Source organism: Anguilla rostrata, chromosome 14 (assembly GCF_018555375.3).
Source record: "Anguilla rostrata isolate EN2019 chromosome 14, ASM1855537v3, whole genome shotgun sequence".
NCBI classification, from domain to species: Eukaryota; Metazoa; Chordata; class Actinopteri; order Anguilliformes; family Anguillidae; genus Anguilla; species Anguilla rostrata.
In genome coordinates, this window is record NC_057946.1 from 7,020,630 (window position 1) to 7,557,975 (window position 537,346).

Genomic DNA, 537,346 nt, shown 5'->3' on the forward strand with positions numbered 1-537,346 from the left:
CCCCACTGATCCTTTCACTTAATGAAAATAGGTTAAATCAATTGCCAGGATTTGACTACTTTCAGGGAAAAATGGATAGGCACACACAAACACAGACACACAAGAATATATTGCTATACTTGTGAGGACTTCCCACTGACTACATTTATTCCATGAACTCTAACCCTAACCCCAACCACTACATGCCTAACCTTAACCCTAACCCTAAGTCCTAACCCTAAAACAGCCTCTTGAACTTATGGGGACCAGCAAAAGGTCCCCACCTTGCATAATTTCCCTCATCTTTCTATCCTTGTGGGGACATTTGGTTCTCACAAAGATAGCAATACACACACACACACACACACACGCTCCCAGGCTGAAAAAGTATACAACCAGAACCTGTCAAGGCAGGAAACTTGTCAAGGCACAAGAGTAGTTCTTTGATAGAGGGGCTATGTATTGGGGGAACCTGCTGCTAATGGATAAACAAATCGGGGAAACTGGTGTCTCATCTGTCTGCCTGACCTTTCTCCAGAACTCTGCAGGCACTCTACTTCTTAGCAAACTGTAACCTGGCCATCCTGTTTTGCAGTTAACTAGTGGTTTGCATCTTGAAGTGTAACCTCTGTTTGGACAGTAGTCACGGACACATCCACACCTTCTGAAGAGTGTTTCTGATCTGTTGGGCAGGTGTTTGGGGGTATTTCTTCATTATGGTGAGAATACTTTGGTCATAAACTTGAGGTCTTCCATGGCCTACCAGGCCCTTTGCAATTACTGAGCTCACCAGTGCTCCCTTTCTTCTTAATGACGTTCTAAACAGTTAATGTTGGTAAGTTTAAGGTTTGGCCTATGTCTCTGACTGTTTTTTTCTCAGCCTCATAAAGGCTTCTTTGACCTTCGTGGGCACAACTCTAGTCCTCATGTTAACCTAATAACAGAATCAGAACTGATACTGATAGCTCTTTTATACCTGCACAAAGCGCATATGAAGCCATTTGTCCCAAACATTATGATTCCCTGAAATGAGGGGACTATTTATAAGAAAGTGCTGTAATTTCTACATGGTGAAACCAAAATGTATTAAAATATCCTCAAATGTAAGCTTAGAATCGGTTGATTATAATGCTGAAAGAGCCAAATCAAGAAAAAATATGCCTTTGTCCTAAACATTATAGAGCTCACTTTATATATTACAATCTTTTTTCAGATTGTCAAAAGAAAAGAAAGTATGTTTTATGGTGTCAGGTTTAACTAACAATCTTAGGTATTCGGCAAGGTCTGACGTTTCTATTTATGCTTTTCTTTCAAAATTGGACTACACTGATGTTACTTTAATACATGATGGAAGTAGTAATATGTAGTTACAGGCAATAAATCACCCAAATCGGACAAGCAACAAAAGGCATTATTGTAAAACAAGATTCTTCCTTTTTACCTCACCAGGTAAGCTGATCTTTTCATAAGTGATGCCCATTGAAGTAAAATGAAAACCTACTTAATCCATTCTGCCTGCAGTAGAATGGCACAGCAATGGTAGCAGACAGTGCTCATTTAAACAACAAAGCACACAGAGTTCATTCATAGTAAAGCTGTCTTCTTTCAAGCTAGTATTCTAAAGCCACATTCTGTTGGCCCCATCTCAGTTTCCCCCTGATGGAAGGAAACTGATTCCACACAAAGTCAAGCATTTGCCGTTTGAGCGTTGAAAAGGTGATCTTAAAAAAAAAAAAAATTGCAGACCTCAGGACACCTTAGAGGCGTACCTTCTACATTATCTCTGACAGTCGAGTGGACAAATGGAAAATAGTAGGTGGAGAAACATTAACCGGGTGGACGATGGCATTGTGGCCTTTATGAAAGATTCTTTGTTGAGTGACTTTGTTCGTGTTGCGTTTGATTTCCAGTAAGTTTTTTAAAATTTTTTGGTCACTTTTATGTTTTTGATTCAGCACCTTACAGACAAAGCCATGCATTACTACTACTGCTCTGTTCAGAAAACATACTAGTGTTTGTTGTCGAAATGCCAACTGGTTCCTCCGGAGGGATGTTTTAGTTTTTAAGTGATTGTATGTCGACTTCTTTGAGTTTTACAGCCTAAAATAACAACACATTCTGATTATTGTTAGATTTGAAATTATAAAAACATTTCATAGTCTATCAAAGCAGAAGTATACACATACTACAGAACATACTACTGTACCAGAAGAATTTTATGTACAACTGCATTTCAGAGGATTGTCCAAGGTGAGATTAGGACATGTGGAGAGGAGTTAGATGGTCCATGTTGAGATAAGGATATGGGCAGAATAGGGAAAAAGTGAAAAAAGCCCCAATGCATAGGTTGTTCGCTCACTTAGTTCAAGTAATTACAACATAGTGGTCGTCCATTGTTTAATAGTGGTGCCAATCATTTAGCAAATTAGGGTTATGTTGTATTTGTCTGCTGATAAAATAAATATTTTGCTTACTTAAAAGTGCTAAGGTTTTAGCTAACTAGTTTGTGCCTGCTAATGAACCCATAATTAATTAAATAAAGCCCAGATAGTTAGCTAACAGGGTTGGAATTACAGTGAATTTGTCTTACCTTAAAAACTGATAGGATGGACAAGGTGAAGAACAGGCTAGGGGAGGAGAGGCTGGTAGTAAGGTGTCATGATAGGGGAGGGCAGGACAGTGGCCATCTGAAAAATAAAAACATTCTGTAATGCATTCATAGATTGTTAATTTACTCACTCATACAGGCTACAGTAATTACCACAAACTAATATCTGTGAAGCATTTCATGTAATAATTATTGATAATCCGCATGCAACAACAACTATGTGTCCATTTAGAAATTGCAACTACTAAATAACCTAGCTAGCTAGCTATAGCTCATTACAGGTATGTGCCTATGCATAATGTAGCCTATGATTGGTGACGTCCGTTTATCTCAAAAATAAAGCTAAAGTGTAACACTGGCTATCGAAATCGTGCTGACAGAACAGCTGCTATTGCTTGCTAGCTAGTTAGATGACTTTATGTGTGGTAACATTAGAGCCAATAAAGCATGCCAATGCTGAAAATCAGCTTTGCAAATGTATTTTTTATCTAGCCAGCTATAGATAGACAACTGAATTTGTCATTTCTTTGTGAGAGGAAAAGATGCCATCAGCAACCTGGCTGGCTAGCTAGTTTGTGAGGTAACATTATGTTAGCTAGCTAGCTAGTAAACCTTTTGTAACTAGAGTTGTTGCCAGCATTCGGTACTACTGAATGGTATGGTCCCATAGCGGTACTGGGGCTCATCTATTAGTACTGGGGGGCTGGCTCATTTCAGAAAACAAGGTGGGCGGAGCTAGTGAAATATGAATGACATGTAGCTCAACATTGTCATACAAAACCAAGAGATCCAGAGTTTTGGGTCAGAAGTGAGGGTTTAGTGGCTTCAGATGAACAACAAATCAAACACGATTTTCAGGTTATTATTATTAGTTACCCCCCAAACACTACAATTTTCAACAATCAACTGCGTCAACTGCGGAGGGAGAGATTTCAAAGATATACCGTGAGTTGATCATCTGTCCCTGACCAACTCGTGTAGTCGTTCTAGTATGAAAGTTACAATTTTTAAAATTCATTTTGGGTTCACAGAAACTTCCAATGTTTTTGTAAATAGAGTATTTAATACATTCAATTGTGGGGCAAACTTCTGGGCAAATGTTTATTGACTTTAGGGAAGGGATAATAATAAGTAAATAGCGAGACTTTGGGTTACTTGTAATATGTTTGTTTTTAAGATTATTTGTGAAATAAATTTGACTTTCGTATTCATTTATGTATGTATGTATGCATGTAGTCAGGTATTTAGCCAGCGATGCAATTTTTGTTGTTTTTGCTCTGTACTCCAGCACATTGGATTTGAAATGAATCGAGGTTAAAGTGCAGACTGTCAGCTTTAATTTAAGGGTGTTTGCGAATCGGTTTTGTTTGTTCTTGACAACATGCATAAACGTGGAGTCAGATAAAGTCATCTTCCACAGTTTTTTCGTGGTCATCTTGAAGCTGAGTCATCCCAAGGAATGCCCCCCTTACTGCTGGGAGTATTATCACCCCTGCTCAGCCAAAGGTTTGGTGATAACCACTGAGTGACACTTGATCAGCAGAAAATGACACTTTCCAGAACCCTGCCTCGGCTAGCCATGGCAGGGAAATGGTGTTGTGTGAAAATGTGTAAACAAAGAGCAGGGGCCTCTAATTCAGAGAGAAATGGGTGTCTGCCGCCTGCAGGCAAACTTATTTTAGCTCTGGCACTGGCAGCATTCTTTCCATTGTGTATCAGAGAGCAGGATTCACTATCTGAATTCTATTTCTTTACTATCTTGACCCAGTTCAGACCTCCAGTGGCACATGTCACCGATATTCAGTTTCCATTAAGCCACCTGACGATGAAGACAGCGTATGTCTCAACGAGGGGGTCACTGACACCAGAAATATGAGTTTCCTGACAAACATCTGTTCTTCTAAAGAGAGGGAAGAATAATTATATCCCTTCATGGCTTTCAGAAAATCTGGCTGTTTACAGTAACTTGGAAGTAAAGGAAATATGGTTGATGTCAGTATTTTGCTGTTTGAAACATTGAAAGTATGAAAATGAATAAGCAAACTTTTAAATATTTTACAAGCTAAGGCTTTACTTTCTTCACTCTGAACTAAAGGACTTGCCCTTTGGAGCTGTTTAGTTTGTAAGGCTGGGTTCTGTCCTTCCCTTGCTAATAAGCAGATAAATGTGAGGTCATATTAATGTTCTCAAGTGACCAGTTAGCTTTGCAGCATAATTACATTCACTCTGTTAAGTGTATTACAAGAAATGGCACCAGGCTTGCACGTAAGAGAAGGGTGAGTTCAGGGGCCAATGTTAGTGGATAGGGTCCCTGAGAGATTTTCTGTGCTTCTCTGCAGATAATCAGGATTAAATACGTTTTGCATAGGTTTACTCAATGAATATATAATTCTGTATTGTTTTGGAAATTCAACCTTAGTTAATCATGCTTAACTTTTTTTATGCAGCAAACGAGAGCACTTTTGCTAATGAGAATTGGCCTGTAGAAGCTGGGCGTAGAACTCCACGAGGTCATAAAGTGAGTAGTCATGGTTCTGTACTGTTATTGGATAATGGCCTCTCTCCCCCCAGTCCCTCAACCAACATGTGAACAACAGTGAGCCAAAGACATACAGTACATTCGCTTAAGAAAGCCTCCATGTCTTTCTATTCCATCATGTTCTATTACAAGAATCAGTCATATGAATATGTAACTAATGTCTGACATTAAACGGCTTTTTAACAGCAGGTTTCACCTTTTCACTTTACAGGCTAATATAGATTCATCATAAATATTCCATTGAATGCTATATGGCTATTTCTTCAGTAAAGATATAATAGGCAATGTTCCATAATCTCTGCCTTGGTAAAGAAAAAAGAATATAACCTGTATTCAATCAACAGTCTTGATTGAATTAATTTCAATATTGTAAATTAACATTTTAGATTTTTCTTATTAAATTTTTATGCAATACCAAGTGTAAAAAAAAAAATAGTTAAAACTTGAATAAAATATTTTTTGTCAAATTTCAGATAAATGAAATTACCTTTTTGATCATGTGCAATGTTTATAATTGCTGTAGCACCCTACCATGGCAAATTGGTCATTTATGTAAGTATTATTGTGAATAGATCCAAAGATCCAGCCTGGATCATCATTATTTTGGCTATGCAAGTTAATAAGACACATATTTTAGTCCTCAAGTAATATATTCTGAATAATTAATGTTGAGAATCCATTTGTAAGACTGTACCCTAATACATGGGCTATTTTTTGAATCATTACCTCTTTTGAATCTTTGACCCATGACAAAATCTGAAGGCTATACATAATATAGTTGTCACTGTGTGGAATATCCTGCCAGGTCATGTAGTAGAGGCAGAAACTGGGGACTTTCAAGACTAGGCTCGCTACGGTGTTAGACACTATCTAGTCTGTGACTGTAGGTAATCAGAGCACTAATATAGTCAGGAAAATGGCGAGCATTATTGAGCTGAATGGCTTGTTGTTGGCATTATGTTCTGTTATGTTATTTTATACAGTGTATATATATATATGTGTGTGTATGTGTGTGGACATGTATTACTATCTTTGTGAGAACCAAATGTCCCCACAAGTATAGAAAGATGAGGACAATTACACAAGGTAGGGACCTTTTGCTGGTCCCCACAAGTTCAAGAGGCTGTTTTAGGGTTAGGACTCAGGGTTAGGGTTACAGTTAGGGTTACAATTAGGTTAAGGTTAGGGTTAAGGTTAGGCATGTAGTGGTTAGGGTTAGGGTTAGGGTTAGAGGTTACGGAATGAATGTAGTCAATGGGAAGTCCTCACAAGTATAGCAATATATTCTTGTGTGTGTGTGTGTGTGTGTGTGTGTGTGCAAGTATCTCAGTGTCGAAGGAACGCGGAGCGACTGGAACTGAATTAATTTAATGTTGTCTCAGTTATCTGACTCCAAAAATAATGTTTTAACCTTTCCTGTGCTAACAAGTATGCATAGAAGGAGTGTGCAAGTGATCTGCCAGTAGTGTTTCCCTATATGGATCGCTATCTGTTGTAGGTAGTAGATATGTATGTGCCTCTGGCATGTGTAGCCTGCACAGGTACAGTAGTCTAACTTGCTAAGGCACTAGTTTATAGGCAAGTAACTACGGGGTACAGATCCTGAGTTCTATGCTCATGTTAGCAGAATACAATGCAAAGGAGTGTGTGTAGTATGCTGATCAAATCAAATGTTTTGCAACTGAGTACCGTCTCTTCATCACACTTGCTGACCCCACAGTAAACAGTCTGTTTTCCTTTGAGGGTCTGATAAAAATGGGGACTGAACTGAGGAAATGTGTAAGCTAAATTCATTTTTTGCACAAAATGCCTTTTAGTTTTTAGTTTTTACTTATACATAAGCATACTCTTTCAGTAGCATCATATCGGAAGAATTGAAGGTCCACAGGTTCCTTACTGTAGTCCTTCCTTTTACTCCAATCACAATATAAATTCAGTTATAACCAGCATCTACAACCTTTTTTTTTTGTAGTTTATTTTTAAACCATACACAAGAGAATGTGAACTCTGTGAATTCTGAATGTGGCTGCTTAATTCAACATGCAGGGTAGCACTGCCTGTGAGGCTTCCCTCGGACTGAATGGGAGGTAGAGAGTTAAAGCAGTAGGGTTTTCATGGCTGATGCACTTTGCGGCAGTGCGGAGATGAAGTGTGCTCTGTGACACCTCGTGCACTTGCTGCTTCACATTCTCCTGTGCACGCCTTTCAGGAACTACTGAATGACGAGCCTGCACAGATACAATAGCAACAAATCATAAGGACAAACGTGCGTCACAGCATTTACAATGGGTTTTAGGAATTGAGAGTTCTGATGTGTAACTACTTTATTTATTAATTCATTAATTTATCGCCCATATATAGTATTTTCAGTTTATAATACCGTAAATATGTACGTCTATCCTATTGATGGTGGCACACAAACTTTCAGTGGAACAATTTTAAAAAGTATTCAGGTAAGTACGCATTTGCAAACATTATGCTATTTAACTTGTGTAAGCATTTTGATAAATAGTACACAAGCCATTTATCTTCAGTTTTTAGAAAACATGGTTAATTTCTGCAGGGTAAATTTCAAGCACAGTTTGGAATTTCTGTAGCTATTGAAAAAGATCAGTTACAAGATCTTGCACAATCCTGAACTTAACAGATTTAAAATAAATTTCCTCTATTTACAGTAACATTAATTTAAAAAATGACACAGATTTGATGTGTCATTTGTATGTATCTAGACATGCAATAGATGATTCTTATGCAAAGTTAGAAATATCCCACCAGCTACAACTGAAGCAGCAAAAATTCATAACGTGAATGATTTGATTTTTTTTTTCTTTTTATGATCTAACTGTGCTCCAATCATTTACCAATTGCTAATTCCCAGTGGCATGATAACACATATTGCAATTACATCTCCAATGAAACATTCATAGGATTAAAAAAAAAAAAATTCTGGATGTACAGATCACCAGTCTGGAAACACCTGTGCATAAAATCCTACGCCATTTATTTAGCCTAACAGATATGACCAATGACCCTGCATGACATGACAAAGCGAAGGAAGTGACAGGCTGGAGGTGGCAGTGGGCAACACCGGCTCACAGCTGTATGCTGCGGAGAGAACTGGAACATGACAGGCGATGTTCAGCAGTCCTTTATGAATGCCCCACACACACCCCCCCCCCCCCCCCTCCCTGGTGACGGAACAATACACACAGTTATTATCTGGTAAATCAAGACCGTTCCCCCCTCCCCCCTCATCTCCCTAATGGGTTTAGTCTGAGGGGAGAACAGCAGTTGTGCAAAGAACAATCCTCACTTTGCTTCCTCGGCGCGTGATGTTTGCGTGAGATTAGCCGTGGAAGAAAGACTGGGGCGCTGTATGTTGATTCGCCCCTCCGTTTCACCTGTCACTGAGCTGATCCCTCCGGCCAGCTTGCGTATCTCATCTCTGGAACCCCAGACCCACCACCGAGTGTCTCTTACACTCTCCTTATTATGAGCACTGAGCGGGTCTCCGCGTTTACCTGCCAGGATTCTTTTTAGCATTTGCGGAGACGGTTTGCTGCCTCTGGTTTCCCTAGTTATTTAATCTGTGGAGGTGGCCCGCGGCTATGGCTAGTTAACGCCAGTTGGAAAGCAACTGCAGGTCACTGAGGTTCGAGTGGAGAATGCGGTTCACTGTCACTGATTAAGGTTTGTTTACAGAAATTAGGAAATATGTTTTTTTGTGCTTACATGCAGTTGTTAATGACCGTAAATATCTACCTAAATAGATTTCAAAAGTTCAAATGTTTATTTAAATATACGTAAATACTGTACATAATATATTTTTATTGTTTGTTTATATGTCTTTAAAAAGCATGTATTTGTGAATTTCATAGAAGTGACATTCTGGAGTTTTTTTTAAAGTATTTCTTTGGCTTCCATGGCACTAATTTTGTGGCAGATGGGAGAAATCTAGGAGATATCTGATATTTGAATATGAACTGGAATGTAATCAGGACTTTGTTATTCTGAATCACTTTTATGCAATAAAAAAGCATGCTTCTATTTGTAAGTAAATTAATAACTAATATTGATTTGCTTCCAAATTTGCAGCAAGTATTAGAAAATCTTTAAAAAAAAATACAATTAGATACATCAATAGAAGTTATTTTATTGATTGTTGATTTTCTTTGGAACTTTACATGCAACATGGATTATTTATAAATGTATATACTATATATACCTTTGGTGAATAACATAAATGTTAGATGAAAAAGATGTTAGATAATGTGAATTGTTTCTTAAATAACATTTTTTCTTATGCTGTCTTTGTGCATCAATTAAGTAGCAATGCATTTTTGTGTGCGACTACCCTTGGATGTTACAAAAGACCTTGAATGTGTATAACCAGTGTGTACCTTTCATAACTCAATTCCATCTAATATAAACAATTTCAGAATAAATACCCTTCCCTTTGTTCCATTACCAATTGTAATGAGAGATTGTAAAAGCCAAGTGTTATTTGATAGCAAGTGTGTACATGAATTTGAGATTATGACATTATTCTTTTCATTGGTCTACAAGGCACTCAGACTCAATATGTACCTGCTCGACATTATATAGTCGGTGCCATGTAGAATGTACCAAATTGTCTAATGTGACTAAATCCTGGATTCATGGAGAAAATTTGTCCTACACCTTTACTCTCATTAAAATTAAAGCTTTAGTGTGCTCTCCATGACATACCAAAAATAAGTTACAAATGTTGATTGAATCTGAGTAAGTATTTTTTTTTTTTTTTTAAAGAGTAAACACATTGCTTCCAATACAAGGATGCATGTATTTCCATGAATAAGAGCAAGCTCCACATTCAGATGCCAGTCATTAAGGAGTTAACAAAATGAACAAGTGATGCAGAAACAAGAAGTATAATTAAGAAAGATACCACTAGATTCAGAATCAATTTCACACCAATAATTCGTATAACTGTATATCCTCACTCCGATCCCCAAGATTATATTCCCACATACTATGTAGTACCAATGAGCATTAGGTACCATAGCCACCACTTATTATTGGCTACTTTTTTTTGTATGCTTACATTTCTTTGGATCCAATCAATACTTCTTCTTGACTTTGACTCGTAAATAAATGCAAGTGTTATTTCTCGTCTCTGTAAATGTAATTATTGTCAAACTGAGTCAATGAACAAATAAAAAATATTTTTTTTACATGTAATCATGATTCAAGTTCAAATATTGATCGAATTCAAATGGTTGTTGGTGTTGTTAATGATTTATTAATGGAGAGACTTTGAATACCACTGGCGACAGTATCTAATAAAATATATAATTAATAATGTAATTACATTTTTTGTTTTGTGATACTCCAGTCTGACCATTTATGCATTTTTTTTTCTACCACGTCCAAATAAATAATTAACTGTAGAGGGACGTTTGTAACATCGTGTTCTTTGTATCCGGTGGGAAACCTTGTCAAAGGCACTGTGTGACAAGTATAGCAGCAGGCCTGTTTTACATAATTTACAATAATCATGATGAATATTTCATGCAATATCTCTGTACAGAGCAGAAAACAATACACTTAGTCACACAAAGTATACTGTCTCTTTTTCCCTCAATGCCTCTGTGTCAGCTTTTCCCAGAAGTGTATTTTCACCTCTGCATTTAAGTATGGTGATTTGCTATAAGGTGACAGGGAGAATTGGTAGTGATTAATGCCTCTCTTGTTGTCGTGTTTTACTCTACCTTTTTTAAAATCTTGAAACCATCATTTAATTGTCATAATCATAATCATTATTTTATCAGTATTACTGTAATTCAGTGTGGAAGATATGTCATTAAATTTAGCGCGTTTAATTAGCGTAATGTTCATGGTAAATAATATTTACAGTAAACATAAAACAGACAGTGGGTTTCTAAAGATGAACCAAATCTCAGTCTGGAATGGAGACATATTTTTATGGCACAATAAATAACTCTTAACTAAAAAGGTAATGAGGTAAAGATGTAATTTTATTGATTTAGAAAACATTTTGAAAGGACTTCATTGGAAACATTTTATTTTTAAATGTGTGAATATATGTCTTTTGTTCTACATGATTTACACTGGCCTGGTCCTTAGACTAGGTTCAACCAATAATCAACCATTATCAAACCCTGCTTAAACGATTGCCTAGGGAGATTAAAACGTCTCTTCCATTTAACAATTTCAAGACGCCCATGCCAAGTTATATTGAAGAGAAACGATATACAGATTGTTACAACATTTGGAGCATACTGTGTAGAGTTATCAAGATACTGCAGTGTACAGCAGTTACAGTGCAGCTATGGTAACTGCTTAGGATTGCATGCACACTATTGCTGTGCTCTAAAGGGGGAAATCCTCTGTCTGTCTTACAGACTATTATATAGTGAGTAGTTCTTTGAGATCACCTTTGATTGCTGCAATCAAAAGACAAGAGCATAGAAAAGGACAGGAAAGATGCATAAAAATGTTCTGTAAATTCCTGACAAGCATGCCAAAGCAGGCATCTGGGCTCTTAATATAGAATGCTAATGGCTCGTTGCTCTGGTGTTGACAGGGAGAAAGCCAGAGTCTGATAATCTCTCATAGAAATATCTTTAGCCGCAATACAGCCCCGTGAGCGATTTGCTGTAATATTTTGGGAAGGATTCTGGTTCAGAAGGAATTGCACATGTAAAAATAAAAGCTGTCTTTTTTCATTTTGATTTGGAGAGTGATAGGAGTGCAATAATGATCAAATCAAGCCCCAGAAAAACCGTGGCCCCTGTTAGAAATAAGTGGGGAAGTAACTATTGAAAGTGTGCCCATGCAAAACATCAGTAGAATATATTTACAGCATATGTAATTAAAGCCATTTTACCTTCTGCAAGGAACTATATCTTACTATGGATTATTGCTTTTCAGACCCTATCATCCAAATGGCCCTGGGGGCTATCTTTCTTTCTTGTTTGAATTACGAAGCTTAAAAAACTCACGTAGCAGTAAAAATAACCGATCACTGTACGTATTCAAAATTTCTTCATGAACATAGTGTTAAAAGATAAATATAATCTTTTCATATATTTTTTTGTCACGTAGTTGTGACAGAAATGCGATGGACAAACAGAAGGCTTAACACTTATGCACTGAGGCACTTCAAATATATTCCTGGCTGGAAACAGTGTCCCTTCATGAGCATGAAAAACCCTAAATGTTTTATAGAAGCATGTAACCAATACTGCAGGCAATATAGGGGGCAGGAATAAGCCTGGGTCCGTCCAGCAGCTGAGAATTTGCATGCTGATATATGACGCTGATAAACAAGGAACTTGTGTGACATAATTCTGTTATGGTGTCAGGCTAAAAATTGCAGTTGCCATGGAAATTCCCATCAAATGAAAGGTACAATCGATCCCTCTGTGCCTTTACAAGTTGCAATCTGAGCCAAATATGGAACCAGTGAGTCAAATATGGAGCCTTTTTAGGTTACGTTTTTACTGTATATTTCTCAGGAAAATGTTTTGTGGTTTCTAAACTAAAGATATCTTCATCCTCTATCAACCAATAAAATTAGATGAGCATAGCATTATTTGTGGAAGCAGCTAACAATCTTGGGATTATATTATTTGTCAATTTCTTAATCAAACCTGGGTATGACAATTTGACTGAGAAGTGTGTGAATCAGTAAATTGATCCAACTTTTTTATATTAGCGGTATTGTGCACTATTATCAGCTACCTTACTGTCTACGTAGCCTACCCAGCATACAGTACTTGTCCAGCAAATTTAATTCAGCAACATTTGTTTTTTAGGGATAAAGAACAGAATTAAAGTGCTACCTGCCCGCTGTGATCTCTTCGAAGGTCACCAACTTGACAAAGACAGATCTGGAAGCCTTAAATGACATTTAGACACACTGAATGATGCCAGCTGCCTCAGTAGCTGCACCACAGCTTTGAACTCTGTCCTCTTCATTAGGTTAATTCCTCTTGGGTTCCCCAGTTCCTCTGTCCTCTCATCAATACCACATGTCACTCAGGTCATTGTCAATCATGGGTGAAAATGGTATGTATTTCCTTAGTGACTCCCTCTGTTACAGGGTCTGTGGTGATGGTGAAAACCTGTTGGGGTACCTGGACCCGTGCTTGTCTTTCTGCCGTTCCAGTCATATTTCAAAATAATAAAAAAAGTAAAGTCATTTTGAAAAGATCTGGAGTACCTCACCAAGTTTGCAATACTACCATCTCTTATAAAACTATTGTAATATTATTACCCCAACACTTTTATGTGCAAGAGTACGTTCTGTATGTTGATTTATATGGTACTGTTTCTGTACCATAGAATAATTTTTCCCTCTGGAAAAATGAAACACTGGAAAGTGAGCGTTGCCTTTAATTGGCAGATTGGTACGCGTGTCCTCATGTCAATAACATAACCTTCTCACCACAGATACATCTGTTGACTTCAGTAAAGAACTACTAATAGGGAACAATAATATTTAAATAATTACCCCTACCCACCTTTGTTTACTGAAATGCACAATTATTTTGCAATCCAAAAGCAGTCATCTTCATCACTAGAAAAGTTCATGAACAGGTGAATTTGAATGGGTTGAACAGCGTGCATTGCAGAAGTGCGCACTTTGAAATGACGAATCCCAGCTTCAGGGAACAACTGTGGACATCGAACTGTAGACGTAAATTACTTGCGGATTTTTAACTCAGGCCATTTGGCTCTTTGTTCTTTACGCATTTAATTATGGTTGCAACTTTTCTGCCAAACGGGACACTTAAATAATGCATAAAAACATGCTACACGTACAGTATTGTACAGTAAATGTAAACCATAAATCTATTCCAAGCTATAACTCCTCATGGCTCTCATTTTAGAAATAAGCAGCTCGTGGAACGATTGCCGACGACCTAAGAACATAGCCATCTGCGCTGATCTTTATTGAAAATAAACAGATTTTGATCTGAGGTGACTGTTCCCTGGGACACGTGAGAGGCATTGTCCTATGTGACATAAGCCCTCAGAGGTCCCTAAGTACCTACAGCTGTCTGAGTGAGGGCGTATTGAATCCTTTCTAATTGGTGAGTTCTCGAGTGATGTGTGTTGTGCGCACTCTGAGCCCTATTATGCGCTCAATCTTCACCTTTATTGGACGAGGGGGGATGCTGCCATTCTTTTAAAGAACATACACCATGTACACTATATTTTCTGGTTAAATTGACTATGGGAAGCACTCACATCTATTCATTGACTGCGGCTCCTTCCTGTTCGGGTATAGTATTTTATCCCCTTTGTCAAGACCTCTCCAGTGGAGGGCTTTGATTGCTATACCGCAATTTTTCTTTATGATTCAACGATGATGTAGTACTCAGGAAACGGGGGATGCTAATTGGCAGGCAGAAAATGGCTTTTTGCTTATATATTTAATTAAATAATCAAATGATCTTAAGTTGTTTACCATATCCTTACATTTTTACATATTTTTACTTTATATATTCAGAGAGAGGGAGAGAGATGACTAAGCAACCCAATGATTTATATGTTTTCAACAGCTGAAGCCTTTTTCAGTGTAGTCTTTCCCCGATATTTCACAGATTCATGTCCATACGTGTTACTTTTGTTCTTCATTACCATAAGCATCATCATAATAATTACAGTTGACAGATGAACTACGAGCACAATCAAATCATTTTGCATCTGCACCAAATATTGTTGCTCAAGGTCTTAATTTCATAGAATTTATTAATTTGTCTCTTTACATTTTACCTCAATAAAGAAACTGAGTTGGATAAACCTAGACACTATAATTGAGGTTATTTTCAATATTTTTTTTAACCTGTTCCTGTACTGTTCCTGTAAAATGATAAATACTCCTAAGTCTATTTGTATTAATACATGATTAAAATACATGATTTTACAATATGTTAGTACATATCATCCTAATTTTTTAGATTCAACAATAATGCATTTAGAATTGTTAGATCTAACCCAAACATTTCTGAATTTGGTTGAATCATGAGGCACAATTGCTTGATTTTATTCTGGTGAGCAATGATTTGCTATAGAAACGTGCCTTTTGTTTGCCACTCTCTGTGCCCACTGTAGATTCATACTGTAAGTCCTTTTCTTATTACCCAACTGATTAAAGTGTAATCAATTGAAATCCATTTCAATTGACCACATGCAGTCCTTAGTTGAATCACATGCTTTGATAAAATGAGGAGGGCATCTGTAATTATATAATTATGTGGATATTCATTTCTAATTAAAAACAAGCATCATAATCTATACCAAGTATTGGCATAACAAGCGGGGGTTTAATTGTATATTGTAATTTATTTATATCAATGAGTAATGGTAAAGATGCTTTTTTTTCCTGTTGTGAAGAACATAACAGAAAGAACATGACTTTCTTTTTTGTCATTTTGCAAATGCAGCTAAATTCAGCAATTACTAAAAATCTGGTCAAAATCCCATGATGATAAACAATTTTGATGAAAAATTTGATTTTAAATGAAAAAAAAAAAAAAACATATTTTTGCTTGTTTCTGAAAATACCCATTTTGGTCAAGAGCGTTTTCCCACAGTGCTGATGACTCACCGGTCCATTGAAATCTGTGGTAAAAAAGGGGCTGTCACTGTTCGGGTGGTGCTCTTGTGCTGCTGAAAGCCAGTAGCCTTGTGAGACAATGTGGTGCTCGAAGGAAGGCCCGCGGGGACTGGGGTGGTATGGATCAGGAGCACAGTCGTGTTTATCACTTTACAAACGCGCTTGCATGCATTTCATCAATGAGGTCACCTCAGCGTTCATCCCCGCAGTTTAGACTGTATGTTAACACAATCAGCCATTCAATACGGGACACAGTGTGAAGCTTCCTTTGTTGAAGATCTTGAGCCCCAGCAGCCGGAGGAATGGAAGGGAAGGGAGGGAGGGGGAGAGAGAGAGAGAGAGAGAGAGAGAGAGAGAGAGAGAGAGAGAGAGAGAGAGAGAGATGCAAGTATGCAAAAAAAATGAGCGATGGCATTACCTGATAATAAAACACATTTACAGTTGTGGATTAGAGAAACTAATAAATTTAATACAAGTGGGGAAACGTATCTGTTTTGCTGTATCAAATCTTTATTGTATCATGCATGACTGCATAGAAAATACACATAACATAATTTTAAAAGGCATTATTTAACTTTCAAAATGTCCTATACAACATAAAAAGAAAAGAATGAGACTTGTTTATGAGACATTCTTCTGTTTAAGTTAAACAAAAAACATGTTTGGGTACATATATGACAAAAAGCACAGGTGGCACTATTGACATTATGAGTCAACCACACAGTTAAATTAAATGAGAGTAATTCATTTGTGCTTGAAAAACACAGCATATACACTCATTAAATGTATTTATTTATTTATTTACTTAATTGTAATTGTATTTGTTGAGGATTAAACATCATTCATCATTGACATAATTTGGCAAATGCAAATATTCTAAACTGCAGGCCCATGAATGTATTGCATTGATTTGTGTTCTGTGTTACCACATTGACATAAAATATAAGCAACACCATAATTTCTTCCTGGGGGCCATTTTTGTCATGTGTTAAAAGGATGCCTAAATACAGTACCACCAGTAGAATCAATTACGCTAATTCAGACGATGTTGAACTCAATTCATTATGTGGACTATAGTACAGTTTTAAAAATGAATGAATAGATGCAGATCTTGAGCCAAACTTTGACTGATTATATACCACAATGGTATGACTTGTCACTCATTTGAAAAAATGACAATCCATTGATGTTAGCATTCAAAATCAGCAGAGTCTGGTAAACATTTTTTTTTTTTTTCGAACCTATTTTCTTATTGGTTCTCATTGATCTTCAGTCATTAGGCTTCTCACCGCAGAGCAGCACTTTTGCATAGAAGTGGAATAAACCATATGGATGTGGACTCGCGTCCTGCCTAATTACAAGCATTATCTAATTTGCCATTGTAAGGAACTGTTGTGCCATCTTCCATTAATTTGATTATGCTTTTCACATATTGGCAGGGACCATTTGGTCTGAAATCCACATAGGCTTTTTTAGAAATGCAGAGCAATTTGTCAAGTAATTAGCCGCACTAATTAAATTTTTGTAGCCATAATCAAACGAATATGCTAAAATATTCTTTCTGCTGCCAGTTCTCTGTCTGTTCACATTTAACTTGATGGCTTAAAAGAGGCTTCTACTCCGGCTTCCACTCCACTTAATCACCTCATTTGCATTTTATATTGGTAAATCAAATTAAGCACCTATAGCTTTTAGTGTGATTGACTGTGGTCAAGGCTGTTCAGATGGGACTCTTTCACAGAAAATTAGACCAATTTTAATACAAGCTGAATTCAGCTCCCTGCATTCACCAAACAGCATTCACTCAGCTAATTAAAAACATGTTTTCTGTTTGCCAGTATTTGATAGATTTGCCCAGCTGGTGTTGTCCATTGCCTATTCATAATTTCAGGATGGAGTGTTTTTACCTCCCCGTCTCATATAAAATCACTGAATATGAATTGAATCTGAGACAGATTAATTCGCATATAATGAAACCATTTCTTTCCCCCTTTTAACATGTGGAGTTGACTTATAGCCATGACAACACGCTATTCAATGAATGTGGAGTAACACAACACAAAGAGTCAATAGTAATCATACATATATGAATTATTTGTAAAATTAAAATATTTAATTGGACATAAAAGGAATATATATATACATATATATATATATATATATACGGTGCCCTCCATAATGTTTGGGACAGACCCTTGGGAGAGACTTTTTTTCTTGATTTGGCTCTGTACTCCACAATTTAAAAATTGTAATCAAACAAAATCAGAATTCACATGTGGTAAAGCACTTTTATACTGGTTTATCTTCACAATTAAAAGTATTTTTTGGTCATCCACTACATAGGTCTTCCATGGTCTGCCAGGTTGGCCACTGTTTGCCACTGTTTGCTACCGCTGAGCTCACCAGTGCACTCTACTTTCTTAGCAATGTACCAAAAAGTTTATTTTGACACACCCAATGTCATGATAAATTTGTTCAGATTGTTACAACCTTGATGGCCTACTTTACTGGCACTGACAATTCTTTGGTCCTCATGTTGACAGACAACAGCAACAGACTCCAAATGCTAAATCCACACCTAGAATCAACTCCTTAGTCCTTAGTTAGCTTTCTTGTCTATGACATAATGATGCAACAATACACAACTAGCCAAGAAACAGATTAGCACCCATTTGCCCAATTACGTTTGGTTCCTCACAACAAGGGGACTATGTATAAAAAAGGCCTGCCATTCCTATGTGTTTCACCCAATATGGATGTGAATACCAGCAACATAAAGCTGACATTTTGCATTTTAACCTCATATTCATTGTTTTATTTCAAATCCAATGTGCTGGAGTACAGAGCCAAAAAAAGACAACGTGTCACTGTCCAATACATAAGGACTGCACTGTATTTTCTAAATTGTTATGTCACTTTTTTGTACTGCATGCACCAACTAATCCTTTGGTACAACAGGTGTTTTGGTACTGATCAACAGGAACTGGATTCCTAAGTGAAAACCTGAACATGCATTCTGATTTTTCTCTGATGACGCCTAAAGCTTGTAACAATCTGCAGATTAATATGTATGGTGATTTTTCAACAATACAGATGTTGTTGCATGCAGTTCTGATAAAAATGATATGAATGGCTCTTGCAAGATTTTCATCTGAATTGCATTTGGTGTTGGGTTTCAGGGACCAAGCTGACAAGATTCAACAAGAACTAATGATAATTGCCTGTTCAGCAGTCTTCTGCAAGCTGCTTCCCAGAAGTATTTGCGGAGGCATGGAAGAACTGTGCAATGCAACAAGAGTCAAGTGCCAAGACAAGACTCAAATTGGTCAGAAGCAAATGAAGAGCTTATTGAGACATATGACACATACAAGAACTCAGAGCATACATTAGATCCAGTCTAAATACCACAATAGTCAATAACATGATACATTGAAAAAAGTTCCCATCACTTGGTATACAATGACAGGTCATTTTAACCTCCTGGAGTTATGTTCTGTACATTAAAATCTCTAAGAAAGCTCAAATGAAACCATGCTTATACCCAACAACTGCCACGTCCTGATAAATTAATATGTGCATCATCTCCCCAAAACTCATTTTACATGCCAACCCGAACACCAATGGATCTGCATCAGTGAACCCATATAGCATCACATACAGAACCATTCTAATTTCACCGCAGATTTTTAGGAAAGTGTCCAGCGTAATCAATGCTTAAACTAGTGCTAAAACACTGCAATTTATTTCCTTATACTACCAGTAGTCTAACCCCTAAATTTAGTTCAAGATGTATACATAAGATGACATTTAGAAAAATACACATATTAATTAATAGTAATACATTGGGGATTCGCTTGAAACTAATTTAAACAATTGTATACTATGTTGTTTCCCTCATCATTTATTGTATTTTAAGCATAATTAGTGATGGTTTACTGCTGCAGATAATCTTTTAAATATTCAGCCGCATGTTGAAGAAGCAATCATACTGTATTTTCATTTGTAAACATACATATCTTCTTTACTTCTTTTGATTGTGCATGCAAATACATTAATTTATTGATATCACATAATTAACATTAACAGCTCTGTGGAATAAAAAGCAAGAGATCAAAACAAAATGTTGGACAGCAATTAATACGGTGTTATGAAACTTTCCCCTTTATTAGCATGGTTTTAAAGGCAGAGGGGGAAACCGTATTGATGTGACAGGAATGAGAAAAGCATGAGTGAGTATTTTGGGGGGGAAAAAATGAACCACTGGTACTTGACAAATAAAAAAGAAAGAAAAATGTCAGCGTTCTCCGGGGAATAATCCCTCTAGGAACTAATGGGTGCTCCGCTCTCCGGCAAGAGCTGTGTCTACAGTGTCACTCCCCGGGATGTGACAGTCAACTTAATTGCAGCTTTTAGGATCATTACTGTTCAAATGTGAATTTTAAAATGGACAGGGCTCCCAGTCTCTTGACAAACAGGCACCTACTAGCCAGCACTGCCATCAGTGAGGGGAATGTGTGAAAAAATACTGTTTAATAGGCCTTTCCCTCTTCTTCCTTCTTATTCCATCTGGCTGCAGGAGGAAAACATGTTTACAGCTTTCTGGCCAGTGAATCATCCCACTTTAAAATAGTAAGTGTCTTTAAGTTGATGATATTATATAATTCTAATTACTTCATTTTAGCTGCAAAAATGTATAACATTTGGTTTTGATATTGTATAACGTTACATGTACAATAATAGTTGAGGGTATTATAGCAGTAAAATAAAAAAATAAAAAAACATAAAGAACATTAATATTTCAGAGATCTCATCACAATAGCAGAGCTAGTATTATTTCAATATATTTCATTTTCCCTTCACTTTTATCCATTATGTATGATGTCCTGAATAATGTAATGGTTACATTGTAACCTTAGTCTCCAGGTGAGAGCCTACCACCTAGAAACATTTCAAATTTATGAGACTAGGGCACAATCAATGGCACGTGGTGTAAAATATGTAAGCCTATGGACTATGCAAAACTATATGATATACATATACTTGCATTCTAACAGCTATGGTACCAGGCACTGCTACATCAAGGAATCAAAAGCACAGCACAGACCTAGTTGTCATAACCTGGAGCCAATGCTGAGGATGTATACAATATTGTATAGTGGCAACTGGATAAGTGACCAGAGGTGGGACTATGAATGCTATCTAACATCTCATGAGGGACAGATACAGCAAAATACTGAATGGTCCATGGTCCCAGACACAGCTACAGCTATGTAAGCTGAGCGGCCTCAGAGCGAGTTGGAAGAAATAAACTTAATAGCCGTATTCCAGTAGGAAGAGCTGAACAAGATGAAGCTATAGTTACAAATCTCTGTAAATAACAGGGGCAGCCATGCACCAAACCACCAATTCCAGAAAGGTTGTAGCGCCTGATGCTATCATGTCGAGGTTCTGGTCCTGAGAGATGGTGGGAAACCATAAGTCCTGGCCAAGTGGTGAGAACTGCGATCTCAGAACTACCTGCCAGGCACTTGTGATTAGACTGAATTAAAATTCAACGACCTCACCAATAGAACAAGCCCCAACCACAAGTAATTCATGTACAAAAAACTTAAATTCTCTTTCCAAGAGAAAAGGTGCAGTCATTAATCCAGAGAGGTGCAAGTAGTAAGCTGTCACTCCACACCAGAAAATGTAATAATATCATATTGCACACCTAAAAAAACACAGTACAAACCACCTTCATGCTCACCAATGCATTGATTCAAAAAGATGTACCTTGATGAAGAGAGAGCCTTCACTCAACAGACAGCATGATGATAAATTTGTAATTTTACAGAACCAGATTTTGTCAATCTGTATCCTTGCAAATATGATCAATATCTGCAGAAACCATGCTTTTATGTTTTTAAACATTAAACCTCTTGAATGAAATAGACAGCAGTTCAGAAAAATATTAAAGCCATCAAGAGGCTATGGCTTTTGTTTTGTAAAAGCATCCAAGTGTTTTGGCGAATTGTTTCCTATTACAGCTACGTTACAGCAGCACTCAAATCTAAAGATTAGCATGAAATGATATAATGAAAGTGCACCAGGTTAAAGTAAAATGAACAAATGTAGCATTAAGTGATTGAGGTGGACCACTCGGAATGATTACAAAATGGAATAACTCTTTGTGTTGTGTGATATGGTGCCAAGCATTTGGAGATGATACCTTGCAAATGAGAAAAAACAAGTTTTGTACAAGGGAAGCAGGTCAATTCGACCATTCATTTCTCTTGCACATTCCTGACTCTGCCTGGGGTTGTAGATAGATACTGCAGTGGGACAATTGTATCTACTTTTGCATGAGTGTCTGCTAAGTGACTGTAATGCAATGATGTATTTTGATGAGGAAGAACCTTAGATACTTCTGATAACTGGCTTGCTAAGCTGATATTGTGTTATGTCATTTTTTCTATTTTTTGAAAGGTTTAGTGGAATAGTTTATTTGAAAAACAACTGTCTCAATTGCCTCTTAAATTGAACTCAGTTTGGTTATAATGAGATGTATTCTCAAATTCTCATTACCTGACTGCACAAGAATGATTTGGTGAAAACCTATGACACCTGATATATCAATCCTAATGACCTCATGGGCTATTTATATGTGACCATTACTGTGTTTGTATTGTTGCATAAAGGAAAGTAAAAATGTTCTATCCAAGTGTCTTTTTCCTTCAGTGATAATTTTATTATTTATAGTGCAAGAGCAAACGTGGTCTTTGAGATACAAGAATTGGAATCTAAGGGTTGAACACATCACTCCACTAAACACTCAAACTGGTTATTCTGCCCCTTCCAAACACTTTAACTCATAAATCCTCCACAGGTTTTGTCAGTATAGCTCTGGTTTAATTCAGGAAACCTGACCTTTCAGAGTCTTAAAGAGCTTTCAGTCTCAGGCTTTGTGGTCAGGAACCATTATTCAGTTTAAGGTGTCTTTACAAGCTTTTAAATGCAGATATGCAGATTATCTGTAATTTTATATATGGCTTTTTCTATAAAGTAATGACCATCACTTGAACCAGTTGATCCTTTCTAATGTCCTTATCCTCATTGTTTGCTCCCCTGGTGGTTTCTTTGTAGTAGCGGTGAGATCAGTCAGTATGGGATGTGGCTGATCTCTTTTTTTTGTGGTATTTATAGAGAGATCTGGTAAATGTCAGACTTCACTTTATTGTTATCATCTTGAAACCTGTAACTTTTTAAAAGTGTTCTGCCCATCATGGTTAATAAAAGATGACTTGAGACAGAAACTGCAAATATATGTTTAACTTCAGGTTAGAAGTTAGGAAGCTGGTCCAAAGAGGTATTGGAGTTTCTGCATTCTTTAAAGTTATTATCTCAGTGTGTGGTCAAATAACCATGCACATTAAGGGTGGCATACACAAGCAGGCACTTTTATTTAGGAAGTAAACGTTAACTTCATCCATTTAAACTATAAAGTCCAGTTAGACCTACAATGCAAGAAAATTGTTTGTTTTTGCTGTGCTTTTGTTATTTTCATTTGACATTAATTATAAAATCATCAACACTGTTAATGACCTACTTGAATCTTTAATTTTGGAGTTGAAAATAAAAGAATAAGAGGCTCTTTTTTTTTTTTTTTTTTTTACTTTACATGATGGCTGTATTTGAGTTGCATGTACCTAGTGGCCACAGCCACCCAGGAATATTGATGTGAAGATTATGATGTCATTTAGATTCAACAATGGAATGGAAGATTGAATCACAGTATGACGCTAAATTATTTGTATTACTGGGCTTTTACGCCTGATATAAACAAGCGGAGCCCCTGACTCTGAGTAATACTTTTCTTATTTTTAAAAATGGACCAGCAACATTAAATTCAACACAAAGAGCAGTAATAGGGTTAGTGCAGGATTGCACATGCTGCATCAAGGATGACTGCCCTCACAATAAGCTCTGGAGTAATGTGCAGGAGCCTGAACATCAGGCCTTCCACAGATGCACTAAAATGAACTTTTTCTGCCAAGGTAAATGGTTGTAAGGGGAAAAATATATCAATTATTTCACAGCTATATCTTCATATAAATAGCTTTATCTGCACATTCTAGCATACATCAGTATATATCAGTTCATAACAAATAAATACCAGTTCTTGTAATGAAATAAATCAGACATTAGTCTGGGGTAATTTGTTTATAAAGTCAGGGAAAAAAACCGGGACAAGTGTACCTAACCTTAACCCGTTACTTCATATATGGCTATAAAATTTTTAAAAGATTGCATTTTGGTATGTATAAATCCACTAAGACATTTCATTTCTCATCTGCCAAAATTTACCTACTGTTACTGGTACAGTAGATGGCAGCAATTGGCTGAAAAAGATGTTGTTCAAGCAATTTAATATAATTCTGATAAATATTTGTATGACTGTGGAAGAATGACCTATTCAGGTTTACAGAAATTTGCAGCAAAATGGTGGGTCAGACTAACTAAAAGTAGCAGATTCGGCAGTGATTCAGCAAACTCCTGCACCGGCCTCCTGATTAATGGCCTGATTAATTTTCAGTAGCATGGTACATCAACAGATGAATACTTCATTCCACTGGACCATAAAACATTATAACAGAATGGGCTCTATGTTCTGGTTGGCGCTTGGCATGTTGTGAGCTGTTGCACTAGCAAAGTACTATTTTCCTCATGGATTTTGATGCATCCGAGCCTTTTGGTAATTTAGTGATCCAGCATGCGTTGAAGTGAGAGTAGAGCTGCTGGGGGTGTGTCAGTCAAGATCTAAAACAGCGCATTGCTATTTTAGTGCAGCTCATTGCGATTTTTCTGTCAATCTAGTCAGCCACTGGCGCCCTCACCGCGCTGCCTGCTCAGTCCAGGTCTACGGCACGAATTGCATTCTAGCGTGTAGCCGATTGCTAATTTCGGGGGTTTCCCATGCAATTTACCTATGATCATAGCCTATTCAAAAGCCAATCAGTGATTTTCATGGATTGTATGCTGTCCAATTTGACTTGGATATAAATTCCAGAAGCAGGAAAAATATATATTCATTGCTTCTTTTTCATTGCATATTCTTTGCATTTATTGATTTTTTTTTCTTTTTTAATCATTTGAATTTTTGTATTTATTTAAATTTTTAATTGTTTATGGCTGGTCTTATACTGCATATTTTAATGTGTACAATTTCATTAATTTTCATTATTTCATTTTATTATACCCATCTTTAATGGGAAGAATGACAATAAATGCAACTTGATCAATCTTTTCATTATAATTAAATAGAGTTAAAGTAAAACACTTAATATGTTTACCTCTGACTTGTCCGTTGCTTTAGCAGGATGAGCCAGCAAACAATGCCATCGGTCTTTTGTTATCTAAATAAGATTTTTATATGCCTGATGCAATGATGGACTAGATCTATGTCATTTGATATGACGGAACTTTTACATATCTGATTCTTCAGCACAGCCTGTACAATGGCAGCCATAAATGTACAAAAGATTCAAGTTGTATGAAAACACGATCATCGTCAATTGCAAAAAAGAAAAGAAATATGATACGAAATCCAACAGTAAGCATATTGTTCAGTACTTCTGCAGTACAGTCAATTATGTCCTCAGAGTGGTCTACACAAAAACATGATTCATCACTAACGGATTTGGCTCCATTCCTGGGAGGTCTACCTGAGATACCAGTGACACCATTACGTTCTGTTGCATTGACAAGCATCAATGAACACTGAGTCTCTGTGGCCGTCTGGCCAGTTAACAATGAACATGGAGCGGCCTCTCCCTCGGCCGAACTGCCAACGCGAGTCCTTTTGCAGTCTGCCTTTTGCTGACACAGCAGAAATGGCAGTGTGAAAGTGGCCGTGATGTTAATGTATGATGTATGTCTCAGTCTGGGTGAGGCTCCCTGACTATCATTGAAAGACTATGACACTCACACCTTTGACTAATGTGGTAAGGCAGCGCTTTTGAAATGAAATCGCACGCACAAGACAGAATAACATGAAGTTCATCCAAAACCATTTAAGGAATAATAATAATAATACTAATAATACTAATACTACTACTACTAATAATAATAATAATAATAATAATAATAATAATAAAAATGTAAAAATCAGTGTACATTCCTATGACAATAAATCTGATAACACATGGAAGGCTGGCAGTGAACAAGGCCACAAAGTCTGGCAAGGGTGAGTGTGCACAGCTTTGTGTTGTGATGCAGCTTCGTGTTGGACAGACACTATAACCTTCATGCTCATCATCTATAGACAAAGGGCACGTCCCAAAACTCAAAAAATATATCCTCCTTTCTTCCACTACCACCCCATCTCCTCCATGCCCCGGAAACCATGTCCTCCCTCCCTCAAACGTCCCAATATTGGAGGGGATGAGCAGAGTGCACTGAACTATATTGGTGAAGTGGTTTCAAACTCGTCTCCTCCCCTTCTTTCCCCCACATACTTTCGGCTAGAAGACAAGTGGTAGTGGTGTAGTGGAGAAAAGGATGTGAAGAGTGAAAAGTAATGGGATGAACTCTATGTGAGGCAATTTCAGAATCAGGAGTGTCAGGCTTTCTCCGGGGTCACATGTCTATGAGCATTGCAGTCAGCCCCCAGAATGCCTTGGGAGACATAATGCGGGGCTCCTCGGAAAGCTAAAGAGAGTTTTAATTGCTCCCATTGTTGTTTTCATTATCTGAGATTTTCCCCCTGTACAGTGCAAAGCTCTACCTCCTTTCCACCATTTCTTGTCAGCTTGTACCTTGAATTATTAATGACTATAACACATCATTGATAATAATTTATTCCACAGGTCTGAATCACGTAACAATCTTTTTTTGTAGCAACCTTTTCAAGATGATTTGCCTTCGCATTGTATAGATTGTGTCTCTAAGTCAGTTTTGATATCAGAAGGAAGAGATTGGCTGAACCTTTTAGCTAAAATTCCTGTGGTGTGGAACAGGAGACAATTAAGTGTTCAGTTCTCAGCTCTGGTAAATAAGCCTATTGTCTTATGAGCAGCCCCTACATGGCATCTCACTTTCCATATTTTTTAAAGCACAGTAATTTGTCATATTTATATATAACATGCATAATGGATAACACAAAAAAGCAATGTAGATTTGTTTATTTTCCTTCAGGGGGTGATTACTTTTTGGCCTTAGCTTCAGTAAAGAAAAAAATGTTTTCCAGGTTCTAAGACTGCACAATATTGATTCAATGTAATGAAGCTATCACTGAGTAGTCACTTCATTTGATTTGATGGGCATGGATGGGCAAAGAAAGAGGAAGTCCTGTTTTAATTTCTTACTGTGTGTTCAAGTGAAATGACCTTGATTATTGCAGTGAATGTCATACTGCAGTTTTAACTGATGAGAGGTTGTGAAGGTATGGACAGATAAGAAAAGAGACAACTGACATATTATTTCTGCATGAGTTGGTGCACTACATTTCTTCTGCAGTCCTTGCATCCTCATGATTCAGTCGGAAAAATACACTTTAAAATAAGGAATTATACAGATGGTAAGACTACAGAAGTTAACTCAGCACAAGCACATAGGCCCTCTTTTATCAAATGCTCGCAGCTTTTTTTTGTGTCCACGAGGGTATATTGACAAATAGAAAAGACTGTTCACAGAATTTGTGATTAGCATAAATTGACACCCCTAAAATACCATGTAAGGCACTTGGAATTTCAATGCATGGTCAAGCAAAGATTTTTTTTTTTTTAACTTCTGTGAAGCAGAGATTGATGTAGTGTTAATAAAAGTACATGCCAAAACATATTTTATTCAGTAATGGAAGCAGTGGAGACTAAAGCCTGGCAAGATATAGGGGAGAGTCGCCATAAATGTAATGCTTGATAAACAGTCAATAAATTAAAGTACAATGCGGATGCTGCAGTCATTGCATACATGTGCAGTTCAGTCCTCTCAAAGGAATGGAGCAATGTGATAACCACCTCATATACCTATCGTATGGTATATGGGACATATACCCCAAAAACTGTTTTCAGCAACATAAAAATCTAAAAAGGAGTAGTATAAGGCTTTCTTTTTTAAATAATAAGTCAAATCATACATAATTTAAAAAAGTTATCTGTCCTTGAAAAGTTAGTATGGTTTTTGGGGGGGTTTTGGATGCTAGGTGACCAAAAGAACACAATGTACTCATCTGTATAAATGCAGCAGCTGTTACAGTTATGCTGCCTCTGAGCTGCTATAACAAACAACATGCTTTTTTACTGTTATACGTTTATAGAATGCTATGTAAGGGGAAAATGAGAGGGTTGGTACCTAGGGAGGTCATGGAGAGGGCTTCAGATTCGGAGATTAGGGACACTATATAGTGTTGACACATCTGCATACAGTGTCTTTTTGGGGAGAATTTAGGGATTTTAATGTGCTTGACTTTGTATGTCAGTTCAGTGTTAAATGCGTTCAGCTAATTTGCTTGCTATGTTGACATAGCCTCACCTTCTGGATGCTCCAAGTGGTTAATGGGAAAGAACACCTGGTCACAGGCATTCATAATGATCACACACCGGGTTGTTCTGTATGATAGGCTATTTGCTGTGTTTGGATCTGAAGAACAAACTTACATATTTAATCCCACATTGTTTGCATAAATGCATTTATGAATGCTTTATAATCAGATTCATCCAGCTCACATTTGATAAATGAGGCCCATTGCATTTGCCGGAGGAGAATAAGGGAATTTCTATATACAGTATTCAGTGAAATCTGAATATATATATACCAATATGAAAAGGAAAATGTACAAGTGCTAAATTGAAATAGCCCTATATAGTTCATTGTGTAGATTAATGTGTTTTATGTATTTGTGTGATCTATTTATGGATTTATGTAGTTCTGTCCTTATATATGTGTGGATTTCTTTGGTTTCAACTTTACTACATCAATTATTGCTACATGCACACAAAATAAAAACCATAATGTTGTAAACCATGTAGTTAAGTGAATTCAGGTGTTATTTTAATGAGCTTCTCCCGTGCATCTCTAACAGTTAACGTGGTTCAGTCCTGTGTGTGGTCAATGTGATGTCTTTGATGCCTGCCGTTGCTCTGCAGCAGGTTTCGGTTGCCTTGGTTTCTCAGATGGTATCTCGGTGATAATTCTGAGCTCTATAATACCACTGAATTACTCCCAGGTGCAGAGGGCCCACCAGCCACGTAAGCTCTCGTATTGGTCAGTGCATTACTCAGGCAGTTGTTGCTTTTGAATACAGAAGTGCTGCAATGACTGCCACATGACCTCCGTTCCCCATCTTATACTATCCCTACTACGTGTTCTTGGCCTAATAGGGATTTTAGCCTGTTACAAGTGGACAGTAACAGGCTGGCCTACTGGAGTTTTTGATACAAACTCATTAGTACCATCTACAGAAGGCTTTGGTGATTAATGCAACAAGCACAAAAAATAATAACAAAAAAATGCAGCAAAAAGCTTTAATGAACCATGTGGTTGTTTAAGCATACTGAGTTCAGTCCATGTCCACCATTGGGACAGTCACTTAGAATAATGAACAAATCTTTATCTTCTGTTGAAAAACTGGGCCCACAAATAAGGTTGTCAATGTGAAAGAAAAAGCCTATTAGGTCCAAACAGCCACTCTTCCCTCAAAAGCTATTGTGCTGTAAAGGTAAGCACAACAGGGTTTCAGATACTTTACATATGAGAGGTGATTTCAAAGGGTATGATTGCTTAGCATTTGGTGGTGGGCTGAAATTCTGTATTATGGTTTTAAAGCTCACTTCATGATCATGAAGGAAATTGTATTTATAACACCCATCTGATGACAGCATTACAATGTTAGAGAGAACATTTGTCCTTAGCACAGCACCACACTGAACTGCTGAGTGCTGAGCAGATTTTCTCTGCCATACAATATTACCACATGTGAAACTGAACCATTTCCAGTGTGTGTTTTAAACACTGGTCTTGATGTGAGCATGTAAGAGTATCCTGGCACTCAAACTTGAATTTCCTTGGCTTTGTAAACTTTTAGTGTCATTTGAAACATGTAAAGTTTTATGTAAAGAATGCAATATACCTGCAATTAATGACTTCAGGGGGATGTGAATAGGTTGGTTTTCTTATTGTGTGTTCACTGTGCTCTGATCAGATAATGTCTAAGTCAATGTTTACAACCCTTCCTTAGACCCCAGAGAGATATGCAAGAGATCAAAGCTACCAAAGGTTTCAGGTTTAACAAATATGTGTGTATATAGTATTTTGTAAAAATAAAAAATAAAAAGTATAACACAAGCTTATCCCACAATGCAGCACACAGTCAAGGGTTTGACATCGCCACCATACGAACTACATTCCTCCAACAGACATCTCAAAGCCAAACTCCAAACTCAAGCACATTTTGGTGTCATCAAACATTTAAAATCTGAAAGGTGTGTCTGCCATGACAAGTCGTCCCAACTTCCTTTTTCTCAAACTATGACTTTTCCTGAAGCTTAGCTCAGGTATTTATGTGTTTTGGGAAGAAGTGTTCTTCATAATTAGTGCAGCATATGCTTAGAATTAAGAGGACGTGCATGTGTGTCTGTGTGTGTGTGTGTGTGTGAGAGAGAGAGAGAATTTGTGTGAAACATGTAAGACCCCATCCATCACAATGACTCATTTGACTCAAAAAAGTCAAAAAAAGACTCCTTGTTTAAGCTTCAGCCCTCTATACAATTTGTCATATTGTCTGTCACATTGGAGACTAACTGCCTAACAGTGACATTGCCAATATTATGTACGAAACCCAGAGAATACTGATCACTTTCACATGTGGCTCTTGTTTATGAAACTCCAAATAAATGAAACACATAGACACATAGACTGGTTAAAAATGGGTGAAATAGGCTTTATGATAAAAATGCTTAAAAATACCACATAATTTTGTATAATTGTTAATGTTCAGACTTTTGTTCATAATCAGACTAACTGTAGAAAAATAAATAATAAAACGTCAGCAAGTGTCCTTTGGGATTGCATATGACCATAATTATGACTGTAATTTTTATTCAACTTGTTAGCCAACACATATAACAACACTTGCTACTCTCATCTTCCACAGAGCATCCTCATTTAAACCATTCCCCTGGCGTATGGCGTTGGATGTTTTAAGTGACATGTCTTCTTAAGAATTAGCCACGGGATGGCCATTGTGAGATAGCCTCGATGCTTTGAAGTCATGGACAGACCTGAAAGGTTGAAGTGTACTCTTTCAGCACAAAGATTCATTCCCTATGGTTTGACCGACTTGCCTGCTGAGCCACACAACAGAGAGCAATATCACGGAGGCTCTCTTGCACACACATTCTGCTGACAAGTAGCACTTGGAGTGTCCTCTTCATTGACACATTCCAAGCGACTCAAGCTTGACAACATCTCATCCATGCCTACTGACAGACAACTGAAATCTCTGAAAGGACTTATTTTTAAAACAGTGTCATGTCACACTGAGCTTGGTTTTGAGAACTTTGGGGCATGACGGAATTCCACGATAGCTTTATCAAAGGGAGATATCAGGTCTGGAAGTGGTGTCTGCTTTTAAGACCTAACCTTTTACTGCCAGTATCTTTGGCTTTTTGTGTTAACTGTGACAGCCTGTTCTTTGCTCAGAGGGATCACACTGCAGCCAATTCAGGTTCTCTCTTATTTTTTAATTTTTTTTATTATTATTATGTTTGGTGATTTGTTTAGGAAATCATCTCCTGATGATACGCATGCATACCCCTTCATAACTCCTTAAGACTCCTCCTTCATAACAACATAATTGACAAATCAGGTCAATTTGCTGCTCATCAGGCTGTATAGCATCACATGCTACATTGGCTTCAACTGAGATGTCCATTTGAAGTAGAACAATTTATTTGGAAAACATATTTTCCCCTTTATTATGATACAAGTAAAATGATATCAATGGAAACAAGTACAGTATACTGTGGGAGAAAATTATTGCTGATGCATCTTGACTGATGGTTCAGGTTACAGTGCCTGTCGATCTGCTATAATATGCATGTACTCTATAGTGTGAAACATAGATAAGGGTTTGTGAAGGGAGCCATACAAACTGAATAATGAATTCAATCATGTCATCTGAATGCTTTTCAACGAAAACATTGCTTTGAATAAAGGGAGAAAGTAGTGTGCGTTTATTTGATATCATATCTGTGTCCTGTATGTATTCACTCCTGCCTGTTCAGGGTCTTTCCCACTACGCTGTTCTCTCCCATCTCCCGTGCTCTCTCTCTCTGCTTGTCATCGGTGGGGTTTTTTTTTTTTTTTTTTTTCAGGCGGCTGCCTGTTCTGGAGTCAGGCTCAGGACCACTGGGAGGGATTCCTCTCCTGCTCTTATTCACAATCAATCGCATCTCCTCCACCCACTTGTCATTGTTTCGCGGAACCTCCAGCAGGTACAGTGCTGCTTTTGTTCCAATCAGTCACTGAGCTGAATATCACTCTGGAGATAGCCAAGCCAGGCCTGAGTGATAGTCTTTCAAGGCCTTTTGTCCTCCCTCTTACCCCTTTTCTTCCAGTGTCTGATCCATAGGAGAATAGTGGGGACATTTAAAGCTGGTGCTGCTGCTTAGCCTTTCTTACAACCAGTGCTTCTGGTCCTTCGTTATTGTTCCTACCGTTTGCTTCTTGGTAAAATGTGTGGTTAGCTAAAACACACTCCCTGTAATACCTTTATGGCACTGTGTTCATTTTGTTATTTTTATACTATTTCAGGTTTGCCTGCAAAATCAGAAAATAGGAAAATGACATGGGATATTATAACAAAAGGTAACCATATATTTGTTGTGACATTGCACACTTAATGTACAATGTGTGAGACACTGCTCATAGTATCAGCTTGGTTTTTTCCCCTCCCTGCACTGCATTTTCCCTTGAATAGTAGGCTTTGTGTGTGTGTGTGTGTGTGTGTGTGTGTGTTTGTGTGTGTGTGTGTGTGTGTCTGTGTGTACGCTTCTTGACCCTACATTCTAGAATATAAAAGAGAAAAAAGTGACTAAGTAAATTCTTTCTTTCTGGACCTCTTCCCACATATCACAAGAGCCTTGTGGTGTGTTTTAGAAATGAAAACAAATCCTAAAAAAATCTATTATTAAAACAGCTGGGAGTTAAGCAGAGTTTGCCAAATATCAACATAATGCCAATCACAAAATGATGGCTTAAATTCAATTGTACAGTATGTGTGTACAGCACAGTGACAGACAGGTATATGAATATACAGACATGTACATGAGAGGTGCTGTAAAAGCTGTATATTGAATTCACGAAGCAACAAAATAAAGAGCCAGTAAAGAGGATGTGACAAGGATCTTGTTCTCAGTTATGACAAGGTACACTCACTGCTGATTGATTGCTGACCTGTTTTGTCAATTCTGTTGTTAGACATGCCCAAAGAAGTCCATGAAGGAAACTATGATTAAATTTTCAATGTAAACATGATTCAGGTTCAGCTTCTGACTGCAGCACAACTGTGTACAAGCTCTGTGGGGGTTTTGGGAGCAGAAATAAAGAAGTATGGTTTCTCACCCAAATGGTCGAGTAAAGGTAATTGCCAAAGACAGGGCTCCCCAACCCTGTTCCCAGAGATGTACCATCCTGTGGGTTCTCACTCCAACCCTACCAAAGCACACTTCATTTGCCAACTAGAGATCTCATTGAGCTGCTAGTTAGTATAATCAGGTGTGCCAAATTCAGGTTGGAGTGAGAACCCTCCAAGCAATTGCATTTGTTATCTTAATTGATGTAGGCCACAAGGGCAAAGTATTTCAAGTCAGTGCTTGCAGTTGTGCTTTGATATAAAACACAACTGCCCTTCTGTAAAACAATATCTAAGTCTATACAGACTTTCCAATTAAAACCCCCTACTGTGGAAATCATGAATGAATATGTGAATATACATCATGGATACGTGAAGGCAACCCCTCAAGCATACATAAATGCAGTCCATTTAATCCATTTAACCCCTCAAGCATCCAAAATCCAACATCAAAGTGAAGGCCTTGCAATGTTTTTTTATGGATTGTTTAGCTTGGGGGTTTACAAGACTATCCACCTGATTACAGAGATGAGCTACAATACATTTGTCTTCAGATCAGAAGAGACAAATTCCATTCCTGGATGGCCAGTTTGTATGCATGTTTTTATTTCCACCAACTACCCTGATTCAATTAGCCAGCACACTAAAGTCATTCAGTTATAGATTACTGGTATCTCGCCGTAAAATGTTTCATACAGTGACACAACAGTCTTCTGCTGCCATTCAAGACATGTACATAAAATCAGGTCGTGTAAAAGGTTAAGTTGAAATGAAATCCAGAAAAAAAAATACAGCCATCCTTGCACTACCCTGGACAAAGGACGTCATCAGAACTTGGACGAGTCTTTGTGTTTCACCCACCTGAACAATTTCAGAAGGAAATGAAAAGGTAAGGGTCCTTATTTTCTTGCCCAGGGCTGCCCAACCCTTTTTTTTCAGTAGGTTTTTATTTCAACACTAACCGATCTGACCTGGTTCTACTAATCAGCAGTTCAATTAGATTTCTAGCTGCTGAATGAGGAATGCTCTGTTAGGGTTGGAGTGAAGAGCTGGAAGAAGGCATATCTCCAGAAACAGGGCTGGGCTTACCCATTTGGGGAAGCCAGGGGCCTCAAACTCCAGTCCTGGAAGGCTACAGACTCTGCTGGTTTTTGCTATTTCTCTGTCAATCAGCAGCCTGTTTAGACCTTGGAAACAACGTGGGCAGACTCCTTAGCCAACCAGCGATTACATTTAAGCGACACATCAAAAACCAGCACACATAGCGGCCCTCCAGGATTTGTGTTTAAGACCCCTGCTTTCGGAAATCCATAGGGCATTCCCTAATTCGGCTAATTTATGGAAAAGGCGGAACAAATATTGTTCAACTGACATAATTTAAGCTTTGAGGACGCAGCACAGATTAATCAAATAGGTTACTTTTAATCAAAGAGTGCTTGAGACACCGTTACAGCACATGGTGGCACTGGACAAGACGGCGGGACAGGGCGGCTTTAATTAACGTAGTTTCGCACGCTGCACATGCCGGCGTGCATATGTGTGTATCACAGTATCAAGTTTCTCCTTAAACTTGTTATATTAGTGGAATCAATTGCAGAAAAAAATACAATTACACACACACGCACACACACACACAAAACAAAAATAACAAATAAACAGGGGTATTTAAGTATGCCTGCCGACTTGTTTTGGCGTGGTTATTCTATATTTTTTTTTTTATCGGGATGGGTTATAGACAAGTCATTATGATGTATCCTACTATATGGAGATTTGCATGAATTCCTTTTTAAGAATTGTAAAATTTTGTGTGTCCATGCCTTTACTTATTTTAGACGATTTGTGCTTGCATTTTGTCATTCGTTTTTGCAATGAGCTGAATGAATGAGCGAATGAATTTACGGGACCTCCTATTCCATGAGCCATGACTTGCAGATAACCAACAGTTCATTCCATCGGCATTGAGACATTACAGTGACACATCTGTTAAGATACATTTTCACGTCAATGATATAAATGTAAGCAAGATGAAATAAAATCGGTTTTAAAACACCACTTTGTTCCATCGATTCAGCATTTGCTGCATTGCAACTTCACCATAATGCACCACAAACACAAACTTGGGCACAATTAATGTATACGCTATTTGGTCTGCCTCAATTAATGATTTTAAAACTTCATAACCAATGAAAAAAAATTACAATGGCTTAACCATTGGTAGAAATTACTTTCCTCAGAATACAGGAATCATTTTTCATAATATCCTTATTATTAAAGTTGCATGTATGGAATTCATTACCAAGTCTTACGGACCTATAGCCAGAACTGTTTTGATTAGCCTATAGTTTATTTTATCGTACACTTTTCACGTATATCGAATTATTTTCACAAATTTACTTTTTGAGAAGTGTTCCAAGACATGTACGTTAATTGTTGTTGGGGCTAAGAGCGAAACAAAAAATTAATATTAAAATTAAAGGCAAAGTGCAAAGGGAAGATTACCTTCTTTTTTGGTATACTGTAACAAACCAAATATGCGATAATGCTGAAGGTTTCATAATGAATTTGAATGCTGTGAGAAATAGCCCACTTGAGAATTCTGAATTTACGTGTTTATACTGTCAAATTACAACAAATTAAAAAATAAATAAAAAACTTTAAATAATATAAACTTTTGACTTCTGTCAAAATTTTTATTGTGAAATAGTCCTGACGAGATATTTCGACATATGGCCTTGTTTACATAGTCTTCAAGAAATGACAGGACACAAAAATTAGACAGATAATTCAAAGACCACGTAAAGACAATTCTAAGATAATTCAGACCACGGCTTGTCGTTTTACTTCAGCAAACAGAGATATATGAAAAGTGGCACGTCTTTCGACAATAAATAATAAATTATCTATATATTTTATTTTTGCCGTTCAAGGACAGAACAAAAATCCAGAACTAATCAACGTTTTAACCAATATCTACACATCTTTGGGAAAAGGTCATTGGATGGACACAAACTCACACACAATATTCCCATGAAGCTTGTGGCAAAATAGAGGTATACCTTGTTGAAATGCTTTAGTACTTGGGCTTTTAAAGAGATAATTCAACACAAGATGACAAGGGATAGGCCTATCCGCGATCCCCATCCAAACGTTATGTTGTGGTTTGTGATCTCATGAAACGGCACTGATGCGTCCTTGGGTTGAAAATCAAACATTGCGCGCAAGGATGTGTCAATCTGAATTTCAGATTGCACCATCATATATCCTGTACCTTAGGTACCGATTTCAAATAGGCCAACGGACTTTCCGTTTGTTTTTGTTTTTTTTCTTCTTCCTTTTTTTGACAGGGCTGTAACCATCCTAACAGGCCGACCAATTTAAACATGATGAGACAATGCCTATCCATTTGTTCTTGTCAAAATGCTTGCACATATTCTCTGTTTCCGTGCAGCACATAGCATTTACACCATGGACATCTTCTCGTAGGTTATTCAGAACGATTTCTTGGATGTTGTCGAAGCAGGTTTTGGCTCCTTGGTTATTCCCATGATTGTCTTCACAGTGTACACACATAAAACCAGCGGTTGTTTAAATAAAGAGGCTTCGTGCAGTTGATAAGTTCACTTTTGTATGTAAAAACCAGATCGCACCACTGGTCTGGGCCGTAGTTCATATGTCCCGTTTTCCAACGCCTCCTATATTCGGGCATTTGAAATGGGTTAGAAATCCACCCTTTCATGCCTCTATAGGACTCGATACCATGCTGTTTGGTGTATCTGGCAGCTGAGATGACATGGATGCAGCTTCACTCCCAGTCGAATTAGAACCTGGTCCTCCTTCCGAAAAACTGACCTGTAAAACGGAAAGGGAACCACATTATAGCCTACTTTCCTTTCATCACAAAGCCCCATAACAGAAATATGTACGCAATACCATCCTTAATATGCTGCCGATTCAACTCATTTCACGCACGATCAATAACGACCCAATTTGAGCCATCCTATCAAACGACTGGACTACTGTTAATAAGTAGGCTATATGCCAACTACACAATACGTTTTATATATGATATCAGAATAAACAGGCCTACGCAAAAATAAATACTCATTCGTGACATTATTTTGTTGCAATAGTTGCGTAATCTAGTTTGCCTTGGTGAACATGGGCATTAGCCAAATCTAAGAATAAATGAATAAAACAAAGTACTCATGAAATAAAATATAGGAAGATTAAATTAATATTCACCGCCAATGAATTTACGTAGCAGGTTTAGGCTATTCTTTGTATTTATACAGTAACACTATTAGTCAAAGAATATTAGCCAATTCGGCCGATTAGTATAAGCTTATAGCATGATAGGTGCAATATAGATATATATCTTGTTCTCCGTTGACGTCCGAGAGGGTGCGACGCAAATGTGTTCTTCTGTATTCAGAAGGATAGATGCTCCGCAGTATGACAGATAATATGTACACCACAGATGTTGTACCTTCCTTCGGCACTCACCAATTGCTGAAATGCAGGCTGGTCTATGTCACTCTGCAGTGCGAAGTCGCTCAGTACTTTCCAAGGCGGTTGGTAACTCTGCACCTCCACTGGGTTTGCCTGCAAACCACCGTCGTGTCTCTCTGGACTAGCAGCCACCATAGGAGTCCCTGTCAACCCCTGGATATTCTGCATAACGTTCAAGAGAAACGAGTACCGTTAAATGTAGTCAACACATTGCAATAAACAAAATTACAAAAACTACATTATTTACCCTCACGACAGTGCAAGCACATGAATGCTGACACTAAGTTATGAAACAAGGGTAGGCAGGCTATACTAAGAATCAATGTTGCTCAGACAACAGCAAAATGCAGTGTGTTCGGCATTATTAAAATAAACTATATATATATATATATATATATATATATATATATATATATATATATATATATATATATATAATAATTATTATTATTATACCAAATACGTCACGAAGTCAGTTAATCATTGGATTCAAGCGGTCCCACATAGGACGTTGCTTTCTTTATCAGACCAGTAGAGGTAGGCTAGTGAGGAGAAGACTTTAAAAAAATGTTATTTCACAACCAAACGATTGTGATAATGGTGAGATGCTTTCGTTGTTCTGCCAGATTTCGCAAAATCCATTGTTCCCCGGTAGATTCGCTTGAGGTGCTTTTTCCTGCGCGGCAGCACGGGTGCCCTCACCGTTTTGTCATTGGGTTGCTGTTGCTGGAGTTGTTTCATTAGAATACTCCTCTTTTTGTCCTTGCATCGCTTATTTTGAAACCAGACCCTGATGACTCTGGGACTAAGGCCCGTCATTTCCACCAGCTGCTCCTTCATGAGGGCGTCTGGTCTCGGGTTGGCGTTGTAACAAGTTCTCAAAGTGTGAAGCTGTTTCTCGTTGAGTACCGTCCTAATCCGAGTCGTTTTCTCCGGCTGCTTGTGAACGTGCGGGCGAAGTGCAGGTTGTCTGGCAGATATGGGCTCTGCTATATAAAAAAAGGACAAGTCAGATAAGACAACATAAAAACACCATCAAATGAGCAAGCATGTTACAAAGAGCCAAAGTTAGGCTAAATGGAGAATGCGAATAACATCCAGACTGTAAGTCAAATACCTTTAACAACTATAAACATACTCACAGCCTGTTAGCCTATAAAATTTAGGTAGGCGCATGAGCCATGGTTTTAATTCAGCCTACATAAGCTACCATGTTTTACATAAGTATTCTGTTTGCAATGCCATAGCGTCTTATTCGTGCCACAGACCAAATAAAGCAAATTTGACAGTGAATACGTTCTGCTTGTAGGCCAAAGCTACACTCACTGTCCGGAAGTTAAATGTCTAACGTTCTGGAGTTTACAACTGCTACGAAATGCGCAGGATGTAATGTATTTTCATGATTATTCTCGTCCACAAGGTCCACTTTTCGAATAGGCCTAGTGAAGGCAAGGGTCGAGAGTAGATATAGCCTAAATTAGCCTACGTTTAAAGTAGCCTAGCTAGTTAAATAATCAATTATTAATGAGATAACGTAAACATGCCTATTCAAAATAGCAGATTCGATTTATCTTGAAGATTAATTGGTTAACTAAACTTAATATATTGCAAGACAAATCCGCCAGAAAAATGTTACACACTGCGAATTTGGGTAATTAACTAATACTTTTTTGGTGATTGTGCATGACCATTGCATTGCTTTAAATTTTAAGTACAGGTCTACTGGTGCAAAACGTTATTTCATTGTAAATGGATTCAGTGTTTTGTTTTTTTTTTTCTTCTTTTTTTCTGAAAACGCACAAAGCAGTTCAATGACAAGACGCATTACGTAATTGATTTAAATGTAGGCCTATCTATTTTTAAGCTATCCTTAATACGGCACAGTATTCACAAAAGTGGCCATGTCAGACTTAATGAAATTAATGAAACGTTCAAGTTTTCGATTGTTAATTAAAGAGTAAGTTAATAATTCTGTAAAAGAAAAATTGAATGGCAGCTGTTCACATATTTGTAACCTTGCATCACACCGACTTTGTGTAGTACAACTAGAAATAAAATACCCGCAACCTACCCGCCATCTGTAAAGGTCTTGCGGGGTGTAGTGGACTAAGGGGGTCCCCTGCCCCCATTGTTGCCCGCTCCACAACGTCGTGGTCTGCCCTGCAAAACAGGCCATCTTCTCTTAGAGCAAACTCGTCCCCGGGGATAAGCTGCCGGCTGCAGGCCACACACCGAAAACACTCGATATGGTACACCTTGGAGCGCGCTCTCATGACGAAATCATTCTTGCTGAAACCTATGTTGCATTTAGCGCACTTGATCCCATATAACCTGAAACGCAAGCATTACAGAATGTTTAAAAATATGTCCCAAAAAACGCGCTATATCACCCAAGAAAATCAAAGTATGACATTCTTTAAAATAAAATAAAAACTGGACCTCATGCACGTCTAAAATTCAATGACGTGCTGCTATTCTGCACATTCACTACAACGGATGGCAAACGCTTAAAAAAGGTATTCAAATATGACACATGACATATGTAACTGACAATAGAGTGGGATATGAATTAATAGTTTACGTGTTTCGGTGAAGACAGTCAGACTTAATCGATAATGAAATGTTACTCTTTTTTGTTTCTGTTACACATTGCATATACGCAGCTTGAATATATGTCATGGCAATTTAATATTTTAAGCACGTTATAATAGTCTATTTCTCTGCTCGATTTACTCCACATCAGGGATATCTTTGCTGTTAAATTAAGTAGACCTGTATGTTTATATTTCCCAAAATATAGGCATGTCATATGGAGGATACTACCGATTAACCTACATATGAATGCATTATACATGTTTTAAAAAGAGAACAGCTGGCCTTAAAACTGGTGCAACGGTGACATCCAATCTCTCCCTGTCTCACTGACGGTATTTATGTATATACAGAATTGTGGTTTAAGCACGGGCACAAAACGGATCAGTAATCCGAAGAGCTGTTGTGAAACTACATTTTTCCAGGGTTCCACTGGACACACAAAATAAATAAAAAATAACAATAATACTACAATTATTTCGTTTGCTACTGGGAAATCGTATCAGCCATCTTAATTACAGTTTCACAATTTCACATTCATCGGATTTTAGGCTATATATCCTTTTATGAATATCATCAAACATTTGATTTGGCTTTTACGCACTGTTTTAATTTAAATGTGAACTTCATTATCCCTGAACAGTCGGATATAGGTCACTTAACGCATCTAATGTGTATATTTGCCGACCAAGGCAATACTCAAATAATATTTTGTGTATTTACTGGCTTCGCTAATATAGCTATGTAAAATAATACAGCTTCTCTGTCAGTGGGATGTTGTGAAATATAATTTTCGAGTTTAACTATGTGCATAAATCAATCAATACATTTAAATCATATGTATATCAGCATTCCTCTATATATCCATGGTGTGGGCATATAAATCAGTCTACCTCTTTTATCTGGCCTAGTTTGCCATCAACCAAAATCAAATAATGAAACAAGTAAAAACACGTTAACATCGGGCATCCTGAAGTGGTATGTGGATCACTTTTGTTTGCAAATCCTGCATTAGTGACTGTAACTTCTTGTTTATTTTGTTTGCTTTTTTAGTTTCCACATTGTAAGAAATAGTGGACAACCCATCAACACGAGCCGAAATTAGGATGCTAAATAGTTTCACAAGCTACAATATTTATTTAAAATAGCTGTCGCTTCTCGGGTGAGTACAATAATTCAGTTTAAAAGTTGTTAAACTGAGAATTTGATAGGGAAAAAATGCCAAAGGAGTTAACTTGGCATCGCTGAATGGCGAATGAAGGAGGCGATTATTCAAAACAAGACCCACCTGATGTAGTCCCTTTTGCAATAGGTTTTCCCGTCTCTAACAAAGCAGGTGCAAGACTCGTCCAAATATTGATTGCATTCTGCACATTTCAAACATGCTGCATGCCATTCTAGATCTGGAGAGACCCTCAGAATATACTGATCTTGAATTTGATTTCCGCATCCAACGCATAAAGAAATCAGTCGTTTTTCTGGAATTAAAAGAAAAACAAATCACATTAGAAATTTACTTGGAACCACTCTCGCAGATAAAAAATAAAAAAAACACGGTACATACACTGTTAATTATATTTGTATTTCATAAGACTGCATAAACCGCACATGAGCTGGGCATTATTATTATTATTACTATTATTATTATCACCATTATCTCCGTCATTCTTGTTGCGTTGTTATTTACATGCACAATAAACCGCATGTTTAAAATAATAAATTAATATACAATTTCAAAAAAAAAAAAAAAAGCAATTTTAAATGTGACGTGATTAGTGAAGTTGACTAATATATTATAACCTTATATTAACAGTCAAGTCTCTTGTGCAGCACACTTTTGTCCCACAGCCCAAGTAACACTGTAACACGGGCGCCAACAACTTCCAACTTCAAAACAAGACAGCCACATGGCTTTCATGGAAGAGTTAATTTCATCTTTGTACTTTGGCCGTTTTTTCTCCTTCTTCTTCTTGAAAAAAAGCACAATGCCATAAGCAATATGTCGCACTTACTTTTAGGCGGATCCCCCATGTCTCCCATGTCAAGGTAGTAAGGTGGTGTTAGGTCCACGTTTAATGAAAGGTGCAACAATGTTTTTCAGGAAAAAAATTCGCGATTGCGTTGGAGCAGCAGCTGTGCGGCTCGAGCACTGTTGAGCTGCTCTGCAAGGTAGGATATCGTTCGCGTTCAAGGTAAGGGGCGTGCTTGCGGCGGTGCCTAGTCCCAGTGCTGCTGAGGAGCCCGCGTTGTCCTTATCTCTCACTCAAATTCTCTGTTCATTCTCTACTCAGTCGCCATTGGTTTTACGTAGGGCGTGGAAACGTCATCTTCATGGAAAGCTGATTGGATATGAAAGAGACAAGCAGCTGTTCGTATTATCGCATTACTCCTAGTTCTGTAAGTCTACAACTGAACGTCTTTTATTTCAGCGTACGTTTCAGGAGTTCGCACATATTTTTTCAAATGATCTTTATTTGTTCATTGTCTGAGAGTGGACATCATGCTGCATGTGTTGTGTCGTTCAGTTATGGCATATTTGTTTTACTGAAATTGTTACGAGAAAGTATCAATTAATCGTATTTGCTGCTTGAATATCATTTGCAGTGCACGAAAATTTCATATCCTATGTTTAGACGTTGAGGTCCATTTCACAACCCTACAGGACAGGACATAATATGAACTGCATTGTTTTTAATAGGAAATATTTCACCACAGAGCAGATCTAGTAGCCTAGTTAATTATTTTTAGTATTAAAAAAAACTTGACAAGACGTTGTGAATGTAAACAAATTATTTATAGCTTTACTTGGAAGTATGAGTGGGCAGCAATATTTGTAAATTACCAATGTGCTCTCTTTTTTTGTAAATAATCTTTTTTTACAATGTAGCCTAGCGATTTATTACTGAAACAGGAATCACGTTTTCAGTTAGTCAGAAAATGATTTACTTCTACATTTATACATATTTCTGATTTTATTTCTAAAGCTGACTGTGACCGACATTTATATTTAGATATCCATAAGGTTATAATTTTATATTAATTATATGTAGCTATGATTCCATTTTATCGAACTCTGAACATACATTGGAAAAAGTGATGCAAAATATGCAGAAAGCTGTATGACTGCATGAACAGACATCTTTCGACGTTTTAGCTTTGTAAACCGAAAGGCAATTACAGGGCATAATTGCATTTAATGACAGCCCTAAACAGCCTGTGTGACACGTGGTATAATGTAAACTGAAAGTGAAGGGCAATTTGACTTAATAGGCAAAACAGAGCACGTAGGCTAGGAATCGGCTCGTTTAATCCCAAGCATGAAACAGGCAAGTACACGTTGTGTGACGGTCATTGTTCATCGGGATTATCTTTTAAAAAAAGAAATACAATGAATACAAGTAGGACTACATATGTAGGCTACATCTTACACCCAAATCTGCCTTGTTTCGTAAAATCAGCACGCATGACACTGGTTTCATTTATACTTGAGCGTCAGTAACTGGGCTGTCCATCCCTTATCTTCACGTCCTTGTCAAACACGGAAGCGCCCTCTTGCGTTTAGTACCCGGTCCCCAAAACGCATCTTCTGACAGAGCCATTGAATGAACAAAGAAAAACATGTTTAAAGTTTTGCCTTAGAACATTTACGAGTCTACACGCCATCATGTACAGTGTTATTTCATTTGCATGTTTGATGAATACATTAACAATAAAAATGTACTATGGAAAAAGCTCACTGCTTCACATAATATGGGTTGCTTGTTTGTAGTGCTTAAGTTTTATGTGGTAACATGAACAGTATGGCAAAACAAATGAAAGTTATTGCTGCTTTGTACTTCAGAATAATTGAATCTGTGGTAGATGAGCGTTTGTGTCGCGTGTCCCCTTTTAAAACATGATCTTGCTTGAGGGGCAATGAAAGAGAGGTGAGGGGTAAATGAGTCAAATTTGTATGTAGGCCTATGTGTGTGTTGTGCAAGAAATTTCTGTCGATTTTTGTCGCATTGCCTATACCATATCGTTTTAAACAGCATACAAGTGTACAGCAAGTGTACAAATCTCTGATGATGATGATGATGACGATTGTTGTTGTAGTTGTAGTTGTGTTCTTGCATCGTATGATATATTGTACATATTGCATTGCGTGGGATATTATATAATGTAATTGAGTGGGAGAAAATACAGTCTGCTGAGGTTACCAGTGCTATTTATGGTTCTATATGGCGTATTGTACCTCTGCCTTGTGCATATAAGTACCCTGAAATGTCCTGTAATTTACAACTAGATTGTATACATTTTAATTATAACATAGGGCAATTATAATGATAGGGATGATACTAATGATGACAAGTAGCAATAATATAAGTGATATTTTCTCATAAATGTATTTAATAATATGCAATTTCCTAATTTTTCTTTCATTCAGTAACTGGATTTTCATGAACTGTATTTAAAGGAATATTTCACTTTCCTATAACACAAGTAATCTTGTGGAGCTTACCCCCATGATATTTGCATAGCGTGAATATTAACAACATCAGCTGCCCCTGTTGACCGTTACGTCATCACCATTCCTCCCTGTTGTCCGGTTCCCAATTCACTCACATTAATTGCGGGACCTCGACAAAATGAATCGTTTTAAAATATTACCTCACTAAGGACGATAATAGATCAATAAAAAAAACAGCGCTTATGGCAAACGGCCTCTATTTTAAAATAAACTTTAATATTGTTTATAAGTAATAAGTGAAATATCTTTAAATAATGAGATTGCCACTTTTTTTCAAATATTTAAACTCAGTGGGCGAGAAGCCAGAAGTACAAGTTGTATTCATTTTTAGTAGATGTGACACTGTGGAAAAATTGTATGGTGATGTTGACAAGTGTCCAAGTCCCATGATCTGGCATTTAAACATAATGCTGACTAAAAGATGTGGCCAGGGTTTTGTTCATTCTTGTAGAAAGCTAAGACTATGGAAATGATTAATATACCACGTGGCACCAAAAAAATGAAGAATCTGCAAAGAAGATGGGGGATGAAATTTTGTGTAATATGACCTCATTTTGTTCTTGCCAAATATTACATGCTCCAGCTCTTTCAACTTATAACATAGAGTTTCTAAGCACAAAGAAGACAAAAAAAGAGTACTTTTTTAATTGATTGTGATCCATGGGGTGTGACCATCTTCCATATGAATGAAAAGGTGGAAAATTTCATTCCTGAAAAGACTGAAATATTATACTGTAATTAGTTAGCCATACACTTCCATGTGAAGAAATTACAATTATAACAATGTCTATTTTATGGATTAATAATATTAAAAACAACCAAATTATAACCACCATTGTATTTTAAAGAGTGTATACGATCATACACCAATGTAGTGTAATGAGGCACATTGTAGCATTTATGTAGACATGATAAACATTCTTAATATTTTAATTTTTGATTGAAATTATATAGTCATTTCAACTGAATGACTACCTCAGCCAAGATGCTTGTGGTATCATTGGATATTATTATTAGTTTCAACTTATTTGGCTGGGGAGTATATACATTTCTATGTATGGCCTTTCATTCCTCTATAATTTTCAAACCATGAAATAATAATAATCACATGTCATTGGCAAGTGTGTGTATATATATATATATATATAGAGAGAGAGAGAGAGAGAGAAAGAGAGAGAGAGAGAAGTGAAAAATTAAAGGAAAAACCAACATAAAGTGTCTTAGTAAGGTGTTGGGCCACCACGAGCCACCAGAACAGATTCAATGTGCCTTAGCATAGATTCTAGTCTCTGGAACTCTACTGGAGGGATTGAACACCATTCTTCCAAAAGATATTCCCTCATTTTGTGTTTTGATGATGATGGTGGTGGAGAGCGCTGTATAACATGTCAGTTCAAAATCTCTGATAGGTGCTCAACTGGGTTGAGATCTGGTGTCTGTGAATGCCATAGCATATGATTCATTTTCATACTCATCAAGCCATTCAGTGGCCCCTCGTGCCCTGTGGATGGAGGCATTGTCATCCTGGAAGAGACCACTCTCATCAGGATAAAGATGTTTTATTGTAGGATGAAGGTGATCACTCTGTACTGTTCTGTTGGTGTAAACCAGTCATGCACTCGCCTGTGAGTATAGTGGAGGATAACTCATCTGACTATATCACTTTTTTCCCACATCTCTGTAGACCAGTGCCTATGGTGTTTGCACCACTTAACACTCAAATGCATGCATTTGTCTTCGTAATGACAGATTTATGCACTGCAACCCTACTATAATATCCCTCTCCATGTAGTTGTCAGTGGACTGTTCTTGCTTATACAGTCTGATCACATCCTGCATTGACATTCTCAGTCACTTGAGGATGAGTTGCTCTCTTTATTTTTCCTTACATATCCCGCTAATGCAGAAGCATCACTGTTATCGAATGTGCGCATTCAATTTTCAACCCCATTTAGTGATCTTTCCCATAGATCTAAATGCAGATGTCACTTTAGTCACTGTTCCTATTGAAACACTAGCTAGTTGAGCAGTCTTTGTGACTGAAGCTCCTGCCATCCAAGCCCCAATTATGAACCCTCTTTCAAAGTCACTTAGATCTTTTCCTCTTGCCATGTTGATTCAAAATCAAGATCAACTGGGCCTGTTCAGCATTTTTATACATGCCACAGTGCATGTTTATTGCTTAATTGTGTCATGCAGTACACCTGTATGGAATCATCTGTATTTGTTATGTTTCTCCACTCATTTATTCAGGTTTCACTGATAACCTGTTTAGTTAAAATGGTTTGAGCTGCCATGCTTTCTCCTTAAGAGTTTCCAAACGTACTGAAAACTTTCAAAGGCAAACTTGGCGAATCTTCCATGGTGGAACATGGCGCCGCATAAATCAGTTGTGCAGAACCGAAAAGAAAAATGGAGGAAGAGATAGTAATTTCAGGAAAACTAATGGAAGAATTATTTTAAAATGAGGGAGAGTGAGGTGATGCAGGTGTAGTCAAATGTAGCTTACCCTTTCACCCACAGTTAACCAGCTATAATAGCATCTATTTTTGAGCCAAGCTAACATTGAACAGACTGGGGAATGAGGTGAGGGGGCCCACAGGATGATTTGGTTCCAGGCCTGGGAATTAGGCATGGCAGCCCCGATTAGTAGTAATATGAATAGTTATTGGTGAGGTTTTTTTATCGTATAGATGTATGTTATGTTATTTCATAATTATTGATAAACATAGTTGTTTATTGTCTGAATTGGTTGCAGTGTCAACAAGATAAAAGAAAACAGTTTTATTTAACTATTTCTGTTCTCTGTGCATATTTCTGCCAAGTACACTGCTGATTTATATATATTGATGTGGCCACGCCATGCAACATATACTTGTCATATAAGATGATATACCTGAACTGACACTTTTGGTTTTGCTGATATACTCAAGCCATATTGCACTATAATACTGCAAGCCTGGGCTTGCTTGTCTACTATATGGCTTTCTATCATCCTCTGAAGTGTCGTTGCAATCAATGATATATATATATATATATATATATATATATATATGTATGTATTGGCCATGATCAGCCATTTATGCTAAATTGAAATGGTATTTTAGTAACGATCTTTTGACATGTCAGCATTTCCTTTGCAACTCGACCCAGTGACATGCTGTTGATCACACATGCCGAATTTGGAGAGAATTTGGAAAACATTGTAGGAGAAGTAGGAAAGTTAGTTTAAAAATAAAAAAAAATCTAAATGAATTTTTGAATGCCAGGCTATGAAAGAAAAAAAAATACACAGAAAGGAACTAGTATGCCCTGTGTGCCAAAGAACTGTCTCGTGGAATGTTAGAGGTTGTAAGTCAGCACCCTTTCACTTGCTGTCCAGAATGTTCATGGTGAGCAAATTGTAAGATATCAAGGAGCTTCATTAGGCTCCATTTTCACCATCACTTTAGGAAAGGCAGTCCCATTTCAACAGAAATGCCTGGTCACAGCCACCCATGTATGAGCAATGACCTACAACATCAATGGCCAGATGACCAGACAACAGCTCACTGCTGACAGATGCTCGCTAATGCAAGAGGAATAAGAAACTCTTGGGTCAGAAACTCCACACCGCACCAAACTCAATATCCGAGTTGTCTTTATTGATTCATCTTTTTTTTTTTTTTGTGCCGGTCACTCTGGTGATGGTCAACAAGCATGGCACAGATATGCTGTGGAAGGTGATAATTGTGTATACAGAAGTTTAATTTATGGAAGTTCTGTGTATGCAAATCAGAATGGAAGTGCTTAGTTACCACTTACAGAAGCAACAGGGTAGCCCCCCCCCCCCCCTCCTCTGGGCAATCAGCACCCATGATCTTCCTGCACCAGCTGCTCAGTTCTGTTGGTAGCTTCAGCACTGGCTCTGGCAGATTTTAATGTGTGACAGAAGCAGTCAACTGCTGCACTTTTTGGAGTGTGCACATGCTCATGTACACAGCCACATACTCTGACATTGCAACTTTGGTATGGAATTACAACTGTGATTGAGCATTCTAAATGAGGAAAAGGAAAAAAAAATAACTCGCACTTGTATCTTAAACATGGAGAACTTCCACACCAGCAGTGCTACCACTGGAAAAAAAAAAACAAAAAAACAGTGGCAGCTGGTGATTAAAAAAATTGGGGAGGACAGGAGAAAAAACCAACCCATCGCATCATGTTATTAAACACTGGTTGGCCACTAATTTGTACTTTCTTATGTTCAATGTAAAATTAAGCAGGAACAAGATTATTTAAAAACAATGCAATTTTGGAAGTCTTTCTATGATTCCATTTTGTCTCAGTATTTTGCCACAGTTGTTGAGCACCCCTACTTCTCTCATTGAGGGAATGCAGCATGCAGGCACATCTCAGGGAGATCATCTTCCATGGAAGCATGGTTTTACATGTTTTGGCCAATCACAGATTATGTAAAAATAAAATACATTAGATTGATATAAGGAGGCCCGCCCTAATTGAGGACATGTTTCAATAGTGGATTTTTTCCAAAGAGAGAAAAATGATTTTGTATGATACCAAGATTTTGTAATGGTTTATTAATTTCAACCATTTACTTTTTCATGTTTTGATCTCCCTCTGGCCTCTCAAAAGAATAGGAGCATCCTCCTCTCACTCAAGGTCAGTAAAGCGGACCACAGTTGAAGCCCCTGCAATTTTGCAAATGTTTCCCAGCATTTTCACTGTAGTTTGGCTTCATTATTCGGTAAAGTGGGTAAATGTGAGCAATAACACTATCCTGTCTTTCATTCATGACCTACAAACCATTTCTCTTAAAATTAAAAAAGCAACAGAAAATGGAGGCTTTTATTTCCTGGTATTCATCTTTGTTCTGTGGGCACATTTGTTGTATCTCCGTGGTGTTAATGAATACCATTTAATCCCACTGTTGTCTAATCTTATCTGCATGGTTTGCCTTGCGCACAGTCCCATGCTTACACCACAGGTGTAGTGTTAAGTCCTGGCATGATGCGCACACACTGGCTGTTTGTCAGCTGTTTGCTTTCCCCACCCCACGGCGAATCAAGATTATAGACCTGTTTGTTCTCTAATTAAGCTTTTCTACCAATAGTCCAATCACATTGTGCAGAATCATTAACCAAGAACAACTGTCAGACTTTAATTAACACTATCTGAAAGTGTGGGAGGAGGAATCCTTTCTCTGTGTCAAATTAAATGATGTAAGTAAAGGCGAACGGCTGGCTGGTGAACAAGCAATCCGGCGGGCTGACATCCCAAAATGCTTGCGCAGGAACATCATGTGGCAACAAATAATTTATTTAGAAAATTCTTTAAAAGACAGTATCCTCTCGTACCCATACATCCTGAACGTATGGATATGAGAGAATATGATAGGTGTGTGCGCTATCACATAATGTCAGGGGCACTTATGGGAGAAGTCTGTGTGACATCAGGCGTCATGGAATCCCCATAGCAATGACAGGCAAAGGGGAAACTGCTTCATTGACTTTTGACTTCATTAGGGGGCAAATAGATTTACCTAACATAACACAGCATAGCATAATGTACGAGAACAGGCCATTCAGTCCAACAATGCCCAAATCTTTCCTGACTAAATTGTACTTAGTGCTCTGATTACCTACAGACTAGATAGTATCTAACACCATATCAAGCCAAGTTTTGAAATCCCTGGAATTTCTGCCTCTGCTGTGTGGCCTGGCAGGCTATTCCACGCATTGACCACTGTCTGCGTGAAAAAGAATAATATACAATAATTAATTTGTAGTTCATCAGTGTACTTTTTTCAGGATGTTATACAAGTATTTTGTTTGTCTTTTGAGAGGGTCATTGGCAAAGCGAAGTGTCACATTAAAAATGAAGCAGACAAGGACCAGTAATCAAATGAAAATGGCCCCAACTTAGACATCATGTCACATAATTAGCCTACCAACTTAACTTCCTATTATGAAAGCCAGTCTTATTGTTTTTTTTTTCAACTTTCAATTTCACTGGGATGCAATAAAAATGTTCAGTTGCCCATAAAAGACGATACGTGCCTTTTCCTCATCTGGGATGTGTGATACAACCACTTGAACAGATCAGTACACCATACCACAGGGAAAAGGAGCAAAATGCCTTCCTCACTTAAATATTTTACCTCGCATCGTGCCGTTACAAAATCCATTGTTTCCACCTTGGCCACCCCCACCCACTCCTATCCTTGTATCTGTATACTATTGTTAGAGTTAAAGACCACATGGCTCCTGGTTATAGGCCACCTGAGGCAGCCCTCATAATCAACATAGGTGAAAGCCACACTGGTCAGACAGATGGTGCCCCTCAGACTTTATGGACCCTTCACTGTCCCACGGCCCAGTCGCATGTCCCCTGTCTCTTTTTCGGGGCGGGAGGGTCAGGGAGTGTAACGGTGTCAGAGGCAATTTAGGAAAATGACAGTGTGTCAGAGACAATTTAAGAAAATGATGGCAGCCTTTCCAGCCAGTCCCCTGGGAATTGTGTACCCACAGCTAGGGCTAGGAGTAAGACCTGACACCAAAACACCATCACTGACAATCAGATGTTTAAGTGGACAGCCCTTAATCTGTGGCTTGGTTGCCTCGCACTGAACAATTACATCAGTGAACAGCCATCTGGACGGATTCAGTTTCTCTGTGACTATTTCTGGATTTCCTAGGAAATGTGCATTTTTTACATTTCAGTTTTTATATCTCATTTATTGATTTCTTATTCTGATTCCTTTTTTTTTTTAAGAAATCAATTCTGAGGACCCGGGCAGAGCCCACCATTAAACATTTATTAAAATATTACTTTCATATTTGGAGAAATATCTTGAGAAATATGTGAATTTTGCACAGGGCCATTGGCTGGATACTGTGCACTTTTTCATATATGTTCATAATGTGTAGTTTTGGTGAATCTTTGGTGTACCTTATGTGGAACTTGTCTGTGCACTGATAGACACCAAAAATGCTGTAGCATATGCCCCCTGCCGTGAGACAACACATTCTGTTTTTTTTTTAAACCAAAGGTTCCCTTTGAGATTGCAATGTTCCCCACAAAACTATTTCAGGATATTGTGTACAAAGCATGTTGTTAGTTACCATTCTTCATCCCCAGGGCTCTTCACAGTGCCAAATTCTGAAGTCTGGAAGGTCTCCTGAAAATTGTTTAATCCAATGACGTCAGGTAGTTTATACATAAAAATGATAGTCCCTCAATTTGTCAAGAAGAGTAAATGGTTGTAATATGGAGGTTGTTGTTCTCACTACAGTAAATGTCATGCAGTATCGCCTGTTTAGCAGATTGCGAAAAGAGCAGGGCTTACTGCTCACTAGATGAATGAAACAGGAAGTCGTCACCTAGAATAGACATGTTTTTCAAGCAGTTGGACCAGGCGGTTGTTCGGGATATTTCCACAGCGATAATGGAGATGGAATACTACCAAATGACGTACCAAGCAGCTAACACATGAAAAGGCTCAAAAACATCCTTCAGGAAATTGAAAAAGGAAAATTAGAGGTTAATTTAGAATATGTGTGGGACCAGGAATGTAAATTTTCACTGGGTTCAGTGTTTTCAGACCTTAACAATAAAGCGTGACTGTTATCAAGTTTAGTTTCTAGCCATAAAAATAAGTGCAAGTCTGAAAACCTCACTGTTCTGAGTGTTATGCATTTATATGCTAAATATTACAACCATGGATGAATTATTCATTCTGTTGTGCTTACAATCATATGATTTTTGTGATGTTGCCTAGTGGAGAAAATGTCCAGTAATTTGTGATGGAAGACTCTGAAGCATGTGACTGTTCCCAGGGAGAGTTATCTGGTTTTTTGGTTACTTCTATCTTTCATTGGCAATTTAATCACCAATAAGGCTAGAGGCGAGCAACTTTAAATGCTATTTTAACTTCCTTATCATAGTTCTGTGGCCTGTCATTGTCACATATGTATGTTGTTAATTCTGCAGCTGCTGAGGGTTATTATTCACAGCAGTGAAACATAACATTATTTCACCATATTGCTTCATGCATATCTAGTATTTGCTTTGTCTGTATAATTGTGTACATATATGTGTGTTTTCCTGTATGTATGTGCATAGTAGTAAATGCAATGTTAAAAAGAACTGCATGTAGTATTTAAATTATATACTATAACATTTTTGTTAGTAATTAATACAATACTAATTTGTGTAGTGCCTGCATTTTCATACTTCAATTAAAAAAGTTGAAATGACAAATTCAATATCTATTTATATGTAATATGTAATATTGTATTTTTGTTGAAAAAATTATTCTGGCATATATGCTGCAGTTCATTATTCCTTTCTGCAAATTATAGCTAGGCATCAGTGTAAGGTCATATTGATTCACAGGTATCCCTTGTTTAATTATGAAATTGATATTTAGTGAAAAACTTTTTCACTAAAAAATATTTCAGTGAAAGTCATATTTATGCCAAAATCCAAATATTAGGGCCCTATCTTTTCCATGTTTCTAGTTATTATATATAAAACACTATGCCAATGCACAACTGGAAAAATATTGAGGCTTGCTATGATTGCAGTTTGAATGTATTGAAGGTAAATTAATTGTCCCGTATAACAATGTAAATCTAGCATAATATAACCATAAATGAATGCAATGAAGTGTCCCATGCTGTTACTGTTGCTGTGGAGCTTTTGTCTGTTGTTCATTTATTAAAATAATCTTACTTTAAATTACGTTTATTTCAGTAACAGGATTCTGGTATGTCACAAAACACATTACATCTCACATGGAATGTGAGAACTTGTATGAAACCAAAAAATTTAAAACAGATCATTTAGAATTGAGAAGCTGAGATCTGTCAATAAATTAAAAAAGTGTCAATAAATCTGTGCTGTACAGCTATCCAGGAATATGATAATCAGCACAGCCATTACACTGTAATTAACATGTACATTATGCTTCAGATCTTTTCTGTACAAAAATTGCATTCTCTCTCTCTCTCTCTCTGACATCTTAAACAATAGCTAAGAATGATCCTCCAAAGGAAACAAGAGTACAAGATTGTCATTTTCAGATGTCTGTCATCTGGTGTGCTTTCTGAGTACCGTGTCAAACTCGTGGAGGAATTCAAAGGAAAAGTAAGTCTGCTTTCCTCTTCAGATTAAAGGCGCTTTGTTTTGACAATAAATAGGTGGTTTGCAATACTTTGACAGACAGGTAAAAGGTGAGAGCTTAGCAGGCTGCCGTAACCAGGCGAAGGAGTGCTGTGTTTGTCTTCTGGCGCCAAAAGCTACTCGGAAGGCTTACTGGGCATAGCCAAACGTCTGCCCAGATATTTTGACCAGGATATGGAAATCATCCTATTTAATTTTGAAGTTAAAGGTAACTTGGTTTTGATTGCATGCTTCTTACCTAAAGGATAGTACTGCATTTTATTTTCTGAACAATATAGTATACCTTACAAAATGAAATAGTATTACATAGATTCATTCTGAAAATAAGGTTAACCTTTTTTAAATTTATTAGAAAGTCATCCATTGGTCGGATACTTTGTCAAGGTATTCAGAAATTATTCTTTATGGTATAATTATCACCTTCGCTCCTTGGTTCATAGTCTTCTTGATGACATTTGATCTAAAAACCTCTGTGATTATGGATGAGGTACTCAGTGAATGAAATTTCTAGGGATTCTTCCACGTTTCCAAATGTTTCATACTGTTGTTTAGCAGAGTTTTTTTGTTTTGTTTTTGTTTTTGTTTTGAAAGAGGTTTTTTCCTATCTTGTTTCAAAAAGAAAAGGAAGAGGCAATGCAAGCTGGCCATTGAATATATGGCTGTATGCTTTAACAATGATGCTTTGCCTCTAAGATTCATTCACTTAGATTCCATATGGATGCATCACTCTACTGTAAAACGACTATCATACGGTGAGGTAGAAATCAGATTAATTCAAGACTTTTAGTTCAACCAAAAGTAAAGAATTAGAGGAATCTAAGGCACCTGACACGAGTTCACTCCCATCAAGCATCACCAAAAGTCAGCCTGGTTTTGAGAAGAACATGCTAAGTGGTTTCCTTGCATTCGTAGCCAAAAGAAAAGGAAAAAAAAAAATCAGCTTTCATGCTCCATTTACCCTCCTTCCAAAAGGGCAGCTTTACTCTGTCCTGTGATGGTCTGCTGTCTGGTTCCAGCCCTGCCTCACCGCCTTCTCTCAGGTTATCAGTGGCTCACCAATGCTGCCAGCAGAACTGAAGGTTCCCGCATGGTTGATTCATTTGGGCCATGATGAATTTGTTTTGTGACCATTCACTCATGAAAAAAGTTTCACTGAGCACGCATTTGAATCTGTGAAATTGCTTTACTTTCTAGATGGGTAATCCACCAGTGCTTATAAGACACGCTGACAGATTCACTTGGGCTGTCATGAATATTTCCATGCGTTTAAACTTATTTTGTTGCCAAGCGATAACCCCAACTCATTCATTATTTTTCTCATGGTCTGGCTTTCAATTAGCCTCACCGCAGCAAGTATTTACTGAGAAATCTAGTACATGAACAGCAAGGACACAGATTGCTTTTTCTGGAGTCAATCCTTGCCTAATTGAGTCAATTGATTTGCTGTTTCAATCCCTCCGTAAATGACGTCTTTCTGTTTGAATAATAATGGTTGAATACTGCTAGGTGAGGTCATCTGAAAATCAACATTTTATGGCATTAATAGTGGATTTGTCACCATGACAATGGCATGCAAATTAGGACGAAGGAGAAGTGGATCAATGAAAACCCATTTGATTTATCCACTACTACAAATCTAAAAATGTGACTGAGTAGGCCTACTGTATATGTTCTATGTGTATGTATTTTCAATTGACTTCTATCTTCTATAATCTCAACAAAAAATGTTTTCAAAATACAAAAATACAAAGTTGCATGTACGTGTTACGTGCTACTCTGTCTATAAGTCATTAAAACGTTAAAACGTGAAAATTCTAGGCCTACTGTGAAATGCATTGATATCAAAATGAGGCCAAGTTACAACAAAAAATATGGACTTTCTTACCTCTATTCCAAAGCAGTGCTACCCAATGTTTCCTAAATTATTTAATGTAACTTGGCCCTGTGTTTTCAATGATTGCTGCATTCAATGTTGTTAAGAAAGGACTCCAATAGCACCCAGCTGCAGCCCTGCAGAACAAGCCCCTAGCTGGACAAAGCCTGCAATAGTAGTCTGAGGTTTTAGTGCCTACCTTTTAGTCATGTAGCTACTGTAGCTGTCTGAGTCGCGATGAAGTTTGGGTACCAAAACCCAGTAGCACTGTGGCACCGGTTCCCATATGACCGGTACCTACTGGACTGAATCATAGCACAGATTTCAGCTCTTTATTACGGTGCTGTCTTCATTAATGTTACACTTGCTCTGTCATCTAAGTCAGAGACAGCAGGTATCGTTAGCATGCTAGCTAACATTAAACTTGTTAAAAATGGCAAAAGCAAAACTGACAGAAGCGTGACCGTATTTTCTGCCCAAAGTATTCAAACAATGCCTTTGCAATAAAATTGATGTTCTTTAATATTGTCATTTGCTCTTTATTTGAAGGAAGGTAGGCTACAGATCATGCAAGCACCATTTAGGCACCATAAAATTTTAATAGTATTGTTGTAGCACCTGTGTCGTCAAAATCTAAGCAATACCCATCCCTAGTAATGAACTGATATTAAGTGGGGTTTGCATGTAAAATGATAGAGAATGCATTTCAGAAATATAAATTAGCTTCCCAGAAAGATTATACAGCTGTAAAAGTAATAGTTTCAGTGATAGTTTTTGCAATTATTAGTTCACAGGCAAGTTAGCTTCCACACAAAACAAAGATGACGACCACCAAGTTTTTAAAAACTTGTTCTAAAAAATGTTCTATTGGCTGAAATAGCATCACATATGTCCATTTTATCCATTTTTCCAATATCCTGCAATTGACTAGTTAGATCTGATGTTTGTTATTCACAGTAGTTGTAGTTAAATGCTAAAATAACAATGGGGTTATTTTTGATAGTGGGACTGGAGCATTTGTGCTCTGCAGAAAAAAGACGAAGGAGAAATACACAAAATAACCAAAATTTGATGCAATATTGTGTGGACACGTGAAATTGTCTCTTAATTCTGGATGTCTATATGACAGTGCAGAGGTTGATGTCCTTAAGGGCTGAGAGTCTATGGTCATTGTGGTTATTTCTGTAGGATACCCTATAAGGTGCCAAACTCTCGGTGCTGTGTAGGTATGGGGCATGCCCTGCCAAGCCATAACTTGGCAAATGGCATACCTGCCATCCCAAGATGACAAGATCCCTTCCCCTGTGGTGAGGTTTATAAACCTGGTTCGCAGGTTATTATACAGATTCACTTGATTAAATCGATTAAATCTACTTTGTATGCACAGTTTCCTTTTATCTTTATTATACGTACCATATTGGATGTGATGTTGTTTAGATAAACCTGGAGTTACTGAATTTCAGGTTCTCCTAGCCTGATTGTTCTGGTAGGTGTAAATTATAACCCTCTGTCAATATCTGAATATCCAGTTGATATTCACTGAGTGATGAATGAAACGCTGATTGAGACCATTTAATTTGTACTGGTTGCTTATTTGTTGGAATTATTCAAATATGCATGCGTGAGTGTGTGTGTGTGTGTGTGTGTGTGTAAACGTATGAAAACAAATCCACTACTCAAATGAAAAGCCCAAGCACATATTCAACACATGCATTCCTTCTGGACATTAATAGCTTGCTTAATGTCTTTGACACTGCATGAACATAAAATAGCTTACGGGGGTGGGGGGGTGTAGTTTGCATTGCTTTGGATGAAAGCACTACATGGCTCATTATTGTCATCAGAGCTTACTGTTCCTTTATATTTTTCACAGCTTTGGTGGAGTCCAGCTCTGTAATGAGTCTCACATTACTGAAGGATTAGAAGTGTAGAAACCATGTAACTTAATAGGTACCTGCCTAGTCTCTGTCGGCGTCAGGCAGCCTGCTCCACAGCAGCAAGGAGACATACCTGGCATTCCCCTTGAGCCTCCTCACTTGCTAAGTGGACTGGAGCCTACCGACCAAAACACGGGGGTTTTGTTATGAATAAAAGGCCTTTAATGGGCAATTCAAGTGTGAAGTTAGCCCTGAAAGGCCTTATTACCCCTGTGTTGGGTTTGCATGTTACTCTCATCTTCAGCTCTTTCATGCTACAGTAACGCTACAAAGTAGATCTTTGGAGATATTCACTGGTGGAGCCTTTCCCCTTAGTGGGTAAGTGAGGTAAGTCTAGAGGATGCCTTTGTGGAGGAGCTCCCAACCTTAATAAGAGTCTGTTTACCTGAACATTATCAAGCAGAGGTATTGAATGTCCAGGTGTTGTAGCCGTGTCTTCTGGAACTTCAAAAAAATAATAACAATTGAATCTGTGATAAAGGCTGTTCCATAAAAATAATTAAAATGCCCCTATATCTACTGCTTTCTTGTATTATCTTAAATATGTTGCCATGAGTATATCATAATCAATTTAATTTATTATGTCCTTTTGCAGGATTTTTATTGTGCATCATGTGGTACAGGTCAACGTGTAAATTTAGGGACAATGTGTCAACAGTGCATTTACATACAATTCAGTCCAAAACATAGGCACACAAAAACATGACAGGACGTAAACAATTATTTATATGCAAAGCATGCAGCATGACATATAAAGCATTACAAACAAGCTATAGTCCCCTGTCTTTGTATTAGTTTGTTGAGGATTTTGGTAGAGCTCTTTTATAAATTGGTATTTTATAATAAGACCCACACACAAGACATCCTTTGTGTGTGCAATTCTGTTTGTTTTCTTGTGTTAATTTGGTAAACAAAGCTGTTTCAACCGAGCTGTTCAACGTTCCCTATATTGCCAGAGTCAGAAGGCAGTGCGGATGAAGCTTTTCGATATGCTACACCACTGTTCGTCATAGAGAGTGAAACAAAATGATTCAATTTTAATGTCAGACTCATCTTACTGTAATTATCACTTTGAATGGGGACCGTGGAGGATAATTGCTTTTTTTCCAATTATTTGATGTGGGTTTAGTAATTTAGTTCATTTTATGAAATATGCCAATTAGGTGTTTTAATTGCAGTTTTCATTGTATCGTTTTTCTTTAAGAAAAGAAAGAAGAAAGGAAACTGACAAGATGAGATTCAAGTATGACCTAGCGAACAATTAAGTATTTCACTCCCGTGGATACAAATATAGAGGTAGCACTCTTCTCACAAAGGAAGTTTTGTAAGGACCGTGTTTTTTTTTTTTTTGTCTCAGTAAAGTTCCATTAAATCATTACCAGCCTTCCTGTATGAATCTGCTTTTCTTTCCATATTTCTCAAGACTCAGATTTGCTTATTTTGGTCATGGAAATTTCCAATGATTTTACCAGCACGAGTAGCACATATGTGTAAAGGAAGGGACGAAAATCTTACCTGTAAGGCCAGGTATTGGTACCAGTAGCTCGTATTATCACAGATATGCCTGACTTTTTCTGGCATTATATGGCTCTTTGCCTAGATGCACTGACCACCCATATCCCCATGAATGTGGAAAATGTGTGTTTGCTCTCAGGCAGTGCATTTTTTGTCTAGGGGATCTATGTTGCCTTCATGACATCGGAGTGGATCTCTGTCCTTGGGCTAATACTGTATTGTCATTGCACTCTTTCCATTCTTTCTTTGAATACAATTACAAGTGTCATAAGATTGCATTTATCTTCAGTACAGCCATTACAACTCTTAGCTAAGGATACGACAGCTCATTATATGCAGACGAGAGCCTGAGCCTCACAATGGCTAAGAACAGAATTCAGCGTCTCGGGCTAATGCTAAAATGTCCCACATTACACCTGCATTAAGTGGTTTTTTAACAATAAGTCTTAACACTCTTATTAGATCAACTGACAGATGATCAGAATTCAACATTATTATTATTATTATTATTATTATTATTATTACTACAAACCAACAGCTCTAAATATAGATATAGTTGCTAGTTTGAGGTCTAATTTTTTTTACTTTTAAGTTCTTGAAAATCCAGTTGATTAAGCTGGCAAATGTACTTTGGAAAAGTATGTTGTGGCAATAATAAAGTTTCACAGATGCCTGTGCCTTTTAGTTGATTTTTTGAAAAAAATGTTTATTAATGTCAAAATTTGGCCAAAATATTAGTTTTTTGTGATATGTGACCAACAAGTAGTCAGGAGAGTCTTGTTCAGTCTTGAATGTGAAAAATTGCCCTCTAAAAGCCTGCCAAATTGAGATAAATATGAGATTTCAAGAAACAATCCAGATATTATAATATTTTCCTAGGGCAATGAGGGAAAAATCTAAACCATCACAATAAAATCCCTTGCTAGGGAATTGAATAATTATGTAATTGCTAGATGTAATTCACCTGTCATCATTTTTATCTTAGTCTTGTAGATGGAAAGGAACGTATATATGTCAAAATGTATCCACAAATGGATCAAGCTTTTGCTCCTGGTCTGTATATGGGTCGAATTGTTACCACCTGTTCATTCAAGGAGGTTTCATTTCCAAAGCAAGGTGACAGGCTGGATAAATAGAAAGGGCCTTTTACAGAAAGTCTGAAGCATTGGACAAATCGATATTACGATAATTTTTGTATCAAAAAAATATATATATATTCAGTATCAAAAGTTATTTTGTGTGTATGGTTGTATGTATTTGTAATGTTTTTGTTTATATAAGAATTTACTTCTATGGATAATTTAATATTTATAATGATAATGTATGGATGTTAGCATTCTGCAGAAAATAAGATATATTTATTACTGCTGCTATATTGGCCATTGAGTGCTTGCTTTTTGCCATTGTTTATCGCCAGTTAAAAAAAAGACAGCTATGTGCTTAACTGTATCTTTTTACAGGTGGCATTTTGTCTTGATAGCATGGATTAGCCTGTTAGCACTGTGGCTACAGTCCCTGTAAGCTTCAGTGAGTTGCTTTCAGTCACCCGGGCCAAACACAATGTAGCAGGTTAGAGCCACATCTCCATAAATCACTCTCCCAGCTGGGAGTTTGTGGAGATGGGGGTGGTGGTGGTTAGACAAGGGAGGGGGTCCCTGGTGGAACCTAATTAATCAGCTGTATCATTATGTTTGTCTTGTAGCTGACAAGCTGTTTTGTGAAGGGGGTCCGGGTGTATTTAACCCCTGGGTTTTTCTTTAAACTCATGTTATCTTCATGCATCCTAATCCATGCAAGGCACTGGGGGGGATGAAACAAAGCTGCACTTGAGCCTTTAGGCAAATAGAGCACTTACCAATACTACCAACCAAACAAATAAGCACAAACACATTAGCGGTGTGTTTGATTCCACATTGACTTGTGTGGATAAATATTCAGTGGCCTACCACTGTTTTTATTTCTTTTCTTCTCTTACAGGAAGAAAAAAATATCTTGCCATGTGGCTTAACTCCCAAGAAGCCAGTTCCTTTCCTAGCCAAAATACACAGAGACACATTTAGTGTTTGTGAGAGGAGAAGACCTGTCCATCCTGCCCATATACTGTCATCATTCTCCCAGAGAGTCAGGGGCACCTCTGCTCTACCCTCGGAGAACCACCCCCAAAGCAGGGTGAAAAGTTTACTCCCTGGCCACCCTTTCAGGCCAGGACAGCAGCAACAGTGCCTAATTGTTTGCTGTGGTGTTCTAATGTAGCCATCTCTCTATTAAGAACAAACTCCAAAGATTACTGCTCTTGGGTCACTAGAGGTTTGCTCCAGATTTGACCTCCCAAGGGCATCTGAAACAGAGGAACAATGCAGTTATCTTGTGTGTCACCCAAACCTGAGATGTTTCTTCATCCTGTTTCATTGTCCCTGTGCTGTCAATTTTCTCCTCATGCATTTCTTTTTCTTAATTCAAACATATTCTATGGTCACCAATAAATGTGTTGCAACATTAAGTTAACGTTTTTTTTTTGTGTGATGTTGCTGATATGGCAATGTAGTGCATTAGCTAGTTTACTAATAAATGTCAAAGAACTTTATCGCTATATGAAATACAGTGACCGTATAATGTTACTTCTGCAATTTTACTGCAGTTATAAGGAAGGCAGTAAGTACCTTCCAATGAATGACAGTACACTTCAAGTTCACACTGGCTGATGTGAATATTTTTGTGCTGTTGTTTATCAGATTGGCATGGCTGTTTCCGTGACCACTTATTTCGCCCATATTTTTTGATGGGAGCTGTGATGTCAGATAAACAAAATTGTTCTTGCTATGGCTAGATGTCATACACATTTTGACTTAATACCTATGATGTCAGAAGAGGAAATGCACATGTTAGTGGTGGCATTATTGTTCATTTTTAAAGCACAGATTTTTCCAACAGAAGCAGTGTTCACAAGACTGGAAGTGAAGAGTAAATTAAAAGGCATTATTATGGACTTTAAACTATATTAAATGGTACAATAATAACTTAATAACTCGGCATGTTCCACGCACAATGATGTAATACTATGTTTAAAACTATTCTTTTTATGTTAGCTTACAAAATAGTTCCTGTTTCTTTGCTATGTACGCTCAGGCAGGTGGAAAGACCTGTTTCCTTGGGGGACTGAACTGAATGATGTAAAACAAAGTCATGTCTTAGCGAACAGGAATCTCTGTAGGCCAGAGGCAGAGATTTGGACAGCAGCAGCGGCAGTAGAATCCTGTAATTTACAGACTGGAGGGACTTAATATATAATGCAATATCCCGTGCTGTGCCATTTGTCATTCGAACCGGGACACAGATTATAGCTCGGGGCGTTGCATCTGTTCTGCGAGCCGTCAGGAAGCCGGCTAAAAGCTCCCGCGGCTGAGCCTGCCGATGCCTCCCTCCCTGCCTGAGAAACAAGCCCTCCCCTCCAGAGAGGTCATCGCCCATCGCTTTGCCTTCAGACCTCGGCCCGGTCATCGGCCCCGCTGCTCCTCTGCTGCGTGTGGCTGCAGCATCGGGGGGGGGGGGGCCCGTCTGTGACCTAGCCCCGAACGCTGCTTAGCAGCCCCTCCTAATCTCCCGTGACGACCCTTTGTATGAAGTGGGTGGCGGGTGGCTAAACGGAGCGTATTGACGTCCAACGGGGTGTGGCTCCTCTTGTTTGGACAAATCCCTCCCCTGCGTTTATCACTCGGGTCCACAATGAGGAGCGTGCCTCGTGCGTTAATCCTTCAGTGCCCGTCGGGCTTCGCAGGGGCAGGGGGCGTGTTATTAAATTTGTCCTTGTTAGCGCTCTGTACGCTCTCTCACCCGATGATATGCGCACATCTCAAATTTTGCCTTAAATTTGATAAAAAGCAGAAGTCCCATCATGTGAAACATTTTACATTTTAAAAATGTATTTATGTTCCGTATTTGTGGTAGAAGTGAACTTTGCTTACAGTTTAACATTTTTTATATTTATTTGTTTATTTATTTATGTATTTACTTCCTGTATTTATGTACTCATTCTTTTACAAAATAATTCCAAAGGGTTTAAATGCCTTGGAATGTGGAATCATGTTATATGTTTTCCTTTAATGATTAATTGTGTACAGGTTTCACTACTCTGTACACACTACTGGTATTTTTGCTGATTCACCCATCCCCTCTCACTTGAAGTGGCATACAATGCTACGATTTAAGCTGCAACTTAACCTCAGCCAATAATAAGTGTTTATCTTATATAAATACTGCCATTATATCTGATATCAATCAACTGTCCATCATTAATTTTAATCCAGGAAAATGTAGCAATAAAGTGTATTGAATATATATTAGATGGGTTTGGCAACATTTGCTTTGACAGTTTACGTGGGTTTTTTCACCTGAACATAACAAGTATTGACAGAATCAAAGGAAAATACATGACTTGATGCCTGTTTAATGGATGCCAGCTTTAAGCCCTGCGAGAATAGCTGATGGTGGATGGGTCATAATAAAACCGAACGTAAAAAAAACAGCATGCTTTATCATCATGTAGAATTAGGCTCTTTGAGAGAAGGTTTGAATCTTAAGCAATCTGCCCAGTTATGAGTACATGTTGTCTGAAGTACAGTAGACATACAGTACACAAGGCTATAGCAATTGTCAAAGATCTGCACTGTTAGGGCTGATCTATTTAATTTCCTGCCTTTTGAGGTTTACAGCAAATGCAAACATTTCACTTGAAGCGTAGTTTTTTTTTTTTGTCTGATTAATATGAACACTGATATTTTGTCACATTTGGTCTTCCTTAAAATGAATTTGTCTGTCAGTTGTGCTTGGGCAGTACCCGGATCCCTTCCCCCCCCCCCGTCACCACCCTCATGAGTTGATGATCTCCTCTCCTCCTCACAATCTGTCCCTCCTCTCTCCTGACTTATGCTCTGCAGTGGAGACGGCCCCGGGCCCCGGGCCCCGGGTCCCTGTAGGCTGCCATTGTCCTCCGGTGACACCCGGAGTGCCCTGACATTTCTGACTCGCTTGTTAGTGACCTCTGTTCCTTGTGCAACTATTGCCATCTGTCCCAGTGGCTCTTAACCTTGGCTGCTTTGTCTTGTTACAAGCCCTGCTGTGACTGTGATTTCTCTTCGGCTCTGACTGCTCAGAGCTTACCTATGGGGAGGAAAAGCTCTGTGCTTTGGAATGGTTTTGCCTTTTTGCCGAGGCAGACGAGAAAATGACTCCTACTTTTGCAGGAACATGTGATTCTGCAGGCCTTCTGCTTCCAATTAGAAAGATTCTGAAGGCATATTATAAATAATCTTTTTACTTGAACACACAATGCTCAGCTAATTATACTTCATACATGCAAGAGTGCAAAAGTGTCTTGTCTTAAAAGCTGTATTTACAGTAAGGAGGTGATTCATGAAATGTACCAATGTTAGCATTTTTTAAATCATTTTAAAACTTAAAATCTGTTGATTCGAAATACAGTTGATTCATCGGGACTGATTATACTGAATTTGAGATATTTTGTAATTTATCATTATTTTGCGAAACAATATAATATTCTAAGTGAAATTAGTTATAATCCATTGCACTGTATTTGGTTTCTAAGACAAAACTGCCCATGTTTTTCAACTATTAATTATACATTGTATTTCTGCCACAACATGTGCTTCTGCTGTTTAACAGTAGCCTAGTTTAATGTGGTGCTGTGTGTGCCTTGCACTCATGATGATGGTTGAAGTCATGCACATTTCAATAATCACAGACAACTTGTCTACATGACCAATGTTTTTTTTTTCAATACATCATTATGTGCAGAGGCTTTATGTTGGAATTCCTTCCTTCTTGTTCCATTTCCATTAAGGAAAATAAACTGCCTTTACATAAATGTGTCTAATGCAACAATCCACCTCTTAAATTCATGTATGAAAGTCACAATTAAGGCGTACAGTTGTGCTGAAGGCTTCTGTTGTGAGCTCCATGTTTTCCTGCAAAAGTATTTTACAAAATGTTCTACAGTCACCCAACAAATCACTGGTAATGTGGGACAAAAATAAATTATATTGTTTTATACTCTTTTATGTTTTTTTTTTCTTGCTAGGATTCTAAAACAATGAAATATTAATCAGTGGACTGCTAACCTAGCAAAGATAGGAAGATGTGTTGAATTAAACAGGAAATGTTAGGATGTAATTTAATTAGAAAACAGGAGGCACTCTCTCCCCTTACAAGTGCATTCTCTTTTCTCTCTGACTTCTCTTTTGTACACTCCTTGGATTTATACACAGAAGAAAATCTGAATTATGTGTAATGTATGACTTTTATTTATACCAGCTGAAAAAATTAATTACACAACCACAATGGACATCCACTGCATTTCTATAACACGCAGTGTTGCAGAAAGAAAGAGTATGGCAGTGTTTATTTTTTGTAGACAAGAATCAAATGAATGAAAATAGCCCAGATTAAAAAAGAAGAATAAATCAGAGGCTAAAACATTCAAAATATTATGGTGCCTATGAAGTACTAGAATCTATCGTATTATATCAGAGTTGCACGCTGAGACGCATTTGTGGATACAGCTAGCTAGACTACAGTGAATACATAATTTTGGTGTGTTTTCGGAGTTGTTAATGTGCTTTATGAATTTTTTTGTGTTTTCAGATTTTTTACATTGTCTTGTCCTTCACGGCCACTGTTATACAGCCACCAAAAAATGTACATTTGCATTCTTTCTATTTTTTATCTCCAAATACTCCCACTTCTATCAGCAAAAATTCAGTGCAAAACACTGAATCTTCCCTAATCTTCCCCTGAGCCTTAATATTATCTGTTCGGCATGGCAATCCGGTTAATCATGAGTTGTATTACGCAGCATTTTGTGTCAATTCCTTTCTTTGCATTTCATTGTCAAACAAATTGGGTGGACGTAATTGGCTAATTCCCCGAAGGTTCGGCCCGTGTAACTGGTTAACTGCGAGTGGGAAAAACGCACAGCGCCGTAAGAGACAAAGGGACGCTGGTGGGCTCGTCTAACAGGTGGCTGAAGTACCCTCAGCTGGTGCCGTGCAGGACTTTGAGGCTGACCTCCCCTCGAACGAGTCCCCGTCCCTCACCCTCCGCCACCCACCGCACTCTCCCTTTTTCAGCGAGAGAGAGAGAGAGAGAGAGAGAGAGGGTGGGGGGGAGGAGGGAATGTTACTGTACTTGGTGTGGTGGAAACAATTTGAGGATGAATAATTTCTTTGAGTCCCTGGAGGCGCCCGTGGCTCTTTGGAGTGAATTAACATAAAGGAACAGTGACAAGGGCAGGCTGAAAGACCTGGCTGGTGGGAGGATTAAGTATATCATTGAATAGAATTATGTTGTAAATGACGGGGAGGGGTTGGGGCCTCTGTGTCGCGGTCCCATCTGGTCCTTTAAAGAATACCTTGCTGTAATTACCCCCAGATGGCTTTGTGCCGCTCGCAGCTCGTCCAGCCAGGTGCCGCCGAGCCCCGCTGTGCCCTGCATTTACTGCCACCACCGGGGGCAGAAAAAGTTAGCCTGGGTCACCACCTGATTTCTTCCGGGGTTCTAAACACAGTCTGAACCTGGGCACGCTGCACTGGGGATGTTTATTCACTAGCAGACGCTGTTGTCTGTCTGTGAGACACACTGTTTCAGTTGTCTTTTTTCTTTTTCCCCCCACTTGGGAATGTGACTGGTATTATTGAGAGAGAGAGAGAGAGAGAGAAAGCCTAATGCTTTCATTAGTAATTGTGTGAATGAATAGTATTATTTAAAAATATTAAGTGTAAACGTATTCTAGAAAAATGCTACGAAAAACTGTAGCACCAGGATACTTTGATGAAGTGCTAGAAGTCCTAAATAATTTGCTTTATTGAGGTGAAATGCTGCCAATGACAATGGATTCAATAATGATTGTCATTTTAATTGATTGAAACTGCTGGTATCTAATTTATATAAAGGAAAGTTATGTCATATTAGCCTGTTATAACTGCAAAATCACAAACCACAGTATGGCATCATGGAGGCTTATCTCCCCAGAGATGTTTGGGAGTTGACGTGACATAGGGACTGTGCTTCATAATTCTTGATAATACTAGCCACAAGATGAAAGATGGGGTTTCTCAATTATGCTCGATTGACACTTAACAAACATAAGCTGCTAGTTCTTTGTTGCAGATATAGGCTTATAGTATGTTGTTGGGAGTTAGTTTGTTCAAACAGAGGAATGCTAATCAGTAAATTATTTGCATTCATTTGAGTGCCCTTGAGCTATTAAAAAAAAAATAATATATAGCCCTAAATCAAATTAAATAATATGTGCGGATGCTCAACTGTATTTATTAGCTATATTAGTGTGTAGCTAGTATTACACTGATGCTATTCATTAGCATGAGTTTTGCACTATTATTATGTAAATATTTTGCATGTTTCTTTAAAAAAAAAAAAATATTGGTATTAGTACTTGGTATCATCCCATTCTCTTAGACAGCACTTGGCATTGAGAAAGAAAAAAATGCTATAGTTTAGAACATAAAGCGTAGATATAAAATATATCAAAAAATATAAGTCAAATAGATCAGATTTTAAGTCTGACTTCCATTGCACCCCTTTACAGAAACTAGCCCTATACTTGTTTTGTTCCTGTATAGATACCATGGACTGTATCACATTAAATCACATTAAGACAATCCTGGGGATCTTTTTCAATTACATGCTCGTTATTCACTGCCGTTTCTTGTATTGCCATATTGCCCATGAATACAGTTCATGCATTACCTCAGTCACGATGGAGGTGTAATTAGGAAGGCAATTTTACTCCCTTTACTGTTGCATGATTTCCTCCATAAGCCAATTGAGGCCTTTATGGAGCTGAGATTCCCACATACATTATTCAAATGGCTCAAGATCTTAAATGTCATAGTATATATCACACCTTCACCAATGCATTGCTTATCTTATATATATATATATATATATATATATATATATATATATATATATAATTCCCCTATAGTGTATAGTTCTGTATCTAGGTTTCTTTCAAGTTGGATTAATCCATGATTCACCCATCATTGCATGTATGTTTTAAAATTAATTTAACATTTTTAATTTAATTACTCTCCAGAAGTATTTTTTTTAAATCCCAGCTCCCCCCTTTGCACTCAAAAGAATAAAAGCCAGTTTATTTTCTGAATGACAGCTTTCAGAACAACAGGGATCTTGACCTTTGACACAGATGCATATAAAACCCCATTGCTGCTCAGTAATGGACCCTGGCTGTCAATGTTGCTCCTCCACTAGTCCTGCCAGTCAAGCCAGTGTTCTAGCAAGTCATTATGTGCTTAGGTTGTGTTGAATGGTGAAGATGTTTTCTGAAATTCTGAAGATGTTTTTGACATTTAACGGAAAATGAAGAGGCCCAGACCAATTTCAAATGCATGCCTCCTAATTTACTTGAGCTCTGGTAAAGACCACAGTAGAATTTGTACTTTCCCTTTTTTTTTTTCAAAACCTCAACCTTTGATGACTATCTTCAGTTTTCCGAGAAAATATTGTATCACCCAGGTAATTTTACAGAATGTGACAATTCCTTAAGCTTTATTCAAAAGTGTTACGCTGTTTAAGGATTAACATGGAACACTAGGCGTCCAGCACAAAGTAAAATATATGATCTCTAATTGAAATGCAATGTGCTATATGTGCCAAACAGCAGGACATTTAAACAGATGACATGCAACACTATGGAAGACCATGAACAGTCAGCCGCACGACCTTAATCAGCACTACAGATGAATGAGAACCACTTCGGCATGCTTGGCTTAGAGGCGATCCTCCCTACCTCAGATTTACATGAGCATACGTGCGCACGCCGGGGTTCTGAGGCCCTGCCGTCAGGCCTGTACCCCATCGCCATTCGTGTGGATCGACCCGACCAGTTGAGTCATTTACTGATTCACTCCTGAACTGTGCGATCCTAATTCTAAGTTATGGTCTTGGTTGTACATCATCACTCCCTGCACTCGCTATACCGTACCACAGACACTGTGGCTTGGAGGATGCTGGGAACAGGAGCACTACTGATTATTTAATAAGCCACTGAGTAGTTTGTGACCAGAACCTTGATTCTGGCCCATCCAGTCATGCCTGAGTGAACAACGGTATTTATGTGGCGTGATAAAATTTGGTGTAGGCCCTACATCCTTCCCTCATCACATGGTATCAACATTTGCTTTTCTTTTAATTTTAGGAACATTATTGATCTATTGATCTTGATCTTTTGTGTGCATTCTTAGCACTATCATGGACAAAATAAATGCACACACTTAGTGAAGAGTACTGATTATGATTTTGTGGTTCTTTTGTTTATTGTTTTTATAATGATGGCAATCCATAGCTGTTTTGGTGCCCACAAATGACACTATAAACACATTATTTGTGGCTCTCTACTAAGGTTACGAATAGGGGTCATCATGATATCATCAGAATGTTCAGCATTAGCCCCCAACGGTGGTATCCATTAATGCATTGCATGATGAAAGTGCTGAGTGCTTTGCTCAACAAATTAAAAATCAAATCAAATCAATATCTATTACAGCAATATACAGTCAGAGTAAACAAATGTGCTACTTCAATTATCAGGCACAACCTCTCCAGCAAAGCTGCCTGTTACCTGTTCAGAACACCACTCCTTCGTCTGTGGAGTAAGTGTCCTTCTGACCTTCAAGCTGTCAGTCGAGGTTCCCCTGCAGGTCAGATGTGTTTGCTCTATCCCGTGTTTGGCTTACTCAGCACAAAACCAAACGAGTAAGCGAGTGGGCTAATGCATATTGAACCAAGATAAATGGCAAAGAGGTGATGGTGTGGTGTCATTTGGAACAATACCGATGGCGAGGGAATTTACCCGCTCACTGGATGGCCGGGGGGACTGTGGCAAAATGTGCGACTCAGTCTCCAGTGACTTACATGACAGCCCCAAATACACTGCCACGCAGTCCCCAGTTATCCTGACTCACTGGGGACTGTGTAATGATGAAATCCTGTTCGCTTTCTGTATTGGCCTGCACTCTCAACAAACCACTTTACTCTTTAATTTCAGTGTGTAGTTTCATTTTGCAAAAGTATAAAAACATATTTTGCACAATTAATTGAAGCAGTTTTTGCAGTGTTGTAGTGTAATACATTTCCAAAGATATCCAATTAGCATTCATATATTCAATGTGAGTGCAGCGATGGCATAACTGACAGTGTGATTTTCCTTGTAAAGTAACACAATATATTATGATGAGCACTACACCTACAAATATATAATCATGCCTTGCTAGTAACACCAGAAAGGTTAAATCTGCTACGTATGCTTGATGTACATGTAATTAGTGCTACTTGAGTGAAAAACTGAGATCTATGAAATAAAACTTAAATATAGCTGCAAGCAGTGATGTTGGGGGCCAAGCACCATGGGTGAGCCACAGAGCATTGAGTGCAATTCACATCTTACTGAGATTTCTTTAATAAATAAATAAATAAATGTGCAACAATTTAGCTTCCTTCATACCACTGTTGTGTTGCTGGGGTGCACCACATGTCTGAATGGGTGCAAAGTATGGGTGCACAAGTGACAGTGTGGTGTAGTGGGTATGGTAATCTGGTCTTGTAATTTAAAGGTCACAAGTTTGATTCCTTTTATGTCCCTTTGAGGTGCTGATTTTTTTCCACCATTGCCTGCTGCTGCCCATTCTTGCCTTTCTACCTGTCTTGTCTGGCCCACAAGTGCTCATGTAATGTGAAATGCAAGTAAAGCACACTACTCCTAAATAAACAAGACCAGGTCAAAACCTAGTATATGGCTGGACCTAACGCACGGGATCCGACCGACCAATGGTGTAACTTCATCACTCAGTCACTCAGTCACTCAGTCACAGACATTCACGTTTGTAGGGCTGGCCCCGCTGTTGCAGTCCAGCCAAAAATATAGACTTGTGGATTATAATGGATCTTCCCTGGGTTCAACGACAGTTGGTTATGCCACGTGCACCACTCAGAGACAGAGATACCCAGAGACAGTTACTAGTGCTGAATCCTGTATGCACTTCATCATTGTCTTCAGTGCAGGCACTGTGGCTCTTGTCTACATTTAGTGCAACTTATGGCAATGGTGATTATTGAGGATAAATCCCTGTCCCAGTTTGGTTTATGAAAGAGAATTGAATTTGTGATCATGAGGCTATGAATAATTTATTTGTTCAATAAAACATTGACTTGTATACAATGAGGGCCATAATATGAACCACTGCCCAGACAGTGGGGGTTATAGTCTGCTTGCAGCTCCCGTCAGAGTATGGATGTGGGGGAGGGGAGGGGGCTGACAGAGATAGAATGCAGTCTGGGTATTTGAACTAAGTTCCATCAGAGACATCGTTGTTCAGCCAAAATCTATCACAGCAACTTATACTTTGTCATAGACTGCAAACCATAAGCAAATATCATCCTCTGCAACTTTGGTGTATATTGCATGTAAGGTTACATTTGCAATAATAATTTGAACATTGCCATTTTGAAGTGGTACTGTAGCGCCACCTTGGGTGGTAGGTACATGAAATGTAATACACATGAGCTACATGGGTTCCATATTCTACAAGTTCTATATTTACAAAATATGAACAGGGTCTGGATTTAAAGGTGTGGTCAAATGTCTTTTGTACATTTTTTGCATTTTGCTATTTGATTGTCTTTAAGAATCTTGTACTGAGGAGAATTTACTTCTCAGCACTGTTGGAAGGAAGCTTTTTGAGGGTTCCAATCAAATGATGTAAAATTTCACCTTTTGGAGCCTATGCAAATGATTTGTGAATAATTTGTGGAAAGATATGCAGAAAAAAAATTACAACCAACTTTCCAGGAGAAGGTGAATTCTGGTGAATGTGAGAACGTACATAGACAAGCCCGCCAATGCATGGGATGCATCAGTGTTTTAGGAACACGCATAAGTAATGAGTGCACTCATGATGGTCCATGTGCCTGAAATTTCAGCTATTCAAATTTCCATCTTAAACCCAATGCCAGTTCATGCTGTGGAGGTGAGCATAGGGCAGAACTCTGCTAGTGTGCAAAGGGACACCTCCTCTGGTCTTTATATTGACTCATGGGGTGTTGAAAAGGTCTTTGGTCATGTACCAAAGCCCGGTAATTTGCTCGATCACGCCTGACAGAATATTGCCATGGGGGGATGGGTGGTGTGCAGCATTTCTGTTTTTGTCTTGCTTCCAGCCGGGGGGGGGGGGGGCTTCATGTGAAACAGGATTACCAGGGGTCATGTAGGCAGTGAAGGGATGTCAACCGCTTCCTGCTTGCTACTGGTAAAAGGGTGAGCACACGGATGCAGTTGAGATGTAGGATAGAGGACGGACAGTGGAAATCAACTGTCTTTACCTGAAATGAAATGCCTAGTTTCTGGTAAAGTTTTGTCTGTTCCTATTGAATCTACATCATCTGAAAATGATGAAGACTTGTCCAAAATAAATAAATAAATAAATAAATAACGCATGCTGAAAAGAAAATAGAAATTGCTGGAAAGTATATTTTAACTGTTCAAGCCTAGATATATTGAACCTAATAAATGCTGATTAGATTCTAGCCATGTATATATTTCAATGTGCTGTCTTACTGAATTTAATTCTTTGGAATGCAATTCTCACAATTCCTGTCTGTCACAACTAAAGTCTGCCAACACACCAGATATCAAAATTATACCTTTAAACTCTGAGTAAATGAAGTATCAATTTATATGTGGCTTAGTGCACTCCAGATTTAATCAAATAGCCTATAGTAAATGTTAATTCAAATGTATGATTTCTAGTGCCATTAAACTATCCCCACACATAAAAAGCAGCTACACATAGTCTGTCATATATAAAGGTTCAGTCACACTGGCATAACTAGGCTATAGAGTTCCCATATAGGGCCTTGAAATATTAGAAATGTATGAAAATTGAAAATGAGAAAATTTGCTACTTGATTAATTTTTCCAAGGGTGGCATTGATTGCACTTTATTATATGACATTATTTTTCCACCCTGGGAGAGCATGTGTGAAATTCTGATTAAGAATAAGAGCATTAACTTGGCTGATGTAGATGTTTTTGAATAGTTTTGAAGATACTGATTACAAATTTTAATAGAGAACATACTGTGCAAGCGACTGTAACATCCTTTTCAGGGACGTCATGAAATACCAAAACTCACGGGCTTCAACGTTATGCAACACCAATACAGATCTTGGCTCAGGCCGTTCTCAATTATTGCCACCATCTGACTGTGCATTTTTTAATGATGATGTCAAATGCTCTCGACTGGCGAGACATCTGCCTGCACTTCCTGTCTGTTCATGGACGTCAAGCCCGAGAACACCTTTAACCTGATCACAAAGGTATTTCTCTCAGCCTTCTCTCAGCCTGTTTTGTTTGTCCTATTGACCCAGCAGGTGTTTTATAACCATTATATTATAACCGTAATGCACTTGACTGTCGAGTCATGCCGGTGTTTGCTTTCTTCCTCAATAGGACCATCTGGTGAACGAAAAAATGGAAATGTTTAGTCGAATCTGCATTTGATTGCCCACATAATTGCATTTGGAAGAAAACTGGGAGTAGACTTTTTTTTTTTTTTGCATCAAGTTGAATAATGTCTTTCATGCCAGGCTTGTTTGGTTGTGCTACTTTGTACCCCTATATTGGTCTGGAAATAATCAGCTGAGCTCCATTTGACCTAAATGTGCTTTATGATAATCATTTATGAACATATGAACAAATGTTGTGTTTGAGGTCAAAAACTGATAATGTAACTTATATATATATATATATATATATATATATATATATATATATAAAACACTTGTAGACTTTTTATTAAAATGTGTCAAGATAATTATTTTTTTTAACTGCTTAAATATTAATAATAATTAATTTTTAATTATTTTTTATTGTGCATTTGGTAATAACTAATTTGGCAGTAAAATTCATAGAACATTTCAGCAATGGATTCCTTTATAACTGTATCCCCTATGCACATAATTTCTTGCATACAAATCTTGCATAATTTCAATGTGTGCGCCAAAGAAACACTGTGTTAGCATTATACTGTATGTAGCACACCTCACATGGTGTGTTATTTCCTGTTAGTTTTCTGTGGCAGTAAAGAAGGAAAAATTATAATTTGCATTGTTGTCAGTAGTGTCTACAAGTGGATGATGTGTTGATGCTGTACGTGTAATTAAGTGTAATTAAGCAATTGTTGGTGATTGAGTGGCTCATTAGTTACTCATTAATGCATAATGGAGAGTCTGAAGCGTGTACTACACATTGCAGTGGTCATGCAGTAAATATAAAATCAGAATGGAAAAATGACTGGAAATTAAACAGGGTCAGATGCATAATGTGTTAACGTAAAGCATTTACAATGGAAACTGAGAGTGATGCAGTAGCTGAGCTTGGTCATGATGACCCATGTTGACCCAGTATGTCAAATGGGCTCTGTTAATAACATGTCTATGAAGTACTAATTGAATTATTAAGTAATTCATATTATTTTTTTTAATCAATTTAAGCCTGCTAGATCCAAGAAGCATAAGTCAGCCAAAAGTAGTTGCCATACCTCTAGCTGGCTACATTTTCGTCCCTATTGACTTACTACAGGTACATGTCAAGAGATGTACAATTCAAATGAGGAGTCAAGCCCAGTCAAAGCTGGGTAATGGAACAAAATATAGGCATGATCAGTGCAGGACTCTAGCACTATACTGATTTCATTATCAAGCACAATAAAATATAATAATATAAATAATGCAGTGAGCTCACCTGTAGACTCATTGTTTTGATAGCAAAGCTGTTTTCTATTCTGAGTTGCGGTAGAGTATTTTAAATTACATTTTAAAATTTTTTAATGATGAAACATAAATTGATTTATATTGATGTTGTAAATAAATGCATTTTTTGCTTTTTGATTAATTTGCAAGGCCATAAATGGGCATTCTTACATGATGATGGATTATTGAAATACTGCTATGGCTATAACGCTGCAAAAACTTCTGTGTCTTTGTCAATAAAGCTCTGTGGCACGTTGCTCCCACTCACACGAAAGTGAAGATTTGCTACTTAAGTGTGTGAAGGACATAGTTTATGCGCATCCAAGAAGCAACCGTAATGAACTACCGGTTTTTCTTTTAATGGCAAATTATCCTTGTTTCTATTTCCTGGAGCGAAGACCTTGCAAATTGATGCGTCCGTCCTCTGAGGCTTTCGCAGAGACATTATGGCATTTTTAAATATTAATATGAGAGTGCATTTAGCTGAGAGCAGCTAGCCGGCTATTCCCACGTGACTTCCATTTAGGTCACCAGAGACAGCCTGCCTCTCTCAGCTCCGGTGATTTACTTGGAACATAACATTAAGAGCGATGCTTTTTCAGAACAAAGGCTGGAACCTCTCTGGTTCCTCCTTTGCTTAGTTTGGGCGCTCTAATAAAAGTTTATGGCTCTGGTGTGACTAATGGAGTCGGTGGTGGTGGGCTCCGCCAGGCCATGCGCGGCAGCTGAAGGCCCCCGTCCAGTCTCCGCCGGCTCTGCTACTCTAAACACTGATTAACACAGACGGGATGTCACATCTTGTTATAACATGAGACAGATGGTGCTTTCCTGAGAGATTAAAAAAAGAACACACACACACACACACACAGGGAGAGAGAGAGAGAGAGAGAGAGGCTTGAGGATGAAAGGCCTCGCCAGTAAATCTTGTTCTGTGGTTATATCAGCTTTGTGGAGTAGGGTGCTATTGGCTTGTGAATGTCAGCAGAGAGTAAGAGTGTTTTAACTGATAACTGATGTTGCTGGTATTGTTGCTGGTTCAGTTGATTCGTTGAAAAAAGTTTTATCAATGCCTTTAAATTGCTTGAGGAATGTGATATGTCAGTGTGTGTATCAATCATCGTGTTTGTGCCATATTTCATATCCTTATTATGTATCAGAACTTTTTTGTTTGTGTCTTTCTTTCCCAGTGTGCATTGCTTTTAATAGTGGAAAAGGAAGTCCTGATGGAATTCTTCATATCTGTGTTAATGTTTGTAGTGGTATATCATGCATGTACGTGTAACACATTGCCCTGAATCCTCATGTGCAGGACAAATTACATTTCCAGCATTAATTCTAATTCAATTTTTCAATATCTCTATATATGTGTTTCTGTCACATACAAAATAAAATGCAGCATTAAATATATTGAAGCATTCTTGATGACATGTTGTCATTATCTCATGATTTTGAACAAGATAAATAGTAGGAAAGGGTTAATTAATAGAAGAACAGTGGTAAAATGGCAGGTGGTGCATTTGCTTTAAAAGCCCCTTTGTGAGGCATGTCTCGTGGATGTGTTTACTTCTGGTACTTCACGGCCATTATTTGCCTCTGAGGTCAAAGGAATATATACCTGTCAAAACCCTCGCCCAGAAGTCTGCATGACAGTTGTTATGGTTACACTGAAACAAATGAACACCGTTGTCACCAGCTTTGTAGGAAAATGTATAAATATTGATTATAAAACTTACATGATACACTACAACACTAACCTTTTCTCACCCTTTTAGGAAAGCAGCCATAAATATAGCTTGACTGCTTCATGGAATTAATTAATATATAATTCATAGCAAAAGTGTGCTAATTATCATTTCTTACTTTGCAATGTTATGACAATACAATGAGATGCAGCGCGTGCACATAATAATCACTCTTCCACCATTATTGTTCAATATTTATGGGCGGATCTGAAAGCATATATTTAATAGTCCAGCTTTGGTATGTGACTGACAAACAGCGCTTATGTTATTTTTCCACAATGGAAGCAAAATCAATAAATGCAATATCCAAATGTACATATAGCACTGTGCTTGTACAGCAGCCTCCAAAATTATTGGCACCCTTGATAAAGAAGATAAAAAAGGCTGTATAAAATAAAAAACATAGTTAATGATCTATATTGCATGGAAAAAGAGGGAGAAAAAAAATATTTTTAAATCATTATTTAATTTCTCTAAAAGATAGATGCCACAATTACATCCCTGGTTTCAGTGACTTCTGCACCCTCCCTGCACAGGAGAATATAGTACCAAATTCCATTTAAAGTTTAGTCTTGAAATTGCTGGATGTTGTGAGCAAATGAGACCATTCACAACAGCACTCAATGCTACTTTGCATCTATAAGCCTTGGATCTCTAGTTAAGGTCAATGGAATCATGAACTTCAGCAAGGACAGGTCATTTTGGCAATAGCCTAGTATTATAGGACCTTCAATATCGGAGTTAATGAATGTAAGGCTTATATTTATCTTATACACACCACATAGTTTTTTTTTTAAATTCATACAGATGTTATATTCTTAAAACATACACATTCACTTTTGATCCAATATGGTATAATTGCATACCTGCCAAAGAGATGACTGTAATTTTATGCTATCCAAGTGTTGAGAAACTCTAAGTTGTATAATTCATTTGCATGTATCCAAAACAAAGCAATGTTCCTTGATGTAGACAGATATCCTTCAACTATTGCCGAAAATTAAAATTAAAGTCCAATATGACAGCAAACACACATACTGTATATGAATATACATGTTTACTGAATGTTTTTAAATGTTTTTTTTTGAACAATTTCAATTATGCGATCAAACAGATCTCTGGCCCTAGTAAAAAAAGAAACTTATACATAGAATATACTATATGCATATTCTAATTTAAGTGAAATATGGGTATTTTCTGAGATATTTCCCCAGAAGGGGAAAAAAACTTCTCTCTGGATGCCTATTTATGTGTGTTCTCTTTCTCCTGAGCGTGTGAGCCATAATTCTGCAAAGCCCGTTATTATATAACCACTTTCCATCAAACATTGCAATCTAAAATCAGGCCGGTGAAAGGATAGAGACTTTGAAGTACCGTGCTAATTTGATTAATATGTTGCCTCATCCTGTTATGATGCACTTTGCCTTATGCATTTTAAATGGAGAGCGCGCAGCAGTCTCTGCGGCACAAACGCTGCATGCTAAACAAATAAGCAAGTCGTAATGAGAGCTCCTTCTTTTAGAAAAGGCCCGTGATCGCAAGTCAAAGGTTAATTATTTGAGGGTATAATGATATTTTGATGGAGGATAATTTTAGGCATTTGATGCCTGTTTTTTTATTATTAAAGATGCTAAACTACAACAAAGGGCTTTGATTAATATTGCGTCTGAAATGTAAAAAAAAGTGGCTGGACAAGTTGTGTGTTTGTTTTTGCCTACCATGAAAATAATAAGAAAATCTGCCTGCACTTGCACCTTAACAGAATAGTCTAGATTTAATATAATGGTTCAACAGTAACAGTCTTAAACAATTTAAGAATAATCATAACCAGCTGTAGTCCTTTGCAATCATTTACAAGACATTAATATGATGAGACCCAATCAATACCAAGAAAAATACTGAAACATTTTCTCCGTAAAGTAATATCTTGTTGCAACTATACATGCAGTGTGCAATTACAAATGAAGGTATATTTTAAAAAATGGTACAGCTGAATTAGATGACAAGAAAAAAGGAATTAAATTAGGCATGAGTAGTAATCAAGTAAGAAGCTGGAACATGCATGACTACTTTAACAAGCTTTGACTTCCAGAGTGATGAAAAGTAAGGGGGGAACAACACGACTGTTATGTTGGCTGAACTGGAGAAGGGAGTGAAAGAGAAAATGTCAGCATATGATAAGAGGAAAGGGGAGTGTGACTGTGATAGTGTGCACTTAAAGGTACATGATGTAAAGACGCTGACGACTGAAGCCGGTAGTCTTTCATACTTGCTTGAGTCAAACTGTCATTTTGACTACAGGGTTTTAAAAAGGCTATAACAGAGGCAGTGGTCATTTAGGCACAGCGTGCAGAAATACATTTCAACATGTCATGAGCCCCTGAGTCCAGGGATAGAGGAAACGATGTCAGTGATGAAAAAAACACCAGGTAAGCCATGTTAATTCAGATAGTCTGAAGGCAAGGAAGTGTAGGTTTTACACAACTCCTTTATTGAAGATAAAATACCTGTAGGTTATTAGCAAAAATGACAAATTAAACAGTGCAAGCATAACACGCGCAAACACTTTTTTCAAAACTGAAACAAAAATGACAGGTACAATTTAAAATATTTTTTACATCTAATTCTAAAATCCAACATTTAACATTTGACTTCATACTGTGTGTACTTCTAAGTTTAGTTTTCAGTAAACTAACCCTCCTACCCCACTCCCAATTTAAAATAATACTTTTCATTCATACAATTACTGATGAAAGCATGAGGGTTACCATGAGAAAAAAACGCATGATCTCTCTCTCTCTCTCTCTCTCTCTCTCTCTCTCTCTCTCTCTCTCTCTCTCTCTCTCTCTCTCTCTCTCTCTCTCTCTCTCTCTCTCTCTCTCTCTCTCGCTCTCTATCTCAAATGTCAGTTTTGACCTTTCCTCCTCAAACTCCATCTCAAAGTATATAATTATCACTGATTTTACAATTCATATTTCATTAAGCATGGCTTAGGCCCACAAGTTTAAAATGCTGTATAAGATTGAAGATGAGGGCCTATTTTGTATGACAATTATTACCCATTGCCTCGTACTACCTGTACCAAATTTCAGTAATGATGAGAATTACGATTATAATAATTACTGTTATTATATTATTCATGATCAAAAGAACCACTGTGAGTTGAGATTAAAAAATTATTCTGATTTTTTCTCAGGATGTCTGCTGTGCATTTTATGTGTGCATGCGTGTGTGTGTCTGTGCATGTGTGTGTACCTGTGTGCATGCGTTTGTGTGTGTGTCTGTGCATGTGCATGTGTGTGTGTGTGCCTGTGTGCATGCATGTGTGCCTGTGTGCATCCATGTGTGTGTGTGTGTCTGTGCATGCATGTGTGCCTGTGTGTGTCTGTGCATGCGTGCGAGTGTCTGTGCATGCGTGTGACTGTGTGCATGTGTGCGTGTGTGTGTGTCTGTGCATGCGTGTGTGCCTGTGTGCATGCGTGCATGTGAGTGTCACAGATGCAGAGCTGAGCCTGTCTGCAGACTCTGAATAACTGAAAACAGACAAGGGCAAATATATTTACAGGGGGAAATAGAGCACAAATATGTATTTCAATTAGTATATATTATTTCATATGTGTGAGTGCTTATTACATCCCTTTGTTTCCAGGAATGAAGACAGACCCCTGACAACTTTCAAAACACACACACACCCCCCCCCCCCCCCCCCCCCGCCCCCCGTCCCGTCCCGTCCCCGTCCCCCCGTCCCCCGTCCTCCACCCACCACCCACACACACACACACACACACACACACACTTGCACAAGTCTTCTCTTGGACTTGTGTTTATAAACATTCTCCTCATGCTCGCTGGGAGTTATTTCCTGCTTGTGTCGACATTGAACTTTCACTGCACAAGGGAGGACTGTAAGGCCTGTTGTTTCAAGCACTGCTGTACCATCTCCCTGAGAAAGCAGCGCTCAAAGGTTGCTATAGGTAAACTGCATATCAGACAATGGACATAATAATAATAATACCCTTAGGTCTTTAAGGTTTTAATTATTGTAAATAATAAATAAGTGAGGTGGGGTCATTTACCACTGAAATAATGTGCAGCTGTGTTCATCATGAACAGTGCAACTTTCATGGAAAAGTATGTATTATATTTTTACAAATGTGTCAGCTTTCATTTATAATGAAGCCGACCCAACTGTGAGCCATCCTAGTGGATCCAACAGCCAGTGCTTTATCATTTTGTACTGTCTAAAACATTATATAGTAACAGGCTGAGAACAATTTTTCAGGCTTTGTTTTTTAGGATTCAAATTTTGCTGTCTGCTCAGAATATGTAGGCTGGCACTGACAGCCAACCACATGTGCACTCAGCCCACTTATACCATGCTTGTGACCTGGTGTAAACTCTGATCGGAGATGGAGTAAGATAGACAGAATGTCCTGGCAAAAATGCTGCTGTAAACTGAATCACAGAGAGCAAAATAACATATTACTTGAAGAAGCATTGTTTCAGAAACCAACTGCCATGCTACCTTGTCACAGCAAACACGACACACTACTAAAGCAATAAGTAAATAATAAATGAATTCCAAGAGCTCTGAAGAGGTTTTGATAATACAATTTTGGCCAAAAACACGCATGTTTATATCTATGTCTAGTATTTCAGTGGCCACTAATGGATTTTAAATAGAAGAAAACAGAGACCCTGTGTACAATTTGTGACATATTTATTACGAAAGTGGCCTTCATGCTAGCTCAATCAGATCTTCATCAATTCCACCTTTCATGTCCAGGAGACATTACTCTACTTAATTACCTCTTGAATGAGTCAAAGATGATGACCTGTGCTGGGCTAGGCTTTATCTACACTACAGATTCCAGATTCCCAAAGGCAAGCATGCTTCTTCAGTGAATGTTTTGTGACAGGCAACCTCTCTTACCTGAGCTTAGTTGATTGTGCCAACACTTTCATTTCACTGCAAAGGTTGGATCCGAATGAAAGTACCATTTTTCTCCCAAAGGAGGACCTTTCCTGTGATGTGTGGGGATAGAGGATCACAATACACTCTTCAGCCCAAGAATAATTTTAGAAAATATTTTCAACAGATGTAATGCGCTTTCGTGTTTTACTGCATTAATACTGAACAATTCAGTCCAGACAGAGTGATCAGCCACACAATATTGATCATAAAATTTACATAGGAGTGCTTCCATTGTGATAGTTTTATGTGCAGATTAATTTACCAAGTGCAAAGGTTTTTTGATTGGTATCTATTTGTGTGGCAGTGCTGGCTGTGGCTGGCAGCCCCACAGGGCAGTGCATAATTGATTATTTTATCACCTGAGGATCTCGGCCGGCCGGACGTCAGTGTTTCATTGCGCACCAGCACCCCCTCTGGTCACTGCTCACAGTCAGCCTGCACAAGCTACACATGAGATTTCCTCCACTGAGTCAATGTCTGTGCAAGCCGGACTGGTGGACTGCTGGGTGAAAAGTGGAAACAGCTTGATATCATGTCGTTCAGAGCGCTTTTTCCACCCCACCAAAACGTTGCAGTGAAGAGCGCATAAACATAATGACCATTCCAAACTGTGATGGCTAAAAATAAATAATTGGTGAGACATAAGCATACAGGTATAATCGGAGTTTAGAGGATTGAAAAATTGTCTTGTTTTAGGCAAGGTGGAGGCTGCTGGGTGGCTCACATTGGGGTGCGTGGATGAGGCCCGGCTTGAATCCGGACTGTGCCAGTGCCTTCTCAGGAGGGAAAAGTAGCTACTCTCCTTACAGTAGCTAATGAAAATAAAAAATAAACAACCGCAGAGGCCTGGGAGGTGAGCAATCCTGGAAAATCCAGGTGGTTTCCAGTCTTCAAGGCATATCCATATCCTTTACTCCGCACATCTGTGTACTCCTAAAGGAGGTACCTTCTTGTAATGGGATCATCCGAAAACTACAGCCTGTTCCAGACATTAATGCAGCATTCACGTATTTCAAGTGAGATATCACAGACTCAAGATCAACTAAAACCTCCAAGAACAAAAAGTAACAGGCAACCATAAGGCTTTGAGCGAACTGACGTTTTGTGGATTTGATAGCTATGTTTGATGTGGTTCTGAAATGAACCAAATGGTATCTACGTACACTTATGGGCTATAGCCTGTATTTAATCAACATTTGTCCCTAACATTGACTATTTTTAATTGTATTCAGACTCAATGAAACCCTTGAACGCAGAGGGGTTTTTGACCAAATGAAAAATGCATTTACAGCACAGATTTCTGCTGGACCATCCATGCTGTGACAGAAGTAGACCTTGTGTACATTGTTTTTGTCTGTGACTGTTTGTGTGCCTTATGTGCCTGTTTGGCTTGACTTGGGGTTATTTTTCCAATTGCACGGTAGCAACACAGTTGGTTACCCCACAAGCTGCCATTTGGCCTAGCTGAAGCTATGAATCCGATTTCAGTATTACCACGCACCGACATCTGGCTAGCACGGCGTCCAAGTAAAAATAGCCACATCAGCCTGCAAACCATTAATAAAAAAATATCCCACGCACAGGGTAAGGTAGCAGCATTGCTAAGCCTGACTTCACAGCAGGAAGCATGAGACAGAAAACATCTGGATTGCGAGCGATGACATGAAGCATTACCGTACTGTAAGCAGTCCGTCCCTCTGTGAGTTTCAATCTTTAAAATATTGTTTCCGTTCTGATCTTCCTCTCTCATTTGGCTTTGGATAATCGAATCATTCTGGTTCTCACTGCTCTCCCACAGATCTATAAACACAGTGATATGTTAGTACAAACATATCCGAGAATGCATATTTATCTTTTAACATTAAATATTAGAAAATAGAGAAGAGAAAATGAATGCTGGGTACCCATGACAGTGTGCACTCTGTCTTACAAGTTACATTACTCTTCTGATATGTGTGTCACAGTTTTCTCAGCAATATATTTGAGTTCTTTTTATTAGAAAAAAATGGAGACTGGTGTTTGCTAAAGAGAGAAGCAGCTGAGTGGATGGGGGTGGCTGGGGTTTGACAAGTGTAAATGCGCAGTAGTTGACTGCCATGAAACCCCCCCCCCCCCCCATATACAAGTTTGTTTGATCAAAAGTTTTTCAGTTGGTTGCACAAATCAGATGTGTCTTTCAAGCCAGTTAGGTGACAAAGAACTGACCAGAGAAGTATTTATTTGTCCTCGTCCGTCGAACACTTTGACATTCTGCTTTCAAGAGATAGTAAAGGCCTCAGTTTTCACGTATTTGAAAATGTACAATATAAAGAATATTTCATGGATCAAAGTTTGGATCCACAGAGATGTTTTATTTTAACTGAGAGGGAGATTTCTAATTTTTACCACTGCTCATGATAATTATAGCACAGGCTCCAATTGTTGTACTTTACAAAACTTCACCATAACATGCTGCCAACCAGGGATGTAACATTTAACCTAATAGCGTTCACATTCCTACACTTCCTATTTAAACTGACAGGATCTGAGAAACTCCTTCAGTAACACTGTGTGGTCAAGGTGAATGATGATCTAGAATCCTGGCGTGGTGATTAGCCGAGCTTCAAAGCCACAGTTTTTTCTCCATTTCTCACTCTTGGCATCTTTACATAATCTTGAAGGATAAAATGTAGAAAAAAAAGTCTTGAGAAGTTACTTCCCTTGTTGGACATCATTCATTTATCATTGAGGAAAGTGCAAAGGTGGCTGTTTTTGTTTTTTTGCACAAAGTTTATGGTGGTTGCCAGGGAGATTATCTGTCTTACTGATTTATCTTTGCCTTAAAGCTGTCATCAGGCACTGCTTCATTCATTACTGAGGATCTCTATGTCCTCTCAAAAAATATAAAAAAGATCTATATATAATTCTTTCTGCAATTTAAAAAACCTCTCTTCATGACTAGTCTAAGCATAGCATTCATCAGGATGCCATTTCGTCACCTTAAAGTGATGGTTTCAAGTTTTCCTCGAAAGGATGTCGAGGAGAAGAATGGTATCCCATTAGCCTTGGGGAAATGAACGAGGGGTGTCTGTTTTCTTTCACAGAGGAAACAGGTAGAAACATCCATGGTAAAGAACTGATACCCCAAAGAAGAATTATAAACATCTGTTATGGGCCAGTGTAAAGTTTATACCTGCTCCAAACTTTGACATTACATTAATGAGTATTGTGCATAAATCTCAAGGAAAACTCCCATGGAAAATGGGAAAAAAACATAGTTGTGATGCCCGGCCCAGAAGCTTGCTCGCACTGCTGTTGGACTGTGCTGAATTTTAAGAAGAGACTACTCTTTGTTTTCACCAAGACATAAAAATACAGCCTGGCCAGGAACAGTGGATTTACCAAGTATATAGTATTTATAATTCTAAACTGTGAATTTTATTAAATATATTGAAGTGTACTAGTGAAATGAATGAACACATTTGAATACCAAAAGACTTTAACATAAATTACCTTGTGTCTAGTGACAGAGTATGTGACATTAGTTTTTCATACATCTCTATATCTAGAAGTTCAAAACATTGTTATGTCTGTTCTACAGCTGTTGGCTGAGCCCATGGTTTTCCCTAAGACACACTGATAGATAATGCTCAGCCAAAATGTTGCTTCTAATGTGGTAAACATAAAACCTTCATCCACTTACCGGTTACTTTTCCACTTTTGAGAAATATAGAACCACAGCCAAATTCAGTTGAAATCTGAATTAAGGAACACACATAATCTTTAAGTCTCCATTCCGGTGGGATTTTAGCCCATATCTACAATACACAAATAGCCTCGATAAATGCTAGTTAGAGATATTTAAATCTGAAAAGGGCATAAACAGTTCCAGACTGTTTATCTGAATATACAAGTGTAAACTGTTAAGAACTCATAATGTATTGAAACAAACTGGCCCCTTCATGTGAAACTACCATACATTCTCACTGTTGTAATTTATTATTTTTAAAATAAATTGATACCTTCCACTATAGTGTGAAATCCCAATTTTGTAAAAAGAAATAAATATTCTGTTAGGAAATACATACTGCAAACAAATGCAGTAATATACACTCATTGGCCACTTTATTAGGTACACCGGATGGTTATTGCAAATAGCCTGCTCCTCCAAACAGAAAATCATATGAAACTCAATAAAGCATGCAGATCTGAGGAAGCCATTTAATTGTTGTTTGGCCAAACAATAGAATGGTTGAGATGCTTGATCTAAGCAAATTTGATCTTGATATGATTGTTGGTGCCAGACATGGTAGTTCCATACATGCTCTAGAACATCCAGAGAGCGGTAGTTCTGTGGGTGACAACACCTTGTTAACGAGAGAGGTCAGAGGAAAATGGCTAGACTCATTTCAAACCAACATAAAGGCCATAAATGTTCAAATGTCTTCCACGGTGGTGTGCAGCAGGGCATCTCTGAATGCACAATGTATCAAACCTTGAAGTGGACAGCCTGGAGCAGCAGAAGACCTTGCCAGGTTCCACTCCTGTCAGCTAAGAACAGGAAGATGAGGCTGCAGTGAGCACCACCTAAACTGGACTGAAGGACTGAACACTGGAAAAGCACAGCCTGGTCTGACGAATGTAGATTTCTGCTCTGCCATATCCATTGGTTTTCTTCTTTTTTTTTTTTGTTCGTTTTTAGAAACCTTTTTATAAGATAAATGATCGACAACACATACTATTTTCTACCTTTTAGGAATATACAACCATGAAAAGTACAGTGTTTGCCACTGTACAGATGTAGTAAGTTGTATAACAGAGGTAGTCTCCTGATTTGCCTGTTTAGATTCAATAACTTATGGGAGCCCTTTGCCTGCTGCAGTAGAGATTTATTGAGCAGTTATTGAATTAATTGATACCAACAATACATATGAGTACAGCATAATATAGGCTATTGCCTGTCATGTACAATCATTTTTGGTTGTAATAACCACACAACATCACAACATAACGTATGTTTTCGATACACTATATGATTGAAGAGAACTGGGTTTGTCACCCTTGCCATGCATACCAATTGGAGATGATGTATTGAATGCAAAGGGAGGGGCCCATTAACACATTAAAATGAGAGTACTCAATGTTCCAAGTTACATTCATTTGTCTCCACAACAAATCTTTGCCAGGATAAAGGTTGAACATCATAGTGCATACTATAGTACTGTATATTTTGCATATCAACAGTGTAATAGTCAGTAATGTGTTTTATCTTGCTACTATGATGAATGCTTGTCACGGATCATGTCTACTAAGATATCATGTACTGCAGGCTGAACATAGAAAGAAATGATCCTCCCTCTGCTTGAACAATTGAACTGCCTGGCACTCTAAACAGTAAAGTTTTAGGTCTCCAAAATATCTAGCATGTCTCGGAATATCAAATATGATAGCCTGCTATCGGTCAAGCATTGTATCTTTAAGAATTCCTTCTTGCTGTGTTTTCTCCAGATAGATATATGATTTGGTAACCATAACCAATATGCACCTGAAAAAAAGGTCTGATATCAGCTTGATCCAAGTTAAAGGATCTAGTGGGGATTAACTTTCCTTCATACTCGCTTTAAGGTATTCCATTGTTCTATTTAACAGTGTTTTCATATCCAGTGGGTATTCATTGATCTATGCTCACATTCATTTATTCAAGTATTATATTGAAAAATAGATCCTATTCAATCTAAAAAAAATGTAATTTGGACTGACTGCATCTTATATGACGTATCTGTAATATATTATTGGATATTGAATAATATCTTTTTTTCTACAAAGCATTCTGTGGTATTAAGCTACAGGGCCTACTTAATTAAATTAGGTTTGATAAACCCTTCTTGGCAATTGATAACACTCTGAACACTAAAATGCACATCTTCTGCATAACATTTTTGTCAACTGATTCAACATTAATTGCATTAATTTTAACAAACCATAAAGTATGAATTATTACACTTTTTGATGGTACATGTGGCTCACAATTTTGTTTTTACTTTGTATGCAGTTGAATAACACACTGACAGTTATATTGAAGCATAGTAGACATTATAACTTCATATTGTCTTTAAACTGCATCTTAATGCATTAAATGCATTTTAGGGTAAAACCCTGTAAATATTGGTCTCTGGGCATGTTTTTATTCAGGGCAGAAGCATGTACAAAGTAAGCATGTGTGTGTGTGTGTGTGTGTGTGTGTTTGTTTACATGTGTGTTTCACAGTTTACTTCACACAAGCATTCTTCTTAAACCGGCTATATCAGTGGAATCAAATGCAGACAAATGAAATTACCAGTATGTTCATCAGTACAAACCGTGCGTGTTGTGTAATTGAAATTATAACTGCTGTGATGCAGATAAATAGCAACCATGGACAGAAATAATGTGGCTCTTAATCTAAGGTCACAACCCCAAATGCCATCTACGGTGATAATCCACTACAGAAACCCATTTTAGCAGAGCATCCATTTTAGAAGATAAGGAAGTGGGATGACTGAATTTCTATTGTGCATGAGCTTGTGCTGTCATGCATTTATTGGAAAGGAGATGCATTACTATATCTTAAATATAATGAACTTGGCACTGGCATTGGTCATTGGTCTGCTCATTGGTCTGCCTGCTAATATTGTCCAGAGAGAACCAGGCCTACGGTACAGTGTACATACAGTGCTAAGCCAGTCATCTAAACTGTGTGTGCTGACTCATCTTGTCACTACATAATGAAAGCACACTTTGTGGCCCTGTAATGCGAAATTCCTCTCATGTAATGCTTCGCGCTAGCCCTTCCAAAAAATTCCAGCTTAAACTAGCCTAAACTGGTCAAGCAGGTTTAAGATGTGTTTTTCGGCACGTTTAGCTGGTCAACCAGCTGTTCACCAGCTGACCAGTTTATATAATAAGATAGTCGACCAGTTTTACTATCAGCTTACTCTACCAATTTAACCAGCTTTGACCAGCTTTGTCCAGCTAGAGACCAGCTTTGACCAGCCACAGACCAGCCATGACCAGCTAGAAGTGTCAAAAACACAGCATAAACCATCTAAACCAGCTTAGAATTTTCAGGAGGAGGATTGTGTGTGTATATATATATATATGTACTGAATATGGATAAACTCCCAATCTAAGCTGCTTTAATTCTGTGAAATAATTACATAGGTTCACATGGACAACATTGCATGTTAATATATATTTGTGTCCACTGAAAGAAAATACATTTGTGTGCATATCTTCTGTGGATTGCCTTCTGCAATGTACACATATTTTTATACCCGAGAACTTGAAACGCACAGCTCCCTGGTTGGCTACTCAAATCGATTAACAGAATGACAAATCAGACTGTGTATTTATATGAAGCACTAGCCTATCTGAATTATTAGAAATAAAACAGAAAAGCAGAGATGTTTGAAAAACCTAGGAAGTTAATGTTTCTTTTGTAGGTAATAATCCCAAGATTACTGTAGACTACTACAAATACTTGGGTGTGTGTGTGTGTGTGGCCGGGGGGTGGGGGGGATTTATCATTGCTGATGTTGTTGTTTCATCCCATTAGTTATGTAACAAAGCATCAAAAATGTTTCCCAACCAAGAAAACGACTGCAGTCTGCCCTCGATGTTATCTTTTTGCATTGTCTACGTGCTTTTAAATATCCGAGGAGATTTTCTTCATCAGCTTATGAACTGCGCGGATAGCCTTCTAATCCTGGTAGATCTGATGTCGTCTTTCTCAGTTCAATCTTACTAATGTAAGGGCTATTAGCTGCATTAGACAGATGCCTAAATCTCCTCAATCCGATTCCGCATAATACTTTCACTCGTATTAAATCTACCCCCGGGGCATTGCACTTTACGACGCCAGACATTTACTCTTAAAATGTGCACTACACAGCCTACACTCGTAAATTTCGCACATATAGGCTACCTACCCTGGTCGTCCATTGTCTTGGCGTAATTGTTTAAATACTGTTATCTGCGGACAATATTAATTTGACTCGTGTATTTGGTTTGGTTACTTCCGTGTGACTGAACAACATGTGCAAATCAATGGTGGTTGTTGGGGGAGGAGATATATAAAATTGCCATCATGTCAAGACAAATCAAAATTATGCTTCTATTATTTCAATCAATACAGTATTTTCATACACAACGTCTGATACACAAAAGTGGGCATACTTCATTTTCCTCTAAAACAACCTGCTGATACTACTGCCAATATAATACATGTAGATAATGATAAAGAATCGAATAAACGGTAATGTAATCGGTCGAACACAGATTTTCATATATTATAACCTGTAGGCCTATACGCACGTGGCCATTTGTGATTGTCTGTGCATTTGCCACCTCCCCCTCAATGGAACTGAGCGACCAGTGAGCAATTGTGCGGTTAATGTGATAATCATTTTAGCTTGTAAATGTCAATCATATATATCTAAGTAGATAGTAACTTCAAAAAGCGAAATGTTTGAACAGTGAACACAACAACACCAATAATAATAATAATAATAATAATAATAATAATAATAACATCACAAGCTGCGCTATAGCACTATAATATCTTTGCATAATAATTAAATTCCTCGAAGTTTCGACAGATTGCATAGCCTGCGTTACAATATAGTTCAGTTGTAGGGGAAAATGTGATAAACCAAAAAAAATAATTTAATATATCATGCTGAAGTTGCAAAAGATGAAAATGTAGCAACGTACAAAACTAATATTCCCAATAATGATATGGTTGAATTCTTAAAAATAACTAAATATTTTTCGAATTGTTTAGGCGAACTACAGATGATGTATTCAGGACAGTTCAATCAAACAGTAAAGCATCTAGCCACAGCAACAATCTGTTTCTCTGACGTGCAAACTTTACTTATTTAAATGTGTTTATTTAAAACATTATTTCTCTTATTTCAGATTATAAAAAGATAAATATATTTGTGCCTCCTTAGCCATCGACCCCTTAAGAAACGTACCAGGCAAAAAATACATTAAGCTATAGAACACATTTCAGAAGATTAAATCAATTAAAATAAGACTGGGTTAATTGAGTGAGCGTTTTTATTTCACTCCAACTAGGCTACTGAACATCTATCTAATATCTAGACCCATTGTTATCGTCTCTCTGTTTATAATGCATTTGTTGGTGTGAAATGCTTTGTAAAATGGGTAATGGGCTGACCTTCACTTCGCAGTTATGTTAGCCCACGAAAGATATTGCGATTTGTACAATAACCATTTACAAAGGCTGTTTGTGATCTAGTGCCCGCGCGCAGCATAGTCTCAAATAAAAAGAACGCTGCAGGGGAAGAGAACAGTAAATATCTGGACAATCCCACGTGGAGACAAATCAAATTAATCAAACCACTACAAAAGCGCGGGTAACTATGGATTATAATTATGTTAAACTTGTAACTATTTTAAATAATCCAGATTTTGTGTTGATGCCTTGTCTTTTAAATGTTTTTTTTTTCTCTCCCAAAGTTGATTATCAACAGACCGGAATGATACTATTTTGAATCGTTTAAATAATCATTAATACATAAATAAATAAATAAATTAAATTAAAATTACCCGTTAGTCGGGAGTGAATGCTCAAATATATTTATTAGCCTATATAACATTTTTTTTAAATAAATAATGATTATAATTGTAATCATTATAAAGAACACAAATGCACACATACACAAAACACACATACACAAAAACAATTCATGTAAAGTATTATGGCTCACAAGATTGCTCAAAACCAACCATTCCAATTAAAATATCATTTACAGTACATAATCATAAACATTATCAACAAATTCCTATTGACAAGATAATTCAGCCTCATACCGTGAGATACAGACAGATCCAGTCAAGATATTCTTCCACGTTATTATCCCAAAATTCGGCTTGAGGTTTCGTGTCTTCATATCGTAAATGTAGCCTATATATTTCACAACAGCCCGTAGCAGGTGGCCGTGTCTATGAATACTGAACCGTTTCAGTGGCACAACCTCACTCCTAATCGAGTACCTTACAATTAATTTTCATTTACTGGAAGCACCATACCATTAAGAACCGAATATAAAATAGATAGTTTGCATAACGCATTCTGTCTTTTCAAAGTGCCTTGTTGCCAATGGTTAAGGTTAAAAAGCTTAATCAGGAAAATAAGACCGAAGCTCTATTGCCGTGACTCGATGTAGGCCAACATATGACGCTGATTTTTTTTCTTTTCCGGTTTAAATAGCACCCGTTTATCCTGTCAAATCTAATTTGTAAATAAGTATTACATTTTTGTTTTGAATAATGAGTTAGAACAATTGGCTAATGCTGGGTGTTGGCCATGGCTGGGGTGTTATTAATAAGGAATCGATAAGTTTTGATACGACTTCTAATTGGGTTACCGTATTAAATAGGTGAGAGGTAAAAACATGTTTATTTCATGGTTAAAATGAAGTTATTCCGGAAACTTAATGGAGAATGATTCCGCCACCCAGTGGACAAAATAAATATGTATTGGTTATTGGCCTGATATGTAGACTTATTCTGCCCTCTCGTGGATGACCAGAGGTAGTCACAATTATAATAGTGAGACTCGCGAGGACTCCCTCCAAAGAGATGACGGCTTCTTTTCTGGTATTATCCAGACAGTCAGTGTATGATTATAAGAACTACTTCATCTGTTAACTGGTTATTGAACATATTTGAGCAACTGCGTTTAGAGGAGCACTGATTTTATTTTCCAATTTGAAACTCTAACACAATTCTGACATATCCCTGGTAGTGATCATGGTAAATTATTAAGCATGTAAAAAGGGGACACAAAGTAGAGAAGTACATGGAAACATTTGTTGTTGTTTTTTTAAATTAAATTTATTGTATGTAAGCATATATACAAGCTGTTAATCCATAACTAGTAAAAAGCCAGAAAAAGCTTGATTCTGTTGTAAAAACTCAATACAGAAAATATTTGGCCTCCATGTTTTTTGTGGAAGTATATACAGTATACACTGTCTATTTGCCATTATTGTTTCTAAGGCACCAGAGGCTAAAAAGAATTGTGTTGTGCTGCACATATAAAAACATATTTAAAACCAATTCCATTCAAATCCACATTTAACACACTTAAAATCAAACAAAAGAAATAAGTACGAGCACCATGATAAATGCATAATTTAATAGTTGAATTCATGGTTGATTATTTATAGGATAAAATTATTGGTGCTGATTTGCCAAAATCATTTAAAAGAAATAATTTGCATACCGCATATAAAGCACATTATTTTTTAATCAAATAGCAACAAAACTTTTTTCTTAACCATTTTTTGGTTAAGAAAAAAGCCTTAAAAATATAAGCCTTTAAAATGTCACATTTCCCCCTTTAAACCAAAAATACAGTCTTAAATCACAATTTTCAAATACTGCATATACATTATAAATGCTTTACAGCTCTGTCCTCATAAGTAACTTTTATAAAAATGATCACTCAGGAAAGGAGCACATCATGTGTGCATTCTTAAATTATCCATAAACATATTACATTTTCTTTCAAAATGTACAGGGTGCAGAATGTAAACAGTGAAGTTTCTTCTTTGAAAACATTTTAAATGGACACAGAGCATTGTTACTACCTCTTTCTCTTGAAATTGTTCTTTACTGCAATAAAATTTTGAAACATTCCAAAAAAGTGATTGTAATGTGGTTTTGAATGATGTAGAAATAGTACAGGTAAAAACTGATTCATGTCCGATTCATATTTTTGCAATCATGGAAACATATTTGAAACATGCACGGACTGTAATTCATGGACTGAAACCATTCCAAGACAATGTTAATGGTTTCTAACATTGTTTTATCATGACATTTGAATATTATTCTTAATATGATGCACAAGACTGAATATGACATTCAATTTTCTATGAGTAACTCTTAGAATGCTTCTTGGCGGAATACTTTTAATGTCAAATTAGATATATTTATATTTATATAAATATATACTTAAGCACTTTCCATGTATTGCTTATTTATGACCAGAACTCAGATGCAAATGTTTCATATTATGTGAAACTTAATGAGTTAATTCTAGGTTTCGGTGCAAAAAAATTTTCACCACAAAGAGAACAAACAGAGATTATAAAGAACATAGTACCTTTTAATAAACACATCTTATGGCTGATTTTCAGGTGTACTTCCATGTGATATACCATGTGCTGGGGGAGGTGTTGTTGGAGTCTGTCGAGCGGGGGGGGGGTTCCTTCTTACATTACACTGTTACCATTCCATTTAAAATCTATACCGCTAGTTCCGCGATAGGGGATGAATAACATAATTACGAAATTAGCGTTATTTACCTTAGATAAACATTGGATCGTGTGCCCCCCCCTCCCCCCCCTCCCTAGCGGCTGTGGCCCTAAACAACCGCATAGAGCGTTTATGCCACAGGCCCTGATATCAACGTGTTCAGTATACCAACACCAGAAATTAAAAGTGTACTCTTAGTAAACAAGTTCTTTTGTTCGGCATTTCATTACACAGGTACCAGATGACAAATTCCAGCAGAGGCCCTAAAGCAACCAGCAGTGGACTGCAACCAATATACGTCAATACAAACAGTGCAGTCCATAAGTATTTGAACATTGACAAAATTGTTGTTGTTTTGGTGTTGGTTTGTTGTTCTGTGCTCCATTGGATTTTAAATGATACAATGAATATGATCTGAAAGTGCCATTTTTATATATAGCCCCCCCATTTTGGGGGACCAAAACTAATTTGACAATTGGCTGCTCAGCTGTTTCTTGGCCAGCTGTGTGTAGCTGCAACCAAAAAGTTTAGGTGTGGAATTTGTATTGGAGTCTGTTGCTGTTGTCTCTCAACATAAGGACCAAAGAAGTGTCAATGCCAGTTAAGCAGGGCATCATGGGGTGGAAAAATCAAAATAAATCAATCAGAGACACAGCCAAAACTCTGTGTGTCAAAATCAACTGTATGGCAGCAAACAACCCGGTACATCACGGAAGACCACTGTAGTGGATGACCAAAGAATACTTTGAATTATAAAACCCTTTTTCAGCTTTCGAACAGATCAAGTACACTCGCAGGATGTAGGCATAGGTGTTTCAAAGACAACATAAAGACGAGACTACAACAGCATAACCTCAGAGGGTTCACTGCAAAATGCAAACCACTCGTAAGCCTCAGGAACAGAACAGTCAGGTTTGCTAAAATCAAAATACATTAAAAAACTGCAGAATTCTGGAACAAACTCTTATTGACAGATGAGTATTAACCTGTACCGAAGTGATAAATAAATAAGTGGAAAAATAAGTTTGGATAAATAAAGGAACTGCTTATGATCCCAAAGCACTCCCCTCATCTTCAAAACATGGTGGAGGTAGCGTTATGGCTGGGGCGTGTATGTTTGCCAGTGGAACTGGCTCACTTGTCTTTACTAATGATTTGACTGCTGACGGCAGCAGTAAGATGAATTCTGAAGTGTACAGAAACATCAGTGCAGATCCAATCAAATACCTCAAGACAGTGCCCCCAGACACACTGCCAAAGCAACCAACGAGTTTTTCAGGGCCAGAACGGGGCCTCATATTCATTGTTTCATTTAAAATCCAATGAACTGGAGTACAAAGCCAAAAAATATATATGTATATTGTGTCACTGTCCAAATACTTATGGACCGCAAATATATATATACTGTGACTTCCGAAGCAACGGGTATTTTTACATTATACATAAGCGATGTTCGTGGAAATACCTTTGTCACAACAGGGCTATAAACAGTGTAGCTCTTGTTGGAGATTCGCAACATACACAAGTACATTAAGTCGTGTCTTTCCTTGATTAACCGACCAGAATGTTTTTACTTCTTTACCTCAGGATCCAGCTTTGAGGTAGAAGCGGGTATAAGCAGCATTGTGTTGGTCATTTTTATCCAGTGGCAGTCTGGTTGCCTATGACACGCAGTATCTCGCTGTGGACACTGCTGTCTTGTGTGTTGACACTTGTGCCACCAACCTGGCCATCCTCATAACTGAAATGACAGCAACGTTATTCATTACTTCATTAGGAAGCTGTAATTCAAGGGCAAATGCACAATTAGGACTGCATCTGAAAACCTTTTCCATTTAGAAACCACTACAATATAGTATACTTATATGTATCATCTTAACAGTACTTGCAGTACAACTACTGATTGTGTGCAACAAAGCAATTATGGCTCATATTATCTACTGGTTCAAAATAGTAATACTATCTGTAAACACAAAGTTAATGTAGTGTCCTGCACTTGGCTTTTGTGTGTTTTCTTAATAGTCATCATGAATAACAAAATTAACATATTAACAATGAATACAATTTCAATAATATCATATTTTAAAAATGTTCTAACATTCATGTAGTAAAATTTTACAGACACTGATTTGGCAATTCTACAGATTCCCAGGAATTAACTTTAACAATAAGAATTGATCATTACTCACACAAAGAAAAACCTTGTACAGATGTTATCCGTGTTTGCAACAACCCAGATGTCAGCATGTTTGTGCAGATCAGGAGAAGTGATTACTGGGGGGAGGGGGGGGAAATGTTTTCTTTACAAAAGTGACAACGTTAACAAATCTTCCACAAATCTGAAAAGGGGACACGCATACCTTCACATAAGGCAATGCATTTCAGGTTACAGCTTTGCAAAAACTGTGGCTGCTGTCCTTTTTTCTGAGACTGCAAGAGAAGAATAAAAAGCATATAGGCTCATTTTTTTCTTTGCCATATGTGTGTGTTATCTACCTGTGCCTACTTAATCTACAGCTGTCCATCTCCCTTTGGAGAGCCCTCGGGAACACTGAACATAAATGTTCAGTTTCCCCATTAGATCAATACTGGCTCTTAACTGACAGCTGCCTACGGAGCAAAGCATGCAAAGACAATCCAAACATTTAAACCTGCAGATTTGTGTTGGTCTTGCAGTTTGATGCCGTCTCATCCTTTTTCGCAACTTTCTGCAGTTTTTTAGAGATCCCTGTGAATACAGATAAACCGACACTTTCAAATGCGTCTTGAATCCAATCCACGCCTGCTTGTAGTCAATGACGCTTATTTTGACACATGAATATTACATTATTCATGCATTGCCTGCAACATTAGACTCTTTAAAAAAAACAAATCACACAAATGAATACTTCAGATTAAATGGATGGTTCAGGTTTCCCCAAAGTATTTGTTTCTTACCTGAGTAAACTAAGGAAATGCTGGACAATGGGCTGACGTAGATACCACTCCCATAGGTGGCGCCATGGAGCTAAACAACACAGATCATCAGATTGCTAACCATTTCTCGTGGCACAAAGGACCGGACAGCACAGTGAACACCCAAAAAAGGCTCAACACAATATAAATGACATGGAAGGATGCACTCATTGATATTGAAATGTGAACATTTAATCTCCACACAAGCTCTTCATTCACTGTGCAGTTGGTACTGCCTGTTATGTTATGTTAAGACAGCACAGGGAAACCCACTGTGAACTTGCTTTCAAGGCAAGTCGACGCCGGTTCACTTGTTCTGTCTCAAATCTGTGAATGAAGCTGAGACAAAATGACAAACATTTAAATGAAGATTGTTTGGTCTTGAGTTGTGCACCATCCTTTGTTTTGATTTTTGATCTGTGTATAAAGCATAAACCGACACTTTTGTCTTGAATATACGCCTTTTATGGCTATTACTTATAACAAGATGCCAACAAGACCAAAAAAGAAATCACACAAATGATATTCAGACTTAAAAGGATTAGTAAAAATTACTGTTTTTCCAGTCGTGCTGGACTCTTCATTTACACTCATAGGTCTATGGGCTAACAACAAAGATGTAACTTTTAAGAGGCGGCGGTGAAACCAGCTCCCTTAATGACATTGGAAAGGCACTAGTGAAATGTGATCTTGTATCTCACGCTTATTCACGTGCAGGGCTGACCGAGTAGTTACGACAGCACAGGGAACCACGAACCAAGGCCACGCACGCCAGTTTCCTTGTTCGTCTCAAATCCGTGCTGGCTGACTGTTCAGCGGTGCAAACCTTACCTGGAGCTTCGAACTCGATGGAACAACCAAACCATTCCTCAGAATGGAGTGCCAATTCTCTATATGAGACCCACTAAAAAAAAAATAAAAAAGAGGATAATTATGATATAACATTTGATCTTATTCCATCGTACAGACCAGGTCTAATAGAGTTAATAATGATGTACTGAATCTGAACTATTGCCTGCAGGGACTTACACACATAAAAGCACAGACATGAAGATGGACACGAGAAACGAGTTGCTGCTTCATTTTTAGCGCATACTGAACACTGAAAAGTGACGAGACCCACTGAAAAGCGAAGGTGCTGCCATAAATGGCTTTGGCGGCTCTGAAGTTGGACTCTTTGGCGGGTGGACTGCTGAGGAGGAGGAACTGGTGAGGGGTCTGCATGAACTCCAGTTGCTATGACGACAAAAACAAGATGTAAGGAAACATCCGTGCTTCTCAAGTAACATCCAATGCAAATGCAAAAGGCTCAGCCTTGAGGGATGCATACAGTATCTAGTTAAAAAGGCTGAATTGTAGAACTTAAAAAAAAGATGACTCACTCTGGTTACTGGGAGTTTAACTATGTGAGATCTGTTGCTGGATATCAACCTAGAAAACAAAATAATGAATTAGTCCTCTCTTGGTCCACTCATTAACACATGGAGTGCAGCAAGTGAGGCCAGCCTCCACACAGTCACGAAGAGATCCAGAAAATAGCTGTCAGTCACATCAACCGCAATTAAAAAATTGGTTTTTTCGATCCTGGATGCTGAGACCACATTCTACAGTGATTGTAAATCCGATATAGTGACAGTTATTCAAACAGCCCGTTTGTAAACAGCATCACTCCGTACACAAGCCATTGCTTACAAGTAGTAATTGTACTTACGAAAACAGTTAATTGTTTCTATATGTTGTAACTGTTTTATGAAAGCAATATGGCGCTCAGGGCCATGGTGTATGGTGAACACAGTCACAGCTACAGGTGGCCAGCACTCTGCCAATAGCACCCCTGTAGCAGTGACTGTATTCACCATACAGCATGACCTCTCGTGCTGTATTCCTTAAACATATCATCCACTGTTTCAAAACCACACTTAGGTATTCATCTTGGAAGCTTTCTTTTTCCCTAAAATCTTCAAAAATCTGTTTTGGTACATTATTTGCAGCCATTTCACCCTCTACTTGTATACTGCAGTCCAAATCACAAAAAGAAAATGTTACTTTGTAAGGATGTTCTGTTGTTTGCTGACTGTATTCAGTTGAGCTAAACGTTCACTCGACGTTTTACAGGACTCAACAAAGAGTATGAATGAAAAACAAGCCATAATGGTATGCGGCTGTATTCAAGTGCCTTGACTGGCATGGATGGTTGAATTTTTGGAAAGATGACATTGACTCATGGCCTGACATGCTTGAGTGTTCTGTTAAATGATACATCGTGCGAACACATTTTTATACTTATTCGATGACACATGAACACTCTGAAAACTGTATTTGCGAATTGTGTATGGTAAGAAAAAATTAAAATGTTTTTTAAGAGCGTCTTTTTAAGATCCTCTCAGTTCACCGGAACCTATTAAAGCTCTTCAGAGCATTCCATCATCCACTCTGAATTCATCATCAAATACAAAATTGAGAAGGGACAACACTCTAACATCAAAGAGGTCTATTACCATTGCAGTAGAGGATGAGCTAGAGGGTCTTGCTTGTCCATCTGTTTCTTAATTTCCAAGTAAGATCCCTGTAAAGAGACAGCACAAAGAGATGCACTACTTGCACAAACTGCAAACTCTTATTCCAGTTATTTTAAATAAATGCTTAAATTAATCTTTAATCCTATTGTATTTTTAGGCATGCAGTGGTGTGGCTAGCCTGTTTTTGATAGGACATATAGACGTCACTCAGCTATTACATTCTGCAAAGTGAGAGCTTGCATGAGAACATGCCTGGGATGTTTCCATGTTTTGAAACAGTTATGCATCTGAGCTTTGGGCTCACACTTATTCACCTTTTACACTTAGCCACATATCCACCTTTTACAAACGAATTAGCCACCTTTTACAAGGGAGCACCTGTTCCTGAAATACTGACATGGATTTCCATTACTGTTGTTCATTTAATACCCCAATACAACAAGACAGCTTATTCCTACCTTTGTCATTTCTCTGATTGATGTAAGGTTGTCAAGGGCATTCATAACTCGATTGTAGTTCTTTATCTAAAATGAATGAGGCAATGTAACAACAAAAAACTTTCAGGACATTGAAAGTTATCTGAAGGACAAATTTAAAATAAAAATAGAAAAATGAATACTTTAGCAGTCATTCAAAACTATTCACTGTTTAAAAAAATGAAATAATTTTTTTTTTTTTAATTCACATGGAGGTTCATGATGTAGTGTAAAAAATATATGTATTCACGTTCTCAACGAGGTCGTAATATTTACTTATCAAAGAAAAGCAGGTATTAAGGCTACTGTTGTGCCGAATGGAATGTGGTCTGCAATCGGTAAGAAAGGAAAGTTGTTGCAGTCCTTTCCTGCACGCCAAATTAAAATACAACATCAATAATGTGGGAAAGGTGAATGTACCTTGGGATTAAAGGCCAGCTTCTGAGAATCCCTGGGGTCAACCACTGAAGGAAATGGCTCAAAAATGACATCCTTCCTTGGGGACCGCAGTGCAGATCGGCACAAGGAGACCAGTAAGTCCACAACCTGGGAAACGGAGAATTAACCAACAGTCGTTAGTCGCCGTCCTCTGTGCAAAAAAATAAAATAAAAATACACACAAATAATACACACAGTTATAATATACACAGTGTATATATAACATTGAGAAAATGCAACACGTGATTATTTGCAAGTAAAGTTAAGCACAAGTGTTCACTGAGCCCTTTTATAATTTCCATTACAATCTTCCCATCCAACTCTCAGGGGAATGCTCTACAGAAATTTGTAGAGTGGTATAAAATTGGTCTGCTTGATATTGATTACACGATATTCTCTAGGTCCTGGTTTGTTGCTCAAACACCAGCCGAACTGGCAACTGCACTCGGATGCACTTTGGACAGTGTTACCTCAGCTCCTGTGGCAATGTAAACTGTTGCATCTTTCATGACCCCTAGCATTTGGAAGGCAAACACACACAGCTCCCGCTCACAGATGGAGGGCTGCAAGAAAAATTACAGTCACTGCACAAGAACCAGTTACTACATAAATGAATGAAGAACATGTACTGAAACCTGTACTGTATACAACCGGAACAGTTTACTATATTACTTCTACTACTCACATTTTAAAGAGAACCCAAATCTGATCAGAGTTTTATATGTGGCCTCACTACAGCCGCATGCACCACTAAATATCAGTATTTCTACAGTATGAACTAAAGCTGTCTGATTTTCAGAATTAGTTCATTTGTTCATTGCAGTGTAATAAAAAAAATATATAATTAATTTGATTTGATTTTAAGTGCAGACACTGGAACAAGGTTTAGGAACCAGTATGTCCAATATAATGTGTACACCTGCAAGCCATTGTGTAGAATGCAACACAACACAGCATTTAACATGGATATTTTGTTTCATTACAGGCTATGTGTAGCATTGTATTACAACAACACAGTTACAAAAAAGTTTAAGCTTAACTGTATTTCAAGAGAAAGTAATGCTAAAATAAACTGTTTTAACAAAAAAAAACATCATATCCTGTGTGTGATGCATAACCATATACACTGCTTTTCATATGACCTCGAAACGTGTTTCAGTTTTGACATTTTCCGTTTGTTATGTTGCACCAAAGCTGATCTTGAGCAAATGTGCTTGTTGTACACCAATGCTGACCTTTTCCTCTATGTTATGTTAATAATAACATGCACTCGTGGCTGAGCTGCCAGATGAAGGACTTACTATAAGCATTGGTCCATTCTGAAAGACGTGAGGTTCATCACACACCACACAGTACTCATTAAGGAACGGAATCCTCTGCACTGCATATTCCATGGTCTGCAAACAACCAACACATTTTAAATGAAAGACAGGTCAATGCACGTAAACAGTAATAGAGCAGACCAAACACTATTTGTATTAAAAAAAGGAGTTACCTGGACAAGGAAGCTTCTGTCTCTCACTGGTAATGACTTTGCGGCATTGCTTGTCTGTCCACATAAAGAGGAACACGGCATTACTGTTTACTCCATATTACAGCATTTCCATTTATGTGCCATCTAAAACAAATGGATGACTGCATGCCATGTGCAGAACTGTAAACTGCTCATAATGGACAGCATCTCCCACAGTGCAGTGGGGGCGGTGGTTTCCCAGCTGGCACTACAAGCTCTACAAGCACAGCTTCTAGCTGTGGTTTATCAGGAGGTCACCAGGCCTTTATACAAAATATGATCTGTATTAATCCCCCAGTGTTCCATCAGAGCATCTGAGATGGCAATAACAGTGCTCAGACACACTCATGAAATGTGACAATACATTCCTTTCATACTGAGGGCTTTGTTTTTTTACTTCTCATCGTCAGCGTTATGTGAAAGTCTTACTACAAAAATACAATCAAGTTTAGTATTTTAATTTCATCATTTTACCCCCTTCATTGCCAGCTGATTTTATTTCCTATTTTTTGCCTATCCCCCAAATAAGCAATTATACCTACAAAACTATCCCGCGTACTTATGTGGAATATTTCTGTGGTCTGAAGGCGGTGAGGCTGTGTGGGCGTGGCCTCAGGTCTGTAGCCGCTGCTCTCACCGTGGGCGGGGCAGGCGAGGCGGGCGGGGCTGGCAGGGCGGGCGGGGCGGGCAGGGGCGGGCGGTGCGGGGTGAGAGGCGGCAGGCGGGCGGGGCGGGGCAGGCGGCGGTCCGGGCGGGGTGAAAGAGGTGGGCGGGGCGGGCGGGGTGGACGAGGCGGGTGGTCCGGGCGGCGCTGGAGCGAGCACGCCCGTGAGCCCGGAGGTGAGGGAGAGCCGCCGGCTCTCGGGCCCTGAGACGGGCTCCCTGCACGGGTCCGGCTGGGCCGGCCGGGTGCCGCTGGAGAAGGACGAGCCGAGAAGGCCTTGGGGCCCGAGGCCGTCCAGCCCCTCTCTCCACGGGCCCCTCAGACCGCCGTCGGGCCCCCCGGAGTACGGCCAGTCGTCCGCTCTCCCTGCGGCGGGGCGGGGCCCAAACAGCCGCCTGCGGGGGCTGAGGGCCGGGGCTGGCTCCGCCTGGGGCTCGCTGGACACCGAGCGGTCCGGGGCTTTACAGGGTCTGCTGGGACAGCCGTCCTCGGCCCGGCACAGCAGATCATGGGACTTGGACCCCCCGTCCTGCTCCTGCCTCAGCTTCTTTTTGCTCGTTCCACAGCCAAGAGGAGGGTAGCTGAGCGATCTGCAATCAGAGTGTTTAGGAAACAACATCAATGCACATTCGCAGACCTTCGGTCTTTCCATTTTATCTTTTATTTTATCCATGCATTTCCATTATTTCCCTACAGGGGGAAATACAGTGCCCTGCTGCCCTCCAGCAGGGCACTGTATGGTGCTCTGCTGGACTCCCAGCCACAGCAGGATTTGATTCTAGACCACAGGCTGCATCACAGCACGAGAACAAACCGGAGACATCACCAGAGAGCCTCGCTAGCCTTCGGTCTCTGGAATATTGATTTTATTTACAAAGCCGAAAGCCTGACCTTCACCGCCGTCAAGATCATTAGCAGCAAAAGAGCAACTCCCACAGTGTCTACAGCAGAGCCGTACAGAAGCTGTAGCTACACAAACAATTTCGCAAATGATTATTTGTTCACTCTGAAGGGCCTGTTTGGAGGAGCATTGGAATATCTGAACGTTGGCTGTAATGGAGAAGCATTATGAAACTGTCATGAAGTGTAATGGAACTCACAGCCAAGGGAGGTGATAGGCGGACAAAGATGAAGGCAAGGATGAATGTGCCAGTAACATGCAGTGAAACACAGATAAAATATACACACATAAAATAATAATTTAAAAAAAAAGAAGTGGAAGAACTAATAAAATTTCTACTGCTCAAAATAATAATAATAATAATAATAATAATACTGGGCCACAACTGAATCACAAACCGATGTGACCAGTTCAAAATCACAATATCGTTACCCCCACAAAAACAAATGAATACTCATCTAGTGTTATGGGATATAGACGTAAGAAGCACTTCAGAATTTTTTATGAAAATGTTTTGTCACAGTTAGCATGTACCCTCGCTCACACACACACACCTGCGGTTCAGTCCCTAAGATTGTACCTGTTAAAATTTCCAAAAATTAGAAAATTTATTTAAAATGCACCCATACAAATTAGAGTGTCAGGAAAGCAACACTTTCAGTGATGATGAACAGCAGTGATTCATCATAAACACCAGTAACAAATAAACCTGTACTTCCTAGAAGACTGCGTTTACATAACAAAACATTGATCATATTCAACCACTTCACCTGCGAAGGCTTGAAAAGAGGGTCAGCGGTGATTTCGCCCTCTTATCCGGCGGCTGGTTGAGGACTGGGCAGTTCAGTTTCTCCTCACAGTGATGCTTCCACTTCCGAGTGACAAACGTCTGCATTATCCTGAGAGGAGGAAACAAATCCATAAACAAGCAGACTCGCCTATTAAAAAATGATGTTTTTTTTAGAAAAAGAGCTATAATGCGAAACTCCATTCATGATTCGTACTTGCAAGGTCTGTCTGTTCATAAACACCTGCTGATATTTTTGCAGTGTGGTATCAGACTCATGATTAAAAGCTGCCTACTGACTGATGGTTAATTCTACGAGGGTGTCATTAACAAACTTACTTCTTCAGCTGACGTCCAAGTCCAAACATGACCTTTCTCGATGCTTGGAACACATCAATTGTTGGTTCTGAAAAATAAACATTTTCGTACCACCATATTAATAAATGACACGCAAATCAACTGCATTGGCTAAGACATATGCAGAAATAGCAGAAGAGAAAGAGTAATGAGGTAGCTGCAGGTTGAATTGTACAGAAATAAATATGATATAAATACATTTTCCTTTGTTGCGGCAATATAAACAAAGTGCCTTGTTAAAAAATACAAATGATTGGCACTGTGTCACATCATATATATACTTTCAAACTGTGTCCCTTCGGTGTAAAATGCAAATGTCATATATAAATGGTAAAACCGTTACCAGTAAGTAAACGGAGGATATTTATGGCAATAATACAGTACCTTAATCCTAGCTATCTAACCAGCGGAAGAATTTAAGATCCCATTCAGGATATTTATACCCCATCCCTACACTTCTAAAGGTAAAATTATACTCCGTTAGATGCTGTTAGTCGAGTTGGTCACACTCCCAATGCTCGCAGTTAACGTGCTGCAGTCTCGTCCACAGTAGCTTAAACGGAGATGTGAAGTAAGTTTGCGGCGTGAAGCCCATTAAAACGTGCTGTGCAGCGCTTTGGCGGACGAGCAGGCTACAGGAGGCAGGCTCTGACCTGGCCCATTCAGGTACTGCGTGAGCGAGCAATGCAGCCGTACGATCACCGGCTCCCACCGGTTCACGCCCCAGGCATCGGCAATGTCCTCCTATACAGCAAGAGAAGACGTTTTCCATTCATCAATGGAAACACAGATTACCACAGTTCCACCACGCCACCATTACAGTCACGATAAAAGAGATTCAAACACAATATGTGGGTCAGTCAAAGCAACAGTTAAAGTAACAAAGAGTAACATAGCGCTAGACTTGTTACATATGGTATATGCTTTGTTCGTACACTGTATACATACATATATGCGATTTGATGCATACTTACATCGAGGAAACTGACATCGATGTGTAAATCTATGTCAACATCACCAATCGCACCATATTCCCTGTAAACAAAGTTTTTAAATGTAAATGTTGCGCTAATGCTCACATTAACAGGGCAGAAGAACACACAAGCAGGAATATTTCCACCTAAGACTGGCACCTCAGGGGACCTGAGAATCTAAATGATCACAGTCCTTTACCAGGAGAGTCCCATTGAGACACAATCTCTTTTACAAGGGAGACCTGGCCAAGAAGGCAGCTCAGTTAAAAGATATTACAAGGAGAAACAGCACATTAAAATAAAATACAATACAGTACAAAGCAGACACGACTATTAGGGGTCATGCAAAGATACACACACAAACAGAGTGACAGAGACACATACATGTAACCGGCATGACATGAGGGATTAAGTATTAAAACAGGTGCAATTAACAGTTAAGATTTCTGAGACCTTTTTTTATAGGCAGCCAAGGAAACGAGTGTGCCAAGCTTGAGCTTAACCTGCAGCTCATTCCAAGACCAGGGGCCATAATAAAACAGACTCCTCTTGCCGGCCTCTGTCTGCACATTAGGTACCTAGAAATACAGTCTAATATTAGGTCTTAAATTATGTGTATTTTGTGTGGGTAAAAACTTTGAACTATATATATATATAGGTAACGTTCTAAAAATGGCCTCTAAGAAAGTCAATCACCCCTGCCATGGTTTTCAGGTTTGAAGCAATGGTTCTCCCAGCTTCACCACAGAAGCGGAAATTCAGATTTTTCAACATCCACAAAAAAGGAAGAAAAATACGAAATGAATAAGAAAACAGCAACTGAGCAATAAGAACCATACAATCAATGTGATTCCATCTCTTTTTTGGTCTTATTACATGTGGCTGCTGTCTAGAATCCATACAAAGGCATTCCGACCGCAAAACAAAATGCGCAAAATGTTTTCATTACATGAGAAGATGAATGAGGCAAACTGGCAGCTATTGCCTCTAGCGCAACAATAAAAAAACAGTGTTGAAACAACGCGCACATAAACACTTATGTGAATGGCACAGAAGTCTCAAAGCAGCCATAGCAGCTAATAACACAAACATTTGGAAACTTGCACGGAATAATAAAAAAAGCACACAAAGATGAATGCATCCATCACTGGAAATCTAATTTTCACACTGGGAGACCACAAAAACAGACATACTGTGTGAGAAAAGCATGATGCAAGTTACTTGGTATGATAGAGCCCACTGTTAAAGCTCAGCGCAATTACTAATCCTCTTAAATATCAGCTATGCGCCAGTCTGCCAGTGACGTTGCTTGGAAGCGTTTTCACATTGTATTTCCATCGCCGGGACACCAACCTTGCAGGCTCATCTCCCTGCTCTTTTACATCAAACTCTTCAACAGGTGCAAGTACCGTTTCCTCTTTCCCCCTTATCTTGCACAAGTGTAGTCAAACATGCGCTTCATTGTGCTCAATAAATTAACTTTGCATCTTACACTTTTCACCTGCTAATCTCGTTTCCTTTCCGACATCACGGGTTAATCTGTGTACAGAGCATGATCTGTGCATTCCAGAGACACTGAAACTGGCACTGGCTGCTTTTTCAGAAGCACTGAGGTCATCCGTTAGTTTCCCAATGGTTTACCAAACTACGAAGAAATGAAATTGGTGGGAGAGAAAATGCCATTGGGTAGACTGTCAACTTCAATGTATCTGTTTTATTATTCAGTCAAAAGTACTTCCCTATTTAAAGTTTCCTCACTTGAACATTCAACCCTGTTCTGAAGGGAATACTTTGTCCAAATTTGACTAAAGAGAGTGCATTCATAGGGAATTCACTGTGTGAAATTTAAAAGGCAGATTTAATATTATAAATGAACCGAGCAATGCCCTTTGGCAGAGCTAGCCTCAGCACAATTCCTATTATTGCTCAACACTGTGGCCGTTGTGAACAAGATGAATAACAAATGAGCTCTCATGGTTCAGAAGGACCCATCGTTCACAACATTCAAAAGATCAAAAGCGCAGGACCATATGAAGGAAAAATGCTGATTAGGCCCATTGGGACCCGTCAATTTGTTATGACGGCATCAAGCCTAAAAAGCAAGGCCACCATAGTGAGTCCAGTGACAGTGGCTAGGGACACTGAGCGTGCATGCAAGCAGTAGAGCTTCACCACGCCGAACTTGCCAGAGGCTCGACGGACTGTCTTTGCTCTTGATTTGTTCAGTCGATTGTAAACGGGAAAAAAAAATCCTCCCCAAGTGATGACAACACATGAGAAGGCAAAGGATCTTTCATTTCCACTTTAGCTTGACGACCAGCGCAGCGGTAATCACGCTGGCGGAGATGACTCCCCGGACAGGGACAAGAGGGCTTCCGTGGTCACGACAGCCCTCTGTGCCCTTACCCGTACATCATCCATCGCAGAGGTTATTAAGTCAGGCCGTGGCGGGGCCAAAAGGATGGCCATCCGTCTCGGTGACGCACCGCTGAGGACCGTGCCGGCGACTGCCCGGTTGAGGGGAGCTCATCGGCCTCTACATCGTCTCTCCTGGCTGGGAGCCACAGAGAGGCAGAGTGCTATTCAGCGGCACGCCCCAGCAGAAGCTTTTCAGCTCAGCCTGTCGTTAATAACATGTAGTCGAAATAAAGGCTGTTGTACATTCTCCTGATCTACGTCCCCCCCCTCCTGAGAGTACATGAAAAGAATGGAAGGACATCTGCCGGCCTTACTTTTACTTAATTCTACAGCAGTAAAATTGTACTTCATGAAGACATACAGAACAAGACAGAGCAAAAACTGGAAAGAAAGGAATTGAAAGAATTTCCCAAGAGGAGAGAAATACACTGAAAAAAAGTCACACTTCAACAGTTGTTCAGTGTGGAAAATGATGGGTCTTCAATAGGCTGGGCTGTTATCGATCACAACACCTTGGTCGGGATGTCACCTTTGAAAGGGTTCTGCTATTTGAGTTCCTGCTCATAATTAACTCACCTTGCAGTGTCTTAACTTACGGTGAAAAAGAACAAAACTGAAACCAAACAATTTTAATGTACTAAGTGAACGGTACTAAGAAAAAAGTTCCTCACAAAGAAATTCAGAACATAGCGCCAGTACGTGCCTGCCCAAATCACTATATGGACAGTCAGAGAGGAAATGAGCAGTTCGGTGCTTTACCTGAGAGATACTACGTGGGGTCCATGTAATTCCCTCAGTGCAGCCAGGTCGGCCTCCAGCTGTGGGTGTTTTTGAATTTCTCCATCATAGTTAACCTGTAAGAGGCACCTGGGGTCAAAGGCCAGGTATTGTACTCATCTGGAAACTGAATTTTTAACCACTTTAATTTTTTCACCATTATTTCATTGTGAGCTATAAAGTCATCATTGGTTTTTGTTTAAGCACATAATCAAAAAAGAGCATCAAAAAAAAACTGAGAGCCAGGATGAAGATGGATCTACTGGCATCCAGCTCCATGGAGATCCAGAACCAGGGCCACAGACACCTTGTCTCGGGCTCGGACCCCGAGGGAACCAGAGATGAGCAGTCGTCATGAGCACAGGCTTGGCCTTATGCCCCAAAAATACCAGGCTAGAGCCAGGGCTATGTCATTAACCTACACCAGGGCTCACTCATAAAAGTTAACCTCAACGTTTCTGTCCAATAGAGCCATTTTCACACCACATACTCTGCTGTGGAGCACATGCTGAAAAACAGATAGTGGCCTCAAGCTCCACTAGCTCAGGATAGCAGTGTGTGCCTATACTGCCTGTACTGCGGAAAACAGTACATGCACTCAAGTTGCAGTGCTCCACATGCTGGGGTGGGAGACGGAGTGGTAACTTAAGAGATGCAAACAGTAAATTGGGGGAGAGTGGGAGGTGGGAGTGTGAAGAAAATTGGGACGGACGGACGGACAGACAGACAACCCGAAAACATAATGCCTCTGGCCACGGCTGTGCCGTCGCGGAGGCATAACAACAGTTTCCATGCAGATTGTACGATTTCTAATTATAAACACAGGGAAACTAACCAGAGAAAATCACAAAACATTAATTTAATAAATTGAATGCATTTCCCAATAAAAGGCTGTCAAAAAACATCCCCCATTTCCATCAGCATGTACTTATTATTTTATAATGAAACATAACAGGGGCTATAAACACCATACAAATGATGACAGCAGGATGTGTCACAAATCTCAGACACCCGCCATTCCTTTTTCAATGCCACACAGAAATACAGCTGTTGATAAAACCCAGTCCACTAGCTCACCTGATCACTGTAATAGAACTCCTCATAATCATTGTCTGCTTCGGGATCCTCCTCGAAGGTACAATGAACCTGAATGATGCGGGGGGAAAAAAAGATTAGCCACACCCATTTAGACTGCATCCCATTACTTTCTCTACGGCCTAATTGACAGATGCAATATGCTTAGTTGAATTTCCAAAATAAAATTAACTTCCTACATACAAACATGATCATATTTCTATTTAAATCAATTCAATTCGATGAGCAGAAATTACAGTGGACAAATGTCCCCTGTTTCAAGTAACACTACATTCTTATAAATATAAAAGCTTGCTAAATTTTATACTGCGAAATTATGTATAGCTAGCTGCTGACTGACAGTTCCATTCTGAACATCATAGCAAGCAGCAGTTACAGTTTCCTGAAGTATTGAATTGATAAGTTATGATTTTTTTAGTTATGATTTTGTTTTGTTCACATGAACTTGTTGATTTGGCAAGATTTACATCAGGAATACTGTACGTTTCACACTAGTGAAACGTACAGTAGCTGCTAAAGTTTTAAATACTACAAAACAATGACACTGTAATTATGCTGTGATAAGATTATTCCTTTAGAAAACAATACATGGAAGCATTTACTCAGTATGGTTGTCCCTACAATACAATCCTTAAAATGTAGTATTCTCAAGGCAAGATCAAATTTCTCAGAAATCATAAACAGTTCCAAGTAGGGATGTGACGGTATACCGGTAAGACGGTATACCGTAAAATTAAAATATGAAATATTATCTATCATAAACGTAACATAATACCGTGATAGAAAATCACGTGACAAAAGCTATTTTCGTGTGGGGAATTTTTTTTTTCAATCCCCAAATGTATGATAATTTTGCCATTTCAAAAAAAGGGGAGGGAAATCACCAAATCCCTGATTCAGGATCCGGTTTGCCTTTTCACTAATCTGATCCTAGATCTGTATTTAGAGGCAAAGTTATTTAAAAACACGGGTTGCGTCTCTCCAGCCAATCATTATATCCCCGAAAAAAAGCTAACTCGTTCATCCGTGTGGGCTCACTTTGGATTCAGGAAAAAGGATTTTTATTATTTTAAATATACAAATTACAGGGAGTGAATTATTCAGTTGCATTTTTTGTTTTATTTTTCAATTAAAATGGTTTAAAAAATCTGCAGAGCCATAAATAAACAGATCGAGTTGTAAACTTCGTGTGATTTTTTTTTTTGCTGAAAACCTGATACCGTGATATACCGAAAATCGTGACATTCAGTAGTACGATTATCATACAGTGAAATTTTCAAACCGTCACATCCCTAGTTCCAAGACACGTTACCTGGTTTTGGTCATTCTGAAGTTTTGATTTGAAAGGCAGGCAGCTTGTGGCATCGTTGCTTATACTAACTTCTGTTCATAATTCATAGAACAAAACACACAGTGAGGTAAGAATCACATTAAGTGTGCCCACACAGGCATGCAATTTATCATGTCCACAATTATATCTGAAATAAGGGAAGAGAACATCTTCTGAATGCACTCAAAGCCACTACCTAAATGTCAAACTTTCACAATCACTGCTTTTTCTCTTTATTTCTCATTACCCAAAGTAAATTAAACAGTTCATGCAAGAAAAATCAAAAACTGAAGATAATGTACCAACTTACCGGTTGCTATTTTGTGGAAAATTACAGGAATAGGATCCCTTGTAACAAAAACGTCATCATTGTATTCAGAATTTGACACATAGGTATTATCTGGAACAAAAAAAAAGTTGCTTATTTTCCCCCATTTCATTGGTTGAACAAAAAACCTTCATTTCCCATACTACCTTACTAATAGTAAGCTTAAATTCAGCACTTCATACATAGCCTACACTTCAATTTGCTGAATCATATTATTTCCAGCTGCCAGGAAGCCATGTTGTCTATTTACTTTGAGCTGGCAGAACAACGTTTTACTGATGGACGATTAATTTCAATGTCAGGGCAAGCTGGTAAGAGACGTTTACCATGATGGAATACGAAAGATTGGAATACATCCTGCTTGCCGGCAGTCATTTTAATTCTCTCATTTATCCTTTGTAACATCATCCTTGAAAGACATGGCTTCAAGGACATCATAAATGTATTCAGTAATCCAAACTTCACTTGTAGCCTAGGTCACAGTAAAACATTTCATAGAGGGACACAAGAACAGTCTTAGGCACTCATCAAGTAAAGCAGCTAAAATGTCAGGTGGCGCGAACGACGGCTAATTAGGCCTAAATAATAAAGGCCAGAATTTGGCATGAAAGCCAGAAACAGATATGAAGGGTAAATGGACTGCATTTATATAGCACTTTTATCCAAAGCACTTTACAATTAATGCCTCTCATTCACCAGAGCAGTTAGGGGTTTGACACGCCCAGTGCGGGGATCGAACTGGCAACCCTCCGACTGCCAGACAACTGCTCTTACCTCCTGAGCTACGTCGTCCGCCCCTCCAGACATGAGGATAATAGTATAGTGCTGTTCATTTATCTGCTCAGGACAGATACTGCTCAGTTAACAAAATCTAAACTGAGGACAGCGGGACCACTGAAGGAATCTAGATTTATTACAAATGCTGTTTGCTGCCAACATCTAGCAAAAGATTACACAGCCGTCTTATAAACTCTGCTCAGGCCTCTATACTGCATCAACCTAGGGCTTCTCTGAGGGTCAGATAAACCAGCAAGCATCCGCAAATGTATTCATTTATTTTGACATTCCAGTTCTGAGAGAGATAGCCTACCTCATAAAGGAACACTGCATTCAAATAGGAGAGACAGCAATACTAATCAGTAGAATTACTGTCCCAGTGGTTCTCATGTAATGTAAATAAGCACATTAACACTGTTGGACATATCAAACTACTGTTAGATATAAAAATGAAGTTAGTGGAAGTTACTGCCTACCTGGGTAATCTTCAGAAACATGAACAGAATATGAAACCCTATGGGAAGAAAATATTATTTAGTATTTCACTTTGGTCTTAATACATTGTGTAATTGCCACTGTCAAAGACATTCAATTTCTTTCAATTTTTCAATTCAAAAGCAGAACAGGAACTGCAAAATTAATTCCTGTGCAATGATAATGCAGCAAAAAATAATTGCTCTGCCCCATGAATTGCCATAGGAAAATCATACCAACAACACACAGTTTGACATCATTTATTTACCATAGTAGCAACTATGATTAAGTTGTAAACCTGTACAAATTTAAAGACATTACAAAAATGTAAACAAATGTTAGAACATGACATTACATTGCTTATCCAGAGCGACGTACACAACTTTTTTTTTTTTTTTTACATTGTCCTCACACCTTTGACGTAGGCGGCCAAGATAATGACTGAATTATAATTCTGGAAATTTGATTATTCTGATGGGGATGACTGGAGTTAAAGCTGTGTTGAGTTGAAGATAAATAACTCGTTGAAATATTCCAGTTTTTATTTAATGAAACATCAGCCAGAAATAAACACAAAGATTAAATTAAGCGATTAATTAAATAAATTCCCAGAGCACAGCCCCATTAAATCATGTGCAGAATGGATTTCATTTCAAGAAATCTTGGCCTCATTCACAAACAATGGGATAGAAAGCAAATAGCCTAAATTCCAGATTATTCCGGACGGAAGGTGCCGAACGGAGAGAGGTGCTCTTACGGATTTATTCAAATGCCCGCTCACACTCACAAAACTAACCCCTAACCTCATGCATCAGTCCATAACCTCTCAACTGGGCACAAAGACAGCAGGGCTTCCCTCTCACAGAAAGGCAATTAAATATTTACAGGACCTCTGCTCATTTTCAACTTTGGCAGGATTTGTGTTTTTGTTATCCGTATTTTACCCTGTGGATTGGTTACCGCGATAAAACTACAGTAGCTAATTACTGAGGTTATATTTGAGCCTGAACATTTTTTGGAACTGCAGAGAAAATGCATTGTGTGCATTTATTTTTTGGTCTTGCATATTTCAAATACAGTAGGTAAATATGTATTCTTGAGTGTACAAAATATGTAGCCTATGTAATAATCACATTAATGCTACACATCATTTGTTCAATTGAGCCTACATCCGGTCCTGTCAGTTTCCTGAGCACACTGTGTTTGCTAGTTAGACAGAGAATGCACCTCCTACATGATAACAAATTAATTAGGTTTGGGGCAAGTCAACCTTTTGACGAGGCTAAAATAGCAGACAACCAAATAGCTTACACTGCAGTATACACAAACTTTTATACATTTCTAAATGTTGGCTTTTTCCGGCTATACAGGTGTAACAATGTAACTATACACAGGACATTTCTGGCCTCTGGCTTCCTGACCACGGGACACCGTGAAGTTTCCCAGCTCCTGCTCTCCCACCGCCCTACCACCTGCGATCTCGACCCTATCCCCTCATCTCTCCTCCAGGCAATCGCATCAGACATCCTCCCATTTGTCACCTCCCTCGTGAACTCCTCCCTGTCTTCTGGATGTTTCCCCTCATCCTTCAAGAGGGCCCACATCACCCCGCTGCTGAAGAAGCCCACACTAGACCCCTCAGTCATCCAGAACTACTGCCCGGTATCTCTCCTTCCTTTTTTATCCAAAACGCTTGAACGAGCTGCATCTAACCAACTCTCTGCTTTCTTCGCTCAGAATAACCTGCTTGACCCCCACCAGTCCGGCTTCAGGCCTGGCCACTTGACAGAGACTGCACTCCTCTCGGTCAGTGAGTCACTTCATGCCGCACAAGCAGCCTCCCTCTCTTCTGTCCTGATTCTGCTAGACCTCTCCGCTGCTTTCGACACTGTGAAGCACTCCATCCACCTGTCCTCCCTGGCAGCAACAGGGATCTGCGGCACAGTCCTTGACTGGATTGAGTCCTACCTCTCTGATCGTTCCTTCCAGGTTGCCTGGGCTGGTAAAATATCTTCGCCCCGTCCCCTCGCCACGAGAATTCCCCAGGGCTCAGTCCTCGGCTGACGACACACAAGTCTTTCTCTCCTTCTCCGCATCGGACACACAGGTCCCTGCCCGCATCTCCACTTGCCTGAGGGACATCCAGAGCTGGATGGACAATCACCACCTGAAGCTCAACCCGGGAAAGACGGAGCTAATCTTCATTCCAGCTCTAACCTCTTCCCTCCTTAATTTTTCCATTTCCCTAGGGGACACCTTAGTGCCAAGAATCTCGGAGTGGTGATGGACAACAGGTTGTCCCTCTCCAAGAACATTGCAGCAGTAAGCCGGGCGTGCAGATTTTTCCTGTACAACATCCAGAGAATCCGCCCCTTTCTCACCACCTACTCAACCCAGCTCCTGGTCCAAGCAATGGTACTATCCCACCTGGACTACTGCAACTCTCTTCTGGCTGGACTACCGGCATCTGCCATCAGACCCCTGCAACTCATTCAGAAAGCTGCAGCTCGCCTGGTCTTCAACCTCCCCAGACACTCCCACGTCACTCCCCTGCTCACTACCCTCCACTGGTTGCCTGTTATGGCTCGCATCAAATTTAAAACAACGTCCTAGCATACCAGGCAGTCAAGGGATCTGCCCCAGCATACCTCCACAAGATCTTCAAACCCTACATGCCAGCCAGACCCCTCCGTTCCGCTACCTCAGGACGCCTGGCCCCACGATGGTTCAGGCTGCACCTCTCCCCATCCCTCCCTACCTCCCTGTAATCTCTAAATTGACTGTAAGCTTAGGGTTGTAACTAGGTAGCTGTTTCTTAGTTGACTTAATTAATGCACTCGTGTCTTAACTACTGCGTGTATTTTTGCATAGAATGCGTTGTTGCTGTTCTTGTTTGTGTTAGTGTTAATCAGATTAACCTACAGGGTCGAAGTTAAACTATTGCGGTTGTTCCCTGCACTTGGAACGGTACTTTGCTCTAGGGTTTTTGACACACTTGTTCCTGGTTATGGTTATACACTTTGTTGTACGTCGCTCTAATGTTGGGGATAAATACATTTTTGAACTCCACAATTTTAGATATGTAATCAAACAATTCACATTGGTTATACACTGGTGGCTGAGGATTGTATAGTAGCTGGACGAAGCTTCTATCCAAGCATTGGCACAGTCTTCATTTACTCTGTGTGTGGACAATCTTTATAGTGCCTAATCTAAACACACACAGTTAAATTCAAAAGCATTTGGACAGTGACACAGTTTTGGCTCTGCACTCCAACACACTGGATTTGAAACGGGTTATCAAGCAGATAAAGTAATCTGTCTTGCAAATAGCCTCAAAAACAACACTTCGGAAAAAGGCCCCAAAAACACTGTTTCCACGCACTCTTGCAAGAAAAGGAATTAGCCTATAACATGAATAACATAAAATCATTAAATGTATAGCAAACATAAGATAGCTAGCTACCCAAGTTTGCCACAAAATTACCTTTTAGATCCCTTTGAATATGTAAATGTGAATGTGGCGTCTGTGTACCGGAAATCTGAAAAAAGAAACAGACAGTCAGGTATCCATCATCAGCAACACCAAATATAAAGTAGGCTTAACCATGATGTACGTCTAGGTAATGTTGACTGATTTCCACAAGGGGGAAAACACCTTGACTGCAGGAAAAGTCCGTTTCAACCAGAGACTGTAAAAAAAATTTGCATTTGCCAACTTCACAGTCTCTGCTTCACACAGACAAGAGGTTGACGATCAATCGGAGTGGCAATGTCAAGGTCATGAGAAGCCACCTCCCACCCAGAGACCCAGTGACCACAGATTGTAGCCCCTGCTGTAGCTCAGTCCTCCGCAGTAATCCGGAAGTGACGCAAGCTGTACCTCATTGGTCCAGAACAAATATTGGCCCTGTGCCCAAATGACGCAATAAATCATAAAATAGACCCATGGACAGTCATAAGACGAATAAAATACACCTATTATGACTATTTGTTCTTGTGAGAAAAAAATAGTGGCTTTGTATTTTTATTGCATTTGTACCGTAGACTTACATGGAAACCGGATATGAAAACACCTATACTGGAGCCATCCGTAGTGGCGCTAGTGAGCAACCAGGAACTACAACACCAGGAAATGAGCTTCAAAAACGAAGTCTGGTTTTGGCCGCTTGGTTTCAACAAGTGCAGTTTCCATGGAAACCTCCGGGATTTCCACTGACAGTGTCCGTGGAAAGAGTAGACGTTAGGAGGTAATTTAGCATGAGTTATTTTTTAATGAAAATGCGTCAGCCAACTAGCTATTTAACATGCAATGGTCTCTTTTTACTATTATCACCACAGTTTAAGAATTGTTTAAATTCTTTCTGATACTCTAACGCTAAGTTAGACTAGCTAAGCAAAACCATGCCTTGACTCGACTAGCATAATATTTTGGCTAGCACCAGATAGCTAAAAAGTACCTGATTATGGCTTACCCGTAACTTTTAGATAATTCATCTGCATATAATGATGAATTTGGTAAGTTAATGCTAGATTATAGATATCTACTAAATGAATCAAAACTCATAACCGTGAGCGAGCAGGCTAACAAATAAAGAACTGCTAGCTAATTGACTAAAGCTCAGAAATTTTGCGTGAAAACGAAATCCAGCTGACAAGGTAATGGTAGCATTGTGGAAAATAACGATGACTAGCTAGCCAAATTAGGAGAAGTCAGTATAACTACATATGTATCTGTATGTATCTAGCTAGATAGCAGGCAAGCTAACTGGTATAAGTGCATTCCTGAATATTATTATTAATCTAAAAATATATCGGCTAGTTGATAACATTTGGAAACTCACCAGAAAACAGGCAATCTTTCTCAGCCTTACACCCCTGGACAACGATGTCGACGTCTTTTTGTATTCTCTCTTGTCTTGAACTCATCCCCATGGAATGGCTTGTTGTGCTAAACGGCGAAAGAGATTCCCCTGTCAACATATAGCTAGCTAGCTAGCTAGCGAACTAGCTGTAAAGTCAATTCAGATACTTAATTTCAGGCACATTGGCTCCTGCGCTGTCAGTGGCTTGTTGAGTTGCATTCCTAAAGTCCCAAATGTTTCTGAATGACCGTCCAGCTTCTATTACCTCTCTCCTCCAGTTAGTCAACAATGAATCAACGCTCCGCACCTCGACAGACTCAATGCCCCTTTTCTACCGGAAGTTACAACTTTATCCACATCCGCGGTATTTTAGGAGGAACGAACATCTTCTGTGAAAGGGGGGTGATAACGAAACTGAAAATAAGTTATGTGAAAGTATGTATTTGCCATGCGCATATGCTGCTTTTTCAAATACATCAGACTTATCTGGAGTAAATCACACAAAATGTCTTCATGAGATTCCGACAGTTTGGGAGAAAGGTAGTCTCGCACAGCCAGACCTCCACAGAGCTCCACACTTCGTTTCAGAAAGGATTTAGAACTCGTATGGAAATATTGAATATTTACAGACATTACTTCATTCAGTGTCAGTGTTTCAATAATAGTCTGCTCTATGGTATTTGAATATTTTAGTTACAGTTTAAAAAGGCGTACAGGATACAGATGGACATTTGTTCCTACAGTACATCAAACACTGCATGAAGACCACAGGCAAATCTGAAAGTGAACTGTTACCAATGAAGGCTCAAAATCTGATGGTAAACTGCAGTGACAAAAACAAGTAGCTGATTGAACAGTGCCTCTGTGGATTTGAATTGCTCAGTTGTTTGCTGACCAATAACCAATTTGTGATGTTGGAAATTTAAGATTTCAAGTTACAAGTCTCTTACTTTTTCTCCATAGAACAATATTTGACGTGTTGTTTTTCGCTGTGAGTCTCCATTTACCCTACCTGCATGCATTTGGAGGAAAACAGAGTACCTGGAGGAAACCCACACGGACACAGGGCGAACATGCAAACTCCACACAGAAAGGCCCAGGCATGGATTCAAACCCGGTAGCCTCTTGCTGTGAGGCGACAGTGCTGCCCTTGTGAGGTGTCCAAACCAGTAATTATTTTTCCTAAAATGTTTTCCAATGTATTGGTAAAGTACATACTCTAAAAAAACAGTGAAACCAATTATTATAAGTCTGCATCCACATAAGATATCCCGAAATGCTCAACATGTTTCACATAGTATTGTATGTATCAGAAGTCTGCTCCAGCAATCTATTACATACTGCAGTATGTATGCAATGAAAACTATGCATGACAACAGGCTGATCTGAGCCAAGTCAGTTGGAAAACGATTTCTGAACTTCTTTTTAATTAAATCACTTCCCCCAGAGATATAGCTAAGGGAATTCCTAAAATGTAGAGACCATGAATCCTCCATCACCCCCTCCCTAACCTCTCTCCCCCCATTTGCAATTGCATCTACAACCTAAACCAGTGATACCAACATATGCTGACAAAGGATGGATCAAACGTAACAGACAAAGTTAGTGATTAGTCCTCACTGTCTGTTACTGTATGACAACACGACACCTAGTTAAGAATTTCATTTAATTGAAATGACACCATGTGGCATTCCACCCATAATACCATCTATCCATAATATTGTCAATACAGCAGTTTTAAGAATGAAACGATGCTCGGTAAGAAAAAGTGGCTAATAGCTTGTTTTAATGTTCTCATTGGTGCATAAATGTTAAAAAAATAAATATTTGCAAAAGAAAATTATTGCAATAAAAATGATGTGTGGAAATATTAAGCATAAGACTAAGACGTTTAAATAATATCAAATATTTCTGACAGCATATAATCTTAGTAGCTTTCTTGTAAAATAGCAATTTTTCTGTAGCATCTGTATCACCATGTAGCAGTGGTGCTTAAAACCTAAGACACCACAGTCATATTTACATATGAACATTTCTACAACTGCAAAACAATACAATGTGAAACAAAGCACTGGAATTGAATAAAGAATGGCAAATATTGTGCACTTTTTCACTGGGACTGCAATCTCTCTTCAGATTTTCATATGGCACCACCAAGCAACTTTGGTAGGTGATTGGTTTCACACTATGATACCAATACAGGAGGGATTCAACCACAAGTCACAGAAAAAAGACGTACAGTTCAAAGATGTGGGTAAAAACAGGTGTTCATTTAAATTCACATTTTCTTAAAAGCATATTTATTTTAATAGTACCTTTAAGAGGATGAGAAACCCAGTATGTTGGCTGTTTTCTTCCCCCCATGAACAGTTCAAGTAAAGTAACAATTACAGGCCAGGGTCACCACAGAAATGATTGGCCCATGTTACAAAGCAGGGCTCCCATACGTGCTCAACCTCAGTCATGCACACACAACATATGTTGTCCTAGTTGATGTAATATTGTAAGGACAAGAGGGTGAATTTGTGTGGGCTAAAACTACAGTGCTCTGGTTTCCGGCTGAGAACCCCAAGCACTTCCCTAGAATGTCATAAAGGCTTGGCGTGACCCATGTCAACTCTGCTAAACTTCTTTTACATGGCACTGACACTAATATCAGGAAGAAATGCGCTCTGCCTAGTGCTATCCCATGGGGTTACAAATAAAAATACTGCATCTTATTGGGAATAAGCAATAAAGTAAAACGCCTTAAGTAATAAGCTCTTCTGAAAATATCGCAAAACTTTGAACCTTTTTTACATTGGATCCATTTCCCAAGGGTCCTCTTCCACATACAGGTGATAATTAGCATCCATGTTCAAGGTTTATATTCACAGAATAACAAGCCAAGATCAATTTTTCACTAAACCACCACAAAAATGGCAAAAGTTAAAGATGGAACAGACAGCTGACTCTTGCCAACCACTCTCCACAGTATTTCTCAAAAGGACAGACTTCTGTTCAATCATATACCTCACTTATGTAAATACATCATCATGCTGCAAGATCCATTTAGTTAAAATTGGAGTAAAAAGATTGTGCACATAAAAGGAATGGTACATAGAGAAACAATTATTATTTTCAATTTGGCCTGGTAAATCATATGTGCTAATTCATATGACAAGTAATCACAGAAACCCCCTTAGCAGAGCCTAGCACATGCTTGCATTGTATGCAACAGTGCAAGCTCTTTATACCGAGTCCAGGAGCACAATACACAGGATGGATTACAGAAAATTAAACGTCAGAAACATTTTTTTAATTGTATAAAAATGCTAGTCCTCTTATTTAAAACACACTGTCCAGACCTATTTGTTTTGGCAAAAGTAAAATTCAGTTCTACTGCAAACACAAAGGCACCGGAGGGACCCTGCTGTCATACAGATGTTCTGGGTTTCCTTATGACAAGCTGGACTGGGCCCTCGGACACTGCCTTGATAATGTTCCATGCATCGTAGTGCATTAGCCCCTGAAGAGATCTCCCATTAATGGCAAGCACCTCATCGCCCACATCAACGACTCTGGAAAGCTCTGCAGCGCCGCCTGGAGGAGAAAAGGAGCCAACATGAACACCAGGACATTCCACCCACTGGGCTTTGTCCTTACGTTATACATAAATAAATGGTCTTTTTTAAGGTAGTTTATTTGTGTTTTTCAAAGAAAACTGAAAAAGAATGAAATTGATTCTTTGTGAAAAGCATGATCTGTGGACATTATATTCATGTCTCTAGACCAATCAGGTCAACAGCTATGGCCTTAGATATTTTTCATAAAAATGGGTCGTATTTTTCATAAAATAAAAAAACACACAAACTATATGATTAGAATACGGCTCTTGCAACTTCACTGCTCAAACACTGAATAGCATAATTCTGGAAATCAATGTCATGTCATATCAAACTAGAGCTGAAATGATGCAATGAGTGAAATTTCAGAGTGAAAATTTAGCATCTGGTGCATCATCAATGAAAAGCGAGAACCTAATACCCAGTCAAGAACAAAACATTAAAAAGACCTGAAAAGTTATGCAAGATGCACCTGAGGGGTGGGTTACATCTACTGAGTTCTCTGAGCTGCTGTTTGAAGACGGCGTGGGCGAATTACCTCTGAATATGCGCTTGATGTTGAGGGGTCTGTCTCCATGGGCAGAGGCTTTCCCCCCCTCCAAGCTGAACCCCAGGCCTGCAGAAGTCTTCTGAAGCTCCACACTGAGGACACCATCTGGCCCCACCTCCACAGCTGTGACACAGGGCAACTCAACATGAGCCTCACAGACATCAGGAAATCAGCACACTGATATGCACCAGCCGCACACACACGTACGCGCACACATACGCACACACACACACACACACACACACACACAGACATTAATACAACATTCAAGGGCAACATTTACTAATGAAACTATGTACTGACACAGAACGTGGGCACATTATGACAAAAAGGGGTGTGTCAAAAAGCATTATACTCTCCGCCTGCTGTTTTAATAATTTGGATATGATTCATATTCACATGCACTGAACACATTCCCCAGCTCCACTTGCAGCACTCTTTCTGTCCCCCACCTGCTCCTGTTTCCACAACAATGTCTCTGGGACACTGAGTCCGTATTCCCGTTCCAAAGGACACTTCCGGTCTGGGTGAGGGGAGCTCACTGTCCTTTCCCTTTCTGATGACGACCAGGGCCTGTTTGGGCAGCCGGGCCTGGTGAAGGCAGGACAGAGCTTCGGCGTGTGTTGTCCCTCCAAGCACAGTGCCATTGAGAGAGATGATGCCATCTCCTCGCTGAATGGTACCTTCCACACCAGCAACCCCTCTGGAAAATACCCTGTGGACCTGGCCATTGTAAAGAACAGGTATTTGTTCTGTTAATCCTGCTAAATCTTGTACATGTATGGGTAAATGCAATATTTTCACTACACATGTATATCAAGATTTCCACTTAATTCCGTACTTCAATCACAGTTGTCATAATGTATTACTCTCAAAATTGTAACCAAACTACACAACTGTAGAAGGTGATAACAAGACAACACAAGGAACAATAAAACCTCATCACCTCATATTGAGCTACTCTGGTAGAAAGCAACCTGTGATGCAATATATTGTCACAGGTGGTGCAGTTAGCTACACTTGTGTGAGAACAAATCTGTCATTACTTTATGTCAGGAACAAACTGCCTTGACATTTTAAAATACAAACAGAAAAGTGCAGAGATCTGCCTAAAAGTGTTGAGGTAATAATAAATGATATGTTCACTGTAGAACACCTTATAGATCACACTGGTTGCAGTTCGCCTGTCTAACACAAAGGGGAGACAAAGCATGTATTTTCAGAGGGTGTACTACAAGTACATCATTAATTCATCAATTGATAATAATGAATCAATTTGTGAACATATTATTTATTCATTCATTCATTTATTTATTTATTTGCTTGTTTGCTTGTTTTCTTATCTAGCTTAACATCAATGGTCACATTTAATTTCAGATTATTTAATGACAGAAGTACATTTCCAAATCCAGAAAGAAAGTTATAATAAGGCATGGAAAAATGTATACTTTCATCTGAACACACGGCAAGGCAGCAGAATTTACACAACGCACACACTCAAGGAAAACAAACATACTTTACATACCGTGACGGATCTCTGCTCCAAGTCAACTCCTCCTGCAATACTGAATCCAAGACCGGAACCTTCCTCTTTGGTTAGAACCACAAAGTAAATATCTTCTGATACTTGGGTGGTCTGATATAGAAAAGTTGTCCAGACAAAAAGAAAATATTATTTTTCACAACTTCACCAATGGCAATAGGACATTTTTCACTAGATTCAAGATACAGATTTTGCAAGAGAAGAAAAAAAAGGGTTTCAAATGACCTTCTTCTTTATTTCAGGGATCATACCTCTTAAATATCACCCGTCATTCACCATTAGCAGTAAAAAAAAAAAAAAAGAGAACTACAGAAAGGTATACTGTTTAAGCATGGCTGAAGATCGAACTCAGCCTGGGTGTGTGCACATACACACACACACACACACACACACACACACACACGCATACACACACACACACACACACACACACACACACATATATATATATATGTGTGTGTGTGTATACACCAAGTTTTAAACGCACATGAGCATTATGTGTGCAGAATAGCATGAATTACTGCACCACAGTCATATAACTCTGTAGAAGTTGGCATAGCGATGCGATCGCATTACCTTGGCAAGAGCCTTGACTTCCTGAATCAAGCACAGCACATCTGTATTCTCCGTCAAGGAGGTAAGAACTCTCTGCAACTTATTCTGATGGAGGGGGGAGATGGCCAGCTCACCCAAACTACCAACCGAGCACACAAGAGACAAGAATATGGGTTTCAATTTAAAATTTAAATTCAATACTGCTAAGGTTATACACAAAAATGCTTAGGAGAAAAAAACAACTAAATTTAAAATCATGTAAAAAAAATACTTTTTGCAGCATGTTAAGCAATGTCTTGAAACGTAATGTACACCATTTTGCAATGATACAGTTTTTGTCAGTATACTATTATTTGGTATGAAAATTGTATATCAAAATACACATATTTTATAGAATTTATAATGATCTAATTCTGAGCAGTCATTAATCATAGATTAATGCACTACTCACAAATCTATAGAAACCGCTGTCATAAATACACATACAGGAAGTGACTTCCCGTTGTTAAATTCCTCTTGTGTGTTTATGCTTGTTGTGTAGGTTGTCTGAAGCAGGCAAATCCACTGTTATTCCCAATACTCACCTTTAAACTCACTGGATTTTTCCATGATTTAATTTACCAAAACATTCCAAGGTGTAGTTTTTACAGTTTGAACAGAAAATTTATTTTTTAAAGTTTTATAATCAACTCTGTAATCATTTGTTAAACTCACTAACACTATTAGTCAATAGTGTTTAATTGCAACATACTATAACTCCAAAATAGCCGTTCAGCACATAAACATAGCTGATAAAAATAGATTACTTTTGATAAAAAGGCACATGTCTAAGTGAGATAGAAATGAATTAGTCTCAACATCTGCCCAACTCACCTGATGGACCAGCTGGCATCTGCAGATTGTGTCCCATTGGTCTGGTCTCCATGTCTCCCAATGCTTCTGCAGGACGTCCCACTCTTGTTCACCTTGGTGAGATCGGTCCCACTGTAGGCCTCCGACGGAGGCGCCGTGGTCCTCCTGGATTGACCCTCGCCTGTACTGCTGGCAAAATTATCAGTGCAAAGTTTGTCAAGGTCAGGCATACTCAGCGCCCTCAGCTCTCTCAACTTGGAGCGGGCCAGGCCAGAATGGGTCCGGGAGCTCCTGGTCCGTACTGCGGGTGAAGCACCTCCCATAGCCTTTACTTCTTGGAGGGACTCGCCGTCGCTGTCCTGATTTGGCACATCAAGGTTTGAGAAAGTCACAGTAGATGGGTGATGAACAGGCTCTGATGGAACCTCAGGACCTTTGTCAGCACAGGAACTTAAACTGCTTGTCAAGGAAGGGCACTCAGTGGACTGGGGGCATCCTGGCCCAGTGTGGCCAGGTGACCTCCTGCTCAGAGGGGGTTTGCTTGGGAGAGCGTAAGACTGCACATCAATGCAGGCCATAGCAGGCCTGTCGGGGCCAGACAGGTTTTCAAAAGACTTGATTCTCTGCTGGACGGTCAAGGGGTTGTGGCCCGAAGACAAGCTGGCTTCTGTGGAGCAACTTCGTCTCTCTGATCTCACATGCAGTGATTTGGATCTGCTGGCTTTAGATTTTTCATCCATCTCATTTTTGGAGACTTGTCCAATGACGTTGCCTGATCGGCAGTCATCTCTGCAGACCTGCTGTTCTCTCGCTGAACAAGGTGCATCTGATGTCACATCATTTGGGGCAGTATTAAACAGTTTTCTGCTGCCTGGAGGACTGGGCGGTTTCCCCTCACTTTGGTGTGTTGTGGCAGTTGAACATGACAAATCCGTAGTTCTACTGAGGCTCTTCTGCGTTGAAAGTGCTGTTTGTCCTGGATTGGGGTCTGAACTATCAGGGTTGACATTTTTCTCCAGAGACCCCTTCCTCTCCAGAGTGGGAGTGGACATTATAGAAGAAGGTGAGCAGGACGAGGATGAAGACAGCCGCACCTCAACGAAAGTCCGCTGAGTGGCTCTACTTTCAGTCTGCTCCTTGCAATTTGAAAACCTTTGAGAGCCCCGGTCCTCTTGGGCTGAGGCTGAGTCCTTTCGCCCATCAGCTGCAGAGTCCCTGCTCTTATCTGCAAGTGGCCTGGAGTGCAATTCATTCACCTGAGAATCTGCGGATCCTGCCAACGGGGAAACCTGAGTAGACATATTCTTTTCTTGTCTATGGGCAGTGCTTTTTGGTGAAACGGTGCCGTTTTTCTCCAACTGTTTGCTTGATTTTATGCTGCACGCTGATGGCCCCCTCTTGGATTGGAGTTTGGGAGATTGCACTGGGGAAGGAGAGGCCTTTCTCTGAGTTGGACTTTCGGCCCCTGATGGTTTCACAATGTGCTGGTCCTTAGTCCTGCTTTTGATGCTGAGGCCCTTGAGCTTGGGGGCCGAACTCATTCGAGACGTTTTGTCAAGTTTGAGCCTACTGCTTGACTGGGATGAACTGAGGCTATCATTCTGAGATTTCCTCCCCAGGGTCTTTGAACAGTGGCTGGTGGTATTACTTTGTGTTTGAGACAGCGCAGTCCTTGTTTCGAGAGAGGTCTGTGCCCTGTCCCTCTCCCTGTCTTTTATTGTCAATGCGGCCAATGCTCTCCCACTGTGCTTGCCAGGATTAAGGGAGCCACTTGCCTCTCCTGAACCTGAATTACACAATGACTGTGGATTAAGAGATTTATTTGAAGTCAGTGATGTGTGCACTGGAAACTTCCCTGTTCCATTCTGCGTTCTTGACATAGTGTGACCGCTAAATTGCGTGACAGAGGACTCAACTTTCCTTACTGGGACAGGTGCTGTGCCCTGCTGTAAACATGTTGGCTTCATAATAGAATGTGACTGATTGGTGATAGCGGTGCTGTCTTTCTTGGCACAGGCTCCAACTGGCTGGAACTGATGCTCCAGGTATTCACCAGAGTTTGCATTATGCTCTGCTTTCATGTGAGAAGGGGAAGTCGGGTTTGAACACACTGATTTCTGTAGAGAAATGGAGGGCTTTTCCTCACCTGCATCAAACGAGAGAGCTTCTTTCCCTTGTTTGGATGGTGAAGTACACAACCCCTCTGTGACCTTGGAATCCTCAGCCTTGCTGCAGCTGTTTTCACCGTAACAAATCTCCACCTGCTCATCATCAGAATCCATCACCTGCTGATCACGACTCTGAGGCTGATCAGGGCACTGTGCTCTGTGTGCCTGGTCAGCATTCTCAGGAGTAGAGTCGCTTTCTGACTCACTGTCATCTGCCATACTGTACATGCCCTTTTTTCCTTCAGATCCCCTGTTTGAATGTGGAGCCTTCTCCCCACTCAAATTGCTGAAGTTCCTGGAGTAACTGTTAAGAAATGCTTTACTGACAGGGACTAGCTGGCTTTTACTTCCTGTATTCAAAACTGAGAAATCCAGGCATTGTTGGGGTCGAGATTCAGTGGATTCACATTTGTTTTCCTTCAGGACAATGCTGTCCGCTTCACAAGAGGTATTGTCACTACTGTGTAAATCCAGACTGGCAGTTGTGGTCACACAATTGTTTAAAAGTTCATCAGGGGAACTTAGCTCTGTTATGAAATCATCAATATTCGTGACTGGCAAGTCACTCTTATTGTTTGTTTTATCAGGCTGTTTTGAATTGTCCGCCAAGGCCTCTGAATTCAACGTGGAACCTTCAAAATGTAAAGACCCCTCCTTCAGACCTTCAGTGCTCCCATCCAAAGCAGATGTGGAGCAATCCGTCTGTAAATGATCTTCATTATCCGATGACAGGATGAGACAAGACAGTCGATCTACAGCTGAGGGACAAGAAGCACAGTTATAAAACATAAGGAGCTGTTGTGCATGTAAGTTTAATATACATTTTAATGCAAGGATTTTGGGACAGTGACACAATTTTATTTGAATGAATAATGAATAGAAGGTTAAAGTGCAGACTGTCAGTTTAATTTGAGGGTATTTACATCCATATTGGGTGATCCGTGATATATTATATGTTGTGTATCTTATGTGTGTTTGTGTGTGCGTGTAAAATGTATGCCTTATAACACAAAACACAAAGGCAGTAGACTTATCATATGGTGTTGTTTAAATCTTTTTTTTTTCAGTAATACTAAAAAATGTGCATTCATTCAACAAACTAGAACTTGTAAAATGTATCTGTAAGTGACAAAATATGTTGTCCAAATATATTTTGGTTCTGAATTTCAAATCGAGATTTAAAACCTTGTTGCCAGACATTTTTAGCATTAAATATAAAAATACATGCAAGTAATAGCAGAACATTAAACCACCTTTAAACCTGTAATTAAAAGTTGACTTCAAGTCAATTTGCACATTGGCTGAATGCCCCTCCTAACTGCAAGTACCAAGTGCAAGTTACAGAATAAATAAGTAACCGAAAGTGATTTAAAAAAAACTTTCAGGCATATACATAATCTATTGTAACAAGCTGTCCAAAGACCATGGCAGCAGATAAGCTTGCCTGCTGGAGTACTACGACATTGTACTGACATTGTCTGCTATGTGGCAGGTGGCTAAACAGTAATAAGTTCCTCAAATTAAAACTCAGTGAACTGAATCGACTCATTGCTAAGATTTTCAATGTTTTTTATACAAACGATCTGATGTAGTCATTTACGAACATTGTAAATCAAGGTATGGTTGCTAGCCATTTAATATCTTCTCTCCAGTTTGTCCTCAGTCTTTAGTGTAAAATCTGACTGCTGATGATGCATAGAATAGAATGCACAGAATTCCCGAGGTAGAGTGACTATCTCTATGCAGTGTTTGCCTTAAGACAGTCGTTTTACACATATTTCACAGGCCTAAATGTTTAAGAATAATATCCACAAAAATGTTGTCCATTTGACAACATTACAAATATTAAGTTGTATCTTCCAAAAGTAACCTTCAGTTACAGGCAGCAAAGGGTAATGTTTAACCTAACATATTATGAAAAAAGGTACAATCTGACATAATCAGGCCATCTTGTAAATTTAATCTAAATTCCCTGTGCAATTCTCACTTAGTTCTATGCATGCGGTTCTGTGCATAATCTAAACCACAGACCTAAAACATACATATTTTTAAAAATATTTCTGTTGATATATATACAGATTAGGGTAATAATAATTAGTAAGTTAATAAAAAGAATAATAAAAAACTTTTTTTTACTAAATTGGCAGATTGTTTATATGCTATTTTGCCACACATTATTTTGTTATTTAAAAAATCTACGCCAAAAAAAAATAGGACCAATGCAAAACGTTCAAACCTGACTGTCAGCCAAATGTAGTTCAGCAAGGAAAATACTTAATAAGTGAACTACTTATGATCTTTAAAGTACTTGCTGAATCATCCAATTCCATGACCTCCTTCAGTTAGAGAAGCTAGAGTCCTTCAAGATTTAAATAAGCACAGACATAAGGCTAATAAGACAGGAATTTTCAAGTGAAGCTACTTAAGAACTGAGGAGAAGCAGGTTATCATATTTAATTAGCATCATTAGGATGATTCACTTAATAGAAAGTGTTTCCAGCTTAAATGATCAATTAAAAAGGGTGTCTTTCTGAAAGTTAAAGTCTGTATTATTACAAGGTGCCGGTGAATGACTGCAAAGGAAAGTGGAGGAAACAACTCTACTAATCTACTGAATCAATGGAAACCCATAAAAGAACAGTCACCATTAGCACACATGCCAGGCTGCTTACAGCTCCCTTAGAGAAGGAGAAGAGGAGTGTCAGCATGGAGAAACCAGCTGAGCTCCTGCATTATTGTGCAGTGTGCAGTGTAGAGAAAGAGAGGCTGAGCTATTCAATCCAAACCGGCTTTAAGTACATGACTGTGACAGAAATGTGCAGTTGTCACAAAAAATATGATATTAATGTTTGCCATCGCGATGAGCTCAGGTCTACAAAAATGTGTTTTTGAAAATAAATACATAAAATGTGGTAAGGGGAGTTGTGCGTGTGTTTGCAGGTCCAGCTGGAGCTGAATGGGGCACCACAGAGGTAAATCTAACACTGTAAAAGCTAAATTCTGTAACCTATTCTCACTGATGACAGCAAGGCACAGTAAACTTTCCTGCAATTTAATTAAATATCTAACCAATAAGAGGGGTCATTGCATGCACCATTATCTACTGGAATACAATTTTAAGGTTCATGCAGCCTTGCTGGATGTACAGTTTATACATTCAATAACACCAATTTAAATGAAATCGGAAAAAAGGGAACATGTGTGATCATTACTGTTAATGATCACCCTATTTTCTCCAGCCATCTTCTAAGCCAGAAAAAAATTCAGGCGGCACAGGCTGTAGTTAAATATTTAACATCTCTCTAACCTTGTTTATTATGGGGTTTTGAACTTTGTCACAAGATAGGTATGGTTTTTGTTTTAGTTCATTCAGTATTTTTCTATGGTACATATAGAAACATGGAAGCATACATATCTCAGTCTTTCGCTTACAGTAGTAGGTTTTGGACACTGTTGTGCATGGCCCCTAACTAAACCAAGGTCATACTGGATGTCCAAAATGTGAGTTCATCAGACATGTGACTCATTTGCATCAGAACATACTGAACAGTATCAAGAAAATGCAAGAGGAACTTATTATTCAGGTAGTCATTAATGCTGTAAGTTACTGCATGAATAATTAACTCAAAGTAAAGTTCTAAAGTGACATGTCTGTGTTGTCCAAATGAATACATACAGCAATGAGTATTACTGCACTGATACGTGCAGTGGAATTTCTTTACTTGTAATGGTTTATTTTCTAAACCAATGCAAACACATACTGATGAGAACAGGCCATTCAAACCATCTTTACTCAATAAGCAATAAATGGACTTTCAATTTATTTTTGGTATATGCTGTATTTATAGCAAGTGTTTCAACTGAATGTTTAATAATATGAAAGAAAATCAGCTAAAGAGTTCTCAAAAATGGTACAATACACTATAAAATCAATAATACCCAGGTCCATTAAAATGCTTTTAAAGAGAAACATCATCCAACCACGAGAGAAACAGGAGCTGCACTCACCTGATACTGGCTTTTTAACCTCTAAGGTGAGGGTTACTGGAAGGTTGTGCATCAGATCGCAGATCTCCTGATAGGAAGAAGCACAAACCAGAATGTCTCCGATGGCCACAACTTCATCACCGACACACAGCTTGCCCTTGGATTCCTGGAATGTGGTCATAAAAAGGGGAACAGCACCGATGAATGATCCTCCCTTCATGTGAGGGTAAAGTCTACAGCGACTGTATGTTATCAAAATACCACAGGAAGTGCGAGAGGAATCTCAGACTTTGACACTAGTTCTTTATAGCAATCAAACACAATGGGGAAGTATAACGAAGCTCATGTGACTAACCAAAAAAAGTATACAATCACACATTTCTAATATTTTTCATTAACTCGTTATCTTAACATGCACTTTCTTCACAGCCCGGAGTGTTTGGTGATGTTTAACGTGCACTGCTAGCTGAAGATTAGCAGAATGGCATACTCTCTCTGCTGCCCCTCCAGGTCGTAAACCAGTGATCAGCACTTTCAGAGGGGAAGAATTTATCTCCAGGTCCAGGCCAAAGGACTCTGAGCCGCTCCTCTGTAAGAGCACGGTCTCGATGGTGCACACCCCGGCCAGCTCGCTGGACTCCGCCCTCTTGCAGTGGGGCTGCGGGCGAGCCGGGGGCCGCGCCCCACTCTGGGCAGGCTGTGGGGGCGGCTCCTCCCCCTTGGGGCGATGTGGCTGGCCGGGGCACTCGATGCTCATCATGCTCTTGACCCGCGTCACCGCCTTGTGCTCCAGTTTAGGCGAGCGCTTGGACTCGGCCTCTCGCTGGGGGTCTTTCTTCACCCCCAGGTTAGCGGCCGCCCCTCCCTCCTCCTGCTCCAGGCTGCGGATGGGCATGAAGGGGGACTCCGCCCCTGGTGGGGGGGGCTGGGCCAGCACTGCGGCTGCGTTGTCGCCGACGCTCCGTTGTAGCTCGCGCCCGTCGTGACTCCCCCCTGGCTCCCCAGCAGACACGCCGACGGCCACGGCGGGGTCTTCCGGGAGAATCCTCCTGTGCCCCGCCCTGCCCCAGGCCGCCGTGTCGTCCCTGGCCTGCCGCACGTCCTCGTCCGAGTCGCTGCCCTCGCCTTCAGAGCAGACGATGCGGCGCTGGCGCAGCAGGGGGCTGCGGACGGAGCCGGGGCTGCCACTCGCGCTGCCCCGGTGGGATGCGTCTGCCTGCGGGGCAGCTGGGCTCGAGGCCCTGCCACTGCCATCTGCGGCTCCACAGGCCACATCCTTCAGTGCTGCTGGAAGAGAAACGACAGCTGCCAATACTTCATCATCAAGATCACAGCCTCATAAGACAAAATGAACAAGATTCCACAAGTATTTATGAAAGAAGTTTTCAAAAGTATTCATGAAAGAGTAACACATTCTTGCTGCATAGAAATCTACCTACAAAAACTTGATTCAATAAACTAGAATGCTCACGGATTGGGAAATGAAAAAAAAGAATATTTAACAGTGCAGTGTGCAGTGCAATTTAACAGAATATTTCATGGTCTATGGCTCATAACTGAATTCTGACTACATCAATGCCAATTATGATGAACAACCCCACAAAAAGGTTAGCCATAAACAAATTTCCAGATTGCCAGATTGCATTGCCAGCTTTAGCCTTTGAGAGGCCCTAAGCAACATTTGATTTGGGGGTCACTTATGTCACTCCCTGGGTCAGGCTGGATCTGCCTATATCATTTGGAGTTGCAAACTAGGAGACAAATATACATAGGGGATAAAAAGATGGTAAAAGTTTGTACCTGCATCATGGGGCAATGTTCCATTACCCTCGATTGAGGCAGTGCAGCTCTTGACGCGGTGCAGGATGTCGCTGCTGGAGCTCGTCACCATAGTCTCAGAGAGAGAGGTCTGGCTGGGGACATCCTGTGAGAAGTACTGAGAGAGCTCTGCCTCAGAGCTCAGAGATCCTTGCTGTAGAGACAGAGAAAGATGACGGTAAACTTGAGAACAAACAGGTAATCTGATACTGAGGAAGTCATTCACAGCAGGTCATCATTTCTGGACAGGTTCTAGTATCCCAAGTATATCAGAACACCAATAGTCACTCAAACTAAATGAATCCAATGTTAGTAATATTGACAAATGGTAATTTTTTCACTTAAAGTTGAAGAAAACTAAATACAGTTGGTACTCAATCTATTTTTGAAGATTGACAGCCCTTATGCAGCAGAGATGTAGCTTTTAAAAAATAAACTCTTAATTCCTCTAAAAATATTTTTAAGCAATTAAGAATAAAACTACACACCCAGAAGCAGCAGTTATGCCAAAGCTAGTACTGAGAAATATAATATTGTAAGAGGCATGTATTTCATGATAAAGCTCCCTGTTACCCTGCTGGCTGGCTCCAGGAATCTCCTCATGGTCCAGCTGAGAGAGGAGGTCCCATCGCTCTGCCTGGCTCTGATGACTGGTGAGGGGGTCTTCGAGGGTAACCCTGGCCAAGAAGGGCAGACTCACAGTTAGACTGCTGTTAAACTTTAATCCAGCAAAGCTATGGTAGAAAAACAGCATCTGTGATCACTGCACACACGGATACAGGCACACATACAGCAAAAACATGGTGCATACAGTATGAATGTTCATTCATTCAGAATGCAAAGAAGATATTTCATTCCATTCCCTTCTTTGTTGTGTTGCTCTCAGGTTCTCAGCCGATCACATACCCAATGTGTGAGATGAGTGGCTGTCCTTATTTAGGCTCTCTCTCTGTGTGGTGCGAGTGATGGCTTCATCCATCTCTTGTTCAGAAACCTGGAGGATGGCCAGAGAAACATGAGAGGGAAATATAACACAAGATAAACGTGGTGTACATTTACTATTATCCTGTATTCCCAATCATTACTTGATAGTGTAACTGCACATTTGTGTTTATTGTTAATTGATGCATGTAACTATGCTCTGAAAAGATGAGCACAGGTTAAATATGTAGATAGAGAACACTAATATCTTGACCAGAAAGATGAAAAAGAACCTCTTCATAGCTGATTGCACAAACACTACACATCAATGAAAAAGCATCACCAGAGACTCTTCACACGGTGTCCATAATAACATTTCTTACAGAGATCCTACTGAATTACTCACTTACTCAAAATAGAAAGCTTTTGCTTTGTCTTCAATTCATGCAAATTATGCTTCTATTCACCACAAAGGCTAAGAAATTATTTACAAAGAACAGCTTGAGAGACATTTCTAGGATGTTTACAATGTACGTATTTGTCAACTGCGTTTGCAAAGCAATTTCTTTGGAATGATTAAGGCGTATTTCTTGAATTATTCCAAGTGTGCATGTTACTCTGGATTTTAGTTGCTTTGCAGAAAGAACAAGACATTTAATTACGCTCACCCTCAATATTTCTACATACACCAGACTTGCTTGTACACAAGTACATGTCCTCAGAATTTCAGAGCATCCTGTGCAGTGTGCACACCTCCAATACACTCACCTGTGGGCCAGAGACCCTTTCCTACACTTAAGGCCACAGAGTACTGCAGGACAGCTAGCGACAATATCTGGAGAGATGTATCTCTCTGACAACAGCTGGTAGACTGTGGGCTAGGAGCATCACTGGGAGGAGGTAATGCAACTTTTGCTGAAGGAACCACTGCTGGCTCAAACCAACCCTACTTCCTGTGGGACAGATTAGTTTGTACTTTCTGCAGACTTGTGGTCATAGTTGACTAACGAGTTAGCCCAATTTCCAACCCGCGACAACAGCCTGAGTAAGAGTCTGTTTGTAGCTGTTATATTTCCCCCTTGAGTGTCCTCTCTCCACTGCATCATTTGGCACATATTTCTGAACCAAAATCGAGGCCAGTACAAATGCATTTTTGAATAATCTGTTTTGTGATGTTCTTGGGAGTGTATTCACAACAGCTGGTTGCAGGGCAGCCCCAACTCTGACTCCCCATATAATATTCTGAGTGCATGCCAGTGAGGTGACAGCATTAACCAATCAGTAAAAGGTTTTTTCTTTTGATAATGAACTGCTGTATTTGGGTTTGTAATTTAATATCACACAATATATTGCCTTCACAATTCTTTTCTGAATCTAATTTAAAAAGTATTCTGAGGAGCTGAAGGTTCATGAAATAGTTTAAGGCAGACAGGCTAAATAACCAGTTCACAAACACTTTTTAAGGGAGTGGGGTAAATTAATCATAATAAAAATATAACTTTGTGCCAAAAAGGAAATACATTCTTTCAAATAAGTGGGGAATATAGTTCATTTCCTAAGTGTACTGTGAGAGGATTTAAATTTAACTGTGGTAATACATCCGTGCTGTAAATGAATATTATTAGTAACAGCTGTCTGGTCACAGGACAACACAAAACACAAGTAATCTTTATAACCATATTTCAGTGATGGTCCATATTCATTATATAACATGTTAAACAATACTATACACTATGGTTTCAGAAATAAGCAGTAAAAACACAGATTTATGTTTTATTTTACAGAGGAAAGACATCCAAGAAAGTATTTATACTGCCATAAGCCTTTGAACACATATAGAGACCATTTTAAGCCCACAGACCACACACCACAAAGAAAATAATTTATTACTGAACACAGCATATGTGAAATGACACATTCTGCCTTAACCCAAACAAAACAGGCGGACTAGTGCCCTGATGGGTCTGTGCAGAGGAAAGTAAAAGGGATGCTGTTTAGATTTTGTGGCATTATATAATTTATGTGATGAGGTAATTAGCACATTAATATGGTTGATTGAAGGTTCCCTGACTATGACCCATAGCACAGCTGGAGTATAGATGAAGGTGTTGACTTGTTATTGAGTTTGCCTGAAGAAAATGGCTGTCAGGCCTGAAACAAATTATGATATTTTGCCATTGCATGTTCATTGCTATTGCTATCGTTTGGAATGACTGCAAGGGCCTAGCCTAAGTTTGGTTAAAATGCTTTGTTTTATTCAAATGCTGCAAAGATATGATACGTAATGCGGCATAAATAAATATGCTGTCTAAAAGTACAGTGTGATACACTGTCTAATATTTTTGTCAAAACTGCATTTTTGAGGGACACATGGGACTCCACTATGACTGCCGATCTGTGCTCATGAACTACAGTACTGATTTGTTTGCGTTGTATATGTTCATTAATGAATGTATTGGTAAATTCGGAAGGTTCCGGAGGCCCGCACCTTTGGGTTGGGGTGCCGGCTGATGATGAGGCTGACGGGACCGGGCCCACACTCGGTCAGGATGGCGTAGGCCTCGCTCAGGGCTGCATGGCGTAGACTCACAGAGTCCACCTCCAGAATCTGATCCCCTCGACTGCAATTAAACAGACGCGCAGCAGGGATTCAAACAGGCATATCCAGATCGGCTCATTTGCTCATGACTCCCTCTGACGCTGGTAAGGAGTCATGTTTTTTTTTTTTAACACAACAGTGAGGAAAACTCCCTATGCGTGTGTTCATACACATTCAGACAGGCACGCATTCACGCATGCGTGCGCACGCACACACACACACACACACACACACACACTCACACACACCGATCTCAAAGTTAGTCAGTATTTCTGTTTTTCAAATAGCATGCCAAACGTAAGTCTCATTTCTGTCAGTAACATCTCTGAGGCCATCCTTTCCTGCTGCATTAACTGTGACATTCTCTGCATTCACCACCTCATTTATTCTGACATGACAAATTATATAAATATTGTACTTTTTCAACAGGGTTTGCATATGAAAAATAACACAGATCGGACATATCTTAAATATGATTACACTGAAAATGTACTGAGATACAGAAGACAAACAGCGGTGTAGCAGACGTCGATTCTCACCTGAGTCTGCCGTCCATTTTGGCGACGGAGCCAGGGGCCAGGCTGTGGATGTAGATGCCTGGGGCACTGTTCTCCAAAGTGAGACAGCAGGCCCCAATTCCCAGGCCTACTCCTGGCTCTGAAATACAGGAGAACTTACAGTCAAAGGAGGTTCAACGCAGCTCTATTTGAAAATTATTTTCAAACTGAAATGCAACACAAGGCATTCCAGGAGGTCAAGCGAAAGACAGGATAGATTGTTCTAATCTGAACAAACAGGCAAGATGAGCCAGTGAAGTCTGGCATAGATGGAGAAGCAATAACCGAGAAAGGACTGGCATAACCACTCGACATAAATAATAAAATAATAAAACTGGCTTACAGAATAGGAATGTTAACATAAACATGTCAATTGCAGTTGGGCTTAATGCCACTTTTTCAAAAACTATCAAACTAAAATGTGGCTGAAGACACTGAGAGGGTTACATTAAGGTCAGCCAAATATTCGTTGGTTGCAAATGATAGCTAACTTATCAAGCTAACAAAGTTGGTTAACTTAGCGTAATTTAGCGATTATCGCTAGCCAAAAAGCGGCAGCAAAAAGTGGCAGCAACTACACTGTGAAAAAGGGACAAAATGACCATGTTCACATGACATGTCACATTGGCCAATCAGAGAAAAAACTATGGCCATGAAAAAAGTTCTGTTTTGAGAAGGCAGTTTCCTTTCTATTTCTTGTACAGTTCTGAGGTTTTAACACTGCATGACCCTCCTACTCACTGTTTTCATCAGTGTGGATGTCTAAAGGCGGGACTGAGGACTGCTGTACAGTTAATGATTACTAATTATCAATAATGGCATAATAATGGCAATATTCAGTTTGCAGTCAGTTGACCTTAATAAATGTTAGTTAATGGGTAACACAATGACACCAGGGTGGCCTGGTTAAGGATAATCCACCAACATTACAATATGCACTGACACAGAAACACAGAGATAGTCATATTTTACCTTGATTTTGCCTTGTATTTCCTAAGACTGGACTAACATCAATACTCTTTCTTTAAGGAAGCATAACAAACATATTGATTTACCAAGCATTAATACTGTATTGATCATAATCATAATGGTGTAATCAGATGAGCGTCCCCCTGAGTCACAGGTGAATTATAAGAGGACAGTTTCTGACATCAGTCAGTACCTTTGTTGAGTGTGACTTCCATGATGATGCAGTCCTTTGGGCCAGGCCCCTTGCGGCAGGTCGCGTCCCCGTCCTCGGAGCCCAGTGGGACAGGCGTCCCCCCGCTGGTGTTGGAGTTGGGTGTGCTGGAGCGGCTCAGCATGGTGGGGGTGGGGCAGGGTGTCAGACTGGGGCTACGCAAACGCGTGCGCACGGTCAGCGTGACCACGCCCTTCTTCAGCTGCTGGGGGGACAAGACGACACTGATTATAGGAACACGTTCTCACGCCTGGGCAAACGTCCCAGCTGAGTGCTGAGGAAAATAGTGTCAAGTGTACAAGCAGCACAGCTACATCCGAGCACACTAACAAGTGAATACATGTGCATGTGCACATGCTATACAAGTGGTTCTCTATATTTGCTTTGTTGTGGGCTAAAGTATAATATTGATCGCATTAAGGTGGGGAATGAAATAATAATGTCAATTTGCCGCAGTGAATGAACACCAAACCAGTCGTGCTGCTGTATGGTACAGAGAGCCCCGAATGACAGGCTGAAGGACACAGTACGACTTAGTCAGCAGGTACCTTGAAGGTCTGTATCGCCTGCTGGTGAGTCAGGCCCTGCAACGATTCTCCATTCACCTCCAGGATCTCATCACCTAAGAGAGAGACATACGAGGGCGGATCAACCATGTCAGAGCGAATGAGGCACGACACGAGGGTGTGGTCATTCACGCTTCGTTTCCTAAGGACTGGCAGGAGTTCTAATGGGGAAGGACATAGTGAAAACGTAAGTTGGCTTCAGATAGTTTGGCAAGTCTCCCAATCCCATTACTCCAGCATGCAATGGGACACCCTCATAACAGCCAAAGAGACCCCACAGCTCTCTAGAATATTAAATGTGAATGCGTGATTATGGCTCAGGTCTTAGAAATTCGTTTTGTATTTAAACCCACAGAATTTCCAGAGTCAACAGAAAGTATTTATAGATTAATAATAGGTAACATCCTCCCAAAGAAGCCACACATTTTAAGTTGCTGACAGGTGGCACAGGATCAGCCCAAATTCAGAAGTGAGATCACATCTCCTTGTTGATCCTATTTTGTTTCATATTATTCCAGCACTATATTACCCGCCTCAAAAAGGGTTTGAATTTCAATCCCCAAAAAAGAATAATATAATAATAATAATAATAATAATAAGATGGACTTCACATGAATGGTCAATGAATTAGAAAAAGGTCAACTATTCAGGGGAAGAGGTTCAGTTATAGACCAGGTATATGCCTGTATTTTCTGTGTTTGGCATTACATCTCATGAAATACATGAATGTGAAAGACAGAAAACTGAGACTCAGTGAGGACATACCCTCCTTCAGCCTCCCGTCTGCCGCAGCGGCTCCATTGGGGAAAATGGTTTTCACAAAAATCCCCATCCGTCCACGAGCTGAGTCCTGTCCCCCTACAATGCTGAATCCCAGACCCTGACACACACAGCACACACTCAGCACACTCAACACAAGACTACACTGCAGCGTGCTGACTTACCCTTCTCAATACAGTCAAATCAAGCTCATGACACACAAAAACAACTAATCACACAACATACATCCTAATACATGATATAAAGTGGAAACTTTTAGGTGGGACAAAAAACATTTAATATAAAATACAAAATAAAGGTGCACTTACTGCTAACAGGAATAAAAACAATACAGGATTTTACATTTAAATAACAGAATAAACAAAAGCAGCTGCTCAGATGATTCACGTTCAACTAAAGATTACACACGCTGAGATCTTAAGCATGTCCTTTTCATATGTAAAATGGAAAGGTCTACATCTTAGATCATTATTGCACGTGGCGTCACAAGGCATCCCTGTTCACAGTGTTCGCAGCGAGTAGCAGGCTCTCACCTTGCCCTGTCCTTTCATCAGCACTATATTGGAGATAATAGACGGCTGGGCCAGTCGCCATGGAGACTCCACTTGAACAGTGCTCAGAGAACGTGCTGATTTCTTCACGATTTGATATTCCTGAGTGGGGTAAATGAAGGAGAAGCACGGGCTGAATCAAACACAGCACAAAATTCAATTTGTCTATTGGTACAGTAACCGCAGCCTGAACCAAAGCTGCGCTGCCATTTTCACACTAGCCTCGGCCTACAACAGATCTATGTTTTAAGTACATTTAAAGTATGTGTACAGTACAGGAGGGTATAGTTTCAGTGTTGCAGTGTACGATTGCTAAATCTCCTCCTGTTTATGACTCCTCTATGTTTGTGGTTACTCTAGTTATGGGAGAGGCACTGAATTTAAGCAGAAAAATTGAGGAAAGGTCACATTGCCAATTTATCAGTATAGAGCTGCCAACTTAATTTAGCTTTTTAAATATACGTAGAGGCAGTATGCATATTTGAAAATATGAGTGGAATTGCTGGTGCTAGTGAGAACTAGTGCTATCCATTAACAGGAACAGTATTACATATAGATGGCAGGGTTGCCATACAGGTAGCATGGAGTTTTATGTTTGAGCAGGTCTGTATGTGCTTGTGTTTTTTATGTAATGTGTGTGTTTGTTTTTGTTTGTTTATTGTTTTTTAACCGACCTGTCGGACGCCGACAGTATCGAGTTGCTGGGGCAGGGAGTGTTTGCGCCCGCCTCGCGTTGGCTTCTCCGCCATGTCAGACCCAGAGTCCCCGTTCTCTACGATCAGCTCGTCGTCCTCTCCGACTGACTCTAAACGGCTGCCCCCACCTGACACAAAGCAATGATCAGAACGTCACATTGTGTTCTTTTATTACATGCACATGCTGTGTTTGTGTGTGTGTGTGTGTGTGTGTGCGTTTGCCATTACCCATTATTTTATCACGCACCTTTATTCCTATTAACAAACTCAGTCAACAGTATTCTGTGGTGTCTTCTAGTCAGCCATATTCTGTTGTGTCTCATAATCAACAGTAGTCTGTCAGCAGTGTTAGGTGTCCTGATTTCTCAGGAAGTGTGCGTGCCTGACCTTGAGATCGACTGCGGAATTTCATGGGTGTCGGGCTGCGACAGCATCCCTTGGGTCCCTCTATGCGCCCCCGCTCCCCCAGTTTATCCAGATCTTTGATCTGCAAGCGAAAGGACAATCAGCCCAACCTTCCCCACGCACCAGCTCAGTGGACCTCCCAGTGCCTGACTCAAATTGGACACTGTGAGCAGGACATTTGGAAAGAAATCAAGAGAAGAACAAAAATTAAGCTACTTCTTTGAGCCTGTGGTATATCATATTTCTTAAGACCCACGTCTGATATCTCCAGGAGAACAGTCAGGCTTGATTAAGGAACATGACGTAGGAGAGCCCGAGAAGCTAATTTCAAGACCTCACAATTGAGTGGAAAATCATTCCTTAGAAACAAGAGGACCTGACAGGCCACGTAGGATTTTGAGTTCCAAGCCAAGAGGGAAATGTGGCTTGGACTGGTGAGACAGTAAACTTGCCTGTTTTTCTAGTCTTCCTGGGGCAGCTTTCGAGCACGATACATGGAACAGTTCAAATAGATTATATGGGAAACTGGGAATCTTTAGTAGCTTGTCATGATTTCTAGTTAAACTACTGTCATCAATGCCCACAGATGATTTGCAAAAGACTGACCATCCTTATTCTCTCTGGCATATGGATTAGCCACATACAACTACCTTTGTGGTATCATCCAGAGCAACTTACTGTACAATGTTCGTGAAAACCTTGAAATGAATCTCAGCCACAAACCAAACCATGAAAATAAGTTGCATTTTCATCCTGCAACTATCATTTTGCCCAATTAATCGTTTCTGTTTCCAAACATTCACATTTACCAAAGCAATATAGCCTACTTCTTGTGCTCTGAACAAAACTAATTATTCACACAAAGAAAAAAAGAATCAAATTCCTTTTGACTGTGATGCATTTTTCGAAACGTTTCAAAGACTCTTTGAAATGTTCTGGAATTAGTTTTACATTGCCCTGCATGAAAAATCCCTGAAAGGTAGTGGCTGTTATGAATGGAGCAGACAAAGAAATAAAATGCACATCTGATATTCATTGAAAGCAAATTCACCAGTGACATCATCCAGAGGTCTGGAAAAACAGTTCTTTCGATGAGAACACTTCGAAAGTGGTCAGTGTTTGTGAGCAACCAACCCTTTTTATTCAAATTTGTCAGCGTCTCTTTTAATGCTTCCCAGGTATTTTGTGGATTTGAAGGCTGCATTTGTGTTTTTAAATGTCAATGAACTGCCTCTGAGTTAGCTTTTCTTTCTGCTCCACATGGCTAGAACCAGATGTGGAATCCATCTTCTATCCATTTTTAATAAAAAATATTCCAGCTGAGAATTCACTGGGTCTGTTACCTCAATCAGCAGGGCCTCTTCCCACAGACAAATTCTCTGGAACCCTCCTATTCTTAATACAACTGAAACTAAATATGGTTGGAAAGACAGATACATCAATGGTGAAACATCTGGGGAATTTATACCCAGACACCTATTGTCATTTTTCAAGGCAAAGAAGTACAAATATTCAGGTTACTCCTCAGGAATGTTAAAGAAAAATTACCTGAATGACAAGTAAATGCATTCATCTCTTGCACTTAAAGCAGTAAAGTGTGGACAAAGGATAATATCTCTGTTAAGAATACTGAATATTAAATGAAAAGTGCGATAAACAATGGATAACAGGACTGGTTCAAGAAAGAGAACATGGAACTATTCGTAAAAGTATTGTACCTTATCGGACCTGTGTTTTGTAGTTGTCCCAATGACCTTCGGTATGCACTTATTGTACGTCACTTTGGATAAAAGCGTCTGCCAAATAAATTTAATGTAATGTTATGTGATGTAATATTACACAAAGGCTACAATGCTTCCCTAAATGATGCCTTTAAAATTTCAAATTGTGAAATGAATCCAATAATTTCTAAAATGTTATATCAAAAGTAAAATACTTAACAATATATGTGCAGTTTTGCGTGCTTGAAACGGTGACTAAATTACATAGCTAATAAAAATATCAGGGACCTTATGCTGAATAACAATCTTATGAGCCTACTGCCATATTTGAACTCAAACAATGCACACATTTGTGCTTGCACAAATGAGCATAATTCTGTCAGTATACATTTCCTTGTAGAATTCCAATGCAGTGATTGGCTTCAGTATTTTCATCTGATATGAGTAACTGAACTACTTCATTGTTTTTCTAAAAAAAAAACACACACACAGAAAGACGAAACTTTATACAGCACATTTCATGAAGTTGATGAGGTAATGAAGAGTCCCTCACAGTGACATTTCCTGTATCCATTCTCATTTGGCATCACTTTGAACTGCTGACATCTATTTAAACTTCCTGAAAAGGTCAAATATGTAAAAAAATATATATATACATAGATATAAATAAGCACAAGTTAATGGTAGAACAGACAGAGGGGCGGTGCTAAACATTTAGTGGTCTGGTTTTCTACAGAGGTCATTCAGGGGGCACCAGCTCCAAACAATAGAGGTGGTTTGAGAAATGCTGGAGGGGCACAGAGCAGAGCGAGAGGCCAAAATCAGCAGGAGAAGCTACTTGAGTACAGTGTCGTAGCACAGGAAGGCCAAAGGTCAAACACAAGACTCAAGAGACTGGAATTTCTGGACTTGGTCCTCAAATGAGTAGACAGGATGATCTAATTTCAAAAAGACGACAAGAATTTCTCCCATGTCTGGAAGTGATCAGTTTACAGGTTCACACCCGTTTTGTGTTTCAGAAACAAAACCATAATTGTAACTATAAACTGAAATGGTTATATGTGGTTATTCAAAGCTCAGTTATTCATAGCCTCCCTGTGTGAAAGGAACTACCAGCAGAATACATAACAATTAAAATTCCTTGACGCAAAGTCAGAAAAATATTTTGCTGTTAATTTTAGTCGTAAATGTGTTATCTGCAGAAAGGGTTATTCCATGCCACTGCCAAAATGATTAAAACCCACAACGTGTGAAGCGCCAGCTACCTAATTTTTCATGAATTTAGCGGCTAATTCACATGTGATATCCAGAAATGTCATCATCTGCTCATTAGCCAGCGTAATGTGCAGGTTACTGCCAAAATAAATAAAACTCCAACCATAGTTAGTAGCCTTCTCTGTAAAGTTCTTAACAGTTTTCTTGATGAAACTGCTTGTGTCATAGATTAATATTTGCAGTCAACTTATTCAGAGTTTCTTGTCTGTTTTACATTTCAAACCAATGCAAAATCCTCACAGTATTATTTACAGGATTATTTATTTTCAGCCACACCTGCATCTTACCATGACCTTACCCACTGTCCCTCCAGAAACATCAGCAAGTTCACCAGTCTTAAGCTTGGCTCTGACTTGGCGATAATTCCTCCAATTTTAACTTGACTGCAGTCAAGTCGACTGGAACCTGTCGGGCTGATGTTTGGCACTAATTTGTGTGAAAGGACTGAAGACTCACGATTTTCCTGACCCCCGGTCGACCCCTGACCAGACAGGGCATGAGAGATTTTTTCAAACATTGTTTGATTGTGTTGGCTGATTCAAAGGCTGAGTTGCGTAGTGTGAGTTGGTGAAAGACTGATATCCGAGACCGACCTTGGCCACAGCCAATGGGATTTCAGCTCAAGAGGAAGATAAACAAATCAGGCAGAAAGTACTCACTTTAGCAACAACAACAACTCCAACTCTTTTTGAACTGTTCCCAGTCACCTAGTGTGAACATCATCACAACGGCAAAGCAAGGCCGATCATCAAGACCGGTCTGACCTGCCTTCGTCGGCAACGACTAGAACAGTCACCGAGTGTGAACCAAGCTTAAGTCACTGAAGCTTCCACCAAACATGCCCCAAGAACCACCTCTATTATTACTTTCAAAGTCACTGAGATCTGTTCTTCTCGCCAATGAGTCCAAAATAATAGGCATCTGGGTCTGCCCAGCACTTTTATATCGACCATGAGCATTCTGAGATGTTATGTGCTTGTTGTCTCTCAGTTCAATGAAAAGCTATACCAATGATTTTCTTTAGTTGTTCGGTTAGGGATTGCAAACTTCATAAACTTCAAACTTGACCAGGTTTCAGTCTATCTATACTTAATGCAGTGATCGAACATTTCTTCTTTTCAGGTGCAGATATGCAGCTGTGTGCCCTTCACAGATATTACAGGTTTGTATTTTTTTAATAATGCAACTGGAGTTGTACAAGCAGGTATCAAACCTGTTCAAATGTATGGTGCAACTCCACAACAGGGCTGCAATTAGCTCACTGAATAAAGAATACAGGTCTTTCCAATGGGGCCAAAGTAAATCAAACAAATTGCAACTTTTCCTGGTACTAACAGCATCTATATGGAACAGGCATACTCACTAATATTAGCCTACATACACACAATAACACACATTCAGTAAATATTGAGTAAGGGTGACAAACCATTCCTTGCCCAGCATAGCATGTATTATACCATACTCCCTAAACAAGAGAGCGGTGTGCCCTGGCCTCTGTAATAATGGGAAGCAGAGAGACTCTCGATTCAGAACCAGAGGTGGTTTCTGTAATTCTGCCAGGCACCAGTTCTGTTCCGACACAAACCAAGCCTATTTCACTCGTTCCGGCAGGAACCCCATCTGCCCAACAACAGAGAACAGGAAATGAACAGGAGCACACGCCTCCTCACCTCCTCATCATCTGCCTACTGGAGTCCACTGTATGTTGTGCTTCGACGCAACGAGAAAGACAAAGGCTAGCAACAGCTTTTGAAAGTGTGATAACGCATGACAACATAGCGTACGCATCCAGAATCTCTAAAAAGGGCTTTGGCTGTATTTAATTGCCCAACTGACTTAAACTGCCAGCAGGAATGCTAATGTCATTAAGGAGCACACGGGAGCGGTGCACAGTTTCTAGCTGAGAGAAGAGGAACGCTGTGGTGGGGGGCTGACCCACTTTGCTCTTCTTTAATGAGGGCTCCAAAGAGAGAGACACGTAGCAGTAATTGGCACCGCTTCCCCCTTGCCCTCATTACTGGCTGTCAACAATGGCCTGGACCCAGCCACAAGTCAACTGTGCATTCATTATTCCTTTTCATTTGCAGACTGAATCTTCAGGCTTTGCTGATTCATCATCAATCTTTAAATCAGAACTATGAATAGCTGTTTGCTGTTTCCTCTTTGAACACACAGTCACAATGCTTATAAATAGCGCATTCAATTAAATAATTTATGTTATATTTCTGGTGTCATTGTTAGCTGTTTGTCATGTTTATAGAATTGTAATACAACTTAAAAGATGTGTTTTCAACATTACAGACAACAGGCCAAGCAATGTATCGCACCTCCAAGCCACTGAAGATTTAAAAAAAGAATCGACAAAGATCATCATGAAGTGTCCTACTTAAACATTCTGCAGAATCAACTAGCCCAAGCGTAAGCATTTACTAAATGCCTATTTACCACCAGAAACACCAAGGCCAAAACCATCTATGCCACTGTCCATACACATCATGAACAACCCCGTTTCGGTACTGCAGCAAAGATACTGGTAAGTGAGATTAGATAACTGAACAAGAAAAAAAGGAAAGATTTCGGTATAGAGAGAGAGAGAGAGAGAGAGAGAGAGAGCACACAAGAGAGAGAGAGAGAGAGAGAGACAGAGAAAGAGAGAGAGAGAGAGAGAGAGAGAGAGAGAAAGAGCACCACTGAGAATAAGATGCGGAATTAGAGGTGTTGCGAACGCACCGTGTCCAGGCTTGGCAGGGGGAGGCTACCGGTCGCCGCGTCGTTGCCATCGGGCTCCACGTTCTCTTTGTCGTCCGTTAGAGACGGAGAGGCATCCTGGGATGAGCACGTGCTCACCAGGTCCGGCAGGCTGGTGGACGGGTATTTGTGGAAATCAACATTGGACTCCTCCTGCATCAAAAGGAGGTACTGTATATGGTTACATTCGCCAGCGCAAGTGTGTGAGCGTGTGTGTGTGTGCGGAACAGTGTATTTTTAACTTTATGTCAGAAAGCACTTTGCTGTAGCCCATTAAGTTCTCTTCAATTTTTCAGATCTTCCAGGCTGCTGGCTAAGGCTTCCCCCCAGAGAGGTAAAAACAATGTCCATGGGCAACACATGTAGTGACAGCACACAGGTCCAGTATAGGAACCCATTCTACCTCTTGTGTGCAAGAGGCCTGGCAGTCTGCAGCATCTGCAAGGCTAAATCATATCATTGATAACGTCAATTTCCTCATTAAAAATGCATTTGAGGATCTACAGAGGGAGTAATTCTCTCAGTGGAATATAGTGAGCTGCCAGCTTCCACTTATCATCGGTGCTGCATGTTACCTTGGAGGAAAAGAATGAATTCTCACTGGGTTTATGTCTTACCGGTCAGATGAAAAGAAAGGTTTAGATAAGCAGAGGACAGATCAGGGGTCATGCACGTATGGACTCACTCTGCTGGCGATAACGAGCTGGACCAGCCCTGTGAAGGAGCGGAGGACGGCCACTGCTTCCTGGTGCGAGAGGCCCACCAGGGACTGCCCGTTGGTCATCAGCAGCTCGTCCCCGGCCTTCAGCCTGCCGTCCCTGTGGACACAGAGCGACAGAGACCGGGCCCTGAGGACTGGGTTCAAGACGGAGAGGCTGGGGACGTATCTGAATAAACAGACCGAACAGACCCAATGTCACATGACCCTGAGACACGACACTTCCAGCTTTCTGACGGATCCCTGATAACTTTCACACAAAGGCTTTGAACACCTAACACAAGGATGGAGCTGCTATTTGGGGTCCAACAGGAATGCCAAGGATATTCGTTTTTTTTTTTGTCACAAGACGAATACATCTAGTGAACTAAAAGACTAGTAGTTGATAGGACCTATGACTCATTAATTGCATAAGGTAATTCAGACATAAGGAAACAAAGATTTCTGTTAATTGTACATCCTCTTCCATCAGGGTGAGGGTGCAGTGTGCAAGATTCTCCTTGGATCTTTATGGTGTGACTCCGCACAGAATAGCGAAAGGGTGCGATATCAGACTGGCTGCATGGATAATAGTTTCCGTATATAGTCCTTTTTTGAAGTCAGGAGAAACCTTTTGTCTCAACGGGGCATTTTTTACTCCCTGATGAGGGCTTCTTTCTGATCCCTCTGGTGTAAATCGATTTGAGCAATTGAGATCCTGTCCCCAGCCACGGGGGTGAGCCAGCATGATCTCCAGCTAACTGCACACAGCCTTACGGATCGACAGGAACGGCATGCAGAGCACAGCCTCATTTTATCTGAGTGGCAGTAATCTGATTGAAGTAGATATGATGCACCACAACAACACACACTTTGTAAATGCAGAAGCTCATGTTTTTCCTTACTGAAATGAAAAGGCCATGTTTTTCCCCAGACAAATCTCCTGGAGCCAAGTGTATTACTTCTTCTGAAGACATTCTATTGATCAGAAAGTCACACCTTATATAATATACACTGGGGAATCAGAGTGGAAAGTCAGCATGGAGTGCCAACACAGGCATGGGTTTGTTTGATTAATATTTATCAGTTTGCACAGTAGCAAATTGGTTTCAATCATTATCAATGTGTACAGACTCTGTATATTCCATGGTTCTACAGTTGCCTGTGAATATTAATGTTTACAGAGGAAGGATGTGAAGGATTCTTTCAACCACAAACCCATGACTGTCTGATACTGCCCTAAGTAAAACCTGCAGCTCATCAGAAATCTGTCGTATAACGGTTTTAAATATGCTAAAGTGCTGTGTGAAACCTGTTTCGCTGATAATATCTTAAATATCTTAAGGGAATAAGGAAGGCCTTAGGAAATCAGTGAGGTTCTTCCAACTCAAATCCTGGCTTATTAACACAAATTTCAATACAGCAGAGTATTAGATAACACACAATATTAAAAGGCACATTTCTTTATGACTATACTGTCAATAGCAATTATAAAGGTGATATTTAAATTCATAATGAGATATAATGTTTCAACTATCAATTTAATTCATTCACTAGCTGACTTTTCCTGCAATACTAGTGTAATTTTTTGCATCAGAAAGTAGATCTAAATTTGATATTGCACTGCCGCAAAGATACAAAAACATATGAGTGCATGTATAATTGAGACTACATGAATATGGAATAATAGGATGTTTCCAGCCAAGAGAGATACATTTTAGACTACTCAGGCATGCTGGTTAAGTCTTCCCTTCATTCTTTCACTTTCCTGGCACCCTGCACTCTGGGCTATTCGGCAGCTGAGCTTAACCCATTCTGCATGGAAAGAGCACAAACACTGATGCGGCTTTGAAGGTTATTAAAGTCCACCAGGCGCAGGCCTACACCAGAGTCCTGAATATGCATGAGCCCAGGGCGCACGTGACGTGTCAGGGTTGCTCAATGTTGATTATAACTTCTGCTTCCTGGAAGCGGCGCAGACATGCCTCCACAGGGGAAGGGCAGCGGATGTACTGTACGCTGGGGCTTTACCTCTGGGCGGCACCCCCCTCCTCCACGTGGGCCACCACGATTCCATGGGGGGACCGCTTGGACCCCCGACCTCCGGTAATCTGGATCCCCAGGCCGTCCTGCCCCTTCACCATGTGCATCTTCCAAATCCGACTGCCATCCCTGGGCTGTGGAGACACCATTTCTCCTATAGGTGGCTTAGGTGACTTGAAAAAAACTCTTAGGCAGGCCCACCTAAGACATTTAAATGTACTCTAACAGTTCATGTTAATAGCAGTATGTTTTCTCACATATACTCAATACTATAGTTGTTATAAAATGACTGTGAACAAAAGCAGCTTCCTACAGGAATATATCTGCACATATAATAAAAATTAAGATGAATGAAGTTCTCCATAAATAATTCCTGCAAGGCTCTTAGAAGCACCTGTTCACTGGACACAAGACATAGCCTGCAGTGTGGGCCTATTTCAAACTAAACACTGAAATTAATCTGTTGGTGACAGAAGCACCTGACTTGTAAATAAGAAACATGGCGATGAATTCCACACAAAATAGCTATACACTAATAAATTGCAGTTTCTGCAAAAGTAGGACATTTCTCTGATGTAAATGTCCAGATGAAAATGCAATCAAATGTACACGGTCCTTACATCAGGAATTGTAATCAGAAAAACTTGTTAAGCTTCTGGACCTGAAGAAATATGATTTACCAAACAGCTACCTGTTTACCAGTTTATGTTGAAAAGTAGTTAGATAAATGTTTGTGCAACACACAACATCAGCTGATGTCTATCATGCTGACACAAGACTATCTGAACATGATCCTGTCTGGCTTCTCAGCCCAGTGGATGGTCCACAGTTGTATAGTTTACCACATGGTGCATGTGTGTAATCACATGCACCACATCAAATTCATTATCATAAGAACTGTGCTTACTCCTTGTTACCCTGGCCCACAATCACAATGTTACTCTGGATACATGAAAAGCACTCATTAATGTTAATCAACTTTGATCAAAAGTGTCCAATTATTGTATGTAAATCGAGGCATAAATCAAATATAGTCACTCCTGATGGCCATGGTTTCCATATATGGATGAGAAAAAAAAATCATCATTATGGTAAAATGTACACAGGAAGCGGTGTAATTCCAGATTTGCTTAATGATCTGAACTCACTGCTCAGATATAAGACAACTGAGGACACAAATAGGACACATAGGGGTGTCTTGTGGTGTAGCCTGTAGGGCACTGTCCACACGTTCACTGTCCACACTGTTCTGTCCAATAAAAAGTTGAAAAGCCCCCCAAAAAAACAAATAGGACACATATGGTTCAGTTAAATCCTAAAAAATGAAACCGCATTCTTTAAATAAAGAAGCTGATTTTAATGTTAAAAAATTAAGAGAACACATTAAATTAGTGAGCAATATATAAATCTAACTCAGTCAGCACATTGATCCTAAAAGTACCAACTCTAATTAGATACCCAAAACCTACTGTTCACAACCTGCGTACATTTATCAACTGTTACCTTCTATCTAACTTTCACATTTCTGTCCCCTTTACCAAAAAACATGCACACCTGCAACTATTCTCATTAGCTGTGCTATGATATAATGATATAGGTATTTGCACTGGAACCAACTTGAAGATGCAAACTGAATACATTGGATTTTGGTTAAACTGCCTTCTAAACAAAACAATTCAATAGTTTAAGGCAGGATGTCCATCTCATATCTCATATAAAAAGGTCAGGGTGATGCTATTCCTGTTTCTAAGCAACCACATCAATGTTTGTGAAATTATGACCAACACCCTCCATCTTTAGGGACTTCACATTTTTGAGAGGATTTGTACTAGTTTGCGTCATTAGATTGCCACTTTCTGGAACAAACCCCTGGCAATACTTCTGCTCTCAGCAATACAATACTGCCAGTACTGCAATATAAAAACAGACCGTGGAGAGGAGTCATCGTTCATAGTCTTCTAAGCCTCAAACATAAAAACACAAAGCACAAAAAGTCCCTGCCAAATGGTATCCCCTAAACAATATGTTGGCCCACGTCGTGGCTATTGGCATCAAGTCGTGACACAGCAACTTTTCTACCTATAACAGTGGTTTGTACTCATCGAATTACCAACATAAAAAAATTCATTTCTGCCCCACTAATTGCCGTAATATTGACCGACGTTGATTAGATGTCTAACTGATGTCAAAATGGCGGGATGGTTTAATCTATCCACTCTCTGTTTGTTTGTTGGGAAAGACCTGGTGACATGTACCAGCGGTAAAGAAACAAATCTCTTTTTTGTTGGACTGCAACAAAAATTATAAATAGATCGGCATAATAGTACAAAATCAAGTTGTTCTTGAGCAAAAGGGATAAAAGAACAGAAGGACAGAAAGTTCTTAATTTGCTTTTGTCATAATATTACTGTTGGCTACATTTCTTGACATACACTGTTACGTCTCAAGATTTCAATAGACAAGATTTTGGACAGCCGATACGTAGCCACAGGAACGGGTCCTGTGTGTGAGAAGGTCAGTCGCCGAGGGCGTAAGATCTTACCTGGCAGGACAGCTCAGCGTTCAGAGATTCACTCTTGTAGCACTCAGAGAGGCGGATGCAAGGCCGAGCGGGCGAGGCCACAGGAGACTCGCCGTTAGGCACCGGGGGCTGACCCACCGTGGACGGGCCCGTGATCAGCGTCTCCTCCACGGGCGGGGCTACAGGGGCGTCGGGCTGAGGGGGCGAGGTCTCCGCCTCCATGGATGAACAGTATCCGTTCTCCAGCGCCGGACCATCCTTGCTGTCGTGGGCGAAGGAGGAGCGGGAGATGACGCCAAACTTTCGGGTGCGCTTGCTGCTCTGCGTCAGCTTGGCCTTGGGCTCGGAGGGGGCGGCGCCGCGCTGCTCGCTGGGGCTGGCCCCGCCTCCGCTCCCTCCGCCGCCCCCGCTGCTGCCGTTGCAGGGAGGGACAGGGGCCTTGCGTTTGATTCTGCGCAGCATGATCAGGTAGATGCATCCGCCATTCCAGCACTGATCGGCCAGGTAACTGCACGGGAGGGGAAAATGGAGGAGGTGTTCAAGCTAAAGGCCCCCGCCTGTAATTCAATGGGCTGGAGTCAATTCCACAAATTCAGCTCCAATCGAATTCTTTCATCGGGTCGACATCAAATCAATCCAAACTCAGTTTGACTTCAAAGGTTCCCCACACCAGTTTCAATGACTTAAACACACTGAATCCAATCCAAAATTTACTTATATTCCAATAAATAGAAATCATGTTGACTAGTACACATAACAAGCTTGGTTCAAAGAAAATATCAATGATTTCTTGTTATTTTTTGTAGTTTAAAGCATTTGAAATTATTGTGAGAAAATCTCAGTCACATTTCACATTTGGAACCCCTCAGAGGAATTAAATATGTATGCAATGGTTACTTTGAATGAAACAAAAGCTGAAATAGCTCCAGGTGATGAACATTTCTCCAAATATAAGACATTAATAAACCCTTATGTACTGTCTAATATGAGACAGACTGGGCATGTAACTAGCTAGGCTACCCATACAGCTGGAAGATACAAACACATGCGGACAGATGTTGTTATTGCCATTTCATTCTAAATTTACCCCAGTTCTGGACAAAGCCATTCCAAGAAAGAAATCTGTTGTTTCCACTTTTTTTCTGAAGCTAAGCAATGCAGCTTTCATACTTACAGTATTACTAGAAAAAAGCAGATGATTTATGAGGTGTAACGCTCCTGTTGACAGACACAGACCAGATCTACTTATTATCACACTAAGGGAACAGAGAAAGAAGAAACCCAATCCCCTGTGAAACTCAGTTAACAGACACCATTTTGTACTTCGTATGTTCAAGCCACTTTCGTCATCTTTAAGTTTTAAAGGAATTTGTGACCCAGTTCAGATAAAATCGAGCCAATCACTGGTCAATGCAATTCTCTCACCTTCAGGCAGTCTGAATCTGGTTTAAGCCCAGTAGTGGTTTGTTATCAGACAAACCTGTGTGAAATTGCCGTGCAATCAATGCATATCCATTGCAGCAAACGTACATCTATTCCTGTTAAAGTTGAATATAATCACTGATGCATTAATGAACCGCAGTGGCAGACAGAACCTGGAGATGGCTGTGGCTCAAGAGAGGAGAGCCTTGGGGGACACATTAGTTGGCCATCTGGACACAGGCTGAGGTCTGATCAGCCACAGCTGGGACACCTGGAGAAGGGTGTATGATGTCGAAAGATCCAAAACACCCGATGATTCCGGGGATATCACTAAAGACGTGTCCAGCAGCATCAGCAGATATATGTACACATCCATCGTAGTCTTTTTAAAAAAAAACGTTTTAAAAATAAACCTTACAAATTGCACATATTCATATGCATATTCATTTATTGTATACCCTTGATAAAGTATGATTTATTATCAGTGCCACAACTGCTTATATAATCAGATCAACTGCTAATAACCTCCTGTCACTGCTTCAAGCCATATGTCCACTGAACAAGTCTTTGCCTGCAGCGCTCTGTTGAAACTTCCTCTGCCAGAGCACTAGAGCGCATCCTGAAAGGATCAGCAGTTTCTGCGTTTCTGTCACTCAGCCTGGCTTTCTCTAACCCATTTCCAGTCCCGCATGCGCTTGCATCATCAGCCAGAATTTCTCCCCATATGGCAGACAGCTTTCTGCGTTTGGTTTTATGGGTCACAGTGCGTTATGACTCTGAAGAAGTTACAATGCATCCACTTCCTCTCTTGTACCAACATTTGTTGATAGATACTCTGCCTCCACCCAGTAGTGCATAGCGCAGTGTATCAGAAAAAGATTCAAAAGGTATAGAATACAGTAACTGCTAGATAACTGAGGCACTATGAAAGCTACAAAGCTCCAAGGAAGTATTAGCTCCTGAGGTCAGTGGTCTACTGTTCGGGCTCAATGCAGACCTGCTAATGAAGGGAACAACCATTCATTTCCTCCCAGTTATCAGAACAGCATGTCACAAATGCTACCATGAAATGCTAAACAAAAATATTGTGCAAACAACAGGCATGGAACACACACACACACACACACACACTTCTCTGCCTCTGCCAGGTCCTAGCGCCGATGCTAAAATTGCAGATACGTAATGAAAAACAACAAAAATGCCACACTCAAACATCAGAAGAATGAACTGGAAAGCTGTCTACACCAACTCATCTAAAATAATTACGACAAGTGTTCTGTCACTGCACCCCAAGATTCCACCTTAAGGTGACAGACACATTTTGATGGCTAGCAAGTCTAAGTGAATGAGCATGCATGCTCATATCTACAGTTACAATGCTAAAGACCTGTATAAAGGGTGCACAACCTGTCCTTTCCAACACAGAGCTCTCCTTAATATTTTATTTTTCTTCTTGCAGTTCATAATTGTGAAACTACACAGTTATGCTAATTTTGATTTTAAGAATTTCTAAAAAATAATGTTTCACAGATGATTCACATACATTCTCATCTCATCAACCACAAATATTTCTCATACTGAGCTTCCAAAACTAATTTTAGGTCATATTCATAATTTGAAATCACAATCATATTAACTGATAATTCAATTAGCTGCAGCAAAAGTGATAATATATTCATTTGATAACATAAAACATGATAAAACACTGTGGATAACTATTATTTTCATTCCAATGGCCAAAGCTCTTTACATGTTTATTCATAAATAAATTAAATAATGGAGAGATTACAATGTAGGTAGTAAACACATGATAAAATTCCAAGCTTAGAAGCCTATTGTCTATAATGAAAGGATTTCCATGTCTGGGTGCATAGCCCACTTCTCTTCATAGAGAAGTAGGCTGCACCTGTCAGTAATTACAGCGGTGAAGAGAGTAAATGTGTATTTCTTTCTGTGTTCAACAGTGATGCATGTGTCATAATAATGCAATGCAAAGTTCTGCCAAAGGAATGTTCTGGGGTGACATTTGCCTTGACCCACTCAAAACCAACCTGCTCATCATAGACTGTAGCCCTGTACTTAGTTGTGGGTTTTTTTTTATGAATAGCAGAAAGTAGACTTTTTTGAAGGCAGGCATTGCATAAGAGTTATTCAAGGGTGGATCCTGTCTGGATTCCACAAAGTGTTTTTCCAATGGTTTGCCAGATAGAAATCAGCAGCACATCTGTTCATTTCAGTGTGCTTGCCATGCCCATTCAGCCAGAGAGAGAGAGATGTATATGATTAAACCTGGAAATAACAGATAGCTGTGCTGTTGCACAAAGACTCATTCTGTCAGGAATGTGCCCCACACCCTTTCATCGTACGTGCAGTTTGGCTCCCGTTTTTGTGTTAAGGTGATATTTTTCCCCTCAGGAATTTGGGGAGTAAGGAGGAAATCTCACAGAGGACTGCTCTGCAGACGACGCCTGAGTGTGCATTTTGTGTGCAGTCATCACAGCTTGAGTTTGGACTCTGCCTGGTCACTGGAGATTCATTTTTAAATATTATTCATATCACTGGATTTACACACAAGCACCCACGTCCAATATTCATACCTTCTGCTCATTTTAATTTAGACTTTTTAACAGAGCATCGGAAAGTCAGTTTTATGCTTTTCTGCTATTCATTTAATTGGTCAGCGAGGAAATGCATCAATATGATGATTTTGGAGGTCTTTAAAAAGTAGTGGATGCTGTATTCCCACCACTGAATCGGAAACACTAAAACAGTTCTGTGACAGTTGTATATGTTTCTCTTTTAAGTTTGCTTCAGGACAACAAAATAAACATTTAGATGTATTGGTTTATTTGTATCCTGTGTCCCTGTCTCCCTTTGATTAAGAGCAAAAGGTTTATTTCAAACTTTTGATTCTCAAAAGTTTCAGGTAAATACTTCCCATAACTAACTTAAGAGGTATAACGGAGGCCCCAGATGGTCCACATGTTCACCAGTAGCCTCGATTTGAGCTAGGTGTGCATAAGATTGTGTTGAAGGAGGGACAGTTAAGGGAGATGGCAAGACCCTGCTAAAAACAACTCAACACAGTAAAGCATCAGATTTACCAAAGACTAAACAAGATCAAAAAATCATGAGCTCAACCTTGGCACATACAAAAGAAATTTAACTTCTGGAAAATTTATGAGCCACAAGAAAGCTGAACCTTGAGGATCTGGCTTCCTTTTTAAGCTGAATGTATGCAGAAATACTTCATCTCACCAGAATACGACAAGGGGCTACATTCACAAAATATTCCGGTCCAGAAAATATTATGGCACAGTGTTGAAAATGTATTAAAATAAATAATGGCTACACTTACTTTATCCAAAAACATTTTTATCCCCTTTTCCATAAGCCCTTGTTATATGTGTGAAAACTAAATCTTTCGATATGCCATACACATTTTTTAGATTGCAACAGAAAGCTCCAAATTTAAATAACAGCACCATCACCACACCAACTTTCATTACAGCAAAGAGGTATGAGATTTACTTTCTCTGCCGCAGTCGTTTTAGGCATATTAATGTTTCCTCATTTTCCCAGACTACAATGTGTCAATGTGCGAGTTTAGCATTTTTTCAGGCATGGGAGAAAGGAATGCATTAGTGGAAATTGTAGTTTCAATAAACTGAAAGTGAAAAATGAATATTGGTAAGATTTTCATAACTATCTGAATAAGTCTTCCACTTGGAAGGAGGTCACCGTGTATCTGGTATATAATACACTGATCCAGTACTTCTCAGAAACAGGACGGTAGACTGAGTTAAAGGAATCAGTCTGGAAGACACTGATTTTCAGGTATTGCAAACAGACTAGTTTTGACACACACAGTGTCTTCATCAGGGTCACATATGAGGTCACAGACAGGTAGTAGTAGAGTGATTAAAGTCCCTGAACTGCAAATTGTTTTTAGTGTCTGTGTATCTGACCCCATGTCCCCAACTAAACGAAACTCCTGTCCAACTATGCACCACACTGCCCAATCAAAAGCCTCAAATGTGCTTTTCATATGCTCATACATATTAATTTCTTGATGACAACCCATATAAAACAGTTATTTGAAACACTGTGTGATTGTCCTCTACTGAGACCCATCAAAGATCCACAATGCTTTCCCATGGCGAGTGTTGATTTGGATCCCTTCACAAGGCATAACCTACATGAAGGCCTGGAGCAGCGCAGACACTTTTGGGCTGAACCTCATTCCTCTCGGTTCCCCTGCCTTCCCTGTAGATCTCTTTCCCACGCCAGCTACTCTGAAATAAATACTCACACATGTATAAAGTATTTTTACACCTGGAGGCTCACGAAGGCTGCACGTCCTCACTAGTCACATTAGAGGTAAATCAAATGCACAATAATAAAACACGCAATTCAGTTTGCCTTTTTATGCCCAGTATTGAGTCCAGGGATCAAATCGCTGTTGCCTAGACACTGTTGTTTATTTATTTTCCAGTGGGCTACAGTCGCTGAAATGCACCTCGTGTGTGCAGCTCCACCACAGTCGCACACTTAGCTCCAAAAGCAAAAGGACCGCGGGATGGTGGTGTGTTTCAAAGGAATGAAAACAGTGGCTCCACGCCAGCAGAATTTTTCAGTCTGGAAAAAGACATTCCCCGACGCTATAGCCAGGAAGCAAAGAGAAGTACGGCAGGATCTGTTTGCTGACCATTCAGGATGGAGAGTACATTCTGTGTAAAATAAATACTTCTTATCCTTAGGCGGCAACAATGTGAATCTAATTATTATCTCGTGGTTTTCGAATGCAATTTTATTTTCACATTCTGTTCAGTCAGCTATTATTGCACACAGTAGGACCATATTGTGGGTGTTCTGTCTGCTCACATTCCAAACCAGGGAGATTCCTCAACCACACAGACCAGAATGGAGCACCTTCGACTGAAGAAAGGGTCCAAGTAGAGGGTCTGTAAGCTACTGTGTTACTTGTTACAAAGGAAAGCATTTAAGTACATTATTTCTAGTATCTGAATTTGCCTTCTGCAAAATGCTTCATTGGCTTATAAAACGTACAACACTCCTTTCCAGAAATCTTACATTTCCAGCAGAATTGAAGGAACGGACTTAATTGCAAATAAGTGCATTAAGATATTTGGGTGCATTTTTATTTGGCTTTTTAAGTGTAAGAAAAAAACACCTTAGAGGACAAAAAGTGAGTGAAGCGTGATTCATCACTCCAGAGAACAGGTTTCCACAGCTCCAGAGCAGTGTACTTTACCACTCCAGCTGACTCTTGGTACTGCGCATGGTGATCTTAGGCTTGTGTGCGGCTGCTCAGTCATGGGAACCCATATCATAAAGCTCTTGACAAACAGTTCTTGTGCTGGCGTTGTTTCCAGAGGTAGTTTGGAACTGTGGCCTACCGCTTCACGGCTGAGCTGTTGTTGCTCCTATATGTTTCCACTTCACAATCACAGCACATACAGTTAACTGGGGCAGCTCTAGCAGGGCAGAAATTTGACAAACTGACTTGTTGGAAAGGTGGCATCCTCTGACTCCACTTTGAAAGTTACTGAGCTGTTCAATACCACCCATTCTACTGCCAATGTTTGTCAATGGAGACTGCATGGCTGTATGCTTGATTTTATGCATGTGTTAGTAATAGGTGTGGCTGAAATAGCAGAAACCACAAATTAGAAGGGGTGCCTACATACTTTTGGAAATGCAGTGAATTTTTCTTTTCACATAGTTAAGCTGCCAGTTGTAAGTAATACAAGACCTCAAAACAAAATATGCAAGCGTACAGCCCCATTCATTCTCATTAGCAGCGTCTGTACTGCACCTGCGAATTGGAAGTGATCCTGCCATCCACCCACCCTCAGTCCCCCCCCCCCCCCCCAACAGAAAATGGGTGTCAGTCCCAAAGTGGAACATGTCTGAAAACAAACTGCCGTAGGAAAACAGACAGTAGCACTGCCTCTCTCGGTAGGATGCGTTTGAACGGAGGCAGAAATATGATACAACGTTCCCACGGTCTTCTCCATGACCTCATTCAAAAGATGCTGTGATGAGAAACGAGACAGCTTCATCCTTTGTGTGCCTACAGAAATCCCATTCCTATCCTCCACCTAGAGAAAGGACTAGTTGGCATGATAGTTAAGGAACTGCTAGTGTTAGTTCCTGCAGCTGAAGAAAAAAACATCTCATATGATTGTACTGGATATTAATTCTTATTAACCTGAACTCATTTAAGTGATATACCTGGAACATATCCCCCAGCAACTTTTTTTCAATCTATCACTATGTCATTTTTGGGCAGAGTTTATTAAAATATAGTATCCAGCATTTTGGTAACTAAACCAAGGGTCCAATTAAAGATTTTCACTCTGAAAATCCATTTAGGACGAAGAGGCAAAGCACTGTTATGCAGTTAATGAATAATAAATGAGCTGCTTTTATACTGAGCAAATGAGAAGGATTCAGAGAAAATGTGATACCATCATTTTTATTTCCAAAAGAAACATTAACATTGTCCAAAATTCCACTTCTATTCTAATTCTAGTTAGAAATATTATTTCTGCAGACTTCTGTTTTTTTAAGGGTACCCAATGTGCTTCATTTGTGAGAAATGAATCGTAATTTATCTTGTTTTCATAATTTAATATGTATGTCAACTTGGATCTTGAAAATCGTCAAAAATGTTTTCTTGAAATGTCAGCAAATATCTGAAAATGAACCCATACAAAGATTTTGTTTTTACGCCCAAAGCACCACTCAAATTTGTTTCATCAAATCCTTTCTCTGGGAGTTCCTTTTAGAGTAAAGAAATCTAGTGCTCCCAATCAAAATAAATCCAGTGAATTACATAACATTCTACCGTACATCCACTCTTCCTCACTGTATTAGTTCAGATTCCAGAACTGATTTTGTTTATACTTGCACATGCTCTCCAAAAACTTTAGATGGAGATCGATAACTATATTTCATTCAATAAAAGATATATTCAACATAATCAATTTCTGACAACTTGCATGTCTGTGGCATTGTGATTCAGGGAACGGAATGCCTGTATAACTGAGTGTAGTAGTGTAGTGTAGATACATATACATGGTACGTCAAATTACTACTACCATAAAATGGAAAACTGGCAGATTCAGTATGTGCTTTTGGCTCAATGTCATCGAAAGCAGCATTAACAATAACGTGAATTACATGTTTTCGGCTACTGTAACACATCAAGGTATGTGAGTCAGCTGATAAAAATTAGTCTGCAAGCACACTCAACAAGAGAAAAAGGCAATGACACCTGTTGACCGCTAACTGCAAGTGAATTGGGCATATCATGTGCATCTGCCACTCGTCAGCATCTGTCAGTCTTATCGGTATAGACAAGAGAGTAGAGTGCCTTTGTGCGGTGTAAATAAAGCTATTTATTCACATCTCACAAAGGCAGCAATACAAGTCAGTTGCAAAAGCAACCCTGAAAACCTGTATAAAATCTACTTACTGATTAAATTTTCGTTATGCTGTGACATTTTTTACAAGCAAACAAACAATTGCCCCTCAATTGCGTGAGGGAGAATATCTCGTTGCAAGACCTATTTCTTTCCAGTTGCTATTAGGATAGATTTGGTCGCATGTTCAAACAAACTTTGACAGTTCTATCATTCATCTTGTCGCCAATGGCTTGTTGTTTTATTTTACAAAGAACTTGAACTGGTGTAGCCTATATTTAAAAAGTTATGCAAACGTAAAATCAACAACTTTTGATAAAAGGCCGAAGGTATCGTGCGTAAATACGCAGGGTTAATCCACATCTAGTCCAGCTACTCACACACAAATATACGCCGCATATACCTCCCAAATCAATATAATATCAATTACAGGCATATATGACAGTAACAATTTTCTAGTTGTCAACAACAGCTTAGATCACCATACCTGCGCCTCTTACTTCGCCCTCACATTTGCTTCGGTCTTGTGGTGTCCCACGTCCTCCTCTATCAACCAGCTGGCGCACAGGGTTAATCTGGGCTGAGGAGGGTTTAGAAACCCATGAGTACGTTAATTGGTATAATCACCTGCTGGTATAATTTTGCAGCTCGGTTGATGAAAAACGAGAAATATTACCCCCGGGACGTCTATCAAATGCTAAGTGTATCACCATCACACTTAGTTTTGAATCCAGGGACGTGTGATGATGCGCCGAATCCGTCTGTTTCACTTGTATTTTACACGTTTTGACAACATTCCCACGTTATCCTCGCGATGTATCGATTCTTCTTCCGCCTGTGCATGTTCTCCACACTTTCCTCCAAGGCACTGATACTTCAAGCACAACTCACTATAAGTTCTGTGGAGCGAGAAGAGTTTCTGTATTGCACTGCACTTCCCCCACCAGCGTTTTATCACTATAAGGATCACAAGGGTAAGCGTATGACTGTGACGGATACTTGCGCGCAACTACAGTACCTAGAGCTACCGACTTCACGCTCACTGCACTGCTTGAGTGGCCCATGTCTTCGTAAAAAAATCCCGCCCCTTGTCTCAGTTGAATTCAATTGCAACTCATACGAAACCACGCACAGCATTGTATAAAATGTATTCTCAAAATCTCATAAAATGTAGTCCGATGTGACCACATCAAGCGCAATTAGGACGCCCATTCAAAGCATTATAATATCCAGGTCCAGTCAGAGACACGACAATTCCCTGGTTAAATTATGCTGACGTCGCCTTTTGCTGTGATATATCAGCATATAAATCCCTGTAAACCCCGGGTAAAGACCCGCAGCGAAGCGCTATTTGTCACTGAACTGCCAAAATGGAAGAATGACATTAATTTGTCCTTTTTTGGAGCTTCATAAATGCGTTCGCTTTATCACTGATGTTACGGAGAGGGGAAAACATTGATACAGTGCTGGCTAGAAAGCAGGTTTTTTAATGAAATAATTCAAACAAATGCGCGAAATGAAAAACCTTAATAATGTATTCTGGAAAAGTAGCACACATTTAAATTTCTTAGATCACACAATGAACGCACTCGCGTGACCGCGCCAAAACATAAAACCAGATGGGACGGAAGTGAAGAGGAAAGGAATATCCATTTAGCCACATTCAGACAGGTAGGGCCTTACAAGAATCATCCTCTTAACAAACATGATACTGCTGCCACGCTTAATGCTTGTTTGGGGATTAACCTAGTTCTTACTTATATTCTATCTCATGCATGGGATCCCATCAGAGAAGGCGCATGACAAGGTGAGGTCACTTATTATTCTGTGAATTTTAGGAGATAATTTTTTTTAATCCGTTATTTAAAAAATACAATACATTTCTGACACGAATTAATAACATTAGGCTACACCGTCAATATGCTTGGTTCATTATGTATAACAGGTTTCCTGTGAAAACATCACATTTTTCTGGCAGTAAATGTAGTCGTAAATCTGTGGGATAAATAACACTCCTTGAAAACTCATTCAATGAAGCGTTCACTGTTATCGGCACAGATTAAATCTCTTGCGCAAGAAAATATCACCTACGTTTGAAACCGAAAGCCTTAGTTGTAGGCAGATGTTCTCATCCGCACAAAATCAAGAATCTTATTCCTCTACTGCCACCTTGTGTACAATGTATTAATATTGGGTTGCATATTCCATCAGGTTCATGTCGCTAGCACTCTTCAAACAGCGAAAGAATCTGAACTGCCTGAACAGCGATAAATAGAATCAAGCTGGCTGACAGTAAAGACGCCAAATCTTGGAAGGAAAAAGATTCATTAGCCATGATTTGTATACTTAAAGAAAATGGCACATTGCCGTGAATAATGAATAATGATTTCGTTCCACTTTACCCCCCTCCCCCCAAATAAAACCACCACCCATCCAGGAAACAGAGGCTGATTTTGATTTTGACTGTAAATGTGCAATGGCTAGTGCTAAACTTCACTTACCACGAGACTACAAATCTACAATTACAACAACTGTAATTTTATTGGGAAAAAATGTAATGTGTATTGTACAGATGGAACTAATTATCAAACAGCAATTGTGCCCATCTACATTCCCCATATTTGGGCTTATGGTTATAGATAAAAGCGGTTTAGTAGCTTGAAATTCTTGAAAGTTTGAAAGTTCAGGAGGAGCTACAGCTTGCAAGAAGTTTTCACAGGAGGAAAGATAGGGGAGGGTAAACATGAAGCGTTAAAAATAATAGCCCAATGTTGGAGAAAAAATATGGTTCAGCAAACACAAGTAACATTCCCCAACATCTGTTGGAGAGTGTATGTGAATTATAGGATGATAGGTAGGTCCTGGGTTATATTCAACTGTGTGTGATAGAGAATGAGGTTGGAATTGGTGTTTATGGTTGCTCATTGTCAGAGATCTATGTATTCCTCATCTAGCAACATTTACAAATACAAAAAACCCTTGCCATAGTAACCCATCATTCCCTGCAAACATTACCCTCACACACAAATAATATCTGGCATTGCTGTCCAGGCTGTAACCATCTCTTACATCCCTATACCAGGCACATAAAAGCTCTGTTTATATTTATCCAGACATTGGAATAAAAGACAAAAGCAATCAGTCTCCTTGTTGGGTCATACCCCTGTTCATTACTCCTGGTTATCAGTCTCCGACTACACACACCTCATTTACTTTGGTTGCAGTAATGCCACATACAATCGCTCAGACGCCAATAAGCATGGTACAGTTGGAAAGAAAATAACACGTATTATGTAATACAAATAAGTGTTAAAAGGTGTGCTCTTCTATGCAGAAATATAATCTGGAGAAAAACACATTTTCAATGTACAAAAACACCAAGTTGTTCACACATACAAAGCACTGTCTATAAGACATTCATTCAAACTTGCAAAATCTAGGCCTGCCATTAAAAATATTCTTATCAAAATTACGTCAAGTCACAAGAAACAATATTATATTTCTTGTGAATTTGTTTTTTTCTTACCGAAAATGTGTCGGTACAAAGCAATTTACAGGTTATGTACCACGTGTCATAAAATGTTTGTTCATATTATATTTTTTGCACAAATAACGGTCTAAAATCTGGCCCTTGTTAAGTACATTTATAGCTCTTTGCTATACTTGCTTTGAAGGACAAAACTATTTTCCATGAGCGACAGAGACAGATCTCGTGCCAAGCTGTGAAAGCAAATAGAGAAAAAGTGAAGTGTAAAATGTATTAAAATGAAGGTCTTCATGTGGTGAGCACTTTGGGTCAGGACTTCTCACTGAAACCATGGAGATGAAAAGCACTTGATGAGTAAAGCCTTCATTATATGTGTCTTCTAATTAACGTTCCAAAGCCCGTCCTTTAGACCACTCCTTTGTAGAATATATACTGGCAAACCGTTTACACACTCCAGATATATTGTGAAAATATAAGGTTTGAAAAAAAGTGCTCAAAAAGTGTCAAAGCTTTAACCCTACAGCAGAAGCCTGCTCAGCTATTTTTTTGTCCAAATATTAGTCCAAACTCTTGACCAGGGCTACCTTGAAATGGGATTCATCTGGATAAATAAAGGATATATTTCCTTATCTATATTTCCATTTTCTTCATTTTTGCTGACTAATGAAGCTCTTTAGTTACTGCTGTGCCACCATTATGCAGGATTACTTCAATGTAAGCATATTCACTCTTCCAATGCACTTGACTATAAAACAGAGACAATTATGCACCCTAAACACAACACAGTACTACAGAAATGGCAGAGACCATCTGTGGGACAGGGGTGACCGATCTGCAGTGGCCACTTTATTATTAGATTACTATTAGATTTTTATATCAGATATGGTATATCAGAATATTATTAGTCAGATTACAACAAACCGTCTGCATTCAATAAAAGACCCCTCCTCCACGTAATCTGAGTTAATAATGCAAGGCCATATCATATTTAAAATGAAAATAAAATGAACTAGAGTCTCATTACCGAGTGTTTCACATTCCCTTTAAGGCTGAGTTCAGTGCCTTTGATGTGGACATCGAGCAGTGTTATTACCTCTCAAGTGAGTATGGGCTAAGCAGCTAACAACCCCAAGAACCTTACTGGAAGCTCCCATTGTCCCAGGCTCCTCAATGAAAGACAAGCCAGCAAAGTTTTATGTAGTCGTTTTCCTTTTCCTCCAAGTTTCTCAAAGTGCAATCAAATCGTGATTTGTCTCTGGAGCCACATTGATAAATGTGGTTCGGTACTTTCACAAGCCTGTAATTACCAAAACATCTTCAGGTCTGTCAAAACCAGGGCCACTCCCAGGAACCTCCTCCCTTCCTTGTCATATGAGGAGAGTCTACTAGATGCCTGCCGTGTGAATCCACCCCTTCACATCGAAACATAATATTGTTCTTTTCACTCATGCAGAAGCCAATATACAATTACATAAACCTGACTAAGTAATGCTCAGTTTCACCTCAGATTAACTGCCACATTCATAAAACATGCAAGCCACTTTAAAGAGGGCAAATGACAGGGTATGAAGAGAAAACAAGTGGAACAAACTATATGAAATATTTTACCATGAAAAGCATAATTATGTATAGGAGTGCCATTTCATTTGCATATCTAATTTCAAACTTGAATCTATCAGAAAAAAATTGCTACCACACTGACACATTAAACTTTATATGTCATCAGAATAATATGATGAGTTTGAAACTTTGACTGGAGCAGAGAAACCAACTATTCTGTCCACTATTTTCTCCCAACAGCCTTCGTTTCTGCTACATTTAATCTGCTTAATTATGTCTAGAGAAAAAAATAGATATGAAATATTGGAATATGTGAAGGACAAACCACTTTCCATACCAGTATGTAGCACATAGGATATTCCATGCAAAAGTAATTCCTCTCCAATGGATTTGAATCATAGTGTAATGCCACAGAGGTCAGAGATAGACAGGATCAGCAGTAGGGCTGGGCGATTTGGACAAAATCAAATATCACCAAATACCTCAATATCGATATTGTGATGATATTGTGGGGATGACTATTGGTACTTTCACAAAATTACACGATGAAATTTTTGATAACTAACCGTCAGTAATGCCTGTGTAATAACTAAGTGGGTAAAGGCAAATAATAGAACAGCTAGAACAGTCAGGTAAGTTCATAAAATTACATCACTTTACTGTAATGCTGCCTTTAAAACCAGGAAAAGACAACACTTATGCCATATCACGATATTACGATATACAAAATCCCAGACGATATGTAGTCTCATATCACGATATCGATATAATATCGATATATTGCACAGCCTTAATCAGCAGTGATCCAAACAGAAAACTAGAGCCGTGAAAAGTCATTGGCGTGGGACTGAGGGGTGGAGTGCAGCAGTGGCACAAACAGCCACCCCCCCCCGCCCCTGCAGATCCTGGCTGAGCTGGGCTTGTTTTGCTCCAGGGGGAAGTCGCTCTGGCTGGCATCCAGCCCCTGCTGCCTCAGCGTGCCAAGAGCTGCGCCAACCCCTACGCAAACACGGCCGCGGCACAAAGCCGCTCAGAGAGGAAAGAGAGGCGGGGAGCGCGATGCCAGCTATGCGGCAGAGGTTTTTCGGGAGCTCGCTCCGCTCTGGGCGCACAGAGAAGCCCGCTGTTCTGGAGAAGGGGGGCAGCTGAACGGATCCCACACAGCAGGTGTCGTGGGATCATCTGGGGGCAGGCCCCAGGGGCAGGAGACGGGATACCACACCGAGCCGGAGAAGAGGGGAGTCTGTTTGCGGATGTAGCACACTCACTCGATCTCATTGTATTTGTGTACCTCAGTAAAAGTGTATTTTATGTGCCTGCTACTGTATGTCTTTCAAAATTCCAAACAGAATAACACTCTTCCCATCTTCATATCTCAGTGTGTAAGAAAAATCATAAAAATATGAAAAGTCTATGGAATCCACTGTTCAAAGACATGCCATAAAAGACAAATTTAAGCAGTTCATGCCCAAGAAATGCAGACCCTTTTTTCAGATGAGATCTCACGTGTTTCAAAATTATAATCAGATAAAACAAGCTGTGACGATGTATAAAACTGGGACAAATTAACAGAACTAGTAACTTAGTAAATAAATTAAGAGAAATAGTTCAATACACACATGCTATACCTATGACTTTGGATAAGTACATGTCAAGAGAATCACGTTTCCTACCTGGCTCCAGAGACGTCGACGCCCACCATCAGCTGGCCGTTGAGTGACAGGAGCTCGTCCCTCAGCCTTATCTGCCCACAGCGGGCGGCGGGGCTAGTCTTCCTCACCTCCGTCACCCAGAGGCAGCCCACGTCCAGCAAAGGGCCTTCATCGCCCTTCCTCCGCCTTCGCCTCACTCTCTTCTTCCTGCCCTCAGGATCCCCGAGCATGGGAATGTTCCCGAAGCTGAGGCCGAACTCCTCCCGGCCCCCCTCCGGTTTGTCGAGGCACACGGCTAGCACCTCCGCGTCCGCGCCGTCCCGGGCTGGGGCGGCAGGCGGGACGCCCTCCCCGTCCGAAAAGTTGAGCTGGATGTACTCCACCAGCTTGCGGATGGCGGCGCGGCAGAGGGAGGCGCCGCCGCGGTGCTCCTGAACGCCCAGCCAGCGCTCCAGCACGGGCAGGTGGCTCAGGGCGTTCTCCTGGGTGATGGGCATCCTGGCTCAGCCCGCCCGGGACACCCCCGCATCATGGGCCGAGGGGGAACCCCCTCTCACCAGCGCCGGATTCCCGGGAAGGGGCAGAACACGCCGTGGGCTCCGGCTGTCTCCTCCTCGCTGCGCACTAAACAGCTCTGCAGGGCCCTCTCGTCAGATTTAAGGCCCTTCCCTTCTCCCGCCATTCCGCGCATGATGTCATCCTGTATTTCTTATTTTTTTAATGACCGTAGGAGCAAGTGGGAGCCAGCGAGCAAAGGGAGCCCAGTTCCTAAGCAGCATGTAGAAACTGGAGAATGTGTGTCATTAGATGCGCGGCTGAGAGGATTCCAGTTCAGATGAAGTGGAAAATGCCGGATCACTGTGAGAGAGGAGCCAGCGAGTGGTCTCTTAGAGCCTGAGACATTCACCTAAAGAGAAAAACATAGAAGCTTTATGAATCTCAGAGCTTGTCGGGAATACTTTCTAGCTGACATCAATTTTCCTATTGACTTCATACAGCCCCTAAATCTATTGTTTAAGAGAATGTGGTCAAGCCTCATGAACTACAAAATTCTGAACTCTGGGAGGGGGAGTTAGCAAATCAACTGTAGCTTTAGAGAGATTGAAAAAGCATCAGAAGCAACAATATGTATGCTGAATGAAATGACAGGTCAGATCATAATGTACCAGCTCAAAGACTAGATGGACTACACAACTTTTGACTTGCTATGAAACTTTGTGTTGTGGGTTTTCATTGTCATAATGACAGTACAAGTGCCTAAGGTTTGGGCTATAGCTCATGTTAGGAACTGGGCCAGACCTATCTTTATTTGTACCAGATGCTGGATCACACAAACCACACTGTTGCCATTTTTAGGTGGATAGGATGGTGTGGACCGCAAGTAAATGATTGTTTTAACTTCAGTCTCAAAATAAACCAAGACCTTACAATCGTATGAATCTATGCCCTTCTATGTTCACTATGAGTGAAGAAAAACAAATAGAAAGGATGTATTTGACACAAAGATAGGATATAAGTTCTGTATGACACTTATCTGTATGACAATGACAGATGCATACAAAGCACATATCTATATATGATATATTGCATTGTACTGATTTGCAATGCTGCTACAATTGTATGTTAAACCTCTAGATAATTTTCAAAACTTAAAAAGGCCCACAGCACTGAATGGAGTCCAAATAATCCAATTACAAATAGTCCAATTACCCTCTATGAATAAACCCTCTTTAATGTACCATTATATTTCAGAACAAAAATTGTCTTGAATTGATCTCTCTATCAAAACAACAATGGACACTCTAATTTATGTGTGTTGATTAATTCATCTGGAGTTGTCTATAAATTGACATATTTGTTCTAAGTTTTAAAACTCAATTCATTATATTTATTACACAGCTTTTTTGAATACAGTATATGTACTCACTGGTCCATGACCCAGGACTGCTACCATTTCAATAAGAGTAACTCACTTTGAGCAAAGTCAGCTATTGATAAGGAAGGGGCTTCAAGCAAAGCTAAACAAGGTGCAAAATATCAGTAAGAACTCAGGGTAGTGTCTCATAACTCTACCGACTGCCTGGCTTTTGACTGCCTTCGCTGTGAAATGAAAAAGAACGAATGGAGAATGCGCAGTACATTACCGTTAACATCGTCGCTTTTTGTGAGCTAAATTTTTTATCAAGAATAATAAACAATACGATAGCTAAGGTTCAGCAGTCAAACATTGTGTCAGTTGATTTATATATCCTGATCAGGTTGAACACAAGAATCCGCGACTTATGTTACAGTAGCTTGATTATAAATTCACAAAGAATGTTGCTCTCATAAAAAATTATTTCACAAACAGCCACTCTAGCTCAGGAAATATCATAGAAGTAATTACTGAACAGGACAGCGCATACCAGATCATCATCAGATTTTCATATCTCAAGCAAGTGGGAGTAGGTTGACCCATGATCAGAGAATGTGTTTTCACCCAAACAGGATAAAGATCACAAAACAGAATTTAGGCCAAGCTGTCGAGCTAAACAGCAGGATGTAAATGTTGCAGTGACATTTGTGGGGTAGTGTCGACAGCAATACTGAGAACAATTACTTTTTTATAAAAAGAACCAGCAATACTCACCCTTTGAAGTGGCATTGATGGGACAGGAGTTTACAGCGGTTACATTCCACAACTGAGAGATAATTCAATACTCTCCATTTCCATAACAACAGTTTTCATGGACCTACCAATGCTCAGATGCCATATGGTCACATGATTTAAACCCCATTAGTGTCTGCTGTCGTTTCCAAATGGCATGCAAGCATTAAACGCCTCACAGCACGGAATCACATTATTCTTCCCACAAGCACGTAAATTCAGGCATTTCATGGAAATTTATAAGGGTAAAAACCCAAGCATTTCCCATGACAACTACGGATTGCAGCAGAAACATAAAGTGGTTTCACTGAGGTTGACAAACAATGCAGTATACTTTCAAAACAAGTTGGGACATGCAATGGTGACAAATATGTGCTTTGAAATTCAAAATGTGCAAAATAACGGATTTAGTAAAACTTTCTTATTTTTTGAGTTTCCATTGGATAAAAAAATTGGAGGCCAACTTCAAATTAACTCAGAACATCATGGCAGAAGGTCAAGGTTTTTCAAACACTACTGCGTGACACCTGCACCACACCTGCATGTTGGTCTAGCTAACTTTGGCATAAATAAAGAAAATGTAACACGTGTATGTATTGTCATTCATGAGCTCAGATCCTTGTGATTCCCAGGTCCAGGCTGCATATTCCAACAGCCAAGCACTGATTTCACAGAGCAGCTGTGGCTGTTTCCTCCTCCATGCTGCTGAGTGCAATGTATGATGACCGAATAATTCAACACCATGTCTCAGAAGCTGACTGGAGTTACTCTGAGCCAACTCATGCTCCGATTCCCACCAAGAAGTGCATCTTGGGCAACAGCCCCTCAAAGCTATTACAATGAAAATTCATACCATAGCATGGAGTGTGGAAGGGCCAAATTAAAGAATGGAATAATAATGTTATTATGCATTCCAGCACTGTGGTCTCCAAATCATGAACACTATGGGCCTGTTTTGCTTTAGCAGCCATTTCAATAAGCTTTAATTCTGTTTATTTCACTAGCTAAAAACACACAGCCAATGAGAATTTAACTGAAGAGATTAATGTTTTTTCACCCTACTCATATTACTTTTATTGAAAAGGCCATTGTGAGCTTTAAAAAAGGACATACCCAGAAATGTGTAGATGATAAGGGAGATATTTACAATAAATAGCAGTAGTTAAAGAATGGATCATTGAAGTTCCATTCAACCCTTAAAGCAACATTTTCACCCTATGGTGATGCCCCTGCTGTACAAATATTGAGAATGTAATAATCCGATTAAACAGTCCCAGTTTCAATTGCTTAAGATGTTTCTGCTAGAAAAATCAAGGTAACTACCCATGTTTCAGCATTACAAATACACACAAAACAAACATATGATTGCATGCATCTACCCACCTGTTTGACATGTTAAATTATTTTTAACAGCATAAACAATAATTGAGGGGGAAGGAAATGGGAAGTTTGAATCTGACAGAGGAAGTTCTATTCTTAAACGCAGTGCTATTTGTATATGTGTGTGGTGTGTGTGTGTGTGCGTTTCACACTAAATAGAGCTATTCAGTTTCACTGTACGACACATCTCATAAAGTATAAAGCCCCTGTTTCCCAGTGAATCAAGAATAATAAATCTCTGTCTTCTAAAAACTAAAGAACTGTCAAGCATGCATGTCATCACAGTACAGATTAGTCCTAAGACTAAGCAGCCTATAAACTAATGTACCCAGTAATTAAAATGGATTTAGTTTCCTTAGCGATCCATTTGACTCTCCTACCTCTTGAAGAAGTGGAAACCATGACGTTCCGTTCAAGTAGAACAACATCATATCGTATCAAGAAATATATTGTGTCAAATGGACCATTACTGAGAGGCGATGATATTAGCGATACTTTCAAAGACAATGAATATTATATGCAGGTTCTGTCTGGATTTTATTTTCTCATAGAATCACTCTTGGTACATATAAATCTTCTTGACAGCTGTGTACACATGGGAACAGGTAAACTATGCAATAAAATAAAGCAAAATGAATGCCATTCGCTCAATTCAAGTTTGTGTTATGTAACATGCTAAATAATGACTCAGTGAATTAGGTTATTCCATGGTCTTAATATGTCAGCTGATCAAAATTTATTTTAGAACTGACCACTATGTTTGCTCATCCCACTAAGCACAGACCCTTGTTATATAATTTGTTATTTATTAACAAATTTAATCCGTATAGATTATAAATCATTTAAAAGTCCTCACAATGCAGGTCTCAGATGTTTCCTTTTGTTGGTTTCAGCTGCTTGTGTTTTTGGATTAAATGCAAACAGGAACACCGGAAGAAGAAAGTGGAACTCTGCAACATATTGCCAGTCTGGAGGAGGTGGAATTTAAGCAGGAAGCAAGCCAGGCCCAGACACAACTGCCATGTCCTGATCACACCACCAGGGAATTCACTCATCCAGCTGGCCAAGCACTTCCTGGGAATTATAGGATAATATGGAACCATTCCATCCAAGGACTGTTACCACCTGTTCTCTGAGGGCTGGATTTGACGTGTTATCTCATTCTAACATGAACAAAAAACCAGTCTATTGTTGTCAACATAGGGTACTGTTCTTGTTGCTATCTACAGTACCGTTTACAGTGCAGGCAATGGATAGAGCACTTGCATTCTGACCCAGCTTCTGACAATAGGCCAACATTGTTTGGAATGGGTGTGAATGTCACCTTAAATGCACGCACGCACCATGAACAAAACATCTCAAGCACCAGAGAAGCAATAGTCATTATAGCAGGAGACTGAAGAAGTAGAAGATAAATATTATAGGAGGTCCCATGTAATGCAGCACAGTTGTAAACAATTTGTTTCTGAGGACACTTCAAGCATTGTGAACAGTTATAAACAATCTGGGGGAACAATGGCTGACAAACCGATGCATGCTTTTGAATTTCTGTTATTGTTACTTGCCAGAGTTTGAAACAATATGTTGCAACTTCAAAAGTAACCAAAGACTAGAAGAAATGTACAACAGTAAACATTGAATACACATACTAAATTGCAAAGTTTGGTACTGTGCCTGCCTGAAAAACTTAAGTGTGACCTCATTCACCCTTTCATTTGGGCTCCCTTGGTAGTCATAATCTCATAATCAAACTGGAAAGGTTAAGGCCTGGTAATGTTGTGAAGTCATCTTGGTTCTGCCTCCTTTCTTGAGAACTATATAGCTAATGTATTTGTACCCAAGCTCATATGATTGGGTCAATCAGTTAATCAGTTATCGATACGTCTGCAAATACAAAATACTATATGAGATAGGCCTAATTGTTGGTAGATGATCTATAGCCCTAGGTAAGATTAATTGTGGCATTTGCAAAGTACAGTAACGGTAGCCTAGTTAAAGCAGTTAAACTGTAGACTAACCGTTAGATGAGTAACTTCAAACAATAGCTTAGGTTTGTGCATTTCACAATCGGTAACGACAAAGAAAATGATAACGTTGTCAATATAAATATCAATATAGCCTACTTGCTCTACCATTTGCCAGAAATCGTGATTAATATTATTTATCTATTGTCAACGGTTAAAGAGGATTAGAACAAATTATATAATCATTTCATTAGTATTATAAATATTCGTTATTTGTATTTTAACCTTTTTTTTTTTTGTCAGAACTACAAGATTGAGATTTATGTAGTATTAGAATGACAGCAATATGCTCCAGCTGAAAAAGGCACACAGTTCCAATGTTAAGCAATTTGTTAAAAATATAATTCTCTTTCAATATCCTGAATACAAGACAGGTTACTTAAAAGTGAGAGTGAGAGTCAGACTCGAAACAGATATTTTTTTTATATTCTAACAGAAAATAAGTCTGTGAGCCGAAGGTGCCACTGTACAGACCACTGTAGCCAGATTGAATGGATAAAATCTTACCTCTCAGCTTTGCCCTGGAAAGAAGAGCTATTGACGTCAATTTAATGTGGCTTGCTTCCGTGTTTATACAGAACTTTCGGTCCAAACAACTAATATGCTTTTGTAAGCATCGCCATAAATGATACACTTTCTGTATGACATTTTGTTCATCTGGGTATCGCCTGCAGTTCACTTTCCGTTCGCACAATCCAAATGACGCTCCAACAAATGCAAAATTTTTGTCAGACTTCGCTGCTTTTGAACACGCGATACAGTCCTCATCAGTTTACGAGAGCTTGAGTGGAGAATATTGGATTCGCTTAAATTTAGTTCTTCTCCAAAAAAAGTTTTCCATGTGGCACTGTGAAGACACTAGACTACGGCAGTTATTACCTTATCATGAAACCTTTGTGCTAACAGTGTAATATTTCGTTCAGTGTGGACTAACTTAAGTATGCCGTTAAAAGTTGTAAAGTTATAATTACATTTAACTAGCCATCAAGAGCATAAAAGAGCACAAAAGAACTGCAGCACTACCATATTCAAGTTCCACCGAACATTTTCAAACCGCATAACCTGTAGCACTCTAGCACTGTCTGTATAGCCTACATTTCAGCCACAGCTTCATTTCTCTGTAAGTCAACAGCAAAGCCAACATCGTGGGAGGAGACTTTTGACGTTGACAGCTGTATCCAACTGGGGAATTAATTAATGTGGGAATAATAACAGCTTCATGAGTCTATCGAAATGCTATAGGGGTAGAACAGCTCTGCTTGCTTTAACTGTTTTCATGATTTCAATGATAGTCTTGGTCGAGATATTCCTTCTCGGTTGTCTTTGACCTAATTAATCATAACATACTGTGTTGCCTAGTGGTTTAAACCCTTCCATAATTTAACTTTGCTTTATTCCATGTTTTAAAATAAAACAAAATGATAATACTAGGGCAAACAATATTTTTTATAAGCTTGTTCAAATGGTCAACTCGTTGTTTTTACACATTCACATTCAACATTTTTTTTTTCTTTTGTAATTATTGCAATCTCTTGGTGCTTGCACTGTTTCAGTAAACAATAATTGTGCTGTCCAGAAACAGATTAATTATTGCGAACAGTAGGGGCCTTTTGTAATAAAATAAAACGTGTGACCTTGTAAATGTGTTTATATGAATTATTTTCAGGTGAGATTTACAGGAAATAGCTGCTTATGTAGATAATTGCATTTAAGGCTCACTTGTCTGCAAATATGCTTATTGGAAACCTGGATGAAGAGTATTTACCTTTAATGTTTGCATGTTGGAAAGGTTTATGGCACATACGATGATACCCCTTTCTTTATTAGTGCCATCAAAGACTATTGATGTTTGCATACATTAAGAAAAATTCAATAGTTATTCAACTTTATTGATTTGTCTCTTCCACAGAAAATAAAATAATTGTTTGCTATAAAGCACTGAGAAAATTAATCAAATCAAAATTTAATTTGATGACTCATTAACTCATTCTTTTCTTTTTGAAATAACCTGATTGGTCTATGATTCAGGATCTCTGAATATGTGATTGCTGTCATCTTGTCTGGATCCCTTTTACTCTGTGGAGAACAAAATTTGTCAAATTTGTCTTGGCCCAGCCCTCTCCAGCTCCTCAGAGACTACTACACAGTGTTTTTCAAGCTCTAAGACCTGTCCTGATTTCTTAAAATTCAAAGGAACATTCTTATGGGTTTGCAGTTTAATTTCCTCCATGATCCCAACTATGCAACTCCATGTATACACAGGGCCAACAAGCTTTATGGTCTTCTCTAGATCCGGGTGGGTGTAATTATAGTGGCTTAATATTTTTTTAACATTGATTATTTTGGTGGGAATTAAATTAATTAATCAGATAAAACTGATTGCTCAGATAATATGGCACACAGAGCCAAAAGTGAATTGTATATTTTCATCATTGTGGTTTCCAAAGGAATAAATCCCGGGGTGCTGAGTGGTGCATTCAGTTAAGTAATTGTACATGGTGCTGTGGATTTGCCAGTCCCTCACAAATTTACAGCAGATGTTCCAGTGATGGCATGAGCCTTCAGTTGTGTCTACTTCAGTAAAAAAACTAATGAACCACAGATACATTGGAACTAGACAGTCTACTCAGCAAATATGCAGTGGAAACAACTTTAAATTTTCTTCCAATGCTTATATACAATGCAGCTGCCTATAACTTTGCACACATACTGTATAGTACTACATGGCTTTTTCAAAGGCTGTCTTTGTATTCTGTTCAATGGTTCAAATATCTGTTTTTTAACCTTTATGTAACCATTTTTGCAGCATTTTCTTCTACTGCTGTATGTTCAAGCGTACATTATTCTCCAGCCTCATCTGTGAAGCAGATGCCTGACACTGTGTTCACATGAAGTTTGCCTGATTAAAAGTGACAGCTGACTGAAGAAAAGTCGTTGTGGAAATATGAACAGGACACTTAATCTGCCTCAATCTGCCCTAATCTGCCACAATTTATAAAAAACTTAATAATGGATAAGATTCTGGGGTGATGGTTTGGAAGCACGAAAGATAAACGACAATAATATTTCTTGTTTTCCTCTTTTAAAGTATAAAGCATCTTTTGAGTTTAAAGAAGTACTTCATCTTCAGACAACACTTTTCCTACATTTTCATCATTGCATAGGCTGACCATATAAAAAGGCCAAAACATAACAGACATATCCCTCCTTGATATACATGGGACTTCTGTCCATACTAACCATTTCACAACACAAACATAACATGGGAAACTGTTTGACGCAAACTGAAAATGTTTAGAATGTGGTTATATCCTGCTTAATTTGGCACAGTTTATAAATATTAAATAGTACGTACCATTTACTATCTTATACTTGCTCAAAAAACATACGACTCTCAACAAAAAATACTTTTGTCTCAGTTTAAATTGAGATAGTCACAGTGAATTTTTTATTTTTTGACAGATCTAATCATTCATATCATTTTGAGTGCTAGCAACATGGGATGTGCCAGTTTCTACTGTACAGAGATATGTTTCCAGTTAAGGATACAATAAGCCTGTTTCCAGCATGTACTAATGGATTAAAGTAATAGTTTGCAATTGTAGAGCTCAATTTTTCTCAGGATATCAAAATACTTTACTGTGGACCGTGGTTAACTTCCCTCAATGGGTAGCACCAATTTGGATGTATGACAGTCACTGTGCACCAGGATGCCTACTGTACTTCTGCTGTGCACAAGGAGGGATTCAGGTTAGGAACTTGGCCAGGACACTGGGGAACCTTTGACTGTGTCATGGAATCTTTATTGACCAATGAGTCAGGACCTTAACATCTTATCAAAAAAGATGAAAGGTGGTAACCAACCCTGTTCCTGAAGATCTACCGTTTTCATTCCAGCCCTAACAAAGTACACCTCATTCAAGTCAGACCACTCCGTAAACTGAATAACAACTCCTACAGTAAATGTCCTCATTTTGGCTTTTAATAGTCTTACAGTGCTAGCGAGTGGCATATACTATGCCACAATGCAACACACTGTAGTGATACCAAATGGCCTGGGAAGTAAAAATAAACAAATTTAGCACACAGATGAAAATACATAAAATGTCCAACATGTTGTAATGGGAGCCTTGGGAAATGACAAGTGTATGAATAAAGCTAGTAATCAAGAGTTGCACCCTCTGTATTTACCAGAAGCTGAGGCTTGTGGGAAACATACAACTGAAACTTACTTTCCCACTAATACAGACGGGAACAAACAGCACATGGATATCATATAATGTAGACAGGCTGCAACTACAGCAAAAGATTGTTTTGTTGGTGAAAGCAGACATGTAGGAAGATGCAATCTTTTTGTCACATCCAATAAATCATGTTCTAGCATAATTATTATAGACCACAGTCTTGCTGCTTTTCATGTGGTCACACCCTGCTCTGTCATGCTACTCATCCTCATGATTCTTTAACTCTCTGCAGTGTTTACGTTCTGTAATGTCCCTGTGTAAGGTAGAGAATATGGTAAAGTTGGGGGTATCTGGTTTACAACAGAGAACTTGCAGGTGCACTTGACAATTTCTTTGTTGAAAGTGTAGTAATGAAGAGTGCCAAAATACTGAAGAATACCAAATTCTACCATTTATATTTAAATATTCAACACTATAAAAGTGACAAAAAAATTTAAACTAATAAATCACTGGGCTCTGATGAAAGATACAGACCAGGGACTCAGTCCAACCAATAAAAACTAGATGTTCTCCTCCAGATACCCATCTAAAAAGCAGAGCATTGCCAATAAATAAAGGCACTGCACTGATATAAGGAAAGGCAGTGGATTACCACACCTTTCTTTCAGAATCCGTCTATCTGTCAACAAAGACGTTCATAGCAATTCCTGAAAGAAATGTTGCGAACATTCAGGCCACACAGGACCTGCTGATGACGCACCATGTCGTGTGCTAACGACCGAACATTTACTGAAGTAATAAGGCTCAAGTAGGGTGCTCCCCCTGGGAATCTTTCCTGCAGTCTTCGGATTACAAGCTTAAACCACAACGCTGCAGTACTCACAACCTCGTTCTGAACCACTGAAGGAGATAAATCTCTCATTGCCCTTTCAGCAAGGAAGCTCTTCTGTATGTGGACCTGATAGGGAAGCACTGCTGTGAGTAGCTGCTGCTCAAGACTGCATTGGTGCTCTTCCCTTGCTGTTCCCATCGCCATTCTCCCAACTGTGAATATGCCGTACAGAGACCTCACTCGGTGAGCCAGCCGGAGTGCAGCACAGTTTGGGGGGGGAGGGGGGCGATTTCATAGTGTCGCCCTGGCCTGTGACAGAGGGGAAATTACTCCCAGCTGTGTGCCACAGTCTGGAACCCCAACTCCCTACTGACAAACCAAATTCTAGCAAACTGGGAGTAAAACTCCTGAAAACAAACTACCACAGCAATCACCTGCCATTAAATCTCCAGCCGGTGATTACAAACAACACATTATGAGCAGCTTATTCAGCCAGCCTGCACCATCTCAGGAGGACTGGGAACTGACACAGAGCTACACAGAGCACTCAATATAACCACAGAAACTTCATATCTGCCCATGTAGGCACCCAACATGTCCGATTTGAGCGTCCATACAAGTCACATGGCTGCACTCCAGATTTATTTCCGCATACAGACGAGGCACAAATCAGAAAAGAAGAGACTCAGATTTGTTTTTGTTTTTAAATCAGGACACTGATCAGAGCCTATGAGAGGGGCAGCCAAAACTTCAAACGTCTCAAATTCGGGCTCATATTTTCAGCCAGTCTGTTGAACCATATGAATCTTAACTAGGTGGTCGAGAATTCCAAGTAATAAATAAGAATCAAGTGATGCTAAGACCAGGTGACACTATTCCATTATATTTTTAAAGTTTCATTTTAGTGATGCCGTTCAATGCAGTGGATGGGCATGTTCACTAACCAAGGGAATGGATGTTGGGGGAAGCAAAAATTCCCACAGGCAGCCACTTGCAAATCATAGAAATTAAAATACAGAGAGAAGTCTCTTTCAGGCACTTCCATGATCTTAGTTTATTGTATGGTAAAAAGCAGTATACAGAAGAGGGATCCCTTTAATGTCAAGTCTACAGTTATAGATTTAGTATCTTTCACTCTGAAGACCATATTAACAAAACTTTCAGACATTTAAACCCCCTGTCAAAAGTGTACTATATGCCTCCAATTCAGTGTCTATTTATTTTCTCAATAAATTGCATACATAAACGCAAAAGTGAAGGTAGCTAAAATAAAGCAAGCCACAATTGCATAACATTAAAAAAAAGAATATAAAATGAGTGAAATGCAAAATAATATGAATATGACATATAGCATAGGATATGCAATTCATAACTAAAGTACAGACATTTAATCTGTTTCAAAAAGAAAAGTTCAAGAAAATAACCTGAATAATTGGTCAAAGGCTTCCTTTACAGAGTAATTTCCATAAGTAAACTTGTGATTCACGGTGGCAGAGCCAAAAGGAGTTGAGAGCTGTATTCTGGAGTACCTGACTATGTTGTGACTATGACATCTGAATGGCATGGCTTGTGATGGTAGACCAAATCATACCGAAAGGTAGTTATACCTCAACTGCACGCCAGATCCATTCCGTAAAACTGGCTACGAGTGTCAGAATACACTACAAACTATTTACAAAACACACTGGAATGTACCCAACCCCATGTTCGCTCCATTGAAAACGTGATTTGTTAAGTAGCAAGCAGCTGAGTTGGCTAGAATTTATATATTTTTTTTGCATTGATTATTTAAGTTAGAAAAATAAACAGATCATAGATTTAATCAATATTACAAACAGAAGCATAAATCTTCCTTACGTACAAGGCGTAACCACATGAAAATGTGTAATTAGTGTTTTTGCATTTTATTGTAAATACATGTTTTATGAAAACGAGTACATGTAATTTGTTTGTAAAGGATTGGGAGTAAAATATGTATGGAATTTAAATTTTAAAAGCTTTCCCCCCTCTCTCAAACACAGGATTCCAGGGCCGCCTCATTTTGTTGTGCTGTTAGGATCAGAAGGTGCATGGAAGGAAAAAAGGGGGGGTGGGGGGCAGTTGTTATTAACATTACTGACCACACAAGGGCATGATGTTGAATATTAAAGTACTTTAGCCCAGGATGCACACTCAAGAAAAAAACATCCATTTAATAAAAAAATGACAGATTTACCAGGTAGGTCCTAGCCGAAATCATCAGAATCATCTCCGAGTCGAAACCCCCAGAAAAGATCCCCCATTCCCCTCCGCCACCAAGCAGCGGCTTTTAAAAACCAGACGGAACTTTCACGTCAGAGTTCAGTTGGCTGGAATAGCAACGTGAGCGATTAAACTACACAAGGTCTCACGGAGAGTATAAAAGGGCACGGAATGGGAGGGGTGGGGGGGGCGGGGGGGTCTATCTACAAGCCAGGTTAATGTGACAGAATGACGTGTCTGCAGACCCAGAGTCAACCGTTCGTTTGCCACGCGGGGGGAGAGGACCGTGCCAAACACCACTGCCTCCGGAGTCCGAGCTCCAAGGTCCCGGGACGGCGCTTCCTCCGCCGCGGGGCTCATTTGGTGAAGGCCGCCACCACGGCCCAGAGGAGATCATGCGTGCTGCCCTTCATGCTCTCCCCCTCGGGGTCCAAGTCCAGCAGCTGCCGTACTCTTTTCATGGCCAGGTCGTACTGGTCGTCCAGCAGCGGGGCGAAGGCGTTCTCCAGCACGTCGGACGAGTGCGCCAGGAAGATGAGGGCCAGCAGGCGCCTGTCCATGCGGTGCGGGTCGTTGACCCACTTCTCCAGCACCGCCTCCTGGACCTTCTTGATGAGCCGCTGCTTGATGTTGTTGTTGGTGAGCGGGTGCGTGGTCATGTCGAAGAGCAGGAAGTTCTGTTTCTCGGTGGTCAGCACGCCCTTCTCCACCAGGTTCTTGGCCAGCCGCTCCCGCACGTTCCTCAGCTGGTAGTGCAGTTTTAAAGGGTTCCACGTCTCGCCTGTGGAGCCGGGCACATGCGATCAGCACCCAGAGCATACACAGAGTATGAGGGAAAACCTCATACAAAGTCACAGCACACAGAAATATAAACTGAATTCAGTATTTCAGACATACTGTGCATGTACTAAAGATTCACAGTGTGTGAGCAATGGGGTCATATTACCTCTAAAATTATCTAATCAATTCGGGTGATCTCCCTTCTTACCACTTCACCCCATGCACCTTAATATCATACCACAAGCAGCAAAACCCTTTATAGATTCAAAATAAAATTACTGGCTTAACCTTCAAGATGGATTAGATTTTCTTTGTTACCCATTTATATAAAAAAAACCCACATCAGGTCAGAGCATGGTCATATGCATGACAAATTCACGTTTACATTCTTAGTTTTGCTTTGACTGGGAAAGCAAGAAGAAAGCAAACATCAAAGGAAGGCAATATGAATAAACAAAACAACCTTTCAAAGTGGTTAAAACATCCTGACAGCACCGTGGTGCAAACTAACCATCTGTCGTCCTACAGCATGTCACATTCCCAGGCACATCAGACCTGAGGCCATGTCTGGATCAATGATGAACAGATAAATTATGTTCTGTGAGGCTTTACCTGCTGTGGAAATACGTGAACTGGGGACAGTAACGAAATAAAACATAGTAAACAGTAGGATGGAGAAAATGACTTGAACAATAGGAATGCCACTGTGATGCTCCAGTATAAAATGTTTTGTTTGTTTGACGGGTGAACCACGCGCGCCTGCACATGAAGGCAGAGGAAGGCAGAACTCACCGCTCAGCAGCTCGATCCAGCTCTGCACCGTTTCTGGTGGCTGGGTCTCTTTGATGTGTTTCAAAGCTTCATCCAGCAAGACGTCCCCAGTAGGAGCATCAGACTTACAAATCACCTAGCAACATCAAATATTAACCTTTAGTGAATCAAAACTGCTTGGGTTTAATAATATCCTGCCAAATCTTTGTTTTAACATATATTAAGCACTGTTATTATGACTTAAGAAATGCTCACTATGAGCCTCTCCTCAAGCAGGTAGCTGAAGAATTAGTTATACAGCTGCAATACTGTATGTACATATGTGTAGAAATGTGAAATAATGGCACTGGGCCACAGGGTCTTTAATTGTGTGTACTTATTGTAAAGAATTAGGTAGACAGAGGTAAGAATACAGTCTAATCAATTGTGACCAGTAAATATTGCAGTTCAACAAAAAGTGGGCTATTGGGTCTATAGAAATTTGTTAGCAATTTGTTGAAATTTGTTTGAGTCTATAGAAACTTTTTCTGCAGTAGCAGAACTTTTTCTGCAGTCTGAAGACAATTAGATTTTATTATGTCTTCCAAAACAAAAACATTTATAAAATAAAAATTCACTCATGTTCACGCAAATAGTTTGTTTCAGTAAACAACAGGAACAAAAATGGCAGCTGACTTTGTTTTGCAGGATACAGTAATGTTGACATCGAATGACTCCACCTTGTGGCAAAATAAAATAAAATAGCCATGCCAAGTGATATGGTAAATGGTAAATGGACTGCATTTATATAGCGCTTTTATCCAAAGCGCTTTACAATTGATGCCTCTCATTCGCCAGAGCAGTTAGAGGTTAGGGGTTAGGTGTCTTGCTCAAGGACACTTCGACATGCCCAGGGCGGGGTTTGAACCGGCAACCCTCCGACTGCCAGACAACCGGTCTTACCTCCTGAGCTATATCGCCCTATATCGCCCCGATATATAGTACAAATCGCATACTGAGTAAATTCCCATATGTACAAATAACCATTCCAAGTAAAACTTCTTTCACGTTTCGCGAAACGTGTACCATTACATTTGATTGTAAACTGCGTCTAAGAATGTTTCCGAGAACATTTGGCATTCACCATTTATTTCTATATAACTACGCTACTTTAAAATTTCCATACTTAAAAAATACCGCACCTCTAATCACAAATGTTTCGCGATATGTAATGTGTTGCAACTAAGATATTCGCCAAATATAACAGCTTTTTATTAGCATATTTAACCATCTTTTAGAATCTATTATTCATCAGAGGCCTCTGGTACATGTTCATGACCATATTACCGTTACATGTATGGTGAAACACAACTAGACTATGTAGACTTGTAGTAGCCATGAAACAAAGGCTACACTTTATAACTAGCCTATATACCACAAAGCGAGTACTTCTTGTTATTATTGTTGTTATTATTATTATTATTATTATTATTATTAATATGATTACTGAAGAGTATGATGAATAATACATTAATAATGATAATGACAGCACATCAATGATACAATACTACTAACTACTACTACTGATAATAATCATTATTGTTATTATTATTGCTGTTGTAAATATTATTATTAAATAATCATAATAATAATAATAATAATAATAATAATAATAATAAACCCTTGCCTGACTTTTCCTACTTACCCATGCTAACCCTTACAAGAATGTTCATAAGAATAGACTGGTAAGTTGGAAGATGCTACAGCTCTCCAACTTCTTCATCAGGTAACAACTAAACAACTGCTGAAGCAACCACACTTAGGTTCAGTCATAAATTTTTACATTCTAGTTAAATACTGAGAATGAATTGAAGAGAACAAATTCAAGTAGTTTCTGCTCTGAGCTGCTTCCAGGTAACCACGATAACACTCCCTCCACATACAGTAGCCCTGGGCCCCCTGGACCTAGTTAACATGAAGGTTATACATTTTCTTTTTCAGTTCCTTATACTCGTGCAGTTTTAATCGGTGAAGCAATATTTTCAGCAAGCAGGGGACTTCAAACATTTGCATTAGCGCTCTTACATAAACATTCTGAACCAAAGAATGTGAGCACTTCAAATATTTCAAGCGTTTGCCGAACTTAGAACCGCAAATAAATGGCAGAACACTGTTAAGTTTGGCATGACAACATTTCAAGACTTTCAGTAGATCGAAGCAGATTCAGTATTTTAACTAACTAAATCCATTCACTTCACATAGCAAATGTTATTGGGGAAAGTAAAAGCTATTTGTTTTCGTTTAATTCCAGTGATTTTTTAAAAATCAAGTCTCTTTCTTGTAGAGAGCTGCAAAATAATGGGAGCGCTGGACACAGAAAGGTCGACGTTATGTGGTACACAAAAACAGAAGCCAAACTCAGCCCTCACCTTCCTGGCTAGCAGGCTTTTCCTCCTCATTCCGCAAGCCTCCAGCTGCAGCCGTCCTCTTAAGGCCAGTTCGATGAGCATGCAACCGCGCAGTCCCGAGGAGATGCAGTCATTCCAGAAGGAAGTGTACCCCTGAAACACACATGACAGAGAGTTACACACGATGCTCGCCACAGCTCAACACTGATAATGTTCTGAGAATACGGAAAAAAGAGGTGGCTATAATGGAATGGCAGAGCATTTCTGCCACCCCTAGCTGTAATGCAAGGAAAACTGAAGGAGTGCAGCCTTGAGGAGCCATTGCTTAAGGTCTCAACTCCCAGCCCAACTGAGTTTCTAACACTAAAAGGTTTGGACAGGTTTCAAACAAAACCTGTCTCAAGCAAGGTTAAGAATCCCAATATTTTGAAGACACCACATAATCTGGCAGCAGGTTTACTCTGGCTTCATTTTAAGACATAATGTCATCAGGCACTGATTGAATTTTTCCCAGTAAACTGTAGTTCCCTTTTTTCACTACCCCATTTGCAGCCAAGTTCACATGTAGGCTATTCCATCCTTAACAGTGAAGCGCACACAAATCTGCCAACGCAGTGCTAACTGGAAAGAGTAACAATACGGTATGTGCAAACACGTGAAAATTCTGTCAGAGACTTCGGGAGTGTAAGAATTTGGAGATTTATCCATATTTCTTATACAAAAACATTTGCACCATATTTACTGGTCTTGTTTTAACAATGGCAAACTGCAAGTAAAAACTCTAAACAATCCAGTATGATTCCTTGAGTATGATGAAAACACACAGAAGGGAATTGACGTAAATAAAGACAGAATATGAATCTCCTTGTAAATGAATTCGAAAAAAGGGTTTGTCCACCCCCTTACAGAGGTGTCCCAAACTACACCAGCACAGGAGTGGGTGGGTGCACGCGAGGCTCTGCCGCTGGGGCAGGTTGCCATGCAACGTGGGCAATAATGAAACGACGCTCAGGCCTCCCGGAACTGGGCGGGAGGCTGCATGAGACCAGGTTAATGGGTGCTAATGCACCCTGGAGGCATCTACTGCCAATACGTCTAAATAAAACATGCAAACAACTCCCTCTCATTTGAGAAATTGCACAAAGACAGCATTTATGAAGGCAAACGGATAAAGATTCTGGATTCGGAGAAACTGTACCAACAAACTCTGCTCACAAGAAGCACCCATGGATCAAGTTACTTTCCACATATTTACAGACATTTTTTTTTTTAATCACTGGTGAAATTCCATTTATTCCAGAATATGGACAGTAAATTTGATTTGTATTCAAAAAAGAGAAATCCTCTGAAGACCATAGATGTGTTTTCAGGGATCACGGTGCATCAAATTTTGGTAACATTTTCGACAAACTGGCCTTCATAAAAGCTGCAGAGCTTCATCCCAAGTACAACACAGACACTGAGTATGTAAATAAAGTCAAATGGGCATATGGTGTGCAGTTTGGTATGCCATGGTAATATCACTTGATGCATTAGTGGTTATGCAATGTCTTATGAATAGCTGTGGTTCTTGACACAAGCATTTATGAATAACTATGTAGTGCCAATGAAGAGGTTTCATTGCTTTCAGAAGTAACATATAAAGAAAATGCTACTGATAATGCTCCACACTCAATGATCTTCAGTGTAGATCAGCTGAAGTGGGCAGACTGAAAGGTAAGAGGTAATCCGATGACTTTAACACCAGCGCACGTTTCGGCAGAGAATGATTCACCGGAACACAACCTACATTTCCCAGCAGTTGTGTTTCAAATGTTAATTTTATTTCCCCCTCACCTTTAGATAAATCAATAAGGGACATTGGGTACTTACAGTGTAACGACGCACCTAAGAAAAGGAAACAAATGTTTGGAGCAGCCTACAAGACCAGAAGGCATTTGTCCACCTGAAGATTCCATGGCAGAATAAGTGCCTACAGATAAAGCATGACCTCTACAAAACAAAGTCTTAAAAGTACAACACAAGCCACATTCAACATTGAGAGCGCCGAAGACTCACACTGCCAGAATACTTCCTGCAGTGGTGCTGCGCTGACAATTCCAAGAGTCCTGCCACAAAGTCCCAGAGATCAATCCCCCATAGGGCCAGCTTTGCCTGCCGTTACAATTCCACTACTCCAATTCTGCAGGACCAAATCGAATACAACAGCTTACCTGACACTCCAATGGAGCACTGTGCAGCAACCATTATTTCAAATCTATTTGTGCGCAGTCTACATCTTGAAAGATTAAACCAAAGTATATTGATGCATAATCACACAATCACATATAAAGAGGAACTGGATGACGTCTTTTTTTATTTTCCCCTTTTGTTGGCAAGATACTTATAAAACTATTTAACCATGAAAAAAATATGCAATCAGTGCAACTGTGTGGCTTTGATGCTAAACGAACAAGGAAGCAGTCGCAGTTTTGCACCATTTTCACTTCACATAGGCTACATGAAATGAGTTAAAGCTGGTATTAGCTTCAAAGTACAGCAGTGTGGAGCATCCTTAAACTGAGCTGCATGGGCCAAACACTCACTTTTATGAAGGGCTGCCAGACAGCAGGGTCACTGGCATCTGGGCAAAAGTGATGTCGGCCTATCAAGTAAATCATGACTGACTTGTCCTATATTACTCACTCATACAGCCTTGACGCACTCTGGCCCTCCCCTCAATGTCAGCGCATGTCTAATGACCAGGACAAATTAAGTGTGCATGGAAAACACATTTATTTACTTCACGACACCCATTACTACATTTGCTATGGAGAGCCAGAACCAACATGGAAATGAACAAAAATCAACAATGAAATTTAAAAGACGTGAACATAGAAAAATGCATTTATGAAACTTTACCATGACTGAATGGCACAATTCTATGACTAGAATTGCCCCATTACTACATGTCTCACATTCCATGTCATGGTCCAATGGATTCACTGCCTGCTAGGCTCAATTAACCTCCATTGTCACATGTTTCTTTTTTATTATTATTATTATTATTATTATTATTATTACAACCCTTCAGTCGATATGGTAAAGACATGGTAAACGTGCTTAATGGCCCTAATGTCTATAATAGCACAGAATAAATAGTTTTTTTACTTCCCTTCCCATACTTCTTCATATCAATCTGTTCCCAAACCAATGCACAAGCATACATTGCACATCTTCAGTTATTAACAATATACTTTTCCCAAAGATCATGAAAAAAGCTCAAGAAAACCTGTCGTGAACCAGCCCTTACAGAAGCGCTCAGCAAGCTGCTTGTGGTATGGCCTTTGGCACTCAGTTTGGTACTGGGAAATGGGGCAACCATACACTGCAACACTTTTTGGCAATTTTTATTTTAAATGTCTGTCTGTTTACTTTTTTCTCACCCCACCTGGGAAGTTTTTCTTCTGGACTTGATGAAGCTACAAACAGGTACCTTATTACTGACACTGTAGTAGCCTTTTGGAAAGGTAGTTTTATCCAAGCTATCATACCTAACATCACTGCCTTCAAGAGGAATGCATTAAAGCACACATACTCCTTTTTAAACTTAACACACCTGAACAGCCCGTGTGAAATTTAGCCTACATAGCAAAGTCTGTGAGAGTCAGGCAACAAAGAGTCCAATTTTTGTGGGGATGGCATGGAAACAGATAAATCACTTTCAGATGTTTCGAAATCCTGGCTGAGTCCTAAATCTTAAAATTGTGAAGGGATCCCTCCAGGTTACTACTGAACCCAAATGTTGCAAACAGATGTAACCTTGTTTCCCAAGGAAATCTGCCTGCCTAGATCCTGGTTTAATACATGAATTAACAAATAACAGCTAGAAGTACAGTGCCACTACTTTCTGTAGTGGACTACCTCCATTAGGCGCTACTGGACGGCTGACACAATCAGATAAACACACAGAAGCACGCTTGGCTTGTCAGGATACTGGGGCAGTCTATTAGGCTATCCTACAAGGAGTTGCCCAACACAGCTCAGGTCATTTGACGACACAGACTGTGGCTTTCTGTCGAAACACCACCGTTGCACCCAAGGCGCAGCTGAACTCGTACAGAAGGTCAGAGGAAATGTACCTTGCTCAAGCGAAACGGCAGTGAGGCCCATACATGGATGTGCATTGATATTTATACAGCAACTGGAGGAAGAATGTAGACAACTTAACACTGGCCATAGCCTAATTGCAGTGAATGTTACTGAGGCTCATGACATAAGTGTTTAACTGGTAGGTGTGCACCTTCCATCAAGTGTTTTCCAACTTAAGAAACACCAAGTCTAAAAGTAGAGTAGAGCTATGGAAAGCCACATGATGCATATTAAATGGCTTGTACATAGGCTATCTACCATGCACAAGTATTGACAAAACTTACAGATAAGGAAATGCAGACACGAAATATTCCCAAGGATACAAGTTCTTCAAAATATATATGACGACGACAATACTGAAACTATTTCACCTAATTTTAACCTTTTCATTGATTTAAATACACTTTAAGCAGCTACCTAGTAAGGTACCTCTGCTCTTGCCTTCCTAAAAAAAATAATTTGTGATATGCAGTTAGTACATCTGCATAAGAAAAAAAAAGGTTGAGAGGGCAACAAGCTAGTAGTAGCTAACTTGTACTATTATGCGTACTAGTATTTAATGTTCATTATGATAAGTTATTAGTAAATATTATTTTATTAAACTAACTAGCTATCAATACATAACGGCAGCTCCCTGTTGTCTGACAGTGGATAAGTTCCCTTTACTTTAGCTAGCTAGGCTAGGTTTACTGGCAGGCGTTAGTGAAAGCTAATTAGCTAACTTAGCCAGCTAGCTACAAGAACTGTAAACAAACGTGATGCTTTTCGTCCAAGACGGAAACTATGGTAGCCAAGTCCCCCAGTTTCCTAGATCGCTAGCAACCCAGCTGCCTGTACTAAATCTAAGTGATTTAAAACGTTAAAAGTGCTTGCGCTCCTTGTTTACGCGAAGACGCACACCAAACAGTAAGACGGTCGTCTAGATCAGATGTTAGCCTACAGTCTTCGACGGTCATCGAATGCTAGCTGATGTTGGCTAACTTACCGTTAGCTTGCTTATTCAATCGCTAACAACATTTACCAGGTAGCTACCCATCTAGATAGCGAGCGAGCTAGTAACGTTAGCCAGCTAAACGGGTTAACCGTTTAGCCTCTAATTGACGTTCACTATGTAAGAAAACTTTAAAAGCCAGTTGGATGTGAAAATTTCGACCGGCAACTATTAGCTAAAAACAAAGGCAAATTTGTTATTTCGCAAAAGAGCTAAGCCAGTATGCATAAAAATATAAAGGAATGCAAAACCTCTCGGTCCTTCAGCCCTAGAAGCAGGACTTCCTCCATGAGCGTGAGCCGAGTTTCTTTGGAATCTCCCTTGTCATCATCCTCCTGTTCATCCCCACGACGTGATTCGTAGTCTTCATCCCCAGATTCCCTCTCTTTGTCGGCAGCGGCATTGCGAGAGGCCTCGGTCCGCCTCTGCACCAGGCCTGAGCTCCTCTGGGTCAGGGAAGTCATAATCTGCAGACAAGTCGTAACAACGACGAAGCGAGCGTACCCTGAGCTGTCCCTGCCTCAGTTAAACAGTCTTTATAGTTTCCGACACATAAATAGTGTTCGAGAGATTGTTGTGATCCAAAATTCGCTCTTCAAGATTATGAGGGGCAGCTTGTACCCCTTGCTCTGCATCGACTTTCTCAACCAATATGGCGAAGAACGATGACGAAAGCAGTGGATGTGGCACCTCAGCTACATTCAGGTAGAGAAATTTTAACTACGCTAGCCATGTAATGTTAGCTAAGTTGGTGACAGCTGACTCGGCTGTGGTAAGATGTATCGGAGTCGTCACAGTGGAAAAAGTATTTGTTTATAAGAAATATTACGGGGAATCAAGTCATTATTCATGAACAAGAAGGGGGAAATATATAGCTGAAGTTAACATGACCATGTTTATTCCCAAGTGGCTGCTCTTAGTTGATCCGTAAGTTATTCGCGATAACCTAGTTGATTTTTGCATGATACAGTGACAAAATGTTTTCAAACCTGCTGAAAGTAGAATATTTGCACTTTCAGAGGCTTAGAGTTGTGTTTGAAAATAAGGACAAGGCTATATAGCTATTGTTTTTGGATCAAGTCGTAAAACTTCAGCAGGCACCAACCCTTGGGCAGCAGTGTCAAACTCAAGTGCTGGAGTTTGACACTGCTTATGAATGAAATGGCATTTGCAGGTTGCCTTTCATTCATAAGCCTATTAATCTTTGAGAACAGGGTGTGTGGATTATTTAGCCAATCAATGATTTACATGAATCACTGATGTTGAAATATACCACAAACCAGCAGACACTGGTGCTCTAGAGGGGGCTAAAGGGCCATTGTCACAACACAGATCCATTAATACTTTAACTTAATTAAAAAAAAGAAAAAAAAAGAAGGTGTTCTGTAGTATGGTCTATTGCCAGGGGTTTCAACCTTGAAGGTACTGTAAGGAGGTTACAGGCCACCACCCCGTCCTGCTTCACAATGGCAGTCACAACCCTTGTGAACTTAAGATGGGGTCCCTTGGATGCCTTTGAACCTGGGTGGGGGTCCCTGGATCATAAAAGGTTGAAAACCCCAGGTCTGGTTACAGCTAATTATGTGTGTAACGTAGTGCTGTGGTTGTGAGTCGATAGGCATACTGCATAGTTACTTTTGGTGCCCCCCAAAGAAACGAAACGCCCTCCAGGACTAAATTCGGACACCTGCATCCAGGGGGAAGAATACACAGAGTAAATTTCACACCATTAATTTATACCGTCACTACAGAGCATGTAAAAGACATTAGACTATGCCTACTCTTTCAGTCCCCTCCCTGGACCTTTATATGAATGATGAACAGCACATTATCTAGGACATGTTACTGCCTTAGACCCCATTTATGATAGATTCTGATCTGTAGAATGTACTTCAGTGACATGAAGTACTGTCTCCAAAATAGACAAGTAACTGACATTTGTCACCAGAATTTCAATGAAGACTACGATTTAATTTCATTTGAAATGATCAGTGTTCAAAGTACATTTAGTGGGCAAAGATATCTATAACTCTTTTAAGTGACATTTTACACATGCACAGGAGAAAACTAAAATACAGACCATATATATATATACATGCGTGACCACTTCAACCATGGACAACCACATGTAAAGAAACCACAACATTTTCCAGAAATTACTTCCTCTAAAGAACATATTCCTTGACTGTACTTTTAAATGTTTTTGCTGTATCAATAATCCTATGCTGTACTGGTCCCTATTTGCCCTTTTATTAGATTTTGGCACCAACAGTCTCATATGAAATAACATAGTACATGTTGTACATGTAAATTTACAAACGCAATTATTCCTATTAAGGCTAATGCTGACTGCAATATATATAAGTGTTGCAAAATTACATTCTTTGCTATATAATTTCCCATTTTCAGTGCAAGTTGATAAATTGTTGGGGTGGAATAGCGTGCTTGCCCCACCCAAGACTGAAAAGCATACAGGTGAATGCCAGTCCACCTTGAATGCAATTACAAGAGCATGCAAAGAGCAGAATAAATATTCAAGTTAAAATAACCACTGACACCTGATGCCCCAGGTTATGTATGATGTATATATGCTGCTCTACATAACTAGATAACATGGGTATACAACTGCAAGAAACAGATATTTAAAAAAAATAAAATACAGATAATTTTTTATAGAGTAGTTATAGTTGGGGCGACATAGCTCAGGAGGTAAGACCGATTGTCTGGCAGTTGGAGGGTTGCCGGTTCAAACCCCGCCCTGGGCATGTTGAAGTGTCCTTGAGCAAGACACCTAACCCCTAACTGCTCTGGCGAATGAGAGGCATCAATTGTAAAGCGCTTTGGATAAAAGCGCTATATAAATGCAGTCCATTTACCATTTATATACTGCTGTACATAGATAAAATAATGTTTTCAGTGTTTTCAAAGTAAATGTGTTTAATCCTTATAAAAAGGAAAACCCAGTGTATTTTAAGTTTTTAATATGCCAATCTGGCATTATGAGGTAATCTCGTAGCTCCAGTGATTGCTACAAGTTTTTGACAGTGAGCACAGCAACACCCCTAATAAAAACACAGCAAATGGCTAATGTCTCCACACTTAAATATGATGCACTACCACCCCTGCCAAGGAGTTACAAGCTCAGGCCACACCCTCAACAGCCCTGTCATCCTTGTCAACCAGATTTCCCATGATTGTCAGCTTCTGCAAGAGGCCAGTGGGAATGGAGGGTTTGTAAAACGCAGTGTGAGAGGGAGCAAAGGAAAATAAGTGTAAAGGCATTTGGATGTCCTGGGGAGCAGTGCTGCCCTCTGGTGGCTGACAGGTGTCTGGCAGGTCTGCCAGTCCAGCTTGCCACGCAGGTCCTGAACCTCCTCCATAAGTATGGCCGGCTTGCCAAGGACAGCGATGGGCCCACCCTGAAGATCATCCACAGACAGAAGATCTGGCTGTGGTAGTCCAGGGGCCGGTGCCTCCAGGCCTCATAGAACTCACGCGTGGAGGCCTGGGTGGACTCCACCAGCTGCATCCAGCAGCTGATCCTCTTTCCCCAAAGCATTTTTTTCAAGCTCTCCATCCCTTGAAGAAGCCCTTCTCTGGTGATGGTTTGAAGTTACAGTTAGGCAAGGACAACTGTCTCTGGAGCTGGTAAAGAAGAGAGGGTCAGAAACCTATCAGACACATTTATTCATATACATTTATCTAGATCTCCTCGTCTCTGTTTAACACCGGGGGGGTTCCCAAACAATTTTAGTGAATAAATCTTGGGCTGTGCAGTCAAACTGCAGAGACCAGTCCCACACAGAGGGCAAGTTTAATGGGCCCCTTTGTGTTTGTGGAGAGTCAGCCTGCGAAGACAAAAAGAGCCTCTGAGCTGCAGGGGAGGGGGTGGCGGCCAGAGAAAGGCTGGTAGGAAGGAAGGCTGAAACACTTCACAATGTCTGGGAGTGTCTTCTGGTTCTTCTGAACAGAATGCACTAGTGTTCACTCAGTTCTAAGCTCTGCTTTTTCACTATCTGTACATAGCCATTGTTTACTTACGGTACGTCCTATCATATTGCAATTTTAACACAATTGTGAAAATTCTGATCACTTACCTTGTCTCAACATTTAATAAGGCTTGCTACTGCATATAATTTCTAGCAATCTCCATTAGAAATGAATGCAAATGTGTCCAAAAAGCAGGAATTACAGATAAAGCAAATCACTATTCACGTCCATGATAGTCAGTGACTGGGGGTGAGAAGGCAGGAATTAGCAGCAATGGACCTGAAAATATCATCGATTGGAGACAGTCTGAGCTGTGATGGGTTATAAACTGTTCTTGGTGTTTTCCTAAAGTTGTGATACAATCTGTCAGTCGTAGAAAAGACGTTTTACGTTTCAGTGTGTCATAGAACCTCCGTAAGTACCTGTGTAAGGATTGGGAAGATGTCACAATTAAATCAGAATATTTATAAAACTGGTAAAAAGCACTACCAGGACACACACAGAATGTATATAAAATGAGTTTGACATTACTGTACACTGAATAAAATGCAACATTTGAATCTGGAATGGTTTTATTCTGCCCATTGTAATGCAATAATACAGAGCAAATGACCATCATTGAGAAAATGGATGTACAGTGAAAACCACAGTTACAACACTGGAGTGACACGCAGTTGTCACAGGCTCACAATTTTCTACCATTATGTTTTCCTCTTTATATTTAGATACTATGTATTATCTGATCCAAGGCTAAAGGCCGAGCATTACTCTTCAATTAGTAAATAAGTCAACTTCAAAAAAAAAAAAGTCATGCATGTTATTTTCAAAATAATAAAATGCTGACTGCTTAAACTTTTTAAAATTATTATTTTTAAATTAAATCCAAATTATGGAATAATAATTACAAACACAAATGTCTCCGCGATAAGTGGCAGCTTAATACAATGCCATGGGCAACCTGCTAAAGCATTAGTCTGGCGTGAGATCTGACTAGTGGAACACCGCAACGTTACCAGCCCAGCCTTTTCAACAGCATATTAGTTATACTCCACTAGCACTGCACAAATAAAATAATCTCATTTTTTTACTAAAACTCTGATAAAGAATTGAATGACTCCAAGTTGTGTGCTTCATACTGGCTAGACTGAAATAAATGTACCTTGCTTAAAAATATATATTCTGACAATAATAATTGTCACTTTTTAAGTTTGGTTTGATTGAGACAGAATTCCCCTCCTTTCCCCAATTAAAAACTAAAAATGCTTCAGAATTAACAGGAGGCTGTGGCAGAGCTTTATTGCAGGTAGTCCTACAGTATTGTACCCAGTTATATAGCCTACAGGGTAAACACAGCTTTAGTGACGTTGAGTGCATGTGACCACCCACTGTTCAGATCCTTCTGAAGCCAAAACAATACAGTACAGCACAGACATTGATATTTAAGAGTTTTGGTAATACCCAGTCTAGCAGCAGTCTGGTAGGTCTGCTTAACAGTTAAGAAAACAAAACTGAAGGTCTAGAACAAGTACAGTACACTAAAGACATCACAACTAAGATGTATACCAAGAAAAAAAAAAAAAAAAACAAAAACAGAAAAGGTCTGTATGGACCATCCTATCAGTGCGTGCGGTGGGTGGGCCTAGTGGCTGTCGTAATCCTTCTTGTCCTTCTTGCCCTCGCCCTCGCAGCTGTCCACGCCGTCGCTGTTCTCTCGCCTCCGTTTGCGGTTGTTGCGCACGTTGAAGCGCGGGTTCATCTGGGACAGCGGGTCCATGCCCAGGACCTTGTGGATTTGGCGGAACGCAAGCAGCCGGAGGGCAAACTACAGGACGAGAGAAACCACCGGGTTGTACCGCAGAAGCCAAACAAATGGTCTTCAGAACGTGAACTATTAAACAATGACCACCCCATTACAAATTACAAAGGGAAATGTTAGTCCCCCATGAACCAGCTTTCTTTAAATCAAAATTGCTCTACCACAGAGAGCTTGTGACTTTCCTTCCAGCATTACATACAATCACAACTCTACATAATGTAAAACCTTTATCTAGAAATATTTATATATGGGGTTGGGGGTGGGGAGAGAAGTGGTGTGAGCGGAGCAGTGCATTATGGGGGCGTTGAGTTTACCTGAGCACTGGATGTGATGTCTTCTCTCTGCTGCTCAGTCATGGCACCCAAGGTGTCTGTTGAATTCTTCTCACAGGGGTCTACCAACCCTGGACCACCTGAACAAGTAAGCCCACATTAACCCACATCCCCCCAAACAGAATCATCCAAAAAACTCAGTAACCCTGGCTTCCAAAAAATACTTCAATATGGAAAGTAAGGACATGATTCATCATTTGGAAAGGTTTTGGCATGGTGACATTTTTTTTTTTTCAGGATACATTTTGTTTTTAACAGTCTTTGTTTTTAAATTTCAAACTAATGTCTCGACAAAATAATTAATCCATTGATACAAGAAATACAAGAAAGACTCAAGCTACAACTTCTTTTAAACATTACACACACAAATGGCACAGATGCTCAGCAATGGAATTATGTTCAGTAATGCATTCAGTAATGCAGAATTAGTAGCTGGCTGCAGTCCGTCTAGCCAGGTTTTAATTCCCTTATTCCCCTATCCTTCTTGCCCAAAGCTCAGTTTGCCAAAGTATGACGTTTGAACACCATCACACCGCTGCAGATTGCATTTTTCCGGAACACATTATTTCCAGGTACAGCTGAAGTAGCCCACTCATTGAGTCTTACCTGGCAGCAGAATCCCAGAGGAAATGCATTCAAAGACCCTCCTCAGTGCATCTCCAGGGCTCAAGGGGCCTGAAGCACTGGATATGGCCTTCTCAACAAGCAGCTCCATGGCCTTCAAAAGAGAACAGTGCACATATCTCCACCCATTCCACATATGTTCACCTCTTTTTATATTTTTAAATCCAAGTGAATTATGGGTTTGTGTGTTTTTTTTTGGCCTCCTGGGCTGCAAGACAAATTTCACCACCAGGAATCAATAGTTTATTCCAGGGGTTCCCATGCTGTGGTGTGCAGAGAAAATTGTAATTGGAGAGAAGAGGAAAAGATAACAACCAATGATAGCAACAACATGGAATCCCAAAGGAAGAAAGTAGAACGGAGAGTGAGAACTTCAAGTAAGAAACACAAGCATAACAGTTATATATGGCCCAGGGATTACATGGATTGGCGACGCGGAAAGTCCAACTCCAGGGTGTAGTGTGTACCAAAATACAAAAACCTGAAAGACAAGCTGGTTATTTTCTTCCAATGCAAACTGGAACGTTGGCCTTGTCCCAGCGAGCACTGGGAGCACCGATGCCCTTTGCTACAACCTGCTTATATGAAGCTGGTTTTTCTGCACTCACATCAGTGAAAACATCATGAAAGATGCTGGATGCCAAGGGTGATTTAAGAGGAAAACATTCTCATTTAATTCCAACTCCAGTGTGCTTAGTGCAGAAAAGCAGGCCCATCCATCTCATTTAGGCCAGGGTAAGCAGCAATTGCTCATTACTGACATCCCTCACATTACACTGCTTATCACGACTATGGAATGTATGCGATGACTGTAGCTTATGATGCGTGGCATTATTCACGCAGCTGTCATCACATTACGTTTGGATGACAAGGTGATCAGAGGTGCGCGGATGGGGTCAAGGGAGGCACGGCTTGAAAAGTTTGGGAACTGCTGGTTTATTCAATCCAGCCAGTTATCGGTAAATGCTAGGGCAATGCTCTAAAGCAGTTTTACCAAACACTCCAGTGTCCTGGAGATCTAACACTGTTCTCTGTCTATCGACCTGTAGGTTTTCCATTTCAACCATAATTGGGCAAACCTGACACTAACTAACTAGCGGTTCAAAGATTTCTAGCCGCTGAATGAAATGTGCTTTGTTAGGGTTTTCGGTAGTGCTTTTTTGTAGGAAGCCATTCTTCCAACCATAAACCTGAGAAACAATAAATCCGGTTTTGTTCACATGCATAAAACCAGTGACAGCCCACTGTGTTAAATAAAAGAATACATCATTTGGATTATTAAAACTAAAACTAAATAGGGGTCCAAAACTCATTTATTTTAACTAAAACTCACAGCGGTCACAGAGTGGGCTAGCCGGGCTGAGCAGAAGGACTAGTGTGTGTGGTGGTTTACTCACCCAGCTGGGGAAGGCAGACCATGTGGGAACACGCTGACACAGATCACGCAGAATGCGAATGATAATCACGCAGGATTGGAGTCCGTTTGCTCTAGCCTTGAGTGCAACAAAGTCAAGTTTAGTCGGTACACAGGAACGCACAGCCAACGCACACAGTGGATTCTCAAAAAGAGGTGCAACACTACTGCTCACAATGGAAGCTTGAGATCAGTCAAGTTCTCAGGCATACTTTTATGGTCAGCTGCCATTCACAGCAGTATTTTACCTCAAAGTTAGTAAGAGAGTTCAAAGTTTGTAAGATGTACCAGGGAGAGGGTCCCGGTCATCTTATAAACCTTGACCTCGTAGTTTCAAATAGTTCACAAACAGGTAACTTTGAATTACATAAAAAGCTCAGAAGAAAAAAAGAGGACGAACTGAAGAAGTCAAGGAAATCTGCTTTACTTTGCCCATGTGTTTGCCCTACAGCACCAGCACAGCAAACTAATCAGATGTTCCTTTTCTCTCAGTCCCCATTAAAACCAAATCACAAAAAAGTACAAAAGCTCAACATGAAAGCTCTTATGACACTTTTATGCCAAGTTACTCTGCAGCCTTATGGAGTAATGTTTTAAATGAATACACTGTAGTAGTGAAAGATAAATACATTTATAAATGCAAGGATGCCTTTTATTTTTTTATATGACCAGAGGAAAGTTCATATTAGTATGTGTAAAAACAGTACAATTGTGAGAACAAGATTCAACTAGCTATTGGTAACATTTTTCTGGTCAAAACTTGCAAATACTGTAGGCATCCTTGATTTTTTTTTTTTTTTCTTCTTTTTCTTTTATAAGTTCATTTTTTTTTTTTGCCCAGCAGTAAATTTCTGCACATCTGGGCTCAATGAAGACTAATTTAAATGACTAAGAATTGTATTAAAATTAACAAAGAAAATAAAAATAAATCAGTGCATCTCATAAGGCTACAATAAGAAAGTAAAATGATGTTCCAAACCTGGAACCACTTAGCGTGGCGGAGAGCAGCCAGAGCGTCAAGGCATTTTTGCCTGTCCAAGACGTCCGCTGGGTCTTTCACCAAACCCGAGGTTACATCTAAAAATGGATCGAATTATCAAAGGGTGGTGAGGAATGGGTGTTTGACCAGGTCAGCAAGACGTTCTTGGAAACAAACACATTGCCACACATACCAAGCCTTCCCCAGATAACAGCTCCCTTTAGTGGTTCTTGATCATTGACAAAGCTTAGGTAACACAATGACAGCAAAGTCATTCCTGGCTATGGAAAGAGGTAGACTACATGGTAACACCTGAAAAAAATGTTCCGGCCAAAATGTAAATCCACTGCGTCTCCAATTATTTATCTCCATCACCAAAGGCTTTTGGTCAAGGCACGTTTTCCCGGGACAAGGTCCTTTACATCCTCATTTAACTAAATAATTATACGTTTCTGAAAAACGGTCAATAGCTTTTCCCTGGGTTTATATTACTGCCCGCAGAAGCTTTCACAGTGGCCAATTTGACAGTACCTTCAAGTGAAGCAGCAGGGTAACTGCTATTTTCAGGTAAATTAACTCTTAGAAATCTCAAGAATAGGCAGGAAAAAATGAAAACCTTCACTTCCTAAATTTAGTCCTGTAGTTCTTCCAGAGAACGGAGGCTCGTCAAATCCCAGTGTTCTACACTAGCCTCCTTAGGTAAAACCTTACATGGCACATTCCACAATATAGGCTATACTCCATCACAGACAAGGATGGGAAAGAGGTAGTGATGATTCTCAAGTTGCTACATGAAAACATACAACATGGATGCATGTACTTCCTGAATGATTGAGGACAGGAACAAAGAAAATGAGAGAACAGAAGAACTGAAAAAAATCATGGGCATTTTTCTATATCTGATAAAACAATCCAATAACATTAGCATTACTGCACATCAGTGCTGTTTTAATGAACAATTTAGAATCTACAAATCAAAAAAGGTAAGTAAGCACACTCTAATCACCCCTACTGGAAACATACAGACTGACCGATGACAATGGGCAACAAAAAAAACCATCTGGTAAGGCAAATGCCTTAATGAAAATCTGACAATAAATGGCAGCTTGGTGTGTCCCCCTAGTACTGCGTGGCAGGTGTGGCAAAGTGCTTGGTGAAAACCTTGGTCAAAAATCCTTCCGAAGCTGTGGAAGCAGCCCCTGAGACAGGAGACAAGTTGTTGAAGATGATGTGAGAAGGCTTTGGACTGGACTTGTAAAAAGCTACAGATACAGGGAGACAGCGGTTCTTGCTGGAAAGAAGAGAGGTTTCCCAGCAAGGGTTAGGACATCACTGCATGCATACCTCATCAGCTGGCTTTAAACCCCAGTCACTCTGCACTGACGGCTGTAAACCCAGGTTGAACCAGATTCCTCTCACAAAGCCTTCCTCCCTGAAGTTTACCAATACTCCCCTAAGGACGCCGAAACAGGCAGTGACACTGCCTACAAAATTGCCCATGCGTCAGATTGCCCTTTCGCCATTCATCTGAGGGCAGGTTTGGTCAGTTTTCCTTAACGGCACTTTTACCTTCAATCAACGAAAGTCTTTTTCTGGGGTGGGGTCATTCTCTGTGAAACCAACCTGGCTTTGAACATCACCCTCTCACATTTGCTTGAAAGTCGGCACATGCAAATCTCCAGTCAGAGGCACTACTCAAGCAAAAATGTTAATTTGTATCTTAAATAACTTTTGAAGACAGGCTGATGAAATGATCCAGTTTTTTGGAATTATGCTCGCTAATGCTTCCTTTTTTTAACCTCACATTACTTGATTGTTTTTACTTTTTCTCTAAAATGATACCTGCAAATTGGGTAATCTTCCAAAATCACTTTTTTTTTTTTCTTTTAAAAAGACACAGCTTTTCGGTCAGCCTAAGAACACAGCAAAAAATGATGGCAAAATAAACCACAACATGCAGTGGGACTTAGCATGACATTCACTTTGTCTCACATTAAGATAAACTGTCAATGACAAAGGAAGCACAGACGAGCACAACAATAGCAGAACTACAATTATACTCATCTTTAAGTGTATTTAAGATACATATTTGACCAGAGCAGCATCTTTGACAAAGAAAATGTGCACATTTTTAAGAAAATCGGAGGGTCTTTGCAGCTGCATTTTGATATCACAAGAAATGACCCCTTATTATTTTTTTATTTATTTTTTTTTTTTTTTATAAAGCGACAAAAGCAACAGTTAGGCACTGTATCCAAAAGGGCCTCTGTTCTTGTACATTGTGTCATTTTTTCACTGGTCATTGTGGAATTCTGTGGAATTTTGGTCTGGGACTACACATGTTCACTCAGGGGAGCACTTTCTCTGCACTGGGCACCTCAGAGGGGTGAACTTCTCACCAGACAAAATAGATATTTGTTTCCTGTGGGGATGTTGTTGTATCAGGTAGGGCTATTTTCTACCTGTTGTCTACAATGAAAATGGGTCTATCTTTCTCTTTCAGTGGCTTTACTGTCGTTTGTTAGTACGTGGAATAAAAAAAATCTTCCTTCAGAAGGTTCCTAAAGGACTGAGCCACCCATTGGGGAAAGCGTTTGTCTTTTAAGTTGGGGTGGGGGACCGGAGACTCGAGGACACAGGAAACAAAAATGAATCTTACCTGGGACCTAACTAGAATTACACAATGCAAACACTGATCATGCTTTTTTGGATTTCTGGAAAGCTAAGAGCACTGGCAAGTGTTACAGTGACCTTAGAGCTTCTCTGCTGGCACACGAGAAACAGCATCTGACCCAAACTTTCGGCTGCAGTGGAATGTTTAAACTGACTAAGGAAGGAATGGGAGATCCACCAAAAACTGCAAGTGTACTGGACTTGTATAAATATAACTTACAGCACAAAATGTTGTACAGGAGCCCTTGTATGCAACCCCATGCTATTGTGGGCCATATCACACTCCAGGTCGAGGTCTTTGCCTTGGATCGTGTCATTTCAATTCTTTGATAAATATTTGAAGCTACATTCATGGTGTAAATTCTTTAAGTCTAACCAGACTGTGCATAAGAGCTGCGTTTTGAATGTCACTGAATTCTGCCTATTATGAAACTTAGAGTACCACAGATAGGCCTTAAATAGTAACACCTTACATCAATGCATTGATGGGTGATCTATAAACACTTCACATTCCAAGGCTTCAGAAGGCACAAGAGCTTAGGAAGATCTCATGAACATACTTTTTATCCTGGCAAAAAAGCAGTTGCCCCCTTTCATTTCACTCAGTTTCTGGGAGAAACAAAACTTTAGCAATGACTGATTACGATTCAATGACTACAACTCCCACAATTACTGCCTGCTCTGTGCCAGCAAATGGGCTCTTGAGGGTATAACAAACATATTTGGAGGTTTATTTCACAGTAGGTAGAAAAGAAAGGGCCCTTGTCTTTCCAACCTCCATCCCGTGCGTTCTCCTCCCGGATGGTGGGCGAGGTCAGCGTAATGGTCACTTCCATCTTGGGATCGCCGCAGGAAGTCAGGATGATGGCTGCTTCCGGGATGGAGGCCTTCACTTCGTACTTCTCCGGCGTCACCATCTTCAAGTCCAAATTTAGGAGGAGTGATTAGCATTCACACAGACTGCGGACCCCAGTTACTGCAAGGCTTTGGAAGTTAGATTTCATTATGTTACACGTTTAGCCGATGACTTTGGGTAAAGCTGCACAGCTTACGATTCCATTTACACAGCTGTGTGCATAAAGACATTGAGTTCAGCATTTTCAAATCTAATTTGAAAGCCAGGATTTCCTGTTTAACAGACTGCTGTCAGTTGGTAGAGGACAGAGGAGGCTTGTACCGTGAGCTGCTTAGGGAGGTGCTCCACAATGCATGTGAGAAGGCTCTTAGTGGGCTTTTCAGAGCAGAGCAGGACCAAGCTGACGTTCTTGTCCCCGCGGAGGAGGAGGCCTTTGGCCAGGACCCCCACCCTCATGACACCTTTAAGAGCCCTGGGAGGGAGGGAGGAAGGAAACCGATGATGCAACAACATCCACAGGTGCACCAAACTCACACAAGAACACGTGCACAGAACTTCATCCAGCCAAAAAAAGGAACAGTTGCTTCACACTTCACTGGCTCTTTTGACAAGGAAGTCTTTCATCAAATGCTCAAAAGCCTCTGGTACGTTTAGCTAGTGCAGCATAGACGAATCGGCATAGCTTAAATACAGCCCCCGGACCTGGATAACCGCAAAGCGACGACCACGTTCCTTGCTGTACCTGTCTCTCTGGACGTCCTTATCTTTGTCTTTGTCTTTGTCCTCGTCTTTCCCCTTGCCCTTGTCCTGGTCCGTGATGATGTCGGACACCAGCTTGAGCGCCCGTTCGGTGATGGAAACGATTTTCTGGATGGCCTGGAGCTCGTCCTCCACGGGGTAGATAGCAGCGTGCTTGGTCATCACATAGCGGTCGTCTGAGGAGTCCGGGCGACGGGGAGGCTGAAACACCACAATTAAACCATTCATAAACCCGACATAAATCGGTCACGGACAAGAACACAACTTCCCCAGAGATACCCATTATGACCACTTATGAGACAGTGGAGCATTTTTACTGCTGTCCATGACTTCACCAGCACTTTACAATCTTATAATATCTCCAAATATTTCCTGGGACTCTCAGAGAACTGGTTTACATCTGGACTGGTGCTGACGGTTAGGCTTACCACAGGTCCCTGTGGCTGTGGAATAGGCAGGCCGGGCCGGACTCCCAGCAGGCCGGGGGGCCCGGGGGGGCCCTGGGGATAGCCTGCGTCCGGCATCCTGCGCCGGTCGTCCCAGTGGTGCTGCTCCTCCTCCATGCGCCGCCAGTACATGTCCTCCTCATAGCGCCTGCAAGGACCAACGGGACCGCGGCGGTCAGCAGCATACCTCAGACACACAGGCAGACTACAGCCCACCACCAAGGCACACGGGTATACAAATTGCAGCTCTGCTCTCCAGCTCTCTGAAAGTTTGCAGTTTATAGGGTTCCCAACCGAATTAGGGGTGCTTGGTTAGGGTTGGAGTGAAAACTTACACCACCTAGGTCCAGCTGGTTTTCAGTCCATACTTAAGAGATTCCTGACATGTAAACAGTTAGAATTTTGTCAGAAGCTGATATTTACATTACATGAAATGAATGTTCCATATTCAATAAAGAAATTATAATAAGTCTGAGCAGTTCCCAGACAACTAATGCTTTTATTTTCTGTAATATGCGGTGGCAAATGACTCCTCCTGAAAGATGCTGGACTACATTTTGACTAATCCTGCGGTTAGAATTCATTGCTGAAGTCCTACATGCTGAAACTGTGGATGCATGGTCATTGAAACCAAACCATTTCAGTAAAATTGCTTCAAAAAGAACTCAAATGGTAACAAGCCAAACCCACATCATGTTGAATTCCGTTTTGGCGCAAAATGATGGCACTTGAACATCTTCAGTAACCTTAATTAAGAGATTGACAGGTCATCCAGGCAGCGTCTGGAGGAAGTGTTGCTGCTTGCACAGCCCATCGGTGCTCTCACCTCATCTCCATCCTCCAGCGCTCCTCCTCTTCGCGCCTCCTCCAGTACTCCTCCTTCTGCATCTGCTTCCGCATCTTCTCCTCCTGGATCTTCCGAGCGCGGATACTGGGCTTCACCTCCACCTGGAGGTCGGGGTTCACCTTTTTCTGCGCAGAACAAGCAGCAAGACTCGTCACAAGATCATGGAAGGAGTCTGGCTGCGACTCCTTAAAAAAAGCGCAAAACATTCCACGTAATGAATTTAGATTCACGGTTGACTGAAAGGGATGTCCATCACAAACCTTATACTGCAGGCGATGTCTTCTTCCCTTCAGATGCATCTCTTTAGCATTTGGATCGTTAAAGCTACATTCACACAGCTTGCAGTGGAACCGGATGACTTTGCCTTCATCGTTGCGTACCTGAAACAGAATTATCTACTTCATTAACATGACCCCACAAGGATCCAATGTAAAATCTTAAAACTTAAATATTTGAAAGGACACGCACAAAATCACACAAGACTCAAGCACATTCAGTAATGCTAATCCAATGCCATTTCACATTTAGGTGCATCTAGAAAAGAAACATCTGTCTTTGACACACCCACATTTACTGCAGAAAAAACCAGAACAAATTTCATGACCAACATGCATGTGCAAAGATGGTACCCAAGTTAACAGAATTCCCAGAAGCAGCCAAAGTCTGCTTCACCAATCAGACTTCTATTAAAATGGCCAATAAAACCCCACTTGCCTCTTCCACATAGTCATGTCCCACAGGCTGGACGTCGCTCTGAAGGGCAGCCAGAGTGGACTGAGTGGACAGCGATTCGGGCGGGGGGTCGGCCTTGGCCTCCGGCGCCTGGGCGGGCATCAAAGGCTGGGCTGCCTTCGCGTCCTCCGCCCTGATGCCCGTGGTCTGCAGTTTATTTCCTCCTGCGCAGGGAAGCAGTCAACCCGGGCTCTAAGAATGCCAGGGTGCGTAACAGGAAAGAGACCTGCCCACCCTAGAGGGCCCCATTCCACATTCCGTGCCCTGCCAGCATCAGCAGGGCTCAGGCCAGGTAAAATTCAGACACGTGTCAGTACCTTAGGCCTTCAGTGGCACTTAAGACCCATTTGTTGCATTGCAAAGTGATGAGACTGTTTAAAGGCTTGCCTAATCTGGATACTCCAGCAGCCTGCTGCTCACATCTTGATTTGGCTGACTTTAGAGATAAGCAAGTCAAAACAGAGTAGAATCTTTCAGGTAGAATTACCACCACCTTGAAGGTTAAATCTTGTTGACTCAAACCTTAAAATCACACCTTTAACCAGCGTCTCCCATACATTGACTCTATTTGGACGGTCGACTCGAATAAATGTGCCCCAACTAAAAAGATTTTTTTGCATTCAGACACCCACTAAACACCGCCATTTAGCGCAATGCAAATGCAGTTCAAATTTAAAGCACATATGCGCTACAAAAGTTCAGTTCACACTAGCATTACAGGTTTCAAGAGATTACTCTGTAGCCCTCCGATTGTTATTCTGTCCACAAAATGTGACTTCATGTTATAATAAATTCTTCCAAGGGATTGTTGCTGCTGTTGATAGGTGGGATATCACATCTGGTTATGGTGTTCACCAGACTGGACAACTGAACACATCACGTTGTAAATTCAATATTATTTTCCCCTAAAGACTGCTTTACATTCCACACAATTTTCTAAGGGAAACACTGTTCGTCAAATCTTTGTCAACCGACATGGCTAAAAAGGACAGGTGACTTACAATTTCAGACGGAACGCAGGTGAAACCTTACCTACGAAATTGATCTTGGGCGTGTTCACCTTCTTAACGGCGGAAGAGCTGGTGGGCGGGCCGGGGGCGGGGCCCTTAGCCTGCGCAGCTGCGGCGGGAGCTCCGCCCACGATGTTGATTGGCTTCAGGTAGGAGGAGGTGGGCGTGGCCGCGCCGCTGTTGCCGCTGCTCGTCACGCTGCTGACCGCGGGGCCCGCGGGCTTGCTGGGGGCCGCCGTGGTGGACGCGGTCGTCTGGGTGACCACGCTGGGCTCTGTGGAAGGGATGGGCTTCCCCAGCTTGGTGTGCAGCTTCACCACCTGCAGGAAACAGCGGGCCAGCATCCAGTAAGTATGGACCCACCATACAGGGAAACGCTGTATTCAGCTGAGGTACTCTAGAGAGCATAAGCCACACACTGAATACTCATTAACCAGGGAATCCTAAGGCTGCACGGCAACACAAGTCTCCTGGCCTTATAGAGAGGACCTCAAAAACAACGTGGAACAGAATAATCGCTCTAACAAATGTACATCTCCACTTCCTCCCCCACCATTACAGGCACATGGCAGAGGAATGGAAATCATGACACGGCCCATTCAACCAGGGGAAGCTGTGGCATTTCTGAGGTCAGTGCAGTTAGGGCTCTCATAAATCAGCCCTATGCCCAGGAGGATCGTTGCGCTAACAATCACCTCTGGCTACATCCTTTCCCCAAAAGAAAAAGAGGAAACTGAGCACAGAGAAACACTGCCAGATGTCAGATACATCGCACACCGACATCTGAAAGGTGCCCGAGCCCCTTCAAAAACGAAAATAAAAACTGGCGCTACCGAACGGAGACCGCACAGCGCAGGATAAGGGTGAGGGGCCCACAGAGCGGACCTTCTGAGAGTTACCTTCTGGTGCTTGGCCCCGCGGATGTGCGCGGCGTAGGCGTCGGCCCCGGTGCAGGAGACGTCGCACAGCTCGCAGCGCAGCTGGTTCTGGGTGCCCCGGGCCGAGCTGGCGCTGGCGCTGCCGCCCGTGCCGCCCGCGCTGCCGCTCTGAGACACCTTCAGCGCCGCCTCCTTCTTCTTGTGCTTCTGGCCCTCCAGGTGCTCCTTGTACGTCTGAGGACGCAGCGAGAGAAACGCACGTGTCAATCGTTTCGAACGGCACGCTGCAGGCTTATGGCCTTGAAGGCAGGAGAGTTTTCTCCAGCATAACTAGAGGTCTGTACTAACACTAAATCTCTAGGCCTTGCAGCAGGGCCCCTCCCTCTCCAGGCACCAGACCTCCCAAGGACAACAAGAAGTCAGAAATATTGCATTTACGCGTGTCTGTTTTCTTTCTCTCTGTCTCTGATACATTTCTAGAAGCCCAGACTGGCTGGGAGGAACAGACTATGACGCCATGCAGCCCAGGACTGAAAGGAACTGATAGATAAAGACCAAACAATTATTTCTGATTTAAAGCTTGTTTAAGACTAAAAGGTCACCGTGGGCGTATTCAGTATTTCTGCTATATGACTAAACACAGTCAATCATTTACTTTTGTTAAAACTTACTGTATGATTATGTATTAACCAGGTACCAATCAGATACAGAATTATGTAAAATGCTTAAACACTTTTTTGTCTAGAAAAGCAGGGACTGCCCCTGCTTTCTTCACTTCAGGCTTATCCATCTTGTGTGTAGGTAGTGAACATCATATCCTTCCCACATAAAACTGTATAGAAGGGTAAACACAGAGGAAATGTAGACCCCTTCATTTAAGATAAACCAATTGAAAGTAAGCAGTAAATCAGGACCTTAAAAGGCAAGAAAAATAGGACTGCATTTTATTTTCAGTGCCTAAAGTCGTTCCCTTTGAACAAGACTGGCACAAGATCAGAAAATGTGGATTAGCTTCAATGAAAGCGGATATTTACAACCCTGCATCGTCTGCAGCACTTAGCGTCTCCGATTTGGCGTGCGTGCGAAATGCCCCACAGGGGTTTGCTTGGCTGGGGTTTGCATATCTCCACAAGCCCACGGCGGTCATGTGACCCCCCTCTCCCGTTGTCAGGGAAACGGGGCGGGGTCTCACCTGAGGCCCGGCGCAGCTGATCTTGCACACGTCGCAGTAGTGGATCTGCGGGGGTTTGGGGGGCTGCTTGGGCTTCAGCTGCTTGTTCTGGAAGGGGGTCTTCTTGGTGAAGGTGCTCCCCGTCCAGGCCGCGGTGGCAGCCGCCGCCGCCACCGCCTGCTTCTGCTGCTGCTGCTGCTGCTGCTGTTGCTGCTGCTGCTGCTGCTGCTGGTAGTAGGAGGAGGCGGCCGAATACACCGCCGCCTCGTACCCGGAGTAGGACGCGCCTGCGGGAACACACACGAGCCCCAGGGTCTCACGCACGGACACGGCCGGGAGACATCCATTCTGCTGCAGTGCAGCTGAGCGGCGGGGCCTGACTGACAGCAAAAGTGCTGCAGTGCAGGAGCAGTGACTCATCACATCCCGCGCTAAGAGGGTATTAATACACCGCGCGGGGTGAAATTACATCTCCGCGCGAAAGACCGCAAAACGCTCAAGAGTTCCATGGGATTCCAGTGCATCTGAGCACAGCAGCTCCCGCTGCACATTTAAGCCAGGACTGTGAAAACTGGTGCGTGGAGTGCCACTCGGCAACACAGCGAGCGCTGAAACACAGGAACCTGCACACCTACGCAAGTCTTACGTCAATTGAAGTCACAAGTTTACAATCGAGACCCCACACTTTTTTTTTTTTCCCCCCACAGCACTCCTCTGAAGAGATAAGTACATCTATGGCATCCTCACTGTGCCAAGGAGCACCAAACCCGAACGGTAAAACTAGCCCTAGCCAATCGGCGGATGCCAGTAAGGGCCCGTACCCGAGTAAGTGACCGCCGCGGTGCTGTAGGTGGGGCTCTGGGAGTAGGACGGAACCACGGTCGCCGCGGCGGCCGCCACGGCCGGCTGCACGGTGGAGGACACGGGGTAGATGGAGAAGGTGGAGGTGGCGGGGCTGGGCGCAGCGGGCTTTATGGCTGTGACCTGGCGGGTTTGCTGGGCCTGTGTGTAGGGTGTGGCTCCCTGGCTGTAACCCGTCTTCGGAGCTAGGGAGACCGAGACAGGAAGTCTTTGTCAACATAAAAGGAAGTGGACGGAGTCGGTCAGAAGATATGATTTAACTGACCATTATCTACACGGGTCAGTAATCTTAAGCCTAAGAGAACTGCGCGTGAATTAAATGTGATCACGCAATCAAAACACGCAACCTCAAAATAAAGTATACTGTACACATGCAATACACAGAGTAAAACAATTATAATAAATGAAGCATGCATTTATAAACTGCCAGTCAAAGCCTTTAATGATTATTTCCTGGAATCTGCATCAGAAACATGTACACACAAACTGAATGAAAAGCAAAAAAAAAAAAAAAAAGGAAAATGAATAAAAGTGTACTGACCTTGGAGACTTTTCTTCCACGTCGACTCCCAGGATGTGCTGAGCGTACCTGTCTGGTAGTAGGACTCGGCCACGGCGGGCTGCGGCTGTGCCACGGCGGCGGCCACAGCCGCCGTGGCCGCCGGCTGCTGGTAGTACTGCTTACTGTCATAGGCTACGGCGGGCGCTGTGGACCGCACGTACGAATAGGAGTCCTGGAACAACACACGGAGCACAGCCGCGGGTTAAGGGTCGTCAACTGCGACGTCATCAACATCAAAGACCGGAGAGCGGTCGGTCTGTCATTAAGAGGCTGCAGAGAGCCGGGGGCTCAACCAGCTCAGGAAATGCTAGCGCCATCAAAGTTAATCATGTTAGCCAGATGGAGTAATTGGACAGTAAACAAAGAAACAAACAAAAAAAACGATCTGGGCCACAGATTTCTGATGGGAAGTTCTTCCGGTGTTCAGCAGGGCCCTTGAATACAGACCTTCTGTTAAGCAATACAGTGCAAGACTCAGCATTCAGTGAGTGAATATTCAGTGCTTAACTTCATTCAAACAGGGAGGGAATAACTGAAGTCGTGCAAAGCCGTTTAATTTTACATCTGGCCGCTGCCCAGCTGTACCCACTTAGTAGAGGGAACACGTTGTGCTCTTTACATTCAAAGCAGGATATGACTATAAACTGAGCATGGACTGCGTTTTAGGAAGTCCCAGCACCGGCTTCCTAAAACATCAGACGGGCACGGACGGAGTCACCTGGTAGTTCTGCGTGGTGACGGGTGGGGGAGGGGGCGGGGCCTCCTGCTGCCTCTGGGCGTAGGCGTAGTCGGCGGCGGTGTGCGTGGGCTGGTATCCCCCGTAGGCCGCCGCGGTCGCCGCGGCCGCCACCGCCACCGGCGCGGGTCGGGCCACGGCCACGGTGGCGGCGGTGGGCGCGTAGGCGGCCGCCACGGTGTGAGCCGCGACGGGCGCCTGGTGCACAGTGTAGCTGGCCACCGTGGTGGGGTGGGTGTAGGCTACCCCAGCCGTGGGCTGCTGACTGCGGAGAAAGACAGGAAATGGGTTGGGTGGGAAACGAGGAGGGGGGCGCGGGGGGGTCCTTCTAGCCTTTCATGGTGAACAGAGGCAAGGGATTTGGGCTTGGGCAGCAGCACGTACTTGCCAGGCACAAGTAATATCTCCTAAATTTTTCCTGGAGAAAACAAAACACTGCAAAATGCTAAATGATATTGAACGCATTTTCAGGATTCTACGCTGACATTTCTTCCAAGAAACTCTCGTGTAAAGTTGAAAACTTTAACAGCACACTAATGCATCCCAATTAGTAGAAGTGCTCCTAAATTATTTTTCCAGAGAGCAAACATCAATTCTCAGGAGCAAATGCTCCAAATGTGGGTGCACTGTAGACCCCTGATTTTACAACAAAATGTAGCCTATACATTGCAGCCACAAAATCCCATCCAGAACAGCATACCTGCAAATATTTAGAGCATATATAAATGCTTCTAATGGAATACCAATGAAACCAGATTCTCTAAGACTTTTCCCTGGTATGGTTTAATTTAATAAAAATATATTCATTAGAAAATATGGCACTAGTACTGAGTGACAGTGGTTTGGTTTTGTTTGAGCAACATGTCACTAACTGTCAACTTTAAAATAAGACAACTAGTTTTGAAAGAATTGCAAAAAGATCAATTTTTGTACTGATTCACAACACAACTGAAGGCATGGGAAAATGAAATACGAAAAACAAAATCTTTAAGAAAATATTTCCTCTAATCCTTTGTGCATCAACTGTCAGACCCATTCAGTTTACAACATGTCCACCCAAAAGCTTTATGCACTAAATGGAGCTTGAAAAGCCAGCCAATTATGCAAACACAAACAAAACTGCATATATATTATGACTAATGTATTTATTTTACAAAATAGCAGCTTTGATCAAGAATTACAACCACCGTATTTTAACTACAATTAAATTTCCTGCATTCAGGAATAAACAAAGAACCAATGACTGATGACTCAATGTATTTACGCAGACAAACTGACGGCACACTCCTGACATCTGACACCATCTGTACACAGAATTACCACTAGAGACATCCTTTGTCTACCTTGAATTGTTGGATACACTCTTTGCTGTTGCCATGGAGAAGAAAAAAAAAAAAACCACCCATGACACACCCTGTCGATAGACTTACGAGATTTGGAATTACAAAAGCAACGTCTACCAACAAGCTTCTTCTCTAAAACACGAAGATAAATGTGAAAATAAACGCGACTAGAATGCTTTCAAACCTGTCAGAAATGTCTACAGTAGCTTTCCAATTCATTAGTCTTAATAATATGAGTATGTAAGATCATGCATCAACATGGTACATCAGAACTGTTTTTGAGACAGCAGATTGTGGGTAGGACTGTATTTTGACTGAAGCAAGAATACAGAAAAGCAAGATAATACACTACAAAGACATGTTTCCATCCTCTCCCGTTTTCTGAAGCGCTTAAAATGGCTCACAAAGCTGTGATTACATAAACACAGTATAACATGCAAAACATTACAAGTTCAAACTCAGTAGAATAAAATGAAACAAACTGAACAAAATGCTTTCAGCGTTGCCAAGCCAAGGAGCCAACATGACAGCCTACATACCAACAGAAAAGCAGAAAACAAGCATTTCAATTGCTCTGATATGGACTGTACAATTAGTGGGAATGAGCCATCACAACACATGAGACGGTCTACAGGTCAGGTAATCCTGGTGTGGTGTCATGGCAAGCACTTGCAACTGCCCTATTTGTCAGGAATCACTGCAACAAAATTTGGCATAAATTGTACTGCCCCCGTGTTGCCTTTGGTGCATTTCAATTTAAATGATTTGACACAAACTTAGCGTGGCACCACACATGATAGAATACAGGCAAACTCAGAAGACACCTTGTGTACAACAAATATCCACCAAGCACATGTCAGATTCACAAAGTCACTTAATTTACATCATCAAATCAATGACATAAAATGGCTGCGCTGAAGTACTCGCAGCCCTTATTGTAGGTTCCACCATTTTGTGTAAAATACAAATAAGGAAGGCCAAGACTTTAAACTGGGATAGCAGGTACCTAAATTACATAAACAGGGAATAATATCATACCTATACAGCACCAAAAGTTTTTCAGGCTCTCTTTAAAAAATTTAAAAAAAATTTTTTAAATCTATTTTTGTAACAGACAAAGAGAACTCATTCTTCAGAAATATCTACTTTTCAACCACCCAAAGTCATTTAAACATAAAATTTGTACATCTTCATTCAACCATGTATAAAAATGCCCAAAACATGGCCATTCTGATCCATTTCATCCTAATTTCCTTTATAACAGACGCAGTTCTACATAGTTTACCTTTTTCCTATAACTTATGGCAGTGGTAGTTCTGTAAGTACTATGCACCCATTCAGTAAAACAAAGCAGAGCCTAAATAATTAAATTGTTCATGGAAAAATGCATTTTAACGGTTGTAGTAATGTAATATATATGCAGCATAAGAGATCATGTAGAGGAGTGACTTGGATACAAACATATGGTGTATAAAAATGAAAAATATATAGAAATAACCTACAACAGTATTGGGGCAGCCCTTCCATGCATTTTAAACTGGATACAGCATTACCACGTGATAAAAATGAAAAACCAGCAACATTAATTTTTTATTTTATTATTTTGTTAATTTATATAGTGCTTGCTGCATTTTTCATAAAGACGGTGGCAATGGTTAGCTAATATTATAACAGAACAAGATGCTTGTTCCACAAAGGTTAAAAATCAATAATAATAAGAATAATGCTGCTACTACTACTACTACTAATAATAATAATAATAATAATAATGAAAATCCACTGTAAGGCAAACTGCGTTTATCATCAAAATATTTGCAAAACTAGTTCTTTTACTTATGAATGCTTAGAATGCTATTAAGGAGAAATTCTCCTTGTATTCCTGTATTTCTGCACTACCATAACGTTAATACGAACATCCTAACAGCTTCATTTACGTGCTAGGTCTGCACAAGTTGCATAATTTCACCATAAGCTTGCATATATGCAAAACCATATCGCGCAAAGCCATTTTCTTTATAGAGAAAAGGCGCATGTGCATTCATCAACATCAACGTTCCGAACAGCAGTAAAAATCCTTGAAACAACAGCCACTGCGGACCAGGGAAACGTCGAAGCGGTGACCATCGTACTGCATTAGCTTGGTGCTGCATACTCTTTCGCCCACCCACCCCCCTTCTTTTCTCCTTCGCCCCCCCTCCCCCGCTCTATTCTACACCCCCTCCCCTCACCAACCATCGACGAACAACAACTGCAGTATCCCCACACAGTCAGCCTCAATGGCGATAAACGGCTAGCATCTCATTCTCAAAGATGGCTAGCTGGTAACGTTATATGCGATCCATGCCCATTTTACCTGTACTGCGCGGCACCATGGGGAAATCCAAAGTAGTTGCCGGTGGCCATTTTGGCATCTTCACCTAGCCGGCTGGGCACTGCAGAGAGAAATGGTGGGTGAACGTTTGTCGTTTACCGTGTAAATCGACTGTCCTCGTACAATACTGGGAGAAAAACTGTCAATGATAAGTAGCTTTGAGAACGCATTAGCGAAACAGTCTGTCTAGATAAATGCTCTAGATCCTATTCTGAATCATTTAACCATAAAACATGTACTCTATGTATTATTTTATTTAAATTAACTCACCATAGGTGAAGGACACTACTGGGCATATGGGAATCATTGGGTTCCTGTTCTCTGACGAACTCTGACTCCTCACCCTTCCGATTTATATTAGAAGGTCAGACCAGGAAATACCTAATATTGAACATGCGCATATGCATTGTAGATGATGGAACTTGTAGTTTAGAACGATGAAAGGACAGGAAGATCTTTTTCTTCTTTGATGGTGTTTATTGGTGACTCTCACCCTGCATGGAAAGTGCATTACCGCCACCCACTGTGCTGGAGTGTGGAGCAGATTAGACCAGTTGTCAGAACGTCAGGAAGATGGGACACGATGTCAGGACCAATGGGTTTGATTTATTGAGGTGCTGCTCATTAAGGCCAGTCCCTTAATTTTAAACTTGCCAGTGCACAGACAAAAATTAGAAATGTAATGTACATTTATATTGCTGCATAACATGAATTATTGCATCATTACTTCAAGTAATTCCCTTCTGTGATCAGACATACATTACAGAAAATCAACTTATATATATATACTTGATATCTAGCTGTATGACTGACTCTTTTTAGCTGGACCACACCAGTGGGGCCAGCCCTACAAACACGAATGTCTGTGACTGAGTGACTGAGTGATGAACTTACACCATTGGTCGGCCGGATCACGTGTGTTAGGTCCAGCCATATACTAGGTTTTGACCTGGTCTTGTTGAACCATATATAGATAGTCCTCTTTTTGGCTGGACCGCAACAGAGGGGCCAGCCCTACAAACGCGAATGTCTGTGACTGAGTGCCTGAGTGAGTGATGAAGTTACACCATTGGTCGGCCGGATCACATGTGTTAGGTCCAGTCATATACTAGGTTTTGACCTGGTCTTGTTTTTACAAGAAACTTGTGGAAAATGTTTGTTTTTAGGATTTCTGGAATTAAACCATTTTCATTCATTTATTCATTCATAGTGTGTGTGTGTGTGTGTGTTTGTGTCTGTGTGTGTGTGTGAGGGCGATTGTAATGGATTGAATGTATCCAGTTTATGGATTTATTTAAATTGTATCAAACCCAATGCTTCAGAGGTGTTACGCCTTTTATAAAACCACAAACCATAGACCTCCCAAAATTACATTTCAGTTATTTGGACATCTCGTATGTGTGCCTTGATTCACTAATGTTAATATCATCTCAATGCTCCTTGCAATTCAGTGTACCCATTAGCCAATCCATCATATTATAAAGGTAAGTGCATTTGCGCTGATCAGAATTCTACAAAAGCATGCCCTAAAATAAGGGGGCCAGCGCTGAGAAGACTCGTCGATTATTTCTACAAGGCAGCAGATAATCGGGTTGTGAATATAGTGACCTAGAGTATGTATGATTTTAACATCAGAGCAGCTCCACGGGACACACATCTGATTCAAAAACAAATATTGTATCTTACACATTCTGCGCATTTTGTGCACTGATGTATAGATGCGGATGTGTTGATACCTCGCGCAGATGAAACTAGTAATCCTTATGACATCTTGCTTGGTGACTCTTGCTTGGTGAACTTGCGCATGAGATGCGCCAACTTGATTTCCGTGAATATACCGTCATTATTCATTCTCCAGACCCGAAGACTTCCCGCGCCTGTGCATAAGAATCCTTTCCCAACGCTCTACCATTCCAAGTAAGTGGTCTGTTTTTACCAACTGAGTAAAGTGGTATGATGCAGTATGTGTGAAGAGTGAAATACTGCATTTAGCTTTGTGCCTAAATTGGTGCAATTCTGCGGTGAATTGAACACTCTTTAGCGCAATTACGATTCGTTTTGTGGGCCTACAAGAAAGGTGTGCTGTGAGATTTTATTTTAACTAGGCTACATTTAAGTATGCAAGCTAACTCTAGAGCATTTACTACTGTAGCTAGCCAGTTACGATTGAATAATTCCAACCAGTTGGCTGCAATAATCCAGATTAACGAAGATGCTATGTGCAAAACAGAGCTAACAAGCTAGCTTGGTAGTTACGATACGTTATCTGTGGCTACAGCACAGGCCGTGTTCGAAATCTTGCCAACTATAACGTTAGCTAAATGATTTCACCTGGCGTTTATAGTTGCTTGTTATTAGACATGTTAATGTTGGACTGTGAGATGGTGTTAACTAACGTTTGCGGAAGTTTGCATATTATAACCTAACAAGCCAGACAGTGTGCTGTTCAGTGGTAATACGGAGCAATATATCATCTCTCAAAAACATTTTAGCTAGCTTGCTAGCTGCGGTCAGGAAACGGGGGAAATTCAGTGTGCCGCAATTTATTCTGTTAATCGTTCGGTAGCTAACGTCAGATAATGCGCTAGGCCCAACAACGTCTTATTCTTTTAACGTCATTGCAAATATACATTTTATCGTGGCCTATCCCTTTTGATCTCATTTTGTCACATGTTCTTAACTGAACATTTCATTTGAGGGCTTACTGTGTAATCACCAACATCATCTTGTTTCAGAATGCCGAAATCAAAGGAAGTGCTGTCAACCTCCTCTTCTGGTAGTGACTCTGACAGTGAAGTGGAGACAAAGGTGAGTTCTGTGTGCTTGGTTTGCTTTTCATACAGTTTACAGTTATGTTATGCACTAGTACACAGTGGGCCTTAATACTTGGCCATAAATCTTCCATAACATCAGTTTGGGACTAAATGTGGTTGAAATGTAGTCTGTAGTAATGGCATGTGTTCAGATCATTTTGTGGATCTTGAAATTATTCATAATGCATTATGTGCTTTTCATGTACACCAGTCACCATTGCATTTTGTATGTGAACCAATGTTGTGCTTTTTTACGTGGCTTTGGTGAGTTGCATTTAGAGCATTTCAGCTCTGCTTAGCATGTGAAAGGTACAGGTTATGCTCTGTGAATATGTGGATTTGGTTTCCTCTCACAGGCCAAGAGGAAGAAGCCAACCCCACCAGAGAAGCCAGCAAAGAAACAGAAGTCTGGGGAGACTTCCAGGGCAGGCGGGTCCTCCAAAGGCAGCAACAAAGATGATAACATGTTCCAAGTAAGAGACACAACTTTTTTTTATTGTACTTGAAGTTTTAAATACATTTTGCATTGAGAGAGCCCTCCTATGGGCAAATAGTGAAGTGTGTAATGTAATAATAGATTAATTATTCTTCCCTGATGAAAAATGTGTTTTATCTTCCAAAATACGCTTGCTCTATCCTAGCAGTTTGGTAGGTAGTTTGTAGCCAGTGAGCAGCTAGTAATGACTTGGTATGTGTTTCAGATCGGGAAAATGAGGTATGTCAGTGTCCGTGACTTTAAAGGCAAGGTGCTGATTGACATTCGTGAGTATTGGATGGACCAGGAGGGAGAGATGAAGCCAGGTAGAAAAGGTAAACATTGTATCCTGTCTTGATAAAGAGATCCAATTGGTAAACACTATTGTGTCACATGACCCTAACAGCCATTTTGAAATCTTCTCAGGCATCTCTTTGAATCCAGAACAGTGGAGCCAGCTGAAGCAGCAAATCTCCGAGATTGATGATGCCGTGAAGAGGATATAAGCTCCTCCTTGTTTAGAAGTTAAGCTTGCTTAGTGTTTTTAGATTTACCAACTTTTACACTGGCATAAAAATGTTTTCTAAAGGAAAGAATTCTTTTGTAAGCAACTAAGACTACATTGTGTATATATGCAGTTCAGTTGAATTTTCTGCATGTGATGTGTGTAGTGGGTACAAAACCATTGTTTTATCATGTTTGTGGATGGCTCAAGCCTGTGTGAGGTGGAAAAAGGTGTGAGGTCTGAGTGATTCGTTTTTTGTTCATAGTATTCAATAAAGGCCATAAATGCTGATTAAATGCATGTACAGTATTTATTTTGCAATCTCTTTTGATACTTTATCCAGTTTTTTTCCCCCAATTTGGAATACCCAGTTGCATTGTTCACCAGCACACATTGCTGCAACCTCCACTGTTGGTTTTGGAGAGAGCAGATGAGCACGTGCTATCCCAAGAAGAATGTGATGCCAATCTGTGTTTCTTTTTTTGTCACCACTGGTTTGTCTGGTTTGTGCAGACAGCAGTCGTAGGAAGGCACTTCATGCGTTCACAGCTGGACAGATGTGCAGCCATCCTCTTGACCAGCGGTGTCACTAGTGCAGGATGAGATGCTGTCGTCCTGGCCTACTCAGGCTCCCCTAGGCAGTGCTAGCGGCAGTTGTGCATCACCCTGCTGGGCTACCAGCCACAGTCGACACTGGGACAGTCCAGTCTTTTGCATTCATTTGTGTGTTTAAAAAAAAAAAAAACATATTTCTTTGGAATTCAAAAGTCAGTTGAGCATTCTGTCAATAGTTTGTTATTCAAGCTGTTTAATAACTGCCTGGATTCTGAAATAAAGGTAATCTGCCTATATTTTTTAACAAAACATTGTCTTAGACAGCTTTGATCTACATCTGTGTCTTAAATCTATTACGGCTTTAAGTTTGTTGTATTTTTCACTGTCCTGTTTGGTGCTGTTGTTTCTCTTGCTATTGCTGACTTGACATTTCTTGTCCAAATTGAACAAACAAAATTACTGCTACCACATCTTTGTGGTGGGCTTACTGCCCTGTACCATCCTGACACTAACTAGTCAAAAATGCTGGTGCCTGCCTGGTCTTCAACCTGCTGAAACGTGCCCTGAGCGTTGACTGGATTCTGGTGGCTGTGCACATTTAATTAAAATCTTTTACACTGGCATAAAACTCTGAAAATGGTACTGCCCTTCCTGTCCTAAGACAATAATAATAATAATAATCATAAACTTTATTTGTATAGCACCTTTCATACAAGAAATACAGCTCAAAGTGCTTTACAATAAAGAATGATAATTCTGATCAAGAATGATATAAGAACAATGATCATACCATGCACTCCAACCAGACCTCACTGTTTACCATCCTCTGCCCTAATCTCCCTGTAATGGAGCAACCTTCCCCAGTAAGTCAGGAAGGAAGATTCACTGGCTGTCTTCCCCTGATGTCTGAACGCATTTTCAAATTATACCTCAATGTTTGTATTTAACTTGATTTGGTAAAAACCTAAACCCTTCTCTCTAGTTTATTTCACAGGCAAGCACCCTGATGGTGAGAGGCTGTAATGATCATAATTGTACCTATCTCTAGTTATTACGGTCTGACCGTGTGAAATGCACTTCTGCAAGCCACTTAAATCATCTAAAAACATCTGCTAAATATCTTTGAATTTGAATATCGTGTGGAGTGTTCTCATGAAAAGTCTGAAATAACTAGTGCAGTGCTGTGAAAAAGTATTTGCCCCCTTTCTGATTTTCTCTGTTATTGGAGATGGCTCTCACTGTGACTTGGTGGAGTCCCAGAGCCGTAGAAATGGCTTTGTAACCCTTTCCAGACTGATATATCATAACTTTTTTTTTTCATCTCTTCTGGAAATCCCTTTGATGGTGGCATAGTGTGCTTTTAGAAACTTTGTGGCAAATACTTCACTCTGATGGTAAGGTTCAATACGAGTGAGGTTTAGATTCAACAGGACTGGCTGTGTCCCATCAGCTAAATCTTAATTATCAATTCAATTTTAATTGGTTAATTGAGTAACTAAGGGAGCAGTTTTCACCATAAGTGATATGAGTGTTTGATTTATTTTTTCCATTATATAGATGAAATAATTTTTTTAATGTGTTTTGTGTTTACTGAGTTTCAAAATTACATTTTGTCAAAAGATCTGAAACCATTCAGTGTTACAAATATGCAATAATAGAGCTAATCAGGAAGGGGGCATATACTTTTTGATGGTTCTGTAGAGGCTTCAGAGTGGTTGGGACTGCTGGAACCCTTTAGTCTTTAGAATTGTAGTGTGGAGTGAACCATCTTTTCAAGGATAACCCAATGTTATTGGAATCTGTCAAAGTAAATGGTGGTTCTGTTTTATTTATAGTATCTATAAGGTTCCTGCCTACATCGCTAACCTTGCATCGACCAAAGACTATATTGTATTACGTATAGAAGTGAATATAAGGTGTCTGCTCTTGTTTCTCTGAGAATGATTTCTATAACACTCAAACCCTCCGATCACTGCTGCTTGTTGAGATGCAGACTCGATGCTGCCATGGCAACCACATTTTTCCCCATTGCACGATTAAAATAGACATCTTAACAATAGAATTTTTCCAATTTTTTTTTTTTTTTTTTAAATCAAGAACAGTTTATTTAGTGATCTTAAATTGGTTTTAGACTGCATGATGATTATAGGTGGATATAGGTGGACCGAGACTCTACATTCTAAAATGTGAATGTGTTGTGACATAAATAAAAACAGAAAACTCCAGGCTCCATCTATTAAATTTGGACATTTGGGTAGTAACTGCAAACCGACCCAGAATTTGAATTGGGAAAAAAGATTGTACATAATGTACACATTTCTTGGATTCTCACTGGGGAAAATGACAAATGTAATGCTAAACAGTATTATAGATTTCTAATTGACTTTTAAACCCAATGGCTCACATTAACCTGACTGGTGGGAAAAATACATATTCATATTCAACAAATAAAAAAATAGCTGCCTTGAACAAAAAAAAAAAAAAAGGATGGCGATATGGTCCATTTGCTAATGTTATGTAAGTCAGGGAACGTTCCACAAGAGGGAGCCAGTTGCGCAGTTTACCCTTGTTGGTTGCTCTGCCTTTTTAAGTGTTGATTTGTAGGTTGTTGCGGAGGAGGACATTGCATGGAGCAGGATACTGTCTAGCAGAAATGATTTGTGATCTGTGATCAGACCTCCCACAACCTTCTAATGTTTTGTCATCTTGTCATGGCTTTTTGTATGATGTGGTCTGGCAGAGAGGCTTTTTTTAACCCTTTTTAAAAATTTTGAATGTCTAGGTGTACTCATAAGTCACGCTTAGTGATGCCACCTCTGTCAGTACAGGTGAGCGGAAACAAGCATGCACTCTCCTCCAGATCGCGTCATGTCATTTTCTGCTTCTATTCAAACCACTGCTCACAGGTTGAGGTCACACTGACATTGAGCTGGAGGAAGACGCAATGGGTGTATTCCAATAGCTTATTTTTACCTCCTTGTTTCCTTTCTTTGTGTCCTTTTCTAGCTGAAGGACAGAAGGAGATGTCAGCAACTAGCATTTGGTTTGGAGACATGCGACATGTCTCCATGCTGTCAGTGTAAACCAATTGGAACATTGGAGGGATTTTTAAATTGTGATTCTAATTTAGGCTACTGTTAATTAGTTGTAAGGAACAGAGAGGTGTGGCCATTCTTTGTGTACCAGAACAGACATATTTATGCACACTCTGAATTGTAGTAAGTGTTCTGTGGTGCCCTAGCAACAAGCACTTGGTAAAGATATGGCTTGCCAGCTGAGCTGAAGGTTTATTGGAGAATGTATAATTCTGTGAAGGTCACAGAATATACTGATGGGCTTTTATGACTGATTGAATGGTATAGTCAATGAGAAGAAATGTGACTCCATTGCTTCCTATTGAAGACACCTGTGAACCACAAACACTTCTCACCTATTAGCAATGATCAAAAACAAGCCACCTGTCTTCTGTTTTAATATTGTGTGCCAAATGTGCACACCAACCAAAAACAATAGATTTTGGTTAGTGTTTAGACTTATGGACATTATAACGTCTGTAGGATGCTTGTGGGAAGCAAGGGCTAATTAATGTGATGTTACCATTATAATAAATTATCCAAAAACAAGAATAATAATCAAAAAGACACTCTTGAATCCAAAATTTTCTGAATACCTTCAAGGATTCAGCATGTAATCCAGCTATATGTCCTTAGAACTCTATTAGAACGTGTTCAAATAGAACACAAGAAGATTTCCTTTCGTTCTGTTTTATTTGAAACTCCAAGCTTTAAAAGAAAAAAAATCTTTTACACACCTTTACTGGAATGCTATGAAACCGTTGTGTGACAGCATTGGTAAATTGATAGCCTTTTGTTTACTTTATGTTCTCCAATTATGTAACTGCTTTTTTGCCCACATGAGCTTCTACAATGTAAAATGCATGGTGGCAGTGTTTGACAGACATCTCAGGCAATGGCTCTGCGGGCTGCAGACACTGCAGTTCAAAGGCTTGCTGCCGATGCATTGTGGGCCCTCAATGCCTGCAGCTGTTCGTGTGTAACTGGGTATCCGTGAGTAACCCAGGTGTGACACCTGGCACGAGCCCCTATATATGCAGGTGCAGCGTTACTTTGCGTCTATCCACAGAAAAATCTGGCTGGACAGCCTTACTGGGGTCATCCAGGGATGACCCTTCACCTCTGTCACCCAGAGTCCTCGCACTACAAAACGTGGCAGTTACATTGTCAAAGGGGTGCAGACTAATTGTTCTGATTATACATGTCGCCAGTCAAATCTTTTTCAATGAGAAATTATATCTAGTGCCTCCATATTTTTATGAAACTTAACCCTGAGAATGTATCTATACACAAATAATCATGATGTATTTATCAAGTGAGAGTCTCTTGCACAAGAGTTGGCACACATAGGGAGAAAAGGTTCTGCTATAACAAAACAACCCCACACAAATACACACAGTTTCTAAGGAAAACATACAGGGATTAATAAACAAAAGTTCCAGCTGGCTCAACTCCAACATGAGAAAGTGTGGGCAATTTTATGAGCATTACTTATCAGCTCTGAAAGATAGCTCTCATATCACATTAAATTGTTTATGAAAGGATAGAACTTAAGACATTCTTCAAATTTATTTGAACTGACCTTAGAAGAAGAGAATGATTAGTTAACTGGTTTATTTCTGTTCCTTTCCTTGCTTATCTCACTTTTCACTGAGGATATATTCCAAATAGAGTGGGCAAAGATAAAAATTTTAGTTGTGTACTAAACACTGAACATTACACCTGGAAATCTTCTTTGCAATTTCTCACTGGGAATAACCTTGCTACAATATGTTTTCTAGGCTCAGCACATCAAAGCCTACAGGCCAATGGTATTAGGCTACCTGTAGTTTAAAAAAAAAAAAAAAACTTAAGCTAGATAAGACTTTCCTTCCACCCCTCCACCTCCCACTTGACTGGATAGACATCTAATAATTTGTTTAACTGTAATTAAAGTCAAGGGAGGCTATTTTGAGGAAAGTCATGTCTATGTTAATTTTTAAGTAAAGCACATCTTTTTGTGTTGTTGTTGGTAGAAATGGGAAAAAAAAAGTTTGTATTTTGGTTTGTATTCTATAAATGCGCATAAGTTAACTGAATTATTCTCTACCTAAAGTTAAAAAATAATAATAATACAGGTGGACTAATACGTTTGGCCTGTACTCTACAAATGTACGTACTGTCACAGCTCCACTTCTCAGGCGCCAGTCACCACCTGTTGACTGGTGTTAGTTATCTCCTGTATTCTGTGAATTTTCTGTGTTTCGTGCCTCATGCTTTTTAATTGTTGCAGTAATTGGATAATTGTCTTCTCACATTCCTCACATCTGCTGATTGTCAGTGATTGTCTTCACATGTTTTACTCTGTATTTTAGTTACTGGTTGTGCTCAGTTCAGTGCCTCTTCATGTCTCTACTTGTCAGTCCTTGCTCCTAGCTCCTAGCTCCTAGCTCCTAGCTCCTAGCTCCTAGCTCCAAGCTCCAAGCTCCAAGCTCCAAGCTCCAAGCTCCAAGTTTTTTATTTAGTGATATCCTACATCAAACGTTTAAAAAAATTTTTTTAAAAAAGATGAGTCCGTTTCAGACAGCAACTAGACACGACGGTCAGAAATGTGTATCCATTATTATAATATCCATTATCAAGCGTTAGCCTATATAAAGTGGTTTCAATACATGCACTATTGTGCTTCATTCTCATTGGTGTGTTTCTTCCCTTTTGACATGAACAATAAGCTTTTCTAGATGTTAACAATGGCTGAGGTGACTGCACTGTTTTATTTTTACAAGGAAAAATTTAAGAAAGATTCAATGCCTCTTGGGTTTGGAACATGTGTAGATAAAACATGATCATTTATACTAGATAGTTACAGTATAACAAAAACCTGCTGATAATTATTCCCCTTTTGAAAGCCTGGAGTTGCTCAGTGATGGGAGAAAAACATGGATTACATTAAACAAGAACACTTGCATTGGGGTCATTTGAGTTGAACTTCAATATGCTGTGAAATCAGTTCTTGCAAAATTCTGAGCCACAGCCGAAATCCCAATTTTTCCATTCCATTGAATGCACGTCATTTTAGTACCATGGAATTGCATACATACCCAAAACCAAAATGTTTTTGATGCACCAAATGAAAATGCATTCTGGAAGAAACAGGACATTGTTTAGTTATTTTAGGTAAATAGACTGAATGTATTCAACTCCTCACTAGCTAAACAATGCATCAAAGAACAAACAAATTAGTTTAAAATTAGAATTTTCGATTAAGTTAAGGTAGCAGAATAAATTATTTCTTTAGCTTGATAGTTTTCCCTCAGAGAAGTGTTGGTTCAGGTGATAATACCATACGAAAGAAAATATATATGTATGTATATATGTGTGTAGAACATATATGTAAGTATGTATGTAAGAGATATTGAAACTGGTGCTTAGATGGTACAAAATAAGATTACAATTCAGACCTTTTAGTAATGTATGTTCTTTCTATAGGAAAGAATCAAAAAGGCTTCATCCTCGGTACTGCGAGTGCATGGTACTGCCATCCCAGGAACAAAAAAAGAAAACATTCGGGAGTCAGTAAACTGATAGAGAGAATATGGCTAATTGACAGAAATGAAGTCTCTTATCTCAGCTCCTGGCTCTTAGTCCCTGTGGCATACCTGTATCCCCTATGCTGTTGAGTGGAGACATGTTGAGTGATTGGTACCTCTATCTCGCCATGGGGAGAGCAGAGGCTTTCACCTGCTGTGTCTGGCGTGAGAGATTTTGTTTTGGTTTCTGCAAACCGATGATAATAACCTGCCAGTCGTGTTTCAGTAAAAACATTTGGTGGAGGTGAAGTGATGAAATAACTTTAATTTGAAAGCAATGCAGATACTATGAAATGAAACATTAAATCTTGGATAATCCTGGACCTATCAGCATCCAGGAGAGGAGATACATTATTATACATTTTATAATAAATTCGAGATTTCCTCTATATTATTATTTTTTAATTTAAAAATAAGTAATAATTATTTTACAATTATATTACATACTGTTATCCTCATTTTTGAACTGTGGCCCATAATATTCAGCAAAACCACAAGAGTCTTCAGGGTTCAACCTCACATTAGGGTTTTCATTCACTCCCTCATCTATGTATGGTAAATAGACTTTTAGCCATTTGATGATGCAATTAAAATTGAAATTAAAACTTGATATGCATCAGTGGTTATAGGGATTACTCTAAAAGATGGGCCTTTAATTAAATGCTCTTGCTAGCTTTTCCAAGGACCTTCAATAATTCAAGCCATATAACAGGAAAATTAATAATGTTTGTGATTAATGGTGAAGGACTGTAACAATGCAGTCAAGTTACCCTGGCTGCTCCACAGTTTGGAATTTTCACGCATCAACAAAATAATTGAGAGGAAAAAAAATGAGAGAGGGCTGTTGATAATGTGTGCCGTGTGAATTGTCATCTACTTTACATCATGTCAACGTTTAAACTTCTGCGCCTCATGCACTTGTGGAAAATGGTGTTTGCCTTCATATTCTGGACACACAGATTTCTCTGTGCCAGGCAAAAGATCTATAAGAATAAATCTTCTTTAGAGACCAGGACAAGTCAAAATGAAGGCAAGGGAATGTTGACATCCAGAATTGTTATATTCTCCATAAAAATTGAATTGCATGTTACACCCCTGACTGGCCCATTTAAAGTTGTTTATTCCCCTTATATGGTGATCTAACCCACTCTCTCCACACCCTCAACAGATGCTTAACACACTTGAGAGCAGTTCTACACCTGCATTAGGGCTTGATCTCATTCAAACAATACCATAAAATGTAAAACACCATGATATCCAACGGTAATGTTTCCAATGATGCCTGCACCTGCATGTCTGCCTTGAATTTTTGTATCAGTTACTCCTGAGGTATCAGATACATCATCTGCTGTTTGTTGTTATTGCATTTCTTCTGCTAAAGTCTTTTGTGGCTGTGGCTCTTGCCCATATTGTCCTATAATTCAACCATCCGGGCTGGCATGTGTCATCGGCTTCCCTGTTTGAAACACAGAAGTGGTGTTCCCAGATCAGTGAAGTGATTGTGCAATCCTGTTAGGCTGATGAAAGGCAGGCATGAGGGATATTTTGGAGTGTTGCTATTGTGAGCTTAGCATCTGTCTTTATTTTCTACTGTCCGCAGGTCACCCAGGAAAGAATAATGCTCCACTTTTTGAAGTTATACCTCCACCTCTCCTTTACCTGACAGCCCGATTGTTTATCTGTGGACAGTTTTGTTCTTAGAAACATGTAGGTCACTGAGTTCTGGATCACTCTTGAAGATGGTTAAAGTTAAATGGAAGCAACTGAAAGCTCAGCCATCTGTTCCCTAATGGGCCAATATCCATACACTCTGTTCATATTACCTGTTGATTTTTTGAGAATATCTTTTTGCTCCCCATTATTTTTTCTGTCACTGCAATGTCCTCTACAAATCTGAGATGGTGCATCTTGGCTTGTGTTGCCTTTGACACATTGACAAACATGCATTCAGACTCAGCCCCTGCTTTTAAGCTATGCATTTAAACTGTGCCAAAGGTCTGCTCCACTCAGGAACAGGTAGATCACAGGCAGCCTGTGATTAACCAGAGGTATCATTACTGAGTTAAGCTTGATAACCTGTTCCTGGAGCGGTCCAGGAATAATATTTGTTATCTCCCCTGTGAAATGCTGTGTAACAGCCTGCAGTAATTGAAAGCTGACATATAAGAGAGATTGAGGAATGAGGCGTGGGTACCCTGCAAACTGACACGTTTCTCTGGAGGGTGTCATGGACAATTTTGCATCATCCTCAGGGATGTTTGTCCACAGCTGGCATTAGCAATTTTAGGAGCCATACGACACATTGCAGTTTGAAGAACAAAGGTCTTAAATAGATTTGCCACTTGGTGTTATGCCACTTGGTGAAATTTTTTAAACATGCAAAATTTAGAGTGCCAATGAGCTAGATGCAAATCCTTGACTGTTTTTTATATCAGACCGAAATGCAGATAAAGGCAGACTGATGGACAAAAAGATAAGTGAAACACATGCAGGAATTCCTTCTGTATTACTTTCCTTCGTACTTGGTTTAAAAGACACAACCAAGCAAACACGGGCAACATTAATTAAATGGACAGCTAGCCTGTTGGTGTTAAGCCTCATTTATAAGTGAATGTTTGAAACTGCAGCATGTTTACATTCCCACATCAAACAATCTTGTTTTAGCATACTTGTAATTTCTGAGGTGCCAATCATTCAGCCGCTAGGGTCTATGACCCCCGAGCACTGTTATTTAATGTTGCTTGGAACTAACTATTAATCTGCCAAGGGAACTTCTTTACGTCACACCTTGGCACAGCTAATTAAATTGGAAATAAAAGGCTTGGCTTGATTTATAACAGTCACTTATCACCCCAGATAATATATTTCTCAATTACAGTACTGGTAATGAACCGACTGAGGAAATCTCAGGCTCAGTCTTTTAAGTCTTGCTTGGTTCACCTCGTTAGTACTCACAATTAATCATCAGTATTGCAAGCTGCTGTTAAGTATCATACTCTTGGGAAAGAACAAGCTAGTTGTCTCTGATTGTGATTTACAAGCAATATTGTGATGTCTGAGTATTGTCATGTACAAAGTTGAAAATTATGGGATGCTCAGACATTATTCACATGCATGCCAGATAGGTATTATAGCAGTACTCACCTTCCAAAAACAGACGTAGGAAAAGACACAAAAAAGAATTACATAAAGGTAGCAAACCATCTAAGAACAGCAGACGCCAGTACTGCAATGAAAAAAATTTAAAATGTGCTTGTAGTTAAAACACTGGCTGTCTAAATCTGTCTTCTCAGTAGAAATTAGGAAAATTCTACTTGCAAGTTATGCACACTTTACAATATCTATTTTTTATTGAACTTGTGCATTGTGGAACTTGTGTGATTAGTAGCATTACCAATAATGTTGTACTTTCATGATTGCAGTATTAGCAAAGATACAGTTCTCAATGGGAAACACACAGTGAGAAGTACTAGCTTAGTACTAAGCTGAAAAATGTGATAGGCCTTCTGGGCATAATTAACACTGAAAATACTTCACTGTTGAATCCAGCATAAAGCACAGTTCTAAAATTGTATTCAGCCCTGTCATGAAACTGGTCAGTGTCCTTCGGAATGCTTAGGAGTGTGCCATGCAATGCTGAAGTCTAAATGTCTACCCCTTGACCTGTGTAAAGTGTAATATTGTGCTCCCACATGTGCAGTGTGCTGTTGTGCATTCCAGGCAGTGTGTATGGTCAGGCTGGCCTGTTCCTACATCGTAACTGAATAATGTGAACTCCCCAAGAGGGTGCAGGCAGAAATGTGAAGAGCCACTGAGGTATAGGAGTTGCTATGGCGATCTCAGCTGCGTGGGAAGAAAAGCTTATTCTATGTGGGAATCATTTTTGATATTCGACTAGCTGGTGTGTCTGATTGGGCATAACTGATAATCCAACATGCTGGTATTCTCAAACAAGATAAGGTTTCAGCATTGGAGGGTGGGAGGATTGATAAGTAATTAAAATCTTTTGACATGTTTTTGTGAGTAGCAGCATTATTGTGGTGGAATACAAATGCTTTAACTAAACAAATGATGCAATGAAATCATTTTAAACCACTATAATAACTGAAAATCAAGAATTGTGTCAGGAAAAACGTCTCTTACTGATTGCTTATTGACCACACAACAATTCTTGGGCCATTGAAAACCATAGTGCAACAGCACAGAGGAAGAGGGGGTATTTGGTTTTGGGACAAATACATTTTTTTTCTTGATTTGGCTATGTACTCCATACTTGCAGATAAAGTGCAAAATCTCAACTTTTATTAAAGCATATGTTTATACATCTTAGTTTCACCACGGAGAAATTATGGCACGTTGTGTATATAGCCTCATTCCCCCATTTCAGGGTAGCATAGTGTTTGTGACAAATGGCTTCACAGGTATTTTTGATAAGTCAGGTGTGTTAAAATGCTTTCTTAGCGTAGGTATAAGACAGCTTTCAGAATCTAGGCTTGATTCTCAGTTTTTTTCTTTTTTTCTGTTATTGACATTTGTCAACATGAGGACCAGAGTTGTGCCAGTGAAAGTCAAGGAAGCCATTATGAGGCTGAGAAAAAAAAAAGGCTCAGGGTATGTGCATGCCAGCATGTACTGTATGTAAGAGCCAACCTATTCTGCACAAAAAAATGACATTTATTTACCAAAGAGGAGCTGTGAAACGCTTGCTCACATTCCTGTGAGTATTTTCTTTTCAGCGCCAGATTTGTATCGTTTTGACCGAGAACTGATGTTTATTTTCATGGCTTAAATTTCAGGATTCAGGTGTTCTTATTAAAACAACCAATTCAAATCTAAATTAGTTCAACTTGATATAGATCCTTTCTTATTTTACAATTTACACTGTTTTTAAATATTTTTATCAGCAGGGTTTATTCCGCCCTATAGCAATGTAGTTTGTCCTTAAGACTGACTAAGAAATGTAAGCTAATGTAACATGTTTTCATAATCCATGTTATGTGTTAATACATAATCCATATTTGTAAAAACTACAAAACCTTAAGAACATAAATTAAATTAAAAAGAAGCCTGTGTATTTTTACATTAAATTAGGGCCCAAATGCACCTGTTCAATTCATTTCTGTCACACATCTTACTGTATCTGTAAATTACTGTACTTCTCAAATTAATGATGTATGACGAATGTAATAAAATTGCAATTGCAAGGAACATTATTGACTGATTTGAAGCCGCATTCAAAGCCATTGTTGTCCTTCAAGTTCATTGCCAAGCTGTTTTGGAGACCTAAATCAAAACAGGGTGCAAATGAGACTAGAGAACACCACACATCAAAAATCTATACCACACTAAAAAAAAGGTAAATACTGTATAGTAGGAACATTCTGATAAATTTAAATAATGAGTCAATGTGCGATTAGAATGTTCATATTGTTTCACCGCAGGGTCAGAGCTGAGTGAGTGTTTCACTGCTTTTTATTTTTACACATGCCACATCTCTGGCAAAAACCTCCTGGGCCAGGGGTGCAGAATTTTAAAATAAAGAACAAAGGACACAAAGGGGCTGAAGGAGCTACTTGTCTTCAAATTGCATTCCTTCTGAAAATGAAAAAGTTGTGTGTCGTAAATAAGGGGAAAAGCAGCAACAGGAGGGAGGCTGCTAAATTCACCAGTAAAATAAATTGTTTTTTTTTTTGTCAGTTCTGTTCTGAGGATTTATCTTATTTTATTTTTTTCGGCCTTTTGTTTTTGTCATGACTGTGGAGTACAGGAGCAGGGCAGCAAATAAACTAGCTGGACACATTTATCAAAGGTATTTAATAGTCTTGTATTCATTCACTTTTGCCTTTTTACCAGGTAAACTGAACTGACTGAGGTACATGAAAGAAAATGAATCATTAACCCAACAGACTCTATTATCCAGAGTGACTTCCAATGAAAGAGAACATAAGTGTAGCCCAACTGAACGCACTACAATTAAGATCATACAAGAAAACAGCAAATTAGAGTGAAATTAATATTTCTTCCTCCCAAAGGTTTGGGGCACTATTAATTGAGAACTCAATGTACTCATCTTTGAGAAAATAATGTCAAGAAGTGTTTACATATGTATTTTATTGTTTACTTTTATTTATTTACCAGAGTCGCCGCTTATATTAAATGTGTGTACATTTAAAGGGGTCACAACTGTTGCTGTTTTCAAAATGATAAACTCAGTATTATCTTAGATTAATAAAATAATCTAAAACTTTAAGATTAGAAATAAATCAACAACTGTTTTAACAAGTTCATTTCTCAGGCTTTTCCAGAAAATACCTGAAAGATCAATACCTGAAATTAAGTCTCTGAATGAGAACACACAATAACTTTGAGATTGTGCAACATGCGTTGTAGTAGTGGACATGTTTAAGGAAGTGGGGATGGAAAATGGAGGATCGTAGTTGATGAAAGATCCCTAAATATTCTGTAGAGAGGGAAACCTTTCCAAAAGTATATAGCTAACAATAAATCATAAAATAACATAGGCTATGAAAGAAGGGGCATATGCATATGCATTTTCAACTTAGCTTGTCTTACCCGTGCAAAAGAGACAAGAGCGTTATTTATATGTTACCTGTAGAAAGGATTCTATTGGACTTAAGGTTTTTGTTACGTAACTAACACCCAGTTAATTCCGCCCACTAAAAACTTGGCGTTTAGCCAAGGAGGAAAGCAAGCCAATTTTGGTACAGGCTTTTATACTTTTATTTATTATTTAAAAATATTTATTGGAAGTTTGTGAAGGCAAGAAAGAATTCACATATTTCAGTTGCCTGGACCTTACATTTCTCTTTTTCTCTACGACACATTTCACACGTTAGGAAAAAAATGTTATATTGGGCCAAAATTGCTTTGCCACCTAAGAAAACTTTCATCCAATGTATTTCAGAATCAAATACTTACAAATTTATGATAAATATAATGCCATTGGAATTTCTTCTATAAATTACATTAATTTCAGTTTTATGGTCAAGCTGAAATTCTTAGAAATTTTAGGGGCATACAGACATAGTGGCTGCTCATCCTAATATTTTAGTAACATCAGCTGCAGACAATGCTGTCAGTAGAAAGTAAACATGGGAGGAAACTCTTTTGAGTTTGGTCAACTCAAATTGGAAAGTGTTCGTGTGTTCAATTTTCATGCATGCATTGTGTTGGTGCTTATGTATGTTTCTCAAACCCTTAAAAAGCACAGCACTTGCAAATATCAAGATTTAATATATATTTAAAGAGAAATCTTTCATTTAAAAAGCAAATAGAAATAAAACACTTTACATGTGTTTCAATTAAACCTGAAAAATATATACATCCTCTATTTTAAGTCATTCTCCAGTTGGTTACATGTACATGTATTCGGAAAATACAGGGAATATTACAATAAAATACAGCATAATCACTTTGTAAAATATCCACACTAATTAAATCATCAGTGCCGACTCCACCTCTGAAGTCTCAAAACACTTGATTTCAATATTTGATGACAATGTTGCATTCCAGATTTGTTGTACATCTGTTTATATCACTTACAGGAAGAAAAACAAAAGGAAACTGAATTCGCCCAGATTCTGCCTCAACACATTGAGTTCAGTTTGGTATTACCAGGTTTGATCACAGTCTAGAAAGAGTGTACTAACTGATAAACTTTTAATTAAGGAACAAATATGACTTCTTAAATATTTTTTTTGCTGTCCAATGTTAATTAATCTTAGAGGTATGCCCCTAAAGGGACATGGGTGATAAAAATACTCTCGCATAATCTCACAAAACCTTCGCGTTATCTTGCAAAACATTTAATTTGCTCTGGCTAGCTGGGTTGATAAACTGACTTTATGGCTGTCTCTTGGAACACTGACAGAAACTATGTAGCTAGTTTTCACTAGCGACTAGAAAATGAAAGTGCCTTTACTTTGATCCAAGAAAGTTAAATGTTTTATGAGCAAAAGTGTTAAATCTTACAAAAGTGTTTTTTTTTCTTCTTTCTCACCCATATGTCCCTTTAGGGGCTCCATATAGAGGTTTACATGTGGAAATATTCTGATTAATTCAACTCCACTGATGGCTCGCAAATTTACTAATCAATTCACTTTTTTTTACAAGTTCATAAGAAAAATGGCATTAATATTTTTACACCTAAAACATTGGAAATATGATAATATCAATTTCATATTTCTATAGCATTTTCATAGCCTTATCAAATGCTGTTTAACAGGCAATTGTTAACAAATTATAGATGTACAAGCCTCCACAGTAAGTGAGAACCAAAAATACAGGATATCAGCTGATTGATACTAAAGAAAATTGAACAGCCTCTCAACCCTTGAAAAAGCACAGTGGCAATTTCATACAAAAAAAAACAACAACAAAAAAAATACATACACAGTTTAGGCTAGCAATTAAGACTGTTAACTCACTGCAAGCTTATTAAAAGAAGCTCATATGTCCATATGTTGATAAATGAAAAGTCTAGCAAAAATAAATACTTGTGAAAGTATATTAAAGATAAAGTAGACCAAAACATTTTCATGAGCAGGATGATCTGCCTTTGCAGGAAGATGGATACAATAGCTTCCAAAAATGTTCCACAAAGTTTAGCAGTTTCAAATGTACTGTGCAATACTCTGCCTATATCAAAACATGCAGTGTTTAGTTGCTGTGGAATAATACAGATTCACAAGAAGTTTATTTCTAGTATAAAAATGCATTATTATATCAAACACTAATCAGCCGAAGTGATACATTTCCTTATGTACAGTGTGAGATGGCTGACAGAGTTTGCCCATCCTTTCTAGGGATTGCACAATTTTTGAAGATGATCGATGCAAAGTAGTCTTGTATTCTCTCACCTTTTTAAAAATAATTATGCATGTTTCCAATATTTTATTATCAAATAAAGCTGAGATCTCAAAATAAAATAGAAGGCTGGAGTGTATTACACGTTTTTGTGGTTTTCTTCCAGTCGGCAGCCAAATGAAGCATTGGGAACATTTTAGCCCATCAGTGACTTAATGAAGCACGCCCCAAAATCAGACACTGCAGTCATTCTGGATATAGGTTTGAAATCCCTAATTTTAAAGGCAAGATTTGTGTTACTGTACTGTATGTGCTGAGCAGCACCTTAACAAGAATACCATACGCTTTGTAGAATAGATGAACCTGCCATGTGTACCACCAACTCACAAATATTAGGTACAGAGACTGATGGCACATAATATAGAAGCCCTGCATATCATGGAGGCCTTGACGCCTCCCTCTCCCATTACTACAAATAAGGTAGCAACCTCCATTCGTGCTGAGGGGCAAACCACCTTGCACTTAGCAACACGTGATTGATGACTTTCCTGAGTTCAAGAAGGGGGAAAATATTTTCAGAATTACATTTTAAATAATTTGAGTTAGTCAACATGCTTTGGTCACAACCCCATGACATGTCTCCAAGGGAACAGAAACACTGACGACCATTTTATGCATACTAGGCTGTGGAGAAGCTTGATTGGATGGAGTCCTCCCTCAGCTGCCGGTGCTTCCCAATGTCACGTGAAGTCCGTCTCTCAATCGTTATTCTATAGTTCTTCCTGCAAAATAACATTGAAATTTGAACCAAAGAACCATTTCCCCATTCCAAGTTTTATATTTGTGAAGGGAGGGTGCACATAGTACTGAAAACAGAGGCATCAATAAAATACGTTTTTACTCCTATCTTTATTTTTTTTTAAAAGACCAAAAGCCTTTTTTGAGCAATTATATTAGCATCAAACATTACAATTTCCCAATTTTGTGAGAGTATTGTGTTTGGAATTGTTCCAATTTTAAGGAAATACTAACCTGAAGAAATAGAATGCCATTAGTAATGCAGCCCCCAGGAGAGCTCCAAATGTAATACCAGTGACAGCAGACACCCCGAGACCACCTGCTTGGAAAGACGAGGGAAGCTGTCAGGAAGAAGGCTTGTGGATCACACAAACAGAGAAATGGCATTTTTCATAAAACATCACGGAAATGCTTAAAACAAACATGAGCACTCGTATATGCTTGGAAATGTTAGAGATTCTTCTGAATTCTATAACCGTCAAATTTGAATATTCTGTTTGGACAGTGTCTCAGTCCAGATGCTCATTGAATGTAATGAACAATTTTATTTTGTGCTCAGATCAGGCAATGGGCCGTCAGTGAGACAGTTCTGTCTTGTTAGCAGGGTGAGCGTCCTCTGACCAGGGACTCCAGCAGACTGACACAGACAGGGAGTAAAACAGTATTGGGACTTTACATGATTTGGTGGAGTAGTCTGGCATTGACATTTGGTGTCTTGCTCTCAAAGTGAACCGGTCATTGTTGAATCTTGGCAGCATCTGAAAACTCCCATTAATGCCGAAGTAGTTAATCACATCCTGAAAGCACAAGGATTCACATATTACAGAGGTACTGTCATTTCCTGGTGCCCACACCTCAATAAATGGTTAGTACTGTATCTAACACTTGTATCCAGCACCCATCATACGCATTAACACAGATGTTTTTCAATGTTCTTGTAAAATGAAACATTTCTAAATTGTGCTGTCATATATTATGGATTTGTGCATGGCTATTTAGTAAAATACAAATATTTTAAAATCCTCTCAAATAACCCAGATTTAAGTTAATTGTGCATTTCAGTGAACTTCAGGCAATCTATGTAACTGCAGTGCTTAGGGCCAGAAAGCCACTGCCTGCCCTGTCATCCGCATAGTAACTAGTGATCTGGACTGTTTTCTCTATCTAAAATCTGCAAAGTTAATGGCTCTTTGTTTTATTGTGCCATTGGTATTTTTAAATATGCAAACACAGAAAATGTGTAGCCTGGCAACAGGCACTGCATAGCACCTGTAATTGCTGCTTGCTTATCACATGGACATGCATTAGTTATTCCAGATGTAGCTATGGCCAGGTTTATTTTTGACTGGGGAAAGTGCCATCTGACTTAATACTTCCAATGCTTTTAAGCCAAGCTGTCGCAACCAGCCCTAGGAGTCAATAAAACTGGCTTCTTCCCACCGGTGTGGATACATTGCATAGCCACTGCCCACACAGTATTAGGTAAGCTGTAATACGGGTATTACTAAATGTTTGTACTCACCACGGAAATAGCAAATGTATTTACCTCATAGGTGCCTGTCTCATGGTCTACCATAGCCATCACAGAAAAATCCCCATATCTATCGCCGTTGGCATCTATGGACACTGGGCCGGCAATGCCTGTACAATAGAATGTAAAGAATTTGAAAATTAATTACTAACAAGACCTGCACATTCCAAGGAAAACAAGAACAAGAGTCAAAACATTCCAAATGGCCGATACAACAGGAAATCACATCCGTCTCCAGGCATTTTTGTTGGCTTTGCCTCTGGCAATTGCAATTTAATACTTGCGTTGGCGTTACTGAATTCTTGACATTTTTATAATATTATTTCTTTTGACAAGAGAATGTGATCCCATCTTTGTGGGCCTTGCTGAACACAACAATGTTATTTCACACAGTGAGTTGGCAACAGAGCCGATGACAGCTATGTAGGCAGCCTTAAAAAAAGCCATTCTTCTTTTCATTGGTGCACAATGAGTGAAACTGAAATGATGGTCACTCCCCTACAGCAGTCAAAGAGCATAACCTCAAAATAAATACAATCTAGGAGTATGAATTTAGGAATTTGTTTTTTTTTTAAATGTACAAATCAGCTATTTCTGAAGGCTATTCTATTACAAGATGTTGGCTATTCATTTCATTCTTTTAAAAGAAATTGAATTACATGTTTGACTATTACACAGAAGTTCATAGGCAATAATGAGTCATGGTAACAAGACATACAAAGTAAATCACATTGTTTGGATGTCAATGGATTAATCTCATTTCAGAAGAGTTAAATTACGGAATTCCAAGGCCACTTGATGGAGAGCCAATGAAGGACAACTGCTTTTAAAGTGCTGCGTCATTTTCAAGTTGGCTTTACATATGGGGAAGGCAGAGATTCAATTTATTCACTTGCATAGCTGAATAGGTCACATGACCTCAATGCATTGATGAAATTATCAGAAACAGTCCAGTTAATAGAATAAACTTCCCACAAATACATGGCATGCAAAAACAAAACAAAACATGTCAGTCATAATATAACATAATGTTTATGACACAACATAATGACAACTGGGGCTTGTTGTTTACCTGCAAACTAGATAGTACTGTATCTAGCACTGTATCAAGTATATATGGTCTTGAAAACTCCCCAGAGTTTCTGCCTCTACTACATGACCTGTCAAGCTATTCCATACAGTGACTATACTCTACCATTTTGGCTATCCCTTCTAACCTGTCTCTAATGAACAGTGAAGTTAAACTGACTGGCCTGCAGCTTCCAGGATCAGTACAGTGCCCTTTCTTACATATATTGGTGTTAAATTACCTTACTTCCAGTCCTCAGGTATGTCTCCAGTTCCTAAAGACTGTCTAAAAATACCAGCCAGTGGTCACTCTATTCTGTACCTTCAAAGGTTCTGTTCCACATGTGCTGTGTAATTTGGGCTCCATCTGTCTTGTTGGAGCCATTCTGCTTAACTTCCACAATGGCCATCGCATACAGGAGCAGAGCATCATGGAACCCCTCAACAAAAACATTGATCTGAAAAAAAAGCAGAATAGCATGTCAGTGAGACTGAAGTCTCTATTCTGTTTGTCTATTGTCATGCATAACAAATGTGTTACTTTTTGTGCTCAGCAGCCACCCGACATATCATTGGAAATCACAGAAGAATGTATGTTTACAGTGCGTGAGTACACTCTACAGTACACGTTAAGTCACCTACAGTGCATGGTAATTGACGATTTGAGCAAAACTAATGTTGAGGGACACACTACCCTGACAACTGCCGACAGACCAGAAAAGGTCCAGGATGAGGATGAAAGTCGGCATAGGGATCATCTAGTACAGCATCAGAGGAACTCTAGGGTGTCGCCAGCTCATGGAAATATAGTTTTGAAATTGTCTGAAATGCAAATGAGCTGGAACTTCCTGTCATGAGTAAATGAGGAGTTCATCAGTGAGCAGAGTTCATCAGTGGAGACACTGCAATTGCCCAGCATTTGCATGCCAGCTTCTTCGGGAATGAAAAATTAGACCGAGTGCAACAATTGTGGTGAAAGAGGAGACGAAAGTTAAAGTTTGAGATTAAGTAGTACCCTAAGTCCAACAGACTGTGCTGGAACATAAGAAGTAAATATATAGATAATACTGACATAATAATGCATCGGTTTTCAGCCTGGGGTGTGAATACATAATAATAAGAACAACAACACATCAGTCAAACTGACATTTGAAAAGGGGAGTCATGCATATTAAATGCATATTGTGTTTACCTTAGAGCCATTGTCATGATCTGAAAAACCTGCACAGATTTTTATGTTCTGAGCTGACTATTAAATATGAAATAGAGACAACAAACAAGATGTTCCTTTTTTAATAAAGATTTTATTTGCATTGTTCTGTATTAAAATGCTGTACTCGAATGTGCAACACTGATAGTTGTAGCTGTCGAGGACACCTGACGTGGGGGAGGATGCTGTTACTTGGATACATGCTTTGCAGTGTACAAGTGCACAAGCCTGCCAAGTGCAAATGGAGAGATCATCAAAACATGGTGTGGGAAGAGCACAGTTGAAATCCATAGATATTTCAAATGCACAAACAGAAAAAATAGTTTTATATTTGGAGTTTACACTGGAAGGAGCGCCAAATGTTAATCACAATTTTGAAGGTGGTTCAGTCATCAAAAATAAATGAGTCATCCATAATTTGACTGCAATAATTCCCTGCCCTTTAAGGCATCAATCAACGTAAATGCCAATCCAAGCCAAATTTTTTACATATGATGCAGCAGCATATTAACAAGAGAAATTAACCTTAAGTACTTTGCTGGAGGATACAGTGGCAGTGCCCCACCTTGGACTTCAAGTTGCAAGCCCAGTTCCATAATTGATACATAACACTGCTGCCTCTGCTACTGCTGGTAAATCAGTAAACTGATGAATGCATATTTCAGTTTTGACTTGGAACTTCTCTAGGACCAAACATTATAAAAAAATATTTTAGAATGGGCTGAGAGGAAAGGATTCAAAAATATTTTACACATGGTCACAGTCCATGTTGAAGCATGTATTTATGGAATGCTGATTGAAATGTTACCAAGATACATAGTAGTTACCCAAACAAACAATTCATTTCAAGAAGCCTGAGAGTCATTTAAATGCTTTCAGGTGCAAATGTCTGTTTTCCACAATTAGTTTGTGGAACAAGACAAGTTAATAACCGCAATTATAATTTAGCTCCTGGCACTTTTTTCAAGCTGCAACCTGACCTCCTGTAATGATATTAGTCACAAGCAAGTAAGAGTGCTGTACAGCACAAGTCCTTCACAAAGCTCCTTAGGTTTGACATGTTTGTCAGCCACACAAAACATAGTATTTAATCTCTAAATGTGACAAGTAAATACTGCATTGCAGATATTGCACTTATAAATATGGGGCATGAAAGGAAGAGCATATGGTTTTAAACTGATGAACAAAAACCAAGTGGATCTAAAGCATTTAGTCCATGCTATGTGTGGGGCAAGCTTAATCATTTCCTTAAACAAGCATAAAGCAAAAAACACTCCACCATTGGTCTCTTATTAACCAAACTCCACACGATTTTCTTCCTTTTCAGATGAAAGGCTTTCTCCTCCTCAACCTTGCTTTGAAGATACTTAATCTTATAGGACAGGGGTCCTCAATCCTATCCAGAAAGGGCCGGTGTGAGTGCAGGCTTTCATTCTAACCAAGCGGTTACACACCTGATTCCAATAATCAAGGTCCTTAGCAAATACTCTAGTGGTTGATTAGTAGAGTCAGGTGTATAACTGCCTGGTTGGAATTAAAGCCTGCACCCACACCGGCCCTTTCTGGATAGGATTGAGGACCCCTGTTATAGGATATTTGTTCACTGTTAAGACCACAAAATCACTCTCACATTGACATTATCTTCTCTGCACACAGTTAAATATTTTAAGAGGGCAACAACCCAGCACACCCACCTGCTTGCCAATGGCACTTGCTGTATATACTGCCCAATATTCTTGCGGTACATTTTAATTTCAATGTACAGTACGGGTATTATGTGTGGTTGAAAGGCTTTACCTGTATATGCAGCTTTAAACCATTTTACCATCATAAATAGAGATATCAGTAATACTGTTTTACAAACAATAAGCTCTCACAGTTCAGATTAAGTAATGTTGATTGTTTTTAATTTGATACTTAAATTCCTGTTACAATACTGGATCATAATTTGAAGCATCTTGCAACCCACAGTACTACTGAACATTTAGTTTATCATGGGGGATACATGCTAGAGGATTCTGCTCGCTTGCTTCATATGGATTTATAGCAGATAAGTAGTCAGAGTTGGTCAAATACAAAGAAGCTATTTTTGATTGTATTTATTTCAAAACAATTTGAAATAAAGAGATTAGGGATATTTACACTTTACATATTACTTACCTTTGAAGTAATTCACGTTGCAAGCCTATTTTTGTCATCCGCCCCTAGTATTGTAAACCAGTTAAAAATTTTGAGCACTTATACCAAGCCCACACTGCACAGAGTATTGACCATTTTCTTTTTCTTCATTAGTGTATGTTAATAGAAGAATACACCAGGTTTACAAGTGTTTTCAGGCATTTATGACCACAGCTGTCCAGTCACATGATCTGGTCTTGAAATAAGCCACTAATCCTGTCTCTATCAAAACACGTTGATGGCTTCAGAATGCACACATTCACACACACACACAAACACAAATATTACATTCAATGCAATATAGTCAAATATTGCAACCAACATTTGTGGTGTAAAAGAGACTTGTAGAACTTACGTACATTGTCACTGTCACAATGTTGAATTCCTGCTTTGTGGAGGGACTTCTTCACCTCCATTGAAAAGTCCTCGAACTCTGGCTTGACAGTCCTCAGAAGCGTCACGGTGTTGAGTGTGGCATATGCCTGCTTGGCATCCATGTCAAATTTGTCCCCCCTCTTCCATGATCCATTCCCTGTATGCCAATGACACAATACCTGAGATGAAATGAGACCAATAAATAATTCCTCAAGCTTTTGGGAAAATATATAAGGTCCACTTGAAGTGGAAGTGAAAAAATAAGTGGAACAGATTTACCATAGGATGAGGAGTTGAACAACTCAATGTTGAAGAAGATGTAACTGCCGTTGGTCAGTCTACGGCGGTGGGCTGCCAGCATGATGTCACGGATGATGTCAGCCCCCGCACACATTATAATAACTAGCAAAAAAAAAATGGACTGAATTACACACTGCTTTGATTTCAGGTGCAAATCAAGGTCCTGTCCTTATACATAAATCATATGAGTGTTTATCTGAGATCAATGTTACCTTTAGCTCATAACAGACAAGGTTAGGCCCTGGAACAGGGAAAACTCACCCTAGATTACCACGCCTTCTCTGAGAGGTTTTATGAATATGGCTCCTGACCATATTCTACTGTGCCCATCTCCTAAGGGTGACCATGGCAACTAAAACCAGGCCTCATATATGTTACAGGCAGAGGTGAGAAATCTACTGATTACAGTATATTCAAAATTTTATATTTGAAAACTGATTACACAACATATGGTGCCTACTAAATCAGGCATTGCATGCCATACCTTTTCATTTTATGTCAACATTTCTGATTGCATGGGCTGTGACATTGCACCATGAAAACAATTTCAGTATTGTAACATGATAGCAAAAAAAACAGCCATTTCTACAGACACTAATGGAACATAAGCGTGGGATGATACCACAGGACCTATTTTAAAAGTAAGACACTGAATCGTCTATCAAACAATGGTATTTACCCCAAAGGAAGGAGAACTGGTTTACACATCTAAAAGGTTGCCATGGAGAAATTCTAACAAAACACACAAGCCTTCAACTCTTGCATTCCTCTGGAAATCACTGATGTGATATCTGAAATATGCAGAAATTAAATGACTTTTTATCATTCGCCAATATTAAAAGTGTACCCACAGATGGAAATATTAAAAGCAGTCCAGATTTAAGCGTTAAAGGCACATTCATCTGAGCTGATCTCTCTGCTTGTGTGTTTCCACATGATATTTACAGTAATACCACAATGGCAAATACTGTGTTCTTATTTCAGAACAGCGGATAAAGCTGTTTTTAAACTCTTTTTTTCTTGAATTGTGCCCCCTCCCCCCCCCCCCCCAGATGTAAATTTACAGATACACAACTAAAATATGAAAACAGGAAACAAGTCCGATCAGGGATTAAATGAGGCCAAACCCAAAAATAGTTATCTGTACAAACTTCTAAGATGAATTATTAATTTGCTGCCAGATGACCTTATCCAGAGTGATTTTAAATGGCCTATATTTTCTCATCGTTTTCACATATTGAAACACATTTCATTGGATTTTTATTGGAACATTTAGCTGTAAGTACCTTTCTCAGGGGTAGTAATCCTTTTCCTCCTCCCACATCAGGTCTCAGTAATAAAAGCCCAGCTGGCAGTTTGGTTTTTCTACTCCAATTAAAATTGACCAATCGGGGTAATGGGATTCCATTCTTTCTCACAGTCTTTCCACCCCCCCCCCCCCCCCATATCACATCTGTCATGACTTGTCTCTTCCATCAAACCACAATTAATTACATCCTTATCTTTGAGAGACAAATTGATTGTGAGTTTTTTATTTTTTTATTTTTAATTTTTATGTAACATCATGTATTTGGGTCACTGAAGTCAATGAAAAGAACACTGTGTAATAACTGAAAAAGGAACTCTCAACTCATTAATTTCTCTACATAAAATGCATTAGGTTATGGACAGAGGTTGATACTTATTTAAAGTTCACTCACATCTTATTCGGCCCAAGTACGCGCCAGTGCAACTTATGGGGTTAATAATGCTTAACTAGTCAATGAATCTCCTCAGAACTACTGTAAATATGCAGAGATACGCCATTACTTATCATTCCTATCATGAGCAGAAGAAACCCAATAACACTGCAGTACTGGTTAAAATCAGCAATGTCTTCATTACGTCTTGTCTTGGTTCTAATACAAATCTTAAGGAATGCTGAATTCAGGTTACATCGGCCAATTTTCCCATATGTGTAGGATTAACATGCAATGGATAAAAATGGCACAACACAAGCACTGTGAAACATATTCCATCAATGAGTACTGTACACCTCAAAGAAAGCTAAGATTCTTACCTCAGAAGACATTAGATACAATTATGCAAGCCGGGTTCTTGCAGTTATAACATATGCCAATATCCGTGAGGTCAAATGTATGGCTTTATGTGAAAGTTCTTCTCAGGAATAGAACACCCAGTTCATTAGCAGGGCCACATTTCAGACAGAGAGGTTTTAAAGAGCAACACAGAACACTGAAATAAGTCCCTTTCTGACTTACATTACCCATCAAGGAGGATTCCCAATCTTGTCAAAATTGTAACTTTCTCATTCTGCTACATCATGCGTTTTAATGATTCTGAAATTAGTACAGTAACCAAAAGCTGTAGATCAAGGTTCATTAGGTGCACACAAAAATGACCTTTAAACGTACTGAATTCCCACAACATAAGCTCCCAAGAGTGTCTCCATCTATCTACCATCTGGAATGCAAACAAATTTCCCACTTGACCTTTAGAGGGAATTAAACTAGACTGTAGTCTAACCAAGGTGATAATAGCAGAGCAGCTTGGAAAATGGAAAATTCCAGGAGGCCCCTGTTATGTGCAGGCACCTCAGGTAACTTTCTACATGTAAACTCTAACATTTTCATGGTCTCCATGGACTCTTTTTGTGGAGTAGTCATCTGCACAACGACGCTGCTACAGTCATTACATTAAAATTAAGCAACGCTCAACAATTCATAACAATAACAACTCATAATCACAATGTGTTTATTATTTTTGGGAGTCTCATCTCCGTCACGCATTAAAAAATATTTTCCATAATGTTGGTCCGGTACCAGGCTTCCTTTAAACTGGGAAGCAAGCTCTACCATCTCTCTCAAATGTGTGGTGTCCATTCTATGCACAGACCTTCCATTTTCCTAACCCGGTAATAACGGCCATAAACAAATGGCTGGATTACACAACAATTATTATAAATAAATCCACACTTACATTTGTTACCAGCCAAAAGAACAGAGTACTTTTGCAATCGCATGTGATCATTCTATCCAGGTGTTGAATAATTTTTCCTTAACATCGCGCAGCAAATCTCAGGCTTTACACTGAAAAGCGCAACCTGTAACGTTCGCAAGACAAAAATGTATTACCTTCACTGTCGTAGATAAGTTTGATGATTTCGTCTGAATCCACCTTGTTATCTTTAGAGTGGATGTTTAAAGCATCTATGTGGACATTCTCCGTTTTGAGAATGTTGTGAACACCTTCTAGGGTGAAGTAACAGTTCCGTTGATCCATGTCATCTTCATATATTAAAAACGCATTCTTCCAATTGAAGCGATGGAACATTGCGGAGAACGTCTCCGCCATTTTCAGGTAAGAAGGGGCAACTCTGGTCAGGTGCGAATATTCCTTCTTATAGCTGAAACCGGACGCCAAAGCACCTGCCGAAATTACTGGGATGTTCCAGTGTGATGCCATCCTTGCAACAGGCGCAGCCGCGTATTCACAGACGGGGCCAAGAATCAAGTCTGGTTTCTTTTGACAGGATCTGTCCACCAGACGAAAGAGTGCCTCATCGCCACAATTAGAATTTTCATAATGAAAATTGAAATTGAGTCCTGAGTAGAGTCCGTTAACGGATTTCATCTTTTTCTGAGCATAATCTATGGCTGGCGCAACCATTGAAATGGAAAAATGATAAGAGTTGTTTTTTGGCAAAATGATCAGTACGTCAATGTCTTCCGTCGATGCGCTTTCATTTACAGGCAGCATAATCAACAAAATATATAGCAAGTATGGCAACACGCAAATCATTTTGGTACTATAGAATGAGTCCCCTTTGTAATATTAATGACCCGATAACATGTATTATGCTTCGCTATCTGTTCCCTGTTTAGTAAACATTTCACCAGAACCGGCTAATTAAGAAATGCTGAAACGTCTACCGGTATTTAATTCAACGAAGCTGTTTTATTTACTTCTTATTTGAAATTCTATTGATATGTCCAATATATCAAGCTACAGATATTCTGCGTCGTCTCCGAAAAACATAACTTCATAAATCTAAAGTTTTCTCATAAATCACCCTCTTTCACTGGTAATTCCTCTATTCAACGCTTACTGCCCATCCAGCTACCACACGCGCTGGCTATGGGGAGGAAATTTGAAGCATCTTCAAGATAATTATTCCTGCGTCATCCATGTACCTTACACCTCCTTCTTAAAGGTACCATGTCAGTAGAAAGAATGCATTTAATATTTTGAACACGAACACGAACAGCCAACATCAAAGGCATGATTAGCTTTCTGCTCTTTCTGCACGTGTTATTGAACCATGTATTGAACGCAGTACAGGTAACCTGGCATCTATTTATTTGCGGTTTCCGGTTAATGCATCAAATTAATACATTTTGGTTGTTGGAAGGAATAACTACCGGGTTTTTTAATGTAGTACCTTTTTTCAATACAATTCCAGGTAGTGAGGCAAACTTCAAAGGTCTCTCCATTTTATTGCTATAACGTCAGCATAATGAAATAACGATTGCATGAATCTGGACAGCTATAGAGGCAGAAGGATCCACATCAGTCCAGTTTGATCAATGACTTAAACTGGAATAACATGTGAATTCTTATATAGCCGTGATGGATATTCCAAAACATAATCAATTGCTCCAGTAGTCCTGTTATGCAACAGTGACGCCTAGTGGATCGTATTTTAAAAGAAAACTTTAAATGAAAAAAAAAAAAATGTTTTAAAGACTATTTGTTTGATTAATATTTGCTTTTTCTCCCTTTGGCCATACCTCAATTTTGTACAGTACAGTTTACAAACACAGCCCTTTACAACAATGGACATTCTCCAGAGGGAATTAAAAATAATTTTAGAAATCACACACACACACACACTGACACAGACATGCACACTTCAATAAGTAAACAAACAAATAAATAAATAATAAGAAATCCATAACCAGTGTAGTGAAAATTGGAAAATTATTATAACCACAAAAAAAATTCAACTCAGCTGCAAAATAGTGATTCTAAAATGAATAACTCATTACTTATTTAGCATGAGATCAAATCATTTATAGAACAGTTTCACCATCAAATGACTTTCTCACATTGACAATACTGAAAACAACAGAGTAAATGATAGCTGATTTTTATTGTGAATGCATTTGAGTCCATCCTGTTATTGAATGCAAAGTATTTATTCATATGACTTTTCACAACAATTTTTGAAACCCGACAGCTTACAAAACATGTACATATGCAATGAGTTTATTAACTGTTGCCATATTTTAATTAGCAAATGAATCAATTCTCTGTTTAGCATTGATTACGGATAGCGACAAGCCTGGGAATCCCTCCAGAGAGGAGTTAGCATCACCCCTATGGTCGAGGCCTTGTGAGGCCAAGTCAATACCACTGCATCCTTGGCTTCACCTGGGACTCAATAAAGCCTTCCACATCATGGGAGCTGCCAGTCAGCACTGGCAGTAAACACAACTTTATTAAAACAGCACTTGGGCAGCCATTGGGGACCACCTTGTGCATGTTCAATTTGCAAATGGGGGACTGTTCGAGGGAAGACAGTTAGCAGACTTCACTGTGCTGCAAAAGGGGGTTGGGAAAGAACTTTGGTGCGGTCGTAATGGTCCTGAACCTGAATTATTAACAAGCTTGCTGATATTTGGAACTGGCCCACCCATCCATAGCTTATTTATATTTAAACAACATTGTCTAATTACCCTATATAGTGGTATAATGATTACAATACTGTTGTGATCTTTTTTGAGCACTTCACATAAAGTAATTGCATTTTTTTGTTTGTTTTTTGTTGAATGAGTTCATTCTAATTTTAACTCTAAACCTAATTTGTATAACAATTAAAATTATTATAATCGATCATTTGGCATGTGAGTTGAGACACTTTTAGCCGAAGAAAGTTTTTTGTAACTTTCTTTGGCTGAAAGTGTGTTCTTCATTTAATCATAAATTGTAAATTGCAGATAAATTAATGAACCATCAGTCAAAATCATAATCTGACATTATACTGGCACAGTGGTATTTGATTTTTCAACAGTGGCCAACAACGTGGTTAATACAGCATGTGTGTCTGAGATGGTGGTTTGAACCTCCAGCACATATATACAGAACCTTTATTATCAACAACTGTGCTCCAAAACAAAATCATGCACACAGAGGGTATGTAAGTACTACTAGAATGGTCTTGCAACATGTGACAGTGGCATTTTTTTCATATCACAATGTGCTACAATATCATGAGAAAATTCTAGAAGAGATCATTAGTATATTTATTCTTATGTAATGGTAAAATGCTTTTCAAATGCTAACTACAGACAGTTTTCACAAGTGTTAGCCTGCATGTTGTCTTTAATGTAAAATATTGATTGTATATAAGTGATGTGCAGCAAGGTCTCACTGCTCTATTAAAATGTGCAAAATATCAGAGAAAATCAGTTTTTATCAGTTCTGTGAGACATTCTGGGAAAAAAAATAAACTTATTTCTTTCAGAATGCTTTATCAGCAGAGGCATGATGCAGTACATAGCCAAAAAATCCATCCTCCATTTTTAGATGGTGAAAAACCAGGCAGGCTGCAATGGATGATGGATCTATTTTACATGTTTCTATTCTCCACAAGGCAATCAATGTCCCTGATCTGTATAGATCCTCTCATCCGCTGTGCTTTTTCCTTCCTTCTACTGGTTTTAAACAGCATGTATTGATTTCCTCCTTGGAATTTGCTGGCGTTGAGTTCTTGACTCCCATCCATCAGTTCACCTTAAGGTAAAACAAAACAAAGGAAACCGATGCCTACAGTATTTGGATGGTTTGAAACCAATAACTTTTATAATTCAAAAATGAACATTAGACCTCCCTTAGATTCTTTACCTGCTCATAGATTGCTTGACTGGGACAACTGAAAGATTCCACAATGCTTGTCATAATGTTTAATTGCAGGACAATTAAATGGATTAAAAATAACTATTAGACATTATGGTCCAAAAGATTCTCTTCTTTAATACCTACAGAAATATTTGCAGCCTCCTCCTTTGATAGTCCAGAGGGGTGGATCAGGATTGAATCTGTACTTGCCATCAAGTGACATAAAGGTGATGGAACAGAATTCTTCAGCAGTTTGCATTTATGTTGGATTTCTCTAGGCAATGTTACACTCTTCTCAAAGAAGTCTTCCCAGTGTACAATTGAACCATCTTAAACTACTCAGGACTACAATAATGTTTAAAAATATGTCTTTAGGAAGGTGACTATTTGAAATGCTTGACAAAAAACTATGTTTACATGGTTTGTGCATGGCTTTACATGCATGAATATACAAAACTGGCATAGAATCAGGCAGGAAATATATTTTTACATTTTAAAATACCATAAGTGACTAGGGGCTGAATTAAATCAACATTTCCCATTTGACTTACAAGGAAATGCAAGCATTCCACTTTGTCACAAATTCAGATTGCCAAGTTAGTTTTGGTGATCGCTAAATTTGCCAAACCTTGTTTGTGAAAGAAAGTACTATGGCCAGGAGGGCTCAATGAAGACCATATTAAATGTATGCTAATGAGAGGGACTTCAGAGAGTAATTTGTTTGGCTTAGAACAACAGGTCTTTGTAGCCAGTTAAGACCAATTAGTCACTCTAATAAGCTAGCAGCAGTTACTTATAGCAAAACTCCCTCATGAACACCAAATACCACAGAGACAAACAGTGCCATAATGATCCTAAAACAGCAGCACCAAGACTCTTCTGTGGACTTCATCATACAGGGATTATTAAAAATATATACCTGCTGAACATATGAATACACTCCATAGCTAGAATGAAAAAAATAATCTTTTTTGTGTTCCTTGTCTTTCAATAATTTGACCACCTGATGGCACTAAAGTTGATGGAACTGAAACATAAAGTTTCCAAACTGAAATATTACAGTTATAAACCCTAGAGGACAGCCATATATTGGTGGTAAACCTGTGCAATTGTGAGTTTATATTTTTTTAAAAACCTAATTTTTTATTTGTTGTTTGTATTATCCCACTTTTTCATAATATACAGTACATAATAATTAATACATCATAATATACATTCCAAAATAATACACCGCTCTAAAGTTAAAGATCATTCATACTAGTCATACTTCATTAGCATGTTTACATTTTAGTATAAAGAGTACACATATGCATTAGGATGTATACATCCCCTCTACATGCTATCTTATTACACTGCAACTGTCCCTTCAATGACAGGTAAATAAGTCAAGGTGATCAATTTGCAGAGTGGAGGTCAAGCTGGATAGGAACACGTCTCACAAAAAGTGGGGGAAGCAGTGTGCTTCTGAAAAGTAAAGCATTGCCGTGGCCTGGTCGCAGATATCACAAATTGCCAGAAACTTAAGACAAGCTAACAGGCTTGATGAACATAAGAGATTAATACTGAATTCTTGTAATCATTTCCTTGTCTTCTGAATAAATCTGTCTCCCCAGAAGTTTATTCTTTGTGCATTTCCAAGCTGCACAACTAATAAAAATGGATTACAAACATAACTTGCTCATCGCTGTAGAAATGCAATTCACGAAATATGATGAATGTGTGTTATTATAGTAATCAGTTAATGGGTCATTCTGTCATGACCCAGAGTCAAATTTGAGCAATCCCAAGGTCAAAGATGTAGCAGAAAAATGATGTTCATAGTTAACAGTTTATTAGTGTAGTGATACTGCTTGAGCATTCACGTGTATGACTGCAAAACAGTGGCACACAGTGCTTCACACCTAATGGAACTGCTCGCATCAGAAATTCTGTCAGGCTCTATCTCAGGCTTACAAATACAAATCAAATACCCCTGATTTATGTATTCAATCTCAATGCACGTACCAATGAATATCCCTAAATGTCTCATCGGTGAAAGGTCTTACATTACTATGTTGGATGCAACAAGGCAAAATAAAATGAGACAAATGGCATAAAGAATAACACTACATCATCATGGGTTCTTTTTTCACTTGTGGGGTAGGCACAGCTGTAGTCCTTGAAAATGTACTTTCAACCTAAAATAATAGAAATACAGCGTCTGTATGTAAAATGTATGTGTACTTTCACAGAAAAAGCACACACAAATATATTCGAATATGGAAAAGGAAACCATAAAGCAGTTGATGAAATCAAATGCTGATGACAACAAAACATTGCTTTATCCAATAAACCACGTTAAATAATTTGCGAGTGATTTTTTTATTTATTTTTTTCCTATTTTAAAACAGTATGGATTGCCGAACACTACGGTAACATCGTGTATACAGAGCCCCTCCCTTGACATTACCTTGTATACAGTAGTCAGCCATGAGAGTCCCCTCTTTGGTGGCTGTTTCCCTTACTGTCAGTAGACCCTGCCCCTCTCCTTTTATCACTCCATTGACGTGTTGTTAGCGATTGGTAGCAGAAGGGCTGATCTATCGCTTGAAGAGGTCATTCTGGCTTTGGCTGCCACTTGTTGCTGAAACTTGCCGGGCTCCTGCAGTCACCGTGAATTAATTCATTTTTAAAAACAATTGTTTCCTCGTAATCGAGAGGTATAGCTCAATGTTTGAACAGAAGCGCGCCCACTTACAACGCTTTTAAAAAGGATTACTATTGAACAAGTTACTATCTCACCTAACCCGAGGAAAAAGCATGGTTGATAACACCAGTATTGTGACTAAATCTGCTCTGGTAAGACTCCGATCTTTCAGTTCTAATAATAATGACCTACGATTTGATAGTTACTATTAATTGACGATGTTTTAAAGGTACGAGTACGACATTGTCAGATTCCAACATGTGTTTTCCTATACGTTAGGCTACTTACTAGGTGTAATATTTCAATCGGATGCAATTTTTTTTTTTACGGCGCTTGTTTAGCCTATATAGTAGTCAAAGTGTGTTAACTGTCAGTAAAGCATGCTAAGCAAATAGGCTAGCTATTGGACTTTTATATACAGTAAATACACAGCGCATGGTTTTCTGATAAAAATCCCAATGTATAAAATGGACAACCTTGCAAATATAAATATTTTATATCCACGCTAATTGGGTTACTTAAGTAATTAGTAATTAATTAAAGACATATGGAATCATTCGGCTATAACTCATTAGAGAAAACAGCTTTATAGTTGCAAAGTGCAGTGAGTTGTTATAACTACTGGAAATGTGATCTGTCGATTGGTAAAATGATTTACTGAACTTGTATTGTGTCAAAAGATTAATAAGCTCCCCTCCTTTACTCCCCATTGCATTCACTACATTATGTTCTCCATAGGACTTTCAAGTAGGCCTATAATTTTAAAAACGGTTTTCCATTCCATCTAGGCTATCCAACCTGTATTTGGCTTAACTCTAACATAAGTAAGGTGCTTAAACGATTTCTTGTAAACGGATCCGATCTGATCCAGGTATTTCTTCTCTCCGGTTAGCAAACAGCTTTCTCCTCGGCGAATGCCCTTCCTTTATTGGTGTCTACAACCTCTGCCCACCACCATCTCTCCGGTTCGCAGTCCCATCCGCCCAGCAGCGGCATGAAGTTGGAGGCGGTCATGGAAAACCTCCAGCGACAACAGGCTGCACGTTTGGCTCTCGAGGAGAAGTTGCGGTACACACAGAAAGATAAAGAAGTCCGATCCATAGTTGAGTCACAGTTCCAACAGCAAGCCATAGCCTTCCGTCAATATCAGGCGGCGTTCCGAGGTTCATTCCCAGCGGGAATTCTTGATCAGCGTTCGGAGACAAGCTCCGCACTTCCGCATCAAACTGCACTCAAGTACCCTGAGCCCGCGGATGACTCTGATGTGGATGACGAACTAGAACATACTCGTGGTTTGGAAGACGAAAATCAGCATCTGGAAGAAGATGAACTGGAACGTGAAAGAATCACGAAGGAAGACTTCGCACACAGCTCACCACAAATACGAGAAAGACACGACCCTAAAGGGGTCACCGTGAATTTGCTTCCAAGTGACGGCCATCCATCGTATACCGCGCAGAGGCAATCTGTGTCCCCGGGAGGAGTGGCAACGCACGTACAAACACACCAGCACGAATGGACATACGAGGAGCAGTTTAAACAGGTGAGGCGTCACTACAGAATCTGCTTGTTGTCAGATTAAAACTCGAAGTAAAAAAAAAGAAAGAATCAAGTGCACACTCCGGGATATAAAAACATTAAAGTTTACCATCAGTCTGTGTACCGGGAATATAGTACCCGGCAGTGATATTTGGGCAGCAATAACACGAAAATTAAGCTTAATTTTAATAGCTAAGATACGTCACACAGCCTAGCATTAACATTCAACTAGTTTACTACTCCTGACCGTCGTCACCTGCTGCGATTGCGTATAATCTTTAGTATTCAGCTTGTAAAATCCACACTTGCCATGTTCTTTGTGAAGCATTTCAGGGAAAACACCCCACATGCTATTTGGTTTTGAATTCAGGAATTCCGATTCAGAAATTGGCACTGTTTTCAAAAACCTAGTTTATTTTCACATTAATAAATCATTTTTATTCTTTAAAAACAAAATTACTGGTGCGAGAGAGCAACTGCACGACTCGTTTGGGAAAATGTGCATTCGATAGATGTGCAGTGATTTATTTATTTATTTTTTTTTCACATCATTGCAATCCCGTTGATTATATTAATATACGATAATAATCATAGTTTTAAAAAAAATATATATGCTACTTGTCAAGCTGAAAAGTTGAAAAATGCTTCGCTTAAATTGATTAATTATTATCATTTGGCCCTTTTTCAGCTAATGGCATTTGCTTCCTGCATTCAACTGAATAATTCATTTAAATCATTCATCTACATGGAAATGCATTTCTCTTCGAATAAGCATGCATCATTATATTTGTACGTGGTGGATGACCCTGTCATCCTTAATTCGTGATCTGTGATTTCAATTGTCATATAATGCATTAAGAACCACATTGGAGGCTGAATGAGTGTATAAATAAAGGGATACAACTACAATTAAAATATGTATAACATTTAAAAAATCGAAAAATATACATTTAAATGCATCACATTTCCTTTGAAAAATATATAAATTACACAATAGTTTGTAAATGGGGACATTTCTTATTGACATATGACTGAACAGTATGCTTTGTTAATCAATAATATATTTTTGTTTTAGTTTCAACAAATGCATTGATTTTTGTTTCCATTCCATCCCATAATCATTACCTTTAGCTGGCACTTGTTTCTGTTTAAATAGAGACCTAAGTGTATTGTCAACTCAAGCATATTTTCAATAATTATCCACTTATATTGTAAAGGTAATTGCTATTTTATCAGATCAAGATGCTACCAAATGCTTAGATAGACACTTTACTTATAAATATTTCCTATACTCTTGCATCATGATAGATGCTGGCTCCATGCAATTTTTAGAGTCTTTAAATTATTTTTTTATGTAAATTACATCTCTGTGCGGATTCTTATTAAACTATTGTATCGATATTCATATTTCAACCAGTAATTTAATAAACAATATAAGGCATACGTGGTATTTTAGCAGATGAAACAGGACCAATATTTGAAATATGGACAAAGTTGTAAAAGTAAATCTTTTTGAAAGGGAAACAAAATCTAAAAAAATAAACCAACATGATATTTTAAAAGACAAAGCAAAGCCCACCTTTATTTATCTTAGGCAATAGTGCCTAATATAAATTTTTAAAAATTAAATAAATTTTATTAAGTAGGTACATGCCTTCTAAATATTAGATTTCACATTATGATGCATCACATATTGGTGATAATTTGCAGATATCACATTGCAATAATGAAAGAAAATGGGCAAAACAATTCCCTGAAACATAAAATTAAAAAAAAAAAATAGCAATTGAAGTGTTTCTCTGTCTATTGGTGAATGGCTATACGGGGATAGGGATTTTGTAAAGAAGTCATGGCGCATCAGTTAGGTAACTAAGATAACTACAGACAGAATCATTGGTTCAGGTTCCTGTGATCAGTAAGTGACCATTATTGAATACATAAAAAAAGACTAATATCAACACTGAGATAAATGATGTAAAGGATGTTTTAGAATAGATTTTCATCCAGACCCATCTGTGCTGCTGTTCTGGAAGAAAAAAAAAGGGAAATGAGAGTGAGAACTGGTGGCAATCCAAACTGGCTTGCGCCCAAAAATGCTGGGATCTCCCTCTCTGGCAGAATGTGCCGGCAGCAAGCCAAACCATTACGCGGCTAATGAACCTCTCTCTCTCTCTCTCTCTCTCTCTCTCTCTCTCCTGCTCTTACTCTCGCTCTTACTCTCTCTCAGTTCCCTTTAGTTGACTTTATTGACAGGCATACACTTGCATTGCCAATACAGTTGGATGCAGTAAATAACCAGAAAGCATAACGGACTACAATAGTAATCTAAATAAAGAAGTACAAAGCTACACCCACATTATATAAACATTACAGTCATTGTCTGCAATTAGACTTGTTTTTTAGTTTTCTTATTCATCGTCCCTCGGGTTGTGACAAAAGTGAAAAAATTCTGTGCTGCCAAGGCCACACATTTCCTGTTCTCTCAAGAGGAATGGCAACCTCCCACTCTCTCCTTTGTGTACACACGCACACACACATCATCAGACGAATATGGTTTAGACAGGAGGAAAGTAGGGTCAAACCAAAAAAAATTAACTTGCTAACCTTTTTTTTGAGCTTGTAAAACTTAACTTTGGAAAGTTCACTTCTTGCAATGGAATGCAAAATGACATATACTCATAGAAAATGATGAACTGACAGTATACTATTGTTGTTAGCTTAAAACTTTTGCACCTATTTTATATTGGACTGCTGTAATGTTGTTTTGGTCTGGTCGATTTAACCAGAAAAGTAGTGTCATTGTCCGTAGTCACATTGAAACATGCCTTGTGACATAACACATTTGATACACAATTCTCACTGACATTGTACAGAGAATGCTTTGTCTAGCTCTGGCTGTTGCTGGTTGTTACAGCAATATTGTAAGCTAGCACAATGAATCATTTCATTCCTAGAATATGGATTTATAGTAGTAATCCACAGCCTATACAATATCACAGGATGACCTAATGTATTTATGAATCCTCTTACAATTACACAAGCTCTGTTATAAAACATCAAGAATTTATCCACAGCCAGTTTCCAGAGGGCCCATTGTTAACTCTACAGCTGGCTTTGCCCCCACGCCTTGTCCACAGTGAACTAACACTCGTTTTATACTGTTGAATATATGACTGTGCAGAGTGAAACCCTGGTTAAATAAGCATGCACGCACAGTCTGAATTCCCACCCAAGCGATTCCTTGTCTTAACTTCTCGAGCTTTCCCCCTTGCTTGATTACGCAGGTTTCGGTGTGCATTTCACTGGAGATCCATTAAGTTGTGCAGTTGTGCGGTTGTGGCGAAGCTGAAACATATGCACGGAGTAAACTCTCCATATGGAGAAGAGCTCAGTTTCAGCCCGGGCTCCTGTATTTGTGCACAGAAGCATCCAACAGCTGCACTTTAGTTTTAACTTAGACCTGTCATTAGAAATGCCTAATGCCTATAGCACACAAGTCTGTCGCTGTGCTATTATTTCTATGCTAGCGGTGACACAGAGAAGTGAAAGAGAGTGACTGGGAAGTTTAATTGATTTGCCTTATGATGCTATTTGTTTGATGCAGCCTTTTCTTGAATGACATTATGAAAAGAATACCAGGGCTTTTGCTCCATTGCTCATACATGTAGTGATGAATGGGCCATATGCCACAGTGCTCTCCAAACGCAAAGCAGTGTTTTATCAGCAGATGGTTTTCTCATCAAGTGGTAGTATATTTAACATGTTTTTTTTTTTTAAACTTTCCTAATGCGCATATGTTTTTTAATTGCAAAGAAGCTGGTTTCTTTAGTATTCCATGCAGTTGCACAGAGGGTCATACATGAATACATGATACATGCTACTTATTGGATACAGTGTGTGTGCTGTATTTTTACTACTACTGAGTAATTGAAGAACTGGCTGCCACATTGTTACAGTTTCAACGGTTTCTGATACAGATGTGTCTGATTCATATAGTTGATTCACTATAGTATAGTGTGTTATTATGTCATTACATGCCTTTTTCAGAAGATAATATTTTGAGAATACTGTTCTTGAATATTGTTTTTAATTTTTAGTATTTTCCATTTGGATTATTGATTTTTTGTCCAACAGAATATTGATGTCAGTTAAAATAAAATGCATAATCTGGTGTATTGGCGTGGTCTTAAAAGAAACTTATTATCATTGTTCAACTAAAAAAGAAAAAAAAATTAATCAGGACTTTCTCCTCACCTGATTTTCTATAAGGCCTCCATAGTGGCTGTAAGCACATTCCTCCAATGTTAGGATTAAGCTGATTTTGCAGCTAGGATTTGATTTCCCAGTTCATGCCGTCTCCTGCAACCACATTGACTACTGGGTGATTTTCTTGGATACCTATTATAGGAGAGGTTGCTCAGAGAAAAAGCACTATACTTATAGTGTATATATCACTGCCTTCCAGGACACGGTTATCTCTTCAGATGTTCTATAAAATCATGAATTCTGGTAGAAAGCAGACTAGGCATTAGATTCAGCAGAGGGAAATACCTTTGATCAGAAATCACACTTAAGTACAACAGAAGAAGAATGGCATGGCATTATATCTAAATGCTGATGAGAGGCTGCGGTCTGTGCTACCCAAACCGTCTGCTTGCTACCTTGTGGGATTGAAGAATCACTTGGCCCTTAGGAAAACCTAATGATATTTCTATATGAAATGCCTATCTGATCTCTCATGTTATTTTAGCCACAAGGCACTGAGAGAGTGGATCCCACATCTGGCATAATGCACTTCACAAAATGTCTCCTTGCTGCCTGAATGGCTTTATTAGGTCTGCCACTTCTCTCCCATTAGTATGTATGGAAAAGCAAACATGGCACAATATACATGCCAGTCTATAGTACACTTGACCTAGACTCCTGTTAGACATTAAATATTAACACCTTTTATGGGCTGTTGATAATTTATTGAAAAAAAAAAAAAAACTAGACAAAGCAAGTTTTGCTGAAACTTTAAAAGAGAGAAACCTTTGGCCTCATTCACTTAATGATAGTTTCACTTTAATTAGAATTCAGCATTTCTGCTCCAGAAGGCAAGAATACAGCTGAAAGGGTCCATCGTATGGCATGGGAATTTGACATCTGTACTCTGCGCCTATCTCTACAACCGTGTAGAATTTATGCAAGATTAAGTAATCACTGATAACATGTGGTGCACATGCTGATTAGATGACAGCCATAAATGTCTGTATTTTTATGTCAAGGTCTCAGGCATTTTAGCTTTGGTTTGTCTTTAATGTTAGCGGAATCGCTACATTCTGCGCTGTTCTGTGTGTGGTTGTGGATTATCAGTTGTCTGAATATAAAGCAATTGAATTGTGTCCTGGCTCCTCTGAAAAAGAGACCTCGGTCTCAACAGGATCTCCCTGCATCATTGAAGGTTAAATAAAAACAAAAAGCAGTGCTTGTATTCTTACGTTCCTGTGTGCCTACTAATTAAAAGCGTTACCCTGTATTGTCGGGCTTTCCCTGGAAATAATATTAAAGTTACCTAAGTAAAGAGGATATGCAGTGGCAACAGTGTGTAGTAACATTCACACGTGAGGGATTTACTCCTTATAGGCCGCAGCGTCAGTAATCATTAGCGTGAGTAGCCCTTGAGTAATAGGCCGTGGAATTAAGTGTTGCAAACAGACAGTGGGTCAGTACTAGATATTCCTGTTTCAAGGAATAGCCCACCTCATGAACCTTTACCTCTCCTGGTGAATAACGGCTTTTCGTATTCTTGCAATGTTTTTGGGTTAAATAACATTAGATTTTTTGAATGGATTTTAGAGTGCCAATCGATTGTTCAGGGTTGTGTCTTTTCCACAGCGAAAGACAACTGAACATATTTGACGGCCCCTGCAGTCTGGTATGGTCCTTATAATGTATCATTCTGGTGAGAATCCCTGGATAACAATTAAAACACAACCACGTAAGAGCACATGTTGGATTGCAGATTGAGTTAATGCTGCGGGTGGGGGGGGGGGGGGGGGGGGGGCTCTGAATTAAGGCTCTCGTCAGCTTCACCAAGGGAGAGCTAAACAAATACATCAACTGGGGGCAAATGAACTCCTGCTAATCCCAGAGATTGAGGTGTTTGTTTTAATTACGGCTCAACCTGCTGCTCCAGTTAAGCGTCTGGCGCAGTGTTCTGGGAGTGGAAGACTTCGGACTGCGTGGAATCCGGTAGCTCACAAAAACAGTTTCTTTCCTCCCAAAGCGGTGGACATTTAAGTAAGCCAGGGAAGTTGGCCACACAGGTGCGTTAGCTGAACAGCTATGAGGGAGGCTGCTTGCTAACCGCTAGTTGTGCTGTGGTAGTCATATGCCACATCTTCCCTTCTGTTTCACCAGCTCTTTATTGTGACATGGAATGCTTTATGTTTCATCTTCCTCCATCATTAATTTATTTTACCCTGAGTTATGAAGGTTATGTAGCAATGTCTTGACCTTCCACCATATTTGCTTTTTGGCACACCAGTGACCTTCCTCAAATAATAACCATTGGCCCTTAGTACAGATTGATAGGTGCAGCAGATAAGTTGGCCATTTCAAGGGCACCAGTATTTGGCCAGTATTAGATTTGTCAATTGGGGTGTGTGTGTGTGCATCCATACCTGTGTGTGTGTGTGTGTGTGTGTGTGTGTGTGTGTGTGTGTATGTGTGCATGTGAGTGTGTGACAAATAGGGGATGGAGGGCAAAGCCAGCAGGAGAGGAAACTGTGCTAAATGAAAATCAGCCATATTAGAACAGTGGGCCCTGGGGAAACTGAGAGGCCAGCTGGAGGCCATGGCTTTGTCTGAAGTGGTCTAGGACACAAAGACAGTAGAATTGCAAAGTCCATCTCTAATGAATCCATACTGTTCAAGAGAAAGACATGTCAGGGCGGCTTCTCATGTCAATCATTTTATTACTGAGAGTCCCACAGCGGTGTGAGTATCTGATGAGGACTCGGTGTGCTAAAGTTCTTGTGAAAGACAGTTTCGGCGCCTGCTGTGAATTCCTCCCCCCTCTCCTCACTGTAAACATCATTCATCAATGCAGCTTACAATGCTTTTGTACACAATAACCGCTTACATTTAAATATTAATTTCTTACCATAAGCATACAATCACATATTAAAAGGAATATTGTTCCGTTCTGTCATCAAGGAAGCACACCTGCTTCTGTAACATGAAGCATAATACTGCCCAGTTACATTGATGTGAGATTGTATGGAGGACCAAAAATGCATAAAATAAATTTAAATTTTTTAAAAAAAAGTAACAATGAATAAATGTACACAGGAATAAATTAATTAATGGATAAAATCTGACATAATGCATATATCTGCATTTATTTATTTTGTATTTATTTATTTCTTTATTAATTTATTTCCATATATATTTAATTCTGTATTTATTTATTTGGACGCCTATCTCATATACTGCCTGTGGAAGCTGTAGAGAGTTATTTATTAGCTGGTTTGTCTGCCTGTGACATTGCAACTCTTTTTGGGGTTCACTATCGAATTGCAGAACATGGCTTAAGATGAGCATGTCACTTCTATCAAGTAAAGTTCACTTAGATGTATGAGTAAGTCTTAACTGGATTTAGGCTACTGATGTATGGTGCACAGCTCAACATCATCAGCTTACATCATTAATTGCCTTTTAAAATATTCTCTGTCATGGAAATGCAGCCTAGGTGGATTCTGGGAACTGGGGAAGCTCAGGTATATGTTGCAGTGGAATCTTCCCATTTAGGCAGTTAAAAATCCTGTGTTCTCACTGTGATCACTCAAACCTCCTCTACTCTCATGTCTTGCCAAGCCCAGCCCTCAAGGCAATGAGTGGGATACAAAACTAACAAAAGCTGATTGGCTGCATGTGTTATCTGACAGTCTAGGCCAGTTGTGCCAGTGAAATACAATACCGTTTTGGTAGAGAGAATAGTGTGGGATGGCAGTGTCATGTCAGCAAACTCCCTTTAATGTAATGAAGCGTGATCAGTTTTGTTTGTTGGAAATTTCCATCTTATACACATACTGAAGGGAACCATTTCCCTAATGCAAAGTTGTGATTGTGCGTGCATTTTGTTTTTTTTTTTACAATGGGGAGAAATTACCTTAAATTGTCCAATGATTTCTATGATAGACTATTTGAAAAGGGAGAGAGAATGCAATCCTACTATTGTATGGCATAGTGAACATGTAATACATGTAAAATGTAATTTTGTATGTCATGTTATTCTGAGCCATTCCAGGTTTCAAAAGTGGAAGGTTATTGTGTGGAATGGAAAGTGCCAGTTGATAGTACCAAATGAGTTTTTAGTAAAAAGTATAATGGCTCCAACCTCTCTTGCATGTGGAGTACACATCCCTTGTACTGTGTAATTACATAAATTCTTACACATGAATGTGAACTGGGGCAGTCTATGAGCTACAAACAAGGAAGGCAAAGATCTTGCTTCTTGCCCAGAGTCATTTACCCGAGTCATCAGAAGCCCTTTTTTAATGGAATTCTTTTGATTTGTTTAATTTTTACATTTACTGAATTCTGTTTTATAATTACTATGTAGTAATGTAGCCTATGTAGCCTGCATTTGTGCCCTTGAAATATTTTGATCAGAACAAAGAGATAGGAGGTTGGTTTCAGATTAAACCAGGTTGTTTCATGATTTCTAAAGTGATTTCACAGGGAAAGTACACGTGTAGCACGTTCACATTTTACACAAGCTCAGTGGTCAACAGTCTAATTTATGTTCAGCATAGTTATCTTTTAAAGGACAGTTTTCCAACTCCCCTATTTACAGTTCACCAGTCACAATTTGATGTATGCTGGATGAAGTAAAATAGAACCTTCCTAAAACAAAATGCCTCAACATGTTCCCTGGGTCATTTATAGGTCATTCCTTTCCATCTTTTATAGCTAGAAATTATATGCAAAGGTTAAGCAGAATTACTCAAATACCTCCACCATGTGGAATAGTCCTCCCCTCTCCTGGCAAGTTGCCATGCCAGTAGAGACAAGCTGCCTTAATATACCATCACTGTTGACCAGTGGAAGGAACTCAACTTTGAATGTTTTTTTTCTCGCTCTTGCTAAAATGTGTGCAGTCTTCTGAAGACATTTGAGTTTTCATGCTTTCTTTATAATTGGCTATAGTTAAGCATAACAATGGACTACATTCCCTATCATTTGCAAGAAACATTGACTTGTTCAGTAAAAGAAAAATGAAGTGCAGGCCTCAAGTTTGTCGTTGCCAAGAAACCATTGCAATTAATAGGGAAAACCATGTTCTGGTCTCGTTGAGCTGATCTGAAATGTTTGCACAGTGGCTAGCCCCTGAATACACAGCCTGCTCCTGTAGCAGTAAAGACGGTTTATCAAGTCTGAAGGGAAATAAGGAGCATTTGAAATGAAAACATGTAATGTGAGTCATGTTTGCTTTGAGGTCCCTTACTTTTCCTGACCTTTTATGGTTTCAGATGAAACTTCTGAGATGAGTAAACGTGTAGATATGTTTAATGTTTGCATTATCTTGCTATGCTCTGTTTACATTCATGTCTGACATTTATTGGGGGATGAACAGGCAGAGACAAGAAAGAACATTAATACAATAGACGACACGGTACATGTGTCTTCTTTGTGATGCATTGACCATTTTGGCTGGGTACTATAAAGAAAAGATCTTGCACAGCAGGTCCTGAAAAACAGGAAGGATTAATATGCCCAGGGCAATAGACTGGTGCAGTAGTTACTCTGTAAACACTGCTGCGCATGTTATCAGCAAAAGGAATCTGGCTTGGGTAATGTTATGCAACCCCGATGTTTCAAGAGGTGAGGGGAAAACAATACATTGTTGTGAGGGTGGGAAAGCGCGTGGAAGAAATCGTTCTAAGTTTAACGGGTGACTCATACGGTGTGGGTATGATCGTTTTCACAACTTCAACTAAAACAAGCCAGGGGGCAAAATTATGACTATCCCGGGAGCTGAGAACAGCTCAGATCAAACACACATCTGTGGCTCAGTTTGATTATTCCATTGGATTGTCTTCATTTTCACAGGTTGCAGTTTCTTTGTGATCACTATTACAACAGAGACTACAAAAAGGGAGTGGTGTGCTTTGCATTAGATAGGCCTGGTTTTACAGCCAGACATCCAAAATTATGAGGCTGTCACACCCTTATTACATCATCCAGAATGTTTTAGCTGTAATACTTACCGAGACATTCTATTTTAATTAGAGGGATTAACGTGACTTCTCTTTCAATGAATGCCATCATCGTGTAACCAGAAGGTTGGGTATCCATGCTGGTTTTCTGCTGTTGTACCTGCAAAAAATAAAATAGAATAAAAAATTAGCACTTAAATTGAGTTACTTCCATAAAGCAACCACTTTAAAAATATATATATACTACAAAGGATAGTATGTACAATTTGCAAGATGTATGACTCACAGTGACTGGATAGTGATCTCAACACAGTAGATAATGATCTTGTAATGCCAAGCCCCAGTGTTACAACACGATGTACACACTAAAAGTACATACTGTTCAATTTATAATTACTAATAAGAAGAGGTATGAGGGTTTCGGTTCATGAGAAATCGTGAGAATTTTGAAATTGTGGTTATCACAAATCCTGAGATATTATATAAATGGAGTACCCACACTGCAATAAATAAAGTGTGAAAAACATTATCCTATTTATTGTAATACTCAAATGCATTTACATATTTTCACACTGAAGATTTTGTGAATATTATAATATGTGGTTTAGCATTCAAATGCGTTCCAGTCAGTACTAATTTGGTGTATATGTGCAGTGTAGGCTTGAGATTGTAGTTGCAACTTAGGGCAAGAGTGGGTGTAAAATCCTAACAGATAAAACAATTTATTTTACTGTCGGTGAATAGAGTACAGAATGTTACTGTACATTTTGGCATTTAGCAGATGCTCTTGTCTAGAGTGATTTATATAGATTGCATTTTATATACAATTCATTTATACTGCTGGATATTTTTACTGAACAGTTACAGTTTAGTACCTTGCTCAGGGGCATTACTGTAGCACATCAACTGGGAATCAAGCCCACAACTTTGGGGGAAACTCGCCACAGCCACCGCCAATGTGCAGCACCCACCTGGGTGATGCGCGGCAGCCATTTTTGTGCCAGAAGGACTACAGCAGCTTTATGAAACAAAGTATTTTTACTTAAGATTTAAATGTGTCATGTTTAAGGTTGCTACATGTAACATGCTTAATGGTTCCTAGTAAAAACTGAAATCCTTTCTAAAAACTACCTCAATATATGAAGTTGATTGTAAATAAAACAAAATAAAGATCATATCAATATTTAGACTAACTGCAATGTAAGTATCATTTAAAACAGACTACAAAAAATTAAACATGCTTGTACCATGACTTACAGACACGTATTGTCCCTTGCAGCACCACGCACCCATCTGCCACACATTCTTCATTATGTTTACTAGAGAGGGGGGGATGTAAGGTATTTTTATTGCGAAGGGGCCAGGGAGGCAGAACCTGAGCAATTGGAATGAAGTGGGTGACTTAATGAAGTGCTGCTCTAAAAATTGCTGATCTCTTTGCGCATTGTAAAAGCAGATTTAGGCAGAAGTGTATAGGCCAGTAGAAATTTGTTTAATCTGTTTCAAAAAGACCTGCACGCTGCAGACTTATGCATATGTGATTAAAAAGTTTTATTCACTCACATCAGTTCAAAAAATACGGTCAAAAGCCATTCGTGCCAACGTTTCGGTCCTTGGACCTTCCTCAGTGCACGATGAGCAGACCAAATATACAGTAGTCTATCCTCAGTGCATGATGAGCAGACCAAATATACAGTAGTCTATCCTCAGTGCTACAAATAATGTCAGGTTATTCGTAAAGAGGGTAATATGTTTTCGTGTTGCTAAATAGATTGTTTGTTTACAAAACTACAGTCATAGAGCAATTATACATGATGGTTCTCCAAGAATGATAAGAAGATATATACATGTTTTTTGAATATACTTTACTGAACTTAAGCTAATATAACTTAACAACTTAAGCTTTATCTACAGTATAACTCCGGCAACTAATAAAAATGTATGGAACTGGTCTTTTCAGATGGAGCCAAAACAATATTTGCTTAAATTTGTGAACTAAATTTGTAAACACTGCACATTGTAGTAACACCTCAGGCAGATTAGTTTTTGGGCAAAGAACCTTTTGGGAATGTTTTAGATCCATGAAAAGCCTCACTGGAAATCCATACGCCTTGGACATAGCTATGTTATTCCCCTGCATGTTTTTGTTACTTTTTTTAAAGACTTCTGTTATGGTTTTCATGGCAACACAACATAAATGCTGATTGTGCTGGTGACAAGCTGTACTTTCCCCAAAGTTTTTCTTCTGTTTGCGATTCTGGAATTGTAGTGATAATTGGCTTACGGAAATTGCTTGCCTTCAACAGTGAGGTTTACTGACTAACCTTTCAAAACCAACATCAATTTAGTAAGGTTATAGTATGTGTAAATTAAAAAAGCAATGGGGAAGACACAATTCGATTAATACCATTAACTCATATCCGACATCTTAACTTTGTGCAGATGCCAAATCTGGGCAATCCTCACCCATTTAGAGGTGCCTATTTAAGGCTTTATAATTCAGGATGTGAGCATCACAGAGACTTGGAAAATGGCTTAAATGAAGCAATATGCTTGCACCATTTGCAATATTAAATTATATAAGATTATATTAATAATTTAGGTAGAAAAATGCCAAAAATGAAGTTGTCCTCCTTCAGTTTGAAATGAAATACTGAGAGAAGACACAATTCCTGATGTGCAATACAGGTTCCAACATGTCTAAGGAAGGACAGTTGTGCTTGTCTCCCTCTTTTATTTGTCGTATAGCAAGGGAAAATGCATTGCATGCATGATGAGAGGTAGACAATGTGATTTTCATGCTCAATAGACAGCCCACACTCTGTTTGAATTCGGAATTGAGTCAGCACCATGGAAAAATTGTCGCTTCTGTCTTTCAAATTTAACAATAATGGTCTTAACGTTGAAGAAAGTATAAGATCTTTGACCTCTCACTTAAGTTAAGAATGACAGCTGTAAAACATATGGGTTGTGTAAGTTGAAGCTGCATTACTGTTGATTGAAAACCATGCGCATGCAGGGGGAGGGGGTGGTTTGAATTAAAGGGTTTGGTGCATAATTAATTACAATCTTAAAAGGGAAAAGGGGAAATGTTCTTCCGTAGACAACACAAGGCAGTCTTCCTTGCATCACACGTAATGGTGCTAAGTAAATTAATTTTGACATGGGCATACACTCATTTTCCTTTGGAGAAGTTATAGTCCCTGTACTAATTAGCATTCTGGATAAATGCTGTCATATATAAGAAACTGGCTGGCCAACTGTTAAAGCTTGTGCACGTGGGCTCGTAAAATCAATATTCGCCCCTTTTGAAAAAGCCAACGGAGGCCTATATAATTTTGTAGTGCGTCAGCAATGAATGAAGTGCTCTTGTTTTTGGCGTCAGACGGACCAGGTGCCCCGGGAGAGGCACAAACTGGCCCTCTTTGGGGGCGGGGGGGGTGATCCCTTGCTAATAAAATTTTATAACAGATAACTGAGAGGAAATGGCCAAACCACATGGGCTGAATAAACATTTTAGTGCTGGGAACAATCAGCCTACACCTATCGATAGAACAGCTCTGGGGTAGGATTTAGCCAAGTCAAATCACATTGAGTTAATGCCTTTATATCTTATTGTTGTGAAGACACGTTCATCCAGTAATGAATGTGTGCATTCAAATTTATTGTATGGAGAACTATGTCGAAATGAACAAACTTTTATTAAACCTCTTACCCTCGTAAACAGGAAAAACCGTTGTTGAGCAGAAAGTCAAATAACCATTGTTACGTTTGTGGCTTTCTATTGTCTTTTGCTAATAATGCCTCGGGTTTGTCTTTTGAAGCCACTGGGATGGTTTTGTTTTCAAGTATTTTTTTAAAATCCTAAATAAAAATGTACCTACATAAACCAGCGCATGACAGTAGGCCTTAAAGGTCCGAAACTGCACTGTATTGTGCCATGTTTCATTCTGTAATGTTACCACACATGTCTGTACGTACTCCATGTGATCCTGTCACTTTAAGAATGCAGCCCATGTAACATGAGCCCCTGTCTGTATTCGCTGCTGTGACATCTAACAAGGGCCTGCTGACACTTTGTTTCTGTTTAGCTTGAGCTGAATCTGATGACCTATCACCTACATCTAGCCTGGCCGTGCAAACAGTGCTTCCAGCTTGTGGAGTCTTTACTGGATCAGTCGACTCCGTTGGGAAATAGATGATTAAAAGAACAGATTAATGAGAAAGGGAAACGTGATGAAGATCTGGCCGCAGAGATAAAATGGAGTACTCCACACTCTTCTTACAGTTTAACTGTAGCATCACTTAGAATGTTGGCTAGGTAGTGGTATTTTGGTACAAATGCTCTGGTCCCATGTCCAGTACTTCAGTAATTGGTAGGCTACACTTCAGTATGAAACCAGGTGGTTTGCAAGTTATCTTTCACCCATTTACTTCCTTTTTGTGTGGTTAGTTATTTGTCATACATCAGCAAACACCATGACGAGTTGGCCACATTTTTTTTTGGATCATTAACATGCCACAGTTTGTAAATCAAATGGCATCGTGCCATAGATCATTTTCAGATGAGCAATAAAAAATGGTTGTGCGTAAAGTTGAACTGCTTTCATTCACGTCTTCCTGCATGGAGAGCAACCAGAATGACTGTAAAAATAACAACAACAAAAAAACTCCATATCAAAGACCCTCCTGTCACTGCGTTTATGAAATGGCATCTATCTAGCCTTCAGCAGCTCATGCAAAGCCACTGCCATAAAGGCGTGCAGGAGGCAAATGAAATTCACACATTCAAAATACCACCATTCAGCTCATAGCTATTTTGCACAAGTCCAGACCTGCTCACTCGCAATAAACCTTTTGAATTCAAATGCTGGAAAAACAAAAGGTGCATATCAGCTAAAATACCAATTAAGAGGACAAATTGCTACCTTGGAACAAATCTATTTTAACCGAAGGGCACTTTCCTCCAACACTTCAGGCCCAGAAGAAGCAAGTGCTATTCAAACTAACTATTTAGTTTAATATTTACTACAAATCACAAAAACTCAGGTAACAAACAATAGCAGAGAGAACATTACACTGACCGGTGACATCATTTACTGTTTCTTATCAGGCTCCGCTGTTGTACCTTAACTATAAACACAAAGCATTTTCTATACCGGTAGCCCTTTGTACACTGAAAGTATGCCACACTGCATGCCCGCTTGCCAGAACCTTTTCTTCTTCTTGGTATGGGTGAGTTTACTGTGTTCTCTGTCAGTACTATCTGATAGATGTCATGTGAAATCATCATGGTTGTAAGACCTGACTTAGACATCTTTGTATTGGGATGCCCTCCAGATAGCTCCTGCTGTGATTCCATGCTCCTGTTTTCACTTTGACTTTGCCTGTATATTTCAGCTAATGTACTGCAAACTTCAATGGGATCTTCTCTCATCTCCTCTGATCAGATGACAACGTGATTAGTTGAGAGTAAGGCTAATAATAGGCTAGTAATGCTTAAAAATGAATGAGTACATGCAAAGTTTAATAACTACCTGCGTGATCCTCAGGCAAAGGTATTGGTCAGTCTCTAGTTGTAATGAAAATATTGTAACTAGTATGGTACATAACTTCCAACTGCCAGAATGGACATGCATGATATGTGTCTGCTTCCTGCTTTGTATTACTGCTACTTTTTCCTTCATTACTACATGACTGGCTATAAGTGACCAAATTTCTCATTCAAATAATATCCAGATACTGTATGAGTATTTGTTTTCTTAAAATATCATTAGTATGTTATCTAACACAGATACATCTTTGCTATTTTGTCAATCTCACATCGGAATATATGTACTGAATCAACTATCTTATTGTATTTTAAACAATGGGGTATTCCATGCTTGACTTTAGCAAGATAATTCATGGCAATTGATACATTGCCTTGGAACAAACAAACTTTTTATGTTGTATGGATACACTATAGTCGCTTGTCATGTCTGCAATAGTTCTGGCAGGAAATGGCATTCGTGTTTGATGATGTGGCAGTCAGTCATAAATTTAAGTACTGCCATTCCTCCATCCGTCTCCATTCAAGTGCACTCCATCCCTTCATCAAATTTGAAATATTCTTATGATTATTTGTTCGTATTCCTTGCATGATGTTAGGAGGGTTTTATTTTAGATAATAGGAATCCAAGCTCTTAGACTGCATCGTATTTGGTCATGATGACTTTCTGGCACAAATGACCTCTGCTAAATTTGTTGCCTTTTCACACACTTGTTCCTTACTATTGTGTTCTAAAAGATTTTCTGATAGAAATTAGCATACAATTAGTGGTACAAATGTATTTCCTGCCTTTTTATCCTAGATCCATGTCACTTGATTTATCACCTGACTTCCATCCATCAATAGTATAAATTAGGTTATAGTAATAAAATTAAAACTGCTTCTACAGGCTAACCTAGTTTTAATACTTTCTATCCAAGCCAGACTGAAGTAAAACACAGCTGCTTTTGTAGTGTATTTCTCAAATTAATCTTGGCATCTATCTACTTGTGAAGGTTTCCTGAAATTAGGGTCAAATAAGATAAGATTTCACTGTGCTTGGCATTTCCTATGGTCAGTGGCTGGTTGTTCTTTGGTTAAAATGTCAGAAAATTTATGTAAAAGTATGTGGACACCTGACATTCAACATCTCAAAATTATAAGCATTAATACAAAGTTTGTTCACTCTTTGCTGCTGTAACAGCCTCCACTCTTCTGGAAAGGCTTTTCACTAGATTTTGGAGCATTGCTGCCGGGATGTGCTTCCATTCAGCCAGCAGAGCACTAGTGAGGTTGGACATTACATTACTCAGACCATGAAAAACAGTCCCAGACCAAGGGGTGCCCAGATTCTTTTGGTCATAAAGTGTATTTTAACATAGGATGAGTGGGAAGATATCAAACGCAATACACAAAGAGGCATCCTGATATGAACCAACAGCTAGGCTCAAGGCTTAGTGGCTACTCAACCCCACAGGCCTGCCCAATAAAGTAGGACATGCATTTAATTAGTGCTGCGGTCTTGTGTGCCCTCGGCTATCTTTGTTTGATGGCTTATAAAAGATGTTTCAAGTCTTCATGAAAGAGGTAGCCATCTCCAGCCTGTTTGTCAGGTGCCATTGACAGCCAGGCAAAGAGGCCTTGGTTGTTGATTTGGCAGGGAGTGGTTGGGATGGGGGAGGTTAATGAGAGCTCTCACGTGTCATGAGCCGCCTCCTATCGGGCCTTTCAGGGGAATCAGAACCCACACACAACACTGTGGAAGCTCTTTTTTAATGCTATTCTTATCCAAGCGGTGAGTAGGTATAGGCACTGTCTTATTTTTGGCTTTGTTAGAAGGTACCTTTCACTCATAGGACACACACCTAGCCAGTGGAAGAAGTACAATTCATATTCATGCTTGCTTTTTGAGGCTGATAATTCTAATGGCCATAGGGTAGATGGCTGACCTTTTCATTGTATGTGTTAATTTTTAATGAGAAGGATTGAAAACCAGAGGATTATAGAATAAACTTGCTGGTGCATGCAGCTGACGGTTGACATATTAATGTCATATTGTCATGTGGTCTGTTGTGGTTGCCTTCACAGATATATGAGGCTAGGACTTATGTACAAAAATGACCATCTTGATTTCTCACTGAGAACAAACAATGAAAAGGAAAGCCGCTTATGGAAAGAAAAATATTCAGTTCAGGAATTCTACATACATTATATATTATTTAATAAGTGTTTCATAAATTAGTACTGTTTAAACAAAACAAAAGTGTGCCATTTGAATTGAAATTAAAAAATTGAAAGAGTAATTCAATGAATGACCACCTTTGTAAATGCTATTCAATGTGCAGCACCTCTCAGTGTCAACAAAACATTTTTTAACAATGAACATAATGTATATTTAATCATTTATACGAGGGAAAGTAAACTCCCTTTAATTTATCAAATATTTTAAATGTGTGTAAACATTAAAGTGAAAGCAGATATCATGTATTGAGTTAAAATAAAAATACTGACTCTGAAAGGTCCATGGTAATATGATCCAAATGTTAAACCCCCATTAAACACAGCTAACACAGCTTGCATAAGATCACTTTAGCATGCTTGAGATATCTTTCTCAAAATACACACTCAAACTTGGCATGGTAGCAATTTAGGCATCTTGAAGAGATACGTAGATATGTGCTATTGTCCACCCTGGGGAGGTATGTTGGACAGCAGGCACTTCAACCTGCAACGTGCACAACTCTCAGCTGCAAATATTTATGTAAGAAGCAGTTCGGAAGTTGCACTGCCTGCTTTTGAATTACGAGTCCCATGTATTTTTTTTTCCCAGTGTGTGATTTTTTGAAAGGTGCTCACTCACACTTGTAGCCTGTTGATCTGGCAGTGCTCAATTGGTCTGGGTCCAGCTGGCTTGCACAGTATACTGCTACCAACACAGGAGCAAAATTCCTTCATGTGAATAGCAGCGAGGTGTAAGAACGCTGATAATTTCTCATTTAAAATAATGTGGTGGTTATTCTTTGGGGGTGCTAGATTTCTGGTACCAGGGAAAGCGGGTTTGCAAACATCCTTGTCAGTGCATCAATGCCCAGGGCCACTTAGGATGGGGGAGAATTCCAAGAAAACCCCAGGAAACCCCAACCCTACTCCTTGTCCTGTCCTGACCTGTCTTGCTGCTCAGTGTTCAGTGTACTGGAGGGGCTTAGTTGACAGATTGAAGGAACTGCCAGGTCAGGAAGGTTAACTTCAACAAATCTACATATTGACTTTCTGCCTCCTCCACCTTCCATTAATATCCTTATTCCACAGTGTTAGGGGCCAGCAGATGTGCTTTGACATGGCTGTGAACACTGATCCAGAAATGGATCCACTTTCTGCCACAGACCCCCCACAATGAGGGACATCTTATTACTTATGCATTTTTACGGGCAAAAGTTTTGTTTTGATACTGTTGTCATTTTGAAAATCAGGAAGGAATCTCTTCCTGCATTACTCATCTTTAAAGTGAGAAATAACATAGCAATTGCATTATTGAAGAATCACAAAGTATGTTATTTTTATTTGTTGTTTTGTGTGTATTTATTGTATAATTTGAGTATAACTGTACACAGATTTTCTGTGACACTTACCCCAGGACTTGCATTATTTAAAAGGAGCTTAAGGTGAATTGCATCCTTTTCTGCAGCTCAAGTGTTGAGTCCCAAAAGTCTTTGTTATAGGGAAGACACTGAGGAGTGGCAAAGGCCCTGTAGTTTTATAATTATAAAGCACACATTTATAGGCCTTTTCATAAGGTTACGACCCCTACCTGCCCATGCCCTGAAGACTCTCTTTAGACTCTTTATGACACCATGGAAGTAAGCAAATAAATGAAGACAAGCAGGTTTATATTGTAATTTTGGAACATTGTTCCTGAGGCCTGAAATGCATTTATAAATTATGAGGTACAAGAGAAGGTTGCTGAACAATCAGGATACAGATTCTTTTCTAAACCAGGCTAATTTGTGCACAAAAACGGAAACTGAAACTGATTAGTTGAAAGAGCCAGTAGAAAACAAGAAAAAAAAAACAGGAATTATAATAACAAACAATGGTTGTTTTTCCCCCAAAGCCCTTGGTATCAGCTGGTGAACATCGCTAAAACAGGCCAAAGTAAGAGTGTCATGTAATTGATTAGTTTCACCAGGATGTGCATTGTCAATCCAGTCGAGGCCTGTGTACTAATTAGTGTTGTTGCAGTCACAGGGTAAGAGGTTTGTAGAATTCTTGCAAAATCCTACCAGAAAGTGGAAAGGTTATAATGCTAAACAGTGGTACATACGAATGCTACTGTATCGCTAGTGTAAATTGTTGCTTAGCTATGGAGCAAAGACTATGCTGTACTACAGCATTTTCTGGCCTCGTTAGCTTTTACTGTCAAAGTGTAAACTGTGACACAAGCAGGGACCTTCTGTTGTGACCAGCAAGGTTCATTTACACCTCATGTAAGCGCTATTTTTGGTAATTTTGTATAATAACTATCCCAATGTATATAATGCTTTTAATGTGGTCACATTAAAAAGCCATAACTGAGTGACACGTGGACACACTGTACTGTCAGTATGTCATTTTTAGTATGCACTGTATATGGTGTGAAATATGGTGTGTCTGAGCCCCTTGTGATGTGGGGTCCTAATGTCCCACAGATTTCCTTTCTGTGCCCCCTCTCAATTATTTGGCTTATGATTTGCAAGAGCCACTTCCCTGGGCTCTAACAATGAAGTCGCTGTTTGATTTGAATGTAGGTTAAAAAAAAGTCTACAGGCTCCTTTCTTTAATAATGTTTTGTGGTTGCCTCAGTCTCATTTCCCTAAGTCTCATTTACAAGTGTATACAAAAACGATCTAACTTGTACAATGTATGTATTATACAATAATAAAAGTGCCCAAATTGTCTTTTTCCATAGAGAGGCTTCTATTTCTGGTGCTGCACAGATACCATACAGACAATTAGGGTTAGCTAGATTTCAATGGTCACTATTCCAGAAAGTTCCTGCTTTTTCAGCTTGTTTAAAAAAAAAAAAAGTATTATCCTGTCATTGGCAAAGGGAAGAGCAGACAACTTGGCTGCCGATGACTGAAACAGTTTGACTGTAGAGTTCCTTAATTGTGTGACAATGCTGCCATGACCTGTCAGACCAGGAAGATCCAAATACATCTCCATCTGATTGTTACTTTAGTTTGTCTCGGTGAGGAACAATACTTCCATTATCTGGACTCCATCTTGAGAGCTGATGTGAGTGGTGCTGGGGGCTTGCAGTCCATTGCACTTGTTTATTTTGCTTTAATAAGGCCCAGTGAAAGCACGTTCAAACACACAGGCATAGGAGTCAAATTCAGCATAAGGATGAGAGGCCGCTGGACTGTGCAGCCACAGAGTAATACCAAGGTGCTACCATTCTGTTCTTACAATTTCACTGCATGGTTTTGAATGACCACAAAACTATAGGCAAGATATGTTGTGTAGCCTTTTTTTTTTTTACACCCAATTACAATTGTATTTAGGTATTACTTTTCACTCTTAATAAAATGATAAAAACACACACTCTGGCACTCTGTACCTGCACATTATGCAGAAGGTGTGCTGGACTGCATGCACTGTGAATTTGATCTTTGGCTGCAGTTTAAAAATCTTCACTTCTATTATCTATTATCTGCTACACTTTTGTATTTAAAATATAGTTTTATATTCTCATATTTTATGTACTCTATAATAATACAGAGCTGTATGTTCTGGTGTGACGAAGATGCATTAATTGACCCTAATTACGTTATATGGCCATTACATATGTGGCCATAGGCAGTGTGTTGTCAGTGTGACCCAGCAAATGAGAATCAGGTTTTCGGGTGGGTAAACTCTATGATTGGTTTGCTCAGGTGTCAGTGTTCAGTGTTGTTACATGGTCACAAATGTGTATGGATCTCCAACACAGGATGGGCGTGATGGTCAAATGTATTTACTAAGGAGCAACCAAGCATGTGGGACAGGACTTTTGTACACATTTTATTTCAGTCTTTGCACTGAAAACATGTACAAAAAAAATGTATACTATTTTGAGCCCACGCAATGAACACAATACTGTAGATATGATTGTGGAACAGGAGACCATACTTTAAATTTGAAATAGAAATCATTGCATTGACAAAATCCAATTGTGGTTATATGAAGAATTACATAAAAATAAAGCCTTATGCAGTCGCATACACTGTGAGGTTCATGCTAATGTAAGTTGAATAGTGTGCAATGCATTAATGCGAGTCAGTTTTTAGATAGATAGTCAAAAATCAACACTTATGGGACAGCCAGCAAATATGTACATGTTTGGAGGGCTTTGAAGTTGGCTAATCAGCCTTGGTGTCCCTGGCTTTAAGCTTTAATGGCTAACCATGTGGGCTAACCTTTTATTTTTTGACTAAGGCTAGGATTCCATGAACATTTGTCCTTCACTTTGACTAACAAATTAACATTGAGAATTTTTTTCACCAAACTCACCGAGTTTTTGAAGAGGACGTGTAATGGTTGCGTTTTTAAGGGAAAATATTGATTGAATACAGGTGGTGTTAGTTCCGTTGGATGTCTGCTGGTTGTGTGGACACACAAGCCCAAAAAACATCATGCACATGTTAACTGCTCTAACAAAGTGGATTGTCTGGGACTTGTGCATGGTTGGGTGTTCATTTAATTCTACTGCCATAATGTTAGAACTTTTACACTTGCACAATTGTAGCAGTGTAATTTAGTCCTAAATGAACATAATGCTTGTGCTCCAGCCTCTGCATTAAAACTAACTGGCAGCAACAAACTTCCTACAACTAGTGCATACTTTGCAATAAAAACAGCATTTGTGTATATTCTGTGAACTGTTGCATGCTCAAATGTACCTTAGTAACCACCATAGCTCATGAGCATAACTATGTATCTTTTGAAACCACACATAGTATATTAGTATTTGTGAAAATGTTATAGCAGCTCTGTAGGACACTATATGTATTAAACATACTGAAAATCACCCTGTTCACTGCGTTAGATCAGATATTCATGAAACAATCTCTGAGCTCTTACTGTATGTGTTCTGATATTTAAAACAAATCCCCCCTTTCAGATGTATTATGTTTTTCACTCAAAGTTACTAGGAATGTTCCCATATTGTTTTCTGTTAGAGTGTATTGATGTACACTTACATTTTTATTCTTATTGCAGATTGCTGCTTGTACATTTTTTTTTACATCTGCCTGCTTTTTACCTGCCATGGGACTACAGATGAAATTTAGCTATCAAGCTAACTCTGGGGCAGTTACTAACTGACCATTTTTACCAAGTAACAACTAAAATAATAAATTGCAGCCTTGATGTGTTTTAAAAATGTTATGCCAGTTTTATGTGTTATGTTTTATGCCCATATATAAAACAAAGGAAGTGTACTATCAGACAGTCTTTCCTTTCAGTTTATGTGTCACTATGTATGCCTGGCAGCAGTTTATTGCATTCAATTCTGACAAGTGAGTCATTTGAACATTTTAAATTAATGGCTCCAAACCAACGGCTCGGTCATTGTTAAACATTAAATAAACATGACCTGTTTCGTCACTGGCTGCCCGGTGGAAGAGTTGTGAGGTGATTGAGCAGTGATGATGTAGCCTGAGTTAATGACTGGCATTTATAAAAGGAGACTGTCACAGTCTGGCCTTTTTCTTTCCTTTACTTGTGCTTAGTGGCATTTCAGGAGCACTTCGAGATTAAATAAGTACTTTATATGTATGCTGAGAATTATTATTGTATATGTTGAGGCATAATATTGTTAATTCATTTCCAGGCTTATACTCTGATTTTAATTGCATAGATGAGCCATATTCATAGTCTATAAATGTTATTATAGTCACACACAGTAGTATTGTTAAACACTGAAATTTAAAAAAATATTTGAAGTGAATTTGCAGTGCTATTTGGGTAGTGTGTTCTCTATAGCACAGTGACATTCATAAACACATTATTTCAACCAATGAAGTCATTGTATCCCCTCACGCCAAATCTGTTCTGTTCCATGTGGGGTGCAGAGGTTCACAATTTGTGTTAAATGTGCTTGCGTTCAAGCCATAAAACTCTTCCTGTTTACACTAGTAGTTTAACTTTTAAAAGAATTACAATGGTTCACACAGACCAACTTGATCCAAAAAAAGAAAAATGTTGCCAGTGTAATAATGCCCCAACATGAAGTGGATTAAATTTACACCAGGCAACGCCCTTATCAATAGCTGCAAAAATGATTCAAGAATCGTTCTATAGCATCATCTTCCAGACCACTTCCTCATTTGTATAATGGTCCTGTTGGATTATGAGCCACAGTCATGGTTTCACACATATCAAGAGGTAATTTGCTGAAATGACAAAGGTGTTAAAGCAGTGAGCGATCTCAACTCCTAGAAGAGGAATCCTCAGTGGACTCATTAGAACCTCTGGGCCTACTGTAGGGGAAATGATCTGCACTGTCTGTAGCTGTTATAGCTTTCCATTCTTGTGCTATAATGGCCTTTCTGACTGGCATTCTGTTGCTAAAACGAATGTGCGTGAGAAGTATTATCATAGCAAACAATGCTAACTGAAATCTGCACTTTAACCCATGTTAAGCTTTGTCTTATTGGACAGTGCCTTGTTTCTGTGAATTTGATCAATTTTTAATCCCTCTTATTGCTGTAAATATCTGATATTATAGATACATTATGAAGAGAGCATCCATGGAGAGACACACAAAACCCCTAGTTCTTTTGCATTTTTGCAATATATTTTTTCACAAGATGAAACATTAAAATGGAATAAGTGATGTTTGCCATGATATTGGTAATCTATTTAAGCAAACAGAGTGCAGAAAGGTCATGTCACTTATTTGGCTCCGTTGTATTACTTAATGTGATATGGTTAGTGTTACTCTAGTCAGTTTACCATTTTCAAAAGGTTTAAAAAGTTTATTTCTAGGTCATGCTTTGACATTTATATGGATATGTTGCCACACATCATCTCCTTGCTGCACTCCTTGAAATTCTGTAGCAGCTGAGCTGGATCATCCTGACTACAGAACAGTCTCTCTCTAGGTCCCCTTTAGGACATTACCAGCCTAATGCACATAAATTGACTTTTATGTTGAAAATGGCTGACATCAATGAAATCTGAGCAGTTACTAATCTCTCAAAGATGTCATTATCTGGAAGATTATCCCCCTGAATGTAACAGGATAGTGACTGTACTGTGTTTACTATAACATTTTAATAAAATTATTCTTATTCCAATTTCCCAAGATAAACCAGTTCAATCTTAGATGTGAAAAGTTGGTAAATATAAATAATACAAATGACATAAACACAGAAAGTAGGTATTTAAATGTTTAAGAAGATTTCTATTCCTTTTTCTTTCTTTTTTGCATGTGCTTGGATCTAAACTTGGATCTGACCTGGCTCCTCACCAAAGGTTAGCTTATTTATTTAAGCATTTAGTTTATCTTTTAATGTAACCAGGTCAACCTGTTGAAAGGTTGCCCTTACCTACTAAGTCAGGCGAACAGCCCAGATAAATTAACTGCAGTGGTAAAATCGATTTGTATAGTCATTAGTTATCATGTTATACTGCATAATTAATTTGATGTCAGTAATAGTTTGTTTTTATGGATCTTGTCAGCACACTGATAATAAGCTGTTATATATGGATGTGCCTTCTTTGAGATTTAAGGACTGTTATGAATATAAAAATGATATGTACTTTTAACATACAGACTTTTACGCACATTTAAGTGTATTTACAGTACAGTCTCTATTCCCTAATAATTCAAAAAATTCCATTAAGTTTCATGACTGTGGTCTGGCTATCGCATTCTTCTAATTTATGGATACTAATTATGTTGAACTATAACAAACATCATCCCAACCTGATGGACATTCCCATGTTCAGAAATGATTTAGAATTATTTTTTTCTTAAGTGACATGACTTGTGGGAATGTATTACCAAACTAGGACAGGGCATAACTTGTGCCAATTAATTAACAGAAATGCAACTATAGGCAACTTCTTAATAGCAGAGGCTTAGCAGAAGTGACAATAATTAACAGTTTCTTGAGTTCACACTGTTCTGAGTAACTAAAGCGTCTGTTAGTTAATCATTTGAAGTGGATTAGTTGCTAAGGGTTCTTGTTACAGTCTCCGAAGGTGTCTGTAGAGCTGGGATCTACAGTGTGGTTGTCATAGTTATAGGTGGGATCTTAGTTTGTTTCCTAGACTCATGCAATCAGCAGGCCAGGGTCATATTTCAGCTTTTATAAATAATCCCACAAGAAGAGAGGGTAATTAGGGGACCTGGACCTTCGGTATGTGTATCTGCGCCATATGTCTGTGTCACCAGTGTTTATACCGTTTGGTTTCATTTTTTATTTGTATTATTATGGCAAAGGAATTAACTTTTTACATTAAACCTTATTTCCTAAACACTGAGGTTAACAGACCGATGAATATTCCATCCTAAGAATGTCTAGTCTGTAAGCTTATGAGCAAGGCCCTTGTATTTGAAGTACCCTCAGGAGGATGTTGGTGCAGTGCAGCATCGTCCCACTTAAAATATTGCATTGTGTGCTACTTCATAAAGCCCATGATGATTCTGAACCTTTGTGTAAATATTTACAGCGACTAGCAAAGCAATTATGTTATTATGTAAAAAAAAAAGGATTGCATTTGTTTTGCAACTTGACCTTTAGAGTTTAGAAAAGTGCACAAATTCCTGCAAAACCTGAAAAGCTGGGCAAGGACACTGGATTAAATAACTCACAAAAGAGTCACGGAAGCATAAAATCAAAACACTGAAAACAGGTTTCACTTTTTTTGGGCATTTTGTTTGAGGAAGTAAGAAGGTATTGATGATGGTCAATGCTTATGAGTCTTTGAAACCTATAAAATATTAACATCCCTGGTGGTGCACAGTAGTTTATTGAGTATTATGAACTGGCAGGGAAAAAGCGTCTGATTGTTTACAAGCTGGGCCTCTTCTGTTATGCTGAATGCCGCAATGCTCCACATAGCATGTGCTCCTCGCTCAGCCATTCACTCTTAATGAAACACGCATTCTGCGTGAGCCTCACAAATCTCCACTCTGGGCGGGAGAAATGAAGTGCCAGTGACAGGATCCAGATGTCTGAAGGCCACTGTAGAGGCCTATAGTCTACCAATAGGCTTACATATAAGGGCCATGATCTCACCACTGAGAAGCCTGAAAGAGGGACATTCTCCTGTGGATGCTTGCAAATCCCAAAGAACCACGGGCCCTGTGAGTCTAACAGACGCAGCAGCGTCAGTGCAGTAATTATCTGTGTTTGGGTGTCTGTTGGCTCGTTTTGTTTCTGTGATTCAATTGATTGAAACAAAGTTTTCAGATTTCTTCTAAACTTTGTATTAATCTTGTGCGGTCTGTTAATGTTAATGTATCAGTCATTTGTATAGTCCTTCTATAACGGAGTTTCATTACTTTCATTGGAAAAAGTGCAAATATATTTCATTTCGCTAGGAAATCAACAAAAAGAAAAACAGATAGTCATCCATGTGTGCTACAGTACGTATGCCAGTGTATCTTTTAGGGGTTCTTTGGGTATCTCACAAATACTTGATATAAATGGTGGAATAAATGCTGTGATTAACAGTTCATCAGGGGTTTGTTCTAAATGAGAGGCATTTAAAAGAGGCATGTTTTAGTGCAGGGCCACACAATTCAAGGTTAGCATTTTTGTTTAGGGCCACCAACATTATTGATGGAATGCATGTATAAAAAGCTGAATTCACCAAAATATATAATTTCTCAAAAATCCTCAATTATTTAATGCTCGTATTCCATAGTTAATAATGACACAGATCGATTTAGCTTAGATTATTTAATTTTCTTCTTGGAATTACATTTGGCATTGCCAATATATGCTGTAAAGTAATACTATTACATCTTATACTTACATTAATTAATCTCTGTAATGAATGCCCTGAGTTGTTCCCAAAAATAATTTGTGGACTAATACCTTTTAAATATTTGAATATCTAAAATGTATCTTATACTTTTTAAATATTTTTCACTGAATTTAGATGTTTTAGGGCTGGTCAGTTGAAAGTTAGAAGTGTTGTTGTGGTATGAAGCTTAAAGCTACTGTAGAAAAGTATATTTGTGAAAACAGGTCTGTCTACATAACTTTGTAAATGAAGCTCAGGCCAGAGTGAATATTTATTTAACATTGTACCTCAGCAAGAACAAAATGGTGTACATTAAACCAATATCCTAAGCAAACACTAATATCCTAAACAAACACTATAGTGTTTGTTTAGAATACACATTTCATGCAGATAATGTCCCTGCAACCTAACAAATTTAGATAATATTTACGGTTGGTCCAGAACCACATATCTTGTCAGCCAAAATTTTATGTTTTTTAGGGTTTAATCTGTAGTGATTAAAGGTCATTTTTCAGTTGCATTGGACTAATACCTTTTTAATATTTGAAATATTTGAATATCTAAAATGTATCTTATACTTTTTAAATATTTGTCACTGAATTTAGATGTTTTAGGGCTGGCCAATTGAAAGTTAGAAGTGTTGTTGTGGTATGAAGCTTAAAGCTACTGTAGAAAAGTATATTTGTGAAGACAGGTCTGTCTACATAACTTTGTCAATGAAGCTCAGGCCAGAGTGAATATTTATTTAACATTGTACCTCAGCAAGAACAAAATAGTTTACATTAAACCAATATCCTAAGCAAGCTCTAATATCCTAAACAAACACAATAGTGTTTGTTTAGAATACGCATTTCATGCAGTGTCCCTGCATTGTATGTTTTTAGGGTTTAATCTGTAGTGATTAAAGGTAATTTTTCAGTTGCATCCTTATGGTGAAGAATGGCTATATGATGGAGGAAAAAGTCTGGGAAGCCCGGAATGAATTATGGTCATCTGATTTCTTTTGCCTTTCATCCACGATGTGGCTGGGCAGTTCAAGTAGGCTTTATTCTCAGTGTCATTAACCCGACTCACACCAGACATTATAGGATTATTTATCTTGAGTTGTGAGAATCTAGTACAAGGTCTACATTCTGGCGTGTCTTTCTCATGTGAATGTGCATTTGCAGCTCATTCTGTTGTTTTGTGTAAATATGGGAAAATAACAGGCATGGACAAATCAATAATAAATTTATGCATTTAATCATAAATTAATGTGCTCTGCTGCATGTTTTGGTTAAAGAATTATGTTCCCAAATAGAGAGGCTCATTTATTCATATTTTACATGTAAACATTTGTCTAAATATGCAATTAAATAAATATTCTTTGTTGTTTTAAACAGTTTTATATGTTCTAAAAAGAGAGTATTTGTTGTATTTTATTTTTCTTTTTTGTCATACAAGTCAAAAGGTTTTTCAGATGAAGCCAAAAAAAATCTTATATTTTAAAAATAATATTAATAATATTAATTATTAAAATAATCTTATATTGTTGTAATAGTGAACACCATTTAAAATTGGCATAATTTAGTTTTGTTTCATATAATTGTAATTTAGTCATAATCACATTTTAGGGCATGCTAGCTGAGCAAGGAACAAAACAAGATATGGATATACTAGAAAATAAGTCACAAGGCATTGCGTGTTGAATAATGCATCCCACAAGCAGCCGACATGATTATCAGATTGATATGTGTCTATTTTATCCTCATCGTTATTCATAGGCATGTGTTATTGCTGCAATATAATCCACCAATTGGCTTGAACACAGTCGTGTTCATGTCCTCCTTCCAGCCAGCTTTTTTTTCTTACTGTGGTGGCCTGCAGGCATGACACCTAGGCAGGATGCGCATCATATGATTTGATGAGATGAACTGGTGAAGTCTCTCCATCTCTTACAACAGCGCAACAAGATTTTTCTTTTACTGCTGCTTGACTGAAGAGATAAGGGAAGCTTCAGCCACACTGTATGTGTAAAAAAATAAAATAAAAAAAAAACCCATAACTCTCCCTCTGTCAGCTCACTTGCCACTTGATTCTCACTATCAACTCAAGTACCTGGCAAATCCCATGGAGAAAAGCATTCCGTCAAGGGGGACAAGGCTTAGCGGTTGTGAAGCTGCACATCTCATTACAGTAATGCGGCACGTTTCAGAGGACAGCTCAGCGTGGGGAAAAGGGGGTAGCTGGCGCTGGGCCAAGAGACGCGCCATTGGCTAATGAACTCCTGGCCCCCTGCGCTCTCTCTCTCTCTCTCTCCTGCTCCTGGGGCAGTCTCAGGAGCCTCAGCGGGCTGCGAAATGCTCACAGTGCCAAACATGTTGTAGGACTAATCTGACATGGGGATCCTTCAGACTGGAAAAAAAAAATGGTATGGCAAAAATTCCATTCTGTGAGGCGTGGTAGCGGGCTGCTTAGCCGATGGAGCAATGATGCAGGGAAGCAACCAAAGGAGTTCACAGTGGAGATGAGACGCAATGGACTGATATCTATAAATTGAAAGGCTTTAGGTGAAAGTTATTGACGTCATTAGTCAAACACAATATATTGTAAACAGATAAGTAGGTCATTTAAATGTGACCTAATCTCAAAATGGCATGCAAGTTTACATGTAAAACAAACTGAAAACATCTGATGTAAAGAAAGGTAATGTTGCCATTCTTTTTTTGAAAAAGAGGTCGGGCGTGACATTTTGAAACAATTTGGCAAGCTGCACTACAGAATGCCACAAAACAGCCTCTATCTTCTGTATCTACAGTGTTTACGTGAGCTCCTTTGGTTGCCTAACTGACTAACCATGTAGATATCTTGTGTATCCAGCTCTGCATGTGCAGATTCCAGCCAACTGCTTGTATCGTGCAAGCTCTACATGCTATGGAAAGCTAAAGATAAAAGAACAGTACGTAAACTGACATTGAACCTGAGTCATTGCACTTATCCAGGGTTTTCATACAACTCTGAATATACTTACAATGTAGCTTATCTTTCTTTTTCAAATGTTATTCGTAACAAGACCACCCACTCCTACAGTAACACAGGCTGGAACAGTATGAAACCGTATGCAACTGTCAGCCTTTAAAACATTCATTTCAATGGGATTTGAAGGGCTCCTATTTCTCAGGTCATTATGGGTTTTGGTACTTATATACTGATGAGATTTGGCAACTTTGACAGCTTTGAAACTATGCGCAAGCCCTGATTTTTACCATACTAGAAACATTGTAATTTGTGTAGTCAATTATGTTGCTTAAAGAATTCTCCTGATTTTCTTGCTTATATTTGTGTCTTTCATAATGCCAGAAATGTAGAGGGGTAAGAAATGAAAAATATTTCACATATGTTGTCATACCAGTAGTGTCATTGGTCACTACTGGTATGCATTTAGTGTGTTGATAATGACAATAATTTGACAACAGTGGGTTTATTAGAGCCATACTGTTCTTTAGTGGTGTTAAAAATAAAATTTAAAGATGGCATTCATCAGGTAGCAAATATATTCCTGTCTGTGTATAAATTATTATAATTGTTTCTGTGAAATTTACAAAATGTAATTAAAAGCTAATAATGAATTTCCTCTGTGGTTTTGTAAAAAACATATACAGACATGAGCTTCGTAGAACAGTTTGTGTGTGCTTCTCTTGTCTTAATAAAAAGAAAACATGATAGGAAATATCTTTTTACACTCTTATGGTAGACATATCAGAATACATGGTGTTTTAGGTACTATTTATACTACATTTTATATAGTAAAGAATAGTGCATTTTTGTATAATAAAAGACATTTTTGAAAACTATTCTCCTCTGAAACTGCACAGTTTCAAGCAATATCATTAATATCTTTAAAATATATATTGATTTTGCCCGCATAACATGCAGGTTTTGAAGGAGCTAAATTTAAATAAGCTTGAGGCTGTTCACATTCATGGAGTGTAAATTCCCAAAAAAGTACACTAAATTTTAAGAACAGTGTTTACCCTTTCATTAAATGATGTTTATTTCCTATGGAATAGTTTGGTTATTAGAAACTCAATATTAGTGAAGGGAGTTACACACCCAAGGTCACAGAGGCCATGAATGACTGAATGCTAAGAATTTCCTTAGTCGTCGGTGGCGGTCACGTCCCTTTTAACATCTCAGTGCTGTGAAGCAGGCCAGGTAAAAGTGCCCTGAAGTTAAAACGCACTGTCACCCTAACCATTAGACTAGACTAGGTCAGCCCCTTTTAATCCTGTAAATTACTCATTAGGTGAACATGAGAGCATTCCACTGAAACTCTGTCCGTTCAGTTTTGAGAAACGATACGTTTTGTGTCTGGGCATATCTGCACGCAACATGTATGTATGTGTGTATGCATATGAATCTGTATATGTTTTGGACATCTTTCTTGTTTCCACCATTCAGATGCTGTTGAGTGTGTACACATATGAGGCTATAGGTAGAGTCAAAGGGGGGTGACTTTTTGTTATAGTGTGGGAGCATTTAGAAGCCTGACAGTCAGCCAGTTCATATTTACTTGAAAAAAGTAATTAGAAGCACTGAGGTATGGCAGTTCAATCTCCCTTTGGCTTTGTGCCCCTTACCTGGCATTGGGATGGCAGGTTTGCCATCCTCCAATTTACGCCTTTCAATTTAGCTCACATGCCCCATACCTATATAGCACAGAGGTTTAACACCAAGACACTTTTCAAGGTTTCCTACAGAAATTACCACAATGACCAGTATCTCGCCCTGACATTAATTGTACCATTGACCTGCAAACACGAGTCAGCCAATGCTCTGTTGATGCTATTTAGCCAATGAACTTTTAAAACGAGGTCTTCATTGTTGCAGAAAGCTTGGCCACATCTGCGTTATCAACCTTTTACTGCTACCTCACGAACCTACGTGGCAATAAACCACGATAGTTAAATGAAAACAACTGTGCACATTAGGATCTTTTTGTTTGTAATATGGTACATTACATGTAGGTGAACTTTGGCTCACTTTAAATCATCATCTGACATTATGTCACCTCTGATATTTGAGAGTTGGTGCACAAGACATAAATTAGCCTAAAATATTGATATATTATATATACCTGACACTGTACACTGAATAATATTTCCACACCTGCTGAAATCAATGACGTTGATTCAGTAGTCTGTTCTTACTTGGTATTGCAACACTATAAAATTCCAAATTGTATGATAATTTCCTTGATGGATGTATAAGGGAACCATGCAGTGACTTTTCCTCTAGTTAATAATTAATCCCTGTAGAGGACAGTGAGGTGTAAGGTATTGTGACATGTGAGTAAAAAGCAAGACTTAATTACTCCTCGCCTGGCCTCCTTATGATGGCTCCTGGATCAACGCGGATATCAGTGTTGCTTTACTTCCTGTCTTTACTTTCTGCGTGGTACACTGGACTTACCAGATATTGAATAGAATAATCTCATGGGCTCTCACATAATTACTCTGAGGACTAATCTAGAGCTTGGTGCAGTTAGTTGTTTCTCTTGTTTTCATGCACGAACACAGCTGCACAGGAATCACACGTTTGCCGAATGTGTGTGCAGTGCTCCAGAATGAGCTAATATTTTAACAGGGGGTACAGTGCCTCTCACCACTTTGCCATTGGCCTCATATTGTAATCACAACAACAATGAAAACAGGGTGAAAACAATGTGCATCTTTTTATGTGGTGTTCTGTATAGCTGCATGAATTAAAAACATTATCTCATATGTATCTATTTCCACCTATTTGCTTGAATTTCAGTTGAAATACAAAACTGAAGTAACACATAAAATCAGTAAAACTGAGGTATGAAGTAATAAATTGCTTGCTTGTTTTTAATATATTTTGTGTGCTCTCTGTGGCATGCAAACCAAATGAGTTTCCTTCTGGTGATCTATTTAAAAAATTAAATGAATTGAATTGAATTGAAATTAATTTTCCAAACCTTTTTTTTTCTTTTTTACTACACTTCTTATTTAAATGCATTTGCTTTGCTGTGGTCCTTTTTTCTCTACTGTGAATGAAGTAAAGAATGGCTGTAAATAATTTCTCAGTCTATTCAAATATTTGATGTGGTACATCTCAATTAATCTGAAATTTTCTGTAAGATGTAAAACATTGTATTTTTTTGTTTCGTTTAATGTTCTTCAGCCCAAAACTACAGTCTGTAGGTGAAAATGTTATTTTAAATAACATTTTAAAATAACATGATTATAAAATCAACCAAATTTCTTCTAACTGAAATGGATTTATTTATTTATTTATTCATTTATATTATTTTTAAGTATGGTCCCTCATAACAGTCTCTGTCATGTCAGTAGATGCTGTTTCATCATAGTATCTGTAATTATGCATGGGTGGTGCAGTTAGCCAGTTATCTGTGCGGACTATTGCGGACTGCGCATTTCAAAACGCTAAGCACTGCAAATGGCTTCACGGTCCGCGGTTCTCACAAGCCACTCCAGCCCTCCGTTTCCCTGGAATTGAAGACTCCGGGAGACTCCGTAGGATTGGTGGCGGCTAATACTCCGCTAAATGATTGGTTATTATCTCTGGGACCTCGTTTCCCGTGCCCCTGCATTTCCAAAGGTCATCGCCCTGTTTCTCCTGTATTGATCAGGTGACCCGTTAACATGGTGGGTGACTCATTGGAAGTGAACATTGAGTAACGTATATTCATTGGGAGTGCTGTGTTTTCAGCCAGCAGCCACTCATAAAAAATAAAAAAAAACAGGCCTCAGTCTCTCTCCACAGGGACACGTCTATTGGCGCAGCAATGATAACTGATATGCCACTGAAAATGTTGGTGCGTATCTGGAAAGAAGATCTAGTACAATTCAAAAAGCCGGACGTGAAATGTCAGAATTCTGTGTTATAGTTTTTACAGCTTTCTCTGCACCGTGACTATGAAACACCTTTATTATATCTTATTGCAACCAGTTGTTGGTATCCTTTATGCATTTCTGTCTAGCAGTGCTATTTCTGACAAGTTGCATCTCTCACACACACACACACACACATGCTATAATATATAAATTCATCATCAATCATGTCACTTCATAGCAATCTTTATCTGTTGTGTCTACAAGGGAACTATAAGGTATATTTTCTGGTTCAACCAAAGCAACAGGATCTTATTATGAACAGCATATTTTATTATGTCACCAGTGTCCTAATGAGTTCCACCAGCAATCTCTTCACATTCACATCGTTAAATGTGTGACTTTCCAGTCCTTGATTTGCCTGTGTGAAACCCCAGTGTATTCAGTTGTAAAAATTAATTTAAAAGGGCCATTGGCAAAAGATTCACTGTAATTGTCTATTTTTAGTGTAATTATATTCCAATGCTATAGCCAAAGAGCCTAAAGTCCTAAACAGATTAATTTTGTGTATTTTCTTTCAGTTGTATGAGCTGGATGATGATGAAAAGCGAAAGGAGTTTCTGGATGATCTCTTCAGCTTTATGCAGAAAAGAGGTGAGCATCCCCCTTGCTGAGATCATTTTTATTAGCAATTTGGTATAGCTTTCGGGTGGGCAATCGCTGACAAAAGGCTAAGAGCAAGCTTGAAACCCAAGAAATGCAGTGAATTATCAAACCAGAGTTAGTAGCTACACACATGTCGTGTTTATTAGCAATAAAGCAGGTGTGAATGATCAGAGACAGACTTTTAGATGAAACAGGCCAAGCAAACGGTCTCAAAGGGTGCGATTTTAATACTGCAATGGCACCACTTCTCCCAGTTATATCTAAATAACAGTTCTGGCGTTTGTTGGCTGGACCGCAACAGCCATATACCAGGTTTTGACCTGGTTTTATAATTGCCCAGAGGTTCTGAGGAAACAGCTATTGGAGGGCAGACCTCGCTAACCTATCTGAATTTTTCACTTTTTGATTTACATTTCAGTATAGTTTTAGTGAGTTTGAAGAGCACTTTACTAGTTCTACTTAAGTTTTCATTTTTTTCAAAATCTCTCAATTTAATGTTTATTTCAGTTTAGGGTTAGTGTATATCTTTTTTTCACGCAGAGTTTTTGTCTTAGTTTTAGTTGATGATAATAGCCTTGTTGGGAATGCATGAAATACATTTATTAATAAAAGTGCTTGATGATGATGATGATGATGATTGATAATGATCATGAGCAAACAGTCAAACCCAACATTTAGCAATGGCGTATTTGTTGCTTTTGGATTACTTGGCTAATCCTGCCTTGGGGAGAGAACACGTCTGCAGGGACTGCGCAGATGTGTTTGCGCAGAGTAGAGCGATGAATGGCTGATTTGCACATGATCCTGAAGGCAGACTGCCATTTATGGGATTGTTAGGGTGTTGCTTGTTTTTGAAAATTAACATGAACAGTCACATACATTCAGTTTATGAACAATTGCCATCCATCCTCAGATTACAGACTGAAAGGTCTGTGCGTGTTTCATGAGTCCCGCATTGGTTTTTCACAGGAATGTTTATTAAGAACAAAAGTAAAAACAATTAAAGAAAAGTTTGAATGAATGTGTTTTTGTTCAAATATTATTCATCATTGTTTCACGTTCAGGAGTACTTGTGCTTACTTGACAGGTTGATTTAGTATTCACTGCAAACAGAGAAGGTGGGTTTTAGAATTCTCATGCTCCCACTATTCAAATCCCACAGATTCCATTTAGCATGGAATTAGCTTTTTTTGGTAGCTAAAAATAGGAAGGTATGAGAAAAAGAATTGGCGCCCCTTGATATCAATGGCAGGAATGCCTGCCTGTTTTGCTGGAGATTATAAGGTTTTTGCCTTGCTTTTCCTTAATCCAGTTGAATAAACCCTTGGTGAGTCATTGCTTGTCAGGCTCTTACAGACTGTAACTGGAACAATTTTGTGAAAGCCATCTAATTCTTTCTGTGTCATTACTGCCTGGATCTCTTTTCAGTTTGATATGCTGGCACATCTGACTTAGTGACATTTTGTGTCCAGTGCTTCTGATAGTCAGATGTAACCTGACCAGAATGAGCTGTATGTTACTGTCATCCTTATCTGGATGACTGGCTGTTTTGTTTCTCTGCTCTTAAAGGATGTGCTGTAGGTCCACTGTCAGAAAAAAATGAAATGCTGAAACTACTTCATGATCTTTCTTGTGTTCATTTTGTATCCTTTTTCTTTTAAGAACATAGATATTGTGTACTCATTCAAGGATGCCTAAAGAACAGATGTTTGGTGGCAATTTTTCAAAGACCGCGTCATTGGAATTCCATCAGCCTTTGCTTGTACTAACATGTAGCCCATGTCTGAAACCTCTCAGTTTCACATCAGCATTTTGTCCACAACAGCAAACTAAAATGAAGGTTGTAAACAAATGTACTACCTCTTATATACATTGTATTGTATTTGTTGTAGGTGGCCAAGTTATTTAGGGTAAAATTTCTGTTGGTAACATTTTATCAACTTATCTATAAGCTACAGTACATGCCCACTAATCTGAGGGGCGTCCTGCTGGCTTTTCCCTGAGAGCAAAGTAAGCTCTATAAGTTAGGACGTGATCAGGCCAGTAATTACACTGTGCTGAAAATGTCCATTTGAAACACACAGAAAGTGATTTGATGGCTACTTCTGTGGAGGCAACCAGCTTGCTCCGCTCTTCTCTTTGTGAATGCAACAGCGCCAACACCCCCACCCCTCAGCCACGTTCCAGAGATATCCCAGGGATCCAGTATCTATTTTACCCTCTGAAGATCTGATCATTATATAGACTAAGCACTCGAAATAGATAACCTCTGACATTTTGTTACCCTCAGACTATAAGAAGGAATGTTAATACATACTTATCCATCCCTCCCCAAATCATTTGTTGTACAGTATGACAGTACTGGTTTCGTTGTGTAATGAGTCAGACTCAGACCTTAATACAAACGAGAGGGATCGTTTGTTTTAAGCATCATGGTTTTCATTTGGAAGAAACCTATTGCTATGGCGAAAACATGTCTTGGAACAAATTAGTTGTCATTTTATCAGTGAAAACATATATGGTGATATAAATTTCCAGTCCAGTGTGTCATTATGGCCATTTTAGTTGTCACTCAAACAATGGCTTTTGTAATTTACATAAACAGCTGCTAAAATGTTTAAAATGTTTTAATCATTCACGAAATCAGATCATTCAAAAGTACTCAAAAGACAGTTACATCTCTATGCTCTATCTTCCAGGTATCCTCTACAAAGCAATACAGTTTTGTTTAGTTTAATTCTTTAAAAGGGCTTTAAAAAATCCTCAAGATAACTGCGATGCTGAGCTAAATGCTTTTGTTAGACAAAATACACATTGATATATCTAAAGATCTAATGGACCAAATGACCACGGACAGACAGGAAGTGCTCCAGCAGTCCATTCCTCTCTCTCGGTTTGATTCTGAGATGAGTTAAAGTCTAATGTCAGAAATTTTTAATTTGTTATACTTGACATTAAAAAGAAAATCAATATGTCTGTCAAATCTAGCGTGACACCTTGATTGCATGATCAAATGTAAAACTATATATATATATATATATATATATATGTATGTATATATATATATATGTATATCTATATATATATATATATATATAATTTTTATGATATTAACACTTAGCCCAATGTTATTTAGACAGATATAGTAAATAAAGATTAATTAAAAAAATAGAAGATAATGGAAAAATTACCATCATGTGCTGTTTGAATGGAACTATGTCAATTTTACATATGAATGTTTTGTAACTCTGGTAAGTAAAATACCCAGATCAATATAATCTCACCCCATTCTCTGATGCTGATAAAAGTACCGTTTTACTTCCTCTAAAAATGTGATTGAATTGTCCAAGGACTGAAACCCCCAGCTGTCATTTCTTCATTGGTCTAAAACTGGGCAACCTTTCCCATAGGTCACATTTAGTTAATCTATATTCAGCTTTACACAGTCAGAGATGAAAGGTCATTTATTAGAGATACCAACTGAGAATGTATTTTAAGGGAAGCCATGAAGGGACATTGAGAACTTTTAATCTAAATAACAGCTAATTCCACAGAATAATTAATAGATTATTCACACAGCAGTAAAGCCAGTCTTTAAAAAGCTTTAATTAAAAATATTTTTCTTTATTTAGATTTGTGTCTATAGATATAGATATTAGGTATTTATAGATATCTATAAGTAATTTGGATTTTATTATGTAAACAGCATTTTGAAATATTATATTTGCATGACCCATACATTTCACAAAGCACATGAGATTATTTTTGTTCCAATACTATTTTGTCTAATATTTGGCTAAATTCTTGTAAGCGCATTTATTTTATTTCCCTTATCTTATATTTAAATGAGTTGGCCAAGACTGTATGATTACACCACCATATTAGTATACTTGATGGCGGTGCACTTCATTTTGAGAGCTTGCTACCCCCTGTGATGCCAATGGCCATTCTTTTACACTGTAGTTAGTGTAAAATAATTTCCATACAGTGTGTGTGTGCGTGAAAAATGGCTGGAAAATAAAATGTAAAAATAATTTGTTCATTTAGTCTGAAACAATGCTGCAATTACAGTTCTCCTGATGAACTGGGCAGAGACTTAGATAAAAACCTTGCTGGTGCCAGAATTAATGGCCTCACAATTCAATAGAATGCAAAATGCAAACAGAGGTTAATGTTTTACTAATTAAAAGATTGAACTTTGTTCTAATCAATCTGGACGTGCAAAACATTAATGCAATTGGATCAGCCAGCCATCTAAGGTTGACACCAAAATGCTCAACAAAAAGCATTTTCAACATACAAAAGTGACAGTTACTCACACATACAAAGCGATGTCTATAAGTCATTACTTAAAACCTACAAAATCTGCCATTAAATGTTTTGATATCAGAATGAGACCAAGTTACAACAAACAATATTGGCTATCTTAGCTCACACAAATTATTCCAAAGCAATCCTACCTCATGTTTTCTAAATTTGCAGATGTAGCTACAGTAAATGTTGAATAGGGAGAGTTATTGATTGTGGGACTGGAAGGGAAAAAGAAGGAAAAAGAAAGGGAAAAGAAGGAGAAAATGCAAAATGAGTTTGCGGTTTTATCGTATGGATGTGTGAAATCTTTTTCAGAATTCTGTGTGTTTACATGAGGTCTGAAGGTGCAGAAGTTAATTTTCTTAGGTAGCTGAGAGTTTGGGGTCATTGGTGTCATTTCTGTAGAAAACCCTGAATAGCACCAAACTCTCGGTGCTGTATCGGTATGAAACATGCCTCACCAATCCATAACTTGGTATACCTGCCACCCCAATTTGACTATTTGTGTTTGAAATAGTATTATTATGTGTAAGTTTACCTTTGCAGAGTTTCACTGTACCTTGAAATTTAAACCAACAAAATAAATATTTAATTTATATTTAATATTTTAGAGCATAAAACTGTAAAGAAATTACATATGCATGTAAATGATAAAATTTACATAATGTGAATCACATTTTTGGGAAAAGGTGCTTGCCCCTTGTCTTCAGAGGAAAGGCAGTTCTGAGCTTGAATTTCATATTTCCCCAACAACAATTCTGTAAAATAAACATCCTACTTGTCTGTGAATGTACCCTAGCAGAGTGTTATGTAACAACCGCCCCCATGTCCACTGAACTTCTGAGCAGAAAAGGAAGGTCTGTGGATGCAGTTGGAGGTGACTGGGTATTCTGTGGAGTTTCAGATGGTGTCAGTCATTTTGCCCTCGGTCCCTAGTGCTTCAGTAAGCCTTATACTACCCCAGCATGAAGGCCATCTCGACCACTTCAAAGAGGGACTGCCACATATAAAAACATTGATGAAAAGGCCAGAAACTATTTTTTTTCTGCAGTGTTCAAGTCTGTGTTTGGGTGTGTATTCACATCTAGTGCTATTTCTTCTGGCCATATGTGAGCCTCAGGATTATCAGGATCACATTACTGGGAATGAATATAATTGATGTATCTCTGTCCTCTCACTTTCTCCTATGGCAGTGGATGCTGGGAAAAGCACATAAGGATAAAGTGCACATAGCGATGAACAATGGCAGGCTTTTACAGATTGTATCAAAAGAAATCCGCGCTACACAAAGGACGAAATTGCAATTGTCTCCCTTTTTCCCTGTACACTAGGGCCATCGTGGAAAACTGCAACCTCTGCAGTGTGATATTGCTCATTACCAGCACTCAAAAGCATTTTTTTTTTTTGTGGGCAAAAAAGAAATGTATCCTGCAAACTACTGTATAGATTTCCCCATTGTTAGCCCCCACTCATTGAATGCATTGCAGGTCATTTCATGACATACATGAATGGCACTAATGAACTAAATAATATGAATTTGTTCCAGTAAGTGGCTGTTCAATAGTGAAATAAATTTTGCGGTGATAGCTTTGCCTCTATCATCAGATCTTAATTATTTGTGCACAATATTGGCCCCTAAATCATTCAAATAAAAAAAAAATATCTTAGCAGGTGTTTGATTCAAAAGATATGTTTTAATTAATGCATAACATACACTTTCATGTGATCTTCTATTAAGGTCATATCAGATGTTACCAGTATCACATACAGTATGTGATACTGACCTTTAATTATCATTTAACTAACCAGCCACACAAGTAAATGTAAATTTAAATATTAAATTTTCTGTAAATGAGAAATGTGTGTTTTGAAAGGTCAACAATTGAAAAGAAAAGGGTGCCATTTACCTTATTATAAATATATAACATATTATAAAATGGTTTGAGGGCTGTTGCCTTTGAGTTTTCCTTCAGTTTTTGAGCTGGAATTGTGAACCATTCCCAAGACTTTACATGTGCACTTCTCATAAAACTGAAAAGTTGGGTGTATTATAAATTACCCAAAAATATATCTTGTGTCAGATGTATGTAAAAATCAAGTCTTTAAAAGAGATTTCCCACAATGCACAACTTGAAATTGAATTTGTGCCTTCTGACTCTTCTGTCCCCATAGGCGTGGCCCAGTCAGCAGGTCAGTGACCTATACTGTGTCCTCTCGCCCTGGGGCCATTAATCATAAGCTGTCAAACTGCAATCATTAGTCATGGGGACCCCAGTATTATGAAGGTGGTGTCTTTTTTCAAATCCTGGGGCTTCACAGCTAAAACCAGAGAGAGCCCAGTATCTTCACACTGCTTTTAATAGTGTGTAGTTGAATGGGGTGGAGCCTGGCCCTTTTCTCTGTGGATGTGGATGAGAGAAAGGAGGGTGATATGCATAACACTCTCAGAAAAAGTTTTTCCTCTCCTACCAGTAATGACTTGATGGTTTAACAGTGCATAAAAGAAAAGGATGTGCTTTCTGTTTCAAAACAAGTGCTCCTTTCCAAAAATGTGCAATAATAACATTTTTTTAAGAGTAAAAAATAAAAATGCGTGTTTTAATTGAATATTCATTTAATAAAACCATTAGCATGTCCATTGTATGAATGAAATTTGAATTATTTTCATAATTTGTCTTTGGGGAAAATTAGTCTTGTAACCCTGAATGTTGAAAAAAAAGTCTGTGGCCTTTTTCAGTGATAAGATGATGGAGAGTACCTCAGTCATAGTGTGTGCTTGTGTTTTGTTGAAAAAGGACTGGTCTCTCGCAACGTTCTGATCCTATATATCAAACCGGACAATACGAGTGTAGGAACTATTGTGGTGTGATAAATAACTAGGCTGATAAATTGTTTCCTCATAGCTGTTAGCATACATTGATCCGGCCCCAGAGGGCATCAGCACTTCTTCCTGAATAGGTGAACTTTTTTGTTTCCTTATAATAGCTTGGAATACCAGCACACAGAATAAAAGGCTGTTTGAAACCTGCTTTTTAAAGCATGGATGAGCCTCTGGTCAGTAGCCCCCTAAATTCTCAGTCAAGCGTTAGTGTTGCAACAAAGATATGGTTAAAAATCTTCCCCACAGGCTAGATTCATTCTAACCATAAGGCAGCTTTTCCTGAGTGGTTTCTAGTGAATTTAAGCTAGGACTTTCAGGAGGCGTATTTTAAATATTCAATCTCCTTTTGAATTCGAGAAAAACTATATGGATGACTACATTTCTGAAAAATTGATCATGAACATGTATAAAATTAATACTATGGTTGAAATGAATTAAAAAAGCATATATCTCAGGAGAGAGTATTGTTCCAATAAGCAAAAAAAAAGACCAAAGAGTATGGGGATGTTTTTTCAAGAAATAATGGCGATTCAATAGAAATTAAATTTTGTTTAATTTTGCTGTTTTTCTCTCGGCCTGTTTCAAACTGGCGTTCCCCTGGGAAGGCCTGTCTTCCCGGTCCACCTCGATTTGATCAGCAGGGAAGTGAGCAGCTTCTCTGGCCTGTCTCTACTCTTTTTGCTCTCAGCTAATGACTATGACCACAGCTAAAGCAAACTGAAGCTGCCTGTTTTGTTGCTTTATTTGATTAAACAAACATTTACAAAGACAAGTATGTTCTCGGGGCCTCCCATACTGAGTTCGTTTTGTGGTTTGAATAGTTGCAAGAATAAAAAAGGAAGCATTCCTGATTATGTCTCTGAGGTATGAAGTCATATATGCCCACCCAAGCCATGTAGACTCATTTGTGTTGAACTCCAATTATACAAGCTCTCACACAGCAGGTGTGAGATTTAGATTGCTGATGCTCATTTCCTCTTAATTCACAATTGCTCATTGTCATAATGATCCATGGCCTCAAAGATCTTTTCTGCTGACAAAAAAAGTTGTGCCGTCTTTTTCTTTGTGAATCCGTTCTGAGAATCTGAGGGAGACATACATCACTTTGGCTATTGAAAAAGCATAAATCTCATTTTAAGAGGCTTGGCCAGTTTTAGATTAAGCCACACAAAGGTCTCCAGGAGCAGTTTTTATTTAGGGGCCCAATACCTGTATGGTTACCCTCTCATATGATAAATAACAGGTTTAGAGATTTTCTTTGGGCTTTTCTGTTATTGTAATAACATTCATTATCGAACCGGAGTGTCAGAGGGAAATCTAGTTTTCTCAATTTGGGTGACATTGAATAAGAATGAGTGTAATTAAGCACTAGACCTTGAAGAGATAGTATACTGTATGGATAGTATGACTGGTATACTGCCAGTAGTTAGCTGGCAATATACTGAAATGATTGAGAAAGCATAGATTCCATGTTATCATCCAATATAAAAATTGAAAAATAGACTACTAAGAATAATTATTCAGTATAAAAAAAGGTCAAAGAGTTATTTTGAAATATTGTTGTTTTTGTTCTTTGATTTGAGGATCATCAGAAAAGCAGATGTAAGTAAGGCTGAACCTTGATCATTTGTCTTGAGCATCATATTTTAATTACAGTAAAGTAAATAATATCAAATATCATGTTGTGACATTTCAGAGAACCACTTGAATTCTTCTGGCCATTATGATATGTATTCTGCATCATTGGCATCTCCTGAAGGTCTGGTATAAAAGGGTCCTGTCAAAACAAGCCTACACATGGTTATTTTTGTCCATGGTGCATACACTTTTTTCCTGCTGGCTTTACTGTTGAGCGCTCTTGTTTCTCTAAGACCTCTATCTATCTTGATAATATAATAAATGTCAGTTCAGCACTAATTAATGTCAGTTCATTCATCTTAAATGGTTAAACAGTTGCAGTACTTTTTGCTGTCAGTAACAAAGAGAGCTGCTGTCTAAGGAAGATGGATTATGCAAATCCAATTTTCAGAATAGTATTTTCAAAGAATTAGGGCTGCAGGTCATTTTTCTGTATATATATATATATTAATATATTTTTAAATATAGTTATGTATTATGTTAATTTGTCCAATCGCTTTTCCCCTAAAATTGGGAGCAAAATTTTTTTTTTTTTTTTAAATATCAATGTAATTGCAATACTGCAACACTGTTACATTCGTAAATATAAACCATCATGCTTACCCACAGCTAGACAATTAAAAATAATTCCAAGGATTGTGTGTTCATGCATGTGACAGAATAAAATATAAACTGCCTGAAGTCATCATCTAATGGGTCAGGTCTCTGCTCAGTAAAACATGCCTGGGCAGTCTATTGATAAGCACACAGTTTTCTTCTGCAGCAGAGAAGAAGGAATTTCCATTTTGGTATTTATATATGCAAAACTATTCCTATTCCTATTGCCCAACATACGTACAGACCCTTCTGAGGAATACTGTCCCTCCCTGATTAAAAAAAACACAAATAATTAGACCTTTGTCATCCTGTGGGTCTGTTTCCATTTTCTTTAACAAATGTTTGATTCATGTTGTGCTCTTCTTGAAAGATATGAAATATCTTTTAGTATCTATTTCCTTCATTAGAAATGTTTTAATCCAAAACATCAGCACAAAAATTGCTGCTGTAATGTCATGGAAGAATAAGAACTGTTTTTGTTCGGCAATAAAAAAAAATGTACTAATCCAAATAAGTAACCATTTGTATTTACATATGCAGGATAATAATGCTATCTCTAAAAACTGTAGCTAGTCACGTACAGAAAGTGAACATAACAAGAAAGGAAATGGAAAAAATAAAGGAAAAAGATCTCTCAAGATAGCTGTCCACACATGCACACTAATTATCTCAGCACCTTAATTAAAACTACCCTTTAAAGTCCTCTGGACATTCGGCTTCTTCTCAATACCTCTTGACATATAGACTGCTTAGGAGAAGTTGTTTAAAAGAAAAATCTGTGGGTTGTCTAGTTGTCACTACTTGAAATATAATGCCTGCATTGTATTCAAGGACAGTGGGGATGCATCTTTTATTTTAATGCGTCTTTCCTCGCATGCCAAAGAGGCAACATGCAGCTATAATTACAAGACTTAATTGATGTGTTTTAACCATCCTAGACAATATTTCTGCTTCCATCTTTTTTCCAGCATAATCTGCATGCCTGTTGTTTGCACTTCATTTCCCTGGTTATTGATTGCTATTATGGTAAATTCAATGTGCACAATAGCACTCTATCAGCAAAATGCAGGTTAATTATTTCTCAGCTTTTCTTGTATCCACATGGAACACTTGGTCCCCTCACATTATAGCTCACTATAAGTCAAAATAAGAAATTGGCTGTGTTTTAAAACTGCTAATTAATGGCTATGCAGGAGTTATAGAAATAATTTTCTTTCTCTTATTGTGATTATTACCTTTCAAAAAGCCTTTTGTGTATATTGACCATAGCGTGCTTTTCATTAGTATGACCAAGAAACTGAAATGAAAATATCAAAAATATGACTGTAGTTGTCTGAGCATTTATGTACAGAAATTGCACAACGTTTGTGGGTGTGGGTATGTTTGTGGGGAGGCAGGACAGAAGCTTACAAAAATGAACGTCTCAGATTCTAACCAGCTCAAGCAACATGTCTCAAGCTTTTACTTTTCTTTAAAATATTTCTTAAGGGGTTAGCGCATTGATGCAGCCCGTGCAAATTCAGCGGCTTCAATCAGGAGTGTGTTCATTTTCTCCAAATACAACAGAAAAACTGTAAGCATGAAGCTCAGCCTAAATTTGTTATTGGCCTCAGCAATGATTTCCAATGGATCTTACCCAGAGGAGCGATGTAGTTCAATATATCCTGTTAAGCCAAACAGTATTTCTTAGTCTCTGCCAGCACAGGATGATTATCAGATTTTGAACTTTTAACTTTGTCTTCGTAAAAAGACTAAACTTTCTCTTTTTTTGGGTGATTATCTGAAAAGCTTTGTGTTGTAACTACTTTTATCATCATGAAAGGAAAGCCTATGATAAACAAAGTTAAAGTGGCTTATGTCTTTCAAATTATTTTTTCAATTATTTTAAATGTTAACATAGCGCCATTTTTGACATTATGACACATTCTCAATATTTTCAAGTCCTATTAACCACAAATCACTTGCAATTTGTAGCTGTTGTTCTCTGAGGTAATAAATGCCGAATGTGTAGATGGTGGTTGACAATAAAAAACAGCACTGTCTTTTCCGGGCATGTTAAATGGAGAAAACTGATTGTATATTTAAGTTCTGGAAGTGACATTTCCCATTTGCGAAAGAGTGGAGCTTTTAGACATTTTACTTAGTGGAGATTAATTGGCCTTATAACCAGCGGAGAAGCCTGTCGATGAGCTGGAGTTAATGGCATTGATTGTGGATATTGTGTTTGTTTCCACAGGGACTCCAGTGAATCGGATTCCTATCATGGCCAAGCAGGTGTTGGATCTCTACACTCTCTACAAGCTTGTGACAGAAAAGGGCGGCTTAGTGGAGGTCATCAATAAGAAGATATGGCGTGAGATCACCAAGGGTCTAAACCTCCCTACTTCTATCACAAGTGCAGCTTTCACTCTCCGAACACAGTGCGTAACACCCCAGACAAGCCAGAGAGGGAGGCTGACTGTGCCTTGAAATATAGGCCTCAATCAAGTGCATTAAAAAACAACTATTTAGCTGTCTTTTTCATACATAGAATTTGAAATAGGTTATTACATACAGTATATTTTAAATTAAGTTAAATTAAGTTTAAGAAATTAAGTTTGAAAAAATGATGATTTTAGATTATGTAAATATGAAATAATTAGAAATGAGTATTGCAAAAATATGTAATGACAGATAATATAGTGGCATTTCATTAATAGTTTTTAAAGTTATTTGCAGACCTGTCATGCACAATGCTACCTTCAAGACAAAATGATTATTGTAAAACGTTTTTTGTTACAGGCTTGTTCTCAAATGATATTTTGTGTTTTAAAGACCGAAATCAGAATAGTGCTCTATATTCTGAAATTGTTAACACTGATTCACTGAATGCGTGTCCAGAATAATATGTTCAAAACGGATCTGACATATGAGTAATGTTTATTGGATGGCGTGATGCCGGTTAATCCCATCTTTTATATCACAGCTATATAACCTGGATAAATAGCAGGCGTTGTTAGTGATGAAATCTACCAAGACATTCGCCAGGATTGTAATTTGACTTATTGTGACTTCTCAGGTATATGAAGTACCTCTATCCCTACGAATGTGAGAAACGAGCGCTGAGCTCCCCGGGCGAGCTCCAGGCGGCCATTGACAGTAACCGGCGGGAGGGGCGAAGGCAGAGTTGCGGGTCGTCCCTGTTCAGCTACTCTCCCGTTGGGACGCCCAGCATCCTCGCCTCCCCAAAGATCCACATGCCTCACGCCACCATGGTCGCTCCCAATGGCAGCCTCGTCTCCCAGGCCTTCTCTATTAAGAAAGGTCAGGAGAGTGCGCTCATTTTCTGGTTTGGTTTAGCCACTGGAGATAAGGGCAAGGAAACAACAGAGTAGCACTGACTTTGACTAGGGCCCTAGAGAACCAAAAATCCAGTTTTGTAACAGTCTGCATCTTCAGTTAAAATCGACATCTGACAGACTAACACCACAAGTAGTGCATGTCTTTTATTAGTTCATTCGTGTTGTATAATTGGTTCAATATCTTATTTGGGAAATGCAGAACAACACATCAAATCTGGCCTCATCATATACAAATGATTTTAAACCACCATAAAACTGATGATAAACCACACAGAAGAAGGCTTTGTGTTTAACTGTTTTCACAATGACAGAGATCCTGGTGCTGTGTGAAATGTGCGGACAATATGGCCATCGTAGCTGAGAGGAAACATATTGCAGGACTTCCTCAAGTCCTCAACACAGATTTCCGCAGCTTAGCCTGACACAAAGAGCATGAGATTCATTTAATGTGCTCGTCTGGAAAAAGAAAATCATATGCATCTGTTTTTGTGTTTGTGCTTGTGTTTCTTTTGCATATGGAATGCATGACTGTGTTTGGTCAAATAACCAAGATGATATGAGAGTAAAAATGTGTGGGAGGGTGGCTGACTGAAAATGATATCATCGGTTCCCTGCATGTCATTCCTGTTCTGGTTTGCTCTATTTAACCTGAGCAAATTCATATCAAGTACTTTGTATAGTGGTGAAAAGGTTTTAGCATATTCTATTGGATTATGTCATCAGGGGACACAGATCTACAGAAATAAAATCAGCACTCACAGTTAGCATGCCTGTGAAAGCGCTGTGTGGTAATTGCTCTGTTGTTGCGTTCCTCTTCAGAGGAGCCCATGCTCTTAGGCAGGAGGCCCAGTCAGCTGGCCATCCCCATGCCAATGGCAGGGCACCACATGGCGGCCGCACAGGCTGCAGCGCAGGCAGCCGCCGCAGCGCAGGCGTCGGCCCTGGAGCAGCTCCGGGAGAAGCTGGAGTCTGGAGAGCCCCCGGAGAAGAAGATGATGCTGATGGCCGAGGAGCAGCAGAGAATCATGCAGCACGCGCTCCAGCAGAACCTCTTCGCCATGGCAACCCAGCTGCCAATGAACATCAAGCTCAGCAACAGAGGTGAGGACCAAACTTCATATAGAATTTGCACAGAGATAAGTCAATGCTATCGATTCGTTCTCATATGTATAGTTACACATATGCCGGGAGTATAGTATCAGACGGTTGTTTTAAAAATGTAACTTCTAAGTTCTGATGTCAGTTGAACTTGCCTGTATATTAAATTACATTCATTACAGAAGAATATTTAGCTGGCCTCCTACAATGGTTTTCTTACTGCAGGTAGCAGTCAGAGCAAATGAACAACATATCTCATTGAAACCTCTCTGCACTTCTACAATAAAAGCTCAACTTTAGATATTTGAGTTGGCAGCAGAATGCTACCAGTGTTCTTTTAGGTGTAAATGAGCTAATTTGTGAACAATATCTGGAGAAATATTAAAGAGAAATATTGAACTAATATCAACTGACTACAAATGCATCAATATTTCTAGCTGTCGGGGAGAGGTATGACTCATTAACTAGAGGAAAAGTAGTATATCTCTCTGGCTTGAGTTAATCTACTAAAATTCCATTAATGGTTGCAGGCTCTTTGCTTCATGACAAGCAATTAGTTACATTTAAGTTAATAACAGTTTCTAAATAGAGAATGAGGAAATGATTGGTTCATGTGTGATATCATTTATTTCCATGTGACTGCCTCCCGCATATTATACCTATTATACTGTGCTTTTTAAACTCTTTATATTTGATGAAAAATGCACTTTCGGGTTTTGGTTGTTAATCGTCATTTACCAGTTTGGTGGATACATAGATATATACATACACACTGTAGATATAAATGCTGTAATTCAGCAGATGACTATAAATTACAAATTTGTGATACTTTGAAAATAAAGTGATTCTGAAAGAAGTAATGAGCAGCCGGCATTGAACCCTGGGGAAAATTGCACTCATAATCTCAATTTTCAATGTAATAAGTGAGTTCGGCAACACTTGAAAATGTATGGGAGGTTGTGTTGAAAGAGCATATTGAACTAACAAATACCATCTATGTGCTCTGGCATATGGAGCTATATACAGTATTGTGATAGCTGTAATAAAGTGAAATTGATTTATACTCTCCAGTTATCTTTGCTCCAAAACCTTTGATAAACTGCTGGAAAAGTCCTGTCACTCAGGGGTTATGACTGTTATTGGTGCTTTGTGTGTTCCTTTTAAGAAATGTTCATATTGAGTTTTTCCCTCTCTCTCTCTCTTTGGCTTCTTTCTGACAGATGACAGACAAGACACTGCATTGAACTTGTCTACAAACTGCATTAGCAGCATCAACATGTCAATAGAAATAAATGGAGTTGTCTACACAGGTAAATAGAGGGCCACTTGCTGATGTAATTGCAGGCAGGAAATTCAATAAGTTATGGCAGCGCCCCTGTGCTTAGTCCTCCTCACAATTTGATGTCTTTGCTATAAAATCCATTGTAATGAAGTGGCAGTCCAATAGCGTTAAAAAAGTTAAATATCTCAAAAATGGGCTTGCTGATTTCAGGTCGATGGGACTTGTTGTCTTACGTGCCGAGAGAAAGACCACTAGTTTTAGCAGAAGATGGCGCCTGTGTGCCTGGGCTTGGCGCTTTATTACCTTTTGATGGGTAATTAATGCAACCTCATTGACCTGTTGAAAACATTCAGAACAACAGCCAAATTAGTTGTCTCAAAAGCTTTATGAAGTGCTAGTAATGTCCTCCCAAGGCTGAGATTTGCTCACACACTAGAATCTACTGCATCTGCTGCAATTGCTTTAACTGTTGGCATTATAACCAATTTTTTCACAAAATGTATTGTAGAAATGGAAGATATTGACAGCCTAACAAGTCTCTCTTAAATCCCTCAGGAACTTTGTTTCATATACACATATTTGTTTTCATTTTCGCAAAGGTGCAGATAATTTATTGCAGTATTATAAGAGAATCTATCAATGAACTTGGCTTTCACTATTCATATTGTACATGTGAATATAAAGGAAGGTTTCCAGGAGTTTGGCTGAGGAGTTTTCTGGAATGCAGCAAATAAAAATTAATATTGTACCAATGATCAGCAGGCTTTTAGGAAAGTGGAAAACATTTTCAGCCATTCCTCATGGAACTGACATGCTGCCTTCACTTTAAATTCAGGGGTCCTCTTTGCCCGGAAGCAAGCCATTCCAGTCATGCCAGGAAACAATGGGATAAGCCTCACCAGCTCTCAGGGAAAGACCAGCCTGGGGTTGCCAGCTCACATCCAACCTTCCTCTTCTTCCTCGTCATTCTGCTCCATCTCATCCTCAGTCCATGGACATACCTCCAGCAATTCCTCCCCCTAAGCCCCAGTTTTCATCTCAAATCCCTAAATCATGAATACGCTGAGAGGTGTTGGGACAGTAAGAGTTAAAAAGACTTAATCGTTCTGAAAGCGAATTCTTTCCTGCTTTTTTAAACAACTTTCCTGTGAAAAAGTAAAATGGTTATTTAAAGGCCTGAGGCTTCTGGGGAATATTTAAAAAATGGATACTTTCTGAACAACAGTTCTCCAAATGAATCGGCCTTCCTTCCCTGATATCCAGTCCAGAGAACCTGAAACACCTGATAAGAAAATGCTAATGATCACAAGAAAGGCACATGGATCTTGCTGGTCATTAGCAGATGATGGGGTTCACTCCATATTAACTTCTGTAAAAGCCGTTTATTTTATTATTTTTAATTTTTATTACAACTGTAAGTATGGGTGTGTTTGATGAAATGTGTACCGTATGGTTCTGATACGTCTCTGAATTTTGTTTTGGTACAGACAGAGGTGGGTACTCCCAGCTTATACCAAAGACATGATCAAACGAAATCATAAATTTACAAGCCATGTTGGCTTGCTCAGTCTGAACACAGAGGTGTTTTCTATTCAGCATTAACACAAGAGTTGCACATCATGGAGGGCAGCTGCTTTGAAGAAGTCATTCCAGAGATCAGGTTATTTACTTGCATCACTTTGTGTTCATTTTGTTTCCTTGTCGAAATCCCTGACTGGGTGAACCTGGCTTTAGCCATTAAGACAGCATCGTAAAAAGGACTACTGAAAAGCATGGCAGACTGTTCTGTATTTCAGTGTCAGCCAACAGCAAACCAGTTGTGGTAAAAAGTATACTAATTCCCACAGTTGTTTCCCCTGGATTGAGTCCTTGCTGCTTGTAATAAATCTGAAAGGCTTTGTTTTCAACAGAAACAAGTAGATTCTATAACGCTTACTTTGTTATCAACAGTAAAATTAAAAAACATATCAAAGTGGAAAAAACAAATTGTAAATCATAAAGATAGCTTATAGACAAACAATATATCTTGATCAAAAGCCGGCACTTGAACACTGTATCAAGGTTGCAATAAAAAAGCAAAAAACTAAAAACAAAACAATAAATCAATGTGACATAATTGACACGCATTACAAAATGATGCAACTATCATGTAGTGGCTTTGTACTAAACTGAATTTATCTTTATGCACTTGTATGTAAGACTTTGGAATTTGTCATTGTTCCTTTTTATTTATGACTTTAATATGATTAGGGTTTAGAGGTTTGTATTTAGACTTTTTTCCTATTAATATCGTTGAACACGTGGATTTAATTTTGCATTTATTTTGTAATTATTCTGGAGTTTATAACTCGAAATTATCCACAGAGAATTTTTTTTATTTAAAGATATTTCAACAAGCCTTCAGATGCAGATACCTCTCATATCTAGCTAGAGGTCCAAAAAATATTTACATATACCTCCTTTTTATTTATATTTATGGTTTCTATTATTTTGATTGTAACACCACTTGAAAAACTTATTTTTCAACGAATCACTGGATTTTTTCTTTCTTCTTATTTTGTATCGTTATACCAAAGAAGGGAATATTCTATGAAAGCACATCTACCTCATTTGTTAGAGACTGTGCCAACAAATATGATAATAATCTTAATTTTCTGTTTAAATTTGTAGGTCCAGATGTACTGTTTGCTGGAACAATATGTATTAAAACAAAAACAGAGTAGTCAGACTATGTGAGACAAGAAGCAAGCTGTTTATGTTTCAGGTTTGTCTTGTAAGAGTGTATTGTTGATTATGAAAATGACAGAATGTTTCTATTTTCTGTACAAATGATACCATGTCAAGGTATTTGAATTACAAGTTCATATTAGTTCAATAGCTTTCTATTATGTGTACAGGAAAGATAATGTTAACTTACGAAATGTAATATCACAAAGACCATTTCAATGAAACATTTTCTGGTCTTTGTTCTTTTTTGAAGGTGGTTGTTTCTGAAACCTGTTTTGACTAATCTATTTAATACATAAAATCTAGTTCATATAAAGTTAAAATGTAGTGAGTGGGAGGCCCCAGTAAAAGGATACCATGGTAAAGTCAAGAAAATGGGTGGTGTCATTTAACCTCATCTAGTCATATGGAAATTACACATTGGGAGAGGCCTATGTGTGTCATTTCATCTGAAAATCCATTTCAGACATCCTTTTGTGCTGCAGACCTTCAGTCATCTAAAGACTGGACATTCTGCGTATTCATTTTATCACTGTTTGTTAGGAGCTAGAGAAACTACCAAAGGGTAGTTTAAATATGTTTATATACTGTATGAGGACAAAAGAGGACAGACAAATACGCACATTTTTGAATGTATTGTTTTAACAGCTTTTGATGTACATATCAGAAATGTATTAGCTGTTTATCTCAGCACAGGCACAGTCTATGCATACTGTGGAAATAAGACGGTTCCCCCTCACATCAGTGAGTGCTTGGGTAATGCGAAAAGAGCAGATTGGCAATAACTGGACCGCAAGATTTAAAAGAACAGTGTTGCTGACTGTGAAACATGAAATTGCAGTAATAATTGTAACCAAAGATGAACAAGCCAACAATAAAACATATTTGTAAAAGAAAACATAGCACATCAGAAAATAAATATTCATATGTGTCAACAGTATGTGGCTTACTCTTTTTATCTGTGCTATGCTATTAGATTTTAGACACTACAATGGCTTTACATGCTGTTTATGAAGCTTATATTCTTTTCCTTTTGTTAATTTGGATAAATCCAGTGCATTATGGGATTGCTGGATTGTGGTGCTCAGGGGTTAAAATTTAAACAAAAAAAGACATGAAAGAGAGAGTTTTTTGTTTTTGCCATTTGACTTGTAGCTCATGTAGAAATAAAATGCTGCTTTTCAGTGAATCTTTTTTGTCATTTCATCTTGATCAATAATCTATAATATGTCATGTATATTTTTAAGTATACCATCTCCTCCATGAAACATCATTGACCTGTTTAACTTAATTATACAGTACTATTAACTATTAATTCAGTAGCAATATTAATGTAGTTTCCTTGGAATCCAGTTCTAGCTGTTGACCATGTTTTCAGCCGGATTTCACCGAAAATGACATCTTTTTTAACCTAAGCATCTTTCCGATGCCAAACCCACCACTAGTGTGTGTGGACAAAAGGTTCAGCTTTCACTGGAACATCAGTTGGAACCAGGGTGTTATGGTTATTAATAAATGCATCAAGTCATTTCTACATTTATGCACTTTATTTATTTATTATCCGAATGGCGCAGGTGGGTAGTGTTCATCGTCCTGGGCCATGCAGTACTTTAGTCGGACAGCACCTGACATACAGTATGTGGCTCAGATGCTCTTCCCAGGAGTGCCACATCCGTCAGGCGCTGAAATGTGGCTGCCACCAAATGGAGAACCCGGCACTGGAAAAATCCTGCGTGGGCTTGCAGGTGAGGACAGTGAAGTAGGGAGCCCCAAGATCAGTATTGCTGCAGAAGCAGCTCTTTGGCATCTGTGCAGAAAAACCCACAACAGTTACTTATGTCTGAATAGCGGAGTTTAGGTGATCTCAGCTGCTGGACTGATGCCTTCATATAGGGTTGATGGGGAGGTGGCGTACTGGAAGCAGCTGGTTATTGGCACTGTTAACGAGGGGCTGTCCTGCCTGGGCCTCTCTGGGCTGAGGCTGCAGTATGTACTGTTCATAGGGCTAAAATGACTGATTCTATTTTTAGTTTATTGTACAAATGTTTTGATATATAAGCAGAAGGAATTAGTTCAGACTGTGTTGCACAGGCTGTATAGTAGTAAAAGTAAAATATGATATGATTACATAACTCCGGATGGCAAAATGTTTGCAAACAGGTGTAGAGAATTATGTAAAATAGACCAATTAGTAAAAAGCAAAAGAAATTGCCATCTTTATAGGACAAAGGTCACAGTCTCATTTGCCAATGTGGGCAATTAAACTAATGAAGTCAGAGTGTGTCGAATTAAGGGGCAGGAAAGGAGAAGAAATACGTAAATGAGGGACTGAGATCTTGATGTAATTAGGCCCAGCATGAGATTAGCAGATGTCAGTGGTCTTGATGGGATTTACAGGTAATAGAGTCATTATTGGGCTCAAAGGGTATTAGATTACACTTCTGAATAAACAACAACAAATTAAGAGCAGTCTTCCAATAATGGGTTATCTTGTCAGTGACTGACAGAAACCCATGCCCTGTAACATGGTGTCAATTTTATGCACCACTGACGACCTCACTCCCAATCAATAATGCTGCTATCAAGTAAAGAAAACCATGAGATTCAGATTGAAGTTTGGCAGGGAAAAGAGTTTGTTTACAGTACATTTAGGTTATCCTGAAACAGTGATTTTGTGAGGTTGAGATTATTCTGTAGTTGCTGACTGTATTTGTTAGTATACAGTATGCAATGATGCAGTATAGCATGCAATTCTCTTCTGTGCATTCATAAATTGCAATAGGTTGAACTGTAAGATCGGTGCTTTATATTACTTTGAATTCAGTTCATAAAATGCCTCTGGGAGCATGTTGAGTTTACTTTTCATTTAAACTTTAAATTCGACATTCTATTTCATTTTTGGCATGCACGTAATGTCTTTATTTATCAGCCAACAGAAAATAAGACAAAGAGAGGTTCTACCTTTACTGTCTGTTTGTTCGGTGGCCGTTGATTTAGCACTGACCTTTCCCCTTCATCCTGGAATTTCTGGCCACAATCACCTCACAGGTTGTCAAGGAGGATTTGTGCAGCTGATCTGAAGGACTGGATCTTGTTACGTCAATACTAATTAACCTGCTCAGTGCTGAGCATCAAAGTCTCTCTATTCATTTATTTTAATAATTATATGACTCCTTACCAATATATGCTTCTCTATATCACATATCTCTCCCTCTAGTTATTTGATTAATTTGACATTATAAGAGACACACTGAGCACAGTATACTGAACATCTATATAGAGTTGCACACTCTGTATTTGCTGCTGAAAGCTTACTGGTGGATTACAACCAACATTTAAATTCATTAATCTCAGCAGATTAATTAAACGTCTCTCAGGTGTCCTAATTTAACCTGGTTTCCTTTGGCCTGAGCATTATGCCATTCTGAAGTTATATTAAAATATTTGGCATTGGAAGGTTCTGTAGCAGGAAAACATTTGAAGAAAAACATCTCACCCTGTTTTTGTTTTCTATTTGATCCAATGCAATAATGACAATCGAAAAAAATGTTGTCAGTTTAATCAAATCAACTATTACGCCCATTTCAAACAATAGTCCGTGGACTGTGAAAAAAATATGAAACACTGGAAATGACCTGACCATTCTGACCATTTGTAAATTATTACGTTTTACCTAAAGCATATGTGCTAGCTGAAGTGTTTTTATCTGATCCACATCAACAACAGTGTTAAGCTTTTTTATGAGAAGTTCACTGTTGGGTGGGGTACTAGGTGGGTTACAAAAAAAGAAAAAAGTGTCAAATGCTGGTATATGGCCATCTACAGCCATACCTCTTGTTTCAAAATGAGTTAGATAAGAATGCTGGTGTCAAACAATATAACAATTTAGCTTATACTGCAGATATGAGATGCTTCTATCTAGTTCCAGCACTGTAGGGAAGGTGAGTAAAAGCAACAGGTCTGTGAAGTGTAGCTGTTGAGGGAAGAAATTCCAAGAAGCCCAGAGTTTGCCTAGAGCAGTGGGTGCAAAGTGCCTAAAAACCTGATGAATGTAATATGTAAAAACTTTAGTAATGTTAAAAAAAAAAAAATCCAATTGGTACTAATAATCCCAGATAAATTAATTTTGTGTTGGTTATTTAGTGTCTGGTCCTCTCTTTGACTTCTCCACTCTGTCCTAAAGCTATTCAATGTGAATAATGACCCACAAAATAATAATCAACACAATCATACTACATGAACAGCCCGTCTGTGCTGTTTCATTTAATCTTGCACAAGGAATATACCAATGTATACTTTGCATGGTACTGCATCCTCCCAGCCTATAGGTGCTATAATAAAACATGTGATAGAATCAGACAGATGCCAAAGAATCCATAGTAATTAAATAACTTATTCTGCCACCCCATTGTGCTGTATTGGATAGGTGAAAAATATGATTCATTACAAGGTTTGAGCCATTGTGGCAGTCCTGCGATGGCACCCATTTTCTTGCCAAAGCATGAAATAGAGCAGATGGTTCTCTTCTAATGCTGTACTTTATAATTGTAAACAGGGATATCAGTTAACAGTAGAATATTTACTTCTATTTTGCACATTACAATATTATCTAAACATCACACAAAATCCATAGATAAAATTTTTGAATTGAGAATTATAACTGGATATCCCAAAAATGTATCAGCAGAGAATCCTGTTGTTCCATCACTCAACTGGTTGATCCTACAAGGACCACATAAAATAATGCAGATATACTGTATGCCACTAATTTTATTTCATTTTTTAAATGTATTATTAAACAACACATTAATTTCATTTATCATTACCGAGGCATATATAACATAACTGAAGGTGTTTTCCCTCGTTGTGTTTTGAGGAAGAACTGGAGTAGCAATGGAGCTAAAGGCAGATATTGAAAGGACAAACCCCAGAGGAGCTCACATGCATCCGCTTAACAAGCTGCCCTGTCTGCTATGCAGCTCACACGCTGCTTTATGAGAAAACTAGCAGGAGATTGATTTCTGCTATAATTGGGGTCTCACCTCGGCCAAGCACTGCCAATAAGATCCAATAACAGCAAAAGCGTCAGGTGTTCGTTCCAAAGGCTAGGCTGAGTGTGGACAGCAAAGGCCCAGAAATTAAGGAGTATAAGTGCTGTGAGCTGAGTATAGTTCCTGAAATTGAAGAGATCAGCAGGGAGTCAGGTTACAATTAATCTAAGATAGTGGCTGGTTAATGAGAAGGAGAAACCATGCACTGATTTGGATTGATGGTGTACTTGACAAGTACATGCTCAAAACTTGCAACATGCTAGATAATATAAAAAAGAAACACAAGAATACACAAAATACACTTTAGCAATGTTTAAGAATGTATACAATCTCTGCCACTAGAAATATCATGCATTCTTGACCTTGTCTTACAACTGTGGTCAATAATATGAAACATTTTTTACAGATCAAAAGTCAATGCTGCACGTCGCCAATTTACTTGAATGTGGCTTTTCTGTCTACTTGCATGTCCTGTGTTGGTTTCACAGGGGGTAGCTCTTGTATGAATCCATTGAATAATGTCATCAAAGGCCTCACTGAAATTGTTAAACTGTATGTTTGCAGAATGACATCATAACTATAGACACAGCAGATCATGTTCAGATTAGCCTTTGCTCCATGGAGGATAAGCTTTAAGCAATGGGACCAGAGCCCTATTTTCATATGAGTGGGACAATCGAAAGTAAAAGAAAGTTGATTTTTTGATAAGTTTTCATATCTATTTTTATTATATACTTTTATTTCATTATATACTTTTGAAAGGTTACAGCACACTCTTGTGGTAATGCGTAAAGTTGCACACCTGTGGCCATTGTTGATCATTTCATTGTCCAGAATTTTCCTGAAGAGGCTAATCCTTGTGAATTGATTTATTTTTTATCCAGAGTTGCATGCAAGGATATTTTACAGGAAAATTACACTGCTGAAAAATTGTGTGCCATTGATAATCCTTTTCTCCTTCAGCAAGAATGATTAGTCATTGTCTTTTTCTTCAAGTGGAGGTGCATACAGCTAGACTGCTTCCTGCCTACAGACAGGAGGCAGGAGGCCTTCAAAGGAATACAGCCAAATTGCATTCCTCCCCACATTTAAAGTTGGGGTACAGCAAGTGGGTGGTACAAAATTTGGCAACAAGCCAGCTAACTGGCCAGCATTGGTTTTGTAGTCTAGTAGCCTACTGTAAAAGAAGTTTGTGCAGAAAACTGTGTGGTAGTATGGGACGAGGGAGAATTTCTCCATTCTCACTCCTATAAGATTTTCTTTTGACAGACTGCATAGAATATGCCCCATTTAAAAACCGGGGGTGCATCTTCCGAATCGGGCTTACGACTTCCCCTTAAACTGAGTGGCAATACCGCGTTTGGTCATTTTTCTCAGTTGTGACGAACAGAAAAAGATTACTGACACACAGGTCAGTGATTACGCCGAATGAACTGTTCTTACATTATACAGTTCAATGATTACGCCTTTTGTTGTTTCATGACGATTTCCTGTCTAGTTTTTTTTTCAGCCAATGTTATGCCACGTTGGAGCGGTGCAGGATGGTCGCAACAGGAAAATGGCGGATTTTGAGCAGCTAAGGGTAGGGACAAGTATATATTTCGGCAAATACCACGTACTTTTAAATTAAATAAAATGAGCTCCGAACGTCCTTTGTACACAATGTTAGCCGTTTTATTCGAAGAAAGTTCTGGATTAGGATGCAACGATGTGTTCTTTTGCATGTGATTTGCAAATGTTACTTATCTCTAGTGGTTTAGTGTTGACGAGCTAACTTATTAGCTAGCCTGCATTATACAATTGCAATTCTGGTTAGCCAATGCTAACGTTAGATGCGCAATATTTGGTAAGATGGTTTATAATTTTTTTTAAAAACTACTATTATTGAATGTGAGGAGATCTAATATTAAAGCTTTTCGTAGAGCATACATCTAATGCAGTCTTGTAATGGTATAACCTGTTTTTTATTTTCAGATTTGGAGGCTTAGTCTACAGCTGGGCTTTGTTTTGTTGTCAACTTTAGCCAAATAGCTAGCTAATTTATGTTGTTTTTATGGACCCAGCTATAGCTAGCTTCTTTGCTAATCGTGACGGTAGCATGCTAACGTTGGCTATGGCTGTTATTGTTTAGCCTGCAGCTAGCCAACTGTATACGCACCAATTCTCTACATATTGAGAACTGGAGATATTGTATGCAATTGTTAAATTTCCGTATTTGGCCAACTTAAATTTTATAGTAATCAAGCTCGCTAGATTTACTAGCTTGTTTCTGTTTGCAACATTTGTGTTTTATCATCTGTGTGTTTTGTTCTTTCTTTTAACGGGTCATGGAATTATTCTTAACATTTTAGATTGCTTACGATCACATTTGTTAAGGAATTTTAAAGAAAAGGATAAACACGTTTGAACAATCAAGCATGGACCAAATAACGAAGGGTTAGTCGGGGTTTTCTTCTTTCCTGTTTTTGGGTGTTAGGAATGGGATTGTGTGTGGGAGGGACGGTGGCCTCAAACCACACGGAGGGTATATGTCTTTCCGAAGTATCATTTACTTTCTTTCGTCGTTTCATATATCTAATATTTAATTGTAAGTTAGAGATTGTTGTCAAACTTTATTTAGCTTGTAGACTTGCCTTAGTATACTAATTTGTTGAGGACATTTTCATTTCCAGTTATTTGTAAACTGTATCATTAACTCGGCTGTATCATAGCAAAATATTTCGAACAGTTTTTAATTATGTACAATTTCATAGCATCATAGAAATTGTAGGCTCTTGCATGGGTTTTTAAATAAAACTTGAAATTTCGTTTAAACCTTATTGGCCTAGGTCAGAGGTGCACAACTCCAGTCCTGAATGACTGATCTGCATTCTGGTTTTTCTTCAAACCAGTTGCTTTAGTGGAATAACATTGTCTGAATTTGAGCACAGCAAATCATTAGTTTACATTTTTAGTATTGGCTGTAGCTGGTGCAAATATTAGATAAATACATGACTAAGAATGAAATTAAGAGCATAAGTTGGCACAGAATCCTGAAACAGATCAGCACTTGTTGTGCACACCTGGCCTAGATAAAGTTCTATTTGAGTACCAATATGTGTGCAGCATACCATCAGAGTTTTGGGAGTTTCTCTTTCATTTGCAAATAACCATATAATATAATTAATGTGTTTATTTTTATTTTTACATTTTCAGAATATGGTATCAAGTTTCCGAGTCTCGGAGCTGCAGGTGTTATTGGGCTTTGCCGGACATAACAAGAGTGGCCGCAAGCATGAACTACTACTGAGAGCCCTGCATTTGTTAAAGAGTGGATGCAGTCCAGTAGTGCAGATCAAAATCAAAGAACTGTATCAACGCCGTTATCCCAGGACATTAGAAAGCCTTCCTGACTTTTCCTCGCTTAAGTCTTCCTTTATTTCCCTTGAAAACGAGTCTTCACTGGTGGACGTGGACCTTTCCCTTAGAGCTGCGCACGCCCACGGTTCAAACCTGGAGTCCCAGCACTCTCTGACCTACAGTTCTGTCCTATTGCACGAGACCAAGCACAGCATCGACATGCAGCAGTCTGCGCCTGCCATCCCTCCTGTTCACCCCGATGTGCAGTTGAAGTCTCTTCCTTTTTATGATGTCCTGGATGTTCTCATCAGGCCTTCAAGTCTGGGTTAGTTTTTGTTTGTACTATGTTCTCATTAGGATGAAAATTATTTTGACAATGCTCCCCAGAATTCTTTGATGCCATGGGTTCTGGTCATAGGGTCTGGCCCACTCTATTACTAGGTGCTGAGGCTTGTGGGTACTGTAGTATTTTAAATACCAAACTAACAAAAATGTTGTTTCTCCTACAGGAAGTTTAAACATTCGTAATCAAGGGCCATAACATCATTCTGTCTTAAAAAGCAATGGGAATGAACTTCATAGTTTAATTGGAAATGAGTCTGTAACAAATGATGGGCAGCATTTGCTATTTTAGCTTCTCTCATTTAGCTGTGTATTGTTGACTAATGGGGGGGGGTGGGATGTAGGAGTTCAGGGCATAGGTCAAAGAGAACTGAAACTTTCCTTCCCTGAAAACATCTTACTTCAGGTGCCAGCAGCATCCAGCGCTTCCAGGAGAAATACTTCATTTTTGCACTGACACCACAACAAGTACGGGAAGTCTGCATTTCCAGGTGAGTCCTTTTCTTACATGACGCTAACTAGAAGTTTTTTCATGCAGTACAATCTAAAATAATTGAAGGTTTTTTTGTTATTATCTGTTTGTTTGTGTTTAAAGGGACTTTCTCCCAGGTGGTAGAAGAGACTACATGGTTCAGATACAATTGAGGTGAGACTTGCCAAAATATCAACCAAATACTCAGTAATTTGTAGTATTTAAAATAATTGTTGAATACCAGCTCTTCCAAAGTATTCAAATAAATATGCTCATCTTAATTAAATATTTATGTTAATATTCCAGTTTCCAAAATCTGGTACACAAAAACAAATATTGTTCGGAAGTTTTTTAATTAGAGTTAAAAATATTTTAAATGTATTAATTTATTCAGTGATCCCAAACCAGTTGTGATTGCTGCTACTACATGAAGGTCTATAAGGATATAACCATAATTTGATGGCTGTTTGATGCTTGTGTGCTGATGGATTGTACTGTACATCGTAGAGTTGCCGCGGTTACTGCATTACCGCGGTAAAGCAATCACGTCATGTCCACCGCAGAGTCAGGCTGATCACCACTTCACCACTGGATTTTGTTCTTTTCCCGTTTATTTTAGGCCTATTGTTTATGTTCCAATTTTTACTTGTAAAAGCTATGTGATCTGAAATATCGTCACTCGATTGAGGGCATCTCTCAAACCCGATAGGGTTAATATGTTGGTTTTTCTTGCGAGGAATACCAAGTCACAGTAGGAAGAGTCACTTCAAAGGCCTTTCGAGAGAGCGGGGAGAGAGTTTAGGCTAAACTAAAGCGGAAACATGGCCTTTAATTTATTAGGCCTTTTATTATTTCATTATTGTTTTTTTGTCCAAGCAATTGCCGCAACGAAAGTGCATTTAAAAGCTGTGTTCAAGGCATTCAAATGTTTATTCCATGTAGTCTATATAGCAGCTAAAAGTGAGAAAATAAAAGCGGAAATGGCTTTTAATTTAATTTATTAGATCTTATTATTTAATTATTGTTTTTTGTTTTAAACGAGTGGACTTTATTCAAGAAATTGCTGCAAAGAATGTGCTTTAGGATTTTAATTTATTACTCAACTTTGCAGTGCAAAGCTTTAATGAATGTGTAATGGCTGTTTCTGTTGTTATTTGCACATTTAGTTTCAAGAACAATTTGTTCTTGCAAGCGTGTTACTGTCAATAAACAGTGTTCAGTAGCCTATCCTGTGTTGTCTGTGTTTCAATAACGAATGCATGCTTGCCGAATGCCAATCAATATTCCTGCTGCAAAGTCAGCCTCTTAATGACAACACTGGAATAAAGATAGACGTTTATACTATAGAGGCTATAAGGAATAGACTACTACAGGAATAAATGCATTTGAAAAGTTTATTTAGGAACCAATTATTTTATAACATCTGAGGTTTAAATAATTATTTTTTTATGGCGGTTACCGCAACGATTTGAATTGGCTTCGCTAATTTTTGCGGTAAGGAAAAAATCAATACTGCGGCAGCTCTAGTACATCGGAGAGCCTTTTAAGAGACAATTCACTCAGAGGTTCTGCTTTGCACGTGCTCTCTAATGTCATTTTATTCTGTCAGATTTTGCCTTGCGGAGACCAGTTGCCCACAAGAAGACAATTACCCAAACAGCCTGTGCATTAAAGTGAATGGCAAGCTTTTCCCTCTTCCGGTATGTAAAAATGGAAAAAGTATTAAACGCATATACACTCACCGCCCACTTTATTAGGTACACCTTGCTAGTACCGGATTGGCTTCTGCTGCTGTATCCCATCTGCTTCAAGGTTCGACGTGCTATGTGTTCAGAGATGCTCTTCTGCATGCCTCGGTTGTAACGAGTGGTTATTTAAGTTACTGTTGCCTTTCTATCAGCTCGAACCAGTCTGGCCATTCTTCTCTGACCTCTGCCATCAACAATGCATTTTCGCCCAGAGAACTGCCGCTCACTGGATATTTTCTCTTTTTCGGACCATTCTCTGTAAACCCTAGAGATGGTTGTGCGTGAAAATCCCAGTAGATCAGCAGTTTCCGAAATACTGGAATACTCAAACCAAACCAGTCTGGCACCAACAACCATGCGATGTTCAAAGTCACTTAAATCACCTTTCTTCCCCATTCTGATGCTTGGTTTGAACTTCAGCAGATCGTCTTGACCATGTCTGCATGCCTAAATGCATTGAGTTGCTGCCACGTGATTGGCTGATTAGATATTTGCGTTAACAAGGAGTTGAACAGGTGTACCTAATGAAGTGGCCAGTGTTTGTACGCAATAAATACTGTGTGTATATTTGTGTGTGTATGTATATGCAAACCTCACACACAGTTACACTCAGCATATATATGTCTGTACATATAATGTGCACATGCATGTGCCAGTGAAAGTCAAGGACGCCATTATGGGGCTGAGAAATATAAAAAGTTAGAGACATAGGTCAAACCTTAGACTTACCAAAATCTACTGTTTTTATTAATTATGGTTATGGTGAGATTTCTTTGGTCGTCTGTAGAGGTCTTCCTTGGCCTGCCAAGCCCTTTGCAATTACTGAGCAAGACCAAAAAAAAAAAAAAAACCACACACGTCCTAAACATTATGGAGCTGTGCATACTCAGCATATATTATACGTGTGTACGTGTGTGTGTGTGTGTATGTGAATATACAAACAGACACAATTTAGTACTTTTTATACACATGAAAAGTATACATACTTGCATAATTGGTATATATACAGTACTGCCCTACAAAGCCTAACTGCAGGAACTACACAGGTAAAACTGAGAAAAATGGCTTTAAATTTGTTTTAACTGGCCAGCCAAATGGGTTATAGGTATATAAGTGATATTGCACTAATTGTACATGTATTCATGAGGTAATTTGTATGCCCAAAAACCATGACGGCTGGCCAGTTAAAACACTTTAAAGCCATTTTTCTCAGTTTTACCCTTTGCGTAGTTACTGCAGTTAGGCTTTGTAGGGCAGAGTAGTTGTTCCATGACGTTAATGTGGATCATAACATATGTTGGTTATTTTTTTCCCAAGGGTTATGCACCGCCTCCTAAGAATGGAGTAGAACAGAAGAGACCGGGGAGACCTCTGAATATTACTTCTTTAGTTAGATTATCCTCAGCTGTACCCAATCAGATTTCAGTTACATGGGCACCTGAAGTTGGAAAGGTAAAGAATTTGCATTTCACTCCCTTCTTCCTCCCTCAGTTGCCGTTATGCTTTTTCATGAATTCGGTTCATTGATTCAAATAACTCTAACATATTTTCATTATAACAGCCATAAAACCATTCCAGATGCAGTTTGATTTTACTCTATTAACTTTTCCTTGGTTCTTTACCCACCCAATACTTAAGTATTTGGTTTTAATGCAGTTTTCGTCTTTGTTTTTTGAAAATTCAGTAATTTCCAAGGTAGTATATGAAACAGTTTTTGCATATTTTGTGATATATGTGCCATGTCATTTTTGTGCTTTTTTTCTAGACGTACTCTGTGTCCGTGTTCCTGGTCAGACAGCTCACATCTTCATTGTTACTGCAGCGGTTAAAAATGAAGGGCATCCGGAATCCTGACCATTCGAGAGCGCTAAGTAATATGCTCCTTGAATCCCTTAGCATTGATACAAGAAAGAAATGAATAAACTTAGTAAGAGAAGTGGTGGCTTTTAATTCATAATAGAGAATGTAAATATGCCAATTTCTCTGTTTTAGGCACAATATAAATTTACTATGAACAGATGACTTATGTTGAGAACTCATTCCCCTTATTGATTGAATTTCAGTCAAAGAAAAACTGACTGCGGATCCGGACAGCGAGATTGCAACGACTAGTTTGAGAGTATCTCTCATGTGCCCAGTAAGTTTCTTATCGATATGGTCCTCTCCCTGGGGGACAAATAATGCAGGTCTGTAGTTAATAACTTGTCCTTGAGGTGCAGTAGTGACTGGGGGTGTGGAGAGACGTCATTATCTGTATCTGTATCTGTTCAACCAACAAAATTATCTGTATCTGTGTTCGGATAGAAGATCGGAAGTGGGCGTGGTTTATACCGGACATCGCTTTAAATCAGGCAAATGTTGTATTTTCTAACCTAATATTCATTGGCAATGCAATGGCATATAATTAATTATGAAATATATTTCCACATCCTCATACTGTACTTTTCATCTCTCTCTCTTTTTAAATTTATTTCTAACTAAACTAAGTTTTATGAACTATCTGAACCCCAGCACCCCTCCCCCCCTTTAACTGGGGTACATTGAACAATCAGAAACAGAAAAAAATGTTTTATAAATCGAAAGATTCTGTTTTGCATTGGAAATAGAAACTATTTACAGTAAAGATATACAGAAACATATCCTTCAGTTGAAGGGAATAATCTTAAATTTCAATGATGCTGCGTTCGCGTTTCTTGACGTGTTAACGTTACTGCAGTTCGCTAGGGAAATGTGAATTACGACTTTACAACAATAATTACATAACAGTAATAGCCTACATTAACTTTTTTGCCTGTTTATTTATTTATTTATTTTTCCCCCTACTGAACTAAGTTTGGATGGACTGAAAACCATCTGATGTCCTCATATTTTCCCTTGGTGGCAACTGTTACCATGAATGGATTTCATGGTAACATCTGTTACATCTTAAACGGATGAATATTGACTGAAATACAAGGTAAAACATCGGTTTTTTCAATATTTAGACTGGGTTTTTTTAATGGAGGAAATTAACACATACAGCTAAAAACTACAGGCTGTAAGCTTGATTTTGATGTATAGGTTGCGGGGGTTTGTAAGAGATCCGGCTGCCACACCAGGCTTGTGTCTCGCTAGCTAGCTCCTCTCCTCGATGCGAGAGTTTCCCTGAGTGATAGCCGGGAACGGTCAGCTCTCAGCCTGCTGTGCGCTGACTCGGTGGGGGCGACTACAGAATATAGCGATCACTTTTCAATCATGTAGTAAATGAAACGACTAGTTCGTGAAATCAAAGTCCTGTGTCGAAAACTGAATGGTCATTTTTTTAATCTAGTGTCCATCCACAATGATATGAATCGATTTGAAGAAACATAATGGCTATGAGAACTTTTTTCCCCCCCCCCCCCCCCGAATCTGAATAATAACGAGCAACTTCGGGCAGAAGAAATATCTGTTTCCATCGCAATATTCGTGCTTTCCCAAATACAGTATTCGGATTCGGATACATCCCTAGTAGTGACCAAGGTTTTCTCTCTCTGTCTCTCTCTCTCTCTCTCTCTCTCTCTCTCTCTCCAGCTGGGGAAGATGCGGCTGACCGTGCCCTGTCGAGCGGTTACGTGTTCGCACTTGCAGTGTTTCGACGCAGCTCTCTACCTTCAGATGAATGAGAAGAAGCCCACCTGGATTTGTCCTGTCTGCGACAAGAAAGCTGCCTACCAGAGTCTGATCATTGATGGGTAAGTGGCTTTTGACATCGCGTGACTTCTAATGGTTTTCTCCCAAACCAGCTAGTTTTACTGTCCCTTATTGTACTCCATCAATTAGGATAATAGCGGTGCTCTTGTCTGGAACATAGCCTATGCTCTTGTGGAAGAATGCTTCGTCTTCATATTGACAGTGCACTTCGTCTTTCTCCTCAGACTTTTCATGGAGATTTTGAATGACAGTTCAGACGTGGATGAAATCAAGTTCCAGGAAAATGGAACTTGGTGTCCAATGAGGCCAAAGAAGGAATCGCTAGAAGTGTCATCCCAGCTTTGCACAAAATTAGAAAGTAAGTTTGTTGATGATAATCACACGGCCCTTTATGTGTCTCGTAACCATTTGGACTCTGGCCCAGCCTACTCAAGAGTTCACTGTAGGATGACGTGCGGTTGACTTGATTTCAGCGCTGGCACTGAGCATTGGCTCAGAAGTTGTGTTGGCGATTAAACAGCCCTTGCTGTGTTGCTCAGTGGCCCTGGTCTTCCGTCCTTTAGGCCCTGCCATTGTGCAGCCCTGCATGGTGGTGCCCCCCAGCGAACCCCGCGGCACGAAAAAAGCAGATGTCATCGACCTCACGCTCTCAAGCTCTGAGGAGGAAGAGGAGGAGGAAGTGGAGGATCCTCCGCTAAAAAAGCGGTGTCTCTACATGTCGAAGGCCGAGGAGGCGCACACGAAGGGGTCTGTTTCTTAAAGGCTCAATTTAACAAGTGTTCTATACATTTTCAGTTTCTGCTGAGCTACTGTGAGACTTATGATTGATTGTGTAAAAGGGGTTTGAAAAACACAAAAGAAATGCATTTGGGTGTATTTAGGTTTCTGTTTTCCCCTTTTTTGTCTCAGAGTTCTGGCCTATCAGCCGTCGACATTGCGAATGCCCAACATCCAAGCTTTGGAGACATCGTACTTGGCTTCTTCACTTGCAGACTATGCAGTTCCATTCCATCACTCTGCTTTGTCCACTATTTCTGCGGACATGCCAGGTTATCCCTTTTCCCTCTTATGCTTTACATGGTTTCCCCCCTGTTTTTAGAGGAAGAAAATCTAGTGTAGAATTAGATCTGTAAATGAATGATTGTGAGAAGCAAGTGCAAGAAGCAGGAGGCGTGTTTCTTCAGTGTGTATTTGTTAAAATGGTGGTATGCTGTAAAGGACAGAATATGACACCTTTTGCATTTACCATATTGAAATGCTTCATTTTTTGCTTATCTTTTATAGGTCTAGATTTGTTCTCACTGATTCAAGGAGATGCTCAGGTGCGTGAAATATTTTGATAGACCCTTTTAATATTACCTGCAGACATTCCTCAAGTTTAGAGTATTTCCCTCTTCTTAATGTCACTTCTGTGGCTCCACTATATCTTGGTAGCCTGATTTAAAAATGAACTGTCATGGTAAAAATGCAAATAATTGACATAAATGTGATCAGGTAATCAGTAGTGGTATTTTTTTATAATGGAACAACACTGCAGTGCAGGTGATACTGAGCACAAGCAGTTAAGAAGCTAACCACCCTCTCCATGTCCGACAGCATTACCGCACGCCGATGTTCCTGGACAGCATGCCCAGCGGCCTGCCCATCCCCACCTCCAGCTCTGGCCTGCTGTCCTCCTCCAGCCTGTATGAGAGCAGTGCTCACGGCAGCGGCTCAAGCCACACAGAGACGGGCGTCATCACCGGAGCGGCCAGCATCTCCGACATCATCTCCCTGGACTGAGCCGAGACTCGGAATCTCCCGTTCCACGACTCGGTGTCAAATACTGCCATTTGTAATGGACTGTCCCTTTTTTTAATTTTTATTTTCCTTTTTTAATCTTTGAAGTTGGCAAAATGTGATTGTTTAACTGTAATTTAGAATACTACGTATTGCCTCTTTTGGATCGATGAACTTTCAAGACTTTTTGTTTGAAGGAAGAGTGATTGATGCGTTGAACATGAATGATCGTTTTGGTTTGCCGGCTGAATCACAGGAAAAGCAAAAGCAATACAAAGGGTACTCAACTTTGGAGGCAGCTCAACTTTGGAATAATTAATACCATGTTAATGGTAATGTTGTAAAACTTCTGGCTGCTGTTTCATCTGACTGGATAGCAATAAAATGTTTTCTGTATAAAACAATGCATACGTTGGTTGAAAGTTTTATCAGTAAATGAAAAGTCCATTCTGTTTGATGTGATCTGGGGGAAAAAAACTACCTCATTTCTTTGTAGAGCAGGAACCTAACTGATTGGCTAAATGTTTGCTTTGGGGTTTTAATTTTTTTGTGTGTTTTTGTCAAGACTCAAGCCAAAAAAGAACTACCCATACCAACTTTACTCCACAGCCTGTCTGCTGCTGGCCTGGACAGAAGCAACCCTGGAACTGAGTTACACTAATGGGTGCTTTCATTACTGCAGAGCTGTTTTCAAGCAGCGATAAAAGGGAAGATTTGCCGATAATTTGTTGTTCAAACTATCAAACAATTTCAATTTATATTACCTTGTTTCTCGGTCTACGGTGGTTTTAAATTTAGTGTGACATTTCAGAGACAGGTAACAACAATGGCAAAGCAACCAAGATTTGTTGCCGAAGTCCTAATTGTTTCCAGCATGTCCTGACTCGGCACTGTGAAATCAGTGGTAATGTTGTATTCGTTTTGTACACCCCAGGTGTAAAGTTTTACACAGTTTGAAAACAATTGCTTCTGTAATAAGATGGTTTTATTTACTTATTTTGTGTGTCTTTTTGAGCCTTTTTAAAGGACATCATTTCTCATCTGAGCTGCTCCTGATGGAATCGATGCCATGTTCTGTAACACGTTTGGCACACATTCTTGTTTATGTCGAGTACTTGGACCTTTTAAACATTTTAAGGGGTATGTTTTAAGTTTGGTTATGAATGTGTGTTACCCAAATCACTCTTCCTCAGAATGTAAAATATGAAGTCTGTTGTCCTATGCTTTGAATACATATGGTGAAAAAGCAGATTGGGGAGTAACCAGCTTGCACTGTACAGAACCCAACACTGTTATGTAAAACTCAGGAAATAATAACCTACCTGCCTAGATGAATCACCAGCTGCTTTGCTACATCCAATTCATAAAATGTAATTGCTGTTTATGGTCATGAAATTCCAAATTTGTGTTAATTAACCTGGAAATAAACTGCTCTGGAAAATTTTTGTCGAAGAAAATGGTAATAAAAGTATCCATGCCTCTGCACTAAAAATGGAAACCAATAATTAGAGGTGAAAGGTGCAGTATATAGGTTTGGAGAAACGAGCAAGTGCGCTAGATTTTGGGGGTGGGGGGTTGGACCACCTTAAACCCTCTCCCCTCAGCTCTCCAAACACATGCATGCCTGACATCTGAGTAGAGAGAAGTCAGTGGAAAAATAGTTGTGGCTTTTAGTGTTTGAAATTTCTGGCTATTGTTTCTGGTTGTTTGTTCCTAGACCTATCTGCAAATGAACAATGATAAATGGACATTGTTCATATGCAGATAGAGGTAAACTGATAATGCATGATTCTCTGAAAGTTAAATGGAAATCCTTATATAATACCTCAGAGTTTCGTTCTTTATGTTTTCTCTGAAGTTTATAACTTTAGAAACAACTCTGGATGTTAATTTCATTAACACATATACTCATTTTGGTTTTTCATACTTTAAATGAGGTGTAATACTAGCCACTCAACATTTGGAACCAAATGCATTACAACTGGATGTATTCATATTAATTCACGTTTCTGTATGCTTTACTGTAAAGGAATTTGAAACAACACAGCTCTACACTTTTTACATGATGTTTAAAACCTAATGGACAATTGAACAGGGATTGGGATATTTAGCTGCATTGCTATCTGTCAGCTAGATTAACTGTGGTGACTTCACAAGGAATCCTGAGATTATTTTTAATGATAAACTCTTGCATCGCACAAGCTCTGTCTGACTGCTCTTTTTAAAAAAAGTTTGTCTTGACAGGTGGCATAAGAATATACAGTAGATTTAACAACAAATGCTAGATCATGATGTCATTGAAAATGTACATTGTTTTTATTCATGTTTGCATACATTTTACATTACATCTGCTTTGTTGAGTACACATTCATTTTGAAACAGTGCAGACCCCATAACTATTGTCAATCCTTTCATAGGCAATGTGGCCAATTAGAAAATAAGCATTTCGTTAAGATAAAAGATATAGCCATCATCCCATCAAAGATGACTTGATATTTTTGAAGTTCAAGCAGGCAAAATCAATGTGTATCATTTGGAACATGCAAGGCTTGTTGCTATAAAAAAGCTAAGATATTGTTAGAGGGTGAATTATTTCCACAATTTTAAAAACTCGACGGGTCAGCTGTTTTGGCGGCACGAGGAGGACCTACACAATATTAGGCAGGTGATTTTAATGTTGTGGCTGATTGGTGTATACTGAAGCAATGCAGGTTAAGTACCCTGCTCAAGGGTACAACAGCAGTGACATACCTGGGAATCAAACCTGTGACCTTGGGTTACAAGACCGGCTCCTTACCCATTATACTACACTGCTACATTAACCTAAGTAAATACTTAGAACTGTACTAAGATGCTGTCTCACTGCTATCAGCTGTATCTGTGGAGGGAGGGACACAGTTGAACATACCTTACACAGTCCTTACACAGACACTGAGTCTGGCTATTTTCTATAGCAACAACAATACGAACATTATTGTTTTAACTGTACTGTAAAAGTACAGTTGAGTACTGAAAGGTATATGTATTACTAATTATTTAAATAAACATGTATTATTTTGCATGTTTTCAATGTGCATTGTTTCCAATATGCATATCAGACAAAAACAGATCTAATTTAGAGGGAACCCATTTTATGCCTGGGGAATATATGCAGAAATATCTTAATTAAAGAGGTGTCAGGCCATTGGCTTGCATTGTTTCTCCCGGCTGCCCTGGAAGGTCTCCGACTGGCTGGTCTCTGTAGTTTTCTGTGATGAACTCCCTGGAGGGGCTTGACGGCAGAGGAGCCGGGCCACCTGCTCCCGGCACTGAGACGAGCCGAAGTAGTAGATGATTGGATCCAGGCAGCAGTTCACAGTCCCAATGCACACGGAGACCAGGTAAGCAGCATAGGAGCTGTCACTGTGCTGGTGGGAAAACTGTATGTAATGAGCCAGCAGGAGAACGTTGGATGGGGTGAAGCAGACCACAAAGACCGTCAGCACCATGACCGCCATGACTATGGCCCGGATAGAGCGTTTTGACTCACTGGCGCGAAGCAGGACCCGGATGATGCTCACGTAGCAGGCGGTGGTGACGATGAGGGGGATGAAGAAGAACACACAGGAAAAGGCAGGGAAGAAGTAGAGGTAGTAGCCCCGGAGCTGCCTGACGTCCAGCACATCATGGCAGGTGGTGATGCCCAGTTCGGGCAGGCACATGGTCTGCTCTGACAGGAGGATGGGCATCACCCCGGCAACAGCCAGCAGCCACATGGCACAGCACACGGCCACCGCATTCCGCTGGCAGCGCCAGGCCAGCGATCTGATGGGGTAGACCACACCCAGGAAGCGATCCACGCTTATGCTCATCATCAGGAGGACTGAGCCATACATGTTGCAGTAGAAGGCACAGGTGACCACGCGGCACATGGCCGGTCCGTATACCCAGTCATTGCCGTTGAAGTGGTATGACGCCTTGAAGGGGAGCAGCAGCACAAACAGCAGGTCGGCTGTGGCCAGGTTGAGCATGTAGATGGCTGCCGGCTTTTTGGGTCGGACTCTGAACGAGAACATAAAGATGGCGGCGGCATTGAGAGGGACGCTGGTGATGAACACCAGGACATAGATGCTAGGGATGACTGTGGTCATCAGAGAGCCAGTCAGGAACAGTTCAGCCTCTTTGGTGATGTACAGCGCCTTCTCTGGTACTTTACAGTAGCCAGTAAGGTTTTCAGACCCACTGCTGTTAACCACAGGATTCCTTTCGAGTATTTCTTTCCCAGAGAATGCTACAATCTCAAAGGTCACTGAAATAAAAAATTTTTTTGCAGCATTAACGCATGCTTGTTTGAAGTGTGGTGATGTCAGCTTTTTGTAGCTCTGCTAATTTTGGCAAAAACAGTGCAAATCCAATGTAATAGTCGAGCTTGTGATTCAAAGGCTTCAATCCTCAATAGGATATTATTTGTCCAAAACACTCCTGAATGGCTTTACTAATGATTCAGATGTTAGATGAACGGTGCTGCATATACTATATTATATACATTACTTTCAATGTGAGTGTTATGGTATATTAATTTCCTTATGATGAACAGTTCCCTTCAACAAACAGAAACATTTATTTATATAACTGAATATAATACAAACTTGTTTACATGAATGTAACCAAAAAAAAAAATACTCTATGATGTGGCATATTAGCAATAGTAACCACTAAAAACACTATGTACCTTTTGAATATGAAACCTTTATGCAATGCTGCTTACAACAAAAAAGCCTTTGTTCTTCTCTTAAAATGCTTTGCAAGCTTTTACATAATTCAGTGGATTCGGGAATATGTAAATCTTTATCAGCATTGTTAGAAAATAAATATTAACACATTATCAAAACATTTGCAATGCATACATTTGTGCACAGTTCAGTTAACTGCCCCCACTCCCCTTTACACTGACAATTCAATTAACTAATAAACATGGGTAAGATAATAGAGACGACACTTACCCTCCTGTGCAGCTGCACAGTGCAGACAAAGCAAAACCAAAAAAACAAAGAACATAGCTGTAGCTTCCACTTCAAGTATCAGTGTCCAGAAAAATGTACGTTTTGAGGTTATTGTTATTATATATGCGATGCACTGAAATTAAATGGTTCAATATGATAACTGACAGAAGTGTTTCGCCCGACCATTCACCAGTGCCTGCTTCTAGTAATGAGCACTGAATTCTGAATTGCAGGTCAACCACAGTTAACATTCAGATGATGTCAGCATCATGGTTTATTTGCACTTCCACATGAATAAACACAAACTAGTTTACATCTTGCAGTAGGATATTTTCTCCTCATTTCACTGTATCACAGTGGATTATAAGTGCACTAAAATAACTGCAATACTTGTAGGCTGTCTCATAGGTATTATCTTAAGGTCATTCTGATAGATAGATAGATAGATAGATAGATAGATAGATAGATAGATAGATAGATAGATAGATAGATAGATAGATAGATAGATAGATAGATAGACAGATAGACAGATAGATAGATAGATAGATAGATAGATAGATAGATAGATAGATAGATAGATAGATAGATAGATAGATAGATAGATAGATAGATAGATAGATAGATAGATAGATAGATAGATAATTTATATTCTTTCAGTTTTGAAAATAGTGCATGAAGTACAACTGTATTCAATGTCTCAAGAGAACAAAAATGAATGTGGTCTAGCATAATTGTGGTCTAACAACATTAGCTGTCATTAAAAAGACACAGGAAGTCATTAAGCAATGGCTGCTCTTAATGTGCATTAGCAGCATGAACCACTGCCTAGGACCACCTTGCAGCTTATTTGTGTTATGTACAAAACAAAAGAATGCTCAAAGCCATCTACTCATCTTCAAGAACAGACAGAAAAACCAACTGCACTGTGGCTCCCCTGACCCTCTTTCGTTCTTTCTGAATTTCTTTCTGTAGATGCAATGTAATTGCCATTGCTGTGTAAGGCCCGGTCCACACCGATTACCTCGCGTGTGCGTGACGGTCGCGGAACCTCTTGCTTTTCATTTCGGCGCCCGTGTTAACAGGTTAGAGCAGCCACACAGCCTGCGTGAGACGGCTCCAGCCTCGCTGCTGTGGCGCGTCATCTAGAGTTTCGCCATGGAGCCTATTTTTCACGCGTGAGGCACGCGGTTCTCAGAAAAAGTAGACGGTGAAAAGAGCTGTTGATAGTCATATTGACATCATACCAGCAATATTACATAACTGACACCTTTCACTATAGTTTCAATGTCTAGGCTATATCTGAATATGTCACAGACATGAAAAAAATATAAATATTATAATTTTTTGTTTTTTTCTTACAATTGAGCACACCCTTCTTAACCTTTTTCTGTCTAAACTAAACATAAATTAAATTTATAATGAAATGAAATCAAACATTCTATCATTGATGGCCATTTTCAAAGGCAAACTCAATGTAGAAAGATAGGGCTGGCTGTAGCAGCGCTGCAGCAGCAATGATGGCGGTGTGGACACACACATGCATGCGAGCCGCAGCAGTTCAGTGAGGTAGCCGTCACGAGGTAAGTGGTGTGGACCAGGCGTAAGGATTAATTTATCTGTGTTCTCTTTTTGTTCACACTATTAACTGTTAGTTTGTTCAGCTAACTTTACACATTGATTATAAATTTGTCTGCGGTGCCTTCTTGGTTATTGTGGCAAACACGCCTGCCACAGGCCACCGAAGTGGCTTTCCTTGGGGCCCTCCAGCACAGAGACACAGGGAGATGATGTTCAAGCAGTCCACATTTATTCCACGAGGGTTTGGCAAGATGGTATAGCCAAATGAGCAGATGTTAAACCCTGTCATGACAGAGAGCTACCTGGTGTGGGTGGGGATGGCAGATTTAACCTGTGCGCAGTGATTACCTCACTACGCACAGGTGCAGCCACTCCTGTTCCTGGGTCCAATTAGCCTGGCCAATTATCTAATTCTTCACCAATTATCCAATTGGCCAGGTCTAATTAGCTTGACCCAGGGCAGGTGTGGCTGCTTAAACCAGCCATCCCCACCCCACATACCCCCAACGCCAAACTGAGGCCAGGGAGAATCACTGGCCGAAGCCTACCCCCCCCCCCCCCCCCCCCCCTGCACTCCCAACAAAGCAAAAGACAAATAAAAATAAACTCTAAACACGCTAAAAAAAAAAGTCAGGGTGGGTGGCCCCGGAACAGTCCAGTACATGCTGTGCCCCTCCTTCTGACGACAAGGCAGCCCTTCTTCCTCCTCCCTCCCGGAGCACAGGAAGTCCTGGGCTGCTCTGCTGGCTGGTGGGGGCGTCACCGGCTTGGGCTGTTCCAGGGGCTGTGGTGGGGAGGCTGGGCTGGTGGGCTGGTGGACTGGCCGTGTGGTGCTGGGGACCAGGAACCCTCGTGGCTGTGGTGGCCGCCAGTCGGCTCTGCTGGCAGGCGGCTGCAGGCTTATCCCCTCATGGGCTCCGGGCAAACCAACCAGGCCAAAACAAAAGAACTAAAAACAACCAAAACGGACGAGAAAGGAAGCAAAACGGCGCGGCCACCGCTCGTGCGCCGCCCGTGGCTGACCCGCCTTCCCGGCCAAGTCCAGCTCACGGCGCGACCACCTCTCGTGCACCGCCCGTCGCTGACCTGCCTTCTCGGCCAGGTGCAGCTCCTCAGCATCCCAGCTGAGGATTGCCTCCTTCCCCTCCCTGGTCATCTTCAGCTCCCCATTTTTGGCCCGGAGGATCCACCCGAAGCCCTGTCGGGAACACCCCAGCCGCCCCTCCTCCAGTGTGCTTCCTGGCTGGCCCTCCTGTGCCTCTTTGCTGTGCCGGAGGAGCCCCACGTTGGGCGCCACTGTGGCAAACACGCCTGCCACAGGCCACCGAAGTGGCTTTCCTTGGGGCCCTCCAGCACAGAGACACAGGGAGATGATGTTCAAGCAGTCCACATTTATTCCACGAGGGTTTGGCAAGATGGTATAGCCAAATGAGCAGATGTTAAACCCTGTCATGACAGAGAGCTACCTGGTGTGGGTGGGGATGGCAGATTTAACCTGTGCGCAGTGATTACCTCACTACGCACAGGTGCAGCCACTCCTGTTCCTGGGTCCAATTAGCCTGGCCAATTATCTAATTCTTCACCAATTATCCAATTGGCCAGGTCTAATTAGCTTGACCCAGGGCAGGTGTGGCTGCTTAAACCAGCCATCCCCACCCCACAGTTATATTGCACTTTTATATTCCTGACAGTGTCACTGATGTTCTTGAACTATGTCACTGTGGATAAGTGTCTGTTAAGAAGACAGTAAGACATTGTGTTAGAGATATTAATGATTAAATTTCTATGTTTTTAAAAAAACATTTTTACAAAAAATGCCATGTCCAAAATTATTCATACCCCTTGAAATTGTCGCAAATTTTTGAGGAAATGCAAGCTTCTATACCATTCCAAATGGTCCTGGTAATTTCTACCATGTTCTAGAGCATTCTAATCAACTATAAATTGAGAACAGCTGATGCAGTTGTTCTTTAGTCAATTTATAGTCAATTGCAAGTCATGGCTAAAACCAAAGAGCTTAGTGAGGACCTCCGGTTGCGCATTGTGGCTGCTCAAGAAGGGGAAAGGTTACAAAGCCATATCCAAGTGTTTTCAAGTGCCAGTGGCCACAGTGCAAATCATCATCAAAAAGTACAAGGAGTTCCACACTGTGAAAAATCTCAAAGGGCATGGTAGGAAGCCAAAAGTGACCCCTGCGCTGGCAAGAACGGTAGTGCGAGAAGCCAAGAAGAATCCAAGGATCACCACTAAGGCCATCCTGAAGAATCTGAGCAATTCTGGTACCAACATCTCAAGGCAGACACTCCAGCCAGATACTGCACAAGGCTGGCCTCCATGGACGCCGACCAAGGAGGACTCCACTTCTCCAAGACAGGCACACAAAAGCTTGCCTAGCCTTCGCAAAAGCTCACCTGGACAAAGAAGAAATCTTTTGGTCACCAATTCTGTGGTCGGATGAGATGAAAATGGAGTTGTTTGGACACAGGGACGTGGCTTTCCTTTGGCGAAAGAAAGGAGAAGCATTCAACCCCAAGAACACCCTCCCCATGGTCAAGCATGGTGGTGGGAATGTAATGCTTTGGGGCTGTTTTTCAGCCAATGGGCCAGGCAACCTTGTCAAAGTAAACGGCATCATGAGAAAAGATTATTACATTAAGATTCTGGAGGAAAACATCAGGCAGTCTGCAGAAAAACTTGGCCTTGGGCAGCACTGGACCTTCCAACAAGACAATGATCCGAAACATACAAAGAGGTCAATAAATGGTTAACAGAAAACAACATCAACGTTTTGGAGTGGCCCAGCCAGACCTGATTCCCATTGAGAATCTGTGGAGGGAACTAAAGACCAGAGTGATGGCAAGGAAGCCTTCCAACCTCAAGGACCTGGAGATCTTCGCAAAAGAGGAGTGGTCCAAAATCCCAGTAGAGACGTGCAAAAAGCTTGTTGGCAATTATAAGAACCGTTTGACTGCTGTGACGGCAAATAAAGGCATTGCCATTGATTACTGAGAAAGGGTATGAATAATTCTGGACATGGAATGTTTTGTCAAAATGTAAAAAAAAAAAAAATGGTAAAATGGACTGCATTTATATAGCACTTTTATCCAAAGCGCTTTACAATTGACGCCTCTCATTCAACAGAGCAGTTAGGGGTTAGGTGTCTTGCTCAGGGACACTTCGACACACCCAGGGCGGGGATCAAACCGTCAACCCTCCAACTGCCACACAACCGCTCTTACCTCTTGAGCTATGTCACCCCACACAATGTTTTACCATCTTTTGTCACCTTCTTATGTCATTTCCAGCCAGAAGAAACCTATTTGTTAAATAAAAATTCAGTATAACTCAAAATATGGCACGAGTATGAATAATTTTGGGCTATGTATATATATATATATATATATATATATACACGTGTGTGTGTGTGTGTGTGTGTGTGTGTGTGTGTGTGTATTGTAACGTGGACCACAGTATGTGGATAACTGACATCCAATATCTCATCCAAAAGTATTGCCATTAATGTGGAGTTGGTCTACCCTTTGCTGCTATAACAACACCCACTCTTGCGGGAAGGCTTTATACCAGATGTTGGAGCACTGCTGCAGGGATTTGCTTCCATTCAACCAGAAGTGCATTAGCGAGGTCAGGCACTGATTGGGCCATTAGGCCTGGCTTGCAGTTGGTTTTCCAATGGACCCCAAAGGTGTTGGATGGAGCTGAGGTCAGGGCTCTGTGCAGGCCAGTCAAGTTCTTCCACACTGTCCTGGACAAAACTATTTCTATATGGACTTCGCTGTGTGCCCGGGGCCATTTTCATTCAGACACAAGAAAGGGGACTCCCCAAACTGTTGGGGAAGCACGACATTGTTAAGAGGCCTAGACAAAACCTTGAAAAACAGCCCCAGGCTAAGGGGTGTATACTTTTGGTCATGTAGTGTATAAGGAATAAACCACAATGATCTGTAGGCCTATATATCAGTTACTTTTATGTTTGTGTATTTTTATCACTGTCAAGCAAAACTCTGGTTAATTGTTCTATTTGCACCATCGTTAAGCAAAAATCTCTGGTCGTTAATTGTACAAAAACAATTATTCTGTCAGGAAAAAATAGTTCCTGCTTGTTTTTATACCATACAAATCATGTAACTTGGCACAATTTTAATATCAATACTTTCAATGGCAGGCCTAGATTTGAATTAATGACTTTTACACAGTACTTTGTAGGCTATCTGTGAGTAACTTCATATGATTGTACGTTGAAGATGTGTTTTTCATCAGACAGCATCTACGTTGCTTGGAGGAACATGTTTCCGCAGTTTGTATTTATTATCCGATTGGATAACTCTTGTGTAACATGACCAATGACCACATAGATACTAAATGAAGTGAAGCAATAACGTTTTTTCTGATTGGTTAGTTCTATCCTCTGGTATGGGTAGTTTCTCCGCAGTTCTGAGATGAGTGAGCGGCCTTGGATTCAGTTTTACAGGAATATAGCTGCGGATAGAGCGTTGTGAAAGAAAAAAAAAATCACTTTTCAGAGATCAGGAGGACCAACATGGCTTCAGGTGGAGAGTAAGTATATCTATTAACCTTGATAAAACATGACAGCATTTCCCCCCTAAGTTTTAGAAAATGATTTAGTAATGATTCGTCGCCGATGAGATTTTACCTCAGCAAACAGGGAGGAACAGAAACAGTCTTGACGTTTTTATCCCAACGTCACGGGGCCAAATGTTCAAGGTGGTAGAGAGCTAGCTGTTCTAACTATCATCATTTGCACCCGAGTCCTTCACTGTAAAAACACGCATCACTTACGAGCAAGGGAGCTATTGTTAACTAGTCTACCCAACCTTAAGTTCAAAATAGCTTGTTAAATAGCTGCTAACTAACCATTTTAGCTATATGAGCACTGTAGAGAAGCGAAGCAAGCGTGCTACCTAGCTACCCCAGATCGTTAGTAGCTAGCTAGCTTAAGCCAAATTGATATCAAGATTCAAAACAGTGGGCACACAAAATGTAGCTATTTGTTGTGCTGCTGTTTCAAATGATTTTGTTGCTAGCTAGCTAGTGTGTACTTAAACATAAGTTGCAACGTTACTGCCTCGCTAAATAACGGCATGTGGTTAGACTAGCTAACGTTAACTTATTCCAGCGAGTCATTCTTTTCAACGAGCAGGCACTGGCCTAACTTTACCGGCACAGGCTAATAAGAAAGACAGTGCTGCGTTAGCTAGCTAACGTTACCTGCCCAGTGTATCAATTTTAGCTTGCTAACTATTGATCTAACCATAGCCAGCTCCTAATGAAAGTCAATGTTATTTTATATGTAGATCTAGCTAGCTAATTTGACTAGCTGGCTAACGTGCGTTCCATTACTAGCTCGCCACGATGCCACATAATCCTAATCAAAATGGAATTTCTTTTACCCCAGTCTGTTAAGGTTAGATTAACCAAAAACGACAGCTACAATGACATGATTGAGAGAATACCTAGCTAGATAATTCGAAATTTAATTGTTAGCCAACGTTCCCATAACAGCTTCCTTGTATATAGTCGAGCTAATTCATGTTAAATTACAGAAGTGTCCAGATTGTGAGTGTTACGGTTTAGACTAAGGATCTCTTGCGGTTTCTTGCTGTGTCATCACATCAGGCCTGCACTCACGAACTTGCAAGTGTGTAGATGTATAGCTAGTTTGTTACAAAGCGGTGACGCTAAGGTTAATTATAGTCTGGCTAACATTAGTTCAACGTTGAGTTCTTGTCTGAACGTTACTTATTATGTTACATACAGACACTTAGTGACAAGTGCTTGCTAGCTAAGTTAGTAACTTGACGCTAGTCGGATAGGCAAGCGACTAGCCATCTGGCTAATTATTTGCTTGCTATCGTTTGATCTAAAGAGCCACGGTTGGCTCACAAACTCATTATTTAGCATTTTGTTCGTCACTTAATGTAGCTTACTTGCTTGCTAGTTACACTACCTGGCCAAAAGTATGTGGACACCCCTTCTAATTAGTTGGTTCGGCTATTTCAGCCACACCTATTTCTAACAGGTGCGTAAAACAAAACATACAGCCATTAAATTTTCATAGACAAACAGTGGCAGTAGAATGGGTTGCACTGAAGAGCTCTGTGACTTTCAACGTGGCACTGTCATAGGATGCCACCTTTTCAACAATCCAGTTTGTCAAATTTCTACCCTGCTAGAGCTGCCCTGGTCAAATCAAAGTGATGTTATTGTGACGTGGAAACGTCTAGGAGCAACAACAGCTCAGCCATGAAGCAGTAGGCTTCAGAACAGAAGGGCACAGAACAGGACCACCAAGTGCTGAAGTGTGTAGCACGTAATAGTTGTCTGAGTGTTGCAGCGCTCACTACCGAATTCCTGACTACCTCTGGAAGCAACGCCAGCACAAGAACTGTTTGTCTGGAGCTTCATGAAATGGGTTTCCTTGGCTGAGCAGCTGCATACAAGCCTAAGATCACCATGCATGATGCCATGCGTTAGCTGGAGTGCTGTAAAGCACACCGCCATTGGATTCTGGAGCAGTGGAAACACATTCTCTGGAGTTATGAATCACGCTTCACTATCGGGCAGTCTGACGGACGAATCTGGGTTTGCCGAATGCATAGTGCCAACTGTAAAGTTTGGTAGATGAGGAATAATGGTCTAGGCCTGTTTTTCATGGATTGCGCTTGGCCCCTTACAGTGAAGGGAAATCATAATGCTCCAGCATACAATGATGTTCTAGACAATTGTGTGCTTCCACCTTTGTGGAAACAGTTTGGGGAAGGCCTTTCCTGTTTCAGAATGACAATGCCCCTGTGCACAAAGCAAGGTCCATAAAAAAATGGTTTGTCGAGTTTGATGTGGAATAACTGGACTGGCCTTCACAGAGCCCTGACCTCAGTAGTGTCTCTTAAAATATAACATAATAGGGTTTTTTGTTTCCCATGTTGAATATTTATATGCAGGACTCTATGCTAACATTTTCCTAGAGGAGAACATTTGTTCCTAAGTTTAAAAAATTAGGAGCACACTAATGTATCCCACTTAGATGTGCTACTAAATTATTTTTTCAGATAGCACATATCAATTTTAAGGAGCATATGCTCCTAAAATGGGAGCACTGTAGAGCCCTGATACGATGAGCCTACACCAATATGCATTTGAACTAGGCTATGTACAGTGCAGTCTAAGTATTTGGACTGTGACACAATTGTTGTTGTAGCTCTGTACTACAGTACATCAGATTTGGAATGAAACAATGAATATACATATAAAATGCAGACTGTCAGCTGTAATTTGCGGGTATTTGGATCTATCTATCTATCTATATTGGGTGACCCATGTAGGAATTGAAGCCATTTATATTCGTAGTCCCCCCGTTTTGGGGTATTGAAAATAACTGGACAATTGGCCACTCAGCTGTTTCTTGGCCAGCTGTTTGCTTTGGCAGAGAAACAGCTTATGCACATGAAAGCTAACAAAAGGTCTAGAGTTCATTTGAGGTGCTGCATTTGCATTTGTAGCCAGTTGTTGTCTCACAATGTGCGGACCACAGAAGTGACAGTATCAGTGATGCAAGCCCTCATGGGGTGGAAAAAGCATAATCAATCAATGAGTGACATAGCCAAAACATTGGGTGTCAAAAGTCAACCGTTTGGTACATTAAGGAGCCGGATCGCACTGGTGAGCTCAGCGCTAGCAATAACCTGACAGACCATGGAAGACCACTGTAGTTGATGACCCAAGAATACTTTCAGTTGTGAAGAAAAACCCTTTTTCAACTGAGGAACCGATCAGGAACACTCTCCAGCATGTCGGCATACATGTGTCAAAGACTGAAATGAAAAGTTGATCACATCCAGGTAACCTGAAGTGAGCCCACATAACATGAAGGGGTCACTGCAAGATTCAAATCACTGGTAAGCCTCAAGGACAGAACAGCCAGAGGAGAGTGCTAAAAAGTATATTATGAAAAACTGGAAACTGGCATTCTGGAACAGAGTATTTTGGAATATTAACCTGCCCCAAAGTGATGGAAAGAGAAAAGTGAGGAGGAGGAACGTAACTGCTCATGATCCAAAGCATAACCCCTCGACTGTGAAACATGGTGGAGGTATTGTTATGGCCTGGCCATGTATGACTGCCTCTGGAACTGACGCACTTGTTTTTATTGATGATGTGACTTCTTATAGCAGCAGGATGAATTCTGACGTGTACAGAAACATTGCTCAGATGACGACTCCCACCTCTTGCACAGTGAATTTCAGCTTCTTCCTCCTGGATGAAGGTTTATAGTCCCAAAGTGCAGAACAAAGTGGTATAAAAATAGCTATGTTCCAGCAGCCGTCACTCAGATGAACAAGTCGTAGCAACATTGCACAGATGATATAGAAGCAAGGTTTTATCTATTTATTTTATTTATTTTATCTTTAGTTTTAGTGGTTTTAGTAATGATTGGAATCTTGAGTACTTTTATTTATTTTATTTATTGTATTATGTTTGTCTACTGTCTGTGTTGTTTTCAAATTGTGTCAAGATGGATGAATCTACTGCAGACCCAATCTACCTACGGGTACAAATAAAGTAACCTGAACCTGAACTAGATCCAGCTGAATTCCTCAAACCTCATTGGATGGAGATTCACTTTGCAGCAGTACAATGACCCCAAACACACTGCTAAAGCAACCAAGGAGCTTTTCAGGGCCCAAAAGTGGAATGTTTTTGACTGGCCAGTCAGTCACCCGACCTGAATCAAACTGAACATGGATTTCAGTTTCTGAAGACAAGACTGAAGGCAAAAATTCCCTGAATCAAACAGGAACTGAAGATGGACTATGTATGAAAGGGGCTTTAATTCCCTCATGGATGACTGAATATGGATACACCCTTAAATTAAAGCTGACAGTCTGCACCAATATGCTGGAGTACAGTGCCAAAACAACAAATATTGTCACTGTCAAAAACTTGCGGGCTGCTTCGTGTGTGGCAATATATGCTGTCTAAATAATTAAATTACTGAACAGAGAAATTGCATTTGCTTAAGCGTGTAATAATGCAAGATTATATTACAAATGCTGAATCATATAATTTATTTGATTGGATTTAGAATAATAAAGGGTAAGAGCTTCTCATAAATGACAATTGTAAAGAAGAATGAATGTCATTTTTTTTCACAGACAGAAAAATGATGACCTGTCTACTGCAATTTTAAAACAAAAGAATAGACCCAACAGGTTGATTGTGGATGAATCCATAAATGAAGATAATAGTGTGGTCTCTCTTTCTCAGGTATGTTTTTGACTTCATTTTTATACTTGATTTTTGGTTTTCTACAATAACATCATACCAGTTTATTTATATGGCTGGGTATCATTAAGAATTTACTCATACTTTTGTGTCCCAGTTCTACTTAATGATACAAATATCTTACTGTTACCAATACCAATATGTCACCGTAAAGATACATTTTAATGTCCAGCACTGTTTTCACATCTGATTTTTACATTGCGGTTAGGCAGAGCAAACTTTATTCATTTACATTATAAGATAATGGAATGCTGACATACCATTTAAAATGTATGAGCAATCCTTGTATGTATACTTCTCCCTTTGATAATTTCTGCCTCGTCGTATTCTGTTCTGAAGCTTTGGCCACAGTAGCCGATAAAGGGGCAGCATTCCGCTCATGCGCACGGTTGTGAGCTGATTTCAGCACGGGCATCCATTTGGCAACGCATGCGCCCCGTTGAATTCGACCCGCGTTGGTTTTTAAAGGGATCGCCCTCGTCCTTTTCCCCTTTCTGCTCCGCTCGGCAGGCCAAGATGGACGAGCTGCAGCTCTTCAGAGGAGACACGGTGCTGATGAAGGGGAAGAAGAGGAGGGAGACGGTGTGCATCGTGCTCTCCGACGACACCTGCTCCGACGAGAAAGTGCGCATGAACAGGGTTGTCCGCAACAACCTGCGGGTGCGTCTGGGAGACGTCATCAGGTGAGCTGTGTAGTGGTAGTATGGCAGTATTTCGCTCTCAGCATCGCATGCGCACTTAGATACCAGTGCTTTATTGTTTGACTATGATGCCAGTAAACTGAAATATTTACATTTTTATACTCCTCTTCAATGAAAATAAATAGTGTAGTTTCCTTATTCCTTTGATCTGCACAGCCATTTCCTACTTAATATCTGAAATGAGTGGTATTTATTTCTTTCCAAAGGGTATGCTCTTTGTAGCTGTCGTGAGCGTGTACTTACAGCCTACCTGAAAAAGGAGGCTCTGAATGGTTGTTAAGTTTTAGTTAGAGTAAGGTTGCTGTTAGCACAAACCGCCTATATCACCAATTAAAGAAGCTGGACAAATCTTTGAATCTATATCCTCATGTGAACTGACAAAAACACCAAGTGCTTTATCTTCTGAATGTAGGTTACGAGTGAAAGTGTATTTTAAACTTCAATAAAAAAATGTGATGATGGTGACATTTTGTTTTTGTATAGCATTCAGCCATGTCCGGATGTGAAGTATGGGAAGCGCATTCATGTTCTTCCCATTGATGACACAGTGGAGGGCATCACAGGGAACCTGTTTGAGGTTTATCTCAAGCCATATTTCCTGGAAGCCTACAGGCCTATAAGGAAAGGTAAATGTGAGCAACAACCATGTGTACCGTGAACCCATTTATTTTCTCAGGATAGTAGTGATCATTTTTAGTTTTCTGGTACGGTTGTCCCCCACAATGGAATTCAGTCAGTTTATTTTTCAAATGTTCACTTCCTCCAGATTAATTTTCATCTTGAAATTTAATGAGATCATATCCTGATTTATTTTACTGCCGAAAGGTTGGGGGAAGTTCAAAATTAGTTGTGAAATGGTCGTGATTTATTTCAGTGGTTCTGAGAGATCATGTTTTTGAAGATGAAAGTCCCATTGCTTCTCTCTTTGCAGGAGATATTTTCCTGGTCAGAGGAGGGATGCGAGCTGTTGAATTCAAAGTGGTGGAGACGGACCCCAACCCCTACTGTATAGTGGCTCCAGACACAGTTATCCACTGTGAGGGAGAGCCCATAAAACGTGAGGTAGGTCAGAGCTGCAGACGTGATTACACTAGCTTGGATTCAGCTTTTCCTCAATATGGCCATTAACTCAATTACTACTACTCAACTCAACTAGGGAGGCATAGTAGAATTTGATTTTGTGATTGATGTTGCTCATTACCTTACAGTAAACTTTATTTCCTAAAATGTACAGATGTAAAATAAATTCAGGTCCAGTAACACTAGAATGCTGATTGACGACGATTCAGTTGTTGCCAGCAAGACACAAATGAAGTGGAATTTGAATATCACCATAGTAATCTCACTGACGTTAAATGGGAAAACGAAAGTGCTTATAAAGTCGGAGTTGTACTTTTCTTTAATTTAAAAAGTTGAATCCTAAAATTGTTGCTTGCTCTTCAAGTTTACTGTCCTGAGGCTCCATTTATTTTTTTATGTACTGGTTGTTCAAATTTTACCGGCTAAACGAGTCATGTTTTTATTGAAACTCATTACAATTTTTAGTTCATTACAAATTCGAAGTACTGTGGTCTCAGAATTACTGAAAACAATGTTATTGAAAGGTAAATGTATTTTATTAAATAGATGGAGGAGACTTGCAGAATAGAATTAGCGAGAGCTACAAAACGTAGTGTAATCATACAAGGGTTGAAGAAATTGTGTCCTTCAGCACTGTGCTTTTTCTTTAGCTTTCTGTGCTTACCAACAAGACCCAGATATAAATTTCACTTGAAGCTGCTCTTAACTGCTCCTCTGATAAAAGGCACCTCTTTTTAAGTGGCTTTGCTGAGGTGTCTTTGAATTGTAATGAAAGCAAAACTGAACTAAAGTACAAAAAAGAAGATGCTGTCACTAACACACTTTGCTGTTTCCAGGATGAAGAGGAGTCACTGAATGAGGTTGGCTATGATGATATTGGAGGAGTTAGGAAGCAGCTGGCCCAAATCAAAGAGATGGTGGAGCTACCCCTGAGACACCCGGCTCTGTTCAAAGCCATTGGTGTGAAGGTGAGAGAAGCTCTGTCATTTTTGAAGTTGTTCAAAATTAATGCTAATAAATAAGCCAAAAACATTCAATTAAATCATTGTAATATAAATGAGAAAAATCCGAAATATTTTGTGTTTAACGGTTACATTTTCGTTGTCAATTTCTGTGCCCAGCCCCCACGTGGCATCCTGCTGTATGGACCTCCTGGAACAGGAAAGACGTTGATTGCTCGTGCTGTTGCAAATGAAACTGGAGCGTTTTTCTTCCTCATCAATGGTAAGAGAGTGTATGCAACATCATTCTAATTTCATGTCATTGCTTAATTGCACCAGAAATATTTAGTTGAAGGCTTGGAAGTGTACAGTCGTCAAGGGGAAGTCTGTAGGTGTACGCAACATTGGCATTGTGAATATTATACATCTTTTTTGAAAAGACATTCACAAGTAAAACAGTTGTTCGAGCAACCATTTAAGAAAAACAGTTGATGGTGTGCTTGTATTTCCTTTTAGTCTTTGTTAATGGATTGTGGGTATGAATACATTTGGAGACCACTCCCGTTAAATGGTTGTAATTAAGAGCATTTAAACTATTGTGGTCTTCATTTGGTGAAAGTGAGCCTTAGGCTTTTGTTTAATTCTTATTAATTTGCTTTTCAGGCCCTGAAATTATGAGTAAACTTGCTGGAGAGTCAGAAAGCAATCTGAGAAAAGCCTTTGAAGAAGCTGAAAAGAATGCTCCAGCCATTATCTTTATTGATGAGCTTGATGCCATTGCACCAAAAAGAGAAAAGGTAAAGCTGACACACCTTTATAACCATCTAGAAGATTGTCAGGTGTTTATATGGGAAACTGGGCCGTGTACAGTATTTTTCATTTGAATATCAGTGAAGTTCAATTAATTGACGTTGTTTTCAGAAGTGGGTTAAACGGCTCACGTGGAACTGGATGTATTCTGAACTAAGTCAGCCGAAGGCCAATTCACCCTGGGTGAATGAGCAGACTTTTTATTTATTTTTTTACATCGATCTGAAAAGGAAAAGACCGTAAGCACACACTGTAAAATCCAAGGGTGAAGGAAAAAAACAATCAAGAAGAGGAAATTGCACGGGCTTGAATATTGTTTAAATGCCCCTAGTGCTTTATTTACAGGGCGTCCGTATATCAGTTTTGTTCAGTGGTGTAACTGATCTTATACTACCAAGTCTGTCGTTCTTGCTGTGCAAGTAAGCTTAAATGGCTTTAAATACACGGAAAACATGCAGGCTACAAATTCCATTAAACAAATTCCATCGTACAGGATTCGAACACCCCCCACCCTCCACCAGCCACCCAACCAATGGGACAATAACACTTATTTTCTATAAAAACCTCAGTCAGAAGTTTGAGTGATATATTTTCACCGACTCCCGGGATGAATCGATGTTTACACACACACGTTCATGCGCGCATGCACGCCTACCGGGGATTGATCATGGAACTGCTGCCTGTGAGGGCACGTGCATGTCAAGTGTGGGTAGGCACATGTAAAATCCCGGGTCACGCGTGCAATGCTTGCGCAATGCTCTCGCTGTGATTTCAGCTTCAGTGTCTTTAATCCAGGAGTACTTCGGCAGAGTCCCGCTGGGTTAGGACTGGACTGAATTTGGACTCTTCAGTTCGAGCCCCGGCTCTTTAACAGCCGCTTGCTCAGACTGTTGTTGAGTGTGAATGAAGGGCTCACGGCAGCGGCTCTGCTTCCCCCAGACTCACGGAGAGGTGGAGAGGCGCATTGTCTCCCAGCTGCTCACGCTCATGGACGGGCTGAAGCAGAGGGCCCATGTGATCGTCATGGCGGCCACAAACAGACCCAACAGCATTGACCCAGCCCTCAGGCGATTCGGTGAGCGGTCTCTCACATCGTCGTTGCAACGATAACTCTGTGATCTGTCTTCATGTGCCTGTGACCACAAGGAGTTCGCTTAAAAAAAGAGTGTCATTTAGATTTTCATATGCTCATTCTCCTCAGTGAAGTAAATTATGCAGTTATGTTCTCCCTCAAATCCATCAGTCAACTCAAAAACGTCCCCAAAAAGTCTCAACAACTGTCGAAATCTGAGCTTGTGCTTTTTCAGTCGTTGTGGGAACGTTGGTCAGGTGTGCTGCCTAAATATCTGCCAGGATCTGAAGGAGGACTGTTTGTGAGGTTGTTTGCTATATCTCTGAATTTGAATCTTGTGTGAGGGGAGCCCTTTATACCTCTCCCTGAAGTTTTGACTTTTGTGCTTTCATTTAATTCTGTAACAGGCAATGTATTTCAGAGTGTGGAATGAATATTTTAGCTGGGTGTCTGTTCTCGTGTAAACCCGTGTCTTTGCTGATCGATGTGTTGACTTTGTGTCAAGGCCGCTTTGACCGGGAGGTGGACATTGGCATTCCAGATGCAACAGGGCGACTGGAAATCCTCCAGATCCACACTAAGAACATGAAACTGGCTGACGATGTCGATCTTGAGCAGGTTTGTCTCTAAAATGTAGTCTCGCAATCCATTTCATTACTCCCATAGCAATATACATGGAGCTTACTTCAACATAAGCCATTCCACTGGCCCTTTCAGCTCCATTACTCAAGCTCAGTTGTTTTCCCAATACCAGGATTTACATGACCCTCATACGGAATGTCACTGTGGTGAATTAGTGGCATTAGTCTGTTCCAGAGAGTGGTAGAATTGAATGTTACATGTAACAGGTCCTATATCATGTGGAGCAGGGGAGTAGACCGTTTGTATTATGTTCTTTAACAGAGCCTCATTCTGGATTTATTCATTTCTGCGTGTGCGCACGTGTGTGTGACTGCAGGTCGCTAACGAGACTCATGGCCACGTGGGAGCAGACCTGGCTGCTCTGTGCTCAGAAGCCGCCCTCCAGGCCATCAGGAAGAAGATGGACCTGATCGACCTGGAGGACGAGACCATCGACGCAGAGGTCATGAACTCCCTGGCCGTCACCATGGATGACTTCAGGGTGAGAACTTCACAGTGTGATGCTGTTGGAACATGACACTGCTAGATTTGTGCCATGCCAGATTTCACCAGTGTAGGTTTGTGAATACGTGCTGTTGACTGCCCAGATGCTGTTTAAAGCCACTTGGCGGGATGTGCTTTAAATTACAGTTGAAAAACCGATTGGTTGACTTCTGTGTTATGCGCTTGATTTAAAGTGGGCCCTGAGCCAGAGCAACCCCTCAGCCCTGCGAGAGACGGTGGTGGAAGTGCCCAATATCACCTGGGAGGATATCGGTGGTCTGGAGGACGTCAAAAGAGAGCTGCAGGAGCTTGTACAGGTAAGTTACACGTGCCCTGGCTACATGGCAGCATTCAGTTCAGCTGTTGAACAGATGAACAGATCAACAGACTGACGTTTGTTTTTTTCAAAAAATAATTCATTATTTTGTTCCCTTCTAGTACCCTGTGGAGCATCCAGACAAATTCCTGAAGTTTGGAATGACCCCTTCCAAGGGAGTGCTGTTCTACGGACCGCCTGGTTGTGGTAAAACACTCTTGGCGAAGGCCATCGCCAATGAGTGTCAGGCCAACTTCATCTCCATCAAAGGCCCAGAGCTGCTCACCATGTGGTTCGGAGAGTCTGAAGCCAACGTCCGGGAAATTTTTGACAAGGTGATTAGTCGACATACATACATACATACACTCCTGGGCAAAAAAATGGGCCAAGCCCAAAAATTAAGCTTTTAATGGTCTTAACAACAAATCATTGGTTAGAAAATTAGCAAAAATTAAACAAATGCACTCCTGAGATCTCCTGTGCCACCATTTGCTTGTTTACTTTTGCTGAAGTGAACTGTTTGGGGAAAAGCTAGAAACAGGGAAATTCACTTATACAGTAGACAAATTAACATAATGTCAAGTAAAGAGTCATGTTTTGTATTTGGTTGCATATCATTTGCATATAATTTGCATGCCATGACTTCCTGATGTCTGTGACCTGTCAACATCATCAGAGTCTGGATATCTTATTTTCAGGATGTCCTACAAGCGATACAAAAACTCTTTGCATTTGAATGGATCTCTATGGGAATTGGGGGGTGGGACTAGATTTAGCTGTAAATTATGCTGATACAGTATGGAACACATTTGTTGGCTAAATGGCTTTAAGTCATCAAGAGTCCAAAGTATCAAATGAGCCTCAAACCACCATGCTGCTGCCAGATATGCAGTAGATACTACAAGCATTGTTTCTCCTGATTAATTTTCCTGTTGACCTCAATTGAAAAAATATTGATTTAATGGTGAGCAGCAAGCCCACCATTAAATCTGTCAATGCGTCGAAACACTCAAGGGGTGTTTTCTATGCGCTGATTGGGATGTGCTTTTTAGTGAGCCGACCCTAGACGATGCCACAGAGGTTATTACAGATTACATCACATTCTGTGTTGACACTGTAATTCCCAAAAAGACAAAGGTGTTCCCAAAACAATAAACCGTACATAACAAAGGAGAGAGTGATCCAGAGCTTTGTACAGTGGTGCAATGAGCATTTCCTTATCCTTAACACCAAGAAAACAGAGGAAATGGTGTTTGACCCCAAGACTACGGGTGATCACTCGCCTGTGATCATACATGACCAGAGCATTGCACAGATCAGCTCATATAGGTATTTAGGAGTACATATAGATAACAAACTGACATGGAGCGTCCACATAGAGAGCATCTGTTCTAAGGTATAACAGCGCCTGTATTTGCTCCGTAGGCTAAGAGTCTTTGGTATGAGTCAGAAAGTGTTGCTCCTCTTCTATCATGCTTTAAAGCTTAGATGCTGGAAACCTGTCATCCCTGTCAGCTGGTCTGAAGAAAGACTTTGCTAACAGCTTTGTGTATTACTTTTTTGTTTGTCATTTTGTATGTGTTTGGAATTAGAAACCATCTTGAAATTATACATTATGGGACAGTGTAGATAAATTGTAGCTATTACTGTTACATAATGTATACTGTTACACAAGATATATTATGTAACACATCCTCTTATATAAGGTAATCCAAGAAATAGAATTTTCTTCCCGTATGCTGTGTACGGTAGTCACTCTGCGGTATAATAGTTCACTAAACCTACAATAAAGTGTGTTCACTGTTTTTAGGTCATGGTTTTGGTGTATGTATTGGCTTAAGTTACTTGGAACAGAATATAAATGGAATTGTTTCGTTTTGGAGAACATTTTTAAAATGAATGCTTTCACTTGCCTGGATCATAAACTAGAAGCAATGTATATACAGAAATGCATATACAGCTAACAACAAGGTGTCATTTGCACATCCTCAGGCATTCTTTTTCACTGTATCAAAAACATGGAATCGTGAAATCACCATATTGTTTCAAATTGAGTCGTGAAGTTTGTCAATCGTTACACCCCTATATATGTATATATATATATATATATATATATATATACACTACACCCAGAACCACCTGCTTGTTGTGCGCATTGCATAGAAAACTGCTTCCTCGTAAGATCCAGAACAAGATCTTCCAAAAAATGTGTGCTTGTCTCCTGTGTGTGTAGATACATACAGCACACACACACGCACGCAGGAGACAATGAAACATTTTTTGGAAGATCTGGTTCTGGATCTTGTAGGAAAGAGAACTCCGCGCAGTGCATAGAATAGCCCAGAGCACACTATTTTCATGTTCCTATGACTGCAGTAGAACCGAAGTTGACATTACGACCCCTGCTGTACTGTCCACAGGCCCGTCAGGCTGCCCCGTGCGTGCTGTTCTTCGACGAGCTGGACTCCATCGCCAAGGCTCGCGGCGGTAACGTTGGGGACGGAGGCGGAGCCGCTGACCGGGTCATCAACCAGATCCTGACCGAGATGGACGGCATGTCCAGCAAGAAGAACGTCTTCATCATCGGGGCCACCAACAGGCCTGACATCATCGACCCCGCCATCCTGCGACCCGGACGCCTGGACCAGCTCATCTACATCCCGCTGCCTGACGAGAAGTCCCGAATCGCCATCCTGAAGGCCAACCTCAGGAAGTCTCCCATCGCTAAGGCAAGAACTTGTCTCTCCTGCCATCAGCAGCCTATGGTCATAAACACTGACTAATATTCAGTGGTGTATTCCTGATCAGTGGTCTATGGGTTGACATTTATGTTCATATGATACCTTTGTGTGTGCGTGGCCCCAATGATACTTTTATAAGAGGCTAAATGATGTGTCCTATTTGTGTAATTTAGGATGTGGACGTGGATTTCCTGGCTAAGATGACCAATGGCTTCTCCGGAGCTGACTTGACAGAGATCTGCCAGCGCGCCTGCAAGCTGGCCATCAGAGAGTGCATCGAGAACGAGATCAGACGGGAGCGAGAGAGGCAGACCAATCCCTCTGCAATGGTAAAACTTTGGTTTTAATATTCAACGACTTTGGAAAAAGCCCAAATATCGGGATTGCGATTAGAGGTTTTCCTGCCAGTTTCATTTCCAGGGACATCTGCCCTTGCGTATGTGCGAGTAATAAACAAACGTGGGGCTGCTAGTTGACTCATCCGTTACAGCGCTCTTCTCCTTCTAGTTCCAGTGCATGGACGAGCTCCATTAGCAATTCTGGAGAACTCCAGCACCGGCCGTGGCTAGCAGCCCCGCGGAGCGAAGCAACATTGGCAGTGGCGTCGTCCACCGTTAGGGAGGATTCAGTCGGCACGTGCCTGCCTGCTATCCAAAATCCATAGCCAGGGGTCCAATGATATAGGATAAGGCGATTTAAAATTGGGATAAAAGGGGGAAACGGGAAAAAAAAAAAAGAATGAACAAACAAATTTAACGTTCTCTCTCTTCCATGCAGGAGGTCGAAGAGGATGATCCTGTTCCCGAAATCCGGAAAGACCACTTTGAGGAGGCCATGCGCTTTGCCCGCCGCTCTGTCAGCGACAACGATATCCGCAAATACGAAATGTTCGCACAGACACTGCAACAGAGCCGAGGGTTCGGCAGCTTCAGGTATGTGGGTGCCTTGAGCTTGCATAAATCCGCTCCGTTTTACTGTTGTGTTTAAGCAATGGAGTTTGAAAGGGTTATGACTCAGCAGTTAGGGCAACTGACTGTTTGTTGCCAGTAGGTGTGCGCTAGGCATAGCCTTGTCTCGGGAAATGAGGCTTCTTCTGGTGGCAGAACAAATCTTAATTTGAGTGCCTGTGCCAGCTGGTGAATTGTAGAGTGAGACATCGATGGCTAGCTGCATGGATTGGGGGGGGACACGTAGACAGTGTGCACCCTCCCAAATTGATGGACGACATCAGGCTGATAGCACTGGCCACTCAGGCAGAATTAAAATAGGGAATTATAAGTGAAACAATAATAGGCAGATGTTCTTTACAGAATCTGAAAAAACCACTGAATGATTCAAAAAAGCTAAGGATGGCCTGGTTTAAATAACTGGTCAGTCTATCCTACTAAGTTGAAGCAGAAACTAGTGATACACAATGGAATTACAGCACAGGGTCTGGGGAACACTGCAAGAGACTCACGTTTTGATCAGCACTTGAGAATTATCTTGTTTTAACAAGAGTACCTTCAGATTGGTAATTGATGGCGATTGAAATATAAGAAGAACTGCCAATGTAACTTGCAATTCAACCCTTGCCGTCTCCTCTTCCTCTCAGATTCCCCACCAGTAGCCAGAGTGGTGCTGGACCAAGCCAGGGATCAGCAGGGGGCAGCGGTGGCAACGTCTTCAACGAGGACAATGATGACGACCTCTATGGTTAAACTTGACCACACGTTGGACCAAAATAATCCATCCAACCAGGCCATGTTGTACAAACATATGAAAATTCCACATTTCTAAGACTATATACTTCTTAATGTTAATTTTTAAAAAACATCTCTCTCTCTGCCTCTACAAATGTCAGAGAAAGCATGTAGCCGCTCATATTTGATCTGGTTTGAGAGAAACATTATTCCAGAGCCTGTTATTAGATGGAAGGGGGTGGGTGGGGAACATTCTCTGTAGAGGGGCTTTATGCTCAACTTTATAATTCACAACCTTACAATTTGAGCCGCTGTAAGTCATGGTTACTATGTTAGTCTGTAAGGGAAAAAGGAAAATTGCTAATGGCGTCATTTTTTATGAACGTAGCATATAATGTATTAGAAGTTTGAAAAATGTTTGTTAAAAATAAAACCTTATGGAACGGAAAACAATAAATTAACTGGTGATGGTGCCTGTCAAATGCTCGTGTGATGCTGGTGGCTTCCTGAAATGCTATTCTTTCTTTTTTTTTTAAGGAGAGCAGACCGCATAACCTCCTTTCCTCTATATATATATATATATATATTTTATTTTTTATTTTAACTTTGCGATTTCATTCAGATATTACAGTCACGCCATTGCACACGTAGTGCAGCCTCACTCCCATCACTGTGGAATAGTCTGCCATTAACCTTGACAAGCTAGGGTCTTGCATATTCGATTAATATTATGCACATATAAAAATAATTTATGAAGAATGTTGTGATTTGTAATATCAATGGTTTATTTGAACTGGTTTGTTTTATAGCTGGAAATTGGTAAAGGATTAACAGAATTTTGATTTAGTTGGCTTGTAAGCTTTTTCTTTATCTTTATCAGAAAAGAAATGCATCGAATGTCAGCACATTTGTTAATCATTTTTACAGTGCATAGACTCATTCCATTTGCTGTCCCTTGATGATGCACAAATACAGTGCAGTTATATTAAAAAACAAAATCAAATGTCAAATTATCCTAAAGTAAAAAATACTTGACAGTGTTTTTTTTTTTGGCTAAAATTTTTTATTATACACAGACATGTTGTAGGATACAGTTTACAATTAAGTATTTTATTTAAAAATAATCAAAACCACAACTAAGTACGTGTTATAAGAACATTCATTTAAAAAACAAAATCGTGAGCATAAATCAAATGTAGAGACGTCATCTTAGAAAATGTGTGAAACCGAAAATACCTAAAAAAAAAAAACGGTCTGTGCACACAAAAGGTGTTTATAATAACAAACAAAAGTTGAAGGGCTTTGGTGCAACTTTTTCTTAACTGGGGAAAAATGTATAACATGAACATAATGTTTTAGAATTACTGTGAAAAGTGGCTAAGGCGACAGTCTCATAATCAATTTAATAACAGCCAGTGACAGGTATATTACAGTGGCGTGACATTTGAAATTATATTGTGGGCAAAATCATAACATTTTTTTCCATTTGTGACATTCTGATGTGAAGTGCGTAGGGAAAAGTAATAAAAAGCTTCTTTTTTTTTAAAATGCACATCAAACCCAATATTGTTTGGTGGTGACGGTGGGCATGTGATGCAGGTGTTTGGGTACATGGTTCTGTCTCACATAACTTGGATCATAGTAGTCCCACTCAAGGCCTGACCCTAAGAATGCATTGGAAAGGCCATCACTGTCAGACGAGAGGATCCGCAGGGAAACACCTAGAAGTGAACATAATTCCCAGACGGGCACATTTATTGTCAGCATGATGAACCTCAAGCCTTCACACCTTACCTATTAAAGAAAATGTACACTATATGACCAAAAGTATCTTGATACTCTTTTTGTCTGGGCCTGTTTTCATGGTTTGGCTAGGCCCCTTAAGACAAATCTTAATGCAATGACATTCTAGACGATTGTGTGCTTCCAACTGCGTGGGAACAATTTAGGGAAGCCCCTTTCCTGTTTCAGCATGACAATGCTCTCTGACATATAGCGAGGTCCATACAGAAATGTTTCTTTCTAGATTGGTGTGGAAGAACATGACTGACTTGCAATGAGCCCTGATCTCAACCCCATCCAACACCTTTGGGATCAACTGGAAAGCCAGCTGCGAGCCAGGCGTAATCGCCCAATCAGTGCACAACCTCACTGTTCTGTCTAAATGGAAGCAAATCCCTGCAGCAATGCTCCAACATCCAGCATATAAGCTTTTGCAGAAGAGTGGAGGTTGTTATAGCAGCTAAGGGTGGGTCAACTGCATATTGATGCCCACAATTTTGGATGAGATGTTGGATGCCAGGTGTCCACATACTTTAGGCCATAGAGTGTATTTTCAGCCATTTTGTAAGTAGGCAATTTTTCTAGAACCTACCTGCGCTGGCTCCGAAGTCACTGTCTAAGCCAGGACCCACGATGGAGGAGTTGGCAGACGCAATAAAGCACAGGCTCTCTGGGGGAATACTGCTGGCATACTCGTACTCCAGCTTCGAGTCAACATGGTTAACACTCGTGTTTTTAATTTCATTCAGCAACTCCATAGTGCTGCTCCGACGCATGGTCCCTGAGGTGTCCTGTGTCATACCCGTCAAATTTAAAAACACATTTAGATGTTACCGATAAATTATAAATTGACAAATTTAACTAGAGACTATGTTTGTCGTCTACTCACCCCTAAAGTCGGCGCACTCAGCTCCGGGGAATTTGGGGGCACTCTGTTAGGACGATCTGCCTCTGAATCGCTGGACTGCAGTAAGACAGGTGCACTTCTCCGCCAGTCCAGCGCGCTCTTTGCGTACATGCATGTCCTACGGGGCAGGTCGGCTCTCGAGGTCGAGCCAGTTGTAGACATCGTGGCTAGTATTGTGCTTGGTGCCTTCAAATACTCAGATCCTCCTCGTCTAGTTCCATCTGGCACCATGACCCTGAATCTCTGAGCCGTGGCCGCCCGCTCTTTGGAAGAGGTGAGGGATGAAGTCACGGGGTGCGCTAACATTGGCTCTGAAACCGATATAAAGTTTCTTTTCCCATTTTTGTTCGAGAATGAAGGCATCGAGATTCTTGTAATTCTCTGTTCTGTTGATAACGTTGATTGTAAAAGCGTGCTTTCGGGGCTCAAACGTCGCCTACCCCTCTTTCTCTTCGCAAAAAGGAATAATTTGTATCCCAGTATCACGCAGTTCAATAAGAGGAGAAGAACCACGCATGGTATTAGTAAGAGTATCAACAGAGTTAAACTTGAAATAGGCAAACCTTCGGTCAAAGCGGAGGGCGTTACAGATGGACCAGTTTGCGACATTGCATTTCAAATTTACTGTTAGTCTAACGTTAGGCCCAGTATTTTACCAGATGATTAAAGTATTCAGATATTGCGGTGGCATTAAAACAAAATGCAAAAATTCCGATTCTTGTCGTTAAACACAGGTGCGCAATGTCTCCACCAAAGGTCAGACAGACAGGTCGCTTCAAACCGCACAATTCTGTCACGGCTGCAATACTCAGTTGGGCGTCTGGCTGGATTTCCAAACGGGCTTTTGCACAAACACAAGGTATGTGAACTTAAAAAAGCCATGTTTTATGAATTGTAGCCTAGTAAAATTTAAACGACTGCTATAATGCCGTATTTTGTAAAGCTAGCTATGCCTATGTAAATTGTTTCCTAAGCTTGATACGTGCAATGGCGGAAAGCCGCTCGGAGTAAAGTCGCCCGAAAAAACCTGCGAAAAAAAAGAATATAATGCTGTAGATAATATAGGCTACCGTAGCATCTTTGAGAAATTTGGTAATCAGTTTTAAATTGATCCTCGGCTTGTTGATACGCCCTTGAAATAAGAATTACAAGTAGGTAACAACATATACGATTGGCTATTTCTCACGTGCCAGAGGCATGGCATGGAACTCAGTGGAACAATACGTCTGCGTTTCTCCCCCCTCCGCACCCTCCACCTTGAGCCATCTGCTTATCTATGAACTCTGAGCACTTTTCATCATGATGACTATAAAAAATGTAACTTTACTTTAAAGATAGTCTATCTGCTCCCCACAACCTTCCTGTTGGGCATCTCATCACATTAAAAACTTTCTTACATTTCTCGACTATTTTACTCCCATGATTTTTCCATGTTAATTTGGAATCTAAGTAAATACCCGAGAAACAAATGACCTGCATTCTTCCCAACTGATCCCCATACATCTTATGACCAGTATTTGCTCCAGTCTTTTTCTTGGTGAAAAGTTCTTAAAGCCCCAATTGATTCCCCATCTCTCCACCTCAATAATTCCTTTTTGCACTATTCTAACCACATAAGGAATTTTCTTACCTCTCTTCCACAATGCCCCATCATCTGAAAAAATTAACTCGTATATGTATTCCTGAAAAATGTAATTTATCATAATGGAGAATTGTAAAGGACTGATAACACTACCTTGGGGTGTCCCATTTTCTACTGTACTTGGTGGATATCTCTGACCCTATTCTAACTTGGTTCTACCAAAAGGAAAGTCTTTGACTTAAGGATGGAGGCAGTCTGAAGGTCTGAAGGATAGATCTGGGTTTGGCGAATGCCAGGAGAATACTACCTGCCCAAATGCATAGTGCCAATTGTAAAGTTTAGTGGAGGAGGAATAATAGTCTGGGGATGTATTTCATAGTTTGGACTAGGCCCCTTGGTTTCAGTGAGGGTAAATCTGAATGCTACAGCATACAGTGACATTCCAGAGAATTTTATGCTTTCAACTTTGTGGCAACAGTTTGGGGAAGGCCTTTTCCTGTGTCAGCATAACAGTGCCTCCATGCACAAAGCGAGGTCCATAAAGAAATGGTTTGCTGAGTTTGGTGTGGAAGAACTTGACTGGCCCGCACAGAGCTCTGACCTTAACCCCATCGAACACCTTTGAGATGAATTGGGATGCCATCTGCAAGCCAGGCCTTATCACCTGACCTCATTCATGCTCTTGTGGTTGAATGGAAGCGAATCCCCACAGCCATGTTCAAAAATCTAGTGGAAAGCCTTCCCAAAAGATTGGAGGTTGTTATACCAACTCCATGGCTAAATGCTGTGTTTTCTGGTAAATATTGAGGTACTAGAGCATGTACATTGGGTTTAGCTGCAGTATGATTTGGTGTTAGAACTTGCATTTACATTGTATGTGGCACTAGATGGCAGTAATGATCTTTCTGGAACAGAGCTGTCTCACTGTAGGAAATAAAAATATCCATTCTAGTTATTATTTTTATATTTTTGACCTGGGCTTTTTGAAATACAATATTTACAGAATTAATTTGTCTAGTAATTAAAAAATTTTTTTTTTTGCATTAAGCAGTTTCTTTATTAAATGGCTGTCTTGGACTGAAGTAAATTATCCCTGAAATGAGTCAGTAGGTATACCCTCTAGAAACTCTCAAGATTTCCATTAACAAAAAAAATGTTGCACTTTTTGGATTCCTGAGCAGAAGACTAATGTGCTTCATTCTTATGTGTGTATGTGATGACATCATGCATTCCATTTACACTATGTGATGTGGATTTCAAACCACTGGAACTCGTTTACTTACGGGATCACAATGATGAACATTATCCATAGCAGAATTCTTCAAATGGCATGTAATGTGATTTAAACATAAAGGTCACCAAAGGCATTCTTGCATTCTGTAAGGATGAGAACTGATCTTATACACTCTTGCGTTGCCAAAAAATATAGTTGGCACGAGGTAGTCAGTCTAGACAGAACTGAACCCAGCTGGGTCTCTCTATCAAAATTCATCCAGGATTTGAGAGTTTTTTTATGGGCTTATGTTTCCAGTTTTTAACCGAACGTCTTTCAGGCAGTCTTTGTGTATTAAAATTAATAGAACAGAATACTTGGTATCATGCATAGTTTAACAGATACAGGAGTCTGAAGATGTTCCAAAATGGCTGCCATCTTATCGTCTGTACATTTTGCAGTGAATGAATGATTAAGTGGTACTTTATGTGCTGCTTAGTGCAATGTTTTACATTCCCAGTATATTTGCCTTTCGCCATATTTAGGATCTTTGACAAAGTAAACTGATATGGGTTAATTATCCTTGTCAGATTATTTTCTTAAAGACTGGTGAAAACATTGGAATGGCCTAATCTGGATATGCGGGTGAAGAGTGGAAGATGCAACAGCCTGGACAGCATTCACTTTCAGATTTTTCACCAAATCAGTTTTAGGGATATATCCAGAGGTTTTATGTCAGAATTTGAGCATATAAACTTCTGTCAAATTAAATTCACCCAGGATATTAGCCTTTAAAATGGAATCAGCAGTGTTGCTATAATGCCACCTTCTACTAGCAATGGTAACAGCCGAATGCATTTTCATTGCTGCAGTTTTTTAAATTCAGTTACCTCACTTTTTGTTTTGAAACACTGGAAGGTCATCTGATTATAGAATAATACCGCCCCCTGATTGGAGCAAAACTCGTATATTCTGGCCGAGCTTCATAGTGGCTTGTGTGTGTCCTCATTTTACCTTGAATAACCAGAGAAAATAAAGAGAAGGCACTACTGAACAGGTTTTATGTTTTTAATATTTTAACTACAAACCCTCATTGCTGTATTTCATGTTACAAAGCGTATGAAAACCAATGCATTTCTTGACTGCATTTGACACCTATCAGCCTTAAGAAAGGTGAAAACAGATTCATTGTAAAGTGCAATTGTTTTGTATATAATACTGAAATGAATGTACAAAAGTACACAGGGGCCCATATTCTGTATGTGCCAGAGTATACCAACACTTTAAAGCTTATATGTCCACCCTTCAAAACAACAAAGGTTGCGGATTGTTTTAACATATGTTGCAATTTTGTATACATCAGTCTTTTATTGTTAAAAATCTATGGGAAAGAGTAATACAAGACCTTTGATAGACATTCCATAAAAAGTTGGAATATTGTTTTACAAAGGAAACCTGTCAAACTTAGCAAGAAATATATTTAACCAAATTTACTGTTCGTTATAAACATTAAACATGTTGACAGTTGACTTAAAATGGTGCAATCTGAACAACATACAGCAATAAGTCTTACATGTCACATATATAGTTGAAGCGAAGAGCTAAACCAGGGGCCTTTTCCAAGTCCCTTGCTGCTTGACAGGAAGTGAGGGAACCACAGATGACAGGCGCTGCTCATATTAATGGGCAGTTGCACCAGCATGAACAAGGGTTGCCTCAGCTGACTGCTGAGTCTGTGTGCCTCCAAGGGAGGCTGTATTCCCTTTACATAACAGTCACACAACAGTCGTTGCAATAAGATTAAAACCAAGACATTTTGCACTTTAGACCCACACAGTGTCTCTGCTGAATGCCAAAACTGAAGCGCAACGAACATGGTGGGAACAACGAGGGGCAAACTAAGCAATGCTCCAAGGTGCCTTGGACTTTTTTTTGTGTCACCAGTGAGGGAATTGCAGCTGAGTGAAAAGTGAACATATCAATGGATCCCTTTGTTTATTATATTAAGAGACAGCTACTCGTTTTCATTTAAAGAAAAAGACATGCAGTCTTATGGGAATACATGCCTTCAGTTAACTAAAGAAACTCGTCAAATATTTAGCATTCGTGGAAATTGACGGGTACCTTGTCGATACCAATGGCCTGTCATCAGTCAGGTATATTTAGCATTGTTCATGATGTTGCCTGTTACACGGGTTGAGGTCAGGATGGGAGAATCATTTCACTTTCCACATCCTAAAACTGAACACCATGAGAATAAAAAGCACAGATGGTACCTCAGGATCAGTACACAATAAAACACTAACCTACTGTAGTAGATAGGAAGCATGGCTTCTTACATATTTATTCTCAGGTTTTTTTTGTTGTACTTTCCCCAAAACGTGAAATACACCTGATGCCTGACAATTGTAGGCCTATTGAGGGCTGCTGGTGTGAGCCAAAATAAGGCACCTAAAATCTCTGATGCTTGACCCGGCTTAAAAACCAAGGGAAGTTTAAGGCAGCTAAGACTGGCTTATCATTCGGAAATGAACCCAGGCCACAGGGAACTAAGCACCTTTTTAACTGTAGGCCTTTCTGGCATTAATTTGGGCCTGAAATTGAATTGGACAGTAGTTGACCAGGTTTGGGATGACTACGCCCTAGTGTTGTAGTCTTTTACTGCAAATGATCTGATATTCAAAACATTTACACACAATATCTATTTTGTATAATAGTCACACGAGCATACATTTGCCCATATCATAAACAGCATTTAGCTGAGAAAAGAACAAAACTGCACAGACAACATACATGTCACAGCATTCATCTTGCTTTCACTGTCGAGTACTCTTTACTTTTTATCCTATACAAATAAAAATCTGTCCTCAAACTCCTCTCACAGAAAAGATTCAAGAGGAAAGGAACAGTTGCAACAAGTCCTTTAGGAAAAAAAGGACTGATAGTGTACCCTGCAAAAGAGCAGCAAGCTCAGGAGCACAGCCTTATACAACCACCCAGTCCTTCAAGAGATGTTACACAAAAGAACAAATCACCTCAACAGTTCTGTGGCCATTTTCTCAGTTTGCCTTCTGAATAAATATCGGTGTCTGTGAAAGAAAGAAAAAAATTCTTCCCTGCAATTCCCAGAATTCCACAGTGCACCCATGATCCTAAGACACAGGCAGGTTCTGTTTGATGATTTCTTTTGACTGTGGGGGTATCCTGTCTGGGAAGCGCACCTGGAACTCCACTATCAAGTCCCCTCGCTGTGAGGGGCTCCTGGGGAAGGGCAGCCCCTCCCCTCGCAGTCTCTTGACTGCGCCAGGCTTGATGACATCACTGCATGGAAGGGGAATCACTCTGTTGTCGAGGGTCGGAATGTTCACCGTGCAACCACACAAAGCCTGCAGAGAGGGAAGAGGAGGAGAAGAGGCCCTATTTGTTAATTTTTTTACTCTTGAAAACTATACTTGCCAGTTATTCAAAACCTGCAAAAATATGTTTCAAGATGCCTCTCACAGGAAGGTTACGACGCTGTAATGTGGGTCGCCTATGACAGGTGTGTGGGAGTAGGAGTGCAGACCGTCAGAGGAAGATGAGTGAGAGAGCCTCTGTGTGTGGGAGGGCAAATGAATGTCTGTGAGCACGCAATGGTGCACTGCGCGTACTCTGTGGGAGTGCAACTGAATGTGGCGTGTGGGGGAGTGTAGAAGGAGGGCTAATTTTAGCCACCACTCTGATTCTGTGGCAGTTGATGGCATAAACTAGCAGTGAGGCAGAGTTTGAGTGGGGCAAGCTGGGATAAAGACTGTTGGAGGACAGATGTGTGGGAGTGAGGGCTCGGGAGGAGGGGCAGAGAGCAGAACAAAATGTTCAATAACCAAGGTTCTCAGACAAACCGGATCCCTAAAATGCATTCAGACCCTGCTGAGATTCTCCGCCATGTCTGCAGCAGATAAGTGAATAATGCTCCTCTTTAAATACATTTACATAAATCCAAAACACAGTTAAGCTGGAGATAAAGCAATGACTACCTTGTTGTTTGCATAATTTCTGGGTAGCAATACTGAAATATTACCAATATTCCATCTCGGAATGTTTATGAATATCACAAATTTAACATTGATAAAACTCAGAAAAAAAGACAGGACTGTATAGCAGCTGCCAAGGATGGAATTCATTTTACGGACACCTCCTTTCTAATATTGGATGGATGGATGGAAGGATAGATGGATTTAAAGGGCTGATGAAGCTTGGAGATATTCAACCTGCAAATGTGTGTTTCACATCATATGGGCATGTTTAAAGAAGTGTACAGTAACTATTCAGGCCTTTCTATGTAAATACAGCTTGATCCTGTTTGCCGTCAAGTAATCAAATAGATCAAAAATATCTCCATCACCACAGTGCCTACTCACTGTGATGTCATCTCTTTCGCACAGAGGCCTTGTGCTTTAAAGTGCCTGACATTGGAGGGCTGTTGATTCAGTGTGCAGACGAGACACTCATTAGGAATAATGGGCACTCTAATCTGACATTTAGTGACAGCACTGAAGCCCTTATTGTGACTGTTTATTTCAGTAGCACCTACTTGCGATGGCATCCTTACATTCTGGGTTTAAAGTGAAGTGTACTCCTCATTTAAGTCTAACTTAACTGGCTGTATGTTTTAGTCATCTTTGCAGGACAAGCTGGTCTTACGTTCCTGGCATATCTTTTTCAGAGTGAGGTCTGCTGAGCGCATGACGCTCAAGTGCGAGATTCCCTGGTCTTCACACGGCCAAGACAGAGTAAATAATATACAGCATTTGGGGCCTTGCGCAGGAACCAGCTCAGAAGCATATATATAACTCGCAGGAGTATGGGTAATCACTGGACCAGAGCTCAACTGACAGATCTCTGTCAACAGTGTGACTGTCACATGGTGACGCAGTCAGCTCTTTTAGTGTAGACCATTTCATACAAAGCCATTCTGAATGAACAAAGCAACCTCTAAAGAACAAAACTGTTCACTATTGTATAACAGTCTGTAGACTGGACTGTCAAATGAGGCTCTCCTATTGTATAATTAGATATCGTAACTACTTTGCTTTAATAAAACTGTATGGCTGTATGAATAGATTACCTAACATGTTGTGTAAGAGGTAAGATTGTAAGCGTTGTAAGTCACCCGCAAATCGAAACACGAATCACATTGGTTGGTAGACAAGTGAGTCATCCCTTCTTCACTGTCCGTGTCACACTTATATCACACTCCCATCTGTGAGTCTAAAAATGTCAGATAATTCTCTGAGCTGTTGTACTATAGGATAAGGGAGCTTTTATCTCAAACTAATAAAATTTGATATTGTTTGACATTATGTAGGCAGAACATGGTGGGTTTAGTTACAATGCAGAATATGATTCAGGACAAACAATTAAAACGACAAGAGGTACTACTCATTTAGACCGTTTCATCAGCAATTCTTTTGTCTTTGCCATTTGTAAAGAGACAAAACCAGAAAGCACAATATGACAATTACTATTCAGTGGGGCCGCAGAATCCTCTACATAAGCTCTGCAGCAATGCAGGGAATTAGGTTGAAACATGAGAACTTTTCACCTCTAGAAGTTGGAGGTAATAGTGAAAATAAAATCAGGCTTAACTGTCATATATATTGCTGGAAACAAATCCTATATCATTGCCTATAGGATGTTGGGGAGGCAGCTGCCTGTCTGGGCTTAACCAGCACAGCCATTTCTGGCAGAAAAGTATGATGCTATGAATGTCTAACCTCTTGTGTTGTGGCTTCTGCTTTGACTCTACATAGAGGCTTCAGAGAGGAAAGCTCGCTCTGTTGCAAATATTCTCACTTTTCTTGTGGCAGTGCTCCCACTTCCTCACTGCTCAGGGGCAAACTCACCTCTTTGAGACTGATCTTGGCAATGTAGATTATATTGGAACTGTCTCTCTTGAAGTGCGGGTGCCCTTTGTCCTTGAGGATGAAGGCGATGTCGGCTGGGATGTTCTCCGGCGTCTCGTCGCCCTCTTTGGGGAAGGTGATCTTGGTCCCCTCCTTCCAGCCCTTCTTGATGACGATGTTGAGGATCTTGTCCTCTGTGCGCAGGGTCCTGCCGTCGGGATTGAGGCGGCGGCGGGTGATCTTCATGCGCTTGGTGCAGCCGTGGAGGATCTCCTCCAGGGTGACACACAGGTCATGCACCACTGGCGGGTCTTGGACCTTACGGCGACCGTGGAGGGCCTCTGCATGGTGTTGTTTGCCAGCCCCGGGGCCGTGGTGGAAACCATTGATGCCGTTAAAGTTGAAGCGGCTAAAGGCATTGAAAGGGTCATCGTCTCCATCCACTTCAATTTCAATGTCGTGGTCTCCAAAGCCATTGGTGTTGCCCCGGGTGCGTCCTGAACCGAAGAAGATGTCAAAGGGGCTAGACCCCCCAAAAAAGGAGGCAAATGTGGCGTGGGGGTCCCCATGGAAGGTGTAGTGATATGTGTTCCCCTGCCCTCCAGTGGGCCCACCACCTCCAGCTTTGAGACCTATAAGACAAGAGGAGAAAAGACCATCGTAAATATACACATGAAATTATATTCTAAAATTTAGGGTAAAAGTAGCATCCAGTGAGTTAAGTTTGTCCTTGAAGGGATGACAGGAGGAAGGCGCTGTGATCTGAAAACTGAAGTGAAGCGTTCTGATTGAAGAACTAATCAAATTCATAGCTGCCATAACATTATGGACTCCGAAGACAAGATGCAGAGAGAATGACTCTGTTGTCTTCCCATGGATTAGCCTTACTTATGAACGAAGTAAAATATGGTTTCTAATGAACTGACAGTACAAAACAAAGGAAATAATCTGTATACCACTAGGAGTTACAGTAAACAAGGAAGTCTGTCTCATGTAGTGGCCGTGAAATTAAAATACTTTATGCGAGGAACACAGCCACTGGCGACAATCATACTCTTGACTTTGGAGACCTGATCTGCTTGTCTTGTGGATGTGAAGAACACCAGCTCTATTTATAGCTGCTGCATCTATGGACTGGCAGCGCAATTTAATAAGATTGTAACAGAAGTAATAAGACCAAGAAATTCACAGGGCCATAAGACTTAAGTGGAAGAAGGTATGTCGCTCTGGATAAGAGCATCTGCTAAGTGATTGTAAATATAAAACGTAGAAGGTTACACTTCTAACAGAGTGCTGGAAGAGACAGTGCAGTAATTTCTCTGAACATATAGATAAGGGCTGAAATTCTTCTGCTGCCTGCCCCTGCAGTCTCATCACATGTTGTCAAAAAGCAAACTCTACTAAGGAACCTTGTTTTAAAAGTAAGTGTGTTGCATTAACCAGTGCCCAGGAAATCCCCGTCTTGCTAATTTCTCCTTTATCAAGTTAGTATGTCAAGTAGTTTTCTCTTCATTCTGATTTGCTAGAATAACCCTATAAATTGGCATGTTGAGCTACACTCTGTTCCCACACAAGCTGCCCACTATTGTGCTAATATTGCACCACAGAGGGTGTATTTAGCAGTCTGCTTTTGGGAAAATAATACCTTTCTAGCAAGGGAAAATCCTGCTTATGCAGGCTGTGCATAAGAATCCTAGTCCTGTTCAACATCTAGCATTAAAGCCCCAGGTAGCTCTATCCCTTTTGCTCCATGTGGGTTCTATGGCAGACACCGTATAAAAAGAGGTGAGGTGAATCATTCTGTGGATCATCAAAGCCTTCACTCTGAAGATAGGAAAAAACCGGGCTGGCAAAAAGCCTGGTGAAGAAGGCAAACTGGTGTTGGAATACAGAATAGCACTGAGCAGCCGCAGTCGAAAACACAGCACCGCGTCAGTTATTTTGGGATCTTTGCAATAGCCAGCCCACTAGTCTAGTCTGTAAGCAGTCTAGCAATCGTGTAGGGTCTCACAGTTCTGTATAACGTATCTTAACTCTCCAAATTATATTTTTTCTGCTTCAAAGTGTAGGATGCTCAGCCCCCAGCTTTGTGCACCGCCTGTAGCCTTTTCAGATCAGAGATTACTCACCTTCCTCTCCGTACTGGTCATAGATTGTCCTCTTCTTTGGGTCGCTCAGCACCTCATAGGCTTCGGCGATCTCCTTGAACTTCTCCTCAGCGTTGGCATCCTTGTTCTTGTCTGGGTGGAATTTGAGGGCCATCTTTCTGTAAGCCTTTTTAATCTCATCTTCATTGGAGCCAGACTGGATCCCCAAGATTTTGTAGTAGTCTTTCCCCATGGCCTTGATGGACAGACAGTGCACTTCTGGGACCACCCGTGCTTGCTGAAAAATAAGAGTCACATCGTGTTAATTGGTCATACAGGCTAATTTAGTAGAACAGTAGAAAGATAAACATAGAAAAACGGGGTCCAATCTCGTTTGAATCTGATTTTAAGTTTGCATGACAATGTTCCAAAAATTATGGTACATATCAAAATTGAATGCAGATTTTTTTTTTTCAGTTCGCAAAACAGGATCTGGATTCCCTTACTGTCCTGAGAAATGTCCTGAAAATATGAGGTTATAATGCAAATGTGAACTATGTGGACAAATGTGTTTAGATAGAACTCCTACCTACAGCACAGAAACGGAGGCTTAATTTAAAACCAGGCTGTGGTGTCTAAACTATCGGTAGTGATGTTATTTCTGCCATTCAAACCTGCTTAAATCCATGTGAAGACCTAATGCCTTCAAGAAATTCCATAAAATACAGATTCTATCAGGTGGCTTTGAAAAAAATTATATATATATATATATATAGTACCATAATCAATACACCTGTTTGCAGTTGCATATGGCTAACTTGCTGAAAGGCATGAGGAAAGAAAATCAGCAATCATTGGTGCTTATGGTAATGAAATGTAAATACGGACTGTCACCGTGCAAAACAGAAGGTACATTCTATTTAAGAATACACGTAACTGCAACAAAGACAATGCATATTATGTTACAGTAGAAATCGCATTCGCCCGTAAACGTAGAGATAACTTGACGAAAGACAGCCCATATTTCCATGGTGAAACATAAAATTATGGATTGTGTAGAAAAATGAGGATAAATTGAGCAGAGGGTATGCACGGTGAAGGAAAACGCGTATCCCTATGAATAAATGACACCGTGAATGCGGCAATTTGTACATGGGAACGAGTGAAAGAACAATTTTACAAAGAAAAAATCCTACCAAAGACACTTGCTGACACCGAGGCAATTTGGCATATAAGTGCAAAATCGGTTAAGTATTCTTTAAATAAAATATTCCGGTCGTAGTTGATCTGTGATATGATAAACGACAAGCAGGCGATACCCCCCCAAATCTAAAATAGCCGGCGACGGTGCAAAGCTGACGTCAGTGGCTCCTCTTTACACGAGCAGAACCCCGGATAACCGGAACAATGCATAATCAAACTAGAGGCTAGTCTGAGAACAGCGTGTACACTATTGGAAATAATAGTAATATTATTATTAGTAGTAGTAATAATAACGATTATTGTTATTATTATTAATATTATTATACATTTTATTTGTGAAACGCAAGCACTGACCTGTAAAATGTATTCAATAGCAAGTACTTAACGAAATAAAACAAAATTACAGTTTATAATCAACAACTAATTGAAAAGCAAAGCAAATCCCGAAAGAGTTTATAATCTTTAATCTTTCAGGAAAGTTGAAGACATCGATAGCCGCTAAAATATCTAGAATTAAACTAATATCAGCATGCAATCAAAGCGACTAATCTAACCGTGGTTACAAGTCATGGAAATCCGGAGGCATGGTTTCATTAGAGGCATTGTCACAAACTCTGAACACAAATTTATATAACTTTGTTTCAATTAATGATGTGCCAGACAGTACAGGGTGGGACAACACTTAATGGCATGAGATGGATATGTGATAAATGATACATTTATAACATTAAAGAGCCATCGTGGTGCAGCAAAACGAAGAATATACATTAAATGGATTTCAAACAAATGGAATTTTAAATTATGGAAAAATTAGTGAATAATTGTTTAAATCTTACCCCCATTATCCAGCTGTCATCTCTGTGTATAACACGAACCTTACACTTAAGGTTTTTGTGTTTCAAACCAAACTGAGTCCAAATCAAAACCATAGTTAAAGTTAAGTCTGCAACCTACAGTAGCGTATCTACATGTGCCGCGGTATTTATACAAACCCTAGGACCTTACCGTGTCTGTGTATCGCTTTCCCGACTGTCTGCCTCCGCTTTGGCTGTCACCCTATTCCACAAACTCCGCCTACACAAAACGACCGAGCATCCCCAAGAACCGCCCAGTCTTACGTACTAGAGGGAATACCTTGCCAATCGTTACTACGAGGCAATCATTGGCGCACTAGCAATCTGTCAGATAGAGTATCCGCCTGCTTTCCTTTGGATTTGGTGTTTCCGGTGTTGGTTATGCGCTTACTGTACTTGAATGTATATTACTGTGTTGTATTTTTATATAAGTAGCTCGATGCTCATGAGTTACTTTCCAAAGCACACATCCCCATGGCTGAAACATGTTCTCCCTCTTTGATTGAGCCCTCGTTTTTTTGTAGTAAACCAAATGGCAAAGGGATCCTTACAGCCTTAAGATATATTCATTACATTACATTACATTTCATTACATTACAGGCATTTAGCAGACGCTCTTATCCAGAGTGACTTTTAGATAGCATTTACATTGCATCAATTTATACAGCTGGATATATACTGAAGCAATGCAGGTTAAGTACCTTGCTCGTGGGTACAGCGGCAGTGTCCTACCCAATAATCGAACCTGAGACCTTTAGGTTACAAGGCCAGTTCCTTACCCATTATACACTGTCCCCTACAATGAGAAACAACATTCTTATATGCACAGAAACTAGTCTGTTGAATTTGTTCATAAGGCATACATATTATATTCTTTATTTTCTTAAGTTATATGTATGTATCTGTTGCTGAAGAGCATATGGATACCCCTGAAGCAAAGCTCTTCACCCCTAGAACATTGGATTGTTATTCTTTCTATCAAGCTTTTAAAATTTTTATTATTTTTATTTTAAAATTTTATATTGATTTTTTTTGGGGGGTGGAGGCTCAGTATTTGTTCAAATGCTTATCAAAATACATATTAAGTAAGTGATTGATTTATCATTTTGTATTAGGCTCCTGTCTAGAGTGTGTGCATGTCACCAGCTCAGACTGAAACATAGCATTGCATGGTGTGTGAAACTGAGAAGGACATACATGGTCATGCTTCCTGTTCCTTGATTCAGCCAATAGAATACAAGTTGTATCCAAGGATTCTCCACAGAAAAAAGGAAGCCGGGACAAATATGGTCTTAATATGCTCGCCAGGAGCGTCAGAGAAATCACTGGGTCTACAATGCCAAGGACAAGGTTTGGGAAATATCGGAACCAAGGTTTACATGAATTGCAGAGCTGTGAAAATTCTACTGCTACTTTTGCTATCAATCACTAGTCTCTGTCCCCATGGGAACAGATCCATGTCATTATTTAAAAGATGCAACACAATGTCATATAAATCAATTTTATAACGTTTATCTTTTACATCAAAAACATGGTGTTAGATGTTAATGCCACCATAGCATTGCTTATGTTGAAATGTTTTTTTCCCATTGCCAATTGTAATAGAAAATTTGCATTAATTATCATTAATTATCATTAAGTATCCGAATCCTCTAATTAGAAGAGCTGTCCACATGCTTTTAGCCATGTAAGGTACAGATGTGTCAAGCACATGATAGGTTACATTGGTACATACATGACATGGTACACACTTATCAGGCTAGTAAATACGATCTGGAGTACAGGGCCTTAAAATGCATCTTATTTCAGGGATTTTAAGGTGGCTGTGTTTTATTATAGTCTGCTGCACAGCCCAGCATTACAGTGTGACTGTAAGTTAATTTCCCCTGTTTGTGGACAGGTCACCTGCATTGAGTAGAGCAATAATGGCTCGTGTTACAGTACTCTGAGCAGCTGGTCCTCAATGAATGAAAAAAAAACACCCCTGAAGAGTGGAAGAGACCCCCCCCCCCCCTGCTGGCATCAATAATCCCCTCTCCCGTAGTGATGTAGTAATGTCTGTCTTCACCCTCATAAAGTTTATCCCAATTAAAAGTACTTAATTGGAATAACATTGGCATCATGGAGATAACAATCATTAATACATGTAAGTTACATTAACAGTTTGGCTGCGGCGTGGTTTAGGAACCCAGGGAAGCAGCAGTCAGAGATTTTTTTCCGGTTGCAGCCTAATCGCCGTGCGTTTCGTGCGCCCACGCACTGTACGCCCACCACTTCCTCTGCTCTCCATTAAGGAAGGTCCCTTCACCCCCCCCCCCCCCACCACCCCTTTCTCTCTTCCAGGCTCACTAAGCTGCCTCCTCCCCCCTTCCCCCCCCACACACACATCTCTGTAGAATACTGCACTGATAATTAGCATATCATTACACTGTTACTGCATCTCCCCTGATTGTGGAAACTGGAGACCTCTGCATGCCATGGTCTGTCATCTTCCATCCATCCATCTATTTAAAGATATGTGTTACGTAACCCACAGAAGATACAGAGATCCGTTTTTTAAGCACGTCTTAAGCATATCGCTTGTTTGCTTTGTACATTGGATATTCCACATGTATTTAAAATATGTGGCTAAATTACATTATTTTCCTGTGAAGAGTGTATTATGTTTCAGTACATCTTGTGTGTGTATATATATCCGGTACTTGTGGTGGTGTTATAGTTTGCAACTGCATCTGACATCTGCATCGATAAGAAAATACAAATGTTCCCTCTTCTACGATACAAGGGACACCAGGTGCTAATGGGGTATTAAAATAGGGGAACACACAGACTGTGGGGAGAAAACAGACAGCATCCGTCTGACTGCATCACTCCATCACCTCCTCGCTGCGCTCAAATGTCAGGCGACGTGTTTCTGGCTCGCTCTACCTGTGGAGCCACGCTCCTCGGGCTCGCCGCTGCCCACGGGTGGGAGTGAGAAGGGAGGAGGATCACGGACCGCCTGCCGCCGTCGAAATGTAGCCTACCGAGCGGGAGGGTGGTGGTGGTGGTGGTGGAGAGGTAGGCAGAGGGAGTCTGATCTCATCCCAGCCACGTTGTGAGTCAAGTTCCTGGGAGAAGGCGGCAGGGAGGTGTGATGGAGTGGAGTGACTCTTTCGTTTCGCCCAGGAAGGAGGCAGATTCTTCGGCAGATGAGGCAATCCGAGTCCGTCATAAAAAAACAGCGAGGCACGCACTCAGTGGGCAGCAGGACAGTATATCAAGAGCAACATCTTTTGAGCATATTGTGGGAATCCAGCTACCACGCTCAAATCTGATGTTAGAGGTTCTGCTCTTGCTAGAAGGTTTTGCTCATGCTACAGGTCTTATTCCAGGCCCTAAGTGTCTTTGCGTTTAGTATCTCTGTCTATTGTAACTAACGGGTTAATTAACCTAATTATGATTATCTGGTTAGCCTCTCCATAAGCAGCACACACAACGCCAATAACATGACCAATGATTGTGTTGTGTGAATGATTGTGTTATTATTTTTGCGTGTGCTAAAAGGTTTTGCGCACCCTTAAAGTTTTAGTAAGTCAGGCTCTTAGTCTCGCACATTGAGCTTCAAATATCATGTTTTTGGACCCTGCCTCATGCCATCAGACCAGATTATCCCCTGAACCCTGAAAGTGAATGCTGATAAGTATGCAAAATGCACAATGTCATGTGGAAACCTTGTCTGGCCTCTGGATCTCCACATCTTGAAACCTATGCACTTGTTGTACGTCGCTCTGGATAAGAGCGTCTGCTAAATGCCTATAATGTAATGTAATGTAATGTAACATACAAGTTCCCTTCACAGCACACCCTTCATCCTGTGCAAAAAATCCTTCAACCTTGATTTTATCTATGTGCTGAATCTCACACATTGCACTTTGCTCACCTTGAAATGTCTGAAAAGGGATATTAAGTTCTTTTTTTTTATTTTCAAACGACCAGGATCTATTATTTCATTATGCTAAGCTGCTGGTTTCCCAGGGAAACACAAAAAAATATACAGAAATAAATTGCTGCAGTTTTTTTATCGCACAATTTTGTATTTTCTCTAAAGGAGGTGATTATCCTTTGAATGTGCCATTACAAAATTCATAGTAACAGACTTTGTGATCATTATATGCCCAGGACGAGATAAAAACAGTGGACCAAAAGAGTCATCCGTTATGGTGGATATAAAATGAATGTACACCTTCAAAAACGCTATGGAGAATGATTACATTATAACACAAAAAAAGGATCATTTGGTCAAACGTGAAATAAATTAATTCAAAGAATGTTGCTTGGATTGAAACTATTTATTTATAAACTAATACATTATTCACAGAAGAAGGCTCTGTCCTAATTTGAGTTGTGACTGTTTCTTCTCCCTCATGCTGTGCTTGGATTTCACGTCCCCCGTTCACCCCCCACCCCACCCCTCTCCCTCCTCTGTCCTCTCCGACAGGCACGATTTCAGCAAGCGATGCCCTTGCCCACAGGCGTGGGAGTGGGAAGCCGGGTTTTCACTATGGATATGTAATATGCACACTGCGCTGCAGCAGTCTCACTGTGTACTCTCTCCTACCAGCCACAGCCCACGCACATGTCTGTGAGTGTGACTGCATTCACACAGCTAGTGGATGCTGTGTGTGCGTGTGTGTGTGAGTGTGAGTGTGAGAGAGAGAGAGAGAGAGAGAGAGAGAGAGAGCGTTTGTGGAGCTGCACCAAGTAAAGAAGAGAGAAGGAGGGGGAGAGGTTCCGGTGAAAGATGCTATTTTTACATGCTGTGAGGAGGATAGTAGTGACTATGAGAGGGAATGACTGCAATACTGATGGAGTTGAGGGAAATGTGTATTTGTAGAGGAACGGTGACCATGGTAACCAGATAGCTGACATCTCCACTGACACCCCATTTTCTCACTAATTGTTTGCTTGGGGTACGGAAGGCTCTTAAATGGCAGAGCACCAAAAGCCCTTCAAACTCCATTTAGTGTGTTCACATTCTGCCTCTTTAGAGAGTAATTCATGTCCCTTAAGCATTTCTTCCACAGGTTGTGAAGACTCAAATGTGAAAATCTAGAACAGGCATTACTCTGGGTACAAAGCTCCTATTTTAGCTGTGCCAGAGTGTTGCACTTTAGCTGGAGATCATTCTCTGGCGATTTCATTCTGCATAATGGGCAAGTGAAGTGAACGTTCTGTAGACCAGTTTATTTAGATAGTAACAGGGGATTTCTGCAATCTATAAAACAGAAGGAGGACTCCCATTTATTAGCTGCAATGCCAGTTCCAGAGGCACTGAGAGTTGAGAGGGATGTTGGCCTTCTGCTTTTTATTAATATGTCTTGGCACACATTTGTTTATGGATGTACATGTGTTATGCATGCTTTTATGGATTAGGTATTTTAGATGTAATACTTTTTAATGTGTCATGGGGTGGTTCAAAGCATTGGCAGCAGTACCTCAAAGCAGTGTCCCACTTCAAATCACCCAGAATACCCAGCAAGGTGTCTATCTTTCCATCTTAGTTTGCTTTGCTGTTTAGACCAGGTCTACAATTCAAAGTCACCATTCAAGTTTATGACTGTGAGTAGAATTTCAGACTTGCCCATTCAAGTTTATAAATAATGGGAATTGTGGTGTCTTAATGTATCATAAAAAATGCAATCTTTTATTTCCTGTTGTCTTTATATCCTGGTATGGTACTGTGCTTTGTTCTCATTAGTGGTGTAATGCTGAGAGGATATCACACCTTAGTGCAGTGTAAAGAGATAGTGTGTCCCTTCACCCTATTGCACAACAGCTCACTCATAAATGATGTTTGCTCAGCTATTTTACAGCAGTTAATAATGATAAATCAGGGTTAGTAACATCCCTTGATTATGTTCAACTTGTGATGACAATTTCCTAGTATTTAGCATCTGTCTCTGCTCTGAATTTAATTAAGATGCCAGGAGGCTGAATACAAACATCAAACGAATAGTGGCTTGTTCACTTGCACATTACACAATGAGGACCAACACCCACCCACACATCTCAGCTATCGGTCAATTGGGGGGTTTTATTGGCCTGTGTTGGATAAATTAATTTAAAAATGTGTTGTTTATCTGTATATTATCATTAGTTGTTTATCTGTATATTAGCCTTGTATGTTATATTACTCAGTGTATTTTGATAAGCGTTCCAGTGTGTATTAGATTACTCAATTTCTGCCTAAAGCATAATATTCACTGCCATATTTTTCAGCACATCTCTTATGCATGCAGGCCTTTTTACAGTCCCATAAGGGCAAAAAAGGAAATTACTATTGGTTGTGACTACTTTTCTGACTTTAATTAGAATATTATTACTTTAGGAGTAGGATAGTGAGGGTTGCTTACTGTAGGGAACAGCGAGGGAAGGATTACATCCTCTAGTTTGCTGTTAATGAAATCATGGCGCTCAAGGGCTGAGAACTGTTGGTTTTCCACCCTCCATTTACCTGGGAATCAGGTGCAAAGACAGTCTGGCCAATCAGTAGCGCTGATTCTTCAGTTAATTATTGGGGAGAAATGAAAATCAGGGCCAGATTTTGATTCAAGGGCCCTGTTGCTGAAATCATGGTCCTTGAGGTCCAAGAACTTCTGGTTTCCACCCTCCTTTTACCTGGGAGTCAGGTGTAAATACAGTCTGTCCAATAAGTAGCACTAATTGTTCAGTTAGTTACCTGGAGGAAAAGAAAACCAGGGCTGGATTTGGATTTGAGGTCCAGATTTGAGTATCCATCCTCAAGTTATTCCAAAAAAGACCAGAATGGCAGAATGGGTGTTCCTCTATGGCATTGGCAACAGTGCTTGCCTTCTACTGTAAAGAACTAAATTAGTAGAGGTCACTGCCAGGGGTTCTGTTTACAAAGTGAGTGACAAAGACCTATTTATAGTGCAGATTGATTCAATAACAGCTGACAGCATGTATGTGTGAATGTGTGGTTCTCAGGTAAAATCTTACAGGAAGACAATGTCTCGTTGATAATAATTACAAATCAATATAATTGCATGCTTTTATTTCTTGTGACTGTCCAACTGATCATTCTGCATAATACATGATTTTATACATGAGTAATAAAAAATTAAGAGCCGTCTGTTAAAATTCTGCGCACAGCTCAACAGTATCTGCACCACAGAGACACTGTAGTTATTACTTCCCCCAGCAAGTTCACATGAGGCTGCTGCGTTCTGCCTAGCGACAGACAGACCACACTACAAGCTACTGAGCAGCCCTGGCTGTCAGACAAGCAAATGTTCTTGCACTTTATGCACATATTACATATCTATATTAAATGCTTTATCAAAAATCAAACCCATTGTTAAGGCTATAACAGATTAGGGTATTGCTATTGTACATGTGTTTTACACATTCCAGAAATCTTAAGAGTACAAAATGGAGTAAATAGCTCATGTTAAGATGTTCTTTTTGTATGACTGCTTTTGTTAATTTTTTTTTTACTGTGGCTTGCTAACCACATTCTCCCTCTCTGTGTGACAGGAAAAAAAGAATGCTGTTCATGATGTAGATTTTTCCCTGCTGGTTTAGAAAGGACGACGTGCAGTGAGGCAGTGCTAGAGAGTTAAGGTAAATAAAGGTCACGCAGCTGTCTGCTGCGTCGTTGGGAGACTCAGACCGGCACAGCAACACTGCAGCCATCCATTCCAGACCCGCACACACCTGGAATACAAACCAGCATCTAACAGTCCTGCTCAACAGGGCAGGCCACGTGCCCCGAGGCAGTCTACACATTCCCACACAGGGGCTGATTTAAAAAGTGAGCTGAATTACAATTCCCTAACATTTCAGTTGCATTTTTATTCACAATGATTTGTTTCGTTCCACTGAATATTGACATCATTCACACCAAGGTCATTCTAAAATTATAGTGTGCCCCTGTAGTTTAACTCCATTAAAGTTGTACTTGTCTAAAGAATTTAGCTACTTATGAATGCTCATTCAAAATACAAAGGTGCATGATACAGCACATTTCATACAGCCTCAAGTGCTTAACAGAAAATTATAACAGGGTGGTATCATCAACAAGATGCAAAAAGTGAAAATACAAAATGATGCTGGAAAAGACGATTTGTAAAAACAAGATTGAATACGACAAAAAATCTGAACAAAATATACTAAGTGCAAATAAAATGACACTAGTACAAATGAATGTAGAATGATTGTCAAACATTCAATGATAAAGCAGGATATACCAGAGTAATAAAAAGTCATTATATCAGTACCAAAGGCTAATGCTGCCTGTATTTCCCACCTGTATTCCCATTACCACGTGAACTCATGAATAATATAATTTCAAAGTCAGAATTAATTAAGACACGATTGGTGAATAATATGAGAGCTACTGTACTTCATGGAACTACACTCCTTTTCCCTGTGCAGTACTAATATCCAGGATGTTGAACTCTTCTATGACTCCTGGAAAGTCCTGCCATTTATTCACTTTCGGTCTGCTCTGGGTGCGACTGTTGACAAAGATAAAGCCCTCTGTTTTGAGGAGGGGCACTTCAGGAAGCCCCAGGTATGACCCCATGATGCCCCAGTCACGGTTGCAGTCTTTGCAGGCTATCTTGCGTTTCATTTCCATATCATCATATTTCTTTGGTTTCGGGTGCGGTGTGACATTGCAGAGGTCGATGAAATCTTTGTTGATGACGACCCGGTGAGCGTTCTGCACAGAAATGATACATCCAGTGTTACTCGTAAAAAAATCTCTCTACAAATATGCACAGACCGCACACCACTTTCTGCTGAGATATTTCTATTGATACATACCGATATTCTGATAATATCATTTTAAAATAACAGAGAAATTAAAAATCAAACAACAAAAATCATGTGTACTCTACCTTAATGACTCTGATATCTTTTGTATTGCATGCAAATTTTCGGCATTTTCCGCACAGCAGCACAAAGGGGTCCGTTTCCTGACTCCTGATTTGGGCCATCTGTCTCTCGATATCGTATGTTTTCTTCATGATTGTCTGCATTTTGTTCACCTGAATTATCAAATGGAAATGAATAAACCACTAGATGTGAGAATTAGGAGTCAGCTGATCAGATAGACCAATTTTGTGTATGTGAGCTGAAACCAAAATGCACGCTCACAACTTTCAGCTCATCAATCAAAAATGTTCTTTCTCTCTGTGGCCAGGTTTTACCACATTGTATTCAGGATAAGTTAATGCAAGTCATATTAGTCAGTTTCCCAGCTGATTATATCACATTATTTCAAATCTATGCAAGTTTTGTAAAATTGCATAGTTTCTCCCCAACCTGAACCCTGAACAAATAAGGTTTGGAATTGTAGCCAAAACTCTTCTCTGTTTCACAGTTGGACATATTTGTAGCCTCAATTTCAATTTGTTAGCAACCTGGCGAATGTTAGGCATGTAACAACTGGCACATTACATTACATTACATTATAGGCATTTAGCAGACGCTCTTATCCAGAGCAACGTACAACAAGTGCATAGGTTTCATGATGCACAGGCAGAGTGGACATATACCCCATTGCCACCTGAATCTAAACCATGGTTCTCTGGTTCTTGAGAGGGAAGAGGTTGTGCCTCTTGAGAATTACAAGGAAATAAGTACCAGCGCTACATAAAAGTTGACATTTATGTAAATTAATTTAATCATATGTACAATCTGGAAAGAAAACATTGCTGTACAAACAGCTACTTGAACTTTTCAGGTGATCAGAAATGTTTTAAGTGTCTAAAATATTCTTCCTTGCTCATAAAACTGTAAAGGCCAATTGAAAACATACAATAAAAGTTAATTAAAAATTAAAATTAAAATTAAAAATCCCTTCAAGAAGAAAAACGTTGCTTTGTAGTGTTCACTCTCCTCAAGCAATTAAAGTCCAGCCACGTCCTCATTATAGCAGATAAATGACTTTTCTTAGAGAAAAAGCCATTTAAACTGTGTCAAATTGTGTCATACATTTTTAATGCAATCATCTCAGCAATCTTGAACTTTTGCCGTGCCTGCCACCTGTGAACTAGAAATTCTTTAGCAGAAAATAAACCGAATTGCATCAATCTGTTTATTTAAAGATGCTTAATTTGCAGTTAAAATAAGCAAACATCAACATTGAGGAAAGTGTTCAGAGTCATGTCACAGCATGCTGCTTTTCTGCTTAGTAAAATGTCTGCCACTATGACTGATGGTCTTCTGCAGAGTGGACTGCAGCTTACCTTGGCCAGGAACTGGGTGTGGTCGATTCTCTGTATGCTCTTTATAGCATCATACATCATCTTCTCATGTATGATATTGATCTGCTCCTTAGTGGCACTTTCTGAGTTGCTGGTGATCAGGATGCAGAGGCTGTCCTTTGCTCTGCCACGGCCTGCGACACACAGGACATTGCCACCGCATTTTGAGAACCAATGCTCTACACCACTGAAAGAGCAAGCTTGATATGGTAAAAGTGCAACCCAATTGCACAAGAGCTCTATCATAATGTACCTCTGGTCTGCACCATTTTGATGACATTGCCCACGTAGTCATAGAGCAGTACCAGGTTGCAGCTGGCAATGTCGATGCCCTCGTCTGCCACAGAAGTGGCAATCAGCAGCTTGCTGCCACCTTCCTGAAAGGCGTCCAGGGCGGCTTTCTGATTGGACAGGGACATTCCTAGGACACACACACAAAGAATGCTTACAACACACTTCGGTAGGTCCTCCATACAGAACTCACTCATAAATATTTCTATAGGAGGAAGCCAATTCATGGACTGACAAAATAGCAGCCTTAGCTGTAAAGCCCTATTGTAAACCCCCTCCCTACTGTAATGTTAACATTCTTTCTTCTCAACAGCTCAACTTCCCAGTAAAGCTTAATTCTGCTTCTTGGGCTTCAGTCTTTTCCCAATAGTGTCTGTACAATCCTAACCCTAATGCATTACCTTCAACTTTGTCAGTTTTTCTACGTCCAATGAGAACCTTTGGTCTGAGATGAGTTAGAGTAGGTGTTTCCAAAACCCATTCTTTAATTGCCTAGCAAAAGAAAATTAAGATTCGGTAAGTAGTAATTATATACAATTAGGAAATATTCAATAGTTTTCAAATCCAGTGAACATTCCAGTCCTCAATTTCCTTAAGAGCTAGATGTCTTACTAAACAGCTAAAAATGTAAGACACGCATGCTTATATATGGGCTAATGCAGAGATTATTCTTGATGTATGGTACTATAGACAGTTGTCTGTACAAAAATAATTTCATTTGTTTTGTTGCTCCTGATTGATTGTCTCTGCAATGCACTGCCATTTTCTGGGAATCATAATGAAGGGGTCTCTGAAACATTGCTGTCTCAGATCACCTACTAAAGCTGTAATTGCTAAATGGGTCCGAGCAACACAAATGACAAAGGGAACTTTGAAATATAATGCAATGGGTCAAATGGGCATAGTAATGGGGGGCGGGGGGGCGATTGCTATTTTCATATTTTTCATAATGAACAAGATTCTGCAGCTTAAGCTTCTTGTCTGCTTGCCTGATGGTCTTAGATGCACATTATTCTAGTCATTTGACATGCATTGTCCAAAGAAACATGGTTCCAGAAAAAAAGAAAAAAAATCTAATAGGTCAAGAGCAGGTTCCATTAATAGGAGCTATGGGGATGGATCATTCACTGGTTTGATATATGTTCACTATATGTTCAAAGAGTGCACACCTCACCTCTGCTAGTGCCCTGGTCTTGACAAACAGGATGGTGCGAGTTTCAGGTTTGAACCTGTACTGCTCCTCAAAGACCAGCTGCAGCTCGGACAGCTTGGGATTGTCCATACCATTGTCATTCGCAACATTTTTCAACTTGGCCTTCTTCTCTGGAACAAAATTATGAATGAGACTTGCTGCAGTTACATTTCCTTGGTCTGCATACGAAAGTGTGTTCTATGTGTTAGAACAAGAGATACTGCAGGAGGAAAGCGTTCAGAAACAGAAAGTTACCTTCGAAATAGTTCACCAGTTTCTCATCAGTCTCATCGAAATATTCTGGATCCAAGTTGTCAAAATGCTCCTGCAGATATTTGAAAGCATCTTTTACCCGAGCGTCTTCTGATATGATCAGGCAGTCGTTGTATTTCTGTATAATGAAAAAACACAAGGCAAATATAATATTATAGTCTAAGAAAGGGAGAGATTGAGTAAAATCACGTTTTGGAGGTGGATTTGGGTCATGTGACCGTCTGTGGGTAAACGGGGTATGGTCGTACCCTAAGGTGCTCTGCACAGGTCACCAGCTTTCTGCAGACCTTTTTCTCTTCATCCTCATTGTCCAGCCTCAGAACCTTGCAGTTCCTCTGGACCTCCACAATCCATTGCTCATAAGACTGGCTCCCACGTGTGCTACGTGGGATCTTGGACAGGGAGTCTGGTGGATTTAAGGAGCCAAGATAATCACCCAAACAATGACAGAAAGCAAAAATTATGGGTGACCCTTCTATTAAAAATAATGCTGCCCTTACATTATAGCTATTCTTCTAATGTGATGCATGTAATGTATAGTGCCATATTGTGTTGAACCACATTAACCTATTAAATTACTCTGGGTATGCATGGCGCCTAAATACATAAATAACAAAATAAATGTGTGTATTTTGATTAAATTACTACATCAATACACAAAATAATTTCAACTAACAACCACCTGGGCCACCTGTTTGTCTCCACCATGTGACCTGCAGGGATTTAAACTTGTATTTCCACGGTCATCCTGATGGAGTGCCCATAGGCACTTCAATGGCACAGGTAAATGACAATTCATACAATGTGTTACTAATTGAGACATTTATAAACAATTAGTTGATCTAATTTGGGGAAAGTCGGGAAGAAAAGTGAACATGGATAGAAGTTTAAATGCAGGTCCACTCCTGGTCATGAAGAGCTGCAGGGTCTGCTGGCTATTGTTGTGACTCAGTACTTCAGTGCAGCGATTGATCAGTTAAAGCAGTCGATTACACAATTAACTCAGGCCGCCTGTTTTCTTGGGTCTGAATTTATCGCTGATCTTAAAAGAAAGACAAAAAAAACAAACAAATAAAAACAGCAGATCTGTGGTTCTACAGGACCAGGAGTGAGTATCACTGCAGTAAAAAGAAAAATGCATCCATATAAAGCAAGGGCATCCAATCTTATTCGAAAAAGGCCGGTGTAGGTGCAGATTTTTGTTTTAGCACAGCATTAAGACACTTGATTCTACTTAAGGTCTTAATTGAAGACCATGATTAGTTAATTAGTTGAATCATGATTTTTTTTTCTTTTTTAATTTACTTTTTTGTGCAAGTTAAATGTAATATAACTGCCTCCATTTTTAATGTGGGCATTTCTCACTGCTTTCAACAAAACCTATCATGCCGTTGTACAACATTTAATACTGAAAATATTCACTGCAACATGTCCACGGTAGTAATTGAACTCAATTTAACATGGGAGTGTCACTTGTGAACATCACTGTCAATCATTGTCTGTTCTTGATTAGTGCCAATTACTTCATCAACTTAGATTATTGAGGTGGTGCAAATGGAATAATTGTTTGAGAAGGGACTTGACAAAGAGGCTATCATGACCTCTAGCTGGCAGAGAACTGAATAGCATGTGAGAAAACGAGAGGAGACAGACTGGTGGCCTTACTTATGAGCAATAGGCCTAGCGACCAAACACTGAGACAGTGGTTTTGGAGCAATTCTTACCAATGTTGTAGGTATTGTTTGCAAGGGATTCTACATGGGCCATCAGTTCCAACACAATATCCATGAAAGGGTTGGCGACACGGCGCTTGGCAATTCTAGTATCTATGAAAGATATGTGAATATTCTCTTACACTGAAACCATGATCCGCACAAGAAGATACAATATATTTGTGACATCAAATAATATCACAAGAAACGATAACAGTATTCAACTGAGACTACAGTACTATCTTTAGTGGGCGATAAGATGTTTCCCTGCTGTCTGACCATTAAGAGGCTCATATGAATAATGGCAGCACAATGCAGTTTTAGACAGTAGATATACAGGCAGCAGATCAGTACTTGAATGGTGTAAGTTGCAACCCAACAGTGGGCTGACCTCTGACTCAATCTATTCCACCAGTATTGATAGAGTTACACGAACACATATAAATGCTGTTTCTGGCCAGGAAATCAATATATCACATAACTGTAATCTTTCTCTGATAAGTGACAAGCAAGAAGGCCACAGTAACATATTCTGAAGTAGTAATTACATCAATACAGACACACTCACAGAAGGCCAGAATGTTGAATGAATAAGCTGGCAGTGCTTAAAGGAAATGCATAACCAGGAGATAATGAGCTGCACTGTACCTTTATCTGGAACAAAGACATGGGAACTAAGCTCTCCCTCATTCTGTCTCACAGTGGAGATGGTGTCAGTGTCCAGGTTGGCACACAACTGGTAGATGTGCTCTCTGGCATCCCGCTCATTCTTGGACTTGCCCACTCCAACAGAGGCTGTCAGACCCACAATCTGAAGAGTGGTGTACAGGTATGTTCATGTAGAGGGATGTTGTATCACGGGTAGTCGAGGCTTATTTTTTTACTCAAAATGCTTATAGGTTAAATGATAATACTTTGACATACTTGCAGATGTTTTTATGATTGCTGAAATGTACCTCACCATTCTTTTTTAATATTTATGGAGCATGACATAGACTTCTGCTTAACCCAGGAAGACATGGTTATCTAGTTCGGACTCTTCAGTAAGCTACCTGTGGGAGTGGTGTTGGTTCATGACCCAGCTTGATGTCCAAGTACATCTTCATGATTGCATTATAGGCGTGGTTCTTCATGGTGTGGTGGCATTCATCAAAGAAAATGAGGGTGAATGTTGAGAGTCCAGGGATTGTTCCATCTTGAAGGTTAATCTCAAGAAGCTTTGGTGTCATCACTATGATCTCACAAGTCTCCACTGAAACACGGATAGCTATTGGGTTGGCATCGTCCCCAAAATGACCGGTCACTCCAACGCTAATACAACAGACAAATATCAGGGTTTAAACAAAGATCTCCAACCAGACCCATTTTCACATATTACAAATTCAACTGGTTTTCACTGGGTTTTTAAGCAGGGCATGCCTGCCACCTGCTGGATACATAGAACATCGACACAATCTTACATCCAACATACTTAACTGTACACAGTGCAGGACCCTTAAGTTGTAATCATACCTTTCATACAGACATGTTTTTTGTTACATATCAACATGAATCATAGGAGTCACAGGTGAGATAAAATGGCTAAAAATGGGGCAGGCCTTACTCTGTGTTCTCAAAGTACTTTTGAAACATTTCCATCTGCTGTTGGCACAGTGGGATAGTGTTGGCCAGGAACACTACTTTCCGCCCCCTCTCCTCTGTGCTCTGCTCCAAGTGATGCCTGCAGATCTCCATGGCAACCATCGTTTTCCCTGAGCCTGAGCCAAGACAAAGTGTTCTTGGTCTCATTGGCCAGACAAAGTGACAGACCGAGTTCTTTGAATCATCTGGAAATCTGTATTTGGAATGTCTCGGCTCAGAAAGTCTACCACATGGATTGTACCTCTGATGTTAGCCCAAATTACAGCATGTGTTTCAATAGGATGGAACTGGTGCACAGGAATGTTTTAAGAACCACTGAATTGACGTGACAGTAACTTGTCTCAAACACATACTGTTTCATATAAAATTAGGAAAGTGCTTTCACATGCTATAATCCCACCTGTTGGAGCACATATAATAGTGTTCTTGCCCTTCAGAGCTGGTTCAGCTAATTCTAGTTGGTAGTTTCGCAGTGCCACAGAAGAAGGCGCATCATAGTTTGATGTTGGTTGGCACCCATCTTTTCCAGCATCTGAAACAGACAATATAAAAACATACAATGCACCTATGCAACCCTGGTCAGAATTCAGATATATCCAAGGAATGACTACACTGGAGTTACAGGACAGTATTTGGCAAACATGGATAAAATTACCTGCACTGGCAAAGAGATTGGAGGGACCTGCTTCCTCGCTGAAAGAAATTTCCATTTCCTCCAATGCCTCTTCCTTGCCATCAACACCTGAAATAAGAAAAGGAGGGAGGGGGGGAGGGATCAACCTTAATAGCTGCCTGGGGATCAACACAGGCATCACATGCAAACTAGCGGGCAAATAATTTACCACTTTGCTCAGATGCATTGCCATTCTGGTCATCCAGAACATTCACCACTTGATCAAATCTACCCTTCCTCAGGGCATCCAGGAAGCAACTGTACCACCGGGGATTATCTGTTCTGAGCAGGAAATCCAGCAGTGTATGAGTTCCACGCACCATTCCCTTCAGTTCAGTTATCTGAAAAGGTGAGAAGAAAAAAGGGCATGTGACTTCTTAAACATGGACAGGTACTCTTTTATGGTACGACCTAGACGTAGCAGGCTAATGGCCTTGTTAACAGCTTCAGCAGCAGTCCACCACTTGGGTGTCAAACCCATGACCTTTGGGTTACAGGCTGTGCTCCTTAACTGTTGCAGTAATGCTGCTGACACAAAACTTTCCCACTGTTAATGTATTGAGTGTGAAGCTCTGTGACTGAATCTCACTCACCCGCTCAACCCTCTCCCTCTGGGATGGCAGCAGTACCTCATGCATGTATGGCAGAATGTCCAGGGGCTTTAGCTGATTCGCCAGCATGACCCTGAGCTTCCTCACCTCCTCTTTGTGAATTGCTGCCTTCTCTATGTCAGCAAAGTCATTGGATTCAATGGCTTCAGCAAGGGTAGAGTAACCTGGAAACACAAGCAGTGGAAATCACAGAAGTTACAGCAATTGTTGGCAAACCAAGAGATGACATTGGACAGTATCAAAATTACAGTTATGGCTATTTAACCTTGAAATATATACAATGGACATTGTAAACTTCACTGTTGGTAGAAAATGGAGCGAACAAGCCAATGAAGGAAAACAATCCGAAGGAAGATGAACAAACAACACAAATAAGAAGAAATTCCATTTAATGAAATCTATTGACTGGGAAAATAGTTTTAAGTACGCCAAACAAACTATAGTAACTCAGTTACTTCGGAAATCCTTGTAACAAGTGTAGTGTTTAATTTGACAGGTTATAATTCCAATGGAAAATGTAGAATATACAGCAAGTTATTTTTAATCATCTTTGTCATTAAATTCACCCCAATCCCTTATATAGCCAGCAGCCATACCACCATGCACTCTGCTCCTGCCACCTGGCTGAAGCTAAGCAAGTGTGGGCTTAGTTAGTACTTGGATGGGAGACCTGAGTTGCTGCTGGAAGTGGTGTTGGTGGGCCAGCAGGGGGCAATCTTCCCTCTGGTCAAATAAACCCCAATGCCCCAGTGCAGTGACGGGGACACTGTTCTGTAGGAGATGCCCTCTTTCAGATGAGACGTTAAACCGAGGTCCTGACTCACTGTGGTCATTAAAGATCCCATGACACTATTCGCAAACAGTAGGGGGTTCCCTGGTGTCCTGGCTAAAATCCCAGCTCTGGCTCTTGCAAAAACTTGCCACCTAATCATCCCCTGATTTAATTGGCTAAAAAAATGTTCTCTCCCTCCAGTGGAGCTGCTCAGTGGCCAACAACACAGGATTGTGGTTGTACTGGGCAGCTCCCAGGTGTGAATGTGTATGAGTGTGAAGCAGGGCGTTGCTGCAGCGTGCTCAGCGAACCTGCCCTGGGTAAATAAAGGCTACATAAAAAATAAAAATATGATTCACCATATTGATCCCATCTTCTCTTTTTGGAAGCCACCGATATAAAACCATGAACCTGGTAATATGGCTGGAATTATTTGAATTGTTCCAATGGTTCTTTCAGAATAAGGATGGGTGGATGTATACCTGCATTGCTGAAGCCATCCAGGAGCATGCGAAACCAGCCTTGGGTCTCTGGGAGGTCATAAATCAATGACATCATCAGAGTGGCTGCCTCGGTCAGGCCCTTTTGGTCCTCTACGGTCTGGATTTGACCCTCATGGTCTGCAAATACAGATTATCGATGATCATATTACAATTTTGATTATAATGCTGTGGCTAACAACAATAACTGCTAAGGCTAAAGCCTAATAGCGGTGAAGATGAGGTACAGCGTGTGCTCTGACGTAGCGGTGGTTGGTGAGCTGAAAATTGGTTGAGCAGAAAACTTTTTTTAAACTGCTCATTGGTCTCAACTTGTTTTCATTCATTTTCCTTGATTATCAAGCATGCCATCATGAAATGACTGAAAATAGGTTCAAACCAACAATCAGTTTAGGCTAAGTTTTCTGGCCCACCAATTTTCACCTCATCAACTGCCACTGTTCTGATCTACCTATAAAAGAATACATGTGAAAAGAACATAACATAACTGCAGGGGTTCTGAATTCATTGTTTGAAAGATTTTCCAACCCCCCAAACATAAAGATGCCTAAAACCCGTATGCAGATAAGTTTCAGTTAAAATTTATTTATTTATTTATTTATTTATTTGTTTGTTTGTTTGTTTTAACTAATTCACATAGAGATATAATGATATTTGGTGGAAATGCATTCTCTCCTGTTTACCTCTGTAAAAGGTCAAGGGCATACAATAAATGAATTTTAGGAGGGAGTGGGAGGAGATGCTAAGGTTATAAATACTGCAAAGGACTGAAGGCTAGAGTTACACTGGGGTTATGCAATGAGGGACAAAAGGATAGAGATACTTTTGCATCTGTTAACGGTAAAGAGTACCAGAATAAGTTAAAATTATGTGTGATTGACAAAGTTCCACATTGGGTGGAAAGTGCAACTGGACTAACAGGGAAATATTGACAATGTGCACTGTCAGGTTCATTCGTCTACTGTATAAATTATCCAAATAAATTTAAGTGCCAAAATCACAATTGTTTTATACAGATGTGGCTCAATAGTGGCCAAATGACAAAGACAATTCCCAAAAACTCACAGGAGGTTGACAACTGACGAGTGTCAGTACCTGTCTAAAACATTCTATTTAACCTATTCATATCCATGACCATAGACGTGCTTCGATTACGTGAGACGTGGCGTGTGCATATATATGGTATATATGGATACGTACATACATGCATAATGATAACCTTAATCGGCCACCATAATCTCCAACATAAAGTGGTTGTAATGGTTCTGCTGATGCTGCTGTTAGATGGAAATATACACAACAAACTACTTAAAAATGCTCAATATAACGGAAGTATGTCTGACTCACCATTCAGAAATTCAACCAGGGGTAGTATACATGATGGCTGGATAATATTTGTGATATATGTCTGATATTGCCGTAGAACGTCCTTATTCGTCATCTTCTACGGATGAGTGTAAACTCGCACTTCGGCGACGCGATCTATTACCCGGTTCAGTTTCGTTTCCCAGCAATCTGTTCAGCCCAGGGTAGGTAACTTTCGTTTCAACGAAACGAAACACGGAAGCAAAGAAAAAAAAGTGCTTCAGAATAGACAGTGAATCCCTTGATATTTGATGTGATATCAGACATTGTGTTTGTTGCCCATTGATGGTTACGCCCATCACATAAAAATAACTTGATTTTGTTTCTAGGGGAACTGGTGTGTGTTTGTTCTGTCGTTCATTTTGTTTTTTGTTTGCTGAATAAACTGTATGTGCCGCTTTAGTCAGTCATTAAAAAAATAAATAAAAAAGTACTGTTTATGTTGCTATGACAAAAAATAAATAAATAAATTACCAAACAAGCAAAACTGGATTTAACTCGTGTAGTACATGAGAGATGTCAACACAGATAGTTTGAAAGTTGAATATTAACTTGGTATGGCTGTACTGTTCAGGCCTATCTCATTCAGCACTAAGCATGACACACATAAGTGAGGCTAGTTAATAGAGAATGGTAACCACAGCTTTTGAAAATAGATAACTGTGTACAAATTAAATGCTTAGCAACAGTTTATTCATGACACAATACTGACTAAGAATCTGTTATATAAACCATTAATATTACATTGTTTAAAGTGAAGCAAATATAGATTCAGTATTGTACAGTAAAATAAACCTATGATTACATACGTATACACGATTACTCGTACAGTCGATTTGAAATTTGGCCACAATATTTTCAGGGAAGCAAGACCGGAGTGGATAATTCACAGCTCATTCACAAACTCACAGAGAGTTATTAGAAGGTGCATTTCTGTGCTTGCAGGGCAGCACATTACTGCATGGAATAACACTTTCTCCTCACCGCAAGATGGTGACAAGTTGGAATCCTGACCGAGGGCCTTTCTGGTTTCTCTGGTTCTCTGGTTTCCGCCCACTCTCCAAAGACATGCAGTAGGCTAATTGAGAGTCTGTAGGTATGAAAGTGAGAGTGAATTGTCCTGCTTCTCATTCATTGCATGCTGGGATAGGCTCCAGAGTCCTCCCTCATGACCCTGAGCAGGAACAAGCAGTTTAAGAAAATGGATGGTTGTATGAATGGATTTCTAAGATTGCCATGGTAGCCTCTATACATCCAATATTAGCTGAAGAAAGAGGACCACTGCCTGAGATATTAGCTTTATAGAAAACAACCTTCCTTCCACTCTTTAGAGATTTATAAACTTAGGGGTTAGGTTCTAACAGCGCAGATGTGAGCACAATGCCTAAATACTCTAGAAAGCATGATATGAGACTCTTCTCCATCTGTGTGTCTCTTTACACTAATGTAGGAAAGTGTATACTTACGAGAGGGCCACAGCAATTTCTCATAGTCATCTTCCAGGCCTCCAGACGACGTAGTCTCCACATATGACACACAGTGCAACTCAACACCATTTGAGCTGGAGGACACATACCTCAAAACAAAGAAGCTGTCAGTCTCCCTGGCCCAGAGAGGCACTTAAGGTGCTCTAGCCATGATTGGACCTCAGACTTTTCTGATGGAGAGTGTCCAGAACAATTGATTTTGGCTTTTCTTTCTCCAGCATTGATGGCCTGCTAATGCAGAATGCATTTAGTTTTCCGTCTAATATCTCAAACAGGCAGACATTGGACTGACTTCTTACACGTTGAAAAGCTTAGCAGATGATTGTGTTACTAATGTACATGTGGTATGAAATATTGAGTGACCTGACCTGTTACTAGGCTATAAAGACTAAACTGTGCCTGTATGCAAGTGATCGCATTCCAAATGTAAGCAAACAAATTCTGGTTTCAGGTTACTATTGTGAAAAAGAATAAAGATGTTGTGAAACTCAGGAATATTTAGTGGTTGTTTTAACAAATTATAAATGATAAGAAATATTTTCTATTGAGAGGTGCTGTAGTAGAGTGAGATATTTCTTATTTCTGATTCAAAATATGACACAATGTTTTAAATTAAATATTAAGGACTGAGGAGGGAAAAAAAACACTTTTAAGGAAACATTTACGTTAGTTTGCAGCTGCTTCATGTTGCTTGTTGCTCGTTGATATTGTGCAGGCTGTCTTGATTTTTGGTATGGTCAGCTAAATCACTGTTTCACTTCCTCAGTCCTGGGGAACCACTGCATTTGTTGTTTTTTTGTCAAAGGCAATCTCTTGATCAATGAAGGTTTTTGACAACATGTTTAAGGTCTACCACAATTGTATGGTTAATCATATTTTAACACAATGCTGGTTTATCTCGTTGTAATTTGGTGTCAGCAAACACTTGCATTATACATATATTATACAATTACATACATACATGTTTGCCAGTTTTAGATATCAGAGGGGTAATGGTCAATTCCCTCTACCTATACATTTTCAGTTCCATTTTTTTCCACAGTTCCAATTTCAGAAAAGAAAAATCATTTTATGGGTTTTTCATACCAGCGTGTGCTATGTTTCCCTCTGGATAAATTTCAGCTATATCCATGACAACTTATGATTACATAATATATTTTGGCGAGAAATTTAGATGTTTAAGTATTGACAGAGGCATCTTTCCACAAGGTGTCACTGGAGAGCCATGTAAAAATGGGAATTTCTAAGGCCAGCCTGTGAACAGTTCCCTCAGATGTGATGTAACTTAGATATATAATAGATACAACATTATTGCCTCAAGGAGAAATTTCTCTTGAACGCTCCAGGGTTGCTGTTGGTCTCATAGCATTTTAAAATTTTACAAAACACAACTCACTCCGAAAATGTTGTGCATTATTTTGCAATGTCCACAGGAGAATTACTGAGAACCATAGAACCTGGATTTAAATTTATGGATCGCACTAAGGTTTTCTATGCAAATGGTACATTCTACATTCTAAGAATAAAGAATGTATGACCTGTAATTCTGACCATATAATTTATTTATCATCATGTCCATGAAATTTGTACTATGTCGGAAAAACTTCAATAAAAGTAAAACACATTTAACAGAACAAAATTAGCATCAAGAGAAGTGATGTTGTGGCATCAATATCATTTTACAGATAAAAAAAAATCAAGCAAAAGACCTTAAATGTACAGATATTGACAAATTAAAGTTCAATCGTAGAGAGGGAGATATGGAAAAATAACTTTTAAAACTGGAAGCTAGATGGATATATAAACTGAACTGTCTAAAAATTAAATGAACTGTCTATAAATGAAAAATTGCTCATCTGTAATGTAAAAATTGTTTTCTATTATATTTGAACTGTAATGTATTGTTTTACATGTATAAATTGAAGATACAATCCCTCCCCCCTGTTGATATGTTAAATGTAAGGCTATTTTCTCACTACGGAATGATATACTACTTATATATTGTATATTGGTCTTAACATCTGATTTTTCACTGCACTGAAATTATTGCGACTGCCCCTTTAAAAACAATTCAATGAAGACCGTTAATTGTTTTCAATTAAACACAGGTGATCTGCACATAGAGGCCTCCCAGTGTCATTTGTAATTTTTACTGAAGAAAGCTAATACTAAAACATCGGTCTTCATCTTCATTAAAACTTAATGCATATATATATATATATATATGCAAAGCAAGGGTTAAACAGAGAGGAAAATAAATAATTATGTTAATAGTAATAAATTAATTAGGTGTGTGATAGCATATTTGCAGACAGAAGAGAGCAGTTGTATTGTGTCCACGTGTGTGTGTGCGTATTTGTGCATATGAGGAGGGGTCGTAGGTTGGAGATAAAATGAAAAGGAGAGGGGGGTAAAAAGAGATCTGTAATGGTCCAATGCTTGGTACAGGGGTGTCCTTACTCAAGACATTTTGTTCTCCTCGAGGCAATTGTTTCAGTTAAAGTATTAGTTCAGCTGTAGAGTTAGCCTTTAAATAATAAAATTGCCTTGGGTAGCAGAGCTCTAGTTTATGCACATTTTATGTTTTATGCTTATTGTAATGTAAACAAAATATTACTTTCAGTTGAAGTAAAAATAAAAAAATAAAAAAATGAGGTGGACATTTTTCATTTAAGGTATCATTTTAAAAAGCCAAAACAAAAATGTAGACAACACATACTGGAATGGTGAATTATTATCATCAAAAAAAGGACAGTGTTCAAATTAGTGATAAAAAAAGTCCTAAACACGTATTGGAAAACGTGAAAAGGAAGATCCATTTCATATAATTCTTTGTCTCATTTGTATTTGTCATTTGTATTTGTCATATCCATAAAGGATCACTATAGGAAAAATGTTTTTTTTTTATGACGCAGTGAAATAATTCTACGTGAACTAAGCGTTGTATTCATTATTTGAGTGGCATTAAAAATGTAGAAGCATTTTTACACATACCTTTCACTGAGTCAGACTGATGTTTTTAAAATTTACTTATTACTCATACATGGCCGTGGGAACAGAGTTTAGAGAAGGGGTGCCCCACCCTGTTCCTAGAGATCTACCGTGCTGTAGGTTTTCACTCCAGCCCTTACAAAGCATATATTATTCAACAGCTAGAGTACTTGTTCAGCTGCTAATTTATAGAATCAGGTGTGCCAAAATAGGGATGATGATAGATCTCCAAAAAAAGGGTTGGGCAGCCCTGACTTAGAGATTACAAATGTCTATTGATACTCTCAGCTGCAAGTTCTCTTCACTACCAAATGACTTTCAGAATATCTGAATGACTACTACTTATTATTTCCATTAAATTAACTCACAAATTAATAGTCAGATCTGAACTATGGCTATTACAGATGATCAGTTCTGCACGGTTACTTTAATTACAACACATTCACTTCCGTTTTGCTGCTCAGCCATTGCCATTTTCAGGATATTGTGGTGGAAGGGTAGGTTACACAATATGTAAATCAGACCCCAGTGCAGCTTGATCCTGTCCCATTTCACGCATAAAAATCCTTTTTTGATGCCAGCATGGAACTCACAAGCGATTAAATATCACTTATCTAACCCACAGAGCTCTACTTCTGTCCAGTAGCATTTCTTCTCTCTGAAATATCATCGGTGTTCTTTGCATTTATGGTGTCAGCAATGAAATGTAATGGCTATTTTTTTTTTTTTTTTTCAAAGAAAGGGATTCAATTTGTACCTGTAAAAAGATATGTGTGCATAAAGCTGCACAAAGTGGGCACCATATTACATCCATGTGCAGTCTTTTCTGTCATTAAAGGAAGTGTAATTACATACTTTAAATCCAATTTGAGTCTTCTTGTCTCGGTGGGGTTATCAGGTGGATTTAAAGGGACTGGTTTACACCTAATGATTAAGATGAGGGGAGATAATCACTGAGATCAATTGTTTAATCCATCCATCCATTTTGATATGGCATATTCACTATCACTTTAAAATAGTGTTTCAGTCACAGTATCATGGCAAATTAAACAACTCCACATGTCACACATTATTGTATTAGGCTTAGATCAGGAATACCTTCTATTGAATTCAGTTTTATTGCAAACTTAGACTAGCCTTTCCACTGCCACACTCTTTTTCAAATTGCCAGGGTAAGTTTTCTCTTACTGTACATTTGATCCTTTCCACCGTAAACAGAGCCCCACAGAGATGCAGAACAATTTTATTAGCAGCAGACAGAATAAAAAGATGAAAATGAAATGTCATTAAGCAAATAATCCTCATCCACATTTTCAGTGTAAACATTCATTGCCATGTCTCTAAAAAAAACTTTTTATAAAGTACTCTCAGGTAACTTGGTCTTCAGCTCTGGAACCCCATTCAGATTCAATGTAATTAATATTTTAATGTATTTTTCAGACACATGCTGAATTTGAATTTGTAGTGATTTATATCACATTATCATTGATATGGCAGCTGCAATTTTCTGAAGGTTGAGAGTTTTCTCATCTCAGACACACTTTAATTCTGGGCTGTTCATTTTTGAACCAAGGACTGATCTTCCAGCTCCTCCATCAAATGCTCTTATTTTCTGTTACTAATATTCTTATAGAAAGATTGCAGATTTTCGTAATAAAACAACACCTTACAACTGGAAGGCAATTCCCAATTACTCTAGACAGAATTTGTGATGCTTTCCTCAAAAGTTCATTTTTATGCACCTCTTTGAGTGCTTAAGCACACATGCATTTTAGTATAATTTGGGGAAGAACTCTTATAAGCCCACTAGGGTTTCTTTCCTCTCCCGCACAACTGTCTTGTATTTTAAGTATGATGTTGGTATCTTTTTATGTCTTTTATTGTGTTTTTGTGCAAATATATGAATCAAATCAAGTCATATTCTGTAAATACCATATAAACCACTGGCAACTCATTTTCCCATCAGACAGCATCTCTGTCATTAGAAAACAATATGCCACTCTATTATTTCCCCTTTCAAGAGATAATATTACACTTTTCTGCACTGACAGGTCCAAATATCTCCTTACCTCAGTTTATACACTGCAGCACAACAGCAGACAATCAGACTCCATCCACCGTTGACAGGTATTACAGATATTATCTTCCTTGGCTGTGCTTTTAATGGATAGGTTACAGACAGAGCAGGCTGACAGCTGACATGATGTTTTGTGATACAATGGGTGGTTACCAAGCAAAGGCCATTTAGACGAGGAGATTACGTGCCTGTGATTCAGTGATTTGTCTGTGTGAGACATACGAGCTGCCCTGCATACTGCCTTATGCTATTCCAGTTGTCCTATATTATCATTTCAAAGTGAAGTACTTGAAGCTGGATTAATCTGTTCTGGTGTATTTGTTTGTTGTGATCTTGTGTGTGGGCCTAGCACGCTCAGTGTCTTTGTACGCTACCCTAACCTGTATAGCTATGTCACTCGATTTTATTTATTAAAGGTTGAATCTTTGGGAGACTGAAACCCAGGGAAGACCTCTGATCTCCTCACACATTTGCCAAGCAAACTGGTTTATGCATTTTTCCTCAAAGAGAACAGTAGATCATATTTTACCTTTTTACAGAGTCTGAGATGAGGCCAATGGCAGAGAGCATTACAGTAACAATTTTGAGCATGAGCTAGAGAATATGATACACAGTATTTGAAGTGTTCTACTCAGATTTTCTTTCCCACCTAGGAGTTAAAAAAATTAGCACCTCCTGCCAAAAAATTAGATGTTATCCTAATGAAGAGAGCTGCCTTTGACAGGCAATGTCCTGCCTGAAGAAACAGACTTCCTAAAACTTATTAAATTAATAAGAGCGTCTGCTAAAAATGTCTGTAATGTAATAATGCCAGTCATGAGCCAGTATCTGCTGTCACACACCCAGTGACCATGAAACGGTTTATTTCCGTAAGTGTATTATAATGGAACAAAGAAAACCATGTGGACAACATTTTGCTTTATTAGTATGCCTGCTACTTTCCATGACTGCATCGAGTCATAATCTTGATGTCAAGCGAGTGCTCTTTACTGGCAAGACCTGCTCAACTCCCTCAATGGATATTAAATCTCTCCTTTCTGGCCATACCCAGATAATTGGGAGGTTTCATGTCAGAATATGTAGGGAGCCAGAAAACAGGAAGAGGGTGGTCTGGGGTCTTGAAAGCAACATATGGCATATATAGCACACCAAATATAGCAGTAAACAGCGATTCAATTTAGAAGAAAAAAAATCTAATTATTCTGTAACAAAACATAATTCTCTATTTAAAGCAGTGATAGGATGAATGTAGAAGAAATGTGCTTTTTGTGGGACTGCACAATTCACCTGACCTGCTTGTATACGACCTTATAATCACTTATCTAGACTACTGTAGTTTTGCTGGCTGGCTTACCAGCCTGTGCCCTCAGGCCACTACAACTTGTCCAGCATACTGCTGTCCACCTGATCTTAAACCTGCTGAAATTTCACACGTGCTAAGCCACGTTTGAACACTGCAAATGGTATTTGCCATATCATATCTCCAGACAATGATCACACCAAACACTCACCCAGACCCCTCCGATCAGCATCGTATCTCCACCTGGCTGTCCCATCCCTTCAGGCTGCCGGCAGCCACTATTAATCTCTGCCCTCATTCAAAGATGTTGAAACGACTTTCCCCAATCAGTCAGGAAGACAGATTCGTTGGCTATGTGATGTGAAAATATCTCACAATATACCTTTTAAAGTACGCCTCAATGTCTCTGTTTAATTACACCTGAAAGTATATCTCAATGGCTCAATAAAAACAACAACTCTACACGAAAGAATCGTCAAACATCTGGCATAAAGGCTGTGAGTGCAGGCTACTGTACTTTTGCGCATCTATTTACTTCAGCATGCGTAGATCTGTGAACTCCTATGCATTCAATTTTGAATGCATATTTCGAGGAAAAGGCAATGAAATCATCAGCTAATTCTAAACTTTTATTCTGCATGTAGAAACTGATGTGATTTCTCATTTATTCGGGTAATTGTATATAGCTGTTGAACATAAAATTTAATCCTCACCAAAATGTTCAGCCTTATTACACACAAGTTATGCAGAGTACTGCTTTACGTTTACATTCACATGGTACCCGATTCATATAACAGATTTGAGTAATTCGTCAACTTCATGTTGTCTCGTGGGCTAACGAGAGCCAATATAGGCGTTTGTGTTCGTTCGGCTTTCTTTGGGTTGTCTGGGCGGTGCTAGCATGTAGATGTGGGCCGGGTGTTCCGGTCATGCGTGAAGGGTATTGTTGAATTTGCAGCTGATCACATCAAACTGAAGTGATCTGATTTTCCTTTTTATGTGAGTTCTATGTTGTGCGTGTGTAATGTCAAAGCGGCAGATATCACTTGGAGCCGTTCGAAAAAGAAGGCTGTACAACGAAGTTAGCCTACTGTAAGCCTCATCCGAAACTTACGTAAACTCCATGCAGCTGCACACACCGCCGCGTTACTAGCTAGAATCTGTCCCGCACTTTTGCAGTCGTTATTGTACTTGTGCGTCCGTGACTTGTACCGTAGCATTTTTCATGCTGTTGCTTGACCAAGGTGGCGAGAGGATTGCAAGCTGAGGCCCAGTTTCCCGGCAAGTGGGCAAGTCTAGCTCTATTTTTCAGCTGAGCACCCGAGTGCATCACTACAGAGACCTGGATGGATGGGTATGGGGAAAAGTGGATTTTGCTATCCCGGGGCTGATCGCCTCATAAACGCAGCATCAATTTGCCTAGTGTCGCTTGCTTTGATCTCCTGGGTAGAAAAAGGTAAGAACATCTCTGTTGACGTTACGCTTGTGCTTTGTTGGCAAATTTTCCCGTTCCACGAAAACTTAAAAACTTATATTTGCCTTAGTAACTCGAAACCTTGGATAAGGCTTCTGATCTATCTAACATTCCTGCAAGCTAATGCTCCACTGTCTTTATCAAGTCTAAATCAAGTCTTTATGTTTACCTGAAATTACCTAACTTTGGTGATGGGACTTCGGAGGCAGTACTTTATGTTTGTGTCCATGCACAATTAATTAAGTGTTAATTCAACATTCAGCAGTATCTGGGATATAGGGATAACACACACTCTTTTAGAATTTACTCTGTTAGAGCTGATTTCACACTGAAAAGTGTTTGTGTTTATGTGTTCTATCCGTGGTTTCAGTAGGTTATTATATTTATGTTACATTTTGCACTCTCTTTTTTGGAGAATGAGGATCTATTTAAGTCACAACAAACAAAATCCCGGTCAGTGTACTTAAATTTATTTATTTATTTATTTATTTATTTATTTATTTGTTTATTTATTTATTTATTTTTATTTATTTTTTTGACACGCACATCAGACCTTTCCCCTTGTCCTGAGTTATCTTCCTGGCACTTTCACACTAGCTAGTTTAACACCATTAATGAAGCATAGTGCATCTCTTAGAACAGCGGAAGAATTGGCACTTCTCTTACAGAATTCAGGCAAACAAACTGCAGCTGTCACAATGTCTGTGAGAGAATACCAGTTAAACCCAGTTCAGTCAAGGCTGGTGAAGAGGGAGACACTAATGTAAAACACGAATATGCACTTGAGGGTGATCTAATTATACTCGGTGTAATGGTGAAAAACACGTTTTTTTTTTCCCCCTCCTCTTACTCTGTTGCTTGATTAACGTGGTTCATGCTTCAGAAATAGAAGTAGTCTGGTCAGAGAACACAGTACATTCTTAATGCAAAAAGGTTGGGTTTGAACAGAGCAGTCCTTTCATCCCTCTCTCCCTCGGTTCTAAAGGGGCCCGGTCAGTGTGCCAGAGTGAAATTTCAAGATGTGGAATTTTGTCAGGGCAGTGAGGTCAAGGATCCCGGTGCTTACTAAGGGAGTTCATTTTAACAGCTGCGTAGCAGGCAGAATGTGGAGGTTTTTATTTTGTTTTTCAAACCTTGATTGTGTGAAATGAATCGCCTGCTCATCTGTGCACATTCAATGGAAAGCAGGGTGTCTATCTTTCTCATGGTGACGCAGGCTCATAGATTGAGGAATGAAAAAGTTTTATGCTATAAAATACGTACATTTGTATTCTTCGTATTACTCTTTTCCTGGAAAGAAAGAACAATGTCTTCATGTCTGTTTGAGTCTTCCTCATTTTTTGAGTGTTCTGTACCAATGAGTAATTATGGAAATAATAAGTTTAACACATGTATGTAAACACAACACTCAAATGGCATTGCTTTTATCATGTTACAGTAGTTTACATAGTTCTGTTTGTGAGAGTCTGTTCTGTTCAAACAGTAGCCTATGTGTGTATTGAGTGGTTAAAAAATTTGAGCTGTCACATAAGTGACCCGATAGCTAGGCAAGGTTGTTAATCGTTCTTTGAAATGATTCAATATCAGATTAATATGAGAATCTATTAGCTAGCTAAACTTAAACAGAGCCGTGAGTTGGTAATGTTTTGCATCACCAAATGTCAGGACATGCACAGGACATGTGTTGATTGCTGTGCTATCAGTATTAAGACCAAGCCTCCCTGAAATGAACAAAACTCATGGAGAGCATAAATTCTTCCAAGTACATAACCTGCTAATGTCAAGCTATGATAGCAGTGACTGAGAGGCATTTTAGCCAATGAAATCATGTTTCTAATCGTGTAGGCTATAGGTTGTTACGCTTGCATATAAGGACAGGCATTTTTTCTTCTGTGTAAATGAACCATAGCCTTTTTAGTATGCTTGCTGTGAACATTGCGCACTGGGGGGGGAAAAAAGCTCTGGTGAATTTATACATAATAAGGTAGTATTACATATTGATTTTTTTTTTCTGCTTCCCAGGGGAGTGCCAAGCACAATACTCTCAGTGCCACATTCAGAAGTGCACCACAAGCTTTGTCTCCCTCACCTCCCTCCTCAACCCGTCCCTGCATGGCTTTGACACTGAGTTCTGCAAGGCGCTCCGGGCCTACTCCGCCTGCACCCAGCACACATCCAGGAGCTGCCGCGGCAACCTGGTGTTCCACTCGGCCACGCTGGGCATCAGCGACCTCATGACCCAGCGCAACTGCTCCAGGGACGGGCCTACCTCCGCCACCCGCCTGGAGGCCCCTACAGAGCCCTGTGACTACCACAGCCGCCAGCATGGCTCGGGGGCAAGAGAGGGTTCTCACCCCGGCTACCTCTTCTGTGGCCTCTTTGGGGATCCCCACCTTAGGACCTTTAAGGATGACTTTCAAACCTGTAAGGTTGAGGGAGCATGGCCCCTCATTGACAACAACTACCTGTCAGTGCAGGTAACAAACATTCCTGTTGTAGCAGGTTCCCATGCCACAGCAACCATTAAGGTGAGTCATTCCTTTAAATGCCAGCCTCTTTAATAGTTTTTAAGGGTGGATCTAATATAACTTCATCATTGAACAAATCATATTTACGACCTTAACTATTAAAGCCAGTATACTGAGGTATTTACCTACACACTTTGACTTTGATTATCAAGTTAATGGAGTAGTAGCATTACTTTGGCTGCCTTTGCCTGTGGGATGAATCCAGTGGGGGTTTCTGTGATGAGACAGGTCTGCTTTACTGGTACAGTATCTCTCACTGATTCTTTGCTGCAGCTCATGGGCTGGAAGTTAAAGGGTTTTTTTGGATGCAAAAAATGTAATGCCTGCCTGTGTCCCATTGAATGTTGTGAAGCCCAGTGGGAAGCTGTCTGCACTCTGCTGTTTCCGAGGGCAACGTGGAATTACTGACTGAAATCCTCAGTCCTACAGGACATCTCTGGTCCCTTTGCATACATCCACAGTCCACAAAGAGCTTGCTCTGTATGATCCTATGCCCTTCTCAGTTGCTGTCTTCTGTCTAGATCTGACAGGGTCTATGACTGGGCCTTATGGGTGTATGCAGCGGTTATACGTCCCTCTTTGTGGTGTCCAGCTGATAAAACCGATCAAGAGAAAGGCTAGGAATCCTTGATTTTGTGCACACTGGTATTCTGCATGGGATGTAAGGAGTCGTTAGACTTCTTTATGAAGCTTATTCATGGAATCTTGTTGAGCACTTTATATTTAGGCTTTGATATGATGGCTGGCTCTTGTGGAAACAATAACCCTTTTGACACTTGCAGCCTTATCTTTATAGAGATTTTTATTGTAAAAAGTAGTCCGTCTCTGTTACTAATATGAAAACTTTGATGTGTATTCTATTTTTCAAATCGATCCAGGAAACATGGGTTTATAGTAATTCTACAATCTGCAGGTCTTCCATAAAACATGCAGCCACACTAAAAATTTGCTTCCACAATTCATCTATTTTATCAAATTGTAAAAATTCTTCCTTGGAAATGAGGATTGAGGATTATGTTCTCTGAGGAAGATTGTTCTCAACGATTTCCAGTGGCCTATTGATGTCCAATAAATGTGTGCTAAATCATTGTGAAGGGAGTCCCCCACTTCCTTGAACACCATATGAACAACCATTTAAAAAATACACGGATGATTATATAAGTCCATTATTTCAAATTTTTCTTCAGATCACGATGATATTCAAACCACACCAGGACTGCACGGACCAGAAGGTGTACCAGGCTCAGACAGACGACCTGCCGGCCGCTTTTATGGATGGCACAGTGAGTGGGGGCGGCAGCAATGGCCACAGCCTCTGGATTGTGGAAAAGGCAGCTGGGCGGCACGTGGAGGTCCGCGCGGGTTACATTGGAACCACGGTGATCGTGCGGCAGCTGGGTCGCTACCTGACGCTGGCGGCCCGCGTGCCCAGGGAGGTGGCCATGGCCTTCGACGAGAGCCAGGACCTGCAGCTCTGCGTGAACGGCTGCCCCTCGGCCGAGCGCATCGACCAGGGCGGGCGCCTCCCCCTGCCGGAACGGAGTCCTCGCTGGGCCGGCCCCCAGCACCAGTATCGGCAGCTGCACCCCGGGGCCAATCGGGGCCTCGTGGCGGCCCCACGTAGCAGCGTCACCTTGGAAGCCGCCGTGATGGCGTGCCAGGTGCAGCTGGAGGTCAAGGACATCTACTTCCATTCCTGCGTGTTTGACCTCCTCACCACCGGAGACAGCGACTTCATCTCTGCTGCCTACAATGCCTTAAAGGATATGGAGACACTCCACCCTATGAGGGATCGCTGGCAGATTTTCCCCAGGTCCTACTCCCCTGGTCCTAGTCATCTCCACCACAGACTATTTCTCCTCTGCTCTCTCTTTTTTATGTTTTTGTTTGACTTTCTAAAGTGAACTTTATAATAAATGATATTGCCGTAATGTATTGAAAAACCTATATATATATATATATATATACACACACACACACGATGGCTGCTTAATTAGATCAACCTATCTTTTACCGAGTTGGTCACCATTTTGCCTCTAGAACAGCTGAATTCTTTGCAGCATGGATTCAACAAGGTGTTGGGAACATTCATTTTTCATTTTGTATAGGCTTACAAAACAGCATCACACAGTCCCTTCAGATTTTTATGCTATGAACCTGCCATTCCACCTCATCCCAAAAGTGCTGTATTGGATTAAGATCTGGGGACTATGCAGGTCATTGGAGTAAACTGAAGTCCCTGTCATGTTCATGGAACCATGGAGAACAACCTGCTTGATCCCCACCAGTCTGGCTTCAGGCCTGGCCACTCGACTGAGACTGCACTCCTCTCGGTCAGTGAGTCACTCCATGCCGCACGAGCAGCCTCCCTCTCCTCTGTCCTGATTCTTCTAGACCTCTCCGCTGCATTTGACACTGTGGAGTCACTGTATTTGCTGTTTGGAGGAGCCGGCTGTTAGGGGGCAGGTGTACTTCATAAAGTGCCCACTGGGTGTATGTACTGTGCAAATGAACAGACAATCTTGGAAAAAGACACATCCTGTCCGTAAATGCTATGTTATTTTCAGGTACATTGCACATATAGCAGTGCGTAGTGATTTGTTTGAGACTTTTTAAATACCCTGACATTGAGCACATTGTTTAAACAGAGGCACTTTATTTTGCAAATATGTATTACATATGTTCCCTCATATTACAGCAAGATCTCCTGATAGTAACCTATTATATTTCAAATTGTGTGCATTTAAGAAAGCTGAACTGACTGGACTGAACTGATGAACTAGCAGCCCAGTTTTATGTAATTTTTTTATTTAATTTTGGGACAAAGAAATGATTATTTAGAGCAATCCAGCCTGGCAGTCAGCACTGTAATTCTCTTAATTTTATAGTGTTGCATGTTTTATATATTTATGAGCTTTAAAATTTTAAATTTAGCTACTGCTGCAATACTTTGACCTTTTGGTCAGTACAATACAGTACATTAAATAAAGTACATTTCTTTTCTAAAAATGGCAAAGCATAGTTGTACATTTACTACCTTTACGGTTGAAAATGTATTTCCAAATAACCAATCCAGAGGATAAAATCAAATTTATCACTGATTCACCACATATATTGTGGGAAATTTTTTAAGTGAACAGCAACCTGTAGAACAGCCTTTAATTTAGGAGATAGGCTAAATGAAATCAGCAAAAATAGGTTTAATAGCAACACACTGATCAAATGTGCATAAGGTGTCCGCAGTAGTTTCAATGTCAGCAATAGAACTGGTTTTCAGAAGTGGGGAAAATTCCTTCAATCATTGATTCTCAGAATTGTTTGGGTGCGTTTTCTTGTGAAGGATGACAGACGGGCATACAGTGAACTCATTCTGTTTTCCTGCATTCTTCCACTGAATTGAGTTTTGTGTCCCTGGGGGTGCAGTAAGGTCATGTTCATTTGAATTGCAAAGTTAAGGGCGGCACAGTCCAGGGTCTATTCCTGCCTCTCACCCAATGCACACTGGGATAGGCTCCAGCACTCCCCACGACCCTGTTCAGGATAAGCGGGTGTAGATAATGGATGGATGGATGGAATGCAAAGTTAAATTGCAGTCTGCTCAGGAAACCAATTCAGACAATGTGCGCTCATTCCATGTGTGAAATATAATCATAATCCATAATACAGCATCTGCTAGATAGTCCATGAAGTGCTGTACCTGATGCACTGAATGCATGTATGCCTGGAATGCACACCAGCATGTCACACAATGCCTGTCATTTAATCCCTTCAAATTAGAGAACATTTAGTACAGTCTACAGCCATTATTAAACTGCTGCCAACATGACTTTATTATTTTTTTTGCAAATAGCTGATTGTCTGATGGCTGTTGATTTATTGTGTCGAGATTGCCAGAACTATATACAGTACAGTACCGTATCAGATAATATTTATTTATAAACCATTGATAGGAATCCTTCATTCTGTTTTGTTTTTTTGTTTTTTATTAATGTGGTGTATGAATGTAATATGATTTCAGTTTGTAAGTACTCTGAATAGGTGTGTGTGCACGCAGAGGAAACTAAGTGGCACATTGCTGTTGTAAATCGTTTCAAATGACTGCAGTACCACCTAGTGGCCAGTTGTTACTTCAGTATTTTACTGGTTCCAATCAATAAAAAGTCTAGCTTTTTTCATAATATTCATGAACATATTGATAAAATTCATGTGTAGCAAGTCAGATGGATGATAACTATACTAAATACAAATTCAATAAATGTAGACAGTTGCAGACAAGCTGCTGGTGAAGGTTCTAGTGCCAAACCACATGTTCAAATTTGGTCCTCAAGGTCTGTAGTGCTGCTGGCTTTCATTCTTCCCCTCTGTTTAGGACTGATATAAACCTGGGACAACAGGTGACTTAAATCTCTGTGTCATTCAATCAGTGTCATTAATTGATCAATTAGCTATTCGGTAGAAAAGAAAATCAGCAGGGTACAGTGTGTTTTATGCAGCGGCAGAGCAAAGTTAAAAGACTGCATGAACAATTTATAACACTGCATATGCTACGACTAAAATTCCTTTTGAGTATTTTAATATTGTCATAATTGCTTTGTTCTCAATTAAAATAATGTATGAAGAAGACGTATTTCTTATGCAAGGCTTGGGCTGCCCTTAGGACAAGAAAACAAATATACTAAGCCATTGGATGAACTTAAGTAATGCAAAGAAACATTGATGATCGTTCATAATCATAAATTGATTCGAATGAATGATTACATTTTCTATGTACAGACAAAGTGACCCTCGCATGAGGGTAATATGAAAAAAGCTGCATGTAAACTGGCTGGAGATGGTGAATGTTATTAACACAAACAATGAAGCTTTCCTTCTAAGGTAATATAATAAAACACTTCAAATTGTACTTGAGTGCTGATATTTATATTTTATGTTTGTTATATCTAAAGATGAGTGCGGAACTATTGTGGGTGCATGAATGGCAATTGTAGTTTTGTTGTAATTCTTCAGTCCAGTGAAATGAGGCTGTATATTTCGATACAAACCTGAAAGTGAGGCGTGGCTTAAACTGGAAATTGTAAATACAAGTACAAAGACAGTTTTCTAGCCTAATGTACATTGTTATTGTTGCTTTCAAAGCACAAAACTTGCAATGTAACTCTGATATATCCTAAATATGAAGCATGAAAATAGATAATTTATTCTTAAAGGTGTATTTTTCAAAGAGTAATCTAGTAGTTCTATTAGAAATTTTATACAAGTACATCTTATAATAGTCACTGTCTGATTAACACTGGCGCTAGCTGCAGCTTCAGACTCTGAGATCCCGATAGTCATTTTGTCAGGAAAAAATAAATCTCTCAAATAGACCTGTTTTGTTCAATCATAAGCACACCACATACCATGGATACACTGAAAAAGGGACAGCAGTTTATAACAACGGTTGGCAATAACCGAGGATAGGCAGTTTCAACACAGACAAAAGGTAAACATTTTATTTATAAGACAATTTAAGAAGACTATGCTCTATGAAAGCACATTTAATGAAACAGATAAAAGGAAAGGAACACAAAGGGAACACTGATATATACTCTCATCATCCTCATTTATTTACGTGCACGCATAATGCATTCTTTCAGTCCATAATGTAGGTCCTTATCTGGTCTTTATCTGACATGACAACATCTGGTCATCTGTTTACCCCATGACACAGCCTGGGTCCTGGCTCTTTCAGCCCGAGTTGCAAGACTGTCCAATGCACTGAAGGATGCACTGGTCCTTCTCCCCGCTGTGCTGTATGGCCAAATGGCATCCTATGCAGAATCTCTGATAGCTTGCAATCCATAATTCTTGCAATTCCTGTGTCTTTGTGGGTATATTATACTGATACAGTGCTACTGTAATATAGGTGTACACACTGCTAGACTACTTTCAGTCCCCGGTATATAGTCTGGCCATCAGATTTATTAATAATACAACAAAGCTACAGTGCTTAAACAATACTGGAGGCCAATGCCAGTTCTCAGCTAGACCCTATTTTCTTATCCTCATACATGAATTTGTACATCCTCATACATGAATTTGTCAAGGTCTATAACCAAGCTGTTTCTGTTTACATTTATGTTTTCCTGCTCCATTGTATTACGCTCTATTGCCGAGTCCTCATCTATTTCTGGCTTTTGCACCTCCTGATTATTGTTAAGCTTCTCAGCTTTTTTCAATTTCAAGAAATATCTGACATTTTTCTCAGGGTAAGTCACCTTTGCAAGAGGCAGTTTGTATATGGATTTGATTTCCGTAGTGATCAGCAGGAAGGTGAGCGCTGACAGGCAGAAAGGCCAGGTACAGGCTGGTAGCCCAAACTGTAAAATAAATCAATCAAAGGAATGTTAGCTCATTTGCCACAAGCCACAATTACTCTGAAACCAATCTATGTGAATGGAAGCTATACTGCCTTACTACTGTCTTTATTGATTACTCAATGTCCTGCATATACTCCCATGGTTTACAGATACCTTTCTGACAACAGAAGGTTCATTCAGAAAGTATTGTCCAACATATTCTAAAAATACTTTTCACGATAAATTAAGGTGTGGAATAATTAACCCCTGACTTTAATGAACAAGACTTACTGTGGCCATCACGTTTGCAATGGCAGAGCCGAGGTATGCACAGAAAAACGCTGCAGAGACGAGAGGAGAGAGGTGCAAATGAATTACCGTAGGAATTTAACACGACATCTTCTGCCCCCTATTTGTATGGGCGCCGGTGCACACAGAATGGTAATAAAGCAAAGAATCACAATTTTTTTTTTTTTTTAAATGGGCCACAAACACTCCACAAATTTGAGGTCAGCGCCCGCAACAGACTCCTTTATGGTCAACAACACCACTTGTTATCTTATCAGCGCGCAGGGAAATGAAAGGAGCCCCCCCACTCCCCAATCACTTATTACACAGTAACCCCATCCTAAAACTTTTTTTTTTTTTATACAATCACTTCATCTCGTTTATTTTTGCATGATAAAAAATCGTATACCCTTTCAACTTTCAGAACAGTAGCTCAGATCAACCAAATAAATCATTCAGAAAAAAGTTTGAAATATCCATATGTAATGTACTAACATTGAATTCACTTTTGGTATATACAATGCTGGCTCTTTTGTCTATGTACACATTTCTGTAATACAAAATGCCTCTATTTCGCTTGTATTCAAGCTAACGCTGTTAGCTGGGTCACGTTCTATTTTCAACTCAATACGACAAGAATCCATTAAGAACACGGCCGGTTTATCTGACTACCATAGTGGTCTTTTTAGTGCAGCAGTACTTTGTATAGCAGCCGTTTGGTTATCTGAACTGTGATAGGTTTAATTTTACGTCAATCAGTTTACAGAAAAAATTTAACATTGACTATATACTTTGAAATGAGCCCTCATTGGTGTCAATGGGTCCCAAATGATCTAACTGCATGCTGCCAGGGGGGCTCTGCGTCATGAATATCGTGCTGACAGTGAGTGCGCCGCCCAAAAGCCAGCTAGTTCTCCTAACAACTTGCCATTGCGCTATAAAATGCATTCATAATTAAGGTGGATCAGAGAAAAAAGTGGTGACAGAAGTATTTGAAGAGCATGAAAAAGCAAATCTTAATTAGCGGCTTTATTTTCATGTTTATTAAGTGGAGATTTGGTCAAACCCATTAATTTTTTTTTTTTATCAGTTAGTAGTATGCCCAGGTGAAAATTGTCATTTTAAATGCTTGGGAAGAAAGGATTGCCACAGGTTAAGAAAGCTGGCTGCCGGTATTGACATAACCTACCGCAGAAAATTGCCAGGAGATGCGTCTGCCAGGTCAGGGCGTAAAACATTCCTCCAATTGCAATGCAGGCCAGAACACAATTATAGCCCCATAAACCAAAGTAGATATCCTCAAAAGGTGCAGCAAGTGCAAGACCTGGAAGAAATTGAGACACTGTCGGTGATGTAAATTACATACAATATATCAAAATTATATTTCCCTTTGTTTTATCTTAATTGTGTCCAAGTAGGCTACTGTTTTAGGGTTTCTCTCTGTAAATCTATGACATGCCACTGCTCTCTCTTTTCCCCTCATGGTCATTTGATGCATATGCACATTCATCATACATTAGACCTAGAAAATGTAAATGGGACCATACCCACACCCACTCATAAAACATCCATTGTCTATAGTCACTCACCACCTGCCACGCCCATTACTCTGCCACAAAGTCAAACAAGCAAAGCCCTCACCTGCCACCATGCCAACGGTTGAGCCAATGGTTGCATGCAAGCAAGTAATTGGTGAGGAAATGAACAAGGAAACAATAAAAATTCCTCCAGTCAATGCATTGTCACACCCATATACTTGTCCAACTCCAACTGGCACGGCACGAAAAAGCTGGGCAAAAACAAAATGAAAAAAAATCAACATACTGTATCGACGTTTCAACATTTCTGTCCATATTTCGAAAAATTGTTTTGATAATTTTTTGCCTAAGCAAGACAAAACATGCATTGACTCGAGCTATATAAACAATCGTTTCTCCAGTTGTGAATATCATGGCACTTATCTTTGAACATTTATTGTGGCTGAGTGTAAGAAATCTGGTCAACTGTTTGAAAATTCTGAATTTCCAGCTCAACCGAACAACACAAAGACAGCACCAGCGTTGGGGCAAGCTCATATCTACACACTTAAGCCAGCATTCCAAAACTGCAGACCTGCTGTCCCATTATCCTTATGTATGGATGGTTTACTTCCCAGATGAGCCCTGTCTCAATTCATTAAATTTGACAGAGCTGTTCACTGGATACTGATCTTTATTTCTGATTCACATGTCTGCTGTTGCTTATTAGGAACCATGTTTGCTGGAAGTGTGTTTATCTTACCTTGGCCACGTCTATCTCTGACCAGGTGATGTTAGGGAGGGACGTCCTTGGCTGAATGAGGACCTGAGGAAAGTGATGGTTGTAGTGACCAGTGGCCACCATGTGCAAGCAGACCAAGATGTTGAAAGGCAAGGTGAAAACAGGAAGATCCCATTTGCTGTTGATTGAAGCCAGGGCACTGGAAACTATTGGGCTTGGAAATGGAGATTAAATCGGTAAATCAGTACAGAACTGTGGAAATGGACAGTTCAAGTGAAAACCACACAGTATTCAAAAACTATTCAGAGAAACATGGTTTCAACATTATAAGTTTAAACCTGCCTCACATGTACTTAAATGGAATTCATCCTGCCTCAAATGTACTTTAAATAGAAGGTTCAAAATAACCTCTTAATTGGACCCGTGGTCCATTTAAATTCTATATATTACAGTATTTATAACTACATTCTGATCTCAGAGTAGCACAGTTATTTTATTGCTACAAAACTGGTCTCACATCGAATATTACAGATATGAATACATTACAAACTGGTAATTCCTGACAGGTTTTTCCTGTCCAAACCAGGTTTGTTAATTCAAGCTTTGGTAACGATATGTTTCCAAGGAGAGAAAATAATTTACACTCACCATGTCATTGACAAGAAGATATTTGGAAGTAAAAGCCACCAATACCAGTCACCCTTATCAGAGAACACTGCCATTAGAAGGCCAACCAGGATTCCATTGTATCCATATAGACCAGCAGCTATTGCTTCCCTGTAGGAAAACATAAATGGAAAAAAATATTACAAGAATTAAACATACAACAATTTGCAGGTCATATATATATATATATATATATGGCAACTTGTAAATGTTATAAAGTAATAATTGTACTCCAAATGCTGATGCTGTTTTGCATCCATGAGCATCAACTGTCATCAACTAATGTGAAAATCATGAGGACAGACAAAGATGGAATTACGATGGTCATATTTATAGAATTAGTCATTCTTATGTACAGTCACCATCATATTCCTTGTGTACTCTGCAGATGATGTCAATTGGCTTAATTGTCAGTTAATCTATGATTGGCCTACTGTCAGAGGCTTAAATATAGGGTGAACGATTACTGGTACTCTACAAGTAGTTACTCTATCCATTTAATCAAATCATAACCCCATCATCCAACCAACCAAATCATCAATCAAATGTTAAGCAATTTAAAGATGATGTAGTGTCAATGGTCATAATTTTAGTATAGACTGAAAAACAAGTGTTCATACCTGCTCTGATGGAGAAGGAGGGCAGATATAGTGGCAAACAGCGTGCCCACAAAGCCATTGAGTGCCCACCATCGGTTCTGAAGTATTAATCCACCAAAGATGATTAGGCCACTGAGGGGATTGTTGACAAACATGACCTGTGCTGCTCCTCGAAGCACCCAGTCTAGAAGCTGCAGAAGGAAAAACTGCCCTAGATTTAAATAGAGAAGAAAGTGTAGCTGAAATTGTGCTAGATGTATTTCTCTAGGCATTAAACAATAAGAAGTTTATTTATCACCCTTGCTCTGCAAATTACCACTGACAAAATCTCACTTTTCATCCATTCTCCAAAGATCTTCATGTCTCCAGAGAAGTAGGGGATCACCCTGAAGAGCCCAAGCTTGGCCCTCTGAGCTGTGGAGGGGACTTCTGACTGTTGGTGGCCAATATTTTCTTCGTCCTGCTTTTTGGGGTTTGCAGACATCTCAGGATTTGTATTCATTACGAGAGCTTCCAGTTCCTGTGAGACATCAAGGTTTACTGTATGGCAAATAGATGTTTTTAAGTATTGTTTAAAGAACTGTAGCTTTATGATTATTTGGAAGGAAAATTAAGTACACTAATGAATATATATATATATATATATATATATATATATATATATATATATATAGGCTTTAATAGTTGTCCTTGAATTATCAGTGATACACTATGGCCTAGCCAACAGAAAATGTTTCATCATAAGTATGGAAAATGCTTTACCCAGAACACACGTCAGAAGGTAATATACTAAAAATATATAGAGAAATGAATAATGAAAAAACACCTGGGTAAATATAGGGTAACAAGACATCTCTCAAAAATGAACCATTACACAGTACTCTTTTTTTAAAATGTCATATCCGTCCGTGGGCTTCTGTGATCTGTACGTCTGCATAAGAGAATGTGCTAAATACCAGTAATGCTATGTAATGTGAACCTGAAGGAGGTCCTATCAATATTAAATGAATCATGACGCAAAAGTCTGTGAAATGTACCTGAGCCTGTTCGTATCTCTGTCTTGAACAACTCTAACGACATAGCTCAGGAGGTAAGAGCGGTTGTCTAGCAGTCGGAGGGTTGCCGGTTCAATCCCCGCACTGGGCATGTCGAAGTGTCCCTGAGCAAGACACCTAACCCCTAACTGCTCTGGTGGATGAGAGGCATCAATTGTAGGTCGGAGTGTAGCACGGTGGGTAAGGAACTGGGCTTGTAACCGAAAGGTCGTAGGTTCGATTCCCGGGTAAGGACACTGCCGTTGTACCCTTGAGCAAGGTACTTAACCTGCATTGCTTCAGTATATATCCAGCTGTATAAATGGATACAATGTAAAATGCTATGTAAAAGTTGTGTAAGTCGCTCTGGATAAGAGCGTCTGCTAAATGCCTGTAATGTAATGTAATGTAAAGCGCTTTGGATAAAAGCACTATATAAATGCAGTCCATTTACCATTTCTCTAACTGCCATTCCGAAATGACCATAACTGCAAATAATTACAACTCCTGTCCATTAAAGATGCAAAGCATGGTACTCATGTGGATGGCGTAACTTTAGCACAGCTTAAAATCTTTCGACCCTCAGCCTTCAGCAGCACACTGTCTTGCGTGAGAGATTGAAATGCTTGACATGCCGTTCAGATATTTGGAAAGTTTATGTGCTGCACTAAAATAAGGAAGTAGCTGAAGATTTATTGGCCCAGGGTGTACTGCGTTGAAAAGCACGCCGTAATTGTCTAACCATCATAAAGACATATTAAACATGTCAATCATGAGAAGTTCAGTCATTCTCAATCATGTTCGTCTGTGAAAGGCTGCTGAGGCGTCAGAGTTGCTTGTGGGCTGCGCATGTGAGTCACGCTCATTCACGGATGTATACCTGTCCCTTATCTGTGGTTTACATGTGGCCTGGGGATATTCTGTAGCGCTGTCAAGGAATAGTATTTATATTTATATAGTATCATAATTGGTGGCACACATTTGTGCTAAGATAAGGTTGTATTGTGGCTAATTGTTCAGAACCATGAAATTTGTTGAAATACCACTGCACTACACATTTAAGCCAATCCAAGACTTTATTGTCTAAAAGATTTTTTTTTAAATAGCACTTGTACACTGCTGACACCATTTAAAAGTACATGAAAGCATGAAGTGAAAGATTTTAAGCCCATCAACAAAAATATTTTTTGCCTTCAAAATTAAAGTGTGTATGTGTAAGAGTCCTGTAAAAGAGGCTAATTAACAAAAAAACAAACAAACAAAAAAACATGTGGGGCAGCAGCATAAGTTAATCCTAAATGCTGTGCTCTTCAATGTATGATATTTAACTTGGATTCTGTATAACACCAATTTCCTGCTTTTTTCGTAGTATATTTCTGCACTTTATGCCCATATGAACTAGGCAATAGAAAAATGGCAGATTCTGTCATTTCCATTAAATTATCACCTCACAATTATATGTGGGGAGATGTGTTCAAAGCAAGCATGTTAAACTAAGCATATTAAGCATGGCTGCCTGCACATGGAGCTATGAATAATTATTTAAAAAATGAATCCATTGTGGGAGATGCAAGCAAATAACTCAAATAATGTGGTAGCCAGCAAAGGCATGTGATGCTCCTTTTTTTGTAAAGCCAGAACAAGGGTGCATACATACAGCTACCTTGACAAGAGAGGAGCTCTCCACTTGAACCAGCCTGTGGGCCAGGGAGCACTGGGCACACAGTTTAACACAGTGCGGTGGCACAGCATAAAATATGTTGTGTTCATGTGGTTATAGCTATGAATAACATACATTTTCAAATTTCACATGAAAAATTAACGAGAACTGGACCTTGGTGTCCTCATATGTGGCTACAGCATTGCACATACACACATACATACACACAAACACAGTACATAGAGTAAAAATAGGCAGTTACCTCAGTTTTGCAGAGGGCATAAAAGTGTCCAGTAGTGTGTGCTGGGTGTACTATTAATTGGTTATCCTGAGGAAGGTTATGCTCCCTTAAATCTGAACCCATTTTTTATACTCCACCACATTGCTCCTCCTTTCTTCTGCGTCTCTTTGGGAGTGTTGATTGTACGTAACACAAATGCAAACACGTTCAACAAGGTGAGAATCATGTGAAATATGTTTTATTTTCCAATCAAAGCAGTTTAAATGTTAGCACTCTCGTTTGACGGCTGAATACTGAAACTGAAGTGCATCAACTGTTAAAACACCTCACTTATCCAACATGTAAAATATATTTATTGATTTAAATTTGGTAATTATTATCGAAGATGTGAATTATAAATTAAATCACCAAAGTTGTTGATAGGTAGAGCAAACTTTGGGGTCAACCCTTGTCAAAATATACAACTCACAACCAAATGAAAATTAAGAAATGTATTAATGATACTAAACCGCAGCTTGTTTGTCCCGAAGTAATCCCAATCCCAATATTCAAAAACCAAAAGACAGTAGAGTATTCCAAGAAACCTGAGATGAAATGCAGAACATCAGATCTAGATGCAGGACTCAGATGGCACTTCCAACTAACTGTTACAAACTAACTTCTCTCTAAGATACTTAAAAATGGACTTCTAACTAAAAGAAAGGCGCATATAGTGAAAGAAAGTATGGGGGAGGGAGATGGACACCTCCCTTGACACAAACACAGACCTGCACTCACACAGACACACATATTTACAACCGAAATGGCACATCTGATGCTCAATCCGCATGCAATTAAAAAAAAAAAACTTAACATTGAAGTTTCACTCTTCTGCCACAGGAAAACATATTTGTTAAAACGCCTATGCTTTTGTCAAGAAGGAATCAAAGTTTCAACAGGCTCTATTTGCCAGTACTGTAAATCCTCCAACAAAAAACAACATTGATCTTGTACAATAATGGAGAGAAGCAAAAAATTAGAAAAATGAGGAATGATAAAACAAAGTGGGCTATATTCTTTTTGTGGTTCCTTCCTTTTAAAGGTTATTCCCTTTTGTTTTCATGTGTCATTTTCGGCATTCAGCTTACCCTGTTCTAGTCGCTTTTGGTCCCCTAAAGGTATTCCATTCATCTTTGATATATGTTGTTCATGTCCCTACAATCATGTGTTCAACTGCTTAACCTAACTTGATTCATGTATTGCAAAGTCACATGACAAATGCATTTGTTGAGCCAAGTATGATCCACCCAATGAAGTCACCAAACGTGTATCTTTCACAAGTATGCATAACTTACCAGAGCATTTATTAATTTCTCTTTCATATAAGGGATTGCTTCTTCATGTCCATAAACTGCGTTTTTAGCTTTTCTTCCCTGACTATGCACACGTAATGAAGTTTAATGTCTCTGTGGCAGTCGGTCTGCCTGAGAGGCGGATTGGTCTCAGCTGTGCCGGCTGGTGGAGAGAGCACACGCACCTGGGCTGCATTTACTAATCAGCCCAGGTGCTTAAAGGTGTGCTGCTCTCCACAGTTCAGGGCCGAGACCGAGAGCTAACACCGAGAGCGCAATTATGAGTTCAGGTTTTGTTTTATTTTATTTTATTTTGAGCACAAGAAGAAAGCGATCCTCAGCTGAAAAGTTGGAATACTGTCACATTGGCGTGTGACAGTCTCAAAATATAAAGAAATAGGTAAAGAGAGAAATTATTTTGTCCTAAAAATCTGAGCCATCTCATCTTCTATATGACCAGCCTGTAATAATATGATTCCAATTGCCTACCACTGTTTAGACACCTAAATTATTAGTTTATTTCATAGTAAATTATACAATTATCCAGGACACAACCAACTGTGTTTATTAATTGCATATTTTAGGGACCACAAAGATTGTTAACTCCATTAAGCAATATATTATAAATATGATATATCTATCATATATATTATTATATCATATTCTATATATCATACTGATCAGTGATGTTGGTTGTGTTTTGTTGTGTAGTGTATTGCGTCATATGTGTATGTATGTATGTTATGTTCAGCCGGTAATAATATAATAGTATGAAGGCTAGCTCTGATAAGTCTACCTGGTGTGACCACTGCTGAGCTATCCGAATGTGGTGTGCTAGTGTTGAGGGTTGTAGGAATCATTTCCCAGTTTACTTCCATTTTTAAATGTTTGGACTCATAAGAAAACAGTGTTGAAACATCAGGTTGTTTGGATATTCATCATTGAGCTGCTAATGCATTTGAAATGCATGAGTGAAAATGGGCGTGCATATAAATCTGTCGGGCAGGAAAGAAGATCCTTTGGGGACTGTCCAGTTATGTGTGGCAAGACTGGTACCGCTATGGTACAACCCCACAAATCTTTTTGAGTGCTGCTGTTAGTTTAGTTTCTTGTCGAGCATGGAACACAAATGCAAAGGAAATTGTTGTTATTCAACAAATTGTGTTGTTGGTAAATATAGGTTGCATCTGACATTTTACATTTACATTTTTAAAATTATGACACTGAAATAAAACTGCTTTTTTCGTTTTTTGTGAGCTTTTAATCTTGTTGTTTCCTGTGAGATTTAAGCAAGTAGCAGTGACCAAGCCATGAACGTGATACAGTATCACGATGTGAGGGAAAAATTAAAATGCTCCCTGCCAGAGATGAGAAACTTATTCAGAAAGGTTTTAGGGAAGAGCAGGAGTACGTTTTTATCCAGCTGCCGAAATCAGGACGAACACATCATAGCAATGGCCACTTTGAAATAATGCGTGACCTAGTGTTCAATTCACCATTTTATGGTAGAAACATTGAAATTTGCAGAATACCTTGGACTAGTGATGCTCCATTCCAAAACAACACGAATTTTGTCACAGTCCAACTACTTATGGACCACACTGTATGTCTTTGGAAACATTGTGTATCCCTTCATTAGAATATGCCATTTCTTGTTTTTTCTCTAATGATTGTGTAAAGAACAAAACTTTCTCAAAAAAAATAAAATAAATAAAAATAAACAAATAAAAAATATATAAAAATGACAAAAACAAACAAGACCGACCAAGATTCTTTGTGGGTAAAATTTCACGTTTCTGGGAGCTGCATAAAAAATGGAAAAGCGCCATTTTTGGGTGTTGTTATCGTTGTGCATGATCTCCAGCCAATTGCTGCAGAGGGTGCCAGAGTACTTTAAAACACAGATCTAGGTGTGGAGAAATGGAACCGTTATATAATCATTTTGGTCTGCAAGGTCACAAACTGAGAAATGCACGGTAAAGAAGAACAAATAGTCTTACCAACGAAAAAAAAAAAAAAGACTAATGACTAACAGAGTCAAGTGTCCTCTTCTTATGTAAGTGGTCTTGAACTGGTGACGTTAAAGAACCAAAACTAACTCCAAGCCGGAGACACAATTGAGTGTCACAAAGAGACAGAATGAACTGTGTCATATAACATGGAATGCTTTTTAAATGAACCTGTTACATATGACAAATATTTCCCACTGTAGTGTGTACACAATACAACCACTTCACCTTTCATCTTCCTAATCATCTAATTTTATGTTCATTGTATTAATGCAATGTATTTCTACATATTGTTGAGGTAAGGAAAATAGTAATATATCCTAAATAAAATCATACAGAGTAACAAAAATAGCTCAGCTTACCTGATCTACAAAAATATGGTATATGTGAAACAATGAATAAATTAAAATATGACTTCATGCACATTTGCAGAAACATCACATTTTTCAGGAACATTGCAATTCTGTAGCTGATATGCATAAACTATGACTTATTGAGATACAGTGTTAATATGGAGGTTTTGATTTAATTGCATGTCCCCTTAAACAGTCAAAGTGCATTTGGTTGAATATGGCCATCTGTATATCTTATGCTCTAAAGATAATTATGTAGTATTTTAGTTCCCTCTAGAGGATAGTAATAGTAATATGCTTAGTCTATTCCTGTGCAGATCTGGATAAAATATCTTAATTAATTGTTTTTGAAATTAATTGAAATTAATTGTTTTCATGGGATTTTATGTGACCCAAAATAAATGAATAATTAAATAGGATTTAGTCATACCAAACATTTTCTGCGATCCTTTTAAGTTTATAGCACATTGCAACCTGAAGGGATGGCTTAAATCTGCTATGTGTCGGTCGAGGATCAGGGAACTACAAAAAGCTCATACTACACGTGCTTATACAGAACCGGAAACTTCACAGACAGTTTTTTTATACCAAGACACGTCAGTGCATAGCACCCAATATGAGAAATCATATGTCAAATGTGCTTTATATGTGACCCATGACAAAGCAGGTACTCTTGCTTGTTTTGATTTTCAACAAGTAGGACTACAAGCCATTTGCCTACTCTGTCGAAAGGAAATGTACTGTATGTCCTGTTTTGTCAATACGCTCCCTGAATTATATGTTTCCAAAATGATGTACTGCTAAAAGCATTTCTCAACTGTTATTTGACATTTGATTTTGTTTACCCTTATTAATATGTATGTTTGTTTATGTACATACTAGTATTTAAATATATTTAACTACTTATAGTTACAAATAATTGAATTAATACATGTGTTTGTTTGTTGTTTTTTCTTCTTCTTTTGAACCCTATCATGACTGCAGATTCTAGAGAAAAAAAATATGAATAAAAACAGCATGATTTCAGACCTGGAGTTCACATACTGTACACTCCAAGACATCCATTGTTATAAAGAGGAAGTGGAAAAATACAAGTGTCTCCATGGCAACTAACAGAGTGGTTATAAACCTGATGGATTCATTCTTGTTTTTGTAAAGAGAAAAGTAAGACATACACTACATGGCCACAAGTACAGTGTGTGGACACCCAAACATCACACCCACATTCCATGGGCATTAATATGGACTTCCCCCCACACCTCCCACCCCTTTGTGGCCATAACAGCCTCCACTCTTCTGGGAAGGCTTTCCACTAGATTTTGGAACATGGCCGCAGGGATTCGCTTCCAGGTTGGGGCACTGATGTTGGCCAATAAGGCTGGCTTGCAGTCAGCATTCCAATGCATCCCAAAGGCATTTGGTGGTGTTAAGGTCAGGGCTCTCTGCAGGCCAGTCAAATTCTTTCACCACAAATTTGGTAAACCATTTCTTTATGAACCTTACTTTGTGCACAGAGGCATTGTCATGCTAAACCATGGAAAGGGCCTTCCCAAAATTGTTGCCACAAAGTTTGAAGTACACAATTCTCTAGAATGTCATTGTATGCTGTAGCATTAAGATTTCCCTTCACTGGAACTAAGGGGCCAAGCGCAATCCATGAAAACAACCCCAGACCATTATTTCTCTGCCACCAAACTTCACAATTGGCACTACGCATTCGGGCAGGTGGCGTTCTCCTAGCATTCACCAAACCCAGATTCGTCCGTCAGACTTTCAGATAATGAAGTGTGATTTATCACTCCAGAGAACATGCTTCCACTGCTCCAGAGTCCAATGGCGGTGTGCTTTACACCACTCCAGCCGACACTTGGCATTGCGCATCATGATCTTAGGCTCGTGTGCTACTTCTCGGCCATAGAAACCCATTCCATGAAGCCCTTTGTCGAACAGTTCTTCGTGCTGACATTGCTTCCAGAGGTAGTCTCGAACTCGGTAGTGAGTGTTGCAACCCAGGACAGACAATTTCTACGCACTACGTGCTTCAGCACTTGGCAATCCCATTCTGTGAGCCAGCATAGCCTTCCGCTTCACGGCTGGGCTGTTGTTGCTCCTAGACATTTCCACTTCGCAATAACAGCACTTACAGTTGACTAGGGCAGCTCTAGCAGGACAGAAATTTGGTGAACTGACTTGTTAGAAAGGTGGCATCTTATGATTAATGATTAAGTACGATTAAGTAGCCAAATCCACTGATTAGAAGGGATGTCCACATACTTTTGGCATTGTAGTGTACTTTAATACTTCAGAAAGGGAACTGCATAAGCAAAGACATTTTTAAATTTATGTCTGATGTGCCATTTGCCAAGATGATAAAACCTTTTCACCAATATCCCCTGTACCCTCAAAGTTAATGTCAGTATAGAAATATGAACAATTAAAACATTCACAGAAAATATTGAAAAGTCAGTCACTGAAAGGGACAAATGACTAAAACAAAGAAATAGTCAAAAACAAAACAAGCATGTATGATTATTTATATAAATTGTGATATGGAGGTACAATTATTTTTATATTTGTGTGCCTGCTCTGGTAAATCACTCAAGGTAATTTAGAGAACGTGCAGTATACTCACCAATAAAGAATGAGAATTGTTGAAAGCATTTATCAGGCAAGCCACCTACGAAGAGTGCACTCTCACTAATTCCCTTAATTAGATAATATTTCTGTCTGGAACTATTTAAACGTCCCTTCTCTATAGCCCCTGCATGTTTACTGCACTGTACAGCTTCTGACCTTGTCCAGAGGGTATGCATCTTAAAACGCTAACTTTTAATTGCTTCCTGTGCATACCTGCCCACTCCCCCCATTAACCCTTAGAGTAGGGGTTTTGGAATGCTTTGTTTTTCATTTAACCATTTTACCAGAAGAGATAGGTACATCAGCATTAGAATATTCAGTTAATAACCTTCTAATCACATATTTTGATCTCAGACCTTAAGGGGTTAATCCCGACCATAGGCTAACACTGTCAGCGAATGCATTCGGTGTAGTAGTTTCACAAAGGTTTAGTGCTGTGTATGGTTTGTGTTTCTAACTGCTTTTGAGTACCGGTTTTGATGGTCAAGTTTGAGGATTGTGATATTGTGGTTTAACAGAAACACATTAAATATTAACTGTGCCTTGGTAAATATTATCTTCAATGAAATACAATATAATACTACCGAAATTGCTAGTTTTAGGTATATTGTAGTATCTTGTGGAATTTATGTTGTGTTCTAAGCAGTTATCTTCCACAAAATACTGCATTATACATAATGATGTAACTAGGCATTCACATTGACTGTTATATGAAGTATCCAGCACCAGCATAGACCCAATCAGCACACATGGTGGCAGTATAGAGTTTCAAATATTTAAAATAACTTCAAAAATGATCTTAAAATCTCTGTTACTATGCACAGATTTCAATCTTCCTGCAGTGACCAATCCCTTCACCAGTTCAAAATATTTGCCCTATGGGCTGCCAGAATCTTAAAGTGGTTGCTATTTTGGATGTTTTCAAAAGTGTTTTTACAATGTTTCTCTTTAAACTCCTTGTCATATCATTAAAATGAACTGAACATACTGTTTCTATGAACATCTACCAAGTTCATGTAAAAATATGTTTGTAGGGTCAAAAAATATTGCCACAGTCAACCAGTAAGATACAATATTACTCAACATTATAAATGCAGCCTAACCATCCAAAGGACAACATCCAAATTAATTTCAAAGACTCAGAGACTGATTTGTCACATTGCGGTATAGCACTAGGTATATTTATTATCTATGAATAATTATAAAAAGAAGAATTGTTTTTTTATCTTTGCCACAATTATAATAACAGGGAACCAAGTAATGTTTAAAAGTAACATATTTCTCTAAGTACTGAAGATGTTGGGGCAAGTTTGGCACCATACAGTGTTATACAGTGCTGAGGGTCCAAGCACTAAGTTCTAATTTCCATAAACATAACATGGCCTTCTGTCACATTATCAAGGACTGTGTATATCAAAACAATAACCAGAATTTTGCACAGTTAAACTAGGCATATGGAAAGATTAGATTGAAGCTGGCCCAAGATACAAAAGGTCTGCGTAGTTTTCAGTATTGGCTGCCATAACAGCTCCCAGTAGTGTACTATTTTCTTTCAGATGTGTTTTCCAGAATACAACATTCGACATCTGGCAAGTTTAATCATTTGGCCTGCTTTTAGAATTTGTGACCCCGAAAGTGGCAATTGTACAATGTCAAGGGTGTGGCGAAATAACTTCTCACCATCTTTGATTTATTTTGATTACATATCTGCAGTTAATGTATTACAGGCAGTCTGAATTATTGATGCCTGGCTTTGCTTATATATGTCTGTATAAACCTTGTATATTGAGATATTGTAAGGCTGCCAGAGGGAAGATAAAGGTAAGAGGGAATTTCTTGAAATATTTACTTTGTGACGCAAAGCTGTAAAACAACACCATAGAATGCCTAATATGTGTACATTATACTAAAAATGAATGCACCCTAAAATGTAATATTAGGTGGAAAAGCGACATGTAACCAAAGGAACAATTTGTCTATTTTTTTTTTTTTTTTTTTTTTTTTTGCAGTGAGGTTAAACCATTAAAACATTCTGAGCCCTCAGAACAGGCAGGGCCGTGTGGGTAGTATAGAGGTATAAGCACTCGCCTACCACCGCAGAGACTAGGGTTCAATCCCCGGCAGCAGTACTTCTGGTCAGACGTTCCTACGAACACAATTGGCAGTGTTGGCGGGTGGGAAGCCGGTGAGGGTATGAGTCCTAATCATTGCATTAGCGACTCCTCCTGGTTGGTTGAGGTGCCTGTTCAGCAGGGAGGGGATCTGGGGGAGATAACGTGAACCTCCGCACGCGTTACGCTCTCCCAGTGAAACCCCTAGCTGTCAGGTGAAAAGAAGCGGCTGGCGACTCCACATGTATCGGAGGAGGCATGTGGTAGTCTACACCCTCCCCAGACCGACAGAGGATAGCACATCGACCAGGACCGTGATACACATGAGGAATTGGTATAAAGACTAAATTGGGGACAAAAAAAAAAAAGAACAGGCCAGGTCTGGCAAAAGGTCAGAAAATGTTCTTAAATATTCATGTGATATTCCTTTTTAACATTAAAATTTTTACTTTAAAAAAGGACTGAAAACCAGAAAGATCTGCTATTCTTATTTATTTATTTATTTATTTATTAGAATATACCAAGAGTATAAGAATATGCTAAAGAAAACTACTTTAACTAACCATTGCTACCCAAATAAAAATAACTGTATTCAGGAGTTTTTGCACCTACTACATTTAATTTCTCTTATCATTAGTAAAACAAGTTAATTTTCTCAACAAGTGGAGTCTTATCAATATTGCCAACACATGCTTTTTTCAATAAATTCAGTGTTATTATTATCAATATTGTCCTAAAATATATTCTCAATAAGTGCATTCATCACATTTTTTTTTAAAAGTGCAGTATCGTCAAGAAGCCTATTATCAAAACAAGTAGGCCTATGTTCCCTCAGGAGGTTTAGGCTAAGTGCAGTAGCTATTATCCTCAAAATCGTTGACCACGTATTTATCATCAGGCCTATTAGTATTGCCTATTTGCAATATATCTTCAATAATATCGGAACACTTCACTTACTCCAACTATGTATTTAACTCAGGCCTATTCATTTTATTTCATTTTACTTATGAGCTGCTAAAGTGATAAGAGGCTTGCTTCTCTCTCTCCTTTGGCAAATGCCCATCAAATCTGTCAATGAGTGCAGCTACATGTGCCTGAATAAGTCTATTCAGGTCAAGTCAAGTCAAGTCAAGTCAAAGTTTATTTATATAGCACATTTACAACAACCACAGTTGACCAAAGTGCTTGAACAAGCTTAAAATACCAAAAATGAATATAAAAGTAATAAAAATAAGAATAAAAGGAAACAATAAAACATAGTAATAAAATAATTATATAGAAGATAAAAACAAGATGACAAGGTGACAAGAGGTGTTTGATATCTGTGAAGGTGCATCATTTTCCTCTATGTGCTCTAACTGGGCTTTAGGCCTTCTCAGTCACGCAAGCTGTCTGAGCTTGACTCTCCTATCGGTGCTCCATCACTTTCATGAGGAGCTCTGATGTTTTGCCCTCACAGTACAGACTTGCACAGAACAAGCTTGACTCCAGGGCTTCACAGTTCCGGTTGGTTGAGGGGTATGCTTTCCTGTCTGGTAAAATATGCATATCTATGTACTGTAGTGTCGTCACTCATGTCGTAAAAGGTGTGCAATGCACAGCGGAGCTCACTAATGTTGGTAGACATACCTACACATGAGCGCCCTCATGTGGCTCGGAAGTGTACTGTGGATGGAAGTGTCGTTTTAAGAAAAAAAAGAGAAATTCTTCAGTTCTACTATTTGGTTTGGCGACCAAAATAAAAACTGGTGATATCCTCTTATGAACAACGGTGACAAGTACAATTTTGTTGGTTATGAAAAAACCATGGCCTGTATTCTATCAACATTTGTCCTTAACTTTGACTTACAAGTAAACGTAAGCATTACACTAATCCAGCTGAAGTACAAACTGGCAGAGAGCAGGACAAAAAAAATAAAAACACATAATTGTTATTTTTAATGACGTGCAGCAGTTGAAACAATCTTGGCAAAAATGTATTTCTCTTGAGAATCCATAATAACCACTCATGTGCCCTGCCCAGTGCGGAATGCATGTTGTCTGAAGAGAATGATCCAATCCATACTAGTTTCTACGAGACTGTACATACTGTACAATGAGGGCTTATCAGAGTGAAGGCTTATCAGAGGGCTAATGTCAAGCTGAATGGCTCTTACATTAATTTCCTGTTTCTTTTTTCTTTCTCAACATTCAATTTATTGATACCCTGGTACAGGATTCTAAACCCTCCACAATACCAAAATTCAAGCCTCTGCAGATTCATTGTTTATTGTTGGCTGCTTTATTGCTTGTTCAGACATATCAGATAATCACTTGACATTTTCCTTGTGGTTGTGCATTTCCTTGTTTTTCAAACTGATAACCTTTAGTCCTTGGAGAGACACATTCATTGTTCAATATTTTCTGCCTGAATGCAAAAAGACCGGCTTCGGAACCCAAAAACGAGGAAAGGCTACTGTTAATGGCAGTGAATGCTGCAAAATAGACATTGGATACCCCTTGTAACAGGCCTGTGTTCACAAGCCTGTGCCAGTGGGTGTTAATAATAATACACTGAGACCCAAGGTCTTGGATAAAATGAATATTTCTGACCAGTAGCCGTGTCAACTCATATAATGCACTGATATATTGACATGGCACAGAGAAGATTTTCCAGGAATTTGTGGCAGCTCAATATATTAGCTGTAAAGCTACTTAAACTGTTTCATTGAAAAAGTACATTCTCTCACAGAACATATTTCTTGGATTTGATTGACAGCAAATGTAGATTTCTTCTTCACAAACACAGTTTGGTGAGTTGATTTGGGGAAAAAATACACACATTTAAACATGAGTCAAAATTAAACACATTAAATGGGCCAGTTTGATTCATTTGTGCTTGCATGAAAATAATTAAATAGTTTAAACACCACTCTCCATGCAATCATTTCTTATTTCTTTCATTTCACAAAGTAAGCGTATTAAATGTATTTATAGCTAGTAATTTGCATCATTCTTTCCAAATTGTTCTTAAGCAGGGGATATCTCATTACAATGAGAGGTTTTAATTCACACTTTCAAGGTTATTTTAAATTACAATAGTGCTCAATATAGGCTTCTCTCTGTATCTATTTAACTTGTTAAATATAGATTTTTAACATAATTAAGGTGAAGATTTTTACTCAACCAAAGGAAGAGTAAAAAACGTTTCTGTATGTGTGCTGCAAACATAAGGGAAAGTTGGGCAGTCTCATTAGAGCAGAATATCTTTTTAATTAAACATGAATACACATTAAGGCAACAAATTAAAATTCACAAAATTTTACATAGCCATGGGCTCATTGGGCTGCATTAAAATTCAACTCATCCTTTCATTTGCAAAGGATTAAGAAGTTGTTGACTTCATGTTTGCTCAAATTGCATGATACCACTTTAACCATAAAAAAATCAATTTGGATACATCAGTCTTTTTGGGTCGTCTATCTTATTAAGGATTAGTACATTCGCTGTAACATGCATGGGACTGCAACTGGCTCCTAAGAATGGAACAGATGTTTTTTTGTTCAGTCTTTAAAGCGATGCTTTGTAGAGAGAAATGGTCCAAATGCAGGAAACTCTCTGCAAGTGTCTTGATAAACAGTAGTGTTGATGTTTCCCCAGTGCCTGGACGTCATGCTGATCACTCATATTATCCCATGCCAAAGGCAGTGTTACAACCGTCGGTCATTGTTTAAAGTGATGATGTTTGAACCATGCTGGCACCAATATTTCAACATTAATCCAGTAAAATTAAGTTTTTACATTTGAGAAAATAAAAACAAATTCCCTGCTACACATTTGTGTTTATTAAATAAAGCTTGTTAAAATTAAGGTTTCTTATGCAGAAGAATTCTCCTTATTGGCGATAATGAACTGAACTGTATCAGTATGAATCGGCATGACAGTGCATTTCTTAAAATGGCGCCAAACTAAATTTTGTGTTCCCTCTGATGGCAGATATCTGAAATGGTGCTCTGCACTGTAGAAAAAATATCTGCAACATCACTTTTCGCAAGGAAGTAGTGCTACTGCCCAGGAGCATACGGGCAATTCACTCAGCAACCATGGCAACAGGATTCTACAGAGAGGCATCAGCCTATGGTGAATGACTTTCAACCGAGCTCCCACCAATCAGCCTCTGGGAATTGGTCCAATCTATTCATTAAAGATCCAGAATATTACACAAACACTGAGCATTTATGAGATGGAAGTGTCAAATGAGCACGGATTCACTTCATTTCATTACATACCCCTGCTATGAATGACAGCATTTCAGATGTGAAGCACTGACTGGAAAATTTAGTCATTTGTCTCAGTTACTTTATGGTTTCTAGTGTAATTTGTAGTTCTGTGTAGTTTCCTCCAAATATAATTTTAACATGTCTACAAGGCCTTGCAATTGAATGCATTTGAGGTCTGGGTGAAATGTTCAAATGTGATATTATGAAATTAAATATCAATTCCGCAGCCAAGAATGTAAAAACACTGCTTGGAGTAAATCCTGAGGTCATTGTATTAAACTGAAGTTGCTACATACTTAATAGTTCTGGCCTCTTCCAGTATCAATCCAGCTGGGTTGTCTAGCACTCGGGTATTTGAATTCATTAACCAATTAGATTCAGAATTGAGCTGGAAAAGGTCTTCATTTTTTTTAAAGCACAGAAAATTGTTACCACACTGCTCCAATGTAAAGTTGTACCTGACCAAAAAATAAAAAAAATAAATAAATACAACGTACATTTATGGGTTTCAATAAAGTCATTTATTTTCACACAATGAACAAGATCAGCTTTAAGTGCTCTATACTGCAAGCCAGGAAAATGGCAGCAAAATTATGAGCTTTTCTTTAAGAAAAAGGGGAAATTAAATAAAAATCAGACAACTAGATCATGAAAAAACATGACCAAAAACATGCCATATATATATATATATATGTGTGTGTGTGTGTGTCCATAAATGTATGTATGCATTTTACCAAATATATACCTATGTATATGCCAAATACATGTTTCAATATCCATAATGTACAAAATGCTTTATGAATTAGAAAGAACATATCAAACAATGTACAAGTGTTCCTCAAAGGTGAAATACAACAAACGCTTTTTGAAAATATGCATACATACAATCAAGGAACATGCAAATAAGGAAAAAATACACTCCATTTAAAAGAGGTTAAAACACTAAATGTATACAAACTTAAATATACCAGCATGGTCTAAGAGCTTACACAGTACTCTTGCAAAATGTACATTATTACATTTATTATTATCAAACTTTCATTAGAATGCTCTTTTTAAACACCAGTTCTGTTCTAAAATGATGAGATGTTTAAAATGAATGGAGCAATAAGATTTTAGTTTGCTACCAACGGTTCCTTTCAAAGTCAGTTACAATCTCAGTTTTGTAGACTGTCACTATAATCAATAATGCTACTGTAGCTCAGCATTGCTCACACCAAATACATAAGCACAGTTCAGTTCACATCAAAAATACCCCACTGTTCCTTGCAGAAGTTTAAAAACCAGATAAAGATTTTTTTTGGAAGGCACCGACAAGCGGGTAGAGTAAAAAATAAATGAGACATTTTGATTGGTCTATGAGGTGAAGGGAAATACATTTATGAAGACATACACTCCACCCCTACGTTTGCTAAGATCATTAACAGCAATGAACAATGGTATGTTTCCATTTTTAATGCAGGATGGTTAAAGACAGGAAATAAAGATTTAGTGGCTTCAAAAGCTAAAGATTTAATACTTAGGGTTTTATCAAGGACATCATTCTTAATTTTTGGCAAGGAAATTATGTTCAGAATCAGTCCCATATAAATAAAGTTTATGAGTTCTGATTTTGTACCTAAAATGAATGACTTATGTTTGATGGCTGAGAAACAATACAAAACAACTTCAGACCTGTCAGGGTTCAGCTGTTAGCAATATTTTAAGCTGAGCCAGCTGGAGTTATGACATAAACCTATGAACAGTCCAACTTTGATTTAAATTTGATTGCATCCATGCAGTCAAGCTTAATTTACTTACATTATTTACAATGGTCTTAATTCAGAGTAAAGCTGCACTTTGCCAATACATTGAATAATACAGTCACAGTGATAGTGACATTTCGCAGTTACAAAATTATTAACATTATTTAACTTGTATTACTTTCATTACATTCTTTTCTCAAAAATAAATCCAGTTGCTTTGTGGGCTCAATCCCAGTGGCTTAGTTACACCTATGACACATTAAGGCAGTTGTTGTTGCTGTTGTTTTGTTTTGCTCCGAGCTGAAATGCACAAAATGTTTCTTTTTGCAATCACAAAACATTGACACCTGCTCAAAATTTGTGAAAGTGAAAAACTAATTCTTAATGTGCGTATGGCTGCACTGGACCAATCCTAAAATTTGTGAAGGGGTATACCCAAAACAAACAAAAAAAAAAAACCAAAAAAAAAAAACCAAATATGTCAACGAATGTGTGGGGAGCACACCGCTAATTACAAAAACACCGAACACTTTTCATATCATCCATCATCTTTGATATACAATGTCATTATTTTATTAGCAGGACCAGTACTGTAACTATTTAAACATAAAGTAGTGATGTGTAGATGCCATTAAATACAAATTACCTGCAGCCTTCAAGGGCACAGTCTATTTTGGTGGCCATATTTACTCAAATATACACAATTCAGTCTTCAGCAATGACACATTTCATTATGGAATATGTACAATTTAAATACTATACAGTAACAAATAATATCTGATTTTTAAAATAAGCTAAGAGCCTATGCAGTGAGAAGGCACAATGAAAAACAGAAGCTTGTTAAGAGTCGACTGTTACTTTCATAGGCTTCTGCCACACATGAAATGCATCTGGAAACAAAACATAAGGCACATTAATAACTAATGTAAAACAAAACGACCATCTTTCTACAAATGCAGAGCTAGCTATAGAGAGCATCCACTGTATTTTCCAAACTAAATAAAGTGTGAACTGACTTACTGTCCATGCTGGACTCCAATAAAACACTGAATAATGACTGAACAGCAGGGCGTTTTTTCTGAAGTTGAGCACATCCTTAGCGAGTTGAAACATAGGGAAATAAGCAAAGATGTAAAAAAATATGACGCTCTTAACAACTTCCTGACAAAAAAATTATTCAGTTGAAATGAAATAAGGTTCACGGAGTATTGCCCTTGATCTTTCAGATATTATTGCCTAAGTTTTGCCTAAGTGAAATGATTCATAAGCTTGTGGTATGCATAAAGTATCACACCATTTTTAAAAAGATACTTAAAACAACCATTCAAGGATTTTTGTATTTCAATAAGGTGTATCTGTAGAACACATAACTCGTAACAATTAAGACCTAATCTCAGGCAATGTTTTATTTTTCTACAACTCGGTCTTTTCAATTCACATTAACATTATAATGTGCTGAAGAATTCTGGTTAATGTATAATGGCAGTCTCTCAATCCTCATTGCAAAATGGTTTTACACTGAAAGAGTGCTATTCTTCCTGGCCCTGATTTGCTAGAGATCAATTAGTGTTTTCCCATTGTAAGTTTAGGTTACTTCTCAATATCACATGTATCTTACCATTTATACCATTATTTCCAATATAACCAGTAATTGTATGCATTAAATACGTGAATTAACAGTATTGTAAATTACATTCCACAGTAAATATATTTATAAGCTTGTTTTATCTGTTCAAAAATTACTGATTAGTTTGGTGATAGTTGTCTACAGCCAAAACAGGTTAATACTGAAAAAAATGCATTATCAAGGCATTTCTTGCAAAAACCACTATTGCATCAGCAAAATACGTTTCATGGCACTATTCAATGACTATGAAGTTTGCATCAACATGGCTGAAACCAATCAAATATGTAGTCTTCTACCAATATAACCAATGATTCAAGTGCTTTGTCATGACTGTATAATTAAAATATGTATTTAGTGCATTTCTTGGGAAAGGGAAAAGACACTTGCCCAATACAAACATCTTCCTTGTGACAGCACGCTCAAACATTCAAATTTCAAAGGAGAATTACTTTGTACAGTGCAATAATGCAATGGGTTGTGCAAGTAAGTAGCATTTTTCCTACTTACTGTAATACTGTAATCTACCGGTCAGTGTGAACATATTCTGTAAATGACCAATGACCAAGTATTTTGTCCTAATTTTATATTTTTATGGAAGGCTATTATAGTGTTACAGACTATTTCAGGTCTTTAAAATATATACATAGTTATAGCTAAATAAATACTTAATGTTGTGCCACTTGGATATGGTTATATTAACTGCTACATGGCAATTACAATGAAAGTGTATGTATTGTCCAAATTTCATGAATCACAAGGACTACCAAATTATAACTTCATTCTAATAGGGCTTTTTTATACCTGCTTTACAAATAGGCCTTAAACCACTAACATAGACAAGAATTTCTGCATATTTTGTGGCCTGATAATCTAAAGACAGAGAACTAGGGTCTAGAGATGGAATTCAATCCTTTTATAGTTCTGGTTGCTTTTGTTTTCACTGGAACCTTAGGATGCTGCGGGCCTGAATACAGTCCAGTTCAATGTATGTATATCATCTTCCAAATTGACAGATCACCATATACAATTGAAGGGCATACTGGCAGCATATTAAAGCTATATTTTTGGCATTTAAAATGCATCGCTAACATTTGTGTCAAACAAAAGCCAGCAAAAATTAATTAAGGCAACAAGTATTAAGTATCTTAAGTGCTGAAACTGATTCATTTGATATTTAGAATTGGTGTAAACTTAAAGTGTACGAAATAACATACAACAACAATAACTCTTTCCTGCCAATGGCATAATATTTCTACATGTAGTATAGTTTTTATATAGTAAACCTGCCTGGTCACTAACCAACAAAAGCCTTATATTTTTTCTGAAATATTATACAAAAAGGCATGTTATTAGAAGAAAGCGTCCCATATACAGTTAGGCCCTTTGTGAATGAGTCTGGAGAAATGACCTCCAATGGGTCCTCTTGTCAGTATTGCCATCTACCTTTAGAATCAGAGACAAAACAAGTCTGAACACAAGTGTGGTTATAAAGTAGCATCTGTCAATGCGCGGTCAGAATACTCAATATGTTGTACTTTGACAAAAAAAAAATGAAATAAAAATCAAGGTCCAGTTACCAAAGTTTCATATACTGTATATAGACACCCACACACGCAGACACATACTTGCTGGTAAAGGCTTGCAGGGCCACAGCTGAGACTATATGCTTTTCAGTCCAACTTACTTCAACACTATCATGCCTTTGTTGGAATACTGTCATTCAGGTGCAATGTATTTCCTGTTATATTTAATTTTTTTTTAAAAAAGGAAAGCAAACAAGCGGCATATTCCACATCTGAAACCTCGTAATAGTTAAAGGCTGCAAGTGCAAGGAGCAATCACAGTGCTGAGCGCACAAAGGAGTCGCAGGCTGGAAAGAATCCAGGGCTTCTCTGGTTCAAAGGGACGGTGACCCGTCTTCCTTCGTGTTCCCCCCCTCACCTCCGTGGCCGGCTAGACCGGGCCTCTTCTGGGGTCTTGGACCAACGTTTACTGCCCCGTGTGGGTGGCACCTGAGGCTGCTTATGGACCATGTGGACCACTGACTCAATGGCATCCACAATGGAGTCCTGGCTAAAGCACTCCAAGGGTTCTGGTGCCAGGCTGGAGTGGCCCATCTTCCTCTCGGGGAGATCCACGCACCTCTCCAGGACGGGCATCTGGCCCACGGGCTCCTGTTCCAGGGGCAGGGGGTTCTTCCTGGGCCTTCCCCGTCTCTTCTTCACCACATTGTTGCCCGTCTTGGCCTGCCTTTGGAGCCTCTTGGCCCTAAGGATTTTGTTGACGTGACCCAGGTTCTTCTTGGTGGAGAGGATTTTTGAGAAGGCACACCTCTTTCGCACTTCACACTGAATCTCCTCAATTTCTTTTCTTTTGAACATCTTTTTCACCGGGTGACTGTGTTCTGCAGTGGACAGACAGAAGGAATTTGTTAGCTTGTTCCAGAAAACATTACTGATGCTTTCAACACCTTGTCAAAGCCTGCTGTTTAGCATTAACATGTGTGACAAATTATACACTTTGGCTGTTTTGACTAAAGTGAAAATGATACGCACCACCTTTACACAACACCACATATGAAAATCAGTAATTCAGAGGAACAAATGAGCATAACAAGTGTCATAATATAAAGTTCTTCTTTTGTAAACACATCACTGACAAGCCCTACAGATTACCACAGTCTCCTGAGACCAAAAAGCTTTAAGCGTGAGTGATGGGCCATCTGGGTAGTGGTACTTCCGGCCTGATCGTTGCATTAGCGACTCCTACTGGTTGGTCCGGACGCCTGTTAACAGGGAGGGGATCTGGGGAGATATCGTGAACCTCCGCACGTGTTACGCTCTCCTAGTGAAACTCCTCGCTGTCAGGTGAAAAGAAGCGGCTGGCGACTCCACATGTATCGGAGAAGGCATGTGGTAGTCTACACCCTCCCCAGACCGACAGAGGATAGCGCATCGACCAGGACCGTGATACACACGGGGAATTGGGGAGAAAATGGGAGAAAATGGCAAAAAAATTAAAAAATTAAAAAAAATGGATGAGTGACAAGCACCAAGCACTACCGAGGTCCTGAGGTCTCTGTGGTCACTAAAGATCCCATGACACATATCGCTAAGAGTAGGGGGTTCCCCGGTGTCCTGGCCAAATCCCAGATCTGGCTCTCGCAAACTTGCCACTAAAAATCATCCCCAGACTTAATTGGCTAAATAAATGTTCTCTCCCTCTCCACCTTCGCTAATGTGTGGTGAGCGTTCTGGCGCAAATTGGCTGCCGTGCATCACCCAGGTGGGTGCTACACATTGGCGGTGGGTGAGGTGAGTTCCCCTTCACTGTAAATCACTTTGAGCATCTGGAAAAGTGCTATATAAATGTAATTAATAATAATAATAACAAATGTTCTGGGGGCACATTTTCATCCATGCAGACTAAATTTACAGACGAGACTTCCTCGTCACAACACGAAATGGCCCCGGAGGAAACGATCACTCCTGCTGGATTTCAGGATAGTTATTTGCACTCGCGTCTTTACATATGCAAGCGGATGGTAGTGTGTGTTCACTTATTTACCTTTCCATTCAGTCGGTAATACTAAACGCGATCATGATTTAGAGCCGGAATCAAGAGCTGTGCGCTCTTTCGATATAAACACCCTCACTTAATAAAGACAAAAAGCACACTTTGCAGATAAACACATTCTTCAAGGATGACCCGAGAGAACCAAGCATCGCGGCACATCAAGACAAAGGGATTTTTATGTTTAACATCTGGAAAACAACCACGACCGTGTGCATAATTAGCGAATGCGCAGGCATCCGTCTTACTGGCCCCCATCTGAATATCATCAGCGTTTCTCCTCCGCATTTTGTACATAAGCCCCCCCGCAAACTCAAGCTGTAAACCGAAGGGCCGGGGATGCACAGGTGATTAATTTATTGCCTTTCCACTTTGCTTCAGATACTTGGAAGACAGCCCAGACCAGATGAGAAGTTATCCTTCCACTGGTCTCGCGTGGAATGAGTTCAGACAGCCGAAAGCTGCCCAAGAAAAGCTGCCGGTGAGTGTGTACTCCACTTCAGAGATCTGTGAGCCTCACCTATCCTCGGAGAATTCTCCCTCTTCTGCTATGCGTCATTCCGTTTGGGCAGCAGTCCCAGAAAACAAACACCGCTAGAGCTGCGGAGAATCTAATAGGCAAACACGGATCGGAGGGGGGCACCAGACTAGCAACAGATCACAGGATTTAAGGAGCTTCATGCAGGAAAGCATCTTTTTGACGTTTGCACGCGCGCTCCCTAAAGGCACTCGTGCTATCTGCGCATTCTGGTTTAGTATATTGAAACAGAAATGAAATGTGCAATTCTTTACTTTGGTGCCCTAACCACAGAGACCACATTCAGACTCATAAGTACGTGAATAAGAAACAGCACTGGGTAGTTTGCTCAAAGCCGATGACAAATAACCAGTGAGATTTCCTGTGTTTAAAAACCTGTAAAGCTTTTAAATGAAGCAGTGGGAATGGGGACGTGCTATTTAAATACCCCAGAGAACTAACACTAAAAAAGGAACAATGTCAGTGTTTGTCATCTCTATCTGAGTCACATTCAACCCGGAGCATATCCCTGGACCAGGGAATGTCCATGGAAGATGCTTGATATGATCTGACTACACGTTAGTACAACATCAGTACTAGGACAAGAGTGGTGGTAAGATTGCCAGGAGTTTTTTTTAATTTTTTTTATTTTTAACATTAGTTCTCATAGGCTTGTCACATAGCCTTAAACAGGAACACATTGTCACATAGGCTTAAACAGGAAAATATGTCAAAAAGAATGTCCTGTATGCCAGTATTTTAAAAAACAACTATCAAAATGTAAAATGCCAATTTACATTGCCAATTTGGACAGCAGTGTTGTATAACGGTTAGGCAGATAAACTTGGAGCTCTGAGGCTATAAGGTCTGATTCCCAGGTGGACACTGGTGTTGTACCCTTGAGTCAGGGACTAAACCTGAATTTCTTCAGTGAATACCCAACTCTATGAATAGATTGCATGTACAAGAATGTAAGCTATGTATGATGCTCTGGATATGAGCGTCTGCTAAATGCCTAAAATGTACTGCCATGTAACTTAAATTGAGCATACCACAGTGAAACGACTAATTTCAAAGAGCACTTGAAAAAAACAAGTGAATCCCATATTGATTCAATTAGAAACAAAACATTTTGTTCTTCAGTATGAGATGACTCTGAATTTTAAGGGATGGGTGGCAGCCCCATTATACATGTTTGAGCCACATATGGGGAAACAGAAGCTGGATCAAGAAGAAAGGGCCCTGCAGGAAGTGTCTAAATGGAAACGTTTTTTATACCTAATTGCAAACAATAGGTTCCCTATAGCATACCAGGCTAGTTAGCTAGAAAGCTGTAGGGCATTGAGAGCTTACATCCAAGCACTTACTATTTTAGCTAATTGTAACTGTAAAAAATATATAAAAATGCCCCATCAAAGTAATTATCCTCTAAATCAGACATGCGTTTTTTATAATTATGTGACTGATCAATTCGTCCATGAATCTCAACGGGTGCACCTGCGGACACTGTTAAATAATACCCTCCGAACAGGAAAACAGACTACATTTTGCAGGGCACGTGCATGCGAATAGTAGATCAAAGATGATTGGCTGCTTTGATTGAAATAGAATCTACATCAGATCTGGTGCCAAATCCAACTGGTTTGTTTTGTCCGGTCACATTTTCTAGGAGTAAATGTGGCACAACGTTTTACAGATTTCATATTTTACCAGCTTAACAGGGACACACTGGACAACAAAAGTGACCAAGCATTTAATAAACCTTGAAACAAATAGCTAAGCGGAGCCTTTAACACGTAAATGTACAGTACTGCTGACATCACACATTTCCCAAATAAGAACGGGGTCTTGCATAGGATTTAAAACTACACTCATATTCAATATTCTCAATTTTGTTCACAAAGCCAAATGCCTACATCAAAAAAATACAAACGAATGTTTAAGAACGAAGAAAGTCAAAGCAATGCCTGCCTATGTAATAACTGTATCAACTAAGCTCTAAGCTTAAAAGACATGAAATGTTGACTAAAATGACATCATCACAGCATAACACATTAGATGCATACTGTCTGAATGCAGTAGGCTATTAGATTTTGCTGTACATATAACATAATTCAGTCATTACATTTCCTATATTCGGAAGCAGAAAAAAATACCTACTTTACAGCAAGTACACAACTTGTTTTGAATAATAGCTTGTAAAACCCTTTTCTGGATTAATGGATTTAACTATTAGGCTATACCTCAATAGCATTTAAATTCCTTTTCCTCCCAGTGATTTCACTTCTCATTATATTTGCATGGGACCTGAGACAACAAATACGCCAAGCCTAAAGAATACACCAAGCTGAACTCTCCCTGAAATCAAGAAATAGCCTAAGTCCTCTCTCAAAGATTTCTAAACACGGTTTGATGGAAGCTTCAAAACTCCAAGTACTGTACATATATCCTACCTATGAGTCAAACTGATAAACATTTGAGAAGTTACATAAAAAACATTCTTTATAGATTTTTTTTTTTTTTAGAAAACAATCCAGGGTGTTTTTAAATTCAGCTGTGAACCATTAATGACATTTCGTATCACATTTCATAAAGAATGTCTTCTCTCAATTTTGTGGTGAAAAATATACATATAAGTGGGTCACAGAGGGGAAAAACACGCATTTGGCAGGTAGGTCATCAACAACATTTTCTGATGGTCTATACCAATATTTACTTCAACAAAGGTAAACAGCTATTTAAGTATAGAGTAGGCTTGCCAGGTTTAATACGAAGAGTGCCAACTAACCACTTCTTAATACACTTTCAGGAAGCCAGTCAGTGCTTTAGCTACAAATCAGATCTTCATGAATAGCCTTTCAGTTTAGGAGCCAACAGAAACAAAGGGGGGGGGGGGGGGACTGTTCGTTCCAACTTACTTTTTTAGTTGTAAACTTCAGACTTCAGTAAATTTCAGTGGAGTATTATTTCTTGTATTAAAAAGCACAACTAAAATATTCTGCCCTTTCAGAGTAAAATGTCCACAAAGTATATGCAGAATATATGACAAATAATGTAGGCCTATAGCCTGCATTGTGGCTTGACTGTTATTGGAAGTTCCAAAGAATATCATGAATTATTTAATAGCCTACATAATGCATTAAACTAAAGTATATAGGGCCTACTTATATGATGGCTTGATTAAGAAAGGTCTATTTTATAGACACAGGTGATAGACAATTATTGTAATAACTTGTTATTGTAACTTTAAATGATAACCTTTCATTTTACAAGTTGGCCCAACAATGCAACATTATGGGAGTCCGGTGCATTACAAGCCTAATCTGTACTACTGAATGTACTGTTGAATTTAGCAATCACAATACTGTACACAAAATGTCCCTAAATGCAAAATTTAAATAATCTTCTGGGGAGCATTCCCTACCCAATACCACTCCGACAACAGCAACATAAAACAGAGCGATCACCCAGAATGTTTGCAAAAAACTATCCATGGTGCCTCAGAAGCTGTGCTTAGTGCTTCTGGTCCACCATGTGAGGAACAGATGACTAAATACAGAGATTAGCTATACCATCCATAGCTTTTTCAGGTCTTTCTTTATTTATTTAAAATACAAAATGAATAGCATGAAAAAATTACCTACAGTACAGTTCATCAAAATTAATTTTGTGAAATTTTTTTTTTAACAAATAGGCTAAATAGCTGTTAACGAATGGCATGGTCACTGGGGTGATTAATAGGCCTACATGACATCAAATCTGAAGGTCAGCGATTATTTTAAGATGAAAAAATTTGAAGTGTCAAATTACACGATAATGTTGCACATGAATTATGATGAAATCAGTATAGGTCTATGGTAGGCATGCATACCCAAGGTTAAACCATAAGGGAGTACACATTGAGCCCATCAACTTTGTTCAAATAGTCATACAGCATTAATCTCTCCTCCACTGAACACATAGATGTCTGAGCTCCCAAATATAGATTTCCCAATGAAGAACACAACAGGAACACTAACTAACACTAACACTGCAGGAGGTGAGAAAAAAACATCTTTTATTGGTGAAGCATTTCCTAGTGCACAACAAAGGTCGACACCGACATGGGAGCTCGGCTGGAGTGTTTTTCCTCATACATCCTCTTGCCCTGTAAGTACCCCCTCCAGGTGCAACACGCATATCCTTTCAATGTAAGAAAAACTGTAAGCACAACCGCCTTGTTTCACTCACAAGGTGAACTTGTGGAAAGATCACACATGACTAGCATATGCTCGAGAGTGAAATATGTGAGGAAAACACATTTGAATTATTAATTAGACCCCAGAAATACACACAGGGGACGAGAGGTCAAGCTTACACGGACAAATTCCTCATTTGGTTTTAATCACAAGATCCAACCAAACGCCCCCCCCCCCCCCCCCAGGACCCCAAGCGATCCCAGGCTCCCAGGCCGAGAACCTCATGTAGCCTTCCTGAAAGCCAACAAATCATGTGCAAGAGACATTAATTTTCAAAGGGACCGTCACAAGCCATTTATCCCCCCAAATCTCTACCGGCATCCTGTGCAGCGTGTTTTCATTAAGGACACGCAATCATGGACCGACCTCTGTGCATTCCCTCCAGCACCCATCGCACAGGCAGAGGCCAATTTCCCACTGTCTGAAACCAATGTCTGGGGTTCGAGGTTAAAACATACCCTGGAACTGCTGGGTGTTACAGCTGTGCTACATTCTGACTTGACAAGGGTGGAGCAAACACCTCACAGTTTTAACAGTCCCAGCAAATAATTTCTATTGCAAATGGTTTATCAGATGACAGGGAGCATTGCTAGTCAATTACCAACCCCAGGAGCACGGTCCAGATAAGGTGTCACCTCCTTTTCTGCAGCAATAGCCCAAGAGTGTAATTTTTCGCTCTCAGGATACAGGGAACACGGCTGATCATATGACAGATATGATATAGGCCTACTGGCCCCACGACAATTGCTTCTCGTTCACGGGTCAAAAGCCAGTAGGAGAACAAGTGGGTAATATCATGTGAGCAATTAACCCCTTCAAGTAAGTAATCCTTCTCAAATGTCATGCAAATTTCAATTTTCAGGAACAGTAGTTATAATATTTACACAGAGGAAGTGCAATACATTTAGCTACACAGAGAGAATCAGAATTTCAGAAAATGGATTAGCTTAACAGAATGTATGTGGATTCTTTACTCATGTTTGATGGTTTAATAGTACTTCACACTGACAGGAGGTGCTCATGTATTTTCTGCTGGGACTGACTCCACAGCCATTTTATAACACATTCACGCCTTGCATTGGCTTGAAAGAATATCCTAGCTCTTGATATCGAGCATGCACTGAAATTTGCACATACACAGGCTGTGACCCTTTCCTGCCTATGAAAATAATCTGTTTTACACATTAAAATATCTCAATCAAATAAAACATAACTGTACAACTACACTTTATTTGCTGAATAAACTGAAAAATTGGCAAGATTTTAAATAGTACGGTGTAATTTCCAATATACTGGTGTATACAGCATCTCCACAGTGCAACATTACATTAAACAATAACAAAGCTTTGAGTGAAATGCTTTCTGGGGGGTTATTTTAAAGCATAAGATTAATGATACAGAAAGCTGATATTAATATTAAATAAGATGTATCCTGCCATTCATCACTTCAGCTTCACTTGTTCCGAAAAATAATAGCATCTTTCTCATAAATGCACGTCCCTTGCCTACGCCTACAGAAAAAGCACACAGATCTAAGACATAGGCTAACTGTTTACAGCTTGGGCTGGTCAACATTTTCAAAAACAGCCAGCACATGGATTAAAACAAATTCTTACACACATGCATGCAAACATCAAGTGCATCATGAAACTCTTTATTTTCTTTTGCAACAAAAGAAAACGTTTACGGTCAGGATGATCTTGGTGAGCGTGAGTCCAACAACCACAACACACCACATAGGATATCAAGAGTTCAAACGCACTGTGAGCCGACTACACTGTGATCATGTGAGCCTCACAGTATGGCATACCATCAGCTTTCCAATCGAAACCACATGCCCATTTCCTATGATGAATAGCAAAGGGCTTAACTTCACAACTCACCAAAGACCAGCACAACTGACCTCATGAAAATGCTTAATATCCCCTCAACAGCTGCGGTGCAGGTATCAACTTGATTCTCTCTGACTTCCTGCCAGTATGTCATACTACTGTATGTTCTGCATAGCCTACTACTAGCTAATACTAAATAATCACTTCTGCACACTACTGCTATGGAAACTTACAATGATGCAGCTTCGCAAAAAGAAAATGTATTTACTAAGAACTCTTAACTAACTGCCACAGGTTTCCAAAAATGTAAAAATCTTCCCTCATATTTTGAATAAAAAAGTCATTTTTTTGTTTACTGCTGTTCAACATTCCCTCCTGTAAAACTAGTGTTGGTAGGGCTACTAGGTATTCATTTGGATAGTATGAGTCGACCGTAGTGCTGCCTTCAACCAGAAGTGCTCAACCAATGAGCACTTTTTGTTGTCTTTCCTAATGTAGTATTACAAAACTGAAGAGGGAAAGGTGGTAGAGTGACCGGTGGAAAAGCTAAATTAATAAGCAAGAAAGTGTCATCCAGCAATGTAAATGGGGGAAAAACTAGGTCACTTATTACATTTATAAGCAAGCGCCAAGATTTTTTAAAACAACAGCAACTTCATATTTTTTTCACGCAATACTGGGTAACAACTGACAAGGTCAAAGCATTAGGCTATCATTTAGACAATACGTGACAATAAGTTACATGTTCACCTGTATGATATTTCAGATTTTAAAATGCATGTTTTTACGCACAAAAAAAAAATCATAGCAAATAAAAACTGCAATCTCTGTGGAATCTTGCACCGACAGAAAATTAAGTCAGTTCAATTAAGTTCTCACAAAGCTACAGTATTCCATGAACATTCAGGTTAATGTAGGCACACATTTATGCTTACAAGAAATATACATAAAATACAGTTGCTTATTGTAGCAAAGACAGATCTGTCAAGCACGAAAGCATGTCAGTCAAGGATCTGGATGGTGATTAGGCAGAACAATTTCCTTCCCTTTTTTACCTAGGGAGTAGGAATGCAATCTAACCGAGGGCTTCCAATTCCCCTTCAATGGAACAGGCCAGATTCATTAGACTTCTGGCTGCTGTCCAGCTTTTTTAACTCAGGGAAAAGGGTTGCACAGGTCTGTATACAAAATACATCAAAATGTTTAAATAATGCAACAAGGGGATCAGGCAAGTTTGAGGAAAATTGGATGAAAATTAATGTTACAGCAGTTTTCATCCATGAATTACATTTCATCAGGCTAGAGCTGATAAGTTTGCAACATGTACTGTTATATTTGTTCCAAGCTGGCGCTTCAAATAAAGATGTATATATGAAACTAAAACCAAGGCAGCCTAAAGAGGTAAAGAGCTTGTGACGCTGAGATCTATACCCATGGAAAAAGTCTTAATTTTAAAGGGTATATCATAATGTTCCTTATTTATGATGATCAAATAGTATAATATTATACATTAAATATTAAATCCATACATTTTCCACTATAGGGATCAAGGGGATAGAAATCTAAATCCATAATATATTCATCCAGGGCCTTAATCACAACTTCACTGATGTCTCTGAAATCAAAATAAGGATGATAAGAACACTTACCTTCCAATGAAGGGCTTGGGCAGTGAAATGATTGCTCCATGTTCTCCATCCTGGTTTTCCTGAAGGGCTCCATGTGTTGCGGTCTGTACAGCTCAAACACCTTCAAGCTTTGCCTCTTGTTGCTGATGGCAGCTTGGGCCACCTGCGGAGACGGCAGCCTGCCTAGCAGGTCAGAAGGCAGATCCTTTCCGGTCCGGATTCTCTTGGAGAGCCGGTGGGAGCAGGCAGCATGGAGGTCATGTACCAGTTCCCCCTGCTCATGAGTGCACGTCCACTGCTGTGAGTCAGACAGAGATAAAGTAGAGAGGTTGTCCACTTCAAAGATGTTCCTGGAGCTTCTTAACAGAGTGCCCGGACTTTGCTGGTTCCGCAGCGTATCTTTCAGTTTCGATAAAGGGGCTTCATTGTCAGACACCCCCAGCCTGTCACTCCGAAGGCTCAGGAAGCAACGGTTCTTTGATCCACTGAACAGTCCACCCAGGTCTTTGCTCTCAGACCTGGAGAGCTGGTCCTCAGTGTGTTTGTGCTTGTGCTTGTGTTTGCGCTTGTGAACCCGAACACTAGGCAAGTTACCCGCACCACCTGCAGGAGCCACCAACAACGACTTGGCATCTTCCATTCCAGTAGAGGGCATCTGCTGAGATCCAAGTTTGATCTTATGTTTGGCAGAAGTGGCTAATTTTACATGGGCACTGGAATGGAACTGGGGTGGTGGCACGGCTGGCCTCATGAAAGGAGAGGCTGTTGCCCCAAGAGTATGAGACAAGTACACAGGAGCTGGATATTGGCCATAATAGCCTAGGTTCACCATACTGGTGGCAATCGGCATTGATGTATAAGGCATTGCGTAAGGTGCATAGTAATTGCCACTGGGAAAGGGATAGCTAAATCCTGGGATGAAAGGCATTTTTGACATTGGCTCATTAGCTTGGGCTGGCCTACCACACCGCTTTTTAGGCTTGATTTCCGAATTCCTGCGAAGATAATGCAGTGGATCAAAAGGGAAGTATGGCATAGGGTAGTAGTTGTTGAAGTTCACCCGGAAGATGCTTGGATATAAGCTCTCACGACAGAAGCTGTAAGTGCGATGGGAAATGCGGAAGACCTGGAACTTGTCAATGAGTTCCTCAAGGTCAGCTAAAAACTGAAGGTCATCTCGTCTTTGAATGCCCTTCCTTTTGCGACGATGCTTCTGCTTTTTCAGGTTTTCTTGGGCAAGGAAAGTCTTTACAGTGACAGCATCCACATGCTTCTGGCAATGTCCCCGCTTGGCTCTGCTGGAGGCAAGTGCAGCACCTTCAGGTGGCTCAAAGCTGCAGAAGTCAAAAGAGTACCTCCTGCGAGATGTAGGGCCTTTCTCTGCTTGATCTGAAGTGCTGTTGTTGTCAGTTCCGATTCCACTATCGCTTGGGATCGTTTCCTCACTGTGGGACTCGCTGATGGGAGACAAGGTGCCCTCTTTCAGAGAAGTCACCTCAGAGAGATGAGATGGTGAGTTTGTCATAAGCCTAGGGGGGGAGAGCTTCCAGGTGTTGCTGTGAAAACCCTTTGGAGCTTTTGTGAGCAATGCACTGACAGCCTGCAGATTTGGCATGGTCTTCAACTCTCTCAGACCTGTCTCTGTGTTAGCAAGGCATAGTTTCCCACCAGGACCTGCAGCTGGAGCAGAGGGTAATGGCATGATCCTAGGAGAAGCAACTGCTAACACTGACTGTGGATTAGAAGGCACTGTTGGATTCACAAATTGGCTAGACACAGAATGCTTACCATTGATTTTGTGTTGGTCTTGCTGGGCCTGTAGCTCAGCTTTCGGTTTCCTACCCCTCTTTTTGCCAATATAAATAGTCCCTCGCTTACTTATATTGATCTGCTTGCCCAAGTGGGCCTCAATTTTTGAAACAGTTGAGACAGCTCCAGTCACAGGAGCTCTGGATTTCAAAATCAGATTACTGTTGGTTGAACATGACAAAATCTCATTCAAAATGTGATTCATCTTGACCATTTTTGTCTTTTTGAGGTTGTTCTTGTCCCAGACATTAGTTTTCCCTGCGTTTTTATTATGGTTAAGTTGTTTAGAATAAGAGGAGGCTTTTACTTTAGCCACCTCAATTCCTGAAAAATTATGCTTCTTCCTTCTTTTCTTACCAAGTGACTCTCCTGAAATGGGGCTTATAGGACTACTAGATGTTCCCTCATGAATGGTTTCTACTGTAAGCAAAGGCTGTTTTTTTGGTCGTCCACGCTTCTTTTTTAAGGAGGTGATGACTGTCAAGCTGTCAGTATTGGTATAGAGAGGGCTAGAGGGTGTTATGGGATAAGCTGAAGGAGGCTCCAAGACAGTTGATGTTAGATAGCTACTATTTGTCTGGTGATGGGAGGATTTGGATTTCAGATGTGACCACCTTTCCTTGCCTTTTGGTTTTAGAAGTTTTGTATCAGTTTGATGATACAGTTCCATTGGTGCATTAGGTCTCCTCACAGGGTTTTTCCTCAGCTTATTCTTACATACGTCAGCTAATTCAGTCATTGCTACCACAGTCCCTGCCTCAGTGTGACTGTTTTCAATCTGATGTGTGGTCCTTGGCTCAAGCCTATTTGGAGGTTTTGGCTCAGAAAAACCTCTGTCAGCCTTTCTGTCCAACTCAGAGGCCACCTCTGTTAAATCCCACAGAGGGACGGGATCTTTCAATGACTCTCCATATTGTTTCTTTCTCCAAGGATGCACTTTATACTCATCGACCCTTGCTGGAACTGCTACCGGAAGATACTTGCCCTCCATCTCTGCATTTTTCCCAGCAGTCTCGGTCCCTCCAGAAAGAGGTCCATTAGTTTTTTCAAGCAGAAAAGTTTGCTTCTCTTTAGATTTATCTGGAGTTTCAGTCAATGGGTCATTTCCTGCCTTCTTCCCAATCTGAAATTCTGAATTGTATGATGTCAAATTTCTCACTGAGTCTTTTCGGCCATATTTCCTCTTGATGTTACCAAAGACAAGCTCGGTGACCTCCAGTAGACCCTTGTCTCTTTTTGAAGTTATAAGTGTAGTAATACTACTTTCTGTCTGTGTGGCTGGTGGCATATTTGCTGCAGAAAGCGGACTTGTTTGGGAGCCAGGGATTTGGCTTAACATATCTGAAGTAAACGGGCATGAAGGTGAGCTTCCTGTCACTTTCCTTTGTTGTGATTTGGTGTAAGCATTTGTCGAATGTGGAAGAGAGCTCCTGTTAACTGATGCTAGTTCTCTTTTTGATTCAGAAACATCAGTAACATTCCCTTGGGAAGAGCCCCTTCCGACTGGTGGCTTTATCCAATCCAGTTGATGCTGGAGACTGCCCTTGGGCTGCAGCTTTGGTTTCATGGATTCTCCCAGATGGTTACTTGCATCTTGGTCAGCAACAGGCTTGAAAGGACTCTCATACATCTGAAGAGAAACAGAAAAGTAAGGGAAAAAAATTACAATTCTGTAAAATGGTACTTCTCCAGGGCTCTACTAGACTATGAATAACATTCCTGCTCCTGATATTTCTGTTCATCATTAGTCTATACCTGGAAGGGATTCCTAAATGCCAACCAATCAATCAATCAATAAATAAATATTTGATCCAACATGGACATGCATGTATGTATGTATATATTATTTTAGAAGTGTTAGTTCTAACAATGTTCCGATAAAGGCAAAAAGCATGTCCTTTCCGTGAAGGACAAACGCGATTAAATACACCAGCCAATTTACGCATATCTCTTACTAGCAGTTGCCCTGGTTTTTTGAAACGTCAAGCACTTGTTACTATCACTACAGTTGTGCATGTTATTTCAATCATATCCCACCGCTGCAGGAGATCTATTGGTTAATTTAATAAATCTGTTTTTTGAACACTTGTTATTTTTAACAGCTTTGCCATGACTGCTCCATAAATTTAGCCAGTATTTTCTGTGACAAACACCCAGCCTTAATTATTGCATGGGTGCTTAATCTGTGCTGCTTGATTATTTCTGGCTTGGGGAGTTGAGTCTTTTCGAGTGCACCTTCTAGGCATATATCTGTTTTTCCATCTTGCTTGCACCTTGATTTACACATGCTCTTTAAAGGCTGAGAAATTTCACGGAACAATCAACCCTTGCAAATTGTGTGAACTTTAGTATATCCAACAGAATACATAACAAGCCACACTTATTATATGTGCGCCCATTATTTGTGAGGTCCTCCCTTAAATGCATCCTTGCGATGACTCGCACAGATCGCACGCATACTGCACTTCCAGCCCTGTGCCACTCTTTCATACATACCCGCAAAATCCTTGGTACATCTGGCCCATTCTTTTACAAACTATCCATGTACCACCAACTAGATTAGTTCATTTCAGTTTGTTTAGTAGTTTGCTTTGCAAATGCAAATCGAATTACTCTTCATACTACAGCTAAAATTGGATCACAGGTCTTCTTAGAAAATGTCAAGGGCGGGATGCAGGCAATTAGCAATAAGTCACATAAATTTACACACAGAATGCAACAAGAGTAACATTATAATTATTGCAATACGTTATAAAAAATATATATAGAGAGAGAGATTATTCACTGTCAAGGTGCGTTTCGCCCCACAGTTTGGAGTATGGGGCAAAAACACCTTTAAAGTGAAAAATCTCTGACTGTACACATTTCTATGAGTTACTGCATTAAGCATGTATATTCATGTCTCTTATTGCTCTCATTGCATTAGGTAGCTATACACATTTATGTGAGTTATTGCTACTTGCCTGAATCCTGCCCTGACATTTCCTAAGAAGTCCTGCGATCAAATTTTAGTCCTAGTAAAGGCTAATTCAATTTACATATGACAATGATAATCTTCATCAATACCTTTAAACACAAATAAAAGAATTTGGTTTTTAATATCACAGAAGTGTAACTGCAATGTTCTATCCAGCTGGCCCTCTTTTGGTGTTATGAAAAAATCATTTAAAAAGCACATAAAAAGCAAGGGTCTATTACAGTAATCTTACCGAAAATAATTACATTAGATTACAGAGTTTTTGAAGAACATTAAAACATTAAAATGTTCAACTGTCGCAGCTTCTGTGACACTTCAACAGGCAGAACATTTATCAGTATGTATGTAGAGTATGGAGCAATATAAGATATTTATTCATAATGTAACACACCGAAAACAATCTATCTGAAAGAATGAGTTCTTTGTGGTCTCATTGCAATAGGCGTCTTTTCTGAAACGCCACTGCTACCTAGCTGGTCTCTCTCTCTGTCTCTATACCTCTCTTTCTCTTCCTCCTCATTAAGACACCTCCTCAGAGCATGCAACAGCAGGACATTTATCTGCAGTGCACAGTCTACGCAGTCATGCTTGGCTGTAAAATTCCCAGCATGCTCAGCGGGGGAGAGCCGGAAAGGTGGCGAATGCTCACCAGAGGAACATGTTTGTCTCTGCAGCAGAGCTATTCCACCTAGCTCCTAATCCTCTGTACCATCTTCCTGTCAGTGGCTTTTAATTAAGAGGAGCACAGCTGGACGATGAATTACGTGAAAGATCTCCCCTCTGCAGGTCACACTCCAGTCTCTGGGAAACTGCACATCACCTTTCAGCTTCTTAATTCTGTAAGCCTTTGTGTTCCTGAAAGAATTTGTGTTCTGCTCCAGCCTAGAGGATACAGTCTCTGTAGTCTTCCTGTGGCTGTTTAATTCAGCTAAATGGCTTAAGGGTCTCCCTACACTCTCCGGCAATCATGTCACAGTTATTCCATCACATTTACTTTGAATATGATTATAATTAAAAGTTCATTAAATGCACAAAAACAATTTAAACTGAATGACAGGAACACCAAAGCCCATACTTCCTTTACATAAACAATCATCTTCCAAGACTGCTGGTCCCAATCATCAATAAGCATTTTACCTACAACTCTTTGTCAGACACCCATTACATCCACGGTTACTGATACCACATACTGGATTATCACATGAAGCCATGGTAATTATAGAGCTGTACGCAAGCATTAAAGCCACATTGACACATGCTCAAGTGCAATGGCACCATTTTATTTTTGTGCATTTGCTGCTTCTGTGATTCCCTTAAATTAAAAACCCGATGAAATTACACTATTATTTTTCCTTAATGAATTTCACACAAGCCTCCTTATTGTGCAAGATTAAGATTCTTCAAGATTTGCATTGTATTTTTCATGATACTGGTTGTCTTTGTTGTTGTACCATACCAGACAAGCATGACCCAGATGACAGACTTACCTACACCCAGAAGCAACTGTTAGTCCTTCGTCTTCCAGTCCAACACAAGCTGCAACCTATCAAGCCAATCCTCTGACACTCTAATCCAAGCTCATATAAAAGCAGACTCAATGGCAGCTATTTAGTTCACAATGAAAATAGACTGCACTATACTCTCAGGTCACCTTTGAAAACAGTGCTGTGGCAAAATTCTGTACAGAACAGTACTAAATTACTGATCCCCCCTTAATAATGACTTTGCTTTGGCAGCACTACTGAGCAGCTGTCTTGGAGAGGCCATGGATCCAGCTGGTGGGGTCAAATCTACTCAAAATCCAGACACGGCAACATTCAGCCAGTGAAGATATTGTAAATTCAAAAATAAACAGCACGGCATTAAAGCATTAAGGAAGCAGTCAGCTGGTAATAAGCAGGGTTTCTTCTGCACTTGCAATGCGCACACATTCCTCTTTCTTTTCCTTCACTTTTCCCCCCTTCTCGCCTCAGCTCATTCCGGATACAATAAGTGACAGTTTGTGTCATGCTGCTCTGCCGTGTGTGTGTTCTGTAACCAAGGGTTACCATGGGTTACAGCTGCCACAAACAGCCAATAGTACATTCCGGCAAGCTTCTCTCTGCCTGCATGCCTGCCTGCCTGCCTGTCTGGCTGCCTGTCTGTCCGCCCCTGAACAATGTGTACTATAAAACCCTCTGCATAGCACACTCCCTTTCCTGGATCCCCTTGTCCGAGAGTAAGATGAGAGCACTGCGCTACTTTTCTAATTAACTGGCACACAGGTTACGTTCCAGCCCTGATGCATCTTAAGGTCAAACATTGCTCAAAGTCATCCCTGTGAGTCAGATCATACACACGCGTTAGCCAGCAGCGCAACCGCAAATGACATCATGCTGAGCAAATCACGACACACACGCACACAGAACCTCCACTCTGTCCGCATATTCTGAGAATACAAAGGACGGAATAGAGGGTGATGACAGGCTGGGGAATGAGACAAGCCGGGGAAGGTCATACAAAACTACCCGTGCCATTTTCCAACCCTTCCCTGATTTGGCGGTTTTTTATGATGATGAACTGTCAAGAGGGTTTGTTTGCAAAAGTCTCAGCCAGTTATTTATGACCCCGCTGCAGATGGCCCTGTGATTCAGAGAAAGGGGCAGCAAAGGGATCCCATATCACCAGCATAATTATTTCCAAGAAAATGAAATGTAGCTGAACCGAAAATGCAACAATCAGCTCCACACAGCTTTGTTTGTATTAAGAGGAAAGTGCTTTAATAAAACAAACCGATTGACCTCACACAAAATCTCAGCTCACTAAATGAAGATTATTCACTTCTGAAACATACAACAGAATTGTTCTCCAGTGAAAACAGAAACAGCTAGGCTTTATCAGTATACGGATATTTTTCATGGGACATTCATCTCTCCTGACTAAGTTAAAAAGCCCCAAAGCAGTGATGGGGATGCTGTGCTGTACACGGTGATGTCACTGATAGGAGTTCCTTTGAGAATAGAGTTCAATATGGCCACAACTGTTCTCCACATTAACTGGTGAAATAATCTGGCAAAATGGCTGCAGTGCATCACCGCGGTGTCTACATGATGGTTCATATCAACCTCACTTTCAAACTGCTTTGAGATCCTTTCATTAAAAGAACAAACACTACTAAATACTATTATTTTATTATGATTTAACATGCAAAAGGGAACTCTCAGATCAAAGCCATGCCTTGTAATTCAAAAGAGCACAAACATAAGGCATTAAATATAAATGTAGGTCCAAAACTCCAACGAAAGGGCATACCACTTGTGGCTTTTGGCACAACAATACTAGTAGCTGAAATTACAGTATTTGTAAGTTCTGTCCCCTGTGGCACTTTAAGGCACTGCAGGTGACTATGACTTCTATTGAGATGGGGGAGCCTGGAGTCATGAGACAGGAGTAGATGGATTGAGTGTCATTCACCCGATACAGATTATCTTTCTCTCCTTACCTGCGGCACTGTCTCAGAATAGTGTCAGATGCACAAAAGAAGAAAACTGCACACGGGGTATGTTGACCTAAACCAAAAGGGTATTTAGGAACACCGCTATATAAATATAAAATAAGCTTGAACCAATAAAGAGAATGGCAAAAAAAATTGGAAGGGTCACACATAATGGTGGGTGGTTACCCAAGGCTGAAAAAGCCCGGTGGGGTCTGAGGACTTCACCAGACTACTGGTGGGCAGAACCCAAGAAAATGCAAGTTTGATACACTAATGTGAAGTTACATTAAAACTGAAGTTGCGCTACCTTCCTCATGGCAGAGCATGTGTGAAACCGTGCCACAAATGCATTCTCGCAGGGTAACGTCAAACTTCATCCTTCCACTTAGCAGAAACCAGCGTTTTTCTTCATCTGATAATCTATAAGCATGACCACGGCTTTAGTGCTTCCATCTGTGTGAAGAACTGCAATCGATTAGCAAGAAACGCTTGACTGGGTTCTGCTTTCTGGGGCGGCCCGGCCACACCGCTTCCAGCCCTGACATATGTAAGCAGTTAAAACATCCTTAAGTGACTCTCAAAAGTGAAATTACTGTGAGGGGATTGTTCAGCCCTCCATCATTCGGCTCAGGGGTCACCTCACAGATCAGTCCTCCATGCGAAATGGCTGGCCACACTGAAGTCGTTAAGGGTGAGGTAATCGCATAATCATGTAATAAAGTCAAGAACTAGAACAAGCGGGCACTGTCCTCCTTATACAATTCACAGATGTGGAGAGGTACAGCAACCACAAGAAAAACAACAAGCCTTATTAACATATAGAATATGCAGTACATATAAAAGTTGGGAAGCAAAAGTCAGTGCAAAAGTGCTGGATTCATTTCGCAATAATCAAAAATAAAAAAGGCCAGCTGAAATGTTGATAATTAAATGCAAATAATTCATTCTGTGCCATTAATGAATGCAACAATACAAATTAAGGTTCATCCAGTCAGCTGTGTAGCCTTCATTTTTTATTGTGACTAATTTACACTGTGTTCCAAAGGGGTATGATAAAAAGTCAACATTCAGACTCTTAGGATATCAGAGCTTGAAATACAAATGCTTCCCCTGCAATTTGCAGCTAAAAATGGAACTGAAATGAATAACACAAGTAACATATTTCCAAGTTCTGTAATGTTGTCGCGAATAGTTCTCTACTTAGCCTACATGTCATAAACGACTATCTGGGAGGCTCTCTTCATGCTGTCCCCAAATTGTCTCATTAAAATGGTAGATGTCACACAGTGTAGCCTATGACTGGGCCATGGGAATTGCGGGACACCATGTTCTGTTACCCATTCAAGGTGATGCGAATATACAAGACTACTGCTTCCCCTTCCCGTTAACATTAACATGGCAATTTCAAAATTTCCCTTTGAAACAGCAGAGAGCAATTCAGAAAAAGAAAGGCCTGCCACTTACAGGGCCGTTGGCCTGGCAACTGATGACACAGTTGAAGGTGACGTCTCTTGTCTGGAGAGCTTGCCTCAGAGTAGGCAATGATACCGATAGCAATGTTCTAAGGTAAATCCACAGGAAATGAAGAGAAAAAAGCACATGCAAAAAGCACAAAAAAACGTATCACACGAGGTTAGATGCCAACTTACTTCTATACAGTGGCCATTAATTGTTTTTACGCACAATGTGTTACAATATGTTCTACATGGTTTTTGAAAGGAATGTGAATAGATATTCAAATCATTAGCTAGTGCATTGTTCCACAGCTATAAAAAAGAGCAATCTAAATATATTTCCACTGGTTACTGGTTAAATGAACAAACTATAAATCATTTGAAAAAGCAATTAATTTGCATGCCCAACTGTCCTGTTGATAAAATCTATTCTTCAATTGTAGTCTGGTAAAGGCAGCGCACATGGGATAAAAACTGTAATAGGTGCATATTAACTTTATTTAGGAAGGGTGATAATAAAGGTATAGTTGTTAAAAGGAGTATATTTCAGTTGATTTAAAAAAAAAAAAAGAGTATTAGCTTAAAGAGCAAATGGGCATGAATTTAGTAGTCTTACAGCTTCTGATAATGGGATATCAGGGTACAATATGTCTTAAGGCTTTGTTGGACACTTTTCTTTTCCTATTCTGATTGCAGGGGAATATTCTGGCAATCTGCCAATTTTGCAGGTGAGGAGGAGGGGAAAAGGCATTCTTTGCCCTAGCAGTGAGGCTAAAGACAATAAAACACCCGTTTTGCTCAGCACATCTGCTTGGTTTAAATCAGCCCACAGGCATGCCTCAGTCCTGCCATACTGTATGCACTTTTGCTGTACAGGTTGTGTGCTTGGGGTTTGGCAGGATTCAACATAGAATTCAACCACCTAGACTTCTTAACCACAGAGAAAATGTCTATACCCGACGGCAGACTAAATGTTAAGCCTCCACTCCACACTCCCCCCCCCCCCACCAAGATTAACTTAGGGGGAAAAAAGGACACTGAAGGTAGATTTATATGTTCCGTGCAGAGGGAAAAGGAATGTGTGTACTGATAATAGCAACATCTGCCTCAGCTAACCTCTAAAAATAAGTGTAAAGGAAAATGAAGCACCCAGAAGAGAAGTATGACAGAATGCCAAATCTTTTAAACAAAAGGAGCCATAATATACTGAAACACTGACAGCACTAAATTACAGGCGTATTTTTTTTTTCTTTGGTTAGAGATGATCAAGGACGCGTTTTAGACAAGTGCTGGGTAGATGGGCAGGGTTGCTCATTCTCGTCACGTACTCCCCGAACACAACAGCCCAGGCTCACGCTGCAAGCTTTCGTGTGGCTGCAGTCTCACCTGTCTTTCCGCTGCAGCTCATTTTTGGCATAAGTTCAGCTTTTTGTCTGCCTGCCTGCTCCTCTACCATAATCCTTTTCTCCTGCACTGATTACAATCAAACATTTGAACAAGAAAGAAAAAAAAAAACACCAAGAAGGGGAAAGGACAATACACCCGTTGACAACAGCACCGGATAAATAAAGTGCTTGTGGTGTACTGTTATTTCCTTTATTGATGTTTGCTGTCCATAATAAAACTGAAAACCAGACGTATTCTTTTCTTGATTCGCACATAAGCCTTCGCAAATGCGTGATTATGCAGTGCACGGTTTGCCAATAAACCATATTATTATAAATCTAGGCAATTTGCAGTTTGAAAATAGTGCCTGTCATTTTAAATCTACCTTCCTGATCTGAGAGAGGAAAAAAAAAAAACAAGATGGCTCAGGAAGGGCTCAGCAGAGGGAAAGAAATGGAAATGAGGAAAAACAGAATTGAGGCTCACAAAATGACACAGGTAAAAGACTGAAACAAGAGTCACTTTTCTGCCTATGAATCATACAAGTGTTTCCTGATCTACTGACCCACAAACAAGTAGGCCTAATTAAAAACCCATTCTTCCTGAATTGGTAACAGGAACTTCTAGAATTCCTGGAAAATAAAAACGAATAGGCCTACACCATAGTACAATTTCTGACTACAGATTTAACAGTACCCATGTCTTGCATTCTGACTTTTCAAGTCCATGTTTCAGTCAAATTCTGATAATTGTGGACAATGCTCATATTTCATCTTTTGTTCTCGAAATCTGATGATTATTTGTGCATATCCAGGAAAAATGATCATTTGTTCACTCTTGCTTGTCATGAAACACTGGTTGCATGACCAGATTTAATTTTCGGCCACTTTTACTATACAAGCTATAGGCTAGTAAGTACCAAGACATCCAAGTAATTAACTGCTGAAGATAAACCAAACTGTGTGATTCACTGTGATACATATTAATGTTTCTTGTCAATGTAGAAGGCTATATAAGATCAGCACAATATGAAAAGCATTAATATAGTACTATTACTGGCTTATCCACAGCGACTGACAATGACAATACAAGAGCAAAATCAGGGACTGAAGTACAGAGAATCTCTAGAGGGGGAAAGAACAGTCCCCAGAGACACAGCAAGAGCAGAAAGTCCCATCAAGCAGTATCTTAACCTGCCACCAATCATCAGGCAGACAGCTATCCAACCATATTCCTGCAAATGATAAATGCTGTGTGATGGACATGACTGACTGCAAGTCAGCCAGAATGCACATCAGAACCAAGAAAAGACAACAATAAAGAGAACCCGTATTACTCAAAGCCACAGACATGGGCTTATTTAGGCCTATTCATTCATTCATTCATTCATTCTTCATTTAACAAGGAAATCTCATTGAGACATAAAATCTCTTTCAACAGAGGCCGGGCCGAGAAGGCAATAGAATCTATTTAAAGTTAAAAAAGGTAAAAACACAAAAGCAACATATCAATATCAAGACGAGCAAGGACAAAAACGATTTCGAAACTCAAAACTCAATGCTCACCTTGTTTGGAACAAACACAAGCATCACCAGACAAATCCACAGGATTATAATCTCTTTACATTTAAATGCAATAAGCCCTCAAACAAATACGTTTTTCCGTTTTTTAAAGGACTATGAACACATCACTTTCATGGTTTCTGGTCTGCTTGGGATCTGATGTCATATGCTCTTCAGTTCCCCATCCTAATCAGCACAGGCACCAGGTGTCATTACTTACAATGACACAGAGGAGTGGGGAAATGTGTCCCGATTGCTTGTTGAATTATCAATTACTCATTATTGTCAGCATTTGATTAGCTTCTTATCAAAGGCTTGCAATTTTCAATGGCAGGCAATTAAGTATAATGAAGCACAGGCACTTCTCATTGTGCATGTCAGGCAGTATGGCCCTGCGTGAGCAAAGGACACGAGTGCACTCATTTCCTCCATTTTAAGTGCCTGACACAGCTGTAAACGCGTTTCCGCCACATCAAATTCAGAGTCTGGATTTAGAACATTCAAAAAATAATGGACTGTCAAAACTATTATGGCACTTTGCAGCTACCACACTTGGAAATGAAGTAAACTGTTTTCTACAACATCGCCCTGGTTCTTAAAACTCAACAATGCACTTCAATTAGGCTATTGCTTTTTTAACAGCAAAAAATCATCTTCACCTTTTAATCATCCGATTGTATTTTAGGTCATTGTCCCTGTATCCCGGTACACTGAAGCTTCAAGCATGTACAGGAAAGCAGCTCACAAGTACACCAAAGAAACTATGCTGGAAATGATTTGGTTGAGTATGAAATTTGGATTTGACGGAATAAAAGTAAATGTAAAAGTAATCTATTACAATCTCTCACTCCTTTGCTGTTAAAATAGGTAGGGGGAGAAAGAATTACCTCAATGTCCCAAGACCCGTCAGTCAGCCAACTGTCATTATATTAAATTCCTGGATTGCCTTCACTAGAACAGATTTCCATTACCTTGAAGGGGCCCAGGTTCCAAGGTTGCACAAGGGGAAGTTAAAATGGACCTTTTCACTATTGCTAGTGCTTAATCCAACCTCACTGAGGTCACTGACCAGTCACACTTTCCTCCTGTGGCCTAGTTCAGCAAACACAGGGACTGACCTTTTTAACTTTGTGCAATCGGCAGCCATGCCATTTGTGTCTGGCTGTATGATTCAGCACCTGACACATCAGGCACGAAAGACATTTCATCTAAAACTGTATGCATCACTCATGATAAAAGAAACATTCTTCAGGACCAGCATCCCTTCTAGGCTACATACACCATGTTAGCCAACACATTTACCTGTATGTTTTTGGGTGGACCTTTCCATCATGCTCTGGTTTCTAGTCTTACCTTACAGAAAGATAAGGAAAGAAAAAAAGTGACATCATCTGAAAGTTTGGCATCTTAAGTAGGGATTTACACTCGTAAGTCTGTCTAGAAAGGTTAGTCTTTAAATGGCTTCTGAATACATATAGGTGGATCTGATAAGACACTGTACAGTAGGCAAATCAGGTCTCTCCACTAAAAGCACTAGCAGCACAAATTCTGCCTGCAGCTTTACTTTCATCAGCTTGTACATACAAGCTAGGATAACCCTCCTCAGATGGGAGGGCAAGCCACACGTTGACCACACCTGCCCTCAGACAAGTGTCAATGGGGACGGGGGAGATCATATTCAACTCACTACCTGTGTAAACTGATAAGATATCCAAGAATACAATACAGCCCTACAGTCATAGACAGTACAGTTCATGGATCTGATGTTCATTTGGTTGATATTAATAATGAACTGCATGAGTTTGCCGACAAGTCCAGGATATAGAAAATAAAGATAAACTTACTGATGTTTGTGTACATGTATATATACACTAATTTCATTTTTATCAAAATGTACTTCTTTAAATGACAGTGTTATGTGCTATTACACACGAATACACAACAGTGGTTCTCCCAATGAAACTGATGAAAATCAACTGATATTGATTTATTCCTCACATAAGCTGTGCCTAGCTATTTTTGAAGGTACACGAAGGTACAACAGTAGACTTTCTAGCAGGAACACTGCTTGATACACATTCTCATTAAACATGCTTTGCAGTTGTCAAACAACTGATATTTGTAAAATAAATCTGGCCCACGACTGAAATGATCAACAAGACCAAAAACCCAACATTTAAAAGAGAGCCCTGTTCCCCCACCCTCACACAGACAGACAAAGTCCTTTTTGTAATCCCTTTTGGCAGCATTACCAGTGGCTGGGGTGGTTTCCCCCCCCCAGTGTCTAGGACTGGGCAGATGTCCAGAGGAGCCTATGCACAAAGGAGAGAGGGAGGGGACTCCAATCCCCTTTCCTTAACTACATTTCCCTCCAAAAAAACAAGTGATTGATATGATCCTCACACCGTTCCCTTGGCTTTGGAATAACACTGCCCTCCCTCCTCTTTCCCTCCACAAACCCCTCCCCTCCTCCTCTCTCCCTTTCTTTCTTCCTTTCCCTTTCTGCTGAGGACCACCCCACCCTGTGGGAACCAACAGGCCAGGGCGCTCTTGAGTTCCAAGCTCTCCTCTGATCTCTTACAGCTTTGTGTGATTGACGGACAGGCCCAGAGCAAACAAACAAAATGAATACTAACACGTCCCTGTGTCCACTCCCTGACAAGGAGCACTTAAGAGGGGATGAGGGTAAGGGGCTAAAGAAAGACAAAATGAGGGGGGAGGGGTAAAAGTTCTGTGCTTAATCTTCACTCTGCTCTCACTTACCAGTTCTGGGAATACAGACAACCGTTCAATCCAATTTGGACACCAGGGGGTGTGGGTGACAGGGGTGTACTTCACAAGGTGTGGCTGGAGTGATGTCACACTTTATTCTGAAGCCAACGTGAAAGCCCTCTGTCTGTTTAGGATGAATGCATCTACACAGATCCTAGACTGGAGAGGCCCCCTTTTATGAGGATCAGAGCCCATACTACTGCAGACATCTTCAGATGATATAAATGATGTTCACACCTTAAGAGCTGGATATTTACATAAAAATATCAAAATAAGGTCTGTTATGCATATTTTGTAATCTGGCATGATTACAAAAGTAGACATACAGTCTCTGCAAATTCCCTTGAACGGTCATAAATCTCCTTCTACTTACATTAACGGTGTAAGAATTGTGGAGTCACTCAAGGAAATTACTGTAGTGAAGCTTGCACCATAAATGGAAAAACAAACATTACACACAGGAAAAATATTCAATATTATATTTTGGCAGTTAAAAAAAATAATGTACATACAGGACAAAGTGTACTTTTGGAAGGCTTAATTATTTAGGTTAGGTTGGTAGTCTCTACACTGCCTTTTAAACACTATTTATAATATCAAAAAAAAAAAATACTATTTCAGCAGGCATTTAAATTTTATTCACATGCTGGTACAAGCCACTGTCAGCCTCAAATCTCTTGCATTATACATTTTCATTCTAATCTTCTAATAGTTGAATAAGTACCAGAGAGCAATATTTGGGCAGCGTAAAGGAACCATATCAAAATTGTATGATGGTACATCCACAGGACAGCTGTGATGTTACAGATGTCAGCACTGGTTGTTAAAGAGTATTTCAAAAGGAACAATCGCAAGCCTTTAGGACGTAATTACAGCATTAGCATTACTGCAGGAGTCGTCATTTTCGATCACTTTATGCAAATTTAGCCTATACGTTTTCCCCCGCAAATGGCCTTCATTCAGCCATACTTCAATTATATCCTTAATTGTACCTTTTTGTTCGCCGTATTTAGTGGTCTCATGCAGCTGCTTGGAAGGAGACTTCAGCATCACCTGTCAATCGGAAGCACCTCTCATAGTGGTAAAACGACAGACTTTGTGTACTTCCAAAGTAACAGCTAGTTATACATCGATAATAGTCAAAATTTCACAATTTTCACATTATTTTGTATTTTTCGTGCCACATAATATTGAAAACACATCGAACTATTTAACTTGGGGATAGTCTTCACTAGGTTTCTGACATTAAAAGCCATGCATTGAGATCTGCTGGCATAAAGCTTCCTGGCAAATATGAAATGGTTGGTACTGAAGACATTTGGGAAAAGGAAATGATCCCAGGTTTCAGATGTCCAGTGCTATTTTTGGCCGTGGAAAAGCCTCAGGCCCTGCAATTTTGGACAAAGAAAAACAACAAAGTATAAAAAAATGCACTCAGCTCCACAAGCCATCGTTTTTGGGCAATTAACAGCCTGATTACAGCAGTACTGCAGGAGGTAGTTTATGGCCAATGTGTTTTTATATCCTTGAGAAATTATTCTTTTTGGCTTTCCAAACTGTCCTCAATAAACGGAGGAAACACTTCAAACAAGTTTCTAAAGCAAAAAAATTCAAATTAGACAAAGATTTTATTTTTCAATTAAAAACATCAATTCCATTAACAGAAACTCGCATTGTGAATGCGTAGTGGTTCTGGAAAATAGTTTTATTCAATTTGTATAACGTTGGCCTGGCTTCAGTGGGTTGTAGTGTATGGCATTTAAGGTCCAACCACTGTATTTTCTCTATTTCCACTGTGCTTCAGGCAAGCCATTATTATGCAATTGTCTTACCACTGTGTTTTAAAGTCAGTAACAGCTCCGATTTAACACAGGCTGCTAAATGAGCTACCCACATGATGCAAGCCATCGCTGCAGCTGAATGAGCACACAGCACAATAAGTTCTCGGTCAGGAGATTCAGAAAAGGAAAGGCAAGGAACACACAAACGGGAATGACAGTTGGAACTTTGTAACTACAAATTTGAGGTTTGTGTCTGTAACTGTAGCTACCAATAAATACATGGAAGATTTTTTAAAATACTTTTATACTGCTACTGAATCGTGGCACAAGTGGTTCCTGAGACACATTACTTTCAGATTAAATGCAGTGTCATACACTTGCAAAAGCTCCTGCCAGTGAATCCCAGCCACCAATGACTTTTGGCCATAGGATTTAGGCTAGGAGCTGTAGTAGGTATTCAGCTAACGAACTTAGGATAAATACTTAATGACATCAGTTAGTGACCTGATATATGTCTACACCAATTTAACAAGTTATTAAATGTTATACGAAAGCAATAATTCATTCTCTTTATATATACAAATACATTTTTTTTGAAATTTCTCAAGAACACGAATGACAATTTTTGCCCACTTGCCATGTCTTTCCAGTTTGAAAGTATTTAAAGGAATTTCTAGGATTTTCAAGGGCGGGAGAGACCCTAATACAATGTACTGCCAGAAGCAGTTGATTTCTCAGGCAATCCACAGAAAAATCACAACTTAGCCTAATATTTCTTTAGATTTACACTGTTGCAAAGATAATTCCAGATATTTACATATGGTCTGCTAATATCTCAAAGCAAACACTGTATTTTGTCTTCAGTGTATTTATGGCACCAGGGTGAAAACTGTGGAGGTTTGCTAATGTTTAAATTATTTTGGTGCCTCACAGCATGATGGGGTATTGATTTCAGTCCATCCAAATGACATACAGATCAGTAGATCAGCACAAGCTCTGTGTCCGAAGCAGCATCTGTTCCTTCAAAGGACTTAAAAGTACCCAAATTGCATTATGAGAAAAGGTATCAATGGTACACCCATTTTGAAAGCTCAGTGGACTGCATGACTCCCACTGAAGTGCAAAGTAAGGGGTGTTTTGTCTGAACATCTTTTCCCAGGGACAAACCATGCATTTAGCATGCTACCTGATTGGTTATAATTAGCTCATGAGAAACCACAGTCAATATTACAAAGTCAATATAATCAAAACATCCTGTCATGGGATATAATGCTGTGTTTTACCAGGAAATAATTGAAGTAGGGAAAAGGGGAAAACTAATTTGAAATCTCAGAATGCACACAACTGAAAATATTAGGCTATGTGAAATGAAAACTATAAAGTCCCTAAAATGTCTTGGCTTTATAAAACAGAACAGGAACCTGGAAAGCAGAAAAAACAAAGCAGGATCCACTTTCAATCCGAAAAACTACAAGGCTCTAAATGTATCGCAGTCATTTCTTATTCCAAACATGTACGATGAAACAACGGTAATGCGAATCTAGCTCATGGATTCGGCTCATAGGTGCCTAACCGTGAAATTGGACTGGCTCAACTGTATTTTCTCAATTACTATGCAACACATTATAGGTCTTCCTGCAGCTGTGCCAGTAAATGCCTTAGTAGACACTAACCTAAATATACAGTACCCCCACTCATCCATTACAAGCTTGCCCAAGGAACTCTCACAGTTACACACAGTACAGTCCTGTGCTTTTTAGAGCAATAGAACAACTCTCACCAAAAATATCCTCAACTCTGAGAAGAAACTAGAAGGATGGAGGTGTTCTAAAGACCCACAAATTGGAACAGATGACCGCTTACTACAAACCACCATTTCATATTCATTGACACGTCAGCAGTGATGCAGCTGCACACGATTTTTCTGGTCTACGCAACTTTCACGCTGGCTCCAGCCTTGGATCTTATTCAATGTCAACTGCACTCAAAACCACTGTGCCTATAGTGATGCACCCTATAGCTTGGTATTGAATTCTGACCATTCCAGTGCTCCAGTTACAGTAGATCCTACAGTGTCTGTTCTCACTGGTTTCTGGAGCAGGCTCCTTTGAGTAGTTTAGAAAGGAAGATCCTGGATTACTGATCACTGGTCCCCCTGCTATGTAACAAAGTGAAGCAACATTAAGTTCACTTGGTTTGTTGTAATCTCCGGATCATATCAACCATGTCAGAGGCCATGAGACGACTCTGAGCACACAGCTCCGTGTTTGCATCCACCTTGCCCCTGACATGCCTGTCAGCTGCCAACTACAGCTTCTCTCGAGGTCATAGAAGCAGAAGGATGACTTCCATCAACTGACCTCACATTATGAACCCCCCTGTTATTACTTACCCATAAACGTCAAATGTTTCAATTGGCTGAATCACGTTTTTACAAAACAGAAACTTGGCTGTTTGGCTGTTTATTGACCTTTACGAGTCATTCATTGCACACACTGAATGCATTTCCATGAGCAAATGTTAATTTTAATATAATTATGTTAATTTCATGCCAGGTTGGTGTTCATTGACAAAACTACATTTTTGTTACATTAGAGAGCAAGAACTGTAATTCATAAAGTTACTGTTTAATTAATGTCACATTTTTTAAATATTAATTAAAACACCTCACTAACAATATGAATATACCTCAAATAAATATTATATTAAATTATATATATATATATATATATATATATATATATATAATAAACATACTGACAAGTAACAGCAAAAGTCATATAAATTAAAATCTAAAAGTAAGACCAAAGATGTGAACAATACCAATGGTCAGGACAACTGAGCTAAGGTGAAACCACAGCATATCTCCACTAACGCCCATATGTTTCTGATCATGTAGGCCTAATCCTTGCATGTTTATGTATATCGATGAGTACGTTCGAAAAGCAGCAGCTGTTTTAAGCAATGTCTGAATTTTTAAATATAATCTGTACACTAGAAACCACTTGTAGGCTTTTTCCTTTTCGCGAAAGATTCTTAGAGACATTATTGCTTAGCTCTGGGGGTCTTACACTTGGGTTCCACTTCAGAGTTTAATTGGCAGCTTATTTGCACATGGGAGCATGACCCCAGTTCCCCCTAGATATGGCTTTCCACATTCACCAGTAATAGGGTGAAAGGTCTCAGTAATGCAAGGCTATAATCGGGATCATTAAATTAGCGGTTTTAGTATCTTGAACTTGCAGTTCAGCAGGTTTTGTGTCATTGAAAGTTGAATGAAATCACACATATAAAAAAACTGGCCAGCTTTCCATTATTTCTTGAAATATTTTTTTCTGAAAAGTTGGCCAGCTGAGACCAGCGATGATCTGAAAACCTGTCGCTGGGTTTTTACTTTCCCTTGTCTTTGTTATTTTAGTTTGTTGTTCCAGTTTTAGTGAGGAGGAAGGATGAAGGTGTTTGTTGATTTTATTTTGTGTTGCTTTGGGTGTGTGCTCTCTCTCTCTCTCTCTCCACTCCTGAACGTGGTTCCCTCCTGTCACAGCCGCATCTCCCTCCCAGGTGTCATAATTTATCATTTTACATTGTCTGTTCCTACATATTGCAAGAAACATAGGCCTACAAACTGGGTGAGACCATGTGGTGCAGCTCGTACGATGGTCAACTTCCTTTTTAAAGGCATAGGCCTATATACAGTACATCACCTGAGTTACACTGCTCTACTTTCAAGCTTTAATGAGGGGAAAAAACATTTGGCAATAACTTGGTATTCAAGGTTGTTATTCTTGTATTCAGAATACTACCAAAAGCAAACATGCATTGCATTACAATTTCAAACAATGACACAAAATGATAATTTTGTCATGACAGAATGAACATGGTCATTTTCACCAAAGAATTGTTGCAAGAACACACAGACATAGACTGGGAAGAAATGAAACCGCTCAATGCACAAGAGGATGTCTCCAATTGCTTACGGCCCTACTCTGGCTAGCAAAGAACTCATTGCATGCAAGTATGTGGTTAGTATAAATGCTGGTCCTTCAGGCAGACACTACAGTGTGGGAAAACAGTTGCACAACCAGTACAGATAAGTAACTGCGGAGGAACTCACTGAAGGAACAATCAAAGGAACTGCAGGCAGGCCAAGAGGATATCCATTACAGTCCTGCATGTAACTGATTTTTAAATCATCTTGTTTTGAATGATTCATGACTAATGTTCTCACAGAGATTTCAGCTTAAAACATCGAAATTTAATTTCACATTTTAGCTTACCATTCGGTTGCTTCGAATAAACAAACAAGGCAACATTCAGAGGGCTATATAGAGTTTTTCATAGCTGTTGAGGAAAACACTACACATAAAAATGGAAGCATGGAAATACAAATAATGTTTCTGTACAAGGTCCTCTTGAGCATTCAAATAACCCAAAGCACAGACAGTTATTCCAAGCTACAGTCTGCAGACCGCGAAAAATGCCTCAAGCCAAATAGTAGCGCACAGGTTTCTAAGCATTTGTGATCATTGGCTGTGGTTATTACAATATCACTATAACAGCCCGCCAAGAGCCAGAGAAGGTCAAATCCAAGCAAAGAACCAAAGAGCCCTTTAGGTTTCATTTTTCACTATCATAATAGCCAATTTGCTGAGGTGTCTTTGCAGGCAGAGAAGCCGCTGATCAAATGACACTGTGAGGACATTCCAAACACCCAGGAAAAAGTCCTGGGTGCAGAGCCTTGGTAGTCCAGCTCGTGAAGGGGATTCATTTCTTTGCCTATGAGGGGGAGGTTATGCGACATATAATCCCCATCGTGATTTATACTATTTACAGTAGGTTAGCTGTCAGGTATTGGATTGATATGGAATGGTGATTCCCTTATGCTTAATATTATTTATCACAGAACATGACTGTTAAACCTACGCTATATGTAGCACCACATATAGCCTATCCAAAGTAGCGCAGTGATGTATTCACTTCATAAGCACTTCACTTGACTTCATATCCATTCAAATAGTAACTAGGTGCTTTTTTAATGTATAGGAGGATCTTTTACATGTAATCCCCACTCCACCACACCCAAGAAAGCCTTTACCCAGATGTGAAAGAAAAAACTAAAATGTTTTTAGTCCTCAGTTAGCCTATTTGTTAAGCTGCATAAATGAAATACAACTGAACTGCCTATACAGCCAGAATTACTGAGTGCAAAGTAAATTATTCAAGGTTTTCAAGGGCTTTTCTGAAGTTTCTTCAAACACCAAAATAACTGTCTACTACAGTGGACAGGTCGGAGGCCATATTGGTAATAGTTCAAAACTGCGTAGAAAAAACAACAACTAAGAAAACAGATAATCAATTATGAGCGTTTAACAAAATCTGCATTTGGCAACCCAAAACATTTCAATGCACAATAAATATAGCTTCATTGTAATCAACATCCCTGGAATGAAAATATTTGAAAGAGTTGTGTGAATTCATTAAATAAATAAAAATTCATGCTGAATTTTAATTTCTTTACAAAGTGTATTTACGTTGTTGTAACGATATATAGCCTAATACACACTGAATGCTAGGAGAAAAGTTATTGTGCATGTTTCGCAATAACAGCTTTTGAATGATATCTGTATACTTTTCAAAGCGCAAAATGAAGTTGAAGTTGCCTGTTGAGTTTTCTTGTGAATAATTGCAAGTTACTTCAATTAGTGAATGAGTAAGCAAAAGACAATGAGCAGTGTTCTCTGGTGAAAACATTCAGAAACATAGGCCTACATCTTAGTGGACCTACCATCCTCCAGCCCACTTCTCTTGACAAACACACAGAGCTAAAGTCTGGATGGCGAACCCACCCGCATTCGTCAAGTATTTATCTGGCACTGAAACAGTAATCTGACTTCTTGGGTGTCTTGACTGAGAACCTGAGCAAACCGAAATGAATCTTTTGGTTACGCAGGTGAAAACACTGAAATAACTTTTATCTATTCAGGGAATACCAGAAGTTGCTAAGGGATTATGGAGTGTTACTAAGCATTAGGCTACTACCAGGAGCTACTAAACTAAGTGATTACCAAGTGTGCTATGATGCCCAAACGCAGGAGTTTCCAGACTTTCTTTCAAACTTGCTGTACTTCAGATGGAAACATGGAGTTACATAATACGTTGCAGTAATACGGCTGTTGACTTAAATGGTGACATGATTTATGCACTCTGGAGGCAATTAAATCCTGTGCGCATAATGGAGGGAATAAGAGGGGTGAGACGGAAAGTCATTGTGATGCTTTATTATCTGTACAAGTTTGCTTTAAATGGTTTCATGAGTGGCTTTTCAATTAAAACTAAAAACAAAAAAACTTCATGGACAAAGATTTTAAAGCCACCCCAGTCGCTATCACGCAGGCACCGCTTTTTAGCCCAATTCTGAGCCAGGAAATGTCCTTACCTTGGCTAAGGTGCCGCAATGTTACAATGCAAACAAGCCATGAACATTAAAGCTGGCTAATCCCAGCATAGTTTACACTGTTAGCAAGAGAGCAGACATTTATCCAAGAAGAACTATGTTGTTTTCTGCTTTCTGAACCAGAATTGTAAACGGTCCATAATCTTTATCGAGAAAATCTGATGCCTATCAGTCTCTCATGATTGGCTAGCCCCGATTGTGGACAGGAGCAGCTGGGATAAAAGCATTGGGCGAAAGGAAAAACAACTGAACCACAAAAGAAGAACCGGCTAGTTTATCGGGTCACAACAGTGAAGATGTATTTACCACACAAATGCAGTCCAGTGTTTCTGTGAAGTAGAAATTTAATAACAATGACAACCCTCAATCATTGCTCTACTTTACTAATTAAAGATACAGTTTCTAGTAGCTATGTTCTTTAAGAGATTCGTAATTAAGATTTTTTATCATGCTCCAAAGCACATTTTAAAGAAGTTAGATTGTACAGCACAGTACTGGAATATGCATTTCAAAAATATTTCACTTCAAATTTTAATAGGTCCTTACTGGATGTGTTCTTAATTTACCCATGAAATGTCATAAAATATGATTCCAAAGACATTAATTTTGATCCTGATTCCTCAGGGTGCATTTCTATGAAAGAATCAGGCGATAAAAAGAAAAAAGGCTCATTTTCATGTACCGTCAGTACTGAGTGACTGTGAGATATTAAGCTCTCCAAAAGTAGAGAGATACACGGCTGTCAAAGGTTGTTTGCGTAAGGACTGCATGAGAAGGAGAGCAAATCGTTAAAACGCTTAAATTGAATTTGAAGGCTTTTCATAAGATATGAGACAGTAATCCAGACAAAACAAATTACACTGACAAGAAGATCAGACTAAAACCAGACTAAAAGTGTTCAGACTCGAACCAGAACGAGAAGCTCTCAGGCAACACTATGACCAACTGTGCATCATCCATTTGAACTCTAGTCCATAGTCCAGATTGACCAGTTTAGGATTTGATTAGAGAGCATGCTAGTTTTACAGTACCTCTGAAATACCACCTGGAGGGAATGTAATGCTTTTCCATGAGGAAATAGTGGATTTTGTCTAACTTCCAGAAAACTCTGCTCTAATTCAATATGTTGTACTTGACATTTCTTGCTATTGCAGTACATTTCTCTTATAGGGCAGTATTTTCACAAACAATTAATTTTCCCCCAGACACAGCAGTGAGAGCATTAGCTACAGTGAAGAATGGTTTAGTCTGTGTGTTGGCAGTACTGTCATGAAGGGAGGCTGAGCAGGATGAAAAATGTTTTTATAGGGCTAAAAGCGATACATAATTGTGATCATCCTCTTTTTCTCAGTATCTGCTGCTGTGTATTTTAATGATGCAACTCTGGAACACACAAGTGACATAACCCTGGAACATACTGAATCATTTATTAGTGACTTGACATTTGCATTCTCTTCAAATCGACAGCTATCCTGTTACAGCTCAAGGTGTAGGTTAGAGAAGTATTTATATCCCTTTAACTGCTGTAAACTGTATCCTTTTATAATCATTGTTCCACCTGGGCATACCGAAGTGTTGGATGTCTGGACACTCATTTGGTGCTGTTTAACTCCTGAAATCTGCACACTGGTAAATGGAACTTGTCAAAAATTTAAATGACTTTCCAAATGGCTAGAAGTAAGGCTAGAACTAAAAGGAAGAATCTCAGGCACTCAGACTGGATGCTAAAATTGCTGTATTTAATTAAAAGAAGTATTAAATATAGTCAAATAACTACATGCACAGCCCGTGGTCTCCTAGCACACCACCTAAGTTTATGACCATTAAAACTTTTAACTTCCCATACCACCAGATTAGCACGCACACCCACACATACAAATGCGCACACCCTCTCTGCTTTCTACCTGTCTGAATAAAGCAAAAACTATATGCAAAAACAGTGGGCTGGCTGCTGTTCGTTTTAAACATAAAACAGTGAGAAAATGTTCAGGTGAAAAAGGTTTTCCTCTTTTTAATGAAGTAGGCTATACAAACTAATTTTATTACAAAAGAAGACAGCTAAAAATTTGATTGCCAGAGAGTATTTCCCTGCTCAGTGATTTTTTCTAAGGAACAAAACAGCAATGCTTTAACTATCTGTCAAATACCACATATTGTAGAACGAAGATGTAAAGCGCACGGGTTAGGTAAAGTACACAAAGCCTTTGTCTTGCGACCTGCACTGCTTCCTGTTTGATAGTAATACCTTCAGCTGCATGGGCCAGGCCCGTTTTGGGAGGGGGTGGCTCGAGTGAGACAGACACAGGGGGACAGCTGCTGTTTCAATGGTAGTAAATCACACTGTAACAAGCTCTGCACATGCCCCCTGCAAACTCACCCCCAAACACCCTCCTCCTCCCCTCCCTCTCCACCAATAATTCCCACAAAAAAGCCCTTCCGGCTGTGTTGTACTCACTACAAAGGCAAGCACAGCTTGCAGCCAGTCAGCAGCATAGAGGCAAAATTGAGATGGCTTCATTGAGGCCCAATGAATGCACAAAAACAAAATACAAAAAAAAAGAAAGAAAAAAGAAACTACTCCTGCACCAGAAATGACATGGTGCAGCCACTAGTATACATGCCATTTATTTCTGGTCATAAATGAAACCCATGATGGCTTTTATCTGTAGCCTATGCGTTTCACATGGGGGGATTAAACCTTTCTAAAGGACGAGACAGTTTGTTCACATCCATTCACAAAGCCAACCACCAAAATATGTTGGTTGTATTTTTTAATACTCTATAGCTACTGAGGTTGAATATTAGTCTATGTCCACTGCAACATAAAAGCAGCCACTTAACATGTAGCCTACTGTATATATGTACTCCATTCACTACAATTAATATAGATTATAATATAATAATATAATTATATGTGGAATTCCTAATAACAAAAAATGTGTAGGATACTTATGATATTACAACTAACAGACTCCTATAGAACTCAGTTTTACCACATGGTCCAATGGAAGACCAAAGGTTTGGATGAATGGACACATGGATTGAGAAAGGAAGGTCTTAAAGTGAAACAGACAAAGAGACAGCCAGCATTTCCATATAACAAATGTGTAGAATCCCATGTCAGTGAGTGCTGCTGTGGGTTTGACATCATTATAGAATCAAGACATTAGCCTATGTCCTGGCAGAATCCAATTTACAGAAAAAATGGCAAACCAGTCCTGAATCACAAAATAATCTTAAAATGACATAACATACCATACATTTTAACTCCTAACAAAACATTCTCCAATTATAGACAGTTATTAGGTTTATTTGTGTTCAATATATTTTAGGCTCATGATTCAAATCCTTCTCCCCTAAGCCACTTGGCAGAGATGCACCCCTACAAAGCCAGCTTGCCAACTGCCACCACCAAGAGACATTTATTAATCAGGGTGTTTCTTGTTTTGTCAATCATGTGAAAACAAGAACAACACCAAAGGGGTCACCCTGGTCAAAATAATTTGCTACAGGTACCACAAGAATTTATAAAACATTTTTAGCCATCTGTTTGGGAGTGAAATAGCAAATATAATAATAACAATAATATTAATAGCCGCAAGCAGCAATTACGGGGTCCAAGTACCATAGGGCTGAAATTTGATTGGCTTATGGTGGTCATATTTTTGAGCTATAAATATTTTATTACATTTAGACAGACACATCCTATCACACAATCACGCAAGGTTTCATGATGCCTGATGATAGCTAAGTAAGTATAACGGCTGCTGATATTTGTTTGGCGGAGGGCAGCCATCTTGTTTAAGTAATCAACTTGTCCTTATACATTTTCATAGGACCCTTGACCAACATACAAAATTTGACTGGCTAATTGTTTTAGGAGTTATGACCATTTGGTAATTATAGTGCCACCTATCGACAGATCTATACCAAACCTGACAGGTTTAAGCCTAATGGACTATAGATCTCAGTTCTCAGGGTTTATGATGATCGGACATTGTAGTTAGAGCTCGTTATATCAATAGAGGTCAAGCCCACAAAATTCATTGGCTTACTGCGGCCATGTACTTTAATGCAGAAACTTTTCTTATATTTCTTATTAGATAGATTTTTAAGGTTTTACAAAAATTAAAAATGGCGCAAAATCCAATATGGTGCATCATCAATTTAAGTGTACCACAAACGGTTCAAAGGTTATAGGCCAAAATGTGCTGTGCCTTGCTACAGCACCACCAAGTGGCCGATCGCTGTAATTTTTCTAACCTGAGTAGTGGGTGACTGTAGGAACCTAGAAGCAAAGTCTGGTTGCTGTATGATCTACAATTGTATACACTTTACTATGAAAACACTTTTAGGGGAGAAAAATAACAATAAAAATCGGAACACAATAGAGTTCCAGTACTTTGTGCTTGGACCCCTAATATATAATAATAATAATAATAATAATAATAATAATAATAATAATAATAAACTGTATCCATATATACTTCAGTTACAGGATTTTTTATTTTTAACTCGGAAACCAAATGCTCCTGTTGCAGGTTTAAATGCTGAAAAAGAACAGCATGACAGTAACGTTGCCACAAGTGCCAAAAGCTTTATCTGGTATGCAATACAGAACAGATCCAGTAGGTGTTTGGGGAAAAAAATGTGAGTTGGACACGCCCATCCCCACTTAGAATTTCCTCCTATTCAAACCAGCACACTATTTGATAAATGTGCCATGCCGTTTTCATAGCCCCAGTCTTTGCATTTGTTTTCATTTTCCAGAAAACATTCAGAATATTCCCATCATGACAGAAATCAGTTTGCACCTTCCGCGTTAAAGTCAAGTCCTTTTCCTAATTTCCTCCCATTGTGCCACACAGTATCCCCAACCCCCACCCCAGCAGGGTCCCATTTTAAACAGGCTCCCCATATGCCGAGCCTCACTTGTTGGCCTTGCCTCTTCACCACCATCTGGCCTATTAGTTCAGCCAAAATGAAAAAAGAGAGAGACCCAGACACAATGAGACATAGAAGGAGTCCATCTGCTGTGTGCCAGACTCTCCAATCATTACAGCACAACGGCAGCATTTAATCCAAATGCAGTTTCTCCTTTATTTAACCTGTTCCTCCCCACTCGCACAAATCAGAAAACACATCTGGTTATGGCACAAAAAGGGGCAAAAAAGCATTCTCTCTCTGAAATCTGTACTGCATGGTATTCCCTGGCCCAGTATCAACTATCACAGATAAAATTATTCCAGAGCAATAATTCTCAGGTAAGCTATAGCCGACTGATTATGCAAGCATAGAGAAGAAATTTCTAAACAATGTGAATGTCTTCCGAAAAATATTTATTTAAAAAATGTTCAATTATCTGGATATTAAAGAAATAGGCTACTTGTGCATTGTAGCATATATCATTATATTTTACTCTAGAGTACAAAGAATGTAAAATAACCTGCATATATAAACAATACAAAAAATAAAAGCCTGGAAAAGTGACAGAAAAGAAAAAATAAACAATCTTTTAGTCATTTAGCGTCCATCAGATGCCCAACAGGCAATACCGTAGTGCAATTAATTCCAAAGCTTTTGGCTGGCCCCTGATACAATTGGGCCAGCACACTACTTCACCTCCTGGTAAAGTTTCATGTTTCACTGCCAAAGACAACAAGACTCAATGTTTCCAGTTTCCCCCAAATTATGCCTACAAGTTGCTAATGGATACATGATCATGAAGGCCAAACTCCTGCATTACATCACATTCAATGTTTTTTTTTTTTTTGTAAAAACGTAGGAATGGCCAATCATGTTTGTAGGCCTATCCCACCACAACAATCTTCTCCGTCAGTCCTGGTGAGCACAGAAAAACACCCATTCTCAATTATGCTTGATTGTAAAGTAATCAACAGTAAACACAGGATCAGGATCAGCGAGGCACGGTTTTGATTAAAGAAGGATACGCATGGTTTGCTTCCCAACAACTTAGCCACATATTTTCTGCTTGCATAGACGTTCATTGCAGTGTGCATTCACATCCGCGCACTTCAGTCCTCAGCATTTTCGTTCTGTGAGCGTAGCCTACTGCATCGCGGCTGAGCTGTTGTTGCTCCTAGACATTTCCACTTCACAATTACAGAACTTACAGTTGACTAGGGCAACTACAGCAGGGCAGAAGTTTGACAAACTCACTTGTTGGAAAGGTGGCATCCTATGACAGTGCCACGCTGAAAGTCACTGAGCTCATCGGTATGACCCACTGTACTGCCAATGTTTGTCTATGGAGACTGCATGGCTGTATGCTTGACTTTTCGCACCTGTTAGCAATGGGTGTGGCTAAAGTAGCCAAACCCACCAAATAGAAGGGGTGTCCACAGAGTGCCCTCCAAAAGTAGGGTAACTGTAGAGTGACACTTGTTATTTTGCTGTATAGTAGGAAGGCACTGTATGCCAAAAATGAGCCATGAAAGAAATTTGTTATGCATGAGTACGTCTTAATTGCTTGCCCAGTGTTACAGGAATTGCTGCATGGATTTATAAGTTATACAAGGAGTACAAGAAATGCAAGGGTGATTTTGGCCTTGATCCTGCCAAAAAATGTCTGCCTCTGCACAGAGGATGCAACAGACATGGTTCTAATGTCATTGGTGGAGTCTGGGGGGCGGGGGGATTTATTTACATGAGGTAAAGCTGCAAAGAAAATACTAGTTTAAGTGAAATAAAGTGCTTTCTTTCTTCGGGATCAATGGGGCAAGGTTTTGTTTTTTAGAAAGCTATGCTTTGATTTAATTAGGCTATATCCTTCATAACACTTATCCATACACATTTCTGCTTATTTATTCAATACAATATTTTTTTAGGCTATTTTAAGCAATTTATGTTGATTACTTGTGCAACCATTTATATAAATGTACATATAGACTGCAAGGTGGCCATTAATAGCCTACATATTTTCACTGAGTGATTATGTATTCTTGACAGGCAATACATTTAAAATTCAAGAGTTGCTGTGACCTACTTTTCTGATTGTATGCAGGGAAAAGCCAGCACATTATGACTGGTAAAACTGTCTCAGGTCCACATTATGCATGGACACTGGGCAGCTGTAGCATCCCAACATCGTTGCCTGCCCAGTGCTGCCACATTTTTGCAGAAAAAAAAATCATGCCGAGACAATAATGAGGAGGAAATTTGCCCGCTAGTGAGGGGAAACTGTGTATTGTAACCGTTCATTATTTATCATACTTATCTATGGGTAATACAGACAGTTTTTTTATGGCCAACATAAACGTAAGAGCAAAATTAAGTCCATTTGACCGGGCCTAACAGGTTTTATTACTCTAAGCATGTGTGAAGGAAATGTTATATACAGTATAACTGAAAGAATTAGGCTACATACCAGTAACTACTAATAGTGCCAGGCCTGGCATATGGTGAAAATTCCAATTCCAGTGCATCATGTGACACAAACCTCCACGGCCTTTTGAGACTCCTATATTGAAGAATCCCACTAGTGAACAGCCGAGGTCAATGAATGAATTTGAGCCCTTCTGTTTTTCCTGAAACTTGCTGATGCTGGCACTTGAATTCTTCTGCAAGCCAGCATATTCTCCCTAATTATATGAAATGACAGGGTCAGGTTGTGGTATCATGATCCTGCTCCTTAATTTTCTCACATAATCCTGTATTATCTCTCCCTATGCTGTCAGAAGGAATAAACAACAAAAGAGCAACAATGTGTCTGTTGGGGCACAAATTTGTAGGTGCTTATTGCTGCTCGCTACAGGGGTATCACAGAACCTGTGAATTGCACTGATGCTACTGCAGTTTGAAAAATATTCGAAAATCTTTGTTTTATATATAGTTCGAACCTAAATTTGAGCATTCGAATATTAGTTTTGGATCCCACATTTTGTAATTAACATGAATATACAGGCTTTTCATACGGCGAATCATGTTCATGCACGCAAAGTTCATTTCCTGTGCTAACGTTACTTCCTCTGTCAACAAAAAACATTCTGCCCTGGACCCAGGGCAAGTGGATCGTCTGGTTTTCCTTGCCAGTAACCTCCAGTGATACTTTCAGCTCATAGACACCTAACGTTACTGGTCAGCTAGCCTCACGAGCCAGTCTCTTTTTTCACTTCGTTCAACAGATCTGGTCAGCTAACAATTTAGGCTACATAATGTTCCCATGGCAGGCTATGTTTCCTTTCTGTTCTGAAGATTTTGATAAAATTGGATGATGAAAGAAGTTAAACAAACTAAACAGAGTAAGTAGCTAATTTATGTTGTTTTAGGCTACAAGTATTAGCTGTTTGAATAGTTTTTGTGTTAAGAAATGAACAGGGATTTCCTATAAACAATCATTCCCCTATTATTGTGATTAATAAATGCAGAGTTGTGGCAAATTACATCCAGAAAGTGCTTTATTCACTTGCGCATTAGGCTATAGAAACGGCAGGGGGCTCATTTATAAAATTAACTTGCGTGTGCATACGTCAAGTGAAGACCTGACATAGAGCCACAACCGTTTCCACGGTCAAATCGAGTCATGTTGAAATTTTATAAATCACTGCTTTGACGTCTAAAATACGTTTTATAAACGAGGTCCCAAATGTAGTAACCTAGTATGAAAGTTCACCCATGTCCTCTATTCTACTGCCCGCTTGTGGAAAACAACGCGCAGGCCAGTTTAGAGGGAGTGTCACGTGCATATTGCGCCCGACAATAAGCAGCTTATTTTTGTGAATTATATGCAAATGATATTCGAATATTCAAACTCTAACTAATTACAAAAGCTAATATTCGAACTCAATTTCATGGCACTTTTGACAGCCTTACTCTATTTGAATACCTGCAGGAAAAACAGTCAAAAGTACTGCCAAAAGGTCCTTAGAAATGCCAAGCTCTGTTCCTTTTTTGTATATATTTTTTTGAATTAATCATTTATTAATGATTTTCTTTGTCATTGCAGGGTGGGTGGGGGCGGAGAAGGGGAGGGCAATAGTTCCCTTGTAATAGTTAAACACACATACTGTAATACAGTGACTGACATAATTCCATCAGTGTATCCACCCATTGATGACGGCCAATGGACTTGCAAATCTCAAAATGCATGGAGACCGCATGTGCCTGGCACAGTACAAAACCTTTTTGGGTTGCGTTATCAGCTGAAATACAATGCAAGGTAGACACTGAGCATGTGATATTTCACAAGCACAACTCACTTATAAGCAGGGAATGAATGGGTAAGAGATTTGTTCCACCTCTGTAAGAACAATTTAAGAATTCTCAGTTGGCTTTCCTGAATTATTTCTAAAAATATTTATTCAACTGTAACTGAATAAAGACTTCTACACCAAATATTAAGTCACCAGAATCCACTCTGCCTATAACCCCAACATTTAGAACACAGCGAAAGTGGATACAAATTCAAATTCCACACAGTACGACTAAATAGACTGGTTTTAAAATTTACCTTTTAGTGTTTTAGCTCAAGTTTTTTTAAAATGTGTTTAAATAATAACATTTTTTTAAAGAATGAGTGACAACAGTAAGTTGATGCAAGAGAAGAAGGGATGCGAGGTACTAGAACAATGCATAATTCTTTTTCCCGTGACAGATATTTTCAATTACCACATTATTACCATCAATGCAGCGGACTGAATGGTGGTCATATTTATTACGGTGGATATTAAACTGTGCTAATAGCATATGCATAACAAGTGTAGCATGGAAAAATTACATTAAACCCATTCAAAAAATTTCAACATCAAACATGCTTGACGCAGATTTTCTACACTCACGAAAGCTTAAGAATATTCCAGTTAACCGAATACACATTTTATCTTTAAAGGAATTGTAGAATTCACTTTTACAGTACGTACAATTCAGACAGACTGGATTATCGTCGGAATTTACCTTCTTTTTCGGAGCGGCATCTTCCTCCTCCTTGCCGCCCGGGTTAGTCTTGCCCTGCCTCACCGCTCTCTGCTCCCCAGGCTGCTTGATGGTGACCCGAATCTCCGGGGGACAGATGTAGTTCTCCAGGCTCTTGGGGGGCTTCTTGGCCCTCTTGGTGGTCTGGATCTTAAGCTTGAGGCTGCCCTGCGCAAAGCTAGCCTCCTTAATGGAGAACTCCTGCTCCTCAATGCCGTCCTGGTTCGAGAGGGCGTACTCGTCCCCACCCAAACCAAGCTCATCCTCCCTTTCGGGTTCCACTCGCTCCCCTGCCATGGGGAAACCCTCTGCCAGGACAGGCCGCGGGTCCATCGAACCCTCCGGGAGAGAACCACCATTGGCATTGACGCTAAATTCAGCCTCTCTATTTGGCTGCACAAAGCTGGCAAATTCCCTTTGCTCCATGTTTCCAATGCTCTACTCCAGGAGCAGGGTACACAAGCACAAGTGAACAGAACAGCAATCCCAGTGAGTGAAACTTTTGTTATCCCACCCTACGATTGCTCCAGGAATTTTATTAATCCCATTGGAATAGACATCTCCCAAGGTGAAACTGGAGAGAAAAGAAGAGTAACAGAGATTAGGTTGAGAAGATACAGTGAAAAATGAATTGCTTTTCTGACATTTCATCAATATTGGAACATGTTTTCATTTGGTTTGCTTTGGAGCTAAAAAGAAAAAAAACAGTGAACATTCAAAGCAGCATTAATGAATAATGACAAAAGGATTTAATTTTCAATACACCTCAATACCATACCACCTCTGTGACACAGACTATTATCACAATATGTGCTCTTGCACAATAGTTTCAGAATGACATAATTGGCTAATAAAGAGGTCTGAAGTAAAGAGGTTTAAACTAATCTGCTTTCACCAAAACCACAGGAACACAAGGAAAATGTCCAGGTTTCAGCATGAAATCCATTACTTGTACAACCTTTCTTGGCTGGAATTTCGCACACAGCCAGTCACCAGGCAAGACCATAATTACATTATCAGGCACCTCATTTGCCTGGTGTTCAGAAGACTGATCCCAGGCATACCCTGAAAGTGAACTAACGAGCAGCTGTGTGAACGTACAGGCTAAATCTGTGACTTTTGCAGAGTTACAGGTTCAGAAAGGCCAATTAGGCCTCAACATATCAATACAGAACAGTTGGCGTTGGAATTAAAAAGCAACGTGTTAGCAGCTGCCAACTTGGAAAATGGAATTACTTATTCTACTAGAATTATTCTGAGACTTGGCAACCACCAAGGCTTCTGATAAGTTTTTTTTTCTTATTTTTTAAATATTAATTTTAACCTTCAGAGTCACGTTTACAATAAAAGCTTAAAATACAACAAATCAAACCTTATACGCTTGGGAAAATATGAAACCTAAAACCAAATTATTAGGCTGCCTCCTGCATAATGAGTTTGGCAACACAACATAGGAGGTGGAAGGCAGGTAATTAAATCAAAGTTTACAAGTATGAAGTTCCTTCTTTAAACAAGTGCTCGGGAAGGTACCTAAGTGCTCAAAATGGCTTTTAAAAGGACAGAAAATTATGGTAAAAAAAGCACATAAATAGAGGGTCAAACATTTTTCCTAGTAATTTTCAGTGTTCAGAGGCAAGCAGGTGCGATTATCTGTAGTGGAACTGGAAACTGATGTTGGTTCTGAAACAAGAAATCCATTCATTTAGTGGTCTTGCTGAACATAGCATCAACTGTGTGGCTGAATGGAAACATTGCACTGAAAATACTTTTATGTTTGGGCCTACTGTTCAATAATGCTTCTCTTCACCAATACTGACTTTCTTCGCCTGGCTGTTAAATTGTCAACAGCAATAATTTATCTTCTAATTTTAAGTATTCTATAAATAATGTTACCATCTATTACAACAAATGCCTGAACTCCTTAAAAGCAGGAAGAGTGCAAGTAATGTTTTTTCAGACTTTTCTGCAATTTATAGCAGCCAACTTGAAGATGTGAATCATGTCACAAGATTGCATACATCATATTCCTTCCATGCCCCATCTCCAGGGGTATTTGTTTTGCTTATTCATGAGGCCAACTCCCACCATGCTTGTGATGCTATATAAAATTATAAGAAAAAACTGAAAAATGCATGCAGTGTAGTATCAGCACAGTGCCCATGAAAGGGGGCAGTAATTTACTCTGAATTTAGCTTACTTATGTTGGCCATACTGTATATTAATGAATCAAAGCATGTTTATTCAATAAATAAATAGAAACAATGACCAGTGTCCTAATTTTAGTAGCAAATCTGGTCATGTAAATGAACATTCAAAAGTTCACCTGGGAAATATTTATTCAAGGTGATGGTGACCATCATTGCGAACATAAACAAAAATATTTCTGGTCATTTCTTTGGGTGACAACCACATAAATCTAAGCCAACAATAAGTATAAAATATTCATGATTATATGCTACTACTTAAATTTAAATCAAAGCAACTTTCCAAAACCACAGTCCAATAACCACAACCGTGCATCTGTATAGCTAGGCATGCCAGATATTTGCCCTTTGCATAGCTGACTCATCTGTCCTCTGTAATCCTGTGATGAAACTACTCGCGTAAGATTTATGAAGCTTGCTCTAAAAAAAGACCAAAAGAGGGTTAAACCACAACATGCACTTTTTCCTAGATGACTCTTGTCATTGTTTTTTGTCTTCAGTTTGCCATTGCCTCTCAAAATCGTCTTCCACTACAGACCAAATAAATGTAATTGTATTCTGGTGTCTGTATCTTCCAAATCAGATGAAGGGTTTTTTGACCTTGGAAAAAGTATTTAGTTGCAAGAAAATAAAAGTTGAAAACAAATGCAGCTGTTGCCGTCAAAACTATTCGAACTTAAATGAGTGGCAGGCTCCCAGATTCTTTTGTGGGCGAGAACAATAATAAGCATTTGACAACTGTTCGTTTTACTGACAACAACCTTTCCCCAGCTTTTTGATGTTTGCTCCTCATTGTCTTGTATTGACCTGCCAAGATGTTGGTTGCCCTGCTCAGTGACCTTCTCCATTGCTCGTCCCACTGAAACGGTGTTGCCCTGCAGTCAGCATGTCATCAGCATTATTTCTGGCTGAAACTGACAGATGACAACTGAACAACTTCAGTTCCACCACTGATGACAGCTGCTCATCAGAATTTTCAGCATTAACCATTGCCGACTCAGCTCCCTCCAACTTGTTTTCATCCAGAAGCATTCTGTGACACTGCTTTTAAGTTTAATAGGAATGAGCACATATTTTGTAGCCCAATACAATATAGACTATTTTTGTCTAACCATATAGCCGACCTGCACTACAGATATTGAAGATATTCTCAAGTATAAAATATTGAATTTAGTATATTATAAAACGTTTGTATAATCAGAGCCATCTGCTCCATTTTATTATCAGTTAAAGTGGGCCAGAGCTCAAGGTAAAGATGGGCAGATAAACATAAACCCCAAACAAAGCAAAATTACATAACCTAATACACCGCGAAATGTATCTTTTTGACCTAAGAAAAAGAATGCATTTGCTAAGTGATTACACAAACTTATTAAACAGACTTTCTTGAGCACTTTCCTCTCTGTGAATTTTACAAAACAGGTACTGTTTCATTCATGTTGAGAAAGCTCCACACAGCTTACCTGCTCAGGCTGCATTTACTGTACTGTTACTGCATTGCACCTTTATCAGTCAGGCAAACACCATTCCCCAAATGACTTGCCCCACCCATGACGAGCAAATCAAAATAATTTCCATCAATTACAGCATATATCCAACACATATTTTTTTTGCTTAATGTTAATTTAACTGTTAATGGCGTTATCTCATCTGTTCTTGTACAAACATGCAATGGCTCTCTTTAGCACATAGCCCTTTCTAAACAGACGTGAGGATTGCTGATGACATTTTGCTACTAGACTGCTGGCACACCAATTTTTTTCATGATAGATTTCTCCTAAAAACAGAAAGACTGTCAAATATGACCAAATAAATAGATTCATGGATTCTGTTGGGATGTAGCTATATTTAGAAGTGCTCATTTGATCACAATATTCACTGGCATGTTTTTTATATGATTTGCTCCATCTCCATGTGACTGAAGATATGATATCTTAGATATCAAAACCTCCACATGGAGGTTGAGCAAATCATGTCAATATTATCACATCCTAGACTTACATCTCTAGGCCTGTGTGGCTTTCTCAGAAGCAGAACTGCCCATTTGTTTGCAGCAAGAGGACCAATTGTTGCACAATACTTTCAGTGTTTCACAAAAAATAATCTGTACAAAATAACTCTCTCAATACAAAATGAGCCGTTAGTTCCATAGCAATACAGGGTCATCCCACTCAGAACAGCACAAATACACCCCATACAACCTGTGACTTTAACTTTTGCTAAGAAAACAAACTTAGTCCTTATGTTGGCTGAGTTCATAAAGTCCTCTTTAAAAAAAACATCCCCTTGAGCAATGGTCGAGCAAAGGTCAACCGTAAGTGAAAAATTGGCCTTGACAAGAAAAATGACTGATCTCAGTTTAAATAATACCATCATCGTTTTGATTCATAATGACCATGGCTTGTGTAAAAAACATCTGGAGCCACCTTACACAGATTTATGGGGGCTGTCATAGAGATTTAATTCCAACTTCAATCCCACCCTTCTTCCTCTGGGGGTATAGTTCTGTAAACCTTAGTATTGTGTACTGAAGTCTTCCAACTTCAGGCTCACTAACTGGTCTTTAATTCCATCTGGAAACAGAAATTCTGGCATTTTACATTTTACTCGAGCGCACATAACTCACTGGGAAATGGAGATGTTCCAAACAAATCCAAGTACCGTATTCAGTGAGACCAGTTGGCTATGCAACAATCAAACAAAGAAATGCCATTTACTACTTACATATTTTTGCTAGTTTCAATGGATGAGGTTTTAAGAGTCATTAGTTACACCATAAATTCATGCACTGCTGCTGGCCATGTTGGTAGGTACAAACAGATAAAGAACAGTACTGTGCTAAATTGCGCTAACATGCAACGTAAGATTTTCTTCGCTTCTCCAAATCCTGGGATTAGATCTGGTGACTTGCTGACCGATGTTGCTGAAGTGTGCACCTGGACTTGACCTTATCATCAAACCTTCACTCCTCTCCTTCATCAGTCAATAAACAGACTACTTTGTGACAAATGCGTAATCATTGGCACTGGCCAAATGAAGTGCTTAATTTTGGATGCTTTGCTAGATGATCCTTAAAAAGGAGTTCTTAGATTCTAACATTTCAGTTTTAGTGTCTGTACGATTGGCCCAGGATGGAAAGCTATCTATCATCCATGAGAGGAACATTTCAGGAATTCTGGTGTGGTTAAGATACTTTTCTTCACTTCCACTTAATGGTGGACACCTTGAAAAGAATAAAATTTGAGAGCTTTTGAAGAAATAAAAAATAAAGCAAATATAGGCCTACATGCATTTGTCTCAAGTGCACAGCGGCAGGCTGAAGAGACCCACTGCCTACTGCCTCAAGTTCTCACCAGTCTTATGCTAACTATATGCTTTCACTTTTCTGGTTTCTAAAATAAGCATTTAATGGAGAGCTGCCTTTAAATAGCAGACAAATGTAGCCACAGAGTGGTTAGCCACAAAATGCAGCTGAGAACATGAAATGGCTGTAACAAAGAGTATAATGTGCCCCCACAAGCCCTTTGCAGGTAGGGATGCATAGTATTATGTTTTGAAAAGTTGCCAACAATCTTTTTTGTCCTCGATCATCCCTCCTCTTTCCTTTACCCAAGATTTGGCAACATTCCTGGAAACCCAAGCTGCAAATGCAAATTATTTAAACACACAATTTCTGGAATGCATGGGAAAAGGCTTAGGCTAAATAAAGCAAGACACTTGTACAATTACAATACAATTAGATTATATTAATTAACAAATAATAATCAGTGCACGCTACTGCTGCTGGTGTTCCTCCAGTAGCACAGCATACTCAACCCCTCCAATCTTCCCCTCTCTCAAATAGTGTGCATCTTGGTGTTCTGCAGCCATGCAAAACAATGAGATCAGGGTTCATTAAGATAAAGAGATACAGCAATCATGTATAGCCTATATCCTGTGATGTCTGACACAGCATGCTTCCCTGTCTCTGCTAAATTGTGTATTTCACACACTTCTATGACTGACAGACCAGTAATTTAGAAAAGACTGATGTTAAATGTAAGACGGTACGCCACTTTAGTCATGTGAAACTCCTGTAATGCTGGGAGGCATTAGGGGATTAGCAGAGTACCCATCTAGGTATAATTGCTGGTTCACAAGAACCACTGACCTTCTGTGGTATTTTGTAATCCACGACTGCTGTAGATAAGTAAGAATGAAAGAAGGTTTTACTACTAGCAACTGTTCTATGATCAGAATCGTTACGAGTGTACCGATTGTCTACATTTTTTTTACCCATTCCTCAGAGATAGAATATACTACTGTGTCTACTAGTGATGTTTATGTATGGTGTGATGCAAGTCATCTGTGGCACAAGACAGCTTTGATTTATAGATCTGAAAATAGGCTCTCTGACCCCCTCACAGGAGTATACCTATGACAGGAGTATACCTAGAACAAAAAAAAAAAAACCTGACAGTAGTCACTTTCTTCTTAATTATTTTATTCAGTATAAGTGTATGTTTTCAATTAGCTCATATAGTTTTTGTGCACAATGATAGGAGACTGTGTGTATTCATAGAAGATCCTGAAAACCCGATGGCATTACAATGGCTGGTACAGGGGCATTATGAGGTTTGTGGGCTAAAGCAAGAAAACTGACTTCAAGAAACTGCACAGCACCTTTAACACTGTTGTGCCTCCGGAACAGGGGTAGCCAGTCCAGGTCCTGGAGAGCTGAAGGGTCTGCTGCTTTTTGTTTTTACTCACCACATAATCGATCAATTAAAGCAGTCAATTACAGTTAACTCACCTCACCTGGTCTAAGTGGTTGTTGTATTTAAGGTGAAAACAAAAACCAGCAGACCCTGCAGCTCCCCAAGACCAGAGTTGGCCACCTCTGTGCCAGAGGCTGTGTGGTTAATTTGCAATTTAGGTTAATATTTCAAAATACAAGTTACAAATACAAATTATTTACTTAAATGTGTAACAATTGTAACATTTTATCATTTGACAGTAAAGCAAATGGTTACAAATGACATTTGTATTTTTTCCCCATTTGAATCCTAAATGGTGTCTCTTGCAACAAGTAGTCCTACATCATGTGCCATGGAGGGCCGAGAGCATGCAGGTTTTCATTCCAACCAATCACCACGCCTGCTGATTTCATTAATTAACACACCTTCAATCAGAGAGGAGGAACCAATTAGTGAAATCAGCAGGTGAAGTGGTTGGTTGGAATGAAAACCTGCATAATCTCGGCCCTCCATTACACATGATTGGGCACCACAGCCCAATCATGTGCAATGGAGTGTGTAATCACTTGAGGAACAGGCTATTGGGTATCGTCGTTGTGCATGCATCTTGTTATACAGACTAGTTAATGTGGTGGGTTTAATCGTGGATTTTCAAGGTCCGAAGTGGTGAGCATTAAATCGCTAGATCCCTGGCATAGCACACTTAAATCATTTAAGTGTTATCTCACCAGTGACACTAAATAACAAACCAATATCCTATGTAACACCGTAGATAGTTAGTAGCAAATCTGTTCGAATGTCAAACTAGCTTGCTGGATCTGAGTGGCCGTGGTTTTTCATCTCTAGTCTACTATACGGAGGGTCTTGCACATTGCAGTGTTTGCTAGATGTTTCTCGTATTTTCCTTCCGTCCACACCACAGACCTATCAACAAGACATAGCAGTTGTGTGCCGACAGTTTTTTTAAATAATAATGCAATGAGCTAACCTGTTTCTCGTCTAACTTGGAAGACAACCAAATCCGACGAACTTGCAACTTAAACTTCCATTCGTGTGAGGCTGAAAGGTGTACGCTGCTATTCTCCTATATACTCAGTCTGCAGTTTTCGTAAGCAATAAAAAGCTATCTTAACGGAAGCCACCTATTAAAACGTACACTGATTCTTGTTTGGCCAATGTGTTTTGTCACAATCGCACGACATGCAACTACAACTAACTAGCCAACGTGAGTTTAGTGAACGAAAAAGTTAGCTCAGCTGCGACTACCCAGATAGCGGTTGCTTTCGCGTAGCCTACTGACGTACCAAGGTAGTTTGACGGGATAGACTAGCCGCTAATGTGAGCAGTTAAACCAGATATTATCACCTCTCTTTTATTGTAAAAGTAGCCAGCTAAATCACAAGTTTCGGAATTTCCTAAATAAAAGACAAAGTTAATCAGAGATACTTGCCCATAATCCAGTGCAATGCCGTGATGTTCTTTCGAATCGTTTGGTCTCCACAAAAGATAGCTATTATTTAAAATCCATTTAGATTAGCTAATGTTAGCTGGCGAGTTACAGTAGCACCAACTGCATGACGTCCTTCTGGTAATGTGTCAAATAGAACGATGCTTTAAACAAAATAAAAGGCGAAAATGGCGTCTGATGAAAGCTGACTTAAATTACAATGCAAAAAGTAACAAAAAATAGGAAAACTGAAAATCGACCACATTTTCGAATTCCAGAACAAATGTGGATTAATTTCAACGCTTCCCAATGAAAACAGACGTTGGCTTGGTAGCGAAAACTATCCCACATGCCTTGTTGCTGGTCATTCAGAGACCTCCATGGCTTATTTCCCTCTCAAAATGCATAACCCGGGAGAGGGGGGAAACAAGCCACATTTTTTCCAAAATATTTTTAAAAAATTAATAATCCTGAACTGAAGAGCGAAGAAAAAAATGGAAACGAGCATTACTAAATCATAAATCGCACTTGAACTGTCCTGATGCTTTTATAGAGCGTGAGAGACGACTGGATGATCAGAAGACTGACTGGCTCACTGACTTGTCCTGCAGCAGTTTCTGAGAATGATCTCAGAGAGAGCAGTGCTTTGAGCTCTAGTACCGGTGCACAGACTCACTGTCGCCCCTAACTGTCACCAACGAGAAACACCTCGCCTCAGCGATTGCGTGTTACACTAATAGTGTAATAACACTACCTATTCCGTTTTCTGCAATTTTGTTACTATAGCCTACACGTTTTTCAGCGAACATTTATTCAATACTGTCAAAAAACTACATTACTGTTCGATCTTAATCCATATCCACATTCAATTAAGACATTTCATGCACTTACAGGGGATGGTAATAAAGTAAAGGTAACAACACCTTGATATTTGCCTAATGAACGAGACAAGTACTGTGTATATTTTTATTAATGACTGAAACTTTGCCTCATTCATTACGCACATGCACATTACCTTATTAGGCTACTACCCATATAAGTGCAGGACAGAAAGCCAGAACACCACTGATTATCAAGAAGACCAATAACTTCACACTGTGTGTCACCCATTATGATTTTAGTCATTACCCAAGTAACTGCAAGCTATTTTCCGTCAGTTCAAGACCGAACGTTTATCATAAAAAGCTTTTCTGTTTTCGCCATGCTGTTTGAGAATGATTCTAACAGCCTCCTCTGATGGAAGAGTTCCGAACTACATTTCTTATCCTCAAATAATCATATCAGTGTACAGAAACTTCACATCATACAGATAACATACCAGCAGACGTTCTTGGTGGTGGTCATACTATTCAACCAACAAAATTCATATTAATTGCTTGATTGAACCAATTAAATATGCACCTCCTATTGTAAAATTTAAAGAGTATGCAACAGACTGTAGCCTCCTGGCCTAGGGTCGAGTAATCTGAGATACAGCCTTCTACTCTGGGGAAAATGTCTGTTTTTCATCATATTAAATCACTGGCAAAAGGTAAAAGAAGAGCTGAATAAAAGGTGTATTTTCTTAAAGACATAGAGACTGCCAATATGACATCACAGCAAGGCAAATAACAAGTTTAAAAACCTTTCTTATTGTGAAAACACAATGTTTTTGTTTCTGTCAGGTTGCAAACATGCTTTAAAATGTTTTCCTTTCTAAAAAAAAGGGTGTTCCCATGTGCTGTGGACCTATTAACATTGTAGTAGCAATATTTTGATTTGGGGGTAGTAGAAAAGAAGAAGAATTGTAAAGTTTGCAACATTATTTGCCATATAACTGCTGCATTGGTAAAAAAAAAAAAAAGTAATGTCTTTTGATGGGAGTAGACTTGCCACGGGAACAGTTAGTCTGACTTATTATGAACCTTTGGGATCAAACTGCATTTTTCCATGGATATATATTTATCATTCTATGTCTATTCATCACCATACAATCTTTTTCCAACTCAGTAGTTCGAACTGAAATGAAGAATAAATGCATTCCACAATCCATTTATTGACAATTTAGTTTGTTCCCCAGTATGCCAGTTGTTATTAATTTAACTTAGGCACATATCAAACGAGAATCAGCGGTTGATGTTGTTGTAAAAATGAATACAAAGAAACAAATATAAACTTAAAAGCAGACTAATGTAGTGTATTCTCTGAGATATTGTAGTGAGCATGGATTGTTCTGAGCAAGCCTGTAGTTCTCTGGCATGAATTAACAAGTGGAAAATGTGATTATTAATATGATGTCAATCAGAGTTTTTCAGTACAAACACTAATGAAATCACTTAAAACACTGATTCCTTATGTACGACCAGGATTAACTTGTCATATCATTGACGACTATGGTAAAGGATGGTGTTTGAAAAACAAGTAACCAAAAAGAAGGATCTACATTTTGAAAAGGTCAAAGTTCAGGGAAGATACCCACATCAAATGCCGGATTGATGTGTAAAAAGGGATAACTCAGTTATGCTGACACCCTGCAAAATGCATTTTGAATATTTCTGCTGTTGCTGGAAAAAAGTGAATCACATTCACAGCATTGTCTCCTATATGAATGGGTTAACTTCTTTACATCTGTGCAGATTGACCCACTGGTACATATTCATCTACAAAACAATAATTGGTCTACTCCTTTCCTACCTCAGCTGTCTGAATTAGAAATTCACATAGTTATCACCTTCGCTCTAGGGACGTGGTACCCTTTAAAGTCCCTCGTCCCTCTACTGAATTCGGTAAGATGGGTTTCAGATATTTTGTACCTTACAGCTGGAACAATCTGAAAAAGAATTTTAAACTTGACACATTAATTTCAATTGTGGACTTTAAACATGCAATTCATGACTCTGTGACCATGACTCCTGCTTTTAACCTCTTTTAACCTCTTCTCTACTTTTAATTATTGTTACACCTCTGTCTCATTCCACATTTGATGTTTGTACATTTTGCTAGGTGTAAGTCTTGTTGGGTAACTTTATGTTTCATGTCAGGTCCCCCTTGCAAAAGAGATTTAAATCTCAATGGGGTTTTCCTGGCTAAATAATGGTTAAATAAATAAATTCACAGCATTCCGTAAACAGGATCACTTTGCAAACAGCAAATTACAGTTAAAATAAAGGGTACAAGATATTTATTTGTATGAGGTGCTGATTGCAGCAAGAAAATAGTCAGAAAATGTCAGAAAATGTAAGAAACAAAGAAATTAAAGCAACAAATATTTTTAAAACATGCCTTATTGCACTAAGAACTTAATTAACTGAAATGACACTCAGGTCTCTGCTCGCATCTCTGCCTGCCTGAGGGACATCCAGAGCTGGATGGATAACCACCATCTTAAGCTGAACCCAGGCAAGACGGAGATGATCTTCATCCCTGCTCCATCCTCTAACCTTCTTGACTTTTCTATTTCCCTGGGGGACACTGTGGTGTCATCATCACCCACCGCAAAAAACCTTGGAGTGGTGATGGACAACAGACTGTCCCTCTCCCAGAACATCACGGCGGTGAGTCGAACGTGCAGGTTCTTCCTGTACAACATCCGGAGAATCCGCCCCTTCCTCACCACCTACGCAACCCAGCTCCTGGTTCAAGCGATGGTCCTGTCCCGCTTGGACTACTGCAACTCGCTACTGGCTGGTCTGCCAGCATCCGCCATCAGACCCCTGCAGCTCATCCAGAATGCTGCAGCGCGTCTGGTCTACAACCTCCCCAGACATTCCCACGTCACCCCCCTGCTCACTGACCTCCACTGGCTGCCTGTTATGGCTCGCATCAAATTTAAGTCCTTGGTGCTTGCATACCAGGCAGCTAAGGGGTCAGCACCAGGGTACATTCAGAGGATCATCAGACCCTACACACCAGCCAGACCTCTCCGTTCTGCCACCTCTGGACGCTTGGCACCTCCCCCTCTTCGCGTCTGCACTTCCCGCTCCCGTCTGCTGTCTGTCCTGGCCCCTCGCTGGTGGAATGACCTCCCCGTGATGGTCAGAACAGCAGAGAATCTCACCACTTTCAAACGCAGACTGAAGACTCATCTCTTCAGGCTGCACCTCTCCCCACCCCTCCCTAGCCTATAGTTCAGCTCATTGTACCTAGCTAGGATAATTTGATTATGTTAGTGTATCTGGTAGGATTGTTTTTGTATGATTAGGTGTGATTCCAGTGCTAGTTTGTACTTTGTACTTGGTAGGATTCTTGCTGCTGAACAAGCTTACTCTACAGGGTTGGAGTCCTGATCGATGTGGTCACTTCTGGCACTACGATCCTTACTTCACTCTAGTGTTTCTTTTGCGCCTCTACATCTTGAAACCTATGCACTTGTTGTACGTCGCTCTGGATAAGAGCGTCTGCTAAATGCCTGTAATGTAATGTAATGTAAATGAAAGGATGTGAATGCTTCTTCATATTTGTACCATGCAGCATAAAGCATACAGTGACATATACACTCATGAACACAGGTGCATCACATACAAGTTAGTTAATCAGTCGATTAAGTTTAAAACACAACAATGGTTGAAGTGGTTTTAACGTAATTGCTTCAAATGTTTGGATTGCTAAGGTAGTAAACTTGTGATAATATATCAGGTATGCAATCCAGAATGCATCCACCTGTTGAAGAGTAATGGTGCTCCACCAGTAAAAATAATTATGAGTGAGAAAAAAATGATTCATCATGGTGGTCCCACCAACAGATATAGACAATGGGACAAATGCTTTGATAGTCCAGGGTACTGTTACATATGTCCCACACATTATAAGCTATTAATTAGAAATCTTGAGGTGCATGTGCCAGCACTATTACAATACCAAAACCAATTCTTACATCTGTGCTATTTAATTGTGGCTTGTGATTGGCAGCTATGTTTGTAGCCCCAAAAGAAGGCCCTCCGTCTGCTCTATTTATAAGCAATTTCAGCTGTGCTCAGAATTTCACAGGTGAATAATCTGTGTTTAATTTGACACAGGTCCACAAAATTGCTCCAGGCAAGGGAGCTGTTAAAATGGCTATAAAATAAGTAGTAGACATATTACAAGCGAAGACCATCTGAATTCATAACACAAATGAATAAGAATCATGCATAGTGATGTTTTTCAGAATATCTGATTTTGTATTTCAATGTAGAACTTTATTTTGATTGTGTCCTTTCAGAAATTCAGTAGCATTTAGGGAAAAAGTTAAAAGAGCAAACTCACAAATTTTTATCGAAGTCACAGGAAATGGATGTTCTTCTAAGAGCAAAACCTAAGCCAACCACTTCCTGTTGAGGTGGGGAGGCATGATGCTGTGGAATGAGTAAACAACAAATAGTAGGAAAGTGATTGCCCACTCTTTTTTCTGCTTAGCAATATGGTGTGAATAATGTATACATTTCACGTTTGTTGTTTCCATTACATTTTCACCAAATCTGCATCATACTGTCCAAGTTGAAGGGCCAAGATTTTGTTTGAAGTTTGAATGTTGTCACTCTATTTTAGAGAAAATGAATATGCTGCATTTTAAGGCCATTACTCTGTGGTACGTTGAGAAGGGCACAATACAAAATGTTTTGGTTGATAGATTGGCAGTTTGATTGGTTATATTTATTGATTGCATGAAACAAAGGATTGTATTTCAGTGCCATAGCTTTCACCATTACACGTCTTCTACAAAACAATAGGCTACTTTAAAAGCCTATAATTCACAAATTATGAATTGTAGATTCAAGCCTCTAATGTTGCAAGGAGACAATCCTGTTGCCAAGAGCAGAAGAGCTCCACCTGCACAGTGATGTTGTATATGTCATATATTTTCCCTGTGAGTGTGCAGGTGATGAGACCTGTAATAGTCCCACCTTGAATTAATTAATTAACCCAGGAAGCAATCCAGACATTAAATTGTGACGTTCATTTATGTTCAGAGATGCTCAGCTGGTCATCTTCAGCCACACCAAGATTATTAGCTGAGTGGGAGGGAGACACGGAGGGCCCATTGACAGTGATTGAAGCATTAATCCATGGGTCGTCTGGCATGAGTAGTATTGTCTTCCCCTGGCTGAGATTCTGGTGGTGACTCTCAATCTGTTACTGAAAAAACCAAAGGGTTGTTAGGAAACCTTTAAGGTATGAATAGAAGGCCGTTATTTTAGTTCTTAAATAAATCAATAAATCACAGGTGCAGCTTATCTTTTTTAACTAATGCATATGAAGCACTATAAATCATTACATACTTTATTTGCAAGAACTGGCATGCCAGAACATAGACCACTGGAACATTTTAAATGCTGATTATTGTGCATAATAGCACAATTTAAATATTACAATGACTTGGCAAGCCAAATTCCTACTGCACATTATGATTTTGATACTGCGTTGGCTGGCACACTTACTAAACAAACACAAAGTAGGACCAGAACTATCATTTTTATTATTCAGCCACTGACATATGCGAAAAAAACAGGCTATGGATTATTGTGCAGTTTTTTGCGAGCTAAATTTTCTTGATTCATCTGTGAGAAAGTGATTACATTGTCTTCCTGGAATCCCGTAAATAATGGTTTCTTGCACATTTAACTGTCTGAAAGGTATAGGATTAATATAGTAATATAGTATAAAAAAAGCAAAGCAAGATGTATAGTGTGCAGTTGTATACACACAAAAAAACATAAATCTCAAATGAAGCCTAAATATAGCAAGCTGTTTAGTTGCTGCTGCTATGTTCATGCCAACAATATTACTCTTTGGTCTTCAATTCACTGATTATGATAGATTTATCAGGCAAAATGTTTCTATTTTTAATGAACATTTGAATGTTTTTTTTTTTTTTTTTAACAGTCAGCTTTAGCTGTGTAGGCATTTATACACAATGTGTGTGCTCTTGGCATGTTATTCTCTGTTGCTTATCTCTGAGGCAGTATACAATTCTTGAGGAGGAATCTATGCAGAGATTGTCACTGACTATTGGACACTCCCTGTGTGGGAATTTAGCAGACTTAAATTGCATCCAGTTTGTGGTACAAATAGGTGCCTTGGACTTGCATTCACTTGTATTACTTCTGACTGCTGGATCGTCTACTGGGCCATGCTGAAAAATGGAATGCATAACTGGAACACACCGATTACTTCATCCCCCATGATTGAATTTCACTTGCTCAAGTATTTTTCCAGATGTTTGCTGCAGGTTTAAAATCCAGATTACTTGGTTGATGGCTTAGATTATATTATATTTTGTCTCTTAAGTTTTTGCTTACCGGTGCTTAAATGTTAAGCCACAACTAAATGCCTTTTGATAATATATAATCTAGTCCATGGAAAATATTAATTTATGAGATTAAAAAATGTTGCCCACCTGATTCTTTCTGGTGTTGTACATATGAGCCCATTTCTTTGCCCATCTCCTTAAAGAGATAGTTAACTATCTGTGGCTTTTTAACATGATCTTGTATGTTTTCAGTTGGCCCAATAGTTTTTGTATTGTGCTGAAGGAGATTTTAGATATTTGTAGAGCTTTATAACAACTTTCCAGTTTTACAATTGCAGGGAAAGGACATTCGTTTTTCAAAAGCAAGAACATGCAATTAACGTAACTCCAAAGTAGTATGTATGTCAGTGTTATACCTTCTGAGCTTGTTTGTATGTTGATTACCTGATGATTCTTCAAATAATTACTAGTATAATTCTGCCCTTGGTGTGCCCTGAATTCATCACTAGAGGGCACACTTTAGTTTTCTTTGGGTAAAAATAAAATGTCTGCTCTGATGATATTGAGATTCAAAAAGAGGTGCTGTAATTTGTCTTCAGTGAGATATGGAAATGTGGCCTTCATTAGAATGTGAGAAATTAGCACACATATGTAATCTTGTTAATTGTTTAACAAAACTGGATATTTATGGTAAACGGTAAATTAAAAACAATAGCACACATAGTACTCTTCTGCATTTCTTAACAGTCATCAACACATTGACAATTGAACACAATAAAGTTTAAAAAGCATTTATAACTGTTCATTATTGACCCAAAAACAGCTGGCATATATCATATTTACTGAAGACCAAATGACATGTTACCATAACAAAAGGGATCTAAAAAGCACAAGGGCATTAACATTGTGTGGTTCAAGTCTGATTCCAAGTATTATTAAGCTGCTTAATTCTGAAAACATGTCACTGTTTGCAATGGACCAAAGGATTCATAGTGGTCACTCCCACTCCCTCACCCATGTACCAGTCACAGCATGGCATTGAATGTGCCATGTCCATTTCTGTCATTCTGTCTTCTTTTTCTTCCGTGGACGGCCCGATCATGTGTATGAAAGAGAGTTGGCACACCTGCTCCACGCCTACACATTTCACTATAGGCCACAGCACAAATCTTGTGGAAAAAATGGGTAGTGTAGGAAACCATTTTGAAGTTAAGACATGATGCAGATTCATGATGATCTGACAAATGTATAATAATAATAATACTCAGTCTGAGTATTATACCCTGAAAAACTAACTTTAGCAGTATACTTGGTGCCATTTGCACTTATTTTGAACACTGCTTATAACCCATGGCAGTGCCCTTTTATGTGAGACAGGGCCCTACACACAGTGCATATTTGCATGATGGGGGCAGCATTGCAATTAGTTTGTGAAGTACCTTCTAAAATGCATTCAGGGCTCGTTTTACACATCACAATCTTAACAATCCTGTAGATTTGTTTGCAACAAAGCAGTCTTTATGATATGTTCTTCAAGGATCTGGTGAAGTTTTTCATGAGGCACTGCCCCCCTTTTCTTAAACTAGTTGTTTCTTTTATGATGGCCTAAAGCTATCTGGATTTTATTTAAAATGATTTTGTCATTCTAATTAAAGTGTACTGCTCTCAAATGTGTAATAACTGCATATCATATAGCCTACCAATTGACAACAGCACTCCTGGAACAATAGGTAGCCTAAAGCTGTCAAAGCTGTAAAAAGTAAAACCGGGTTATCGTCGGATTGCTTTCACATTAATTTTCCGTCGTGATTTTAAAACGTCAGCAAATTACAAATCACTGATCTCAAACAACAGTGTAGCGCCCTGCATACTTCCACCCTGTAGCCTACAGACTAGGAAGATCCAGCGTTAACATAGCTCTGGAGAAGAACGCTGCGTGCGCCGTCACGTCTTCCAAAGATCAGTGACCACAATATATTTTATGACAAACACGAACACAATACATCTGGGTGTGTAGCTTGAACTGGGTTTAATGAGGAAGGCGAGGAGAATTTTCCTTCCAAGAGTGGAAAGAGTTGACTTGGAAATTCTAGTGGCCGCTTTACGAGGTTCGAAATGTCTACCCCGTGCTGTGTTTCTCAGGTAAGCAGAACTGTTTCTTCGTCGTTTGTGGTTTATCAGTAACGTAAACTGTCCCGATTTAAATGCGTCACCGTGTCTCCACATTGCATGCATAATCTTGCATTCAAAATACAATCTAATGCTATTAATTAGCTGGTGTCATCAGTTGTTAAATTACGGTTTTGAATCCTTCGTAGTTCAATGTCTTAGGCTAGCCCATGTTTAGATGTAGCCTAAATGTATCAGTTTTCGTGAGTTTCATCTACTGGTAAGGCACTGTGATTCCAGCCGTAAGAGTATCGTAGATTAATATCATGTCGAAATCCGTGTTTTTTAAATTAGTTTAGTAGACAGTTGTTTAGTTATCAGTTGTGGCTACCGATTGCCTGGATCCAAGGCTTACAGTTGAGTGGAAAATATAGTATTTGCACGGGCACAAGTAGTATTTCATAAATTAAATAACCTATTAGTGGCAAGTAAAATTCAGGAATTTTCTTTGTGAACGACTTCATGAGAGCTCCCGTAGTAGCAGGGGGAAGGCTAGCAGGCTAGCCTTAGCCAAACATTAAGCTAATGGCCCAACCCACTTTTTGCGTGATGTGTAGGCTACAGCCAGGAGTGACAACTCAGAAATAAAGCGCTCCCCCTGTCCACTAATTACATAAGCATATCTCCGTGTTTTCAAACCAGAGAGGGGTAAATGGAGAACTTAGAGTAAATGTATTGTACTAGCCTATTTCAGTAGCTTATGCACGGCTACGCGTAGCCTATTTCTAAGTAATTATTTAGTGTAATACTACGGTAGTTTACAACTGAACGACCATATAACGTAAGAGTATGATCATAAATTATGATAACTGATTCCTAATCCTGAAATAGCATAGTTGGAAAAGAAAAGATAGTTCCTATTTATTTAAAGGTATGTGAAATTAGTTCACTGTAAATTGAATGCTTCTCAAATGCTTTATGTGTACCATCTTTTGTGTTGTTGCTTTTGTCCAAAAAAGCATTTCTGTGCTTCTGTTGCAGCTAAATAAAGTGCCGCCCCTAAACACGTAAACAGGACCCACTGAACAATGGAAGTTAATATGAGTCTGTACATTCCAAAGCTCAGTGCTGCTTTTCCATGACATCAGGTGGAGTTATTGTATCCAGATGTCTTCAGCACATGCAGAAACATTGCTTTAGTTGGTAGGAATGAGTGCTTGCCAATTTTACAACTGAGGTGAAAGGATTTGGTTGACTTTCCTCCACAATGAAAGTAGCGAATCTTGAATGAATACTCATGCTTGTAAGTTTTACAGCAGAGGCCGTAAAGCCTATCCCTGTGCACCGTGGAGCATAGCAAAATCGAAACAGCACATTTTAACAGTCCTCATCATACCCCAGGTTTGTGAAATGTTTCACTGTCACATTTAGATATTTCGTTTTTAATAATGTTTCTCAAGTAGGGACCCTCGTCACAATATACATTATTATATTAATAATAGTCTACATGGTCCTAGGAGATAAAATTTAACTGTTTTACTTCCATCATTTTGAGAGTGGGGTGTTGCCTCCCAAAGAGTGTAAGCTGTTGATATATTAAGATTTATCTCTAAGATTTCTCCTATGAGATCTTATCTCTATGAGTTAATTTATTTGAGAGCAACCAAGAGAATCATCATCATCATGAAAGTTGCAACCAGGTTCCACTGTATACTGAAAGCGTCCACAGTGATGAATACTAGTTTGACAGTTTGTTGAAGTCTTTTCAATATGCATAGCAAAACCTATTTCTGGCATTGCAGTCACTTGCTTGCCATAATTTTAAAATAAAATTATGGCAAGCATAATTTTTCCTTGATATTTTAGATAAATGTAGGAGCAGGAAGGCATCCATTATATTTAATTTGCAATGATTGTGAGTGGTATGACCCGGTGAAATGTGATTGTGTGTTATAAATGGAAGTTTGATCAATAACATCAATGTGTATTACTGAGTTTAAAAAAATAAGTATGCAAGTATGCAGCTGTTCAGATGTTTTGAATAATGGCTAGTTGATGCATTTTAATACATCCTAAAAATGCTTTATTTTTCCTTTGTTTTTCCAGTACAGTGCATATCTGACTGAATGAGTGTTATGGTGGTATGTGTGGAAATGATAAGTTGAGCAAAACTATAGCTTGGGAGACCATGTTTTAAAAAATGTCCCCTCGTGGCAGCTGCTGGCTAATTTATCCTGATATTATACTGGGGGTACAGTTTAGTAATGCACCCTGTGATCTGTTATCAGATGCCAACTGTGCCCTGGCTGGCACCCCTGTACATTACCCAGAGAGGGAGGGTACTAATCAGCAGGATTGTTCTAGTCTCATAATAGTCAGTTATGGGACCTCTAGTCAAGCTGCCGGTGCCAAATGCTCATGAAGAGTACTCCTCAATTTCAGTAACCGTGCAGCTCAGCTTGTGGACTGTTAGATGAAAAAGAAGCAGTAGCTTACGTATATCTGCCTCATGTCTATTCTTTTTTTTTTTTTTTGAAGAGTGACAGTCAGGCATAGTTGTGTATGGACATTTTGTTAATTTCAGGATGGGTACAGAACTTTTATGGGAGGGAGACTAACTGAAGTCTCGTATCTCATCTCTACTAGAGTATAAGCTGAAATGGTGTAAATATCTGCTGTAGTAAGTGCTAGGGTACTACCATTCTTTTTCTTGTCATCACCAAAACAGTAGCCCTGTAGAAACCAGTTAAATCACCATGATTGTTGGGGATAAGAGAGAGGGAGGGAGATGTTGACTTGGACTTGATTGGGGGAACCCAAATGTTTGGCACTGCCTGAGGCCTCTATTTGCACAGTACCCACTGCTCTCTGTGTAAAACTGAAACATTGATTAATTACAATGCTTTGCTTGAGCTGTGCTACCTCCCAGAGCGAGTGTTAATAGAATTAGTGGACAGAGGTTCACTGATGTTAAAAGGTTTAAAAAGAAGGCAGGTGCTTTAGATGCTGATTGCCTGGGATTATTCCCACAAACCATTTTCAGTTTAACAGCTGTTTTCTAATGGTTGGACTGCTCATATTTGCCTTACATTCAGCTACCTAAAACAACAGTGATTCCAAGATCAGCTGTTCTCTCAGATATATCTCAGAATTATTGATTTTTCATGTTTTGTTCAGATATCAGACACAGACCATTTCTGAAGAGACAAAATAGATCAGGTTGTCATGCCTTCTAAAGACAGATGATATCATTGTGCTTACTTTACAATTCTTATTTATTATTCCCCTTCACAAGATCTCCAGCATCAAATATCCCAATAGAACTGAGGTATCCACATATGACATGAACCACATCTAAACAATAACAATAGCCATCTTGATCACTGTACTAAATCAATGACTGCTAAGTTGAGGTTGTGTTATTTTACCTACATATCAGGATAGAGCAGGGAACTAAAGCTTTTGTGTGAACTATTTAATTATCAATGCATAGCTTCTAAATTTCCTGTCTCTATGTTCTGATATTCACCATTAACCTTATTATAGTACTGTCATATTGCATTGAATCTACATAAAGCTGTGAAGATTGATGTGAAACTTGATGCTATAATGAAATGAAATTTGCCTAGGATGATCATCTTAAATCCTGATCAGTTGCCCACAAAAAAGAAAAATCCTTGTGGATCTATTCAGATGACTTGCAATTGAAACAAGAATCTCTGTTCTCATCCAGTCCTATGACCTTAAATGAATTTTAGGGAAAGGCCACACTGTCACTTCCGTGCTGAAGAGCAGATCTTTCAGGGAAAGGAAGGCGAGCCGCACTCCTGCACTCGACCACACGAGGACCTCTGGGCCAGGGGGTGCCGGGACAATAGCCAGCTCATTGTGTGTGAGACGGTCATGTCTTTGTGCCAAGCACGGGGAGGGCAGAGCTTGCGGGCCAGCTGCAGAACACAAAGGCGGGCAGACCGAGGCAGAGAGGGCCCTTTTGTGGGGCCTTGACTGCTGTGTGCTGGGCGGGGGTGGGGTACTGGCTGACAGTGGAGGCGGTGACCCACTGAAGGGTCATCCTGCCATGAGCCCGTCAGATATTCTTTAAAGATGACGTGCTTGTTTACCCGTTCCAGCACTGCAGCAGTCTCCGTCTATTCAGGAGGGCACGGACAGGCATGCAAGATTCCCACACGCTGCATTCCCCCGTGCTCATTTGTTATTCAAATCCAGAGTGGTGAGGATGAGGCCATAGGTGATTTATTGTATTTAAGTTCATCCACCGATATGCACAGTTGCACACAGCTATTGTTACACCGGGTTTTTCACTATTGCGTCGTTCTTCAGGAAACGGCTTTGCGTGGATGATGAATCGCCTAGACGGCTGTGTGGTGATAAGTAACGAGTTTGGGTCCAATCTCTTAGCGCCACTCAAGGTCATGTGCTACATTACGGCTGTGACTAATCGCCGCAGGGTTTTCAGAGTGCCGCTAATGACATGAGGCGGGAAATATGCTGGGAGTAAATGGGTCTCTGTGCTGTTGACTCACGGTGGTGCGACACGTGAACATGACTATGTGGTTCTTTTGTCTGTACTGGTAGTTGGTGTAATTATCGCTGCTGGTGATGGGTACGGCAGTCACGTCCGGGGGCCCCCGCGCGGCGAATGCGATGCCGTGCGTGAGCTCATCTGCGCTGTGCTTGCTCCTTAGATGGCCTGCTGCTGCGGCTCGGCCGCCTGCTCCCTGTGCTGCGACTGCTGCCCCAAGATCAGGCAGTCCACCAGCACGCGCTTCATGTACGCCCTCTTCTTCCTGCTGACCACCGCCGTCTGCGTCATCATGATGTCACCGACGGTGGAGAGGGCGATGCGGGATCACGTGAGTGGGCCGTCCGCTGCGCCGCGTCACGCGACAGACGTGAGGGGACGTGCGAAGAAAGAGCTCTCCTTTTAACGTTTGATTTGTCTCGGCCAGTAACGGCAGCAACATTTTCTATGAATAGAAAGATCGATAGAAGTAAACCAGTGTTTTAAAAACAAGTTTTCCCATAAATTCTACATTAATTTCAAATTCCCTAGCTTCCTTTGTTCAGAGACACATTGTTCATTTTCATGCTTCTGTTTTTTCCCTAATGTGTCCACGGTGCACTACATGGATTGCCCTTAATTAAATAGCATGCTCCTTCAAAATGCACAATTGTCACTGATGAACAGATAGGAAGACAGATCAAGACTCTAACCTAACCATATACTCTGGAAACTGTGAGCTCCTGACTTATAGTTGTTTTTCTTTTCCCATTTGGTGACCCAAGAGACCCCTGCCATAAGCACAAACTTAGCCCCGTTGCCTAGGCGTCACTGCTGTAGTTCCCATCTGGGCTGGGTCATTAGCTGACTATGACGGGGGGTTTCTGTCAGTAGGAAGCAGATGGCTCTGCCCTGTCAGGATAGGGTGGGCTTTACAGTAGGTTTGGCTGAGGATTCTCAAGGCAATTCAGTTACATAATCACCCATGTCTAACCGTTAGGGTTTGATATTAACTGTTGTAATATGTGAGAAAAGTGCCTCTCCTCTGATTGTTACTATCTTTTCTGTTGCATCCCATGTGGGTTGTAGCATGACAAAGAAGTAAGTTTATTAGAGAAATAATGTGCTTCATGACTGAGCTCCCTGCATGTGTGTGGGCTGCATTGCAGTGCTACACCCAAAAACAAGCATAGTACAATTTTTTCATAGTACAAAAAAGTTTGATATGGGAGCAAAAGGTAGAAGAATAAATAATAGATTGTCTACAGTGGAATGATTATGAATTCCTTGTTTATGAATTTGTATTCAGGGCTTTCTCTTATTAACATGGGATAATTTTGGTGGAATGTACATTTATAGAAAGCATAAAAGCACTATGGAATACACATGTGCACCATGTTTAAGATGAAGTTTAATTTTTTGACGATGTTATAAATATATCATCCTAGTCAGGACAATCAGTCTGTCATATGGAAATGTCAAAATGTCTTATGATCAGTACGATTCAGAAAGCAGCTGCATTTAATCCTGACACACTTCTCTTGTTTTCTTCTGACTCGCAGATTCCGTTCTACACGGACATGTGTGATAAGCTCAATGCTGGCGAGAACTGTGAGAAGCTGGTGGGGTACTCTGCGGTGTACAAGGTCTGCTTTGGCGCGGCCTGTTTCTTCTTCATCTTTGCAGTCTTCACTTTAAGGGTGCGCACCAGCACGGGGTGCCGGGCAGCCGTCCATAATGGGTATGTGACCCCGGCAACAGAAACCACTCAGCCATTCCTTGGCAACCATCACCTCAGTGTTTTTTTTTTTTTTTTTTTAAACTCAGCTCAGATATCTGACCACAGAATTCCCACAGGCACCCCCACTGAGCATACACTTTGGGTGTGTTCCAGATGTGTCTTATCTCTCAAATCTGGTCCTGCATTGCTGGACCGAAAGTTCCATCACCATCTCTGCTACATTTCCAATTAATTAATTCCTAATTTGTTGAAAGGGAATCACATTGTAGTGCATTTTAGCTTCTCTGTTTCTGATTAATAAAACCATTCCCAAATGAAATAAGCTGTTCATGTTACTGGATTTATATGCATGTCAATGATGTAAATGATGGAAAATGACTAAATCTCCAGAACATTGTCTTTATGCTCACAGTATTATGTTACTGTTCTCTATAATACACAAACATATTTTTTGTGTATGGTGTATTATATTGTTTATTTTTGCATCCATGCTATTATTTATACGTGTTAATTATTTATATTCTTGCTATTTATTTATATATGTCTCTTTGGTGTATTTTTATACAGCTTCTGGCTCTTCAAATTCCTGGCTTTGATTGGATGCTGTGCTGGCGGATTCTTTCTTCCAGATCAGGACAAATTCCTTGAAGGTGTGGTCTCCTTTGATAATTTGTTTGAAGAAAAAGGCCTATGCTGCCTGGCCTCCATTAAGGGCTTCACTCTGACTTCAGATTCCCAACTGCATAAAGGACTTGGTGGAACAGAATAACGGCTGCTTTTTTAATCTTCCTCCAAAAGAAGTTTTTGTATGAAGTACTTATCTTCCCATGTCTTCTTAAAATTATATAATACTAATTACTGTTGCTTTTTGATATACTGAATTTGACTAGAACTGGAGGAAACATAAGCCTATAACTGCCTCTAGTATCACTTCTATATTCAAGGTCTATACCTGCTGTGTTGAACAGTTTGGTCCTTTAAAGGTTTATCTGAACAAGGAAAGATATTTTCCTAAAAGTTGGGACGTCACTCACTCTTGTAGGCCATGGGGCTTTTCTGTATGAGATTTGAACGGTTTAACCCGGCTTAGAGAGAGACTCAAAGAAAGATGCAGACTGTCCTATTTACGAGTCCTAATTGTAAATGGGTTGTTCATGGCCGAATCGTGTAAGTCAGCTGTTATTTGCCTTAATGAAGTGCCTTTGGCCCGCATTCAAAAACGTTTGAGGCTAAGGACTGCTAAGGACTGTAATTTAACTGCTGTAGTTATGAAACGGCAAAGCTCTGACGTGAAAGAGGAAGGCTAGCTGGGGGGCAAAGGCTGAGTGATTAATAGCTGACTTATTTCACTTAGCCAGGGGAAGATTCCCCTAGATAACTCAAGATTGTAATTCAGATAATGGACTAATTATCAGAGGAGTCATGACTAATGGCTCTTGAGTCTTAAGATTGACATTTCAATGCATGGATTTTATCCCACTGCAGGATGATTATTCATTCTGTGAAACAAAACGGATTCCAGACAGCATTTTCTTTCAAAAGAATGAACTTGTGTGCATTTCTAAATTTATTTTAAGAGTGATATTCTCTGACTTTCATGAACTCCTTCTGATTTTCTGAGCTTGAGTGCTTTGCCAGAGATAACTGTTTAAGAAAACAATGCTGCCCTTTTTCTGTTTCACCTCTCTTGTAACAATTCATATATGAGAGCAGCATGGATCCTCATTTCACAAAAAAGATGCGTATTAAGATCCAGTGTTTTCCTTTCCGAGTTAAATTTGGGATTTTATCAATCCAAAATCCAGTTCTGAGGGTTTTTCCCATATACAGTACTTATAAAATTTGTAATTCTTGTGCATTTGCTGTGCTTTTATATGTATAGGCCTCACTTTACTCTTATTTGACATGCTGTATGTAATTATGTTTCGGTCTACATATCATAAAATAAAATATGCTCAGGCCAATCCAATACTTGCCTGCTATGATCTCAGTACAGTAAGTCAGGTATCAACAGAATTGTTTTTCAGTTTTGAGTTTGGTTGTTGAAGTTTGAAGAAAAACATGCAAGCAAAGAAAATAGGTGGGTTAGGACGGACTGCAGTGAAATAAGCTCAGAATCTCATTAAAAATCTTGAAGCCCCTGAACTTTATAGCTTTTTAGCTTTATTATTGTACAGTCTGTTACATTTTTCAGATGAAGTGGAGGCATATGAGACTTGTGCTGTGTATAGAGGGACAGCTATTATGTCATGTGTAGGAATTGTTGCCTTTACTGTACCTCATGTAGCCTTTTCTGTAATTTATACCATCTTTAAATACCTGGGGTCTGCATCATTCTACTTGGCTACTCCCTTACCTTTTGCAAGTGTTTAAATACAAACAGAGAGACACACACATATAACTGATGGTCCAGATACTCTGCAGTATATTTTAGTTTAGCACAGGTGAGTGATTTCTGAATGCTCTTTTGACATAATTCTCTCCTGCCTTCTCTCTCTCCATTTTGTTTCAGTGTGGCGCTATGTGGGTGCAGCTGGAGGATTTCTTTTCCTGCTTATCCAGCTCATGCTTTTAGTCGATTTTGCACATAGATGGAACCAAAACTGGTAAGGCCAACTTCTCAACTCATGAGGCTACGGATTTCAGATGTGCTGTTTGTGAGTTTGTGGAATGCTGTTAACCGTCAAGGCTGTTTTCCACAAACATCTGAAAAGCCACCATTTCACATTGCTGCTCAATGTTTCTGTTTAAAAAGAGAACCATTTTTCCTTTTTTTTGGTGGGAGGGGGGCTTGGGGTGAGGTGGGCATCTAAAGCTATTTTCACATGACAAGAATCAAACGCTGCATTTAATGCCAAGTAAGGCTGCGACTACAGATGAGAAGGATCGAAACTGAAACAAGTGGTGATAGTAGTAGGTTGTCTGCGGTATAAGGCCATATTCAGAACTCATGTTGTGAAACTAAAAATCCTGGGTTCATCACAAAATGTTCTTCCATTTTCACATCTGCTTCATACAAAGCAGTGATGTGATTGGACTCGCTACAAAAGATCAGCTTCAAACAAGGTCGAAGCTTAAACAGTTTGAACTTTGAGAATCACACCTCGGCATTGCGTGTGCTACGCCAAGCTTAGCGTTATTAAGGAATTTAAGGGCTGTGTTCAGCGTTGATGCTTGTCCTGTGAAGGCTGCTTAAGAGTAAAGCTTTAACTTGCCTCGCTTTGTCCTGGCAGAAATGGTTGTGCAATTGTGCAGTCACTGGCTGGCTTGTAAATAGTTATAACATAAACATTTCTTAACATCTGGGTAGTGTTATGCATGCAGTATGGCTCTATTTGTTCCAAATGAAAAATGTCAGATGTTCTGTGTTGCACAGACATCTGCTAAATTACCTCAAGGGATGTGTTTTATGCTGTCTTGTTGCATTAATTTGCTTGAACCTTTCCGGTTAGATGGAGGAAATGTATGTGTTTTAAATGGTTTGTTACATCATGCAGCTTATTTGCTTAGTTTAGGATGTTGCTTTGGGGACTTCCAGATATTTCCTTGCACATTCTCCAATCTGGTAGAGCAGCTGGATTTGTATTGATGCAAAGTAAAGTACCTCACTCATTCTGTTCTATGAGAAACAAGAGTTCTGTTTGTTGTTCTAAAAATTAATATCTTAATATTTGAGGCAAAACCTTCAGTGTTCTGCAAAACATTGCGTCTTAAGCAGGTGACAGGAGATGTGTTTGTGCCGAAATTTCAATAACGCAACCAAGAACCAAACTCGGTGGAATTCATGAGCATTGGCAATACTCTGGCTACAATGTGATGTGATGCATAAACGAAACATGTAGATAGAAAAAGGCACATTCGGAAGTACGTTTCTGCAGCATGCTGCAAAAACCAAGGGCAAATTCTTTTAGGGGAAAAAAATGACACGCGGTGCCAAAAAGGCAAGCTGAGCAGTTGCGTAACAGTAATGACCCGAGCTGAGCAAGCACACAGGCTTGGGTTAGTTCCATGCTTTCAGGGCTCGTACATCCAACACAAATTCTGGCTACTAGGCCACAGATAAGCTTAGAAAAAAACATCTCCCCTGAAAGCCATTTGCAAAGCATGCGGGTGCAGTACAATAGCAACAAGCTTTTTGTGTATCTCTACAGAATAAGAGAGAGATTTTAGGTTGAGAGAGTCAGAGTCTAAAAGGGTCCAAATATGATGGACAGCACCAAGAATTGGGCTGACACAATCTGTCAGATCGCAATCTGTATGATACTCTCAGAGATCCCCACAGTCACATGAGCATACTGTACACAGACTTAGAAAATAGAGAGCTAATAGATTTTCCCTGCGGCAGAGATTAATAGGTTCTTTGTGTACAGGCAGCACTTGTTAATTCAGCTTAAGGGGGAAGTGATACAAATGCCAGATGTCTTCTGTGCTGAGTGTCTTCTGTGCTGAGTGATGGCTTTTTGGGTAAAGCACATAAAATAATGGGCAGCTCAAATGTGCCTTAATGTGCAGCTAAAATTATACGTTTGGGTGGTGGAAGCATTTATATATACAGTACGCACAGGGTTTTTTTCTAGGCCAATATTTCACAACTGTTAATGAGGAGACATGAAATCAACACATGTCCAACACACAGAATTAAACTATGAATTCAATCTGAAAAGAAGCAGGCCATTATTGACTTGATGAGATAACTGCGATGATGAAATGTGTTGTGGAATGAAACGTGTAAAGTGCACCAGTGCACAAACTGACTCTATTGTGTTATTGAATTCTAGAATTCATCAGCAAGTTATTTTTCATATGCATCTATTGCATCATTTATTTTCCTCTGCATGTGCTACATTTTCCAGCATCTTATGGAACATACAGTAGCTCTCACTGCCTTTCACGTTCTGTACACGGCTATATTTACTGTGGGCGGTGTACATCACAAAACTGAAGTGCCTGGTACACCCCTCAGTTCTACTGAATTGCTGTAAACTGACTGTGCCCTCTGCCTGCCTGCAGGACTTCAGGCGTGGAGTACAACAAGCTGTGGTATGCTGCGCTGGCCCTGGTCACCCTTGTGCTGCTCACTGTGGCTGTGGGAGCCCTGGCCTTCATGGCCTACTTCTACACCCACCCAAAGGCCTGCAACCTCAATAAGATCTTCCTGGGGCTCAACGGCAGCCTGTGCCTGTTCACATCCCTGCTGGCTATCTCGCCCTGCATCCAGAGATGTAAGCCGTGAGCAGTGTAGCCAGCTGGTCTGCTCTGTCACATCCAGTCTGTGTAGCTCCACTAGTAAATGTAGAGTATATATGAGCTGCACTCAATAAATTGTTAATTGGCGCTTGAGTAAGGTGTGAGTAGCAAATCCATTGTAAAATAATGTTGCAAATTCTGACACATGCTAATTGTGACTACTATAAAAGCTGGACTTTGAATTCCTTTCTTCAGTGAAGCCTACCTCTGGCCTGTTGCAGTCTGGAGTCATCAGTGTGTACGTCATGTACCTGACCTTCTCTGCACTCTCAAGCAAGCCTGTTGAAAGTGAGTGTATTGACTTTATCTGACCAAAACAAAAATAGGAGACACTCTTCGTGAGCAATACAAAATGGGGCCTCTTCTGTAGAAGGTGCTGCTTTTAAAATGAAGATCTTAAGCCAACATTATTGATCCCTAGGATCCCATAAAATGTGTAGAGGTTTTAACCCTTTTGTTCTTGTCAAGTTCTTAAAAACATGGCCCTGTTCATCTAAACATTTTCCGTCACAAGTTGTTCCTCCCATTTCCTACCCCCCTTGATTCCCAAGGCCATCACTATAAATGAGAATTCATTCAAATGAATAAACCATTTTGTAATGGATTCTTTGTTAGGCATGTTTTTCATTTTTGCAAATGTATGTAAATCTCAAAGCCGTAATACTTTGTGAACAATTCCACATATGTAAAAAAAGTGACACCTTAAAGTTGAGGGAAAACCACATTCCTAAGGGCGAAAGGGGGAGCTCTTTGGTATTTGTAAGGGAGGAGTCTGTTTAGTGACAAAAAAAGGAATCTAGCCCTCCCCCCAATTCCCTTGACGTTTTTCATGTTTACTTCACATATATCTATGCTGTTGCCTTTTCTGTGAAAAGCAGTCCATATAAATTAGCGGTTGCAGCATTCAGATGGAAATGCTCTCTGTTGTGCTTTGTTCCTTACCCCTGCCATTAATCTTGCTTGTGCTTCTCCTCTCTTTCAGCACTGATAGAAAATGGCATAAATCGCACTGTCTGCACCTTCCCTTTTAACTCTGGCGCCCAGTCTGACAACAAGATAGTAACGGGTGTCGGCACGGTCATTCTGTTAGGCTGCGTGCTGTACTCCTGGTAGGATATGTTTGCATACATATTACATACATGCACATACATGCGTACTGTAGAAGGCTAATGTTTTATGGTTTTGTTTTTGCGGCTGCTGCTGCTGCTGTGAAAGCTTGAAGATAAGTTGCGGAATAGGTTATTCCATGCCGTTCAGGGTGCAATATGGATAAGCAAGAAAGATTCTAAAACAGAATTAAACTTTTTATCGGTCTGTGTGATTAAGGGATGGAGTGAAATCAGTTACAGTGTAATCTTGGAAATGTGTGGTCACAAGTGTTAAAACGTTCAGTCTGCTGAGCTCCTACCTCTAGTGGAATCTTTTTAAATTGGTCCGCTTGGCATTCATTACTGTTTTATAAAAATGTTTTTGTCTGAACATATCTTAATACAATCACATTTTACAGTACTAATACTTGGGTTGTTCAGCTAACATTACACTTGATTATAAATGGGCCTTCAGTGCATTCCTGGTGATATCGCACTTTTGTTTTCCTGAGACAAGCACAGATGCTCTCCACATTTGTACGACAATCTGAGCTTATACAGTAGTCATTCACAGTGTTCACTTCCAGTTGTTCATGTTGCGGTGTATTAAAGGATCAATTCTGTGTATGTGCGTGCTTGCGTGTGTCTCTCCGTGTACGTGTTCCTTACAGTTTGATGTCCACAACTAGAACCAGCTCTGCTGCTCTGCAAGTGTTCAGGAGCACATCTCCAGAGAACGAGGTATGCAGCACACCACATCAAGAGCATGGAACTTCCTCATCAAACAAATAGCTTCATCATGCAAGCTCGTGTTCACTGGGATTTATTTTATGAATAAAAGCCCACTCTACGAGACCTTGCCTAGTCTTGATCAGTAGTGCAAACATTGCCAACTTTGTTTTTTGTGAAACGGGTGGTATCCTTCATCTTACATTTATCTTGAAGTTGCCATCAATATGTGTATGTCTGCATATGTGCAAGGCGTAACTTGGCTGGATGGCATACCTGCCATCCCAATGTAATCGTTGTTTTTCACATCATGTTTTTTCATTATTGTAATGTTCTCCCCTGTTCATCTTACAGAGAGCTCGTTGTTGTTTCTGCTTTGGGCAAGATGAGGACGGTGAGTGTACTATTTCCAGGTTCCAGAGTGGTTTATTTGTTTGAGTTGATTATTTAAAAAATCTGTTTGTTTATTAGTTTAAATACAATTTTCTTGCTGTGTTTGTATTACAGGTTAATCTTGTTCTTGTTCTGCTGTTTATATCAATGATTTATCACAGTTTTGGCTGAAGATGCAAAAGGAATATTATGACACCCACTCAATAGTATGACCAGACTGAAAAATGGTTTTAGAGCATGCAAAGAACATCTATGAATGGTCTATGAATTAATGAAAAACATACAACAAATATTACATATAGATAGAAAAGTTTCCCTTATTAATCCTTTAACTGAAAACATAATTTGAGCTGCATTTGTAATTGTGATGCAGTCTGGCCAGAGAGGCCAAGCTGTCAGTTTAAATGCTTTATTTAAGTACAAAGGGAGGTACTAACTTTATACACAGTTGACATGTTGTCTGCTGTTTCACCATTACCATACCATTCTCAGCTCGTAAATGCAGTTGTCCTTAATTATCTCTTCTTATTTGGGGAGGGAGTCATTTCCTATCCCCTTCCTAGACTGAAAATGTTGACAACTAAGTCTAAAGTAATGTTTAACCTACTGGCATACAGTTCTGCATTGGCTCCAGGGTGCTGCCTAGCAACGCTGTTGTGACCTTGGCCTGTGCTAGTACATTGGCAGCATCAAAGATAATGCCTCATACACATAAATATTTGCTGAAGATACATTTCAGATAAAAAAACAAAAAATTTGTTTCAATCCAGGAGAAAATCAACTGCGAGGAGAAATGGCTAATAACTAAATCAATATCATAATTGGTCAATTAAAATCGTTATTGATTTGTTTTATTATTCAGTAGGGTAAATGGTTATTCAGGTACCAAGTCTTTTAAATGGAAGGGATTCATTTATTCCTTAATAAATATAAATTGTACTTTGATTTCTCTGGTGATATTTCCAAATATGTCTCCATGAAGCATTATTTATGCATGACTGGGCCCTCTTGAGGTCTGATTTGTCAGCATGTATATTTGTGCCCTCTGCTGGCCAGAGAGGGGGACTGGTCTTCTTGCCAGGCCCCAGACCAATAATATTGTCCAACTGTTTTCATCAGAATGTGAAGAGCAGGAAGAGTTGAAGAGAGGGGGACAGGCTGTTATTTACGATGAGAAGGGAGGAACTATTTATAGCTACTCCTTTTTTCACTTCGTCTTCTTCCTGGGGTCACTGTATGTCATGATGACGGTCACCAACTGGTTCCAGTAAGTATCTGAAATGGCTGATGCCACCACCATACTCCCTACTCTAAGCATACCGGCTGTCAACTCAGTGTTTTAGGTTTAAGAGTGGACCTGATGCTCAAGTTTTTTCTTTGTTTTTTTTTTTTGTTTGTTTGTTTTAAACAAATAATGACTATCATCATGCATCGTTGGCAAAAAAAAAATACCGTACAAACTTCTAATGTTAGTATCTATCAGGCTACAGTAACATGGTGATGTACAGTCCTAGGCATGCAACAATAAGTCCCTTGATGTGGAAGTGTTTTCACTATAGATGATGTCTTATATCAAATAAAGAGGTTTAGATACAGTATTTGTTTTAACTGCATTGTGTTCATTAATAAGTGAGACCTCTCTGAGATGAATGATTAGGCCTGATCCAAACTGTAGTGTTATTTCTTATTGTGAAATGTAGCTGCGCTGTTCAGTGCGTCTGAGTGTCCTGTTGCATGTCTTCGCAGTTACGATAATGCCAAGATTGAGAAGCTACTGGAGGGTAGCTGGTCGGTGTTCTGGATCAAGATGATTTCCTGTTGGGTGTGTCTCCTGCTATACATGTTGACCCTGGTGCTTCCAATACTCTGTCCAAGGAGGTTTGAAGGAACAGAGGCCTAGAAGGGATAGAGCATCCCAAAGGTGCTTATGAACGATTTAGACTGCCTGTGCATTTAAAACTCTTCTTTTTTTGTTTGTGTTGTTTTGTTTCTAATCTCATCTGCTGAATAAGGGGGTCATGTCCATTCATCTTAAGAGTGATTTAGTCTTAACTGTCGGTGTCAAACTTAAAAATATCATGGGCCACGGAGCTGTGATTTAGCATGCATTCAAACACTTTAAAATTATGTTGCAGCTTTGGCTTTTTGTGCTAGTCTGAAAATTATATATACTGTATATATGAATGGTGGCAGTATAGTGCAATGGTTAGGGACCAAGACTTGTAACTTGTAACTCAAAGGTCGCACATTTGATTCCCAGGTGGGTCACTTGTACCCTCCAGCAAGGTACTTAACCTGTATAGCTTCAGTACATATCCAGCTGTATAAATGTAAAATTTAGGTTGTCTAATTTGCTCTGGATAAGAGTGTCTGCTCAATGCCTTAAATGTAATGTGCTGTATTACCAAAGCAGCATGCTTGTGTATTTAATTTAGCATATTTGGGAATTGCTTCAGCATCCTTACTGCCTGCTAGCTGTAGCCTCTCATGAAATATTTTTGTCAGTGTGGACGCATCATGATAGCTTCTGTTTCCTCCCAGTAGTTATAGTTTTGTATCCATGTTTTTTTTCCTTAAAAAAAAAAAAACAGTATTATTGGTATATATTGGTTTTTTCAGGTAGTTATGAAACAAAGCATTGCTTTAAGTTTAAGGGGCTTTAGGGGTTGGACCAACACTCCCCCTTGCTCATATCAGCCTATGCTTTAAAATAATGTACTACATCATTATGCTTCAATGGGACTAACACAGGAGGAGCTCAAAAACCACATTTGTAGGTGTGTTTGTAGGTGTCCCACCTTCAGAAATGGGACAAGATGTTATTTTCTTTAACGCATGACTGATGTTGTTGATGATCATATTCACTTGTTTCTGTTTTTAATGTACCATTGATGTTCTGGAGTGGTTATCAAACTATGGTTTGTTACAAAGTACAGCAGATGTTAAAAGCCACAAGCCTGCAGTCACCTGTCTGTTACAGTGTGTCTTTGTGTATAATATTATGCAAGTATTATTGTTATAAGTACGGAATTGTATAATATTGTTCTATGCAATTTAACAAGCTAGTGTCCTACTCAAGCTTTGATAGTTTACTTATTTTGGGACATTTTGATCTCGTATCAATTGAAGTGTGCAAATGTGTACTCTTTTTTATATCAAATTGGACTGATACAACTTGTGTTTCAGTTAAAATAGAATACTAAATGAAATGATATTTCTTATTTCGTAATTGCTGACATCACTGTCGATAATATCTTGTTAAACTTTCTCATTTTTGTACTGATCATGTAAAGAGTAGGTGCCTTTTATTTTTTAATTAGTGTTTGTTTCCAGTTTCATGTTTACTTTTATTTGTTAAGGTGGTAGTTGAAGTATAGGTTTTAATTATTTAATGAACAATCTCACTATTATAAACCAGAACATTTAAGTGACAGTGAGATCACTTGCCAAAGATGGAAAATAACATTAGTGAGTTTGGATAAGCAATGCATCGGCCACACTAAATGAAGGAAAATGGCCGCTTGACATTTGCATGCATGTTCACTTGGCTGCCTCATAACAGTGCCTGGTGCATTACAGACTTCATCAAATTTCTTAAACACCAGAAATCTTTATTTTGTAACTATTTGTTGCTGCATGTTTCACTAGCTCATTACATTTATTTTTGGTCTCCTCTCCAAAGATTTATGAGTTTGTGTTGGTTTTGAATTTAGTGGTTGTATTTCTGCTCTCTGCAACATCTTTCGATGGTGAATTTACCAGTGACTTTTGTACTTCATTGCAATATCATATGGCGGTAAAATTCAGTTTACTTAACCTTTAAGAGCCTTTTGATTGTTCAGCTTGAGCTAAGACTTTTATTCTGACAACATACAGAAAACATAACGTGTATATGGTATCACTTTCTCAGGTTTTTGAAATTCATGATTTCCTATCACTGATGAAATAACAAACAAATCCCTGTTCACTTTGTATTTATTTTTTAACTGCTTTAGTAGGGAAAAATAATGTTAATTGCCAGTACTTCCATATTAACAAACAACTGACATTGCATTATACAGGACTTTCATGATCTATTTGTGCAGATCATTACAACTTTGTCATCTCAGAAGAAACATAGCAGGAATGTTACATCCTAATGTTATATCCTATCCTGTATCCTGTCATAATCAAACACTGTTCTAGTGATAAAATATCTATTTTATATGTTGCGAATTAACATAGGAATGACTTGAGAGGAAACTAGAAAGGTGTATATATAAGCATTCTAGCATCTTATTGTTAAAGCCACTTTAAAGCTGCTTCTAGACATTGGATGATGATGTGAGTAAATGTTGTTTCCATTGTGATTGAGGTTGGCAGTCACAAGCTGGTCAGTCATTCCATGATTGCTAACACTGTGTTGCTTACACACAAGTCTTCGATGACTGGAGCTAGCATCCTCATCTTCACCTCTACTTGAGAAACTCGTAGCAGCCATTTTAGATGTCTGCCATTCAGTGGTCATTTCAGTTCTGTCTGGGCTCCAGCTGTTTATGCTGTAGCTGATGTACTGTTTTGTGTCTATCAGAGCATCCAAATCATTTTATGTACATGATATTATATGACCTGTGAAGTGATATATAGTGTTTCTTGTATTTTATGTGCAAGTGTTCACTTTAGACAGTTTGTAGTATAAAATTGGTAAAAATTTGGCAGATCCTTTGCTTGTTCCATCCCTCTGCAATAGCTACTATGCAAGTGTTTATTTTATACAGATATACCTAACCCCAGGTACACTCTAGTAGTATACTAACAGCCGTCCCTCATTGTGGCCTTTCTCTGCAGCTGTTAGTTTCTCTGCTGGTAGTGAATCCTTCTAGAAAACATTGGGTTATTTGTGCATTCATGCTATTCAGAGTTGTCAGTGTGGAATTAGCTTCAAAATGACTGAAGCAACAGTCTTCCTCTGCTAATACTTTAATCGACAGCAACACCATTGCATACAACTAGTAGGATAATGGTGATTTTTATTTTATTTTAAAATCTGCTCACTTAAGGGAATCGAGTGTAATGTTTGGTTGATGCATCAGCACTTAAATTATAGGTTTCACCAAACAACATTTAGAATGCACACTGCCCCAACATTGCTTTTAACAGCATTGTGTTTACTTTATTCCAGCTCTCTATCTGTACAGTAGACCCTGTACAGCAGCTTAAAGTTAGCACCTCCACTTTTACAAACACAGCTTGTCAGGGAACTTTGTACAACATAAGTCAGCCTGGAACATAAGTTATTTTAAAATGACTCTGGAATAGTAATGCTTGCAGTTATTAAATACATAACGTAGACTTACCGTTTGCCTCATTTTGTAATGAGCCAAAAAAAGACTTGGCCTGGCTTGGGTTATACACTAAGGTACTGTAAACTTTATTAGATTCTTTTCCGATTCTTTTTGTGTTTCTGAATTTCATCCTTTGGATGACCAGAAAGGGGTGCTATGTGTTCTACATGATAGAGGTTGCTATAGTGTGGTTAACCAGCTGTAAACTCAAGCCCTTGCCTCGTTTGATTGCTGAAATGCCCTTCAAGTTTTGTAAATTGCAACTTTTATATGTTTTGAATTCCTAAATTGTTTTTTTTATAAATAACATCCTTGTTTTTAAGATCAAGAGCCAAACATGTGGGAACCTTTATAAAAAAAGTGAATAACTTATGAGAAACTCCATTGCAAATGTTTTAATAGCTTTTTTTTATTTAAAATTTCAATAAAAAAACATTTCAAAGACAAGTGTCAGATTTTTTAAACAATACTGATATACATTGTATGAATACTTCTTCTGTTATGTGAATTCAGATTGAAATTAAGTTTGGAAAGTGAATTACATACATCTTTTTATTTAAGACGGCAAATGTGAAACGCACAGTTGGATCTGTGCACAAAAACTATTGTCCTAATGCGTACTGTGCTTATGTCCTTCCACAGGGAGTTTGTGCAGGATGTATCCCTTTTGGTCCCATTGCTTCATCGTTACTCTTCTGTATCTGCTTAAAGAGGTTCGTCAGTGTGCTGCACATTGAATGCTTGGAAGTCGTCAGGGATGGTGTCTGTGGACAGGGCAGGAACAGAAAATCCATTTAAATACGCTGAACCCCCTTTGCTGCTATTCAGTGCTCCTTTTGTGATCTAGGTGCTGTGCATGAAGCCTGCAATCTAGGGTACATTTTCACATCATTCAACCGTTAATAAACGGAAATTAAAGTCTCCACTCCTTTCTCAAAGAGGAACCATGTTGTGGTTCAATCAAAATTGTCAGATCCAACAACCAGCCTCTAATATCAGTTGACATCACTCACCGTTGCACCGGTACCGAAGGTTGGACCAGATTATATTTTCCTGAGAGAAACAGAACACACCCAGCCGGCCTCCTCGCATGGTTGTGTCAATGGTCACCCCAGAATCTGCCACCAGCTCTGTGCCTTCATAGAATCGGGCACTGTTCCAAACAGTCACATGTAGGATTTACACATGTTTAGTTAACAGCACGTTTACACATGTTTAGCTAAATCATTTTAGTTCAGTGTGTCTCTACTGGTCTTAGATTATAGGACCTCAAACCTGTAAACAACATGCTATAATTCCTTTGGCATAATATGCTTGCCTCACCCAGACTTTAAAACCTTGTGTCCATATTTGAAACACCTGCCCTAATTTTACCCCCTCATTCCTGCACCTTTTTCATTCCTCATTAGCCTCAAGAATCAAGGTATTGGACAGTGCTTTGTGTTGATCTTACCGGATGTACCCGACCTGGGGCCTGTGCTGGAGGTACCAGCGGTAGGAGACCTTGTCCTTCCAGCCCACATTACGTGGGTCCTTCCACAGCAGCCGCACCTGGTCATCGGTGTCTCCCGTGTGCCAGAGGGAGTTCCTCAGATGTTCTCCTGGTCCGGACTGTGATTTCACAGCCTGAGTGGAAAAGAGGGATGAGGCACTCCATGCAGATTAGGTGAATCATTAAGGGTGAGGTACATTTCTCTTTGCACATGTTGCACATTCCCCTCATCATATTACTGAAACTATCACCCAACTATCTCTCCCTGCCTGCTCTGGAGTCTCCCCCCTTCCAAAGGACATGCTACTAAGTTCCTGGAACTCTACCAATTGTAAACTGTGGAATCCAGCAAGCTGGCCTTTGAGATTAATGTTCTTGCCCTCTATTCACTCAACGAGCCGGCAATGGTGGCAGACAAACCATCTCTGGAAAATCACTTTCCAGAAGTGGGATCATCCTGTAACCCTCACACAGCTTTGTCCACATTTTTACTCCCTAGCTATCACCCTGGTCTCTCTCCCTAAGTTAAGAGTAAGTCGCTGCTGAGACAGAGACACTAAGACCACAACTTAAAAACGCTGCGGACTACTAGCAGCAGAAACCGGAGAAGAAAGATCAGGCACTTTTAATTAATGTTAAGCGTTAGGACTATGACTATACCTTGAGCTGAATGCCAGGTTCTGCCACAGCTCTGAAGGGTGTGGCCTGCCAGTAGGTCTGTTCCGTTTGCTTCCACATCACCACATAGAAGCTGGAGGAGTCCTGGTACCCAAAGATGAAGCCAGCGTAGTCATCGTCCGTCACCGTGTTCACGTGGAAGGTGCCCTCAAAGTCCACCCCACTGAAGGCTGTGTAACCTGGACAGCAGTGAGCAGTCTGGTCAGACACAACTACTCAGTCTCCGTACAGGAACGCATGTTTCTTAGGTTACTTTGGAAAAGTTGGTTTCCTGAGAGCAAAATATTCATCTCATTAAATTTTAGCCTCAATGCCTGATGTTGGAAATAAGATCAGTCATACCTACAGCAAGTCCAGGATCACTGTTCATTGTCTGTACAATCTCCATACCCTGATGAGAGATTACAAGGTTTATATAGTGGATAATTGATTCACTGCATTATATGAATTTGCAAGGTATAGTAATTGCAAACAATTACAGCAGCAATATGCATGTTGATGTCTGGACTACAAGGATTGGTAATCTTGAAAGAGGAAGAAAATATTTAATGATGCAAAAAAAAAGCATAAAAATAGACATTTCAAGGTCACATTTAAGCAATGTGGTAGCGTGGGGAATATTCAAATATAATCTCAGAATTTGAGAGTAAAAGACAGGTCGGCTGGCAATTTATCAATTTATAACTTAAGACACAGTTCCAAATATATTCAATGTCACGCTTTTCATAATACTTATAATGCACACTGGGATTTCTCATAATATGCTCTGCTTTTAAAATATTCCTTGTGTAGATTTTATAGGCAGAGTGTGGATATGAGTCACCTGATTGAGGACAACCCAGTTGGGGTCAATCTGGGCATCCCCCTCGGGGTCCAGCACTACAGTCTGATAGGCCCTGAAGTCAGTCAGGGTGACCTCTGCATTCTCAGGGCAGATGTCGATTCGGTCGATCACCTTATCCTGGTCGAAGTCTGATTCACAGATATCTCCCACCCCATCACCTGTTCAAAAAAGCACCAGTCAGGTCTACAAAATATAGGCAGAGATAAATTGGCCAGACATGGTTTTTTTGTGGACCATGTAGACCAGTGGTCTCCTACCCTGGTCTTGGAGAGCTACAGGGTCTTCTGGTTTTTGTTTTCACCTTTTTTTGGTTTTCACCAGCACCCAATTGAGACCCAAGACATCAGGTGAGTTGAGTTAACTGTGTAATCAATTGCTCTAATTGATTCATGAAGTGCAGAGTCACTATAAAAACCAGCAGACCCTGTAGCTCTCCAGGACCAGGGTTGGAGACCACCAACTCATCTTTTTGTATTTTCATGTTTCTCACTTAATGGATTTTAATTACCACTAACATGATTAACATTGGCCCAGGTTCATACATTTGTCAGGTTAAAAATTATATTTCACACCATTATCATCAATCTGGTCAGGGTTGGGCACCAGTCTGCAGTTGTCAGGTCCAGGCGGGAGGAAGTCAGGGATGTTGTCATTGTCATCATCGTCATCACATTCATCCCCCATGCCGTCTTTGTCCGTGTCCAGCTGTGAGCTGTTAATGACGTCGGGACAGTTGTCGTTGGAGTCCTGGTGCCCGTCGCCATCTCTGTGACAAACGAGAAAAGAAAACGGTCAAGCTGATGGGCCAGCGGCAGGAAGTGATTGGCGGATACAATTATTCCACATGGTACTTCTGGGCACAGCGTTTGTTCTGCTGAACGGTTGAATTTGGTTAGCAGTACCTGTCTTGGTTCGTGTCACATGAGTCTCCAATAAGGTCGTTGTCAATATCCGACTACAGTGAAAGAAAAACAGGCATTTTTAAAAATCACATCATTTATGAACATTTGAAAGCACTTCAGTTCAATACCATGAATGTCTTTGCAATCAAGGACGGCAAGTGAAACTAAACAACATTTCACATAGGATTAAAATGCCTGTAATGAAGGGTGACCCCAGGCTAACAGTACCTGGTTGGGATTGGGAATGTCGGGGCAACTGTCACAAGCATCCCCGACTCCATCATTGTCTCTGTCCCGCTGGTCACGGTTGGGGACCCTCTGGCAGTTATCCAGGAAATTCTTCAGGCCTATAGGTTGACAGAAATCAAGGAAACTGTAATAAACGTATCTATTTGCATCTCTATATAGTACTTCCACTACTATAATTACAGAGATGAGGAAACATATACATTTGATTTGAGGCAAAAGCCGCCATATCTATGTACTGTTGTGTCACAATTCCATTAGGTGGCGCTGTTGCACGCAATGCTCATTTGCAGTGTTTTCACAGATGTTATTTTCCACTGGTCTTCAACCACTTAGCTCTAGATGCAGATAAGAATAAATACTGTAGCTTCAAGAACAGAGACAGATAGCGAGAGGTTCTGTCATGCATCTGGAAGCATAGACAAGATGTCAAAGAGAGAAATACAAATGTATATATATATATATATGTTTTTTTTAATCCGTAAGAAATTATATTTAATTATTAATTTAACTGATCTATTATTATTTCCTTATTCAGCAGACGTCTTTATCCAAGAAACAGCGACATGTTATCCATTCATACAGTTGACTAATTACTACAGTAAGTAAGGCTAAGTACCTTGCTGAAAGGTACAACGGCCAAGTTGCACATGAGAATCAAACTGGTTGTCTACCTGTCTAATATTAGAACATACATTTATTTTAAAACCTGCAGACTTTGATTTAAAAAATAATTAACAGATCAATAAATAACCTGGTTGTTAAATGTTTAGAGGGAATGTCTTAAAGAAACTCCCACCGCAGTCTTGTAAGGTCTTTAAGAATATCCTTGTAGTTTAATTTAGAAATTGAACCAGTACAGGGTAAATAACCTTCCTAGAACCTTTTGAAAGTGTCGTGACATTAATCACTTATGAAATCGGAACACATTTCATCCCATGTAAAAAAAAAAAAATGTTACATTACATTTTTATAATTTATAATTATTTTATATTACAGGGTTTGATCATGGGCCCTGGCTTTCTCATTTTGTAAACAGCTTAATTGGAAAGAGCATATTTTTGAGACAGACAGACTGTTAATGTATAAATTCCACATCATTTATCACCCCCAATGAAAACAAATGGAGTCACTTAGACCAGCATGGCTGCTATTTATTTCAGCCAAAAGGTTAACATAACATAAACCGGGCAGTGGACAAATGGCCTTTGTGGGGTTTTTTAACATCTCTTAGCTTGATGGAGTGTTGGAATAGTAATTTCCTCCAAATGTTACAGGAAGAAATACCACCAATAGAGACCTCAGAATATGTTATTAAAATGTTAACAATGAACTACTACAGCAATTCATTTGGGGGTGATGAATTATTCCACTTCTGTAACCATTCTAAGGACTAAAAGTCTTCAACAAAAACCTAAAAGCAGTGTGGTGTTGTTCATGCAGAGCTACACTTAGTGCAGAGCTACACTTGGCCCTGTGTGCTGTTGAAATAGGCACTTGAGCTGTAATACTAAAAATGCAAAAGCGTGATCTATGTAAATCTCCCTGAATAGTTTTATTCATTTCAGTTTCACTATTTGTTCTATGAATGCTTTATTGTGAATTGAACAAGTTGATTCTCTGATATCCCTTGGATTAACAGAACCCATATACTGGCAGGGACACTATTTCAATGTTACCCCTTTCTCGTGACTTGTTTGTTCCTGGTTAAAGAAATGTAGTTTCTTTTAAAAGTCAATACAATGAAACAACACTTGATCTGAAAGGAATCGTGTTTCGCTTTTGTGGTCGGTTATGATCTGAACTACATTATCTCACCGTCCCCATCCATGTCGTCGTCGCACGCGTCCCCCTTCCCATCACCATCTGTGTCGCGCTGGTCTGGGTTCACAACCAAGCGGCAGTTGTCACAGGCATCTCCATAGCTGTCCTTGTCACTGTTCTTTTGATCTACGTTAGGCTTCAGATAGCAGTTGTCCTGGGTGAAAGAGGGTTGGATTGAGAGTCAGACTGTATTGGGGTTTGGAACTCTTGTGGCCTGGAAAACAAGGCAGGGTTTGGGGGTACCTGCTCGTTTATAATTCCATCTCCATCCGCGTCCCCATCACACGCATCCCCTTGCCCGTCCCTGTCTGCATCTTCCTGTCCTGAGTTGGGGACGAAGATACAATTGTCCTGAAAAGGATACAGAGATTAAATACAATGCAAAAATTTCCAATAGATTTTTCCTCCTTCACTGTTGCAGATGCAGATTAACGCACAAATCCCACACAATTCATATCACCTTTCTGCAGGTTGGGTCTTTGCACTTGAGCTTCTCGTCAGGATAGCCATCAATGTCTGTGTCCTTGCCACACAAGTATCCATTTCCAGCCCAGCCAACTCCACACTGAGACACGCAAAGAGACCAAAGAATTGCATTTCACTGATATTCCTGCACGTGGTATTATGCGTACAATCAAAAAGGATAAAATGATTATTTGTCAAAGACCTCCAGATCAACAAAGGAGATCACAGCTCCCATTCTAGAATTTAAAACCATGAAAGAGTCAGTAAGGTCTCCTAAACACAAAGTCAGCAGTTAGGAACCTCTGCGGTTTCTTTATAACCTGTATGGTTCCACACCCCAGGCACCACGCTGTTGCACAGCCTGTGCCGATTCTCACCATGCAGCTAATGCTGCCGTCTCTCTCCATTATGCATTGCGCGTTGACGTCACACGGATTCTGCAGGCTGTTCCCACAGCTCTTCTCTGGCTTGCAGCCCTTCACCTGGTCCCCTGTGAAGCCATCTTTACAGCTTCCGCAGTGGTATGATCCCTGGGAAGACACCAGAATGTGGGACATGTAGTCTTGCTGACCCAGACACAATGGCAATGCCTGGACAGGCAACTATAAAAGCTTTAATATCCACCAACTTCCCTGGACTCCTTCTAGCAAATCTTAAATTAATGATAACAATTAATCATGACTCGTTGTGGTCTCATAAACACATATGTGGAGACAAGGATGGTTCACACAGGCACTAACATGACAAATGATATGTGAAATCATTTCCGGTTCCCCTGGTTGAGTGTGACAGAGAACAAAAGAGCAAAGTTCTGCATGTGTCCTGCTGAGCGGGTGGAGAGCTAGATGAACAGAAGAAGCGGCACGCCCTTACCATAGAGTTGTGACAGAGGGAGTTGGCCGCGCACCCACCGTTGTCGGGCCCCTGGCACTCATCAACATCGTTGCACTCCTGCATGCAGCACAGACACCAGTGAGCAAACCTAACCTCTCAAACTGCTCAAGATTACAGGAATACCAAAATGACTACTTTGAGTGGAGTTATACATTTTCTCATTGCCTCTCTACGGTCAGTTATTCATGTAAACTATTTTCACTTAATGGTATTACATAAAATGCAGAGAAAGTAGTGCAGATCTTCTCCACTGAATGTTTTATCAAATTACTATTATCAATGATGCTTGAAAGGCAATTGAACTAATTAATGAATGCTCAACCATATGCAAACTCTGTGCCACTCCCTAACACTTCTGTATGCTGACATGCACAGTATAGAAAAGAATGCACGTTATTTTGGCGTACAGACACAAACCGGACGCTGAAACGCTGGCACTTGGCGGTTTACCTGTTTGTTTGTTTGTGCGTAGATGATGCCCACCCCCTCGAGGATCTGCCCAGTGTAGCCTCGAGGGCAGGCCTCACACCTGAAGCCTGGGGCTGTGTTGACACAGCGCACTCCAGGGAAGCAAGGGTTAAACTGGCACTGTAAACAAACGACAGCGATGTATCACCTTGCAGATGACCATAACAGATGCACAAAGCTCAGAATGGAATTTTAATCTCAGTGAGACTAACCACATTTCTGGGCCTGTGCCTCATACATTTTCTATGGTCCTTAAATGGACCACCCAACACTATCAAGACAAATAGGAACATGTAATCTGCCTGTGACACATTGCCAGCTTTTAGTCACAGGAAGCTCTGTACCCCCAACACCTGATTCATGGGTCAGATCACGCAATCCTAAACATAACCCCCAATCCTAAACCTAACCTCCAAATGATACATATTAAGGTTAAAGCTTGTTGATGGAAACGTTTTCTGTTTTATAGCACAATACAGTTGAAAAGTAATACGAAAAGTGACGCAGTTGGGTTTACCAGTCTGACACAAATCCAGAATGCAATTCATCATTTCCATCACATGGTTTTGCTCTTTTAGCATAGTGGAATATTAGAACATCCAGGTTGGCATCCATTAACCCTGATATTATGTTTGCGGTATATTTGACCCTAAACATAAAAGGTAGCATAAAATTTAAACATAATATCAGGGTGAAGTCAAAGTAATACCCCATCTTGGGAGACCAAAAGTGCCTTGACTCTTGACTGTAACTTCCAAAATATCCTTAATGACGTACATTGAGGGATGAATGTACGTCATTAAGGATATTTTGACAAAAATATAAAATAAAAACTGAAAATTTATTTTGGTTGTTTTTATGATCTCGCTCTGAGGTTACGTAAAATAGCCACTATAAATGACCTCTGTATGAAATTAAATCAGAATTGGAAAGTAATAATTATCTCAATGTCTTCAAATAGGGGATAGAGGCTGCCTCAGGTTTCCGCCATTAACATTATGACTTCACAGGCTTAGTCATCCAACACTCTCTCAATCAAGTCTATGCTGTACTAATAGTGATAGATTAATCTGAATTTGACTTGCGTGACCAGTCAATTGCAATTACTCAAATTGACTGAAAGGTCCATCATTAGTCGAGTTAATCAGTCTAATTTTCACAGCTAAACTGTGGTTGATGTGGCCTTTTACATTTTTTTCAAGGGTACAGACTATTTGGCGATCACTGAAAATGGATGATTGATTGGAGTATGGGGCCTATGGGAATCGGGGGGCAATAGAGTAAGGCGGGACATAAGGAGAAAAGGTATTACTGAAGTAGCCACTATGGATTACTGAGAACTGACCTGTGTAGAAGCAGTCAGTCAAGTAATATCTAACTGTAACCCTATTGACCGTTTCAGTTTAGACTGCTAAGCTACAAGTTCCAATGGGAAATTTGGCCAGACGAGTTGAGTGAAAGCCAGAGCTCTGTTTATCATAAGTGCTACTGATGAGAAACCACAATAAAATGCTGTTATTATCTTTAGAATCCTATGCTTTGTGCAAATTCCCTCTCTGGCTGTAAGTGATGAATGCTAAGTAACCACAATTAAATAAAAAGTATTGAGTGACTGAACTCTCGAGTAAACAATTTAGATTTTAATGTTTGGCTCCAGTTTGGACACTGGGAGGCAAGGCCATCTGGAGCACTCCTGGAAACGTGAGGTGCTGTTGTCCTAATGGGCATTATTGGAAAATGTTTTGCTTTCATCCAAAAACAATGTAATGATCTCATGAGATAATTAGTTATCTCATTGTTTAGAAAAAAGTTCACAATTTGAAAAATTTAGTGGAAAGTATGCTGTTCTGTGCCAGTATGTGTGTTTTGGAGAGAGAGAAAGCACCACCCAAATTAGTCAAAGGATATTAACAGTATGAGCAAATGTATGTAGAAACAAATTAATGACAGCTATGAAAAAAAAAACATAGAACTAAAAATATAAGTATGTTATCCATTTCCATTTTTAAATTATGCATTTAATTAATTCAATAATTTGGGTGTTGTTTTCCTGCTTCAAAGGTAAATAATTAAAACAATTTAACACGGTTGAAATTTTCTTGCGGCATTGCAAATGTCATCCTATATTCTGTCTGTGGTAAATATGAAGTAGAAACTATTTACCTCATCCACGTCATCACATCTGAATCCATCGCCAGTGTATCCATCAGGACAAGGCCCACACTCTACCCCATCTGTTGTCTCAAAGCACATGTCGTCTCGGAAGCACACTCCAGGGGCACACCTTGGCTTCAATACATTATCTGTGCCGCCCAGTCCTTAAAATATACCACAAAAAAATCACAAGACCCTGTGTATTTTCATCATTAATCTATGGAGTTAATAACATTTTAAAGGCATACCATTTACTTTATAGAGAGCTATAAGTTACAATTAATATATCTTACCACAGGCCTGACATTCCGAAATGGTATTCCTCAGGAAAGAAGTCTCTTTGACCTGTAACCAAAACAAAACAAAAGAAAGGCATTTAAAGATCAAGACCTGGTGAAGATGGATTGGAGAACTTAAGGGCAATAAAAATAGACTACCTGCTGGGTGATGATGTCTTTTAGTTCGGCAATGACCTTGGTGAGCTCAAGCATTTGATTGGACAGTTGCTTTGTATTGACACCTGCAGGAAAGGGTTCTATTAGCCAAAGTGCAGCTCCATCATATAAGGGCATATATAACTGGAGGAAAAGAAAGCACCTATTGGCATACCCATGGGATAGCTGATATCCAAATGTCTAAATAATGGCAGAGACTGGTTTAATAATGTTGGGATAAAGTTCAAAAATAAAAATTCCAAGTGTCATGCATTGTTATAGTCTGCATGTATTTTTCAAGAGGATTGTGAAACAAGCATCTCAAATCTGTGACAGCATGTTAAAATGTTGCCACTGGTTAAAAAGGTTCAAATAATTCATTGGAATTTCATTAAAACCTTACCCAAAACTTGTACTGCGTCACTCTGTTGAAAATAGCAGTTTTGTAAGGAAGCAACATTTTCAAATGAATCTCCAATCACAAGCTTCAGTTCTTCCAGCTCCTCCTACCAAGAGAAAAATCATGAAAAGACTGTGAATCTGCACCCTTCCCTCCATAGTGGAAAACACCATCATACTTGAGTTCTCTACAGGCTATTTGGACAGAAGTTCAATCGTAGTAACAGAACATCAGCTGTGTTGAAATGCTCCTTTGGAAAAACATTGCCTTTCCTACAACAAAGGTAGGTCCGTGCGCTTAGATTTTGAGAATATATAACTGTGAAAATATATAAGGACCTCACATCCTTGTGGCTTTGCTATTTGGGACTATGTACTCTTAAGCACTCAATATTCAGCATGCATCACTGTGATTGTTTCTTTACACCGTATGCTGTAGCTTTATTCACTCACTTGGGGTCTCCTTTGCATGGACCTGAGCTCCACCGCAGGGGGTCCTGGCGGGAGGCCCCGGAAGGCGGCGGGCAGGTCCGCCACGGTCTCGACGAGCCGGCAGTCCACGTACAGCTCCGTGCCGACGGAGCCGTGCTGCATGCCCTTGAAGCGGAACATGAGGCTGTGGCGACGCCCGTCCGCCAGCGGCACGTTGTTGAAGGTGACGGTGCTCATCCGTCCGTCGCTCCTCAAGTACCGCAAAGTCGCTGTCACGGAGACGGGGGGGGAGTCAACAGTGGAAGGGCTCCAATACGAGAGCCACCGCGAACCACTCATGAATTCCCTGTGTGTCCGAATACATATCTATCCTTAATTGGAAAATCCAACCACCAAAGGATAGGAGTTTTTCTATTGTTAGAAGATTGATCAAAATTTTGATCCCGGAATAATGAAAATCGCACAAAAACTGTGAAAGTAAAATTTAATCCGGTGTCCACCATAAAAAGTGTTTGTAACAATAAAGTTGCCGGTTATAGTTAGCATGCTAAGGAAAAGCATGCAGATATGGTATACCTACCTCTGTTGAGCTTCCCCAAAACTGTAAACTCAAAATATTTTCCATTGTCCCTGGGATTGTAAAGGCCAAACACTGTGGTTCCAGTCTTGGGCTGCAGCTTGAATGATGTCAGAATAAAAGCCTCATTCACAGACTGACCCTTCAGTCCTCCCTGGAGCAGGTCTGGCAAACACTCCGGTGATGCCAGGAGGTCATAAACTGCAAGGTAAGAAGTCCAGTAAGCACCAGTCCAGAACAAACTCAGTGAGTCAGTGAAGCTTGTCTTAGGTGGTTACTGGGAAGGCTAGTCTGGGTTTCATTTTGTGTGCTGTGTTATTGAGTTAGCTCTCTGAACTCAAATGGCCTTTTGCTTAATTTACTTCAGTTTGGTTCTTCAAAGAGATGTGGATATGTATGCTTTTGCTCCTCCAAAAAAACATGTGGCTGTTTTATGTAACAGTTTGTTTGAGATAGTGGCTAAAGAATGTTTGTTGATGTATATGACGATGAAGGAAAGAAATCTGTGAGAGGCAATAGTTTTCTAAATATTGTAAGATACTCTAAATACTCTACAGAGGACGCAATTTAAACAGGAAGTGCACACATTGACATGCGCAGTTTGACTTACTTATCTTTGCAGGTACTTAAAAAACATACGGTACTTTGCCCTGGTCAAATTGGTAGCAAATGCTTCAGGAATGTGCCTTCCACTGCCAAATTTCAAGGATCAGATCCCTCTCTTCGACTGGGGAAGATATGTTTGTACTTTCACAATGAACTCTTGAGTCCTCCTACATCAGTGTTTCAGACTACAATAGTTGCCAGCTTGCCTGAAAGTCCCATAGTGATGGTGTGAATGTATGCAATCACATGTGGCCAGGCTGTCAAACAAAGTCTTTGTCGGTGCGTCCATGCACCTCCAACTTACCGTGCCCAGTTGTTCTGGGGACGGATGTTACAGCGACAGACAGAGCTGTTTGGCCAAACGTGACTTGAATCAAACACCGGGTCCCCCCATGAAACAGTACAAACACAATCATCCCTCTGCAAAGCCAAAAGCTTCGTTCGATGGTTCTGCTTTGACTGCAGTCAGTTGAGATTGTGAAAGTCTCTCCCAAAGTCATTATTTGTCAAAGTCTATTTGCTGCCTCTGCCCCTCCTCCTGCCACCCCTAATAAAATGTCTTTCCTTTACCCTTCAGAAATGAGAGAACTAGTGCACTTTGATAAGTGTAACCAACATAAAAGTCTGCCCTAACACACCAGAGAAGGCAAGTAGGTTCCTCAAAATTGAATACAAGTCTGAGACGGTTCATTGACTTCAAAGAAGGAAAAAAATGGGACAACTCCAGTTTCTTTTGTGATAAAATCACCTTCTGAAACTAGATGCTATCAGACTGCAAAAGTGGTTGCAGTAGGTGGCAGAGTCTGAACTGAACGCAACGGATACTGAAATTTAAACCAATCCCTCAATCCCTACAGGAATATATATATATATATATATATATATATATATATATACAGAAACAGAGGGAATAATTATTTAACTAAAAAAATTATCCAGGAACTTATGAATGGTTTGATCTTGGATGTGCTTTTTGAACAGAACAGTGGGCACTCTAATTGTTTGTACATGCATTATAGCAGACTGTCAATAAATGTTCCCAAGCGTGGGCTTTTGCTGTGGCTTTTGATTAAATCAAAACCAGGTGAAGATTAGCACTAGAGGGACCACTAAAGTCACTGAAAAGGTCTAGTTATGCTTGGCCACATGTACTATAACAATCCTCTCAGAACTGAATGAATCAGTACACTACAGCCCTTGAACATCTACTGAATTACCTTGAAGAATTTTCTCATTTGAAATGTGTGCATGGACTATGTTTATTTTAGCTTCAGCCAATGTAATCACAGACTTTATAAATAAAATGGGTGTTTTTCTGTTTATGTTGGATGCAATACTGTTCTATTCAATATTGTCAATCATTGGGTCTGTTAGAGTCATCATGCTTTTGTGGTGAGTCCCATATTCCGTACTATAAATGTAACCTGCATGCCTGTGATTGGGAGGGAAATTAACCAAATGTCTGTGGTAAATAATTTCCTCTTGAAAAATATTCATTTTGGGTTAAAAAAAAAAAACTATTTTTCTTCTAACACAAAGAGACTTGTGTCACATCAGAAGAAAATATTCTGTTTGGAAATGTGAAACCAGACAAATTCCATACTCATAGATCATCAGTAAGAATTATTACAAACTTAGAAACTAGAGCAAATTAGGTTCACCTGGTGTCTAAACGCAGAGCCAATTTTGCCTTTAAATGCTCTTTAAATGTTCTAAAAAAAATGAATGTATTTTAAAAACAATACTTTTTTGAGCATGTTTTAGACAGACAAAAAAACCTGTAACGTGTGCTTTGTAATATGTGTAAAGAGAATGCAGGTATACTTCATGCAGTATATAGAATAAAATAAATGTGAGCAAAAAGTAAAAAATGAGCAGATACTCACTTGAGCTTTCGGCTTGTACACCTATGTACAACTGTAGCAGCATCTGCAAGAGGAATAATAACCTCGTCCACAACCCCATTTCCCTTTACCTTCACTGAGTAAAACCTCTGTAGTCCAAATAGCAGTGCCTCTCTGTGGCACAGCTGCTGTGAATAAAACACTCCCGGTGTCTGGCTGGCTGGCTTATAAAAGGCAGGAGCCTAGGCAGTCATGGCTTCAGAGCGAGGTGTCTCCTGGGGCTTCCGGGTGCAGGGCTGCTCTGTTTCCTCCACCGTGCTCCAGAGTGGCGGCTCAGGGGGAGTTTATGCCCTAATCAGACGGCCCCACACCGAGAAGGTGTGACCAAGGATGTTCAGCCCATTGGCTCCTGGGGGAACATGTGTGGGACACCACACTTTTTTTTTTGTTCAATTCTTTACTCTTTCCGTTGCTTATGGGTTGCGTAAAACACGTGGGCTGCCGATACACAGCTTGTTCAGTTTTACAGTTAAACATAAAAACTTTAACGGCTGACTTATTGTGCAGTGTTTTTGCTTTTTGTATTGATATCCAGCTGCGTTTTTGGGCCCACCAGAAAAAAGTTTATTTGAATTTTTTATATAATACAATTGTCTTGGAGGGCAAAAATATGCTGCAGTGAAAATAATATCAAAAATATGACTTATTTTTCATCCTCTACACAGAACAACATACTGCAGTAGGCTATATGGTTATTGAGATTAAGACCAGAGACTTGTGAATGAATTTCCAAGTCATAGATATGGGACAATAAAGTAGGATTTATTTCAAATATTTCTTATTTGTTATCTATAGACAGCGTTGCAGCCAGGACATCACCTAAATTGCATAAGACACAATGTAAGACATGTGACTGCTTGGGTTGAATTTTCTTGCTCCATTTATTCAACACCTTGCCTGTATTCCACTCATAAACACTCCCCCTTATAACCTGCAACCCAGGCTCCCCAGAGAGATGAGGCTATTAGCTGAGCTCAGACATCTTTGTTTATCCGGAGGATAGCAGCACATGGAAGTCTAGTTCCACAAGTCTGTGAAAAATCAAAGTACTGGAAAAAAACAAGCAGTCATGTAGCCTTTAACTTTGCATGAATCATGAACAAGAGATACTGTTGGGCCACCTAAGATGATGGGAAATGGTTCACTTTATACATTAAGGCCTTTGTCTACATATAGCAGGGTGTTTTTCTAAAATAGTGTCACAAGAAAGATTTGGTTATATTGCTTTAATGAACAATGTGTGCAATTGCTAAAAGAACAAGCAGTATGTCTAAATTACATTAAATCGTACAGTTACTGTATAAACTCTGAATAAACCCAGTCAAATTTCAGAGAAGAGTGGGGTTTCAGATCAGCATACGTTCATTTCTGCATATATGTGTGTCTGAAGTTTGTTTTTTTCTCCATAATTCTGTATTTCTGAAAATTTGCGGTTGATGGTCGAAACACTCACTTCCAGAGGGCATGTATCCAGTAATTCAATATACCTGGTTCTCATATAGCTCATTCTTCACCACTGGTCTTGGAATGGTTGTTGAATTATCTGCCCAGAAGATGGAGGAAAGGACATTCCTGTCCAAGTACTCTGATGAATCATTCCAAATTATTGGCTCCTTATGGAATAACAATTTTGGTGAAAGTGATGCAATTGATATGGTATGTAATGCATTTCCAAATAAAGCCATCAGTATTTACAACATGGACCTCTTCTGAACATCTCCCACAGTTGCGGGAAGCTTATGTCATATATTTTTGAGGCCATAAATCATTACTTTAGATACGTGCACAAGGTCACCAGTAGATAACAACCCAAAATCCCAAAACATCTTGTGATAGCTTGCAGGTGTCACAGCTTTTTAGATCTTTCAGAATGGATGTACTCAGGTTTTCAAGTAGATATCCATCTACAGAAAAAACGAAACTGGATTTTAATTATTTCATTTAAGATGAGAATAAATGTTGACCATTTGCATTACTTTTGCAACAGCTTTAATTCAAGAACTGTCAATTTCATAATATTGTGTAAGGAAAAAAAAAAGAATGAAAAAGTGAAACTAGAATTTAACAAATTTGCTTAAGCATAGACATATGGAAAGTTTCAGTTGACCTGACCCATGCCACAGTTTCATGGGTTCTGAGTCCTGTCATTCTGAACTGTATCCAAGTCATCACCGCAGGTCTAGGAATGAGGATCCCATAGCAAGCTGAGCAAGACACAAACCGAACCAGGTATCTGTTAATGGTATATTCTCAGAATTTTAAAATCCGCACGAGGATTGATGATATAGATAGATCATTCATGATGGTTTAAAAGTACTGTTTCATTCAGTATTTAGTAGTACAGTGAAATTTAGTAGTACAGTGAAATGTGAGCCAACCTATTTTTTTATTATCCAGTGAAGACGCGCTGTTATGGTGATTGGCAGAAGATTGGCGATGCTATTTCCTGCAGTGCATTGTCTGGGTAAATAGGTATTTAAAATGAATAACATTTAATCATTGGATACAGGGCTGATTACTTTTTTCTGTTTGCTTCAGATGAATACAGAGGTGCATTCAATGAAGGAGTCTGCACAGTGCACATCTTAAGCACTTAAGTAGTTATAAATATAGAGTAATTGTATTTTTGTGAAAATGTCTTTCCTTAGTAGTAAACAGTTAAACATGTTTATATGCCGCACTTGGGTATTACTTATTGTGCTACTATTTTGTTAGCTAAACTGTTTGATGCATAATGTTAAAAGTAGCTTTGAAACACTTTTCAAAGGGTATTTAAAAATCTCATAAGATTTAGAAAGAAAACAAAAACGCTATGCAATGTGAATGGGGCAGAAAGTAAAATATCCTGATAAATCAATGATTGAGTCACGCTTCATTGGTATCCATTGGAGTATCTCTTAAATGTTGACGAATGTTGTCAAAAACTATGATGGTTGGACATCAGGTCTCGTGCCTTCCTTTCCCGCTATGAGAGTTCCAGCAAAAGTTTAATATAACAAACCCCCCGATTCACAGAAGCCATCTGGAAAACTGACTTTTCCCGTATCTAGATGATGTAATAACCCATAAAAGGTGTTTGACAGTCTGTGCTGCAGCAGCAGAAGTCATATACTGTAGAGTGAGTCATTCATTTCATTCACTCCAAGGTTGGCTGTCATACAGGGACACCAAATGGTGAGGAACTAGGCTTTCAAGCTTGGATTATGTAATTCTATCTGTTTTCTCCCCAACACAAAACTGTTCTCCATCAGGCTTCTTTCTGTATTACTTGACACATTTACGATGATTAGACTGATCTACTACTGATGCTTTTGCCAGACACACATCAAACATGTATGTAGTTCTATGTAGCTTTTTAAAGTAACACATTGTAGAAGGGGATTCGTTTAATGAAAAGGCACAAGTGCAGTGTCAAAGTGGGGTACACACATGCGGCTGTACACATCTGTATTTAATATCAGTCTGTAACATGTGCCTGGTCCTCTAAAAAAAACACACAACATTTATATTGCTGTTTCACTTATAAGCACAAAAAGACAAATACATATATTGTCCAGCAGTGTGCCCTGCCTCATACAGATATTATAAGCTGTGTAAAAATCTGATGAATTTCAGAGAAACAGCATTTTATTATACTCTGGCAGTTTTATGCGATAGCCACACATTAGTTAGCATGTATTCCAGGGGAGAAAAATAATAAAAATCAGCTCATATCCGAGCTGTAATTAAAACAGCTTCTATAAACAACTGACGAAATTTTTAAAAAAGTTTTGCTTTGAGAAGCACATAGCAGCACTCAACCATTCATTCTAGTGGTTTACAACTTGTGTTAAATTCTTTTTTAAAAGTCAGTGATAGAGACTGGATGGCAAATTCTTTTTTCGTCATTAGTTTATAAGAAGCTAATATTGCAAAACTGGACAAACAAAGAAGCACCTACACTTCAAAAATGGAAAACATTAATTGAATATTACTTGAGTATTGAAAGGACAATGTCGAAGGACAGTAACAAAGAGAAACAATTTCACAAGATATGGAGCTCAATTTACGAAGCTCTGTAGATTGAGTGGAGCCGCAAAATCACCCAGCATCCATAAATTTTAAGGAACCCTGTGTTTCGTCTTTAATTTGTTCTGTTTTGTCATATGTCTGTATGTGTGGGTGTGTGTGTGTGTGTGTGTGTTTGTGTGTGTTAGTGTGTGTATGTGTGTGTGTGTGTGGGAGTGATAAGTGTGTATATGTTTGTGTGGGTGGGGATGCAATATTACCTGTGATGACAATCGTATGTGACTGTAGGGTACTTGTGGATGAGCAACTCTACCATAAATAAATATATTTAATTATGTTTTTATTACATTTGAAATTTAAGCACAATAATTCCAATTGTGAAACATATTGGAAATTAAACATGTACACATTTTAAAAGAGGATATGGCGGGTTGGCTGCTCAAATCTTTGGGCTGAAAAAAAAGAGAGAACAGTTTGCTTGGTTTACCACAGCATAAATGGCTAATGGGTCTATTCTGGATTCTGCATTACAGATTTTTGGTTGGCTTAAAATGTGATTTTTTTTTCAGATAGATATTGTCTGATCCATTAGGATATTTGATATAGCAAGGAGGCGCTGTAGCTAGCCACACTGATCTATTGCGCAATATAACCACTTTCTGTAGAAGCTTACTTATTTCTCTGACGACAAAGAGAATGCAACCATTTCATAATTTAAAAAACGACCAACGTACACTGGAATGTGGCAGGAGCCGGTAAACAGTGTTCGTATTAAGACACAATTGTGCTTCAGCAAGGGGACATTTACTTTGATTCACATCAGTTGCCTAGTTCCTGACTGTAAGTGGATGAATGCTTAATTAAAACGTCCAACTCGCTACAAAGATCTTATAAATCCATACCATCCAAATTAGGGAATTTCCAGGGGGCTGCAGTGTCTGCTGGTTTTTGTGGTTTTCTTTCAATCAGCTGCCAAATAAGGCCTTGAGAGCAGGGTGTGTGGATTTTTTAGCCAATCAGTGACTTACAGTTAAATTAACCACTTGTGTCAAGAATACCCCGAAAACTAACGGACACTGCGGCCCTCCAGGACTGGAGTTTGACACCTGTGGGTTTAGAGTATACTCTGAGCACTCAGAGAGAGGAGAATTCTGACTTTAGTAATGGCTAAATGGGTAGTGAGTCTATGATCAACCAGATAATTCTCAGGTACTCCAATGACAACATGGGCAATGCGCTTATGAAACTATTTATGCCTTGCATCCATTTTAAATTCTCTATTATTCAGAGTAAAGATCTGGTTATTCAGGATCCATGTGATGCCAAATAATAGGCAATCCTGGTACAAAGGTACAAATGGTCCATTATTACAAAGTCTACATTTGACACCCAGGACCCAGGAACTCAATAATTTAGACAGTATAAAATGATCTACTGTAACTTATAACATGTATGACCCACTGTGAGCTGTCCTATACAGTATAAATTAGTATAAATTTTTATAAATTTATCACTGCAGATTCATCAATCAACATAATAATAATAACAATAACATATAACACAAGAAGACCAGGTCAAAACCTAGTATATGGCTGGACCTCTCCGGCCGACCAATGGTGTAACTTCATCACTCAGTGACTCAGTCACAGACATTCGCGTTTGTAGGGCTGGCCCCGCTGTTGCGGTCCAGCCAAAAATACTGCACAGACACATCGCAAACAACCTTTCCCCATATTCACTGTTCAGTTCACAAAGTACTTTCAAGGGGATTTGAAAGGAAATTGAACAGCGGCATTAACATATCTCTGGGACATGCTGTAAACTCCAAAAGCCGTGGGTTTTGAACAGCTGGTAAAGCCGTCTCCTATCTGCAAGCTGCAGACAGACAGAGATTCCCTGTGCACTGGTGATATTAGAATGAGGTTCCTGTAGACCACATGATCTCACCGCTCTGGAGTCTTGCTGAAATCACTGGGTCACTTATGATGTGGTCAATGAGATCATCCAAACCGTAAGGTTTAGTCACAGCTATTTTTAGACTAGATTTCAGTATGAGATTGACTAGTCAAGGAGCCGTAGTGGAAGTGATATTACTCTTATTACTATTCTTCCTGTTCAGATGTGGTGTTGAATATTAGGTGTTAAGCTTAGAATATGAATAATCGTAGCATTCACTTACTGGCTAAAGATGATTTCTTTTGCTTCAGTAATATTTCAGCACTAACTGTACGTGTGGCACCAAAAACATAGCATCATAGCTACAGAAACATCTGTTCGTGATAATCACAAAGTATAAACACACAATCAGAATTAGTCTCTTGCTGAAGAAATTTGCCATACTTTAAGAGATCATTTACAAGAAGGGATACAAATAAAACCATTTAATTAAGCAACCGTCATCACCAGTGCCCAGTCTGGAAGAGGGCGTCTCAGACCTAAATTATAATCTTCACATCCAAGCCTCTCTCATTAGATTTTGTGTGAAGCCAAATGGCCCCTGCTTATGTGCTGCCCCAAAGATTAAAGTAATCTCCTTTATACTCAGCAAACACAGTAGTGCAGCTCCAGTAGCAGAGGGGCATGGAATGGGCTTTCAGGATTAGCATTCTCTAAAGCAAACAGACAAACAGAAATGGACTGTAGCATTACTTCATCCTCCATGTTTACACAGTGATAAAAACCTGTCTGCTCTGTTGGTATCTGTTACCTCTAGCCCACAGGAAATACTATATCTTAGCCTCACTCTTTTGTTATTTCCCCTGCAGAATCAATTAATATGGCATTGTCTGATTGTGAAAAGTATGTTTTCTTTGGTATTGCATAACTGAGTCAGTCTGGGCACTAAACGTATTTTCTGTAGGAGTATGACAGGATATGTATCAATGAATTATTACAAGACAAGTGAAAAACAAGAACATATTAGCCTGTGGGGCCAAATGGAGCTTTCGTTAATGATCTTAACATGTGCCTGGTCCTTTTCCCCATTTGGGGCACATATCCTTGGCCCTTTCTGAGGTGCTTGTTTTTAAGTGAGCACTAACCTGTGCTACTGTTCACATATCAACACTGAAACCTCTGGGAGACAGAGGTCTGCTCATAGCCATTCCCTGAAAGGGTCACAGTCATATAAATGATGTCCAATAAATCTTGGCCAGAAGTTTAAAAGTTTAAATACACAGTGCTTTTCTCACAGAACATTAGATCATTGTGAGTACACCAAACCACATTATCTAACATTTGAAATGATTAAATTTATCCACAAAAATGTATGAGTCAAGCAAATTATGTCTTTATAGATGTCCTGGAACCACTTTGTGGGGTGCTGTTAATTGCTACTAGGTAATGTTTTTTCTTTATTAGACTTAGTTCAATAAAATACAGATGATTCATCTGCTGTATTCCTTGCCACTGCAGGGTTTTTTGAGGTGATGTGATCAACTAAAAAACCGCAACTTGTCTTTAATTTTTCTGATATGTACTTCAGGGTGACGTTTAGGCAAAGTCCTTCCATCCATTTTCTAACCTCTAAGTCCAGATCAGGGCCGCAGGGGCAACAGGGGCAACAGGGCAAGCAGAGCAGCCTAGATGCCTCTCTCCCCAGCGACTTCCTCCAACTCATCCCGGGGGATCCCAAGGAAATCCCAGGCCAGGGGTCTCCTCCCAGATGGCTGGGGGAGGTACCCAGAAAAACATTCTTATCAGTTGTCTGAACCACCTCAACAGACTCCTTTCAATGTGGGGGAGCAATGGCTATACTTTGAGGTCCTCTTGGACAGCTGAGCTCCTCTCCCTATCAAGGAGGGTAAGCCCTTCCACCCTATGGAGAAATCCCATTTCAGTCACTTGTATTCATGATCTTTACTCTTTTGATCAGTACCCATAGCTTGTGACCCTAAGTGAGAGTAGGAATGAAGACTGGTTAATTGAGAGCTTTGCCTTTTGGCCGAGCTCTTTCTTTACCACCACCGTCCAACACATTGGCCACATTACTGCGGCCGCTGCACCTAGACTGTGGTGGATCTCCTTTTTTCCCTTTTTCCCTCACTCGTGAATAAGATCCCAAGACACTTGAACTCTTCCACCCTCGTGACTTATGAAGTCACGGAGATGGACTCCCGAATGGAGGGCATGTCTGTCGGATTCAGAAGTTCCTCAAAGTGTTCCTTTCAGCTTCCGACAATACCTCCAGGTGAGCTCAGAGTTTTACTGTTCTCGCTAAGAACAGCCTGGACGGTGTCCTGCTTTCCCCTCCTGAGATGCCGAATGGTTTTCCAGAACCACTATGGGGGCCAAACGAAAGTGTAGATAAAGTGTTTGTGCTTAAAAGAAAACATTTTGTTCTTCTTTACGCTTCCAATTATTCTGAACTTATTTTGTTTCTGAAATTTCACTTAAGCAGTACATCAGCTTATGTTTTTTTTTTTAAAAGCAAAACCTCACATGACTTGGCGTGAAGAACAAAAAATACTAACGTAGCTGAACTTCCAGGTGCATGTGTGTTCTATAAAGCCAGCTTAAAACAGTAAGTACCATGTGATGTGTTGATTAAAAGTCCTGCATACTCTTTTAAATACAGGATATGCTTTCCTGTCCAGTGCTACATTACCACAGTAAGGAGCCAACAGTGTCTACCCACTAACTATCAGTTAACTGGTGCCATCTTTGCCTATTTCCACCGCTATCCCTGTTACATGACTGAAAGCAACTTTTCTGTCATTTAATCCTTAAACTCCTAATTGCCTCAGAGTCAAAGTTGCTTGCAGCTGTCCAGGACATAGGAGATGCAAATCTCCAGAAAATGACAAAATGCAAATTAATGCCATTCTCAATGAAAAGCGGTTTGAATGCCACCCAAACAGATCTGTTTCCTTGGCTGTGTTATTATTCATAGAGCACATGTATTTTGCCTTAAATCACAACACTCAACAGGATACCATATTATAAATATATTTTATTTTATATATATATATATATATTTCTATCAGGTTCTGTCAACAATTCCATCTTCAGTCGAAACTTCACATGTGCACGACCTCCATTTCACACATATTTAATATACAAGTACCCTGGACACTCAGAATTTGGTTCAGAAAACACATTTGCATTGGTAGTTTCAAAGAACTATTCTGCTACTCTCTGTTTCTTTCCCTTCTCAAATGGTCTTACAAATGCTTGCCATCTCTCCTTTTACCAAATATCTCACAATATCCATAAAATATTGTGATATACACCAAAGGAACTCAGAACAGGTTGCATTAAAATTAAGCAATTATAATGACATGCACTCATAATTATTTTTCAACCACAGTTGCCCCAGACTTCTATTTCACTTATAGCATGTGTATAGGCTGCATATTGAAGCAGCTGAAATAAAAATGGCCATAACCATCTGAGAAATTATACCAGATAAAGACTAATTATTTATAATAGCATAAATGTCTACCAAAAGAAGAAAAACAAGAACCATTCCCAAACTCCAGATATCAAGAAAATGCCAAATGACCAAAAATGCTGCTTTTAAATTCCAAGAAATGTGACAAAATGTATTTTCATTTCACTTCACCATATTATTCACCAATGACTTCTCTTAGTCATTATACCAGAAGAATGAATATCATCATCTAGCACCTAATTCACCCCCATATAGGTCAGACCAGTGAAATTTAGAAAGTTCATTGTGCATCTGGAAAGGATTAAGAGGATTTAGGTCTGTGTTTTGGAGTAGACGTTGTAATTGGCGAGAGTTGGTTTTCTGTTCACTCATGAAATGGTGTATGCACTCCTCAACTATGAAACTGTAGAAAGGAAAGATTAAGGCACTGTTTAAAATCAAGATAATTTCTTTTTCCGAAGAAAACATAGCAGCATATTTACACAGAATATTACCAGAAATTTTTTAATACATTTTTACCAATGTTTCTGATTCAAACCAGCTTACGGCATGGCTTTGGATTTCTCCTGTCACTGGTTGGTTACCTTACAGGGGGAACTAAACTTGAGAGGGAGCATCATGAACATAATTCTAATTCTATTGTCTTGACGTGCATGTAATTTAACACACATGCAGTGTTTCTAGTCCCTACTCTCATGCAAAACAGACTTTTACTACAAACGAACCACTGAATTTACAACCAACTGTTCAAATAAATTGAATTGTGTGAATCGCTCATTGATTCACACCACATCAGCCAAAATCATATACGTAGATAACCGGACACATTAAATATGACACACCATTCTAACTGATTGTCTAACTGAATATTTTTGTGAAGAAGGCTTCATTTATCTCTTTGTGAAGATTTCAAAAAGCTTTTCAAAGATGTCAGAAGTCTTTTTGAGGACCAACTGATGTCTCTGTCATGCTGGATGCCTTCAGAAAGCCAGATTTTACTGAATAGTGCCGCAGTTAAACAGCTGCTCCCAGCTGTTATTGTTAATGTCCTGTGCAGCACACAGTCTGGTTTGGTTTAATGTCATCACGTGACTAAATTCATCTGTACCGCATGCCTTTACAAAACAATAGCCTACCACATTGGAAATGTTTTCACATATTGGAATAGTAGAGAGATCCCTGTACCACTTCCCTGTATTGTGTTCAGTGTACAGTAATACATTGTTCTGGGAAAGAACTCACACCCCATGCCTATCCCTACATACATCAAGTTGCTTTCCTCTGATATTTAGTACTGTGAATGTTAATTAATTCCAGACCTCTATTCCAATTTATTCTCAAGAATACTCTTGAAATAAACTTTACCTTCATTTTCTCAGGCATTTTCAATGCACATCAGTGCATGTGTGTATCTTTTACTTGCCACTGCTTGTGTCTCACCCCCATAAAAATGCAGGTCAAGCCCCAGACACAATACAATGATGTGATTTAAACAGCCATGGGGAAAAAAACCATAATATGTTGATGCATGTAAAATGGCTCCTTCCCAGTTTGTCTCATCATTTAGTCATTGAATGAGTTCCTGGCGTGTTTGTCCAAATTTCCAAGTAGACATATTTGAGTTTTCTTACTTCCACAATAAGCATTAAAGACAATCTTAGTAATCTCTTAGCAGAGTCTCGGGGAAATAGGTGTCACACTAATGGAAGGGGTGGGTAAGCTGCAATCTCTCCTTAAACATGGATGCTGCAGTAAACTCTCTCGGAGCATAGGAGTAACCTGAGATGACCAGCTCTCCTTGTCCCTCCATACAGCGGCAATGAATCAGAGGCATGGAGATTCTTTCTGTACAGCTTCCGAAGAATCTGCCCCTTCCACACCGAATACTCTACACAGCTCCTAGTGCAGGCTCTGGCATTCTCACGCCTATTGCAACAGAGCGGCACGCACTGTTCCACCACTAAGCCCCCGCAGCCAATCCAGAATGTAGCCACGCACCTTATTTTTTAATGTTCCCAAGCGTGTTTACATCATGTCCTGTTGAAGGCTTTTTAAAAAGCTGGGAATGTACAATTCATGTGAATTGTTTACACATCTAAAATTGTGGAGTACTGAGCCAAATCAAGAAAAAAAACATAGTTGCAAACAGCGATACTCAGAGTCCAAGCACACAGCCATTTATATGCCACCTAGCAAATTGCCAATCTGTTTCTAAATTACACAGTGGCCAAATGGAGGTACCCTATACCACTGGACCAAGTTTTGTATGTCTCACCCATATGGTTAGGGCAAAAGTGGGGACAGAGGAAAATGGCCAGTGGAATTTCCAAAATGATGGCAATTTAAGATGGCGGCAACAAATAAGGTAGGCCTACAGATATATATTCCAGGATGAGGAAGTTCATCATTACAGCACGTTTTTCATCTCTAAAAGATAACAGTGATATTTTGTAAATTTCTTAATAAATTGTTTTAAAAATACTCTGCTCTATAGCGACACCATGTGGTTCAATTGGGCCAGTACTTTAGGTTGGCGCTCTTGATGGGAGTGCCAATATAGTTTTCAAGCTTCATAAATTTAGGTCAAACTGCTAGGGAGTTATTAGCATTTTGTGTTAAGCCACACCACAATTTTTATTGGCTTACTGTGGTCATGTTTTTAAGAGTATCAGCTTTCTATGCATTTCTTTTTTAGACGACTTTGCAATGAACAAAATGGTGAAAGTTTCATACAGACAAGTCAAACTGTCTAGGGGGACATGTTGTTTAAAGGCTTTTCAAAATTTGTTGAAAACTCAAAATGGTGGACATTATGACTCCTAAGGGTTTGAATTGAGTTCAGACTTCATGGAAGGCATATATAAGTCTCTACCTCAAAGGGGCTAGAGTTATGATTGTTTGAATACTGGATATTCAAATGACAGTTATAGTGCCATCAAGTGGCCAGTTTGTACCAAAATCATTACGGCAGACATTGTGGGTTCTATTTTTTTTACATACCTATTGGCATTGGTTTCATGTTTCTAAGAAAAATGGGGCAAGAGTAATAATTTTTCAGAAAGTTTTGCATTTAATTGTCCACTATAGCGCCACCATGTGGTCATTTGGAGTGAAATTTGCTGCCCAGTTATTGTCCTCAAGGATCTACCACTGTGCAAAATTTCTTCAATTGTTACCATGCGGTTTTGCTGTAATTGAGAAAAAAAGAAAAAAAAACGGCAGAGGGCTCACTGCATTCATGGTATTGGCACACAAGCATGACAATGTGCAACAAAAGCAGTGAGTACATTGCACATCTAGAATGATCCTCATGCATGGAGGTGCACAAACATGAATAAGTAATCAGACAACATTGGTTGCCTGTCATTAAGAGTCAGGCATGGCCTCTGTTCTTTTACTTTGCCTCAGAACTCAAAAGCACAGCTCAGAGGGTAGGAACCACTTCCTGACCAAAATCACTGCTGCCTCTGCCGGAGACACAGGGAACATGTTGTGGAGATTACACATGGAAGCCATTAGCCAGTCAGTCATACAATACACATCTGACAGTGTTTGCACGTGTTTGGGACGATGGGGAAAAAAAAAAGCTTGCAGAAAGGGCTTGCTTTCTTATAAGTCGGGCTGTTCTGCATTAAACCGGCTGCAGAGTGTTACTCTAAGGGGAAATCCATTTATTAATGTTAGTGTGAGGGCTATAAAAGAAGTTTACGGAGGTGGGTGATGCATTTCACCCTAAATAGGTGTTCGGAACTTTCTGTGCTGTTGAGTCAGTAAGTGGCTAAACATACCATTTCACTGGATAAATTGAAAGTGCACAAAGCTTTGTTTTCTGATGAACACACATACTCCTCCTAGTCAATAAAAGTCTGTACATTTAGAACAGCTGGTAAATCAGGAACCACATATGGACAAAAAATTACCTTGTATGTTTTTCCTGCTTCTCATCAACATACTACTCAGACCCTGTGCGAGAGGTGGTCAGTGAGACTGTATGGCATGTCCATTGTTCCTCTTCACATACAGTCTGTAAACATATGGAAAAATGAACATGAAGGTAATCCGGTAACCATGCAGAATGTTAAGTTGCAGATGATATGCCTGTTTAAATGCATTCCTCAGGGTGACTTGAAACTGTTTGAAACTGAAACCTCCATTTCCTGCCCTGTCTGCATAGCAGGAAGGGAATAATATTTTTTACAGGGAAGCAGACCTCCATTTGTAAAGCACAATACAGGAAACGTAACAGATTACATCAGCCCTTACTATTACACATATCTGCATTTTTCTAACCCAGTGTGTCCTAACTCTCAAATGGAAAGGCAGCAGGGAAACAATGATTAAAATATTTTGGGATCAGTAATAGCCAGTAGAATATTTGTCTTTAGAGTTTAAGTCTTAAGTAATAATTTATTGTGTTTGGGGTAAAGAGGTTATTACTCTATTATCGCATAAAATATCATTAAGTAAGTAAATTAAGTAATATTAAGCATTGACTTTTAGAGCAAAGAGGCACAGCTTTGGTCAGAAAACAAATACATATTTTAAAATAATATTAACATTACGGCACTCTTTGATAACAGTAAATTCTCAGAAAACAACTGAGGACAAAAACTTGAATTAAAAATTCTATTAACAAGGATTGCAGCATTGTTTGTGCCTCCTTTTCATGTGTCTAGTGTACTGTGGTTTAACCCCCCTAAACCAGCACCCTAACTCACTAAACCAGCATCATAATGCCTACCATCAATTACAGTGGCCTTCATTTTGGCCTTGTTTCATCTTACAATGCCAAGTAGTTGATTTATTGGTATGAGCTCACCAGGTTTGTGCTTTGTTTGTTTGTGATTCACTCTCTTGCTCAATCTGGCTGGTCTGAGGGAACATGCAAGGAGACTCCTATTTTGGTAGAGTCTATGAGAGACAGATTGGGAATTCATTACAGCTTCCCCAGTCAAGCATATACGGTATTTGCTCATATTTTAATGCAGAAAGATGATACTCTGGCAAGAACACTTATTGTGTTCTTATTTAATTAAAGAAGCAAGAGAGAAAAACAAAATGAAAGAAGCAGTTGTAAACAGAGCTGTGTGTGTCACCATCTCTGTTGCTGTGGATCAGAGTATATGCCAAATACCAGTAAGATAATGTAATTTAATGTAATGTAATGAGTTAATTATATACATTTTCAATCTACAATTTTTCCAATCATAAAAATGCTGCACATGCACACGTTATACCATGAATTCAACAAAAAGCAATATGAGATCACAATTCCCATTATTCATCTTCTCTAAAAAAAACTTTCATAAGGACCACCAGTCTACAGTATATTAGCAGGAGCTCCTAAGATAAAAGGACGATTGTGAATAAGAAAGGGAAAGGTGTACTCTCAGAATTTAGCCATTCATTTTGCTATAGTTTTTGCACCTTTTGCTCAAGCACCTGCCCCTTTTGTTTCAAGTGGGCCCCTTTGATTTATATATATGTACATATATATAAATATATATTATATATATATATATATATATATATATATACAAGTAGAAAATATAATATATAAAATTAACAACAAATATTCAATGCCAGCACTGTGAAAAACACACATAATGAATTGCCTGAGTGTAGCCAATTTGATTGCCTGAAATGGTGCATGTAATCAGACACAAGCACTGTGAACACAATATAGGGGCAATCTAGCTGGGTCTTAAAATCTTACCTGGTGTCTTTTGTATCGTTCTGTAGCAATCTATTCAATCTAGAATTTTCTAGCCAAGTCATGCTTTCATCATACCTGCTGTTAAATCAAATTTTCTAAAACCCACCTAATTAGAATCAACCTCAGAAAATGATGAGAATATGCAACCCTTTTGAAACGCAGTTGAATTTTTCTTCGCCCTTTATTGGAGGTTGCATAAAAGTACTGATCTTAGAAGTGGCCAGCGTATTCAGCAATGAAAACCATGTGTGCCTGCAGTCAGCTCCTCGTATTTGAATAAGTAATGTTGTCACAGCGGGGATTTTCAGCATCAAAGACTCCACTGATGGACAAAAAGCTCATTAGATGAGTTCCAGGCCCTGGGACAAATGGGGTTGTTTACTTCGGTCGTAAAGAGGCTTCCGAAGTTGAGACTTTCAGTCAGTTAAATGGGGAGAAGAACTTCAAATCAATCACTGAGCTCTTCCTTCACACGTGTCTCTTCCCGTTTATATTTCTCCTCAAAGTGTTTCCATAAAGAAAGTGTTATGTGAGTGGTGACAAGCTGTGGAGAAGAGAAGACATGCATTAAACAATGGTGACTCATTCTAACTGGGGAAACCTTAATTGCAGAGGTGTAAAGAAGGGTTAAGGGGGTCCTGAGACCAAAAGGAGATGCAAGGATGCACATTTGAGGATGACAGAAAAGCTCATTCAGACCTACAGGCTGAGATCCTGTTAAAAGGCCTAGGATTGTTCTGTGGGAAACTGAAATTGAATGAAATTGAGAGTTTGGTTCAATATATAAAGTAAATAAGCAGTTGCTTCAATACTTTAAGGTTCCATTTACTTGGTTTGTACTTGGTATGTGGTCCCTTCACAAAAAAACATTTTATCCAGAACATTATTATTTAAAGTGATTTAAAGCTGCAATTAAATTTTACCTGTCTGTCAATTAATTCTCCTTAA

General features: G+C 39.4%; 19 protein-coding genes and 2 long non-coding RNA genes across 38 annotated transcripts; 6 read left to right on the forward strand and 15 right to left on the reverse strand.

Annotated features, from left to right (window-relative positions):
• Nucleotides 1–36,026: 36,026 nt before the first annotated feature.
• LOC135239471 (insulin gene enhancer protein isl-1-like) lies at nucleotides 36,027–42,783 on the reverse strand. Of its 4 annotated transcripts, none has more exons than XM_064308144.1 (6): nucleotides 42,481–42,783; nucleotides 41,757–41,946; nucleotides 39,948–40,036; nucleotides 38,579–38,862; nucleotides 37,871–38,038; nucleotides 36,027–37,216 (listed from the first exon to the last, which is right to left on the reverse strand). In XM_064308144.1, exons 1-6 carry the CDS (start codon nucleotides 42,506–42,508, stop codon nucleotides 37,100–37,102), a joined length of 876 nt encoding a protein of 291 aa, XP_064164214.1. In that variant the 5' UTR covers nucleotides 42,509–42,783; the 3' UTR covers nucleotides 36,027–37,099. The 4 variants fall into 4 exon arrangements, with proteins under 4 accessions (XP_064164214.1, XP_064164212.1, XP_064164213.1 ...); XM_064308142.1 differs by having other exon boundaries at nucleotides 39,948–40,207; nucleotides 42,481–42,780; XM_064308143.1 differs by having other exon boundaries at nucleotides 38,579–38,865; nucleotides 42,481–42,775.
• Nucleotides 42,784–94,537: 51,754 nt separating this feature from the next.
• On the reverse strand, nucleotides 94,538–118,417 carry LOC135239879 (protein mono-ADP-ribosyltransferase PARP8-like). Its single transcript, XM_064308866.1, has 27 exons — nucleotides 118,007–118,417; nucleotides 116,650–116,704; nucleotides 113,165–113,202; nucleotides 111,894–111,983; nucleotides 111,566–111,636; nucleotides 110,236–110,304; nucleotides 109,141–109,235; nucleotides 105,964–106,024; nucleotides 105,643–105,733; nucleotides 104,972–105,038; nucleotides 104,616–104,744; nucleotides 103,025–103,534; nucleotides 102,918–102,978; nucleotides 102,263–102,316; nucleotides 102,069–102,164; nucleotides 101,238–101,330; nucleotides 100,750–100,875; nucleotides 100,312–100,377; nucleotides 99,833–99,900; nucleotides 98,717–98,765; nucleotides 98,458–98,570; nucleotides 98,166–98,238; nucleotides 97,317–97,386; nucleotides 97,031–97,107; nucleotides 96,740–96,809; nucleotides 96,569–96,653; nucleotides 94,538–96,120 (listed from the first exon to the last, which is right to left on the reverse strand). Exons 1-27 carry the CDS (start codon nucleotides 118,143–118,145, stop codon nucleotides 96,018–96,020), a joined length of 2,619 nt encoding a protein of 872 aa, XP_064164936.1. The 5' UTR covers nucleotides 118,146–118,417; the 3' UTR covers nucleotides 94,538–96,017.
• A 1,373-nt stretch (nucleotides 118,418–119,790) lies between these two features.
• On the reverse strand, nucleotides 119,791–175,107 carry LOC135240176 (PDZ domain-containing protein 2-like). Of its 4 annotated transcripts, none has more exons than XM_064309538.1 (25): nucleotides 174,495–175,107; nucleotides 167,958–168,843; nucleotides 152,386–152,872; nucleotides 149,832–149,977; nucleotides 147,789–147,921; nucleotides 147,086–147,256; nucleotides 141,342–141,441; nucleotides 140,934–141,082; nucleotides 140,242–140,361; nucleotides 139,694–139,808; nucleotides 138,911–138,984; nucleotides 138,345–138,564; nucleotides 137,165–137,282; nucleotides 136,515–136,647; nucleotides 134,012–134,099; nucleotides 133,679–133,782; nucleotides 133,088–133,259; nucleotides 131,778–132,574; nucleotides 131,309–131,453; nucleotides 125,154–128,058; nucleotides 124,302–124,419; nucleotides 123,708–123,818; nucleotides 122,635–122,905; nucleotides 122,171–122,305; nucleotides 119,791–121,609 (listed from the first exon to the last, which is right to left on the reverse strand). In XM_064309538.1, exons 2-25 carry the CDS (start codon nucleotides 168,431–168,433, stop codon nucleotides 121,443–121,445), a joined length of 7,455 nt encoding a protein of 2,484 aa, XP_064165608.1. In that variant the 5' UTR covers nucleotides 168,434–168,843; nucleotides 174,495–175,107; the 3' UTR covers nucleotides 119,791–121,442. The 4 variants fall into 4 exon arrangements, with proteins under 4 accessions (XP_064165608.1, XP_064165607.1, XP_064165606.1 ...); XM_064309537.1 differs by having other exon boundaries at nucleotides 131,778–132,571; nucleotides 138,345–138,567; nucleotides 174,495–175,106; XM_064309536.1 differs by having other exon boundaries at nucleotides 138,345–138,567; nucleotides 174,495–175,106.
• Nucleotides 175,108–180,032: 4,925 nt separating this feature from the next.
• On the reverse strand, nucleotides 180,033–191,005 carry LOC135238931 (Golgi phosphoprotein 3). Its single transcript, XM_064307120.1, has 4 exons — nucleotides 190,556–191,005; nucleotides 185,204–185,335; nucleotides 182,817–182,931; nucleotides 180,033–182,025 (listed from the first exon to the last, which is right to left on the reverse strand). Exons 1-4 carry the CDS (start codon nucleotides 190,766–190,768, stop codon nucleotides 181,601–181,603), a joined length of 885 nt encoding a protein of 294 aa, XP_064163190.1. The 5' UTR covers nucleotides 190,769–191,005; the 3' UTR covers nucleotides 180,033–181,600.
• Nucleotides 186,443–190,549, reverse strand: LOC135238932 (uncharacterized). The gene is made up of 2 exons (XR_010325231.1): nucleotides 189,304–190,549; nucleotides 186,443–187,364 (listed from the first exon to the last, which is right to left on the reverse strand). It is a non-coding gene; the product is annotated as an uncharacterized LOC135238932 (long non-coding RNA).
• Nucleotides 191,006–194,848: 3,843 nt separating the features above from the next.
• On the reverse strand, nucleotides 194,849–215,131 carry LOC135240192 (zinc finger RNA-binding protein-like). 3 transcript variants are annotated; one of them, XM_064309554.1, is made up of 20 exons: nucleotides 214,975–215,131; nucleotides 214,687–214,765; nucleotides 210,973–211,255; nucleotides 210,234–210,426; nucleotides 209,653–209,877; nucleotides 208,853–209,118; nucleotides 207,682–207,894; nucleotides 206,805–207,102; nucleotides 205,755–205,936; nucleotides 205,245–205,420; nucleotides 205,020–205,187; nucleotides 204,176–204,341; nucleotides 203,731–203,948; nucleotides 203,310–203,460; nucleotides 202,908–203,049; nucleotides 199,460–199,557; nucleotides 198,464–198,559; nucleotides 197,049–197,160; nucleotides 196,425–196,522; nucleotides 194,849–196,116 (listed from the first exon to the last, which is right to left on the reverse strand). In XM_064309554.1, exons 1-20 carry the CDS (start codon nucleotides 215,009–215,011, stop codon nucleotides 195,934–195,936), a joined length of 3,384 nt encoding a protein of 1,127 aa, XP_064165624.1. In that variant the 5' UTR covers nucleotides 215,012–215,131; the 3' UTR covers nucleotides 194,849–195,933. The 3 variants fall into 3 exon arrangements, 2 of the variants coding, with proteins under 2 accessions (XP_064165624.1, XP_064165625.1); XM_064309555.1 differs by having other exon boundaries at nucleotides 205,020–205,165; nucleotides 205,301–205,420; nucleotides 214,975–215,130; XR_010325614.1 differs by lacking the exons at nucleotides 194,849–196,116; nucleotides 196,425–196,522; nucleotides 199,460–199,557 and having other exon boundaries at nucleotides 197,117–197,160.
• A 1,262-nt stretch (nucleotides 215,132–216,393) lies between these two features.
• LOC135239524 (activated RNA polymerase II transcriptional coactivator p15-like) lies at nucleotides 216,394–218,793 on the forward strand. 2 transcript variants are annotated; one of them, XM_064308222.1, is made up of 5 exons: nucleotides 216,394–216,621; nucleotides 217,440–217,512; nucleotides 217,874–217,990; nucleotides 218,219–218,327; nucleotides 218,419–218,793. In XM_064308222.1, the coding sequence occupies exons 1-5, from the start codon at nucleotides 216,509–216,511 to the stop codon at nucleotides 218,496–218,498; spliced, it is 492 nt and encodes a 163-aa protein (XP_064164292.1). In that variant the 5' UTR covers nucleotides 216,394–216,508; the 3' UTR covers nucleotides 218,499–218,793. The 2 variants fall into 2 exon arrangements, with proteins under 2 accessions (XP_064164292.1, XP_064164294.1); XM_064308224.1 differs by lacking the exon at nucleotides 216,394–216,621 and adding an exon at nucleotides 216,628–216,781.
• A 15,575-nt stretch (nucleotides 218,794–234,368) lies between these two features.
• LOC135239257 (atrial natriuretic peptide receptor 3-like) lies at nucleotides 234,369–246,106 on the reverse strand. The gene is made up of 8 exons (XM_064307802.1): nucleotides 245,116–246,106; nucleotides 241,961–242,083; nucleotides 241,666–241,838; nucleotides 238,241–238,376; nucleotides 236,866–236,960; nucleotides 235,996–236,116; nucleotides 235,554–235,638; nucleotides 234,369–235,303 (listed from the first exon to the last, which is right to left on the reverse strand). The coding sequence occupies exons 1-8, from the start codon at nucleotides 245,780–245,782 to the stop codon at nucleotides 235,201–235,203; spliced, it is 1,503 nt and encodes a 500-aa protein (XP_064163872.1). The 5' UTR covers nucleotides 245,783–246,106; the 3' UTR covers nucleotides 234,369–235,200.
• A 1,780-nt stretch (nucleotides 246,107–247,886) lies between these two features.
• On the reverse strand, nucleotides 247,887–251,466 carry LOC135239259 (uncharacterized). The gene is made up of 2 exons (XR_010325324.1): nucleotides 251,331–251,466; nucleotides 247,887–248,776 (listed from the first exon to the last, which is right to left on the reverse strand). It is a non-coding gene; the product is annotated as an uncharacterized LOC135239259 (long non-coding RNA).
• Nucleotides 251,458–307,182, forward strand: LOC135239256 (AT-rich interactive domain-containing protein 3A-like). The gene is made up of 8 exons (XM_064307801.1): nucleotides 251,458–251,719; nucleotides 252,460–253,110; nucleotides 288,283–288,355; nucleotides 300,031–300,214; nucleotides 300,853–301,097; nucleotides 301,955–302,236; nucleotides 303,454–303,543; nucleotides 304,351–307,182. The coding sequence occupies exons 1-8, from the start codon at nucleotides 251,681–251,683 to the stop codon at nucleotides 304,536–304,538; spliced, it is 1,752 nt and encodes a 583-aa protein (XP_064163871.1). The 5' UTR covers nucleotides 251,458–251,680; the 3' UTR covers nucleotides 304,539–307,182.
• A 5,603-nt stretch (nucleotides 307,183–312,785) lies between these two features.
• On the forward strand, nucleotides 312,786–323,049 carry LOC135239054 (E3 SUMO-protein ligase PIAS2-like). 3 transcript variants are annotated; one of them, XM_064307437.1, is made up of 15 exons: nucleotides 312,786–312,875; nucleotides 313,645–313,729; nucleotides 314,489–314,957; nucleotides 315,381–315,465; nucleotides 315,570–315,620; nucleotides 317,056–317,146; nucleotides 318,512–318,646; nucleotides 318,960–319,065; nucleotides 319,258–319,331; nucleotides 320,747–320,907; nucleotides 321,091–321,224; nucleotides 321,430–321,613; nucleotides 321,776–321,915; nucleotides 322,151–322,188; nucleotides 322,463–323,049. In XM_064307437.1, the coding sequence occupies exons 3-15, from the start codon at nucleotides 314,492–314,494 to the stop codon at nucleotides 322,646–322,648; spliced, it is 1,851 nt and encodes a 616-aa protein (XP_064163507.1). In that variant the 5' UTR covers nucleotides 312,786–312,875; nucleotides 313,645–313,729; nucleotides 314,489–314,491; the 3' UTR covers nucleotides 322,649–323,049. The 3 variants fall into 3 exon arrangements, with proteins under 3 accessions (XP_064163507.1, XP_064163506.1, XP_064163508.1); XM_064307438.1 differs by lacking the exon at nucleotides 312,786–312,875 and adding an exon at nucleotides 312,882–313,139; XM_064307436.1 differs by lacking the exon at nucleotides 313,645–313,729 and having other exon boundaries at nucleotides 312,792–312,875.
• Nucleotides 323,050–325,821: 2,772 nt separating this feature from the next.
• LOC135239882 (proteinase-activated receptor 1-like) lies at nucleotides 325,822–326,855 on the reverse strand. Its single transcript, XM_064308867.1, has one exon. The coding sequence runs from the start codon at nucleotides 326,773–326,775 to the stop codon at nucleotides 325,822–325,824; it is 954 nt and encodes a 317-aa protein (XP_064164937.1). The 5' UTR covers nucleotides 326,776–326,855.
• A 6,764-nt stretch (nucleotides 326,856–333,619) lies between these two features.
• LOC135238955 (transitional endoplasmic reticulum ATPase-like) lies at nucleotides 333,620–349,476 on the forward strand. Its single transcript, XM_064307164.1, has 17 exons — nucleotides 333,620–333,780; nucleotides 338,397–338,508; nucleotides 339,037–339,209; nucleotides 339,711–339,853; nucleotides 340,159–340,289; nucleotides 341,144–341,275; nucleotides 341,429–341,531; nucleotides 341,912–342,045; nucleotides 342,998–343,133; nucleotides 343,636–343,748; nucleotides 344,089–344,253; nucleotides 344,450–344,572; nucleotides 344,694–344,906; nucleotides 346,992–347,300; nucleotides 347,486–347,641; nucleotides 348,090–348,244; nucleotides 348,907–349,476. The coding sequence occupies exons 1-17, from the start codon at nucleotides 333,764–333,766 to the stop codon at nucleotides 349,010–349,012; spliced, it is 2,421 nt and encodes an 806-aa protein (XP_064163234.1). The 5' UTR covers nucleotides 333,620–333,763; the 3' UTR covers nucleotides 349,013–349,476.
• Nucleotides 349,477–350,034: 558 nt separating this feature from the next.
• On the reverse strand, nucleotides 350,035–352,916 carry hwa (huluwa). The gene is made up of 3 exons (XM_064307165.1): nucleotides 351,666–352,916; nucleotides 351,369–351,567; nucleotides 350,035–350,715 (listed from the first exon to the last, which is right to left on the reverse strand). Exons 1-3 carry the CDS (start codon nucleotides 352,290–352,292, stop codon nucleotides 350,549–350,551), a joined length of 993 nt encoding a protein of 330 aa, XP_064163235.1. The 5' UTR covers nucleotides 352,293–352,916; the 3' UTR covers nucleotides 350,035–350,548.
• A 2,616-nt stretch (nucleotides 352,917–355,532) lies between these two features.
• On the reverse strand, nucleotides 355,533–364,763 carry LOC135239464 (dnaJ homolog subfamily B member 5-like). 2 transcript variants are annotated; one of them, XM_064308133.1, is made up of 4 exons: nucleotides 364,659–364,763; nucleotides 362,493–362,748; nucleotides 360,364–360,995; nucleotides 355,533–357,864 (listed from the first exon to the last, which is right to left on the reverse strand). In XM_064308133.1, exons 2-4 carry the CDS (start codon nucleotides 362,701–362,703, stop codon nucleotides 357,631–357,633), a joined length of 1,077 nt encoding a protein of 358 aa, XP_064164203.1. In that variant the 5' UTR covers nucleotides 362,704–362,748; nucleotides 364,659–364,763; the 3' UTR covers nucleotides 355,533–357,630. The 2 variants fall into 2 exon arrangements, with proteins under 2 accessions (XP_064164203.1, XP_064164202.1); XM_064308132.1 differs by lacking the exon at nucleotides 364,659–364,763 and adding an exon at nucleotides 364,490–364,651.
• A 6,784-nt stretch (nucleotides 364,764–371,547) lies between these two features.
• LOC135239301 (antiviral innate immune response receptor RIG-I-like) lies at nucleotides 371,548–383,966 on the reverse strand. Its single transcript, XM_064307870.1, has 18 exons — nucleotides 383,797–383,966; nucleotides 382,432–382,569; nucleotides 381,160–381,341; nucleotides 380,736–380,907; nucleotides 380,549–380,635; nucleotides 380,294–380,425; nucleotides 379,856–380,009; nucleotides 379,305–379,563; nucleotides 378,901–379,063; nucleotides 378,265–378,366; nucleotides 376,789–376,946; nucleotides 376,523–376,658; nucleotides 376,250–376,398; nucleotides 375,477–375,567; nucleotides 375,038–375,205; nucleotides 374,767–374,918; nucleotides 373,414–373,563; nucleotides 371,548–373,235 (listed from the first exon to the last, which is right to left on the reverse strand). The coding sequence occupies exons 1-18, from the start codon at nucleotides 383,888–383,890 to the stop codon at nucleotides 372,924–372,926; spliced, it is 2,799 nt and encodes a 932-aa protein (XP_064163940.1). The 5' UTR covers nucleotides 383,891–383,966; the 3' UTR covers nucleotides 371,548–372,923.
• Nucleotides 383,967–392,552: 8,586 nt separating this feature from the next.
• LOC135239675 (repulsive guidance molecule B-like) lies at nucleotides 392,553–397,606 on the forward strand. Its single transcript, XM_064308519.1, has 4 exons — nucleotides 392,553–392,668; nucleotides 392,982–393,125; nucleotides 395,166–395,671; nucleotides 396,859–397,606. The coding sequence occupies exons 2-4, from the start codon at nucleotides 393,020–393,022 to the stop codon at nucleotides 397,573–397,575; spliced, it is 1,329 nt and encodes a 442-aa protein (XP_064164589.1). The 5' UTR covers nucleotides 392,553–392,668; nucleotides 392,982–393,019; the 3' UTR covers nucleotides 397,576–397,606.
• A 3,648-nt stretch (nucleotides 397,607–401,254) lies between these two features.
• On the reverse strand, nucleotides 401,255–410,247 carry LOC135239645 (urea transporter 2-like). Of its 4 annotated transcripts, XM_064308463.1 has the most exons (10): nucleotides 410,091–410,225; nucleotides 408,778–408,921; nucleotides 406,155–406,341; nucleotides 405,843–406,032; nucleotides 405,205–405,333; nucleotides 404,578–404,770; nucleotides 403,939–404,086; nucleotides 403,487–403,621; nucleotides 402,301–402,350; nucleotides 401,255–402,030 (listed from the first exon to the last, which is right to left on the reverse strand). In XM_064308463.1, exons 2-10 carry the CDS (start codon nucleotides 408,877–408,879, stop codon nucleotides 401,716–401,718), a joined length of 1,449 nt encoding a protein of 482 aa, XP_064164533.1. In that variant the 5' UTR covers nucleotides 408,880–408,921; nucleotides 410,091–410,225; the 3' UTR covers nucleotides 401,255–401,715. The 4 variants fall into 4 exon arrangements, with proteins under 4 accessions (XP_064164533.1, XP_064164535.1, XP_064164536.1 ...); XM_064308465.1 differs by lacking the exon at nucleotides 408,778–408,921 and having other exon boundaries at nucleotides 410,091–410,247; XM_064308466.1 differs by lacking the exon at nucleotides 408,778–408,921 and having other exon boundaries at nucleotides 406,155–406,361; nucleotides 410,091–410,203.
• A 15,160-nt stretch (nucleotides 410,248–425,407) lies between these two features.
• LOC135240044 (SET-binding protein-like) lies at nucleotides 425,408–479,369 on the reverse strand. 2 transcript variants are annotated; one of them, XM_064309171.1, is made up of 4 exons: nucleotides 478,607–479,369; nucleotides 470,199–470,790; nucleotides 436,638–440,055; nucleotides 425,408–427,232 (listed from the first exon to the last, which is right to left on the reverse strand). In XM_064309171.1, the coding sequence occupies exons 2-4, from the start codon at nucleotides 470,640–470,642 to the stop codon at nucleotides 426,766–426,768; spliced, it is 4,329 nt and encodes a 1,442-aa protein (XP_064165241.1). In that variant the 5' UTR covers nucleotides 470,643–470,790; nucleotides 478,607–479,369; the 3' UTR covers nucleotides 425,408–426,765. The 2 variants fall into 2 exon arrangements, with proteins under 2 accessions (XP_064165241.1, XP_064165242.1); XM_064309172.1 differs by lacking the exons at nucleotides 470,199–470,790; nucleotides 478,607–479,369 and adding an exon at nucleotides 442,890–444,141.
• Nucleotides 477,746–505,238, forward strand: LOC135240047 (serine incorporator 5-like). Of its 2 annotated transcripts, none has more exons than XM_064309175.1 (12): nucleotides 477,746–477,822; nucleotides 492,626–492,793; nucleotides 494,004–494,182; nucleotides 494,750–494,832; nucleotides 496,695–496,788; nucleotides 499,193–499,404; nucleotides 499,625–499,717; nucleotides 500,412–500,538; nucleotides 501,189–501,258; nucleotides 501,601–501,640; nucleotides 502,759–502,906; nucleotides 503,386–505,238. In XM_064309175.1, exons 2-12 carry the CDS (start codon nucleotides 492,626–492,628, stop codon nucleotides 503,537–503,539), a joined length of 1,368 nt encoding a protein of 455 aa, XP_064165245.1. In that variant the 5' UTR covers nucleotides 477,746–477,822; the 3' UTR covers nucleotides 503,540–505,238. The 2 variants fall into 2 exon arrangements, with proteins under 2 accessions (XP_064165245.1, XP_064165244.1); XM_064309174.1 differs by lacking the exon at nucleotides 477,746–477,822 and adding an exon at nucleotides 487,643–487,952.
• Nucleotides 505,239–507,351: 2,113 nt separating this feature from the next.
• On the reverse strand, nucleotides 507,352–521,559 carry LOC135240045 (thrombospondin-4-B-like). The gene is made up of 22 exons (XM_064309173.1): nucleotides 521,265–521,559; nucleotides 518,776–518,973; nucleotides 518,217–518,464; nucleotides 517,768–517,870; nucleotides 517,368–517,450; nucleotides 517,224–517,275; nucleotides 516,940–517,094; nucleotides 514,759–514,896; nucleotides 514,288–514,365; nucleotides 513,792–513,944; nucleotides 513,410–513,514; nucleotides 513,193–513,300; nucleotides 512,944–513,103; nucleotides 511,108–511,226; nucleotides 510,880–510,932; nucleotides 510,550–510,743; nucleotides 509,957–510,135; nucleotides 509,476–509,524; nucleotides 509,116–509,312; nucleotides 508,417–508,589; nucleotides 507,977–508,116; nucleotides 507,352–507,727 (listed from the first exon to the last, which is right to left on the reverse strand). The coding sequence occupies exons 1-22, from the start codon at nucleotides 521,341–521,343 to the stop codon at nucleotides 507,669–507,671; spliced, it is 2,823 nt and encodes a 940-aa protein (XP_064165243.1). The 5' UTR covers nucleotides 521,344–521,559; the 3' UTR covers nucleotides 507,352–507,668.
• Nucleotides 521,560–537,346: the final 15,787 nt, after the last annotated feature.

What these genes read in the sequence shown, in the direction of transcription:
- LOC135240044 (XM_064309171.1), bottom strand. Translation starts at nt 470,642, where the DNA reads ATGGAGCAAAGGGAATTTGCCAGCTTTGTGCAGCCAAATAGAGAGGCT. An exon ending in ATGCCGCTCCGAAAAAGAAG is followed by an intron (nt 440,056 to 470,198) that starts GTAAATTCCGAC and finishes GTTTCTCTTCAG; the next exon opens with ATGTATGAGAGTCCTTTCAA. An exon ending in CCCAAGCCCTTCATTGGAAG is followed by an intron (nt 427,233 to 436,637) that starts GTAAGTGTTCTT and finishes TGTCCACTGCAG; the next exon opens with AACACAGTCACCCGGTGAAA.
- LOC135239471 (XM_064308141.1), bottom strand. Translation starts at nt 42,508, where the DNA reads ATGGGAGACATGGGGGATCCGCCTAAAA. An exon ending in AAGACCTTTACAGATGGCGG is followed by an intron (nt 38,866 to 39,947) that starts GTAGGTTGCGGG and finishes TTTTTTATATAG; the next exon opens with CAGAGCCCATATCTGCCAGA. An exon ending in AGCCTGCATTTCAGCAATTG is followed by an intron (nt 37,217 to 37,870) that starts GTGAGTGCCGAA and finishes TCCGTTTTACAG; the next exon opens with GTCAGTTTTTCGGAAGGAGG.
- LOC135239675 (XM_064308519.1), top strand. Translation starts at nt 393,020, where the DNA reads ATGGGTATGGGGAAAAGTGGATTTTGCTATCCCGGGGCTGATCGCCTC. An exon ending in GATCTCCTGGGTAGAAAAAG is followed by an intron (nt 393,126 to 395,165) that starts GTAAGAACATCT and finishes TCTGCTTCCCAG; the next exon opens with GGGAGTGCCAAGCACAATAC. An exon ending in ATGCCACAGCAACCATTAAG is followed by an intron (nt 395,672 to 396,858) that starts GTGAGTCATTCC and finishes ATTTTTCTTCAG; the next exon opens with ATCACGATGATATTCAAACC.
- LOC135240047 (XM_064309174.1), top strand. Translation starts at nt 487,926, where the DNA reads ATGTCTACCCCGTGCTGTGTTTCTCAG. An exon ending in CTCAAGCAAGCCTGTTGAAA is followed by an intron (nt 499,718 to 500,411) that starts GTGAGTGTATTG and finishes CCTCTCTTTCAG; the next exon opens with CACTGATAGAAAATGGCATA. An exon ending in ACGGTCACCAACTGGTTCCA is followed by an intron (nt 502,907 to 503,385) that starts GTAAGTATCTGA and finishes ATGTCTTCGCAG; the next exon opens with TTACGATAATGCCAAGATTG.
- LOC135239645 (XM_064308463.1), bottom strand. Translation starts at nt 408,879, where the DNA reads ATGGGTTCAGATTTAAGGGAGCATAACCTTCCTCAGGATAACCAATTA. An exon ending in ATCTTCTTGTCAATGACATG is followed by an intron (nt 404,771 to 405,204) that starts GTGAGTGTAAAT and finishes TCCATTTCCAAG; the next exon opens with CCCAATAGTTTCCAGTGCCC. An exon ending in AACCGTTGGCATGGTGGCAG is followed by an intron (nt 403,622 to 403,938) that starts GTGAGGGCTTTG and finishes AATTTCTTCCAG; the next exon opens with GTCTTGCACTTGCTGCACCT.
- LOC135239054 (XM_064307436.1), top strand. Translation starts at nt 312,807, where the DNA reads ATGTTATGCCACGTTGGAGCGGTGCAGGATGGTCGCAACAGGAAAATG. An exon ending in GCAAGCTTTTCCCTCTTCCG is followed by an intron (nt 317,147 to 318,511) that starts GTATGTAAAAAT and finishes TTTTTTCCCAAG; the next exon opens with GGTTATGCACCGCCTCCTAA. An exon ending in GGGCACCTGAAGTTGGAAAG is followed by an intron (nt 318,647 to 318,959) that starts GTAAAGAATTTG and finishes CTTTTTTTCTAG; the next exon opens with ACGTACTCTGTGTCCGTGTT.
- LOC135238955 (XM_064307164.1), top strand. An exon ending in TCAAAGCCATTGGTGTGAAG is followed by an intron (nt 341,276 to 341,428) that starts GTGAGAGAAGCT and finishes TTCTGTGCCCAG; the next exon opens with CCCCCACGTGGCATCCTGCT. An exon ending in GGAAGTCTCCCATCGCTAAG is followed by an intron (nt 347,301 to 347,485) that starts GCAAGAACTTGT and finishes TGTGTAATTTAG; the next exon opens with GATGTGGACGTGGATTTCCT.
- LOC135239882 (XM_064308867.1), bottom strand. Translation starts at nt 326,775, where the DNA reads ATGACCACAGTCATCCCTAGCATCTATGTCCTGGTGTTCATCACCAGC.
- LOC135238931 (XM_064307120.1), bottom strand. Translation starts at nt 190,768, where the DNA reads ATGACTTCCCTGACCCAGAGGAGCTCAGGCCTGGTGCAGAGGCGGACC. An exon ending in TAGGGCTGAAGGACCGAGAG is followed by an intron (nt 185,336 to 190,555) that starts GTTTTGCATTCC and finishes TGTGTGTTTCAG; the next exon opens with GGGTACACTTCCTTCTGGAA. An exon ending in CTGGATCGAGCTGCTGAGCG is followed by an intron (nt 182,026 to 182,816) that starts GTGAGTTCTGCC and finishes CCGGCTCCACAG; the next exon opens with GCGAGACGTGGAACCCTTTA.
- hwa (XM_064307165.1), bottom strand. Translation starts at nt 352,292, where the DNA reads ATGTCGCAAACTGGTCCATCTGTAACGCCCTCCGCTTTGACCGAAGGT. An exon ending in TGAGTGCGCCGACTTTAGGG is followed by an intron (nt 351,568 to 351,665) that starts GTGAGTAGACGA and finishes GGTATGACACAG; the next exon opens with GACACCTCAGGGACCATGCG. An exon ending in TGACTTCGGAGCCAGCGCAG is followed by an intron (nt 350,716 to 351,368) that starts GTAGGTTCTAGA and finishes GTTCACTTCTAG; the next exon opens with GTGTTTCCCTGCGGATCCTC.
- LOC135239301 (XM_064307870.1), bottom strand. Translation starts at nt 383,890, where the DNA reads ATGACGAATAAGGACGTTCTACGGCAATATCAGACATATATCACAAAT. An exon ending in AGAGGGAGAGGGTTGAGCGG is followed by an intron (nt 380,908 to 381,159) that starts GTGAGTGAGATT and finishes TCACCTTTTCAG; the next exon opens with ATAACTGAACTGAAGGGAAT. An exon ending in CAATCTCTTTGCCAGTGCAG is followed by an intron (nt 380,426 to 380,548) that starts GTAATTTTATCC and finishes TGTCTGTTTCAG; the next exon opens with ATGCTGGAAAAGATGGGTGC.
- LOC135239464 (XM_064308132.1), bottom strand. Translation starts at nt 364,582, where the DNA reads ATGGTTTTGATTTGGACTCAGTTTGGTTTGAAACACAAAAACCTTAAG. An exon ending in TGACCAGTACGGAGAGGAAG is followed by an intron (nt 360,996 to 362,492) that starts GTGAGTAATCTC and finishes CTTGTCTTATAG; the next exon opens with GTCTCAAAGCTGGAGGTGGT. An exon ending in CCAAGATCAGTCTCAAAGAG is followed by an intron (nt 357,865 to 360,363) that starts GTGAGTTTGCCC and finishes CCCTCTCTGCAG; the next exon opens with GCTTTGTGTGGTTGCACGGT.
- LOC135239257 (XM_064307802.1), bottom strand. Translation starts at nt 245,782, where the DNA reads ATGATTTGCGTGTTGCCATACTTGCTATATATTTTGTTGATTATGCTG. An exon ending in ATGAGACAGGCACCTATGAG is followed by an intron (nt 236,117 to 236,865) that starts GTAAATACATTT and finishes TTGTGCTTTCAG; the next exon opens with GATGTGATTAACTACTTCGG. An exon ending in AGACTACTCCACCAAATCAT is followed by an intron (nt 235,639 to 235,995) that starts GTAAAGTCCCAA and finishes CTTTCCAAGCAG; the next exon opens with GTGGTCTCGGGGTGTCTGCT.
- LOC135240176 (XM_064309536.1), bottom strand. Translation starts at nt 168,433, where the DNA reads ATGCCCATCACCCAGGAGAACGCCCTGAGCCACCTGCCCGTGCTGGAG. An exon ending in AAGTCAAGGCTCTTGCCAAG is followed by an intron (nt 123,819 to 124,301) that starts GTAATGCGATCG and finishes TTTCTATATCAG; the next exon opens with ACCACCCAAGTATCAGAAGA. An exon ending in CATCAAGCGCATATTCAGAG is followed by an intron (nt 121,610 to 122,170) that starts GTAATTCGCCCA and finishes TTTCTCCTCCAG; the next exon opens with GCGGCGCTGCAGAGCTTTCC.
- LOC135239524 (XM_064308222.1), top strand. Translation starts at nt 216,509, where the DNA reads ATGAGATGCGCCAACTTGATTTCCGTGAATATACCGTCATTATTCATT. An exon ending in AAGATGATAACATGTTCCAA is followed by an intron (nt 217,991 to 218,218) that starts GTAAGAGACACA and finishes TATGTGTTTCAG; the next exon opens with ATCGGGAAAATGAGGTATGT. An exon ending in GATGAAGCCAGGTAGAAAAG is followed by an intron (nt 218,328 to 218,418) that starts GTAAACATTGTA and finishes AAATCTTCTCAG; the next exon opens with GCATCTCTTTGAATCCAGAA.
- LOC135239879 (XM_064308866.1), bottom strand. Translation starts at nt 118,145, where the DNA reads ATGTTGACAGGGGAATCTCTTTCGCCGTTTAGCACAACAAGCCATTCC. An exon ending in TTCAGAATGACCAAAACCAG is followed by an intron (nt 110,305 to 111,565) that starts GTAACGTGTCTT and finishes CGCATCATTCAG; the next exon opens with GTTCATTGTACCTTCGAGGA. An exon ending in CTCTTTTCAAGCCTTCGCAG is followed by an intron (nt 103,535 to 104,615) that starts GTGAAGTGGTTG and finishes CTCTGATTGCAG; the next exon opens with ATCGCTCAGCTACCCTCCTC.
- LOC135240045 (XM_064309173.1), bottom strand. Translation starts at nt 521,343, where the DNA reads ATGGGGTTGTGGACGAGGTTATTATTCCTCTTGCAGATGCTGCTACAG. An exon ending in TTTGGGGAAGCTCAACAGAG is followed by an intron (nt 518,465 to 518,775) that starts GTAGGTATACCA and finishes TCTCCGTGACAG; the next exon opens with CGACTTTGCGGTACTTGAGG. An exon ending in CCCTCTGTCACAACTCTATG is followed by an intron (nt 513,945 to 514,287) that starts GTAAGGGCGTGC and finishes GTGTCTTCCCAG; the next exon opens with GGATCATACCACTGCGGAAG.
- LOC135240192 (XM_064309554.1), bottom strand. Translation starts at nt 215,011, where the DNA reads ATGATTCCCATATGCCCAGTAGTGTCCTTCACCTATG. An exon ending in CTAAATTCATTACGTGGAAT is followed by an intron (nt 205,188 to 205,244) that starts GTTTTGCGCTTT and finishes TCTTGTGACGAG; the next exon opens with TCTTGCTGCTTGTTCTGCGC. An exon ending in ACCTCCCTAAGCAGCTCACG is followed by an intron (nt 203,050 to 203,309) that starts GTACAAGCCTCC and finishes TTGGACTTGAAG; the next exon opens with ATGGTGACGCCGGAGAAGTA.
- LOC135239256 (XM_064307801.1), top strand. Translation starts at nt 251,681, where the DNA reads ATGGTTGATAACACCAGTATTGTGACTAAATCTGCTCTG. An exon ending in ACGAGGAGCAGTTTAAACAG is followed by an intron (nt 253,111 to 288,282) that starts GTGAGGCGTCAC and finishes ATTTTCTTTCAG; the next exon opens with TTGTATGAGCTGGATGATGA. An exon ending in AAATGGAGTTGTCTACACAG is followed by an intron (nt 303,544 to 304,350) that starts GTAAATAGAGGG and finishes CTTTAAATTCAG; the next exon opens with GGGTCCTCTTTGCCCGGAAG.